The 576,716-nt window shown below is 37.9% G+C and overlaps 5 protein-coding genes and 1 pseudogene across 18 annotated transcripts; 3 read left to right on the forward strand and 3 right to left on the reverse strand.

Annotated features, from left to right (window-relative positions):
- The first annotated feature begins 159,545 nt into the window (after positions 1-159,545).
- Positions 159,546-282,417, forward strand: GREB1L (GREB1 like retinoic acid receptor coactivator). Of its 3 annotated transcripts, XM_068562955.1 has the most exons (32): positions 159,546-159,702; positions 159,910-160,107; positions 168,463-168,639; positions 180,693-180,869; positions 183,134-183,256; positions 210,618-210,746; positions 214,053-214,169; positions 214,765-214,884; positions 215,916-216,053; positions 217,634-217,819; positions 222,028-222,354; positions 223,399-223,527; positions 224,067-224,201; positions 226,586-226,783; positions 246,526-246,706; positions 248,526-248,718; positions 255,424-255,557; positions 258,702-259,041; positions 263,039-263,154; positions 263,833-264,077; positions 266,378-266,949; positions 267,137-267,239; positions 269,864-270,019; positions 270,293-270,432; positions 272,293-272,454; positions 272,597-272,801; positions 277,161-277,326; positions 278,306-278,533; positions 279,464-279,605; positions 280,452-280,652; positions 281,089-281,227; positions 282,244-282,417. In XM_068562955.1, exons 1-32 carry the CDS (start codon positions 159,546-159,548, stop codon positions 282,405-282,407), a joined length of 5,898 nt encoding a protein of 1,965 aa, XP_068419056.1. In that variant the 3' UTR covers positions 282,408-282,417. The 3 variants fall into 3 exon arrangements, with proteins under 3 accessions (XP_068419056.1, XP_068419057.1, XP_068419058.1); XM_068562956.1 differs by lacking the exon at positions 210,618-210,746; XM_068562957.1 differs by lacking the exons at positions 210,618-210,746; positions 222,028-222,354.
- On the reverse strand, positions 234,062-234,502 carry LOC137776509 (tumor protein D52 pseudogene; annotated as a pseudogene).
- A 5,973-nt stretch (positions 282,418-288,390) lies between the features above and the next one.
- ESCO1 (establishment of sister chromatid cohesion N-acetyltransferase 1) lies at positions 288,391-354,105 on the reverse strand. 6 transcript variants are annotated; one of them, XM_068563061.1, is made up of 14 exons: positions 353,845-354,095; positions 340,685-340,774; positions 336,779-336,859; positions 332,882-332,984; positions 329,583-329,685; positions 327,210-329,341; positions 323,156-323,273; positions 321,485-321,545; positions 320,455-320,569; positions 317,578-317,709; positions 300,160-300,249; positions 297,467-297,610; positions 294,861-295,048; positions 288,391-289,524 (listed from the first exon to the last, which is right to left on the reverse strand). In XM_068563061.1, the coding sequence occupies exons 6-14, from the start codon at positions 328,755-328,757 to the stop codon at positions 289,377-289,379; spliced, it is 2,544 nt and encodes an 847-aa protein (XP_068419162.1). In that variant the 5' UTR covers positions 328,758-329,341; positions 329,583-329,685; positions 332,882-332,984; positions 336,779-336,859; positions 340,685-340,774; positions 353,845-354,095; the 3' UTR covers positions 288,391-289,376. The 6 variants fall into 6 exon arrangements, 5 of the variants coding, with proteins under 5 accessions (XP_068419162.1, XP_068419161.1, XP_068419163.1 ...); XM_068563060.1 differs by lacking the exon at positions 336,779-336,859; XM_068563062.1 differs by lacking the exons at positions 336,779-336,859; positions 340,685-340,774; positions 353,845-354,095 and adding exons at positions 350,587-350,787; positions 353,628-353,671.
- A 137-nt stretch (positions 354,106-354,242) lies between these two features.
- Positions 354,243-367,930, forward strand: SNRPD1 (small nuclear ribonucleoprotein D1 polypeptide). Of its 5 annotated transcripts, none has more exons than XM_068563068.1 (5): positions 354,243-354,353; positions 363,143-363,219; positions 364,726-364,917; positions 367,466-367,570; positions 367,735-367,930. In XM_068563068.1, the coding sequence occupies exons 2-4, from the start codon at positions 363,150-363,152 to the stop codon at positions 367,540-367,542; spliced, it is 339 nt and encodes a 112-aa protein (XP_068419169.1). In that variant the 5' UTR covers positions 354,243-354,353; positions 363,143-363,149; the 3' UTR covers positions 367,543-367,570; positions 367,735-367,930. The 5 variants fall into 5 exon arrangements, with proteins under 5 accessions (XP_068419169.1, XP_068419167.1, XP_068419168.1 ...); XM_068563066.1 differs by lacking the exon at positions 354,243-354,353 and adding an exon at positions 357,865-357,998 and having other exon boundaries at positions 367,466-367,574; XM_068563067.1 differs by lacking the exon at positions 354,243-354,353 and adding an exon at positions 357,865-357,998 and having other exon boundaries at positions 367,466-367,574; positions 367,755-367,930.
- Positions 367,931-386,523: 18,593 nt separating this feature from the next.
- ABHD3 (abhydrolase domain containing 3, phospholipase) lies at positions 386,524-430,747 on the reverse strand. 2 transcript variants are annotated; one of them, XM_068562963.1, is made up of 9 exons: positions 430,484-430,747; positions 429,856-430,019; positions 428,618-428,800; positions 415,998-416,043; positions 403,015-403,127; positions 398,853-399,026; positions 396,822-396,870; positions 396,577-396,742; positions 386,524-386,791 (listed from the first exon to the last, which is right to left on the reverse strand). In XM_068562963.1, the coding sequence occupies exons 1-9, from the start codon at positions 430,643-430,645 to the stop codon at positions 386,658-386,660; spliced, it is 1,191 nt and encodes a 396-aa protein (XP_068419064.1). In that variant the 5' UTR covers positions 430,646-430,747; the 3' UTR covers positions 386,524-386,657. The 2 variants fall into 2 exon arrangements, with proteins under 2 accessions (XP_068419064.1, XP_068419063.1); XM_068562962.1 differs by lacking the exon at positions 386,524-386,791 and adding an exon at positions 392,756-393,444.
- Positions 430,748-449,587: 18,840 nt separating this feature from the next.
- On the forward strand, positions 449,588-566,610 carry MIB1 (MIB E3 ubiquitin protein ligase 1). 2 transcript variants are annotated; one of them, XM_068562325.1, is made up of 21 exons: positions 449,588-449,665; positions 468,984-469,155; positions 470,965-471,094; positions 476,913-477,017; positions 478,913-478,979; positions 480,278-480,482; positions 486,898-487,081; positions 493,331-493,475; positions 494,414-494,547; positions 500,598-500,705; positions 511,289-511,486; positions 513,615-513,766; positions 538,437-538,569; positions 542,012-542,098; positions 543,877-544,038; positions 546,240-546,421; positions 547,849-548,041; positions 552,793-552,871; positions 556,684-556,797; positions 558,217-558,317; positions 560,812-566,610. In XM_068562325.1, exons 2-21 carry the CDS (start codon positions 469,004-469,006, stop codon positions 560,950-560,952), a joined length of 2,772 nt encoding a protein of 923 aa, XP_068418426.1. In that variant the 5' UTR covers positions 449,588-449,665; positions 468,984-469,003; the 3' UTR covers positions 560,953-566,610. The 2 variants fall into 2 exon arrangements, with proteins under 2 accessions (XP_068418426.1, XP_068418425.1); XM_068562324.1 differs by lacking the exon at positions 449,588-449,665 and adding an exon at positions 450,186-450,414.
- Positions 566,611-576,716: the final 10,106 nt, after the last annotated feature.

A 576,716-nucleotide genomic window follows, 5' to 3' on the forward strand; every position in this document is an offset into this window, starting at 1 on the left:
AAGACCCTTATCAGATATATAATTTGTACATATTTTCTCCCATTCTGTGGGTTTTTTCACTTTCTTGATTTTGTCCTTTGAAGAAAAAAAGTTTTTACTTTTGATGAACTCCAACTTAGTTATTTTTCCTTTTGCTTCTTGTGCTTTTGGTGTAATCCATCCCCATTTTAAAGGTAGGAAAACTGGAGCTCAGATTTGCCTAACGTCATAGAATGAGTAAGTACAGGAGCTGTAATTCAAACCCAAGAAGTCTGGTTCCAAGATTCTATACACTTAATTGCTTCACTATGTTGCCTCTTGGGAGTATGATTTCTCCCAGTTTATTTCATAATTTTAGAGATAACTACTTTAATTGGCATTCTAAAATTCTGTTTATATCTTGTAGATGTCTACTGTAAGGAAGTCAACATGAATGAAATAACAAGGCATTCTTGTTTTATCTTTTCAAGTTGTTTTTATCATAAGAGCAATTTAATTCTCATCATAGTTTGTGATTAAAAAAGTAAAATTAAATGTGACGGCTGCTGAATATTTCAGCTTGCTATAATTTATAATTTGTTTATTATATAGATAGATAAGCATGACCTAGCTCTACTTATTTGTCCAGCCTTATCTCCTGCTAACCTCCAACCACGTTAATTGCCTTCTCTATTCCTAAAGTAATTTGTTCCTGCTACCCTTACCTTTAACTCCTATACACTTCAGGCCTCGGCCTAAATTATCAATTTCTCAAGAAATTTGTCACTGCTTCTCTAAGTTAGACTTTCCTGATATATGCTTTCATAGCTCTCTATATTTTTCTTTGATGACACATACTATAATTGTAATCATGTTTTTCTTTGTATGTCTGTCTCCACCAGCACATTTAAACTTGACAGGCATCTTAATTACTTGTGCACCATTTTATCTCCAACAACTAAAAAAGGGCCTTGCACATAGTGACCACTTTGTTTTTATTTGTTAATCAACTATATGCACACAACTAATAACTTTAAAGCTAATAAGCCAAATTATTGGCCTGACTCTGCCAACTGGGAAATGGAAAATTGAGCAAATTTATTTACAGACCACTAAAATAATAGTATATTAAAGGTAGTTTTTTAGAAAGGTAATAGCCCAGTGATTGAAAGTGTATTTGTTTATATATGTTCTGCCAATCAAGAATTGGGCATCTTAAGGAATTAACAAAATGATGTTTTCTGAAACTGGAATGGACAGCCTACCTCCTTTGCCTCAAATCCCATCCCCCCTTCAGTGTTCACTTGCTGTCCCATTTTCTTCACAAAGTCTTCTTTTATGACTGAAACTCCCAATGACTTTTCCCCCTTCACTTAATTTCTGTTGCAGTTAAAGTCTAAGGTCTCCAAGTCAGCACTGGATCATATATAATGCCTTGTACTGTTCACAGTTGTTTTCTTTTTAATTTAAATATTTATTTATTTATTTGGTTGGTTGGTTGTGCCAAGTCTTTAGTTGCGGCAGGTGAGCTCCTTAGTTGTGGCATGCGAACTCTTAGTTGCGGCATGCATGTGGGATCTAGTTCCCTGGCCAGGGATCGAACCCGGGATGCCAGCTTTGGGAGCACGGAGTCTTAACCACTGTGCTACCAGGGAAGTCCCCCACAGTTGTTTTCAATGTTAGTCTTATTACACTTTATTAGATTGTAAATCCATTGAAGAGAGGAACCATACTTTTATTCATCTTCTACACCCCACAGTGCCTATAGCAGTGCTGAAAACATGCTGTCTACACAAACAACACACATTGGTTTGTTTGTAGGCAAAAACAATGAGTTAATCTGACTGTATTGGTCCAGATCAATCAAAGATGCATACATAGCAAAAGTTGTATTGATAATTCCTGGGAACAGTGGAAGATCTCACTTTGTGGCTACTGGGTATGTGTAAACCTTTTTAGTACAGAGTTTGTCCTCTAACCAAATTCGGCCTGGATCATCAGTGACAGGGAGGGATAGGGAGTTTCCTTTCTTCCTTTTCAACTTTTTTAGGGTTTTGCCATAAAACAGGCTAAAACATAATTAGAACTATCCACACTCTGGGATCAGCTTCTCATTGAGAAAGACAATTTAACTGAATGTCAGAAAAGTAGCTGCTTTGTACTTGTGGGGAATATATTTAATTAATCTGAAGCCAAGATTTATTATTGAGTAAGGCCCATTTGATCTCCAAATAGATTTGGGGCATGACATGTACTTGTCCTGCTGATTTGATGAGCTTCTCCCTGATCCACTGGAACGTTGGTAGGTTCAAGCAGTGTCTTATGAGCAAAGGCAACCTAGCTTACCATGGACCCCTAAACAATACTGCCAAGAGGGAATTGCTAGCCATACAAGCTGAGAAAGAGGGAGTTCTGAAGGTAGAAAGAAGGTGAAAGGCTGGATTCCTTTTCCAATCTTTTAGGCTGAATATTTCCCCCTATTCCACGCAACTAGTCTTTTGTGAGTCATTCAAAAGTATTTCTTGAGAAACTATCATGTGCCTAAGGTGACTCAGAAGAAAAGTAAGAATTAGTTCTAGCGTTCTAGGAGCTTGCAATCTGTTTAGGGTGATAAGACATACACATGGGCCAGGTAAGTAACAATAGATGATATAACTTGATTACATACTGATCAGAAAAAGGCAAAATCACTGAATGGGAGTTGTCAGGGAAGACTTTGCAGGGTGGCTGGAAACCCTACTGAAATCTGAAAGAGATATGTATAGTGATATTTTCGTAGCTAGGTCATTAACAGGTAACTTACCCTCCCCCAAAATTTAATTTACCTCAGATGCCTAGTTACTTGATTTACAGAAACCAATTTAAGAGCCAAGGAAGACTGGAGTGTGTAGTATTTTTTACCAAGGGTCTAGCTGCAGAAACCAAGGGAAGTCTAGATTGTTTTTGCCTATGATCACTGATAGTGCAAAGCAAAGTTTCAATGGGAAGAAATAATTGCAGTTGCAAACTTAAAGAACATGTTCATTTTCTTCCTCAGGTAATCCAAACCAAATTGTAGTTATGGGTAAATCTGTATGATACTAGAACACTGAAATTGTGCCAAGTACATAATTGAAGCCCAATAATTTTTTTGGTATTAATTTTATAGTCTCTTGATTCTCTAGTGTTTCTCCAAAGATACTGCCTTAGAGACAATTTTTTTTGTGCTTAAATTTATCCATTAAATGGGCTCTGATATATGGTGGAAAATTACCTGATTAAAATAATAGTTAAGTCTGAGAAAAGTTATCTTTTAAGTAAATGAGGCCTGAACCTTTATTTGTGAGTTTGCCATCTGATAACTGCTGGAAAGTTTTTTTTACATAAAAGAGACCAAAAAAAAAAAAAAAAAAAAGATGCCAAGTCACATTTGTTTGTTTGTTTGAAGAATCTGCAAACACTCACTTTTATGTTAGAAAAAATTCACCCTACACTGAGATGTCATAGCCTCTGAGGTTTTGTAAGACCCCTGCTGATTGACCCTACCCTTGACCTTAGCTCCAAAGCCCAACTCCATTCTGGCATGTTGATGTAGAGAATTTATTTATGTTAACAGTAGGGAGTCAGAATTCCAGGAATATTCTTACAAAAAGCTCCAAGATGTATTTACCAAATCTTCAACCCTACATGACTGGGAGGCCTCCACTAACACACAAAGTGGATTCTAGTGAATGGTTGCTATCAAGGGCTATGTGGATGTGGTTCAGCTCTAAGCAATAGGACCTATAGGGGTGTGAGAGAGTTCCACTAGAAATGGCCTTTTTGATCATCAAGGAAAAAAATGAAAATAGGCATATTTTAATAGCAGATTCTTTTTGATAAAGTAGGGGGGGTGCAATCCTATAAGTAATTCAGGTAACATTTATCAAAGCAGTTAGGCAGTCTTAGGGCCAATTCTCCATCTGATCTACCTTCCTCTATCTGATGATTCCTATTCTTTCTCATGAATCCTGCTGATTTTATTATAGGATTGTAAAGTGCAATTTACTATGCATTTTTACTTTTTAAAACACTTTACTTTTTAAATTTGAATTGAACAACATGCTCATTAAACATTTGTAAAATGCTAAAAAATACAAAAGGGAAAAATTAAAATTACCCATATGATGCTGTCTAAACACATCTACTAGTAATAATTTAGTAAATTAGTTTTCTTGGTGGGGGGGAGAGGCAGAGTCTCTTTTTATATACAATTTTCTCATGCTTTTAAAATATACTACTTTTTATAAAAATTTTCCTTATTATTCAATACATTTTCATAAGATTTTATTATAAAAATTGTGAAGCATAAGAAGAGTCAAAAACACTTTACTATGAACACCCATGTTCTCATCGCTTAGATTCATAAATATAGTTAATATTTTACTATAGGGACTTCCGGGGCTGCGCAGTCGTTAAGACTCTGTGCTCCCAATGCAGGGGGCCCAGCTTTGATCCCTGGTCTGGGAAATAGATCCCACATGCATACTGCAACTAAGAGTTTGCATGCCGCAACTAAGGAGCCTGCCTGCTGCAACTAAGGAGGACATGTGCCTCAATTAAGAAGCCTGTGAGCCACAACTAAGGAGCCTGCTGGCTGCAACTAAGGAGCACACATGCCGCAATTAAGGAGCACACCTGCTGCAACTAAGATCCGGTGCAACCAAATAAATAAATAGATAATAAATAAAATATTAAAAAAACACATTTTACTATATATGCTTTGTTGCATATCTATCTCTCTATTCATCCATCAATCATCTTATTTTTGATGTATTTCAAAGTAAGCTTATAGATATTAATTTCATGAACAGTCCTTGGAGTGAAATATTATTTTCTTTTAAATTATTTCCCTATTATTGACTGATTGCTCAATTCTCATTTTCCACTATTTTATATAAGACTTCATAGGAAGGATACATTTCTGTGGTTTAATAGTAGTTTCTGGCTGGAGTAGAGGAGTAAGACTGAGAAGATAGATACGGACCATATTGTGGAAGGCTTTGAATGCCAAGGAAATTACAGCAAAATGTAGTGTAACAGCTGTATTCTTGGAATCAAATAGATCTGACAATTATTAGGTAATTGACCCTGGGAAAAAGTATTAAACGTCTCTGAGGCTCTGTTTCCTCATCTGTCAAGTGATAAGAGTATTATTTGTCTTATGGGTAATTGTGAGGGTTAAGTAACATGTATGCACTCTATCTGTATTTCATAAACAGAAGATTTCCCAAAACAATAGTTTCATGAAAAATTCAGAAAAAAAATTCCTTGGAGGCTTTACAGTAATAGTACAGAAACATGATCAGACCTGGATTTTAGGTAGCTTAATCTTGTAGAATTATGTGTGATGGATAAGAGTAAGGGAGAAAAAGTTACAGAGAGGTAGATTTGATTCAATTTAACATTTACTGAGTATGTATGAAATGCAGAGCACTATGCTAGATGCCTTGGAAATACAGAGCAGAGTGAGATCTTGACAGTTACCATAAAGGCTTGTAATGGATAAAACAATTACGCAAACGAGCTATAAAACTGAGCAGAATTCATCTATCCATCCAATGAATATTATTTTTCTCTTGTCCTACGCCAGGCATAGTTCTAGGTGCTGAAGACAAAGCATGGAAAAAAACAGACAAAAATCCTTGCCCTCATTAACACACATTCTAGTGGAGAAGACCTATAATGTACAAATAAATAATAAAATACAGATAATAAGTACTTGAAGAAAAGCAAAGCAATGTGAAGGGATAAGCCATGTAAAGCAGTGATAAGGGTGCTATTTTGGATAGCTTCTGAGAATGTGCTGTTTAAGCAGAGAACTGAAAAACATTAAGAAGTAAACTGTGTTACTTTCTGAGTGAACAGATTTCTAGGTAGAGTCAGCTGAAATGGCAAAGACCGGAGGCAGGAGTGGGCTTGGAGGAACACCGGGGAGGGGAATAAATGTGATTGGAATGGAGAGAGAAAGAGGGAATGTGGTAGGAAGTCAGGTTGGAGAGATCGGCCGGGCTCAGGTAGGGCCATTGAGGCCTTGGTAAGGAGATTTGCTCTTATTCTGAGTAAGTGGGGAACCAATTGGGGGTTTTGATAGGGGAGTGATGTGATCTGTCTCAAATTTTAAAAGATGATCCCCTTGACAGCTCTGTGGAGTACAGCCTGGAGAGGGGGCTGTCATGGGGAGAGGGCAAGTCAGTGAAAACTAGGAGGCTGCTGCAAATGTCCAGGGTCTCAGAAAAAGGTGGTAACAGTGCAGAGAGTGAGAAGTGGTCAGACTTGGGCATATTATTAAGGCAGGGTCAAGAATATTTCTTGACAGAATTAATGAGCTGTGTGAAAGAATGAGAAAAGTCAAGGATGACTCCAGATCTTGACATGGAGTGACACGAGTGCTTTAATTAATAGAAAAATGAGCAAAGAGTTATGGTAGCACATAGGACAAGCAGTTACGTTTGACTGGGGTTATGGAGAAAGAGTAGATGAGCACTGAAGCATGAATAGCCTTGTTGTACTCAACAGGCACCCAGGGTGCAAAATTTAGGGAGGCTCTCACTCCCAGGGTGGTGGAAATGCAGGGTTGGCACCTGTAAGTGATGCTTCCTTACACTTTGTACCCTAGGGCCTTGTTTGCCTCACCCTTAGTGCCAGCTCTGGTACTCGAGAAGAGGTAAATGAGCACTTAGGCTGAAGAAATGGCAGGAGCAAAGACAGGAGACATAAGAGGCTCGTTAAAAGATGGCTGCAATTCTCTGGACAAGAAGAGTTAAAAGTGTTGGGAAACCAGAGAAGCTTCTAGGCTGTTGTGCCTAGGCAGCTCCCTATCCTCTCCTGTTTTTGTGTGTGGGAGGGGCGGAGGCCCCAAGGGTAGCCTTCTTGTCTTTCCTTTTTTATGTTGCCATTGTCCCTGCATACTTTGTCATTTTCTTTAACAAGACTGGCTTTAGAGTCTTGGAATTTCCATAAATTCCTTCTTCTTCAGATGCCCAAAGGCAAACAACCTGTTCCTTAGGTTTTATGGAGTTTACTGTTAATCACTAAAGAATCTAATAAATATAGAGAAATCACAAAGCTAAGAAATTCCTAATATACAGAATATGAAAAATGCTCGTACAACTTAACACCAAAAAAATGAACAATCCGATTTTAAAATGTGCAGAGGATCTGAGTATAAACATTTTCCCCAGGAATACATACAGATTGCCAACAGGTACATGAAAAGATGCTCAACATCACTAATCAGGGGAATGAAAATCAAAACCACAATGAGATACTACCTCACACCTGTTAGAATGGCTATCATCAAAAAGACGTGGAGAAAAGTGTACTCATGGTGGCAATGCGAATTGGTACAACCACTATGGAAAACAGTATGGAAGTTCCTCAGAAAATTAAAAACAGAACTACCATATGGTCCAACAATTCCACTTCAGGGTATTTATCTGAACAAGATGAAAATACTAACTTCAAAAAATATATACATCTTCACATCATTGCAGCATTATTTACAATAGCCAAGGTATGGAAACAATATGTGTCCATCAACAGATGAATGGATTAAGAAAATATGATCTATATTTATATAAAATGGAATATTATTCAGCCAAAAGAAGGAAATCTTGCCATTCGCAACAACAGGGACGGACCTTGAGGGCATTACGCTAAATGGAATAAGTCAGACAGAGAAAGACAAATACCATATGATCTCACTTATATGTGGAATCTAAAAACAGAACCAAGGGAATTCCCTGGTGGTCCAGGGATTAGGAACCTGTGCTTCCATTGCGGGGGCCACGGGTTCAATCTCCCATCAGGGAACTAAGATTCTGCAAGCCGTGTGGCGCAGCCAATAAATAAATAAATAAATACAAAACCAAAACAACAACAACAACAAAAAACCACCCCAAAAACCAAAAGAACAAGCTCATGGATACAGAAAACAGATTGGTGGTTGCCATGGCGGGGGTTTAGGGAGTGGATGAAATGGGTGAAGGGAGTCAAAAGGTACCAACTTCCAGTTATAAAATAAATAATGTGGCTATAATGTACAGCATGGCAACTATAGTTAATAATACTGTATTGCATATTTGAAAGTTGCTAAGAGACTAGATCTTAAAAGTTTTCTTCACAAGAAACATTTCTGTAACTTTGTATGGTGACATATGTTAATTAGGCTTACTATGGTGATCATTTCACAATATATACAAATATTGAATCATTATGTTGTCATTACGTTTCAATCATTACTTGAAACTAATATAATGTTGTCAATTATACCTCAAAATAATTGTATTGGTGAAAAACAAGAAAAAGGAAAGAGAGAAATTCCTTAAAGTTTTTAACAGCCTTAATTATGACTTCATGCCTGAGATAGTTGTAAATATGAATCTTCTTGAGAAACCTCTGTATTAATTTGCTCAGGCTGCCATAACAAAGTACCACAAATTGGGTGGCTTAAACAACAGAAATTTATTGTGTCATAGTTTTGGAGACTGGAAGCCCAAGATCAAGGTGTCAGCAGGCTTGTTCCTTCTGAGGGCTATTAGGGAAAATCTGTTCTATACCTCTCTCCTGGCTTCTGATGGTTTGCTGACAGTTTTTAGTGTTCTATGACTTGTAGATGTCTTCCCCAATCTTGCCTTTATCTTCACATGGTGTTCTCCCTGTGTGCACGTCTGTGTCCAAATTTCCTTTTTTATAAGAACTTCAGTCTTATTGAAGTGGCCCACCCCACTTCAGTCTGACCTCATCTTAACTAATCGCATCTACAATGACCCTATTTCCAAACAAGGTCACATTCTGAGGTACAGGTGTTGGAACTTCAAAATATGAATTTTGGGAGGACAAAATTCAACCCATAACAACCTCCCTCTGCAGTGTTTTATTCCTAAAGGTAGATGGTCAAATCTCTTCTCCTTTAACAGTTAAGCCTTAAGATCCCAACAGGCTAATTTTGCATCTTTTCTTAAGGACAAAGAGAAGCCATCAAAATGTTCTTAGAGGCACAGTAGACTCTGGAAACAGATTGCCTGGGTTCATGTATCTTAGATATACCACATATTGACAGTGGTACCAGGGAAAAATCTCTTAGCCTATTTGTTTCTCAGTTTCCTTTTATATAAAATGAGGATAATAATAGTACTCAACACATAAAGTTGTACCAATTAAATTAGTTAAAAGAGCTTAGAAGAGTGTCTAGCCTATCTTGAGCACTATGTAAAAATTGCCATACATATATATTTTGAACAGGGGAGGGATATGTGTAGATTTTTATTTTTAAACACCACTCTGGTTTCTGTGGAGAAGACTGGATTGCAGGCAGGCCTGAGTGAATGCAAAGCTAGCCAAGCATCTGATGGAATGGTCCAGGAGAAGGATGCTGCTGACTGCTAGACTGGGATGGGTACAGGAAGATGGAGAGAAATAGACTGATTCAAAACCAATTTAATAGTAAAACAGAAAGGAGTTTTTAAAAAATCCCACCAGGGTAGAATGTTAGCTTTCAGTTAGTCTCTGTATTTTAAAAAAATTTTTTTTATTTTTTAACATCTTTATTGGAGTATAATTGCTTTACAATGGTGTGTTAGTTTCTGCTTTATAACAAAGTGAATCAGCTATACATATACATATATCCCCATATCTCCTCCCTCTTGCGTCTCCCTCCCACCCTCCCTGTCCCACCCCTCTAGGCGGTCACAAAGCACCGAGCTGATCTCCCTGTGCTATGTGGCTGCTTCCCACTAGCTATCTATTTTGGTAGTATATATAAGTCCATGCCACTCTCTCACTTCGTCCCAGCTTACCCTTCCCCCTCCCCATGTCCTCAAGTCCATTCTCTATGTCTGCGCCTTTATTCCTGTCCTGCCCCTAGGTTCTTCATAACCATTTTTTTTCTTTAGATTCCATATATATATGTTACCATATGGTATTTGTTTTTCTCTTTCTGATTTACTTCACTCTGTATTTTTGATTACTCATTTCTGATGACCTCCAAACTGAATGATACTCAGATCACTGGGCATCTGACTCATCCTGGGGATCCCCTCACAGTTCTGAACTAGAGGGAGAAAGTCAAAAAGGAAAAGTGAGGATTTCTTGGCACAAACATGGTTGAGAAAGAATCTGTAGTATTTGCCCACTGGTTGAAGGTGGTAGAGAAGGGAAGGTGAAGAAACTAACTTATAACTATGACTTTTGAACCTGATTTGGCCAGCAAGATGGTCATGTCAGTGAAAAATGTATAATCAAGAGAATTAGGCTTGAGAAGAGGGATTAAAGTCAGCTTTTGACATCTTGAGTTCAAGGCCCTATGTTGAGTTTAAGAAAGGGGCAAACATCTAACCACCCGTTAGAGATGTGGACCTCCCTCTGAAGAGAGTAGATGAGCTAGAAAAGAGGTGATGATAGAAGATATGAAAGTGGATGAAATTGTCAAAGAAATAAATGTAGAGAGAAATTTCAGAGGAGTTATCAAAGAGTTATCAAAGAGTCAGACAAGGAAGAGTAAAAAGATAACCAAGAAAATAACAGATCAATAAAAAACAAAGTAGAAGACAGTGTTAAGAGGGAAGAAATAGTGAAATGTTTTAAGTACTGCCTTGAAGTTGAAAAGAATGGGAACTAAGAGAAGGCTATTGGATACGGCAATTAGAGGATGGCAAGTCTTTGTTAATTGATGATATGAGACAGATCTAAAGATTTAAATAGTGTGTGAGCACATGAGAAGTCAATGGTAGAGTTTTAGGTTTAAAATGACAGGATAGTAGAAAACACAGGGAAAAATTTGTCGCATATATGGAAGTGTGATAAGCAATGTAGGAAATTCAGATCAGTGGAGGAAAACACTATTCAATAAATGGTTCTGAGATTACTGGTTATCCATATGGAAAAAATAAAATTGGAGTCCTACTTCATATTTGTAAAGAATTTAATTTTATCTGGAGTAAGAACTTAAATGTGAAAGGAAAAGCTTAAAATTTTTTCTAAAATGTAGGGAAATGTCTTTAAGACTTTGGAATAGGGAAAGGTTTAAACAACAACTATAAACTATGAGAAGTAAAAGATTGATAAACACAACAAATTCAAATTAAGAACTTCTGCTCATCAAGAGACACCATAAAGAGTGAAAATACAGGATGCAAAATTGAGAAATGTACTTTCAACACATACATATTTCAAGATATTAATTTATGTGATCGTGGGAGCCAGCAAGTCTGAAATCCATAGGGTAGACCAGCAAGCTGAAAACTCTCAGGGAGAAGCTAATGCTGCCATTTTGAGGCAGGATTTCTTCTTTAGGTAAACCTCAGTTTTGCTCTTAGGGCCTTTCAACTGATTTGATGAGGCCCATCCGTATTATCAAGAGTAATCTCCTTAACTTAAAGTAAATTGACTGTAGATGTTAACTACATCTGCAAAATACCTTCCCAGCAACACTTAGTGTTTGATTAAGTAACTGGGTACTCTAGCCTAGTTAGGTTGACAAATAAACTAAACATCACAGTCACAATCCCAAGCCACACATTATGAAATGTGCTTGCCAAATGCTGTTAAAGCTGGGGGCCATGAGAAAGAGGGTGCTTAAGAGTTCAATAGGAGCCTCCTCATGCTCTGGGCGAGACGGTCAGGGACTTGAAAACATGTTCAAGATTATTATTATTATTTTTTTAATTCAAGTATAGTTGGTTTACAGTGTTGTGTTAGTTTCTAGGGTACAACAAAGTGATTCAGATATCTATATATCTATATATCTATATCTGATATATATATATATTCTTTTTCAGATTCTTTTCCATTATAGGTTATAACAAGACATTGAATATTGTTCCCTGTGCTATACAGTAAGACCTTGTTGTTTACAAGATGCTTTTTAAAAAAAGTTTATTTATTTATTTATTTATTTTCTTATTAGTCATCCATTTTATACACATCAGTGTATACATGTCAATCCCAATCTCCCAATTCATCACACCACAACCCCCACCCCCTGCCGCTTTCCCCCCTTGGTGTCCATACGTTTGTTCTCTACATCTGTGTCTCAATTTCTGCCCTGCAAACCGGTTCATCTGTACCATTTTTTAGGTTCCACATATATGCGTTAATATACGATATTTGTTTTTCTCTTTCTGCCTTACTTCACTCTGTATAACAGTCTCTAGATCCATCCACGTCTCTACAAATGACCAAATTTTGTTCCTTTTTATGGCTGAGTAATATTCCATTGTATATATGTACCACATCTTCTTTATCCATTCGTCTGTCATTGGGCATTTAGGTTGCTTCCATGACCTGGCTATTGTAAATAGCGCTGCAATGAACATTGGGGTGCATGTGTCTTTTTGAATTACAGTTTTCCCTGGGTATATGCCCAGTAATGGGATTGCTGGGTCATATGGTAATTCTATTTTTAGTTCTTTAAGGAACCTCCATACTGTTCTCCATAGTGGCTATATCAATTTACATTCCCACAAACAGTGCAAGAGGGTTCCCTTTTCTCTACACCCTCTCCAGCATTTGTTGTTTGTAGATTTTCTGATGATACCCATTCTAACTGGTGTGAGGTGATACCTCATTGTAGTTTTGATTTGCATTTCTCTAATGATTAGTGATGTTGAGCAGCTTTTCAAGTGCTTCTTGGCCATTTGTATGTCTTCTTTGGAGAAATGTCTATTTAGGTCTTCTGCCCATTTTTGGATTGGGTTGTTTGTTTTTTTAATATTGAGCTGCATGAGCTGTTTATATATTTTGGAGATTAATCCTTTGTCAGTTGCTTCATTTGCAAATATTTTCTCCCATTCTGAGGGTTGTCTTTTCGTCTTGCTTATGGTTTCCTTTGTTGTGCAAAAGCTTTTAAGTTTCATTAGGTCCCATTTGTTTATTTTTGTTTTTATTTCCATGACTCTAGGAGGTGTATCAAAAAATATCTTGCTGTGATTTATGTCAAAGAGTGTTTTTCCTATGTTTTCCTCTAAGAGTTTTATAGTGCTACAAGATGCTTTTAACAGAATGTGGATTGGACTTCAGTAAAAGCTGAGAATGTTCCTATAGAAACCAAATTATATGTCACAGAACATCTGAGGGAAGTGGAGCTGAATAAGTAATGTAAGCATGTCATTAAAAAAAAATTGAAATATAGGTGATTTATAATGTTTCAGGTGTACAGCAAAGTGATTCAGTTATACATATATATATATATCTATTCTTTTTCAGATTCTTTTACAAGATATTGAATATAGTTCCCTGTGCTCTACAGTAGGCCCTTGTTTATTTATTTTATATATCATAGTGTATATCTGTTAATCCCAAATTCCTAATTTATCTCTCCCCTCTTTCCCTTAAGTTTGGTAACCATAAGTTTGTTTTCTATGTCTGTGAGTCTGTTTCTGTTTTGTAAATAAGTTTTTTGGTATCATATTTTAGATTCCACATATAAGTGAAATCATATGGTATTTGTCTTTGTCTGACTTCATTTAGTATGATAATCTCTAGGTCCATCCATGTTGCTGCAAATAGCATTATTTCATTTTTTTATGGCTAATATTCCATAAACATGTCATTTTTGTCATTAACAACCTAGTCTCTAGGCCAAGGGAGACTGTCAGAAGATGGAAGGAGAGGAGGAACTGATTTCTAGATCACAGGGAAAATAGCCTGTGACACAGACGCTTCACTGTGCATAACACTATCTTCTTAAAGGTCAAAAGCTAAAAGGAGACGTGCCTGTGGGGAAAGGATACATCAAATTTGGTGAGAATGTTTTAAAAACAACAAAAAATCCAAACAGCTGGGACTGCCCAAATTCATTTTATCTTTTTTAAAAAATTAATCAATTAATTAATTTTTTAAAAACTTTTCCTAATTATTCCACTCTGCACTGTTCTTCAGCAAACAAAGGTAACTTCAAACAAAGACAAGCAATGATAAGAAAATATCAGCATGGAACATGTGTGTGTATTAAAAAAAACTGGAAAGTAATAAATAAATAAATGAAAAGGAGGAAAGAAACTTAAGCAAAATGGTACAAAGGAAAACCCAATTTCTCAGACAACCTATTGAAGGAAATGTAAGAAATTCCAACAACTAGTTCTATATGGTTTCAAAGAAATCACAGATATCAGGATCTTTCTATAAAAAGTGTCTACAAAGAGATTCAAACATGTAAGGAGGAAAGGATAACATATCCTAGAGTTTAAAAGCCAGTTAGCATAATACTCTCAAGGTTCATCCATGTTGTAGCATGTGTCAGAATTTCCTTCCTTTTTAAGGTTGAATAATAGTCTGTTGTATGTATGTAGCATATTTTGTTTGTCCATTCATTTGTTGATGGACACTTGGGTTACTTCCACCTTTTGACTATTGTGAATAATGCTGCTATGAATGATGGGTGTACAAATATCTCTTTGAGCCTCTGCTTTCAATTCTTTTGCATATGTACCCAGAAGTAGAATTGTTGGTTCCCATGCTAATTCTATTTTTAATTTTTTGTGATTTGCTATACTGTTTTCCATAGTGGCTTCACAATTTTATATTTCCACCAGCAATGCAGTGGGGTTCCAATTTCTCTACATCCTTGCCAATGCTAATTATTTTCTGGTTTGTTGTTGTTGTTGTCAGTAGCCATCCTAAATGGGTGTAAGGTGATATCTCTTTGTGGTTTTTATTTACATTCCTCTGATGATTGGTTCCTGTTGATCATCTTTTAATGTGCTTGTTGGACATGTATATGTCTTTGGAGAAGTATCTGTTCAAATCCTTGGCCCATTTTTTGATTGGGTTGGGTTTGTTGCTGTTGTTGAGTTGTATTAGCTCTTTATATAGTCTGTATATCAGCTCCTTATCAGATATACGATTTGCAAATATTTTCCCTCATTCTGTAGGTTGCCTTTTTACTCTGTTGATTGTGTCCTTTGATGCACAGAAGTTTTAAATTTTGATGTAGTCATTTTTTTCTATTTTTACTTTTGTTGCCTATGTTTTTGGTGTCATATCAAGAAATTATTGCCAAATCTAATGTCATGAACCCCTAGGTTTTTAATGTGTGTGTTCTCACTCTTCATAATTTTAAACTAATCTGTAATTGCAGATTAGATTTTTATTTAGAAAGATTTTTTAATCATCAAGTAGTTTTATATTAGTTATCTCTTTTATAATTAATGTATAGCTTTCCAATTTTAGGATCAAAAACTATGGCCTAGGCCCTAGATTTCCATTCATCAGAATTTGATAAGATTTTCTTTGTGGCTTAAAATATTTTAGTATTTGTATATATTCTTAGACTTTAGAAAAGAATGCATACACCATGGTTTAACTCTATGTACTATATATGTGTTTTCTTGCATTATCCAAATCCTCTCTCTTTTTTTTTTTTTTAAACTTTTGGCTGCACTGCACGGCATGCAGGATCTTAGTTCCCTGATCGGAGATCGAACCTATGCCCCATGCAGTGGAAGCGTGGAGTCTTAACCACTGGACTGCCAGGGAAGTCCCCCAAATCCTCTCTTTTCTATTTATTTTTGGTCTATAAGATCTGTCCATTTCTTAGAGAAATGGGTTAAATTTTTAAAAATAGATTCTTCTTTTATTTCCACTAGTTATTTATTTAAATATTTTGGTGCTATAAATTTACACTTTGGAATTAGCAGATTAGGGTTTGAGTTCCATGTCTATCACTGTGTGTCAGACACTGAAAACACCTAAGCTCTCTAAAGCCTAGTTCCTCATCTGCAAAATGGAAGTGTTAACCACAGTCACTGAGTAGTGTCGTAAGGATTACTATAGAAAATCCTCAGTTGAGTGCTTGACATGTAGTGAGTGTACAGTAAATGTCTGCTATCCTTCAGAGTCAATTGGTTTTATTGTCCTACTTGATTCTTATTTTTTAATCATGACTTTCACTTTGATTTTATATTGCCACTTTTTTCCCTGCATTTGCTTGTAACTTTATTGGCCATCCATTTATTTTCAATCTTTCTGTGTCATTTTATTTCAGGTACAATTCATAAGGAGAATATAGTTACATTTTCTTTTTTTTTTCACTCAGAGATTTTTGTCTTTTAATAGGGAAATTTAGCTCACTGAGTTTATTGTTATTAATGCTAAGAATGTATTCATACATCTTGTTTTCTCTTTATTATTCTTTATTGTTTTTGCCTCTTTTCCTGACTGTTGTGGTTCTGGTGAAGTTTTCTTTGTATGTTTTTTCCCTCAAATTATTTGAAAGTTCTACAACTTTCAATTGTGGCCATTATCTTTAAATTTAAAAAAACTGAATATGCATATAAATATCAAGAAAAAAAGTGATTATTCTTTATGCCCTGTTCTCTTCCCCAAACATGATGAGACTTTTAACAGTTATAATCCTCTCTCCAGGAACCCATACCTCCTACGTTTTATGAAATAAACTGGAATTTAAATTCTACATTATTTTTGCTATTTTAATTTTTGCTTTCCTATGTAATTACCCTGTCTTAATATTTACATTAGATTTTATAAAAACATTATCAATAATTATAATTCTCTGGGTTTTTACTCTCCGGTATTTTTTGTATACCCTATCTTCCCTTTTACTGAGTCTTTATTTAATTGCAAGAAACATCAAAGGCATCACAAAGAAACTTAATTTTTTTAAAAAATGGCATTTTGTCTCATTTAACAGAGTTCAGAGGCAAGTTGCAAACACAGTTTGTTGAGGGCTCCAACTCGATTTTTGATTTTCTTAAATCTGCTCTCTTCCTTGTGTTAGCTTCCCTCATTGTATCAGGATGGTTGTAGCAATTCAGGATACACAGCTAAGAAGGGAGAATTGTTTTTCCTTAATCATTGAATAAAGCATTGCCCTTCACTTTAATGAGAGTAACACTAACCAAACTCAGTGGCAAGGAAATGCCATGTATTCATTGGTTCAGACCTATATTATTGTCCATCCCTGATCCAATCACTAGGGTGGGGTGAGGGGAAGGAAATTGCAATGTTCATTAAACTGCTGCCCAGTGGGAGAAGAGTTGCTTGGGAGGCAACTGTGCTATAGTTTTTGAGTTCAAATTGATATAGTTTTCCTTCAGAACATAGTCCCATAAATATTTCTTCATGTAATGTAGAGATCTCAGATGATGACCTGATTATTTTTCTTTATATATACCCTTTTATGGGAGGTCTGAAATCTCATAGAATTTTATCTTTTTTTTTTTTGTCTGCACCACGTGGCTTGCAGGATCTTAGTTCCCCCACCAGGGATTGAACCTGGGCCCACGGCAGTGAAAGTGCAGAGTTCTAACCACTGGACTGCCAGGGAACTCCCTAGAATTTTATTCTTTATATTCAAAATCAGAAACTTCACAAGGATATGTGTAAATGTGGTTCTTTTTGAAATAATCTTGCCCTTTCAAACTGAATACACAAATTTATATTTATCTCAGGAAAATTTTCTTCTATTATTTGTATTAATACTGTTTCTCCTTTATGCATTCCATTTTAAAAATTGAGATATAATTTACATACAGTAAAATTCACCCTTTTAAAGTGTACTATCCAGTGGTTTTGAGTATATTCACAGAGTTGTGCAACCATCAGCACAATCAGTCTTAGAGCATTTTCATCACCCAAAAAAGAAACCTGTACCCATTAGCACTTACTCTCCATTTCCCTCCAAACTTCTTAGCCTAGATAACCACTAATCTACCTCCTATCTCTGTGGATTTGCCTGTTCTAGATATTTCATATAAATGGAATCATACAATGTGTGACCTTTAATGTCTGGCTTATTTTACTTAGCATGTTTTGAAGGTTCATCCATTTTGGAGCATGTATCAGTACTTCATTTTTTAAAAATTACTGAATAATATTCCATTGTATGGATAGACCACACTTGAATTATCCATTCATTGGTTGATAGACATTTGCATTGTGTCTACTTTCTGGCTATGGATAATGCTGCTATGAACATTCATGTATGAGCTTTTGTGTGAATATACGTTTTAAATTCTCTGGGGCATATATCTAGGAGTGGAATTGTTGGATCATATTATAACTCTGTTTTGATGAACTGCCAAACTGTTTTCCACAGTGCTACACTGTTTTACATTCCTACCAGCAATGTATAATGCTCCATTTGTTATTATAGCTTTGCTAACATTTGTTATTATAGCTTAAAAATTTTTTGAGTCTCTTTTTTTATTATTATGGTTAACTATACATAACATGATATTTACCATTTCAACAATTTTTAAGGGTACAGTTTAGTGGAATTAAGTATATTCACATTTTTGTGCATTCATCACCACCATCCATCTCTAGAACTTTTTTCATCTTCCCAAACTGAAACTTTAACCTTAACCCTAACCCTAACTGTACCCATTAAACAATAACTCCCCATCACCTCCTGCCCTCTCCAGGCTCCTCATCCCCAAACGAACCACTGTTCATTCTACTTTCTGTCTCTAGGAATTTGACTACTCTAGGTATCTCACATATGTGGAATCATACAGTATTTGTCCTTTTGTGACTGGTTTATTACAATTAGCATAATGTCTTCAGGTTCATCCACATTGTATGTGTCAGAATTTTCTTCCTTTTTAAAGCTAAATAGTATTCCATTGTATGTCTCCTGTTACTTTTTTTTTTCAAATAATAGCCATCCTAGTGGGTATAAAGTGGTATATCATTGTGGGGTGTTTTTTTTTTTGTCATTGTGGTTTTGATTTATATTTCCCTAGTAGCTAATTATGTTGCACACCTTTTTGTGTGATTATTGGCCATTTGTATATCTTCTCTGGAGAAGTGTCTGTTCAAATCCTTTGACTATTTTTCATTTGGATTATTTGTCTTTTTATTGTTGAATTGTAAGAGTTCTTTATATATTATAGATAATAGGTCCTTATCAGATATGTGATTTGCAAATATTTTCTCCCATACTGTGGGTTATCTTTTCACTTTCTTGATACTGTCCTTTGATGCACATAGGACAGTTTTTAATTTTATGAATCAATTTATCTAGTTTTTCCTTTGTTGCTTGTGCTTTTGGTGTCATGTTAAGAAACCATTATCTAACCCAATGTCAAAGAATTCTATGAAAAGAGTTTTATTGTTTCAGCTCTTACATTTAGACCTAAGATCCATTTTAAGTTAATTTTTGTATCTGCTGTAAGGCAGATGTCCAAATTCATTCTTTTGCATGTGGATATCCAGTTGTCCCAGCACTGTTTGTTGAAAAGACTATTCTTTCGCCATTGCATTATTTTGACACCCTTGCTGAAAATCAGTTGACCATAGATGCATGGGCTTATTTCTGGACTCTTAATTCTATTCCTTTGATCTATATGTCTATCCTTATGCCAGTACCACACTATCTTGATTACTATAGCTTTGTAATAAAGTTTGAAATTGGGAAGTGTAGTCTGAATTTTTTTATTTTTAAAAAAAGATTGTTTTGGCTATCTGAGTCCCTTGCATTTCTGTATGAATTATAGGGGCAGCTTGTCAATTTCTTCAAGAAAGAAAAAAGCAGTTTTGGAATTTTGATAGGGATTGTGCTGAATCCGTAGATCAATATGGGGAGTACTACCACCATACCAATATTAACTCTTTAACTCCAACAACACAGAATGTGTTTCCATTTATTTAGGTCTTTTTAAATTTCTTTTAATGATGTTTTATAGTCTACAAATACCTATTTGTATTTTGTAGTATACGAATACGAATAGGTATTGGTATACTACAAAATAAGTACTGTAAAATATAATATTCCATTTTTGCTTTTAAAACTTCCAACATATAAATATTAGATCTCCTGGATCTATTTTTAATATCTCTAAAATATTTTCTTTCACAATTTCTATTTCTTTATCTTTTAGCTCTGCACTCTGGAAGGACTCTTTGATATGGTCTTATAATTCACTAAATCAGTTTTCAGCAGCATCTATTTTTCTGTTAACTTCTATAATCTTTTCAACTTAAATATTCATCTATTTTTTAATTTCCAAGGACATTCTGGTTCTCAGATGCTCCATTTTCACAATGAGCTGCCCTTGTCGCTCTTTAAATTTCAGTTAAGAACATGAACAGGATTTAAAAAAAAAGTTTTCTCCTATTTCCTGCATTAATTCCATTTTAGTGAGTGATAGCTGCTCTAATTTGGTCCTCTTCTTTCAAATGGTGGATCTTCTCTTTATGATTAGTGATATTTTTTATCTGCTCATATTTATAAGTGGAGATCTAGATCATTCAGCATCGATAACTGACATCCCATCTGGAATTGGAGAGACCACTGTTCAAGTCCCCATAGTGGGTCTTACCCTCTGAGGATGATGGTGGCAGGGTGGAGGTTGGTATTCAGTAGTGAAACCAGTGAATTGGCTTTGAGTAGGAAAATAGTATCCCCCTTCCTCATAGAAGATAATGGTTATGATGGTGCACAGGATGCTGAGCCACCAAGTCTCAAACCTTAAGCTGAGAGAGAAAGGAACAGGGTGAGGAAGCAAAGAAATTAATTATTTGAAACTATGCCCAGGAAAGAACTTTACATGGGACTATTGGCACACAGAACTCAATGGAAGCAAATAAATATGAAGTCTACTAAGTGTATGAGGGAATTGTATGGTCGAATCGCAAACCCAATTTTAAAAAACTAACTGTAAATGAACTCTCAGGACCCCGAACTTGAACCAACAGGAAATGGGCTGTGAAAACTGTGAAGTCTCCAAGGAGGGCTTACTTCCCAATAACCACTTCAGATGTGGCCATAGAGGAAAATGAGCAAGGAAGAGACTTCCAGAGTGTTGAGCCAAGGGTCACAGAAATTAATGCAAAAGGGTATTCATTCTTGAGAGCAGAACCAGGATGTAATCATAGAACTTCCCCCATCACTGAGACGGAGGATCTTCCCAATAATCACTCAGAAGGATTCCATCATTTATATGGACCCTGACTGCTATGAGTCATATTTTTCACTGAACTTGGTTCTAATGCAGTGTATCTGTGGAGAAGCATTTGGGAATCATTGTTATGGAGAAGAGAAGGGATTCGCAGATGATAGCAGTTAACATTTTATAGTCTGCTAGGCACTATGCATTGTCTCAATCCGCACAGCTACTCCCTGAAGTATGTGCTATCATGATGCTATTCTACAAATGGGGACACTGAGATGGAGTCCAGTAACTTGGTCAAGGTTATATAATAGGTAAGTCTTGGAGCCAGGATTCAAAACTATGGGGCCTAACTCCAAAGTGTTTACACTTAATTCTGTCACATTTTATAATCACGGAAGTCTATTGGACATGATGAGGGATACATAAACCTCAAAAAGGAGACAAGACATATACACAAATAAATTCAAGGCAAGGGAGTGTGTTATCTAATGAAGGAGACACTGAAACGTTTTCAAACTACCAGAATATAGATAGATTACCATCACTAACTTTTAACCTTGTTAGGGACTTGTTTTGTTTACTGATGAATCACCAGTTCTCACTTCGCCATCTGGCTCACAGTAGGTGCTCAATAAATATTTGCTGAATGAATGAAGAATGAATACCAGAGTTCTGTAATATTAGTCTAAGGTCCTTGAGCAACTGTGCCAAATTTACCTTCACATCTTCAGAGTCTAGTGTGTTTGGTGCTCAACGAATGGTCCTTGAACTAAACTAAGAGAAAACTGCACTGTGGTTTTATGTAAAGGCTGCTCATTGTTCCCAGTTCCCTTTTCTTTAAAATGGAAGGTGTTCCCCTCCTCAACTCTACAGACCGTGTGACAGACTGGGTTTTTCAAAAGATTCTCACCTGCTTTAACCTCTCATGAGCTTAGTTTTTATTCATGGAGGTGAACTTGAAATCTCAAGTTTCTACTTACTATCTTTTCCACATGTATGACTGGTTTTCCAGTTGAGTTTGACATTTGATTCCTTTTGGATACCTGAGCTATACTCTTAATCTGCTGCACCTTTCTGTGTTGTCGTTATTTAAAAACCACATTGATCTCATTCAGTAAGCCTGTATTGTGTGCAAGATCCAGGACTGTGGCAATAGAGCCATGACTGAGAAAGACATGGTTCCTGCCCTCGTGGCACATAAAAGTGTTCCTATGTGTTTTAAAAGACTGGACAATGGGGATTCAATTGTAAAACAAAGCAAAAAACATTTCTGCTCCTTATCCCCATAAGGAACAAAACGATTAAAAAAAAAAGATGGCAGTTGGGTATGTGTTCCCAGTGGAGGACGGAGAGAAGACAATCCAGATCACAAACAAATCGCTTACTTTTTGCAAGTCACAACTGAACTATGCCTTGAGTTATCTTCTGGTGATTCCGGACTTCCCGTCAGAGTCAATTCCATCTGTATTGACCAAAAGAGAAACAGGGGGGAAAAAAAATGCATTTCGGTTCTTAAAAAAAAAAGAAAAGAAAAAAAAAAAGGGCAACACGAGCAAACAAAACCCACTGACTTAGAGATCATATGAGATCTACTTTAATTGAAGCTGTTTTTAAACGATAATTGACAATGATACCGAAACAACAGACTGATAAACAACCTGCTCGGGGCCGGGCATGGCTGTAGCATCCCCACTGCCAGGAACCAGCTGACCAGGGGCTATACGGGCCCCAAAGGCACTACAGATTGAGCAACTTTTCTTAACCTAGACTCTTCCACCACATCCAGTATGGACCTGCTTCTTCCAGAGTGTGGGCCATCCAGTAAAGGAGTCTAGTCGCCCATCTCTGGCAACAACGACAGTTTAAAAAAAAAAAATGGAGCTACAGCTCTAATAACAAAACCCACCAGCTGTGAAAAGTGGAGCCACATCTGTCACTATCCGGCCTCAGCATCTCTGGAGAACGTTTGCTCCCGCCGCGCCCGTAAAGGCCCTGGGAACGCCGTTAGTGGCTGCCCTGCGGGCGGAAGAGCCCTCTCGTCCCGGCAGGCTCGGGACGAGCCACCGCCAGCAGGCAGCCTCCGTGAGCGCCCGGCCGGGGTCGGCGGGCCGGAAGGCGTGTTCGTCCAGGAGGTGCCCAGACGGCTCTGGCCGGAGCTCCCGGGTCGGTATGGTTTTGTCCCCATCCTGCCCCCGCCCCACCCTCCCCCGCTCCCCTTCATGCAAAAGGCCAAGGGGTTTTGACCCACCATCGCCCAGACCGAGTTCACCCTTAGGGCCCTTTCGCCGCCGTCCAGAGGACAGAGAAAGCAATCGCGCAACGAGGCGAGAGCACTCTGTGAATGAAGGTGGAGTCGGCGAGAAAATCATTTTTCTTCTTGGCTGCGCGCGTCAGCCGCCCCGGGGGGCAGGCCTCCTTCCCAGAAGACCCCCTCCACACACCGCCGCCCTCCACACCCCTCAGTGGCCACACGCATCACTGGTGCCGCGGAGTTTGGAAATGGAGGCGCGAGCACACTGGGCTGCGGGCTCCACACGGCGTGGGGGCGTTCCCGGAGGGTGAGCAGGGAACCGTGCGCCCGCTCCACTCCCGTAGGGCCAGGGAGCCCTGAAGGGCCCTCGCGGGCGCCGAGGCGGCGGAAGGCCGAGAGGCGGGGCCGGGGGGGAGGGGGCGCGGGGGTCCCCGCCGCGGAGCTTCTGGGGAAGCGGGAGGGGCAGCACCTGAGGAATCCGCCTCCGGCCGCGGCGGCCGCCGCCTCGCTCCGCCCCGGGGAACTGAGCGCGCGGCCAGCTTGCCTGCCAGAGAGACGCCAGCCACCGGCGGCGCTAGCACCTCGGAGGAGGGCGGCGGAGCGAGCGGAGCGCGGCGCTGCGACCCGGACTGGGGGTGGGGAGACGAGCCCCGCCGAGGCGAGGGCCACCCCCGGTCCTCTGCCCTCGCGCGCTGCCAGGGCCAGGTGAGCGGCTGCGGGGACTCTGGGCGCGGGGAGGCGGGGAGGTGAGAGGTCGCCCGCGGGGCGCGAGTGCACGCCTCTGCCCGGCAGGGGCTGCCCTTTGGCGGGCTGTGGACACCCTGCCTGCGCGGGGAGGCGCAGCGGCTGACTTTTTCTGGAGGAATCGGAAGGCGGAGCGGGGGTGTGAGCGCCGGTGCGTTTGTGTGGCGAGGGCGGGCGCCCGTGCCAGCCCCGGACCCGAACCCTCGCGTCAGCCGCCTGAGGAGACCCAGCCCGTGCGGTCCGCGCCCGGAGGCCAAAGGCCTGTCACCCCGGCTCTCGGCGCCGCCTTTGTGGCGGGAGCGAGGGAGCCCGAGAGGGGGCTGAGGGAGGCAGCGGCGCGGCGCGGCGCGGCGGGGAGCGCCCGGGACCGGCTCCCCCAGCCCGAGGGCTGCTGAGGGGGGTGGCCCGGGCGGGGGGACGGTAGGTAGGGAGGCGCGGAGGTGACGCGGGAGGATGGAGAGAGCTCAGAGGGGCAAAGTTGAGAGCGTCCAGCGGTGGCTGGGCGTTTGCTCAGGGTCCCTGGGCTGCTTTGCTCCACACCAAATGTCACTTGGTCACGAGCGCGCGCGCGTGTCTTCCGGCATTCATTTCCCTTTTTCGTGAGTGAGGACGACCACTCTTGAGCTGAATGAGACACAAAGGGTTGTGTTGACAGCTGACCCTGACACGAGTAGACAGCGAGGTGCGGTGTGTGCCCTGGCCTGGGAGGGTGATGAGGAGGCGGTTTGTGAAAGTTAATCAATTCCCTCAGTCCCTCTTCCGAGCTCCGTGAAAAGAAGCGATCGGTACAGATGCAGTTCGCGGGGCTTCTCAGTTAAACGGAGCCCAAGTCGGGTCCAGAACCCGATTCATCTGCGCGGGGACAGCTGCTGCCTCCCGCGGAGGCGACGGAGCCCGGATCCCGGAGAAACTCCTCGATCCTCTCCTTTCCTCAAGGAACGTGACTGTTTCAAGGTCCTTATCCCCACCGCGGCCTTCTGTCTCCTGTTGAGAAGATAGAAACCACATTTTAATTTGTTTTTTCACCCCTTAAGAGTCCGCTCTCCACCTCGCCCTTGAGGTGGGAAAACCCGCTTAAATCTCATTTTAAAACCTAGCCATTTAAATATGGGGAAGAGCTTGTCCGAAAAAGGTTTTTGAATTAAATGCCCCCCTTAGAAACCTCTCTTTCCTCTGAACATTAAAAAAACAAACAAACAAACTTTAAATCCTGGAATTCTCTTTGAGTTTTGTGACTGTGTTGCTTCCTTTTCTTTCGGAATATTTCTATGTAGTTTTACAAATTGCAATACTGAAAACTTAAAATGTAGAAAAAATTTAAATTGTTTTATTAAAAATAGTACTGGAATTACGTGCATGTAGGCACGTGTTTAAAGGGAAAGTTTTAATTAACGAATATCGGAAAGTTATATGCATAGGATAGAAATTGCAAACAGCAGTGTAAAGTACGCCCTCTGTCTCAGAGACCCCTACTCCCAATGCCCTAGTCCTCCTCCCCAGAGGCAACCACTCTCCTCAATTGTATATCATTCCATAAGCCTTCTATTAGAATGGAATGACATTGTGGAAATAGAGGATGAAGGGAACTGAATATATAAGACGGAACTGTGTCTCAGCGGTGATGGCTCTTAATTTGATATCCACTCCTGATGATATTAGATCCTTTTATTTAGCCTAAGGCACTTATCAGAGTGCTAAAAATCTTATAACAGTATTCAGTGCAAAGCAGAACTATTAAACTGTTATCTCCCCCCTCCCTCCATCACTAGTGTCTCTATACTTGGTTTTTTATAACCTTTGTTGGATTTTTCTTCCATTTTGGAGCTCTTTAGGAAGTAGAGAATGAGAACTGTAGTTTATTCTATCCAGTGCAGTGCACATCTGAAGGCATTGAAAGGACATATGAATACTCCCATTGACATGAGATAATATAAAAATTTCAGTGGTATGGGAGAAATACGAAGGCCAAGTTTAAGACATTTGGTCACATCTCTTAGTTCCAGGCCTGAATTTGCCATGAACTAGCTAAATGAAGTAACTTTCTAAGAAATGCTTTTGTTTCCTACCCCGGTTAAATAAAGGAATTGAACCATGTGGCTTCTGAGTGTCCTTCTGACTCCAAAATCCTGTGATTTTTGGTAAAATGGTAGTTCTGTAGGTGTCCTAAGACTGGCTAAGGATAAACCAGTTGGATCTGTGGGTATTAGACAGTGGAGTGACAAAAAAAAAAAAAAATCCTAAATGGTAGATTCATAAAGAGGAAGTCAGAGATGTTTAAACAACATTTCTGCTCTTATGAGATTGATATCATTGGAGAACAGCTACTTTACTTTCCCACAAAATGTCTGTTTATGTTACTGATAAAGGCCAAACCCTGAATGGCCCTCTGTGCATCACCTTGTATGGCTAAGGAGAGTGAATTTTCTTCACAGCTCACGGTGCCATTTTTAGGAAAATTATTCTTACCAAACTCTTACTTTTCTTTTTGGTAATGTGGAAATAAAGTTCATTGACCTACTTCAAAGGGACTTTACATAATTTAATTAGTGATTCTACAAAGTATTTAGAATATGAATAATCCTTATAGCTAAGCTATTTTAGTTACTTTATAAGTATTCACTTAGAGATCATGTTCTTAGCAGGAAACTTTTCTAATCTCTAAAACACCTGAAACTAATGATTCCTGGATGGGTGCAGAGAGCTGAGGAGTGATTTCAAGGTTATGAAAGTAAAAAGAATTAGGTGATTTTAGTCACTATATATGATCTCAGTTAAGGGATTTCAAACGTACACCGTAAGTGGTGGTTACAAAAATCATTCATGTTAAAAAAGGAGATCTCATACTTTGAAGATTCCGAGTCAATAATAAAGAATATTATGTAATTAGTTTGAATGTCAGTAATATAAATAAATTATAATGGAGTTTTAGGAATTGTTTGATTGGGGTGATAAGAATATGAACTAGAATGGTAGATTTGTAAGGGTGCTTAGAGAAATCTTGATTGACAAAACTAACAAAAACAAAAGAAAATTAAGTACTAGTACTAGTAATGAAGTTCTTCTAAAATGGAATAGTTTTTGTTTTTTGCAGCTTCCTTCCCACCCTTACCATATGAATATGTATTTTTACAGATGTCTTATCATATTGCAGGCACATTTTTACTCTGATTTTTTAATAAACATTTTTCTATAATTTACTTTCTATTGTTTGCAATTAGTTTATTGTATCATAATTCACTTAGCTTTCTCTATTTTATGATTTTCCAGTTTTTAAAAAAAAAATATAATGGCCACCCACATGAATGTGACTTTCTTATTCTTCTTCTTTAAAATTAAAAAAAAAACAAACTTAGAATTATTTCTCTAGAGAGGCAGTATAGGTGAGCTCTAAACTTAAAGGTTCAGTGTCCAAACATAGCTCCATCACTTATGGGTAATATTGGGCAAGTAACTTATTTTCTTAGAGATTTCTAATCTGTAAAGTGGGTATAGTAGTAGCTCTCTACAAGGTTAAGATAAAAAGCAGTAATGCATGAAAACACATGTAAATGTTAGCTCTGTTTTTAATTAGGAAATTTTTGTAATTTCCAAATTACTTTCCAGGAGGATTACATAAATTACACATAACAACAATGCGTGTGCTTATGTAATTTTATTCATTTATATTATTGTGACTGATTTGATCAGTGTAAAATTGTATCCCTTTGTTTTGATTTGTATTTCTTTGGTCTTGTGCAAAGTGAGAGGTAGTTCTCTCAGCAGTATTGCTACAGTTTTCTACTTGGAGTGGTGGCAATTTCATCACCTCAGTCATTTTGAACTAGACTGTAAGACAGACAAATAGGACAGGTCAGTTACAACACTAATAAGTGAACCAAATTTTCCAATAGGTTCTTTCAGATTAGTTGTAGTTTTCTTGTATTCTCAGCCGATGGTAGTTTTTATTCGTTATTATTATTTTTAATCTTAAAAATATAGCTGTTAAAATTGATAAATAATGTTATATATCAATTCTATTTAAGCGAAAATGCAATCTTCTCTTTTTTCCCTTGAAGGACTGATTTATAATTAGCATTATTATGATCCAATTTGGTGGATTTTTGCTAGGAATGCTTCCTAAAACTTGGGGGAAAAAATCAGAGAAAGTTTCATGATCGCTAATCATGTTATCTTTTGGCTACCAATGGATAATGAAGTTATACCCTCTAACTTGAGTTCTTATACAGTCAAGGTAATTTAGACTACACAAAAGCATGCTCTTGTAAGTTCTGGAGTTCCAGCAGCCCTGATATTTCTGGCAAACACACACCCAATGTGGATAACAGCAGCTCTTTGTGCTCCTGAGCCCCAGGAGGGCTTCCTATTGTGTACTCTTCCTTCCCTCCCATTCTTGACTGACTGGTGATAGCAACTCCTCCAAGTCCAGATGTGAAGCTCCCACAGGGACGCCTCTCTTCTACCCAGCTCTGTATTTATCTCCACCACCCACCCCTTCAGTGCCTTTGCTTTTGTCCTATGACATAGAGAATTCACTCTCTTCGCAAGGTTGTGGTTTCAGATTTTATTTTTAATTTATCGCTATGCTTTATGAGTGTCTTCAACAGTCCCTACAGTGGAAACTATAGGCACAATTAGTATAGATTAACACATAATCAGCACTGGATAAATGTTTGTTGCTGCGAACCATATCTTGTATGGTCTTCTCTGTTCCTGGGCATGGTTCTATTTTTAAGGTAAAAATAAAAAGCAGGCTCTGGTTGTGTGCTGCATTACTGTGTTTGCCTATATTACCAAGGTTAGGAATTAGGAAACGTACTTGTTATGGCCCGTTTAACTTTTTCTGTGTTTAGAGGAGATTCTTAACTCTTGTGCCTTTCTTTTCTTCTGTAAAATGGGATTAACAATTAAAGTACTGCTCTAATTATCAACCTTCTGCACAGAATTGTTGTGAAGATAAAATGAAATAATAAATGTGGACATGTTTTAGAAAAAAAAGGATGCACAAATCTGTACAGTGTTGTCATAATTACACATTATCACTACACTTCCAGGAGTGCCCATATCTTTGAGAAAGCCTCATCTCAATGTGGAGCTGCACTGGGAGCTTGGGGTTAGATGAACATTCTTGGGGCCCAATCCATACCCTGAGGGTGGGGCCTGTTCTGTCTTTTAACAGCCCTTCTGATGCTGAACCACTGCTCTGAGGAGTAGTAAATGTCAACAACCACTAGAAAAGTATTCTTTTGCTAGTTAAAAATTAGTTATAAGATAATCCAGAGATATCATAACATCACTTTTGCATGCTAAGTATGAAATGAAAGTTAGCTATTATCATTAGCTGCTGTTTGCCTTTTAACCTCTCAGAATTTAATTCAGAGCAGGAATTGTAAACTCAGGTGCTTTTAGAGGCCAAGCAGGTAATCTGAGTGAAGCAGGACACCTGTAAAATAATAGGGGATGCTAAGTCCTGGTGGGCAAGAAAGTCTGAAGGTGGCATGATTTCTAAGACTGCACTGATTTTTGCCCTGTGTGTCACTGTTACCAGATCATTTGATTTTTCAAGTGGAACTGGAAATTCATATTTTTGTATGAATTTAATGTTGGTAATAAATTTTAAAGAAAACATATGGACCCAACAAAACAAATCTGGAAGCCAGATAATTTCCAACTTCTCAAGTAATTAACATGGGTGAAAATATTTGCATTTGAATGAGTATGATGACAGAAAAAAGCACCCTGTTCAACATTATTAATAAAGAAATGCACATAAAAACCCCACAGACATATTTCAACTTTCAGATTATAAAGATTTAGATCAATAATATCTAACATTGGCAATGGGTAAAGAAACGGTTATTGTTATACACTATAAAGTGAAGGCAAATATTACAGCTTTTTTGGAGAGCAATTTGGCATCATGTATCAAGATTTTAAATGTTTGTACTGGGACTTCCGTGGCGGTCCAGTGTTAAGACTTCCCCTTCCAATGCAGGGGGTGCAAGTTCGATCGCTGGTTGGGGAGCTAAAATCCCACATGCCTTGGGGCCAAAACACCAAAACATAAAACAGAAGCAATATTGTAACAAATTCAATAAAGACTTTAAAAAAAAAAAAAGGAGGCTTGACTGAAGCTGTTAAAAAAACTTAAAAATTAAAAATAAATGTCTGTACCTACGCTGTCCAATATGGTAGTCCCTTGCAATGTGTGGCTATTTAAATTTAAATTAATTAACACTATATAAAGCTAAAGATTCGGTTTCTCAGTTGCACTATTCACATTTCAAGTACTCAATAGTTGCATGTGGCTGGTGCCTACTATATTGGACTGTGATGATATGGAACATTTCCTTCATTGGAGAAAGTTCTTATGGACAGCACTGGTCTAAACTCTGACTCAGAAATTTCCCTTCTAGGAATTAGTTAGAAAGAAATAACTAAACAAATGCAGATAGTAAAAACATCACCTGAAACATTATTTATAACAGTAAAAAATTAGAAACAAACTAAACATCATGTTTTTACTAAAAATTAGGTTGCAGTAAATATCCATGATATATTGTTATGTGAAAATATCCCTGTTGTAGAATGATTTTATTTATTTGGGTAGATAGCTTAGGTACATAGAGATTAGGGGAACAAATTTTCTCTTCCCACAAATGATTGTAGGTTTAACAAAACTTTCCCTTTCTAGCCTAGAGCTCTTGTCATGTAGTAGACTAGGTTGACTTTCACTAAAGAACAAGCAGAGGCACTTGACAATTCGCCAAGCTGCATCAGTATCACCTGGGTTCCTGTGAGAAATTCAGGGCCTCAGACCCCATTCCAAGCCTCCTGAATCAGAATCCCTGGCGGGGCCCAGCGATCTGTGTAGTAACAAGCTTTCCACTTCCTGCCTGTATCTGCCTCCTATCACTGAATCTCTCAAGCTTTATTTGTTTTATCTTGGCCAAGTGAGATCTCCTTGAACTCTATCCAGGCACCATTCTAGGTGCTTCAGAGGCTGCAGTGAAGAAAACTAACAAACATCCCTGTCCTTATGGGAATCAAACAATAAGCAAAGGAAAAACTGAGTAAAATATGTTATATTTTAGGTAGTGAGAAGTGTTAGGGAGGAAACTGAAGCAGAAAGGGGACTTCGAAAGTGAGATGGGAGTTGAGATTCTCTCCAGGATGTCACTGAGAAGTGACACCTAAGTGAGGACCTGAAGGCTGTGAGGGACTGAACCATTGGAAGTTTAGAGGCAGAGCATTCTTGGCAGTCATGAGAGGGGTAACTAGGAGGCCACTGCTGCTGAAGAGGAGAGGCTAGTGAGGGGAGTGAGGGGGGATTAGGTCAGAGCTGTAATCTAGATCTTCTGACTTCAAAATTCTTTGTTCTCTCTAGTGTACCACACTCCTCGAATTCTTTGGTTAATCAGTTTGTAAAGAGATCAGACATCCTTAAATTCACTGTTTTTCAGTGTGATCTGTCAACACCTGCCTTATTCGCCTGGGGTGCTTGTTAAATGTGGATTATTGGCCTCGACCTGCTGAATTAGAGTTTCTGGGGTGGGACCCTGGAATGTGCATTTTAGTGATCTTCCCAGGTAGTTTTTATGGACACAGAAGTCTTAGAACCACACCTCACATTTATCATTCTGTAAATTTAGTTTTTGTAGAGGAGGTGTGCCTAAAATTCTCACCACTGCCTGTGGAGGTCATAATGAGAAGATGTAATTGATATAGTGTCTCATTTACTTCCTGCATTTTTAAACTGATTAAATCAACACTACTTATAGTAAGTTTATGTGTATATCTCTGTTGGAGTATTCAGCAACTGTACGATTATTGTCATAATTCTTACCCACATCAGAGGATGGGGGAACCTTTTCACTTGAGGGTTCTGTCTCTCCCTCATCCAGTCTGTTCTGCTTTTTGGAAAGGGCGAATTTAAATTTAATTGATTTTTAAATTCATATTTTCTTTTTTTTTTTTTTCATATTTTCTTTTTTTCTTCTTTCCATTCTCTTCCTCTCTTTCTCTCTGGTCTCTCCTCTCTCTCTGTCTCTCTGTCTCTCTGCCTCTTGTTTCTTTTCTTCTTCCTCTTCCCTTCTTCTTGAAATCTAACCATCCTAAATTAAACACCATTAATGTTTTGGTCGCCATTATTTTATGCATTTCCATGCATATTTATATATATTTACCAACACAAACAACTTTACATGATAGGGTCATATGTTTTTTAAAAAACTGTAGTCACGTCTTTTAAAAAATTCAGGAAGCCTAAATTCCTTCTTTACCCTCCCTTTTCACCTCAACAGTGTGACCAATCTGCTGTTTATTTTGTTAAAACTTTTTCCATGATCATGCAACCTAATAAACCTTGTATATCTTCAACATCTTATATATACTGTCGTATATCATATATATATAATTTATTTTTTCACTTAATACTTAATAAAACACAGGGATATACCTCTAAGTCAAATGGTAAGCTCTTATTTATTCTTTTAAATGACTACATAATATTCTGTGGTATACATATTCCACAAACAACCATTAACTTTACTGAAGGATATTCATTTTAACTAAACAAGAAACCAGAGCTGTATACTAAATGTGAGGCATAGATCTGATTATATAATTTAAAAACATTTTTGTAAAGCAAAAAAGAACTGAAAACAAATACTACAGACGAATGATAGATTGGAAAAAATATCTTTACATATGCAGGCAAAAGATTAGCATCTCCAGTATATAAGGAACTCTTCACAAAATGATAATAAAAATATTTTCTAAAACATAATTTTAAAGTTGTTCACAAATGATATGCCTAGGTCAATCACAGAAGCACAATTCCAAATGATCAATAAGTATGAAAAATGCCTAGCCTTATCAGTTGTTTGGAAATGCAAGTTAAAAATAATAGTAAGCTACACTTGACACCGACTTGATATTAATATAGAACTTTAGTCCACACTGAAATTTCCAGAATTAGTTTCTTTATTCACTGAAAATCTATGCAGAAACTTTTTTCTGGAAAGTTATATTAAAGCTATAAAACATAGTCATCTTCCAGGTTTTCTCTTTTGCTCAGAGAATTTGAGGGGAGATTGACTTTTATTCCCTTTTAGACTCAACTCTTAGCACAAGGAGTGAGAACAGAGCTTAGAAAACTGAAGTTTGATATCAATTGTGGGACTTTTTTTTTTATTCCTAAGGGTTTTCTTCCATTTGAAGACAGAAATTGTTGGATTTTAGAGCCATAGGTCAATCCTAAGAGGAAAACAGGGCCACAGGGTTTTACTTGACTTCCCAAGGTCACCTGGCTATTCCTGCATTCTTTCTGGTTTACTGTCCTGTTCCGCAGTATCTTTTCATGCCTTTAATTGCAGCTAATGCAGAGAAATCACATTTCAAAAATTTTTCCATTTTTCAAAAAAGTATTGAATGTACAGCATTTAGAGAAATTCAGTTGTTTAGATTTTAAGTAGAAATAATAACATGTGAGAATAATTTAAAAAATCAGCGAAGACATATCACTTGCAACCCTACTGCCCTTACAAAATGAGCTGCTTCCCCAGTTTTACCTCAAGTACTAATCTATATTCATTAATGATTTTGCAAATGGGAAGAGTTCACTAATATTTCCAAAATCTTTTGGTAACTTTGATTCAAGCCTTTTACACTGGTCTGCCTGACCCTGTCTTTCCTTTCTTCTGACCTGTTTTTCATGCATGTCATTTTTAAGCCTTGAACATTATTTCATATCAGTCTCAACCTTGATCAAATGCCTTCAGTGGCTTCCAATTGCCTACCTTAGCATTTCCCAGAGGCTGTCACCCTAAGCATTTGTATTCCAGTCTAATGCTGTCAGCTGCATGGAACCGAACAAACAGCTAAAGATGTTAAACAGTAATTAATTCCTTATATCCCCAAAATATATGGGGAGGGGGAGGGGAGGACAATTCTTGGATTAATTCAGGTGCTTGATGATGTCGTCAAGGACCCAAGTTCTTTCATTCATTCTCTGCCATCCTTAGTTTGTTGGTGTTTGTCTTCCATCTTGTCCTTGCATTATACCAAGGTGTCAGCAGCACACTCAAGCCTCACACAGCTCTGACTGGAGTCAGAAAAAGTTCTGTGTCTTCAAGCTAAATACTTTTTAAAGCGTTTACCCACATACATAGATGTCCCAAATCCCATCGGTTAGAATTTACCACATGCTCATGTGTAAGCCAGTCACTGACAAGGAAAACAGAAATACCATGACTGGTGTAGAATAATCAAGATTCACCCCAGAGCCTGAGGAAAGGTCCACTCTCTGAGATGAGCATGTAAAACCCAGGGGTTGTTAATATTGAAGAAGATCAGGAGATGGTTCGATTAGACAACTAGCAGTGTGTGCCATGAAATCCAATTTCTTCAGTTCCCTTCAAGGCTCTTTATAATCTGACCTAATGATAATATAATATAAAACCTCTATTTTAGGCAAGCCAATCAGTTGTCTTTCTTGTCTTTCTCATGTGCATTCCTACCTATGGCTTGGCTCACGTTTCTCTTAGAAATCTCTTCCTATTCCCTAGAGCTGGCTGTGGCTATTTAAATTAAAATTAATTAAAGTTAAATAAAATGAAAAATTCAGTTCTTGAGGCATACTAATTGCATTTCAGGAGCTTAATGGCCACATGTGGCTAGTGGCTATTGTATTGGATAGCACAGGTATAGAATATTTCCACCACTGCAGGAAGTTCTGTTGGACAACACTACTCTAGAGATTTTTGCAAATCATACCTATTATTTAAACATTGTTTGCCAAACTATAGGCCACCTATATCAGAATCAGCTAGACATGTTTTATTTTTTTCTCCCAGTTTTATTGAGCTATAATTGACACACAGCACTGTATAATTTAAGGTGTACAGTATAATGATTTGACATATATATCACAAAATGATTACCACAGAATGTTTAGGGGACATCCATCATCTCATATAGATACAAAATTAAAGAAAAAAATTTTTTTCCTTGTGATGAGAATTCTTAGGATTTACTTTCTTAAGAACTTTCATAACATATAGAAGTGTTAATTATATTTATCATGTTGTACATCATATCCTTAGTACTTCTTTGTCTTATAACTGGAAGTTAGTACCTTTTGACTACCTTCATCCAATTCCCCCTCCCCTCTCCCCACACCTCTGGTAACCACAAATCTGATCTCTTTTTCTATGAGTTTATTTGTTGGTTTGTTTCTGAAGTATAATTGACCTATAACACTATGTTAGTTTCTGTTATAGAACATAGTGATTCTATATTTCTATACATTTCAAAATGATCACCACAATAAATCTTGTTACCCTCAGTCACTATATAAAGATATTACATAATTATCGACTGTATTCCCAACACTGTACATTTCATATTTGTGATACATTTATTTTGCAACTGGAAGTTTATGCCTCTTAATCTCCCTCACTTATTTCTCTCCTTCCCCCACCCTCCTTAGGCAACCTCTTGTTTGTTCTCTGTATCTCTGAGTCTTTCTGTTTTGCTACGTTTGTTCATTTGTTTTGTTTTTTATATTCCACATATAAGTGAAATCATACAGTTTTGTCTTTCTCTGTTTGACTTTTTTCACTTAGTGTAGTACCCTCTTCATCCACCCATGTTTGCAAATGGCAAAATTTCATTCTTTTTTATTCCTGAGTAATGTTCCATTATATATATATAATCTCCCACATCTTCTTTATCCATTCTTTTTTTTTTTTTTAAATTTATTTATTTATTTATTTATATTTATTTTTGGCTGTGTTGGGTCTTCGTTTCTGTGCGAGGGCTTTCTCCAGCTGTGGCGAGCGGGGGCCACTCCTCATCGCGGTGCGCGGGCCTCTCACTGTCGCGGCCTCTCCCGTTGCGGAGCACAGGCTTCAGACGCGCAGGCTCAGTAGTTGTGGCTCACGGGCTTAGTTGCTCCGCAGCATGTGGGATCCTCCCAGACCAGGGCTCGAACCCGTATCCCCTGCATTGGCAGGCAGATTCTTAACCACTGCACCACCAGGGAAGCCCTATCCATTCTTCTGTTTGATGGACACTTAGATTGCTTCCATATCTTGGATGTTGCAAATAATGCTGTAGTGAACATAAATGTGCATGTATCTTTTTCAATTAGTGTTTTTGTTTTCTTCAGAAAAATACCCAGAAGTGGAATTGCTGGATTGTATGGTAGCTCTATTTTTAGTTTTTTGAGGAATCTCTGTACTGTTTTACATAATGGCTGCACCAATTTACATTCCCATGAGCATTGTACGAGGGTTCTCTTTTCTCCACATGCTCCCCCCACACTTGTTATTTGTGGTCTTTTTTGATGATAGCCATTCTAACTGGTGTGATGTAATATCTCATTGTGGTTTTGATTTGCATTTCCCTGATGATTAGTGATGTTTAGCATCTTTTCATGTGCCTGTTGGCCATCTGTAGGTCTTCTTTGGAAAAATGTCTATTCAGATCCTCTGCCCATTTTTTAATCAGGTTGTTTGTTTTTTTTAATAATGTTGAGTTGTATGAGTTCTTTGTATATTTTGGATATTAACTACTTATTGGATACATGAAAATGCGTATAAATGCAGATACCAAGCTCTAAGTGTTGGCCCCAAGCCACTTTTATGCCCAAAAAAGTTGAAGAACCACTATGAGGTCTATTTATTAGTTTATTATTTAAGTCTATTTATTAGTTTATTTCCTTTATGGAAATATACTAAATATTGGAGTTTTCATTAATTTTCTTCTACTCTAAACTTCTATAGCATTTGTAGTTTATGTATCACATTTTTAGATTTTCGTTATAGCTATTTATAATCTCTCTTCCAGAAAGCATTTTTTTTCTGAATGTTAGACTGTAAGCCCCTTGAGAGGAGGTACTATGGCACTCTCCAAAATGTCTAATACAATGTTGGGTACATAGTAATACAAAGTATTGACTGATTAATTACATTCTACAGAATTGACTGTGTACAGTCTATATTTAGTTGGCAGTTCTTTGAAAAGTCATAATACTGTCTGCAGTATTGGTGATAGAAGACGGATGATGGTAAGGGTATTTCCACAATATTTTTCCTCAATTTCGTTTGTTAGAAATAAACCTGAAAACTTTCTGGTTAGATTTTTAACAAATATTATATGATGATGTTCCCTATAAGGTTTGGCTTTGCAGCATTTTAAAAAATGGCTATTTTTAAAGTGCTCTGATCCCTTGGTTCTCTTGTGGAACATAAGCTAATCAAACCTCCAGATCCATAGCTGATAGAGAAACTTCCTGTTGCAACTGAACTCCCCATGTGGATCAGGGTTCACCTCCTATCTAGAGAATCCAGTAACTGTTCTCCTCTACTTTATTTAATAATCACTTGAGAATTGTTGGAGCAGGAGGTTAAGGTCTTGGTATATTAGAGAATGACTAGACCTGTATCTTCACAAGTTGCAGCACAGTGAAGGATCAAGTTAGACTAATAATATAACTAATATTAGTAATAGTAATATTACTAGTAATGGTAGCCATGAGCAGCAGCATCTTATTTAGGACTAATGTAAGGAATGTTTCTCTTATATTCTCTTGTGCATAATTTCACAGATTGTATCATTCTATGGGTTGACATGAAAACAAACGACAACATTTTGTGGTAGGCTCATTACCTTGTAATACAAAATGAATCTAATTTATTTTTTAAGAAATAAAATCTTTATTGAAAAAGTAACTATTTTCCACTGAGACTCTTGATATATTTTTGATGCTAAGACAGTTGACTTATAATTGGATTCCGAAACAGTCACATTTCTGAGATAATGGATCAATACACCAAGCAGGATGCCTAGTACAAAATCGTCCCTCAGGAAATGTCAGTTCTTTTTCCTCACCAGACTTGCTGAATGACAGGCCTCAGACTTCATCAGAGAGTAGCAATTAGCATTAAATGTTTTGCCTCCCAACTAATATTACTGAGTTCTTCTTTTTCTAGAAAAGTTAGACCATGTAAAAATCACCTTTCTCCCCCTCATTCATATAATGGAATAATCTAATATTAGGGGTAATATTTTCATAGTATTTTGGTCAAAAGATGTATAGGAGCTCTTTGATATTGGCAGGTATTAAATGCACAATCTAAAGCTAAAGCTAAAGATCTTTCGGAGTCTGGAAGTGTAGTGTCTGGGTTATGGTATTTCACATATTCTGAATGTTTGAGGTTTTTTGCCATCATAAAGACTCGTGAGTCAGTGGTATGCCTTATCTCAACTTCTGCCTCCAGAACAGGAAATGTAACAGAACAGTGTAATACATCCCATAGTTATGTATCTGGAACATCAGAGAGAAAGTATGTGTGTATGTCAGAGAATATGTGTAGGCACAAAACATAACCTTTACTAAAAAACAACCATAAAGGTCTTTATGACCCATATATGCTTCTCTGCCTAGTCCTTTTCTGCTATTATTTAATTTATAGCAGGAATTAATAATTTAACCCAATAAATTAATAAAAATTAATGTACACTACATCAGGCGTTGTACACATATTATTTCTAATCTTCACAACAGCCTTGTAAAGTATGCATCATGATCCTCATTTTTATAGCTAAGAAAACCAAGCCTCTGAAAGGTTTAAGTAAATTTCATAAGCTCCCATAGGTAGTAAGTAGAAAAGTCAGAATTCAAACCTATGGGCTGGCTAATTCCAAACCTTTGTTCTTTCCTCCGTGTCACATTCTTGGGTACCTATCTTGTGACTCAACTAGAAGGTAAGATCTAGATATCAGGAATTGTATCTTACGGAAAATGTTGCTGCTCTTGCTGAAGATGGCATACATAGGTGCTAAGGGGCATATTAACTCTTTCAGGCCACCAAGGGATCATTTAGTACCTAATTTTTGAGAAACAGACTGTACCAAGGCTGTATCTTGGTTGGTGAGGAGTGTAATGGAGGTCAAGTCTTGGATTTACTCACCAAACTTGAATGAAATCTCTATGACTGGAAGTGCTTTGTTTCTTTTGCTCACTACTGTATCTCCACACCTAGAACAAGCACATAGTTGCCCCTCAATAAATATTTGTCAACAAATGAATGAATGACCTCTGTAGGGACCTGTTAGCTTTCTTCTATGGCTGTGGAATCCATCCTTAACCTGAGCCAAGCTTCTTTCATATCTAAGCCACTGACTCCGGTGGAGCTGGGAGAAGGGAGGGCAGATGTAACAACATAAGCTTATCACCTCTACTGGAAATACCAAAATGAGGCCCAGGCCCTTCAGAACCTAGTAGCATTATCTTTTGCATAAAGGATGCTAATAAGAAAAAATATATCCAAAACAATACTGTGGCAGAGATGAAAGGAAATGCATTTTATTTTCTTTTTGAGTTTTACAAAATGATGATGTCTTTGTAATCCTTCATGCATGTTCAGTTTATCATCATATTTACTTATTTACAAATTTACATACATAATTTAGGTAATATGGGCTTTAAATTTGTCAATAAATATCCTAGTTAATAAAAAATAATTGAAAGCCATATGTTTCCAGGATAATACTGCATAGTGGAAGAGAACCATGGAATTGGTAGTCTGGCAGAAGTGTTTTGGAAAATGGGACAAATTTTTTGTACTGTTTAAATATTACAATTCATTTTGCTCATTTGATTTTAAATTGATAAGTCTTCCAAAATCAAAATAGCATGGACTTACTTTAGATACTGTTACATGGGAGATTACAAGATAGCTGTATGGTGTTTACCCTTGGGAAGCTAAAGTTCACGTATTGCAAACAGACACCATAATTCTGTCTTAGAGTAAAGTTTGTGTTTAACCTGTACTGATTTTTTTTAAGGCTTTGAAGTAATAATTGGCAGCAGCAGTTGTAATATCAAACTGCCTTTCAGTTTTCGTTTGGATAAAATGTAATTACTGCATCAAATACATTTGTTACTTCCTTAAAAATGATTTTTCTCTTCACAGTTTTCCTACTGAGCAAGAAGTTTATATCCAGTGGGGATAAAAGAATTCTCCATTGGGCAGGAAATTAACAATAAAAGTCAACTTAATAAGTGTTTATCAAGTACCTATAATTGGAATGGTGCCTTGGAGAGAGAGAAAGGAAAATAAAGAACTATCCCTGACCTTGGGGAAGCCTACAGTCTAGTTAAGACAGTTATGTGACTTGTGGTTTGGTAGATTTAGATCTAATTTTGTTTAAACTATGTTTCTCAAATCATAACTCATATAGTAAAAGATTTATACAACATAATATGTAAGCACGTTATTTATTCTGTTGCTAAATACCAAAATTACAAAAAGAATTCAGTTGAACTGATATCTAGTGGAAATTTAGTGTCCATTTCATTTTTTAAACTAGAAGACATTTTAAACTTTGTTCATGAGGCACTGAATGTAAAATTTGAAACAGTGCTGGTGATGTTAAGGAAATCCTGGTACAAGCCTTAAGTTTGTTAGTAAAACTTCATGGACATTAAGTATTCTACTAATATGCTTTTTTTATTTTCTTTTTTTGGTAGAACAGAAATTAATTTTATTAAATAAGCTTATTAAATAAGCTCCCTTTGAGACGTTCTTTATGTAGTAAATATAAGGTATGAGAAATTATCATTGAGAGAGAAAATGAGTGAAAGCTTATTTTGACCTTCAGTCTATGTTTAAAGCACATTTACAGTCATACGATTAATACACTACTATTTTACTAATGCATATATAGATTATATTGAGAAATAATAAACATTTAAAGCATCAATCATAAAGCATTTTCTTATAAATACAATTCACTCTTTAGAAATTTGGTTTCTTGTCAATTTTTCATCAGTGAAAGCTATACACACTCTAATTTGGCCCTTGATATATGTTTCTTATTATGTATAGTAATAAAAAAAAATAAGACTAATCAGTGCCATATTTATTATAAATATGTTGTCTTTTTACAAGTTTCCTTTGAATTGAATGGAATTAAATTTTCTACCTGATTTGTGGGCCACCAGAAAAAGGAAGATATATGTTAAGGAAGGAAAAAAAAAAGACTTAAAGGATAACTGGAACTTAGTACTTACACATTAATATTTTAGCTTTAAACTCTATTACTCCTTTATATTAGGGCTTATTAAAGAACAAGATCATAATTTAGTCTGTTGAATTCTAACATGTTACATTTATTGTTGTTGATATAGTTTTTGTTTTTATCTTATTTAAAAGTTAGCTTTCCAGAAACTTATGTGCATGAGAAGTCTGTTCAGAGTCGACTTTTGTTGGTAGAATTCTGTTTCGAACTAACTGTTGAGATGCTTTTCCCTTAACTCTTATATTAGATTAAAGCATTAGCATATAAATCCTATTGCAATGATGTATAAATAAAGCTGACTGATTAAAAATAGTTGTAAGTCACAATTTTCTGTCTCCTAAGAACACGAGATTTAAGTCTCTGAGAACACTCATGTGTGTGGGATGGTTATGATAGTCCAGCTGTTCTTTGTGTGTGTTTCATTTAAATGTAAATTTATCTTAGAGATTCTAAAGATGAGCTCAGAAGGTAGAGAATTTTAATTTGAATAGTCATTTACTTCTTTCTTCATGAATACTGAAATAAATTCCTATTTTACACTAAAGAAAAAGAACTTGTTAAACAGACAGTACTCAACTACCTTATTTTAAAGCTTCTTAATGGATTATTAATTTTTCTCATTAACAGTTTTTCTAATATGATATAATCCTATTAAAAGAAAATAAATTTATATGCTATAGAAGCACATATAACAATAGTTCAACAATTTCCAGTATGATGTTGAGTACTATTTTTTAGTACAAATCATAGAAATACACTTCAAATAAATCTGAGATGTTAAAAACAAAGTATTGAAGTTAGCAGAAGCACACTGACGTATGTATCACACACATACATAACGCACCGATCTATATACAGTGCTATGTATATATTTAGACTATATTTTTAACCACTGCTGAAAACTTAGTGTGATACTTTAATTTTAACTCAACTTTCAGGAACAATTTCTGAGGACAAGTTTTTGAAAAAGTTTCCACTTACCACTATTCCCTTTAAGACAGAAGTTCAAGATTTGAAGCTCTGTTATTTGGCTTCAGTTTATACCTACTTGTGGGCGTTGTGTAAGCTACAATGAATGCTCTCTTAATGGAGGTTATTTGTGCTCACTTTTTCTACTTCCCTACAATAAAACAGGCCACTTGTGTGAGTTGCTGTTGACTGCATATTTTGAAGTCATTTTTTTCTTTAGCCATTGCGTTACCAGCCTGTGATTATCTTGTGTAAAAAAAACCAAACAAATAGACAAAAAAAACTCTTTGATCTACCCTAACCTTTCTATATGTAAATTTTGTAAAGAGTGGCACTGTAGCATACCAATAAAATGTACTCATTGACATTTCCAAATTAACGTCAAAGGATGATAAAGTTTATTAAAGGAATTGCTATTTGTTGGTTGATAAAATTTACTTAGGTCACATAAATGTAACTACTTCCCAAGAAACCACTACGGTCATGGGTTCTCTTCAAAGAAAAGACCTTTGTTTAATCTAAGTATCTTTCTTTTACACAATTAGGAAACGTAAAGGAGTGTTTTCTGAGTATTTTAATTGGGAGATCCTGAATTTTTATTTATGCCATTTTTTAATATTTATGTTTCCATAGAGTGCTTGCAAATTTTAAGACATAATTCTGCATGTTTTGCTTTAATTAATAGTTGCTCTTTAGAACTTAAAACTGAGTTTTACAGTACCCAGTAGGGGTGTGAAATGTGTATTTACAACAGTATCCTAACTTACAGATTCTGCGATACGAGGTCAGACACATTGGTTTATAACCAAAATCAGTGATTACTTTTGTTGGTAGTTTGTCATTGGTAAAAAGTGTTCCTCGGTTACAAACCACAAGACTCTGCAAGGTGATGGCCCAGTGGTCAACCTGTAGAAAATGAGTGTGATAAATCAGTTTTCTCTGCGTTCATTTCTATTTTGTGTCATGGTTTGAGAAAAAACAGTAGATGAGAACAAATCAGTGTGAATATTTTAAATCATCCCGCCTGGTAAAACTCCATGCCATGCCTAAGAAACAGGAATTGGGTTTTCAGAGGTATTTTCCTTTCAATAACTGCTGCATAGTACCTCTTTTAACTTTTCATAAGGACTTTCAGTTTCAGTAAATTAGGTGGTGTTGAGGTGGGGGGTGGTATAGATAATTGTAAGAGGTTTATACCTTACACTCAGGGTTATTACTTGGTAACCAAAAATGCTGTCTGAATCTATTTCTGTAGTGCCAGGGAGGGTGGGGGATGGAGAGAATGAAACTTGAATCAGTGACCATCTGGCCCAGATTTGGCTGATTTCCTGTGCACTGCCCTTTGTTTCGGCCAGACAATGGATTGTTCCTTTTACAGATAAGAACGCTGTTTGATGACTTTGTGCTGAATCAGCAGGTTTGGTTTGGGATTTCAAGCATAGACTCACATTGAGGGGATTTCTGTTGTTCTGACAGCACTAACTTTTTATTTATTATAAAAATATTCTTAAGGTTCTTTTCTATAAGTTTAATAAAGTGGTGGCATTGCAGACAAGTCAAATAAAATAATTGGGAATGTAGCTTTCTTGTTATATAGTACCCATCTCAAAGATTGAAATTTTCCTTGTCCTTAGTTTCCAAAATTAATCTCTCCCTGATTGTTATTTTTGATGAATCTTTATATAGTCTCTCTTCTCTGTGTCTGAACTTGAATTTTCCACTTGAACCTTTGATGATTTAAATTTAATGTCCTAAATCTAGGCTAGGCTTTTATGATGTGGTTATGTAAATGGTTAAGTTTTCTGTGGCATCTGTTGCCATATATCTGCAAATTACATCTTAGGGTGTTAGAGCTATTTTCCTTACTTTAAATGCTATAAAATCATCACAAGACTGTTAAAAAAAAAATGGTTACTGACTAGAAGCAGGGTCCTTTGTTGCCCAGCATTAAAAGTAAGCCAACCATCAGCTATTGTAGGTTATCTCAGAAGCAATAGAGATCACAGTGTGGTTAAATGTCACTTTTCCAGAAGACAAGAGGAAATGTCAATGCTACCATTTTGCTGTGTGGCCAAGAAATACAAAAATACTCATTTTTAACTTCTGAAGTTTTAAGAGATTGTTGGCAGAGTTTAAGTCAAACTTTTAGTTTAACTCCTCTCTTTACAGCTGAATTTCCATCAAGCAATCTAATACAGAATTTTCTCCAGACAACTTTTTTCTGAAACCACTTATAACTTTTAAAATCAAGCACCTGACCAAAAGGAAATCTGATCTGCTTTGAGATCTAATCTATAATTCTTTTGTGTAGATAAAGGAATGTTCTTTAGATAGAATCAAGGGGACTGATCGTAAGAAAAAAGCTTTTTAATAGTTAGTTCCGCTGGGATCTAATTATGTAGCAGATGGGACCACACAGCGCAGTGCACTGTCATTTGATGTAATTAATTTTAGGTCCGCTTGCAGTGAAAGTGAATAACAACAAATGGCACATAATCTTAGTTTGCATCCATGTGGGTCACTGTCTATTCATATATGTTGCTCCTGTTCTCTTTTAGATCTCTTTAATCAACTGCTTGCTCTATTTGATGCTAATAGGGCCTCAGAATTGCTTGTTTGGTGTAAAAGCATGGGTGGTTTGGAATATGAGAATGTTATGGATGTTAACTGGAATGGAATATTCAGATTTAGAGAACTGGTTAGTTAAATCGTAGAATAGGCAGAATTAAAAAGCTATAGTGAGAATACCGCCAAGACAAGTTCTACTTAATTTGCCCCCCTGCTTTATCAGAGACTAGTTCAGGGAACTAGTTCCAGGTAGAGGGGAAGGTCTTATCCTTTTCTCCCCCTCCCCCTTCCTGTTCACCCTTTACCCCCCCAACCTCTGACTCTCCTTCAAATCTCACTGAGGACTTATAGTCTCCACAGAGGCTTGGTTGCAGATGCCTGGAAAGTTTACACTGCAGAGAGTTGTTTTGTTTGGCATAGCTAATCAGGAGCCAGGCTGGAATTGCTCATAGCTGTCATTCAGGTTTTGTTTCAAAGTCCAAGGACCTGCTGGGAAAAACAAAAAGCTAATGAAAGCTGACTGTATTTAGGCCTCAAATCTGCGGAATCTGAAATGATGTCCTGACAGTGTATTCTTATTCTTCCACATTCTTGCCGTTACTAAGGTAACAGATTTTTAGAGGCTTTCCATCTTCGTTGTCAAGTATTTGTTACACGTATTGTTGTTTTTCAGATTAGAGCAATTCAGATTATCTTCTTTCGAGATGAAGGAAAAGAGAAAAATAATGGAAATAAAACGTCTGAATCAATTTCACTGAATGCTAGTAAGATCATTCTTTTTTTCTCAACACCTTAAAATTCTTAGATTCATAACACACATTAAAATTTAGGACAAAATCAATTTCCCCAGCTTGTAAGTGCTGTGTCCGTGTGAAAATTCCATTTCTGTAATGTAAAATGGTAAATATTCATATAATCACTAACAAATACATTTTTATGAGGAAAAGATATATATATGAAATACTCTGTCTTTAAGATCTTACTTCTTGAATAATAAACCAAGTTATATGAAACACTGATGTGCTTGCATTCTTACCTGTAAATGGGAAAATTAAGTAACATGAGAAGATAGACTTTGATGAAAATATTTGCTCCCCCAATCGATCTTTTAGTATTTGTTTTCACGGGATATTTTGCCTTGGTGGATTAGCACTCCTATATATGAAAATGCTATTGTTTTTATAGTCAGGAGACCATTTGGGGCACATATTACCTGTGGTGTTATAAGTGATAAACAAGGTAATTTCTTAGAGGCAAGGCGTTCTTTGGATTTGCTTTAGATTTGAGAATCCCCAGGGATGTTCCTCAATAGTGTTACAGCCTTTATGAATCTTCTTGTCAAGATATTTATTCATTGAAAGATGACAGTTTGTTTTTTTACAGGCTTATTAAATATCTTCAAGTACTCTTTCCCTGTGGCACTAATTATAATATTGAAATGATCTAGTTTTAGTACTGATTAGATCATGGCTCTCATTAGGTGTTTTTTTTTTTTATACAGCAGGTTCTTTCTCATTAGGTATTGACACAATAGAAATCTAAATTCATGGAGATAGATCTGGCTTAATTTTCTTCTGAGGAATACAAGAGAGTGGGCAGCTGACCAAATGGAGAACCAGAAAGGGTCTGGAAGAGAACTGTTCAACGTGTATCAGGAGGCCCTCATTTTAATTTCTGTATCTTTGTTCATGCTGGTTTCCCAGCTTGGAATTTTATCTTCTGTTCTCCCAACCTATCTAAATCCTACATTTCTCAGGGTCCAGCTCAGGTCCTTCTTCATCCACTAAGCCCTTGTCCACTTCTGTTACTGTCCAGAGAGTGAGAGAGACCGTATCCTTAGCTGATCACAGTCTCTAAAGAATTGTGTTCGGATATGGTTTCTGCATTTTTAGGAGGAGAGTGATCAAGAAGAGGGAGTTATGGGGGAAAATGACATAAAGGGAATAGACAGTTTGAAAGGGGCAAGTTTATTTCAAGAAGATTTAGAAACAAGATAGCTGTCTTCAAGGGCTGACATATGCATCTCGAGTTAGATTTGCTCTAATTACCTTTAAAACAGTGGTTTGCAAATTTTTCTCTGCAGAGCTGCAGGCGTTCTGTGGTGTGCCTTGGGCTGCAGGGGGAGCGGCAGAGAGGAGATGGGGGCCCAAGTGGACATGCTGAGGGCCCCCTGCAGCTCCCAACAGAAGAGTTCCACTTCTAACTGCTTCATATATTGAGCTTGTGCCTACTATTTCTTTTAAAGGCACATTGCACTGGTTAAAAAAAATAAAGTTTTGAAAAGCTTTACTGTATAGGTGAGAGTTTTGGTTCAATGTAGGATAAAATGTTTCAGCAATAAGAGGCTTCAAAAAATGAAATGGACTGCTTTTGTGAAATGTGAGTTCCACGTTAAGTCAGAAGCTTACTGGCTCTGACAAGGATGATGGAAGATTTCTACTTATGGGGAGAAGTTGTGTTGGATCCTTCCTAGGTTTCCTACAGTTCTAAGATTGTGTGGTTGATTTCTTCTTTTATTGTCAGTATCAGATGATTTGGCACTTAGCTGTTCTCAATTGATTATTTGGGTAAACCCCACCTCCCCATTAAATCATGAGGCTCCAGAGGGTAGGAACAATGTCTTTACTGCTTTTGGATTCTTCAGATCCCAGCATAGATGTAGGGGCTCAGTAAATACCTGTTGATACAAGAAATAACTGCAAGAAATGTATGCTTGATTGCCTTATGACCTCTTCAAATTATAAAGGGTGATAAGGGAAGGTATTTGAAGGGTTTTTTGGTTTTTTTTTAACTATTGCTTTCTGCCCTCTAGGAATAGTAGAAATGACAAAGGAGATTTAAGATAAGCATTTATATATATATATATATTTTTGGCCAGGAGGCCAGAATACTATTGTGTACTACTGTGTCTGAAAAAGTGAACATGACCTCTCCCCTCTCCCTTCTCCTCTACGCGCCCCCTACCCTCACCGTTGGGGGGGTGCTAAAAGGTGAAACTTTGAATGTGGAAATCATGACTCTCCATACAAATTGAGAAACTGAGACACAGTAGGAGAGCAACATGAGATTTACAGGTATCCCAAGTGCAGATAGGGGAATGCATTATAAAAGGATCACATCTCTGGGCTTCAGGTGTGGTTTTTTTTTTTTTTCTTTGCCTCATGATTCTGTTGGTTCTGATGTTATGAGAACTAGAACTAAAGGGTATGAATTACAGGAAAATTTTCCAGATGCAAGATTTGAATCTAGTCATTGTGATAGAATGGATAGGAGCAGGCAGGTGCTTGATGAACACAGCATCCTCTCAAGAAGCCCTTTCACTCATAGGAGGCCTTTTATATTTCTTCTCTTTGTACTGGGTGGAAAAGGACAGGGTTCTCCCCCCACCCCCAATTCAGGGCATGTTGCCTTGTGCCCAGTAGACACTCAAGAAGTGCTTATTTAATTGAGCTGAATTTTATTAATGGGACTTTCAGCCAATTACCAGTTACAGTCCACACCGTAGCTGGTGTTAGTTGACGTCATTGCTTAAAGTCTCCACTTATACCTCTGCAACCTCACAACCTGAGTGTCAGGATGACAGGTTTCATGGTGTCAGTATCTTATAATTCAAATGGGGAAATTGGTCACATCTGAAAATACAAACAGACTTGTGAAGGATCTCTGTCCAAGTTTGTTGTTGATAAATGACAAGGGGAATGCCTGGAGCCAGTAATGATTCCAGCATTAAGGAAGCCTTGAAATACCCCTAGGGATGCTTTTGTTAGGTGAGTAGTTAAATCCAAACTATGTGTATTGTAATACCTGAGTACCTTCTGGAGTGAAGATGTCGTAAACAGACAGAAAGCTCAATGGGGAAGGGCTCTCAAAAATAGTCTAATACCTGTACCTGTGATACTGATGGGGAATAAATTGGGGGCCCAGATTTACTTAAAGAGCCAGGACTAGAACATAGGTTATTTGATTCCTGAGATAAATGCTTATTCATAATGCTGAGAGAATATCTTTATTCATTCTGTAAATTTTTCATAATATTTAGAAATGGCCTTTCTTCTCAAGGCTGTTTTGAAATTTGGGGATTATGCATAATTCTGAAACTGTTAATATAGCCTTAAAACTGCTAAACATGTCTTAGGGCTTCAGGTAGTAAGAGGGCACTGCAGGTGTCAAGAACATCACAAAGCTGCTTACATAATATACAGGATAACATCATAATGCCTTAGGCAACAAATTTCTTATGCAATATGGGTGAAAATAAAAGGCTTATGTAAAAAATTTAAGACGATTGAGGCAACTGATTTGGAAATTGTGTGTGTAAAACAATAAGTATTGTTTAAGCATATTTAAGCATGTTGGACAGGGACCTGTATTCAATATCATGTAATAAACCCTAATGAAAAAGAATATGAAACAGAGTATATATATGTATAACTGACACTTTGCTGTACAGCAGAAATTAACACAACATGGTAAATCAACTATACTTCAATAAAATAAATTTTTAGAAAAAGCATGCTGGAGCCAATTTTTAACTCATTTACGAGAATACGATACTTTTGAAGTCTTTAATAAACCTCAGTTGAATGTGCATATGTACATGATTCTTAGCAACAGTTCATTAAAATGTCAGTCAATCCATCAACATAGTTGAGTTATGCTGGGCAGCTCCAGAGATCAGAAATAGGATCAGGATGAAAGTTTCTCAGAAGAAGATTTAAGTATCTAATAAGAAAGAACTTAAATCATATTTCACTTATTAATTTTTAATTATACCAAAGAATCTAAAAGTGAAAATTGTCTTCTTCTGTCTCCCAGCCATCCAAATTCCCTGTCCAGAGATAACCCCAGCTTCTTGGATATCCTTCCTGAGATTTTCTGGGCATATACATGCACATAGGGAAGCATACTGAATGTACTGTTTAGTACATTGCACTTTCACTCACTTAGCTGTATTTTGGAGATTGATGAAAACCTTTCTGTTGACTAGTGCTCTTTAGCAGTGGAACAGACTGTCTTGTGATGTAGCTGAGAAGTGTCACTCAAGTGTTCAAGAAAGCCTGGAGGATTGGCTCTGAGGAATGTCAAAGAGATTCCCATCCTAGGTGGGCGCTGGCAATAGATGACCTCCAAGGCTCCCCTTCTCAAATTCTGATATATTTAAGTGCCTACTAGGTGCTAAGCACTGTGGGTCAAAAAAAGAAGTATAATAGACATTTTGAAAGAAGACATACAGATGACCAACAGACATAAAAAATGCTCAATATCACTAATCACAACCACAATGAGATATCACCTCACACCTGTCAGAATGGCTATTATCAAAAAGACTACAAATAGCAAGTGTTGGCGAGGATGTGGAGAAAAGGAAACACTTGTGCACTGTTGGTGGAATGTAAATTGGTGCAGCCACTATGGAAAACAGTATGGAGATTCCGCAAAGAATTAAAAATAGAACTGCCATATGATCCAGCAATTCCACTTCTGGATATTTTTCTGAAGAAAACCAGAACTCTAATTCGAAAATATATATGCACCCCCCTATGTTCATTGCAGCATTATTTACAATAGCCAAGATATGGAAGCAATCTAAGTGTCCATCAATAAATGAACAAAGATGTGATACACACACACACACACACACACACACACACACACACACATTCCAATGGAATATTACTTAGCCATAAAAAAGAATGAAATCTTGCCATTTGTGACAATATGGATGGACCTAGAGGGTACCCTAGAGGGTATTATGCTAAGTGAAATAAGTCAAAGAAAGACAAATACTGTATGACTTCACTTATATGTGGAATCTATTGTAAAAAGCAAAACAAATGAACAAACATAACAAAACAGAAACTGACTCATAGATACAGAGAGCAAATAGGTGGTTGCCAGAGCGGAGGAGATGAGTAAAATAGGCGAGGGAGATTAAGAGGAACAAACTACCAATTACAAAATAAATGAATGATGGATGAAGTGTACAGCATGGGGAATATATTGTATATATTGTAATGAGGAATATATCAATAATATTGTAATAACTTTGTATGGTGACAGATGGTAACTAGACTTATCATGGTGATCATTTTGTAATGTATAGGAATATCGAACCCCTATGTTGTGCACTTGGAACTAAAATAATGTCGTAGGTCAATTATATTTCAATTAAAAAAAAGAAGTATAAGGACCTTACATTTTAGTTGGGAAGACTATACACCATTGGTGGAAGTGTGAAAAATTCCATAAGAAAAAATTAATGATATCACAGAGCTCTATATACAAATAGTTGTTGAATGAGCCAGGTAGATGACAGTCAGTACTATGAGTTAAGTGAAGGGTGGAGAAGCCTGGGGGGCTGGGGAATGAGATTGTACCTAAGCCTTGAAGAATTGAGTTTGGATTGACAGGGAGGAGGTAAGCAGAATAGTTTGGCACTGAGGAACACTGAAAGTGAGTACAGGGACACTGGGTAGGACAGTATAAAAGTGGGGAAGTAAGAAGTCGACAGGGAATAGAGCTGGTGGTTGGGACCATGTTATGGAGCAGGGGAATTCAAGGCTCTGAAGGGCAGCCTACGTTTAAGGAGTGACAAGGGACCACTGAAAGTTTCTGAACAGGAACGTGACAGTGTGGTGTGTTAGAAAAGTGAGTGTATCCTGTTGCATAAATATGGGGTCAGGGTAAAACGGACCTCAATGTTAGTGTTGGCGATAAAAGAGAAAGACAATAAAAAAATAAAATGAAAAGAGATATGTGACTGCGGATTGAATTTTGGAGTCAAGGGCAGGGAATGAAAGACTGATGACTCCATGTCTTCAAGCCCCATTTGCCTGGGAGAAAAATGGTGCCATTAACAGAAATAAGGAAGACAGAAATCGGTGTTTTGGGGACAGAGGTGATGAACTTGATATTAGATTAAAGTTGACATGATCAGAGAGATTCAGATAAAAGCGTGTAGTTGAAATAGTGGGACTAAATAAAGCTCTTGAAAGAAATTAGAACTGTGATGGCCACATCCCCAACTCTGTACCTTTAGGTCCACAACTGCCCCCTGAGTGCCCCATCAACCCACCTGAGAAGGCGAACTAATTTCATATCAGACTCATATCAGTTTAAGTGGGAGGGAATTGTTTACTAGTAGCAATATAATGACCACTGCAGGAAAGTGTAAAAATAAGTAGACTTTTATTTGACTCAAACATTACATTTCATCTCTATGGAATGTGTTTTGTCCTACTGTGACTGAGAGTCATTTAAATCCTTGCACACTGTTTCAGCTTGTTGGATTCTGAAAAAGAGGTCTACAGTAGTGTTCTGGTGAGTTACCATCTAATATAGTATTATTGTCTTTATAGTTATTAATAAATGTAGCACTTATTTGAGTTTGAAATTTAGTGAACTAGCTTGTATCCTGTGACATAATTGTACATGCCTCTCTTTTAGCAGCTCGCACATTGAAATGTAATTATTTGAAACCTCTGTAACATCCCAAGGGAGAAAGTATATGATATTTTAGGGTGAGGGATAAATTTTATTTGCCCTGAGGAACTGGTATGCATCCTCTTCTCTGTTGATAAGAGAATGTTGTGGTAAAAGAGCATTGTGTTCCCCTTTTTATTTACTCTGTTCCCCAGGAGCTACATTTGATGCTGAACTGTATATTTTTTGGTTAGTATTTTTTATGTCTTCTCTCTTCTAGACCCGAACTTTCTCTTACTATTCTATCATACAGTGTATATCTCTTATTGTAAGCCAGTGCACATCTTGTTGGGGGAGAGAGAAGGTACAAATAAATTAAATTTGTTATAACTGTTAAACTATTCCCAAAGCATCAAGACCATTTCCCCTCAGCACATGGAATAATTCCAAGATCATAGTAGATACTAAAAAATATTTCGAATGTTCAACAAGGGTTCAGAAAAGTCAAGGAGACTATCTGAGAGGGGAAAACTAGAGATGCTATTTTGAAATAGGAGGCATTTATGCTAGACTGATAAATGAATAGGGTTTTGACAGGCTGGTGGGTTTTTTTAAGGAAGGGAGTAGCACTAGCAGAGATGTGAAGGCAGGAAAATGTGGAGGTGGGCTGTGTCCTTGTAATGGTGAATAATCCGTTTTGGAGAAGCATGGGGGAGGTGAATGGAGAGGTGGGAGGGGAGCCTGACTCACTGCCGCTGTTAGGATTATCATCTGTGGCTATTACTTGCTCTTGTCTCTTTGTCATCTTGTCTGGGGTGAGGCTCCAAAGTCCACACGTCCAGGGTTAAAGAGTTCACAGGGACGAGAGGGCACAGCCACCACTGTCCTCTCTCTGCCCGCCCTTGACTCTTAGTCATTGACTCTAATCCTTTACTTAAAACAACTTAGCTGTGATGTTATTTTAACCCTGCTTAAAACCCAAGAAGTCCAAAGGCTGTCGGACAATCTTAATTATTCTTTAGTTTGCTCACCAGGAGGCCCTGAACGTAAAGCACGCTTACACCCAGAGGAAGCAGAGACTCCCCCTCCCAGAAAATAGATTATTTCATTACTTGGAGCTGTATGGATGAAATCTGGAGGTAATAAACATAAAAACTTTTATTTATTAAGCATTATGTGCCAAATATTCTTCTCAGAACTTTCTAATGATTGTGTCATTTAGTCCTTATCACCGTCCTTAGAAGCATATATTATTATTACCTCCATTTTAATAATGAAAAAAATGGACAAAACTTCAGTAGCATTTAAGTTCACACAGTAAATGCCAGAGCCAGGACCTGAATCCAGGCAGTCTGACTCCAAAACCTGAGCTTTTAGCCAGTGCATTATACTGATTTAAAGAAACACATTAAAGGGAATTCCCTGGCAGTCCAGTGGTTAGGACTTCGTGCTTCCACTGCAGGGGGCACAGGTTTGATTCCTGGTTGGGGAAATAGGATCCTGCATGCCGCAAGGCCAAAAAAAAAAAGGACGTTAAGAAAGTGTGAGCAATATGGAATCTAAAAAAAAAAAAAAAAAAAATGGTTCTGAAGAACGTAGGGGTAGGACAGGAATAAAGATGTAGAGAATGGACTTGAGGACACAGGCAGGGGGAAGGATAAGCTGGGACGAAGTGAGAGAGTGGCATGGACATATATACACTACCAAATGTGAAACAGCTAGCTAGTGGGAAGCAGCCACATAGCACAGGGAGATCAGCTCGGTGCTTTGTGACCACCTAGAGGGGTGGGATAGGGAGGGTGGGAGGGAAACGCAAGAGGGAGGAGATATGGGGATATATGTATATGTATAGCTGATTCACTTTGTTATAAAAGCAAAAACTGACACACCATTGTAAAGGAATTATACTCCAATAAAGATGTTAAAAAAAAAAAGAAAGTGTGAGCAATAAACATGTTGTTCCATATCCAGTAGATGATGACAAAAAATTAAGAGTTAGTGTTAAATTAATAGACCTTTATATGTCAAATTTCATGAACTGAGTGGCTATGGGTCCATTGAGGCCTTCGTTTTGTCGTATCAACGTTTAAATAAAAAATTATTTTTGAATGCCTTTAGATGGGGTATGCAGTCTTCTTTTCATGAATATCCCATATTAGCCCGCAAGTTTATGGCATTGGAAGACACATTCTGTTAGTTCAGAATGCATTTTATTATGTTAGTTCAGAATGTAGGTCCCTGCTTGAGTCAAGGAGAAGGAAGAAGGGATGAAGATGATGCCGTCTACATAGGTCCCCTTTTATCAGGAGAGGAAAGCCTTTCCCAGAAACCCCTGCAATCCCCTCCCCTTAGGTCACCTCAGCTAGAACTGGGCTGCATGGCCATCCCTCACTGAAGGGAAGGCTAGAAAAGTAGGGAACAGGATTTTCATGATGAGTTTAGACCAGTCAAAATCCTTCACCTGGAGCTGTGTGCATTAGCACACCAAACAAAATTGGGGTCCTGTTTAGCAAAGAAGGGGGATGGGTATTAGAAAAGGGACTAAGAATACCTGTCATCATCGTGTTGTTTAAAATTCTGATTGTCTACGTAGTACACTTACAGTGGAATGATTCATCTGAATGAGTTGACCACTTTAACAAACATCCTCAAAATTTCAGTGGCTTAATTAATTACTTGCTGACACTTCAGTCCATCATGGTGAAGTCCTCACAGTTGCTCAGGGATCCAGGTTCCTTCTGTATTGTTCAACAGCCATCTTCGAATTCCAGCCGCCAAGATTGCTCTAGAAGGAGAGAGTATAGGGAAGGCACACAACACTTAACTGTCTTGGTCACCACAGCAAGCACATTCCATTGTGAGAACTAGGAAGTGTTTGGCCGTGTCTCTAGGGAGAGAAAGTGGGTTTGGTGAGCCTCTAGCCAGCTTCTGCCACACTACAGTTGAGTGAAATCCGGTTTTCGTTGAAGACAGTTGACAAAATGGATAAAGGCGTTCTTTATAAATGTGAAATTTGTGAGTTTTGCAAGAAGTAATAAATGAGATTTACTATCTTTTGATATTTCTTGAAGGTATTTCACCAGATATTCCTCTTTTTTTAAAAAATTTTTATTTATTTTTTGGCTGTGTTGGGTCTTCATTGCTGTGCCCGGGCTTTCTCTAGTTGTGGCGAACGGGGGCTACTCTTTGTTTCGGTGCGCGGGCTTCTCATTGTGGTGGCTTCTCTTTTTGTGGAGCATGGGCTCTAGAGTGCGTGGGCTTCAGTAGATGCGGCGTGTGTGCTCAGTAGTTGTGGCACGCGGGCTTAGTTGCTCTGCGACATGTGGGATCTTCCCGGACCAGGGATCGAACCCGTGTCCCCTGCATTGGAAGGTGGATTCTTAACCATTGCGCCACCAGGGAAGTCCCGATATTCCTCTTTATAGACAATTAAAATATGGAGAGTTAAAGTCTCAAGCACATTATTTCCAAAGAGCCGTCCTGACCTCTCAAGACGGCAAGCAGCCTGCTGTTTTTAATTGTGTGTGTGCTGCCCCTTGGCTGTAATAACCAGTTAGCATGTATCTCACTTGGCTGTAAACTCCCAGAGGGCACAGACCATGTACAATTCATCTTTCAGTCACGAAGGTTTAATGCCAAGAAGGTAATCAATAAACGTGTAATTGAATGAATGATTAAATGGATAAATGCATGAATGTATTGACAATAGTAAAACTTCAAATCAGACTAAAGGGGGAAAAGGCTCGTTTTGAATTCATGCAAATTTTGATTTACAGAATATTTATAAAAATATGTTTTTCTCTTTATGAGCATAAATCATATGAACGAGCTGCTCGAAAATAATTAGCATATGTAGTAACAGCATCTAGTTGTATACAAATGTTTATGAGGCAAAGATCTTAAAATTTTTTCATAAATAGATTAAATACATTTCAATTTGAGTGACCTTAAATTTTACACCTGTGGAGAACAAGTTAGTGAGATTTTTATTTCACTAGTAATATTTGTGATACTATTCAAATTTTCTATTCAATAACTCAACCAATATTCAATGAGTTCTTAAACAGAAGACACTGATAAACACACTAGTCTGTGATTATATAACTGTATGACTTATAATTGGAATGAATGCTAGAAGGGCAAAGAGTGACAGGGAGTACATAATTTATATTGGAAATTTAAGGATGTTTCTGAGGAGGTACTGTCTGTGTTAAGATGAAAAGGAAGAGTGAGACAAAGCTAGAAAAGAGAAAGAGCACTTCAGAATGTGTGAAGGTTCTTGGGGGAAGCGCTTGATGGGTGGGAGGACCTGAGAAAGAAGCCCAGGGCCGTCAGGTTGGAGGGGGAGAGGCTGAGAGGTGGGCACGACCAGGCCTCACGGACCTCATTGGACCTTTGCTTTAATCCATTAGCTCATGTGATTCAAAAAAAGAGAAAAAAGAACTTAGCTGTTTTAGATGGCAGCATATAATAAACCCTTTAGCCTGACCTTTTAGCCACCATAAAACAATAAAATATATAAACACCAAGGATATACATTCAATAAGTACAATTTTTATTTGTAAATTAAAAAAAAATACCACCCTTGTAGCAACAATGAAAAAAAAAAACCCTGAAAATATTGGTTACATTCTGGAAGTTAGATTGAGAGAAATGTGGTGGGAGATGGATTTAAATAAATGGAGGGAAAATAGTGTTTGACCTCAGACTCACTTTTTTAATGAGAAATTCCAGATGAATTAAAGACACCAAAATAACAATAGCTAACATTTATTTAGCTTGTACTATGTGTCAAGCCCTGATTCGAGCACTTTTTATTATATTGCACATATTTTACTCATTCACTCCTTGGAGCAACCCTATAAATTAGCAACTATTTTCCCCCATTTTACAGTTAGAGCAATGGAGGCTTAGAAAGAATAATGAGTAGGGCTACAGGCACTATAAACCTGGGCATTCTGGCTCCAGAGTCTGTGTTCTAATCTGTCATACACACACTGCCTCTAAAGTTCTAGGAAAAAATATATGTACTCTTGGTATAGGGAAGATCACACTAATCATGATTATAAAGTCAAAAACAAGGGAAAAGATTGACAGATTTGACTACATGAACATATATTTATTTAAAACTTTTACATTTCCCCCAAATAGCCCAAATGAAAAATATAAACAAGAAGAAAAAGAGGTTGGTAGTATATGTAATAGAGTGTTAATATTCTTTGTATATAAAGCATTGTTAGAATCCATAAAAAAGAACGAATCCCCCAGAAGAAAATGGCTTAGGGCAAGGGTCAACAAACTGGTCCTGGACTGAATCCAGTCCAACATCTGTTTTTGAAAATAAAGTTTCGTTGGAGTATAGCCATGCTCATTTGCATGCATACTGTCCAGGGCTGCTTTTGAGCTACAATAGCAGAGTTAAATAATTGTGACATCAAAGGCTGCACTGTTTACTATCTGGTCCTTTACAGAAAAAGTTCCCTGACCTCTGATGTGGAGGAATATCCACTTCTGGTGGTCTTGAAAGACAAGAGAGAGTCTATTCCCTTTGGAATGGCTTTAGGTGGTCCAGTTGGCCTCTTGAGGTCCCTCCCTCACCTCCATCCTGTTTTATATTGAACTCATCTTGGGTTGAATGCCTGTAGACATCTGTCCTCTCTTATGCACTGATTCCTGCTAGGTCAGTCCTCCTGTTGACCTGTCTTTCTAACCTTACCTTCCTCTGCAGCCCCACCTCTTCCATGGGAAACAAACCCTGAGTCTTCAGTGCTTTCAAGACACGTTCTCTGGCCTTCATCAATACCTGACTCTCCAACCATCTACTTTTCTCTGCTCTTGCATCCATATCTTTTTGACTTTTGCTGGAGAAATTCACACAACTAGGGCAATTGGTGATACAACTACATTCATGATCTCTTACCTCTGCTAGAACTCTGTCCTGAATTCCTATGTGACCCCATGTTGGCTTCTCTCCAAGTACATCTCACGACTGCCCCGCCTAAACTTCCTTATCTCCTTCACTTTCTTCTCACACTTTACCACTCCTGTTCCCTTTTTAGCTATCTGAAAATGCACTTGCTTCTAAATCACAGAGGAAAAAAAAGAAGACAACTTCATGCAGTAAATACTGGCTCCCAACCTCTTCTGATTCCTCAGACGAGGAATCCATTTGTATCTTCTTCCTGCTTTATTGTCAGTGTTTGCCTCTAAACTGTTTTCCTTCCTGTAGCTTAGACCTATTTCACCTCTATTCTTCTATTTCAAAAAATGAAAGAAGGAAAGAATAAAGAGAGAAATAAGAGAGATAGGGACTTTCCTGGTGGCACAGTGGTTAAGAATCCGCCTGCCAATGCAGGGGACATAGGTTCGAGCCCTGGTCTGGGAAAATCCCACATGCTGTGGAGCAACTAAGCCCGTGCGCCACAACTTCTGAGCCTGCGTGCCACAACTACTGAAGCCCACATGCCTAGAGCCCATGCTCCACAACAAGAGAAGCCACTGCAATTAGAAACCCGCATACCACAACGAAGAGTAGCCCCCGCTCGCTGCAACTAGAGAAAGCCCACGTGCAGCAACAAAGACCCGATGCAGCCAAAAATAAAATAAATAAATTTTAAAAAAAGAGAGAGAAAGAAAGATGAGATAAAGACAAAGGGAAGGATGGAGGGAGAGGAAAATAAAGAAGAGAAGAAAGGTAGAAAGGAAGCTCTTTGATGATCCTTTGAACCCTACACTCCTCACCAGCTGTCCCTGCACATCTCTCTTTCCCTTCACAGCCAAGCTTTTTTTTTTTTAAATATTAGCTATATTCCCTGTGTTGTACAGTAGATCTTTGTAGCTTTTTTTTTAAACTAAGTTATTTATTTATTTATTTATTTATTTATTTATTTATTTATGGCTGTGTTGGGTCTTCGTTTCTGTGCGAGGGCTTTCTCTAGTTGCGGCAAGTGGGGGCCACTCTTCATCGCGGTGCGCGGGCCTCTCATTATCACGGCCTCTCTTGTTGCGGAGCACAGGCTCCAGACGCGCAGGCTCAGTAATTGTGGCTCACGGGTCTAGTTGCTCCCCGGCATGTGGGATCTTCCCAGACCAGGGCTCGAACCTGTGTCCCCTGCATTGGCAGGCAGATTCTCAACCACTGCGCCACCAGGGAAGCCCACAGCCAAGCTTTTTGAACACACACTCCCCGCTTGTCACCGTCTCCTCACATAGTGTCATATGATTTACCTCCCACTGAGGCTCGTGAAGGCACCCTGGCCAAGTTGCTACACAGTGTGTACCCCTCCCATCCCTGCCTTATTGGACTCATTTGAGCTTATGATACAGTTGACTGTTAACCTTATTCTTAAAACTGGCTTCACTTTCTTTGTTGGTATTGCTGTCTTCTGGTTTTCCTCTTTCTTTTCCCTCAAGAACTTTGCATGCTGCTACTCATTTTCCCTCCTCTTAAACAGAATTCCATCCTTGGGCCCCTCTTCTCTCCTAGGCAATCTCATTACCTCTATACTACTGACTCACAAATCTCTACCCCTACCCTGGACTTTTTTTTCCAGACTCCTCAGTCAAGTGCCTACTAGGATAGCCACATGCCTTAATGTCCTAAGATCATTGCAAACTGAACACAGCAGAATTCAGCCCCCTATAATCCCCCTCATGCCATTCCACACTGTGACTCCCTATTCCCTGTCATATTGCATGAACCGCTGTGCCATAATGCTCCGTGACTTGTATCTCTGCCCAATTCCATTCTGAGCTTCTCGAGAGCAGGGACTACTTGTTTCATCTCTGTATCTCTGTGTCCAGTACACTGAGTTTGCTCAATAAATGTGTGAGACAGTGGAAGTAAGGAAGATGAGTGAAAACAAGAAAGGATGGAACCTATTTAGGATTCAAGTGTTCCCGACAGAAATCATGACTAATCAATCAGTAGATTGTCCTCTGAAATGAACTGAGGATGGGAAATTGGCTGGATGATGAAGTGCAAAAAACATTCTTCTTTTCTAGGGCCTGTTGATAAACAACAAAAACTCATGAGACTTGTTGAAACTGATTAAATAGCTATGACAGATGACTTTTATTTAGTACTGAAGCCTTTTAGGCTTGTAGACTGTAGGACGCAGAGGCTGTAACAGTGTTCTCCTCAAAACATGAAGTTTAGCAGTAACCATTGAAAATTTTACATTTAGCACTTAGCACAGTTTCAGTTAGTACCTGAATTCTTGGTACTTGGCAGCACTGAGAACACAGTGTAAAATGTTCTGAGTGTAAAATGTTCTAGTATCAAGTGTTCTTAGAATGTTTAAGTCAGAGTACTAATCCTTGAGCAATTTGTAACACCAACTATAAAAATAGGCAAGAGAGAAAACACCAGTCACATTGTATTATAAAGTAGAGGAATTATGATCTTCAGAGCCTAGATTTGAATGAATAAAGTGGCAATCAGAAGTCATAAAAAAAGATATGTATGTCACACTCAGGCCAGAAACTGATCATGTTTCAACGTGTTTATATGTTGTAAACTCAGATTGTCTTAATGCCAATAATAATGTTTTATTTTTAAAAAAGTCAATTCAAGACTTTTGGAAATTTGAAATTAATGAACATTAGAATATCCTAACAGTCATATTAGAATAGTAATAGTTCCTATACAACTGAACACATGTCCTATAAAGTAAATTATCTACAACTAACTCCATGTTTCTCTAATTTTTCTGACAAATATTTATTGTAAAAGTAAGCATTTAAGGTCTAAGTCTTCCATAGGGTAAAAAAGTATCATTAAGACACACCAGGGGCTTCCCTGGTGGCTCAGTGGTTAAAGAATCCGCCTGCCAACGCAGGGGACACGGGTTCGAGCTCTGGTCTGGGAAGATTCCACATGCCGCGGAGCAACTAGGCTTGTGTGCCATGGCTGCTGAACCTGTGCTCTAGAGCCCGTGTGCCACAACTACTGAAGCCCACGTGCCTAGAGCCCTTGCTCCGCAACAAGAGAGGCCACAGCAATGAGAAGCCCACGCACTACAACGAAGAGTGGCTCCTGCTCGCCGCAACTAGAGAAAGCCCGCGCGCAGCAACGAAGACCCAACGCAGCCAAAAATAAATAAAAATAAAAATGAATAAATTTATTAAAAAAAAGACATCACTAAATCCAGTATTACATTAAAGTAATACCAACAATGCAATTTGTCTCATCACTTCAAACCCCTTCCTTGTTTAAATCAAATATAACATTTTAGGGAGTTTGGGAGATAGAGAAAAAGGGAATTCTATAATCCCACCAACTTCACACAGCGTTTTGCAGAAATTTGTTTTATAATTATAATTGCGTATATAATTTTGTATCTTGTTTTAAAATTAGTATTCCTCTCATGAAAAATTTTCTGTGACGTTACTAAATAATTATGATTATAATTTTTATCGTTGCCTAATACCATCTAACGATGTACCATAATTTATTTAACCATTTACCCACTGGGTAATTTAGATGAGATCCACTTTTTTACTTGGTACTATGGATCTTTCCCCACAATACTTTGTACTTTTTTCTTATGGTAGATTTCCAAAAGTAAGATTGCTCAGTTGAAAGTTACACTTTTAGAGACACAATAGCACAATGATTTTCCAAAGGATTCTTGCAATTAATAGTTCCCCCTGAAGTGTAAGAGTACCAATTTCACTGCTAATTTAGCAAGTGTTTTAAAATGAGTACCTTATTGGTTGTTTTATCTTGTTTTAGTTTATAAACTTTGTTTTCTAGAGAAGTTTTAGGTTTACAGAAAAATGGAGCAGAAAGTATAGAGGGCTCCCAGATATCCCCCCGCTACCCCCTCCCCATAGTTTTCCCTATTATTAACATCTTGCATTAGTGTAGTATATTTGGGTTTTTTTGTAATAATTTATTTATCTATCTATTTTTGGTTGTGTTGGGTCTTCGTTGCTGTGCTCGGGCTTTCTCTAGTTCTATCGAGCAGGGGCTACTCTTTGTTGCGGTGCACGGGCTTCTCATTGCGGTGGCTTCTCTTGTTGCGAGCACGGGCTCTAGGCGCGTGGGCTTCAGTAGTTGTGGCACGCAGGCTCAGTAGTTATGGCTCGCAGGCTCTAGAACGCAGGCTCAGTAGTTGTGGCACATGGGCCCTGTTGCTACATGGCATGTGGGATCTTCCCTGACCAGGGATGGAACCCGTGTCCTCTGCATTGGCAGGCGTATTCTTAACCACTGCGCAACCAGGGAAGTCCTTAGTGTGGTATATTTGTTTGATGAATGAATGTTAGTGATGAATGAATATTGATACTCTATTATGAACTGAAGTTCATAGTTTATATTAGGATTCACTCTTCATGTTGTACACATCTGTGGGTTTTAACAAATGTTTAATGTCATGTATCTACCATTACTGTGTTGTACAGAAGAGCTTCACTGCCCTAAAAATCTGTGCTCCACCTATTCATCCTTCCTCCCCATAAGACCCTGGCAACCACTGATCTTTTATACTGTCTCTGTAGCTTTGCCTTTTCCAGAATGTTAATATAGTTGGAATCATACAGTAGGAAGCCTTTTTAAACTGTCTTCTTTAGCTTAACAATATGCGTTTATATTTCCTCCATGTTTTTTATAGCTCGATAGCTTGTTTCCTTTTATCATTGAATAATACTCCACTATAAGGATGTACCACAGTTTACCTAGTCACCTTTTGAAGAACATCTTGGTTGCTTCTAGTTTTGACAATTATGAATACAGCTGCCATAAACATTTGTGTACAGGTTTTTTTATGTACATAAGTTTTCAACTCATTGTGTAAAGTGTGTTTTTATATCTACCTTATATTGTTTTAGACATGTGGTCTCTTCTGTCTCTGAATATATTAATGAAACAAACGTTTAAATACCTTTTTCTCCCTATAGAGTCTCTGTTTTCTCTAGATTGCTTTTCATTTGTTTGTTTGTTTTGGTCGCTATCTTCTATGTCTGAGATATTCCTCAGTTGTCTGGTGATCCTTGTTGTCTGGTCTTACTTAAGAGCAATGCCCCATAAAACTGATAAGAAGCTCTGATCCCATGGTGAGGCCTGCCACCTGTGGGCCATTTCACTAAGAAATGCTCGCTGTTGGTATGTTAAGACTTTCCTCTTGGACTAGTTAGATTCTCTGGAGAAAAATCTTCTGACCTTCTCACTTGATGGTGTAGGACTGGATACCACCTTTTTGGAAGCTGAGTTGGAGAAGAGGTCTGGCAGTGGGTGGACTCAGCTTTTGGTATATAAAATGTTCACCTAATCCTTGTATTTGCAGAATGGTACTGCTCCCCCTAACCCCTGCCGCCACCCCCTGTAACTGTGCCTGTCCAGCTTTCTGCAGATGCAGGAGATAGAGTTACCTGCTTGGACTTGGGGAAGAGCTCTGGGGCCTTATCTGATTCTTAAAAGAGAATTTCAGTTAATCCTCCTGTTTCTAGCCTCACCTTTATCCTCATACCTGGAACTTAACCTTGCAGTGCCTTTGGGGGAGGTATGCGGTTTACTGTGTAAACTGGTTGTTTCTAAAACTTGACATGGGACTCAATTTTCTCAATTCTGCGAGGTCATCTGCTTATCTATCCGCTTTCCAGTTTAAATTTTTTGTTGCTATTTCTTTTGCTTCTGTTCTCTTTTGTCCTTATGATTTCATGCCTTTAAAAATCCTTTGCTATGCTTTTAGTTAAGTTTTTATAGGAAATGAAAGTAAATACATTTGCATAATCTGCCATATTTATGTGAAATTCTCATATATCCGTTTTTGAAAGGAAAGCAAAACCAATACCCTTCTCTATAGGCAATAGATGTTAATTGGTTTAAAACTTAAGAAAAAAAAATTTTTTAAATGTTTAATTAACATTATCTATAAATGGACCACTGAGTAAAATTTTGGTGCATGTCCATTATGACTTTTCTGTATGAATACATAAACATGTGATTTATTTTTATTAATTTTTTGTTTGTATCAAAAATATAAATTATGTCTATAGAGATAGAAAGCAGATCAGTGGGGTTGGGAGTGGGGATTGGCTGGAAACAGGCATGAGGGAAGTTTTGGGGGTGATGGAGATGTCCTAAAATTGGATCGTGATGTTCATTGCATCACTTTATAAATTTACTAAAATTTGTATGGGTGGGACTTCCCTGGCAGTCCAGTGGTTAAGACTTTACCTTCCAATGCAGGGGGTGTGGGTTCGATCCCTGGTCAGAGAGCTAAGATCACACATGCCTCGCGGCCAGAAAAACCAAAAAACATAAAACAGAAGCAATATTGTAACGAATTCAGTAAAGACTTTAAAAATGGTCCACATCAAAAAAAATCTTAAAAAGAAATCATTGATGGGTATATATTATGGTATATAAATTATAACAATAAATTTGCTTTAAAAATTCCCTACTGGCCAGCAAACAAAACAATACATGATTTTATCATACCATATATATCCTTGTTCACTTAAAAATCTGAACATGAACACTTTTCACGTCAACAAATTTAGACCTACAAAATAGAAATTTTATGTGCATAATTAACAAATTGCACTTCTCCCAGCTCTTCTCCCTTCATCCTGCAAACAATAACATGTAAAATCCCACTTTTGTAATATATTTTTGCCTTCTTCCATTCTTATTCATACACTTATATATTGATGCACAGTTGTAATTATTACATACAGTTTAGTGCAGTGATTATAAAACAGCATCCTAACCATTTTCCCATGTGCTACATAATTATTGTTGACAATTACAAAATACTCCATAGAGTACATGTGTCATACACTAATTACCATATCCTTATGTTAGAACATTTCAGCTGTTTCAAAATTTATATTGTTAAAAATAATTATATAATGCATAAATTTATGCATATAGCTTTTCCTTTTTTAAATTATTTACTTAGGATAATTCCTAGAAAGGCTCTACTGCTCTTGAACTTAAGTAAACATAAATAAGTTCAGGGAAAAACAAATTGGCTTTTACATATATAATTTCCTTTCAGTTTATTTTAGAAGATTATGTATATGGGGAGCCTATCATTTGTTACTATTACCTTTTAAGTTGTTCTGTGTTATGGCTTCTGACGTTTTGCTGAACATACTTTCTTTTAAAATAAATTTATTTATTTATTTTTGGCTGCGTTGGGTCTTCATTGCTGCATGCGGGCTTTCTTTTTAGTTGCAGCCAGCTGGGGCTACTCTTTGTTGCGGTGCGCAGGCCTCTCATTTAGGTGGCTTCTCTTGTTGTGGAGCATGGGCTCTAGGTGCACGGGCTTCAGTAGTCGTGGCACATGGGCTCAGTAGTTGTAGCTCGTGGGCTCTAGAGCGCAGGCTCAGTAGTCGTGGCGCATTGGCTTAGTTGCTCTGCGGCACGTGGGATCTTCCCGGATCAGGGCTCAAACCCGTGTCCCCTGCATTGACAGGCGGGTTCTTAACCACTGCACCACCAGGGAAGCCCTGAACATACTTTTTAAGTCAGATATATTGATTTGAAGAAGTGAAGAAAAGCGGGAATTCTATGGAAAAAAAAAAACTCTAGATATTGTCTTCTTTTGCAGAAAGGCAGAAGCAACCTCACAGTGCTTTTACTCTACTTAAATTTTCCAAATGGAGGGGTACGGTACCCATTTTAGTTTGGGCAGCCTCAGATTTCTGTCTGTATTGGGATATCTCATCACTGGTTTGTAGCTGTGCTTCACTGAATACATGCTGTGAAGCCTTCTTTTAAACCAAAAACTCAGTTAAAATTTTTTAAAAATTAGCATTAATGGATTACCACTTGGCCAAGTGAGGAAGAGACTGGGCATTCTGGAGCAGGCTCCAGGAGTTCTCAGTGTCCACGAAATATACCTCACCCATTACATAAGCAGATACTTAGGTCACTGGAGGGAGGGAGGCTGAGGGTTTTGTTCTGAAATGAACAGCCACCCGCAGCCTGAATTCACTGTCTTTAGGACACTGTGCTCAATGGATGAGTTAGATGGTAGGGTCTCAGGAAGCCCAAAGTCAAGTTGGTTCCTGAGAAACAAGGCATGCTGTCTGCAACTTTCACTGCACTTCCCTCTGTGCTATAACCAGGGCATGACAACTGGGACCTTGTCACTAACACTGTAAAGTGTAATTTTTAAAGATTGTCCAAATTGTAAAATTAGCTCCCTCCTTGGCAGCTACTTCTCTTTCTCTACCCTCTTCAGTCCCTGAGTGGCCAGGAAAACCCAACATGAGGGGCAGGGAGCACTCCATTTCCTTCCCCTTTGTGTGTGGTGCCCATCAGCCTTTCACCCTCTAGTTGATTCAAGTGCCTATTATTTTTAAACAGCTTTATTGAGATATAATTCACATGTCATAAAATTCACTCATTCACAATGTATAATCCAATGGGTTTTAGTATATCCACAGAGTTGTGCAACCATCACCACAATCAATTTTAGAAAACTTATCACCCCCAAAAAAGAAACACTTAATCATTAGCAGTTACCCGCATTTCCTCCCAAATCCCCCAGCCCTAGGCCGTCAGTAATCTACTTCCTATCACTACAGATTTGCCTATTCTAGACACTTCATATTTTCATTTTATGTTTTCAAGCTTCACCCATGCTGTAGCATTCATTTTCTTGGTGGTGTCCTTTGAAGCATAAAAATGTCTAATTTTGATAATGTCTAGTTTATCTGTTTTTTATTTTGTCACGTGTGCTTTTGGTGTCATGACTAAGAAACCACTGCCTAAACCAAGTGTCAGAGATTTACACCAGTGTTTTCCTCTAAGAGTTTTATAGTTTCAGCTCTTACATTTAGGTCTGTGATCCATTTTGAGTTAATTTTTGTGTATAGTATAAGGTTGGGGTCCAACTTCATTCTTTGTATGTGGATATCTAGTTGTTTTAGCACCATTTGTTGAAAAGATTCTTCTCTCCTGATTGAATTAACTAGGCACCCTTATCAAAAATCAATTGACCATAAAGATAAGGTTTTTTCCTTAACCCTCAGTTGTACTCCATTGATCTGTATGTCTATTTTTATGCCAGTAGCACACAGTCTTGATTACTGTAGTTTTTGGATTACTGTGGTTCTGAAGTTGGAAGCGTGAGTCCTTCAACTTTGTTCTTTTGGAAGATTGTTTTGGCAATTTTTGGTCCCTTGAATTTCTGTGTGAATTTTAGGATAAGCATGTCAATTTCTGCTAAAAAGTTAGTTGGAATTTTGATAGGGACTGCACTGAATTTGTAGGTCTCAGGCCTTGTTTTGTGTGGTTGCTTTGGGCACCAAAATGGCATCTTAGGAACCTGCCTTCCTTATTCTTCTCTGAGTCAACATGGTTATCATTGCCCTTAGTACTGAGAGAAAAGGAGAAAAGTTCATATAAAATTCATATAAATGTTAGCATTCATATAAATGACAGCAATTTAGTGTGTTTTTCTCTGCCTCAGTTTCCTCTTATGTAAAATGGGGTTAATAAGTGTTTTTATGTCCAAAGATATTGTGCAGATTAAATGAGAGAATCCATGTGAAGTGCCCAGCAAGCACTCGATAAATGTTATCCATAATAATAACAATTATACTCCAAGGCATCTTTCCATCTAGTTGGATTCTCCAAGTCCTTCATCCACTGGTCTCATCTCCTGCTACTGTATCAGGTATGATCTGCATTCTGGGAAAACCTGCATCTATCTGATTCTCAAGACCCCATGTTCTTCCAACTACATTGAGAGATACATGATAGGTTAAAACAAGGAAAGTAAGGAATATTTATGAAATGTAACAAAAAGGATGTTTTCCATTAAGAAGACTTTAATGGGAAAAAATATCATTTCTAAGCTCCAGGGAAGTGGAGAGTAAAGAAACAACTGTTGGAATATATATTTTTGATCCTTAAGAAATTCAGTTCCCTGGTCTTGGTAGACTGGACACTCATGATTTACAGCCAGTCAGGAGCTAACATATAAGGAGAACCTGGGAGTCTGCTGAGATGAAGTGTCAGGTAGAGATTACCTGTGTTTACTTTATTGTGATCTGAATGTCACATGCTCTCCAGCTTGCAGGAAGAGTCTGCTTCCTTTCATACCCAACTAGGTCTGTTCCTCAGTCCAGCCCCCTCCTCAAGTGTCTGAGAATTCCTAGGTGATACAAGTTCTCTTCTGGCTTGTCACCTTTCACGCTAGAATGTTGCTCTGGGCTTCTGCACTTAAAGATGCTGATGTTAATACTTTATAACTAAAGAACCTTGTTAATATTATAAATGTAAACTGAACATTTCTTTGAGTGGACTGTCCTTTTCCTAACATTGGAAATTTGATTTATTATATTCACTTTTTGAGTTAACAATCGTAAAATACGATATAATCCAGTAATGAGAGAAGGGATTTCCTTAACAGTTTACAGCTTTTACAAATGACATAATAGTTTTTTTTTTAGATTTTTTAAAAAAATTAATTTATTTATTTTTGGCTGTGTTGGGTCTTCGTTTCTGTGCCAAGGGCTTTCTCTCTAGTTGCGGCAAGTGGGGACCACTCTTCATCGCGGTGCACGGGCCTCTCACTATCGCGGCCTCTCTTGTTGCGGAGCACAGGCTCCAGACGCGCAGGCTCAGTAGTTGTGGCTCACGGGCTTAGTTGCTCCGTGGCATGTGGGATCTTCCCAGACCAGGGCTCGAACCCATGTCCCCTGCATTGGCAGGCAGATTCTCAACCACTGTGCCACCAGGGAAGCCTGATATAATAGTTTTTGATACAATTCCCACAGACTTTGAGGAGGATGTTTATGGGCAATAACCTAACGAGTGTGTGTGTGTGTAAAACTAATCTCATGCTCATTTCTTCATTCTCCACCTCATCCTATTAGCTGTTGATGCCTTATCCATCCTCTTAAGTTTCTTTCAAATGCACCCTATTCCATAAAACCTATCCAGACCCTCCCAGCTAGATGTGAGATGATCTTCTTTGAACTTCTATATAAACAGAGGTTTATAAATCTCTCACAACACCAACTAGATGTCACTTTGTATGACAGTTGTTTGTGTACTGATATTATTCCCCAACTAGGTTGTAAGCTCTTTGAGTCTGGACACTGTGAATTGTTAATCTTGGTATACCCTCAGCTCCTCGTATAATTCTTTGGACATACTGGGTGTTTAAATATCTTTGTTAACACTATGAAACTAGATATCAATTACAGGAAACAAATCTGTAAAAAATACAAACACATGGAGGCTAAACAATACACTATTAAATAACCAAGAGATCACTGAAGTAATTAAAGAGGAAATCAAAAAATACCTAGAAACAAATGACAATGAAAACACGATGACGCAAAATCTATGGGATGCAGTGTAAGCAGTTCTAAGAGGGAAGTTTCTAGCAATACAATACTACCTCAAGAAACAAGAAACATCTCAAATAAAAAACCTAACCTTACACCTAAAGCAGTTAGAGAAAGAAGAACAAAAAAACCCCAAAGTTAGCAGAAGGAAAGAAATCATAAAGATCAGATCAGAAATAAATGAAAAAGAAATGAAGGAAATGACAGCAAAGATCAATAAAACTAAAAGCTGGTTCTTTGAGAAGATAAACAAAATTGATAAACCATTAGCCAGACTCCTCAAGAAAAAAAGGGAGAAGACTAAAATCAATAGAATTAGAAATGAAAAAGTAGAAGTAACAAGTGACACTGCAGAAATACAAAGGATCATGAAAGATTACTACAAGTAACTCTATGCCAATAAAATGGGAAACCTGGAAGAAATGGACAAATTCTTAGAAAAGCACAACCTTCCGAGACTGAACCAGGAAGAAATAGAAAATATAAACAGACCAATCGCAAGCACTGAAATTGAAACAGTGATTAAAAATCTTCCAACAAACAAAAGCCCAGGACCAGATGGCTTCAGGCGAATTCTATCAAACATTTAGAGAAGAGCTAACACCTATCCTTCTCAAACTCTTCCAAAATATAGGAGAGGGAGGAACACTCCCAAACTCATTCTATGAGGCCACCATTACCCTGATACCAAAACCAGACAAAGATGCCACAAAAAAGAAAACTACAGGCCAATATCACTGATGAATATAGATGCAAAAATCCTCAACAAAATACTAGCAAACAGAATCCAACAGCACATTAAAAGGATTATACAGCATGATCAAGTGGGGTTTATCCCAGGGATGCAAGGATTCTTCAATATATGCAAATCAATCAATGTGATAAACCATATTAAGAGATTGAAGGATAAAAACCATATGATCATCTCAATAGATGCAGAAAAAGCTTTTGACAAAATTCAACACCCATTTATGATAAAAACCCTCCAGAAAGTAGGCATAGAGGGAAGTTACCTCAACATAATAAAGGCTATATATGACAAACCCACAGCCAACATCGTTTTCAATGGTGAAAAACTGAAACCATTTCCACTAAGATCAGGAACAAGACAAAGTTGCCCACTCTCACCACTATTATTCAACATAGTTTTGGAAGTCCTAGCCACGGCAATCAGAGAAGGAAAAGAAATAAAAGGAATACAAATTAGAAAAGAAGTAAAGCTGTCACTGTTTGCAGATAACATGATACTATACATAGAGAATACTAAAGATGCCACCAGAAAACTACTAGAGCTAATCAATGAATTTGGTAAAGTAGCAGGATACAAAATTAATGCACAGAAATCTCTTGCATTCTTTTACACTAATGTTGAAAAATCTGAAAGAGAAATTAAGGAAACACTCCCATTTACCATTGTAACAAAACGAATAAAATATCTAGGAATAAACCTACCTAAGGAGACAAAAGATCTGTATGCAGGAAACTATAAGACACTGATGAAAGAAATTAAAGATGATACCAACAGATGGAGAGATATACCATGTTCTTGGATTGGAAGAATCAACATTGTGAAAATGGCTATACTACCTCAGGCAATCTACAGATTCAATGCAATCCTTATCAAGCTACCAATGGCATTTTTCACAGAACTAGAACAAAAATTTTCACAATTTGTGTGGAAACACAAAAGACCCCGAATAGCCAAAGCAATCTGGAGAAAGAAAAACGGAGCTGTAGGAATCAGGCTCCCAGACTTCAGACTATACTACAACCTACAGTAATCAAGACAGTATGGTACTGGCACAAAAACAGAAATATAGATCAATGGAACAGGATAGAAAGCCCAGAGATAAATCCACACACATATGGTCACCTTATCTTTGATAAAGGAGGCAAGCATATACAGTGGAGAAAAGACAGCCTCTTCAATAAGTGGTGCTGGGAAAACTGGACAGCTACATGTAAAAGAATGAAATTAGAACACTCCCTAACACCATACACAAAAATAAACTCAAAATGGATTAAAGACCTAAATGTAAGACCAGACACTATAAAACTCTTAGAAGAAAACATAGGCAGAACACTCCATGACATAAATGACAGCAAGATCCTTTTTGACCCACCTCCTAGAGAAATGGAAATAAAAACAAAAATAAACAAATGGGACCTAATGAAACTTAAAAGCTTTTGCCCAGCAAAGGAAACCATAAACAGGATGAAAAGACAACCCTCAGAATGGGAGAAAATATTTGCAAACGAAGCAACTGACAAAGGATTAATCTCCAAAATTTACAAGCAGCTCGTGCAGCTCAAAATCAAAAAAACAAACAACCCAATCCAAAAATGGGCAGAAGGCCTAAACAGACATTTCTCCAAAGAAGGTATACAGATTGCCAACAAACACATGAAAGGATGCTCAACATCACTAATCATTAGAGAAATGCAAATCAAAACTAAAATGAGGTATCACCTCACACCAGTCAGAATGGCCATCATCAAAAATCGACAAACAGGGCTTCCCTGGTGGCGCAGTGGTTGAGAATCTGCCTGCCAATGCAGGGGACACGGGTTCGAGCCCTGGTCTGGGAAGATCCCACATGCGCGGAGCAACTAGGCCCGTGAGCCACAATTACTGAGCCTGCGCGTCTGGAGTCTGTGCTCTGCAGCAAGAGAGGCCACGATAATGAGAGGCCCGCGCACCGTGATGAAGAGTGGCCCCCACTTGCTGCAACTGGAGAAAGCCCTCGCACAGAAACGAAGACCCAACTAGCCATAAATAAATAAATAAATAAATAAAATTAAAAAAAAAAATATCGACAAACAATAAATGCTAGAGAGGGTGTGGAGAAAAGGGAACCCTCGCACACCGTTGATGGGAATATAAATTGATACAGCCACTATGGAGAACAGTATGGAGGTTCCTCAAAGAACTAAAAATAGAACCACCATATGACCTGGCAATCCCATTACTGAGCATGTACCCTGAGAAAACCATAATTCAAAAAGAGTCATGTACCACAATGTTCATTGCAGCTCTATTTACAATAGCCAGGACATGGAAGCAATCTAAGTGTCCATCAACAGGTGAATGGTTAAAGAAGATGTGGCACATATATACAATGGAATATTACTCAGCCATAAAAAGAAATGAAACTGAGTTATTTGTAGTGAGGTGGATGGACCTAGAGACTGTCATACAGAGTGAAGTAAGTCAGAAAGAGAAAAACAAATACCATATGCTAACACATATATATGGAATCTAAAAAAAGAGAAAAAAAAAAGGTTCTGAAGAACTTAGGGGCAGGACAGGAATGGACACGGGGAGGGGGAAGGGTAAGCTGGGACGAAGTGAGAGAGTGGCATGGACATATATACACTACCAAATGTAAAATAGATAACTAGTGAGAAGCAGCTGCATAGCACAGGGATATCAGCTCGGTGCTTTGTGTCCAGGTAGAGGGGTGGGATAGGGAGGGTTGGAGGGAGATGCAAGAGGGCGGAGATATGGGGATATATGTATATGTATAGCTGATTTACTTTTTCATACAGCAGAAACTAACACACCATTGTAAAGCAATTATACTCCAATAAAGATGTTAAAAAAAAAGTTTGTTAAATTAAATTTCTGACTCAAGATAGAAGGAACTTAGCCAGACATCCGCTTAAATAGGTGGCCATTTTTGTGCACCTGATCATCAAAAATCTCCAATAGAAGCTTTCTGTACCTGGCTCTGCATATGGGGGCTGGGGTTTATATTCATGTAAAATGCACTAGTAAAAGTCCTCTTACAGTTAAAGGGATGATGTTGGTGAAGCTACACTACTGATGAAAGAACAAACCAACTAGACTTTCCTCATAATGTTGTCCTCAGGGTTCATGCAGTGGGAGGACTTATTTAAATATTTTTCTAACTGAAACATCTCATTGAAGGAGTGAAAAAAACTTAGAGAATGGCTAGAAGGGGCCAAAATGGATTAACCCTATATTAAATTCCATGCCATAGTAAGTTGTCTTGTAGCAAGATTCCAGTGGGCAAAACAACTAACACAGGTATATAATAGACGACTGTGTTTGCTCCTGAGGCAGAGTGGGTTCTTTAGAGCTTACTGTTACCTTCAGTGGTCAGATTACCTGGAACCCACCACATTGGGTAAGGGAGACTAGCTTTGCTCTAGGGTCCTAGGAAGATAGCATTTAATTGAGCAGGACAGTACATTAAAGCAGTGCTTCTCAAACTGTGTGTGGTAAAGCACCAGTTTATTTCTTTTCAATTCAAGTAGACTAATAATTTTGTAAAATATGACAAGCAAAAATAACTAGAAAAAAAATTTTTAAAAGACATACAATATATAACCTCCATTTAAAAAATATTAGATCCAGCAGACTAAAATTACTTAGTCAAACTGCTGGACCACACTTTGAGTAGCACTGGTTTAGAAGGTGGACTGTCCTGATGTGCCCACACATGGACTTGGATCACCTGTCCACAGAATTGATTAGGAGATCTGTTTGACTAGAATGAATGCTCAGGGGTAAGAAAAGGTGCTTTGTGTTTTGAGGTGAGACCAGGCTGAAAATTGAGCTTATTCTTCATTCTGTAGGCTGAAAGGATTTGAGCAGGCAGGGGGAGTCTGATGTAATTGAAATGGTACCTTTGGAAATGATTTTCATGTTTAAGATTGATTTTAGGGGTAAAATGAAACACAGTGGGACTTTCAAGAACTAAGTCGTGAGAGTTTAAGCAAAAGACGTGTAATAAATACCTGGTCAATTCTGAGGCTGCAGAAGTGAAGACGGAACAGTAGCAGAACTATTTACTGACTACCTATTATGTACTAAATATAGTACTAAGCTCTTTACATAGGCTATCTCGTTTCATCTTTACAACAATCCTGTGTGGTAGTACTATTAACCTCATTTTTCAGATGAGGAAACAGGCTCTAAAAAAGGTTGAGTAACTTGCCCCAAGGTCGCTTCAGATGAATGGAGTGATTGTCAGTTGGTTGGAGTGTGTAACCCAGAACCCAGATTTCTTAGGTTCTTAAGTGAGTGTCTAAATATAGAGGTTTTGGCAAATCTTGCTTAACATTTTGAGCCGTGGACTTGAGGATTATCACTGTCCTTGGATACCAGATAGCCCATTTGCCATTCTCTTCAGCACTTCAACTGTTTTTTGTATAAATTTGTAGAGATTTGGCCTTGAATAGAAGAGATGAAATGGTTTAGCAAGAGGCAGTTCTGAGGGTTATAGTCATGGCTGGAGCAAATTAACCCTGCGAAGTTGATTGAACCTAGAGTGGATGATAGCAATAGGCCAGAGATTCTCAATTCCAATTTTTAAGTGGCATTTTATAAATCTAATTCTAATCATGTAGTTCTGTAGTCTCTCCATTGTGTAGGCTGTGTTAAGTCCAGTTGGTGCCATGGCTTTCCAAATGAGCTTACCCTCTAAAAGATTAATTCTGTGAAACTGTTCTGGGGTGTGAGCTTTTTATTTGTTTGTTTAAGAAATAGAGTGTGTAATTAGTCACACATGCTATTTTTTCCCACACCAGAACTTAGAACAAGAACTTGTACACATTGTTCTAAAGAGCTGTACACTCCACCACACTATTGGTACTCAGTAAAAGTAACTCCTAAGGGAGGCGAGGAAGTCTTTTGTTAAAATGGACTACAGTGTTCATTGCTATTTGAAATACATATTCCCTAATACATGACCCTAATATTTGTAATTGTTTATTATCATACATTCAGATTCAACCGTGTCATCTGTGCTTAATTGAAATTATCTATTTTTCTTACATGTTACTAAAAATAACTTTTAATTTAATATATAGACTGTTATGTATAAAATAGATAACTAATCAGAGCCTACTGTTTAGCATAGGGAACCCTACTCAATGATCTGTGGTGACCTAAATGGAAAAATCTAAAAAAGAGTGGGTATATGTATATGTATAACTGATTCACTTTGCTGTACAGTAGAAATGAATACAACATTGTTAAGCAACTATACTCCAATAAAAATTTAAAAAAAACAAGACCCCATATGTTTGTTCCCTGTAACAGCCAAGTACCTTTGGACTCACTCCCACCTTTAACTAGAGAAACACTGCCATTGAATATATTTCTATACCAAGCATGAGAGTTAAAGTTACCATCTTTTCATTTGGTAGAGGTGTTAATCTAATGAAGTGTGGGGATATATGTATATGTATAGCTGATTCACTTTGTTATAAAGAAGAAACTAACACACCATTGTAAAGCAATTATGCTCCAATAAAGATGTTAAAAAAAAAAATCTAATGAAGTGGAGGAAGAGTCTATAATAGGTTTTAACAGCCTTGTGTTAAGAGAAAAAGAATATCAAAATCAATTTAAATGTATCTGCATATAATAAATTAAAAATTATTTTAACTTATTATGTTAGTGTAATATTATTGCCTTTGTTGTTGTTGCTTTGTTTTTTGTTTGTTGTGCATAAGACATTTTGGGTTGTGTTAGCTGAAAATAGTCCATGAGGATTTTTTTTACCCAGATGAACAAAAAGTCTATCCAGAAAAAGTCTTTTTTTTCCACTTGGGGGGCATGGGTGTGTGCCTGTCTGTGGAGCAAAGTTCTACAGTCCCTCATTTCTCCAGTGAAAGCGTTTGTGCTGCTGCAGGGTTGCAGCCAGATGGCTGCTTTTGGACCAAGTACCACTCCTCTGAGCTGACCAGTCAGTATTGCGTATTAATGAATGGTGGTGAGCTCAGCTTTGAAAAATGCCAACGGGGTTATTTCTTACTTTTCAACAGCAAATAAAAATGAAAAGGCTTCATTTCATATTAATTAAATATTATTGTTTTCGTAGTTTGTCTCTGAGCATACATCTAGGAGATTTTTGAGAGCTGAGGTAAAAATATCTTTTATATAACCTATACTTCTGAAACTCCAAAGAAACGTCGGAAGTTGTATTTAAGAAAAACAGCTCTCCTCTACTTTTCTGATATTCTCTGGATGACATTCTACCTGTCTTGACTTTAGCAGAGGGAATTACATTGTAAAATAGAACTTTGGATAGTAATTAAGAGGCTGCTTTTTGCCCAATAAATATTGTAGTACTTATGTAAATGGACAAGAACAAATCCCATGTAGTTCTTTTTTAATAGTGAAAACTAGCAGGGGGATACAGAAACGTTCTATTTAACTCTGTAATATATACTTTGGAAGGTTGATAAAGTATAATGCCAATAAGGTAATGATGAAATGAAGGCATTATTATACTCAGAAATAACATTTGAGGCAATCCTTTACAGTTTGTAAAGTGATTTAAGTTATTCTGCAGAGCAACCCATGTGAGGTAGATATTACTATCCCCATTTTGAAATGAGGAAAGTTACGTTAACAGCAATGATAGTCATGGCAACCAGGCCCTTTAATTAAGACACATTTACATAGCCATACACAGTGTGTGTCTCAAGACTGGTGTAATGAGGATGTTGAGGGACCATGTGGTAGCAGGAGAACAGCAAGTCTGAGATACACCAGAAGAGAGACATACTTTTCAAATAGAAGACACTCACTCCCACCTCTCTTGTTATTCTTCCTTCTTTCCAGGGGAATGGATGTGGGAACGTTTCTTCCCAGACTTCTTCCTTCCATTCCCAAGTCCATGCCTGGCAGGGAGTATGGGGTAGCCCCTGATTTAAGCGGCTTGCTTTGGTTTTAGAAATTACTCCTTTTATCACTGAGCGTGTGGGTCACCATAACTGTTCTGTGTAGACTTAGCCTATGGTGACTTCTTCTTGACTGAGGAATTGAAACAACTGGCGTGAATTTTTTAAGGCCACCATGCTTTCTTTCTCTTTCTTGTTCACCCTCCTAGGGCTGAGGACGAGAAGATGAAGACTGCACATCATACCCATCAGTTAGAGATTGAGCTACCCAACCCATTGAGGGGACTCTGATTTACTGAAAGGAAACTGCTAATAGCTATCTGTCTTTCTTTTTGGTTCCCTGAAGTACAATGGTGAAGATTCACCAGAGGGGAGCTTCAGTAAAATATGCTTTTTAGTCTTGTTCTTAATATATGTACCTATTTGGATAGAATGTAAACTACCATTTTGCTGACACTGGCTTAAATAATTATCTTATGCCGGTTGATTCAGGTTTACTTTGCACTCAGTCTTGCCCTTGATTTTACGTAGGAAGGGGAACAGTCTGTGTTTATCTGGATGAGAAAAGTACAGTCACTGTGATAACCTGGGTTATTTTCTGCTTTATCTAAGCAGTTAAATCAGAATCGTATATATTTGTCCATGGGTGATAACTGATGGTGGTATGCCATTACCATAGCAACAGGCTGCATTCTTGGTTGCTGCTAATTGCCTCCAGAATTATGAAGGCAAGGAGGTTTTCCTGCTGACAATGCATAGTGTTTGTAGAAAATGCAAAAAAGGGCTCCATCAGAGCTACTTTATTCATAACCAGCAGCTCACTGGCTATATTGACTGAGCTGGAGGTGTTATAGGAGCTTAGTAGTGACTTACTGCTCTGTCTTCATGGTTGCTGACAAATGCTGTGCTGCTACCTGGCTTCTGGGAAATGGAAAAGGTAAAGTGGGCTTTGGCCTTGGAGTGTTGGAAAATATAATAGCATGAACACCTGGTTTCCTGTTCTACTTCTTCATTCAACTCCCAAATGGATCATTTTAATTACCTTCCAGATGTAGCCAAAAAAGAGAGTGAGGAGGCTACAGTGAATTCTAACAGTCTTACCATATTCCAAGGATAAAGTTTTTTAGCCTTTAGTTTTCACATAAGTTGCTTGTATTTTGTATGAAATGGATGATTCATCTTTTGGTATTTAAACCACTAAGTTTGTTTTATCTTGATATCACAATACTCGAATGTAAAAAATGTTGTTACTTTTTAAGAAAAATTACATTTAAAAAAAATAAATTTATTTATTTAATTTTGGCTGCGTTGGGTCTTCGTTGCTGCGTGCGGGCTTTCTCTAGTTGCGGCGAGCGGGGGGCTACTCTTCGTTGTGGTGCACTGGCTTCTCATTGCAGTGGCTTCTCTTGTTGCGAAGCACGGGCTCTAGGCGCGTGGGCTTCAGTAGTTGTGGTGTGCGGGCTTCAGTAGTTGTGGCACACGGGCTCAGTAGTTTTGGCTTGTGGGCTCTAGAGCGCAGGCTCTGTAGTTGTGGCGCACAGGCTTAGTTGCTCCACGGCATGTGAGATCTTCCCCCACCAGGGATCGAACCCGTGTCCCCTGCATTGGCAGGTGGATTCTTAACCACTGTGCCACCAGGGAAGTCCCCAAAATTACGTTTTATATAAATGCTTATCTAATTCCTAACTACCGGGCCGATGGTTCTATTTCTCTTTCTAAATCATGATTTGGGTATTATTTTCCCAAAAAAACCCCAAAACTCAGCTTATTTAAAGTAGAACATCTCAAGTTTATGGTGAAACTTTATTGTAGGTTCAAGGTGTGTAACATTTAGCAGACCTGTACAAGTGACATTATTAGCTGTCGTTTAGATAGAGATTTCCCTTTTTCAAAGTGCTTTACAATGAGCAATATTTGTCCTACTGTAGGATGTTTTTCCAGGCAAGCAATTCATTCTCTAAAGGAGTTTTCTGTATCATTCCACTGATGTCATTAAAAATGATTCCGAGGCCAATATTCTGCCATATTCTTCAGCCAGGTGATCACAGATCGTAATCGGGCTGTTTCATCTCCTCTCCCACCTGCCCAGGCTGTGCCTGAGCCTCACTGAGGACTTGCTCCTTTGTTTCTGAAACCCAAAGCATTCTCACATCTCAGTGACTTTGCACACACTGTCCCCTTGGCTAGCCTGGAATGCACTCCCTGCCCCTGCTCTCTCAGATGCGTTTGCCTGAGGAAAGCCTGGCTCAAGTCAGTTCCAGTGTTACCTCTGCGGTGAAGCCTTCTCTGACTCACTGTCACCCCGAGTTAGGGACACCTGGGGCATTTCCCTGTTGGGCACACGTGTGTTTCACCATTACAGAGTAAGTGCTTTTTCTCTTTTGTGTTCCCGACACCTGGTGTAGTACCTGGTACTCAGTGTGTGTTGGGTGAATGAGTACAGGGTCAGAGAAAGCCCATATTTTTATTCTTTTATACTGCTAGAGGAGGGAAGAAGAGAGGAACCCATGTTTCCTGAAGATATTGTGAACAGGATGGCTTTGTATTAAACAACATGCTGAAATTGTGAATCAGCCAATCTTGGACTTAGCTGTGAAGTAGGCGAAGTAACTGGTCGCCTGGGCTTTCCTTGTAGGGCTAAATTCAAGCGTTTCACTGGGGACTCAAACCTTAAAGAAAGAGAATAAATTAAGTAGAGACTACTTTGGGGCATGCGGGGTGGATTGTGGAATTTCTAGGGGCCCTGAAACCACCATCACACCCATGTGTGCAGGTATCTCTATGTAATGACACCAAAAGGCTGAAAGATTTATGAAGAATAACAGAAGCCACACTTGTGAAGTAGGAATCACTGCTCTACATAGTTTACTCTGAATATTCTATAGTATGAACTGTAAATGTTTTAATGGGTTTTCAGTTTCTTCCTCTCTGGGAAGCTGGTGATAGCTCTTACCGCGTAGCCAGGGACCATTCTCTGCCGTGATCTGGGTTGAACTCTGTTTGTGTCCTACATCGCCGGCTTTCGTACGGGGATGCCTGCCCCTTGCTTGAGGACCTTAATTACAAGCCACAGAAAAGTAGAAAAGTCCTTGTGTTTTACTAATGTATTGATACTTACTCCAGAGCAGGCTCAAATACCGTTTCCACATGCTAGATTTTTGTACAAGGCTGTCCTTCCTGTGAATATGCTTTGCCTAGTACTGGTTGTCCACATCATCCGTTTATGGTGCTGCCATTCTGTGCCTCTTTGTTTTCAGTGGTCTCTTGATTAGATGCCTTTTTTCTCTGTGAGATGAATGTTTGTGTGGCATGGCAGTAGATGCGGTGTTTTAAGCTACTTCTGAGGGAAGTGCCACTTCCTATTTTTAATTCCAGTTGAAAGTAGATCTTGCATTGCATAGAACCTGAATATGTCCTGTCTGGCATCCTTAGACCTGCTCCAATACCAGCAGCTCTGGGGCATCCCTGTTTAACTCTTCTATGCCCAACACCATCTTGGGATGTGTACTTTGGGTAAGGTGGAGACAAGAGGGCCAGAAAAGCGATATCTGTGCATTGGTTTTAATTATAGAACAACATTTGAAGAGTTTTATCTGCTGGGGCAGTTTTATTGTAAAATTTCCAAAGACAGAACTGATGGGCTTTAGAGAAATAGGTGGAATCAACAAATGAGAAGGAAACAAACTAGGCATGAACATGAATAAAGACAAGATAGAATGATTTACTTGAGAAACCTTGTTAGGTGCTACTGGGATCAATTACTAACTCCATCCAAAATAGTTTGATGAGCTTGCTTTAAGACGATGTTTTTCCTTGATGGTTCTGTCACTTGGACAGAAAACTGTACTCCCAGTCAAAGGCAGAAACAGTTCTTTTTAAAATTGAGATATAATTCACATACCATAAAATTCACCCTTTCAAAGTGTAGAGTTCAGTGGTTTTAGTATATCCACAAAGTTATGCAACCATTACTACTATATAATTCCAGAACATTTTCATCACCCTAAAAAGAAAGTCCATCCCCATCAGCAGTCACTCCCATTTCTGCCTCCCACTGGCCTCTGGCAACCACTAATATTTTCTATCTCTGAGTTTGCCTATTCTGGACACTTCATATACATACAGTTACACAGTATGTAGCCTTCTGTGTCTGGCTTCTTTCCCTGAGCATAATGTTTTCAAGGTTCATCCATGTTGGAGCATGTATCAGTGCTTCAATTCTTTTTATGGCTGAATTCAGAAACATGGCTCTTGACCAGAAAATCAATGAGCAAAAGAAATTCTGTCACTTTTTGCTTGGAAAATTATATGGCATGGAATGAATGCCATTACAGGATAGGTCCTGAAGTTTGGTCACAGGGGAAAGACCACGGGAAAGCTACCGTAATCATAGTTAAAATTTATTAACTTGACGCAGCAGAGGAGAGAGCACAGCAGGGGGACTGTGGGACACCCAGCAAGATACAGGTCTTTTTGTAGGGTTTGGACTTGGCTGAATGATTTTAGAAGGGACAAGGGAAGAGATGACCAACACTAGACTGGGTGGTATCGTGAAGCAGGGGCAGTTTAGTAGCTGGGTATCTCAGCAATCTTTGTTCAGTGTGGGCAACGGACAGAGAGAGGCTGGGGAAACCATAGGGAAGAAAGCAGGATTCACAGGAGTTGTCTTGCAGCCTGATCTGGCCTCAGGAGAAATGTTTTCTGTTGGCCATGCTGCTGGCCTGGTCTGAGTCCGTTGGAGACATCACAGAGCTGATTTTCACACTCTCGTGAGGAGGAATATACTCTGGTGCTGAGATTAAGGAGCAAGTAGACTTGGCAAGATTAGGCAAGTAAGATACAACCAAACTACCAAATAGGACTGACCATTCAACTATTGTAGAGACTTCCCTTAAAATAAAATCTTAATGGTCTTCTGGCAGAATACCTTTACGAATTATATCAGAAAGCAAGGAATTCGACTTCTCAACCAACTCATTCATATGATTAAGCACCCTTTATTCATTGCCTGCCTTGTGGTGGCCTTCATGCTAGGTATTTTATATACATTTTCTCTTGTAGGCTTAAACATAAATGAATAATTAATCCTTTCTCATTCAGCCAGAAGAGTATGTATAGACATGCCTGTATTTGTCGATATTGTCATTCATTTACAAACTCACTATAGTAAGTGCTAGGCACTAGGAATAAACAAGACATGATCCCTGCCCAAGAGGTTGAACAGTGCTGTTTAATAGAATATTCTGTGATGATGGCCCAAGACAGTATTCATAGCCACATGTGTCTCTTGAACACTTGAAATGTGGCTCATGAGACTGGGGAACTGAATTTTAATTTTAATTTATGTTTAATTAATTTAAATGTTAATAGTGGCACATGAGGCTAGTGGTGACCACTTTGGACAGCATGGCTCTAGAAATTCACAAAGAAGAGAAAGAAACACAGGTGCTCACAATTCAGAGTGTGAAGTGTACTCCAATACAGGTCCCTCTGATATGTTCTAGGAGCACAGGAGGCAGCCTCTGATGGTGGAGGTGACAGGGAAAACACCCAGAGGAGAGGAGGTTGTATGGAAGTGTGACTTCAAAACAAAATAATAATAATAGTAGCAATAATTAATAATAGTAGTAATAATTATTATTATTTTGGCAGAGGAGGAGGGGAGGAAGTTGAGAGGGTCATTCCAGGCCAAAGCCATAGTGTGCAGAAGCATTGAGGCATTAAAAACATGTCTGCAAGTTCAGGAAAATGTGTGTGGCTTGGTAGGGTCTAAGTGTAGGTCACTGTAATATAACCACTATGTGACATTTTTAGCACTTATTGTGTGGTAGACATTGTTGGAGAAATGGCCACATTTATCATTTAAAATAGATGCATGAGTTGCCCTTAGGATCCCCATTTCACAGAGAGAAAACTGAGGCCTAGAAAGGCAAAGGAATTTGCCTGAGGACACAGAGTAGACAGAGTCAGGATTTGAATCCAGGCCTATTTTACTTCAGAGATCAATATCTTTATCAGTGACCCTCAATCTCTCAATTTCAATTTTTCTCAGTTTGGAATTGTGATGGATTTCCCTTGGTCTGTCTTCTGTGATTCACTCTCACCACTAGAAGTCCACCTGTTTCTGTTTTTGTTTTAATTTTCTTATTTCGTATTGAAAATATTTTCTGGCCAAGAGACTGATATGAGATAGTTACTCCATTAACTAAGCATTTCATGAACTCAGGTTTTGAAAATACCTATATTGACATTCCTTTCTTTTTCTGTATATTTATGGCACTAAGAGCCTTTTATATCCAAAAACGGAGTGGTTAGGGAATTAGTTCGTTAAATTGGAGGACCCAGTGCATTCATTCCCAGATTTGAATGGGCTCCTGTGACCATCATGCCCAGAGAATTCTTGCTTCCCCATGGGGGGAATGGCTTGTTATTTGAGCCTCTTCACATCTTACCCTAAAGGTCATGACCCTGGGCTCTGGGTTCTTTCTTCCTTTTTGCCCTTTTCTGAGAGCTAATCTTAGTGACTGGTTAGAAGTTCTGCTATCCTTAACGAAGAGGAACTTAACTGAGAGATCTCTGCACCTGTCTGGCAGACACGGTCAAGTCCTGAAAATATCCCTTCCTGGCTGAGAAAGCACTTGTGCTCTATGAGGACTTTTTTGTTTTGTGTTTTTCTCTTCAGACGCGAAAGAACTCATTTGCTGTTATTTGCTGAATTTCCCGAAAAGTGCATCTCAAAGTCATAGCAAGGTACATCTAACATTTGTACCTGCCAGGTCCTGAGAGTGTGAAGATGGGTAATAAACAGCACCTGTTTGGATCAGCACACACTCCACTGCTGATGCAGGACAGAGGATAAGGACGGGACAGGCAGTATAGAGGGTCTCAGAGGGTCCAGCAGATATTATCCAGGGTTGGAGACATCTTCCTAGAGGGAGGACTAGCAACAGGTCCTACAAGGAGGGCAGGACTTACCTGAGCAGAGAAGGGGCAGAGATACAGGGAAGGGGGAATAATGAGAGAACGGTTTGTTTGGCTGAAGTAGAAAATGCAACTTTGACAGCACATTAAAGTCACCTGCGGAGCTTTAAAAACAATTCTTCTAAAGATTCTGGTTGGTCTGAGTTGTAGCCTGGGCAGCTGGCTTTTTTAAGCTTCACAGGTGATTTTCAGGTACAGCCTCGGTTGAGGACCATTGCCATAGTCTCCTTACTTAGAGTGCAGTCCTCGGACCAGGAGAGCCGGCCCCACCTGGAAGCTTGTTAGAAATGCTGAATTTCAAGTCTCATCCCAGACCTAGCGAATCAGAATTTTCATTTTCACAAGATCCCAAGTGGCCCGTATGCACAGTAAAGTTTGAGAAGCCTTGCTGTAGAGAAAAAATGAGAGATATGGTTGAAGAGGGCAGATTACCTAACCAGATTTTCCCAGCCCTTGTGCTGGGCTAGGAATGAATTGTGCTAGGCAGTGATACTGCTTTGCCCTCAAGCCATTAGGGATGCTTGTACTTCTTGTTGCAAGAAGTCTCTGGTTATCTATATGTGCTCCATAAATATTCTTGCATTTTCTCTGGGTGCCTTGAGGCGAAAAGTGGCAGGGCAGTACTAGCTAAAGAATTGGACTGCACTCTATCAGTAGTTGAGATCCCCTGAAGATTTTTTTATCAAAGGGTGTTATGTGTACCATGCTGTTGTCTAGAAAGATTTTCCTGACAGAAGCATAGAGAATGCACTGGGTGGGGGATATTGTAGGGTCTAGGAGACATGGTAGAGGGCAGTTGTAATACCCACACAAGGTGAGAGAGGGCAAGAATTAAGAGCATGGTCATGCTTAGGAATCTGTATAACATGTAAATACCTGTCCCCAAATATCCAGGGCAAAGCTTGGAAGGAACTACAACAGATATTTTTGTACCTTCTTGGAGACACCTTATAACTTTTTTTATTTTAGTTTATCCTTGTATGGCATTCTCTCAAAGAGTCAGGAAAGTTTCTGATGATTAAAATCTACTTGGCATAAATAAGGTGATAAACATTCAGCCCTTAACTCTTCAGGATCCTCTAGTTCTTGGTGGGTGGGATCATCTGACTTGAGGGTTATTAGTGATTTCAAAGGAGAAAGGATAACAATGATGGTCATCATTTGGTGAATGGGCAGCGAGGGAGAATTTCAGGAAATGGAGAGGTTAAAAGTCCAAGTATGAAAGGCTGGCTGATGTGGAGACTCAGAATGATACATTCTAGCTGGGACAACACTTACATGGGAACCTGTATGTTCCAGGAGATTATTTTGTTTGGAAAAAAAAATGTTGAAATTATCAGTACACTAAATTGCTCATTCTTAGACACCAATCTTAAGTTGTCCCCTTCCATGAATTCTTCCCATCACCCCAGGTCATAGTTTGTTCTCTCTCCTTTTCTCGCTTATTTCCTAAAATTCTCTTTAATGAGTCAACAAGTATTTTTTTTAGTCCTGATATTTGAAAAGTTCTGTGATATATTTAATATATTCAATACTTATTTTGTAATAATGCACTTAGGGTTTTTAAAATTTTTTTTCTTATTTATGAGTGTATCCTATATCCCTCAATAGACTATAAGCACCTTGAGGACATGGACCATGTCTAATTCCTCTTTGTCCCCCTGGGAACTTGTGACTTTATGAAATTGTTCTCGGGGTGCTCATAATTGAGTGTAAATGATTAAAAATAGTTTGCCATATACTTTTTTGTTTTCCAAGTTTGTTAATGTTTCTTTTGAGGGAAAAAAATGAAGGGGTGGAGGGAAGGCTGAAGAATCTTCAAAGATACAGTAAAAATACATAGGGCATTTTAAACTATATTCTGCAGTTAAAAATTAAGCAAAAATGGTACCTTCAGATAAAATAATTTTTGTGTGTGTGATTCATTTCAAAGGAGGAGGTTTTAAAAAATTATAGATGTATAGTATCTTAGTAAATAGTCCTATTTTCCTAATCTTTTTATATGGTACCCATTTTCCTTAGTTGCTTTTCTCATCTTGCCATTTGGGTTTGTTTTTCTTTTTTCTTTCTGTTTGGAAGTGATACCATTTGTTTGAGGAAGGTAACTCCTGACCATGTTTGTAGGCAAGAGTGTCACTAGTCATATGGATGTGACCCACTAACACGTTTAAACTGTTAGTTAGACTGTTTTATGGGAAAGTATTGAACTTAACTACCTTAACAGTTTTACTTAGTTTCAAATCATGACATGCTATTTTCATGCCTTTTCTTCGAATTAGGAAAACTAGTATTTGCCCAAATTTAAAAGGGATATATATTTTGAAACTTGGGACATTGAAAAACTGTCAGTGTCACCTAAATTTTGTAGGGAGCAGGGAATTATTTTGATTGTAGTTTGTCCTGATATTTGACATTATGGTAAAAGAAGCATGTATTACATACAGAAAACCAGGTAGAGCTTGACCAAAAAGAGTGAAACTACTTTACCAGGATTAAATTTGTAAAACTATAATAAAAAAGCCTAAGATGGGGAAAACCTTTTAAAAGAATTCCTTAATAAATCAATCAGTAGTTTATATCCTTAAAAAAATTTTTATGGTATAATAATGAACATTTATAACAGAACAAAAATAACCTATTTCCTAACATTAGCCTCTCTGCCTGCGGAGGTCATAAGACTTGTTAATGCAGATGAGGCTGCCTTCTGTTGTGTGATGCTAATAGGAAATGGATCATTGCAGTTTATGGGGCACTTAGCCATTTTGGTTCATGATAAATGACTGACTTCAAGTGACATTCCTTCACTGATTTCCCACTATTCATCACCTGAAAGAATGGAACCCAAACATGAAGTTGATTTTGAAGTTGTCAAGAGCTTCACTGTGGTGTAAATCTATCATAAGCCAATGTTTTCATTGATTTAGGAAGAAATGGTATGAATGAAAACACTCATAAGTGTTTTATGCTATTTGCTTTTGTTCAAAAGCCAGTTTTGTAACTATTTTATCCTCCTCTAACTTCTGTTGCCTCTTCCCCTTCCCCTCCCCCTCTCCAAACATGCTCTGGGTTTTGAAAAGTCCCTAGATTTTATCTTTGCAGATGCTTTGATGTAGTTACGTTGTTTTGTTCTATAAAATCAGCCCAAAATAAGTACGAAGAATGGAATAACTTTTAACTCATATGTCCACCTACATGCCAGGCATTATACAAAACTAGTATGGAAAACTTCTTTCACTGCTATGTTCTTGCTTTATGGTATTTTCTCCCCTTTCTCATCATCTTTTCTTGAAATATTACCTTGAAATACTCCCTATTCCCTACCCTCCTGAACACACACAACATTTCTGAGTAGGAAGGAAAAAGGCTGCCTATCTGAATAAAGTCACACTACCCTACAATTAGACTCTCACTCTTAGAGAATCATTCTCCAGCTTAATTTCAGGGAGGCATTTCCGGCACTGTAAGGGTTACCCAAGATCCAGCCATGCCTAGCATATGCCTAAAGGAAGTTTGAGTCTTTCCTGTGTTGTCTCCGTGTTTGGAAGGTAGAGCCTGTGTTTAATTCAGTATGTGTGATACCCTCCATGTTGCTGGCATTTGGAGAGTGTTTGATATCTGGCAGAACGCTATTCAGAAAAGAACATATAAATATTCTTGCAGATTGTCGTAGAATCATTTGGTGTAATTGAGATAATTTGCCATTTATTTCATTGGTTCTTAAAGGAATTTTGGCCTCCCTTATCTATGTGCATTGTTGGAGCGAGGATGGCAAGTTTTGTTTCCTTTGTAGAACTTAACAGGAGGAAGCGCATCCTTGGTTGCTGGTATCCTGGGAGGGAAGCCTGTGTGCAGAAACTCCCTCCCAGAGGCTGTCTTTTGACTCAGAACATCTTAGTTCCTAGCAGATCCACCTCCTTCCCCCTGCCCCCCCACCCTGGGAGCCCAACTACTCCTTTTAGCAAATAGTATCCATGTATAGCTTGTTCCCAGGGAACTTTAGGCCCATGAATTAGAAGCATTTGAGGTACCTGCATTCTTTTCATGCTCTAGAGCCCTAAACATTGGCGAAATTTTGGGAGAAAGCCTAGAAGTGGTGGAACTGAAATATTATTTAGGTCTCCTGTGGTCATTTTTTCCTATTAAAAGACTAGAAATAGCTAGAGGACATGATTTGATTACATGTCAGATAAATCCTATCAGACTTTTATTGCTGGTTGTGAGGTCTGATTGGAAATAACAAAACATCGTTGTTTTATTTTCCCAAATTTGTTGAATGAGGAATCACTAATTGGAATACTTAGCTTGGCTCAAACCAATTACCAAATCTTTAAACTGGCTAATTCTAATATGCTACACTAATTTATTACGACTGTTGAAACATATCCATCATTTGATTTTCGGCCTGCTTCGGCACGGTATCCATTGGTGGCATAGAGACTGGGGTGGGAGGAGGTTGCTAAAAGGAGGAAAACAGAGGAAGGAAGACAGAAGAGGAGGAAACTTTGAGAAGAGAGGCTGAGAGCATGGACGCCCTGTTACACCATGTGCCTTTGACAGCATTTACCACTTCTTAACTCTGCCATGTTAAAGTGAACATTCATGGCCTTTTGCTTTCTTCCTTCTCTCTTCTTTTTTCTTCTCTTTTTTCCCCTGTCCTCTCTATGGGTGTATAAATATGTTGAAACTAAGGAAAAGCAGACTAAGATCTAAGATGCACAAGATTTTTTGAGGGGGCGGGGGTTGGAAGATTGGAGAAACATAACACACTGCCCAAAGGATGTCTCAGGATTGAACTGCAGTAATATACTTTTTGGAAGGAGGGGGGAATACCTTATTCAGAGGGTCTTAATGATCACTTTCAATCTATGTTGCCAAGGCTTTTGAATGCAGCATGTTCTTAAAGTCTAGATCTTCACATGGGCACGTTTAAGGTAAAACTTGAAGTGTATATACACTGTATTCTTACCCCCTGGGTGTCGTTACTGTCATTTATTAGACTTGCACAGAAACCACCAAATAATCTCTCAGATTTACACTAAAAGTAGAAAAAGAAGTTCCCAAAAGGAAAATTACTATGCTTTGGTAGGGTTTTGTTTTTTTTTTAATTCTGAAATGTATGGGTGTGGGGGGGATTTCTTAGACGGACTGAACTATTAAGCATAAATATAACATTTTTCAGAGACTTTCTAATTGGTTTTGAAAGTCTCACTAAAGAATAGGTTAGCTGTTAATGATCTTCTCTCTTCACTTACTGATTCAAAGGTGTGATGTTAGTTTTATCCTGTAGGCTGTTACTCTGCTTCTTTGCACTTCAAAAAGATCTAAGGTCACTGATTATGACTTTGCCACTTCCTGCCCTATTGATCTTACAAAGGGGTTTTGTGGGGTTAGACCTCACTGTAAAGAAATCAGCCCAAGTAAAAATTCTCGATATTTGCATGTCTATTAAATTCAACACATTGGCTTCTTATTTGAACCTGTTTCATTGTATAATTTATAAGGTAATACTTATTGGGACTTTAAGAGTTCTACTTATAAGAGCTGAAATGCTTTTTGCCTTCCTTTTCTCCCTTTCTGAATCCATGATGAATCATCTACCGAGTAAGATGAATGGATGAATGTGTAGTTGAGTAAGAAAGCCAATCAAGCAGGAGCTGAGACTGTGTTGAGGAGCAACCAGTCAGAAGGTGTTTATATCTCTATGAAATTCTATTGATCTACAACGCCCCCCAAAAAGGCATTATTAACACCTTTTAGTCAGTTGCCCCTCATAGAATTTTCTCTTCTTTTGAAGTAGCAACACTGACAGATCTTTCCTGAGGTTGCCTCTTCCTAGATATTGTCAGTGAGGGACTGTTGTGTTCAGACTTGAGCTAGAAAATCAATACATTTGCTTCTGAATCAGTACAGTATTTCAAATCTTCATTAGCTAAGCCCATATTATTGTTTTCCTGATTGTGGTAATTCTCTGCTACAAGGAGTTGTCAGTCATATGTTTTTTGGTGGAGGAATACTAGAGCTAAGCTGGTAGGAACATCAAGCAGACAAATCAAAAGTGATATTTCAGGTTTGGGTTTTATAGTTACTACTTCACACTGTCCTGTGTTTTTTCAGCACTTCAATATTTGAGGTACAGTTGCCTCCAGAGTAAATTTAAACATGCAGTTTGTTTTTCTAATAATATTTTTCATTTAGATGAAAAAAAGTATGTCTGGCCTTTCTCCAGAACTCCAGATACATATGTGCAACTGTCTGCTTTATACCTCCATTTGTATATCTCATAGGTATCTCAAATATAATATGTGTAAAATGCAACTCTTGAATCCCCTACATAGCCACTCCACCTACCTCATACCTGCTTTTCTCCTTTTCTTCCCCCTTTCAGTTAATGAAAATACCTAGTTGCTTAGGTCAAAAACCTAGGGGTTATTTTTTTATGTTTTTCTTTCCCTGAGCCTATCCCCATGCAATGTGCCAGCAGGTTTGTCTCCAGAATAGGTCCTCAGTCTGTCCATTTTCCCACCATAGTTCCAACCACCATCTTCTCTTACTTGAATGACTGCAGTGGCCTTCTCCCTCTTACAATCTTTTCTCCATTCAGAGTCAGAGTTATCCTTTTAACAGAGATCATATCCTCTCTGTCCCAAAACCCTATGGCAACCTCCCATCACTCCTGGAACAAAATCCAGATTCCTTGCCCTATAAGGCACTTCATGGTCTGGTATCTGGCTACTGGTGCTGTCTTATCTCCTATCATTTCCCTCTCACTTACTGACCTTCTTACTCAAGTGTCCCCAGCTCATCCCCACCTCAGGGCTTATACCTTAGCTCTTCTTTGTCTGCAATGCTCTTTCCCCATAGCTCCACATGGCTGACTTATTCCTATTGTTCAAGACTTACCTATCAACTGCTTACCTGTCAACTCCTCACCTGTCAACTCCTCAGAGTGGCCTTCCCTGAATATTTCACCTAAATTCTCCCTCCCCTGTTCCTCTTCATCCCATTACCTATTTTATTTTATTCTTAGATGAAAAGGTCACTATCTAAAGTTCTTATTAACTTCTTTACCTACTTATTATAATTTGCCATCTCCCCTAGAATGTAAGCTCGACGAGGGCAGGGACCTTGCCTATCTTCTTTGCTGATATATCTCCAGTACCTGCACCACTGTTTGGTATGTGCAGTAGGTGCTCAATTAAAACTTGTGGTTAAATTAGTGAATAAGAATATTTAGGTCTCCCTTCTCAGAGTGTGGTTCTGGGCTGGCAGCATGGGTAACATGGGTGCTTGTTAAAAATGCAGCAACTCGGCCCCCGTCCAAGAGACCAAACCAGAATCTTCCTTCACAGCGTCTCCAGGGCTTTTGTGGCACATTGAAGTTGGAGGACATGGCTCTGAGCCGTGTGGCTGACAGGGTATTGGTGCTCCAGCCAGGTGTCAGGCCTGTGCCTCTGAGGTGGGAGAGCCGAGTTCAGGACATTGGTCCACCAGAGACCTCCCGGCTCCATGTAATATCAAATGGCAAAAGCTCTCCCAGAGATCTCCGTCTCAACGCTAAGACCTAGCTCCACGCAAAGACCAGCAAGCTACAGTGCTGGACACCCTATGCCAAACAACTAGCAAGACAGGAACACAACCCCACCCATTAGCAGAGAGGCTGCCTAAAATCATAATAAGGTCACAGACACCCCAAAACACACCACCGGACACGGTCCTGCCCACCAGAAAGACAAGATCCAGCCTTATCCACCAGAACACAGGCACCAGTCCCCTCCACCAGGAAGCCTACACAACCCACTGAACCAACCTTAGCCACTGGGGGCAGGCACCAAAAACAATGGGAACTACAAACCTGAAGCCTGCAAAAAGGAGACCCCCAAACACAGTAAGTTAAGCAAAATGAGAAGACAGAGAAACACACAGCAGATGAAGGAGCAAGGTAAAAACCCACCAGACAAAACAAATGAAGAGGGACTAGGCAGTCTAACTGAAAAAGAATTCAGAGTAATGATAGTAAAGACGATCCCAAATCTTGGAAATAGAATGGAGAAAATACAAGAAACGTTTAACAAGGACCTAGAAAAACTCAAGAGCAAACAATGATGAACAACACAATAAATGAAATTAAAAATACTCTAGAAGGAATCAATAGCAGAATAACTAAGGCAGAAGAACAGATAAGTGACCTGGAAGATAAAATAGTGGAAATAACTACTGCAGAGCAGAATAAAGAAAAAAGAATGAAAAGAATTGAGGACAGTCTCAGAGAACTCTGGGACAACATTAAATGCACCAACATTCAAATTATAGGGGTCCCAGAAGAAGAAGAGAAAAAGAAAGGGACTGAGAAAATATTTGAAGAGATTATAGTTGAAAACTTCCCTAATATGGGAAAGGAAATAGTTAATCAAGTCCAGGAAGCACAGAGAGTCCCATACAGGAAAAATCCAAGGAGAAACACACCAAGACACATATTAATCAAACTATCAAAAATTAAATGCAAAGAAAAATTATTAAAAGCAGAAAGGGAAAAACAACAAATAACATACAAGGGAATCCCCATAAAGTTAACAGCTGATCTTTCAGCAGAAACTCTGCAAGCCAGAAGGGAGTGGCAGGACATATTTAAAGTGATGAAAGGGAAAAACCTACAACCAAGATTACTCTACCCAGCAAGGATCTCATTCAGATTTGACAGAGAAATTAAAACCTTTACAGAAAAGCAAAAGCTAAGAGAATTCAGCACCACCAAACCAGCTTTACAACAAATGCTAAAGGAACTTCTCTAGTCAGGAAACACAAGAGAAGGAAAAGACCTACAATAACAAACCCAAAACAATTAAGAAAATGGTAATAGGAACATACATATCAATAATTACCTTAAATGTAAATGGATTAAATGCTCCAACCAAAAGACATAGACTGGCTGAATGGATACAAAAACAAGACCCATATACATGCTGTCTACAAGAGACCCACTTCAGACCTAGGAACACATACAGACTGAAAATGAGGGGATGGAAAAAGATATTCCATGCAAATGGAAATCAAAAGAAAGCTGGAATAGCAATTCTCATATCAGACAAAATAGACTTTAAAATAAAGACTATCACAAGAGACAATGAAGGACACTACATAATGATCAAGGGATCAATCTAAGAAGAAGATATAACAATTGTAAGTATTTATGCACCCAACATAGAAGCACCTCAATAGTTAAGGCAAATGCTAACAGCCATAAAAGGGGAAATTGACAGTAACACAATCATAGTAGGGGACTTTAACACCCCAGTTTCACCAATGGACAGATCATCCACAATGAAAATAAATAAGGAAACACAAGCTTTAAATGACATTAAACAAGATGGACTTAATTGATATTTATAGGACATTCCATCCAAAAACAACAGAATACACATTCTTCTCAAGTGCTCATGGAACATTCTCCAGGATAGATCATATCTTGGGTCACAAATCAAGCCTTGGTAAATGTAAGAAAGTTAAATCGTATCCAGTATCTATTCCGACCATAACACTATGAGACTAGATATCAATTACAGGAAAAAATCTGTAAAATATACAAATACACAGAGGCTAAACAATACACTACTTAATAACCAAGAGATCACTGAAGAAATCAAAGAGGAAATCAAAAAAATACCTAGAAACAAATGACAATGAAAACACAATGACCCAAAACCTATGGGATGCAGCAAAACCAGTTCTAAGGGGAAAGTTTATAGCAATACAGTCCTACCTCAAGAAACAGAAAACATCTCAAATAAACAACCTAACCTTACAACTAAAGCAATTAGAGAAAGAAGTACAAAAACCCCCAAAGTTAGTAGAAGGAAAGAAATCATAAAGATCAGATCAGAAATAAATGAAAAAGAAATGAAGGAAACAGTAGCAAAGATCAACAAAACTAAAAGGTGGTTCTTTGAGAAGATAAACAAAATTGATAAACCATTAGCCAGACTCATCAAGAAAAAAGGGGAGAAGACTCAAATCAATAGAATTAGAAATGAAAAAGGAGAAGTAACAATTGACACTGCAGAAATACAAAGGATCATGAGAGATTACTACAAGCAACTCTGCCAATAAAATCGGCAACCTGGAAGAAATGGACAAATTCTTAGAAAAGCACAACCTTCCGAGACTGAACCAGGAAGAAATAGAAAATATAAACAGACCAATCACAAGCACTGAAATTGAAACTGATTAAAAATCTTCCAACAAACAAAAGCCCAGGACCAGTCGGCTTCACAGGCAAATTCTATCAAACATTTAGAGAAGAGCTAACACCTATCCTTCTCAAACTCTTCCAAAATATAGCAGAGGGAGGAACACTCCACAGTCCATTCTATGAGACCACCATCACCCTGATACCAAAACCAGACAAAGATGTCTCAAAGAAAGAAAACTACAGGCCATTATCACTGATGAACATAGACGCAAAAATCCTCAACAAAATACTAGCAAACAGAATCCAACAGCACATTAAAAGGATCATACAGCATGATCAAGTGAGGTTTATCCCAGGGATGCAAGAATTCTTCAGTATATGCAAATCAATCAATGTGATACACCATATTAACAAACTGAAAGATAAAAACCATATGATCATCTCAGTAGATGGAGAAAAAGCTTTCAACAAAATTCAACACCTGTTTATGATAAAAACCCTCCAGAAAGTAGGCATAGAGGGAACTTACCTCAACATAATAAAGGCCATATATGACAAACCCACAGCCAATATCATTCTCAATGGTGAAAAACTGAAAACATTTCCACTATAACAGGAACAAGACAAGGCTGCCCACTCTCACCACTATTATTCAACATAGGTTTGGAAGTTTTAGGCACAGCAATCAAGGAAGAAAAAGAAATAAAAGGAGTCCAAATCAGAAAAGAAGAAGTAGGGCTTCCCTGGTGGCGCAGTGGTTGAGAATCTGCCTGCTAATGCAGGGAACACGGGTTCGAGCCCTGGTCTGGGAAGATCCCACATGCCATGGAGCAACTAGACCTGTGAGCCACAACTACTGAGCCTGCGCGTCTGGAGCTTGTGCTCCGCAACAAGAGAGGCCGCGAGAGTGAGAGGCCCATGCACCACAACGAAGAGTGGCCCCCACTCGCCGCAACTAGAGAAAGCCCACGCACAGAAACGAAGACCCAACACAGCCAAAAATAAATAAATAAATTAATTTAAAAAATAAAAGGAAAAGAAGAAGTAAAGCTCTCACTGTTTGCAAATGGCATGATACTATACATAGAGAATCCTAAAGATGCTACCAGAAAACTATGAGAGCTAATCAATGAATTTGGTAAAGTAGCAGGATAGAAAATTAATGCACAGAAATCTGTTGCATTCCTGTACACTCATGATGAAAAATCTGAAAGCGAAATTAAGGAAACACTCCTATTTACCATTGCAACAAAAAGAATAAAATACCTAGGAATAAACCTACCTAAGGAGACAAAAGACCTGTATGCAGAAAACTATAAGACACTGTGAAAGAAATTAAAGATGATACAAACAGATGGAGAGATATACCATGTTCTTGGATTGGAAGAATCAACATTGTGAAAATGACTATACTACCCAAAGCAATCTACAGATTCAACTCAATCCCTATCAAGCTACCAATGGCATTAGTCACAGAACTAGAACAAAAAATTTCACAATTTGTGTGGAAACACAAAAGAACCCGAATAGCTAAAGCAATCTTGAGAAAGAAAAATGGAGCTGGAGGAATCAGGCTCCATGACTTCAGATTATTCTACAAAGCTACAGTAATCAAGACAGTATGGTACTGGCACAAAAACAGAAATGTAGATCAATGGAACAGGATAGAAAGCCCAGAGATAAACCCACACACTTATGGTCACCTTATCTTGGATAAAGAAGGCAAGAGTATACAATGGAGAAAAGACTGTCTCTTCAGTAAGTGGTGCTGGGAAAACTGGACAGCTACATGTAAAAGAATGAAATTAGAACACTCCCTAACACCATACACAAAAATAAACTCAAAATGGATTAAAGACCTAAATGTAAGGCCAGACACTATAAAACTCTTAGAGGAAAACATAGGCAGAACACTCTATGATATAAATCACAGCAAGATCCTTTTTGACCCACCTCCTAGAGAAATGGAAATAAAAACACATAAATGGGACCTAATGAAACTTAAAAGTTTTTGCACAGCAAAGGAAACCATAAACAGGATGAAAAGACTACCCTCAGAATGGGAGAAAATATTTGTAAACAAAACGACTGACAAAGGATTAATCTCCAAAATATACAGGCAGCTCATGCAGCTCACTATCAAAAAAACAAGCAATCCAATCCAAAAATGGGCAGAAGATCTAAATAGACATTTCTCCAAAGAAGATATAAAGATTGCTAACAAACACATGAAAGAATGCTCAACATCAGTAATCATTAGAGAAATGCAAATCAAAACTACAATGAGGTATCACCTCACACCAGTCAAAATGGCCATCATTAAAAAAGCTACAAGCAATAAGTGCTGGAGAGGTTGTGGAGAAAAGGGAACCCTCTTGCACTGTTGGTGGCTGTAAATTGATACAGCCACTATGGAGAACAGTATGGAGGTTCCTTAAAAAACTAAAAATAGAACTACTGTACGACCCAGCAATCCCACTACTGGGCATATACCCTGAGAAGACCATAATTCAAAAAGAATCATGTATCACAATGTTCATTGCAGCTCTATTTACAATAACCAGGACATGGAAACAACCTAAGTGTCCATCAACAGATGAATGGATCAAGAAGATGTGGCACATATATACAATGGAATATTACTCAGCCATAAAAATAAATGAAATTGAGTTATTTGTAGTGAGGTGGTTGAACCTAGAGACTGTCATACAGAGTGAAGTGAGTCAGAAAGAGAAAAACAAATACAGTATGCTAATATATATGGAATCCAAAAAAAAAAAAAAAGTGGTCTGAAGAACCTAGGGGCAGGATAAGAATAAAGACGCATATGTAGAGAATGGACTTGAGGACACGGGGAGGGGAAAGGGTAAGCTGGGACGAAGTGAGAGAGTGGCATGGTTATATATATATACTACCAAATGTAAAATAGATAGCTAGTGGGAAGCAGCCGCATAGCACAAGGAGATCAGCTCGGTGCTGTGTGACCACCTAGAGGGGTGGGATGGGGGGGTGGGAGTGAGATGCAAGAGGGAGGAAATATGGGGATATATGTATATGTTTAGCTGATTCACTTTGTTATAAAGCAGAAACTAACACACCATTGTAAAGCAGTTATACTCCAATAAAGATGTTCCAAAAAAAAAAAAATGAATATTTAGTTCCATGAAGAATATAAACTACTGAATCCATAAAAGTGAGTATAGGCTGTATCTTAGAATACTCCTGTCAAATGTTCATGATAATTAAATGGCCCAAAGGCAAGGGAAGAGACCTTTCTCTTCCGGTTATTCTATTAATTTGTGGCAAGGCAAATGAGATTGCCAGTTGTAGTCAGTTGGCTTTGCAGTATCTGTGCATATAAACTAGTCATCATTTATCAGTTGTGCATATCTTGTATTTGCAACTTGCTGTGCGTGTTATATGCTTGAACAACGGAACAAAGTGTACTCCTTGCAGATGAGTCTGAAATTTTGATAAGTGCTCATTATGGTGAGTACAGCTTGCACTGAACAGGCAGTAGCCATGCATATGTCTCTCTTGAGAAAGAAAACATCAAATTCCAGACTGAGTATGGGAAGTAGCAATTAATTTAACTGTAAAGATTCTGAATATATTATGATTTTCCAGGAATTAATGAACATGTAGATAATGAACACTTACATATTTATTTTGTGACTGTAAATCTTTGCAAATCAAGTATAATACGTTGGCTGTATGCCTATGATTAAGGCAGAAGAGAGGAGAAAACTGAAGGATCTTTTTCTTTCCCTTGCTGTGGTTTGCTAATAAATGTCAAAAGGCTGCAGGCCGTATACTCACCAAAGTTAAAATATGATAAAGATGTTTTGTTTTTGTTTCTTTTATTGCTGAGACCACAACAGAATTCTTCTTAGCCTCTTCTTTCCAGTATTCCATTGTGTTATTTTTTGTCATTTGATGGATAATGTTTTCCTCTCCACTCGCTTTGGAAAAGTAGCAGCCTTCAAGGTAAGAGAGTTTTTCTCATTGACTTTCTTCACGAATTTCCCAGTCCTCATCTGTCTGTGTTCTAATGCATGGTAGTAATTTTTCCTTAGGAGCTTTGGGCACCTTTCCTTCCCCCTATTCCATTGACAAACCCCCAAATACTGAGTTCTGCTATATTCTCTAACAATAGAAGCTTTAGTTATATGCAGCAATATATTATCCTTTGATCAGTTTTCCTGATGGGAAGTACCACACCTTCACCTCTAACCAGGAGTCCAGAGTGAGTGTATTTTTGGCTGACCTTCAGGTCTGGCAGAATTAAGGTTCATAATTTCTCTGTTATTTGAACTTAACTTTCCTGTTGATTGGGATTTGATTTTTGACCTGGATGAAATCCCATTTTTAAATTAGAGCGGTACTCCTATCACTCAGTTATTGACCATCAATATAGAATAAGAGTTTTAAAGTGATTCTTTCTCATTACATCATGGAAAAATTGATCATGAATTGGCATCTTTTTTTTTTTTTTTTTTTGGCTGCATTGGGTCTTTGTTGCTGCACGCGGGCTTTCTTTAGTTGCGCCGAGCGGGGGCTACTCTTTGCTGCGGTGCGCGGGCTTCTCACTGCGGTGGCTTCTCTTCTTGTTTAGCCCGGACTTTAGGCCCACGGGCTTCAGTAGTTGTGGCACACAGCCTCAGTAGTTGCGGCACATGGGCCCTAGAGCACACAGGCTTCAGTAGTTGCCGTGCATGCGCTCAGAAGTTGTGGCGCACAGGCTTAGCTGCTCCGCAGCATGTGGGATCTTCCAGGACCAGGGGTCGAACCCACGTCCCCTGAATTGGCAGGTGGATTCTTAACCACTGTGCCACCAGGGAAGTCCCATGAATTGGCATGTTAAACATTTCCAGACACCACCAGTTCAGGGATAGCAATCACCTATTGTTAAGGAAATCTTCCTTTTGCTCCTCCTGTTCTGCTCTCTACCCTTCTCTTCTCTCCCTCCCTGTACCCGGGAGGCTGCCTGTGAGGACTACACAAGGGCTCCTGTGCCCCCTGCCTTCCGCCAACAGCAGAGTCCCCGTAGGAGATCCAGGGAGGGAGAGCGAGGTTAGGCTAATTATTCTCCGAGCTCCCTCCTTGTGGGGTTGCCTTGGGCTGCCTGTGGCCCTCGACCTAAGGTCATGGTTCTTCACTCTAAGACTTTCTCCTTTCTAGTTCTTGTAATCAATCCTTCCTCTCATCTCTTTCCTCTAGGATTGGTGACAGTGTTGCAGCTACAATCCTGAATTTCAACAGTATCCCCAGCACTGTGTCCCCAACTTTGCAAATAGTCCCTTTCAAATTAGTCTCCGCAAACTATCCTAATTTAAATGTTCCGTCTGTTTCCTGTTGGGATCCTGTCTAATGCAAATGTTATCATTCCTTGTATTTTGGATACTATCAACTATTCTTGTGTAAGTATCTACTGTATACCTATCACCTGAATAATCTATGGAGCACACACAAAATAAAAGAAAAAGTCACTGCCTTCTGGGGGAATCTATCATGTGAGATAGACAAGCCTTACCTTTATTACTTCATTCAGTATTCAGTCAATGTTTATTGAATGGCTTCTGTAAACCAGACATGGTATATGGAGGCTAAAACACAGGTGAGCACTATTTAGTCCCTGCCCTCTTATATCTTTATTTTAACTGTGTATTTACAGAACATTCTAGTGTTCAGATAATTATAATTCATGATCCTGAACCAGGCAGTCCCTCCATCCCAGCCTCACACATTTGCCAGGATTAAACAATAGGTTAAGAGTATCACCACCACCGTCAGCATTGGTCCATAGGGGCTGATTGTGAGCACATGGAGGGCATGGGCTTTGCTTTATTCATCTTTAGAGTATTAGCACCACACAGTGCCTTGCTTGAGCCTGCAGGAGACTTTCACCCTGTAATTTATTTTGTTTTGTTGAGTTATCCCACTAGTTCTCTAAACCTCTCTAATGCCCAGTTCCTGAACCTCTGTCACTGCTCTTTTTGGCCCTGGACTGAGTGGGCAGGTGTCAGCCTGATTTCTGTGTCCCTACAGCCCAGGTGCTATAGACCTTATTAATCTTCACTGGCCTCCTGCCTTGAGGGCTTGATAAGAAAGCAGAAAATCACCAGCCTATCTAGTTGTGCCTGATGCCTGATCCTGGCCTGTTCTGTTCTTAGTTCCCAACTCCTGGTTCCATACAGTGACCTCTGTGATTCTCAAGCGTGACCATTTCCTGAGCCCATAACAGGACCTCTTTTGTGCCTTCATCTTGCTAGACGGAAATCTTTTAGAGTGTCAAGGAAACCCTTCTGGGCAGATGGAAGATTTCAGGTTGAATACAGGTCTTCTTTTCTTTATGTTAACATCGGGTAAAACATATTCAATAGGTGTTATTTCAGAAGAAGGGGCCCATGGTTAAATAAATGTGGGCAATTGTCTTTAAAAAGTGTCTTCACTGTAGGACATCCCTTAGGATGGGTGGCCACCTTTTGGGAAACCTGTTTTGCATAGTTGACTTGTAGCCAGTAGAACCCCAGGCTGTGGTAACTTTTCCCTACATTGCTCTCAATGCCTGCTAACCCTGAAGAGCTGTAAAAGTCAGAGGCCACAGAATTGGGCAGGTCAAGGAGGATGTGACAGTCCCTTCCTGTGTTGGGAGGAGGAATGTGTGCGAGTGACCCTGTCCAGTTAGTAAGGCCTCCTGGTTATCTCTGACATCATTATGTGATGATTTTTGGCAGCCCTGCACTTCATGCTCCCAATGGGAGACATCATCAATCTACACGTCAGCCAAAACTCTCCCTGATATTTTCAGGGTGTGGGATGGGGGCATTGTACCTTATGATGACCCTGTTTGAGTGTTCCAAGTGTCATGGGAGCAGCCAAAGAAAATTCACTGCACTTTATTGAAGGACTAGGACTTGTTACTAAAATGTTGTAATAAACTGCACAAGAGTTTTGTGGAAATCTTCTACTCTCTGGTCTCCTTTCCTTACTCTATCTCCTGCTCCAGATATATCTCAACTCCTGCTCCAAGTATATCTTAACGTAGTTTTTTCTTTGACTTATCTTGCCCTTCTCTGTGGGTGAGCAAAACACAATCTATAATTGAATGGTTTCATCTAAACCAGAGTCTGGGAACATCTGGAGACATTTTTGGTTGTCACAACTGGAAGAATGCTACTAGCATTGGTGGTACACGATAGGGATGCTGCTAAACATCCTACGATGCACAGGACGGCCCCTCCCAGCCCCTCAACAAAGACTTATCCAGCCCCAAATGTCAATATTTCTAAGGCTGAGAAACCCTAATCTAGACCCTAATCTATCCAATAGAACCTTCTGTGATGATGGAAATATTCAGTATAGTTGTTATTACTATATGTGGCTATTGAGCATTTGAAACATGGCTAATGCAACTGTGGAACTGAATTTTTAATTTTAACTTTAATAGCCACGCTATAGCTAGATGCTACCATACTGGACAGTGCAGATCTAGACCATGGGTCCCCTGTCCAAATACCTTGGCTTACAAAAATGATGGACAGAAAAGGTTGGTATCTTAGAGGATATTTAGAGGAATCTGAAAAGGGGGGGTGTCTTTAAAGAAGCCATGAGGCTGAAGTCAGTGCTGGTTTCCTGTGGAGAAGACAGAAGGTTTGGAGGGGCCCCATCATCAGGAAGTTTATGTGAAGCAGGGCCCAGAAAGCCATGTGGTGCCTTGTGTTGACAGATGAAGCCCCATATTTATTTCAGAATGGACAAAGAGTTGGATAAACTGTCCAGGAGGAAGAAGAAGCTTAAGTTAGTGAATTAAAAGGATTGGATATGGAAAGAAGAGATGATGATGGATAAAGTAATGAGGAAGGTGGATAAGAAAAACATGGAAGGAGAAGAAGGTAACTTAAGATGGGAAGGGGGCTGGAGGAAGAATGTGGCCAAGACAGGTGAAAGGCATGTTTCTTGGAAGAAAATTAGTTATCAACTCTTCTCCTCCTCCTTCTGCTCTCTATTTAGTTTCACTGAATTTTTTTTCTGTACCCACATATATCGATCAGGGTCCAGCAGGAAACACATGGTATACTCAAATTGGAATGGTTTGAGGGGTTCATAGAGTGACTGTTTACGAAGGTGTAGGCAGGAGGTAGAGCAGCGCAAGGGGCAGTAAGGACCCCAAGACTGGTAACCGCAGGGTGTGCTTACCACCCTAGGCCTGAGGGAGCCACTACTGGGACCCAGCACCGTGGGGGCCGAGGACAGGGCTGCCTGGCCGGTGCTGCAGCCTTCAGTGGAGGACTAAGCCAGCCACAGGTGAGCTGGCTCGTAGGAAAATACTCTGACTTCACTCTCCCGCTTCCTTATACTCTCCCTCCCTCCAGGGCTCCCCTAGGCCAACCCCAACCAGAAGCCAGAGCACAGGTAACCTCAGTGGATGTGGTGCATGCAGGTCAGCCTCCCAGCACAGAGCAGGGTGGAGATGGGGACAGGTGGGGTCAAAGGGATGAACAGGAGATATCCAGCACACCTTGTCTGCTCTTTTTCTCAACCTTTTTCCCTTCTCACTGACCTTACATGTAATTTTTTCTCCCACTGTTACTCATCCTTCTCTTGTTAACTCTAGTCTGTCCTTCCCCCAAGTGCATGTGTAGTATTGGCATTATAACCCTTTGGGATGACTCCTCAGTGTCTCTGCTCTGACTGCCTAGCAGTAGAATCTCAGGCTCTGTCCCATACCAAAGCCCTGCTTCTGTCCATCTTGAGGTCGTTTTTTCTGTGCTGGAAGCAGCCATGTACCTACACCCAGTGATAGAGTGAATGATGAATGACCACACAGCAATCTCCAAAAGAACTTTCCAAGACTGTTTTACAGTATTTACCTGACAGCAGATGGCATTAGAAGTCATAGGGGCACTAAAGGGTGTTGGTTTTCAAATCACTGAGAATTTGAACTTCTTGACAAAAGAGAAAGGTGATTTAATCACCTAGGGCAGAATTAAGAAGGCCAAGACTAGGTTGGAAATGGACGGGAGAGAAGCAAGTGATGTTTTGGAGATGGAATGTATAGGCCTGGGAACCTAGTTAAATGTGGGAGCACTGGAGAAGAAGTAACAGGTAAACATCATTTCAATAGTCCAGATCTGAGTAGTTGAGATAACTGTGGTGTCATTGACTAAGGAAAGACAACAGAAGAGTGGCAGATTTGCTTGGGAAGTTGAGGAGTTATGTGTACCGCATACTGAACTTGAAGTGGTGGCAAAACAATCTATGGAGATGTCATAGGAGCATTTAAAGATGTATGTCTGGAGCTTAAGAGGGTGGCTGAGGCTAGAAAACAAAGAAGAGGTATTTAGAATATGGAAATGGGTGAGATCCCCAAAGAGAGGACTAGAGGCTTCTCAAACTTAGGGTCATCCTAAGAATCACCACTGGATATTAAAAAGTTGACTACTCTACCCTCTCCAGAGACTTGTGTTTCAGTGGGTTTGAGTCAATACAATTGTCCTAAAAATATTCATTTTTAATGAGCACCCCCAAGTGATTTTGTTGCACTTTGAGAAGCAATATATTTTAGCAGAGAGACGTTTCAGAGACTAATTTAGGAGAATGACTGGTGCTCTGTCAGGTTAGAGGGGAAATGGGAGGAGTGAAGAATAAGGATGAGATGAGCAGAAGGGGATTCTGTGCTGTGCCCGGTGTGAAGAGGGAGGTGGGGGTATGGAAAGAGTACCAAGATGTAGCTATTAACAGTGTTCATGCTGTGGAGCAGAGGTTCCCAACTTTTTTGGTCCTAGGAACTCTTTACATTCTTAAAAATTATTAAGGATCCCAAAGAATTTTTAAGTGAGTTATATCCAGTGGTGTGCTGGTAAACCAGTTCTTCAAAACAAAAGCTTTGATTTGTGGCATTTGCCGATTTCTGTGGTGTAAACTCTCACCATGGACTATTTCTAGCTATGAATAGCTCTCTTGCAAACTGGTAGGAGCCAGCTCCAACACATTATTGTATCAGTATATCTATTGATATTTACCATATTGATATTTAAAACTAAGATTTAAAAATATTTATTTCACTTAAATATAGCAATAACCATTCATTACATGTTAATATAAATAACACTTTTATGAAAAACAACTTTTCTAAAACACGACAAAATTTAATGACAAGAACATCAGTGTTTTACATTTTTACAAATCCTTTTAATATCTGGCTTAATAGAAACAACTGGGTTCTCATATCTGCTTCCTCATTCAATCTGTTGCAATATCCCATGTCATGTAGCTTCTGGAAAACTCCACTTTATACTCATGAGAGAATGAGTGAAAAAGTTAAATTCCATCTTAGTGTTATTGTGCACAGTTTTGACCTTGCAGATGCCCTGAAAGGATCTCAGATGCCCCCAGGAGTCTCTGTAAAAAAAATACACAAAGTCAAAATTTTAAGGTTAAATTTTTAAATGTTAATAAAAGTTAATTTTTTTTTCTTTCTGCACCCCAAGTATTGTCTTGCATAGCACACGTCTTATTAGAGACCCATTGTTGTAGAGGATGAAGATAGACATGAGGCCTTTGGGTTTGGTGAGTAGAGGGCCTGGATGGGCAAACTTTGAGAAAGCAAAATCCATAAAGCTGTGAATATATAAGTAACATTTACAAGGAGTGAAGGGGGAGTGATGGAGGAGGAGGAAGTCGAGACAAACTGCTCTAATACTTGGTGAGGGACAGAAGGAAAATAATTGATTTTTTTGGCCAGGCAAAGACTAGGTAGAAGGGACATTCGAAGCACTTGAAAAAGAATGTAATAATCAAGACACTTTACAGAAGCCAACTGGTAATGCAAGTATTAGTTATCTCTGACTTCTCTCACAAGAGCAAAATAAACAAAACAAAGACCTTGGCAGAGACTTTGGAGATATTCTGAGAACTGTGTTTTTATAACAGAGTTGGGCAATGCAAATAGTTAATAGTTGCATGGAGCTTTGTTTATTCTGAGTAGGTCAGAACAAGTCATTCTAATGGTTCTAAATTGCCATGAACCCAGAGGACTGGTCTCTCCTTTTGCAGATAGGTATTCCTCTTCGCAAATGAGCATATTTCCACAAATAAGCCATTGGAGATAAATCCTTGACAAAATGATAAATTATGCCCAAACTGACACCCACCCACCTGCCTGCTAAATATTTCTTGCCCTTCTCCAGGCACATACGCTGCTTAACGAGGGAACTTTATCCTGAAGACATTATGTTCAGCTAGATACCACCTAATCCCCAGAGATGGCTCAGCTGATAACATGTCAAGATGTCAAGCATGAGGAGGCATACACATTTTTGCTGACCACTCTCAAAGGGAGAAAAGATTGCAATAGCCAAAGGAAGACATCTCTGTTAGTAGAATTTTAGTGACTGAAAAAGAAAAATGGGAGCCAGGCAGGTAATTGCCAAGGCAAACCACGGAGGCAAGTGCCTACCTCACGAACTCTGTGAAGTCTGGTTTGGGGGCTTTAACATATATTGTAAATTATGATGACTACAACAGAAATATATTTTATTCAGCAAATAAATGCTGTCTTATGAGCTGACTCATGTTACCTTACTTAGTCCTTGAGAGAACCCAGCAAAGTAAGTGTTATTATCAAAATTTTGCAGAGGACGGGGCTCTGAGAAGTGAGGAAACTTACACAAGGTTGACCAGCTAATAAGAGGCAGAGGAGGAGAGCAAGTCTACAGACACAGACTCTTCTCTCTTTTACCCCAGTGATATAGGATAGCTGTACCAGTGATGATCCAAGACAACAGAGCATTCAAGACATTGGCTTTTATTTGGCCACGCCGCACGGCTTGTAGGATCTTAGTTCCCCGAACAGGGATCAAACCCGTGCCCCCTGCAGTGGAAGCGCGGAATCCTAACCACTGGACCGCCAGGGAAGTCCCTCAAGACATTTGCTTTTGGTTTGTAGTTTTCTAATATAATTTTATGACAAATTAATTGTGCCAACAAAAAGTGAGAAAGTATCTGGGTTGTAAATAATTTCTCCCTTTTATTTTTTCATTAAAACTCAAAAAATACTTCCCTCAAACTTGGATCCAAACCTCATTTCTTAGAATCTTCTGAAATACTTGGCTCAGGTTTTTGTCTTTTCCCAAAGCCAAATTACTCGGTTATTGCTCCCATCTTTATGGAGAGTAAAACAATAGTGCTGGCTTCTTTTATTTCTCTCTTTCCTCACTACACATGTATGGGCTCTTTCTTATAAATAGGAATTTTAATTTTTTAAGTAAAACAGGATAACAGTTTATCAATCTCTTGCTCATCCTGATGTCAAAAAGTGGGCAATTCTTTTCCCTGACTGGCTAAGGCAGAAACATCAAAGGAATTTATGCAGGAGGAATTACTTGGTACACAGGAGTTGTTTGTTTTGCCTGTTTGCCTGCTCTTCCTGTGTCTGCTATCAGTGATTTTTCACCAAGGTGGCTTAATTATTGCAGTTCAGACTCCAAGTTGCTACAGTAAAGATGCTTCTGCTCTCTGGCACAGTTTCTTTATAACACTTGCTCTTTACACAACTCATTCTTAGAACCTCCAAGGTGATAGGAGGTGGTCTAGGAAGATTGGAATGATCCCGTTGGCTTTATGAAAGCTTGGACACATGCCCTTGGAAAACCAGTCATCTCCTTGCAGCCCCAAAATGGTGAATTATTCTTCCATGAGCCCTCAGCCCCTGGTACAAAGTCTGATTGACACATAGTAGGTACTTGATAAATGTTTGTGAAGCAGAGGAAATAGCAGCAGCTTGATCAAGATGTCAGCAGGAACACCAAAACAAAAATGCCATGCCTGCTCAGGCCAGAGCACCTGATTTGTGAAACGGGGAAGAAACTCTTGCAGATTTACTACTACTCAGTATTCTCTAACTCCCTGTTTCATGGTTTGTATTCTGAGATCAGGGGTCGGCAAACTTTTTCTCTAAAGACTCAGATAGAAATATTATAGGCGTTGTAAGCCAGCCATATATGGTCTCTGTTGCAGTGACTCAACTCTGCCATTGTAGTGTGAAAGCAGATGTACACAATATGGAAATGAATGCACAGGGCTGTGCTCTAGTGATAATTTATTTACAAAAATGGGTGCAGTCTGGATTTGGCCCAAGGGCCATGGTTTGCCCATTCCTGATTTAAAGGATTGAAATTTAATGGACTTCGAAAGAATATCAAAAGATATTTTGTGGATGTTAACTAGACTTATTGTGGTGATCATTCCACAATATGTACAAATATTAAATCATTCTGTTGTACATCTGAAAGTAATATATTATTTGCCAATTATTCTTCAATTAAAAAAAAGATACTTTGCGAGTCAGCATCCTATCTTGAAACAAAATGACCATGTATAAAAGTCTTTAAAAATAGGCATAGTCTCTGTAACCATTAATGGAAGTCAACGGAATTGGTATGTAGGTAGAGGGTAGAGAGAGAGGTAGGGTTTGCATTCAGTGAGGTCTCCCATTAATCTAACCATTAGTTTAAGATATTGGATAGTAAGAGTTTATACCCTTTGACCCAGTAATTTTTCTTCTCAGAGTGTATCATAAGAAGCAATCAGTAATGAAGGCAAATATATATATATAGACAGATGTTTAATATATGTCATTTAAAATAAAAATTTAGGAACTACTTAAATGTTCAACATTAGGAGAAGGATTAGGTGTATCATGATATACGCCCATGAAAAAATATATTTGCCACAACATGTTTGGAGCCTAGGGCAGGAGGAAAAATGGAGGCTCACATAACACGTCTAAATATTTAGAAGCTATAAATCAAGGTACCAGACTATGTTTCACCCTCCTACTTTGACTATCTCATGTAATTTATTGAATACTGTACTGAAAGTGAAAAACGGAATGGTTGTCTGGGTGCAGAATGGTTGTAAGCACATCAGGGTTTACCCTCGTGATCACGTGGCCGACGGGAGCTACACTCACTGCCGCTGCCCAGCATCGTAAGAGAGCATCCTGGGGTTACCGCTAGCCTGGGAAAAGATCAAAATTCAAAGTATGGTTTCTACCACATGAGTATCCCTTTTTCACCACTGTAAAGTCACAAAATCATAAGTGGAACCATCGTAAGTCAGGGATCATCTGTTATTTCCTACAGTGAGCATGCTGTTGTGTTGATAACCAGGAGAAAAATAACATAAAACACTCTGAAATTTTGACAAGAGTGTTAATAAGTACAGCATAGTTGTACAATAACTGGTTTTCTTTATCATAGTTCTCAGGAGGCTGGAAAAAGTTATTTTTCTTCTCCTTTTTAATCTTTAAAATGGCATTCATTGCCTTTCTATGATGAAAGTCTTACCATGAAGGACCTCTTAAAAATGTGTAGAGGAAGGCAGTGTGGGACAGTGGGAAGAGAGGGCAGAGATCTTGGTTTGGATCTTATCCTGACTGTTTACTACCTCTGTAACACTGGAGAAATCTTTCAACTCCTCTGAACCTCGAGTTCCCTTTTTGTAAAATGGGGATAATAATAGCTGAATCATAAGATGTTTGTGGGGAGTCAAAGTAATAGCATATGAAGAGGACTTGATGTGCAGTGGGCCATCAGTATTACTTTGCTATCTGTGCCAGCCTCTCCCCGTTTCTATGACTTGTGAGCTAGGAGCAGAACAAAGATAGAAGTTCTCTTCTCTTGGGATGTTTGCAAATTAATGGGAAAGAGAACACATAAAGCATAGAATGATCAGCTAGAGAACAGTATCCCAGCAAAATCTAAGTACAAAGAGTGAAACTAAGATGAACATGTTTGGAGGTGGTGGGAGCTGTTGGCAATTCATTTTTTCTGGGTCTGGTGAAAGTTTCATAATTTATTTTGATGTTTATGCATAGATGTTAAGATAACTTAAACCAAAAAATTTAAACCCAGAACTCCCCAGAGACTATGACTGGAGTTTCTATCATCTTGGGTATCTTTGTTAACTGGATAGAAAGGCACATCCTTTTCTATCCAGACCCATCTCTTCAAAATTCACTGAGAGGCTGGGTGGAGAATGTAGCTATTAATTTTACTGCGGAGTAAGTTCCTAGCTACAGCCTGCTTATTGCAGTAAACCAGGGAAGCATGTATTTGTGACAAGCAAGAAGCAAATCCGCCACCTTTAGCATTTGTGTTATTGAAGACTTCAGCAGAACTGGGACATGAGCAATTTCCTTTTGTTCCAGTCATTGTCTAAGAGAGAGGTCTGACTCAAATTACAGAAAATCAGAAAAGGTGCAATATTATGTTTAGAATACTCTTAAGATTACAGCTGAAATTTGTCTCCCAGATCTTTTTGTCTCTGCCAAATGGTAGTGACTCATTTTGATGGTGGCTGAAGAGATGTAGCCAGTATTAATGGACAGAACACCAGGCACAGAGATGATTATTCCTGCCTTAGCCACATACTTTTATGTTCTTGGGACTTTCTGAGCTTGCTTTCTCCCATGTTAACTGGCAGTAACAACCACCTCTTGCTATTGGGGTCTTGTGAAAGATAGTAGGCAATGTCTCCAGAAGTTGTTTTAAGTTGCTGAAAAGAGAGAATGGAAATACAGAGTTATACTTACATCACTTATTACTATGACTTTTAAAAATTTATCTGGTTATTACCATTTCTTGGCAACTAGACAGTTTATTGAGATAGGACCCTTTTCCTAATACATTTTTAAAATCCCCCTATCCCAAGTTATATAATGTTTAAAAAATAATAATTGCAAACTCATTACACAATAATTTTGTATTTGTGAGACAAATCTAAGTTTAGCAATTGTATTTCATGGGGCTAAGAAGTACGATCTCCTACTCATATTCTTTCCAGCTCTGAAGTGAAAAGCCATTGAGCTGACCTGGAGTCAGTTTCAGCTTGACTGCTTATATCGGAGTAACCTTGGTTAAGTCCCCAACCCTGCTGATCTGTTTCCTCATATAGAAAAGCGGAATAAATCATGTCCTCCAGGATTGATGTGAGCGTTAAATAAGATGGTACCTGTGAAAATAGCCATTTCAGAACTTGCTATGTAGTAAGTATTCAACAATGTTTAGAGAATCTTTAGATTTATCGTTTGATCAGGCCGCAGCAAAAGAAGGAAGGTTAAGACTAAAAATAAGTAATAGTGGACTAGTTCTTAAATTCAGATGAAGACTCCACAATCCTTAGGGTGTCTTGGATGTTTTTTTGCTTTTTTTCTCCCCAGATATAGACAGCAAAATGAGCTTAAAAGTTCTATCTTATCCTTCCTACATTCTTTTAATTACACACCTCTTATAAGAATCTGATCAAGATTCTTCCAAAGAACTAGTGTGACCTTAACAAGGCCACATCTATGGGTCAAAACGCAGTCATAATCGGTCTCTACCTTCCAGTACCTAAAATTTAGAAAACTCAGAATAACGTAAGTCTAATGATTATGAAACTCAGGTACTTTTTTGTGCATATTCTATTTTCTGTTTTCATAGAGAGGACGTAAATGATAAGTAAACATGACAGATTTATTCCAAAAACGATTTGTGGGATGTGACAGATTCAGATTATAGTGATAACTCTTTTAACTGCATAGGAGTAACCAGGGTTCTCCATCACACATGTAAAACGTGCTTACCAGATACCCATGCGTAGCACACCAATAGCTGAATAATCATGACTGTTATCCGGTAGCCCATGCATTTCTCCTTCCAGGAGTTATTTGTTTGTTCCCAAACGTGTACTTGCCAGTTGTTACTATAAATGCACATTTTAATTAGACATTAAAGAACCAATGAAATATAGATTAAAAAAAACAAAGACAGTTATTGTTTCTGTGAAAACTATGTTAAGCAATTTGAGCAGACTTCGCAAAGGTGAGTTGCCAAAAACAATTACTGTTGAAATAGATGTGGTGAAAGTTCTGTAAAAGATATTGATGGGGGAACCCTAAAAATCTAGAAGTATTCTGGACTCTGGTAATGGCTGTTTCCTCACTTCCACCTCCCAAATCTCACACCAACGTCCTCCACATCTGGCAACTCTAATACGGAACTGTATAACTATGGTCCCTAAAGAAGATTTTTTTTAAAGGGTGAAAAATAATATTTAAAGATATAACTTAAGAAACCTTATCAGAATCTAAAGAAATCTTTGATCAACAGATTGAAAATGTTATTTCCCAGCTTTTAAAAAATTAAAGCACAATAATCAGCATAAAGACATATCCTAATGAACTGAATGAATTTCAAAGATAAAGGCAAAAGGATCAACTCATCTGGAAAGGGGAAAATTAGGCCAGCCTGAGACTTCTGCACAGCAGTATTCAATTCTAAAAGATAGGTGACATATTATAGATCAGCCAGGAAATTTGTGTCTTCCTACCCCCAAATTTCATACTCAGGCAAACTATCATTTAACCTTTAAAGGTAATAGATGAACGTTTTTAAACATGTAAGAACTCAGGAATATAGCTCCCATGACTCTTTTGTGACTATTGAATAAACTCTCACAGGATCAACTGAAGGAGTATATTGAACCCATTTAACTCTGGAAATAAGACTTTAAAATATCTGGAAAGAGAAATAAAATTTTAAAACCTAACCGATATAAAAAAAAAAAAAATTCAGGGGAAACGGGGAAGGAATGTTGCAGACAACTGAAGAACGCTGATTTCCTTATCTTTTATAGCCAATGGTCAAAAGATATGATTTAAATCAAAAATAGAGGTATAAGTGTAATTTAAACTATGAGGGTAAAAACTCAGAAAAAAATATTATAATAAAACCAGATGAAAGAGTAAAGAGTGGAAGAAAAGAGTAGAAATATACTAAACTTGTCATTACAGTATGGAGTCAGTAGATAATGTATAAGGAAATAGAAGATTAAATGTAATCTATAAAGTTATAAATAACCAAACACAAAAATACTTCAAAATTACCAGGAAAAAACATACATACATACAGAAAGCAAATACAGCTCACATTGTAAAAGATGATTTTTAAAAGAAACAATAAAAATAGAAAGCATAATATAAAAGATGACTTAAAGTTGAGATTAAACCTATCCATCATGTAATTAATTCATTCAAGAACTATTTTTAACACCCCTACTATGTGTCAGGCATTGCTCTATGTATTAACCCATTTAATCCTCATAATAACTATTCAGTAAAGAAACTATTATTATCCACATTTTATAGATGAGAAAATAGAGCCACAGCAAGGAATAGTGACTTGCTTCCTAATTTTACCACTGGTAAATGAAGTAGATAGGATTTGCATCCACGTAGTCTAGCTCCAGTGCTTGGATTCTTAACTGCTATGCAGGACAGCCCTAGATGCAGTTAAAGCAGCTTTCACAGAAACATTTATTATCTAGAATGCATAAATTAGTTAACAAAATAGAATGAAAATAAGTGAATTGAGCAAACAACTAAAGTTAGAACAACAACAAACACAAGGAAAGCATATCAAAGCATAATAAAGGTAGAAGCAGAAATAAATAAATTAGAAAACAACAAAAGGCAGCAATGATAAAGTAATGCAAGAACTTGAACTTTGGCAGGGGTAGGGGGAGTAAGATTTGTGATAAAAAATTTAATACAAAAAGAGGAAGAAAATATAAATCACAAAGTAAATGCTAATAAGGAAACAATCACACACAAAAAAGAGTGGTTAAAATAATCCTAAAAGATAATGTTGATCAACTATACAAATAAATTTTAGAATATGAATGGAAGAGACAACTTTATAGGCAAATATAATTATCAAAACTGATCTCAGAAGACAGAGAGTTTGTAAACTTACCAGTCACAAAAAATAAAATAGAAAAAATTGTTGAAGAGCTCTTCAAAAGAGCACAAATCCCAGATGTTTTCATGGGACAGTTCTATTAAATTTCTAAGAAATAAAAATTTCAGGGACTTCCCTGGTGGCATAGTGGTTAAGAATCCGCCTGCCAACACAGGGGACATGGCTTCAAGCCCTGGTCCAGGAAGATCCCACATGCTGCGGAGCAACTAAGCCCATGCACCACAACTACTGAGCCTGCGCTCTAGAGTTCACGAGCCACAACAACTGAGCCCACGAGCCACAACTGCTGAAGCCTGCACGCCTAGAGCCCGTGCTCTGCAACAAGAGAAGCCAACGCAATGAGAAGCCTGCGTGCTACAATGAAGAGTAGCCCCCCGCTTGCCCCAACTAGAGAAAGCCCATGCGCAGCTACGAAGACCCAACGTGGCCAAAAATAAATTAATTAATTAATTTAAAAAAATTTCAGTTACATCTAAACTATTTGAAAAGCTTTAAAATTATTTTTTTATGATACTATCATGACAGTGGTATCAAAAACCAACAAAGATAGCACAAAATGGATTAACTACAGATAATTCAAAAGCATTCTAGAAGAATGAAATAATATTAACAAGTGGGGCTTATTCTAGGGATTCTAGAATTGTTCAAAAAATTTTCTAGGGCTTCCCTGGTGGCGCAGCGGTTGAGAGTCTGCCTGCCAATGCAGGGGACACGGGTTCGAGCCCTGGTCTGGGAGGATCCCACATGCCGCGGAGCGGCTGGGCCCGTGGGCCACAGCTGCTGAGCCTGCGCGTCTGGAGCCTGTGCCCGGCAACAAGAGAGGCCGCGACAGTGAGGGGCCCGCGCACCGCGATGAGGAGTGGCCCCCGCTCGCCGCAACTGGAGGGGGCCCTTGCACAGAGGCGAAGACCCAACACAGCCAAAAATGGATAAATAAATTAATTAATTAAAAAAAAAATTTTTCTAATAGACATTTCTCCAAAGAAGATATACAGATTGCCAACAAACACGTGAAAGGATGCTCAACATCACTAATCATTAGAGAAATACAAATCAAAACTGCAATTAGGTATCACCTCACACCGGTCAGAATGGCCATCATCAAAAAATCTACAAACAATAAATGCTGGAGAGGGTGTGGAGAAAAGGGAACCCTCTTGCACTGTTGGTGGGAATGTAAATTGATACAACCACTGTGGAGAACAGTATGGAGGTTCCTTAAAAAACTACAAATAGAACTACCATATGACCCAGCAATCCCACTACTGGGCATATACCCTGAGAAAACCATAATTCAAAAAGAGTCATGTACCACAATGTTCACTGCAGCTTTATTTACAATAGCCAGAACATGGAAGCCACCTAAGTGTCCATCGACAGATGAATGGATAAAGAAGATGTGGCACATATATACAATGGAATATTACTCAGCCATAAAAAGAAACGAAATTGAGTTATTTGTGGTGAGGTGGATGGACCTAGAATCTGTCATACAGAGTGAAGTAAGTCAGAAAGAGAAAAACAAATACTGTATGCTAACGCATATATATGGAATCTAAAAAAAAAAGAAAAAAAGGGAAAAAAAAGGTTCTGAAGAACCTAGGGGCAGGACAGGAATAAAGACGCAGATGTAGAGAATGGACTTGAGGACATGGGGAGGGAGAAGGGTAAGCTGGGATGATGTGAGAGAGTGGCATGGACATATATACACTACCAAATGTAAAATAGATAGCTAGTGGGAAGCAGCTGCATAGCACAGGGAGATCAGCTCAGTGCTTTGTGACCACCTAGAGGGGTGGGATAGGGAGGGTGGGAGGGAGACACAAGAGGGAGGGGATATGGGGATATATGTATACGTATAGCTGATTTACTTTGTTATACAGCAGAAACTAACACAACATTGTAAAGCAATTATACTCCAATAAAGATGTTAGATAAATAAATAAAATAAAAATTAAAAAAATTTTCTACATCAAAGAAATAGCATATAATTTTCTCCACAGATGTTGAAAAGGCAATTTGTAAATTTGACAGAGGCCCTTGAATACTCCTAAAAAAATAATAGGAGATGGATACTTCAATTGCATGATACACTATTCCTTTGCATGATATATAATACCATGTGTCTGACCCCAAACCAACACCATGCTTAATGGGGAAATATTAGAAGCATTCAGAATAAATATATTCACTATTATCAACTTGATTTATCATCATTGTGGACCTCTAGATAATGCAGCTGGAAAAGAAAAAGGGAAAAATATTTTTAAAATAGAAAAAGAGGAGGTGAAACTATCATTTTTCAGATGATGTGATTACCTCATAAGCTTATGAGAATCAACTGAAAAGCTATAAGATACAACAAGAATTCAGAAAGTGGCTGGATATATAATCTAAAAGTGGAAATAAGTAGTGTTTATATGTATATGCAAGCAACTAACTAGATGACATACTAGAAGAAAAGATATCATTCAGATTAGCGAGAAAATGAAAAAGCAAAAATACTTGGTATTAAACTTAAAGAGAAGTATGCTTGATCTAGATCAGTAGTTCTCAAACTAGCCAATTTTGCCCTCCCCCCACCCCCTCCAGCCCACGGGACATCTGGCAATATCTAGAGACATTTTTGAATGTCCAGCATCAATAGCGCTGAGGTTGAGAAACCCTGATCTAGCTGAAGAAAACTTTGAAATGCTACTTAGGGCCACAAAGGAAGGCTAATCATGTTCTTGGATAAGAAGTTCCAAAATGGTAAAATATAAAATTTCCCTAAATTAATATATAAATTTATGAAATCTCAATAAAAATTACAAAGTGATTTTTTTGAACCAGAAAGCTGATCCTAAAGTTCACATGTAAAATGAAGCAAGAAATTCAAAAAACATTTTGAGTAAGAACAGTAGTGGTGGGCTTCCCAGGTGGCGCAGTGGTTGAGAATCTGCCTGCCAATGCAGGGGACACGGGTTCAATCCCTGGTCCGGGAAGATCCCACATGCCGCGGAGCAACTAAGCCCGTGTGCCGCAACTATTGAGCCTGTGCTCTAGAGCCCATGAGCCACAGCTACTGAGCCTGCAGGCCGCAACTACTGAAGCCCACGCGCCTAGAGCCCGTGCTCCACAAAGAGAGAAACCAATGCAATGAGAAGCCCACGCACCACAATGAAGAGTAGCCCCCGCTCGCCACAACTAGAGAAAGCCCACGCACAGCAACGAAGACCCAACGCAACCGAAAATAAATAAATAAAATAAATTTATAAAAACAAAACAAAACAAAACAGTAGTGGTGTAGAGGACAATCTCAGATATTAAAACTTATATATGAAGCTATGACAAATATAACATGGAAGTCATTATAAGAGACCCAAATACACACTGGAACTTAGGATATAATAAAGAAGACCTTTCAAATCAGAGTAAGTTGCACTATTCCGTAGATGGGCTTAAGTTAATTGGATGCAATTGGAAAAGAAAATTATCCATGTTCTATATCTTATACTGAAATAAATTACAAATGAACTAAATATATAAGTATAAAAATTATAGGAGTAAACATGGAAAATTTTCCATTAACCTAAATTAGGAAGGGCTTTTCAAGTTTGAAAATAAAAGACTGATAAACTCAACTGTATAGAAATAAAAATTGTGTAACAATATTGCTAAAAGTCAGAAGACAAATGATAAACTGGAAAAGTATTTGTAACTCATGTGACAGACAAAATAGCTAGTTCCCTTAATTTGTGAAGAGTGTTTCTACATCAGCCAACAAAAAGTGGAAAAATGGGTAAAGAATATGAACACACATTTCATAGAAAGGAGCTTAAATTGTTCTTAAACTTGAGAGAATGCTTAACCTCACTCATAATAAGAGGAATACAAATTAAAACTGCAGTGAGCTATTGTTTTTCCAGTTTGTTTTTTCATTTCAATTTCCAAGGAAATAACACTATTGTCTTCAGTTCAATTTCCAATTGAATAATCAGTTCTAGAAGTTATGATTCTGTGGGTAAAGGTATGGTGACCATAACAGGCTCTCTCATACATTGTTGATGGAAATCAATATAATTTCTGTGAAGAGCAATCTGGCAATATCTATCAAAATTTTAAGTGCATATACATGGAAATTCCACTTGTAGGAATTTATCCTACTTAGGTACATGTTTGAACTGGTTGTGTATACAATTAATCATTGCAGCATTCTTGGTAATAGCCAAAGATTGGATACTCACTAGTGAACTGTTTAAATCAATCATGGAATACTATTCAACCAGAAAAAAGGATATGGAAGTGCTTTATATTCTGATATGTAAAGATGTCCAACAAGAGTGTTTGTAGTATGCTACCATGTGTGTCAACACATACATTATATATATATGATATACGTACATGTGTGTATTTATATTACAGTTACATTCCATCTTCCCTCAGAAGAATAAATAAGAAACTGATAATAGTGGTTGTCCCTAGGGAGAGGTATTAAATGGAAGAAAAGTTACTTTTCATTCTCTATATATTACTGTGAGTGTACGTTGCCTACTAAAATCGTATTTTTTTTTTTAATTTTAAGAGAAGTGTATAACCCACATCATTGGGAAATAAAGAGTTCCTGATTTTTCCAGAGAATCATGACTGTATAGAACTTTTTAGTTGTAAAGGACCTTTAGAATTTATTCAATGAGATGCTTAGATTTTTTAAAGTATCAATTTTTAAAATAAATTTATTTATTTTAGTTATTTATTTTGGGCTGCGTTGGGTCTTCGTTGCTGAGCACGGGCTTTCTCTAGTTGCGGTGAGTGGGGGCTACTCTTCATTGCAGTGCACAGTCTTCTCATTGCAGTGGCTTCTCTTGTTACGGAACACGGGCTCCTAGGCGCGCAAGCTCCAGTAGTTGTGGCTTGCGGGCTCTAGAGCGCCGGCTCAGTAGTTGTGGAGCACGGGCTTAGTTGCTCTGCGGCATGAGGGATCTTTCCGGACCAAGGCTCGAACCGTGTCCCCTGCATTGGCAGGCGGATTCTTAACCACTGCGCCGCCAGGGAAGCCGCTAAAAGTAACAATTTTATACACCTCTTTCAAAAGGTTATTATAGATTATTAATTGCTTAATAAGTGTAACTTTATCAATTATTTTGGCTATTTTCAACATCTTAGTTTTGGGCCAATCTATAGAGTAGAACCATGTACGTCTAAGTGTCTCCAGATTGTTGTGTATTTTAAGTTCTCCTTGTCTCCTTTTGAAAATTATTCTTCTGTCTTCATTGTCAGTGTCAGATTTAAAGCTTCACTTTTTTTTTGTTTTGTTTTACTGTCATTGTCCTTGCCCCTGGCATCTCATTCCTTTTAGTCTGCCAAAAGCTAGGAATCATATAATCAAACTTCCTCCAAATGTGTCTAAAATGAGAGGAAACGAATTTGGGTGAGTGCCTGAGTGGCTCCCCTTGAGTGAAGTGCAGATACTTTCAGAATGTGAACTTTGTGCTGTCTGTTGTGTCTGTTTGTATACTTGTTTGCTTACTTTTAGACACTGGACTGTGTTTCCAGTAGTTGATAATTCTGGGTCAGTGACCCCTAGAGAGAGAAGTTGTTACTGTATTTGAATTGTTGGAAAATTTGAATGTGTACATACTTAATGCTTCTTACAAATACTATTTAATGAAATGACTACACTCAGCACACAGATGTTCAGTTCATGTTTACTGAACCTAACTGAAGAAGCACTATATTATCCTATTATTCTGGACAAGAGTAAAAGCTGCATTAGAGAACTTGGTTTGTGAGAGGTTGAGTGCAGATGCATCCCTATTTCCACGGTGTACTAGGGGAAAGTTAAATTTTGATCAAATAGGAAAGGTATTATTCATATGCTAAAATAACAGGTAACTGGAAATTTTAAGTAACTGGCAATTTTTTTTTAACATCTTTATTGGAGTATAATTGCTTTACAATGTTGTGTTAGTTTCTGCTGTATAACAAAGTGAATCAGCTATGCATATACATATATCCCCACATCCCCTCCCTCTTGCGTCTCCCTCCCACCCTCCCTATCCCACCCCTCTAGGTGGTCACAAAGCACTGAGCTGATCTTCCTGTGCTATGCAACTGCTTCCCACTAGCTATCTATTTTACATTTGGTAGTGTATATATGTCCATGCCACTCTCTCACTTTGTCCCAGCTTACCCTTCCCCCTCCCCGTGTCCATTCCTGTCCTGCCCCTAGGTTCTTCAGAACCTTTTCTTTTTCTTTTTCTTTTTAGATTCCATATATATGTGTTAGCATACGGTATTTGTTTTTCTCTTTCTGACTTACTTCACTCTGTATGACAGTCTCTAGGTCCATCCACCTCACTACAAATAACTCAGTTTCGTTTATTTTTATGGCTGAGTAATATTCTATTGTATATATGTGCCACATCTTCTTTATCCAGTCATTTGTCGATGGACACTTAGGTTGCTTCCATGTCCTGGCTATTGTAAATAGAGCTGCAATGAACATTGTGGTACATGACTCTTTTTGAATTATGGCTTTCTCAGGGTATATGCCCAGTAGTGGGATTGCTGGGTCATATTGTGGTTCTATTTTTAGTTTTTTGAGGAACCTCCATACTGTTCTCCATAGTGGTTGTATCAATTTACATTCCCACCAACAGTGCAAGAGGGTTCCCTTTCCTCCACACCCTCTCCAGCATTTATTGTTTGTAGATTTTTTGATGATGGCCATTCTGACCGGTGTGAGGTGATACCTCATTGTAGTTTTGATTTGCATTTCTCTAATGATTAGTGATGTTGAGCATCCTTTCATGTGTTTGTTGGCAATCTGTATACCTTCTTTGGAGAAATGTCTGTTTAGGTCTTCTGCCCATTTTTGGATTGGGTTGTTTGTTTTTTTGATTTTGAGCTGCACGAGCTGCTTGTAAATTTTGGAGATTAATCCTTAGTGAGTTGCTTCGTTTGCAAATATTTTCTCCCACTCTAAGGGTTGTCTTTTCATCTTGTTTATGTTCTCCTTTGCTGTGCAAAAGCTTTTAAGTTTCATTAGGTGCCATTTGTTTATTTTTGTTTTTATTTCCATTTCTCTAGGAGGTGCGTCAAAAAGGATCTTGCTGTGATTTATATCATGGAGTGTTCTGCCTATGTTTTCTTCTAAGAGTTTTATAGTGTCTGGCCTTACATTTAGGTCTTTAATCCATTTTGAGTTTATTTTTGTGTATGGTGTTAGGCAGTGTTCTAATTTCTTTGTTTTACAGGTAGCTGTCCAGTTTTCCCAGCACCACTTATTGAAGAGGCTGTCTTTTCTCCATTGTATATTCTTGCCTCCTTTATCAAAAATAAAGTGACCATATGTGCGTGGGTTCATCTCTGGGCTTTCTATCCTGTTCCATTGATCTATATTTCTATTTTTGTGCCAGGTAACTGGCAATTTTTGTATAAAAATCAACCAGAAGAAAATTTTTGTTTTAACTCTTACTATTGAAAATGTGTCCAAGGGGAATTAGTCCACGTTCCTGCTCTAGAAGGAGACCATACCTGACATAAGCTAGTTGGTGCATATGAGGACTCCTCGGGGCTCCTAGGGTTACAGTTCTCAATAGCACTTGTCACTACATCGTGGTAGAGTTGTAGATTCTGATGACTTAATACACAAGACTAACTTTTCATCACTCTTAGGACACTCACTGGGATTTGAGAATGATTTTGAATAAAAATATTGGTAAGGGTTTGTCTTATTGATCTTTATGTCAAGTTTAGACATAATTTTATAGTTTTTGAGCTTCCTAATGTCACCTGATTAGTAGACAAGTTCTGTCTAAGTTTTATCTATTTCTGCCCAGTTAGGCTAGGGAAGCTGTCATAAAGGAGCTTATAAAGAAAATGTTTTTGTGGAGGTGAACCTTCTAGTCTGAAACTTTTTGATAAAATATTATCATAAGTTTATATCGATTGGCAGCAGTATGTGCTGTTCTTCATCTTTGGTGGATAAATAACTAAATATCTGCCACATTTCTCTCTGTACCTCTCTTCTGTGCTTGAATCCAACTTAGACAGAAATTGAATTGAGTGAAATAATGGCCACACAGCTCAACACTATATGGCAGAGAATATTTACCGTGCTGGCTTATGGTGAAGATATAGCCATATAATTTTTGGTCCTCAATAAACTTAATAAATTGAGAGAGTCCACTGATAAGTAAAACTACTTACTAAATGTCCTCAAACAGAGAAATGGTTATATAAATGATGGTACATTCATATGGTAGAATTCTATGATAATCTTCAAAGATTATCATAGATTATTTTTTAGTGTAACATCATAAATTGATTTTTAAAAGAGCGGTGTGTACAATATAATACCTACTTTTTTGTGAGAGAAATTATACACACATACACAAAAACTAAACCAAAAACAAGCCCCTAAGATAATATAGGAAGAATGTTAAAAAGGAGTTCTTTCTGCAGGAACTAGGTTTGACAATGAGCAACAAAGGGCTAAGAAATAGTGGCTTAAATAAAATAGAATTTATTTCTCTCTCACTTTTTAGGAACTCCCAGGGGAGATCATCTAGGCCTGAGATGGTCCCAGTCTCTTTCCATCTTTTGCTCTACTACTATGCCTTCCATTCCTAAAGACACCTCATGGTCCAAGGTATCTGAATGCTGGAGCTCCAAACATCTGGTCCACAATCCTTCCCCACTCTCAGTAGTAATTTTATATTCTTTTTATCAAAATGAATGTGCTGGGTAATCATGTAGTGTAGTGAATAAACCAAGGTGCTCTTCATTAAAATGTCATTCATTTTGTTTACATTTGTAACACCTTAGTTAATTGTTAATACAAATCATCTTTTAATCTGACATAGCTCATAAAACTATAATGTGACACTAAGCCTGCTGCTACCTTCTGAAAAGTACCCATGTTTGGCCTGGACCTCTAATGTCTGAAACTGATCATTAAGCAATGATCAGAGTTTAGAAACTTCCTTAGCAGTAAAATGAAGGTATCAAGTGGCCTGTTGTTCCTTCTTCCTCTTTCTCCAAACGTCCTCTCATTTCCCATTTGGCACATACAGCCTTTTGGGAGATGTCTGCTCTTCTTTTTTTCTTTTTTCGCCTAGTTGTCTCATCCTAACAGACTTGTCTAGCCACAAAACCCATTGAGCCATTCATTTTATAAAATAAACCATGAAACTTTGAATTTCTGGGGCAACCGTTAAAATTAGAATTAATAGTGGGTGTCATAGGATTCCCTCGGAAAGGATGTAGAAGTAAAGGAGTACCCTATTAATGACAAATTGAGAAATGTTATTTTCCTAAAGTTTTAATCTATTCTTAAATTCTCTCCTGGGGAGTCCAGGTGTTAGTGACATAGGGCAAACAAAAAGCCTTCAGGCAATCATATGACAGTCTATAAAGGTATCAAATTAACATATTGTACACCTTATATTTACACAATGTTATATTTCAAATATATACAATTTTAAAAATTAAAAAAAACTGAATTCACATTAAACCCATAAAAACACAAAAACAAAAACTAATCAATAAATTAATCTGCAGTGTGATGTTAAATAAGAAAAATAAAAGGCCTTCAGGCATGTTATTCTACAAATTCACACACACAGAAACAGGGCAACTCTTCCTTTACCACCCCTCCAAATTAATGGCATGATATTTACCCCAGTGCTCAAATTAGAAACTTCCCAGTTATCCAGGGCTTCTCCCCTCCTCACGTTCTGTGTCCAGTAAGGCACTGAACCCAATCAATTCAGCATCCTACTAAGTCTTGAATAAATGACATCTCATCTCCACTCTCCTTGTTAGCCCTTAACGGTCTCCTGCCAGACCATTCTAATCTTACCAAGCTCTCTACTTTTTGACTGTTCCTCTTCCTGTTCCCATTCCAATGTCTTCCATTTGGTTCCATGTATTATCATTTTGAAAAACAAATTTGACTGTGTCACTCTTTTGCCTACAATCTTTAAGGACGCCCTGTATCTATTAAATGTTTTTTCTTTACAAGCCTAATTGCCTTTCTTGGCCTAGCTTCACTCTCTAGCCTAACTTGTTGGCATTTTGCCTTCATGCACTCTATGACTCGGACACACATACGATGTGACACCTACTTCTTTCACCCCACAGTTCCTTTATGTAAAAGCCCCCCTTCTCTGTCATGCAAACTCCTGCTCATCTTTGAAGTCCTAACCACGTGCCGCCTCCACCCTCACTCCAGTCTTCTCGAAAACTATGCATGTTCTCTCTAATACTGTATGTAATTGTCACGTCAGTCACCCTGAGCTGTGAACTTCTGGATGATACTGTTTTATTCCCAGATGTATCCTCGGCATCTGTCACGATGCTTGGCAACTACAGGAACAAAATAAGTATTCGTTGAATTGAGTGGAAATAAAAACAAGTACAGAATGTGCTTTGTGTATCTCAGTAAGACCCCAATCTGAAAACAGTGCCAAGATAACCAGGAAACCAGGTGGTGAAGCTGAGCTGGATAAAGCAGAATGATGTTCACACAGGCCTGCAGTAGTTCAGAATCCTGAGAAATTGGGACTTCCCTGGTGACGCAGTGGTTAAAGAATCCTCCTGCCAATGCAGGGGACATGGGTTCGAGCCCTGGTCTGGGAAGATCCCACATGCCACGGAGCAACTAAGCCTGTGCGCCACAACTACTGAAGTCTGCGCGCCTCAACTACTGAAGCCTGCGCGCCTAGAGCCCGTGCTCTGCAACAAGAAAAGCCACCGCAATGAGAAGCCTGCGCACCGCAACAAAGAGTAACCCCCGCTGGACTCAACTAGAGAAAGCCTGTGTGCAGCAATGAAGACCCAACACAACCAAAAGTAAATAAGTAAATAAAATTGATTCTTTTAAAAAAAAAAAAAGAATCCTGAGAAATTGTTGCTGGCCCCCATGTCACCCTGGCCTGCTCTGTTCTTTGCTTGTTCTGCCTAATTTTCTCATTCCTTTCTCTCAACAGCTCCAAAGTGTCCATTTAGCTCAATCTATTGGGTCTGCTCCTTCCTTAGCACTAAAGGTTACTATATCGCACGCACGTGTGTGTGTGTGTGTGTGTGTGTGTGTGAAGATAAACTCCCAGAAATAGAGCTGGGTGTGCCCATCTAGAGAGTTGTGTGAATGAGGGGAGAAAAAGTGCAACAGAGAATGTCAAATAATCCATTGTTTTGTACTGAGTGTTTGCCAAGCATCAGGTTTTACATTTAATCCTCACAACAACACCCTGTAAGGTATAGACACCATTATTATTCCTACTTTACAGATGAGGTAACTGAGGCTAAGAGAGACTGAATCGTGTGCACCCTTGGAAGTGGGAGAGTTCGGATCCAGTCAATGCATGTCTTAATCTAAAGGCAGTTCTGTGAACATGATTAGTCTTAAATATTTGTAATGGACCACATTACAACTGATCCTCATCTTACAAAGATATCTCTGAAGGGCAAAAGAATGAAATGTTTGTTTTCCCTTTAGTTTTTGTGAACACTGGTGGGTTTTATTTTGTTTGGGGCTTTTTTTTTAAAGACTTTATTTTTTTAGAGTAGTTTTAGGTTCATGGGAAAATTAAGAGGAAGGCACAGAGATCTCCCATATACACTGGTAGGTTTTCTTATCAAGGATTTAACTCCAAGGTTCATTATAGGAAAGAGGATATTCCTATTGAACTTGGACTTTTTAAAACTGAAGTATAGTTGATTTATAATATTATATTAGTTTCAGGTGTACAACATTGTGATTCAGTATTTTTAGAGATTATACTCCATTAAAAGTTATTACAAGATAATGACTAAAATTCCCTGTGCTATACACTCTATCCTTGTTTCTTATTTATTTTATGCATAGTAGTTTGTATCTCTTAATCCTCTACCCCTAATTTTCCCCGTGCCTTCCCTCGACCCTTTGGTAACCACTAGTTTGTTTTCTCTATCTTGAACTTGGACTTAAACTCAAGGACCTCATTGCTTTTTTACCCAGAGTGTATGGGAAGATTTGCCTGTCCCGGTCCTGCATCCTACACACCTGGCCTTGGGCAGCACTAATGGCCTATTACTCAAGTTCCATTCTAACCAGTTAATGTTTATTGATCTTGACAAGATTCTGTACAATATATAATTGGCAAACAAAAGTGATGGGGATTGATTCTTGGCTACCCTCCCTGCCCCCCAACCTCCGCTCCAACACACACAATCTTGTTGCAAAGACAAGTTGTTCACCAAAGAACTACTGACCAACAAAGTGGAGCTAGCTGTTGGTGATGTGAGCCCGTGAGAGATTTGTGGGTCCTTGGCTGGTGAGGGAACGTTTCAGAGTCCCCTCTGGGCTGCTCGCCTGCCTTTCCGATCTGGCCCTCTCTCCTGGGTGACTTTTACTACCAGCTCATTCTCTGTTGACTTCCAGCTTCTCTACATTCAGACTCTGGGCTATATTCTATATTCCAATTGTTTAGAGTCTTTATCCACAAGGATTTTCCTAGGTCTTTATCCTGGATAGAGCTCTTTTTTCCTAGATCTTCAAAAGGATAACCAGTCCTGAACATAACCCTATAATTTAAGAAAAACCGAAACTAAGCCACTCTTTGCAGAACACGTGGGTCCTGGCTTTGGGCCACCTGTCAGTTGCGGTCCTTCACTGGATGAGGCAGGTCAGCTGGAGAAGAAGCCTCATGGTGGGTCAGGCAGTGGCAGCCTGTCCTTCTAACCATGCCCAGGGGAGCACCAATGAGCCAAGTCCCTGGCCTATGGGCTGGCCTCACTGTTTGGGGATTGGAAGGATAAACAAATATTTTCACATGGTGGGTCCAGAACTGAGTAGTCAAGGTCACTGTGGTGCAAACAGAACACATGGTGTCAGTGTGTCCCAGTGTCTGGGCTTAAGTGGCCTTTCTTGGCAGCATCTATAAAGAACACAGAGCATGCTGTAACCTCTGCTGTTGATATTGGGTGTCCTCTTACAGCTTAGTGAGATTTCTAGATCTGTTTCCATTTCACATAGGTCACTTTGTAAGTGCAGCCAGGCTTGCATTGTCCTTGGTAGGGCCTTTGCCCAGCATGCCTTGCTCCTCTACTTGGAACTGACCCATGGTACTTTGGTTCATTAGTTCTACCCAAGGAAATAGCAGGTACTCACAAGGAGCCTCAAATGGCCTTTGGTTTTCTTTCACAGATGGGAGTAAGAACACATAGACATACCTACATCTCTCTTTGAAAAAACTTTACTGGGATGAGTCTGAAAAAAAAATTTAAGGACGTTTTTTGTAGTACTTTTTTCTTTGCCGCACTTGATTTCCTTGGATGGTGACACATGCAGTTCGGGGGGAGTTCTTTCCAGATAACCATGATGTAGGTAAGAAGTACTGAGTGACTGTTAGGATAAGACGTATCAGAGTTTTCTTGTTTTTTAATGGGAATGTCCATCTACATACAGTATAGTATATAACGCTTTCTAATATATGTATGCTGTTGCATAACTTTGAGAGTTTTCTTTTTTGTAAGTAGACATCAGGCTAACTGCAAAGTTTTATCTGGCTTCAAAATCAGTGCCTTGTCATTAGTAAACTTCACTTACTAGTTTTAGTCAAGTCTAAGCTGCACAATGGTTGAATTGGTGACTATTATATTTGTTTAACTGCTGTAAAGTAAGTTTGCAACAATAGATGCTCACACTTAAATAGGCCTGTGGAGCATTGGGGCCCTATCAATCATGCAGAGATTTCCCTCCTGCTGTCCTTTCTGATGGACAATTCTGCTGATGTGGATATTCAAAAAGAAGGGATCAGGAAGAACAGATGATGGATAAAGACAATCTTCTGTCTTGAGAGGAAATCGGAGAAATCCTTTTAAGGAATTTCTTTGTCATGGTGTCAGAAGATTAATTATGCTCGTGTGAGAACAGCTTTCTCATTGGGTGAAAAGAGACATTATCCTTCTGACTTGTGACAGAAGATTTTCAAAGAAAGAGAGTTAAAGATTTCAGCTACTCTGAAATCTTCTTATTCTGTTGCCTTCTAAGCATCCTCCAGGACCGTTGGATTACATCCATGACATTGTGATACTCAACAAGTAATTAATGAATCAGGAATTTCTGCTTTAAGCAACTCCTCCTCCTGTTCCTCATGCAAATCTCTTCAGAGGCCTTAATACCAGAGTTTGTGTGTCAGATTTTAAAATAACGTATAATAATAGTACAAGTGATAACTTATTACAAGCTAGGAATGGCATCTTGTTATAGTAATGTAGAAGAAGAGACCCTGCAGTACAATGTAAAACTTGTATAACAGATTAATAAACACAGTTTTTAACTGGGCAAATAGTTCTATAATCTGAAAAGGTATCCTTAAAAAAATCAACTCCTTATTGTATAATTTAACCTGCTTGTAAATAGGGATACTCTTTAAGATATTTACCTTCCTTGAAACCTCTCTGAGCCTGACAAATCGGTATTCAGAAAAACCTTTGAAAGTTAGAGACAAAATACATTGCATAAAATATTACAATAGTAAAATTGTTTCAGATAACTTTATTTTCCGGATAACTTTAAACTTAAAGCCGTTAAACTTAAAAAAAAATTGTTTCAGTGAAAGATCTTCCTTAAAATACATTACTTAATACTCCGTCTTTTAAATAATGCACATTAACTTACTCAGGGTCCTGATTATAAAGACCTACAGTTGTGCTGCACTGAAATACAATGATGTCCTCAGTGACTGTTGAAGTATTTAGTGTAGGGTTGTTTGCCTCTACGCTAAATGGCCTGAGCAGCCATATTTTTATTTTTACTGTCTACTTTTAATAGATATGGAGTCTCTTCCCTTCAGATAAATTATTACTTCTCCTTGGAATCTGTGCATCATGTGGCTGGTAAACTGCTATTTGACTTTATACCTGAGGGTCGCCTGTACGTACAATACAAACCAGTTACATTCCTTTCATTACATTGCTGTAAATTTTTATTTTTCTCTCATTTCTGGTTACGTGACTGGTTCTAGGCTAAGTGGTTGAGGATTCCCAGAAGTCTGATGTCTGGAAGGAGGCATTACTGTGTACACGCACATGCACGTACCCACATGTATACACATGCACATATGCATGTGTTTACTTACTAATTGTATCAAATATTGATACGGTGTATAATGTATCGTTTTAGAGGCTCTGTGAATGTGTATCACCAGTGGCAGGCTTTTATATCCCAGCCTTAAGAATAGATCTGCAGTGACCATCTCACTGTAGACACTTCTTCCCTACCTTTCCTGGGACCCCAACACTAATGCTGTAAAATGGTAGCTACACCATGGTTTTAAATAAAAATCAACTACTAGATTGCATGGCAAAAAAAATCTTTAAACTGAGCATTAAATATTAGCTGATGTTAGTAATTGTAAGTTTTGTAGTAACTGTAGTAATTGTAGGACCAGATTCAGATCTTTGTGAGAGTTCATAGCCAAGACTAAGTGAGTTTTATTTTAATTCACACTTGATAGTCATACTTAGATGAATAGATTTAAGTTCAAACTTTGGGATTCTTGACTTTCAGGCAGGATGTAAAATTTGAGGTATTACCAGTCTATTTTCAGTTTGAATTTTTGAAGCTGATAAACCAAAGTGATGATTTTCTTGAATACATATGTTTAAGAAACAGTTCTAAGAAATAGAAATCTGGGGAGTAGATGGAATACCTTTTCTCCTTCCTTTATAAAGAGAATATTTTGTGTTTTGTCTTTCTGAAAGAAAAATCATTCTGTTATGCCACTCTTGCCCTCTCTTTTAGCAGGATGAGTAAACCTTTGAGAGGGCTTTAATTAAAACTGGAGATAATTCATCTCAATGACATAGAACATTTGAAGAAAAAAAAAAAAAACCAGTTTACTAATTAATAAAATATAGCCAGGTATGTTTCTCTCTGTCTTTCTGACCCTGCCATTAAAGGAGAACAATCAATTCAGCTCCACCAGCTGCATAAATTCAATGGAAAAGAACTTCAGGTTTTCTCCTTCCTAAACCCTTGCTGAGTTGTTCTGGCAGTACATAAAAGTGGGTCATTTGTACCTAAAATACTTTACTGATGCTCCATTAATCTTAGTGATGTTGTTCTTTTTTTTCCTGCCAGAAGTGGGATGAGGGGATACTATGGGGGAAGGAGAGGAGGTCAGCTTTTTAAAAAATGGATATGTAAACAGATAATAAGGGAAGGTCACTTAATATTTTGTAGCCTGGCCTTTTTGATAATGAATACATGATTGAAATACTAATGATTGTTTTGTGGCATATTTTATATTATTTATTAGTAGCATATCATACTTCAGCATTAAGAGGAATGTGTCAACAATTTGTGAAAAAGATAGCGTGTGTCTTTGCATATATACCAAGAAGATCTTCAGTTTAGAAACAAATGATGTGCCAGACCAAATTACTGTGAAAAGATAGATGAATCAAGGACAAAAGATGTTTTTCTCTGGATATTTTGTTTTCAATGTGAAAGCTTTATCACTCTGCTTCTTGTACACAATGATTAAAAGGGATAATAGACTAAGACTTGAGAGTTTCTCAACTGTTAGATGTTCAAATGAATCTTGTGAGACCTTGAATAAAGTCTCTATAATGTGCTTTGCATTTCCTAAAATAATTTCGTTAATAAATCGTTTTCCATCTAAACAGAGAATGCTAGATGAGCAAGGCTGCCTTGACCTCCCCTCTTGATCTTCTCTGTAGATTGGCAGGTTTTCAAAGGTTAAACTAGCTATAGATGAAGTGTAATCATTAGTGACTTGGCTTCTTTCCAGATCCCTCTGGAAACTGCAATAGCCAACTTTGTTCATTTATTAAGAAAAAAAAAGAGAAGTCATTCCATGAGCAGTTTGGAATGGGAAGCAGGCACTGTCTCCTTCCTTCTTACCTAAATAAACAAGCTAAATGGAAAAATAAACTTAACTTCTTCACATCTGGTACAAAGCTTCCTCTTTTGTTGAAAGTTCACATGCTCCCTTTGCCATGCCTGGTTGTGTGAATCAGGTGTCTTCCTTCCTTCTGTAAAGTGACTTGTGTCACTATAATAAGGAAAGACCCTGGCTGCTCTCACAGTCCAAGAACATCATTATATAGAAACAAACAAAATAAAGCCCTCAGCACTGGGAATGACATCAGATGATGTTCGACCCAAGCTCCCACATACCTGTTAGTAGTAAACTGACAGGACCTTGTGACAGTGATAACGGCCAGAAATCCAAGTAAGCAAACAAATTCTGCTGGGTACCCCTTACATTGAGTCAGATTATACTTATTTGTGTGCATGAGCTCAACTTAATGTGACTAATTTTTCCATTTGTTTCCCTTTATGGCATACACCAACTGTGGCGAGCAAGATGTCACAGGCAGCAGTACCATGATTTCTGAGGCACACTGGCATTTACTAACCACCAGGATACTGTGGGTGGTCAAGATTTATCTTTGCAGATTCCCCAGTATGTCTTTTTATTCCCACCTCCACCCTCCTGTGCTCCTGGACCACTTTCTGAGGATTTCTCTTCTTTCTGGCTTTCTTTCTCTAATGAAAGACTTTAATGATTGGTATTTAATAATATTGCAATTTTTCTGTTTAACTTTTCCATGAAATGGGAGTATCATTTGCAGCCTCCTTTACCTCAATGCCACAGACTTGATGCCTCTTATTTCATAGTTGAACATTCCACAATGTTCTTTAGAAATATACCCTTCATCTAATGCAGAATCCAGTCATTACTTAAAGTTTGGTTAGAAGCCATTTTGGAAGGAAAAGTGGAATACAAAACCTAGAGGAGTTGGGTTTTTTCCTTTGGATCCTAAGCATAATATTTTATCCCAATGATGTTTATGAAGTTTTATGAGAACAATACTTCCCAGGACATTGTTGGGATTCTTTTATTTGTTTTCAGTGTTACAATTGATTGATTTTTTTTTTTTTCCTTAGGTATTATAGTTAAAAACTTAGTGGATAAACAGTGTTTATAATTTTTATTTTTAATGCTCTTGTTCCCTGCTAGGGCCAGCCTGAAAGGAAATGGTAAAGGTCAAATGCCACCGGCATCCAAGTAATGGTGGGCCGGGTGGACCTGATGATTATCCCTGGGGCGAGTTTTTGTTGTCCTGGCAAAATGGCCTTTTCTAACTCTCTTCTGCCCTCAGGTACCTCCTCTGAGCGTAACCACAGAATGGCAAGGGGCTTAGCAGGCACCATCACTAGTTTGTTTCCATTTTCCAAAGGAGGAGATTGAAGCACAAAGCAGTCTAATATCCAGCCCTAAGATCAGGCAGCAAAGTTTTAAATTTTCTTTTCAATGTATTTGGCTAACTGTTACAAGTAAGCATCCTGTTTAACAGTCATACACACTTTTGATCTCTTTTCTTATTCAAATAAGTAGTTTTCAAACTCTAATGTCATAGAATCATGTGGGGTTAGGGTTGCTTATTTGCTAAATCTGGCAGTGCTTTCTAAAGGGGTGTTCAAATTCAGATTCCTCGGTCCTTCCCTAGAACCAGTGACTTGTAAATCTCTGAGGGAGAAGATAAGGAATGTACAGAGTAAATATGTTCTTCAGGTGATTCTGTTGTAGTCCTTGAACTAGACTTTGTGAAAAACTCATCTAAAGGATTCTGAGCTTAAAGGGTGTCTCAGTGGCCACACTGGTTTCATCAGGAAAATCAGTAGTCAATCCAACTAGGTTTTCTATTTTGTTACATTCGGGTCAAGTATAGCCCATGCTGCAGCAGCTGCTGAAACAAAAGGGAACATCCATTCTGTTCTTCCTCACTGTGCCCCCTGATTTCTCGTTCAGCACTTTCTACCACCATCACCATCTGACCTGCAGAATGACCTTCAGAGCCTCTCTGGGCCTCCAGGTCAGCAGGACTGATTCATTCCACCTCACTTGGCTCTTGGTTGCCTCTATCCATAGCTGTGATCACTTTTCTCCATGCTTTTTCTTCCTAGGAGTCTCCATAGTTTCTTTACTTTATATCAAAAATAAAGAGCACTTTGCCTTCCAACTAGGCCATTGCTCCACATTCCTCAGGTCCATTATATGTATTACCTCTCAACAAAGATTTTCTCAGGGTAGGTAATAGAATGAAAGGTTATAAGGGAGAGTGAAGATCATATTCCTTGATGAAAAATTGTCATTCTGGGTTGTTTTAAATTTATCTTATTAGAAAATTTGATGATTAAAAAAATGCAACTAGTAGAGTCAAAATGTACTTAATTGTGTAGTCATATAAGAGTGAGGTAAGAATCCCCCGCCCTTTTTTTTTAGTCTGACTTCTGTAGTAAACCAGGAATAACTTTTAAAATTGTTTTAAAATCTAAAGCAATTCCTTATGGATGTCATTCTAACCTCAGAATTCTCTAAATAGGGATTTTCACAATTTGTGTAAGTAAGCTCATGTTTAACCAGCTAAAATTTGTTAGTTCTCTCTTGAGTTTTAATTAACAATTTTGATAACAGTTTGGGCCATTTCATATATTCTCTTCTGTTGCTATAGAGAACACAGTGTGACTTAGCTTGAAGAGCATGACATATAGGGTTTAAAGGTTGTAGGTTTGAATCTCAGGGCTGCAAATTTTCTCAAACAAATTACTCAATCTTTCGGAGTCTGTATTTAATGAATATAGTATGTATCTTAGCATGTTACTGTGAGGATTAAATGAAGTAAAGTGTATCCATGTTCCCTGTATAGTTCTGAGGTGTTGTTTAGAAATTTTTGGTTAATTTAGTTGTTGGTTATATCTAATGACAATTAGGAAATCTTTCTCAACCTGAAACCTAGACAAGATTTTAGGCAAGGTCTATTATTTTCATGAGCTTTTCTTTGGCCAACCTAAAATAATCACATTCTTATAAAGATCTGGAGCCTAGGACATTATAAATGGGTTTTACTTTTGTTCTCATTGCCTTTTTTACCAATAAAAGATACTTTATTGATGAACTTCAAGGGCAGTATATCCCTCTGGCAACTACCCTAAGTGGCATGGGTTTGTTGGATTTTATTTTTTTTACTTCCTTTGCTTGCTTCTAAGATCTCTCTCAGTTCAGCCCATGCTCCTTATCCCACCCACAGGAACTGATGATAAAGGAATGTAATGTGGTCTCCACCAGCACAACCCCTCACGTAGCAGCACAATAGAAAAAAACATTAGTTCTGGAGTCAGAGGACATGCATTTGAGGACATCCATCAGTTTGGCTATTTATGAGTGTGGTGATCATACAGAGATTAACTGAGATAATATACATGCATGAAAGAACTCTGAAGCATTATTCTTCCTATGGTTAGGGATTTATATAAGGAAGGGTATTAACATTTATTATATGCCTGATATATGCCAGGTGCTTTGCATATATCATCTTCTCTGTTTTAACCCTATGAAGTAGGAGATATTATTCCCATTTTGCAGATAACTAGCCTCAAGCCACATGATTGTAAAGTATTATAGCAGAGCATGATTTGAATCAGATTTATCACTCACCACACTGCCTCTCTTTATTGCTTTAGGAGCAGCACAGGTCAGGCCTTCTTGGTCCTGCCTCCTGAGAATCAAGGAGAGAGGGAAGGCGTAGATGAGAAAATGAAGGAGACTCTCCATGTATGCAGTCAGCAAATAAGGAGCCATCTGAGAAAATACACTGTCACTGACTTGACAGGGTCCTCATCTACTACAGCCAACTTGCAATGTGGCTCAACCATAAGTCCCTTTATCTCCCTACTTCTTTTTTCCTCTGTCAAATAAGGGTGGTTGGATGATTATTTATTTGTATAAATATTATAAGAATTTTAAACCTTACTATAATTTTATTATGATGATTACATAATGTTTAAACCTAGAAGAGTAGGGAAGCCGAAAAGCTTTTCGGAATTCAGACTCATGGACCTTTTCCAATGTTTTTCCACTTGAACACAAATGAAGTCAAAAGTTTTCACCTGGCCTAAAAGCCTCAGGTGATACCAGCCCATTAGGTGTAAACTGTTTTGCTTCTGTGTCTGTGCAGCTTTGCTTATGACCCTATTAGGGTCTGACAAAATACTGGGAGCACCTCTCAAAGGGAAAGTGGGAAAGTGGGAGCTGAGCTGTTTTTGTTTTTGGTGAGGGGTTGATTATTATAATCAAATAAAACCGACGATGAGCAGTTAATTTTCAAAAAATAAAATTTACAGGGAAAAGTTATCATTATTATATCTCAATTTTGGCTTTAGGATTTTAGGACTGTTTAAATTATCAGAACCACTTTTGCCCATCTGCTTACCTGCTACTGATAAAGGGGGTCTCTAAATACATTTGTACAATTTCAGACTGATTGATGGTCTGAACACCTGAAAATATTGAGTGGAAGGCCATTTTGTCTAATCTTACACATATGTGGCCATGTCTTTTTACAGGACTTTCAATAAGTAATTTTTTCTATTTTACATCAGTGTTATTAGTCTTAGCAATATGGATTCTTTAGTGAATAAAATGGCAAACAATAGTGGAAGTGATTAAATATATTTAACATAATTTCTTAATTGCCCCCCGTCCAATAAGAAAACAAATAACAGCAAATCTCAGCCTTCTCCACATGGAAGTAAGTTTTCCTTTCACATTTTCAAATTTAAGTATCTAAATTGCATCTGAGTTTAAACTTTGCAACAAAAGCAAAACAAGCATGTAAAGTGATGGAAAATATTCAGGAAATTGTACCATGGCCTAGTATTTTGCTTCTTTTCTTATTGACCATTCATACCCCAAAATTGTTACATATTTTCTTTGTAAATGAGGTAACAGCGTGGAAGAAAAGTCACTTACAGTTGGAGAGATTTGAGCTTTTCTAGTTGGTATTTAAAGTAGCACTTGTAAGTAGAGTGGTAAAATTGAAATGATGTGTACAACAAATTTTAAAGTCATTATAGCCCTTTAAAATGTCAGGAAGAGTAAAAGGGAAAAGGCCCATGTGTCTGGTTCATGAATTTTGGTCATGAACACGTATTCAAGAACCATTTTTTGAACTCTGTTCTTCTAGGCCTCACTGCCTCAAACGCAATTTAAGTGGAATTATTTTTTTTAATAATTACTCTTAAGTACCTGATGATCTAATGAAGACAATTTCTTAATGTGTCAAAATGAGTTCTTTGTATCTTACTTGAATCTTTTGTTGTCTAAAGCTAATCTGCTTTAGGGTTCTTAAATCCAGGCATTTTACAATGCAGGCTCTAGCAATGGCATTCATTTGGAATGCTGCCTTTTGTTTACTAGCTTTCCCAGACCCTCACGGCTTCCTTTGGTCATCTGGTGTCTTCACTAATGTGATTGGTACTCCTAGGCTCTGCAGGTAGCCCTGAGCCTTTATATGTGGGATTTTCAAAGGGACTCACCACCCTGACTGCTAATGAAGGGAGCCATGGGGATTTTGTTTTGTTTTTTTCAATCTGTCTTCCAAAAGAGTGAAGGAAAATTGTGTTCTGGGTTTGCTAATTCTCCTTGTTTTCCGTTTACTTTAATTTTTACAATTGATTTACTAACTGTGGTGCAAAAATACAAATTTTTTTTTAGGAGTCAGAATGTTTCATCTGCCAGCCCTTCATGCTAATCACTAGAATTGTTTATTATCGAACCTGGAAAGAACAAAGTGGGGCCTCTGTTTAAACTCAACCAACTGGCATTTCAGCTTCATCTGTTTTTGTCTTTCAGGGATTTTTGACCAATTTGGTTGTTTTAAAAAAAAAGTATATGATTAGGAGCCTTGGTTTCTAGTGCCAGGCTTGCCATTTAGTACTTCTATAATCTTGAGTCACACTCTTTGATTTCTCATCTGAAAAAAAAAAAAAAGAAAGAAAGGAAAGTGTTACCAAAGTGCACATGAGATCCAAGATGATGTTTCATATTTTTCCAGCTTTCTTCTCTTTTTATTACCAAAGTGCCCTTTTATTTGATTTTTGGGTAAACCTACATTGAAACACAAATGTGCATCTGATAAAATGTTTTAACCAGTGGTCAAATCAATAATTAAAAATAAAGTGTCAGTGTCTTCATTTTAGAAGTAATATGTGTTGTAGATTATAACCCAGTTTTATAGGGAGAGAGATTTATTTGCCCATTTTCCGATGGTAAAACATGGAGCCCGCGTTTTAACTGCATTTTATAAGGCAGTGGTTCTCAGGTGTGGTGTAAAGGTCTTCCAGGGGTCATGGAATCTCTGGATTTTAGAATGAGAAGGGACATCAGCAATCATCAGGTCCAATCTCTTGAGTTTTACTAACAAGGATTCAGGAAGCCAAGAAATGCTTAGTAACTCATCCATGGTCACAGAGCCTAAAGAGCTGCTAGCAGGGCCCACCCGAACTCCAAAGACAAAATGGCACGTACTAGGGTGGAGGCGTCCTAATTACCTCTTGATGAAAAACAGAGAATGAAAGTTTGAAGGGAGAGACTGTTTATTCCAAGTCTGAAAACTTAAAAATTACTGCTTGATAGTAATAGACAGTTGGTTAGTTTCTACATTGAGGTTTACAGATTAAAGTTTTTCCAATCTCACAAACGTTTAATGAGGACATACTGTGCGTGAGACAGTTCCTGCCCTTAGAGACTTTATAGTCCAACCTGGAGATAAAACAAGTATACACACAATGCTTTGCAAGTTGCTAGGAATAAAAACGATTTTTAAAAAAGGTTTTCCAAGTCTCCAAGGACTTTTTGAAAATTTCAAAGTCCAAAGGGGAGATGGACTTACATAGAACCTGACAGGTCAAGTGTTCATTAGCAAGTCAATTCAGGGTGCTCTGGGAACTCACACTGGGAGAAAAGAAAGAAGCTAGTAAAATAATGAAATTTTGGCAAGTTTTCCTATTCTTGAGTTAGTGATTGCTATGGTAGAAAATCCTCCCACCGCTCAGATTGATATCCCTATAAATTTGTTTTCCCTAACTCTAAATACAACTTAATTATACCTTTGACTATCCTTGACTGAGTCTGTCTCCTTTTTCTTAAGTAATTATTTCAAATCTACTCCATTCTCTTCAAGCCTCTACCCAACTGCCCTTTTCTCAGCAGGCTGCTCCTCTCACTTCTAGGAGCCCCTAAAGAGTCCTAGTAATTGCCTTGACTTCAGCTGACCTCTAAGAACTAGTGATGCCAAGTGCTTTATCTCCAACCTGATTCCCCCTAAACTTCAGATTCATCTATCAAATTACTGCTGGATGTCTCCATTTGGATATTTCACAGCCATCTCAAAATCAATGTTTCTAAGGCCTGAGTGCACCACCTTCCCTTCAAAACCTCATCTTCCTCCTCAGAGTGCCCTTAATCAGAGAAGACACCATCATCCTCCCCAATTTGCATTTTAGAAAAACTATTTTGGCCAGAACATGCCAATGCTGAAAGAGTGTCCTAGTTAGGAGGCTGCAATAATCCAAAGCATTGTATTGCTTGTCATACTATTTAATACATTATATGTAATTGCATGAGAGATAACCTAGTCAAGTGATTAAAAACATGGCTTTGAAGTAAGATGGCTCTGGGTCTGATTCCTGACACCACCACTTATCAACTAGCCATGTGATCCTGAGCAAATGATTAAACTTTATAAGACTGGGTTACCTCACCTGAAAAATGGAGACAATAATAATACTAATATCTTAGGGTGTTCTGAGGATGAAATGAGATAGCACTTACGAAGCTTTCAGCACTGGTATCCCTAACTAAGATCTACAAGGACAAAGACCATTTCTAGCTTGTTCACCATTGTATCTGCAGGACCTGACGTGTAAAAGGCACTAAATAAATATTTGTTAAATGAATACATGAGGTCGTGGCATGCCTGAATTGAAGCACTAACAGTGGCGATGGAGAAAAACAATGCAAGGTAGAGACCTAAGCTTCATCCTGATTTGCTTGCCCATTTCATTAGTCATCGTAAGTGTTTAATTCCTAAGTATTAATTAACCCTACCATCACTGCACCCATGCAGGCATCATAATCTCTCCCCAGGACTATAGTAGAGGTTTCTCAACACTCTCACAGCATGCTATTTTGCCTCCTCATGATCCCCTTCCAGCCTGACACTCGAGGAATCTATTCAAAGCCGAAATGTGGAACATATCATTCCTTTGCTTAACACCCTTTTGTGTGGCTATTTTTTATCTACAGTATCCAGTCTCAACTCCTCACACTTGGGCCTTCAATACATTGTATGTAATTGCATGAAGGATAACATGGTCAAGTGATTAAAAACATGGCTTCCTTTCCTCCCCCTCCCTCTCTCCCACTTGGTAGTCTAGTAATGCCAGATTGGTCTTGTCTTTTGTATATACTGTGCTATTTCATGCTTTTGAGAGGTGTTTGCTTATTTTTTCAACACCCTTCTCTCCTATATCAGTTAGGATTACATTTGTCTGCAAATGACAAGATACACTAAACAGCAAGCTAGAAGTTTATTTCTTTCCCACATAAAGTTTGGAGGTAATTGTCTAAGGCTGATAAAGCATCTCTGCTGTCTTCAGGGACCCAGGCTCCTGTCTTGTGGTTCTGCCATGTATGGGTGGCTTCCATCCTGTTCCTCTCTCCCTTCTCTATCCCTTTTAGAACCTTATTCCACTAATCATCTCCTCTCTTCTGTACTGTCACCTCTCCCTTTTCTTTGAGGGAAGAGTCTCCTCCTACAAGCATCCCTCCTTCTAATTACTCTTCCCTGCCATTTTACATTTCCTACAGCTGCCAACTTATTTCCATCCTAGTTCACCATACTTCTTGGAAGAGTCATTGCTATATGCCATGGCACATTTTCATTCTTGATCCTATTTGACCTCTCTTACCTGTTGAAACTGTTGACCACCTCCCATTTCTCCAAACCCTTTTGTCCCTTGGCTTTCACAACCCCGTTGGTTCCTGGTTTCCTTCCTACTGCTCCTTCTCCACCTGCTTTGCTGGGTTTTCCTCTTCCTTTGCTTGACAGTGAAATGACGATGTTTCTGGGGCTTCCCTCATTGACCCTCTTACTCCACATGCTTTCTCTACAGCGGCAGCCCCTAGGAAATCTCACCAGTACTGCTTTCAGTTATCTGTATGGCAGCTGTCTGTCTCCAGGATCTGTCTGTTCAGTCCCCACTCCTGAGTCCCGAATTTCTAACTGCCTACTGAAAGGGCCCCTCCTCTCGGTTCCTTCTGCCCTGATTGTGGGCAGTCTCCACCACCACTTCCTAGACTCTTGCAGAACCTTGTATCTGGTCTCCAATCCAACTTTCCTGATCTCTAATCCAACTTTTGCACTATCACCAGAGTTACCTCCTATTTTTTAAAAAAATCCAATTATGTTAATTCCTTTTTTGAAAACTTCCATTGGCTTTCTCCTGCTTCTGGGATTAAATTCAAATTCCTAACTTGGTTTATAAGGTCCCTTGCAAACTGGCCCCAACCTACTTTTTAAATTTTCTTCTCTTGCCACAGTGCCCTCCAACAATGAACTTTTCCGTATTTTTAAAATATACCATGCCTTTGACATTCTGTTATATTGCTCTGGGAGGTCCTCCCAATTCTATTTGGTGAATTCCTACTTTATCCTTTAAAGACACTCATATGTTATCTCTTCTCTGATATTTTCTTCATTTCTCTAAACAGAATTGCTACATTCTCTGTGCTTTCATAGTACTTTGTTCTTACGCTACTAAACATTTATGCATGTACAGATGTCTTCACCTTTAAATTGGGACTCTCTTTGAGATTAGGGACTGCCTTTATCATCCTTTCTAGCACAGTTCACAGTACTTTCTAGGTGAATAAATGAAAATAATGAAATTGGAAACTAGGAATAGCTTTTACTTTAATGAGTTTTGTTTTAGACATTAATTTTAGACATAATGAATGGTCATAGTGAGGTTGAGGGGAGAGCAGCAACTCAGCAGAAAAGACTTTATGGCCAATGATTTAGATGTAAGGGTCACCAGCAAAGACAATAATTAACAAATGATTAGATCCCATGTTTTTCAAGTATGGACTAAAGAAAGGTAGAACATTTATAGGCAGTAGAGGAAGGCTTAGGAGTGGGAATTTGAGATATGAATGGAGAAAATCCAAAAACATCTGTACTGGGAAAAAAAAAAAACCCAGTTGACACTTTTTCCTGTGAACTTTGTCTTTCATCTTAGGGGTTTTCAGTTTTGGACTATTTCCTATATTGTCATGGGAAATTTTTTCAAAGTTCCACATAAGCAAGCTATTATAAATAAGTTTAACAAATTCACTGGCTTATGATAGTAAAAATGATATCTTATGGGGTATTAGGAGAAGTTGTATTTATTTATAGTCTTTACTATGTGCACATTCATAAAACTGTATTTGTCACTGTCCATTTGTCTGCAATAAACCTATAATGTGGAAAGGTATTACTTGTCAAATAAGAAAGTCAATATTTTGCAAATATCGAATGTTCAGTCAAAGTCAATGAAGATAGTAATGGTGATGACGTTGATAATAATAAAAGAATACAGAGCTTAGTTAAGTTGCAGCATGCATAAACTTTGAAATCGCTTCTTATAGAAAATTGGAAAATAAAGATAAGCATGAAGAAAAAAATTACATTCTATAAACACATCACCCAGTATTTATATATTTTATATAAATCTGTGGGTTTTTTAACATCTTTATTGGAGTACAATTGCTTTACAATGTTATGTTAGTTTCTGCTGTATAACAAAGTGAATCAGCTATATGTATACATATATCCCCATATCCCCTCCCTCTTGCATCTCCCTCCCACCCTCCCTATCCCACCCCTCTAGGTGGTCACAAAGCGCTGAGCTGATCTCCCTGTGCTATGCAGCTGCTTCCCACTAGCTATGTAAAACAGATAGCTAGTGTATATATGTCAATGCTACTCTCTTACTTCGTCCCGGCTTACCCTTCCCCCTCCCTGTGTCTTCTTTGGAGAAATGTCTATTTAGGTCTTCTGCCCATTTTTGGATTGGGTTGTTTGTTTTTTTGACATTGAGCTGCATGAGCTGCTTGTATATTTTGGAGATTAATCCTTTGTCAGTTGCTTCATTTGCAAATATTTTCTCCCATTCTGAGGGTTGTCTTAAATTTACATCACATTGTTTGGATTTATATTGTTAGCTCTTTTCTTAATAGGTTACTTATGTATTTCTTTCCTCATAGAAATGGGAACCTACTGTTTTATATTTTCCATTTCATATATTATGAACATAGTTCTATGTCAAAAATATACTTCTTATAGCTTTATAGAATTCCATTTATGGATGGATTTGTGAGGTTAAATGAGACAATGTACATGGGGTACATGGTAGGTACTCAGTAAATGGTAGCGGTTGTTGCTGTTACTATAATGTGCTTAACTCTTTCCCTATGGATGGAATAGTAAGTTGTGCCCGGGACTGGGGATATTAATGTTCTACTTTATTATATACATAGTAGACATTAACTCTTTTCATTAGCTAGAAAAGTTTTTCTTTTTATTTGTTTTAGGTGTTAAATATACAGAAGTTTGATATGTTCACTAGTCAAATCTGTCAATCTTATCCTTTGTGATTTCCAGGCTTAGAAAGCTAAATTCTCACTATGATACCATAATAAATCTTGGTACATGATAAATATCAGTGTAAAAAATATTTAATTCTGTTTCCTCTTAGTTTTTATATGGTCCTATGTGGGTAGGCATAAAAATGTATTTAGGTATAGATATTTAAATTTAATCTTTTGTCTCTCTGGTATTTATTTTTAGTGTCTACTCTAAGTTGTTTGTTAGCTGTTACTTTTTAAATTGTTGACCATTACTTCAGTATAATTAAATGAACAATTCCTCCTTCCCTTTATTGTTTTATAATGCCTCAATTATCATATAATAATTCTTATATATAATAAGGTTTTTTTGGACTGTCACCAATGAGCTTCTCATTCATATGCCGGCCCTATATTTTAAATTATTAAATTATTCAAACAATATTTTTGAGTGCCTGCTATGTAGGAGGATACCACAATAGGTGCTGTGATTTCAATAATAGGCAAAACCCCAAAAACATTGTCCCTACTTTCAATGTAGCTTAGAATTTAGGAAGAAAGGCAAACATTAAAACAATTGATCATACAAATTATATAGCTAAAAAGTGAATTAAAAGTTAAGCAGGAGATGAATAAGTTTCTATGAGAGCTTTCAGCAAAGTGCTGAGGGGATTAGGGAAGCAGTGCTTCAGTTGGGATCTAAAGGATGAGGTGATTTAAGTAGGCAAAGTAAAAGGATGGGTGGTGTCACAGACAGAGGGAACGTAAGTGTCTAAAGGTTGGTCAGTGTTGCTGGAGCACCACCTTTAGGAAGAGAACAGTGCAAGATAAGGCTGGAGAGATAGGCAGGGACATTTCCAATATTGATTTTTATCCTCATTAGTATAAAACTTCAAAAGTCTTTAGCAAAGAGTTGACATGATTATATTTGCACTGTGATGCAGAGAAGTGATTAGAGGGTGCCAGAGAGGAGGCAAGGAGAGCAACTAGGGAAGTTGGTCCTGGTTGTTGGCAGGAGGCCTCAGTTCCTACCTACGAGGACCTATGAGAGCTACTTGGGTGTCCTTATAACACGGTGGTTGCCCCGTCTTACAGCAAGTGATCCAAGAGGTCAAGGCAGAAACTGCAATGTCTTTTATGACCTTGGAAATCACACATTGTCACTTGTTCCATATTTTATTGATCACATAAGTCAGCCCTGATTTGATGTGGGAGTGGATTACACAGGAGGCGGGAATCATTGGGGCCCTCTTGGAAGATGGCTACCACAGACTAGACTCAGTGGAATGCCAACATTTCATTGCTGGGTAGTGTAATATGGGAGTGCAAAGGAAATTGAAAAGCAGCATAGGAAAGGAAGAAAACCAGAAAGTTGTAAGGTGAAATCCAGTGGAAGGAAAGGAAATTTCAAGAAATATACTCAGAAGGAACGTTAGATGAGAACCGAAAAATATTCACTGGATTTAGTGGCATGGATTTAATGGCCAAAAGCTCTTATGTTATAATTTAACATTTATTTTGACTCACCTCCCCTTATAACCTTTTTTGAAAAGATGTTTTTCCCATCTTTTCTTTGATAATCTTCCTTATGAATTTATGGATGTTTTCATAATGTTCTCCCCAAATTCTACTGTTATTTTGATTGGAATTGTGTTGTTTATTATTTTGTTTGAGAAACAAGTAATTTTACAATTAGGCTTCTCTACTCAGCATATTTCTCTGTGTGTGTAAATCTTCACTAAATCACCCAAATCAACTTTGGCAATTTAAAAAATGTCATCACAGGTCCGTCATTAAGATGAGTCCTGAGTGTTCTTTTTGTTGTTGCCATTGTGAATGGGATCTTTTCCCTTCCCCCATTACAACCATAGTGTTTTTGATCTGGAAATGTATTACTTTTAGCCTTCATTTTATGGATATGGAAACAGGCCCAGAGAAGACAGGTGACTTGACTATGGTGGGAGGGTTGGGAACCGCAGATCTTGGACATCCAAATCTTATTGTGCTACATTAATAGGAAATCAAGTTGCTCACTTACCCAGTCGAACCTTATTAAAATTAATACTCCCCTAAAGTATTAGTTGTATCAGATTTCTTTTTTTAAATAAATTTACTTATTTATTTATTTGTTTTTGGCTGTGTTGGGTCTTTGTTGCTGCTCGGGCTTTCTCTAGTTGCGGCGAGCAGGGGCTACTCTTCGTTGAGGTGCGCGGGCTTCTCATTGCGGTGGCTTCTCTTGTTGTGGAGCACAGGTTCTAGGTGCGCGGGTTTCAGTAGTTGTGCCACATGGGATCAGTAGCTGTGGCTAGCAGGCTCTAGAGCGCAGGCTCAGTAGTTGTGGCGCAGGGGCTTAGTTGCTCTGCGGCATGTGGGATCTTCCTGGACCAGGGCTCGAACCCATGTTCCCTGCATTGGCAGACAGATTCTTAACCACTGTGCCACCAGGGAAGTCCCTGTGTCAGATTTCAAAGTAGTAGCATACATTTTGTAGCACACCTCCAGTTTTTAGCGTTGTCATTTTGAAATATAGTGTCATGACTTGGGGAACTGCCTCTCATCTCCATTCAATTCTCCCAAGACCCGATTCCTACCAGACAGGAATTATTTCTTCTTTGAGGTCTAAATAGACCTAACAACCTATTGCACTGAATAAATATTTAATGAAGATTGAATATTTCCTCTGTGGTGGATCAATTACTCTTGTTGACTCTCTAAGGAAAGCTTTTTTTTTTTTAATGTCATGTGGTAGGTTAAGAAATTTGTTTTCCTGAATATTATTATTAGTGACAAAGTTTTTTTCAGTTATATAAAAATTCATGTCCCGTAGGTTTTTTCAGTTATCTATTTTTCTTGGTTTATATATGCAGTTTGGATTTTTATGTTATCTCATACACAAATCTGAGATTCATTGACCTGGTAGCATGCAGTAAAGTCATTGGCTGTGAGAGTTGGTTTTTTTAGAATTTGTGGTATTTGGAGCTCTGAAAATGAAAAATATTTGCTAACAAGGTGTAAGGATAGTTAGTTGTACCTTTTTAATGGAAGAAAATATTTTTTATTGATAAATATCACCAAAACATAAATAATTCTTTTCTTTTAATTAACAAAAATCTGTGTTTCTTGTATTTTTAACTATCAGTCATATATTTAATTTTATTCTTTTAAACTTCTCTTAACTGATATTAGGTTTAAATGAAATGCTTTTATATTTGCCTGTGGAGTCTCTAAATTTATAAAGTTGATGAAATAACTTGAAAGTTTTCATCTTATAAAACCAGAATCACTATAGTGGAATCATTTAGGGCAAGTTGTTAATGTGGCATTCAGATGGAATTTATCAGAATCAATTAGAAAAACAAACTCCTGTCATTGAAATGAAAACAGAAAACAATGAACAGGTAGGGGAAAGGGTGCATATATTTTTCATGTTCTTTTTATACTAGCAAGCATATGAACATAATTTTAAAATAGAAAATTCATGCCTAGTGACAAAATGTTCTCCATTTTTAAGGAGTAACTTCACTGTTTCCCATATGATAACTTCTTGGACCTATATTTCAATTTAAATAACTGTTGACATTGTTTGGTGTTTATTTTACTAGAGGAAAATTGGGTGAGTGCGTGTGATGACAGTTACTGTTCAAATTTGATAACAAATGTAGAATAAATCAGTTGAGTCATAGTGGTCTGATATCTGTTTTTAAGGTCTTTTTGACCCAGGAGTCTGTGACCTGTGAAATCTCCACTTTTTTGGATTTGTTAAGATATTTTACAATGCAAGGATTTAAATTTACATGAACATCACTGCAGGAAGTTGGCTGATGTAGCCCAAAATGTAAAGGATATCAAGGTATAAATTGGAAAAAGTTTAAGAAGTTCTGACAACAATCAACATGTGTGAGAAGAAAAAGGCTGAAGTTAAGGAAGTTTCCTTCTTCTCCAACTTATTACAACAAAGAGAACCTGAAATTTAACCTGGTATTTTCAATGCTCTGATTACCTCAGCAGCATTCCATTTTGTGAAAGCATTGCCAAGAAAATGTACTCAAATCTTGAGTTACAAACTGTTCTTGCATCTGATTGGAAGGGGCATATGAGTTGTTTATAAGGTATTGCAGATCCAAAGCTGCACAAATGAAGGTTGAGACTTGGGGGAGGGTTCGAGTCAAGGAAGGGAAGCTTCCTAGACATTACAGCTCTGTCCAGAGGCCAAATGGGAGATAAATCACTGCTGGCCACCTCTCTTATTATTGAAATGGTTCAGCCCTGGGCTTTAACTGAAGACCTTACAGGGTTTTGAAGTGCAAATAGGATGGTGAAGGGTAAACCCTTTTAGGGTTTCATTTTGATGGATTTTTTTTCCTGTGTGGATTTCTGGCACTGACTGTGATCTGGAGGAGGCCCTGAAAAAAGAAAAGTTTTGTTTTGTTTTTGATCAATCAGACAATAAGAACTTTCCACAGGGGTGTACTTTTCCTGCATGCAATATTGATCCTATTGTGTTTAAAGTAGATCTTTTAATTGGGTCTTTTTTTGAGTTTCTGCAATGGAACTGTCATTTCAAGGTCACGTCCCTCTCTTGATATTAATGCCAAAGTTTGAGAGTGTTGAACGATGTGGTGCTTTTGGACCAGGAGTTTTGGGGGGATTACCTAAGGTCAATATGTATTAAACAAAGTTGTCTAGTTAAAGATCAAGTCCATATTAGACAAGTCCTTTATATATTGATAAGCAGTCTGTAATTACTTAATCTTTTCCCCACTGAGTTACCTAATTGTATATATTCATTTAATTATTTTATATGCATTATGTTTTGCCAGTATTAAAATAAAAATCAGAAAATTCTGAGATTGTGAAATATTTGTATTATCTTATTTACACAGATACACTGAAGCGTTTGAGGAAATAAAGGAAACATAAAACAATGTTTAAGAAAAAGATATGTTGATTTATCAAGTTGAAAATTTTTCTTTTACCCCACAAATAATCCAAATGCAAGAGATAAAATAAAGTATCTTTTAAATCTTATATTTTTTTTAGTAATAGGGATGAGAAGAGTCATTAGTGACTCCAAAGAAAAATAAGTGTAACTTAAAGGTTTTTTGTACAAAAATTTTAAAGAAAAATTAAAATATTTGTACTAAAGAAATGCCATTGTAAATGCTGACATTTCTTCTTAGAAATAAGGTTGGCAGAACTTTTCTTGAGCACTTGACTCTTTATTTTAGATTTAACAAAGATATTTGTATCATTTACCCTGTTTGAAAATGATAATGAATTTAGCTGCAGCAGAGTTCTGTGTTCCTTGATATCTATTATAAAAATGGGTTGTTAATCCTCATAATTGACATTGATCACAATGTTCTTAATTGCCCTCCAAATCAGTTGTTGTTTTTCTGTTCTTCTAAAATTTCCCTTCACTGTATTTAAATGTTAGAGTTAATTTAAAATTAAATTTAAATGTTAGAGTTTAAATTTGCCTTTAGCTGCATGAAGATTTTAAGTAATATGCTTAAAAAAATGAAAACCAAAACCCAAAAAAAACCTAGATGACATCAAGCAGAGTCCCCTGCATCTACAGCATCCATGTCATTAGTTTGTTGCTGGGAGATGTTAATATGACCTTTTCTTTGTTAAAAAAGAGAGCTGTAGTCCTTCCCAGAATCCTCTTGTTAACTGTCTCTTTAACCCAAGTTGGAGGTTGTCTGATGAATGAATGGTGAGCTTCTTTTATGAGCTACACATATTGTTGACATTGTGTTATGTATTGCTTTTTAATTTCTAACGTGTTTTTAATTTGCAAAGTATGCATATGCCTTTCACAGAGGCAGAACTGAGCCAGCATTTCTGAGTCTAGATATTGCTTTATGCAAACGAGATGGGTCAGCCTTAAGGATGCTGTATCATAAGCCTTAGATTTACTGAAACACACATGTAAATGAATTTCACTTTGAATATTGTTGAATGAAAGAAGATACTTGAGGAAGGCTTTTTTCCCCAAGAACTTCTCTTGCCTCTTGGCAAGTGAATTGCCCCAATATAAAAGTGTTGAGGGGGGAAAAGTGAGCCGCAGTGAAAAGGCAATCCACAAATAATCACTCTTTTCTGCCTTTGATTGTGTCAGATTTTTTTGTGTGTGTGGCAATTGTTTTCTTTTTTGCTTAGAAGAGGTTTATGGTCCAATGTCTGTCAAGTCAGCCCCTGTCTTAAGGTTGCAGTTGTATTTCTCTCTGGAGTTCCTAGAGGTGATGTTATCTTTTGTTCACTCAGCAGTGTGGTGGTTCCTGAGAGCATCTGTCACTTTAGGCATTACAAGATGGATGGGTCTCCAGTGAACTGCTGGTTGAAGCAAATGGTGAAAATAAGAAAAGACAAGGGGTTTCAGGGTCTGCAGAGAGGACAGACAACAAGGAAATACTGTTAGAAATCAAGAGTAAGCTGAGCAATAGAGGAAGAGAGAGCAAAGATGGATCATATGTCCTTTTATAAACATCTTGGAAATCAGAGTCTTGGGGTGGCTGCCGTGATCTGAAGGGGACATCTGCATCATGGTAAACAATTCTGTGCTTTGGATTTTCAAAATGTGTCTGGACATTTTTTTTTTTTTTTAAAGTGTGGGAAAAGTGTTGGGAAATAACAAAGATACAGAATGTTTTATGTAAGGATTTTGCTATTTGGAGAACTAGTCTTTTAAAATGTGGTAAAGATTTACAAATTCTTTTATCTGTAATATATTACATATAAATATTCTTTATATGTATTTTTTGTTATGCTTTCCTTCCTCTTTTCTTTTTTTTCTTTTTTTGTAAGCATTTGAGCATCTGTAGATAATAAAACGTTTGAAAAGTTTCAGCTACGTAACTAACATCCTTACTGTTTACTGAAGTTTCTTTGATATTTTTGCAGTGGAATTCTGAAAATTCTATGCTTATGCCTTAGGGAGGCTGGGGGGCAGACATTAAGTAATTTTAAGTAACCTTCCACTTAATTTAATAGGCTCTTTGATGAGAGAATACAATCGTTATCGATCTGTGAGAGCAAGGTGGAGATTTTGTATTATATTTAGAAATTCATTTTGTTGGTGAAAGTCAAAATTTGTGAATCCCAGCTGATACAAAGTCCCTTCTGTGGTAGAGAAGGAACAGGAGGGAGGTTGGCCGGGGAGTAAGACAGGGGAAGGTGGTGTGTGTATGCGGTTGAAAAAAATGATTTTGTCAAACTTTTTGGCATTCGTCTATGAAAAAGACCATAGGTTGAAAGGCAAAGAAATTAAGATGATTAGAAGCTTTAAGCTATACAAATGGTGGAGTATCTTCCTTCTCTATGGGTGTAAATAATAGATGAAAGAGTAAGAGTGACAACAAAGGATCAGGTCGTTTAAGAGAATGTGTGCAGCCTGAGTAGGGGTCTGTGGCCCGGGGCCAAAGGTCTTAGCTTTGAGTGTAATTAGAAGAAAATACAAAAATGTCATTACTAGCAGGTGAAGTGTGCAGCACGTGGCCAAAAATTAGCAATTTTAGACTCTGAAGCCATTGGAATTGGATTACTGACCTTTTTTAAAAATCATTAAGGTCCTTGTGGAGTCATATAGTTTCATTGGCAGTAATGCAGTTTGACCTTGCTGACCATATGGGGTAATCTTGGGTTCGGATGGAGGGAGCAAGACTCCTGACTTACAAAGATGTCTATTTGTGGGTGGGTGGGTGCAAAATACATGAGATTGAAAATCTGCGACTTGCATTTTTAATTGTTCTTTTGCCTGAAGACGTTCTTCTGACAGTAAGAGAGGTAAGATATTTTTATTTCAAAATCTAAAATGGTTCTTTTCTCTCTTTCAAGTTGGCATAAAAGGAGAATAAAATGAAAGCTTTTTTTTTAGAAATATACATTAATATTACTTTAAATGTTTTAGTGCCATAAATATGCATTTTGAAATTAGGACATTCTTAGGAAAATCCTCTTTTCTTTTTAGACACAGCAACAAAATAGAAACACTTCTAAGTCATGTAAAAAACAATGACAAATAGTTTTTATTTCACTTGATGCCTTATGACTGTATTTTCTATTTTTTCCATGCAATAGTTTATATTGACTATAATCTAGCAGAGAGAATAATATGCACACTGTAATTTTCAACCAGTTATATGTAATTATAATTATTTACTTTAATTTCTTCTAAGAATACACTACTCAAAAGGGTAGGAAACTGTAGCTCTTTTTATTCTTGCAGGCTTTCTTCCCTGGAAATTATTAAAGCATTCATTTCAAAAAGTAGAAAAATAATTTTAATCAATATTAGTTATGTCTTAAATTTTTGATACTTCTTTGGGAAGATAAATTTTGGTCAAGCACCAGAGATTATAAAACTCAAACTCCTTAGGGTAAGGAAATTACCTTTCACTAAGTTCATTTCTGAAAATAAAAATAGTCTCTGGGCTTTAAGCATTATGGTAACACCTGTCCAAAATGCAGACTTAACAGATTTATTCAACTTACATTTAGTAGGGGGAACTCTTCAGAACAGAAATTCTTTTTGAGTATATAGAATAAAGAGTGATCATCTGGGGAGTATTTAAGAAAGAGGAATATCTGTATTTGCCATTTATGACATATATGGAGTTGTGTAAGAGTTTGATAATCCACTTCTAATTGGAATTTTTGTAGAATTGTAATTATTTAAATTACCGTATTGTGGAATATAATGCATTTGGAAATTAACTCATGTCTTTACGTATATATTATTTTTTATGTTTTTGCAGGTACAAAAAAGCTTTAAACAAGTAAAATCTAGGCAACACGCTCCCTGAAGTGTTGACAGCCCAACTTAATCATGAACGTGATTCAAAAATGTTAATAAATAAACCAAGGTATTGTACAATTATAATATGCCCCCTTCCAAATTTTTTAAGATCAAATATTTTTTGGAATATATTTAGAATTTAGATAAAGCTACTATCTTTGGTACTTAAACTGATGAAGCAGATATTTCTAAGAGCTCCTCTCCTTCTGTTTTCTCTCCGCCCTGCTTTCCTCTCCCCTCCCCCATTCTCTCCACCAAAAAACAAAAACAAAAACAAAAAAAACACCCAAAGCAAAACACTTTCTCAGCTCTAAGGTTTTTTTTTCTTACAACAGCCTCTGTGTTATATTTCCTGTATACCTAAATTAAGACAATAAGAGTTCAATTCTCGATTCTTCTTTGTTGATTGTGGTTTTATCTTTCAAGTTGTCTAACAAGAGAGACATCTAGATTATTGGCCTCTGCAGAAAAACCCAAACCATATCTAGTGACCACATATATTTAAACTTTTTATCATATAATAGTATCCTGAGATGTATGTTTTAAAAGTTTTATAAAAGTTTTCTTTTTCTATTTTTGGAAGCCTTTTAATTTAGAAAAGAAAAAAAAGGTGATACTGTCCTTTTTTCCCTCCTATGTCAAAGAAAATCAGAAGTTTGCTTAGAATTGAGAATTTAGGGATACTGTTTAGGTAACTCTTGTCTGTTCAGGGCATAACCCAAGACTGGCTCCCTCCTTTTGGAAGTTAAAACGTGCTTCAATAGCCTGGCATTTCCAAAAGAGGCCAAAGATCTTTTCCTCTTTTATGACCCATCGTATCCTTTTGAGGCCAAAAAGAACAAGAGGGTCATTGCCACTTTAGCCGGGTCCCTGGTTTGCTCCTTCATGGTGACCACGCAGATCCTGAAACCTAGTATTGGCTTAACATTTGGGCCTGGAACATCTGGAAAATGGTCGAGTAGGAGCAGAGGAGACAGAGAGAGGGAGAACTGTTGCGTTTTGTTACACCAGGTGCTAGGAGGAAGCAACATTGCCTTTTTGATATGGGAGGCAAATTCTGCGGGCCCTGGAGTTAGGCTTCAACAATTGAAGAGGTCAAAGGACAGCTGAGTGGGGTCAGTGAGACACCATGGGGTGTATTTTGTTACTGAGTAAAAGGAGCAGCCTCCTAAAACCTTAAAGGATTCTCTTGAAAATCTGTGTTGTGAAAAGGTTTTATGAGTCTCATGGCAAAAACTCCTGATTTATCTAAGGAATGCTTGCTTTTGTCTAATGGAAGGATAATCCTTACCAAATGTTGGCAACTACTATAAGAGTCAATATAGGTCTGAAAGAACAGTTAGGGTTTGAAGTGTGCTTTGCTTTCCAAAATGTTTATCATTTTAATGTTTGTCTCTCAGTGAAGAATTTTACACTGTTGAAATACCACCTTTTTCTTGGAGCAGAAAGTGGCAGGTCTTGGGGTGCGGGGGGGGAGGGAGGTGGGTAAGGAATGAGCTTACATTAATTTTAAAATTATTCTAACAAGTTGTTGACTGACCCCAAAGCAGGATATTATAAACCTTTAAAAACGCCAAAACTTAACTCTAAAAAGTTCTTTGACTTTATTTTAACATACAAAGGGAATACATGGCACTTCATGTGCCATTTATTTTTGGATTACAGAAGTTTTGTTTTTTTAATTTAGTTGTATTTCATAGAAATGGGTATCAGTTGATGAATAACTTTAAACCTTGGGTTTCTCCCTGACTGTGTTTCTTGTGCATTTTGAAGTAGTAAGAAGAAAAACAATGTCAGAGTCAAGAATAGAGAATAAGAAAAACAAATAGAATAAGTAATTTTCTCTTTGAAAGGAAATGGGGAAAGCGGAGCAATCTGCATGTGGTAAGAACTCTTTGCCATGCAGCCCGTGACTTCAAGATACCACTTATATGATTGTGGAGACTTTCGAAGGGTGTTGCCACCTGGCAGATAGGTAGTAAAAGGTAGAGGAATTTGGCAGTATTTTGATGGCCCAGTTTATATACTATATACATGTACCTAGACATAGAATGTGTGTATTACAATACGTATCGTATAGTAAAGAGGAAAAGATAAAATGATGAGTAGTATAGAATAGGCTTTGTTAAGCATTTTCTTGCTAATGTATAACTTTACAATAAGTTTGAATTACTTGTGTGTGTGATTTTTAAAATCCTTTTAAATAATTATTCATTTTAAAGCCACATGTACATAAATGTAAGGCTTAACGGTGCAGTGTGCTCTGTGTCTATTTTTTCAAGGTTAAAGTGCCTTTCAACAACTAATTTAGAAACCTAAGTGTAGTGACTGATAATTGCCTAGAGAAAACCCACAGCTGTTTAAGTAGCACTGAAATTGTGGCAAAACTGACAAATACAATTAGCAATGTTAATAAGATAAGAAGATGGAAAGACAGGGGCAGATGACCAAGTGGAAAAATGAAGGCAGCAGGAGTAACACATCCCTATAAGACCAGAATGTTCACAGTTGCTTTGAATTTCCAGTGCTTTTTCTTTTAAGCTAAGCCCCTATTTTACTACTCTCTGAATTACCAGCTGAATGGGTGTTTGCAGGTTAAATAATTCAGATACGTGTGTTCAGTCCCTAACTCACATCTGATTTTGAAAGAAGACAGCAGTAGCAGCTAAGAAAATCAGTCAGATTTTGCTGATTCCAAGGCACAGTTTTATTCGTGGTGCTTTTTAAAAGTCAATTTTAAATGTATTTCTATTTGACTGTAATTACTGAGAGTGGGAATTTCTTTCCCCCTCTTTGCACCCTTATAATTCTTATTAGTCAACTGCATATATTACAAAGGAGACCAAAGCCCTGTTTTGTTTTATTATTACGAAAACAAAACAAAAAACCTGCAGAAGTCTTTAATGTGTTCTTACTAATTATATTTATCTGGTTAATGTTCATAGCCTGATTTCCAAACAATTTCTTAGGAAAATTAAATAGGGATAGGTAAAGAAGAAAAATTAGGTGAATGTTATATGAAAAATATTTAATCATCTGTGTTCTTCCCCTTGTTAAAGCATCCTATGAAATTTGGAAAATCATTGTAGTATCTTTTGAAATTCTACTCTGCATTTGGGAAATTGGTTTTTGCCTCTGGTGCTTTATGCAGATTTTAATGATTGTTGTGATAAATCCCCAGAAGTTTGTTCTCTCGGAAACCACAGAGACTCCTAACTCTCTGAGTGTGGCAGCCTTGATGGATGTGGTAAGCCACACTTTGGAAGCATTTCTGGTTATTTAATGTTTTCTGTTCTGGATTATTGACTCTTCTCCCTGTTGAAAAATTGGTCTCTGGTGACATGGTAGAGGTCACACGTTGCCTATTATTGTTTTGCTTCTTTGATCTAACACAGCAATTGCCTCTGGTAATTATACTAGTTCCAGAGAGTCTTGATGAGATGTGTTTATTTTACAGAAGAATTTCTGGTATTTCAAGGAAGAAAGTAAAATTTCCAGTGGTAACACGTTAACTCCTTGTCACAAAGGAAAAATAGCATTGTCCTTTATCTTTTAATTTTGACAGTTTTTACATAATCATGAAATTAGTTCGCATATGACAGTAATTATTTCTATGGCAATTTAAGACATATTGCATATCTGTAAGTATATTGGTAAAAACAGTTAATTTTAGAATAAAGTTACAGGGCTAGGTTTTTATTTCAGTACTTAAAATACTTTTGGCTTCAGAAACTGTCAAAAGAAAGTCACCCAGATTTAAATGTACAGAACTATTAAAAGAGGTTGGAAACTTTGTGTTTTAATCTGTTTCCATTTTCTAAAGATTTTCAGCAAGGAGGATGAATAAAAATGAAATAGAACACTTTTGTTTTGAATGCATCATTAATTTTGTGCTTTTTTTGGAATGTGCTTGGGAAGAGATAGTATCTCTTCAAACCTGTTTAATGTATAATTGGATAAGACACAAAAAAGCTCAATGTATTCTTTTTTTTTTTAAACTCAACTCCAGCTGTAAACACAATATTTTCCCCCAGGTGATTGCAGTTTAATGGGGGAGTCAGACAAATACTAGACCCAACTAATTTTAATTAAGAGCAACAAATATCAATTTAAAAGAATAAATAAAATGCAAAAAGCACAAAAGAGAGAACTGTGAAAAAACGCTTGTTTTTAATTTTGAATTATAGACTCTTTGAGAACTTGAAAGAACCATGTTTGATTTCTTGCTCTAGTAGTTACACATTATCACTCTCATCAGTGAATATTTTTGACAGAGAAAGGACATGTAAGCAGTAATGCCTATAACAAGTAACTTCTTTATATGAAGTCAAAGAATCTGATAGCTATAAGGGGCAATAACGATTTGTATGTATGATTGTAAAATTTCTTAATAAGTGAATTGTATATACCACCAAACACCAGCTTTTGGAACTTTTACATTGCTGGTCATTTGTTCCCAGAACAATGCCCCCAGATCTACTGCTGTGCCCAACACATACAAGGAGGTGCCTCAACTTTTCTTAGTATCCTCGATGTAGCACAAGCTTAAAAAAAACCCCACATATTACTTCAAACATTTTCTGCACATTTATTTTGTGCCAGGCACTATTTTAAAAATATTATATGTGCATAACTTCTCATGTATTCTCACAAAAACCTATGATGTTGATTGTACTACCCCATTTTACAGATGAGAGATTAAGTAACTTGCCCAATATCATGCAGGGTAGTAGGTGCAGGATTTGAATTAAGGTTATGTGACTCCAGAGCCTGTGTGCTTAACCACTTCACTAGTGGGATTTCTATAAATGCTGCCTGGCTGGGTGGATGATTGTTAAACTTTGGAAAGTGGGTGACAACATCTATAGAGAAAAAGATAACAAACCACTGACAAGTTATACGAAGTTGTCTATTTAGTACTATGCCTGGCACAGTCAATAAATTGTGCCTTAAAAAAAAAATTCAAACCGAAGACAACTACACACACATACACACACACACAAACAGAATGTATCATGTTCACTCTCACCTTTTTTTCTATTTCAAATAGCTTGGTTTAGTGGGGGAAAAAAAAACCATGGGCTTTTGAGTCTAAATTTGAATTCTAGTTCCATCACCTACAAACTAGATAACCTTGTCTCCTTGCAGAAACTGGATCAGTTGCTCTGTCTACCTGTCCCTCTTTCTGAATCTTCTTGTTTCCACTTGGTTTCATTTAACTTGGTCCTTCATCCTATAAATGGAAGTTAGCTCTAGAGTTTGACTACATTCCTTACACCCTTTGGCAGGAATACGTCCTAGGTAGTGTGTGTGCTTCATATTGTCTCCCATGGGGAGGCACACGGTGTCTCATTGCCTCACTTTTAGTGATGCTAAACTTGATCAGTGGTTCAGGAGGTGACAGACCCCTCCGCATCAACCTTTTATCTAATGGTTTCACTTATTCTCATTGCCTAAATGAATTTTGCATTAAGGGTTGCGAAGTGATCATTTTAAAATTCTGTCATTCTTTCTACATTTATTAATTGGAATTCTTCATCAAAAAAATAAAAACTCTGAAGACCCAGGGCTGTTTGGATTCTTCAGAGTATAGGAAGAGCAGGATAAATGTTTCACTCTTTCCTTTTTCTTTTAGTAGCATGAAATCAGGTGCTTTGTTTGGGTTTTTTTTTTTTTTTTTTTTCCCCAAGAGGAGTTCTCTTTTTCTACTTGAGAGGCAAAATTAATTTGCCCATTTTTATATTTTAAATGTGCTTCAGTCCATTGCATTTATTCTCTTTTATGTTCAATTTCTCTCATCTTTGGCCCGTGGGAACCCTTCATGTTGATTCCTATGTCTTTTGACATGACCAATTAGTCTCTGATAGCTTCTTTGCTTGCTGGCACAAGATGTTCAAGGATCATAGTGTGTACAGTTGTCCCACAGTATCCACGGGGGAGTCGGTTCCATGACCTGCCGCAGATACCAAAATCCACAGATGCTCGAGTCCCATAGTCAGCCCTTGGTAACCACGGATTCAACCAACCACATAATGTGTAGTTCCAAATGTGGTATTTCCTGCCCCAGACCTGGAATTGCAGCCTTCAGGGAGACTTGATTCTTTTCAGTGAGTATGCTAGTAGGAAACCACAGAGTACTAGGAAGTGCTTATTGTTTATTGAATTGTCATTGCTTCTGGGACTTTTCAGTAGACAAAGCTTGGAACTACAAATTTGAAACCTTCTAAAAAATATATATTCCCATCTACCTGCTCCATAACCTAATTTGCTATTAAAACCAGGCAACCCTAGTGTCTTAGATTCAGTTCTTTTTCTTTTACACCCTACAGCCCTCCCTCGGTATCAACAGGGCATTTGTTCCAGGACCCCGCAGATACCAAAATCCATGGATGCTCAAGTCCCTTATTTAAAATGGCTAGAATAGTTGGTCCTCCGCATCTGCTGGCTTCTGCATCCTCGGATTTAACCAACTGAGGACTGATTTCGTGGTTAGGTGCAGAAACCCGCTGCTACCAAAGGCCAACTGTACATGATTTAAAAAAAAAATCAGAGTCCGTCTTGTTCTTACTAGTCACTAACTGCGATGAAACCTTTAAAAAACTACTTTTAAAAAAATTAATGCTTACCTTCTCCAGATAGTTGGTATTAAAAGTCAACCTTTATTAACAGCCCAAGTGCAGTACCTTGAAAATATTTTTACTTGGTCAAAAGAACTTGTTGGGGGAGATGGCTGGGTCAGTACAAGTGTATCATAACTGGGAAAAAATGCTTTGGAGTCTTATGCTAGAAGGTAGTAGTAGAAATGCCAACTCTTAATGGGAGTTTCTTAGTTTAAACACTGGAATGAATTTTATTTCCCCTGGAATCTAAAATACCAGGAAGAGGGTGGGGGTGTGCACGTTGCAAATTCCATTGTTCTTACTGTCTTTTTAAGTAATAAGTCTATTTTTAAAACTACTTGTTCAGGGATAGTCATAGAGTTGGGATTAACTCAGTTGCTATATGATATTTTCCTTTTCACTTATTGTTATAATATTGTTCGCTACTTTAAAAATTGGAAGATACCGATAAGGAAATAGAAAGATCATTTAAAAACAACTCCACCCCAATAGATAAATATTAACAGTTTATTTTATGTACTTCTAGACTTTTTTCTGCTTGCATTGATATTATCTTTACAAGAAATGTATTTATGAAATTTCCAGTAAATTCATATCATATTATCAATATTGTAGTCTTTTTCTTGTGACTTCTACCTACCTAAATTGTGTCCTACCATGGATGAATGAGGGAAATTGAAATTAAATTGTGTTAACTTTTTAACAGTAATAGATTGGGCAATATCTGAAATCTACTACTTCTTTTTACATGGATGTGAGAAGAAAGACAAGGAAGATACAGTCTCAAATTCATTTCTTTTTATCATTCTTTAGAAAACTTTCTCTTGTCTTCACTAGAAAAATTAAAATTTCTTTTACAAAGGGGAAAGATTGGAGGAAGATAGGAAGAGTTATGTAAACATTCCTAATATTTTAGGAAGTTGATAAGAATGTTTTTGATTTCTAGATTTGCCACATAGTGAATTAATGAAATATGACTGCATCTTCTAAAGTTGAAAGACAATGGGGAAAAACGGGTATCAGCAAGAGAATTCCCAAAGTCAGGGGACATGATGCCAATTGATCTGATGCTTTGGAGTCTAGGGGCAGGCCTGTGCTTCCTCTCCTGTATGTGTGCACAGCCGGCCCTCTGTATCCAAGGGTTCTGCATCCACAGATTCAATCAACCCGCCTATTCGGAGGGCCGACTGTACTGGCCTTTTAATATGCGGGACTCGAGCATCTGCCGATTTTGGTACCCACCAGGGTCCTATAACCAAATCCCTGAAGATATCGAGGGGCAATTTAGTTATTCTTTGTGAAGTAATTTACTCTTTGTTCATTTTTACCTTTCATCTAACATGTAAAGTGAGCTTTGGGTTTTTTTAATTGAAGAGAGAGGTGGTGTTTTTATTTTGTTTCAATTTTTTAAATTGTTGCTTGGTTTTGTGTCTATTCATCCCATATCCTACGTTCAAACTCCCTTTTCAGCCTTGTCTTGCAGCCATGATATATGTAGACAAGGACAAATCAGCAAACAAAAATCTTCTTCCTTGATTTTTATTTATTTATTTATTTATTTTGGCTTGGCTTGGCTTGGCAATTTAGGAGTACTTTATGGAGTATCCATTTCCCAGTTGGGTCATTATTGTAGGTGTTTTAACAACTGAATGGCATACATGATTAGATAGCCTAAGGCAGCTGCTGCTGTTGACAAACTGATTAGAGTCCACTCCTGTCTCTTGGCCTTTTCTCATAGTATGACCTTGGGCAAGTGCCTTAACTTCTCTAGGCCTCAGTTCTCCTAAAAATGGGGGCAGTAACAGTATTTTCCTGGCGGTTAGTAAGTTCTCCATGTTACTATTATTATAATGGTTCAACTAAGAATGTTTCCTTTCACATTTCTTGCCAATAACAATGATGACAATTACTGCTACTACCATCACCACTATGACCATCACTAGTAAGAATAATAATGACTAGCAGCAGCTAGTTTTGACTTCATGTAACCCAGAAAGGGCCTTGGGGACCTCAGACCAATCGTTAGCATAGCTAACAGTTAGCACCCAATAAATTTAGTTATTATTGATATATATGGAAGTTTTTGTAACTAGTGATGAGAAGTAAAGGCGATTGCTTCAAAACTTCTTGTTCTGTACTTTCCTAAAGGGTCCCAAATAAGACTGTGATTCAAACTAAGCATAAGGAATAACATTGTTTTTCAAATAAATACTAATAATACATGAACAAGTTCTTTGAATTTTAAAAGGCTCAAATCTTGCTTTCAGGAATTTGTCAAATATATTATCATAAAGCTTTTATTTTTTTTTTCCAGAGAAGACTCTTTTTCCCTCCTAGGGTAATAAGACCTTAGTAGAGAGAGAAGTAATTTGATATTTACTCTGAAACCACTGATAGTGTTCCTATGGGGTTTTGGCAGCCCACCAGTTTAAGAAGGTGTGGCCCCATTGTCACCATGCTGGGCTTCACGATTGACAGGTCGATCTTGATTTACTAGTTGGAGAACCTTCACTTAAAGCACTTATTATGGTTTGATCCTCAGATACAAGATCCCTTAAAGGGGCTTTTTGAAAGCCCCTTTGGATTCTAAAGACAAGAAGCAAAAGTGATGTAACAGATAAATAGATAAGTTGTCTCAAGAAATATAGGTAAAGTTCATATAGTTCCAATCTTAGGATATATGGGTATAGTTTATATCAGCTATCTGTGTACTTTGCAGACATATGGCCCTCTAATTGTATCAATTTTCTCCTTTCTCTTTTTCTTTGGGAGGTAGTGTAGACCATGGGGAATTCATATGCTGGGCAACTGAAATCTGCTCGATTTGAAGAAGCTCTCCACAACTCCATAGAAGCCTCTCTCAGATGTAGTAGTGTGGTACCACGACCAATTTTTTCCCAGCTTTACTTGGACCCTGACCAGCATCCTTTCTCATCTGCAGGTAAGTTTCTCAATCCCACACATTCCTAGACTCCTTTTAATAGAAGTGGGATCTCCAAATCTGGGGATATCTGAAATAAATGGGTTAAATGTTAGCCAATGCCAGTCTCCCTGTCCTCAGATATTTTTCAGAACTATGAATTTTTCTTTTGGTTATTTTCCCACAAGCATTTTTATTAAGTTAGCTATGATTTATTTGCTTACCCAGATGTAAAACCCAAGGTGGAGGATCTGGATAAAGATTTGGTACACCGCTACACTCAAAATGGAAGCCTGGATTTTTCTAACAATCTAACAGTAAATGAAATGGAAGATGACGAAGATGATGAAGAAATGTCTGATTCAAATAGCCCACCAATTCCCTATTCACAAAAACCTGCCCCCGAAGGGTCTTGCACTACAGATGGTGGGTTTCCTTTCTTCTTTTTTTTTTTTTTCCAATTCCTCTAATATTGTCTGGCTAGTTTCCAATCATTGCATGGGATGCTCAAGGCTGGAAACCAGTAATTACAGAAAGGAATGAGGAATGATTATGCTGTCACTCACATTATTGCCTGTGATTTCATAGCAGGTGTCTATTAAGAAAGACAAGCATTATCACCCCATCTTATAGATGAAGAGACTGAGATTCACAGCAATTGAATGACTTCTCTGAGATGGTATGTGGCAGAGGCAAGCCTAGACCTAGCTCAGGACTTTTTCAATGCTCCAGGTGCTTCCTGCAAGAATGTGACTCTTTCAGAAACTTTATTTTAGTGATCTCTCTTTCTACGTCTTTCTGTTCCACTCTCAAAACAATTACAGAGATATCAGGTGTTTTAATATTTACCTTTTCCATATATTTTGAACATTCATCCAGTATACTGTTATCGCTAGAAGATTAAAATGAACATATTTTGATAATCCCAGTTTATTTATCTTCAACCTCCTCTTCTACCAAGGCTTTAACCACACTTTTTTTTTTAAACTAATCAGCTGACTTAGCTGCAGATTGTGTTTTAAAATTTGCCCCCTCCTTTCTTTTTTTTTTTAATTAATTAATTTATTTATTTATGTATTTATTTTTGGTTGTGTTGGGTCTTCGTTTCTGTGCGAGGGCTTTCTCTAGTTGCAGCGAGCGGGGGCCACTCTTCATCGCGGTGAGCGGGCCCCTCACCATCGCGGCCCCTATTACTGCGGAGCACAGGCTCCAGACGCGCAGGCTCAGTAGCTGTGGCTCACGGGCCCAGCTGCTCCGTGGCATGTGGGATCCTCCCAGACCAGGGCTCGAACCCGTGTCCCCTGCATTGGCAGGCGGATTGCCAACCACTGCACCACCAGGGAAGCCCCAACCACACTTTTAAAAAGAAAATCCTACATAAAACGTTTTCAGTATTTCATGGTTTTGGTGATGTAACAACTTAAATTATACTCTCTTCCCTCCATTTAGTGGTATACGGTGCTGTTTTCTGGCCATCCCAGCCTGATTTCTAATTAGTTCATAATTTGATAGTTTATAGTTTGCCCATAGCTCTTTCAGCTTGGCTCATTCTAAGGTAGTTCCAAGAGTCCTCTCCCTCAAAGGCAGAAGAGCCCTGAAATTTTCCTTATGAATATGACAGTGAAATAGGGCAATACAGTGCCTGGATTTGTTTCAGCATACCACCTCTTCATGGGAAATCCTCTATTTACCTAAGACTCCTAAGACTTAAAGGAAGGTAAAGCTATTTTTAGAGGCAATTTAGATAAGCAGATACTTAACACCCCATGGGCTTCTGGGGGTGCCATTCAGATGTAAATTCTGGCTGCTAATTTCTTATGTAAATTATTGGTAGGTTCCTACCCTGCTGGGAGGCAGTTGATGTCTAAAGGGGTAAAGGGCCGCCAAATTTTAGGCCTCCAAATACTGCTTTGATTAGTTTGTGTTTACAGCTGTTTCAGTAAACTTTCCCCTCCCCCATTTAGATTACTCTGTAACCTTCAAGCTGGAGATAATTGGAGAATGCAAAATCTGGTTCTGTGAAGTGAAAACCTTGGCTATTAAGGAAATGCAGATGAGGTTTACAAAGAAAGGCTCTGCACTATGGCTCCCCTTTAAAATTAAAATCACTTGCTGCAAGAGTCTTGGTTTTAAGGCAGCATGTCAGTATTACTCCCAGAAAATGAGTTTGAGAGTAGGGGCAAGTTTGTCAAATAAATTATTTGTGTGCCCCATAACGTACTTTTCTTTCCTTGACTACAGTAAATAGGCTTACACCCCCGCCTTAGGGTACTGTTTCCCAGGTCCTCCAGTAGCCTCTAAAAGAAAGATCCTATCTGTCTTTCAGGATTAGTTCAGATATAATTTAAAATTACCCTAGAGGGGAGTAATAAGGTTACTTCTTATTTTATCTTAGGTTTTAATTGAGATTTAATATTTATTATAGTAATTTTCTGACATATTTCTAATAGTGGGGAAATTGAACTACCTGCTACACCAGATATCTGGATCCTATAGGTCTTGAAATATAATCACATTTCATAGATTCTTTAGCTACTTCTTTAGAGACACACAGAGCTTATTTTCAATCTTTTTTAAAAACTACATTAAATATTGCTCTTTGCATAATATATTTTTTCTTAATTGGGGATCCCTGATGATATATTTTGTATATAATTAGCTGATCTGAATCCCAAGAATGAAGGTTTGGAGGAAACAGTCCAGACCCTTGTGAGCATATTCTCAAACTAACTACAAAGTGAACTCAGGAACTTTTCCTTGACTTTGCAACCATTTCTGGCCTTGGATTGATTTCTTCCTGACCCTGTTCCTGGACTCAGCCTTGCCTTTTCTTTCTCACCTATTCTCTTTCCTCTTAATTAAATCACCTGTGTGGCTTGTGCTGGTGATTAACTAGAAGGCAAGAAGATAAAACAGGACATTTTAAAAATGGACTTTAAAAAAAATTTAAGTGTAGTTGATTTATAATGATGTGTTAATTTCTGCTGTACAGCAAAGTGATTCAGTTATACATATATACATACACACACACACACACACACACACATATATATTCTTTTCCATTACGGTTTATCACAGGATACTGAATACAGTTCCCTGTGCTATACAGTAGGACCTTGTTGTTTATCCATTCTGTATATAATTTGCATCTGCTAACCCCATACTCCCAATCCATCCCTCCCCCTTCCTTGACAACCACAAGTCTGTTCTTTGTTAGACTTTAAGAACAGTTTTAGATTTACAGAAAAATTGCTAAAATAGTACAAAGTTTGTATATATCCCCACAGTTTGCCCTATTGTTAGCATGTTACATTACTAGTAATTCTAGTAATAATGAAAGTCCATAGTTTATTTGTGTTCTTTAGTTTCTACCTAATGTCCTCTTTCTGTTCCGGAATCCCATCTGGGATACTACATTAGATTTAGTTGTTATGTCTCCTTAGGCTCCTCTTGGCTGTGACAGTTTCTCAGACTTCCCTTGTTTTGGCTGACCCTGACAGTTTTGGGGATTATAGGTCAGGTATATTCTAGCAGACCTTCTATTGGAATTTGTCTGATGTTTTTCTCCTGATTAGACTGGGGTATGGGTTTGGGGGAGGAAGATCACAGAGGTAAAGTGCCATTTTCATCATACTATATCAAGGGTACATACTATCAACATGATTTATGACTATTGATGTTGACCTTGATCACCTGGCTGAGATAGTGTTATCTCCACGCTCCCCCCCCCGCCCCGCCCTCATTACCATTACTGTGGAAGAAAGTAACTGCACTCAGCCCACACTTAAGGAATAGGGAGCTATTCTCCACATCCTTGAGGGCAGAGTATCTAATACATTATTTGGAATTCTACTGCATGGAAATTTGTCTCTTCTCCCTCGTTTATTAATTTATACAGTCATTTATTTATATCATTATACACTTATGAATATTTATTTTATGTTTTGGGTTATAATCCAATACTACTTTATTTTTTTGCTCCAATTTTTCCAGTTTTGGCCATTGGTAGCAATTTCAGTTGGTTCCTGTGCCCCTTTTATATGCTCCTATGATTACGGTTTTCTTTTTAGGATAAAATAGGACATTTTCTCTTTTCATTGTCACAAGCACTTTCTGAAAAAAAATTTTAAGAGGAGGTTTGCTTCCTCCTTCTATGAGAAAAACATTCTTCTCCTAGAATCGTCATTAATAATTATTACTTTTCACCTCTAGGTGTCCTCATATCATAAATGGGAAAACCTTCAAATGCTGTAGCCCTGAAAGCTATTTGTGCTTCTTAATTTGAGTGGACTGTGTAGTTTTCATTATACCACAGAAACCACTCTGAAATCATCTTTCTTCCAGAGAAAATCCTGCTTTCTTCAGATATTTTCCACACTGACTGTGTCTTCTCTACTCTATCCCTGTTTAGCCCAAAACTGAAATTGTACTTTTCCCCCTTAATCTCCCTTTGGCTGCAATGTATTGCTTTGAGAAAGCTCACCAGAAATGTCCCTCTCTAATCAAGGGACACCTTTGTGACTTGCAAAACCATGAATTTTAAGGATTCATCAGCAGGTGTGAGAGAGATGGTTGCTGACATAGCCCATGGGTGGCAGGGGCTACTGTGTCAAGTATCCCCCAGGATTCAGCCTGGAAAGTTGAGTGATGAGACTCAGCAAGGATAGGCAAGGAAGAAGCTATAGGAGAGGGTCCTACATCAGACCAGGGAAGGTGAAGCATTCTGTGAGTCAGAGCGATGTTAACGAGGACAAAGGAGGCTCTAACCTGGAGTCAAGAGACCTGGGTCCCAACTTGGTGGGTTGCTGGGTATTTGACCTTGGGCTGTTTTCTTAACCTTTCTGGGCCCTAGTTTCCTCATTTACATACTAAAGAGATTGGGATAGATTAGTGTTACCCAATCTTTGACTTACAAATCTCTCTTATAGTAATACATAATCTTTTGAACCCCTTAGGAATTTAAAAACTAATTCTGTCACTATATGGCATGTGATAAAGAGTAGATTTTAAGTAGAAAATATTTATTTTAGATTAGTATATTAATATACTCTTTGATATTATTCATGCATGAGAAAATATTGCCTAAATTTTATCATTCAGTCATTGCTGTTTAATTTATTTTAAATTGGTTGTGTAAGGAAAAGCATGTTTTGTTGACAAATTCAAAAATAAAATGTTATACTTTTGGGGGGTGGAGAAGGGGAGCCAAATGTATTTAAATATTTCCCAGCATCAAAAAAAGAGTCAAAATCTACTTTTAATACCCAAATTTTGGGGTTTGTATGCTTTAGGATTAAAAGGATGTACTAATTTATTTTTATAATTTTTGCTCTACGTGATGAAAACGTTTCAGGCTGTTGTTTGCAGAATTTCTGTACAAATAACATGCTGCTGAAAGAGGTAGCCTTTTCCCTCGTACATGAAAAGCCAAATTGGATTATAATCACTAAAATTTTACCTTATCATTGCTTTTTTTTTTTGGTGCCCTAGAAACATATTGGTGCATTTTATATAATTTTATAATTTGATGAGTGGGGTTGGGTTTGAATCTAACTTTCATATCTAGCAGAGAGCATCTTAGGTACACTTATAAAATGACTGTGTCCATCAAATCCGTGTTCCCTAAGCTTCCCATTATTAGCCAACAGCCCATTATGGGTATATAAATTAAGCAACACATCAATACATGTGACTGATAATAAAATCAATTTTAAAATGTGTAGTAATCAAAACCACACATTGATATGGGGTTCAGCTGAGTGAGTCCTGAGTTCGTTCAGCTGATTTCCACTACCCCTACATGTATAGCATGGAAAGCCCTTAGAACATTCTGTTTTAAAAGTAGGATATTAGGGACTTCCCTGGTGGTGCAATGGTTAAAATACACCTGCCAATGCAGGGGACACGGGTTTGAGCCCTGGTCCGGGAAGATTCCACATGCCGCGGAGCAACTAAGCCTGTGCACCACAACTACTGAGCCTGTGCTCTGGAGCCCACACACCACAACTACTGAAGCCCGCGTGCCCTAGAGCCCATGCTCCACAACAAGAGAAACCACCGTAATGAGAAACCTGCGTACCGCAACGAAGAGTAACCCCCACTCGTCAAAACTAGAGAAAGCCCGTGCGCAGCAACTAAGACCCAATGCAGCCAAAAATAAATAAATAAATAAATTTATAAAAAATAATAATAATAAACAAAGTGAAAGTAGGATATTAGAATAATTATTTATTAGTTTTCAGAAATTGGTAATGTTATCTATTTTAGTTTCACTTATAGTTCCCAAGTATCATGGAATACCTTTACGAATCTCTGGGATTTTGATAACTACTTGTTGGAAAATCCTGTTATCAGATGACCTTGAGGTTCCATATAGCTCTGATGTTCTAAAAAGCTTGTAATAATTTGCAAACTGGTACAGATTGGTACAGACTTGTCTACTCTTTCTAATATTGAATGACTGAAAGTTTAAGAAGGTTGTAGTACTACTTCTTAGTGACAGAGAAAGCTCCTCAAGCATCCTGTTTCCATCAATAGGTAATCGTAAACCTCTCATCATTGAATTTTCTACACCATTTGGGAGGGTATTTTATGTTTTGCCTTTTGGAGAAAGTCATAATAAAGGTGCTACCTCCTAGGGGAGATATGTTTCTAGGTTTACTGTCTATACACAAATTAATAATTCCTTTGATTAAAAAAATTAATGCTCCTTTTGAGACTTTAAAATGCCCCTAGATTTAGTATTTCAGAATTTCATGAAAAAGTCTGTGTTCACCCCTCCAGGTTTTAGCTCTGGATTATAACTATTCTTAAGCGCTTTTTTTGGCCAAGTTGAATAATACGCTTTTCACCTGTTTTTATATAGCAAACTTTCCATGTCTAACATCACTGGACATTATGGGACTCATTTTGTAACCTTGGACAAATACTCTCACCTTTCTGAGCCTCATTTTCTCCATATATGAAAAAGAGATAGTGATACCTAGCTAGAGTTGTTGAGAGAATTAAATGAGAAAATCTCTGCAGTGTTTAGCACTGTACCTGTCTTATGTTAAGCGCTCCATAAATTTTAACTGTCACTAGTATCATCATCATCATCATCATCATCATCATCATCATCATCATCATCATCATCATCATCTCCCAACTTTCAAACCTGTGAATTTTGTCCCTTAATGGGGGTGGGGACAGCAGATTTTTTTAAGGGTTCTATGTATCTCTAGGCTCCAAAATATGTTTGTAAACTGAATAAATAATATGACTCACATGTATAAATGACTATTGTCCAAATAAATATAGATGATATTGTGAATAATAAAATACAGATTCATTTAAATTGTTAAAGAATTCACAATAGCATTTTGATATTATTTTTCTCAATTTGTGAACACTAGAAGTTATATTTGAATTTTTTAAGGTTAAAAGGGGATCTACAAGCTTGAAATGGTTGAAGCCCAGTGTCTTTATCATTCTAGTCTTTGATTTCTTGCTTTTTCTTATTCCATTGTGTCTGCTTTTGAGGTTTAATGATCCAGACCATGCAGCAGATTCCTATGCACCATAACTTCATACGATGTTTGGATGTTGTTTTCTTTTTATTTCTCATATACTAACTGATGGCCTCCAACTGTTTCTTGGCATTTGGTTAACATCATAATATGAATTGATGCTGGGAGAACCTAGCATGGTTCTGGCCCACTTTGTATTGGGCAATAATGATGGTGGTCTCCTCAGGTTTGTGTGTGAGAGTTAGGTGTCCATCCTCCATTGTCCTGGTTTATGTCGGGTACCCACACCTGGAGTGATCAGCTATGACCAGAAAGGTGGGATATTCCAGTGGCCCATCTTGGACTGGGTGCCAGCTCCAGCTCAATCTGGAATATCACAGCTGTCCAGGGAAATCACATAACTAGAGTGGTGGGAATCATTTCCCAGAAGATGTGGAGATTGGTGCTTTGTAGCAGAACATAGCTGTCCTCTGTAATATTGTTTTGTAATTATCAGTTCCTTATACATTCTTCTAATTGGCTACAAGTGAGTTCTTAGAGGAAGTGTACTTTGTTCAGCTCTATCCCCAGGCCTAGGACAGCATCTGTTGCAAATCATTTTTAATAAATGACGAACTAATGAATTAATGTAATACATTATGGTTACAAAGTGGTTATGTAAGGTTGTTTTGTTTTTTTTTAACTGGCCATCATCAAAAAATCTACAAACAATAAATGCTGGAGAGGGTGTGGAGAAAAGGGAAACCTCTTGCACTGTTGGTGGGAATGTAAATTGATATGTAAGGTTTTGTCATGTCTTTCCTAGTGCAAATAACCTAAACAGTTCTGAGTTCTAGTTCTGATCCATTCATTTATGATTCACCAAACTCCGAGCTTCAGTCTCTTCCTATATGAAATGGAGAACATCTGTGTTCTATGATTGTCCCCATTTAGAGAAGTGAATTTGCATTGAAAGTAAAAATACTATATTATGTGCACATAAAAATTCCGTATGTTTTTCAGAGTTTGCTGTGTATTTATCATTTGCTTACTTGTGGATCAGAAAATGTAAAGTCATCAGTGTTGGCTAAAACAGTTGGAAATACCTCCTTTTAGTGTCTTTTTAGCTCTGCTCAGAGGAGCACATATGATAGATGTGTCTTTTGGTTGGAGTACATGGACTTTAAATTTAGTCCTTAATAGTGATTCCCACAGGTAATCAACTCTCCAAATGGGTGATGAGGAGTTATAAACTCTCTAAACATTCCACTGTGTCCTTTTTACTGGTTTTTAGGTTTTTGTCAAGCAGGAAAGGATTTGCGTTTGGTATCTCTGTGTATGGAACAAATCGACATCCCAGCAGGATTCCTCCTGGTGGGGGCCAAGTCTCCCAATCTTCCTGAACACATCCTAGTGTGTGCTGTAGACAAGCGATTTCTACCAGATGATCATGGAAAAAATGCACTTTTAGGTGAGTATTTCATACCTATAAAATTCCTTCTGAGATAAAGGAGTTAAAATACAAGTTTATTTTAAATTATCACAGAATTTTTAAAATCACAGAATTAGCTGGGGATTATATATTAGTTTAAGTAAGAAACACTTTTGCATTTAGTAACTTCTTAAAAATTAGCTTTCACTTTTTTATTAACTCTCAAAACATTCACCTTAATGAAGAGACTTTTTTAAACTAGGCATTAAAGAACACCATACAATTTATCAAAAATAAATATTTTGTGAAATAAAGTAGGATTCACTCTCCATAGAGTCATTGATCTGGATCTGATATCAAATAAACTCTCAATTATTCAGCTGTGGATTATCCAGGTTGTAAGTCATTGGTAGTTTTTCTCTACCACCCATTATTTCTAACTACACTTGATTGATGTGATTCTCATTTTATATTTAGCATTAGTTCAATCAAGATAACTAGGAATATACCTATGATGTAAAGTGTTTTAACTTTATGTCAGAATTGTTTTACTTTCTAGTATTACTTTGGACTTTTTTCACAACATAGCTTTCCTACATCATGGGAAATAACAAAGAGAGGGTTTACTTTTTTTTTTTTTTTTTTTAAACATTTTTTTTTATTTTTATTTATGGCTGTTCTGGGTCTTCGTTTCTGTGCGAGGGCTTTCTCCAGCTGCGGCAAGTGGGGGCCACTCTTCATCGCGGTGCGCGGGCCTCTCACTATCGCGGCCTCTCTTGTTGCGGAGCACAGGCTCCAGACGCGCAGGCTCAGTAATTGTGGCTCACGGGCCTAGTTGCTCTGCGGCATGTGGGATTCTCCCAGACCAGGGCTCGAACCCGTGTCCCCTGCATTGGCAGGCGGACTCTCAACCACTGCGCCACCAGGGAAGCCCCAAGAGGGTTTACTTTTTAATTATTCTTTTTTAAATTGAAGCATAGTTCATTTACAATATTATGTTAGTTTCAAATGTATGTCATAGTGATTCAATATTCTTACAGATTATACTCCATTAAAAGTTATTACAAGATAATGGCTATAATTCCCTATGCTGAAATATATATTCATGTTGCTTATCTATTTTATACTAGTAGTTTGTATCTCTTAATCCCTGACCCCTATCATCCACCCCCTTCCCTTTATCCACTGGTAACCACTAGTTTGTTTTCTATATCTGTGAGTCTGTTTCTGTTTTGCTATATACATTCATTTGTATTATTTTCTGAATTCCATATGTAAGTGATATCATACAGTATTTGTTTTTCTCTAACTTATTTCACTAAGCATAATACCCTCTAGGGTCATCCACGTTACAACAGATGGCAGAATCTCATTCTTTTTTGTGGCTGAGTAATATTCCGTTGTGTGTGTGTGTGTGTGTGTGTGTGTGTGTGTCACATCTTCGTTATCCATTTGTCTGTTGATGGATACTTAGATCGCTTCCATATCTTGGCTATTGTAAATAATGTTGCCATGAACATTGGGGTGCATGTATCTTTTCAAATTAGTGTTTTCATTTTCTTTGGCTATATACCCAGTACAGGAATTATTAGATCATGTAGTAGTTCTATTTTTAGTTTTTTGAGGAACCCACATTACCCTTTTCCATAGTGGCTGCACCGATTTACATTCTCACCAACAGTGTACAAGGGTTTCCTTTTCTCCACGTCCTCACCAACATTTTTTATTTGTAGACTTTTTGATGATAGCCATTCTGACAGGTGTGAGATGATATCATTGTTGTCTTGATTTGCGTTTCTGTAATAATCATCAGTGTTGAGCATCTCTTCATGTGCCTATTAGCCATCTGTATGTCTTCTTTGCAAAAATGTCTATTCAGGTCTTCTGCCCATTTTTTGATTGGGTGGTTTGTTTTTTTGATACTGAGTTGTACGAGCTGTTTATGTATTTTGGATAGTAACCCCTTTTGGTAATATCATTTGCAAATATTTTCTCCCATTCCATAGGTTGTCTTTTCATTTTGTTTTTGGTTTCCTTTGCTGTGCAAAAGCTTTTAAGTTTAATTAGGTCCCATTTGTCCCATTTGTTTATTTTTGCTTTTATTTCTTTTGCCTTAAGAGACAGATCCAAAAAAAATATTGCTACGATTTATGTCGGAGTGCTCTGCCTACATTCTCTTCTAGGAGTTTTAGGTTTTAGGTCTTACATTTAGGTCTTTAATCCATTTTGATTTTATTTTTATACATGGTGTGAGGAAATGTTCTAATCTCATTGTTTTACATGTAGCTGTCCAGTTTTCCTAGCACCTCTTATTGAAGAGACTGTCTTTTCTCCATTGCATATTCTTGCCTCCTTTGTCATAGATTAATTAACCTAGGTGTGGGCTGTCTATTCTGTTCCATTGATCTATGTGTCTATGTGCAAGTACCATGCTGTTCTGATTACTGTAGCTTTGTTGTAGAGTCTGAAGTCTGTGAGGGTGATACCTCCAGCTTTGTTCTTTTTTCTCAAGATTGTTTTGGCAACTCAGGGTCTTTTGTGGTCCCATATGAATTTTAGGATTATTTGTTCTAATTCTGTGAAAAATGTCATGGGTATTTTGATAGAGATTGCATTAAATCTGTAGATTGCTTTCAGTAGTATGGCCATTTAAACAATATTAATTCTTCCAATCCAAGAGCATGGGATATCTTTCCATTTCTTTGTATCATCTTCAGTTTCATTCATCAGTGTTTTATAGTTTTCAGAGTATAGGTTTTTCATTTCCTTGGTTGAGTTTATTCCCAGGTATTTTATGCTTTTTGATGTGATCTTAAATGAGATTATTTTTCACTCTCTCTTTCTGATAATTCATTATTGGTGTATAGAAAAGCAACACATTTCTGTATGTTAATCTGTATCCTGCAACTTTGCTGAATTTGTTTATTAGCTCTAATAGTTTTGGGGTAGAGACTTGGTTTTTCTATAAAAAGTATGTCATCTGTAAATAGTGACAGTTTGACTTCTTCTCTTCCAATTTGAATTTATTTCTTTGTCTTGTCTGATTGCTGCGGCTAGCTCTTTCAATACTAGAAGTGGCAAGAGTGGGCATCTTTGTCTTGTTCCTGAATTTAGAGGAAAGGCTTCCAGCTTTTCACCCTTGAATATGATGTTAGCTGTGGATTTGTCATAAATGGCCTTTATTATGTTGAGATATGTTTCCTCTGTACCCATTTTGATGAGAGTTTTTATCATGAATGGATGTTGAATTTTGTCAATTGCTTTTTCTGCATCTACAGAGATGATCATGTGATTTGTATCCTTCCTTTGTTAATGTGGTGTATCATATTGATTGATTTGCAAATATTGAACCATCCTTTCATCCCTGGAATAAATCCAACTTGATCATGGTGTATGATCCTTTTTATATATTGTTGGATTCAGTTTGCTAATATTTTGTTCAGGATTTTTGCATCTGTATTAATCAAAGATATTGGCCTGTAATTTTCTTTTTTTTATAATGTCTTGTCTGGTTTTGGCATCAGGGTAATGGTGGCCTCATAGAATGAATTTGGGGAGTGTTCCATCCTTTTCGATTTTTGGAATAGTTTGAGAAGGATAGGTATTAGCTCTTCTTTATATGTTTGGTAGAATTCCCATGTGAAGCTGTCCAGTCCTGGACTTTTGTTTGCTGGTAGTTTTCTTATTACAAATTCAATTTCACTGCTAGTGATCAGTCTGTTCAAATCATCTGTTTCTTCTTGATTCAGTCTTGGCAGATTGTATGTTTTTAGAAATTTGTCCATTTCTTCTAGGTTGTGCAGTTTGTTGGTGTGTAACTATTTGTAGTATTCTCTTATGGCTTTTTTTGTATCTCTGTGGTATCAGTTGTTATTTCTCCTTTTTCATTTCTTATTTTGTTTATTTGTGTCCTCTTTTCTTCTTGGTGAGCCTGGCTAACAGTTTATCAATTTTGCTTATCTTTTCAAAAAAAACAGCTCCTGGGTTTCATTGATCTTTTCTATTGTTTTTTAAAATCTCTGTATTATTTCTTTCTTTCTGATCCTTATTATTTCCTTCCTTCTGCTGATTTTGGGCTTTGTTTGTTCTAATTCCTTTTGGTGGTAGGTTAGGTTGTTTATTTCACATGTTTCTTGTTTCTTGAGGAAGGCCTGTATTGCCATAAACTTCTCTATTAGAACTGCTTTTGTTGCATCCCATAGATTTTGCATTGCTGTGTTTCCACTTTCATTTGTCTTGAGGTATTTTCTGATTTCCTCTTTGATTTCTTCATTGACCCATTGGTTTTTAGTAGCATGTTGTTTAGTCTCTATGTGTTTGTTCTTTTCCCATTTTTCTATCTGTAATTGATTTCTAGTTTTATACTGTTGTGCTTGGAAAAAAAATGCTTGATATAATTTCTGTCCTCTTAAACTAGTTGAGACTTGTTTTGTGGCCTAGCATGTGATCTTTCCTGGAGAACATTCCATGTTCACTTGAAAAGAATTTGTACTACACTGTTTTTGGATGTAATGTCCTGTAGATATCTACTAAGTCCAACTGGTCTGTTGTGTTGCCTTATTGATTTTCTGTCTGGATGGCCTGTCCATTGATGTAAGTGGGGTGTTAAAGTCCCTTACTATTACTGTGTTATTGTCGATTTCTCCTTTTATGTCTGTTAGTGTTTTCTTTATATATTTAGGTGCTCCTGTATTGGGTGCATATATGTTAAATAGTGTAATAGCCTCCTCTTGTATTGATCCTTTTATTATATTATGCCCTTCTTTGTCTTTTGTGTGTTATAGCCTTTGTATTAAAGTCTATTTTGTCTGATGTAAGTATTACTACCCCTGCTTTCTTGTCAGTTTTGTTTGCTGAAATATCTTTTTTCATCCCCTCACTTAAACTCTGTGTGTGTCTTTAGCTCTGAAATGAGTCTCTTGTAAGCAGCATATAAAAAGGTCTTATTTTTTAATCCAGTGAGTCACCCTATGTCTTTTTTGTGTGTCCAATTTTTTATTGTGGTAAAATACACATAACATAAAATGTACCGCCTTAACCATTTTAAGTGTACAGTTCAGTGGTATTAAGTACATTCATCTTGCTGTGCAAGCATCACCACCATCCAACCACAGAACTCTTTCCATCCTGCAAAACTGAAACTGTACCCATTAAACACTAACTCCCCATTACCCCCTACCTCTAACCCCTGACAACCACCATTTTTCCTTATTTTTTTAATCTGCCCTTTCCCCCCACACCCTAGCCTCTGGTAACCACCATTCTACTCTCTATTACTATAAGTTTGGCTCTTGTTATTATTATTTTTTTACCCTATGTCTTTGGACTGGAGCATTTAGTCCATTGACATTTAAAGTAACTATTGATAGATGTGTACTTATTGCCATTTTATTACTTGTTTTCTGGTTGTTTTTGCAGTTCTTCTCTGTTCATTTCTTCTTCTTTTTGTTTCTTCCCTTGTGGTTTGATGATTTTCTTCATTAGTTCCTTTCTTTTCAGTTTTTGTGTATCTCTAGTAGGTTTCTGATTTGTGGTTACCATTGGGTTCATATATGTTGACCTATATCTACTGTTTTAAACTGGTCGTCATTTAAATTCAAACATATTCTAAAAGATCTACTTTTTTTACCCCCCTCCCCCACATTTTGTGTTTTTAATGTCATATTTTACATCTTCATGTGTTTATCCCTTAACCATTTATTGTAGTTACAGTTTTTACAATTTTTTGTCTTTTAATCTTTGTATTGGCTTATTTAAGTGGTTGATCCTCAGTTCTTACTATATATTTGCCTTTCCTAGTGGGATTTTCCATTTTCTATAGATTTTTACTTCTTTTCTACTTAGAGAAGACCCTTTAACATTTCTTTTAGGGTAGGTTCAGTATTGACAAACTCTTTTAGTTTTTGCTTGTCTAAGCAGTTCTTTATCTCTCCTTCTATTCCAAATGATATTCTTGCTGGTATCCTAGGTTGCAGGTTTTTCCCTTTCAGCACTTTGAATATATTATGCCACTTCCTTCTAGCCTGTGAAGTTTCTACAGAGAAATCATCTGACAGCCTTATGGGGATTCCCTTGTATATGACTCTTTGTTTTTCTCTTGCTGCCTTTAGAATCCTCTATCTTTAACTTTGGTCATATTAATTACATGTCTTGCTGTGGGTCTGTTTGGGTTCATCATTTTTTGGACTCTCTGTGCTTCCTGAAGCTGGATATCTGTTTCCATCTTCAGGTTTGAGAAGTTTTCTGTCATAATTTCCTCAAATACATTTTTGATCTCCTTCTCTCTTCTCCTTCTGGGACCCCTATAATGACAATGTTGGTATGCTTAATTATATCCTAGAGATCTCTTAAATTGTTTTCATTTTTTAAAATTTGTTTTTCTTTTTTGCTGTTCTGATTGTGTGATTTCCATTACTCTATCTTCCAGATCACTTATGCGTTCTTCTGTATCTTAGTCTCCTATTCATTCCTTCTAGTGTGTTTTTTATTTCTGCTATTGAGTTCTTTATTTCTGATTGGGTCTTTTTTATATTTTCTAGTTCCTTGTTAAAGTGTTTACTGTGTACATCAATTCTTTCCCCTAATTCAGTTAATATTTTTGTTACCAATGCTTTGAATTCTTTATCTGGTAAATTGTTTATTTCTGTCTTGTTGTTTATTTTTTGGGGGGGTTACTCTTGCTCTTTCAATAGAGAGTAGTTCCTCTGTCTTTTTGTTTTGCTCAGCTTTCTCTGCCTCTATGAATTCAGGTGAAACAGTTACTTATTTCAGTCTTGAAGGGGTGTCCTTATGTGGGAGCATCCCTATACAGACTGCATGTGGCCTATGCCTTTGCTGGGAGAGCTGGATTTGATGTGGATGCAAGTCACATCCTTCCTCAGGGTGTGCTGGCAGCTGTCACATAGGTAGGAGGTGGGGCTGGAGATGGAGGGGCTAGAGCTGAAGTTGGGTGTGAGACAGGGCTTCCCCTCTGCTTGGTGGCCATCACCACTGTATCAGGGGCAGAGTCTGACCCCAAGTTGCTGGAGCAGAAGCCCTGAGGGTCGGGCTCATGCTGGCTCTGTTCCCTTTAAGTGTGTGTTTTTTCCTCTCCCTGCATGGGGACCCTTGCCCCAGAGGGGTGGAGTGCTGAAGCAAGTGGGGCCTGTGCAGGCTCTTGGCTCATGTCGGCCACAGACAGAGGTCTGATGCACTGCCTGTGCAGTTGCCTGCAGCTCCACTCAAATGCAGCCTCTGGGGCAAGTCCCCTTTGTCCCTCACAGCCGGTCACTGCCCCCAGGCTCTGCAGTGCAAGTGGGACCCACATGGAGTCTCAGTGTGTATCAGGGGATGGGCTATGGTGGAACAGCTGTGTCAGAGATCTGGAACACTTCTGACGTGCTGCTTGAGTAACTGATGGCTGCTACCACCCCACTCAGATGCCGCTGTGGCACCAGGTCACCTCTAAATCCCACACTGTGCCACACTGTGACATGGAGTGAGCAGCACCAGAGCTTTCGCTCAGCTTGGACTGGGGTACATGGCAAGGTGGTTGTGAGAAACCTGGCAGCTGCTAGAGCAGACCTCTCTCCACCTTGCTTGGGGGCAAGCCAGCGTGCACACTCCTCATGAGCGTAGTCTAGGCTTCCCTCAGCCCTCCTGTTTGTCTCAGTGGCCCTCCAACCAGCCAAGTGGGATTGTCTCCTCCACGTAAAACCCCAGGACTGGGGCATCCAATCTGTGGCTCAGACCACTCACTCCACAGGGTGGGTGTCCACCCGCATAATCTCTATTTTTCTCTGAGTCTTCTTCTAGGGGCACAGGTCTCGACCTGATCGCTACAGCCTTGGTTGTACAGGAGTCCTGCCAGTTTCCAGTTAGTTTTCAGTGAGAATTGTCCCACATGTATTTGTATTTTTGATGTGTTCATGGGGGGAGGTGAGCTCCACATCCTTTTACTCTGCCATCTTGATTCAAACCCCTTAAATTAACTTTTAATAATTAAAAAGGCAAATAAGAGAGCATGTAAGGACTTCCCTGGCAGCCCAGTGGTTAAGATTCTTCGCTTCCACTGCAGGAGGCACAGGTTCGATCCCTGGTTGGGGATCTAAGATCCCACATGACTGCCATGTGGCGTGGCCTAAAGAAAAAGGAAGGAAGGGACGAAGGAAGGAAGGAAGGAAGGAAGGAAGAAGAGGGCATGTGAGGTTTGTTACTTTTTTTTGCTGCTGTGTTTCTCTGGAGTTGCTTTTGTTTCTCAGAATTTGTTACTGTAGATAGAATCAGATACATGTCCTCAGCACGAATATCAGTAAAAACGAAGAAAAAAGAAGAGGGCAAAGAATTGTATTTACAGTGAGCTGTGTGTTTGTTTAGCTTGATGCAGTCTTCCTAGTTATAAAGCATCATCAGAAAGTCTAGAAATACATAGGTCAATATCTTGAGTCAGAAAGTGATCCTGCACATGGTTAATAAACGTTCCTTAAACTACAGTTCAAAGCCTTCTCTTGGTTCATAGGAAAAGAAGTGGTAATTTTCATTTTCATAGGCTCTCATTTGTTAAAATATCCATTTTTTTTCTTTCAGTGAAATTGAGCAGATGGTTTAATATAGACACCTAACGGTAAAGTTTATACATTGGACTAAATTAACAAAGAAGATCCAAGGATTCGTTTGTTCATTCATTCATTCAACAGTATTTGTTCCAAAAATCACGTTAGGTTATGATATGTGGGCACAAGAATGATAAGACATAGTCTTTTCCATCACAGAGCTAAGAACCTAGTTGGCTCTGGTGGAACAACTTTGGGAAACTTCTTTTTAGCACTTTAAAAGCATCAAAGTTTTATCGAATGGAACAGTTCATATGTGGCTCTGACTGCAGACATAGAAAAATCTCTTATAATGTCCTTTTGCTCAATGATTCTTCACGACTAGAGGAATCCTCTTAGAATACGTCATGGGACTCACACAGAAAACACCATCAGAATAATAGATTTTATAATCCTTTGTAATTGGGAATATGAAACCAAAGAGCCTGGGCTTTGGAATTGGAACTGGGTTTAAATCCCAGATTTTCTAGTTAGCACTTTAAGAATTTGGGCAAGCTACTTATCTTCTTGAAGTTTCAGATTCCTCATCTATATAAAGGCGCCAATAATGCCCACCTGGCAGGATTATAAAGATCAAACGGATGATGTTTATAAGGTACCCAATAGCACAGTGCCTGGCATATAGTCCTTGCTCTTTAAATGGTAATTATTCTGTCATTCTGTCATATTTATTAAATACCCTTATAGACATGGAACTTTGTTAATAATTTTTTATTAACCACTTCTCCAAGTGAAAGTGTAGTACAATAAAATGATAAAAGTTTTCTCTTGAACAAGCACAATGAGATTTTTATATGTTCATTACTCTATTGTCAAAAAGTTAATATTCATCTAACAGTTCTTACTTATGATGGTTGATTTTAGTATGCATTAAGATATAGTGGGGGGAATTCCCTGGTGGTCCAGTGGTTAGGACTCCGCACTTTCACTGAGGAGGGCCTGGGTTCGACCCCTGGTTGGGGAACTAAGATCCGACAAGCCGCACGGTGTGGCCAAAAAAAATAAAAAATACAAACAAATACAATTTTAAAAAGATATAGTGGGAAAATTTTTTAAGCTTAAAATATTCTAGAATCCCTGTGGACTCCAATATCAATTTGTCTAAATTTTTATATAAATTATACAGATTCCAAAGACTGGGGGGGAATTGAGTTTAAAGTAAATTGATCACTTGGCCACACATATGCCCCAAATCTGCCATGCAATTCGAAGACCTGATTGCTAGAAAAACTAGAAAGGTAATTTGGCTGTAAGAGATATTATTTATTGTGATAGTGACAGCAAGAACTTTGAGCAGATAAAATCTCTCGTGAACCAAAGTTAATACAGAAAAAAAAAAAAAAGTTAATACAGAAACTATACAGAGTTTTAAAAATGGACTCTAAAGTTCTTACTCTTTTATATTGTTAATTCTCATCATTAATGTGAAGTTTCTCTTCTTTGAAGATTATCCAGATCCATTGATTTTCTCCCTCTTCATACTCAAGTCTTGCTTTTCACCTCAGAAAACAGGTAGAGGAAAAGATAAAAGATCAAATCTAACCCCAGTAATTTGTTAATTCTAATTCTCACATTAATCTTTGATGAACTACTTGGACCTATCAGATAAGCCTCATTTTTTGGCACTGTCTCTATTTCAGATGAAGGTTCTTAGTTTTATTGTGTTTTGGGTATGTTGCATCTGCCTCATAGGTCAGCCAATTTTCTATCAAGGCATAATGATCACATCAGAAAGTAAGTTCCGTGGAGGCAGTGGTTTTGTCTTCCTTGTTCAGTGCTAAAAACCTGGTACCTGAAATAGTGCCTAGCACATAGTAGAGTACAGATATTTGTTGGATGGATGGATGGACAGGTGGATAGATGCATGGATTAGTGGATGGATGCATGCATTCATGGATGCGTGGACGGGTGGATGGGTGGATGAATGGTTAGATGGATGGTTGGCTTTAGGAATTTGGTGAACTAGGCAGTCATTGACATCTTTCTTTTTTTGGCCTGCAGCTCCAAGGTATTGGACAAATAGCCAAATGCTCTCAAATGCAATCCATCTCTGAATATGTTTTAAATAACTTATGAAATTATATTGATATTTATATTTCTATAAAGTGATGGTAATAAGCTAATTATATAGAATTACTGATTTTATGTAACTGACCAGAAGTTGGGACTATCTCTTGTTCACCACTGTTTTTCCAGTGTTTAGCAAAATGCTTGGCATATAGGTTAGGTGCTCAATAAAAAATTATTGAATAAATAATAATAAATTGGAATGCCCATTTCTAAATGTTCTGAATTGATTGTCAGCATCCTGAGATTGGGACATCGTGAGATATTTTGTCTTTAATCCTCATGGTCTTTCTCTACTCTCCTTATATATCTTTGTTAATTATAAAACAGGTTGGTTTGGTGGTTTTAAAAGAGTGTATTATTCCATAAGTGAATTTATTTTCAGTTAGTTATTTGTATATCGAGATATTGTGTTTATGAAATTTGGAATGCCCTTATTTGCCAATATGACCATACATATGTAATGTCCTCATAACTCACAACCAGAAGAACTCACTCTCTTACTGTCCACTTTTCTTCTATGTAATAAGGGAGATTGAAAAGTTGATTTCCAATCAAGCAAAGCATGACCTCTCATCCTCCCAGCCTTCTCAATTTCTTCTTCTTTCCATGTCCTCTGTTCCAAGAAGATCACTGAAAGTCTTATTTTGTTTGATTAATCTGAGTGAGAATTGTTTGGATGTTAAGTCTAAGGAATAATGAGCTAGTTTGAATAAAGAGGGGTTGAACAGAGAAGAAATGGGACCCTTAGGGAACTTGTGTTCCCTAGATCTCATAGAAACTAGGAAGCTGACAATGCCCTGAGTTTATACATCTCTGTTCGTGCTCTCCTATCTGGAGACCAGCTTCCTCTTCACTATTCTCAGTTTGCTCTCTCCCACACCCTAGATGGCATAGCCCTGACTTGGGTTCCAGTTTTACAAAACCTTACATATCCAGGGTCCAGTACCATCTGACTGATTCTTTTTGTATTTATTTCAGTGTCCCAGGAGAGAGACTCTGACTATCCTAGATTGGGTCAAATATTGGTCCTCAGTCTAATCCACTGTGGCTATGGAGTTAAGTCCACATGGTGGGTAGGGTGGAGAACCAGAGGCAGTAGGTTAAGAAGGGAATACATAAGGAAGAAATAATAGATATCTCTAGGACCAGAATTTTTCGTATTTTTTATGTTAACTATATAAATTCTATCATATGATACTATCTATTCTATTTCCTTAACCGTTATCCTTTTAGAGCATTTAAAAATTATTTTCAGTCTTTCACTGTTATAAAATAACTGCTAAATTGTTGTACATGTTTTTTTCCTTTGAATTATTTCCTCAAAATTAGGAAGTTGTCAAGCCAAAGGGTGAATATTTCTATGTTTTTTATATGTGAAAGTATCGTAACAACATACAAGGCCGCCAGTAACTTTGTTTTTCTTCCTTTTAGGGTTTTCTGGAAACTGTATCGGCTGTGGAGAAAGAGGATTTCGGTATTTCACGGAATTTTCCAACCACATAAACTTGAAGCTCACCACCCAGCCAAAGAAGCAGAAGCACTTAAAGTACTACCTAGTCAGAAGCTCCCAGGGTGTACTGTCGAAGGGACCTCTTATCTGCTGGAAAGGTAGCGTCAACTTCTGGGAGGGAATGGGAAGGAAATGTGGATGTTACGATGGTATTGACAAGTGACCTATACGGGGTTCAGAATCCAGGTTTGGAATAGATAAATATCCCAAGTTCAGAAGACAATCCAAAAATGTAAAGCCCTCTGGCAGGTTATTTGACTTGCTCCTTTTTGTTTTTAACAGAAACTATTGAAATTTGGGAAAGGGCATTTCTCCTTGTATTTGTCACTTAGGGGTGTGGAATACAGCTCTTGGGGAAAAATGGGCTCTTTCTAGCTCTTCTGTCATTTAGAGAGGACTTCAAAGTGTCAGTTTCCTGGTCAGATGCTCTTTCTACTTTATTTAGGGTCTTTGGTAATTCTTGAGTCTTCATTTTTCTATTAGAACTAAGCAAACTTTGGAATAAATAATGCTCTCTTCATAATACCTGGGAAAAGGCAGTATTAAGTTGACAAAGTTTTGTTTCTCTTCAGTTAGGAAGAACTTAAACTTATTTTTGAAAATGAATCCAGTTAAAATGTCACATCATCTTGTGGTTGATAGGATTTGCCACAAGTTCTGTACATTGTTTAATGCAGTGGGACATCTAATCCTTATTCTTTTGAGCAGTTTCTTAGATGCTGAGATTTCCCCTCCATTATTAATATTATTATATTGTTAAAGACAATAGAATAATTGTCTTTAATATTTCTATTTGTTGTTTGTGCAAGATTTTGGCCTGACCATGAAAAATAGCATAGTAAATCCAAATTGCAACTGAAGATTTGTTTCTGAATCTTTCATCATAATGACTCCTGGTTGCATTTGAGGAGAGATTATGTAACTCCTTAGGAAATGGCTACATGTTCTGAGCCAGGGGTCATCAGGACCGTGATCAGTGCTGTGACCACTAAATCGTAAGCATGGTAAATTATAGATAACTCTTTATCCTGATAAAGTCTAAAGAAGTTTCCTCTAGAAAAATCATTTTAAATGTCATGAACCCTAATAAAAGAGTAAATATAGGATAGGTATCACCTCCCTGCTTTTTTTAGCTTTTGTTTTGGTTGCATAAAATATTTTTAAGTTCTTACTTAGTGCTCAGTGACAATTCACCTTTCTGGTAAATAATAACATTTGTGAAATAGTTTGTGATACAATGACCCTGGGTGGCTTCTGGAGCCTCACATTTATAGCCATTCTATTTTGGAAATGGAATTGTATATATGTACATACCTATCAAACTACATATTTGCATATAATATACATAACATGGAGATATCCTTTTCAGTCAAAATACAGTAGCTCTTCAAGGAAGGTCATCGATAGAAGGTTATAGAAAACTGCCTCTAACTTTTGCATGTATCCGATAAACTTGGAAATTCTCTAAAGGACCAATAAACTTGGAAATTCTCTTGGAAATTCTCTAAACGAATTCTTCTTCGTTTTTACATAATTAACTTTGTCATTTACAATCATTTATATTTCTTTTTCACATGCTACCTTTAAAGACTAATATAGTACAACATATAGTATAATTTGGTTGGAAGTTAGAGCCCTGAAAACCTGTGACACAGGTTGTCACAGTATTTGCTATCTACCTGAATCAGTACGAAGTATTATTAAAATATTACACCAAAGCCTCAAGTAATATTGGCTCATTTAAAATGAAGCTTAGTTTTGTGTGATCAGTAAGTACCTTGAATATTGTCTACCTATTTCCTCTAATAAGAACTGAGAATAATAAGCATTTGAGAATTTCTAATTTTTCTCCTCTGTGTATAATATTTTCTTTGCTTCCATTTCTGGACATAAATTAAGGTTGAGTAGAGAAGGTTGAAGGCAGCCTAGAAGGACTCTAGATTACTATTCTACACGTAAATCAATCCTGGACAGAAGGTTAACTGGTGCTTGAAAGCTTATTTGGTTTTTATAAATTATTGATATTTTAACCTCAGCATTACCCATGAAACTAACATGACTATATAGGTTATGAGTAATTTTTCTCCTGGGAACTAGTCTGTGAGGAACAAAAGTCTAATTGTTCTTTGTAACCATTTCTTTGCCTTCCAAACATGACATTTGGCTCTAGGAAGACGAATTGTGTTCACCAGCTTGAACATTCTGTTGGAATCAAGGTTGGGGAAGGGGGATCTCTATTAAAGAAAGTGCTGCCACTTGAGGAGCAGCAGTTTATTTTAGAGATTTTATGGATTGTGTCTCCCTCACCTGTTTTAACAGAATATTGTTTTCCTTACATAATGTGATTCTTACTCCTTTCTAGAATGTAGAAGCCGACAATCCTCTACCATTTGCCACTCTATTAAACCAAACTCTTCAGTGTCATCAACCGTGGCCCCAGAAAATGGCACAACTAATGGATACAAATCAGGATTCATTCAGACAGGTATCGGGTATTTTCTTTTGGAATTTCAAGCAGCAGATGTGTATTTAATGAGGCATTTTAAACTTACTGTTGGCTAGTTTGAACAGACGTATTTTTAAATAGAGGTATTGAGTTACTATTCGAATTAGAACTCAGCATTGAGATGGATCAGTCTGTGGAGGAGCAGGACCCCAAATCCCAACAGCCCTGCCGATGCTAGGCAAGGCATGGAAAAAGGATCTGACAGTTGGTAGGGAATTTAGTTCAAGCATAGGGCCTGTCTCTAGAGGAGTCTGACAGGAGGCAATAAGTAGAAATACAGATGTGAGAGAAGTCTGCATCATAGCCATCAGGTGGCATGTATTGGAGACATATTCATGAAGACTGGAATTCTACAGTAGGGCTCTAACTAGGCTTGCTCAACAGTATAGGGAGTATTACACCAACTTGGATACAAAGTAAAGTCCCAAAGTAGGATGAAGGATTGCAGTGGAAGAATCTAGGACCTAGTTTCAGGTAGTACAAGATAGGAGCTTGGTTACAAATAACCAGATAAAATTTTAATGTGCCTGAAACTAGGTTACGGTATCGGAGCAGGATCAGCAGAGTGGCTGATCTGATACTGAGCAGATAAGTTACTAGTCTAAAGCTTCTGAAAATTCCTCCAGTATAGAGGCCTGAACTCAGGTCAGGATAAGACTCCAGGGGGACTTAATGTTTCCAGGTGGCTGAAAGGCTGGAGGGCTGTAACTGGAAAGATCACTGCAGATAGTATTTGAGAAAATTACTCAGAACCAGTCTAGGTTATATCTTAGGTAAGAAGAAAAGTATTTTAAAAGAATTTGTGAATTTTTTTTTCAGTTCACTTGTTTTTTGAGAAGTGCTATTTTACCCACAAACTTCATAGCATATGTGCTTTGCCAGTATCCACTCAACCACAACAAGTTGAAAAAAAGGCTGTCTTTATTCATTTCACTGCTTAGTATCCTCTTCCAAATTTATGAAATTTTAATGAGCTGGTAAATCGTTTGCACTTATTTTCGATGGAAGTGATTATTAGACTATGTTAACAACAACTGTAGTGATAATAAAGCTAACTTTATCTGGGGCACTTCTTGCTATGTGTCTGTACTCAGCTAAATCCACTTCATCCTGGATTTTAAAAGTCTAACTTTTAAACTGTTCGAGAGATTTACATAGAGGCTGTAATTTAAGAGGAAAGAGAATATTCTAAATTCTCGTTTAGAATAAATGAGAGAAGATCATGTCACTAGGTATTGAAGAAAGAAAAAATTGGTATTGGGCTCTTGGCATTGAAAGATTAGCTTTCATTACAGTGATGTCTCTCTTAGAATTTGATTGATTCTGTAGTATATTTTCTGCCATTAGAACTTGGGGCTAATGAAATACAATTTAAAAACTACAGTATTAGTAATGAATATTTACTTCATTCCAACAAAAACTTACCAAGTGTTTATTATGTTCTCAGACCCTTGTCAGAGGCTGTAAGGCAGGGTTCCAGTACTTAACTACTGGCTCCAATGACTTAAAAACCACTCATATAAGGGATAAAACATGTTACCTTTTCTAAGAGGGAGAGGTGAATATATATAAATAACCAGTTGTACCTGAAAAAAATGAAAAGATACTGAAATATTAATAAGAAGTAACTAAATGTTAATAAGCAGTTTTGATTATGCAGAAATATATTTTGAAAATGAATATTGCTCTGAATAGAGGAATTCAAGATTCAGGCTTAGCAAAGCCTCCTTCAGTTGCCACGAAGGGACACAGGCAAGACACTGACTGACTCACAGTGAACACAAGTGGCCAAGTGCTATGCCAGTATTCTTGTGTATCCCTTGTTGGGGTGAGAATGGTAATTTGACCATGAATTTACCTATTTTTAGGTGCAATCCAGAGAATTTAATAGAAGATAGTGCCTTTAAAAGTAAAGCTTTGTGTCTAAAACTTTCTTCTTGACAAATTATGGAGTCTTCAACAATAATTTTCCTATGTATTTTGAAAGTAATAGACTGTAAGAATTTTACCTTAGCCTATGATATCATTGCAAACATTAGAGTACGCAGCATCTTCTTAGCAGATAGAGATTCACCCTCCTGTAGGAGATTGCCTTCTTAATCTACAATCAGTGACTGCCTGTAATCAACATTTCTTAGCCTGAAATGTAGGTACACACATTGCAAAGTATTTGAAGAGAGGAATAATTTCCTATTTGCACAGCTTTGTCTCACATTCCAACTGCCAAGCTCTGGATGTTCTGTTCTGGCTGGCTTGCCACTTATATTTTGCATATTTTCTTTCAACATATTTGTGTGATTGATAATTCAAATTTTAGCCAACAATCCTGGTGAAATATTTTATGATTTGTGATTGAAGGTGGCTACATAGTTATCTACCTACATTACACAGACATACCACATACAAACATATACATGTATATGTATTGTGTTTAATAAGGACAAGAATTCAAGAATAGATGAAAAAATGGGAATTCCTTGGTGGTCCAGTGCTTGGGACTCTGCACTTTCACTGCCGAGGGCCCAGGTTCAATCCTTGGTCGGGGAACTAAGATCCCAGAAGCTGTGTGGCATGGCCAAAAAAAAAAAGGAAAAAAAGAAAAAAGAAAAAAGGAATAGATATAAAAAACCTTTGCCTAACCCAAGATCTTGAAAGTTTCTCTTCCATGTTTTTTGTCTAAAAGTTTTATTATTTTATCTCTTGCATTAAAGTCTGTGAGTCATGTTGAGTTAATTTTTGTGTGTGGTGTGAGGTGAGCATCTAAATTCATCTTTTTGCATGTGGATATCCAATTGTCCCAGCACCATCTATTGAACAGACTGTCTTTTTGTCAGTGAATTTCATTGACCTCATCAAAATTCAAAACTTTTACACTTCAAAAAGCAACATTAAGAAAATGAAAAGACAATGATGGACTAGAAAAATACTTGCAAAACACATATTTAATAAAGGACTTGTATCCAGAATTTACAAAGAACTCTTACAACTCAGTCATAAGATGGCAATCCAATCAAAACATGGGCAAAAGATTTGGAATAGAGATTTCTTCAGAGAACATACACAAATGGCCAATAATCACATGAAAAGATGCTCAACATCATTAGCTGTTAGAGAAATACAAATCAAAACCATAATAAGGTATTACTTCTATCTACCCAGGAGAAATGAAGACATGTGTCCTCACAAAAACTTACATACAAATGTTCATATAGCAGCTTTATTCATTACAGTTGAAAACTGGAAACAACCTAAATGTCAATCTACTCGTGAATGGATAGACAAAATTGTGTATCCATACAATGGAATACCATGCAGCAATAATAAGGAACAAACTATTGACACATGCTACATCGTGAATGAACTTCAAAAACTTTATGCTGGGAATTCCCTGGCAGCCCAGTGGTTGAAACTCTGAGATTCCATTGCAGGGGGCTTGGGTTCAATCGCTGATCCGGGAACTAAGATCCCACATACCTCAAGCTACGGCCAAAAAACAGAACAAAACAAAAACATTATGCTAAGTGAAAGAAACTAGACAGAAGAGACCACATATTATATGATTTCATTTATATGAAATGTCCAGAAAAAGCAAATTTATAGAGACAGGAAATAGATTAGTGGTTGCCTGGGGTAAGGGGTGGGAATGAAAATTAACTGAAAGTGGGCATGAGGTTTCTTGCTGGGGGATAAAAATGTTCTAAAGCTGATTTATGGTGATGGTTGCACCACTTTGGTCAAGTTACTAGAAATCATTGAACTGTACACTTGAATTGGATATATTCTATGATAAGTAAAATATACCTTAATAAAGCTGGGGGGTGGGGAGGAAAGATTAAAAAGCTGCTCTAAGAGAAAGGTGAAATCCTCTGGAGTGGCAATGTTTCTCCCTCATTTGAATCCAGTCTAATTTATTGAGTGTCTACTACCGAATGAGCACTGTTTCAGACCAGATGGTAAACTGCACAGGGCTTGGAGTCAGAGTCTTGGTATTCAGAGTCTTGGTATACCCCTGATGTATATTGGCTGAGGCTTGGGATAAGCCACTCAATTGTTCTATGTCTCGGTTTTCTCATTTGTACAACTAAAAATAACAATACCTATTTTGCAACTAAGGATTAGCTCAGCCTTGCTACTATACTTCTATTTGTGTGCCATTCTCCCAATTATAATAATTTGTGAACCATCTGTATTCTTTTGTATGCTAGAAACTGTAAGTTCATTTTGTTTATCCCTATACCCCCTAGTACCTGTCAAATGCCTGGAAATAAATGGTGTTTTTTATTGTTGTTTTTTTTTTTTTCTTTTTTGGCTGCGCCTCGCGGCATGTGGGATCTTAGTTCCCCGACCAGGATTGAACCTGTGGCCCCCTGCAGTGGAAGCACGGAGTTCTAACCACTGGATTGCCAGGGAATTCCCAATAAACGTTATTTGAATTCCATTTTTATTTAAATTTTAAATTAGCATTTGGGGGATTGTTAACTTACTGGTATGTACTCTTTTTCCAAATGAAGATGGTATGCTCATCTACCATTAGGAGGAAAAATTAGCCTGTAGGGCAGGACAGGGATGAGCCACCTAAACTCTGCCCCTGTGACTAATAGTGTAATTTTTAAGAAGATGCTATCAAGCAGGACCTGATATGACTTTATGACTTTCTTAGGCCCTGGGCACATTTGCCTAAAGTATTTAAAATTGTATTTTATGACTGTGTTGGTATAAAGATGAATATATTAATACTATATGCTAAAATACTTTGTTCCACAAAAAGAAATTAAAACATTTCTTATGATTTTAAAAGAAATCAAAACATTTTCATGAACCCCTAGAAGTTTTGTGGACCCAAGGCACTGACTTCTATGCCTAATGGAGAAGTTGGCCCTGTTATTGGAGACATGTATTGTCCATGAAATGGGATTTTCCTCTGGATGAACCACTGTAGGCTTAAAATAATGTAAACCCCTTACCATCTAATGCTTGTGCATTAAAGAGGGAAGAACAATAGCAATGAAAGGACTTGCCCTATCATATATCAAGCTCATGAGGCTTTACTAATAAAGACAGAGTGGAGTTGGCACAGGGATAGACACAGAGCAGCAGAACAGAATAGAAAGTCCCCAGACAGATTCATATAACATGTGGGTATAGAGTGACTTGCACATCAGCAGAACCTTTTCTTTCAACAAATGGTCCTCAAAAGTTGGATATACTATGTGGAAGAACAATAAAACTGGACCCCTATTTCACTCTATACACAAAAATCAATTTCAGGTAGCTGGAGGATCTAAATGCAACAGGCAAAACCGTCAAGCTTTAAGAAGATATTGTAGACTATCTTAGATATTGTAGATATCTTAAAAGTAGAGACAAAAAGTGCTGATCACAAAGGAAAAAACTGACGTTTCACTGTTTTTAGAAGGTGCTGTAGAGTGAAAAAACAAGCCATAAATAGAGAGAAGATATGTAATACATAAAACTAACCAAGGACTAGTACAAAGGACATATAAAGAAAGCCTATGAATCAATAAGAAAAAGACACATCAATAGAAAAATGAGCAAAGACTTCAAGCACCTCACTCAAGAGGAAATCCAAGTGGCCAATAAATACATGAAAAGATGATTAACCACTTTCATAATTAGGGAAATTACATTAAAAATACAGTGAGATGCCATTATATACATGCCAAACTGGCAATGATTTGAAGTGTGACAGCAGTAGATGTTGGCAAAGATTTCAAGCAACACAAACCATCATATGCTGCCAGTAGGAGTGTTAATTGATGGCACCACTTTGCAAGTAATTAGCAATACATAGAAAAGTAGAAAACATGCATATCCTATGATCTAGCTATTCCACTCCCTAAGGAAACTCTTGTACTTGTGCATCAAGAGATACATACAAGACTGTTCAGAGTAGTGTTCTTTGCAAATGACAAACTGAACACAACTCAAATGTTCATCAACAATAGAATAGATAAATAGGTTATGATGTATTTATATAATGAAATACCATTTGGTAATGAGAATGAACAAGTAATACCTACACGCATCCTGATGGAGGAATCTTCCAAAATGTTGAACAAAAATCTACTTACAGAAGAGTCTATCCAATATGATTTTATTTCTGTTATGTTCAAAAATATGCAAAACTAAATTATTTTAGGAATACGTACATAGCACGGTGGTTGCCTCTGGGGAGACGGAAGAAGAAGGGATGGGGAAGAGCACAAAGGAGGCTACTGGCTGCTGGCAGTGTTTTGTTTTGTTTTTTTCCCTTGACTTGGATAGTGGTTATTTCCATAGGTATTTGCTTTATAATTATTTTTTTAATTAATTAATTAATTTGTTTATTTATTTATTTTTGGCTGTGTTGAGTCTTCACTGCTGCACGTGGGCTTTCTCTAGTTGCGGCAAGCGGGGGCTACTCTTCGTTGTGGTACGCGGGTTTCTCATTTCTCATTACGGTGGCTTCTCTTGTTGCAGAGCATGGGCTCTAGGTGCAAGGGCTTCAGTAGTTGTGGCACGCAGGCTCAGTAGTTGTGGCTCACGGGCTCTAGAGCACAGGCTCAGTAGTCGTGGTGCACAGGCTTGGTTGCTCTGCAGCATGTGGGATCTTCCCGGACCAGGGCTCGAACCCATGTCCCCTGCATTGGCAGGTGGATTCCTAACCACTGCGCCACCAGGGAAGTCCCTATAATTAATTTTTAAACTATACATAAATATTTTGTGAACTCGCCTGTATTTTGATATATCTCATTGGGAAAAAGGGCAAATTTACCCTTTCAAACTACATACGTGTATGGTATGCAGTGTTACACTTTGAGAACAAGTGGTATCATAGGCCAGGGATCCTATGGTGTAATAGTAATGTTTCAGTCCTTTTGAGTTTTTCTATTTCCCACTGCATTGAATCTACTGTGGGGTTGTTGCTGTGGTGATAGAGCTGCAGCATGCAGCCCCTCAGCTGACTTTCGTCTCCAAGAAGGGAAGGGGCAGAGCCAACCCTGATAGAACTCTCTAAGTGCTCATATTTTCCCTTCCCTACAATGTCTTGGCCTCCTCTCCTTTGCCTTCCAAGAGTTTAGAGCTCTCATGCTGCCCTCTGTTTGTCCAGAATATTTCATGATGTGCCACATTCAACCCAGACCTTACTATTTTGTCTCCATTTGCCCCCCAGCTACAATTCCTCTGTCCAGGGTGACAGCCATTTAGAAAACAGTTTCCATTAGAATGTATTATTTAACTGTCCCTAAAATGTAACTGTGTTTGTCCCTTTCTTTATTTGATTTGTCCTTTAGCCACTAAACTTCCTGAGGTCAGAATAATCAAAAGTTCCTCTAGCAGGTTTTTCTAAGCTTAGTTCCTCATGAATATTCATATTATTACTTTACCAAAACACAGTCTCCTTTTTCCAAATGTGTTGGGAACCCTTTGTCAGATTTTCCCACTCTCAACCAGACACTGAGAAAATGTAAGCTTTTCCTTTACAGTGTATATTCCTTGGGTAGGGATTGTATCTTTGCTTTCTTCCCCTATTCTATCCCCAGAGCCTAGCATACTATCTGGCCTCCTGAAGAGGCTCAATAAGCATCTGATGAGTGAATGCATGGGTTGGGGAGAGGGAAGAAAGCCAGTGACCATACTCTTCTGAGGCAGGGCCGTGAATGTGCTTGTGAGACTCCTATTGCCCACAAAAGAGAAAATGTAACTCGTTAGCAAGTATAAGGAGGAATGGGCCACTCTGCAGAAATGAAGAAGCTGCAAGTAATAACAATGAAAGGTCATTTTCACCAGTTGCATTAGCCACAATACTCTATTTTAAGTGATAGTATACAGGGCTGGCAAGGATGTGGTAAGATTGACAATCTCAGACCTCAGGCTGGTGGAGGTAAGCAGTGATATGACCTTTTAAGAAAGAAATTTGGCAATATGTAACAAGACCATTAAAATATTTATATCCTCTGCTCTAGTAATTTCACTTCAGAGGGCTTAGCCAAGAAAATAACCTAAAAGAAAGTCAAGATATTCACTGCAGTTATTCTTTATATTAGCATAAAAGGAAAAGCAATCTTTTAATATAGAAACAAATAAATCATAGCATATGCACATGACAAAGATGTCAAAAAATACGGTGCAACCACATAGGAAATAATCCTGTTAAGTAAAAAAAGTAATATTAAAACTCTATGGGTACTTTTGTTATATCATGTAAAAAATATAACATGGATAAAACATAGAAGGGCATACACTAGAGAATAAAGAATGGTTTGTGGGAGAAGTGAGATTTTAACATGTTTGTTTCTACGAATTTTCCTTTATGTCATATATTTCATAGGTAAGCACTAAAAATTCTCAGGATTAAGCCAAATGTATAGGTCAGTAGAAAAGACCTGGTTTTCACAATCTCCAGCATTCTTTATAGGAATGCTGTGTAGGAATAAGGACCAGTACCTAACATAGACACATCCAAGCTACAGCTAGAAGGTAACAAAACCAGAATTTGAACTTTCTTTGCTCACTAGTGACAATTTTATTAGGCAATTTCTGGGTTATACATAGGTGATATTGATCTCTACCTAGAATTCTGTAAAATGTTCCTGTGTCTCAAATTTCAAGGCAGGAGGAATGTGAAGAGGAGAGGGGAGCACTAGGGTTGAAAAGTCCATAGAGATCAGCTCAATATCCACTTTGATATTGAATAATCAAAATGAATAAAAATGAATAAGTGGCCAAAATGAATAAAAAAGGACTAAATTTACCCTCCCACCTGAAACAACCAGAAAAAAAAAACAAAAACAAAACTACACGAAAAACGATTTTTAAGACACTGTCATCAGGCAACAAATGACAATGATTCCTGATCAACGGGAAACAAATAAATGTGTCTTACCATTTTCCCAGCTTACTGCTTGGAGAGTTTCCAGACCATGATGCAGGGAGGGGGAACTGTGGTGGAGCCCAATAGGTCCCCTAAGTTGAGTAGAAGAAACTGAGAGTGAAGGGAGACCAAAGCAGCTAGAGTTCATTGCACCAAGTGCCAGACGGGAGAGAGCTGCACAGAGAGAGAGAACCTGAGTTGTGCAGAAGGTCCCCTGAAATGTTCAACATAGTACTGGTTGATGCATGCATGTGAGCAAACTACTCAAGGCTGGTAAAAAGTACCATCCAAAAGGATGAGAGGGAACATTCACACAGGGCCAGGGACAGAGACTGTTCCCACCAGCTAGACAGGAAAACCTCACAATTTATCAGGCATTGGTTGGAGTACTTAGGAGGGTCTTATCTCAGTAATAGAGAATACTTAGCCCTAGACTGAGCACTACCTCAAAACTGCAAAAAAAAAAAAAAAAAGTGTCAAATTGTTTCCAAGTAAGTTAACTGCATTCCAGAGTAAAGCTCAAGAATATTTATAGGCAAACTTCCAATTATAAGGTAAATAAGTACTAGGGATGTAATGTACAACACGATAAATATAACTAACATTGCTGTATTATATATATGAAAGTTGTTAAGACAGTAAATCCTAAGAGTTCTCATCACAAGGAAAAAGATTTTTTCTTTTTCTTTTATTTTGTGTGTATATGAGATAATGGATGTTCACTAAACTTCTTGTGGTAGTCATTTCATGATGTATGTAAGTCAAATATTATGCTGTACACCTTAAACATGTACAATGCTGTATGTCAATTATATCTCCATAAAACTAGAAGAAGAAGAAAAAGTACTTACAGGAATATCCAGCATCCTACAAGATAAAATTAACAATGCCTGACATTCAGTCAAAGATCACTAGGCATGCAGAGGCAGGGAAACACAATTAATATTGAGGAGACTCATTAATCAATCAAACTAACCCAGAACTGACACAGATGTCAGAATTAGCAGAAAAGGACATCAAAACAGTTATAACTATATCTCATATTTTCAAAAAATTAAGTAAACATTGAAAATATTAAAAAGACCCAAAATGAACTTCTCAAGGTGACAACTACGATGCTTGAAATGAAAAATACACTGGATGTGATTAACAACAGCTTAGTCATTAGGGAAGAAAAGATTAATCATTTGAAGACATAGTAATAGAAACTGTCCACTGTGAAACACAGAGAGAAAAAATAAAATAAAAGAAACTGAAAAGAGCATTAGTGAGCTATGGAACAACTACAAGCAGCCTTTTATACTGAAACTGGAGTGCCTGAAGAGTGGGGGTGGGGGAGACAAAAAATATTTGAAGAAATAAAGGACAGAAACTTCCCAAACTTGATGAAACTTATAAACCCACAGATCCAAGGAGTTCAATGAATCCCCAGCACAGAAATATATAGAAAACCACAACAAAGCATGTCATAATAAAATTGCTTAAAGCCAACAATAAAGAGAAAATCTTAAAAACAGCAAGAGAAAAATTTAGTTCCTCTGTTATGTACAGAGGAACTAAAATAAACATGACATTATATTTCTAATGGGAAACAGTATAAATAAGACAGAGGAGCAACATCTTTAAAGTACTGAAAGCTAAGAACTGTCAACCTAGAATTCCATACTCAGCAAAAATATCTTTCAAAAATGAAGGTGAAATAAAGATATTTTCAGACATACAAAATATGAAAGAATTCACCACCAGCAGATTCACACTATAAAAAAAATGCTAAAGGAAGTCACTCATATAGATGGACAATAATACCAGACAGAAGAAAATCTGAATCTTTACAAAGGATTGAAAACCACTGGGAGAGGTAACTACCTGGGTAAATATATACATTTTTTTCTTATTATTTAAATCTAGTTAAAAGATAATTGACTTATACAAATATAATAATATATTATGAGGTTTATAACGTATGGAAAAGTAAAATGCATGATGATAGCAAAAGGCCAGGAGGGGAGATATGGAATATATTGTAAAATTCTTGTACTATATATACATGAAGTTGTATAATGCCACTTGAGGTTAGACTGTGATAAGTTAAGATATATACTATAAACCCTAAGTCAACCACTATAAAACCTAAGAGTTATAGTTAATAAGCCAGATGGAAGATAAAATGGAATCATAAAAATTCTTAATTAACCCAAAAGAAGGCTGAAAAGGGAGACAAAAAATAGATGCAACAAGTTAGAAAATGAATAGCAAGATGAAAGACTCAGATCGAACCACATCAAGAATCACATTAGGGCCTTCCTGGTGGCTCAGTGGTTGAGAATCCACCTGCCAATACAGGGGACACGGGTTCGAGCCCTGGTCTGGGAGGATCCCACATGCCGTGGAGCAACTGGGCCCGTGAGCCACAATTACTGAGCCTGCGCGTCTGGAGCCTGTGCTCCGCAACAAGAGAGGCCGCGACAGTGAGAGGCCCGCGCACCGCGATGAAGAGTGGCCCCCGCTCGCCGCAACTAGAGAGAGCCCACGCACAGAAACGAAGACCCAACACAGCCAAAAAATAAATAAATTAATTAATTAAAAAAAAAAAATCACATTAAATGTAAATGATCTAAACGCCCCCACTCAGAGAATTCCCCAGCAGTCCAGTGGTTAGGACTCCACGCTTCCACTGCTGAGGGCACGGGTTTGATCCCTGGTCAGGGAACTAAGATTCTGCAAGCCGTGTGGTGCAGCCAAATAAAAATAATAATAATAATAATAAATTTTTTAAAATAAAATAACACCCCCACTCAAAGGCAAATATTATCGGATTGGAAAAAAGTAAGACCCGATTCTATGCTGCTTACATGAAATACAATTAAAATAAAAAGACACAAACAGGTAAAAGGTAAAAGTATTTTTTAAATCTACCATGCTAACAGTAGTCAAAAGAAACCTTGAGTGGCTATATTAATATCAGGCAAAATAGATTTTGGGACAAATAATATTACCAAAGATTAAAGAGGTAACCTCATAATGATAAAGGGGTCAATTAATCAAGAGGCCAGAGCAATCCTAAACATTTATGCACCTAACAACAGAGCTTCAAAATACATGAAGCAGGGCTTCCCTGGTGGCGCAGTGGTTGAGAATCTGCCTGCCAATGCAGGGGACACGGGTTCGAGCCCTGGTCTGGGAAGATCCCACATGCCGCGGAGCAACTGGGCCCCTGAGCCACAACTACTGAGCCTGAGCGTCTGGAGCCTCTGCTCCGCAACAAGAGAGGCCGCGATAGTGAGAGGCCCGCGCACCGCGCTGAAGAGTGGCCCCCACTCGCCGCAACTGGAGAAAGCCCTCACACAGAAACGAAGACCCAACACAGCCAAAAATAAACATAATAAATAAATAATAAATATAAAAAATTAAAAAAAAAATACATGAAGCAAAAACTGATAGAATTATTTTAAGAAACACATAAATCCACAGTTATAGCTAGGTATTTCAGTACTTCTCTCTCAACAATTGATAGAACAGGTAAACAGAAAATCAATAAGGATATAGAATATCTGAACAACAGTATCAACCCACTTGACCCAATTGACATCTATGGGACACTTCACGCATCAACAGCAAAATACACATTCTCCTCAAGTTCACGTAGAACATTTACCAAGTCAGAGAAAAAAGACATTTTACATACAGAAGAACAGAAATAATTGTTATCATGGTTATGGGCCATAAAACAAGTCTTAATACACTTGAAAGTATTCAAATAGTACAAAGAATGTTCTTTGCCCAAAGTGAAATTGTACTAGAAATCAATAACAGAAAGATTTCTGGAAAATCTCTAAATATTTGAAAACTAAATAACACACTTATAAATGATCCATCGATCAAAAGGGAAATTAGCAATATTTTGAATGGAATGGAAATGAAAAAAGAACATATCAGAATTTGTGGGATGCCACTAAAGCAGTATTTAGAGGGAAATTTATAGCACTAAACTTGTATTAGAAAAGAAGAAATCTCTTGAGTCAATGAACTCAGCTTCCACTTTAAAAAACTAGGAAAAAGAAGACAAAATTAAAACGAAAGTAAAGAGAAGAAAGGAAATAATAAAGATCAAAGTGGCAATCAGTGAAACAGAAAACAGAAAAACAATGGAAAAATTGATAAAACCAGAAACTACTTCTTTGAGAAAAATCAGTAAAATTGATAAAGCTCTAACCAGACAGAGGAAAAAGAAAGAGAAGACACAAATTACCTATATTGGGAATGAGAGAGGTGACATCACTGTAGATTTGAATGATATTAAAAGGATAATAAGGGAATGTTAGGAACAGTTTTATACCAATAAATTTGACAACTTAGATGAGATGAACAATTTCCTTGAAAGACACAAATTATAAAAGCTTACATGAGAAGAAATACGCATGAATAGCCCAATATCTATTAAATACATTGAAAATGTGGTTAAAATCTTTCCTAAAAAAACAAAACAAAAAAAAACCCTCTAAAATGGGCAGAAGACCTAAATAGACATTTCTCCAAAGAAGATATACAGATTGCCAACAAACACATGAAACAATGCACAGCATCACTAATCATTAGAGAAATGCAAACCAAAACTACAATAAGGTATCACCTCACACCAGTCAGAATGGCCATCATCAAAAAATCTACAAACAATAAATGCTGGAGAGGGTGTGGAGAAAAGGAATCCTCTTGCACTGTTGGTGGGAATGTAAATTGATACAGCCACTATGGAGAACAGTATGGAGGTTCCTTAAAAGACTAAAAATAGAACTACCATATGATCCAGCAATCCCACTACTGGGCATATACCCTGAGAAGACCATAATTCAAAAAGAGTCATGTACCACAATGTTCATTGCAGCTCTATTTACAATAGCCAGGTCATGGAAGCAACCTAAGTGTCCATCAACAGATGAATGGATAAAGAAGATGTGGTGTATATATACAATGGAATATTACTCAGCTGTAAAAAGAAACGAAATTGAATTATTTGTAGTGAGGTGGATGGACCTAGAGTCTGTCATACAGAGTGAAGTAAGTCAGAAAGGGAAAAACAAATACCATATGCTATCACATATATATGGAATCTAAAAGAAAAAAAAAAGGTTCTGAAGAACCTAGGGGCAGGACAGGAATAAAGACACAAATGTAGAGAATGGACTTGAGGACACGGGGAGGGGGAAGGGTAAACTGGGACAAAGTGAGAGAGTGGCATAGATTTCTATGTACTACCAAATGTAAAATAGATAGTTGGTGGGAAGCAGCCGCATAGCACAGGGAGATCAGCTCGGTGCTTTGTGCCCACCTAGAGGGGTGGGATAGGGAGGGTGGGAGGAAGATGCAAGAGGGAGGGGATATGGGGATGTATATGTATAGCTGATTCACTTTGTTATAAAGCAGAAACTAACACACAATTGTAAAGCCATTACACTCCAATAAAGATGTTAAAAAATAAATAAATAAAATAGCTACAAAAACCTTAAAAAAAAAAACCCTCTAGGCCCAGATGGCTTTACTGGTAGATTCCACCTTTAAGGAAGAAATAATACCAGTTCTACACAAACTTCCAAATAATTGAAGAGAATGGACTACTTGCTAACTCATTCTAGCCAGCATTATCTTGATAGCAAAATCAAAGACATTATATGAAAAGTTCAAACCAATATCCTTCATGAAATAAATACAAAATTTAGTAAGAAAATTTTAGCATATTGAACCCAACAATATGCTAAAAGGATAATATATCATGACCAAGTAGAGTTTATCCTAGGAATGCATGATTGGTTTAACATTTGAATACCAATCAATGTAATTTACCATGTTAACAAACTAAACTAAAACCATATGATTATCTCAACAGATGCAGAAAAAAGCATTGACAAAATTCAATATTTATTCCTGATAAAGACTCTTAACAAACTAGGAAAAGAAGGGAACTTCCTCAACCTGATAATGGTCATCTACAAAAAAACCCCACAGCTAACATACTTAGTGATAAAAGACTAAATCCTCTCTCCCTAAGATCAGAACAAGATAGGCATGTCCACTCTTACTACTTCTGTTCAATATTGTACTGCAGGTTCTAGCCAGTGCAGTCAGGCAAGGAAAAAAAAAAAAAAAAAAAAGACATCCAATTTGGAAAGGAAGAAGTAAAACTGTCTTTATTCATAGACAGTAGGTTTTCTATGGAGAAAATGCAATGAAATCTACAAAAATGCTACTAAAACTAAGTGAGTTTAGCAACATTGCAGGATACAAGATCAATATACAAATATCAATTGTACTTCTATATATCAACAATGCATTATCAGAAATTAAGATTTTTAAAATAACTACCATTTATAATAGCATTAAAAACATGAAATATTTAGAGATAAATCTGACAAAGGGTATGAAAGAACTGTGCCCTGAAAACTAGAAAACAATGCTGAAAGTAAAGGAGACCTAAATAAATTGGAGAGACATCTCTTGTTCATGGGTTGGAAGACTAATATTGTTAAGATGTCAGTTTTCTCCAAATTGACCTATAGATTCAACACAATCCAACCCAAAATCTCAGAGGCTTTTTTTTTTCTTTTGTCAGAAGTTGAGAAGCTAATTCTAAAATTCATATGGAAATGCAAATTACTTAAAATAGCCAAAACAACTCTGAAAAAAGAAAGAAAAAGTTGGAAGGCTAACACTACCTGATTTCAAGATTATTATAAAGTGACAGTAATCAAAACAGCATGGTACTGGTGTGAAGATATTCTACAAATAGATCAATGGGACAGAATAGAAAGTCTAGAAACAAACATATGTGTATGTACCTTTAACAAATACAGAAGGCAATGCAGTGAGGAAAGGATAACCTTATCAACAAGTGGTTCTGAAACACTTGGATATAAATATGAAAAAACATGAACTTCAATCCATATCTCATACCACATACAAAATAATTCAAATGGGCCATAGATCTAAATGGAAAACTGAAAACTATAAAACTTCTAAAAGAAAAGGTAGAAAAAAATACTTGTGACCTGGGTTAGGCAAAGATTTCTTATATACAACATGGAAAGCACAAGCCATAAAAGAACAGATTGATATATTGGACTTCATTAAAATTTAAAACTGTTGCTCCTCAGAAGACACTGTTAAGAGAAAGAAAAGCCAAGCCTCAGCCTGGGTGAAACTCTCTGCAAAGCATATATAGGAATCATATCCAGAAAAAGACTTTTAAAAACTCAATGATAGGGACTTCCCTGGTGGCGCAGTGGTTGGGAGTCCGCCTGCCAATGCAGGGGACATGGGTTCGAGCCCTGGTCCGGGAGAATCCCACATGCCGTGGAGCCACTAAGCCCATGCACCACCACAACTACTGAGCCTGCGCTCTAGAGCCCGTGAGCCACAACTACTGAAGCCTGCATGCCACAACTACTGAAGCCCAAGTGCCTAGAGGCTAAGCCGCCACAATGAGAGGCTGACGCGCCGCATGAAGAGTGCGCCTGCTCGCTGCAGCTGGAGAGGGCCCGTGCACAACAATGAAGACCCAACGCAGCCAAAAATAAATAAGTAAAATAAATAAATGTATTCTTTATTTAAAATAAATAAATGTATTCTGGGATTGACATGTATACACTGATGTGTATAAAATTGGTGACTGATAAGAACCTGCAGTACAAACAAACAAAAAACAACTAATACTAAACTTTCTTTGGGTTATTTGTATGGAAATATGTTAATATAAATGTTTCAGACATTACATGAAATTTCTAAAAATCTTATATGTTCTGGTATAATGTTATAAGTCATAATTCTAGTTATTACTTTAAAATGTATATCTCAGAAATAACTAAAAAAAAAGACAATAAAATGAAATCTTAGTAAAAAAGTTAAAACAAATATTTGTGGTGGGAGGGTTAAAAGAAAATCTCAGGAACAAAATTTGTAACTTGACAGAAATGCATATACACAGAATGCAATGTCATTTCCTCTGTCATTTTTCAGTGTAAGTACTATAATAAAAAGTATACTGTGTCGATGATGAAAAAAAAAAAACCTCAATGATAAGAAAATAACCTAATTTTTAAAATGGGCAAAAGATATATGATGGCAATTAAACACATGAAAAGATGCTTAACACCATTAGTCATTGGGAAAATACAAATTAAAACAACAATGAGATTTCCCACGTACTTAGAATGGCTAAAATTAAAAGACTGACTATACCAAGTGTTGGTGTGGGTGTGGAGGAATTGGAACTCTTGTACGCTGCTGAGAATGTAAAATAGTAAAACCACTTTGGGAAACAGTTTGACAGTTTCTTAAAAAGTTAAACATACACCTACCAGATAGTCTAGCCATTCCATCCCTAGATATTTACCCAAGAGAAAAGGAGTATATGCAACAAACATTTGTGCACAAATGTTCATAGCAGCTTTATTTGTAATAGCCAAAAACTGGAAACAACCCAAATGTCCATCCAGGTGAATGTTTATCCAGGTGAACAGATAAATAAATTGTTATATACAACTCAATAAATAGGAATGAGCTATTGATATTCATAACAATATGGATGGATTTCAAAATAATTAAGGCAATAATTCACTCAAAAGAAGCCAGACAAAAGAAAAAAGAATATCATTCTATTTGTATAAAACTCTAGGAAATGCAAACTAATCTAAAGCAGCTCAGGGAATTCCCTGGCAGTCCAGTGGTTAGGACTCCACGCTTCCACTGCTGGGAGCCGGTGTTCAATCCCTGGTCGGGGAACTAAGATCCCACAAGCCGTATGGCCAAATAAATAAATAAATAAAGCAGATCAGTGATTGTTTAGAGCAAGGGAAACATAGGAAAGAGGGATGACAAGGAGATTTAGAGGTGATGAATGTGTTCATGTTTTGACCGTGGTGATGGTTTCACAAGTATATACATATGTCAAAACTTATCAGATTGCATACCTTAAGTATGTGCAATTTATTGTCAATTATGCCTCAATAAAGCTGTTTAAAAAATGAATAGTTCAAAATGGATTAAAGACCTAAGTGTAAGGCCAGACACTATCAAACTCTTAGAGGAAAACATAGGCAGAACACTCTATGACATACATCACAGCAAGATTCTTTTTGACCCAGCTCCCAGAGAAATGGAAATAAGAACACAAATAAACAAATGGGACCTAATGAAACTTAAAAGCTTTTGCACATCAAAGGAAACCATAAACAAGACCGAAAGACAACCATCAGAATAGGAGAAAATATTTGCAAATGAAGCAACTGACAAAGGATTAATCTCCAAGATTTACAAGCAGCTCATGCAGCTCAATAACAAAAAAACGAACAACCCAATCCAAAAATGGGCAGAAGACCTAAATAGACATTTCTCCAAAGAAGATATACAGATTGCCAACAGACACATGAAAGAATGCTCAACATCATTAATCATTAGAGAAATGCAAATCAAAACTACAATGAGATATCATCTCACACCAGTCAGAATGGCCATCATCAAAAAATCTAGAAACAATAAATGCTGGAGAGGGTGTGGAGGAAAGGGAACACTCTTGCACTGTTGGTGGGAATGTAAATTGATACAGCCACTATGGAGAACAGTATGGAGGTTCCTTAAAAAACTACAAATAGAACTACCATATGACCCAGCAATCCCACTACTGGGCATATACCCTGAGAAAACCATAGTTCAAAAAGAGTCATGTACCAAAATGTTCATTGCAGCTCTATTTACAATAGCCAGGACATGGAAGCAACCTAAATGTCCATCGACAGATGAATGGATAAAGAAGATGTGGCACATATATACAATGGAATATTACTCAGCCATAAAAAGAAATGAAATGGAGGTATTTGTAATGAGGTGGATGGAGTTAGAGTCTGTCATACAGAGTGAAGTAAGTCAGAAAGAGAAAAACAAATACAGTATGCTAACACATATATACGGAATCTAAGGAAAAAAAAAAAAAGGCCATGAAGAACCTAGTGGCCAGACGGGAATAAAGACACAGACCTAATAGAGAATGGACTTGAGGATATGGGGAGGGGGTGGGGTGAGATGTGACAGGGTGAGAGAGTGTCATGGACATATATACACTACCAAATGTAAAATAGATAACTAGTGGGAAGCAGCCGCATAGCACAGGGAGATCAGCTCGGTGCTTTGTGACCACCTAGAGGTGTGGGATGGGGAGGGTGGGAGGGAGGGAGATGCAAGAGGGAAGATATATGGGAACGTATATATATGTATAACTGATTATCTTTTTTATAAAGCAGAAACTAATACACCATTGTAAAGCAATTATACTCCAATAAAGATGTTAAAAAAAAAATGAATAGTGTAAGAACAGGTTAGGAAGCTATCTGATTTAACATTAATTATAGGGGTAATTGTGTTTTAATTATAATGTTTTAATTAAATACTACTATTTGAGTCAAAAGTAAAATATGGCTGACAAATAAATGATGCAGCCTCAGCATGCATTAATAGAAATATTGTGGCTTATTAGAAGGACATTAATTGCAGTCTGAATGTGAAAATAGGTCCAGAGTACTTTACTCAGGAAAGAAGCAAATTATGTAGGCTAAGTTTAATACAGGTGCCAAGGGCAAAAAGAGAGCTTGTAAAGATTTAAGCTCTCAAGCATCTGGAAAACACTTAAGATTTAGCAAGACAAATATTTATTGAATATCTGCTGTGTTCTAGGCACTTGCTAAATATGTTAATCGCTACCGTGAGGTAGGTTTTAGGACCATTTTGCAGATTATGAATCAGAATCTCAGAAAAGGTTAATATTTGGTTTTTTTAAAAAAGAGTTATTAAGTGAGAAAACCAGAATTCAGATTCTTTCAACTTGCTACTTAAATGGCTCCCTTTTTAAAAACATTTATTTATTTTGCTTTATTTTTGGCTGTGTTGGGTCTTCGTTGCTGCGAGTGGGCTTTCTCTAGCTGCGGCGAGAGGGGGCTACTCTTCGTTGCGGTGCGTGGGCTTCTCATTGCGGTGGCTTCTCTTTGTTGTGGAGCACGGGCTCTAGGCGTGCAGTCTTCAGTAGTTGCAGCACGCGGGCTCAGTAGTTGTGGCTCGTGGGCTCTAGAGCGCAGGCTCAGTAATTGTGGCACACAGGCCTAGTTGCTCCACGGCATGTGGGATCTTCCCGGACCAGGGCTCGAATTCGTGTCCCCTGCATTGGCAGGCGGATTCTTAACCACTGCGCCACCAGGGAGGTCCACATTGCTCCCTTTTTTAGAAAGTTATTCCCCCCCAGTGATTTTGCACTAACAGAGAATTATTCAACTATTGCATAAAGAGGATAAGTCGTTTTGGCTTCTTTTTTTCCACTCTATTTCTTTAACTATGATGTGGCAGACATTGTGCCAGGAGCTGGGAATGCCCTCAAGGAGCTCATGAAAAATAGGAAATTACAGACTCCTACAACATAGAGCATAGAGCTGTGACTTGCTCAAGGAATTTTCCAAGTTTGCAAATCCTCCAGTGCTTACAAGTTCACTAGTAGAGATAATCAGACCTTGGTGAGATACAGATGCTGGGCAATCAGCTGCTTACTCACTATCTAAGCACCAGATTCTGCACAACAGCCTACAGTTCAAATTCATGTCTGAGCAAGATCACAGGCTATTGCATTTTGGACATTGGGGCTGCTCCCAAATAATCAAAAGCACTAGTGTTAAATGCTGAATATGACAATGTCACCATACCTGATAAATTCAAGAATAGAAGCATGCGCAAGGTGGTAAAGATTAGGGAATAACATGAAAGGATTTACATTTTGGAAAGTTAACTCTGACCTTATCTAATGCCTAACTGTGCTTTCTGACTACATGCTTACAGCATATGGCCTTTTGTGACTGGCTTCTTTCACTTGACATAATGTTTTCAAGGTTCATCCATGTTGTAGCATGTATCAGTACTTCATTCCTTTTTGCTGCTGAAATATCCCATTTTATGGATATACCATATTTTATTTTTCCATTTATTTGTTGATGGACATTTAAGTTGTTCCTACTTTGGGGCTATTATGAATAATGCTGCTATGAACATTTGGGTACAGATTTTTGTATGGGCATGTGTTTTCACTTCCCTCTCATTTTATAACTAGGAGTGGAATTGCTGAGTCATATGGTAACTCTGTGTCTATCCATTTGAGGAATTATTTTCCAAAGTGGCTGCACCATTTTACATTCCTACCAGTAATGTGTGAGGGTTCCAATTTCTCCGTATCCTGGTCAACACTTGTTATTGTCTGTCTTGTTTTGTTTTAGCCATCCTAGTGGATGTAAAGTAGTATCTCATTGTGGTTTTGATTTGTGTTTCTCCAGTGGCTAATGATGTTGAGCATGTTTTCATGTGCTAATTGGCTATCTGTACATCTTCTTTGGAGAAGTGTCTATTACAAATCATTTGCCCATTTTTCAGTTGGGTTATTTGTCTCTCTATTACTGAGTTGTAAGAGTTCTTTATACATTCTGGATACAAGTCCTTTACCAGATATATGAGTTACAAATATTTCTCCCACTCTATGAGTTGTCTCTTTACTCTCTTGATGGTGTCCTTTGAAGCACAAATTTTTTTTTATCATGATGAAGTCCAATTCATCTATTTTTTTTCTCTTTTGTTGCTTGTACTTTTGGTGTCACATCTAAGAAACCATTGCCAAATCCAAGGCCATGAAGATTTACTGCTATGTTTTCTTCTAAGAGTGTTATAGTTTTAACTCTTACATTTAGATCTATAATCCATTTTGGGTTAATTTCTGTATATGGTGTGAGGAAGAGGTCCAACTTCATTCTTATGCATGTGGATATCCAGTTTTCCCATAACATTTGTTGAAAAGACTATTTTTTAATACATTGAATTTTCTTGGCACTCACTCATTTCAAAATTCATTTGCCCATTAAATGTAAGGTTTTATTTCTGGATTCTCAATGCTATTCCGATGATCTGTACATCTTTCATTATGCCAGTGCTGCACTGATTGATAATTGTAGGTTTGTATGAAGTTCTGAAATAGGTAAGTATGAATCCTCTAGCTTTGCTTTTCTTTTTTGAGATTATTTTGGCTATTCTGGGCCCCTTGCATTTCCATATGAATTTTAAAATTAACTTGTCAATTTCTACAAAGAAAGCAGCTTGAATTTTGGTATGGCTTGCTGAATCTATTGAATCTGTAGAACAATTTGAGGAGTATTGCCGTATTAACAATGTTAAGTCTTCCAACCCATGAGCATGGAATGTCTTTCCATTTATTTAGGTCTTTAAAAATTTCTTCTAACAATGTTTTATAGCTTTCACAGTATAAGTTTTACACTTCTCTTACTAAATTTATTCCTAAGTAGTTATTTTTTCTGATGCTATTGTAAATGGAACTTTTATCTTAATTTTATTTTTGTGTTGTTCATCGCAAGTGCATAGAAATACAATTGACTTTTGTATATTGACCTTGTATCCTGCAACTTTGGTGAACTCATGTATTAGCTTTAGTAGTTTTATAGTGTATTCCTTAGTATTTCCTTTTTGTCCATTTTATCTGAGTCATCTAATTTGACGTCTTTATGAGTTAAGTAGGGCTGCCATAACAAAATAGCACAGACTGAGTGGCTTAAACAACAAAAATTTATTTTCTCACAGTTCTGGAAGTTGCAAGTCCAAGATGAAGGTGCAGTAGGGTGTTTTATTTTTGTGAGGCCTCTTTCCTTGGCTTGCAGATAACCAGCTGCCTTCTTGCTATATCCTCACATGGCCTTTCCTCTGTGCATGCACATCCCTGTTGTCTCTTCCTCTTTTTTAAAGGACACCAGTCATATTAGATTAGAACTCTACCCTTATGGCCTCATTTAACCTTAATTACTTCTTTAAGGACTCTATATACTGTCATATTCTAAGGTACTAGAGATTAGGGCTTCAACATATGATTTGTGGGGATGGGGCACAATTCAGTCCATAACAAAGGCATACAATTGTTCATAGTATTCCTCTATAATTCTTTTTATTTCTGTAAGTTTGCTAGCAATGCCCTCTTTTTCACTCTTGATTTTAGTAATTTGCATCTTTTCTCTTTATTTCTTGGTCAGTCTGGCTAAAGTTTTGTCAATTTTGTTCATCTACTCAAAGAACAAACTTTTGGTTTTGCTGATTTTCACTATTGTTTCTCTATTCCCTACTTCATTCATTTCTGCTCTAGTCTTTATTATTTCCTTTCTTCTGCTTATTTTGGGTTTAGTTTACTTTTCTTACTTTTTTTACTTGAGATTTTCTTCCTTTTCATTTATTTATTTTTTTAATTTTTATTTTATGTTGGAGTATAGTTGATTTACAATGTTGTGGTAGTTTCAGATGTACAACAAAGTGATTCAGTTATACATATATCTATTCTTTTTCAGATTCTTTTCCCATTTAAGTTGTTACAGAATACTGAGTAGAGTTCCCTGTGCTATAGAGTAGGTCCTTGTTGATTATTTATTTTATATTTAGTAGTGTGCATATGTTAATCCCAAACCCCTAATTTATCCCTCCCCCCATACCTTTCCCTTTGGTAACCATAAATTGTTTTCTAAGTCTGTGAGTCTGTTTCTGTTTTGTAAATAATTTCATTTGTATCATTTTTTTAGATTCCACATACAAGTGATATCATATGATACTTGTTTTTCTCTGACTTACTTCACTTACTATGATAATGTCTAGGTCCATCCATGTTGCTGCAAATGGCATTATTTCATTCTTTTTTATGGCTGAGTAATATTCCATTGTATATATGTACAACATCTTCTTTATCCAGTCATCTGTCAATGGACATTTAGGTTGCTTCCATGTCTTGGCTATTGTAAATAGTGCTGCAATGAATATTGGGTACATGTATCTTTTCAAATTATGGTTTTCCCCAGATATATGTCCAGGAGTGGGATTGCTGGATCATATGGTAACTCTATTTTTAGTTTTTTAAGGAACCTCCATACTGTTCTCCATAGTGGCTGTACCAACTTACATTCCCACCAACAGTGTGGGAGGGTTCCCTTTTCTCCACACCCTCTCCAGCATTTATTGTTTGTAGACATTTTTATGATGGCCATTCTGACTGGTGTGAGGTGATACCTCATGGTAGTTTTGATTTGCATTTCTCTAATAATTAGCGATATTGAGCATCTTTTCATGTGCTTTTTGGCCATCTGTATGTCTTTTTTGGAGAAATATCTATTTAGATCTTCTGTCCTTTCTTCCTTTTTTTTTTTTTTTTGGCCATGCTGCACAGCTTGTGGGATCTTAGTTCCCCAACCAGGGATTGAACAGGGACCCATGGCAGTGAAAGTGCTGAGTCCTAACCACTGACTGGACCACAAGGGAAGTCCCCCTTTTTAATATAGGCATTTACAGCCATAAATATTCCTCTAAACACTTTTTAAACAGTATCTCATAAGTTTTCAATTGTCGTGTTTTTATTTTCATTTGTCTTAAAGTGATATCTAATTCCCCTTGTGATTTCTTTGATCTATTGGTTATTTAGTAATGCATTGTTTAATTGCCACAAATTTGTGAATTTCTCAAATTTCCTTCTGTTATTGATTGCTCATTTGATTCCACTGAGGTTAGAGAATGTATTTTGTATGATTTTAATTCTTTTAAGTTTATTGAGGCTTGTTTTATCACCTAACATATTGTCTTTCCTGGAGAATGTTCCCTGTGCACTAGAAAAGAATGTATATTCTGCTTTTGTTCAGGGAATGTTCTGTTGATATCAGTTATGTCTAATTGGTTTATAGTGCTGCTCACGTCTTCTATTTCCTTCTTGACTGTCTCCCTAGTTATTCTATCCATTATTGAAAGTGGGGTACTGAAGTCTCAAACTGTTATCATCAAATTGCCTATTTCTCTCTTCAGTTTTGTCAGGATTTGCTCCATGAATTTGGGGCTCTGTTGTTTATATGTTTATATTTTTATAATTGTTATGTCTTCCTGGTGGATTGATACTTTTATCATTATAAAATGTCATTTTTCTTCTCTAGTAATAATATTTTCTTAAAGTCTATTTTTTCTGGTATTAGTATGGTCACTCCAGCTCTCTTCTAGCTACTGTTTGCATATATAGTGTGTTTTGTCATGCAGAATTTTTTAAGTTTTATGTAGCTGAATATATAGATTTTTTATGGCTTCTGCATTTTGAACAATAGTTTGGCCTTTTCCATTTCAAGGTGATAATTGACTCTCCCATGTTTTCTCCTATTATTTCTGTATCATCAGTTTTTAAGTTTCTACTTTTGGTCCATTTGATTTTGTTTGGTACTTGGTGTAAGTTGTAGATCCAACTTAATTTTTTTCTTATATATCCAATTGCCACAGCACAGTTTATTGAATGGTTCATCTTCATTGCTGCTTTGAGCTGCTACCTTTATCTTATACTAAATTCTTATGTGTATTTGCATCTGCTTCTTACTGTCTTTTTTCTTCCATTGTTCTGTTTGTCTACTAATGCACTAGGACCACAGTATTTTATAGACTGTGGTTTTATGTCTTATTATATCATCACGTTAGCCTCTTGTCGTTTCTCTTATTTTTCAGAATGTTTCTTGCTATTCTTGTGTGCTTATTTTTTTCATATCAACATTACATCAATTTGCTTACTTGAACAATTTGCTTACTTACTAATAATTCTAATAGTAATTCTAATAATATCTAAACCTGTTGGTATTTTCCTAGGATCATATTAAATTTATGAATTAACTTAGATTGATTGGCATTTTTTTGACATTGAATATTTCTGATCTGAAACATGGTTGTCTTAACGTTTGTTCAGGCCTATTTTCAAGGTCTTCAGAAAAAATTTTTAATTTTTAAAAATCTTTAATATGAAAAGTTAAAAATAGAGAGAATAATATCACGGACCATCACTGTGGACCTATTACCCAGCTTAAATAATTATGAACACATGGCCATATTTTCAGTATTACTGCCTCTCTCCCTCCCTCCCTCAATGTTTTACAACAAATCCCAGACATTATATAAGAAATATGATAAATTTTTCTTCATATAGTTGTGTACATTTCTTATTAAGCTTATTCCTAGGCCTTTTATCTAACTCTTGTTCGTTGCTTTTATATAGGAAGATTTATTTCTGTGCATTGATTTTGTACCCTTTTGTTATTATTTAAATATTTGTTTGTGCTAATTTGAATTCATTGACTCGAAAAGGTTACCACCCTTTATAATTTGCTAACCAGATTTCACCTGTATGCTCACCTGGACTGTTAGAAATATGCTAAAATTCTAGTGTAGTAAGCTACTAGTCTTGCACCAAACAACATATTTGTGGCCTGAAACGTAATAACCAACCTGTGTAGTGACATGTCAAATTTACCTGGGATTCCTGTCGTGTAAGTTTCTCTGTTAATACCTGAAAAACTCAGGTTGTCTTCAGTTTCCTGTCACTTTATAATGTTTTTATGTGCAGTTGCTGGCCTCTATTCTTCCTGTAGACCTTAAAATCGCTCCTTGATGTAAGTCAGTCCCTCAGAGAGGCACATAACTCTTCTGAGCCAGTAGGGAACCATTTCAGTCTTTTGAGTTCTTATGATAAGCGCTGATCAGATGTATCAGGAATCACACTGTGGCATGAGCACTAATATTTTAGATCATTTCTAATGTAGCACCATCAGTATCCTGCTCTTTAGAACACTTTGTTTTTCAACCTCTCAGAGTTTTAACAGTCCCTTTGACACTTTCCTGTGTTACCTGATTAAGCTGTTCTGCTGGTGTAGAGTCAGGGATTTGGGGTCTATTATATTCATTTCGGAAAACTCTAGTTGGCTGGAGTCTTTATCTCTCCCATAACCTGCCTCTGAAATGGCATATGGTTTTTCTGCCAAATAAGAATTTTCTTTTGGATGTCTCTGGTATTACATAGGGAAAAATTCTAGTTCATTCCAAATATTAAAGCAACTTTTCTTCAGAGAAAAGTTCTTTCCCCTACATTACAATGACTTAGCTTACACGACACTTTTCAAATGACAAACTTATCTGGATAGAGATAAATATATCTCATTAAAATATGGCTTTGAGGGAAACTATGGAGACAGTTTTAATATGGCACATGATGATATCCTTGATGCCACATCATATGACTTTGACCAAGTTAAATGGCTACCATTATTTAAGGTAATAGTACCAGCCTCATTGAGTTCATATAGGAATTAGGTGAATTGATATATTTAAAGTGCTTAAACTTAAAACTAGCACCTAGCACATAGTACCCACTAGTGAGTGTTTGTTAAATACATAAAAAAGAAAATAAAACCTATGTACAGAGAAATGGACTTTCTTAAAATAGATCAAGGGAAAAACTGAAATTCTATAGTCTACTATAGTCTCTCTCAGCTCACTCTTGTTGAATTAACTTCCTTCCTGCATATATAGTTTCTAATTTGAACAACCTCTTTCATTTTAAAGATTCGCCAGTTCTCAGTCCAGCTAATTCTGCAATCAATTTAAGTGGAGCTCAGGACCTGACCCGGAATAAGAATGTTGTGAAGCCACTGGCTTTGTCTTTGCAGGTTGTAGGGAAGACTTTTGCTGCAGGTGATGTTTTCCTCACTTATATATATATTTTTAATTTATTTATTTTTAATTTATTTTTGGCTGTGTTGGGTCTTTGTTGCTGCACACAGGCTTTCTCTAGTTGCGGTGAGCGGGGGCTACTCTTTGTTGCGGTGCACAGGCTTCTCATTGCGGTGGCTTCTCTCGTTGCAGAGCACGGGCTCTAGGCACACGGGCTTCAGTAGTTGTGGCACGTGGGCTCAGTAGTTGTGGCACACAGGCTTAGTTGCTCCACGGCATGTGGGATCTTCCTGGACCAGGGCTCGAACCCGTGTCCCCTGCATTGGCAGGCAGATTCCTAACCACCATGTCACCAGGGAAGCCCTCCTCACTTATATTTATTTGGTAAATACCTAGTCCATAAGAGACTTGTGTGAAATTTAATTGACAGTTTGGTAGAAGAAAACAGAAGCTCCTTCTTCGCCAGTTGAAGGCAAAAGTGGGGCTGTCTACAATAACGCATTTTTATACAAAGCTTTGTGTTTTCTATGTTACATCCAGAAGAGTCAGTGAATGACATTTGGCACACAGGGGAGACAAAGCAGGTTGATTCTGTTCAATGAAAATTTCTTGGATACCTGCTATAATGAGGAACTGGGGATAGATCCTAAGATAAATAAGGCTCAATCCCTGTCCTCTAATGTACTTGTAATCTTGCAGAGGAGATCAACCCAAAAGAAGATATTTTCAGTGTACTGCAATAAATACATAATATCCTAGGGGAGCACAGAGGAGGGGGGGTTAGTCCAGCATTTTAGGGAGTAATCGAGAACGAGTTCTTGGGGACTTCCCTGGTGGTCCAGTGGTTAAGATGCTGTGCTTCCAATGCAGGGGGCGTGGGTTCAAACCCTGGTCAGGGAATAGGGGAAAGGCATTTCAAATTCAGGGAAAAGCAGGAGCAAAGCTTGAAAGGAAAAGGAAAGGAAAGAAGCAGCATGACATGTGCAGGAACTTCCAGCAGTTTGGACTGGTTGGAAACATACAATGTAAAACTCAGGGAGTAGCAGGAGGTGAGCAAGAGGCAGAAAAGGGAAAGGTCATAGGAGGTCAGGATAAGAAGTATGGATTTCACTCTATAACTTATGGCACAGGGGAGTGACATGGTCTTATTTTAACTTAAGCTAGATCATTTTGGCAGCAAAAAGAAAACTTTGGGGATACAAGTTGCAGGTCATTCAGTAGTCTGGGTGAGAAATGATGAGGTCCTTGACCAGGGTGAGAATAGGTTGGAGAGGAGGAGACAGATTGGAGAACTACTCAGGATGTAAAATGAGCAGACTTGACTGATTAATGGGAGCGTAAAGCAGAAGAGGTCTCAGTTGACGTCCATCTTTCTGGGCTAATGGTTAGTACCGTTGCTTGAGATAGGGAATACAGCAAGGGGAGCAGGTTCCCCAGGAGGAGATTGTGAGTTCAGTTTTGGACGTGATGAGTTTGAAATACCCATGAAGCATCCAAGTGGAGCTACTCAACGGTAATTTAGTTTATCGTAGGGGGAAAGTAGGACTAATGGTATAAAGTTGAGCCACCAGCATATGGTTAAAATCACCACGTAAATAGTGTCAGCCAAGGAGAAATGTCGGGTAAGGCAAGCTATGAGTTAAAGGCAGACCCGTAGAAAATTTCAGTGTTTAAGAAAAAAAAAATGGTCCGAGAGGTAGAAGAAAAATAAAGAGAAAGAGAACCTATCATTCTTGGAAACTTTCCAGTAGTTAGGTATCATAATTTATCCAGACCACTTTTGTTCTTACTCTGGTCCAACAATTCTTGCGGAATCTGCCTTCCGTTTAGATTACAGACTGGAACAAACTGAATCCAAGTTTTTACAGCATAGAAGAAAAATTAATGAATTTATGGATCTTGGCGGTAATCATCATGATTGCTAAAACCATCAGATGAGAGGCCGATGAACAACTTTGTAACTTGAAGATTAGGCTGACAACTCTTAAACCCACTGATGAATCTTAACATCACAAGAAAAGAGAAAACTGGTCATTATGTGCCTCATAATGGAAGTATACAACAGGACTTATGAGATACTCTTGCCAAAAAAAATCACACTTGAATCTGAGCAAACATCTATATCTAATGATTAGTTTAGGAATTAGAGGAGACATCAAATGACACCATGGATATCCAATCAGCAAAATACAGGAAATGAGAAATTCTGCCAGGTTTTCAGCAAATTAATTGTTAGAAAGAAAAAGAAGAAGGAGAATTCTATAGATTAAAAGAGGTTTAAGGGACATAGCAACTAAATTCAGTGTGTGGATATTTTTTGAACCCCAGTTTGAACAAGAAATGTAAAAAGCCATTTCTGAGCTGACTGGGAGAAATTTGAATACTGATGGGATATTAAGAAATTATTGATCATTGTTAATTTTAAGTATAGAAAAGATCACGGTTATGTTTTGTAAGAGTCCTTTTCTTTTAGAAACACATACAAAAGTATTTATGGATGAAATGATATGACAAATGAGTTTGCTTCAGAATAATCCAGAGCCCATATGTGTGTATGTGGGTGGCGGGAAAAGATAGGGAGTATAAATAAAGCAGGATTGGCCACATGTTGATAAATGTTGAAGCTGGGTGATGGGTACATAGTTTATATACCCTTCTCTCTGCTTTTATATATGTTTGAAAATTTCCATGATAAAAGGTAAAAAAAAAAAAAAAAAAAAAAAAAAGAGGGGCTTCCCTGGTGGCGCTAGTGGTTGAGAATCTGCCTGCCAATGCAGGGGACACGGGTTCGAGCCCTGGTCTGGGAGGATCCCACATGCCGCGGAGCAACTGGGCCCATGAGCCACAATTACTGAGCCTGCGCATCTGGAGCCTGTGCTCCGCAACAAAGAGAGGCCGCGATAGTGAAAGAGAGGCCGCGATAGTGAGAGGCCCGCGCACCGTGATGAAGAGTGGCCCCCGCTTGCCACAACTAGAGAAAGCCCTCTCATAGAAACGAAGACCCAACACAGCCATAAAATAAAAAATAAATTAATTAATTAATTAAAAAAAAAAAAAGTTTTCTCTTCTTTTCTACCCACCATCTCCAAAGACTTCACTGAAAATAATTCTAAAAGATCTCTTGGGGTCCTAGAAAATTATTTTGGGTGACATTTCATGTTAGTTAAAGTACTACTCTGATGGTTGTAGTTGGCTCTATACAACTGGGCTGTTCCGTCAGTGGGATTTCTTTGAATCCTATGTGAGGTTTGTCATATGGTTGTGGCATCACAGAAAGCAGTGTCCTGCACAGACTCTGTTCTGAGTGGCTCCTCTTGTGTACCACAGATGCTGCTAATGGAAACAGTAGCCATGGAGGAAAGAGCAGTGCGTCTAGCTCCACTCCAGCCCGCCCAGGGAATTACTCTTTGTCACCAAGACCTAGCTTTGCCTCAGGAGACCAAGGTACAATACCCATCTTAGAGTTTTGAAATAACACTTAATTATGGAAGAAGTGCTCCAGAGAGTTTGGAATGATGAATTATCTGGCAGCACACTCCCAGTTTTTTCTTAGCTTCTCGTGCAATGTTTTGAAAATTTATGATTGGTATGAACAATTACGATTACATATCTTGGTGATTCTACAAGGGTGGGCCTACCTAGGAAATAACATTGAAACAAATATATAAGAAGTGTCTTGAAAAGCCATGGCTTTGATGACCAAAGTACAGGGTTCAAAGTTCCTCTCTGTTGTGTGACTCTGGGTAAATGTGAGCCTTCCTTTCACCATCTACAAAATGGGTATAACAATGTAGTTGTCCTACAACTTCACAGGGTTGTTGATAGAATCAGATGAAATAATCTGGGTGAAACGGTACATTGTAAAACAGCCTGCAGCTGTTAGTGCTGTTAGTGTGTGACTTTTTCTAACTTTATCTTTACCTCTAGAAAAGTGACTTCGACTTTCTGAGTATAATCATAGTAAAGGTCCTATGTTACTTTGGCTTCTTTCCCTTCTTCCATTACTAAGGACAAGGCTCATCTTTCTTTTTGTATTCAGCTACCATGTTCATTTCTGGGCCACCAAAGAAACGACACCGAGGATGGTATCCTGGGTCACCTGTCCCCCAACCTGGTTTAGTTGTACCTATTCCTGCAGTTCGCCCTCTTTCAAGAACTGGTAAGATTTCAACAGAAGATGGGTTTTAAGTTTCCTTAAATTAACAAAGGTATCTCCCTCTCTCGTTCTTTCCATGAACCCTTGAAGATAAATTTGCTTAACTAACTATTGTGTCCAGTACTATAGCAGCTAATATTTTGTCCCCATCACATCTGCCATCCCTATAAGCACATGTGCCATCACAAAAGATCTTGATTCACCATCTGTCTTTGTTTTACACTATAGTATCAATAAACCACTCTTTATGTAGGGCGTGATGCTACCAATCCACCATTATAGAGCATAAATGAACTTGCTTTGCCAATAGTGGTATTTGATGTATCCTCCTGTGATCTGGTTCCTTATGTGACCTATACTTATTATTTCTGAATTGGATGGTTCAGTCTGTGACTAGAATCCTGAAAAACCAACTGGTTCTCCTTTATAATATCCAAGCTGTGGCCATTTGGTGCTTACAATTAAATGTTCAAATGCTCATCTACCTTGCTGTATGAAACACAGACAAATGTAAATATACCAATTCTAAGACATAGTTGGGGTTCTTTAAAAATTTACATTTGTTTAAAAAATGATTCTAAAATCTACAGAGAAATGATAAATACAGAAAGAATTATGCCGGTATGTTACTGTGGTTGCCTCTAGGTAGTACTGATTAATGATGAATTTATCCTTATTCTCACTTTTCTATACTTTTCACATTTTCTGTAATGAGTAGATATGCCTTGATAATCTAAGGTGGGGGGAGATAAAATACAAAACAGAATCCAAAATACTGTATGTGGAAAAACAACTAGAAGGAAAAACTGCCAAAATGCTAAATAGTAATTATCTCCAGACGATTTGATAATGGTTGATATTTTTGTTTGTTTTTCTCACTTCTTATTTTATACAATAAACACAAATTACTTTAATAAAAAAGCCATTAAACTTATAAAACTTGCATATTAAAAGTATTAACACTGTGTTGATTTCAACTATATTTCATTTATCCTTCCTATCTAATCCTTCTTGTCAAACAACTTTTTTTCCAGAGTCCCTTTTATCTGCCCCAGTTCCACAGACCCCATTAACTGGAATTTTACAACCTCGACCCATTCCTGCAGGGGAAACTGTAATTGTTCCTGAAAATCTGCTGAGTAACTCAGGAGTTAGACCAGTAATCCTGATAGGTAAGGAAAGGAATTCCAAGTTGCCTGTGTCTGCTGGAATCTAGGAACACTTCTCCATTTCACTGCGTGTCTATTCATGTGTTCATGAAGGTATTCATTGATCCATCTATTAATTCTTTAAGCATTTATTGGTCAGCTCCTTCATGATATCCTAAACATGGGACTAGAAGTTGGAAATAAGGCAAAGTCTTTTGGCCCACAAGGAGCACTGTTTAGTGGGGCAGTCTAGAGGTTCACAGTCAAGCTCTCCATCATCTCAGAGGTGATGTTTCAGCTGGGGAACTGAGGCGGGGATGAGAGCAGACAAGGTTGGGGAGGGCTCATTTCAGTCAAAGGGAACCAAACCACAGAGAAAAGGAACAAGCTGAGCCAGCGAAGAGGCCCCACTTGGGAGAACCAAGAGGCCCCAGAGCTGCAGATCTAAACCGTGGGGTAGCATTTAGGAGTGAGAGGCTTTCCAAGCTCTCTATAAGTGGAGGTGTAGAAATGTAGGGGTCCCTAGATTCCATGACTAATTTAGTGCCTTTCATACCCACATCAAGAGTGCCCTTGTCAGGGGGCTAGCCTAGGCCAGAAGAAGAAGACTGCTGGCTTTACCTTCGGGACTAAACAGATAGGGTGTTTAAGCCCACTAGATCTTTATGGTATGTCTATGTGAGGTGTTATCTGTTTCTTGCAGTTGGCTTGAGCCAGACATGGATGGTTTCGCTTTGAGCCCTGTTCTTTATCAGGCTGCCCTATCCACTGCTCCTGGACCTATAGGCACTAGGGGGAATCCCAGTTGTTTAAATTCCATATAGTCAGGAAGTTCTTACTGAACATTTGAATTGCATGCACAGTGCAACTAAGCCTTGGAAAGATACATAAAACATGAGGACCCTCTGGAGTCTACCTTTTAGAAAGACTCACAGAGGGACTGTTCTCTTCACCATACCACCAATACAGGGTGTATTTTCAACACATTTGTGTCCTATCTACTTCTAAGATGATTTAAGGCTGTTTACTGACAATTAGGAAGAGAACACAACAGAAATGGCTAAGATAGCAAAAAGAGTAAGAACCTCCAAGTCCCTGCAGCTGGAAGAATATTGCTGTTGATCAATGAATTTAGCTTAAATTTTTTAAAAGAAAACCTCAAGAAGTGACACGTGTTATTGTAGCTTGTCTGTTTGTTTGTTTTCTGACTTCTTTTCTGAAAAGAAACTTGATCAGGAATTTTATCTGAAAACATTTTATTCTTGCAGTTTTACAAAGGGTACAGAGATGTTTCTGCAAACTCTCATCAGTCCTGTATGGCAGAGATATAATATTAACATGTCTCTTATATAATATAGTTTGAGTATTAATATAATTTGAGTATTTTGCTTCCTGTTCTTCTAATTTAGTGAAAGGGTAGAATTTAGAATTTAGAGCATTCGCATGAATTCCCTGGGATTGATATATTTGAGTGATTTGTTTGGTAGCCATCTCAGAGGGCAGGGAACTTCGTTAAGCATCGTTGATCCTAGTTGAGCAAGTATACCTGGTTGGACCTCAAAAAGAAATGTTGAACTTTACTGACCTGCTTCTATTGGGGGCAGGCTATGGCACTTTACCCTATTTCTATGGAAATGTTGGTGACATTATTGTGAGTCCTCTGCTGGTGAATTGCTACAAGATTCCACAGTTGGAAAACAAAGATTTGGAACAGTTAGGTTTGACTGGCAGCCAACTCCTGAGCGTGGAAAACATGATTCTTCTGACAATACAGTATCTCGTGCGGCTGGGTAAGCTATTTTCAATAATCATTTGATGGCGACGATTTTTATTCTTTTTTGGAGCATACTTTTTTCCTTTCTTACCCACTTTCTCACATTTATCCACCTCTTACTTTCCCCTCTTTCACGTCTAACATTCTTTTTCTTCAACCCCATTCTCTATGGCTTTTCCCTTTCCTCTCCTCCATTTCTTTCCTACTCCTTTCCTTCTCTTTCCTACTTCTTTTTCTCCCCCCTATTTCTCTCAGATCGAGCCTCCCTTGCTCCTGGCTTTGCTTCTTTGGGTCCTAGAAGAGATAAATTGCTCCACCTGGTGTCCAGTGCCATAATGGTCCTAAAGTCTCCGAAGTAGCTGATGTAGGCAGACTGTCCAAGGGCTGTGCCATGGGTACCTCCCTTGTGAGTCAGGCCAAGCCACCTTTCTGAAAGTGCAGCTACCATCTGGAATGCAAATGTAGCCATTGTGTTAGACAATTATTTTCCAATTTTCCACTTAGCCTTTTTATCTTGTTTATCCACTGCCCCTACACCCATTTTTTTCTTCTCCAGCTCCATCCCTTTGATGTAGTCCAAACTGCTTCCTTTCATTGAGGTAGTAACTTGGACCTCCCTGGAAGGTTTTCTGGGCTTTAGGGTAAGGGGATACCTAGGTCATGAACCATTCACTTCCTCTATTTGATATCTCCTCCTGAGCCCCACAGTGGGTGTATGCAGGTGCCCTGACAGTACTTTAGTGGCTCCACAGCATTTACATTGCAATGTCCTTTATTTTGCAAACTGCAGTAGGCCATCTAATATGCAGCCTAATTATATACCTACTCCAGGACTTCAAACCACTGATTTACTTAGGAAAATGTTCAAGATGTAAAATTACACATTAAAAATTTTATCTGCACTCTTGTGAATTTTTTTTAATGTTTTAAAATACTTTGGTGTTAAATAATAAAAAACATGGGCCAAACAATGTTAAACACACACACACACACACACACACACACACACACACACACACACAAGTTTCAGCTTCAGTCTTTGGAGATCAGCTAGCAATCATGGCTGCAACTCTTAGTACCCTGAGAGCCCAAAGGCCTGCTTTGACATGGAATCTACTTTGAAATGGGATCTGCTCTGACATGGGCTTTTGAAACTTGCAAGGCTTCAGGTATCTCATGAGCCACTTTCATGATAAATCTAGGACTTGCTAATTATTTTTATTAGTAGGTAGTAAAATTATAAAAATCACCCGGGTCTGACATTTGATGTCATAATTTTAATTGATACATACTGACTTTCAACCGTGTTCCAAGATGAAAAACTAGCTTCTAGATGTATCCAGAATCAGTTATACAAGGCCACATAAAGTAATGCTATTTTAGTTAACCAAACCTATCAGTATAGCATTTTTTTAAATCTCAATAACAATTTAAATAGTCAAAGTCCAAGTTAATTAAAGAAACTAAATGGTCAAAACAAAACCTCTTTCCTTAAATTAGTAAAAGCTCTTTTCTTAAAAAATAGAACAATCTCCATTCAATTAGACAAAACTCTTCTCTGCCCTGCAGGATCAGTTCTCTCCAGAGTTTTACTTGCAACCAATTAATTATGTTTCTCAATGTCCAACATAAATAGATATTTCTTTTTCTTAATCTAAATTTTGTACATTGAGACATCTCTTCTCTTTAACTCTTCTGGAGTCCTTAATTTTTTTTTTTTTTTTTTTGCCTTCAGAAGTTTTGAAGAAGGCAGCAAGAAAATTTTCACATATGCTAAAGATTATAAATTGACATTTGAAAAAATAAATCCAAACTTCTAAAAGGACAGGTGTAATACTTGGATGGCTCAGTTATCTGAAGGTAACAGAGAAGAAGAAAAGCAAGATTTTTCAGAAAGAACAGACCTTTCCACTACAATCACTTTAAAAAAAATGTCTCTGTTATTTCACAATCTGAAAATCTTTTGAAGTAGATAATGAAATCAGCAAATCCAGAGATTCTTGGAGGACTCTGAGTCTGTTGGAAACTTGTCTTTTCCTATTATGGTGACTCTATCTGAAAAGCCTTCGGACCTGATGCCTGGGCTACGCTGAGTTACTGGAGATAAGCATTTGAAGAAAAAAAATTACTATATATTATCAAGCTTGTGAAAAGTGGAGAAAAGGCTCCTGCAATTTAGCTCTAAAGGCTAAGGATGCAGAAATGATGGGAGGTGATTGGAAGCAGGGCAATTTACTCTAAAAAGTTTCTTACCTCATTTAAACTTTGATACATTTTCCTCCATTTCTCAGTTCCTAACAGTAATTCAGTCAAAACTCTGTAAAAGTGAGTTTTAAGGCAACCGAGAACGCTATGAACATGTTTGATATTTTATTTTCCCAGAATGCCTTTGTATTTGGAATTAATTATGCTGCGTAACAGAAAATGTTACTCAATGGTGGTTTGGAGGGAGCCTTATGGACACACCTGTTAACCAGCCTCCTCAGATTGTCTATCAGAGGCAGGAGGGAACTGGAGAAGTCACAGCCACATGCTTTTGAGCTGTCATTTGTTCTGATGGAAGAAAGCTTTAAGTACATGACCATCTTCCCCTCTTCTCAATGCAGTCAGTACAGATCTTGCACTTTGAGCTCACTACTAAGTGTGTACTCAGTGGCCACGAACCATGGTGCTAATTTGATAAAGTTAAATGAAGATCAGAAGCTTTGGTGGCTCCCAGGTGATAATAAGGCATCCACTAGTAAGGGATTGGGGAAGGTACGAAAACATAAACACAATGTAAGCATTGCCATTTTCTTGCCCTCTTTCCATGTATAGTAGAGAGAAATCTGTGAGGACTTCACTCTCCTGCTTCCTTCTGGTTCCAACCAATCCTGGAAAAAACTGGGTTTTTCCAATTAAAATTGTTTATTTTTAAAATATATGATATTTTATTTAATTTTCCTTATCCTATCCATTACTAAACTTGCATTTTTTTTTACTTTCCCTGAGAAGATGGGCAGGGTCCAGGGAGGCCACTTGAACCCCTGTTAGAGGAAGGAAAGGTTTCTGACTCACTCAGGTGCCTCGTTCCCATACAGAAGTCCAGTCCCTCATCCCTGTATTCTTTGCAAGGGGATTTTGGCTTTGGATTCTGAAGCTACTGCTTGATCTCAGATCACAGACACTGAGGGGGTCTATATCTGTTTCAGGAGGCTGAGTTTCAAATCTCAGGTCCGCACAGCAAAAGAAAGGACTTTGAGTAGCAGGAGTGAACATAGTCTTGCCGGTTTCAATTTAAACTAAGTGTAGGAATTAATTTGTGTCACTTGGATGCCAGACATTGACTTGCTTATTTTGTCTTAAAGACTGGTTGAAGGACTTCCCTGGCGGCCCAGTGAGTAAGACTCTGCACCTCCAATGCAGGGGGCGTGGATTCGATCCCTGGTAGGGAAGCTAAGATCCCACAAGCTGCGCGGCTCGGCCAAAAAAAAAAAAAAAAAAAAAAGACTGGTTGAGTTTCTAAAAAGAAACAAAATCCCCCTAATTCCAGGGACCACAGATCACCCATGTAAGCTTAGCCATAACCTCGGCCAGGGAGGGCCACATGCCATTCTTAACCCAGAACCCTGGGGAATAACTAGGTGATGAGAGCATTCTCTATCTGGGGAAAGCGTGGAACTGCCTAAATATAAATTGGGAGTGAAAAATAATTAAACTTAGTTTTCCTCGTGGACAGTATTCTCAAAATCAGGTATAGAGGCAATACATTAAAATGTTTTTCTAAGGTACCTATGAATAAAATGAGAAATGAGTGAAGCCTGAAGCTGATTGTATACCAGTAGGTTAGCTTCTTGCTTCATTAGTCGTTAACTATTTCTGTAACGCCAAGTTTAATATGTCAACAAAAATACCACCTTCAGTGACCATCTCCCAAGGCATACAATGGAATTGATACTGTCTTTGAGCACATCTTCTTTTAAAGATATCAAGAATAGAAGTCTGCATTTTAAAAAAATGTGTATCAAGGCAAACAGAAAAGAGAGAAGGTAATTTACCAATGGAAAATGGTTAGTAGAGGCAGTATACTTGAGGCCACTACAGGAAAAAGGGCTTATTTGCCAGCTGGAATAGACTGCACACTGATGTGTGTGTGTGTGTGTGTGTGTGTGTGTGTGTGTGTGTCTTTTCTAGCTGTGATTTAAAAAAATAAAAAAATTCTAGCTGTAATTCTCTTCAATTTAGGTCCTGATCAGATACCTCTCAGGGAAGAATTTGAGCAAATTATGCTGAAAGCTATGCAGGAATTTACTCTGAGAGAGAGAGCCCTGCAGATGGGTGGTCAGTGCACGCCTGTGTCACCAGGACAACTCCCCTGGCTGGCTAGATTAATTGCCAGCGTATCTCAAGACTTGGTTCATGTGATTGTGACCCAGAACTCCTTGGCAGAGGGCATTTCAGAGACATTGAGGACTCTCAGTGAAATGAGACACTATCAAAAACTACCAGATTATGTTGTGACAATTTGTGCATCGAAAATCAGAGGAAATGAGTTTTGTGTGGTAGTATTAGGTGAGTAATTTTTTCAATCCATTCATTCAATCATCTGTCCATTTGAATAATACTAATGGGGTGTTTCAGGCATCCATGTAATTAATCTCTGGTCAAGGGCTCCAACTTGGGTTCTTCCTCCTAATTTTAACTTTTCCTTTGCTCCTCAGATCAGATTTTTGTAGCCCTTAGTTTGGCTGGTGTCCCTGTCAGCTGGTGTGGGAGCATTATTTCAAAGCACACCCTAGTAACAGATACCCTTGCCTCATGTAACTTCTGTCCTCAAGATGTTTTGGAAATGTTACCACTCTAGCATGTGATAAAGCCATTGCCACAGGTGGTTTAAGCCAGTTAATCATATTTGCCAGGAACTTAGCTCATATATTCACCTCTTCACTAAGAGGATATTTAATGTTATAACATTGACCCTAAAGAAAATGTTCAGAATGTTGGTATGTTACAAAATGGATTTTTGTTTCTGGTGCTGATTTTCTATCAGGCACCGTCCTGAGTTGCCATTTGGACCAAATTTTGCTTTTCTCCTCTCAGTGAATGGCTCTCACCTCTTCCTAGCAAAGGGGACAAGCCCTCTTGCTTTGACCAAACCCACCTGCCCATCTCTCTGTGATACATATTTCTTTCAAAAAGCTTCATCAGAAAGTGTAACACATTCATTTTCTAATTTTCATTTGTAAAAAAACAACATAAGTTTATATTTTTAAGACTGATATTCATAATAGCCATGCAGACACAATTTTTTAAAGGTTTTTCACATTCCTCCTGAGCCTTTTAAATAGATACATGGTATGTTCTCACCATTACAAACATAAGGTATGTTATTTTTTTCCCTTGATCACCTAACTTTGTATTATAAACTTTTCAAATGAAATTTTGAAACTGTCATTTCAAATGCTGTGTAATTGCCCATCTTTTGATGTGCCATACTTTTCTTAGCCAAGTCCCTCTAGCTACATACTTTAGTTCTGCTTCCAGTTCTTGCTGTTCTAAGTCACTTCCCGGTGAACATTGGTTCACTGGCATGTTGTCTCTCCCTCTGTTCTGCAGGTCAGCATCAGTCCAGAGCTCTGGCAGAGAGCATGCTCACCACAAGTGAGTTTTTGAAAGAAATTAGTTATGAGCTCATCACAGGAAAGGTCAGTTTCCTGGCATCGCATTTCAAAACCACATCGTTAGGTGAGTGGCAGTCAGATTCAGCAACACTGCCGGCCCCTGGCTGCGTAATTTTCTGAATTGAAATCTTAGTGTGAGCTGAGTGTGGAGCTTAAGCTTGCCCGCTGATCTTCCCTCATTTGGAATGGTTTCTCCTAAGCATTTTGTTACTGACACAGCAAAGGGGTCCAGGCACAAGGATGTGAGGCCTCAGCTCAGCCACTGCTTTGTTGTGTGACCTTGGGCAATGCTCTGCCTCCCCAGATCTCAGTTTTCTAATATGTCAAATGGAGATATAATGACCCCGTCCTGCCTGCTCTGAGTATTATAGGGGTTGAGAGAGATTTAGTATGTGAGAGCATGGAACCTGTAAGCACGATACAAACGAGGGTAGCTCTGGCTACCGAGATCCTGCTACAGGGGTGGCTGAGTGTAAATTCCGACGTGAAAAGTGGGATGACCAACAGATCTTGACGGGAGCCCAGCGTAACTGCCCAACTTGGAGACTGATACAAACATGTCATGCCTTGTGACTTTCTTATCTCCATTTTATTTTGTAATAGGTGATGACCTAGACAAGCTGCTAGAAAAAATGCAACAGAGAAGAGGAGATAGTGTGGTGACCCCTTTCAATGGAGACCTTAATGAATGTGTGTCACCTCAGGAGGCTGCTGCTATGATCCCCACGCAGAACCTGGGTAATGTCACCTCAGGCCAAAAGGAGGAAACTAGTCCTCAGGACAGACATAGAAGCTAAGTCGTTCTGAGGGTTTTGAGGTCTTGTCTTCAAGTCACAGACTATGACAGGCCTTTCCTCATTATCTACATGATAAATCTGGCTCAGGTTAAAAATGCCTTACCCTGTGGCCTGGGCCCAACGCCTTTGTTCTTAGTAAATGTCTCCTAGAATTAAAATCAAAGCCAAAGACTTTATTTTAAGCAGTGCCTCTCTCTCTGTTTTTGTTTTTTTGGGGGGAGCCGGGGTCCTTGGTGTACTTTCCTTAACTCCACCAGCTGTGCCCATCACTGTGGGTGCTCATGTAGGGCTTCAAGGAACTACTTCAAAGAATCTAGACTACAGTCTGTGCAGGGCTTCTGGCTCTCTGCTCCCTGCATCTACTCTCCAATGTGTAAAACACACATAATCTCAGGGTTAGCCAGGTCTTCCTGGCAGCTGGAGCAGAAACACTGACGTATCATCTGAACTACAACGAGCTTGCAGAATGCCAAGGGGGACGGTGGGACCAGGGGTGAGGAGTTCAATCGCTAGATTGGATTCCTTTAGGTTCAAATCCTTCCCCAGTTCCCTGTTTGATAGGGACAATATAAGAAAGGACAGAACAGAGAACGGGAGAAGGATGGATACGAAGCAGATCCACACAAGTGGATGCTGACAGCCTTTTGGCTTCCACTTGATGGGAATGCATCCTTTATGCATTAGGATGACCTCAGCAGGAAAAGTAGCATGGCTTGCCATCAGCTGAGGCGTAAAAATGAATTCAAAGGCAAAAGTTTTTGACTTCTGGACATTGCATGACAATAAAGTGATCATCCAGATGATCTAAAATGTGTTATGTGAACAAAGTTAAAATTTTGAAATTCTCAGATGCCCACGTTCATATCCTTGATTCCCTGTTTAAGAAACATTGCTCGGGAATTCCCTGGTGCCCTGGGTTCAATCCCTGGTCAGGGAATTAAGATCCCGCAAGCTATGTGGCCAAAAAAAAAAAAAAAAAAAAGCTTAAAATAATAATAAATAAGAGATCTTGGTGGTTAGAAAAAAAAAAGAAAAAGAAAAGAAACATTGCTTAAAGATATTTTTAGGTTTCCAACTTCAAAATTTGTTAAGTTTAATTCTACAAAGTTATGCCATTCCCTGTGTTAGTCCCCATTCATCTAACCCACAAAATGAAAGAAACAACAGCCTAACTATCCAAAGACAGATTTTTATTTTGATTGGTAATCTTTGTGGGTCAAAAACTATTTGGGCTATTATTAAAAGTTGCAGTTTGGGGCTTTTCTAGTAGGTTCTCTCAGCCAGTAGGGAGACCCACCTGTATAAATCTCCACTCACTGTCAGGGTTCCATGGTGGCTGGGGTCCCATGACTACCATCTTTGCCTGGGAAGTATTGCAGCTTGATTTTAGAAAACATTCAGTAGCACAGGTTAATTGGGCCCTTGTGTGTTCCAGTCAGACTTCCACATGTGTTCCTGATAAAAAGCAGCCCTTTCAAGAAGCATTAAATGTTTCTGCTCAGGTGTTTAGCTGACTAAGCCTGTCTCTCATTATGTGTGTGTGTGCATGCACGCATGTGTAAGAGAGATTGATCGCTTGACTATAACTTGTAATAAAAAGCTACTGGCTTGTTTAGAGTATCTGGGCAATGTTTTTCTAATACGTCACCTATTGAGCAGCCAGCTGGCCATGTCATGGGTCAGGTCTCTTCAGATAGTACAGGCATCAGCATGGGAGTTGACCACAGTCACCCAGACCTGCTAGGTCACAAGCACTGGCAAAGTGGAGTCAAGTGGGAAGAAAGGTGAAGTTAGTGTCATGGGGAGGAGAATTTCAAGCCATGTTACAACTGACTTGCTGGAGAGGAAATGTTTACTGCAGTGCCATCCAGAAAAGCTCAGAGGAACTCAGCATGATTATGGTTATGGCATTAGCTCTGAACTGGGTCTGGGCTCAGGCACCTGACCTGTGCTGATAGTCCTAAAGAAACCAGTAAACTCTTCCCCTTTCCAGAGATGAGTCCTGGCTCCTGCTGCAAGAGTGCGGTCTGTCCCCCCATTTCTGGGCAGGGGAGGGGTGCTGAGTTCATGCCTTGTGAGACAATTGATATTAAAATAATACATTTGTAAAACTACTACATTCACTCTTGAGCACATCCTTTCAGCCAAGTTGTCAGGGAAAAGTGGGCAAATCTATTAAAAGTCAATAGAGTGAGGATAGAAAGTGAGGATTCTTGGTGATAGAGCATCACTCTACCCTATGTGTATTATTCGTCCCTATATGGATTCATAGAGGCCATCACAGAAGTGAATTAATCTTGTTCTTATGACTTTTTTAAATTTTAGATTTAGATAATGAACCCTTCCAGATTTATCAACCGCAGCTTACAGTTGCCAGAAAACTGTTGTCCCAGGTGTGTGCTATAGCAGACAGCGGCAGCCAGAGCCTGGACCTCGGCCACTTCAGCAAAGTGGACTTCATCATCATTGTCCCGAGATCCGAGGTTCTGGTCCAGCAAACTCTTCAACGGATTCGACAATCAGGTAAGATGGAACTTTCAAAGAGGGCCCTACCTAGATCCAGCCTTAGATTACCTCTGCCTCTTTCTTTGGCTTAATCCAAACATTTTTAGGGCACTTCCATCCTTTTTTACAGTAATAAATATCACAGGAGTACTTTAAATATTACTTCAAATTTATCTGTAAGTATTTCCTCAAAGTACTCTGACCTTTTCCCTCCTAGGTCAAAGGTAAATTGCTGTGCATGTTTGCCTGATTCTATTAAGTCTGTGATGTCATCAGTGGATTAGAAACTGGCCACTCATTTATGAAGAGAAATTTCCTCAAGGCAAAGATAGCCCTGCCTGGGATGACGGGGTCTGTGCCACCTGAAGTCCTTCTGTGGCTCAGTGAGTCATTCTCATAGGAGGATTCTTATACCTTTTGCACACTACCAGTAGATTTTCAGCCTAGAAACCAGAACCCCATCCCCTGTGTCAGCAATGAGAAACCTCATTAAAAAAAATTCAAAGTAAGAATTTCTCCTAATGACCTTAAGAGAATAAGTAGAGAGGAAAAAAATTTTTTTCCAGAAAATGTGAAAAGGTAGGGAGCAAATATTTTAGAAGTCTGTGGTAAATAACATCCCTCTCAAACATAAAAGTTGCTTAGAATTACAAGAAGCAACAAGGAATTTAGAAAATTGAGACTGCTGAAAATGCCTGCCTTTGTAAACTAGGTTTGAAAAAAATTATAAATGTGAAGTTGCTTCTGAGTACCTTAGCTAGGGGAAAACACACATACACACACATGCACACACACACACACACACACACACACACAGATTTTAACTGGAGGATAAATCTTTTTGCCACAGTAAAAAAATTTATTTTCAATATATTTGAAAACAGGAAGCAGAAAACTTCAGAAGAGCTTAAAATACAGTTTATATGTTCCACACCTGTCATTCAGTGCTCCTTAAACTTTAGGGTGCATGCAGATCACTGGGGATCTTGTTAAAATGCAGATTCCCCTTCAGTAGGTCTGGGTGGGCTCCAGGTTCTGCATTTCCAACAAGCTCCCAGGGGTTACCTGGGCGGCTGGTCAGAGGACCACTCTTTGATTAGCACAGCTCTACAAAAAATCTTTCGTTCTAAGTTCCATGGGCCAGATGAGCTGACTAACAAAAGGCTTTTCCCTCTTTAACATCTCTTAGTGGCTGTGACTGAGACATGTAAAGTCTTTCCATGCCTTGTCGAGACCCAAGCGCCTGGTTAACAGTGCAACCTGCGTTTTAGCCTCTAAAATTTTGAATGACAAGTTACAAAATGGCCTGTTAGAAATATTGACTTATAGGTGAATTAGCCAGAGACGGTCAAATGCCTTCTCTCACAGCTCTCCCAGAAACCGGAGTGAGTTCTAGACATCCTCAGCTACTGGCCATTCATTTTCTTTCCGCCCCCCTCCATTGAGGGAAATGGAGGGGCTTTCGTCACACCAGGCATTAACCAGATTTTTGCTACTTCTTGTGGATTTTCCACTTCATTACTAAGGAGGGAGCACCTTCTCTTGTAGGTTTTTTACTTGTACCAAAGGGCATTTATGGCCTTCCTGAGTTTGTGATCTGATATCCCAGTCATACTCCAGCCAAGTCATCTTAGCACCTGTTTCAAGGGGTGAAATCATCCATGGGCAAGTGGTTATTCTCTCCCCAGAGCCTTTTCCTCAAATAACCTCTTGATGACCTGTATTTTCACCTTTCTTAATCAATGCAAGACCCTAAATAAAACCCTCATTTTTGACAGATAGAGAAACTCTATTGGTCCTTCCTTTTCCCTTCTCAACGCCCTCAGATTTTTCCAAAGTGAGTATTTTGAGATCATCATTCCTTAGAAAGGACTGGTATTTGACTAGTTACATAAGCTTAGAATCCAAGAAAATCAGTGTTACAGAGAGATTCAGAAAATTCAAGGCAAAGCATATTTTTAAAATTATTCACATCTGGCCTTGGCATACATACTGAAAATTTTTGCTGCAAAAACAATCACTCCTATATATTTTTAAATAACTGTATTCATTTTTATTATAGAAAAAACCAGAATTGTGGTTTTCTTTATTTTGAAAAATAAAAGAAAGTAGGAAATTTTAAACACTTATAATCCCACCACTCAAGGATAATCACTGTTAAAATGACTTAATACCTAGTGTTCCAGGCTCTCTTCTCTGCCTATGTCTGATATTATAGCAGGCACATTTTTCCACATCATTAAGCTTTTGTAAGCATCATTCGTAATGAATGTATATGATATTCCATATCATAACAACACCAAAATTTATTTGCTTTTTTTATTTGAATACCTTTGTATTTTTGGAACACATAACAGTTGATAGAACCCGAAGGACCAGAAGCATTTTAAGGTGTAAAGAGATTGTCCAGAGCAGAGATTCTCCACTAAAACAACTCTTGAAAGTCATTGCTATGAAAACACAGAGGATTCTCAAGAAGTCATCTGACTCAGTTTCCTCATATTTTGCCATGTGAATCAAGGAGAGCTACATTTGCCTAAGGTCCAGAGGGCAGTGCTTTGGGGACAAGGGCTGTTTTCTCATCTCTGTGTGCCTGGTGCCTCATTTCTGCCTCTCCTGGGCCTGGCACCAGTAGGGGCTCAACTACGGGTTCGGGTTCGAAGGGAGAGCTGGGGCTGGAGGGAGGAAGGGGAGGGATGGGCCGAGGGAACACCAGTGTCCAAGTGCTTTGCTCTCTGGTTCCATTTGCCTTTCCCTAAAGGAAGCATTTCAGCAGCCAGCCTGCCAGGAAAAGCACCAGGCAGGGAGAAGCAGCCAGGACATGCAGAAAGGCCACATCCTTGGCAGCCCTTGTGTGGCTGAAAGAAAAAGTTGAAAATAGAAACCATCACGTTGTTGCAGACTCAGCACTAAGGTGAAGCATTTGATACCTTAACTTACTTTCTAACTAAGGAAGGGAGGCAGGGAGGAAAAGAAGACAAAAGAAAACATTACAGAAAGAATTGGAAGGTAAAAAAAGAGAAATGAAATGGGTTAAACATTTTTAAGTTTGCCCCAGATGGACTTGTAAATGCTGCAGTGATCAGTGGAGAAGCAACATAAGGAATTTTTAGACCATAGGAAATTCTTTTGTTTTAGTGTCATTTTTTTTACAGACTGATGTTGTAGCATAGTTCTTCTAATTCAAGAAGCTCCAAGTTCTGTAAATTAGAATACTAGGTTATGAAAATGCGATCAAAATGCAAGCCACTTTCAACTCAACATGAGTAGGATGAAAACAGGAAGGATTAGTAACTGTCCATATTTTCCTCCTTCCTGCTTTTAAAATTGTATCCGTGGGAGCCCCCAGCAAATGGGAGCAGATCTAGGAGTGTCCAGTCAAGGAAGTTTTATCATGCTCAGGGGAATGACATAAATTTGACACCTCAATTACATGCCTGATCATAAAAGAACCAGAGAGACAGTTTCGTCTGCTGATATGTAGATAGGTTTTAAGGCAGTGGTAGAGATTAGGAGGGGAGGAGAAGAGATAAAGGAAGGCAATTTCACTTTCTAAAATGTATTTTCTTGGTCTCATCAACCTTATATCTCCTTGTTAGTCAGCAGAAAATGTAAGCAGAAAAAAGGAAGTGAGAAAGGCAGCAGGGAATGGGATCCCAGGGAAGAAAGTACTAGGAAAGCACTCTGCCCTGAGGTGGAGTAGCGAAACACCAGAGATTCCTCTGTACAAATATAACTGAACAAGTACCTAACGTTAGCATCCGTGAAGTCAGTTTCCAACCAAGTAGTAGCTGCCCAGTGCCCACCCCTAGTTTATAGACAGCGTTGGCACCTGCCTCACAGCCATCACCTTCCATCCAAGTGGATGACCCCACCAAATCCTAGCTTCTCTACATTAAGCTCTCATCCGCAAACACCTTTACCTCTACTGCCCCTCAGTCGCCTGCTCCCGAGTCATATCCCAGATGCTGCTGGATCCTGGAATTGTAAATTCTAACAACCCCAACACCAGACTACAGACTTCTTTGCAACATACACTGTGTGGGGAAAAAAAATCAACCTTTCCGATTGATGCCTCATAAATTCTTTCTGGTTCTTTAGTTGGCTCTCTCTCCCGCTTTCCACAGTGACTGGCTCTTGCAGACTCCGTTTCACTCACAGTTCTGACCTCATCCTTCTCTTAGCAAAGGACCATGCCGCTTGTCTCTCCCCTCCCCCACCCCCAAAGGAGGAAAACTTCAGATAAAAACTTCCTTCCAAATCTGGAAACCTACCTGCATATACACCCGTCATTCCCACTTCCTTCCTGATCAGTGAAGAGCTGCCCTCCTCTGTGTAAGCCTGATTCTCCCACCTTGCTCTGGAGGCCGTGCTCTCCTCATTCTCATGGACCTCACACTCTGATGATCTCTTCTCTCATTGTCACCTTCCATTTCCTTCCCTCCTGGAGCTCCTTCCACTAGTTTTAACCTGCCCCACTCTCTCTGAGACAAAACAAGCCTCTGTTATCCTACCTAACCCTCCAGTTCGTCCTCCTCGGCTTAAGTGACAAACTTACTGAGACAGTTGTCTGTTGTCATCTTCATTTTCTCATCTCCCGGTCACTCAACACCTTGCAAACTGGCCTCCACTCCCCACTGCCACGCTTGTAGGACTCTCACCAATGTCACCAATGACCTTTTCTGTCCTTATCTGGACTCCTGACAGCACAGGTGCCCTCCATTCCTTCCTTTAAGCACTGCAGTGCCTTTGGCTTCCAAGACACATCCTTTCCCAGCCTTCCTTCTACAAGTCATGCTCCAGTGCTACTGTGTACCCTGTGGTGCTCCAGCCTGACACTCAAGACTGCATAGTGGCTGTGTGTTGATTAATGATCTTTCTCTTCAGCTAGAAAGCAGATATTCAGGGTATAGGACTGTCTTGTCTATGGCACAGGAGACACTTAATAAATGTGTTGAACTGAAGTTTTGTAACATTCTGTTGAATGTTGTTGAACAAACAACAATTTCGTTGAACAAAATTCTGTTGTTTTAAGTTAAAATCTATTTTAAGAAGAAGACATAGGGAATTCCCTGGTGGTCCAGTGGTTAGGACTTGGTGCCTTCACTGCCGTGGCCTGGGTTCAATCCCTGTTTGGGGAACTAAGATCCCACAAGCCGTGTGGCACAGCTGAAATAAATAAATAAATAAGAGGAAGACATAGAAGTAATTAATATTTAAGATGTGGCAGTCCTGTGGCAAAAACAAATTCAGTCAATAAAACCATGTTTCGCAAACCTACTTTGGCCAAGAGTAAAGCCCTTAACATGGGTATGTATCAGGTGTATCTGTCAGTTCACACAGGGCTCTGAAGTTGTATCTGTGTGTTCAGAATGCTCTTCTTATGCAGATCTAGTGCTGCTTCCCTCCTTGACCCAAACAAACAGCATAGTCATATACACCCACACAGAGAAGTCTCACCAAACCCAAATCAGAGAATTCTCTCCCACTGGGAGGACAGAAGGGAGCCAGCCAGGCCACCAGAAAACAGTGGGACCACCAGTGCAATGGGCACCGAAAGCAATTACCTGGAATTTTAACCAGCTGTTTCAGTTCCCAGGTTATATATTTATTTTTCTTTTACTGATATACAGAATTTATTAAGCTTTTCACATGTAATAGAGCATAGTTTCATTTGCATCTGAAGTGCTAACAAAAGCTCCAGCAATCAAGAATGGCAGCATGTTATCAATATTTTATAACAATCAACACTTGTAGCTTTTCAGATTTGGATAAAATCATTTATCCCAAAGTAAATCTAGTCATGCTTTTAAAAAATGCTTTAGGTCACTCCAAGCTTGGCAATTAACATTTGGCTTAAACAATAATAAAACAATCACAACTTGATAAATAACAAATACAACATTGTAGGCCATAACCATACACAGCATAAGGAAAAGATAGTGGTGATGAGTAAGTAGCCATTAGCATTAATAGAGTACCTTGGCCTCCATGCAGATACTTCCAGAGGCTTTGGTTCATTCAGCCCTGACACTCAGTTTTCAAAGCAGGGGGCAATATCTACAGTATCATTTTGTAATTTCTAACACACTGAAAACAAGTAAGTAGAAAATGATGAGTTGATTTTTAATAATGTATTAAATCCTCAGGAGTTATCACCAACCCCTTAGTATAAAATTTTTTCAAGTTATATTAGTCATATAACTTGGTGTGCTACTTACTGTAAATGCTGCTAAATGAATTAAATGAAGACAACAATGTTTCCCCTAATGTGATTGATTTTAGCACTTTTCAGCTACCTAGATCTAAAAAACTTTCAGGCTTTTGAACTGAACATTTGCAGAGAATGTTCATATTTCAACATATTGATAATACAATATGCTTGATTCAGAACGTTAACTTGCAATTTACTCCAAAACTAAAATTTTAATCTGGTGAAAAATAAGTAGCTATAAGTGGCATAATAACCATGATGCATAATAACCATGACACTGAAATGGTTACTGTCACAGATGGTGATAAACAAGGATGTGAGGGCTCCACTCTCAAGTCACCTAGGATTTTGAATTACTGTCTGTACATATTGTCACTTACAAAACTATAACCAATTGAATATTTAGTCTGGTGTCTTCAAACACCCAAGATATAAGATAACTTATACCAAAACAATATCTATTCAAAATATTTTTTGTAGCTGGTAGTTCTTCCCTTGGAGGTAAAGAACATTTTGCCAAAACTTTTAATAACCAGGATACAGAAAATTTTAAAGAGCAATCTTATGTAGGAATCAAATATACAGAGATTCAACGAGGAAAAAAGAAAATTGTATAGAAGACAAAGATCAAACTGGTATCCCAGATCCAGAGCAAATTTTGTAAAGTAGGAAAGCAATTATGATAACCCACAGCTTCTTAGGTCATTCTAGTGAGGATCTCCAGGTACTGTATGTGTTTTTATAATGATATTTCCTAAATAAAGGGCCTTAAATGCACATGAAAGGGTGTCTCCCAGGAATAGAGGTTAAGATATTTTTACGTTGTTCAACCCACAAACTATTTGGTCAAAGGAATATGTAAAGCTCCACAAAGGCACATCTGGTGCAAATTCATGGCAATGAATGTTGACAAGATGTGCTTGGATCTCGCTTGCAGCATCTGGCAGTGAGTAGCAGAACAAAGGTGGAATCTCACAGGCTCTCCTGTGTCTCTTCTGGAAGAGGCTCCGTGGTGGTGAACTAGCGTTTGCAGTTGAATTCAAGAATTCTCCAAAATCACCACCAGCAGGCTTGGTTCCCCCTACTTTAGACTTTAAGTTTTCAACCCTTTCCTCAAATTATTTGAAAGTTGGGGAGTTTTTTACATCTTCCAGCTTTTTGGTGATGACTGATCCAACAGATGAAAAAGAAGCTGAAGCCTTGTGTCCAGCCTGAGATAAGGTTTCAGAGGTCTTCTTGTACACAGACGTGGCTGTCACATCTTGCCACCCTTTGGCAATGTTCTGTTTTAGTTTCTGTAGTGAATTGATCCCAAGTTTCCGCTTGATCTCTGTTAGGTGCTTCTCTTTTGCTGCTAACACTTGAGACAGAGTCTGGATTTCTTCTTCTACCTTAGCAAGTTCTCTTCTTAGCTCTTCTCACTCCTCCTCTGATAGGGTCTCAGTGGCACTGATAGTGGCAGCAACATCTCCTTCCTCGGGCACTGGGTCTGTTCTCAGTAGACCTTGCTCGCCGCGATCCATGTCTCCCGCCCACCAGCAGCGAGTCCTCGCTTGGCCTGCCCGCCCGCCGCGCTCCTCCTGTCCTCCTCCCAGGTTATTTGCTGAGAAGAGATAGCCAGGGTGAAGGAATGTCCATTGTTATAAGACTTAAAAATTCAGCATGCTCTAATGATTTAACATTTTCTGGATTTTCATTTCCTTTTTTAAAAAACAACAATAGCAATTGATTATTTATATTCTACTTTTTTGTAATAGGGATCTGAAGACATATCAGTAAAAGCAGTTATAACAAACCCATAAAATCAGCCAAAAATTAAAAAATAAACATGATTTTCATTTCCTTTTAAGCATTAGAATATTTTTGCATACCAAAACTTCAGAGAAATTAATTCGATCCCAAGGGAAGATGAACAGCTAAAACCGAGAGTAGTTTTATTTTTCTTTAGGATGTCTTCTTGACAGGAAGAGCAAGAAATAAAAATTAGAAATAAAAAATTTAGAAGTAAAATTCTTTATTAAAAAACATCAAGAGATAATAACATTCAAGCCAGACCACATTGTTCTCTCCAAATAAATAAGCAGTACCGTGGGGCATTGAGGTGAGCACTGGGTCATTTTTACTGATACCTGGACATTTTAGATTTCCCTGATTATTATCAGTTTAACCTGATACTCAGGCTGATTAGCTCCTTCTAGTGATGGGTTCTGGCCGCTCATTCAGACTTTTCACCTCTATGGCTTTGACACTGGTGCTCACAAGATATTGTGGACTTGGTGCCTGTGTTCTTGGTTTTATTCCCCTTCAAGACCCTTAGATGGTTGAAAAATTGCTGTTTCCCCTTTAAAGTTTTGCGAGGAATGGCCTTGGAGGACATGATATTGTTTTTCTCTAATCCCATAAAGGGGAATTCAGGCTAATGCTTAAACACATCTGGCTCCGTAGCCTTCAGTAAAGCCAAAGGGGGCACAAGTGGCTACAGTCTAGTTGCTTGGAGTCCTTGTCCGTCCAAGAAACTTCCTCTTCTTTGGAGTTGGTTATTTCCGTGGAAGATGTCCACGACTGGGGCACCACCTAAGGTAGCTCCCAACGTTCAGATCAATCACCTTCAGGGAACACCAACCAATCACCAAACACTTTAGGTGATTCCCAACCGCCACTGGCTCTGTTCTAGGACTCAGTAAGTTGCAAAATGTCATAAAAGAAGAAGAATTACTGAAGCCTCCTAAGTTCCCATTCATGTTAAAAAGTAAGATTTATTATTTAGGTAGACATGGCCCTGACTCTCTTGGTGCTACCATCAGTATCCCAGTTGGACCCTGCTGATGTCCATTTTTTATTGTGGAGTTGGAATAATGTGAGATTTGCTCATGATTTATTAGAACATAAACTTTTATTTAATCCTATAGAACTGTGATAAATAAATTATCAAGAATATAGAAAGTGACCTTTCTCAGACCAGCCATTTCTCGGCACTTCTGACCATTTTCAGATTTCACACCTCTAAGTATATTTTTAAAAAACAAAACAAAACATGAGGATAAAACCAGAAACTAATGAAAAAGTTATCCTATATGGGGTGGAAGAGATAGGGGTGGAATGAGTATAACTTTTAATATAGTTTTGACCTTTGATCCTTATAAATGAGTTACATAGTCAAAAAATTAAATTAAATTAAGATGATGGGAAAAAAACTTAATATTAAATGCAAACGGAAATAAATGAACCTAACTGCATATCAAATTGATAACATAACCACACACCAAAAAGAATTAATTCAAGGATTATTTTAAACACGGTTTTCTTATTGAACATTCTCAGTGTGATATATCATATCCTAAGGGCAAAAAGAATTGCAAATGAATCTTGAATTTTAATCAGTATGTGGTTGGAAGTGGGACTGATAATCTTAAGCTATTTTGTGTATATCACAGGATAGAGAAAATGGGTAAATATTTTAATGTTGAAAACCAGTGTTCTTACATGAAAGAAAGGAGAAATATTCATTTTAGATTTAAATTGGAGATAGAAGTATAAACTTATAACTTGAAAAATATTAAATGTCTCTTAGCTTCATCCCCTGAAAGGTTTTAAAAGCAGTGATATTTTGGGACTTCCTTGGCGGTCCAGTGGTTAAGACATAGCTTTCCACTGCAGGGGGTGAGGGTTTGATCCCTGGTCGAGGAGCTAAGATCCCACATGCCTCGCGGCCAGGAAACCAAGACTTGGAACGGAAGCAGTGTTGTGGTGAATTCAAGACTTAAAAAATGGTCCACATCAAAATAATCTTTAAAAATAAAATGATATTTTAGTATCAAATGTGTGTGTGCACATTTAGCATCTAGATCTTAGGTTATAAATACCCTTCCCCATTGTACCAGCTCTGAGGTAGGAACAGTCTGGAATCTTGGTTTCCAGAAAGTGAGAAAGTACTCAAAGATCGATGGAGGCATGTTGAAAGGACACAGCAGCCTGCTTGAAGGAGATTTTGCTGCCCAAACTTGGTAATTCGGGGCATCTAAAGGAATGATGGCAGTGGATTGTAACCTACCGGATTTTTGTAAAGCCCATGAGTCCACAGTAATGCTAAAAAAAATAAAAGGGGCAGGAGTGAGGGGTGGGACTCAAGCTCTCCTTTATAAAAGAGTACCAGCTAATCAACATATGAAAATAACAGAATTAAGAAATCCCTGTTTTGCACTACCAATATAATTATTGATTCTGGCAAGTATCATCAATGGGTACTGAAACCATTGGGTAAAATGTATTCGGTAACAAGTATTCACACAGTCTCAAGTGTCATCCCACATATTAAAAATTACAAAGAGGAAAAGGCATCTTTACAATGGAGAGATCTGGCAGTAGACAGTACCATGTCCATGCAGTCAAACTTCGCCATCTCCCATTATGGGACAGATTGACATTATGAACAAGGGGAAGTACATGATGTCACCTATGAAGTATAATTGCCAAAAATGTTTAACCTGAATCTAATCACAAGGACACTATCAGAAAAATCCAGATTGTGTGACATTCTACAGAACAACTAGCCTGCATTTTTTAAAATATCGATGAAAAGACCAAAAAAAAAAAAAAAAGACAGGGGAGCTGTTTTAATTATACAGAATAAAGAGACATTGCAACCAAGTACAATGCTTAATTCTTGATTGGATCTTAGACCTAAAAATAAAAAGTAAAAAACACAGCTCTGGGACAATTCGTGAAACTCATATCTACTACTATATGTAAAATAGGTAACTAATAACAACCTACTGTATAGCACAGGGAACGCTACTCAGTACTCTTTAATGACCTATATGGGAATAGAATCTAATAAAGAGTGGATATAGGTATATGTATAACTGATTCACTTTGCTGTACAGCAGAAACTAACACTGTAAATCAACTACACTCCAATAAAAATTAGTTTAAAAAAAACAAATGTATGCTGTGTACTAGAGAATATTATATCAATGTTAGTTCAATTCTTTGGATGTAATAATGGTATTTTAGTTATGTAGGCGAATGCCTTTGCTCTTAAGAAATACATATTGAGGTATATAAGGGTGAATATTATATGTTACTTCTAAATTATTCAGCAATAATAACAACAATGAATAAAAAGTAATAAAGAGAAAAAGCAAATGTACCAAAATATTAACAATTGGTGAAACTAATTGAAGGGTATACAGGTATTTATTGCACTAGTCTTTCAACTTTTCTATAGTATTCAAAGTAGAAAGTGACAGGAAAATAGTCACTGTACATTGATGTTATATCCATCAAATAGAATTTAATATAGTTACTAATGTCTTTAAAAAGTTTCTTAAACATGGATATATATTTGCCTTCCCCCCTTTTAAGAAATTTTAAATATTGAATAGATCAAATTTATAAATTTTATGAGGTATTAAAAATCACAATATAGTGAACACCCACGTACCCATCAAAATAACTTACTGAAGACTCTTGTTCCCCACCCTGATGCTAACATTCGTCTTCTTTCAAGGGTAACTATTATGCTGAATTTTGTGTTTATTATTCCTTGTTTTATTTATAGTTTTGCCATAGTGCATAACTCCTAAACAATATATTGTTTAATTTTGTATACTTTAAACATTTTTGTAAATGCATTTGTCTGTAATTTACTTTTTATACTCAATATTACGTTCCTGTGATTAATCCTGTTGTTGTGTGTAGCTGTAATTCACTAATTTTCCTGCTTTTTAGTGTTCTATTAAATGAATATAACACACATTTCTTAAAAAATCATTTCTCCTATTGATGGACATTTAGGTTGTTTCTAGTTTTTTACTATTTCAAACAGTGCTGGTACACATGTACAAGAGTTTTTCTGAGAGAAGAATTGTTGGGGCATAGGTTATGTACACTTTCAACCTTACTAAATAATGCTAATTTTTTTCCAAGGTGGTTGGTTATATTTACATTCCCACTAGCGATGTATGTGTTTCAGTTGCAAATGTTTGATATGGTCATGCTTATTTTTAAGTTTTTTTAATTTTTAAATAATTTTATATCTTCAGAAAAGTCACAGAAACAGTACAAGAGATCCAAACATGACATTTAAAAATAATTCCATTCTCCAATAAACATGTTAAAAAAAAAAAAAGAAAATTATCACAATATGCTGGCTGAAAAAACATCCATTTATAATAGCATCAAAAGGAATAAAATACTTAGGCATATATTTGATGAAAGAAGTGTAAAACTTAAACTCTGAAAACTAGAAAACATTGTTGAAAGAAATTTAAAAAGACCTAAATAAATATAAAGATAGTCTACATTCATGAATTGGAAGACATTAAATTTTTTTGTTTTTTTAATAAGGGGCTCTTTTTTTTTTAAATTAATTAATTTATTTATTTATGGCTGTGTTGGGTCTTCGTTTCTGTGCGAGGGCTTTCTCTAGTTGTGGCAAGTGGGGGCCACTCTTCATCGCGGTGCGCAGGCCCCTCACTATTGCAGCCTCTCTTGTTGCAGAGCACAGGCTCAGTAATTGTGGCTCACGGGCTCAGTTGCTCCGCGGCATGTGGGATCCTCCCAGACCAGGGCTCGAACCCGTGTCCCCTGCATTGGCAGGCAGATTCTCAACCACTGCGCCACCAGGGAAGCCCAACATTAATATTTTTAAGATGGCAATATTCCGCAAATTGATCTCAGATTCAATGCATTCCCTATCAAAAACCCAGCTGACTTCTTTGCATAAATTAACAAGCTGATCCTAAAATTCATGTGGAAATTCAAGGGACCCAGAATACCCAAAACAATATTTAAAAAGAAGAACAAAGTTGGAAGACTCTCACTGCCCCATTTTAAAACTTAATACGAAGCTACAGCATTTAGACATTGTGGTGCTGGCATAAAGATGACATATAAATCAATGGGATAGAATTGAGAGAGTCCAGAGATAAACCCTGCTATTTATGGTCAACTGAATTTTGGCTAGGTTGCCAAGTCCATTCAATGGGGAAAGTAATCTTTTCAACAAATGGTGCTGGGGCAACTTGATATCCACATGTGAAAGAATGAAGTTGGACCTTTACCTCACAAGCAAAAAGTAACTTAAAACAGATCAAAGACCTAAATGTAAGACCTAAAACAATAAAATTCTTAGAAGAAAACATAGGTGTAAATCTTCGTGACTTTGGATCAAGCAGTGATTTCTTAGATACGATTCCAAGAGCACCACCACCAACAACAGCAACAAAAACAGATAAACTGGACACCATCAAAATTAAAAACATTTGTGCTTCAAAGGACACCATCAAGAAAATGAAAAGAGAACCCACAGAATGAGAGAAATTATTTGCAAATCATATGTCTGATAAGAGACTTCTATCTATAATATTTAAAGACCTATTATAACTCAATAATAAAAAGACAAATAGCCTAATTAAGATATGGGTAAAGGATCTGAATGGGCACACATCCAAAGAAGATATACAGATGACCAAAGAGCACATGAAAAGATGCTCAACACCATTAAGCAGTTGGAGAAATGAAAATCAAAACCACAATGAATACTACTTCATGCCCATGAGGATTGCTATAAGCAAAAAGAGAGACAATAACAAGTAATATGTAGAGAAACTGGAAGTTCATACACTGCTGGTGGGAATGTAAATAGTTTAGCTACTTTAGAAGACAGTCTAGCAGCTCTTCAAATGGTTAAACAAAGAGTTACCATATGATCCAGCCATTCTACTCCTAGATATGAAATGAGAGAGAAGTGAAAATATAGGTCCACACAAAAAACCTGTACACAAAAGTTTACAGCAGCATTATTCATAATAACCAAAAAGTGGAAACAGTTCAAATGTCTATCATGCCCATAATGAATGGATATATAAAATGTGGTAATCTATACAATGGAATATTACTCAGCAATAAAAAGAAATGAAGTATTGATGAATGCTAAAACATGGATGAAACTTGAAAACGGTATTCCAAGTGAAAGAAGCCAGTCACACAAGATCAGATATTGTTATGATTCTGTTTACATTAAATGTCCAGAGCAAGCAGACCTACAGAGAAAGAAAATATATTGGTAATTGCCTAGGGCTGGAGGACTGAGGGGGGAATTGAGGGATGATGGTTAAAGGGTCTGGGGTTTCATGAAAATGTTCTAAAATTGCTTGTAGTGATTGTTGTACAACTCTGTGAATTTACTAAAAGCTATTGAATTGCACATTTTATATGGGTGAAATGTATGTGGACTATATATTAATAAAGCTGTTAAAAAATAGGGAGTTCACATAAACCCTTCACCAGCTTTTCTTAAAGTTGAGAATTTATATAACCATAGTACCGTGATCAAAGCAGGAAATCAATTCTGCAACAAAACTATTAACCAACTAAAGACCTCACTAGTTTTCCCTTAATGTCATTTTTCGTTCCAGGATTCAATCCAGGATCAAACATTGCATTCAGTTCTTTTGTCCTCTTAGTCTCCTGCAACCTGGGACATGTCTTCAATTTTACCTTGTTTTTCATGACCTTAACTGCTATCTCCAATTCCATATGAACACTGCAAGGTTCCTTTTAGTCCTTCCCCATTTCTCTATTTGTAACTTTTTTCTCTGACAGGGAGAAATCTGATTCTTGTTATCTACAATGTACATATTCACTGCTTTGATTTTTTTTCCTAGAAGTTACACAATTGCTAACCCACACCCCTGTGAGAAAACAGATTGCCAGCTAAAGTGTTGCCGTACAATTCTTTTGGTCTTTAGCCTTATGGTTTCCAGCCAAAACACTGATTTGTTTTACCGCGGTTTGCTCTTTTCATGCTCACCCCCCCTCAATGTGGTTATGTTAGGTTTCATTTGTTACCATTTGGATTCCATGTTGCCTGCCTCTCCTCCCATCCAGCCCCCCATGCCCCACTCCATTCTTTTTTTTTTTTTTCTTTTTTTAATATTTATTTATTTATTTATTTGGCTGCGCCGGGTCTTAGTTGTGGCACGCAGGATCTTTGTTGAGGCATGTGGGATCTAGTTCCCTGACCAGGGATCGAACCCCGTGCCCCCTGCATTGGTAGTAGAGGGTCTTAACCGCTGGACCACTAGGGAAGTCCCCCCACTCCATTCTTTTTTTTTTTTTTAATTTATTTTTGGCTGCATTGGGTCTTCATTGCTGCGCGTGGGCTTTCTCTAGTTGTGGCAAGCGGGGGCCACTCTTCATCGCGGTGCGCGGGCCCCTCACTATCGCGGCCTCTCTTGTTGTGGAGCACAGGCTCCAGACGCGCAGGCTCAGCAATTGTGGCTCACGGGCCCAGTTGCTCCGCGGCATGTGGGATCCTCCCAGACCAGGGCTCGAACCCGTGTCCCCTGCATTGGCAGGCAGACTCTCAACCACTGCGCCACCAGAGAAGTCCCCCCACCACCCCACCCCCCCCACTCCATTCTTGATTAACTTTGTTCTATGGTTCTAAGAGCCAAAGCCATACAAAACGGTATATTCAGAGAAGCATCTCTCCCTCATACCTACTCATTCCCATTCTCCCTTCTTTACACCCCTTTCCCACCCACCCCCCTACTGGTAACCAATCTCTTTAGGTTGTGGTTTATCCTTCTTGGATTTGTTTTGCAGAAATGAGATACATAAGTATTTTCTTTCATCCACTTCTTTCTTACAATTATCTTGTTTTTTAAAATTTGTATTAATGTGGTATTATTCCATTTTATTATGGTTTTTATTTGTATTTCCCTTATTATTAATGAGGCTGAACATCTTTTCAGATGTTTATTGGCCATTTGGGTTTCTTCTAGGAAATGCCTGCTAAAGTTTTTTTTTTTTGCCCATTTTCTCTTGGATTTGTAGGAGTAATTTATGTATTCTGAATACTAATCCTTTTTAGTAATACTAGTTACAGATTTGGAAGGCTCGTCTTTTTATTTATAACATCTTTGATGAATAGACCTTCTTAAGTTTAGTTTATCTATCATTTGGCCTTTTGTGTTTAAGAAATCCTCTATGAGTTGCCACAGTTATTCTCCTTTATTGTCTTCTAAAAGTTTTAGAGTTTTGTCTTTTACATTTAAGTTTTTAATCCACCTGAATTTTTTTTTCCTTTTTTTTTTGCATATCAGGTAAGATCCAATATAATTTCTTGGTTCTTCAGTGCTGACTGTTGAAGAGCCCATCCTTTACCACTGATCTACATTGCAAGCTTTATCATAAATCTCCGTTTTATATGCATGTGGGTGTGTTTCCAGGGTTTGCTCCATGCCAAAACCACTGTCTTGTTAATACAGCTGTATAATTCTTAGTCTCTGGTAAGGCAGATCTCTCCCACCTTTTCTACTTCAGGGCTGTCTTGACTATTCTTGGTTCTTTGCTCTGCCATATACATTTTTAAACAATTTTAAATTTTAACTATATGTTTATGGTATACTTCTAATTTAAGTCTTCTTTAATGTCATTAATAGTTTCATCATTTTCTCCATAAAGGTCTTATACACCTTTTATAAGGTTTATTCATAGATAATATTTTTTGACGTCATTGTAAAATAGTTTTTTTTAAATACTATTTCCTAACTGTTTGCTGTTGGTATAAAGAAATACAACTAATTTTTATAAATTGATTTTGAATCCATCAACTTAACTAAATTCTTATTAATTTAATTGATTTATTGGTGGATTATATTATGTTTTCTACCAAGACATATTATTAGTAAATAGTGATAGTTTTGTTTCTTTCTCTCTCTCTTTTTTTAAGTAATTGGTGGTTCCATTTATTTCTAAATATAGTAAGAGCATAAGATATTTTTATTGAGTTGAAATAAAATGCTTGTAATGATGCCATTAACACCTCTTGAAAGAGGCCCTCTGAAGGAAGACACAATATCCATTTTTGTTTTATATTTACTAAGGAGAAGCTGTGAAGGGAGAAAGGAATTAAAATGGAATATTAAATTATATTCTGTTTATATTTTAATATACACTGCATAAGACCACCAGCTTCTATGAAAGGATAAATACTGTATCATTAGACTGGTTGTGGATAGTTTTGTTTCTCACTTTACAGTTATAGGTAAAAAAAAGTCAGGATATACAGTTATAAAATGTGAGCTAGGTAGCAGAATATCCATTTTAAAAAAGTAGGAAGGAATGCACAAAAATGTTCACAGTGACTTATTTTGAGTTAAAGAATCATGGATAATTTTTTCTTTTTTAATATATCTCTATACTTTCCAGTTTTCCCAAGATGAGTATCTATCACTTTCATAACCAGGAAAGAAACAAAACTTAAAACTAAAAGCAAGTCTAAAACAAAATGTAAAGGTAAGGATGATATACTAAAAATGCCCCATTAGAAATAAAACAATCAAGTACCTCTGATGTGCCTCCCCCCCACCCAGATATACCACTGCAGAGCCAGCTGGCAGCATAGACTAATATACCATGTTATGTCTAAGAGAATGACCTCTGAGATTCATGGAACTTTGTCTTTCCATTAAGGGCATGTATGGACTTGACCTGTCAAAGGCATACAATTGGTCGGCATTTCATTTGTTTTGAAATGTGATCAACTCAATAATCCATAAGATGCATTTTTCCTCTTTGTGAATTATTTATGGTCTTATCATATTAAGAGACTCCTAACTCTCACTGCTTATTTCCTAAGGATAAACTTAGGAAATATAGACTAATTTTCAACTGGTTGTACTCTCCCTATTTTACAAATAAGGAAACAGAAACCACCAGAGATTAAGTAGGTCCTCTTTCTGTGCCTCTGCTCACCTCCTCAACACCAGAGGACTTTGTCTCTCATCATGACACGTGTCAAAAATATCCATCTCCATCATAAGCTCCATGAGATTAAGATCTTTGTTTGTCCTGCCCTCCTGTGTATCCCCAGGCTGAACACAATACCTGACATAGTACCTGATATATAATGGATGTTCAGTAAATCTCTATCGAATGTTGAATATATTTTATAAGCAATCCACGTTCCAAAAAATCAGACTACTTGCCAAATTAAATGTTTGATTAATTGCTTTTGGAAATATTCACAACATCATTTGACTACACGTGGGTGGAAATTGAAAACAATCTCTGAGTAAAGCCTCCTAATGAAAAAAGTTTGAAAACAAAATTACCTTTCTGTTTACCTTTTCTGGTATAATGAATTTTTCATATGGTAAAACATTTTTCCTATTTTCTTTTATACCATTTAGAGCTATTAGTATTACGGCATCTAGATGCTAATTGCATATAGCTGTTAATTAGTCTGGTTTTATATGAAAAGAAAAACTAGACAAACAAAACTAAGTCAACCTAATTCATAAAAGTCTCTTCACTTAACTTGTTTATCTATTTTAATTTAAATTTTTTTCCACACAGTTGGGACTGGTGGATGTGGCTGATATTGGATGTTAAATAGATATCCTTGGAGGACCATATCTAACCCCCAAATGTGACATATCTAACCCTAATCAGTCTTCTGGTTCCTTCTGCTTGCAGGGTCATGGGCTTGACTCACAAGGCTCTCCTCTCAGAGGGCTGAGTGTCTTGGGCAGGGGAGTGTTGTGCACTCTTGTTTGGGGGCAGTGTTTTTTTCCAGCTTTATTGAGCTATAATTAACATATTGTCTAAGTTTAAGGTATACAGTGTGATGTTTTCATGCATGTATGTATTGTGAAATGTTCACCACAATAAGGTTAGTTAACACACACTTCATCTCACATAATTCACCTCACATAATTATCACTTTGTCTCTTCATTTTAAAGGAGGATTTGGCGTTTTAATTATCCAACAACAGCTTCATGTGCCTAGAACTATTTTAGATGTTTGTATGTAGAAATAATTTTACTATAGACAGAGATAATGATACAGTACAAGTTTTACAGTTTCTAACGTTTTGAGAATATAATTATCTTGAGTAATTCAGTTCATTCTAGTAATTTGGTACGTAATCCAACAATCGTTGAGGGCATCCCATACTCTAGGTACTGTGCAACATTGTCACTATATAAAATGAGTAAAATACTACCTAAAAAAGCTCACGATCTAGCGATGTATCTTTGGACATCAGATTTTATTTTCCTTTTTTCTTATATGTGTTTTGTCGCTAAGTTTGGGGTAAGGAAGATTTACACGATTATATCAATTTGGCCAAGAGCTGTAGTCCAAAGCTTCATTTTTTCCAAGTGGCCTATAGTAGCTGTTAGCAGATAAATAGAATTTAATTAGACATAATTAAATTCACATATAAATATAAATTTATATTTCACATATAAATAGAATTTAATTAGACAGAGGTCTCATACATTCAAGCTTCTACTTAACGTATCAGGTCAGTCCCTGTTATCATTTGTATGAAGTATGGGAGGTGGGTGCGGTATTCTAAAGAAAAGGAAACCTGATATTTCCTCCTCAAAACTGTTGTGGGGAATATGGAAATGGAAAGCTATCTGCTCTGTAAATCTCTATATATGGTTAGTACCCAGTATGTCAGTACACTGAACTTAATCTCATAGACGTGTGTAAAAAAGATAAACTCTTTTTTCTTCTTGGCAGGTGTCCTTGTAGACTTGGGTCTGGAGGAAAATGGGACAGCCTATCAGAGAGCAGAGAAATATGTTGTTCGTCTAGACAATGAGATTCAAACCAAGTTTGAAGTTTTTATGAGAAGGGTGAAACAGAACCCGTACACACTGTTTGTGCTAGTTCATGACAACTCCCATGTGGAACTAACGAGGTGATTGCTTCAGAGTGAGCAAATACAATATTTCTTCTACAGCAGTAATGGTCATGTACTAAATAATTTAAAAGGTGGTGATTTGAAAGACCATGGACCCTACCAGTTGGCATCTTCTCATGGTTAACTTATTCCCACCCTTTTCTTGCTTTCTCAACTTTTCTTACCGCTTTAATGTTGATTTTATTTTAACTATACTGTGGGCGAATTTACAAATTCTTGTTAAAATCCCGTCTTAAGAGCATTGTGGGACTCAGCTGCTTCAGCGAAAGGTTGGCAACAAGGGGGTTGCGGTGAGTGAGCTCCCAGAAGGGCCATGTGCTTTCCCGCCCACCCCCTCTCCTCCTCATGGTTCTTCTCATTTTCTCCTTTTCCTTGTCCTCTCTTCCTTCCTTTCCTGCTATTTCTCCTCTTTCTTGCCTTTCTCTCTTCCCTCTTCCCTTTAGCAGCAGTGGAGATGCCACTTCAATGATCTGAGAGCAGATCCAAAACCTTCCACAATTTACCTGTTTAAACAAGAGACCATCCTATCTCTTTATGGGCTTATTAATGAAATAACAGTTTGTGTGGTGTGACGGAGTCAGATCAAATCACAGTACTTATCTAGTAGGGGGTATCTTTGTTCCTTCCTATGGATTGAAAAAAGCAAGTAGTTGTTTTTTGTTGTTTTTTTTTTAAGGGCAAATAGTTGTCAAGTATTACATATCATGGTTTGTCCTCACCAGGTAGGGGGAGGGAAATTTCAGGCATCATCAAGCATTCATAGATTTTCTTTCCTCAGGACACACTGAGGTTAGGCATCTGGAATTTTTTTTATCTGTGGCAGAAATGTCAGAATTGCAAAAACACTTGTTCAGAAGCCAGAATGTGTTTGGTACTCCATAATCTGAAGTCCAGAGCCATATGTAGGTGTAAAAATGATCTGGTATAACTTGTTAGATTTGCAAGGAAGGAAGGAAGGGAGAGAGGGAGGAAGGAAAGATAAAGAAAAGAAATTTTGCCCACACCTTGTTCAGTTACTGCTCATGTTCTATGAGCAGAAATAGCTCACTGACCTTGTATTCCTCATCTTTGAAAGTTTGGGGTAATAGCTCTGAGGGTTACACATTGGATCTCTCTGTATTTAATTCTCATGGGCCTTGAGATTACTTTTTTGAATATATATATATATATAGAGAGAGAGAGAGAGAGAGAGAGGGAGAGGGGTGGGGTGGGGTGGGAGAGAGGGAGAGAGAGCGGGATTGGGAGTGGGGAGTTTTGAGGCTGCATGGAAACCTGGTACCTCCACATTGAATGGAACGGAAAATGACTCAGAGATATGACAATGTTGGTCGTGGGGAGGAGGCCGGGGGAGTCCTCCCCACAGTCTAGCAGCTTCAAGGGAGGAAGGAGAGTGTGTTAACACAGAGGGGATTCCTTGTAGCTTTGGGGCCTCTTTGGGGGTACAGATCATTGCAGAGTTATAAGCATCATATTTTGATGGAGAGCTCCCTCATTCAGGTGGGCTTTCAAACTGAAGTGATCCACCTCAGCTACGGAGTTGGATATCCTTGGCTTGGATAACTGAGTTTACATTTTGAGGTGTATCGGCGACAAACTGAAAAAGGAAAAAAAAAATCCCTGGAATCTGTGTGAAAGGGGTAAGAAGGTGGGTCATCTTTGCCCTTCCAAATCCAATGTTGGTTGCTTCTGCTCCTGCCCCCAATTAATAGGAACTAGAAAAATAAGAGCTAAAACATTACCTCCATTTTGATATTCTGATTCTGCATCTAATCAGTTAAATTAGGAGGTTTTAATGTGACTTTCAATATTTCTACAGTGTCATTTCGGGCTCTTTGTCACATGGTGAACCTGGCCATGGATTGGCTGACAGAGTCATTAACTGCAGAGAGGTTCTGGAAGCTTTCAACCTCCTGGTGCTCCAGGTCACCTCCTGCCCATACACTCTGCAGACCCAACAGTCCCGAATCAGCGCCAACAACGAGGTTCACTGGATACAGCTGGACAGCACAGTGAGTCTCTGTTCTACCCTCTGATACACAGTCATGTTCTCAGTTCCCCCGGGGACCAGAATCTTGTAATAAAATATGGTCATGGCAAAAGAGTTCAAAAAACTAACTAACATAATGCTTTCTCTTCTAAAAGTTCCATATAATTACAATTATTATTCACTAAAAACTAGTGAATAGTGTCCTCTATAAATTTGATTCGGTGGTTCTTTTCTGGGCTATCATGCAGATATAAAATTGTCTATCCAGTATAGTTTGTCCTCCTAAAATGTGATGTCATCTGACACCATCATCAATATCCTGGATTAGCTTTGTGCCTTTAAATGATTCATTCCAATCTAAAACCTGGAAATTTTATTGTCCTCTTGTTTCAGTCTTACTGATCTAGATGTATATCTATATGTTAATTATTCTCATGCTTCCCAGCAACTGGATTTTTCCTTTTAATCAATTCTCACAGACTTCTAGTTGAAACAGAAGATGCTGGTACTGTTACTCTAAATTACTCAGGGGACTTCCCTGGCAGTCCAGTGGTTAAGTCTCCGTGCTTCCACCGCAGGGCACACGGGTTTGATCCCTGGTCAGGGAACTAAGATCCCACATGCTGCGCAGTGTGGCCAAAAAGGAAAAAAAAAAAAAAAAACCACTTTAAACAGCAATTCCCTGGTGGTCCAGTGGTTAGGACTCCACAGACAAAACAAAACAAAACACTCTAAATTACTCAGTAGTATCATTTAATGCGTTGAGAATAGCTCAGCATTGTACACATCCAGGTCCAGTCCCTAATACTTAAAAGATATTTTCTGTGACCTATAAACTGTATGCTAAATATATTAGCAAATAAAAAAAATGAGAGTTTTATTAAAAAAACAAGATCAGCCATTAAGCAATAGAACCTTTGTTTAGAAATACTGAACTGTGATATATTTTTAAATAAACATGTTTAAGTAAAAGAGGCCAGAAATGTCTTACATAAGAATAACTGTTTATTTTTCAACCCAGTGCATTTCACTCTGTTATGAAGTAGGTAAGAAGACTTGGAGCCCTTCTCTTTGAGCATTGGTGTGTCCCTTACAGTCAAGCAAGCTCAGGTCCCTGACTCACGTTGGCATCACCAGTCCCTCCCTTGTGAGAACTGTCTCGGTGTGTTGACTGTCACAAGGGGGTTGCTTTGAGCTTTCACTTTGCTGGTATCTTCTCCACCCTAGCTCTGTCCATGAATTGGGTGGGCAAGTTATAGGTGAGATAAGAGGCTGCCAGAGTTCCTTTGCCTCTGAACCAAAACCGTATGGTGTGCCTAGGGTCTACCCCAGTAGTTGTCCTGACATGGAATGGGATAGCCAGTAGAACTGATAAAATGAAACATTGTTTTTAATCCAACAGATAGGGCTCCAACTAAACGTTAAGTTGAACATATTGGTAGGGGGGAAAAAGGAGAACTATCCTATCCTGAACAGTTGGTTCAGTCTTTTTCTGGAAGGGATCACTCCAGTGATAGGAAGATGGGCTCATAGCTTCTGCCCTTTGTTTTCTCCTGATGTGAAATAATAGAGAAACAGGCTTAAAATAATTTTCCTTAAAAGTCATTCCTATGACTGTGGTTAATTTTTTTAAGTATAATGATGGTATTGTGGTTATATTTTTTAAAGGATTCCAATCTTAGAGATATCTAGTGAAGTATTTGTGGATTAGAGATATGATACCCAGGATCATATTCAAAATAATTGAGGGGTGGGGAGTTATTATATTATAATTAAGGTTTTAAAAAAATCATCCCTGTGACATTGAGAGGAACATGGAGAAAAGGTAAAAACATTGAATCTAATTTACAACAACTTTACACATTTAGGGGCGAAGCTCTAGTGATTAGCTTCCTTTAGTTATCCTGAAACCAATGTCCTAAAGAAGGAATAATAGAGAAAAGCGAAGAAAGTAGACTCAAAAAATATTAGTGAGCACTTGTGGGCTTGTGTTAGATCTTTCCAAGAACACACAGAGAGCTGATGGTTTAAGGAGAAAGCAAAGTACGTATAAAAGCCACTATTATTCCAAAGTAGAATAAGACATAGATAGAGAAAACAGATTGGTGGTTTTCCAAGGTGGGGGCTGGAGGGTAGACAAAATGAGTGAAGCTGGTCAAAAGGTATAGACTTCCAGTTATAAAGTAGATAATTCCTGGGGAAATAATGTACAGCAAGGTGACTATAGTTAATAATACTTTATGGTATATTTGAAAGTTGCTAAGAGAGTAGATCTTAAAATTTCTCACCATAAGAAAACAAGAATTATAACCATGTGTGCTGACGGGTGGATGTTAACTAAACTTATTGTGGTGATCATTTCACAACATATGCAGACAGCAAATCATTATGCTGTACACCTGAGACTAATATAATTTTATGTCAATTATATCTCAATTTTTTTAAAAAAGAAAAAAATCAAGTTGTACGCCTTAAATATATACGATTTGTCAAAACAAAACAAAAAATGTAACGAAATAAAAACAAAGTAGAATAAGACAATTGCAGAAAACCAAAGTGCTCTGTGGGTTGAAAGGAGGGAGAAGTCCCACCCATTTGAGAGCATCGGGAATGGCGACATAGAGGACAGAGCACTTGGGATGGGCTTTGGAGGAGAGGAAGGACAGAGCAGACAGACAGGAGAGCAGCCACTCCTGGCAGCAGACAGCTCGGGCACGACCACAGAGGAGTAAGCATCAGGTATTTTTCAGAGAATACTTAGTGGGATGAAGAGAAACCTGGAAATATACATATGGAATCTTTGAGACCAGGCTGGAAAAGCTTACACTTATTACACAGGCATGAACGATATTTTAGCAAAGGCATAGTATTATTAGAAATAACATTGAGACACAGATGGAGAGAACAAACGTATGGACACCAAGAGGGGAAAGTTGCGGGGCCGGGAGGGGGTGGGTGATGAATTGGGAGATTGGGATTGACATGTATACACTAATATGTGTAAAATGGATAACTAATAAGAACCAGCTGTATAAAAAAATAACTAAAATAAAATTCAAAAAGAAAAAAAAAGAAATAGCAGAATATACATATTTCTTTTATTTTTTATATTCACAATGTTAATGTACAGCTTGATGCATTTTCACAAACTGAACACACCCATGGGACCAGCACCCAGATGAAGAACTAGAACACTAGCACCACTCCAGAAGCCAGGCACTCTCTCTCCAGAGGGAAGCACTCTTCTGTCTTGGTTTGCCCCATTTTGAACGTTATATAAGTGCAGTCATGCAGTAGGCACTCTCTTATATCTGGCTTCTTGTGCTCAACATTGTTTGTGAGATTCTTCTATATTTTGCATGAGTCATAAAACATTCATTCTTTTTGCTGTATATAGATTACGCTGGGTGACTCACCACAATTCATTTATTCATCCTATTCACTTATTTCAAATAGTGCTGCTTTAAGCATTTTAGTAGACATATGTATGCATTTTTGTTGGGTATACATTTGGGAGTGAAATTGCTGAGTTCTGAGTTCAGCTTTAGTAGCTACTAAGAGGCTGCATTTTAAGGCAATTTATCAACTATAGAGGCCAAGTCAAAGTGATTAGAAAGGGGGAGATGTGTCATCTGGCTTTTCTGATAATTCAGGTTAGAATGAACAAGAACCTAAATCAGAATAGTGGTCCTGGAAATACAAAGGATGGAAGAAATGGTAAATCTAAGATTTATTTATTGGGGAAGAGGGAAGAGTCAGAGATATCTTTGAGGCAATGCCTTTATTGGGAAAAGAGAAGTCAAGAGGAAGGTGGACCTCTGGAGGGCAGATGAGACGGATGTGGGCTGAGTGAAGACTGGGACGAGTGCACCGTCGTCGCAAATGCAAAGTGGGAGTTGTGATTAGGGCTTTACAATGAGGATTTGGAATAGTTTTCAGAAATGCTAATCACTGAAGCAGCTGGTGTAGATAAAATCATGGAAGAAAGTAATGAAGAGAACGGCTGAGAGGGCAGTGAGGCCAAGGTCTGAGGGTTTGGCCTCAGGAATCCTTGGTGACCTTCCAGGGAACAGTGTCCACAGAGCAGAGCATTTGGCTGGAGGAAAAGCAGAGACCGTAGTGAAAGAACAGGGAGGGCTGCAGCTGGGGGTCACTGAGAGGGCAGGACTTTGAGAGGGGAGATAATTTTCTTAAGAGAAGGGACATTATCCCCAAAGATAGAAGGATTCGATAAATTGTATCACTTATGATTTGTGATACTTGGGGACGTGTGTTTCTTTAGAGGAACATCATTCTGAGTTTGATAACTCATGTTTTAAAAGATAGTCCCATTAACTTCTACTTACAAAACTTACAAGACCGCACTTACAGTTTAATGCAAACACAACAGAATGGGAGAACTATTCACTTCTTATTTTTAGTAGCTCTAGTTCTTAAAACCATACTGCCTCCAGTTGATAATAAGCCATCTATTTAACAAGCTGCCCTCTCATTTTGCTAAGAGAAAGAGAAGTAAAAATGAAAATAGGTGGAGGCTTCCTATTCAGCAGGTTATAATGCTGTCAGGAAAAGGAGCAGGCTTGGAGTAGGATTTTACATCTTCCCAAAGAAACATGATCGTGGATGAGAAGGAATGTGAAAACCACATACATGTAAGATAAAGCTTTTCCCCTTACTCTGTGCCAATAAAGATAAAGAGGGAAACTCAGGTGACTGACTTCTTTCATCCTGAAATGACTTATTTGACACAGCTATTCAGAACACAGCCAAGAATCCAGAAAGAAACAAGCAAACAAGTAAACTATAGATGTCGCTTCATCTTTGCTGTAAGGCTCTGATATTTATAAGAACATACTCTAGCCCTCCCATGAAGCATATTAACTCTCAAGTAAGACCCTGTTCCAATAAGCAGGATAAACTGTTTTGGGGGGGCCTCAAGAAATTAAAAGCTGCCAATTATAGTATTTTATTTTTATCTTATGGACCTTATAAATGACACAATTGCTCATCTCTTTGGATGGGTTACTTAAAAGCTCAGAACCAAATTTGTATTCCACTTCTAACAAAACAGCAGAAACTTCTGGGATGCATTTTTGAGAGTACTAACTTCATCCCTGGCCCAGTCTCCTTGCTCTTACCCTTGCTTTTTCTTCCTCTAATTGCCTAATTTCATCTTATACATTTTAAGCTGCTGTGTAACCTTTATGAGTTGGAGAGTGTTTAAAGAAAAACGTCAGTACATAGTAAATAACAAATAAAAGTGAGAATAAAATGCACAGGCAACACGACAGCAAGAAGAAATGACTATGAAAAAGTAGTGTACAACAGAGGAAGGAAAACTATTTAAAAAAAAAAAAACACCAGATACATGAACTCAAAAAGTTTATTGATTATTCTGGAGCTACTTAGTTTAAGGACAAGCAGTTTGTCACACATGTCAGGCTCCTCTGAGGAAATCTTTGTGTCACATCCCAAAATAGTTATTCATTTTCATAGTGATGAGTGAATCATCAAGAAGGGGCATAAATTAAATACTGTGTATTCTGTTTTAGAAGGAAGAAAACTATATATTTCACCTTTAAAATGAATTTTGTTTGTAAAAGGGCAAGAGAATCACCATCATTAAATAACATCAGAAAAGTTCAATTTTCTGTAATAGAGGCGTTTTTGAGTTTTTTGATCTCCAACGAGTTCTATAGAACTCATATATATGTATCAATTTACAGAGCTGCTTCGAGAAGGAAAAAAATCTGACCTTCTGACTGTACAAGCCTAAGAAATTCTCTTCCTCTAAAAACATCTGAACAAAAGATAGAGAAAACAAACCATCGATGTAGTTATAATCTGCCTTAAGAAAGCATATCAACATACCACTAATCACATACTAAGTTCATTTGAAGTGAAAGGAAATTTCAGTTAGTGCTTCAGAGATGATTGTAGAGTTGGTATCAGGTTATATAAGGAAACACAGTTTTTGTTCAGCTTTATTGAGGTATAACTGACAGATAAAAGTAAAAGATATTTAAAGTATACATTGTGATGATTTATGTGTACATTTTTAAAGGATGAGGATTCCTTCTATCTAGTTAATTAACACATTCATCACCAAATATATGTATATATACATACACACACATACAAATATATAATTTCTTGAGGAACCTCCACACTATTTTCCATAGTGGCTGCACCAATTTACATTCCCACCAACAGTGCACAAGGGTTCCCTTTTCTCCACATCTACCTGACACATCATCTCTTATCTTTTTGATGATAGCCATTCTAACAGGTGTGAGGTGATAGCCCCTTGGGGTTTTGATCTGCATTTCCCTGATAATTAGTGCTACTGAGCACATTTTCATGTACCTGTTGGCCATCTGTAGGTCTTCTTTAGAAAAATGTCTATTCAGATCCTCTGCCCATTTTTTAATTGGATTGGGGGGGGCGGGTTGCTACTGAGTTGTATGAGCTCTTTACAGATTTTGGATATTAGCCCTTTATCAGATAAATGATTTGCAAATATTTTCTCCCATTCAGTAGGTTGCCTTTTCATTTTGTTTCCTTTGCTGTGCAGAAGCTTTTTAGCTTGACTTAGTCCTAATTGCTTATTCACAAATTTTTTAACCTTCCAGGCAATAGCCTATTACAGGTCCCTCCTCCCCCAACCCCCGGAAAATAAGACACATTGTATCCTGCCGTCACTGGGTTTTGCTCTGTTTTGAACCAGGAGGACATGAGCTGCGAGGAGAAGCTGTACTTCGGCATGAACGAGTACAGTAAATCTCTTCAGTGGGGAATCACGAGCCCACTTCTGAGATGTGATGAGACTTTTGAAAAGATGGTGAACACACTCTTGGAGAGGTAAATAAGGACTTTCAACCTTTTCTTTAGCTGTACTTGCATGTCTGAAATAGCCAAACGTCTTTTGTGTCAGTGTCACAGGGAATTTTGGTGGAGCCCAGGCTGTGCAAATGACATGTGAAGGCAGAATAAAAATAGCCTTTCCTAAGATGACCTTTTACTCAGATGGGTTTTCTATGATCATCCAAGACCAACAAAGGAAACCAGTGACTCAGAGTGGGAGGTAGAACCACTTTCTGTGTTCTGAATTGTCTCCCAGGCAGGCTTCATTGCTGCACCCAGAGATGACTTGGGCACAGAAGGATTTGCTTATTAAAGACCATTCCTCTGAGGTCTGGCCTTCCCCACACTTTTACATTTTCCTGTCTTTTCTCCTCTGTCCACCACAGGCAAGTACCCTCAGTAAAAACAAAACTTTATTCTGAGAGATTTGGAGTGTAGACTGAAGAAAATTAAAGAACAAACAGATCATTTAAGTGAGTTCAGTTCTAAGTGGCCCTCCTCCATCCCCGACCTTGGGGTTAAGATTCATGACTCTCTGTCTCCTTTTTCTTCCCCAATTCCAGGTCAAACTCTGGAAGAGCAAAGGGTTTTTCTGGGTTTTTTTCCTCCCTGATCTTGAATCATAGGCTCAAAAAATAGGCAGAGGCATTAGAATTTAACGTAATAGGGAATTCCCTGGCAGTCCAGTGGTTAGGATTTGGAGCTTTCACTGCTGTGGCCTGGGTTCAATCCCTGGTCAGGGAACTAAGATCCTGCAAGCCGTGAGGCGTGGCCAAAAAAAAAAAAAAAAAGAATTTAGCCTACTAGAGGTCCCTCCCTGCCCTCCACTACAGTATTCTCTTTGATCATCCAGTGATGGGGGCAGTTGGGCACTATTTGATGAGGCACATTCTAATTTTTAGTAGCTCTAGTTCTTAAAACTGGCTCTAATTGATCACAAACCATCTATTTAACAAGCTGCCCTATAACTTTGCTAAGAAAAAGAAAGAGAAATAAAGATGAGGACAGGGGGATACATCCTACCCAGCAAGTTATAACGCAGTGTCAGGAAAAGGAGCAGGCTTGGAGTAGGATTTTTTATTTTTGCAGCTGTTGGATTTGAGAAGACTTAACTGACAGTGAGATGTTAATCCTTTCACAGCACATGTGATCTTAGATTTCCAGAATCATCCCATGAGTCTCCCCTTTAAGTGTTTCCCACCCTCCTGTTCCGTCTGCCCTCTTGGAACCTATCTTTTCTTCCAGTAACATCACTCGAAGTTTTATAACTCGTATTTTAATGGATGATCCCATCAACTCCTATACAACTTCTGTAATACTTACAAAACTACAGTTACAGTTTAATACAAACAAAACAAGCTAGGGAAGCTATTCACTTCTAAATTCATAGCTCTTTCAGTGTGAAATTTAAATGCCTGTATGTCAAAGTTACTCTTTGAACTAACTCTGGCTTTCCTACATGGCCCAGCAAAAAACATTAAGCCTTAAACTTGGATCATCTGTGCCCACTTACTCTAGCCAAGTCACCCCCACCCCAGGCTAATAATAGCTATGATTTATTGAACACTTGAAGGGATTGGCCCAGGACTGATTGAACTGAAGGATTTCTTTACTTTTCCCCAATCTACTAAATTCTTACCACGTAAGAAGACATTGTCAGAGACCTGAATAAAATCCACACTCTGTCTCTGATCAGTCGGATGATGTTGGGAAAGAGCTGAATTTCTCCCAACCTTTAACTCAGCCTCCTTCTGTGAGAAGGTAGAGAGGTCATAACCCAGGGAATCTGTGGTCCTTTCCAGCTCTAAGTACTTCAGAACCACACTAGTCATTTGATGACCCTAACTGGTATTTGACCCTGGGCTTTTCTGTGTAAGGCTGGTGATGACTGTTTCACTTTAAATAGAATTATAAAGTGGAGCAAAGGTGAAATCCCCCACTGGCCTACCCAGCTGCTAGGCGGCTGCATGTGCTACCAGCTGGCATCCAGAAGGAAAGTTCAGACTCGCCATTGCTTTGCAGCCTCCACGAGACGCTTGGCCAAGCTCGGGTCCAGGGCCTTGCTTTGCCCATGCCTACTTTCTTGATACCTGCAAGCACCTCTTCATGCCTGCAAGTGGGTCCTCTTTGCCCATTTGTATTCATTCTGTCAGCAGGCCTGGCTTTCTGAGGAATAGCACATTAATGAGAGATTTATTTTCTGCCTGCTCTGTAATCGTAAAAACTGCCAATTTGGCAGTCCAGTGAAGGGTGGAGGGAGGGGAATGTTGAGGTGAGTCAAGGACACCCCTGCTGTTTGCTGGGCACCCTTCACCGAGCAGGGGCTCAGGTGGATAGGAGGCCACACCACTAGGGGGTGCTATTTCTCCAGCCAGCTCCAAGTTTTCTCCATCTTTATGGGAAGATATTGTTATTGCTACAAAGGAGCTGACCTCAAATTAGCAATAATAATTACTCTTTTTACTCCTGATACTTCACAGACATTACATTAGTGTCTCAGTTTCCTTAACTGTAATCTTAAGTACGAGAGAAATAAGCTAACAAGCATTCTAACCCCAAGCCACCAGCAAGAGGTTAGGATCTAGGGATCCATTATGGCTCTGTTGAAAATATGAACAGACCAGTGCTTCTCAAAGTGCAATGTGATTGTATAAAATAGATAACTAATAAGAACCTGCTGTATAGCACAGGGAACTCTACTTCGCCGCACAGTGGAAACTAACACAACACTGTAAAAAACTATACCCCCCCAAAAAAATGCAGTGTAATACAAATCACCTGGGGACCTTGTCCAGCCCGATTCTGATTCAGTACACGTGTGGTGGTAGGATTTGGCGGTTCTAACAAGCTCCCAGGTGGGGCTGCTCTTGGGTGATGCTGCTGGTCCAGAGATCACACTGGGAGAAGCTCGGGTCACTAGACTGTCCCTAAGCCTCGTGAACTTGCTGTACCTATCCCAGCAGGTTTTGTGAGCTCACCTTTTCCTTCTAGTGATGTGGGCTTCAAGGTCATTCTAAAACTCAAGCCCCACTCGTGTCACGAACCCCTTCCCGCCATGCTTGGTCTGCATTCCTACAGCACAGACCTCGCTGTCCCAGTGGGCCCCACGCCCAGATGCTAGCTCCTTGTGTTCTGTTGAAGGTACCCCAGGCTGCACAGCATGGTCGTCCGCTGCTACCTCCTCATCCAGCAGTACTCGGAGGCTCTGATGGCTCTCACCACCATGGCGTCCCTCCGGGACCACAGCACGCCGGAAACACTCAGCATCGTGGATGACCTCCTCAGCTGCCCAGGAAAAAACAAAAGTGGGAGGGGACACATGCTCATTCTCAGGGTGCCCTCCGTGCAGCTGGCGATGCTGGCCAAGGAGCGGCTGCAGGAGGTGCGCGACAAGCTGGGGCTGCAGTACCGCTTCGAGATCATCCTCGGGAACCCCGCCTCTGAACTCAGTGTTGCAGCCCACTTTGTGGCGCGATTAAAGGTTAGCAGTGGACAGACGTTTGTTCTGTTTTCTAGGACTCCCGTGTAGGTGGCTCAGAGGCCTGAGTTTGATAGAGTTTTGCACATGTGTCAGTGTGATCTTCGTGACCATGTTAAGGCTAAACTAAGGGACGTGTCCACTTTCCTAGTTTAATAAGATTCTGTCCGGCCCCCCTTTTAGCACATGCATGCAGTTGGTCTTCCATGCTCTCCAACTGCAGGTGCAAAAATGCGATGACCCAATTTCACCCCATGTTTATTGACCTTGTTCGAGATGCATCTAGCCCACGGCCATCTGTTTTCTCAGAAAAAAAGGTAAGTTGTTCTCTCGGACCTCCGTGGGGCACGCCTTTAAGTATCATCCGTTCACTGACTCTTTTCTGTCCGTGTAGCCTATCTGCTCAGAGTGGGTAAAGTATCCTGTTTCATCTTCAGTGCTCATAGAGAACTACTCCCCACCCTCGTGCATGTGGATTCCCCAGCAATTTGCTGTTTCTTTGTATTTGCTTTGGCCCCAAGGCGTGGGCTGGGCTGGGATTCAGCTGAGCCTCCTGCAGAGGGATTTGTGCATGGCTAAGCGCCGCCCATCCTCCACCCCACCCGCCCCTCTGCACGGCCAGGGACGCACTGCTTTTCCTGAATCCCTCCTGTCAGGCGTGGCAGGCGGGAGAGAATGTCTTAATCAACTAACCTAAATCTCTACCTCATGCCCTGCTCAGACTTTTCTGGGGACTTTTATAATCCAGTGTGTCCCAGACATTTGACAGCATTTCATAAAATCCTGCATACACATAGATACGGTACTAAGCTAGGTACTGTGTCTGAGGTAGACCGACATGGTTTCTGCACCTTGCACACTAAACACTGAGCTGAACTGGGTGAAGAAAAACCTAGTTTGACACAAATTGTATGAAAAGAAAGCACGTAGTCTTAGGGGATTTGCATTCCCACCTTGGGCTGCAGTTTACCATCTGCAAAATGAGTGTTGGACTGCATGATCTCTAAGAGCTCTAATTTGAGGATTATTATCTAGTGTTCATAAAGCATTTTGCAAATGTAAGCCTTTGTATTGTATTCTATTACCTATCTTGAATAATCCAACATGCAATCAAAATGTCTTGTATTAGCTTGATACGTAGCTGGAACAAATAAATCTGTCTAAAAATAGAAGCTCCTCTATTTAGTGGAAGTTGTAACATTTACATTTCGCATATGGATATATAGATATAATGCTCACAATATTAATTTAGAGTCATAGACCACATTACAGCAGAATTCCTGGGATAACTAACAAATGAGAGTCCTGAAATTCTTCTTGCAGTATAATTCATAGAGGCATAGGTTGTGAGACCTATCTGAATAATGCTAATGATGAGGAATCTGGAAAAGCAGATAATCAGCACTGCTCTGTGAAGTCTCTCACACACCTACTGCAGGGAGGTGGTCTAAACGGATGTGAGGCTGCAGGGATTTCTCTGGGTCTCCATTCACCCTGACCAAGTGCAGCTACTTACAGAGTCTTAGGTCATTTATTCGGACCCTTCAGGAATGCCAATCACTAAGTCAGTATAAGTCAGCAGTCCTAAATAATATGCCCCTCTGGGCCATTGTTTGAAAACTGCAGTCAAGACCTGAGCTTCCTAGCCTGGCTGCTAGCACATCAGAATCACCTGCAGGGCTTCCAAAGGGCTGCTGGGAGTGTGCGCCATACACGAAGGGGGTCTCAAGTAATTACTTCTCAAAGCAGTTATATCTCAATTCTCATGAGTCGCTGCCAGGCACCAGCCACACAAAAGAGATGTCCGTATGCTCAAAACCTCTCGATCACATCAATCCATCCTTTTTATATTCTCTATTTGTGTGGAAGTGAAAGTTTGAAATCCCTTTGGAATGTTCACATCCTAAGGAAGATGACCACTTGCCAGGTGGTCTCTGTTTCACCTGTTTCTTTTTAAAAAATTTTGTTTGTTTATTGGCTTGTATTTCTACCCCCATAGCCTGAAATTTCCATGAGGACTTTTCCTCTCAATATGAATAGCACCCAATGAAGTTTCAGGCACAAAAGAGGCACATGTAAAAATTTGTTACATTAATTAACCATTGTAACATTCTTTGACTCTCATTCACTCTTTTTTTCTTTTTCACCTGTTTATTTCTAAATCACCAACTTTACCACTGACAAGATAGCACCAGTGTGCCTTTTATCTCTAACGTTGGGTAAAATCCAATGCCTCTTTTTCCATTAGATGGTCTTATTTTTGTGCTTACCTCTAATTATCCTTTAGAAATCATGGTTAACTTATAAGTGATAACAAGTACTTTGGAAGGATACAAGGTTTATATCCAAATAAATCAGTTCATCCAGAAGGCCTCTGAAGCTTTCATTAGATTTCCTTGGCCTTGAACCCCATATTATGCCTGAAGTCAATGCTAGCCTAGTCTTCTGTGCTGTCTTTACTGCCTCTGCAGGAAAATCATCCTGAGGGCATGACAGATCCATAGAAGAATGGCAGCCATCAATCATCAGAAGTCACAATGTGACAGAAAAGCATTTTATACGGGGTTTAGCTAGTTCTGATTGGTCAAGAGTAAAAGTGGAATTTGTTTAATCATCTTTTGGAAATAAATCTTCTTATAATATCTGTTATCCCATCATTATAACCCAACCTCATTCTCGCTAGAACGATGAAATATATTCGAGGAGACCCCAGTGTCAGGGATATCATAAATCCAATGTGAAGGCTTATGAGTAAAACGATTCCTATTTGCAGAATTATTTGCTTTGAATTAGGTAATGTTCTGGTTCCCTTTGACATGAAAATATATGGAAAACTGAATTTGGGGGGGAGAAACTTTCTTCTAATATCTTAAAAAATATTTTGACAGATTAATTTTCTAAGACATAGAAAGTCTCTCAAACTTGTAAACAGTTACGTAGATCCACTGAGTTCTCTTTGGCATGCAAACATATGATAAAAGATTGGGCAACAAGATTCAGGTTGGTTCTTCCAATTTTACAAGTTATACGCATTTTACTTGAAGTAATTGTGGGTATATTTAATTCCAAAGACTGGTTTTCCTAGACATCAACAAATCAGTAACCAAACTCTCTTATATCATATCATATCTTGCCTGATATATTTCTTTTTTATCCCATTCTGATTTTAGCAAAGAAAGTACCAGTCTATTTTAAAATAAAATTGTATGCGTTACTTAATACCTCACTTCTTAGTCCTTGTTCCCAAAAGCATTATCTGAAATGCCAGTTCATTTCTTATAATAACTCCTTCTAGAAAGCCGATATAAAGCACAGATCTACACACTTCATAAAAAGTAGTAGAAACCACCTTATCTACTTAAGAGATGGTTTATTTTCTCTCTGCTCTAAAACAGACAGAAAAATCTATAAGATCTTTTCACTTTTGAACATCTTTCAAGTTGGGATTTTCTTCCTCTTGATATATTCATGTTTTCAAGATTGATGTTCCATTTATTAAAGATATTCATGTGTGTATATGTATATACGGGTTAATATATATGAGAAGTTGATTACATATGAGTTTTGTTGAGATTCTTTTATTAGTCATTTAAAACTGAAATGGTCTTTTTCAGTCAATCAGTCCGAAGAGTCTGTCCATTATATGAAGGAAGTGTACTTAAGAGCCTTGAGTCAACTAGTTTAACTAGGATTTCTGTAAGGTTTGCACCATTGGTGGAGTGTTTCATATTGTATGTTTCTTTGACCTGTGTGGCTAATGTGTGATATAAACCAAGATCTCCTGTTTTATCCTACTGAGATAAAACAAAAGGCTACATTCTTCTAGAGTGCTTTGTGTATGCTTTTTAGCAGTAATTAAAATATATGTACGCACACAAACACACTTATTGGAAGTCATTTGGAACCACAGATGTGTATAAAGTCTGGCTGTAGAAACCTTTAAGAAGGTGGGAACTTAAATGAAGGGTTTTAATTTTATTGTATGGGTCCCTTTCTACAGACTTGGAGAGGAAATGAAGCAGAAGAGTGGACCCCTCGGACGTACCAAGATCTAGAAGGTCTGCCTTGTATTGTGATATTAACTGGCAAAGATCCCCTTGGAGAAACCTTTCCCAGGTACAATGTGAATCATTAGTTTTTATTTTCCATTAGCTGCCCACCTGAGCTGTTGGTTAAAACTTGGCTGATGCTCACCCATTTCATTCAGTTGGCAAGTGAGAAGAGAATTGTTTTATTCGAGGATGTAAGAAATTTAGCCTTTCTTGAGTCTTTCTTTTGACTTTCCAGAGATAGCCTAGCAATCTGGGGAATGGGAGATAGCCACAGATGAGAAGTGTTTATGCATCGAAGCAGGGCAGCCAGAGGGGCAGGGAGGAAAAGCACTGCCCCCAATGAGGAGTTTTGGGGATGAAGTGTCTCTGTTAGTCTGCTGTTTCCTCAAGGATCCAGGGCCTGTAGGTTGGAAGGCAACAGCACCAATAATCATAGCACTCACTGAATGCTTACCGTGTGTCAGGCATTGTCCTAAATGCCTTACCCTTGTCATGCCATTCATTCCTTTCAGTAACTGGGTCAGCTGGACACTGTTACTCTATTTTGTATGTGGAGAAAATGAAGTGACTAGCCCGAGGTCCTAAGCTAGGAGGTGGCAGAGCCGAGGTTCACATCAGGCATTACCTGGCACCGAAGCTCACGATTTTGACTGCTGCACCGCACCCAGACACCCAGACACACATAAACATGGCGTGCCTCACCAAAGACAGACTCGCCAAAGATATCGTTACTTTTGTGCAGGTCTTTGAAGTACTGTGACCTCCGGTTAATTGATTCAAGCTATTTAACTCGCACGGCCTTGGAGCAGGAGGTGGGTCTGGCGTGCTGCTACGTCTCAAAAGAGGTCATCCGGGGGCCCACTGCTGCCCTGGACCTTAGTGGCAAGGAGCAGGAGAGAGCCGCCGTCAGCGAGAACGATGCCGAGGAGCTGCTGATCGACCTGGAGAGGCCCCAGAGCAACAGCAGTGCCGTCACTGGAACCTCAGGTCAGTACTTTCTCTTTCAAGGGATCAGAGTCAGGAGTGAGGAGAGGGGGTAGGAGTATGGAAGGCAGAGGCATCTGCTGACTCCCATCAAGGCTTTCAGAGCCTTGGGTGACTCAGGCGTCCTGTCCAGACCTTGGTTCTCTGGGAGAGATACTTGGAAAACATGACTCTTGTGCAGCCACAAGATACGTTCCTGGGGAAGCATTTAATGAAGAGCTTGCTAGTAAGCTGAATAATACAAAAAATAAATTTCATCAACCCCAGCTGCCACCATTTTCCCTAGTCTCTCTCGCCCTAATCATCTCATAGATATTATGCATCTGATATTTGCACAAAGGCCTTCTTTTCCTTCCAGATCCTGAAGCTGTAAGTTTTTGCTAATTGGCCTAGTATCTGGCACAAAGTGTTTGAATGAATGAATGAATGAATGAATGAGTGGCTTTTCTAAGTACTTAATGTCAAGTGTTTGTATACTGAAGGCTACTCTGGGACCATGGGTTGACTGGGATGATCCAGTCTGCAGCCTGCCATCCACTCTCTTATTGTGTTACTGTGTGGTTGATGGCAGTGCTTGGCATCAGTTTTCTTTTGATAAATCGTATTAAGCAAATACAGCACTATTTCCATTTTTTTCTGACTGTGAAAGTTATAATAAAGCTTTATATAGAAAACTTGGAGAATGTCATGAAGTATAGAGAAGAGATAAAAAATGACAACTCCACAACAGAGGGAACCACCATTTGTGTTCCTTCTCCCTCGTGCTTCCCTTCTCTCATCTCCATGACACACACATGCAAACACACACACAATTTCATGGCCAAAAGCAGCACCAGTCTTTCTATTCACTCTGTCAGCTGCTGTCAGATGGGCTCCCCATGAGAACTGAAAGGCAGGTATCTGTGGGGTTTTCTGACTTTCTGTGGTGCCCCTCAGCCTGGAAGAGCATGGGACTGTCCTTTGGGGTCTGCCCAGCTGCTCCCCTCAGTCAGGGGTCAGGGCTGTACCTCCCCCACCCCATCACTACAGGCTCCCCAGTTCTGCCTCTGCGACCAGGTCAGAATAAAGGGGAGAGGTTGGGAGGAGTGTAAAGGGTAATAGAGGGGAGGGGGACTATCACATCTAGAAGCTTTTGGATACCAGCATCAGTGACCGAGAGGCAAGGAAGGTAGGGGTGGGGATGGTGATGAGAGTTGGACTTCCTTCCTGTGGCTCTTTAATCAGCCCCACAAGCCTCACTATTCGGGCCTTGTTCTGATTAACTCACACAAAGGTAATGATTTGCCTTCTGCTGTTTTTAGAGTTTCCCCCGCTTTCAGGATGCACGTGCTGCACACGCACACTACACATCACACACACACCCCACCGGCCTCGGGGTGACTCTGAGTGTCGTCAGGGGGGCTCACTGCCCAAGGTGTGCAGGCCCGTGGACTCCAGGGCCGATGAAGGGAGAGGAAAGCCTTCACACAAAAGTCAGATGAGCAGTGGAGTGACGGTGTCACGAGCCTCTGGTTACTGGCTGTTCATCTAGGCTCTCCCAAGGTTGGGATATGACCCCTAGGCCTGGGAAGCACCGGTCTGAGCCAGAGACGGCCTGCAATTTTGAATGTAATGAGCTTCTGGTTTGTCCTCAAGCCAAAGAGGGGCTGATGGATTAGAGGGGAAAACGTGTTTGAAGTGAATTGGCCGCAGGTGCAGGGATCTCTGAGCAAGAGCAGCATCTAGCTGGGAGGAGATGAAACTCTCCCTTCCCACGGAGCCACTTCCCACGCTGGTCTGGGCGTCCGTGGAAGGGTCTGCACGCTGGGGAGGTATCCAGAGCCAGAAGCGTGGGGCCCTTGGACCCCAAGAAGGCGGCGAGTGGCACTGGGGCAGGACTTGGATGTGAGCCTGTGTCGGTCAGGGTCCTGGAATCAATCAGAAGGCTTATCCAAACGAGGTAACCTGAGGAGAGTTTAATATGCGGGCAGGATGTAGCCAAGGAGCAGGAGGTGGCGTGGTCGACCCCAGGGCGCCCGGACCACCACGCGGCCTGAAGACGCCGGGGCGGGGGGAGGGGGGGCAGACATGGGCCCCAGAGGAAGGCCGCCCGGAGGAAGCCGGGGGCGGGGTGGGGGGGAGTACCGATTTCCTATGGCATCTCCACTGCCCGACCCCACGCAGGATCAGGGGAGGGGAGGCGGGGGCAGGACGCTCTGTAGTCCGCGCACCGCCTGGCCCCCCAGCCTCCAGGCCGGTCCCGCCTGGCAGGGGCGGCGGTGACAGAGCCGGCCCGCGGCGGGCTGTTGTCCGTCCTCTTTCAGGCTCCATCATGGAGAACGGGGTGAGCTCGTCCAGCACCGCCGACAAGTCCCAGAAGCAGCCCCTGACCCCCAGCTTCCGGAGCCCGGCCAACAGCGTGGGGCTGGACGAAGGGGTCTCGGCGGGCCTGGCGGGAGCCGGAGAGACCCTGAAGCAGGAGTGTGACTCCCTGGGCCCCCAGATGGCGAGCAGCACCACCTCCAAGCCGTCGTCGTCCTCGTCGGGGCCCGGGGCGCCGCGGTGGCCGGGACAGCCGGGGCCGGGCTGCCGGGGCGCGCACGCCGCGCTGCCCCCGGTCGTGATCCTGTCCAAGGCGGCCTACAGCCTCCTGGGCTCGCGGCGGGGCGGCAAGCTGCCGGCGTCCGCGGCCCTGCTGCCGCACCCCGACGTGGCCTGGGCCAGACCCCTGCGGCCGCTGCTGCCCGGGCACGCGAGCGCCGAGGAGCAGTCCCTCTACTACCGCCGCTGGACCGCGGCGCGGCCGCACCACGCCGACCACGGCAACCAGCCCGACCCCGCCTCGGGCGCGCGGCCCTGCCATCCCCGCCGCCTGCTGCTGACCGGGCCCCCGCAGGTAGGGAAGGGTGCCGGGGAGGGGGGACTCCGGAGGAAGGCCGCGGGGGAGAAGGGGGGTCTCTCGTTGGGGTCCGGTGGTCGGGGCACGGAGGCCCCCCACTCCGGCAGGGAGACGCGGAAGAGCCCACGTGTGAAATCTCTTTTCTCCTTTCCGCCCCTCTCCTGCCTATACCTCTCTCCACCAGGTGGGGAAGACTGGCTCCTACTTGCAGTTTCTGAGGATCCTCTTTCGCATGCTCATCAGGCTCCTGGAGGTGGACGTGTACGACGAGGCAGAGATCAACACCGGTGAGTTCCGAGCCGGCCGCGTGGGTATTAACACCACAGCCGAAGCTTCCCGCGTCCTCTTGGATGTGTACATCCACTCAGGGGCAGGGTTCTCGAGAGGTTAAAGGTCAGGAGCCAGCAAAGAGTTGTAGGCAAGCTGTGGCCGCGTTGAGCTCCCTGAGGTCGGGGTGGGTCTTCTCTTTCGACCGCCATCCCCTCTGTCCTGTGCGACGCTGGGCAAAGAGGTATCTCGTAAAGCTCTGTCAGGTGGGTTCACTGCTCAGATGGTCAAACTGTCCAGGTTTAAAGTTCGAGTGTGGTGGTCTACTGCTTAAGGGTCCAGGGCATGTTTTATACTCTGGATAACCAGGCCTTTGTTGGTTCGTCAGAGTAGACGTTATGTTTTGCCTGCTGGCTCCGAGGGAAGGTGTGTGGGTTACTACGACGAAAGGAAAACTTCCAGGAGCAGAACAGAACCCTGGTGCCGTAAACAACCCCTTGGCACTGGCAGTAAGATGCAGGGGCTGGTGCTTGACAGACTAGCCTGTGCCTCCTGCCCGGCTTCTTGGCCCTTCCACCCCGGCTGTCACCTGTGAAGGAGGCAGTTCCGCTCTGCAGCCCGTCCAGCAAGGCCAGAAAGGGGGCATGAGCAGGGGTCAGCCAGCATTAGCTCTGCAGCCGGGGGAGTGTGGCTTCAAACTGTGGCTTCACATCTCAGAACAGAATGACCGTGTGCTGGAAGGAACAGGGAGGGGCAGGGGCAGGAGAGAGAAGCAGTAGTTCTTTCTTCCCAGGCCCCTCAGAGATGAGTCTAGAAAAGGGAAAGGCCTTGTCATCTTCCATCAGATTAGCCCTTGGAGACCTCCCCTCACTTGCTTTTCCTGAATAGTTGGATCTGTTCTGTGACCAGCCCAAGGGACTAGTTTAGTTCAGAACAAGACTAGGTAAAATCAGCCATATTTAATCATTTTACTAAGGCTTTTGGCTCTATTTCCATCCTCACCAGTTCACATCCATGATTCCAGACACAGACACACACAATTCCATCTTCCTATCCACATCTCCTTGTTTGTGTCCCCAGCTGAGCTGTACAAGACCCCCAGGCCCACCACAGAGGGGACTGAAACACCCTGGGCTGCATGGAGCGGACTGGGCCCCAGGGGCAAGGGCAGAGCCAAGCAGACAAGGAGTGAAGGGCCGTCATCCGCTGACTCTCCCCCAGGCTCCTTGGCACTGCAGGAGAGTGATGCCTTTACTTTTCGCCTCAGATCCTGCTACAGGGCCTACAGCTGTGAGAGTCAAACCTGGCCTTTGTAACGAGAAGCACTGTTAGTTTGGCTTTATTCCTTCACCCTCATTTTAGTGCAGGTGAATGCAGTGGTGCTCTGGAGAGGCACAGGGACGCCTTTTTTTAAAACTAGAATAAGCTTTAACTTTTAAATAAAATGCGTACTTTTAAAATAAAACTTTTAAAAAATAACTTTTTCATAAGTTTATTTTTGGCTGCATTGGGTCTTTGTTGCGGTACGCAGGCTTCTCATTGCGGTGGCTTCTCTTGTTGCGGAACACGGGCTCTAGGTGCTCAGGCTCAGTAGTTGTGGCACTCGAGCTCAGTAGTTGTGGCACCCGGGCTTAGTTGCTCCATGGCATGTGGGATCTTCCCGGACCAGGGCTCAAACCCGTGTCCCCTGCATTGGCAGGCGGATTCTTAACCACTGTGCCACCAGGGAAGCCCCTAAAAAAAAAACTTTTAAATAAAATGCTCAGGGATATAAAAGTAAGCAGTATTGTGTTTAAAAGCTAATAGCTGTAATTCTAGTCTTTAGGCCTTTTTTGTTGTTGGAATTTTTTCTTTGTTTCTTCCTTTGAACGTTGTCTTCAGCTTGATCTTTTAGTTTTTAGTATTAATAACAAATATCATCTATTGGACACCCACCATGTGCCTGCCACTGTCTTAGCACTTTCGATATGCCATCTGGAGTCTTTACAACAATCAGGGGACCCTGAGAGGTGAAGGTGCCTGCAGGTGTGAAGTCACAAGTGGTGGGGCCTGGATTCAAACCCAGGGCCCCAGGCTGTCAACCTGGACTGCATGTCGGAACCACTTAAGGAGCTTTAAACACCACGATAGGTGCCTGAGTGATGAAGGAGGTTCTGGGCAGTGTGGCCTGGGCACAGGGATTTTACAAGCTCCGGGTGATTCCTAATAAGCAGCAGACACTGAATCTTGCTCGGTGCGTCCCTGAAATCTCTTCAGCATCAATGTCTTAAAACCCCACAACTAAAACTCTAAGACAGAATTCAGATCATCCAAAATTAAATAAGATTTTAAGGCAATTTGGGGGGCTGGAGTGGGAGACCATTTGATCTCCTAGTTGTGGAAGTTTGTGGACTGGGTGTGCAGAGGCTAATGATGGGGACCAGTGAGGACAAGCGTCTCTCCCGGCGGGGGTCTGAAGGGACAGTCTGCTTCCCTCTGCCCTGGCCACGGGAGCTCATTTTTCAGAAAGGCCTTTGTCCACCCACCTGGGCGGACAACATACATACATACAACCTTCCTTCCCTGACACTTGAGAGAGAGGGAGGGAGGGAGGCCAGTCGGTCTGGTCTGCCTGCTCTGTGCACTTTCTTTCTTCTTGGCCTAGATCACAGCGAAAGCAGTGAAGTGAGCCAGTCAGAGGGAGAACCCTGGCCTGACATCGAGAGCTTCAGTAAAATGCCCTTTGACGTCAGTGTGCATGACCCCAAGTACAGTTTGATGAGCCTGGTATACACTGAGAAGCTGGCAGGGGTCAAACAAGGTCAGTGCAAGTAGAGCCTAAAGGTCAAGCGTTCACCTAAATGAGGGCAAGAGGCCTGGGGCAGTTTAATCTTTGAGAGCGGCTTCATTCATTCTCCTCTGCTTTTCTCTCGTTTTACACACATACATGTCACCTTTTCATTTTCATAGCTGCCTCTCAGGGCATAAGTTACAGAATCCTGGGAAAAGCCCTTCTGGGGAGTGGGGGACTTTCTTCCTAAGCATAGGGGCTTCAGGCACATCACGGGAAGGTCTTTTGCCCCTTTATACACAGAAGCAATAAAGGAATCCAAAGTTGAGGAGCCCCGGAAACGAGAAGCCGTGTCCATGATGCTGACCAAGTACGCGGCCTACAACACCTTCCACCACTGCGAGCAGTGCCACCAGTACATGGACTTCACCTCTGCCTCCCAGGTGCCGCCCCTTTGCGCTTGCCTGTTACCCAATGTGGATCTTGTATGCAAGAGAGGAAAAGTCCCAGTTTCAAGCCCTAGACAGAGGATGGCTTATATATGAGATGGAGCCACTCATTTGTGAGCAAAATGCATGAAGCAATTGATTAAGATGATTTGGGTTTATTAATAAAGGATTATGGGCGGGGGAGGGTGGGTGAAAGAAACTGAGTTTGTGTCTTAAGTCACTTCATCAAAATGGTTACATGTGTCATGCTTAGATTAGAAAGTAGCTGAGGTTGTCTATCTGTGATCCTGAAAAAGCTGGATATTACAGTATGTTTGGAAAAAGGGTCTTTTCCCTCCTTTGGGTTGTTGATGAAAAGGGTGCTATTATCTACAAATTTGTAGGGTGCGCCCTTTGAGCTGTGAACAAGTCTGTTGATTTGCAGAGACCTAGTCTCACTCTTACACCAGCGAGTGATGGTTTTGACCATAGGCATACAGAGGAGTCAGTGTTTGCTTTTTTATTTGGAGAGAACTGAGAGGTAGGAACACAGAAGGTGAGCAAATACCCCATAGCATTTAGCTTCTTATTGGCCAGAGAGTCTTTAAGCACAAAAGATGGGAAAGGCAACCAATGATGGTCATATCCAGCGCCTGTTTGGGGGATAAGCTCCATGTTGCTTTCCCCTACTTTACCTTCTTGACTTCTGTTATTTGGCTCTGAACACCTAGAACAACTCTTCCTCCCTATAGGATGTGCTGAGTGGATGCCCCCCACACTTGCGTCTGCTCTGGAGGACCAGGTCTTCACTCTTTCCCCACAGGGTACTAGGAGGGATATACTGATCATTCTGCTCTTCTGGTACAAGTTACCTTTCATACCCCATTTGTTTTCTTGTGTTATTGAAAACTTTTGGTGGACTAGTTTGAAATCAGTTCACAATGCTTTATAGAATATAGAGGATTCAAGTCCCCGGATCTATAAATCATCGGTTTTTAGAACATTTATTAAAAACCCTCTATTTAAATAGTTTCTGTGTGATTACAGTATTCACTAAGTAGTAAATTCCGATACTTGCGAAGCAGAATGAAGGAGAATTTAAGGGAAGAATTACAATATTATTTCTCTATGAATGTAATATTTAGGTTAAAACTCTTGGGGAAACTACCTGGGTTCTAGTGGCTGCTGAAAAGTGATGATATCTTTTCATTAAGCCAAGTATTGTCTGCATTGTAAAGACCTTTATTTAGTCATTCACTGAGATGGGTTACTGAGAGTGTGTGAACTTATCAGCAATTTAAAAAATAGGTTAGGTTTATATTTGGCTTGGATGAGTCAGAGGTCTCTCCTGGAAGCCAGAGTTCTAGGCTAAGTGACTGTTCAGATATCTTCAGCTTCCACTGTAGCCAGGAAAGATGGGGCCACAGAGGCATTTTAATAATGTCAGTCTCTATAGTTTACTTAGAAAAATGCTATTCATTTGACCTGACCCACACAGAAGCGTTTTCCCCCATCACTGGGCACCTTTGGGAATGTTTACGTGGCAGGACATCCCCTCGGTATATTGGACCTCCGTAGGACTGAGCAGCAGTGGTTCTAAGAAGGAGAGAAATGCAGATAGTTTCCAGCAACAGGTATTTCTCCACACACGGAGAGGCTGTGTAGGGGCAAGATGCTTGGCTCTCTTGTCAGCGGCAGCCACTAAAAGATGAGGTGTCTGCCTTTCCAGCCCTCTCGACACTGCACGCACAGCAGGTCTGGCGGCAGGCAGAAGTTCAGGTTAGTTTGCCTCTCTTAGTAACAGCCTTAATGAGTGGCCTGGAGGTTTGCGAACCGTGAGTTTACATTCCCTCCCTTTCTTCTCTGCAAACGCAGATGTCCGACTCTACCCTTCACGCCTTCACGTTCTCTTCCTCTATGCTGGGAGAAGAGGTGCAGCTCTATTTCATCATTCCCAAATCCAAAGAGAGTCATTTTGTCTTCAGCAAGCAGGGCAAACACCTGGAGAGCATGCGGCTGCCCCTGGTTTCAGACAAGGTGGGTGATAGCATCTGGACACAAGGACTGACAGGCCTCAGGTACTAGATCAGGTTCTCTAAGCTTCTTATATCTAAGGGTTCTAATTTCTCTTTTTGGTCTCTGGTCCTTTCTTTCCCTTTTTCTTTTTCTCTTTCAGCAGAATTTGAATGCGGTCAAGAGCCCTATTTTCACTCCTTCCAGTGGTCGCCACGAGCATGGACTCCTAAACCTCTTTCACGCCATGGAGGGCATCAGCCACCTGCACCTGCTGGTGGTTAAAGAGTATGAGATGCCGCTGTACCGCAAGTACTGGCCCAACCACATCATGCTGGTGCTTCCTGGCATGTTCAATAATGCAGGCGTGGGTAAGGGGGCCCCCAGGTGGGGGGAAGGGCTGGAAAGATAAACTGAGCTCCATTCCCCAGGCGTGAACTTTCAGAGGTTCCTCTGCCCCTGGATAGTGTCTCGCCCTGCAGACCAAAGGACTTTTCATTCCTCTTTAAATGAGTTTTCATTTCTCTTTATCTGCAGTTTTGCAGAATTTTTAACTTCTGAGGACTAGTAACCAAAGAAGTCACTGGTAGGTTGAGCACCCTGGGAAGGATTGGGACTCTTCCCAGTATAGGCCGCAAACGTTCCTTGCTGCAGGCTGGCAGCAGGAACGTCACAGTGAGGAGGAGAGTCTGAGGAGGGGAGTTAGTAGTTCACACTCCGGTCTGGAGGGATCTCTGAGGGTCATCACTGATCTTAAAGGCACACAGCTAGTTCTTGGGGGCTCTGTACAGCTGGAGACTGGAAGCACCATCACTGCCTATGGCTGTTACCTTAGAAGTGCCTGGAAGAAGTCTTTCCTGCTTTTCCCCAAGGAGTTTAAGAGCAATGGGCTGATTTCTCAGAGGCGGCACCTGGTTGTTGAGTGTATTGACAGAGCCGGGGAGGAACTGGAGAGAGCGGTCTAGAGCTCCTTCATTTACCTCCTGAAGGCAGGAAACCTCCACATGGACCCAGTGTTCTAGAGCTCTACTGTCTGGTCACTCCCTGCATCTAACTCACTTCCCATTGGCTTCTGTGGGTATCTCAGTGCAGAGTCTCAGAAGGGCTGAGGATCAAGAGCTTTAGAGGAAGAACATCCAGCCCAGAGCTGGAGTGAACACAGAAGAGACCTGAGTAGTGCCCTGGACCCACACAGGCCTCCTCTCCAGGCCTCTCTCTCCCTTTCTTCTTAGGTCTCTTCCGTTCTTGTTCTCCATTCCATTCCTTTTCATATCCTTAAACTTTAGCCTTAATATGGGATTAAAATATTTTCCAAGACTGGTTTGTTTTGAATGCAATTTTATTTCCCATGTTTATCACAATATCAGATGACTTAGGACTTTCATATATTTCTGGTCCATTATCCTCCCCCAAACGATAGATCTCCAAACTATCTAAAATCTTTTTCTATATGCATATGACCCTCAAACTACACCTGTCTGTGCCTAACTGACCTTTAGGAGAAAAAGTTCCCTCATCCCAGATCTGACTGAATTTGTTTAGTGCCAGTTTTGTCATTTTTGTAATAATCTGGGCAGAGAAACCAACATATATGCAAATAAAATAAACACAAATTAAATTTTTTTTACTGTGGTAAAAAACCACAAAATTTATCTTAGCCATTTTTAAGTGTATGGTTCAGTAGTGTTCAGTATATTCACATTGTTATGCAACCAATCTCCAGAACTCTCTTCATCTTGCAAAGCTGAAACTCAGTACCATTAAAGGCTAACTCCCCATTTTTGTTATCCATTCACCTGCTGAGGGACACTTGGTCTGCTCCTCACCTTTTGACTGTTGTGAATAATGCTACTATGAACATGAACACAAATCTCTTAAAAACCCTGCTTTCAATTCTTTTGGGTATATACCCAGAAGTAGAATTGCTTAATCATGTGGTAATGCCGTTTTCAATTTTTTTTGGAATTGGCATGTTGTTTTTCATAATGTGTGTACCATTTTACATTCCTACCAACAATGCAAAATGGTTCCAGTTTTAACACATCTTTGCCAACACTTGCTTTTTCTGGGAATTTTTGATGTTGTTCGTAAGCATCCTAATGGGTGAGATGGTATCTTATTGTGATTTGATTTGCATTTTCCTAATGATTAGTGATGTTGATCATCTTTTCATTTGCTTGTTGGCTATTTGTATATCTTCTTTGGAGAATCTATTTTTTAGTAAAGTTTTTATTGTTGTTGACTTGTTAGGAGTTCTTTATATATTCTAGATATTAACCCGTTATAAGATAAGGTTTGTAAATATTTTCTCCCGTTCCATAGGTTGCCTTTTCACTGTTGATTGCATTCTTTGTGCAGAAGTTTTAAATTTTTATGTAGTCCAGTTTTTTTCTCTTGTTGCCTATGCTTTTGGTGTCATATCCAAGAAATCACTGCCAAAACCAACATCATCAAGCTTTCCCCCATGTTTTCTTCTAAGAGTTTTATAGTTTTAGCTCTTTGATCCATTTTGATTTTTTTATATAGTATAAGGTAAGGGTCCAACTTCATTCTTTTGCATGTGGATATCCGGTTTTCCCAACACTATTTGTTGAAGAAACTATCCTTTATCCATTGAATGGTCTTGGCATTCTTGTCAAAAATCATTTGACCATATATGCAAGTGTATGGTTTTTTTTGTTGTTTTTTTAATAAATTTATTTTACTTATTTACTTTTGGATGTGTTGGGTCTTCATTGCTGCGTGCGGGCTTTCTCTGGTTGCGGCAAGTGGGGGCTACTCTTGGTTGTGGTGTGCAGGCTTCTCATTGCAGTGGCTTCTCTTGTTGTGGAGCACGGGCTCTAGGTGCGCAGGCTTCAGTAGTTGTGGCACATGGGCTCAGTAGTTGTGGCTTGCGGGCTCTAGAGCGCAGGCTCAGTAGTTGTGGCTCACGGGCTTAGTTGCTCCACGGCATGTGGGATCTTCCTGGACCAGGGCTCGAACCCATGTCCCCTGCATTGGCAGGCAGATTCTCAACCACTGTGTCACCAGGGAAGCCCCAAGTGTATGTTTCTGGGCTCTATATTCTTATTCCATTGGTCTATGTGCCACTACTACACTGTTTTGATTACTCTAGTTTTGTAATCAGCCAAGTGTGAGACCTCCAACTTTGCTGTTCTTTTTTCAAGATTGTTTTGGCTGTTCAGAGCCCCCTGAGATTCCATGTGAATTTAAAGTTGGATTTTTCTATTTCTGAAAAAAAAAAAAAACCCTGATATTTTGACAGGGATTGTATTAAATATGTGGATTGCTTTGTGTGATATTGACATCTTAACAGTATTACATTTTCCAATCCATGAACATGGGATGTCTTCCCATTTATTTGTGTCTTTAATTTATTTCAGCAGTGTTTTGTACTTTTTGGTGTACAAGTCTTTTGCCTCCTTGGCTTAACATTTATTCCCAAGTATTGTATTTCTTTTGATGCTATTGAAAATGGAACTTTTCTTAATTTCCCTTTTAGATTGTGGTTAGTATATAGAAACACAACTGATTTGTGTGTATTGTTTTTGTGTCTGCAACTTTGCTGAATTCATTTATTCTAAGTGTGCGTGTTATCTTTAGGGTTTTCTACATATAGGATCATGTCTGCAAAGAGATAATTTTACTTTCTAACCTGGTTGACTTTCATTTCATTTTCTTGTGTAATTGCTCTGGCTAGGATTTCCAGTACTATGTTAAATAGAAGTGATAAAGGTGGGCATCCTTGTCCTATTCTTGATTTAAAGGAAAATCCTAGTACTACCCTTGATCTATTCAAACTGTTTTCCTGGCTCCTCCATAGACTTAATGGGTTTTTTTAGCCTCTTTATTTCATTATCATCTACATTTTGTTTCATTTTAGGGTGGCCCACTCATAAAACCTGGCTAATTCCTGATGATCATCATCTTAATAATCGCTAACACTCACTGAGTACTTACCAAGTGCTAGGCACTGTCCTGAGCACCAAACAACAATCCTATGAAGTAGACATTATCATCGCCTTCTTACAGGTGGGGAAGCCTAGGCACAGGGGAGTTAACTTTTTCACTGTCACACAGCTAGAAAGCAGTGGAATCAGAATTCAGACCGAAGCAGCTTGGCTCCAGTCTTTTCTCTTACTTTCTCTGTACCATATGCCTCTTACAAAAAAGCAGACCTAGGGAAAGGATACCAGTTTCCAGAGTCTTCTTCAAAGACACTGCTGCCAGTTTCCTAAAGGTGCCTAAAGCAGGGGACACATTAGTGTAAGTGGCATACCCACTATTGCAGCCCTGGTGGCTCCCTAGTGCAGGACATGCAAGTGGCTGCTGCTGAGAATCTAATCATGGCTCTAAGAAACCAGTAGTAAGTACCTCCTCTATGTGGTATCCTTTGTCCTATCAGGGAAGCTGGATTCTTGCAGTACTCCTCAAAGTGTAGTTCATGAATCACCTGCAAATACATCTCTGGTTTCTGGCCCCTCATCAGACTTACTAGAGTGAATCTCTGGTGGTGGGCTCCAGGAATCTGCATTTTAAACAGACTTCCTGGGTGATTCTTATCTACACTGATGTTTGAGAGCCACTGCTCTGAACATTTGGTTGACCCCCATCCATGTGCATGGTCACCACGTGAACACGCATGCTTACGGAGAGAATGTGAGCTGTGTGCAGGGCCTCAGCCAAGCCTGAGCGAAGGATGTACAAGCCTTGGTTGTGTTGCCTTTCAGGTGCTGCCAGGTTTCTTATTAAGGAGCTGTCATATCACAACCTGGAGCTGGAGAGGAACCGCCTGGAAGAGCTGGGAGTTAAACGCCAGTGTGTCTGGCCTTTCATCGTTGTGATGGATGACTCGTGTGTCCTATGGAACATTCACAGTGTTCAGGAGCAGAGCAGGTAGTGGTGCTTCCTATGCAGTTCTAGGAGTGTGACACAGTGCTATGGAGAAGACCCTCTCCTTGGCTGTCATTGCACAGGGAAGTAAATAAGAGAGGTACAGCTTTCCAGAGCAAAAACAATCATCTGTGAGACTACTCTCACTAGCACATTTTGTGGTGGCTTAGGAATTTTTTAATTTAGACACTCAGCCTACCTTTAAGTTCTTGGACCATTTGTGCATCACAGCTTAGGTTTGCTATAAAAGTCTGTTGAAAGACACTATGGTTTATTTAGAAAGACCACTGGCTTCTGAATCAGGAGACCTGCTTCTTAGCCCCAGCTCTGCTTCCTAACTATCTGGATGAAAAGGGAAAGTTCCTTCACCTCTGTCTCAATTCTATCACATATAAAATTATGGCTGGGCCCAAATCAGTGGTTCTCCTCCTGGGGCAGAGGTGACAGGAATCCATGAGGACCCTGAAATGCTAAGCCTGGAGAAGTCCTATGCAGTAAATGGCCCCGAGTATTCACAGCCCCAGTGAAACACTGCCAGATGGTCTCTAGGCCCTTCCAGCTCAGGCATTGTGATTTTGTGCCCTTGTTTCCCCTGTGGATTTGAAGCCAGTGAAGTTTTCAAATATTCCTTTATTATTCTGTAATTACCAGAACTGGGAAGTATACTTGTGTGCTTCTAATCTCTGGCTACCTCTCTTTGGTGACTCCCTGTTCATTACTCACTTTGAAATGGGCTGGATTTCACTCTCTGCCTTTAAGTGATCAACCCGGCCCCCAGAAGGCAGCTTCCCTAGGTTAACAGTGACAGGCAGCATGAAAACCGGGCTTGACATCCTTCTCCATTCCAGACTAATATAAAGTCAATCAGCTAATTGTATCCTTCAGGTATTAATACCGTACAGTGCTGTTAGCTCTTCATAAGTGACCCTCTCTTCAGTAATACTGAGTGGTATCTTATGTAAACTAACTCTACATTTCATAGCCAGCCCATGGAAACAGGAGTTTCCAGTAAGAATGTGTCCTTGAAGAGTGTCTTGCAGCATATTGAAGCAACACCGAAAATCATCCACTATGCAATCCTGGGCATACAGAAATGGAGCAGCAAGCTGACTTCTCAGAGCCTGAAGGCCCCGTTCTCTAGATGCCATGTGCACGACTTCATTCTCCTCAACATAGACTTGACTCAGAATGTGCAGTATGACTTCAACAGGTAAGTCAGGCCTCCTGGATGTATGTGATCCTGGCATTCACTGATTGTTTCTGCCCAGGTCTAGCCTCAGCAATGTTTTTATTCCTGTCTATGTGTCTTTGAGAAACTGAGACTCTCTTTATACGGACAGAGAAAGGGGGATCACAAGCCCCAAAGTGCCCCTTCATCACCCTTCAAACTGACCCAGACCCTTAATGATAGGTGCTGCAATATGAAATGCTTAGAAAACATATTTTGGCCATCTTATTATTCAACAAGAACTGAAACAGGGACAAAACTTTTTATCAACAGAAATCAGTGTGTGGACCCATAAACCTATTCAAGATTAACCTTTCATTTACCCTCAGAACTCAGAAGGTAATCTCTTCCCTAGATGTTAGCAAGACCCTGAAATCTGGATCCTGTAGGGAAAAGCCAGCTAGCCCTGGCCTTGCTTCCTGAATAAATTATGCCCACATCTTGGAAAATCTGAAATGGCCAAGGAAGAATGTCAGAGACCATAAAGTCCCTCTTATGTCAACCCCCAACCCTGTAGCTATTAGAACATTCTGTAGCTATTTCACTTCTGTGTTTTAAATTTGGCAGATGCTTTATCCTGTTTGCAGCCAGGATTTTAAAACCGGGAGCAGCTCTGCACTCCTGTCCCACAAGAGCATACAGAATGTGCGCTCGTATTTCAGTTCAGGAATGCCTAAGGCGCTGTGGAATGTCTGGGACCAGTCACCTCACTTCCGCCTTCCTTAATGGCTGTTAATGCCCAAATCAAGAGGTTCACAGGCCAGTGTCAAGAGAGCCAGCTCCATGAGGGGGAAAGGTTGATTTTGTTTGGGGTTGTCTCCCAATATCTGCCACACATTTCTCTGTGTGTAACGATCACAGTTGAGATGTGACAGGTAGTCAAGGAAACCTGTCGTTGTGATTATAATTTAGGTATTTCTGTGAAGATGTTGACTTTAACCTGAGAACGAACAGTAGTGGCCTGCTCATCTGCCGCTTTAATAACTTCAGTCTCATGAAGAAACATGTTCAGGTTGGAGGGCAAAGGGACTTTATCATTAAACCAAAGATCATGGTAAGTTTGCAAGCTTGAGTCTACTTTTGAAAATAAGATGATCTTTCATTCGTATCTTTGTTATCAGGTACTGGCATTAAGCACTTGCCACTTGATTGGAAAGTAACACAGGGGAGCCTGTTCTTCATGTCAAATCTGCGGTCTTGTTTCCCTTACTGAGGACTCATCTAGGGCCAAACCTAAGTTTTGAAAATTCAACAAAACTACCTTTCTTTAGATTTAAGGCTTAACTCCATCAAAGCTTTAGTTTCAAACGTATTCTATATTCTTAAACTGGCAAAGTTAACATTTTTACATTCTTTAGGTAACACGTGAAGAAGTGTACATCAAGCTGCTCGCATGGTCCTTTGCCAGTCTTTTTTTTTTTTTTAAAGTAAGGCGGATCAAAACCTGTTAAGGGTTAATTCCATGGGCCTACCCTTTTCTGTTTAAGAGATTTACTGGTATCTCATCATTTTTAGCATGTGGACTCCCCAGTGGAGCTTAGAAACCTCTTTGTTTTTTTTTGGTGCTGATGGGATGGGATTTGACCATCCACACCCAGCAGCGCCGTAAAAGGCTTCCTGTTGGTTCTTACAGCGTACATGCTAAATGCACTAACTTTCAAATAAGCCTACTTTTGCATTTGCTCCTGCCCTTGCTGTGTATAAATTGTTAAATCCAACTGCACTATTTCCAAGGGAAAAAATTTTCAGAACCCAAGAATGACAGACTTACATTTGAGCCTGGTATCTGCCTCTGTGCTACTATTACTTGCGGACTGTTAGGATGCAATGCAGTGCTTTCCTCGCCAGTTTCACACAGTGACAGACACATTTCCCATGATCATCTTGGCTCTGATTTCAGGTGTCAGAGAGCTTAGCACCCATCTTGCCCCTTCAGTATGTCTGTGCTCCCGACAGCGAACACACACTACTGGCAGCCCCTGCACAGTTTCTCCTGGAGAAGTTCCTTCAGCACGCCTCATACAAACTCTTCCCCAAAGCTATCCATAACTTCAGGAGTCCCGTGTTGGCCATCGACTGCTACCTTAACATTGGACCAGAGGTAAAGGGGAAGGGGCTGATACTCTTACTAGATAGAGGGGCTTGTTTTGCTTCTATTAATTTCTCTCATAACTGTCCTTTATTATGAGAAATAAAGAAGAGAGGCTTTAAATAGGTTAAAACTTGACACACAAAATAAAGGGAGTACAAAGCTTAACTAACCAGCCCATTGAAGTTTCAATAAAAAAAAGTGTCTGGGAATTCCCTGCGGTCTAGTGGTTAGTTAGCACTCTGCACTTCCACTGCAGGGGGCACGGGTTCAATCCCTGGTCGGGGAGCTAGGATCCCACGTGCCAGGTCGGGGGTGGGCGCGGAAGGTGTCTCCTTTACCTGACCCTGAGACAGCTAAAAAGGCAGGCGCTACTTCATTCAGCTGAAGTTGCAGAGGTTTTGCTTGCTTTTGAAATGCTTGTGCTATTTCTGCTTGATGATTCCAGGTGGCCATATGCTACGTCAGCTCCAGACCCCACTCCAGCAATGTCAACTGTGAGGGGGTGTGTTTCAGTGGACTCCTCTTGTACCTCTGTGACTCTTTTGTAGGTGCTGATCTTCTTAAGAAATTTAAGTTTCTAAAAGGTAAATCAAATTTAGCATCTTGCTTGTGAATGCTATTAGTTCCCACTGGACAAAATACAGTGGGAAAGATATAAAAGAGCACTTTAACAATCATTTTGCCAGTAAATTAAATACCTTACTTTTAAACCAGGCCACTGAGTTTTTAAATGGGGGAGAGTTAAGACTAAATGCAGATAAATATAGCCAGGTTTGTGACCATATTAAATATGTTTGCCACTAGTAATTTTAGAAAGGAATGATGCAATGTAAGAAGAGAAGCAATGCTTCTCATATAATCTAATTTTAATAAAAATCAGGTTAATGAGGTATGATTCTGGTATAGAAGCTAAAGTCGTTTCAGTAAGTATGCACCATACAAAGAGTTAAATTTGCCTAAGAACAAACTGCAGATTAAGCATCACAAATGATCCTGACAAGATGACCTCTGAGGTCGGTGAAAAAAGTAAGGTTCATAATGCTGTGTACAGCATGCTACCATTTTTATGAGAACAGGAGAAACTGTATTTACTTCTATGTGTGTAAAATACATATGGAGCTGTGCGTGTGCGTTGGGGGTGGGAGGGAGCGTCCCAGGGGACGCTCGGCAATATCTGGAGACATTTTACGTTGTCACAGGGCGGGGTGCTGCTGGCACAGAGTGGGTAGAAGCCAAGGACGCTGCTAAACATCCAAGAGCAAGACAGCTCCCACAGTAGAATTGTCCGGCCCACAGTGCCAAGGTTGAGAACACCTGCTCTACAGGGACACATGAAATGTTAGGACGTGGGTTTTATCACTGGTTACTACAGGGGAAGGGGGGATGTGGTTAGGATGGCTTTTACTTTACACTCTTTTCAACTTTTGAATTTGTAATAACTTTATTCAAAATAAATAGCACAATGAACAAATCTGATAGGTTACTTTATATGTTGGTTCTCACATGTGTTAGTTTAGGGGATATAATCAGAGGGAGGTGGTAAGATTCTTTATCATTTCAATCCCTGAGCCTAAGCCACACTTTTGCTTTCTTCCTGAAGGTGCTACTCTGTGTGTCATCTCCCAAGACCGAAGTTCCTTACGCCAAACGATTGTCCGCTTAGAGCTAGAGGACGAGTGGCAGTTCCGCCTCCGGGACGAGTTTCAAACTGCTAACAGTGCTGATGACAAGCCCCTCTACTTTCTTACCGGACGTCACGTTTGAGCTTTGGAAGAGACCAAAACCAGCAAAGGGATGCCTAGGTGGGGTGGGGCAGTAACGATTATTAGGGGTGTTTTTTTTCCTTTAAAGTACAATCACTGTGGAGCCAAGTGCAACATATTTGTCTCTTCTCCAAAGAACCCCCCAAATCTGACCTAGATCCCTGGGGGGCATCACTCTCCTTCAGTTCCAATTTCAGGACTTAAATTCAGGTTAACTCCACCCTAGGTAGTTATGCAATTACTTAAGATGTGGTCTGCCCACGGGAGGCTGAGGAGGATCATGCTTTGGAGAGGCCACAGGGAGTCTGCATTGTTTTTTTACTATGCTGTGTCGGGGGGGAAAACTGACTCTCAGCATTAGCTAGCCTGAATGTGTTACGTGAGACTCACACCGTTGGTGTGGAATTAATTGAAGATTAACGTTTGAGGCCTGAACCCTCAGTTTCTCTTCAGATCTGTACTTTGGTACAGTATTACTCAGGGGTCTGAAATGATAGGATGTAGAAGATATTTGTATTTAAAAAAAAAGAAGTAGCTTTGTCTTTCTCTGTGCAGTGTTAGTTTAAGATTTATAATCTTGTATGTATTGAAACTTTTGGCAAAATTTCCACAGGAGTTAAAAGTTTACTATTTAAACTGAACAAACAAATTAGTAAATGCAGAGCAGGCATTGTGTGTATTCATGTAGCTTCTCCTGGCTTAAGTTCTTTTGCTTTATCCATTCTTCGTTTTCAGTCTCTTAAGCACGCCTGTGAGAATATGAACAGCGATTAATCTTGCACAAGGAGAGCCTGATTCAGTAGTTGAGCCAATTCAGAAGCTTTCAGCAGTCACCCCACACCCACCCTGTTTGGTTGGAATTTAGCAGTTGGCACCAGCAAAGCTAAATGTCAGGCAGGCTTAGCTTCTGTGTGAAGTGGAACTAGTTTCTTTCCTGTCAAAGACTAAAGCAAAATTTCCTTTAAAAGATACACTGAATGAACATTAGCTGCCTTATACTGACGACACCACAGAAATTGCTGAAATGGAAACAGAGCCATAGAAAGAGAGGCTGTTTTAATCCTACCAGTGGGGTGTGTGTGTGTTAAAGATGCCAGTAAGTCTCTTTGACTCATTAAAATCAATAGGGGGTCTCTGTTCAGTATCAACAGTAGGAGGCATAAGTAAGTTTCTACAGATTTTTTACCACATATTTTAATCAAAAACAGATTTTTAGAAAATGTTCTAGAACAAACTAGGTCTACTGGAAGTTCACTCTTAAATTACTCCACTTCTCATCATTAAACAATCTGACATTTTTCTCATTAGCCCATATGTACCACTTTATTCCCACTTTAAATGGCCATTTTTAACTTGAATCGATGTCATATTTATGGCCTGAAGCCTGCATTTACTTCGAACAAATAGTGTTAACTGACCAGCTTTATTAGTTTGTGATAACAAGGAGTTTACAGCTAGTGAAAAGATGTCATGTACTAATCTGAAAATGGTTTCAGATCTCTTGGTTTTAATATAGCTACTTATGATGCTTTAAATGTCTCTTGAAATGAACAATTCCTTTAAACTCCATTTTTAACTGACCTTGAAAGAGGACCTGCCTTATAGATGCTTTAAAAATACTCAATTTTAGTAGAGCAGAATACTTGGCAAAGAGGTACGTTCTGAGGCAGGCTGATTTAGATATGAATGTATTTCAGTTGTTCCTGTTTTGTTGAAAGGGCCTAACGCAGACGATATCAAGAAACCCACTATTTGTGCAATATTCCAAAAATATTTACTATATAGGGCAAATAAAATACTTGAAATAATCCTAAAACAGTTGTACCTGGGGCAGATGGCCTCTCAGGGTTTCTTCAGGCTTTATAGCTTCATAGGCTAAGGAAAAATTTTTAAAGTAGTTAGTTACTTGACCTGAGGGGACCCCATATTAGTTAGAGCTGCACTCTGAAAAATCAAATGATTATGATCTCTTAAATACTATTTAACTCTGGGGAAGAGAAATGCCAGAATAAAGCCAAAAGCCCATCACCCCAATGATGGAGAATTCAAATTGACCTGCCTATTCTTTTCAATGCCTATCTTACTAAGGTTTGGATCTTTTAAAATCACCTTATCATCAGTATAATTCTTTAGAGAATGTTAGGTCGTTCTCCTGCAAGGATAAAATTGCACAAGCACAGGACACCATGATTGGTTAATACGTACCTTGGTGTGTTCCACTTCGAGCCTTGCCATCCCTTAAGAATATTGTGGTGTGAATGTGTTCACTAGGCCTGCATAATAACTGACCTATAGACCTGTTGAACCTTGCCACATATGACAGTTCACACAGGTTAATACTGAATGTAAACTAAAATTACAATGAGAATTGTTGTATTCAATTTTTTTGGCTGTAATTTATGCAAATGCTTTTTGTGATTTTTAGAAAAGGAGGCACCTGTGTTACTTTATTACTGTAAAATTTTCTTAGCCAAAATTTGGTGAATTTCACTAGTCAGTCTACCTCACATTTTGTTTATGATTCTAAATTGTCTTAAGTTGTGTCTACAGTATGTTCTTGTCCTTTAATTTGGTGAATGTATTAAAATTCTCTCCCACCCCCCCAAAGAGAAAGTTTGTTTTCTTTACATGTTCTGGTATGTTCAAAAATGGAATGAGCTGACTACGGCAATGTCCAAGAAAGGCGAGAAGTCCACATGTCATAGGTTGGATGACTCTAAGATACTCTTCTGGCATAACAGTCCAAGAAAGTAAATATTTGTTCACTGAAAATCTGTAGCTTATCCAAAGAAGATACACACATATAAAGTATCTACATACCATGCTCATTGGCAGAGTGCCACAATTATGAATAACAGATCTAGAAACGATTATTAAAGAGATGTTAGAAATATTCATGGTACATCCCCAATCTTTTATTTTACAGATGGCAACTATACTCACTTCCGTGTCCTGAGAAGCAGACTTTGGGTTGGTAGAACTGTGCAGTATAACCCTAAGGTGTTACTCTCCAATTGATTTCTAAACTCTAATTTCACCAACTTTTGAGAGTTAACTTGTTATTCCAGGGGAAAAAAAATGCCTTTCAGTTCTATTATTATCAAGAGTGCTAAAATAATAGACTGATATAGAACCATAAAAGCATTCTTCAGGGCCAGAGGCCCCTGGCTGTTACCTCAGGAGGGGCAATAACTATTTTAAGTATGATGACAGATTCAGGATCAAGTAGAAACTGCCAGTGTTCCACTCCATGCTCCAAAGCAGCTGCCTTAGAAAGACTAACAGCAAAAAAAAAAAAAAAAAAAAAGACTAACAGCTGTGAAACTCTGACTGCTGTACCTTTGTATTCAACTACGTAGAGCTGAACAACATCAGGGAACAAACATTCCTCAGGCTTGTCTTCAGTCATGGCAACTGGCCCATAAGCTTCCTCTGAGTCTAAGAGAATACTGATAAAACAATGAAGTACTGGCTTCCCTGAAAAAAACAAAAACCCAAAAAAGAAACAAAATAATCGTCACTAAAGATGACTTCAGGAAGAACCTCTGAGGCCAAGGGAACAGCCATTCAAACTATAAATTCCTTATGTCTTAACTGTCAAGTAGTAAGCTAAGGAAAGCATCTACGGTCGACCCTTCAACAACACAGGCTTGAACTGCATGGGTCTACTTATACACAAATTTTTTCCAAAAAAATATGTACTATAATACTACACAATCCATGGTTGGCTGAGCCTACAGATGCAAACCGCTGATATGAAGAGCCGACTGTAAAGTTACACCTGATTTTCAACTGTGTGGGGTAACCCCCATGTTGTTCAAGGGTCAACTGTGCTTCAGTGATTATGACAGCAGGTGGAATAATAAGAAAGAAAGAAAAAAGTTTTCTAACCACTTCTTTGTTGTTATAAGACCGAATCTTCCCTTTATCCGCCAGAAGGCCCAAGAGCCATGAGAACAGGTAGAAGGTATATGTATGCCTGCAGTCGCTATCCCAGAAATCAATTTAGCCATCTTAACTGCCGGTGAACTACAGCTAGGCAGGAATGTGGCCGTGTTCCTACCCAGACGCCCTAGCTGGGCAGCCATGCAAAGTAAGCAACAATTAAAATATCACTGCATGTCTACTGTACTTACGATACATGCTTTTAGTAGATATACCAAATGCACTCTTGCATGTTACGAACTGGTAAAATACTGATTTTTATAATGCTTACAAAATGAAATAAAACCATTGTATGTCCATGCAGACAAGGGCATAACCCCTAAAAGCTCATGGTTCCTGTCTATACTGGTGGTTCCTATAATGTCCATACACTAGACACTTTTATAATGGACCAACAACTATTCAAGGGTAGCTGAGAAAAAATTTACAGGCACCTTTATATAATCAGCAATTACAGAATCAACCTGTTTCGATGTCTGTGGCCGTTAGTGTTTACTCACTGTGTCCACCAGTGCCTCCACCACTCCATAGAGACCGTTCTTCTGTCATCACTCTTCAGCCTTCAACTGTGGTGTGACAGTGTCGACCGTTCTTTGAGTCTTGGTTTCTACCACTCTCTTATGGTTCTTCCCTTGCACGTGCATTCTCAGGTGTTCCTCAATACTCTCTCCTACCCTCTCATTTCATAAACCTCAGGGTGGTGATCTCTTCTAAACCTTCAAATAACTAAATTAATAAATTTGCTTAGTTCAAACTTTTCGCAAACTCTAGATCTACATGTTCAGTTATATACCAAATAGATATTTCCACTTGGAGATTCTGCAACCACCTTAAAATTGTGAGCAAAACTGAGCTCATCCTTCCCCCATCTAATCTTGCCAACCTAATTCTCCAGTATGCCCTTCTCAGTCAATTACCCAAATGAAAATTACCCTAGATTCTCCTGTCATGATCCTTCTCTGGTCAGTTATCAACTCTATCAATTCTTCAGTTTTATCTCCTCAGAGTTCATCTGTCTCCCCATCTTCACCCACACATCATAGGTTTAGCTCAGTTTTCAGCAACTTTCACAAAGACTGCTACTGTAAGCTCTTAATTATCGTCTAAGTTCTAGATTCCTCACTTGTAAACTCTACCTCATGGGGTTATCATGATAATTAAATAAAATAATGCATCACTAAACACAAGGTATGACACATGGCAAACATTCAAATGTTAAATATGATTAATAATTCTGTTCTTAGAGAAATAGCTAGATGTAAAACTTATTTGAGGGGCTGTGTCTTTAATACAAACATGAAAAGAAACCGTTTTCCTACTAATGGTAACCTTTAAACCAACCAATAAATATAGCCTCTCTACTCCCAAGTCCCCTTGAAACCACCAAGTTTGGCTCCCCAAAGAAGCATACTATTGCTTATATGGAAATTGGGCCTGTAATATGAGATTAACAGTTACTGGGACATCTACACTACACCTGAAAATTTCATCCTGTTTTTAAAAAATTACGGTCCCTGTCAGGCAAACGTTGAGACCAGGGATAACTAGAAGAGTCTCAAGCCCAAAGAGAAAAGCAGTGTTGAGAGTTGGACCATCATGATGAATCAGAGGGAAATATTTACACTGCCTTACCACTCCACCCTATAAAGACTACAGAGCCTTACACCACTCTATTAATTTTAAAAGCACACATCTAAGGGTGATAAAATATATACCTGTCTGTTAATCATAGTTTAAAAGCCCTAATTTTTCGCTGGTTTTAATTTCAGCTCATAAAATTAACCTACGTTAAATCACGGTGGCGCTTCTCTCTTGGGCCATGGCTCTTTATTTCTTTGAAAGAGCAGAAAATTCTCATGTTAGGATCTTGTCTTTTGGAGATGTTACTGACATACTTATCCTATGGCAAACTGGTGAAAACTACCTTTTAAGAAGCCAGTGTTTTAATCTTATTTCAAGGTATCAAAACTAACAAACTTCCTGAAAAAGCACAATAATAATACACCATTATCACATTTATCACTTAGAAAAAGCTATCAAGTATTTTATTATTTTATTCTACATTATATACAGGTCATAAAAGGCCACAGCAGTTTTTCAACATATAAACCCTTTAAAAGTAGAGGGCACTATGAAGGATAGACAAGTATCAAAATGAAGTCCAATAATGAGGGCATATACCCAGTGTAGTATTTCTGAGGAGTAACGAAGCAGATACCAAGTCCTCCATATTTAGCTTGCAACTATTCCCCAGGTTTTTATAAATCTCTTTGGGATTATTAACAGCTGAAGTGTGCCAGTTGCCATTTATTTTAAAAAGTGAAACCAGAATGAAAGAATAAATACACTAGAGGGTACCATTCTAATTCTAGTCACTTATAGCTCTCCAAGAAGGAAAGCCTCAATTCTTTTCCGCCTTCCACCTTTTGCTGCTGTCAAGAAGCGGAAAGAGAGAAATGGAAGAAAAAGTTCGGCTTTGCTTTTTTGTGAGGATTCTTTTAAATTATATACCAGACCCTTTACGAATTAGCTTTGAGTTCCTAAACAGGTCACATCACTCCCTCCTTGAGCAATACTGCAAAAACATCGGTTTCCACTCTGAAAATACAGTCTTTAAAACTATAACTGGTATCAGCAGATCAATATAAAAAAATACAGTACCAAGCTACACTGGTATATTTCCATAATTAAGAACTTCAAAATATACTTATCACTGAGACCATAGTCCTTGCATTAGTTTCAGTCCACTATGAACAATTATCTGCTGCATGTAAACATGTCTAACTATAGATAAAATACATCAATCATAAATTTCTGTAAAAGATAATAAAATATCTTCTTTAAAAAACAAAACAACAATAAGCAATTACTGCATTTTTTCCAATTTTATGAAAATGGAACAACCTTACAGTTGTTGCCAGTCCTGAGTTCATTGTAATAAAAATGGCCCTAGTTCCTGGTTAAAGTCAGCAACCAATCCATTCTCTTCAGTAGATGTCTTCTGTACTGCAGGCATGAATTTATTTTAGGTGCTATTTTGTCCATTAATAAAATTATATACCAGAAACTGACCAGTGCCACAGTACTGTGTTGCAAACAGTTTTCCATCAGGAGTAGGATCTGAGAAAGCAATTTCTTCTTTACTCAAGTATGAGCCATATATAAAGTTACTCCTATTAAAAAAAGGGGGGGGAGAGTAGAAGGGTAAAAAAAAAGTGTAGTATTTTTAATCATTAAAATTGGAAAAACCTGTCAAATAAAATTTGAATAGACTTTAGGTAATGCTGTATATTCTAGAAACTTAAAAATAATTGTCTTATAAAAGCAATCATAGTTTTAAAAACATTTACCCAACACCGTTTCACGATAAAAATACTCCAATAACTCTAAATAGAAGGAACTTCCTCAACCTGATAAAGAGTATCAAAAGGCATCAAAGTTAATGGTAAAAGAAAGACTGAAAACTTCCTCAGACATCAGGAACAGGGTAATAAGGCTACGTCTGCTCACACCTCTTCTATTAAAACAGGAAAATTAGACAAGCAAAAGAAATAAGAAGCAACCACGTTGGAAAGGAAGAAGTAAAATTATCTCTTTTTACAGATGACATTATCTTTTATGTACAAAAATCCTCCGGAATTCACAAAATAACTATTAGATCTAATAAAGAATGAGTTCAGCAAGTCTGTAGGATATAAGATCGATATTAAAAAATTAATTGTATTTCTATACACTTGCAATGAACAATTCAAAATGAAATTTAGAAAACAAGTCCATTTGCAATAACACTGAAAGAGTAAATACTTAGGATTAAATTTAGAGACATGCAAGACCTAAAAAATGATAACTATAGAGCGTTGTGGAAAGAAATTAAAGCCTACTTAAGTAAACACAGACATCCCACGTTTATGAATCAGAAGACTTAATATTGCTAAAACGGCATTACTCTCCAAATTGATCTATACTGGGCTTCTCTGCAAAAATTAACAAGCTGGTCCTAAAATTCATATGAAAATGCAAGAGAAACTGAATAGTGAAAAGAATCTTAAAAAAGAACAAATTTATAGAACTCACATTTCCTTATTTCAAAACTTACAACAAATCTACAGTATTCCAGACAGTGGGCTGCCGGCATAAGAGACCAATGGAATAGAACTGAGTCCAGACACAAACCCTCAACATTTATGATCAATCTTTTTTTTTTTTTTTTTATTCTTGGCTGTGTTGGGTCTTCGTTTCTGTGCGAGGGCCCTCTCCAGTTGTGGCAAGCGGGGGCCACTCTTCATCGCAGTACGCGGGCCTCTTCACTATCGCGGCCTCTCTTGCTGCGGTGCACAGGCTCCAGACGCGCCGGCTCAGTAATTGTGGCTCACGGGTCTAGCTGCTCCGCGGCACGTGGGATCTTCCCAGACCAGGGCCCGAACCCGTGTCCCCTGCATTAGCAGGCAGATTCTCAACCATTGTGCCACCAGGGAAGCCCGATCAATCATTTTTGACAAAGGTGGCAAGACCATTCAATGAGAAAGAAAAGTCTCTTTAATAAATGGTGCTGGAACAATTGGATATCCACATTGAAAAGAATGAAGTTGGATCTTGCCTCACATCATACACAAAATTTTACTTAAAATGGATCAAAGACCTAAATATAAGAACTAAAATTATAAACTCTTGAAAGAAAATACAGGCCTAAATCTTTGTGGCCTTGGATGAGGATACTGTTTCTTAGATATGTGACAAGAAAAAAAGATATGTAATTTGGAGTTCAAAATTAAAAACTTCTGTGCTTCAAAGAATACTAAGAAGATGAAAGGACAATCATAAAATGGTAGAAAATATTTGCATATCATGTATCTGATAAGGGACTCATCTCCAGAATATATAAAGAACTATTACAACTCAACGAGAGAAAGACAAATGAACCGATTTAAAAATGGACATAGGATTGACTGAATAGGCATTTCTCTGAAGGTATATATAAATGGCCAATAAACATCATTACCTATTAGGGAAATGTAAATCAAAAACCACAATGAAACACCACTTCATACCCACTAGGATGGCTAAAAAGACAGATAATAACAAGTGCTGGTGAGAATGAGGAGAAATTAGAACCCCTGTAACATTGCTTGTGGAGTTGTAAAACAGTGCAGCCACTTTGCAAAATAGTTCAGCAGGTCCTCAAAATGTTATATGGCTACCATATGGCCCAATTCTCCTACGTATGTACCAAAATAAATATACATATGCAAGTACTTCTCTCTTAACCAAGAGAAATAAAAATACACAGCCTTCCCTGGTGGCACAATGGTTAAGGATCCGCCTGCCAATGCAGGGGACGTGGGTTCGATCCCTGGTCAGGGAACTAAGATCCCACATGCTGCGGGGCAACAAAGCCCGCACGCCACAACTACTGAGCTCGCGCTCCTCAACGAGAGAGGCTGCATGCCATGCACTCTGGAGCCTGCGCCACAACTAGAGAAGAGAAAACCCATACGCCACAACTAGAGAGAAGCCCATGCCACAATGAAGAGCCCGCATGCCACAACATGCGCCACAACGAAAAATCCCACATGCTGCAATGAAGATCCCACATGCCACAACAAAGACCCGATGCAGCTAAATAAATAAATAAACATTAAAAAAAAAATACAGTTCAGAATAGGCAAATCTATTGCGACAAAAGTAGATTATTGGTTGCCAGAAGCTGGGGGAGAAGGAAATGGGGAAATTGGGTATCAGGTTTTGGGGAGACTGAAGGAAATGTCTTAGAATTAGACAGTGGTGATGGTTACACAGCCTTCTAAATATACTAAAACCCAGTGAAGTGTCACTTTAAAAAGATGACCAAAAAGGCCACCTACTGAATGGGAGAGGATATTTGCAAAGGATATATCCAGTAAGGAGTTAATACCCAAAATATACAGAGAACTCATACAACTCAACATCAAAAACAAAACCTGATTAAAACATGGGCAGAGAATCTGCAAAGGCATTTTCCCAAGGAAGACAAAAAGAGGGCCAACAGGCACATGGAAAGATGTCCAACATCACTAATCATCAGGGAAATGCAAATCAAAACCACAATGAGGTATCACCTCACACCTGTCGAAATGGCTATTTCAAAAAGACAACAAATATCAAGTGTTGGTGAGGATGTGGAGAAAAGGGAACACTCATGCACAGTTGGTAGAAATGTAAACTGGTGCAGCCACTATGGAAAACAGTATGGAAAGTCCTCAAAAAAATTAAAAATAGAACTACCATATATGACCATATAAATTCTACTCCTGAGTACTTACGCAAAGGAAAAAAAATACACATTAAAATAAATATATGCACCTCTGTGTTCATTGTAGCATTATTTACAATAGACAAGATATGAAAGCAACCTAAATGCCCATCAATAGATAAATAGATAAAAAAGATGTTGTGTGTATACACACAACCAGAGACATACACACAGACACAAACACACACAACGGAATATTACTCAGCCACAAAAAAGAATGAAATCTTGCCATTTACAACAACACGGATGGACCTAGAGGGTGAAATAAGTTAAAGAAAGAAAAATGCTGTATGATTTCACTTATACGTGGAATCTAAGATGCAAAACAAATGAACAAACATAACAAAACAGAAACACAATTATAGATACACAGAACAAATAGGTGGTTGCCAGAGGGAAGGCGGGGCTGGGAGGCGGGTAGGGAGAAATAGGTGCAGGAGATTAAGAGGCACAAACTTCCAGTTGTAAAATAAATGAGTCAATGGTATGAAACGCACAGTATGGAGAATATAGTCAATAACTACGTAATATCTTTGTATGGTGACATATCTGTATCTAGACTTATTGTGGTGACCATTTTGAAATGTACAGAAATACGGAAACACTGTTGTGTAACAGGAACTAACATAGTGTTGTAGGTCAATTATACTTCAAATAAACAAACAAACTCATAAAAAGAGATCAGATTTATGGTTACGAGAGGTGGGGATTTGGGGAGAGGGGGTATTCGATGAAGGCAGTCAAAAGGTATAAACTTCTCGTTATACGATAAATAAGTACTAGGGATGTAATGTATAACATGATAAACATAATTAGCACTGCTGTGTGTTATTTATATATGAAAGTTGTTAACAGAGTAAATCCTAAGAGTTCTCATCACAAGGAAAAAAATTTTTCTATTTCTTTAATTTTGCATCTATATGAGATGGTGGATGTTCACTGCACTTATTGTGATCATCATGTCATGATGTATGTAAGTCACATCATTTGTTGTACACCTTAAACTTATACAGTGTTGTATGTCAATCATAATTCAATAAAATTGGAAGAAAAAATGGTTAATTAAAAGCAAGATAAATTTTGTGCTATGTACTTATATCTCAATAAAGCTATTTTTAAATGTTTTAAATTTTGCCAGGATATAGACTATTAGTAGAATTTTCATATTGTAATCGTAACAAGGTGAGATGGGCACATAAAGGAACAATAAACGAAAAAAGTTAGAAACCTCTATGGTTTTAACAGGAAGCTTAGAGTGGCAATCTCAGTATCACACAGAACAAACACAATGACTACAATGTTTTATGTTTTTATAAACTAGAACCATCTTATGGTTTTGACAAGACCTAAGTTTTACAAGATTTAAAGGAGGGACAATACCCTCATTTAGGACAATTATTTAATCAGCTGCATTTTCCAGGTTTAGTTCTGAAAGAGCTAAAAACAGACCTGCCTCTTGTCAAAAGAAGGGTAGGTAGATCTAAGCCCTTCTGGATCACTACTCATTGATGAAATAAAAATAAGGGAGAGAGACCTGAAACACAGTAAGGCTCTAAGAGACTTAAGAGTCTTAGGATCTCACTTATAACAATAATGGATTATTTTGAAAGCTATACCTATAAGTAGTAGTAGATAGGTATTCTATGAATAAATAGACACAGGAGACGAACCTAAAAAACCTCATTTGCATGATTAATTTAAACCTCTTTCATTAATCCTTTAGCAAAGATGCTTTAAAGAGCAAAAAACATGTAATTTTCTGAATCTTCTCCTTTATACCTTTGATTAAAAATCAAGCAATAAAAGCAAGAAGAAAAACTATTAAGAGATTTAGATTATTTATAAATACTATTCTTAAGACAAATTTTCCCAAAAGCTAAACTCCCAAGAAACTTCCCATACTTCTTTGGTTATCTTTAAAATTCTCTAATATTGAACGCAATTTGAAATAAGTGGGTTATTTTGGCCTGATATCATAGATGCAAATTTAAAAAGTTAAAATGGTTTAATAATACTTAACCAATAGTGCTTTCTTCCCCCTCAGGTTAATGTCACATAAAAAGCACTCACAGATCCAACATACTGACAATCTTATGCAGATTTTAAATTAATATAAATAAAGGTTACACGTTTAAGATTAACTAAATGCCAATCTTTATATAAAACTCTGCTTAAATCCTAAACTACTGAAAATGACTTGAAGAATTACATTTAAGTTACCTTAGGCATTCAATCATGCGAGAAGCAATTTTCTTCCGACGCATCATGCTGAACACCCATATGCGGCTAATCCCACAGATTGCAGGCTCTGGCAATGTTGAGCAGCACCAGGCTTTTTGCCTTTCAAATCTGACTTTTTCTTCTTCTGACCTGATAACTGGAAGTTTTTCTTCTATAACTCTGTAGCCCTATATGTAGCAAAATAGGGGGAAAACTTTAAACTTTATTTATTTTTATTGGAGTATAGTTGATTTACAATGTTGTGTCAGTCTCTGCTGCATGGCAAAGTGACTCCACTATACACACAGACATTGTTGGAGGGGCGAGAATTTTAAAGTGGGAATATTATTAAGCAACTGTCTAGTACTGACCTTAGTGAGGAGGTCACTACTGTTGTCTGGCTTCTTAACAAACTATGGGAACCACTTACGCTTTCACCCTCATTTTAGGAAATAAACAGACCTGGATCTACATTCTGTTCTCACTAGTTATGTGACCATGAGATAAAGTTACTTAATTATGCTCTGGGTTCCCTACCAATAAATTGGAACTCTCCACCACCTCCTTCAGAGAATTGCTGAGATTAAATAAGGAAATATATACAAAGCAGCCTGCCATCACAGCTGGCACATAATAGGAACTGAATGCTAATTTTCTCTACCTCCCATATCCTAGGACCAGCAAAAGGACATATTAAGAACTCGGCAGTCACAACTGTTTCTGGGACTGCTGCCATAGTTCTAGGGTTCACAGCTGTGCAGGAACTAGGATGAGGGATGGCAGAGGAATCAAGAGTTAAAAAGGTCCTTTCCCTACACTCCTACCTCTTAAAAAAATAAATACTCTAAAAAAACATACATCTCTTCTGCCAGTCTAGTGGCCAAAAAGGGACATGGCTAGCCTTCTGATGGGACATGGTACACAAGTTAAAAACAATCAGACAACACAAGTGAGAGTTAACAAAGAACAAATAAGCAAATATTACACAACTATGTTCTAATCTAAACACTGCTACAAGTCATTTTTGGAACTAGGTAGAATAAAAATTTAAAAAACACAAGGGTGGGGAGTTCCCTGATAGTCTAGTGGTTAGGACTCAGTGCTTTCACTGCCGTGGCCAATTCAACCCCTGGTCAGGGATCTGAGCTTCCGCAAGCCATGCAGCGCGGCCAAAAAAAAAAAAAAAAAACAAACCCCAGAAAACTACAAGGGTTTACTAAAGAACATTCATTGTGAACAACAACAACCAAATAAAAAACACTGTAAGAAACAGTCAAAAACAAGACAGATGTCTGCAATTTCTTTTAATGCTTAGTCATTTGCCAAACAGATGTAAGAATGCTCTATCATAAAATTTGCAAATATCTTTGTCACTGTGCAAATCTGACTTCAAATATTTAATTTCCCTCATCTAATTAACTTCATTTGTTTCAATCATCAATTTTGTCTAAAAACTGATACTTCCCTCAAGTCGGTATCTTACTATTAACCCTCCTCAGGAGTAATAAATCATGCTAGTTGGAGTGAAATTAAGGGAGGTGAGTTGCTAAGGACAATCCTTAAACACATAACAGTTATTCAATACACACTGAAAGCACTGTGGCATTCAGGAAAATCAAGCATGACATTGTTGATATCTCTTAAAAGTGGGACAATCAAGACTCAGGGACCTATCAAGCGGATAAATGATAAAGCAAAGAATAAATCCACTGCAATGAAAAAATAAACCCACACGATTTGTACTATGCAAAAATTAACTCAATTACAGTATGGCAAGCTTCTATGAGTTAGTCATTTTATATCAAATTTGTATCTCCAAACTACTTTGTCAGCTATTTAAATCAAATTTGTAATTACAAACAGCAAGATTCATAAACTACACAATTTCAGGTTGAATTTTTTTAATGCAGCTTAACATATGGAAATTAACTCACGCAGATTTGTTTCGACTTTGTACTTTATTAGAAAATTTTATGATGAAGCATACTCTTGCAGGCAACTAAAAGATACTATTGTTTGTTTTTTTGCACAATTTGGCTCTTAAACACAAGCCAAGTCCTCATCTAGAGCTCAACCAAAGAAGTGGTGATCCACTGCAGGCGTGCGCAACTTTTCATAAAGGGCCAGGCAATAAGTATTTTAGGCTTTGCAGCATACCTGGCCTCTGCTGCAACTACTCAACTCAGTCTTTGTAGTGTGAAAGCAGCCACAGACAATATGTAAGCAAATGGGCATGGCTGTGTTACAATAAAACTTTATAAAAACAGGCTGGATTTTGCCTTCAGGCTGTAATTTGCCAACCCTTGATTTATTCCAGTGCTGAAGGGACTGAGACAGACATTACGTTAGCAGCCAACAAGGAAACTTCCCGAACAAAATTTAATAGTACTTTTGATTTATAGAATTTTTCTCTTATACTTTATACTGACTTGAGAAACTAATTCCCATGCAAGATACAACTCCACTGCAGTAAAGAATTACACACAGGAATTCTTGCATTCATACTCTTCCTTACATAAAATGCTGAAAAATTTACCAGGATTATGTTATTCCTGTAACTCTTTAAACACCATACTACATACGACCACTCTTTAAAAATCACTTACCCATTGGATATGTTCTGCAATTAGGCAACCAACTACTTTTTTGTCATTAGAAATAAAGAGAAGTGTTTTTGTTCTGGAATAGCACATTAGTGGAGCCTGCTGGAAACCTAAATCATTATCAACCATCTCTCTAATCTCGTCAACCTGCCAAATAAAGAACAATATTTTTTTAACAACAAAAGCATTTTATATATGTAAAAATATACTATTTCAGTTCAATAAATTGAGTATATTATTCCAAGCAGGATATCCTCTGAAGAGTGCTTCTGACTGACTGTCCTGACCAATAAATGTTTTTCAAGCCCTGTGGACCAATTTGCAAAAGGAGGAAAGAATGGAGAGTAATGTCAAGCCCAGCAGTCTGGGAACAACAGGAGTGAGAGCTCCTACAATAGGTAGTAAGAACAAAGACTTCCCATTAGAAGGATCATGGGTTTGAGTATTGGAGAGAACTTCACTGGAATCTTCGCCAGGCAAGCCACGCTTTTCTTCTTCGCAAGGCTTAATGAGTACTCTCATCAGTAAAATAAATGCAGGTGAACACAGAGGACAGACATAAATGTTTACTCCTTATCAACCATTTATAGGCCAGACATTATGCAAAGCACTTTATCAATAGTATCTCATTTAAATCCAACACCTCTTAGAGGCTTATAGTTTCTTTTGCATACGGAAGAAATAAAATTCAAAAGTAACTTTGCCATGTCAGATATGGGACATCTAGAACCAAAAAGCTGGGATTTCTGGGATTTGAACCTATAATGTTAATATGGCATCAAACTGCTTCTTTCTGTTTACCTCCTAGAATTGTGGTCAAGGTCAAATACGATAAGCTCAAACTTTTATAGGTTCTCAAAGTCAAGATTTTTGTAGGCACTCAAACATTAGTTCCTTCCCCAGTTAAAAAATAATCTGTAAATATTCAGTCCAATAAACATTCATTTGTGACACTAAGTTTAAAATGCAAATAACACCTATGACGGTTAAGTACTCACACCTCTGACATGCAGAATACCATGTAATACATCTCTTATTCAGTGATGAAAACTTAAGTCCTCTTAATCCTAAAACAATATCCCACAATACAATACTTGACTCAGTTCCTAAAGGCAAATGACTCACAATTCCTTAGATTTTAATTTTTAACCTATTATGGGTTACTAACCAGTAACATACTGAATTGTAGGTTACTAAGAGTCTGTCCTGAGAAATGAAAATGAGGAAATTAGAATTTCCTGTGGAGTCTTGGTAAGAAATGTCTGGACGCCACATGCAGTAAAGCAAAGTACCCACTGTGCATTTCCAAATGATAACAGTTGGAATTCCAAAAATTCCATAATTTAATTTTCATTTAGTCAATTACTAATCCAACATTAATTCAACAAGTATTTGTTTCTGTGCAAGGATCAATGTTTCAAATACAAGACAGGTTTATGTGCCATTCTAAATACTACTTGTCTATACTGTTCAGCAGTGGTAAACATGGGGGCTTATTTGAGTATCGGGTATTGTTCAGTTATATATTCAGGGTACCTGAAAAGTCAGGAACCACAGGATAAACTTATACAAATGATCCTTGAACAACACAGGTTTGAACAGGATGGGTCCACTTTTAGATGGATATTTTTCAATAGTAAATACTTCAGTACTACATGGTCCGTGGTTGGTTGAATCCGAAGATACAGAGGAACCTAGCACACTGAATTATATGTAGATTAACACTGCCTCCCCCAACCGCTGTTCAAGGATCAACTGTACTGTAAGTGGAATGTTAGCTATATTTTCAAATAACAGGTTCAAAGTGTTTTTCTTCAACCTCCCTTTCAGGTGAAGTATTCCTAAATCTAAAGAGGTCCAACTATTAACCTGAGAAAAGTAAATAAACTACTTTCCCTGTGTTTCTAGATATGTTGAAAACACTCTAGTTTAATTAAGTTTTTCAGATAAACAATCAGACCCATTGCTTTACATTATGAGGTACTTCTGAAAAAGCATCTGGAGGAGAAACATTTTGAGTATATTATTTGAAAATGTAATTAATATATTCATTAAAAATAAGTTTGTCCTATGGCCTCCTGACATTTAGGGTACTCTATATAAATAAAATGGTTCCAGACTTCATTATCTCTCTGGTTCATTTCTCTGAACCCTAAATTGGACTAAAACCTGGCTCACACTAGATAAGAGGATTTTAAGTTTTCTCCGTTACATTTATAAATCAGAATATATCTGATTTTCTACCTTAAGATTACGATTACTTCATGTTTAACTTAAGGATAATTATGATCTACTACTATATCCCCTTCTGCAATAAGCTTTTATTTAGAAATTTACTCTCAGAATAAAATGACATTTATTAATTTTAGTTTTATAAATTATGATTCAGATTTTTCTTTTAATTTTGATTCTTGAAATCACTTATGTGGCATTATTCATTACTATGCCTTCATACCATCACTCAAATTACTGGTAATATGAGACAGTAATCAATCAATCCACTAAAAATTCATTTCACTTATGCTAGATACACTACAAAGTTAAAGCATAATTTTTCAGTTGGGTTGTGACTAAATGCTTATTTCTTGTTTTCAGAACTGGTTTTTAAATGTGCTCTGCCAGCAATAAGTTATACTCTTAAAATTAGCTGCAAAATTATACTATTCATTCTGTGTGAAATTTCACTGGAAATTTACCTTTTTCAGGGCATACTTTGGGTCTTCAGGAAGAACCATTATTATCCTGCCATCAGGATATTCAGCTAGAATTCTTTCTTTTTTCCAACCCTAGACATATATATTAAAAAAAAGAATTAATTTATTTATCACATTTCATACATCATATTCACGTACAATAAGAAAAATATATCAATGTGTCTAAAAATTACAGACACGGAAAAGTATATGCTCGTTAATATTTAATGAGACATGATAAATCAGCTAATTTGTATAATAGGTATAATACAAGCTAATTTCTCTCTACTATTCATTCAGAGATCTAATACCACAACAGCATTTCTAATTTATCATTTCCCATTTTAAATTAATTTTGAAAATGACACACCAAAAGCAAGCCCCTTAAGGTCAGTGATTCCCAGCACCTAAAGGATAACTCACCCAGTTTCTTGATAAGAGAATTAAAGTCTTAAATTTCTTTGGAACATCGTTACCTCCACAAACAAACACTCATGGTTTTATGTCTGGCATGCCAAAGACCTCCAGGAGGTTTTAAATGAACTGATTTGCATGCAGTAGCCCAATATGTAAGGAATAGTTTTTATTCTTATTGATCACAACTATCAAAGTCACAAGAAGGATACTATAAAAATATAACTACCTTCTAAGAATCTAATAGGGAAGGAGAGGCTACGTTGTGTGTATCTGAAGTTAAACATACTCAAAAAAAGAGAGGTAATAAACTCTTCTTCAGATCCACACTCGTGGTGATTAATGAGCAGAACCTGCATGAAAAAAAAAACAAAACAAAAGCCACTTAAATCTAGTAAGATGGGACTGAACCAGAGGTTAAAACTAGGAGCTTTGAAGTTAAAAGTAAGTACAGAAGGAATGAGCTTAACTGGTTGTTCCATTTGTCTTACCCAACCAACTTTAAATAAAAATGCCTTTCAAGAAGCAATATGTACTTCTATTAAAGAAAACCAGCACCTTCTTTCTGAGATTTGTTTGAGAATATTAAAGCTCAATGAAACCAAGAAAAAGGCAACTATATTTTTAAAAATACTATGGCAAGTCTGAAAGGAGGTTGATTTTCTTAAATAATCCAGAATGGTCTTTTTGGGAGAGGGCAGGATCTTAGCTGGGGACAAAAAGTCTAGAAACAAACTTGGTATAAATCACAATTTGGATTAAAGTATTTAAAATCAGAATTTGTTTAAAAAACAGAGCACCCAAAGGTAAAGTAAAATTCAGACTATAATTATGATGGTAATGCGTTCCCAAGATTTGAGAAGAAAAAAGGAGCAGAAACAATAGTTACAGAAGTCATTTTTTTCAAACTAGAAACGAAATCTGAATCATATCCAGACTTGAATATAGGTAAATGCTTTAAAAAGGCATAAAAGATATCACCCTCTTTAAAAACAAATTTACATTAATATGTTATTTTTGGGAAAAGTTTTAAAAATAAATCTATTTCACATAAAATGAAAATGGAGACTTTTCATTTTAAAAACTAAACGACAAATTCAATGAAAAGCTAGAATTTAAGTAACCCCAACTTATAACAAAGTCATACGTCCTGAACTGAATTACCTAAAGATAATTTGATAAGCTATTTTCCTACTGTCTTTAAAAATAACAATACTGGTCTAACGTCATTATATTGCACCGTAGGCACTAGATACATTATTTTGCTTTACTGACTTTTTAGTACAAAACTTTCTCTTGAAACAAGTTGAGACTTGCATGTTCACACAGGAAATGTTATCACAATTGGATTTGATACAATTTTTTAAAATGTTTTAAATATGATTGTTTTTTCATGTACATGTATAAGAAGCAGGAATTGCAAAGGGCAGAGTTATTACTGCTTAGGTTTCTAATGTTCATGAAGACAGCATATTTAAGTGAAAACTTTTTAAGAGTTCTGGAATAAAATTTCAGGGTTTAAATCCCATTTCTTGGTAGTTGCTAGCTATATGGTCTTGGGCGAATCACTGGAACTCTCCTTGTTTCCTGACCTAGGCTATGGACAAAATCGCTGTCATCACATTCATTACTTAGGAGTTTAGAGGACTGCATTTAAGAGATGATACCTCACAGAGAGTAGCCACTCAGTAACTCTTAGTAACTTCCACTCTACCTTCCTAATGGCATCAAACTAAAATCCATGTACTACTTTAAGAAAACACAATTAATAAAGTCCCCAAAGTTAAATACGACAATAAATTCAAATCCTGGACAAGGCAAAGATGAAAGAACCAAGTTGGCTAATATCTGTCAAATAAGATACTAAAGACATTTATATGCTTCAACTGCAGTTAACTCTTTCCTGGAGTCAATAACCACATGATCCTCCTATCTTTAGAATACTTAGATGAGATGAAATGTGTCTGCTACTTGAAACTGAGGCAGAGGTGGAGGTTTTGGGAAGGGTAAATGCAATTTAGAGGAAGAACCAAATAGCCACAGCTTTTTTGCAAAGACATAAATTTCAATGCAGTGCATTTACACCTTTCACCTTTAGCTCTAACATGTTACACATATCCCTCTGCTAGCAAGTGGTATTTTCCAAACCCCAAATATTCTTAATTCACCCATCCGGCTACTGAAAAGCAGAACGCTTTACACTGCTGATAGCAATCAATGATTTTTTTTTTTGCCCCAACCCCATTGTAGTTACTCTAGACTTCAGAGTCTAAAGAATGGAAGGGGTTTTTCCTCTTTTTCCATTTGAAAAAGATTACAATTGAAAACAAAATACATTGGGTGGTGAATATATTGATGTATACAATTGTTGAAATTCATCAACCAAACATTTAGATCTGTGCGTTCAAGTTATATACGTTCATACTAATCACTTTCATAAAAGGCTGAATGGAAATACCCATGAAAGAATACCCTGAAAAATAAAACCAATAACCAGCTTTTCAAAAAAATTATCAACAAATATGGCAAGGGAAAAAAAAAAAAAAAGACCTAGAGGGAGAAACTTTAGATTAAAAGAGATTTAAGAGACATACCAACCAATGCAACATATGGACCTTAATTCAAACAGTATAGAAAATTACGAGATATTTGGGGAGATTCTGAACCCTGAGGGAATATCTGATATTAAGGAATTAAATTTTAAAGGTGTGGTTATACTCTTTAAATCCTGTTTATGGTAAAAAAAAAAAAAAAAAAAAAAAGAGTAATCTTTTCATCTTTTAAAAATACATATTTAAAAATATCCACTAAAATAATAATGTGATACCTGGGTTTCACTTTAAAATAATTAGGAGGGTTGGATGCAAGAAGATTTCCCATGAATTGTGACTTGTTAAAGCTAAGTGATGAGTACCTGGGGACTCACTGTTTGGTGGTGGGGATGGGGGGCGAGATGGGGTAGACTGTTTTGGAAAGTTCAAATCACCCATTGTCAAAACTGTGCCCAAGGCCCAAGGCTTGCTCAAATACCATTTATTCAGAAGTGAAAAATGAATGTCAAATGAATCCAGTCAGCAGAGTGGTTAGACCTGAGGCTGGGAAAAGCACTGACTGCGGTGGGGGCACAGAGCGGCTTCTGAGATGCTAGTGGTGTTTCTTGTCATGTGGGCGTTCACTTTGCAAAACTACACCATTAAGCTGAGCACTCATTATTTGGGTACCTTTCTTTACATGTTGTATTTCAATTAAAATTTTACTTAAAATTACTAAAGGAATTTGAAAAACAGACATTTTTAGTTCGACAGCAAGTCTAACACTTTTTATATGTTGAAATAGATATATTCTAAACACCATCTCTTTTTAAAATTTTAAGTCTTCAGAAACAAAAGTAAATTAAAATTAACTCATTCAAAATTCGGTCACATGCTTTTTTTGACAGTACCCAAGGCAGAAAGCATAAAAAACTGCAGAAAAACTGCGTAAGAGAAACAAATTATAGACTCTTGAAATATATAAAAATATTTTGTTGAAATGAATTTTAAACGTAAATATGTACTTATGAATATTTTAAAAGTCAGCAAGGACATACACCAAAATATAAACAGAGGTTATCTGAGTGATTTAATTTTTTTCCTTTTAGTTTATCTGTATTTCCTGTTTTTTTCTACTTTAATAAAATGGTATAATAAAAGTATTAATATACTTTAACTACCCCCAAGCAGCTGGTTTTAATTCATGTTTGGATACTTTGCAAAAATAATCTTGTATTAACAACAATAATGATGAAGATGTGTTTCCATGCCCTCTCCAGGCACACCACCTTTCCCGAATCTCCATGTGTTCACCAACCCAAAAGCTCTCTGAACCCTGTCCTTCTGGGTTTTTTGGAGGCTTCACTACAGAGGCAGGATTGATCAAATCATTGGCCACTGGTAACAGAACTCAATCTCCAGCCCCTCTCCCCTCCCCAGGATCAGGGTGTGAGAATTGAAAGTTCCAACCCTCTGTAGTCGGCTCCACTGGCAAACACCACCCCGTCCTTGGGTGAGTTCCAAAGGTCATCTCGTTAATGTCACAAAAGACACTTTCTCCCATCACTTAGGAAATTCCAAAGGTTTTGGGAGCTGTGAGTCAGGACAAGCACTGAAGATGGGGTCAATTATTTCTGAGCTAAATTTATTGTACACACAATATATTTTGTTGAAATTCAAATAAAATAATAAGAACCTAGTCTATATTACTCATGGACCCTAGAGCCAACTACGTCACTCACTAGCTGTGTGATTTCAGGCAAAATACATATCCTTCTTTCTGCTGTTTCCTCATTTATAAATTAATTGTAACTACTTAGTGATCTGCTAAAAGAACTAAGAGGAGTTTAATATGGGTAAAATGCTTAGAGACCTTAACTAATGTCATTTCTTTTCCCTCTTAAATGTAAAATAAATTAATTTGTATCAATTCATTTACCCCCCAAAAAATTCCTCTGGGAATTAAAAAACATGAAGATATCTTATATATTGATTTGTGTTCAGTCAACCAGGCATGAATGATATAATCAGTCTATTAAAGCAAAATTAAGCACAATGCTATCTGAAGTTAACCTTCAAATCCGTTAGCTATATTTACTACTACTAGAGTATTTCAAGATTCATGGCTTCCCATTTTAAATGACTTAACCACTAAAAGCCAGCCAACCTGTTTAAGTTAATTTTTCATAGTTTTAAAGAAGGTATTCAGAAAAACGAAAGTCCCATGACACAGTGGGGTTTTTTAATTCATTAAGTGAGTCACAAATCAAAGAATATACACAAGAATTTGTTTTATTTTAGAAAAATCTGACTCAATTCTAAAGATGTTTTTTATAGACTTTTCATTTTGTAGGTATGCTATGATAGCAGGATCTCCTCCAGTGTACTTTTCTCATTCTCTGCAATATTTGAACTGAACAGAAGCTAGAAGCCCTAAAAGCTTCTACTCCTCCAGTAAAACTATTTGTTTTGATAAATCCTGTATCCTATGACCAATTTTCTTTGATCCAGGGGTTAAGCTACAGGGATCTGGAGTTTTGGGATGACTAGACTGCTGAGGCCTACAATGAGACTTACTATAAATATAGACCATTAGCTCCAAAACGACTAAGACTTCGTTTGACACACACTATAGCCCAAGTCATAGCACTGAAAATTAAGTAACCAATAAATATTTTTGAAACGCTGGAGTGTGCTTGAAGGACTAAAGCCTCTATTCGTAAAACCAAGAACTTAACCTCTCTGTCTTAGTTTTGTAATCCATAAAAGAGGAATGAAAACTACTTCACTAAGTTACAGTGAATTAAATAATACTTACTGAACAATTACAAAACTTAGTTATACCTGACAGAATTTGGAAGGTAAAGAGGGGGAGAATGCAGTCACCAAGGAGTCAAATATCATTTATAAATATTAAAATTAAAGGCAATCAACAAAACTAAACATCAAAATATAGCTAGTAAAAACTGGGAAAAGAAGATTTTACTAAAACACATTTATATACAGCTTGAGATATATATATATACATATAAGCTATACATACAATGTTGGAAACACTGAAAAAGACAAAAGTGCTTAACCAGTGGAGAATGAGACTGGAAATAGGGGAGGGAAAAAGGAGGCTTTTTTTTTTTTTTTTCATTTTATACCTTACAATTCTGGAAATTTCCATTTCCAGGTACACATACTGCTTTTATAAATTTTCTTTTAAAAGATGAGTTGAAGAATAAAAACTTTGAAGGCCACCCTTTAATTCACCTAAATTAAAATCTTTTTAAGGAAAAAAATGTGAAAGGAATTTCTCCACAATGGAGGTTTGAAGAACAAATGTTCTTAAAAGCACATGTTAAAAAGAGAAGTATTTAAATGCTCTTTCTTGCAAGTAATACAATAATGGTATATAAGAAAATTTTTTCAATAATGCCTTTTCATAACTAAGGACCATCTGATTCTGAAATACAATTTTTAAAATTACTTTGGAAGGAACTCAATGATTTACAGAGCAACATCTGTTTTCAACAGTTATTTTCCATTTCTCTAACATCCCTGTCATGTGTATATATGTTTTTTTAAATTATAGTTTTCACCACTTCCTGAGAAAAATCTAAGTTCTAAGAAATAGGTTTTTATGAGAGGTGCTTAATATGTTCTGAACAGCAAAACATTTTCATGGGTAAAATGGTAGAATCTTAAAACTACTTGGAGTTTTAATAGCTTCTGATTAAGAAAAACAAAAATCTAAAAGAAACAGAAGTGATGAAGTCTGGTTTTTATTAAAGTCACCCAATTTATAATTCAGGAAAAAAGTCTAGAGCTCACCTAATTAGATATTTTAATACATGGCAGTAACTTTCTTAAATGATGTCCACCTAATCAACTTGCTGGACTAACCAATGCTTAGTTTTCCCTGGGTAACAGAAGCTGATGCCTGGGGCACACTGACTGTCAACCAGTAAACAACTACTTTGGAATTCCAAAACTAAGTGACGTGATTACCAAGAGTCATTTGTTTGTTCCTAAACTTGTTTATGCCAATTTATTTATTATTTTAACTATAAAATGCAATCAAATAAACTGACAAAATTATAGTACAGGGACTTCCCTGGTGGCGCAGTGGTTAAGAATATGCCTGCCAACGAAGGGGACACGGGTTTGAGCCCTGGTCCGGAAAGATCCCACAAGCCGCGGAGCAACTAAGCCCGTGCGCCACAACTACTGAGTCTGCACTCTAAAGCCCGTGCGCCACAACTACTGAAGCCTGCGCACCTAGAGCCCATGCTCCGCAACAAGAGAAGCCACCGCAATGAGAAGCCCGTGGACCACAACGAAGAGCAGCCCCCACTCGCCGCAACTAGAAAAAAAAAAACCCGCATGCAGCAACGAAGACCCAAGGCAGCCAAAAATAAATGAATACATAAACTTATTTTTTTATAAAAGAAGAAAAGCACAGGTATTTGGGTCTGCATCTCCTCTTTAAAAAACGAGTGCAAAAATAATTGTTTTAATGAAAGTTAGGCAGAACACTCTGGAAAAAAGCAAATAGGCCAAGTCTCTTTTAAAAATCAGAAATGCAACAAGAACAATTCTATACCCAGATTCTCAGGTTGCTCTGCAGTATTTAAGTTCTTCCTCTATTTTTTTAAAAGTACATCATAAAGGATGGCTATGGGTGTGATTTATATGAAGAAAAAAAACAAAGCTAAACTAACTAGAGGATCCGTACTCAAAGAAACAGCTTCCCCCCATCAATTACATTTAACATACATTGATAGGCTTCAAATTATAATAAAATGTTTAAACTGTGTAATGACCCTATAGAAGACATTGTTCTTTGCCCATCCCAAGCCATTCTCTCCCATTCTTTTTTTGACCATTTTGTTTGGGGCGGTAATATGTGTATTTCCAACAATAAATTCCAAATAGTCCAGTGTTTCTCAACAGGGCTGTTACTGGCACTTTAGGCTAGACATTCTACCTTCTTTGGAACTGTCACACGCATTGCAAAAAGTTTAGTACCCCTAAACCCTGCCCACCAAATGTCAATATTCTCCACATATTTCCAGATGCTACCTAACAGAAGTTATGTAATAAACACCCCATTCCCCTACCTTGAGAACCACTGGCATAATAAATCATATTCTCTTACTTCTTTTTGACAGATTCTTGCATTCCCAGCTCTCTTGCAGCTAAGGGGAGCTACCAGGCCCAGTTCCGGTGAATGAGACATAGGGAACTTTGCAAGAGCTTCTGGAAAAATGCTGTTCTTCACTGATAAAAGGAAAAAACCACTTGAGGGACTCTTTTTGAAAGAATACCCACTCCAACCAACATTCCTGCTTTAAATCTGAACATGGTATCTGGACTACAGAAGTTTACTTTATGGACCATGAAGTTACAGCTATGAAGCTAAAGAGTCAACACACTAAGGAGAGGAGGGCACTGAAGGAGAAGTACCCAGTGTTCATGTTGGGTATTTTTAAAAAACTTTTTTTTGATTGTTGAACTGCTGAATGGAACAACCCCAAGACTATGTACCTCCAGACTTCTTCTTAAGAAAACATATATCCTTATGATTTAAGCTACTATTAGCTGGGTATTCTGATACTAAGGATCTACACTTGAATCAACTTTTTTGATTAACTGACCCAATTTTCCCAATTGTGTCAGTTAAGAAAACTTCTGTAATTACATCATCAAATCTATTACTATAGGAATAATATTTCTCTTAAGGTATACTCGGGTCAGACCTAACTAAAAGTCAAATGAAGAATTATGAGATTCTTTTCTCTCCTGTCATTCGCAAATACTAAGGAATCCAAAACATCCCTTTATTAGGATTCATCAATTAAGCACTTTTCAACTTGTAGCAATAATCTCCCAGTATATAAGAAATATTTCATTTGATGTCAGTCTCATCTCAAGGTCATCTGGGCTTAGTGAGCAAATCTACTGACCTCTTCTGTTTCACTCATGATTTTAAAAAATTCATGGCCCAAACTCCACTCCACCCCAAGTCCCAAATCCATTAGTGAAAAATGTTCTCAAAATGTATATCTTTGGGAGTTCCACTCCCAGTTAAGATAAAGAAGGTCATAAAAAGATCACTGGTCCTGCTGTAATAAGAAAACACCCAATAAACTAAAAAGCATGTTTTTTTTTAAGGCAATGAAGAGCTGTGGACTGATTTCCAGAGATGAACCCGCCCTACCTAGGTGAGCAGAGACCAGCAGCCATTTTTATCCCTAAGACATTGACCAATCAGTGTCTTAGAGGAGCAGGATTGCCACAGGCAGAGAACAAGAAAAGTCTCCTACTGGGACAGGGAAAAATCAATCAAATTCTTAACGGTCATAAGTGAGCTGACATGGAAGTCTGAAATCTGGAGGAGCGCGAAACACAGAGGTAATTCTCCACCAACTCTCTCCCATGGGACGTCTGCTGAGTGGCGCTAGGAGGTATAGAGAGATCTGTGTACTGTGGAGTTTAGATCCTCAACCTCTGCTGGAGAGAGGCACCTGATCCCAACCTTAAGACATTAAAAATCCAAATGGATAGAATAACTAAAATTTCAACCCAACTCAACTCCTAATGAAATCTAAGAGATCAGCCCCTTAACGTAGTTGCCAGACAGAAAGAAGGGAAAGCTTTGGCTAGGGGGTGGGGGGTGGGGGCAGGGAAGGGAATTATCTGATTATCTACTTCAGTTGCTAGTGTTCTTTTATACACAATGTCCAATGTCCAAGAAAAACTTACAAGGCAAGACAGGAAGATTTAATATTGTCAACAGGTCAGTTCTTCCCAACTTGATCTATAGAGTCAATGAAATTCCAATCAAAATCCCAGCAAGCTATTTTGTGGATATTGACAAACTGATTCTAAAGTTTATATGGAGAGGCAAAAAAGTCAGAATAGCTAACACAATATTGAAAATGAACAGAGTCAGAGAACTAACACTATTGGACATCAAGACTTACTGTAAAGCTACAATCATCAAGCCAGTGTGACACTGGTGAAAGAAGAAACAAAGAGACAATGAAACAGAATAGAAAGCCCAGAAATAGACCCACATATAGTCAACTGATCTTTGGTAAAAAGAGCAACAGCAATACAATGGAGAAAAGATAGTCTTTTCAACAAATGGTGCTGGAACTACTACTGTATGTCCACGTGCAAAAAAAAAAGGATTTAGACACAGACCTTACACCCTTCACAAAAATTAACTCAAAATGGACCATAGATGTAAATGTAAAATGCAAAACTATAAAAACTCCTAGGAGATAACAAAGGGAAAAATCCAGATGACCTTAGGTATGGCAATAATTCTTTAGATACAACACCAAAAGCACAATCCATGAAAGAAAGAACCGATAAGATGGACTTCATTAAACTTAAAATTAAAAACTTCTGCTCTGCAAAAGACACTGTCCAGAGGATGAGAAGACAAACCTCAGACTGGGAGATATCAATATTTACAATGACCTAGCTCATAAAGGGCTGTTATCCAAAATATACAAAGAATTCTTAAAACTCAACAATAAGAAAACAAACAACCTGTTAAAAAAATGGGCCAAAGACCTGGACAGATGCCTCACCAAAGAAGATATACAGATGGCAAATAAGCATATGAAAAGATGCTCCCTATTCTGTCACCATGGAAATGCAAATTAAAACAACAGTAAGATACAATACACAACCATTAGAATGGCTAAAACCCAGAACACTGACAACATCAAATGTTGACAAGAACGTGGAGCAACAGAAAATCTCATTCATTGCTAGTGGCAATGCAAAATGGTACAGCCACTTTGGAAAACAGTTTGGCAGTTCTTACAAAACTAGACATACTCCTACCACACGACCCAGCATTTGCACTCCTTAGTATTTACAAAAACGAGTTGAAAATGTATGTCCACACAAAAACCTGCACATGGACATTTATAGCAGCTTTATTCACAATTGCCGAAATGTGGAAGCAACCAAGATGTTCTTCAGTAGGTGAACAGGTAAATAAATTATGATACATCAGGATAATAAAATATTATTCATCACTAAAAAGAAATGAGCTATCATGAAAAGATGCAGAGTAACTTTCAATGCATAATACTAAGTGAAAGAAGTCAATATGAAAAGGCTACATACTGTATGATTCCAATTACATACCATTCTGGAAAAGGCCAAACTTTGGAAACAGTTAAAAAGATCAGTGGTTGCCAGGGGCTGGGGCAGGGGTTAGGCAAGGATGAAGCAGGGGAGAACAGAAAAACTATTCTGTATGACATTACTGGATACATGTCATTATGTATCTTTTAAACCCATGAAATGTACAACACCAAGAGTGAACCCTAATATATACTATGGACTTTGGGTGATAATTTGTCAATGTAGGTTCATCAATTGCAACAAATGTACCACTCTGGTGTGGAATGTTAAGCATATGTAGGGGCAGGAGTATACAGGAACTCTCTCTACCGTAGGCTCAATTTCCCTATAAACTTAAACTGCTCTATAAAAATAAAGTCTAGGGCTTCCCTGGTGGCGCAGTGGTTGAGAATCTGCCTGCCAATGCAGGGGACACGGGTTCGAGCCTTAGTCTGGGAAGATCCCACATGCTGCGGAGCAACTAGGCCCGTGAGCCACAACTACCGAGCCTGCACGTCTGGAGCCTGTGCTCCGCAACAAGAGAGGCCGCGATAACGAGAGGCCCGCGCACCGCGACGAAGAGTGGCCCCCGCTTGCCGCAACTAGAGAAAGCCCTCGCGCGGAAACGAAGACCCAACACAGCCATAAATAAATAAATAAATAAACAAACAAATAAATAAATAAAGCTAGTGAAGCAAGCACAGGGAGCTTAATATCTAAAAAAATAAATAAATAAATAAAGTCTATAAAAAAAAGTAAGACCATGGACAGAAATAGGAAATTATGATCCAAGATCAAGAGGGGAAAAGTCAACAGAAACAGACCCAGTGTGACCCAAATGTTTGAATTGGCAGAAAAGAACTTTAAAATTGCTATTACACGTATGCTAAAGATTTTAAAGGACAAGAGGACAAACTATGTGAAAGAAGAATTTCAGGAGAGAAACTAAAACTCTCAAAGATGTAATTCCTGTGATAGAAGGATTAGAAGCATTATTTTTATATATAAAGAAAAATTTATCTTACAGAAAATTATAATTAAACACAACTGAAGAAAAACCACTGGTACAAAATAATCTATAATGACCTCTTACATCTTAGCAAAAAAAAAAAAAAGAGTTAAATTCCTCTATTTTTCTAAACAAAGAACAAACGATTTTAGCACCTAAATTCAGTCAGATATATAATTCAATATGCAAACCTAGTTAATAAACCTCTAACTGCCACAATGAATTCAAATTTGGGCTGCTTTACATATTTTGAAGTATGTTACTATTCTGTCTAACTTACAATATGTTCAATGTCCCCCAAAGATATTTATACTATTAATTCCCAATGATTTAATATCTCCCCCAAAGATATTTATACTATTAATTCCCAATGATTTAATATCAACAAATATCAGAGTTGCCAAAGCCCAGAGAAATCTTCTGGTTTAATCTCATTTTTAAATGAGAAAACTGAGACTCACCACTCTTGTTCTGTGGCTTCAAATCAAAATCTGTTCTTTAATTCAATGTATTTGTTGAGCCCCTACTACGCATTGGCAGGTGCTCTTCAGCACGATAAACAGACTATCAAGGACTCTGCTTCGACACAGCTTCTACTCCAGTGGGGAATACACACAACAAACTTTCAGAGTGTGATAAATTATACAGACAGAAGAGGGACAAGGGGAGCTATTTTGTACTGGGTGGTCAGGGAGGGTGTCTTTAAGACCAGAATGAAGAGAGCCAGTATGTGAAGATCTGAGAGAACACTCCAAGAAAAAGTAATATAAGTACAAATACACCAAGAATGGAATGTGGTTGAAGTGGTTTAAGAACACAAGAAAGATCTGCATGACCAGAGTACAGCAAGTAAGGGGAAGAGTGTAAGGAGATGCGATTAGAGAAGGGGGAGTGTGTGGGGCCTTGATGCCACAGTTAAGTACTCTGAATTTTATTCTACGTGTGATGCGAATTCACTGGAAAATTTTAAAGAAAGGAAGGACATAATCTGAATCAAGTTTTTAAAAGATTGCTATGGACAACATGGAGAAAGACTGCAGGGAAACAAAAATGGAAGTTGGGAGACCAGTTAGGAAAGTGGTCCAGGCAAAAAATGATGCCAGCTTGGTTCAGAGCAGGAGCAGCAGACATGACAAAAGTGGGAGTATTTGGAATCTATTTTGAAGGTGAAATTCACTAATGGATTGAGTTAGAAGCACAATAAAAAGAAAACTGAAGGACTGTTCTGAAGTTTTCAGCTTGTGGATATGAGTAAATGGTGGTACCATCTCTGGAATAGAGAAAAGTAGGGGAAAAACAGATTGAAGTTTTTATTTGCCACTAGATATGTTTTCCCTCCCCAGAGTTTGTGAACACTTTCTACTAAGCCTGTGCTCTAGAGCCCACGAGCCACAACTACTGAGCCCACATGCCACAACTACTGAAGCCCGCACGCCTAGAGCCCATGCTCCGCAACAAGAGAAGCCACTGCAATGAGAAGCCCACGCACCGCAGCGAAGAGTAGCCCCCGCTCGCCACAACTAGAGAAAGCCCGCGCGCAGCAACGGAGACCCAACGCAGCCAAAAATAAATAAATAAATAAATAAATTTATTTTAAAAAATGTAAAATTTTGTTGCATGTAACATTCATTCTAAAGGTATTCTTTCTCCAATATATGGCCTTCACATCCCAAAGGAAAATTACTTTCTGACTGCTCCCATTCTACATTTATACACCACAATATTTTATGTCTTTAAGATATAATAAGTTAGAAAAACTAAAAATGTGGGTCAGGCAAGAGAAAAAAAACTTGGATGCTTGAAATAAGACATTTGGTAATTTTTATGTAACAAATTCCTACCTGTTTCTAAAGAAACTACTTCTTAACTTTCAACTTTCAACCTTTAAGCAGGGAAACTCAATGAAACTCAGACCAAATTCTGAGTCGGCTCTCTGAATTCCTCCTACAAATATACCTGGGCTCCCTATTCCCTAACAATGCTGGAGTACAGTTCTAAGAGCCAAGGCTACTTTGCTTCGGATTCCTTTCCCAATCCCAAGACTTAAAAATCCTTATTCCTGCTCCACACCCAGTTTCCTCTTTGTCCTAATTATCTTCAAAAGGAATATAGAAAAAGTATGCAGAAGTAAATCCACATGTATTCAAGTTTCACGTAAAAGAAATTAAAGGTTACTGGATCGTGGCTTCCCTGACTCAGCTTTCTGTAGCAGCACTGTCTAACTGAACTCACTGGGACAATACAAATATTCTACATCTACACTAACACGTAGCCTCTAGCAACTTGTGACTACTGAGCACTGGTTACTGTAACTGAGGAACAGCATTTTTCATTTCTGTGGTTTAGTGCTACCATACTTGATAGTGCAGCTGTACATCTAAATCAGGGATCTGTCAAATCCTTCTTCAAAGTTTTTCTTGTCATCAAGACATGAAAACAAACCCCTCTTCTGACCACTGCTCTACCAAAGTAATTATCACTTCTAAATTGCAAAGCTAATTTATAATTTAATTTAAATAGTTAATATTGATTTATTGCTTTAATAGTTACTTAAATCTTCTATTGTTAACTTTTCATTTCTTTCAGGCTTTGTTCCTAAATTTGAAGGCAAGGGTATATCAAATACCCTGAGAGTAAGGTCCTCCACAAAGCATTCAGTCAAATGTTAATCAATTCAAAGGAGATAAGGGAAAGACAGAGGTAAGAAAGATTAAGTTAGGAGATTTTCTGCAAAGAACCCACATATTATTTCTCTTCTGCATTACTAAAAGCTCAAAATACAGATGAGTTCTGGATAGGTTCCTTGCCTAGCAACATGGCTCAATGTTCTTGGGGGAGTTTTTCCTGCTTTCTCTTTACACCTTTAGGAAAACAGTATCTTAGTTCATGAAGGTAAACTGAAATGAACCTAGGTCTAAACCAGAATCCAGGCTCCCCCTGAAGGCTTAAGGGGCTCCTTCCTAAATAGTTCCTAGTAAGTCAGATAAAATACATTTCCTCAAATGGTGTCAATGAGGCAGATGGAGTACAATGATGGAACAGAGAAAGAGAGCACCATCACTCTCTCCCCTACCCCAAACCAAAGAGGATAAGGCAAAGAAAAAGAAAATACTCTAGTCAACCAAAAGTAGCCTCTGTGGCATCAATTTCTATTGATACTATGGCTATATAATTTATATGTTATTTTAATCTTTTGAAAAGAAGACTTCAGCCATTTTTACCTGTCATAGATTATTACCATGTCTAAGGGAAACTTTTTACCCTAAGGAAAAACTACTTATTTTTTAAAGAATGTTTGATTAAAATATAAAAAGTATAACTCATTCTAATTTATTCTAAGTGGAAGAAAACTTGATTTCCAATCGCTGAACACTGCCCATTTGAAATAAATAAAAGCCAGAGCACGAAATGACTTCTTTTCTATGTGCTTCTCTCCAAGAATCAGACACAACAGATGGAACTGGCATTTAAAAAACTTAGATGTTTCATCAAACACTTAAGAGTACTTAACGCAAAAGCACAGTATTAGGTGCCCAATAAATGATTCATGTCACAACCCAAAATCCAGGGTTGTGATCACAGCAGAATATCTTTAACATAGGCATGTTTTTATCCTCTCTCCATACACTAGAAAAGAATGCTACAATGTTCCGGAGGAGTTTCTACCTTAAAATCTACGTATACCTACACATCTGAAAACAGCAAAAGGTAAGAACATTAACTTTGATGTTAGTGAAGGATGGCCAACTGCTAAACTCGATTCCTTCTCTTGAGCTTATTTCAAAAATAAATAAAATAACCCATAGCTCTGTCCCATCAAGGAGGGCGGGGGTGGGGTCTGGGGCAGGAATCAGTCTTCCCTAAGTTGCTCTACCGCTTTACAGTTTTGCAAGAGCCAGAATTTGTTGAGAAGGTGATGACTCCACCTTGCTCCATAAACTAATTTCCTTTGGTATTGTGGAAGAGCAGAGTACATTAATTCCTGGTTGATTTCTTTACAGATTGTGTCAGAAATTAAGAACCTCCTTTAAAATAAAGAATTAAGTCTTTTAAACCAAATCTTTTTATAATTTGAGGAAACTGGTTGCAAGAATCAAATAATGTAACTTGAGCAGAATACATTTTAACTTCTACCAGATTCACGTATGTAAAATAAACAAATATTTTTGCCAAAGAAGTATTCTATAATTTAGCTGCCTGATAGAGCTATTTTTCTTTTCAAGTTGTAAGGATATTAATACAGTCAAATTGGAAAAGTACAAATTTCAAGTGACAAATCAATATCTAGCTATAGATATTCTATGTCCACACACCTTATATTTTATTTAGTTAAGCAGTAGGAGGGTGTATGTGTGGAAAAGCAGATGAAATAAGGAATATAAAGGATCATCACAGAAGGGAACCAAAAAAAGAAAACCCCACCTATCTCGGGAAGAAGTAACTGGATAAATAAAACCATGAATATAAATCCTTCAACCAAAGGTAAGGATACAAATTTAACTGAAGCCAATAAAGATCTTTAAATAATCCAACATCTGGTGCCTATATGAAATGAATTGGTGATCTCAGTTCAGATATCCTGGAGGTCTTATTAATGTGAGTGTACAGTACTGAAGGTAACATGTATAAAATAAAAATAAATTCCATTTCAGATATGGGTAAACAGCAATTACATTAAATTACTATTTTCACAAGATATCTGAAATGGTTCAAAATTATTTAAAATTTTGCTACTTCCAAAAACAAGTATTAAATAATACCCATTATGCCTCAAATGCACATACATCAAAAAATACATACTAAAACTTATTTACTTTGTGGGATTTTTTTAAAGTATACTACAAATTCTGAGGTTTTAACCATCAAGAATTTTTCTCTTTAATTTTATTAAGAAAAGCTCTCATGTTAGCAAAGAGAAGTTAAGGAAATCCCCAGTCTATTTGGTATAATATACAGCACTATCAATCCCTCAAATAAAAAGCATGTCAAGCTATACTGAATATTAAACAGGCTTAACAACAGTTAATAATTATTAAAACCAAAGGAAATTTTTAAAATACTCAAGTTGAACAGCATTACTTGTTAGAAGAGGTTCAATAACACTTTAAAAATATAACTTAAATTCAAAAATCCCACAACATACACCAGCCAGAATAAATTTGCTGGGTTTTATGTTTGGCTCTGTTTTAAAATAAGCCTGTATATATACTACAAGGGCTTTGTATGTATTACCATCTCCTAAAGACAAAAATTTTTCAATGACTTAAATTTGGCAATTCATCTCTAATTATCTGATTCTGCATTTTAGAAGTCATGAATTCCACTTACCACATATTTTACAGCACTTATAAACTGGTTGTGGAAGAGCAGATGCTGTGTTTCATCTTCTGGATTTGAAGCTGTGTAAAGCATGCCACAAACACTACAGGAAACCGCTCCAAATCTTTTTTGTCCTGCATCCTATTTATAAAAAACAAACAGAAGGTTTTTTCCCCCCCAAAAGAATAATTCCAGAACATCAGCCTCTAAAGCTATAACATGAACATAGAGTGAGAAGTGTTTAAAATAACATTCAATGTTGATTATAAAAACTAAGACGTTAATCTTTGAAATCTGTATGTAATTTTATTAAGAACCATTTTCCATTTTAGTAATCACTCACTACACAGCATTTAATAACAACTGAAAGGAACTGAGAAGTATCTTTAACACTACAATCTTAGTTCTAGAGCCCCAAACAGCAAATACTTTATAAATACGAACTAGTATGTATTTTGTATCTGTGAATAATTATACTGCTAAAGTTCAGAATAAATAATGTTTCAGAGACATCTTTGGTTTTGCTCTAGTTATATTACAAAGAGTATTTATGTCACCAGAAACTCTTGAGAAAAGGTAAAATTAAACATTTTCTATTTTCTTTATATCAAGTAAGTATGAAAGACTGATTATAATCACCTGTGCTCCAGTAATTCATACTTGTGCTGTAGAATAGTAATTGTTTCCAAAAGGTTTTCTATTCTTGTCCTTACTTAACAAGAAAAATTACAGCAACATGATCTAACTTTAAGAATAATATATTAACTAAAAAAAGCAAAATCCCTTTATTTTCCCTGCTCTAAAACTGTATAATTTCAACTAATTACAGGAAAAAAAAAGGATCTCAGATAACTGTATGCTAGTGCATTACAGCTAGGGTCACAGAGCAAAGAGAAATCAAATGGTAAATAAAAGATTGTATATAAAACTAAAGGGAAGTTCATTCTAAAAGATTCAAACTATTGACAAAATGTTACCTGAAATTTCAGGGAGTTAAAAAAAAATTTTTTTAATTGTGGTTAAGATATAAAACATAGTATTTACCATCTTAACCATTTTTAAGTGTACAGTTCAGTAGTATTTAGTACACTCACATTGTTGTGCAACAAATCTACAGAATTATTTTTATTTTGCAAAACTGAAACTCTAGGGACTTCCCTGGCAGTCCAGAGGTTAGGGTTCCGCACTTCCACTGCAGGGGGCACAGGTTCGATCCCTGGTCAGGGAACTAAGATCCCACATGCCGCAAGGAACGGCCAAAAAAACAAAAACAAAACAAAAAACTGAAACTCTATACCCATTAAACAACAGCTCCCCAACACCGCCCCCCCACCTCCTGGAAACCACCATTCTACTTTCTATCTCTATGAATTTGACTATTCTAGGTACCTTATATAAGTAGAATCATACAGTATTTGTCTTTTTGTGACTGACTTATTTCACTTAGATAATGTCCTCAAGGTTCAACCATATTATAACATGTCAGAATTACCTTCCTTTTTAAAGGCTGAATAATATTCCACTGTATATATACACAACACATTTTGTTCAGCCTTTCACCCACTGATGGACACTTTAGTTGCTTCCACCTTTTGGCTACTGTGAATAACGAACACAGGCATACACATATCTCTTCAAGAAGGCAGTTTTCACAGTAATGAGTAAGCAGCTACCTTAGTTTCCTCACTTGTAAATGGAAAATAATAGTAGTACCTATCTCATACTTTTTTATAAGGCTTAACTTAAGTGGAGGAGATGGAACAATGCATTCAAAAATATTAGCTGCTATTATGATCATTAACATCATCATCATTACCATCAACTCTTGACCAGCACTATCCAATAGAAATGTGATCCACAAAGGTAATTTTAAATTTACTAGTAGCCACATTAAAGACTGCAAAAGCAAACAGGTAAAATTAATTTTAATAATACATTTTATTTAACAAAACATATCCCAAATGTTATAATTTCAACATGTATTAAATATTTTAAAAAATTAGTGAGATACTTTACATGCTCTTTTGTACTAATCTTTCAAATGCAATATATATGTTTACACATAGAGCATACCTCAGTTGTGACAAACAACACTTCAAGTGCTCAACAGTCACACGTGGCTACCATACTGGACAGTGCAGCTCTAGATTCTACTTGTCTAATCCTGTTTCACTATCATACTGATTTGACAACAGAAACATTATTAAATTCGATGAAACAACTTTTTCCCTCACTAATCTTTCTCAAAAATTTCTAGACAATTCTTACAAAGTTATTCTCCCATATTAAAGTTAGAATCAATCATCTAGTACCCAAAAATCCTATTAATTATGTTAACTGGAACTTCATTAAATGTTCCTATTATTTTGGGTTCTTCATTTTTTTATACTGTGCTCATTCAAATTAGATTTTTAATCAATCAAAATATCTCCCTCTTTTCCACCTTGCCACCTAATTGTACTTATTTTCTAATTCAAATTAACTATTGGTTTATCTTCCTGTAAAATGTAGTATTAAAATTATAACATACACTAAAATACAGATATTTAAAATCATCTTATTTATTAAGCTCCATGTTATTTTAATATTTAAACTACTAAAAAAAGGTAGTGATCAAATGACACATTTCATAAATAACAAATGTGAAATAAAGTGTCAATCTGCTGTAAATAAAACTAGAAGTATGGAAATTTGAATTTTTATTATTTGTTACAGGATGGAATCAGTGGGGGGGGGGGTGGCTGTCATAATACCAAGAATATTTCCATAATTAAGACTTACGGTGACAAAAAAGCTCTTTAGGAAAAAAATGAATTTATTCCTTGACAATGTGCATAAGTAAGATGTTTATAACATTTCACCAAAAAGGTCAAGTTGTATACTTACTATGATCAACTGTTTTTCATCAGCTTTCTCTGCTTCTTTTAGTTTCAATTCTTTTGGAATTGTTATCTCCAAATGGGAATTACACTTAGGCCAAGAATAATTTGGTGGTATCTCCCTTTAAAAAAACAACCAACCAAACAAACAAAAACTATTAAATGTTATAGATCCATATCACTTCAAATCACTGGTAGGAAAAAAAACCCTTATTTTCTATACAACACTGACAAATATCAATTCCAAGGGGGGAAAAATAACCTTTTAAAAACCAAAACAGGGAAGGAAACCCAAAGAAACAACTAACTTGCAACAAATAAACAAAAAACTGCAGCACCAACTATAGTATAAGTTTTACATTTCATAGTTTTAGCAATTTGAGTCACTACAGTTTGTCCTACATACTGTTTTCAGTAATGAGTAAAGCCAAAAAATCATACTAATTTAATTTTGAAATTAAAGACAACAAAAAGCTTTTAAGCTACTGAAAACACTTTTACATGTTGCTAATACTCGTATCATGGGGGTTTTGGGGAAAAAGGAGCATTCTCAAACACTGCTGCTGGGAGTATAAGACACAACCACTTTGCAGGGAAATTTGGCAACGCAGGTTAAGTCCTATAGCTATGAATTTATCCTAGATATAGTCACATAAGTGGACAAAGATATATGTGTTTATTGCAGGACTTTTTTTTTCTGGTAGGAATAAACTAGAAACAACCAAAGTTTCTATAAAGTAGAGAATTGTTAAACAATGGAATATTCACACAATGAAATCTACTGCAGAATTTAAAAGAATCAGGAAGGAATGTAGAAAAGATGCCCATAACACATTAAGTAAAAAAATAAAAGCTACAAAATAGTATGTACAGACATAGAAAAAACTAAAATGAAAAGAGAACTTCTATCACCTCTATGTGAAAAACTGAGGGTTACTAGCACAACCTTTCAGGGGAAAAAACCCCCAAACTCAAAACTTACAGGTATAAAATCCTTAAGTTCTCATATTTATACTTATATTAAACTAATACCTTACCTGTTATCACTGGTCTTAGATGTTTGGTTAGTGAGTATATTGTGCTGTTTGGGAGCTGAACCTGTGATTTAATCAAAAGATGGGTTATGTACTAAGCCTTTGTACTAGCTCTCCACCTAATGGTTAAAAATTATAATAAAGACAAAACCTCAGTGCACTAAATGCTTTATTTTTAATAAACACCATTTGATAAAATTAGAGCCCCTTCCTAGAAATTACTCTTCAGAGAAGAGGCAAAAAGGCTCTACAGAGCTGCAAAGAGATCTAATGGTAGATTAAGTTTGTCTCTAGTTTCACCAATAATTATTAGCACTGAACGATAAAGGAAACTGTTTAAATGCTTGCCTAATTATACAATCTCTAAATGGAAATAAATGAAAACATGTTTAAAAAAACCTGTAGGACTTCCCTGGTGGCACAGTGGTTAAGAATCTGTCTGCCAACGCAGGGGACACGGGTTCAATCTCTGGTCCAGAAGACCCCACATGCCACGGTGCAACTAAGCGCATGCGCCACAGTTACTAAGCCTGCGTTCTAGAGCCCGCGAGCCGCAACTACTGAAGCCCGCGAGCCTAGAGCCCCTGCTCTGCAAACAAGAGAAGCCACTGCAATGAGAAGCCCGAGCACCGCAAAGAAAAGCAGCCCCCACTCACTGCAACTAGAGAAAGTCCGCGCACAGCAATGAAGACTCAACGCAGCCAAAAATAAAATACAAATAAATAAATTTATAAAAAACCAAACCAAAACAAAAAAAACCCTGTAGTCTCTGAAGTTTTAATCACATTACTAATCAAATAATGCTATAATCAATTTATTTTCTAATGAATAAATGCATTTCTTGTGTTCATATTATACTTCACCTTCCCCCACTAAGAGAAAAGGTTAAATGACATGAAACGGAAGCAATTATCTGAACTCAATATTTTGCTCCAAGTGTATCTTTCCTTTACCAGAGAGAAACAACAGAAATTAGGAATTTCTTTTCTGTTTCTCCTGGTGCTTCATCTGATATAGGTGAACTAATCCCCATCCAAGAGTTCAAATAATACTTGCCCAAGTTTTTTTTTTTTTTTTTTGGCCACGCCACACAGCTTGCGGGATCGCAGTTCCCGGACCAGGGGTTGAACCCGGATCCCGGCAATGAAAGTGCCGAGTCCTAACCATTGGACCGCCAGGGAATTCCCCCCAAAATTTTCATAAGGTTACAAAAATAAAGTTGTTTTATGGTATAAGTGGACACACTGCAGCAACTGATTAAATTCTTAATTCAAAGATAGAATTACTAAGATGGAAAACTGAGTAATTAAGGGTTAAAGAACCTGAAGTGGTAAAGCACAGTCATTTATACTTGAGAAATAAACTGCTACCACTAATTTAAGCAATTCATTAAGTAACACTTCTCCAGAAAGTAAGTCCACAAACAAAAGATTGAAAAACAAAAGAATTTTTGGTAGGGAATCAAAGAATCATCTTAAGTACCGTAAACAAGCCAATCAACAGAAGCAATTCTCCCCCTTCAAAGAATGGTGATAATCACACATCAGAAAAACATCAGCAATGGTTAAAAGAAGGATTTAACAGGTTTATTTGGTAGTGGATATAGTCTACTGTTATGCTGACAAAAATATGTCTGACCACTGTGAAATCCAAACAATATTTTCAAAGTATTACCTGGAAATTTACTCTCTCCTGTATCAATTTTTGCTTGACTGAGCAGAGTTGAAACAGTAGTAGTGGTATTTTCCACTGGATTGTTTTCAAGCTTAGATTCCAAACATCGGCTGCAATCCTAAGCACATATAATTCAAAACGTTAATATTTGCTTTTATATCAACCTTTGAGTCTTATCCCAATACTTTCAGTGAATTTTAGCACTATACTAAGAAAATTTAATACATGGAGTAATTCACACAGATATGCCTTAAAAGTCTCTTTATGATCTCCCTACAAGCTACCCTTCTCAGCATCAACTTCTATTATTCCTCTTCACACTAGATTGAAAAATTTACCTCTCCATCAGATATATTCCATATTTGCCTGGCTCTATACTTTTTCTGAGTTTCATCTACCTAAACCTCACTGTCCATTAATAGCCACTGTAACATCTCACTACTGAGCACTTAAAATGTGGTTAGTACGACTGATTTATTACAAATGTAAATCACACACCAGATTTTGAGGTGTTAGTACAAAAAAAGTAAAACACCTCAACTTTTAAAATTCATGACACATTGAAATAACAGTATTTTTATATAACAAGTTAAATAAAATCTATTAATTTTACCAATTTCTTTTTTTTTAAATGTGGCTACCAGAAATTTTTAAACGATTTATGTGGCTCACATTATATTTCTACTGGATAGTGCTAACCTAGAACACCTTACCCCCTGTATAAACTCAAGTCATTACTTAAATATTAACCCCTCCCATGAAGTCTCCTCCAAGTTTTCCCATCTCCTTTCCCCAAATTTTCCATCTACTTCATCTCTGTCTTTCATGCCCTTATCACTTCCTATTTTGAATTAGTTATTTGTTTTTTATTAATCTCCTATAACTCTTAAGAGCAAAGACTATTATTATTATATTTATCTTTGTATTCCCAAGAGCCCCTAAATGAGAACTCTGTCAAAGCAGATACTCAATAACTACCGAAGGAAAATACTACAAACTCTATCAACATTAGCTGTCTCAAAGAAATGGAAATGAGGAGGTGAACAATTAACTTTCTATGTGTATGTATGTGTGTGTATCTATCTGTATTGTGATTGTTACAAAGAACATGTAACATTATTTTTGAACATGACATTTTTGAAAAATGAACATTATTTTTGTCATTAAAAAGCAGAAAAATTAAAAACAGTAAGAACAATTACATGTTACTACTTAATCTCCATTAGGAAGTTAGTAAATTACTAGTTTAAAAAACAAATCATAAAATAATTGAGCTTTAAAATTCATAAAATCCAAATAATTTAAATTCAGCCCAAAAAATTCAGAGGGCTATCAGATGCTCAGTCTTATCAACCATCATTATTTTTCAGTACTGCTGAGACTGACACCATATAATAAAAAGAGCAAAATCACAAGCAGCCACAGAAAAAGTTTTCAAATGATTTAAGGATTGTTTTTTACATTCTCCTATTTCCCCAAGTATAAATCCAGCTAGATTCTGAAGCCAGCCAATCTCAGTTCAAAGCCTGACTCCATCACTTACATGGATCTCTAAGCCTCACTTAAATCTCTAAGCTTCACTCTCCTCACCTGTAATATATGTATAATAACAGAACTCATGCTGTAGAATGTGGTGACAATTATATGAAGCTCTCCTCTGCCTAACAAAGAGGCAGTGTTCATTAAACAAAAGCTACCATGATGGCTGAACCAAAACATCTTAGCGTTTATGGGAGAAGAGAAATTTCTAAGTGACTAGTACAATGTAAATTCCTTAAAGGCAGGAAACATCATCTTCTGTAGCCTTATTAGCACAGTGTCTCGGATGCAGCAGGCAATCAAATATGTCTTGAAATGATGTGGTCACCACCACATCTCCTGACCACTCTGTGATAGTAATCACATTGTTGGTGTCAGTGAAAAAGTTGGAAACAACCTAAAAGTGCTTTAACAGAGGAAAACATAAATAAACTGTGGTATATTCCTTTACAACTATTAAAATACCCATGTATCAATAAATATCAAATGTGCTGATTGCACAAAATCAAGTTGCAAAAAATATGTATATATAGAATACACACAAACTATGCTAGCATTTATGTAAATGTTTAAGATACAAACAATGCTAAGTATTCTTTATAATAGATATATATACATACACAGTGAAATCAAAAATAAAAACGTAAAATATCCATACCAACTTTAGAAGCATATTTAACTCTGGGGAGAGAGGTGAATGGAAAGTAGAGGGAAGTATGGTCTTTATATCTGTAATGTACTTTTCCTATTTTAAAAGACCTGAAGTCAATAAAATGTTAATTTTTGTCAAATTTGGGTGGTAGACACAAGTATAATATTGGTCTCTCTGTAGTATTCTAAACGTTTGAAACTCAAGACTTCTCAAGTAAACTTGTATGTAAAGAAAAATTTTAACACGAGTTTCATAGGACTGTTTCTCATAACATTCCTCAAGATAGAGGTATTGCATAAATCCAAAGCACATCTCAGTAAAAGCAGCATTACAGAAGATCAAAATAATGTAGTCTAACTAAACATCTCTATTCTAGTAGTTAGTCCAAAGGAATGGATTTCTTATTTCTCAATATATTCCCCATAAACTATCTGCCTTTTGAGTTTTGACAGGCATTTATGCAGCAAGGAGTTAAAAGATACATTCTGCAACTACACCTGGAGTGTAGCTGTCAATTTTTGACAAAGGCACACCCTGAAGAGAAAGCCACTCTGTGTCTTCAAGAGGCCACACTTATTACTCATTCTACCACTCACTACTTAAATTACTATCACTGTTTGAATAATTGTCTTCTAATTGATGCTTTCATTCACGTTTGCACAAAAAATAAAATCTAAGAGTACCACATTGTATCTGTTCCCTTTAAGTTCACTTTCAATTTTAGTCCACGAGAGTAGACAATAATCTATTTTTGGGGCTTCTGACACAAGCCCTGACTCCTTACTCAAATTTGCTTCTAGACCCAAATGCCTCAAAAGAGAACTTTAAATCACTCCTAAAACTTTAAGGTGACTTGACTTTTTTCTCTACCCAGGATTTTTTTCTCAAACGATCTTCTAATATTCAGAGTATCTCACTGTAGAAAGAATGATGGGCTGAGAATCAGAACACCTGAATTCAAATCTATTTGCACAACCAAACATATGACCTAACTCACATTCCTCTATTGCTCTCAGCTTTCTCATTATAAAATTAAATAACTAAAACAAATTGGTGGAGTTCTAAAAATCAGTATTATAGAGCGCTAAAGTTTGACACATATAAAATTTCTGCCTATTGCTTTTATATATTGGTATTTTACCTATGATTTAATTTGGAAAGAAATGGGCTCAGCTGCTTTTATAAGGTTTCAAAACTACTTCTCAGATAATCATTCAAGTTTCTTCCAGCTATTTAGATTCTGTTTTTCAATTTACTTTTCCATTTTAAAACTTCTTGGCCACTACAATTTTATTCTTAGCCTGAGGACTGAATTATTTACATCTTTCAGACATTTTATTTGCCAATTGTTTAAAATGGCCACACAAGTCAAACCAAAAGGCATCTCTACTATTAGAAATGTTTAATTTTAAAATTTTATCAGGTGGGGAAAGTTGATTTGTGCCAGCTGAAATTAATTTTAACAACTTGGTCAGAATTGGGCCCAACTTCAGAATTGGGCCCAACTTCAAGTTCTACATTTTAGTCACTCACTATGAAACATAGTTTCTGTGGTTACAATTAATAGAAAAAGGAAACAAATCAGTGTGTTAAAGGAAAAAGAAAAGCTAGACTTCAACAGGTTTATGCTTCACATAAAATAAAAATGAAGGGTGAAAATAAGGAAACAATGACAAGCATTCATGTAAATATGAGACATCTAAAGGCGTCAGTAAGTTCTATCACTCACTACAATATTGGGTTAATAAAATAGAATTCCGTAACATTCTACAACTTAATTCTTAAGTTAAAATATGTTGTAAACACTTAAATCTTATCAGAAAGTACTCAGACACCTCTATGTACATGATGAAAATAGATTACCTTATCTGGTGTTGATTCAAAAGAATCTTTCTTCTGGTTATCCAATGGCTGATCAGGAGGTGATTTTATCTGATTACCCAAACGACAATTTTCAGGAGGCTTTTTGGGGGTATTATTAATGTCAACTGTAATATCATTAAGTTTAACTTCTTCAGAATTAATTTCTTTCATTTCTTCCTGCTGGCAAGCTTTATTTTTATCATCATGTGGTTTTGACCCTAAAAATGTACTTTGAGTCACTGGATGATGCATTTCTAACGCAGGCAGTGAAAAACTGGGTCGCAATAAGCACAATTTAGGGGAAAATTGAGAGTCTAATTTATTCTGCTGCACAGAGTTAAATTTTGAGAGTTTAATTTTAGTCCAGTTGGAGTTCTTTTTAGTTGAGTTGTTTATTCCATTTAGAATACATTTCACAGGCTTTGTTTTTCTACTGGGGAAGAAACGATTACACTGAACATCCTGACTTGTTTCCTTCTGATGAAGTATTTGTCTTCCAGTATCAGTCTCTTCCAATTTTATTTCTGTAGGCTTCTCCTCCTTTACATTTTCCGTTTGTGAAGATTCCTTTTTTACCTCTACAGTATCTGACTCAATTTCACCAGCAATTTCTTCACAGAGCTGGAGAATGCTCCCTCGTTTGCTCTTTCCTGCTTGCTCCAGCTCATTATCTATACTTTGTTCAGGCACTGATGGCTGTGAACTTTTTTGGGATTTTGCACTAGTATTCACTTGTGTATGAACTGACTTCTTCATCTCATTCTTTTTAGAGACCACTGAAGTAGCCATTTTTGATCTTTTTATCTCAGAAGAAGTTATAGGCACAGATTTTGTTTCCTCTTTTCTAGTATTCTTCTGAAGACACTTTTCAGATCCTTTTATGCACTCAGAACTACAAGTATAAGCTGTCTGATGCTCTACTTTGCGTTTTTTTCCTTTTGGGGAATTTATTACTTCATTAGTTACAGAATTTTCATCCTCTTTAGAATCAGACTTTATTTCCAGTACTTTTCTTTTCACATGTTTCTGATTTGTTTTAACTTTATTAGATTTACTCTGAGTATTGCTACAGTGCTCTTTTTTTGTTGGTGGCAAACTCTGTTTAACTGCTTGAACTTGACCCTGAATGTCTCTACTACGCAGAGACCTTGTTGAAACCTCTGTTAACTGTCGTAGTCTTTGTGATCTCCGGTTAAGCTGTTCATTTGATTTAGGGGTTTTGTGCACTGACTTTTTCTGAGATAATTTCTTCTGCTTTGTAGATTCTTGTTGTGAATGTCCCTTTACAGTCACCATATTTTTATTAATAGGCTTACTAGCTTTTTTATCACTGGATGCTGACCTTGTGCTCATGCATGTTCCTAATTCAGGCTGATTGACTTTACTTTCATTGGAAGATTTAACCAGTGATTTTATAGCTTCCTTTGGACCTGATTTTTTTACTAGATTCTTTTGAGAACCTTGAATTTGTGTTTCTAGATTCTTATCTTCACTCTTTTTAATAACACTGGAGGAATTTTCTTTTGATTTCTCCTGAATGGACATCATTCCTGAGTAAGGTCCTCCTTTTCTGAGTAGTTTTTGAGATTTTTGTGTCCTGGTAGTTGTAAATGTTGAATGTCTAGTATTATTACTGAGCAGCAGGTCTTAAAAATCAACTGATACTGATACACATTTTCAACAAAAATATTAGTTTGCTAAGATTTCTGTCATCCTTATGACATGAGAAAAGCTGGCCTGAAGGCTGAAAGATATTTGCTTTACTTTGGACGAGGCAACAGAAATTTGAGGAAAATTTAAATCTAATCTGATATTTTCAGAACTTTTTATGAAAAAATTTTAATTCAAGTTTGATCTATTTTTTAAATTTTATTCAATTAATATCAGTTTTCAGGCCTAGCCCTATTACTGGAGGAGTTATTTATCACTGACCTGTCTGTTTTGACAAAGTTTTTGAAAACTTTTTTCTTCTGAAGTCTACAGTTATTGGACTTTGATTCATTGGAAACATGTCTTACAGTTAACACGTTTCTTTCCTCGTTTGTTGAGTCTGTTCGTTTAAAGTTCTTATCTAACCACTTCCGTTTAATAAAATAGTCTATTAATATAGATTTCCTTTTGTGCTGCCATTTCTGGAAAAATAAAAAAATAAAAATTAAATTTTGTACAATTCAAGAAATTTAGCAATGCTGATACTATACAGAAATAACCATGACTTACATAAACTCTAACTTCTCTTTCTGAATTATTTAGTCTGTATACTTAAGGCTAACAGAAAAAAGTATCCCAAGTGCAGTCTTATAAATAATGGAAAACCTGTCTTATGTAAGCATAGAATAGTTGAAAATCAATCTATTCCTTGAGGTTACTTACATTTCCTTTCCCACAAGAAAGAATTGATCTTTCAGCCACCATAACTCATAAAAATTTGACAAAATCATTCCTTATAATTTCCTTTCAACACATTACACAGCACCTAAAAGTAAAATATTTTAAAATGTTTAAAAGGTACAAAGATGTAATCATTCATTTACATCTCATCAAATCTATTAACCAACATGTTAATCTATACTCCATAATTTTATCCTATCCTACCATTAGTCTTCAGAGCTCAGTTTACACATAGCACTTAATTTTAGTATCTCTAACCTGAAGTAAACTATGGTACATGTATCCAATGAAATAAAACGTTTCTATTTCATTGATGAAATCGATTTTATGTTTTAAAAAAAGTTTTAAAATACAAAACACAACTCATAATATAGACATATAATGGTTAAGCTCGTAAAATCCTATTTTGAGGAAAAACAGTACACATAAATAACTATATCCATAGAAAAACAGTGACACACAGTAAAAAAGGCAGATTTAAACACACACATTTACCTCTACTCTCATGTAATACCCACCAAAAAAAAAGCAACAGATTAAAACGAAGCAAGACAAAACTATAAACCCAAAGGATGAAGAACAAAAGTGTAGATGATAAAAATTAAACGTACAGAAGCTACAAAGAAGGACACATAACTAACCTCCAGACTCAAAAAAACCTGATCTTAAACTAGAAATTGAGGAAAGCCAAGTGAGAAGCAGCTCTACGTAAACCACAGAATCCCTCAAGAAGCAGAAATTGGCAGTACCAGGAGACGGGATATGGGGAGGAAAATGGGACTCACAAAAGGGGAAAGACTGCCACACAGCCATTCCAGTTACTACCACCCAGAAGACCACCTCTGCACCACTCCCTAAAGACTGGTATAAATTTTTGGAAGGAGTAAAACAAAAGGTCTTTGGTCTGTGGGCTCAACAGTCACAGCTGAGGGAGGAAGTATCATACTGACAACAGAGGGAGTAAGTAGCAGTATACATACTGATTACTGAAACCCAATCCTTCCACCCCAAACCCTCTTTGCCTACTCAGAGACTCCCAGAGGACAGCAGCCTAGCCTATGCCTTCTAGGAAGGAAACTAAAAGATCATTTTCTAATGAATTTGACAAAACTAGAGAAAAGACCTAAAAAATACTGACAGGGCCCACAGTCATAAATCAGAGACACACACACACTCACTCACTCACACCTTACCAGCAGGAGACTACCCACCATCCAAACACAGTTTCCAATCAGTTTTTAGTGTCTCACTTGTAACCATGAGCAAAACCAGAATCACCACATACAAGAGAACCTTAAAAAAAAACAGGGAGGAAGTAGCTTGGAAGAAAAAAACAATGCACAGACAAAAACTAAAAATAAGTTAATTCATTCATGAAACAAATATATAAGAACGTTCACAGTACAAAAGGAACTCCTGAAAATTAAAACTAATATTAAAGAAATTAAAAAGTCAATAGAAGCAATAGAAGATAAAGGTAAGAAACAGCATACGCTTATCACCATAATATATTCACCGGAAGTAAACCACAGATGGCTGGTGAAATAATAACAGAATAACAAATTAGAACCAAATCAAAATACCATTTTTTACCTATCAGACTGGCAAAAGATCAAGAAGTTTAACAACACAGTCTTAGCAAGGATTTGTGACAGGTTACTCTCATATTACTGCAGGTGATTCAATGTCTATGCAGGACAATTTGTCAATATCAATCAATATTATATTATAAATGCTAAATATCAAACAATTTCATTTTCAAGACTTTATATTACAGATATACTTGCACAAGTGCACAAAGACACAAGTAAATACAAAATTCACTGGAACACTGGATCAACAGACTGAAAATCCACAACATCCATCATTATAAACTGCTTTATAATTAATGATACACTCATACTATATCATGCAATCATGTCAAAGCAGAGATGAAATTCAACTCAATTCCAGGCAAAATTCCCACAGGCTTTATATACAGAAACTGACAAGCTGATTTTAAAACTTATGTGAAAAAGCAAAAAAAAAAACCAAAAAAAACCACACACAGTAGTCAAAGCCCTTTAAAAAAAAAAATTCGAAATACACTATCCGATTTCAAGACATACTAAAAAGCTACAGTAATCAAGACAAAGGGACACAGAGATCAATGGAAGAAAATCCAGAAATAGACCCATACATTTATGGTCAGTTGAAAGAAAAGTCTGAAAAAAACAGTGTTGGAACTACTGGATATCGAAGTAGAAAAAAAAAAAAAATCAACACTTACCTCACACAACACACAAAAATAAGTTGAGACTGATCACAGACATAATGTAAAACTATAAAACTCTAAAAGAAAAAAAAAGGCAAAAATCTTTGAGACTCTGAGGTAAACAAAGATTTTTTAGGAAGGAATCCTGTTCATTCCACATAAAAACTTGTCCAAAAATCTTAAAAGCAGCTTTGTGTACAATAACCAAAATCTGAAAACAACCCAAAAGTCGGGTGAATGGATAAACAAAAATGTGGTATGTCAATATAACAGAACACTCCGCAATCAAAGGGAACAAACTACTAGAACCACATGAATGAACTTCACAATCATGATGCTGAATGAAAAAGGCTAGACACAAAGACTATACAGACTATGATTCTACTTTTGGAAATTCTAGAAAAGGCAAACTTATCTACAGTAACAGAAAGCAGATGAGTCACTGCCTGGGGTCAGGAGTGGAGGGAGAGATAGATTTTTAGAGGTAATGGAAATGATCTCTATCTTGATTATGATGGTGGTTCCAAGAGTGTGTAAATCTGTCAAAATCCACCAAATTGTACACTTTAAAAGGGTGCAGTTTATTATACATAAATTATGCTTTAATAAATCTGTCTAAAAAATAGAACTGTAAGTAACTGATATGGACCTACAGCCGAGAAACATTGTTAAGCCAAATAATGCAAGGTGCATAACAGGGTGTACTTCCCTTTGTGTAAAAAGAAAAAAAGGGAGACAGTGGGAGGAAGGAAAGATATAGAAACATATGCTTGTTTATGCACACAACAGGTATGGAAGGATACACAAGAAACTAGTAATAGTGAAGACTTCTGGGAAAGAGAACTACGGGACCAACTGTGAGAAGTGTGACAAAAAAACACTTACTTTTCGCTAACTACCCCATTTTATTATGTAAACATATAATCTTGTCAAAAAAAGTTACATTTCTCTGAATATATTAAGTATATTTGGCACACTGACCAATTATCTTTGAAGGCACTGAATTGTAACAGTATAGGCCACTTACCTTCCTGAAATGAAAATCACATATAACTTTTTTCTTCAGGTTGATGGATGATGCTTCTAATGAATGATGCTTCTAATAACTTCCTGTGTGTTTGGTTGTTAATCTTAAAAAAATAAAACAAAAAGAAGAATTCTATAGCTAAACAATCTATTAAAAAACATGAGAATACAGAAACGGTATTGTCTATTAACTATCTATTAAGTGTTAAAACAACTTAGACTAAGCTAGACTAACTAAACAATGGCCTAGTGACGATTTTTCACTTGACATACAAAAGTCGTGCAACTCAATACGGTCACCATCTCATTTTTTATACCATATAATAGATTTGGTTTTTCTTCAAAAATAACCACTACCTTCTATCCCAAACCCCACCTCCATGTAAGGAGTATATTATTTTCCTTCCCATCAGATGCTTAGCTTGACCATATGTCTTACTTTGGCCTCATGGTGGACAGAGCATACTCTTCTGCCCCCATAGCCTTGCATCTGATGATTTGGCCAATGGGGTGTTAGCAGAAAGTATGCAGAGGTTTGAAATATCTTTGTGCAGTTGGTCTTGCCCTCTTGTTACCTCTGTCAACATCACAAGAAGAGTTTCAGCAGGTAGATGCTGCCCCTTCAGCCTAAGCCCCAGAAGAAACACAAACAGTAAGACTGGGCCAAACCCCAAATGAGGTGCCAAGCCCAACCCAAAGGGAGAATTAAAGCCCACCCACACACCCACAGCTAAGCCTAAGTCACCTAACCCACAGCAGCTCTACAGATATATAAGCAAAAATAACTGCTGTTTTAAACCACTGAGCTATAGGGCAGTTTCTCACTCAGCAATAACTGATTAATACATATTGCAGTTAAATTTCCTGGGAAGCTCCATATTTACCCAAGATTAAGCCTCAGAGGTACAATAACTTGAAAAAACAGAAAATTCATTTAATTTCCTTTACTACTTTAGCGCCAAGAATTTTAATTTTAAAAATGATGAATTACCTTACTTTACTTCTTTTCCTCGCAATTTCTAAATATTTTAACATTTGGCATTTGGGACCTACCATAATAAAAAGGTTAACTGATACACAAGTCTACAGTACTTGTCACTCACCTGTTCAGGTATGCTAAGGATCACTTCACTTTAGTTTGCCCTACGTGTTAAATCATTATCAACCTAGCATTATACAACTTAATAACATCCCTTTCCATTAAATAAAATCTTGCAATCAAGGACTGAAATGCATTCTCTAACCTGTTAACAAACTGACAAGATCCCTCCACAACCCAGAGCCAACTTATTAATAGAATTCTAATAAAATCAATATTGGGGCCAAAAAACAATAATCAAACTTAACATGGGACTTCCCTGGTGGCGCAGTGGTTAAGAATCCGCTTGCCAATGCAGGAGACACGGGTTCTATCCCTGGTCTAGGAAGATCCCACATGCCGGGGAGCAACTAAGCCCGTGCACCACAACTACTAAGCCTGCGCTCTAGAGCCCACGAGCCACAACTACTGAGCCCACGTGCCACAACTACTGAAGCCCACGCGCCTAGAGCCTGTGCTCCGCGACAAGAGAAGCCACCGCAGTGAGAAGCCTGCGCACCGCAACAAAGAGCAGCCCCCACTCGCCGCAACTAGAGAAAACCTGCACGTAGCAACGATGACCCAACACAGCCAAAAATAAAAAATAAATAAAACAAAAAAACCCATAAAATGATCACTTCAGAAAACCCACAATAACATTTATATAGAAAGATAATTTACAAAATATATGTTAGAAAGTACCTGAGAATTTAAGAGTACCTCCAATTTCCCAACAGTACATTATAATAAAATATACTCAAATTTTAATCATTAAAATATTTAGATTACATCACCCAATATATTTTTAAGTTTAAAGCGATTTTTTAAAAACCATTTTATAATCGGGAATTCCGTGGCAGTCCAGTAGTTAAGACTCCGCCCTCTCACTGATGAGGGCCCGGGTTCTATCTCTGGATGAGGAACTAAGATCCCACAAGCTACGTTGCATGGTCAGAAAAAAAAAATTTTTTATAATTGAGATGTAATTTGAGATAGGACTATAAAATTCACCTATTTATAGTGTACAATTTAGTAGGTCTTAGTATATTCAGAGTTGTACAACAATTGCCAGTGGTTCCATAATATTTTTGCCACCCCAAACCCATTAGCAGTCATTCTCTATTCCTCACCCCCCTTCCAGTCCCTGGCAATTACAAATCCACTTTCTGTCTCCATGGATTTGGCTATTCTGGATGTTTCATATAAATTAAATCATAAATACATGTGGCCTTTTGTGGTTGGCTTCTTTCACTTAACGTAATGTTTTCAAGGTTCAAGCAGGGTTGCAGCATGTTTCAGTAATATCTTGTGCTTTATGGCTAAATACTATTCCGTTGTATAAATATATCACATTTTGTTTGCCTATCCATCAGTTGATGGATTGTTAGATGGGCTGTTTCTACTTTTTGGCTATCATGAATAATGCTATGAATAATCCTAAAGGAGTTTTTATGTGAACGTGTTTTCAAGTTTCCTGGGTATATACCTAAGAATATAACCATTGGGCCATATGGAAACTCTATGTTTAACTTCTGAGGGACTGTTTTCCAAATCAGCTGCAACATTTTACATTCCCACCAGCTATGTGTGTGGGTTCCAATTTCTCTACATCCCTGTTAGCATTTATTATTAATTTTTAAAATTTTAGTTATCCTTTTAGGTGTAAAGTAGTATCTCATTGCAGTTTTAATTTGTATTTTCCTAATGAGTAATTATGTTGAGCATCTTTTCATGTGCTTATTGGCCATCTGTATTTCTTCTCTGGAGAAATGTCTATTTGAATCCTTTCCTCATTTTAAATAAAAATTTGGTCATTTTTCCTTTTATCATTGAGTTGAAACAGTTTACCTGGACATTAGACTCTCATCAGATGTATGAACCACAAATATTTTTCTCCAATTCTATTGGCTGTCTTTTCACATTTTTGATAAGAGTCCTTTGATGTACAAAAGTTTTTAAATTTGATGAAGTCCAATCTATCTTTTTCTTTGGCTGCTTGTGATTTAGGCTGTCATATATAGGAAACTATTACCTAATCCAAGACCATGAAAATTTACATCTATGTTTTCTATGAGTTTTACAGTTCTGGCTTACATTTAGATCGCCGATCCATCTTGAGTTCATTTTTGGTGGGACGTAAGGGTAAAACCTTCATTCTTTTGCATGTAGATGTCCAACTGAACCAGCGCCATTTGTTAAAAAGACCATTCTTTACTAATTGAGTTGCCTTGGCCCTCCTGTTGAAAATCAATTGCCCATAAATATATGGGTTTATTTCTGGACTCTAAGTTCTATTCCACTGATCCATATGATCTTATGCCAGTACCACAGTCTTGATTATAGTAGCTTTGTGGTTTGGTTTTTTTTAATTGAGGTATAATTGACATATTTTACTAGTTTCAGGTGTACAACATAATCATTTTGATACGTGTATGCACTGTGAAATTATCACAATAAGTCTAAATTAATATCTGTCATCTTACCTAGTTACAAAAAATTTTTTTCTTATGATGAAAACTTTTAAGATCTACTCTCTTAGCAACTTTCAAGTATGCAATACAGTATTATTAACTATAATCACCATGCTGTACTTTACATCCTCATGAATTATTTATTTTATAGCTGGAAGTTTGTACCTTTTGGGCTCCCCACCCACACCCATTTCACTGACCCTGGCCTCTGTTCTTTGTATTTATGAGCTTGCTTCTTCTTCTGTTTTGGGGGGTTTTTGTTGTTGTTTCGATTTCACACATAAGTGAGGTCACACAGTACAACATTGTGATTTATAAGAATATATATATATTTGATCAGATGACCAACCTGTATTTCTCATATGTATTTGGTCTTTGTCCATGGTTCCTGGCTCACAGCTCACAAAGCCTTTGGAATTTGTAGAATTAACTGTTGAGAGCAATCAAGATGTCTTTTGTTATGTTAATGCCTGGCTTTGGAAAGCACCTAAGGATCAGAGCTAGTTGCCAGTGGAGCCAACCACGTGATTAGAAGGTTGGAACTTTCAAGTCCTATCCCTTAACATCTGGGGAGAAGAGAAGGGCTGGAGGTTGAATCAATCACCAGTGATTTAATCAATCCTGCCTATGTAACAAAGCCGCCATAAAAAAACCAAAAGGACAGGATTCTGGAGAGCTTCTGGACTGTGAACATGTGGAGATTTGGAGAGAGTGGTGTACTCGGAGAGAGCATGGAAGCTCTGAGCCCTTTCCCCCATATCTTGCCCTGTGCATCTCTTCCATCTAGCTGTTCCTCAGTTATATCCTTTTATAACAAATCAGTGATCTTAGTAAAATGTTTCTCTGAGTTTGGTGAGCTGCTCTACCAAATTAACTGAACCAGAGGAGAGGTCGTGGGAAACTCTGATTTACAGCCAGTTGGTCAGAAGTACAGGTAACAAACTGGGCTTGTGACTGGCATTCTGAGTTGGAGGGGGTTGCTGGAACCTCCAGTCTGTAGCTGGTCAGTAAGAACCCCAAGTAACAACTGGGGCTTTTGAAGTGTTGGGGGGAAAATGGGCAGTCTTGTCGACTGAATCCATAACCTGTGGGATCTGATGCTATCTCTAAGCAGATAGTGTCAGAACTGAATTGAATTACACCCTGCTGGTGTCTTAAGAATTGCTTGGTGTGGCGTGAGAAACACTACACCTACACCCACACACACACACACACACACACACACGGAAGTGGGTCCAGGGACCTAATTTGTATGGTATTTATCTTACTCTGACTTATTTCACTTAACATAATGCTCTCCAGGTCCAAGCATGTTTTCTTAACAGCAAAACTTCATTCTTTGTATGGCCGAATAATATTCTATTGTGTACACATACCACATCTTTATCCATTCATCCATGGATGAACACTTAGATTGTTGCCATATCTTGGCTATTGCAAATAACACTGCAATGAACATGGGGGTACATATATCTTTTTGAGGTAGTGTTTTTCATTTTCTTCAGGTAAATACCCAGAAGTGGAACTGCTGGATCATATAGTAGTTCTATTTTTAATTTTTTAAGGAACCTCCATACTGTTTTCCATAGTGGCTCCACCAATTTCCATTTCCACTAACAGTACACAAGGGTTCTCTTTTCTCCACATCCTTGCCAACACTTTTTATTTCTTGCCTTTTTGATATCAGCCATTCTAACACGTATGAGGTGATATCGCATTGTGATTTGGATTTGCATCTCTCTAATGATTAGTGATTCTGAGCATCTTTTCATGTTCCTGTTGACTCTCTGTTACGTCTTCCTTGGAAGAATTCCATTCAGATCTTCTGCCCATTTTTTTTTTTAAATTTATTTTTGGCTGTGTTGGGTCTTCGTTTCTGTGCGAGGGCTTTCTCCAGTTGCGGCAAGCGGGGGCCACTCTTCATCGCGGTGCACGGGCCTTTCACTGTTGCGGCCTCTCTCATTGCGGGGCACAGGCTCCAGACGCGCAGGCTCAGTAATTGTGGCTCACGGGCCTAGTTGCTCCGCGGCATGTGGGATCTTCCCGGACCGGGGCTCGAACCCGTGTCCCCTGCATTGGCAGGCAGATTCTCAACCACTGCGCCACCAGGGAAGCCCCTTCTGCCCATTTTTTATTTGAACTGTTTTTTTGCTATTTATTGAGTTATATGAATTCATCATGTATTTTCAGATATATGATGTGCAAATATTTTCTCCCATTCAGTAAGTTGCCTTTTCATTTTGTTGGTTTCCTTTGCTGTGCAGAAGCTGTTTAGTTTGATGCAGTCCCACTTATTTTTGCTTTTGTTATTTTTGCTTTTGCTGTCAAACAATCATCACCAAGACTTATGTCAAGGAGCTAACTGCCTATGTTTTCTTCTAAGAGTTTTATGGTTTCAGATCTTATGTTCAAGTCTTTAATCTATTTTGAGTTAATTTTTGTGTATGGTATATGATAGTGTTCCAGTTTCATTCTTTTACTTGTGGCTGTCCAGTTTTCCCAACATCGTTTACTGAAGAGACTGTCCTTTCCCCTTCTTGGCACTCTCTCTCTTTTTTTTTTTGCCATGCCACGTCGCTTGCGGGATCTCAGTTCCCTGACCAGGGATTGAACCTGGGCCACACAGTGTTGTGAAAGCCTGGAATCCTAACCATTAGGCCACCAGGGAACTCCCATTGGCTCTTTTTTCAGTTAAGTTTTTAAATGAGGAAATGTGACTCCTTCAACTTTATTTTTCTTTTTCAAGATTGTTTTGGCTTTTTGATGTTAATTTTAAGATCAGTTTGTCAATTTCTGCCCAAAAAGTCAGCTAGGATTTTGATAAAGAATTGCGCTGAATCTGAGGATCAATTTGAGGAATACTGCCAGCTTAATAATATGTCTTCCAATTCTTGAACATAGATACCTTTTCACTTATTTAGGTCATCTTTAATCTTTTCACTTATTTAGGTCATCTTTAATAATTTTAAACATTTATTCTTAAGTACTTTATTGTTTTTTATTCTACTATAAAAGGAATTGTTTTCTTAATTTCCTTTTTGGATGGTTCATCACTAGTAGAGAGAAATACAATTGCTTTTTGTATGTTGTTCTTGTATCTTATAACCTTGTTGAATTCATTTATTAGCTCTAACAGGTTGTTTTTTGTGGATTCCTTAGGATTTTCTCCATATAAAACCACATCATCTGCAAACAGATATAGTTTTACTTATTCCTTTCCAATCTGGATGCCTTTATTTCTTTTTCTTGCCAAATTGTCCTGGCTGGAACCTCCAGTACAATGTTGAATAAAAGTGGCAAAAGCAGATATACTTGTCTTATTGCTGATCTTAGGAGGAAAGCCTTCAGTCCTTCACCGGTAAGTGTAACGTTAGATACAAGCTTTTCACAGATGCTCTTCTATTGCAACTTTGTTGAGTGTTTTTATCATAAAAGATGTTAAATTTTGTTAAATGCTTTTTCTGCATCTATTGAGGTGATTATGTGATTTTTTTCCCCTTTATTCTATTAACATGGTATATCACCTTGTTAATTCTCATATGTTGAACCAACTTTGCACTGCTAGGATAAATCCTATTTCGTCAGGGTGTATAATCCTTTTTATATGTTGCTGGATTCAGTTTGCATGTACTGAGTTGAGGAATTTTTATGTGTATATTTATAAAAAATATTGAACCATAGTTTCTTTTCTTGTGATGTCTTTGTCTAATTTTGGTATCAGGGTTTTACAGTGGCCTCATAGAATTAGCTCAGAAGTATTCCCTCCTCTTGCATTTTTTGGAGGAGTTTAGGAATGCTTGGTGTTAATTCTTTAAACACTTGATAGAATACACTGGTAAACCCATCTGGGAGTGAGTTTTTCTTTTTGGATGACTTTTTGGTTACTAATTCAATCTCTTTGTTATAGGTCTATCCGGATGTTCTATTTCTTCTTGACTCAATCTCTTTCTAGGAATTTTTTCATTTTATCTAGGTTATCAAAATTGTTAGTGTATTCAATTGTTCATAGTATTCCCTTGCAATCCTCTTTCATTTCTGTGAGGTTGTTAGTAATATCCCCTCTTTCACTCCTCACATTAGTAACCTGAGTCCTTTTTTTCTTGTTAAAACCATTTTTTAAAAAAGAGAAAAGCAAACTAGGCTACCTTTAATTTCTAGGCACAACAGCAAATCAGCAATTTCTTTAACTGCTCTATAGCAAACTGTCAATTCTGTATATTGCACCAAATTTCATGGAGATAAGAAAAACACTAACCTTAAGCAGCAGCTGCTTCCATCCTTCTAATCCCATCTCTCATTCTTGAGAAGCAAAGTCTCTGTGAACCAGCTGCCCCATATGGGGTAGCTGCCAAAGACAGAATTAAATATCAACCCAAGGCTTCTACTTACTTTTAATTTTTACTCACTTTCTCCAGATACACAAGGCGGGGGGGGGGGGGGGGGCAGGGGTCCTAACCAGAGGGACCTGTGTTTATAATCTATTTTGAGAACTTTATGCTTGATATTAACATACCATCCAACTACAATTTCTGTATGCTTAAAATAGGCAGAACACAGAGTAGCAGTGCATTACACCTACGCAATACAAGATGCACTTGAAAAAAGTGGAATTTTCACAGTAGGAAAAAAAATGAGTGTCCTCCACCAACAGCCTCCTTCTTGGATTCGTGCCCGGTATTCAATGGGTCATGATCATTTCTGTTACAGGTCTCAAAAGCAGGAAGTAAACAGGGGCAGCAGCATTCATCCATCTACATTCAAGTACAGATTAGAATGTTCCTTAAATCACCCAAAGCTTAAGGACAAACAGAAATATTAGCAAATTTAAAGGTCCTAGAATAAAAAATTAGTATTTGTTCTGGTGTATATCTGCTAGAAATGATACAGGTTCCCACCCTGCTGAGTACTACCAGTGGGCTCTTATTTTTTGACAAGGTGGGTAGTAAATGGGAACTCAAGACAAAGATGCAGGACATCTAGGGCAGACATAAGGAGGCTGAAAACTCTATAAACCCCCAAATCCCTTGCCTACAAAGGTACACCCACCCCCAACCAGCCTTCTGAGTTAAAACCTTTCAGTTACTGCACCTGGAGCAGGTGCCTCAAAAGGAAATACATACCAGTTCTCCCCAGTCATATGAGAATTAGATCCCAACACAGTCCAGAGAAATAATAGACCAGTCCCAGGAGGAAACAGTCTCTATACTAACCGTCAACAGGAGTCTGGAGAACAAGAGTGAATCTAAAGGTAATAAACCAACAAAGATGGAATATAAGGCTTGATAAGACTATTTATTGTCATGGGTGGACTCACATGACATTCTCTTTCTTCAAAAGGGCAGATAGCAAATATTTTAGGCTTTGTAGCTCACATACAGTCATGATTACGTATTCTTCTTTGGTTTTTTTATTTTTTTTACAACCCTCAAAAAAAATGTAAAACCATTTTGAGGAATGAAGGAAAGGAGGAGAACTGACTAAATTTGGCCCAAGGGAAAAAACAGTTCATCAGTGCCTGCTCTAGAGGACACCAAAGCATTAAATAGTCTGTTAAGGGACTTCCCTGGTGGTCCAGTGGTTAAGACTCCGTGCTCTCATAGCTGAGGGCCCGGGTTCAATCCCTGGTCAGGGAACTAAGATCCCACAAGTGGCGTGGTGTGGCAAAAAACAAAACAAAACAAAAAACCAAGACCCTTAAAACAAAAAGCAATATTAAAGAGTCATATCTTAATGATAAAAGCTTCAATTCAACAGGAAGATGTAACAATTTCAAACTGCACATACCTAAAAACATAGTCTGAAAACATGTAATTCCCAAATTGACATATACAGTCCCCTAATTAAAAGAACTACAAGGAAAAATATATAAATCCAAAACTGTAACTTAGAGATTTGGAAACACCCCTCTCAGCAACTGACAGAACAAGCAGACAAAAAAACAAAACAAATGCACAAAAAATCCAATGTACAGAATTATGAACTAATTATACAGAATTATGAACAAGACAAGTAATTTTAAATTTGACCTAATAAATATATACACAGGGTTTCCCCGGTGGCACAGTGGTTAAGAATCCGCCTGCCAATGCAGGGAACATGGTTCGAGCCCTGGTCCGGGAAGATCCCACATGCCGCAGAGCAACTAAGCCTGTGCGCCACAACTACTGTGCCTGTGCTCTAGAGCCCGCGAGCCACAACTACTGAAGCCCACGCACCTAGAGCCCATGCGCCACAAGAGAAGGCACTGCAATGAGAAGCCCAGGCACTGCAATGAAGAGTAGCCTCTGCTCGCCGCAACCAGAGAGAAGCCCGTGCACAACAACGAAGACCCAACGCAGCCAAAAAATAAAATAAATAAATTTAAAGAAACAAATATATACACAACATTATCCCAACAATTGCAAAATATATTCTTTTCAAGCACACATCGAACATTTACAAAGGTGTCCCCAAATACAAGTCCTAAAGCAAGCCTCCACAAGCATCTAAGGAATGATACCACAAGTGCTCTCTGATCACAATGCAATTATACCAGAAATGAATAACCCACAAAAGTCTAAGTAGAAAATGCCCAGATGTTTGGAAATTTTAAAAATCTATTTTACATAAACCATAAGAAATCACACTTAAGAAAATCACAAGGTGGGTGAACCTGCCCTACCAGATATCAACACTTACTGTAAAACCACAGTAATGTGTGATATTGGCTCAGGGATAGACAAATAGACCAATGGGACAGACCAAAGACACAAAAGAGAGTGCCCAGGGACTTCCCTGGTGGTCCAGTGGCTAAGACTCCATACTCCCAATGCAGGGGGCCTGGGTTCGATCTCTGGTCAGGGAACTAGATCCCACATGCCGCAACTAAAAGATCCCGCACGAAGCAACGAAGATCCCAAGTGCCGCAACTAAGACCCGGCGCAGCCAAATAAATAAATAAATAAATGTTGGGGGAAAAAAATCCCAAAACAGAGTGCCCAGAATCAGGCTCACGTTTATGGTCAACTGGTTCATGATATACAGTACCATAGCTGGGAAAATAGATTTTTTTAAAGAAATAGTGCTGGGACAACTGGATATCATATGGGAAAAAAGTGAAACTGGATTCCTACCTCAAACCATATACTAAAGCCAATGCCAAATGGACTGATCATAGATATAAAATGTAAAAGGTAAAACATAACCTATAGAAGATTAGTATGTACAGATTATATTATTAAAATCCTACAAATCAATAAAATAGCCAATCAAAGGAAAAAACAGACAGGAAATTTGAACAAGCTCATCACAAAAAAAAAGAAGGAAGAAAGATGAAAGGAGAAAGAAATCCAAAAAGGCAATGGAAAACCACCACAATGGGCTAAAATTTAAAAGTCTGAGAATTCTGGGAATTCCCTGGCAGTCCAGTGGTTAGGACTCCATGCTTCCATTGCAGGGGGCACAGGTTCCATCCCTGGAACTAAGATCCCACAAGCTGCATGACGAGGCCCAAAAAAAAAGTCTGAGAATTCAAAGAATGTGAGTAATTTGCTGCCAGTGGCAGTACTAACTACACAAACACTTTAGAGAACAGGCCAAGAGAGCAACCAACCCACAATGAAATAGATGGAATGCAGGATCCCAAAAGGAACCTTGAAGGTAGTGTGGGTGGGTTAGAGAAGGGATTGGACCTGCTGTTTGAGTATGAAAAATAATACTGTCAGACATGTGACATTTGGGGAGAAAAATTGCCCTAGCATCTTAGAAAATTAAGCAAAAGAAAAGTGAGGCAATTACTAACTCCACGAAAAAATGAAAAGGGGGATATAGTTTCAGAAAAATACTTAGCTCAGCAGTAAACAATATTTGCATAGTTATAGTACCACTCACTATTGGCTTAACCAATTTGAAATATAACTCTATTAAGGTATATGGGGAAGAAAGCAGGAGAGCCAATTCTCAACTATGGAGGCAAAAAGTCAGTAACATCTGAAGTTGATCAATCAAAATATAGAAGTTGCATACCACCAAAACTATGGAGCTAGATATAAAGAAAACAGCTAGGAGAGTGAAAGTGGCAGCTCCTGGAGAAAGGTACTGGGAGATGTGGAAAGGTGAGGAGTGGGATGATATTCAACACTGTAAGGTTTTTAGTGCAATTTGACTTTAGTAACAATGTACATGTATTACTTTGAAATTTTTGAGAAAGTTCTCCACTTTTATTGCATTTCTGTCCATTTATCCTGACATTCAACAGGTCTGCTTTACTGGCATATAAAGGTTTTAACCATTTTTTAAAATTTAGAATGCACATACAATGTATTTTAAAATCTCACCAAAATGAAAATTCTGAAAATAATTTACCCCAATTTACTCAATAGGTCAAAGAAAATGAGAACAAAAAGAATCTAGAATCTAGAAATGCAAGAGAATATAATTTGAAATACAAAAAATTTAAACTCACAGGAATACTATTCATAGAGAGATTTTTACTAAACTACTAAACATCTGAAACTTTAACATGTCAGTAAGTGAACCCCTAATCTTGCCTCCTAAACCTAAAGCTTCCAAAGGATTTTCCCCCTCATCTCAGTAAATGACACGTTCATCCTTAATTGTTTAGAACAAAGCCTTGGAGTCATCCCCAACTTTTCTCTTAAACTTCATATCCACTCAAGCCATCATTAACCCACCTACCTTCAAAACACATCCAAAATCTGACCACTTAGCATCTCAACCACTACCACCCTGGTCCAAGCTATCACTATCCCTCACCTGGATTTCTGCAACAGCTTCCTAACTGGTAACTGTGCCTTCAGCCTTGTTCCTCCCTCCCCTGCATCCCCCGCCCCCTTCAGCTTCTTACACAAAACAGCCAAGGTAGTCCTTTTAAAATTTAAGTCAGGCTCCATTATTTCTCTGCTCAAAACCTTCCAGTGACTTCCCATCTCAATCAGAGCAAAAGTAAAGGCTCATATTAACTATTAACTACTTCCTAGTTTTTCCCCTGGTCACTCTGCTCCAGTTATCTTGGCCCCCTTGCTATCCCTTGACTGCATTAAGCATATTCCCACCTGAGATTAAAAAGTGTTCCAGGCAGAAGGAACAGCTCTGCTTTCAAATAACTGATAACTTTTCTGTTCCAGAATGCAGCAAAAAAACAAGTTACCCAAAATAATACAAAATTTGTCTTGATAACAAAACTAGTGTGCACACGCGTGTGTCCACACACACACTACACACACATTTCTAATCTCATATACAAAAAGATACATGAAAACCTTAAATTAAAACAAGTTAGCATTTTTAACACAACATGGGCATAGCCAAGTGGTCCACCACTACCAACTAAAATTGATAAAAGGAACACAGAGATGACCGCATTTTAGGAATTCTAGTAACACATGACATCAACCAGTCAACTAAAAACAACTACCCTATCACCTCAATGTAACCACCCCCATGCCCACCAGAAAAACACTTCTTAAAATTAAAACAGCCTTTTTTCTACACAACCCTAGGACTATTTTGCCCAACTTGCTTTTGGTATTTCATACATCATTGGAAACTTCTAACCATCTCAGGTTGTAGTAATTCTGTCAAAAGATTTACTGCAGAATTCAGCTCAGTACACCGCTCAATTCCAAAATAATTTACTTAAGTTCTATTTCCCCAACTACTTCAAAAGACTCTTCAGTTCCATAAAACACTGGTACAAATTCAGAAAGCCATCCAACCAGCTGGAAAAGATTTTGCTTCTGAGATCACAGGACAACTTTTCAGCAATCCTCAGTTTGAACCTGGCATAAAGCAAAGAGTAAAAGGTCTATCAATAGCGTCATTTTTCTAACACCGAAGAACTTCAATTTGCATAGATCCAGTCTCAAAGGCCCTACAAGTCATGCACATCCACCAACCAAATGCAAGCTCCTCATATCGGTTATCATTTCCTTTATTATCTTCCTCCTGACTCTATTTCCACAGTGGATCTCACTCTTTCTTAACCCTTTCCTTTGGAAGCCCACATAAACCCTTTCCCAGTGAAAATATGAATCTTGAGGTCATCCTGGATCATTCACGTGGACCCTAAATCCAGTGACAAGTATCCTTATAAGAGTCACTCATAGGGAGACAAAGAAAGTAGAAAACAATGTGAAAACAGGCAGAGATTGGGGTTCTGTGCTCACAAGCCCAAGAATGCAACGGCAGCCACCAGAAGTTGGAAAAGGCAAAAAACAAACTCCCCTCTAAACCTATAAAGAGAGCACAGCCATGCCCACATCTTGATTTCTGACTCTGAGCATCTAAAATCGTGAGAAAATAAATTTTTGTTGTTTTAAGCCATTAAGTTTGTGGTAATTTGTTACAGAAGACATAGGAAACTAATACACTTCCTAAGCAGGCTGTATCACATCAAGGGACCTACAGCGTTCCCAGCACAGCAGTTTTTCATCTCACATGCAAAATTTTTTCCACTTTTCTTTTAAGGTTTATGCCATTCTGCTCTTATACCTTCTTTCTTCACTACAGTAATCTATTGATCACCAAAAACTCTTCAAGCATAATTTTCTTCTCAAACCGAACTATTACAAACCTCACAGGTTTTAAAATTCACATGAATGACCATAGGTTCTTAATCTCCTAAACTCTGATAACCTACCAATTCTTAGTCCATTTCAACTACACAATCCTTTTGCCACATCCAAGAGATAAGAGAAATATTCACTGAAAATCTGAGTCTGGGGGCTTGTCAAGTTCATAACCCCTTTCTGAAAATTCACCATGCCCACATGTACCTGCTTTAACAAAAAAAAAAAAAAGTGGCGGCCCTTAGGGAGTTCATAAATAGTTATATCCTGAAACTCCTGCCCCTATGCCCCCAAAGAGATTACTGACAGAAGAGCAGCCAACATACAGTCACTATAATGCAAGGTTTCCAATCTCACCACTACTAACATTTTGGAGCAAATAAAATCTTTGCGGGGGGTGGGGAGGTGGTGGTGGTGGTTGTCTTGAGCACGGAGGGTGTTTAACAGCAGCATCCCTGACCTGTACCTGCTAGATATCAGGAGCACCTTGCCCTCAGTTCTGACAATCAAATATATCTCCAGACAATGCCAAATATTCCCTGGGAGGCAAAAATCACCCCTGGTTGAACATTTGGCCTACCTCGTTTTAATTCTCCCAGAGGAAATTTCTCAGCAACCTTCTGAGTCCTGAATTATCTTCAGGTTTCTATAAGGCCTAATGTTTGGTGATTCCTGTTTTTTCCTTCCACAAGATCTGGCTCTACAAATAGTCTTCTCTTCCTTATTTCTCTGTGTATCCTGCCAATCCATTCACACACTTTTTAGGGTAATCCAAGTATTTCTCACCTTCTAAAATGCCCAATTAATACTTACAGACTAAAAAGCATTTTAAAGAACATAAACTAATTACCACTAACCAAAAACATAAAATGTCACAACTGAAGCAACAATAAACCATTAACAGAATGCAACAAAAACACACACAGTAATAAAAGGTATTGTCCCTAATAAATTTTTCCAAACATTCAAAGACAAACTCTCTCTATTACACTAGATTTATAATAGATATTCAGCAAAACTCAACATTATTAGTTAAAACTCTAAAAAAGACAGACATGGACAATTTAATTTTTTAAATTCTCTTCTTCCACCGGCCTCTTACAAATTAACATTCCCCAAGTGTTGTTCTCTTACCACAAAAGACACACATGAAGTAATTTCATCTATACTCATACTTTCAATTACTACCTGTAAGCTATTAACATACAAATGAATATCCCCAACACAATTTCCATCCCTAGTGATACTCAGATATCCAACAACATACTGGACGTGTCCATCCTGATGTCTTAAAAGCACCTTAAACTCAACTATCTAACAATCAGGTCATTCCACTATGTCCGTTCTCCACAATTTATGATACTACCATCCACCCACATCAAGAAAATAAAACCAAAAAAAAAAAAAATTACACGACAGCAACGATGACAACAGTAGCATTTACATTAGCAAAAATTATCCAAAACAGCCCAAATGTCCAAAGGAGAAAAAAACAAAATGCCAAGGTAGAATTTTGATAGTCATTAGAAATAAGAAGTACATAAATTGCATAAAATAATTTTGTAAGAAAGAGATAAATTAATGTCTCATATATAAGTATTCTAACACACAAAAAAACACACTGAAAGAATACATACTAAAATATCAACAGTACTTACCAGTAGGGTGGTAAAAGATGGAGATGAAAGGGTATACAAAGAATTTTTAAAAATACCTTCCCATTTTACTTATATGTTTATGCAATGTTTGAATCTTTCACATCAAAAAAGAATGTACGTATCAGCTGTGAAATAAATAACTATATAGGGCTTCCCTGGTGGTGCAGTGGTTGAGAATCCACCTGCCAATGAAGGGGATACGGGTTTGAGTCCTGGTCCGGGAAGATCCAACATGCTGCATAGCAACTAAGCCCATGTGCCACAACTACTGAGCCTGCACTCAAGAGCCTGCGAGCCACAACTACTGAAGCCCACGCGCCTAGAGCCCGTGCTCCGCAACAAGAGAAGCCACTGCAATGAGAAGCCCGCGCACTGCAAGGAAGAGTAGCCTCCGCTCGCCACAACTAGAGAAAAGCCCGCGCGCACAGCAACGAAGACCCAACGCAGCCAAAAATAAATAAATGAATAAATTTATACATATAAAAAAACTATATAGTGTTTATATCTATGTAAAATATATTGGGAAAGGTCAAAAGTGAAACTGGATGTCTACACAATAACCTGTACACAAATGTTCAAAGCAGCATTATTCATAAGAGCCAAAAAGTGGGCATAACCCAACTGTCTATGAACTAATGAATGGATAAATAAAACGTGGTATGTCCATATAATGGAATATTATATTTAGCCATAAACAGGAATGAAGTACTGATACATGTTACAACATGGTTTAACCTTAAAAACATTATGCTAAGTAAAAGAAGCCAGTCACAAAATGCCACGTGTTGTTTGATTCCATTTATCTGAAATGTCCAGAACAAACAAATCTTCAAAAAAAGAAAGTAGACTGATGGTAGTAGGTGGGCAGGGAAAAAAGAAAATAAGGAATAACATGTTAGTATAGGTATTTTCATCATTTTTGGAATGATGAAAATATGCTAAAATTAGATAGTGGTAATGGTTGCACAACTCTGAATATACTGAAAACCCCAGAGTTGTATTCTATAAGGGTTGATTATATCGCCATAAAGCTATTACCAAAAAAGTGAATCTTAAATGAAACAGACTTTAATATGCACCAGGCTTTTTAAATAAACCTAAATTTGTCTTATGAAAATTATCTATTTTTGTTTTTGAAGAAAAATTTCATTTAGTGACCATGATCACAACAAAGTTTCAAATACTAGTTGAAATGATTTAACAAAATAAAACAAATTTCCATGTCAACAGGATTATCTTCATTAAAACTACTAGTATTTATTTAATAACTCAATTTTCTGATGGGTTAATATAGTCTAAAACAATATATTTTAAACATAAACAGTGACAGATGCTAGGAATCAGCATATTTTCTATCTCAAATACCTTACAGAGAAATTATCTAGGTATTATATATCTTCTAAAATGGAACTATATCTACATTATAAAGGATATGTCAGAAAGACTGTACTATCTGTAGGGAAAAAAAATAAGTTAAATTATACTTGCCTTTCTCTTAACCATCACTAAAGATGATACAATAGAAACATTTCCAAATATAAAGTCCTTAGAACAGTTCCTGGCACATCACAAGCATTTATTAATTTACTGATATAATATTTTAGATGAAAAGAAAACATGAAAAAAAAATTTACCTTAGTTACTCATTTCACTTAACTACTTATCAACTCTATTTCAATATTACTTTTACCCCTTTCAGCTTCAATAATTACATTAATTCTAAACTATTAAATTATTTACATTAAAGCAGCAGTTCTCAAAGTGTGGTTCAGGGACTGTGGGGATTCCAGAGACCCTTTCAGGGGGTTCATGAGATCAAAATCATACACAGGTAAAAGATCAATTCAAAGTGCAAACAGACCAATGAAATTTAATGCAACATTGTGTGAAAAGTATATAGATACAGTTTCAGATTCCACATTGCAACTAACCTTTAAGAGATTACCACTTGTTGGGACTTCCCTGGTGGTCCAGTGGGTAGGACTCAGCGATCCCAAATGCAGGGGGCCCAGGTTCCATCCCTGGTCAGGGAACTAGATTCCACATGCATGCCACAACTAAGAGCCCACATGCCGCAACTAAAAAAGGATCGGGCACGCTGCAAGGAAGATCCCACGTGCAACAACTAAGACCTGGCGCAGCCAAAATAAATAAATATTAAGAGAAAAAAAAAAACACCTTCATTAAAAAAAAAAAAAAAGAAATTACCACACTTGTTGAGGTCTGTTGTAGAGTCAAAGAAGAGTATCACAATTATTTGAAAATGTTATTAAAGTACTCCTCCCAAAAAAAAAAAAGTACTCCTCCCAACACACTGGTGTGAAGCTGGATTTTCTTCATATGCTTCAACCAGAACAACATATAAAGATTGAATGCTGAAGTTGATAAGAGAATCCAGCTGTCTTCTATTAGGCCAAACATTAAAGAGATTTACAAAAATGTAAAACAGTTGCCATTCTTTCACTAATTTTTTTTGTTTTGGAAAATAGTTTTTTCATTTAAAAAGTTATTTATATTAACCTGCAACTAGTTTATTATTTATTTTTCAATGAATTAATAAATATACTTAATTTCAAATACAATAACTGTGAATAGATATAACCCACATAAAACAAAAGCTATTTGGAGTCCTACATAATTTTAAGAACGTAAAGGGATCCTGACCAAAAAGTTTGAGACCACTATATTAAAGTAATACTTAAGGGAATTCCCTGGCAGTCCAGTGCTTAAGACTCCACCCTTTCACTGCCGGGGCCAGGGTTCAATCCCAGGTAGGGAAACTAAGATCCTGCAAGCTGCGAGGCAAGGCCAAAAATTAATTAATTAATTAATTAAAAATTAAAGTATTACTTAAAACCCCATTTTAAATTTATATTCTGAGTTTTATCTCTCGTGTATCTCACATATGAAGCCATAAATCTTTAAAGTAAGCTGAAGAGCGCAGATGACATAAATCTTGATTTCTTCGGGTGTACTAAAATGAAGTTAAGCTTAAGATGTAGCTCCCTCAAAAAAGACAGGATGGTCAAGTAAATAGAATGATGTTATTTGTCAAAAGTAACCACAGTAGCTAATATACAGAACTTATGCAGAAAAAGAACTTTCGCTGTGCCAAGAAAAAGGGATGCACAGAAAAACATTGAAGTCTGAGCTTCAGAGGGGTTAACAGAGCCCTTAATCGAATTATGTATGGTAACAACTTTACTGGAGTTGGTTTCTACCTACCATCTAAACTGCTGATCACCTTCAGCTGATGTTATTCAAATTACTCAACGTGTAACATAAATCTGCTAACAAAACTCACGAAAAAATACTTAACTATTAAAAAATCCATTGTGCAATGCTAGTCTCCTTCATTATTGGAATAATTACAGTCAGCTTTGTGCTGTGATGAATTACCAGGCTAAAAAAGGCCATCCAGCAAAAGAGGTTAATGACATTCATTAATTAGGGTCCTTTTTCAGTTCTTCTGGAAGCATAATTTATCGATTTAAAGGCCTAGCACAAAATCTTGTTTGGGTCTGATGTTAAAAAAAACTACTTTTTCACTACAGAATTATAATACTAATCAACGAAAAATGACAGCATATTTTCTTTACCCAGGAATTAGTAAGGTGGGCAGAAGCTCATAACATAGGGGAGATTTTGTTCTAAGGGTACTTCCAAAGACACACATCTGACCTAAGGGGCATACACTGCATTCTGCCCAAAAGGGGGAAGTGTCTGTTACAGCTTTCTCATTTCTGCACATGCTCTAGGTCTGAATTTGCAGATTCCAAATTAAGCACTTTTTATCCCACTCTCATTTCTAATTCCACGGTGAGATTTTTTTAAGTTTTTCAAATTAAAAAAGTTCCATTGGTATTGATGCCCTGTGTAAAGCAAAAACTAAGGACTTAATCAGAAGAGGCTGAATATAACATAATTCACGGCATCCAAAATGTTTTAAACTGAAATTGTGTTTTACCCTTTTTTTTTTTTTTTGAAATAACGTTTAGGTGAGGAAAAAACAAAGCACACCCACATCCTACTCTTCCACTAAGTAGCATTCTTTTACTGGTTTCTGTTAAGGCTATTTACTGAAACATCGTTTGATAATACTATTCGAACACTGTGTGCTGCAACTACTTCCTGCTGAAAGAATCCCTTTTCAGCTACCGAAGGCTACCCGAAAACAAGATGCACAGTACTTCTAAAACCTCAAGGATTTAACTCCTTCCTCCTCCCCCGCCCCCACTCCTGGAAAATACCGTACGTGCCGGGATTTCAAAACAAAACATTTGGGGATGAGGGAGGGGGAGGTTAAGTGTGTGGGAGTGGCAATGTTCTCCAATTTTTGGAGTTGCTATCTCTCCCATTCTGCCCGAGAAAAACAAACCCCCGTTATAAAATAATCTTAAGAATAGCGATCAAAATCGAGGACCCAATTCTCTTCTGCTCGCATCTATCTCTACAAACTTCACTATGCCCCTCAACACACCCAATTTCTACTCCTGAGCAGCCCTGCCTGCGCCCAGACCGTCCTGTCCAACCAGAACCACACTATGACCTTGGACCCGGGCCACAGCTCCCCTCCCAGTCTAAGGACCGTGAGGCCAGGATCCCCACATCCCGCCCCGCAGACTGCAGAGGCCTCAGGGTTCACGCAGGGTCGGCGGGGGACGACGGGCAGGGGAGCGAGCCGCAGGACCGCAGCTCCGCCAGGGCTGGAACGGCGGGTTCGGGGGAGACGCACGGAAGGAAAGACGCCGGGGGTGGGGACGAGGCCGGGCTACCTGCGGGCCGGCGCCGACACCTCCCCGGCCGCCGCAATGGCTGCACGCCACCTCGGGGGCTCCGGAAGCCCGCGCGGCCGCCTGGGAGGCCCGGCCTGACCCCGTCCTCGGCCACGGCCCCTTACTACCGCTGAACACCCAGCGGGCCGCGGAAGGTGATGCGGCGACTGGGCAGCCGAGCCGCGCAGCTCGGTTACCTGCCTCAGGCGACCGCGCCTCCGAGCCGCCCACTCCCTCCCAGGGGCGCCAGGAGCCGGGACCCGAGGAGTAGGAAGGGCGTGCGAGGCAGCACGACACAGAGGGGCGGACAGGAAGGGGGAGAAGCGTCCGGCTCTCCGGAGGGGCTGGCAACAGGGAGGCGAGGACGCTAGCGACGCGACAGCGGGCGGCGGGGCGGTCAGGACGCTACCGTACCTTCCTAGCTCCCGGCCGAGGGTCCGACGAGAGCTAGCAGACCGCCTCACATCCGGGTATCGGGAGACACTCAGCTGCTTCTGCCGCCACAGCCGCCTCTCCCGCGGCGCAGAAACGCCAAACTTCCGGCGATGACGGCTACGCCTCACCCGTCAGATGGGAGTTACCTGGGACCGTCTTGGGCGCGCTTGCGCAACGCTCCTTTCTTGCCTGAACCGGCTCAGCTGACGTGCCCAGAAGATGAAGATGGCCGCCACGCTACTTGCGTGTCACGCGGTTTTTCACCCCGACCGGGACTGCTGGGCGTCGGGGAAAGACGAGCCAGCGTCGGACCGCAGCGCAGGCGCGGTGGGAGGCCTCGCGTGCGCGCACCGCGGGTGGGCGCCTCTGCGGCGAGCGGCAGATGCTTCCCTTTCCCCGCTCGTCTCTTGGAGTAAAGCCACGCACGCCCCCAGCGGTGGTGGTTTGTGTTGAAAGTCCGTCGCCACCGGTTCTTCTGTTGGTTGCAGGTACTGCTCTCTGCGACTTCCAGTTCAGATACCTCTAATCTTCGACAGGGGCCAATGTAAAGAAAAGGGTAGGCGATTGACCCTTCTCTCTCCTTCCCGGCACTGCACTCCAGCGCCTCCCCAAAATGCAGGGCTTCAGCGTCTCCTTGCACACTTTCCTCCCTGGGCATCAGAGCACAAGAGTCGACAAGAAATTGTAGAAAGTTCCACCACGTTTAGTCATGGCGGGTGTTCAAAGCTTTGACTCTTAGAGACCCCTAAAGATAGAATCCAGGGTTCTCGCACTAGGATTCTTGGTTCTACCCTGCTTTTGAACACGCTCTCTGTGCTACTCTTTCCTCATTTGCAGAACTGTGAGGATGGGTAAATGGGTGCTCTTGCCCTTGAGAATCTGAAGAGAGGTTCTCCTCTTCCGTCCCTCCTTTTTTGAAGCCAAGTCCAGCCAAAATGTGCTCTAAGTTTGCGAAGCCTGATGTTTTTATGAGAATACATCTTCCACAAAACTTTATTGAGCTGCCTGTCAGTTTAGTTTGGGGAGGTTCTGTGGTTTAAAAACCAAAATGAGAAGTATTGGTGGGTGAAGCCATTGGTCACATCACCATAGCTTGTGTTGTGGCAAAAACCTGTCTTCCCCGCCCCCCCCCGCCCATCCCCAGTGCCTGATACATTCATTTGTCCCTCGTTCGACACAAGTTTAAACAAGTCCAGTTATACGGGGATTTTTTTTTTTTTTCAGTAGTAAGTACTAAAGTACTGAACAATCATCATCAACTGGTTGGTTGAATCGGAGGATGTGGGACTGGGGATATGGAGGGGCGACTGTAAGTTATGCATGGATTTTCCACTGAGCAGAGGCTCTGTGCCCCTAACGCCGGAGTTGTTCAGGGGTCAACAATATACTTTAATGGCATATACCAAACGGCTTGAATTGGGGAAAAACTCAGGAGTAGACTGCCAACCTGATTAAAGCTGGTTATCTACTGTTGATAGAATATCTGACCTATATTTGTCTTCATCTTCAAATTGTCAGACAATTGGTGGGATCTCTCTTTGTAAACCACTTTATCTGTAGTAACTCAAATTCTGGCATACACACATACACAAATCATATTTACAAGTTTCCATTTCCAAAAAATGGGCCTCTGCTTCTTTTCTTTTCTTTTTTTTTTAATATTTATTTATTTGCCTGCATCTGGTCTTAGTTGCAGCAGGCAGGATCTTTGAGCTGCTGCATGCGAGATCTCGTTCCCTGACCAGGGATGGTACCTGGGCCCCCTGCATTGGGAGCATGGAGTCTTAACCACTGGACCACCAGGGAAGTCCCAGGGCCTCTGCTCCTGAGTGATCTATTCCACTATACTTGTATTGGCCACAATCAGGAGCGTTGGAATCCTTACAAATGTCACACCATATGAAATTGTATGTATTTATTTTTGATACATAAGGAATTCATATTTGATGTATAATTCCTGTGCAATTTGTTCTAGGTTTTCTTTTATAAAACAATACAATCAGGTGTTGAAGCATGCTGTGAAAATATAAAATAGTTTGCTTTTACAATACTGTATTATACACTTAAGAGTTGGGTCATTTGATTTGTTGTCTACTAAAAAATAATCATGATCCAGTGAATAAATTATCTTGCTTGATTGAGCTTTCAAAGATCATATAAGCTCACAGCGAATTATCCTAGTAAAAAGAGAGGCTTCCATTCCTGAGAGCTCCTGAGAAAGTCCCCCGGGGGGGAGAGCTGTGATTGGTTCATCTTTTGCCATGTGCACATGCTAAAAACAAATGCTGTGGCCTAAATGATGCATCTTGGTGCTGAACATTATGGTTCTGTAAATTTGTGAAGTTCTTTTTCAGAACCCTACACGAGAAACATAAGCCCCTACTTGTAAATTCTTTTGCCAAACTTAAAATTGTGAATGTAATCTGGATTTGTTTAAATTGTTTGCTTTCCTTGCTCACTCCAAATTGCAGAATGTACTTTTTTGCGCATGCTTGTCATTAAGACATCTACTTCTAAAAACTAATGATGAAATAGTTGTATTGCCCCACATGTTACATTCTCATTTCCTTGTTCCTTTTCTTTCTTATGACCAATCTAAATGCCTGTAATATATAAAACCTCAGCTAACTCCAAGAAGACAGAGTAGTCTCACTTTCAGACTGACCCTCCTGCTAGCAGCAGATAAAGGCTTTTCCTTTGTTGCTCCATTCTTGCTGACTTTATTTCAGGACTCTTGACAGTTTTATACTATGAGAAGTTTTATACTATGTAAAAATCCTAAAAAATTTTCAAGCTAAAAAATAAAAACAAAGAAAAATTATAGCAATTTGGTCCACATTGGATCACCAGGAGATTATTAGGAACTGTTGGGAAGACAGGGGGATAGATGTTGAGAAGGCAGCACACATATGTCCATTACAGTCTTGCTACTCAGATTGAGATCCATGGACTAGGGGCATCTTCATCAACTGAAGGCTTGTTAGAAGTGCAGAATTTCAGACCCCATACCAACGGAATCAGAATTTTCATTCTAATATTTCCTCCAGTTGAGTCCTATGCACATTAATGTTTGATGAGAATTGCCTCACAACATTCAAGAATTCTGATGACCAGCGATGAAGTCCAAGCTGGAGATACAAATTAAAGCCATAGTTTTGGAGGAGATCACCTAGGCTAAAGGAGAAAGTATCCATTAGAGAAGCATAACACGATCTCTGGATCTCTGGGCACTGTGGGGAACCCTTTTGAGGTTTGCGACCAGAATTTAAAGTGAAAATAATCAGTTAAATGGGGTGATTTTTCTGGGCTTCCCTGGTGGCGCAGTGGTTAAGAATCCGCCTGCCAGTGCAGGGCACACGGGTTTGAGCCCTGGTCCGGGAAGATCCCACATGCTGCGGAGCAACTAAGCCCATGCGCCACAACTACTGAGCCTGCGCTCAATAGCCCATGAGCCACAACTACTGAGCCCGCGTGCCACAACTACTGAGCCTGCGCTCTAGAGCCTGTGCTCCACAAGAGAAGCCACAGCAATGAGAAGACCGCGCACCACAACGAAGAGTAGCCCCCACTCTCCACTAGAGAAAGCCCGTGCGCAGCAACAGAGACCCAACGCAGCCAAAAATAAATAAAATTAAATTTTTAAAAAGTTGACATTTAAAAAAAAAATGTGTGATTTTCTTCAGGCACGTTAAGTAATGTTGAGGTTCCTGGTGTTGGAGCAGAGTTAGCATAATCCTCTGGACTTCTCCCAGAACTTCCTTTCATTAAGGAGTAAATTTCGTGCTGCTTAATATACGGAGCCCAGCCATGCCCGCTAATGGGATTTAATCTCCTCAAATTTCCCTCTTACCGGAAGTTTCCTCCTAAAGCAGCCCTAAACCCCCTCAGCAGTTGCAAGGCACACCTCCAGCCGCCAGGGGCCGCAGTGGCGCTCCTCACGGCCGGAAGCGAGTAGCTCAAGGGTGGTCTCGGCGTTTCCGCCGTGCGTCCGCAGCGGTACGCGCGGTCTTTACGTCGGATCCCTGGGAGTGTTTCCGGCCATTCATATTCGTAGCCGGTCGGCGCTCGGTTTTTCGGTTTTGTGCGCTTTCGGACTGAAAGGGTGACGGCGCCGCTAGGATGAAACTCGTGAGGTGAGGAGGTGACCAGGCGGGGTGAGGACTGTGAGGGGACGGTCTGGACGGTGTGGGCCGGGAGCGGGAGGCTGGACTGCCCCAGAGGCTGGAGGCGCGAAAGCCGCGTGTGCGCGCGGCCTGCTTACGGCCTCCGGCGCCCGCCGCTCCCGTCCCATCTTGGCCGCGCCGCCGCGGCCGCTCGGGCCCGGGCTTCAGACTGGGTCGCGCGGGGATCCCCCGTATTTTCCAAGAAGTGGAGGTAAAGGTCGGGCCATGTTTTCCCACACAGAGTCTTCGAGGCCTTAGAGGTGCAGCGCCAGACTTACAAGCTCTTACTCCCGGTTTCTTACCGACTTTCATTTTGAGTAGAACTTGTGCTCTAGTCTAGGTTGCGTTTCTGGCTCGTCTCAGCCCTCAGGAGCCGGCAAATATAACTAGGTCCACGCTCCCTGAGAATGTGGGAGACATAAAAATACTAATGCGTAAGTAGTTTAAGTTAATGCGTTTTTCGTGATGAAACTACCACCGCACTTTGAAGAGTACTTAGAAGCTGCAGGAGTTTATCTGGAAATAATGAAACCCAATTCCGAAATGTTTCAAACCAGGGATGGACTTTTGACTCCGTAAGTTGTTTTTTTTAGTGTGTTTTTCCCCCTTGTTGTTACTCACTAGACTTAATGTTATTCAACCGACATTTCCCCTTAAAATAGGACTGCTTTAGGAAGAGTCTCCCAACGTGGGACAGAATCTCTTTTCTGTATTTTTTGACTGATTACACAGATAACAGAGATTTCTTGTTCATTTCTGTTTAAATTTGGCCGGTTAGCTGAGCCTACTGAAGACTTGTTTACTGATTGGAGCAATTCATTCTAAACTACTTGCAAATAGATTGGGTTTTGGTGTTTTTCCTTGAGGCTGAGAGCCTGCAGAGGTTTCTAATAACCCAGCCGGCAGTTACAAACTAGCTTAGCTAGTTTCTTGTCTGTTCAGTCAAGGATTGTCAGTGTTATTGGGCACCTGTTACACTGTGCTCTCATAATGTATTCTTTTTTTTCTTTTTTTCAAGACAGAGTCCGTGCCTTGTTGGAGCTTTATGTTTTGTGGTGAAGGTAGACAAGTAGATCGTTTGTAGTATGTTTGAAATAACATATAAAATCCTCATTGTTATATTCAGGGTGGCGTTTGTAGAGAGGGCATTTAAGGTTAACTTTTTGTCCATTTTTTTTCTTACAGTTTTATTGAGATGTAATTGGCGTACGGCACTGTATAACTTTAAGGTATACGGCATAGTTATTTGATTTACATCCATCACGAAGTGATTAACACAATAAGTTTAGTGAGCATCCATCATCTCATGTAGGTACAAAATTAAAGAAATAGACAAAATTTTTTTTCTTGTGATGCGGACTCAAGATTTACTTTCTTAGCTTTCATATATAACATACAGCAGTGTTAATTATATTTATCATGTTGTACATTACATTCCTAATACTTATTTATCTTATAACTGGAAGACTTCGTCCATTTTTATTTGAAGTATAACTTTGGGGGGAAACATCTCAGAATTTAAAGTTTATTTTTTCAATTTCTCAATACCTGCCAGTCTGAATCTGTAGTTAAGTTTTATGTCATACTCTTTGGAATCAGTTTGTCTCATTTAAAGATAGTCCGTGTTGTGACGGAATTTTCCTATGAATTTTAATGGCTGTACTGAATCCTATTCTGTGTCTTACACTATAGAAACAAAATTTCTAATAACTGGAGAATGTATTTTACGCCAGGAAAAATGGGTGTTTGTCTAACTGGTTTGCGGTTTTGGTTGACTTTGTTATTTCTGTATCTCAGTTGGTGACACTGTTATACTGTCTCCCTAACCAAAAACCTGGGAGTCACCTTTGACTTCTTCCTCTTGATAATCCTGATAATCTGATAAGGTGCCAGGTTTTGGCAAATTTACCTACCTAATATAAGTATCTTTCACTATCCCGTTCTCTTTGATTTTTGAATTTAATAGTGTGAGTTTGGATACCATTTCAGTGCTATACTGAAGGATACCATTTTATCTGAATAGTTGAGTATTATCTGAATATCTTAAGTTACAGTAAGCAGAAAGAATTCAGGTAGTGAAGGATTCATCAGAAAATAATTTGAATTTGCTTGGTTCCTGGGCTCGGATAACTGTGTTTATTTCTCCTGCCCTCAATTAACCTTCCTTGCCACTCCAGTCGACACCACTAAGCTGTTCAGGCTCCCTTTTCTTTCCACCTGTGTTCTTTAATCTCACTTCTTAAAGTAAATATCTCATACAGTGAAATTCAGTGTGCATTTCCCAATTTTGAAAAATGTATACACCTGTGAAACCCAAACCGCTGCCTGGATAGTGAACTTCTGGATTCTGTTCTGTTTCATTGATCTATTTGTAGTTCCTATGTCTTGATTACTTTAATCTATCTATTGCTCTAGCTGCCTAATTTGTCTTCCGATGTGGCACGCCACTCCATTGATGAAAACCCTTCAGTAGTTCTTCTAGGGGAATTCTTCAACAGAGCTTGGGCATTCCATGAAAGGAACCTCTTCCCTACACATTTTCTTGGACTTAGTATTCCAACAGTAATACCTATAATTTCTGTGTACCTTGTGCTGTTTCTTACTATTGTCTTTGCTCTTGTCTCTCTTTGCTGCATATTTCCAACTTTTCAGACTTCTTACTAGAAGTCCACTAAGATCTGACTCCTTCCTACCCATGCTACGTTATATTCATGGTAAAAACCTGTGCATATCTCCATTGTGATTTAAATTTACGTAATTACTTAAAAAAAAATCTTTCATGTGTCTGTTCTGCCTTCTAGAGTTTGAGCTCCTTGGGGGCCTAGTCTTACTCATTTTTAATCCTCATTACCAAGCACAGAGACTACCAGATAATATATAATGATAAATATTATTTATCAAAGAAATATCCTTGGACTTGATAACATGTATTTTAATTGTTTCAGAGGTTTTCTTACTTGCTGGTTTTCCTTTTATTTCCATATGGTAGACTGCTTGATTAATAAAGTATTTTATTTTTACTTGAATCCTGCCTGTTTCTAAAAATGATTTGAAAGAAATTTTATAAAGGTAGAAGTTATTACTGGATGGGACAATTAAAGTAAAAACAAGTTTTAAATTGATAATGGAAAGAAACCATTAGGTGAAAATTCTAGGCTAATAAAGTTATATTAAATTTGAGCTAAGTTAAAGAATTCTTATCTGGTGAAATAAAGCATTACCAATTCATTAAGAGAGACTTTTTTTCTTGACAGCAAATATGGAAAGGGAAGGGATTCAACACAGTTTTTTCTTTATATGAGAACAAGTTTGGGACTTGCTTTATGCAAGACCAAGTAATTTCCCCTTTTTTGATGGCTGTCTATACCACTTAATATGTTGTATTTTAAGGCTGATTTCCCTTTAATCATTGAAACATTTTAGCCAACTTATTCAGTGCCTGTTACAATCCAGGATTAGATATAAAGTTCATGATCCTTAACCTCAAGGATAGACTAGTTGGGGGGAAAGTAGGTAATCCTACATTTAGTGTGATAGGGTATACAAAGTACATACTATAGACCAGAAATTTTGAATATGAGTTGTATATTAGATCATATTGTAGGATTATTGTTCATTTTCCTAGATGTGATTGCGGTGTTATGGTTATGTGGGAGAAGGTCCTCATGAGAAAATGCATGCTGAAGTGACTGCAGTTTACTTTCAGATAATATGGTGACAGTGTAAGTGGGGGGGAGGGGGACACACAAATGGTAACATTTTCATAGTGTGTGAACCCTTCAGCTTCCTCTGCAATATTTCATAATAAAAAGTTGGAGAACAGAGGAATAGATGAAGAGGGGAATGGATGACTATTCAGTAAACGTTATTGAGGCACCTGGCTATCCAACTTGGGAAAATCATAAAGGCAGCTTCCTACCTCACATTGCACAGAAAAGAGATGAATTCCAGGTGGATTAAAACTCTAAATATAACAGTAGAAGAAAATAAGAGACTTTTTATAATCTTGGGGTGGGAATCATCTTTCTAAACAAATTTGCTGTGGCAAACTGATAGAAAATAAAAGAAGAATTCGACCTAATTGGAGTTGTGAGTAACGTGAATAGGAAATTAACAGAAGAAATACAGATTTCCTGTATTCATGAAGAATTACTCAACAAGTGATAGGGAAAAGCAAATTGCCTTTTTTCCCCTATCAAATTGACCAAAAAAAGATTGGTGACAATTAGTGTTGGTGAGGATTTGCATAAATGAATTTGGTGGGGGTTTGCATAAATGTCTCTAAATGCTAAATGAGAACTAAAAGTTATAGAAGCCATTATAGTATGGCCCAGTTTCTGTAAAAGTAAATTTTATGTAAATGCTTATGTTTGCATATAAAATGGTCTAGAATATCCCCACATACCTGGAGGAGGGTTAGAAAAGGAGACTTTTACCTTATTTATACACATACGATAAGTGTATAATCTTTTAATACCAATTATAATGTATCATTTTTTTCAGTTTCATTGAAATATAATTGACATACTAAGTTTAAGGTGTACAGGATAATGACTTGACTTACATAAGCTGTGAAATGATCACCACAGTAAGTTTGTTAACATCCATCATCTCATATGTATACAAAAGAAAAGAAAAAAATGGCTTTTTTCTCGTGAGAACTTTCAGGATCTAGTCTCTTAGCAGTTTTCAGATATACCATACAGCAGTATTAACTATAGCCGTCATGTACATTATATCTCCAGTACTTACTATCTTATAATTGGAAGCTTGTGTTTTTTGAGCACTTTTATCCATGTAATTTCTTGATTTCAGTTTTGTGGCTTATACTGACTTCAGGATCTATATGCATGGATCAGAGGTTAAGCTGTATAATGGCTTAGAGAATCAGAAATGTCCAAGTGACAATTTCTGTTACTGTGCTCTTTCATAAATGTTAAGGGTATCATTCAGGGAAAGCTGAAATTGTTATGCAAGCTATTAACAGGAATTGGTGCAGATAGCGTCCATAGTAGGTTTTCAGCATCTAGAAATTTCACTCTTTGGCTTAATAAACATGTTTTTGAAGTGTTAAAAGTGAAAATTTTATCATTTTATTCCTATTGTCTTTATAGATTTTTGATGAAATTGAGTCACGAAACTGTAACCATTGAATTAAAGAATGGAACACAGGTCCATGGAACAATCACAGGTATGGAGGTTGGACTGCGTTTATAACACTTTTTATTTCCTATCTCTTTCACCTGCAGGCCAGAATTCTTTGGTTTATGAATGTTTTATATAGTACAAATCTCATTCCTTTTGTCTGGATTATTTCATTGACCTTCTTATTTAAGCCTCACCTTAAGTTCTTGTGCTAAGACCAGACTGGATTCCCCAGCTTATCCTATGTGTGACTGCTGTTTTTCTGCTTTATGCCTTTTCTACTTTTGCCTGTACGTATCCCCTGGAATGTTGCATCTTCCGAAACACATATTACTTGTATCAGAATTTTGTGACCCCTGTTAGACTGTAAAGTCCTTGAAGATAGAGGATGGGGTTTCCATGTCTGATTATCCTGGGTAAAAAATATGTGGGAAATGGGATGGGGGTGATGAAGAACCATAATTTTATCTAAGCATAACATATTAGAGTATTACATTTGTCTTTTTTCTTAGCTGTCTAACTCTTTGATGATATTGTATGTATGATATGTAGTTTTATATTTAAAGCCACCGTGATTCTTCACTAGTAGTAGCTGCTACCCCAAAAAAGGGCAAATTTTTAAAAGAATTGATGAAAGAAAATGCTATCTTAGCATATGGTACCATTCTACTCTCTGAAATATTTAAATTGTAAATTTATAAATAATTTTTTAACATGTAGATCCAGCATCTGAGTAAACAAGAGAAATATATAGTATTAAACTGATAATATTTGTGAGTCTCCTAGAACTTTGCAACACCAATTGCTATGAAAGGAAATCTGTATAGTTTAAGGTCTGATCATATCTGAGGAAATGTAATTTCTGTCCTGTTAAAATTCCGTGATTTTAAACAGTGATTTAGTCTGCTCTTTTCTGAGCTGTGTGTTGTATGTTGTAGAGGAAGCAGAGTGTTCTTCCTGCTTGTTAGGAATTCAAAATCTAGTGGTGGAAGACACTTACAAAAGTAATGTAATGTAAGGTTTGCCTCACATACAGTAGGCACTTAATAAATGATGTCCCAGGAGGAAAATTTAGTAAATTGGGGGAGCAAAATCTAGTAAAAATCTAATTCCCTCCCCCCACTGACAACCACTGTTTCAAGTTTCTTATATCCTGAATATATATTTTAGTCCTCACAATACGGATAATCATACTATCTACCATAAGGACATTGAGGATTAAACTAAAATGCCTTAGCATGCAGTTCCTGGAACATAGAAAGAGATCATAAATCTTTTGGATTTTTTTCCCCTCTCCCTCGTTGTATCAAGTTCCCCAACAAGATGGAATGTATCAAAAGTCTATTAATTTTGGGAAAGAAGAATACGGAAGATTAGTAAACAGCAAGCTAAGGAAAAATCTAGTGAAGGAAAGATTTCTGATTTATACTGACATCATTACCAGTTGTAGAACAGATAATACTCTTCTGTAACATGGTACTAAAAGTGGCTTGATAGATTAATTGGTTGCCTTCCTTATTATGCTAATAACTGCCCTCTTTTTTCCCTCCAGGTGTAGATGTCAGCATGAATACACATCTTAAAGCTGTGAAAATGACCCTGAAGAACAGAGAACCTGTACAGCTGGAAACACTGAGTATTCGAGGAAATAACATTCGATATTTTATTCTGCCAGACAGCTTACCTCTGGATACACTTCTCGTGGATGTTGAACCGAAGGTGAAGTCTAAGAAAAGGGAAGCTGGTAAGTTTGAAGGATTATAAACATTTTTGTGTCTGGTGTATTTATACCCTAATTCGCTATTGAAAATATGTTTATATTTGCAAACAACACAGGTTGGTTGGTTTGTTTTAATTGCCTCTACTTACCATGAGTACATACAGTGTTTCTTACAGTTCCTGGTATTGCTATTCAAAAGACTGATGTTGTTCTTACTTCCTGTCCCTTTGTGCACGGCCTGGTCCCCTAATCCCTGCGCACTTTGGAAGATTTGGAGATTGAGTCTTTTTTTTTTAATAAATTTATTTATTTATATTTATTTATTTTTGGCTGCACTGGGTCTTTGTTGCTGCGCGCGGGCTTTCTCTAGTTGCTGCGAGCAGGGGCTACTCTTCATTGTGGTGTGCGGGCTTCTCATTGCAGTGTTTTCTCTTGTTGTGGAGCACGGCCTCTAGGCGTGCAGGCTTCAGTAGTTGTAGAATGCGGGCTCAGTAGTTGTGGCTCGCGGGCTCTAGAGCGCAGGCTCAGTAGTTGTGGCGCACAGGCTTAGTTGCTCCGAGGCCTGTGGGATCTTCCCGAACCAGGGATCGAACCCTTGTCCCCTGCATTGGCAGGCGGGTTCTTAACCACTGCGCCACTAGGGAAACCCAGAGAATGACTCATTATTCCTGCTATTCTGAAATTTCTTAATGACTTAGCATTTTGTCCACTGTTGTTCTGGGTACTTGGTGGACCCTTTCAGTATGGATATTCTTGCCATTTAGAGCTAAGAAATTTACTTGTGTAACGTTGATAAATTTCTTCTGTTTTGCTCGTTCTGTTCTTTCTTCCTGGAATTCTTAATAATTGGGTCTTCTGACTGATTCCTTCTGAGTCTTTTATTTTTCCTCTCTGTCTTTTATTCTGTACTTGGTGTTGTTTTCTCTGGTTTCTCTTTTTATTTGATCTCTTAGTTTGGTCTTTATGTTGAAGGTTTTACTATAGTATCTTGCATTTTGGCCATCTGTTGTTTAAGAAGGACTCTGAAAAGAGAACTTTTGGGAATGGAGGCTGAACTCCTTAGAGGGTGGGTTCAAAGTAAGTTGGCTTCTCTACTGAGGAGACCTAAAATTTCAGGATCTGGAAGTCTCTTCTGGAGCTGGTTTTCTCAGAAAAAGATTCTAGTCACCTACTGTGGGAGACATATGTCTGGCAGCCAGCATTACAGGAGAAGGGCAGGAGAAAGGGGCTGATATTAAACACAATGATTTTGAGACTTTTCCTTCCACTCACACTAAGAAATATATTGTACTTTGCATCATGACCTATTCATACATACAAATGAAACAAAAGCTTCAGGAAGAATTATTTAGTCTTAATACATGCAGATGCCCTTAACCTTCCTATCCTATTCTCTTTCAGTTAAAAAAAAAAAAAAAAAAATTCAGGTGTAACACATAGCTTGAAAAACGCTGACTTGATCCCCCTGTTCCTTCCCTCCAGCTCTGTGACTTTTGCTGCCATCCACCTTCCAAGTGTTTTCAAATCTGAAGCCTTTCTGCCTCAAGGTCTTTGGGTTAATTTTATCTTTTCTTTCCTACCTACCTGTCAGGGAAATAATCATTAGCTTTGCAAGGTGGGGAAGAGGACTAGCCAATCTACTGCTCTGCATAAGGATTGTCAAGCTTTCCCCCCCACCCTGTTTTCAGCCCCCTGCCTCATCATCTCACCCCTGGCTTCCAAGGTCCTAGGTCTTTTAGAAGTTATTCTTCCTTTACTAAACATTTGTAGTTCTCAGTCTATTTTCTGACTTAAAAAATTTGTTGAAATCTTTCAACCACTGTGTTTTTTCTGCGTTTGTTTTTTCCCCCTTATAGATATTTGCCATTTTTATTCCTTTTCTATCATGAATAGTACTTCAGAGGGAATTGGAGATAAGTGTGGTTAATCTGCCTTGTTTTAAGAGAAGTGCTAGACTTACTCTGTTGCTTTGAATGGTAAGACTAGGAACAATTGGTAGAAATGTCAAGATTTTTTAAATATTCATAGATGTCTGAAAATGAAAAGTTCAGAGCTAGGATGACCAGGTAACAAGGATATTGCTACTGGATTAAAGTACTAGGTTATGATTGGATCGGATGACTTAAGATTCTGAAAAGTCAGGAAGTTTTTATTTGATGTAATATGTTTTAAGTTTTCTTGGCATGAATTAACTAACTTGGATTACAGTAACAGAAACATCTGGCGCATAGTGTTTGTGTTCTGTTCCGTTAGTATTATATCTTTTTCATCTTGTGTGAGGTTCAAATCATTTGTATTTTATTTTGTGATGAATTTGAGGCACGATACAAAGAAAAAATATTTTAAAACTTGATGAATTTCTCAGTAAATAAAGTCAAATGAAACAAATATTAAGGTATTAGTAGGCCAGCAATTCTTGGTTCTGTATGGTAAACTGTTGGGAAAGGGTGACTGAGGTTACATTTGAGAGAAGCTGAATTAAACTTTTCTTTACTGTAGGTGCTGTTTGTGGTGGCCAGGTAACATCAGCACAGAAGAGAATTTCCTTTACTTTGTTTTCCTCTTCCCTCAGTTGCAGGAAGAGGCCGAGGCCGAGGAAGAGGAAGAGGACGTGGCCGAGGCAGAGGAAGAGGGGGTCCTAGGCGATAATATCTCTCAAGACTACTATTTCGAAGTAGTAGGTATTATGGGATATTTTTTGTACAGGTTTTGTTTGTTTATGGCAGGCGAGGAAGAGGAAGAAGACATGGCCAGGGCAGAGGAAGAGGGGGTCCTAAGCGATAATGTCTCTCAAGATTACTGTTTCAAAGTGATAGGTACTATGGGATATTTTTTGTACAGGTTTTGTTTGTTTATGGCAGACGAAGAAGAAGAAGACGTGGCAGAGGAAGACTACGTGGCTAAGTTAGAAGATGGTGGAGTCCTAAGCAAACTGTGTCTCTCAAGGTTATGGTTTTAAAGTGATCAATGCCCTGGCTGCTTTTTGTACAGGCTCTGTTTGTTTGTGGCAGTTTTTAATAAACATAAATGTAGGACAGAGTTGTCTATTGACTATATCATATTAATTTTTAATAGTTCATATATATATTCATGATACAAACACAATAAGACCTAAGCATTACTACTAGGCAGTCCCAGAATAATTCCAATCTTAGATCAGGCTTTTAATTTTTTGAACTAAAATATTTCTTTTATGAATATATGTAGAATATACACCTTTTTATATCACATGCACTGACTATGCGTTTTTTTTTTTTGTTTTGTTTTTTTAACATCTTTATTGGAGTATAATAGCTTTACAATGGTGTGTTAGTTTCTGCTTTATAACAGAGTGAATCAGTTATACATATACATATGTTCCCATATCTCTTCCCTCTTGCGTCTCCCTCCCTCCCACCCTGACTATGCGTTTTATTGTTTTACCTTGACTCCATTCTGTGGAACCTTCCTACAAGTGAAAAAAGTTCTTTTTGGTACTTAAGAAACTAAAGTCCTATGGAATGAGGTATAAAATTGATTCTCCTTTCCTGAGTTTTAGTCCATGGAGACTTAGGTTCTTAGTAAATGGTGATGATCATCTTCTAAATTAAGGAGTCATTGCTTTTGTTGTCATTGTTAATGGTTTTTTTGGTTTTATTTTACTTTTTTTTGGCCGCACCGCAGGGCATGTGGGCTCCTAGTTCCCTGACTAGGGATTGAACCCATGCCCCCTGCATTTGAATTGAGGCATCTTAACCACTGGACCCAGGGAAGTCCCTGTTTTACTTTTTTAATAGGTTCTTAATAGAATATAGTTTGGGGGGGGGTGTTTGTTTGTTTTTTTTTTTTAATTTTATTTTTGGCTGCGTTGGGTCTTCGTTGCTGCACGCAGGCTTTCTCTAGTTGTGGTGAGCGGGGGCTACTCTTCATTGTGGTGCATGGACTTATCATTGCAGTGGCTTCTCGTTGCAGAGCACGGGCTCTAGGGTGCGTGGGCTTCAGTAGTTGTGGCTTGCGGGCTCTAGAGCGCAGGCTCAGTAGTTGTGGCGCACGGACTTGGTTGCTCCGCGGCATGTGGGATCTTCCTGGACCAGGGATCGAACCCATGTCCCCTGCATTGGCAGGCGGATTCTTAACCAAATACTTTTTACAAGTAGTCCTTTAAGAACAAAAGGAAGAAGACTTCTTTGCCAAAAACTGGATTCTTTCTGGTCATTAATAAGGATTTTTTTAAAAATTGTTTTAATTGGTTAGATTTAGAGGAAAAATACTTCTCAGTATATGGTTTCTTACAAAGCTTACTACTGTTTGTTTATATACTAAGGAAAAAAACCTAACTGAGGATTGAACTAGATCTGTGTTTTCATATAATCATGTATGTGGGTTTGTTTGTTTAATGAGAAGGAAATGTTCTGCAAAGACTGTTATCAAAAAAGGAAGTTTAGGCCTTGTAGGGAAGTTAATGTAATTGAGATGGCGAGAGCATTTGTGTGTGGTATGTGTATATGTGTATCTCATTCTTTTCCATCCTTTGTTGGTACTCCTATTAATTGAACGCAAGCAGAAGGCAAGGGAACACAGTGATGCATCAAGGTGGAGAGATTTGAAGGGGACAAACAGAAAAGCACAAGTAGTGAGTAAACAAACATAAGTTGACTCCTGCCCTCCTGGAGCTTATAGGCTAAAAGGGAAACAGATATACATTGATACGTAATTGCAAATTGTGAATACTCTGATAAAGAATACTTTGTATTATCTTGTCTGTTTTAAAAGCAGTGGAGGCTCATATTGATTTTAAGTCGAATGCCAATAACAAAGGATTTTTAAGCGTGCCTCGGGGTCTTAGTTCTCAGATGACAGGTGGAACCTGTACCCTCTGCAGTGGGGGCGCAGAGTCCTAACCACTGGACCGCCAGGGGAGTCCCTTAACTGTGTCTTACTTTGTGAATTTTAACGTCTATAAGTTTGTAGTGTGAAACCAGTCTAGTAACACTGTTTAAATGTAAGGCTAAACCCTAGTGGGTACTAGATTGAGTTTTTCAGCTTTAATAATAGTTATTTTATCAGCAAAAGTGAATTTATTTGAGAATAGCCAGAAGAATTGCAATTTGGCATATACAAACTATGGCAGGCCATAGGCAAATCCAGAGAACCAGGAAGGGGAGCTTGCTTTTATAGGGCATGTGGGTGGGGACCTTGGGAGGGGCAATAATAAGCAGAGTCCTTTGCAGGAAGAGGCTTCTCATTGGTTGGGTGACTACAGTTTCTGATTGGCTGGGCTGCCCTTGGGAAAAGAGCCGTTTTCTTCTTGCTGGATAGCAAAGTAGGCATCACCTTCCTGTCCAGATGTAGGGCCACGTCTCTTCCTGTTTGAAGTAATTGGGTTTGCTGTGAAGCTGGCCAGTTGGACAGCAGAACTTTCCTTATTGTCTTGTTCCCTCTGGTTTTGCAGGGGAGGCTTCACCATGTGTGTGGTATTACAAGAAGCAGTAATGCCTTCTGTTTTTATGTTTTGGGGGGTTTTTTGTTTGTTTGTTTTTTTCTGGCTGTGCCACTCAGCTTGTGGGATATTAGTTCCCCAACCCTGGGATCGAACCCAGGCCCTCAGCAGTGAAAGCACAAAGTCCTAACCACTGGACCACCGGGGAATTCCCAGTCTGATATCTTTTAAAGCTTAAGATTTTATTTGTGAAATTTGGGGATTTGTTTAAAGAAAGTTATTGTGAGTTTAAACAGAAAACTAAGTGAAATAATAGAGAAATTGTATTTCACAACATGTTTTAATCTATAATTAGGTTGGTTAAGCAAGGATGGCTTAGTATTTTGAAATGTATTATGTTCAGCAGTCAAAATACACACAATCTTCTATAATAGATATCAGAATAGCATTTAATAACACAACACTCATTCCTGAAAACCTAAAATGGACTTTCCTCTTCATGTTAAGGAAGAATTTTCTATCTTAAACCAACAGCAGACATTTCTAGAGACATTCCAATTAAAACAACCAAAGAATATATCTGATATTGGTCTTTATTTAATGTGAAAATTTTTGTGAATCCACAAAATAAGAGGTATACTTTTGAGAAGGAAGAGAAATTTTGCAGTATTACTGTTTTCTCTGCAGGAACATGGTAGTATTCCATTTATCTGAACCAGCCTTTCTTCTCAGTAAAAGTTTTAAAGTTCTGTGTATTTCCTATATTTTGAGTAAGGTCAGTATATAACATGAGATTCAGTTTACAAAAGAATAATAGCAAAAGCTCTAGATGTCAAATGCAGTAGATTCTTGCTATTGACGGTAGTTAGGTTCTATAAAGTTGCTGTGAACCCTGAATTAGTGAATAGTGAACCATTGCTCCTAGGAGGAACACAGGTTCTCTGTGTATGAGTCTCTGGTCACGGCATTTTCATCAACTCATCAATGCATAACCTCGTTTTATGTGTGTTTTCTGTTTAAAAACACCTTATTTAGTATATATTGTTTCATTTACATTGAATTCACAGTCTACAGCACTGTAATGTATGCCTGAACAGAGTTTTTCTAAGACATGTATTTTTTCCAAATGGCACATCACAGCATTCTTGCTTTATGGATACTAGATAGCACTATGCTTGGGGGCCATTTTAAACAAACTCACCACCAAAAAGCACAAAAGTACCAAAAAACTGTGGCACTAAATTGACCATGAAGGATGTTTGTTTACCGTATGAGACCAGAAACAAAAGGCACTGTCACTTTATTCAGCCTCAGCCTGGAGCAACCAGGTGGCACATCAGGTAGCGTTTTTTTGCTGCTCTAAAGCATGCATGGTCCATGCATGACCATGGAAGCACCATTAGTACTGATTTTGGAGTTACAAATAAATTTTAGCAAGGAAGTGACTTCCCGAGTACAGAATGATTAATGATGATTGACCGTACTTAACATATTTTGGTAAGGTTATTCTGAAGTATTTTGTGTATTTTGTTACTATAGTGAGGGATATCTTATCCCACTATTTGAATTCTAACAATTTCACCTATTCTAAGATGGATTTTTTAAATATATTTTAATATCTCTGAAATTGAGATGCATCTTAAATGGTATAAATTTAGATTTGGTATCAAACTTAAATCATCAAGCTTTTTTCTTTGTTAGTAGTACATACAATAACAAGTGCATCCAAAAATTGATGTCTTAGATTTGGTGAACTACAGAAATTATGGTGTGATTCATATGGCTCTTAAGTAGAGCCATACTCTACTTTGTCTTTAAAGGATAATATGCATTGTGAATCTGCAAGGAGAGTAAAGATTTTCCATGTTTTCTAGAACTTTGTAATTTTCTCCTCTTTGAGTGCTTGAGGAACAGTGGCAAAAATCAGTTCTAGCTTTTTAAAAATTCCTGAGCCATGAAGTAAAAAATAGTACCATATTCCAGTGTAGGAAGACTGACCAGTGTAAAGATAGAAATTCTCTCCAATTTATAGGTTTAGTGCAATTACCTTGGTGAATTTTTAAGTAACTTCTTTACTGACAGTATGTCAACTAATACATACTTAATGCTTATTCTGTGCCCAGTTTTTCTGATTAATTTATAGATTTAATGAAATTGCCAAAAGGGTTTTTTTAATGGACAATAACTATTCCTCCCATTTGACAAATATTTGGGTACTTAACTCTGCCAGGTTCTGTGCTAATAAGCCCTTTACATGTTATTTCTTTTTTTTTTTAATAACTCACCTTTTAAAAACTTTTATTTATTTATTTTTTAATTTTTTGGCTGCATCGGGTCTTAGTTGCAGCACATGGGATTTTCATTGAGGCGTGCGGGATCTTTTGTCGCGGCACGTGGGCTCTTTGTTGCAGTGCGCGGGCTTCTCTCTAATTGTGGCATGCGGGTTTTCTATAGTTGTGGTGCACAGGCTCCAGGGCGCGTGGGCTCTGTAGTTTGCAGCATGCAAGCTCTCTAGTTGAAGCTGTGTGAGCTCAGTAGTTGCAGTGCACGGGCTTAGCTGCCCTGTGGCATGTGGGAACCCAGGGATTGAACCCTCGGCCCCTGCATTGGAAGGTGGATTCTTTACCACTGGACCACCAGGGAAGTCCCCTACATGTTATTTCTTTTAACCCTTGGAGCAGCTCTGTAGCAGAAAGAAAACTTGTGCCCAGAGAGGTTAGATAACTGCCTAAAGTCTGAGTTAGTAAGCAGCAGAGCTAGAATTTAGATGCAAGTCTCTAAGAACCCTGTGTTTTTATATGGTAAATTGGTTCCAATGTTCATTCTGAAGAAGGAATAGGCTGTAGGAGATTCATTATCTTTCTAGAAAGGAATTAGAAAGGTGTGGGAGAACTTAACCTTACTAGATACCAAACATTGTAAAATATTAAAATCAAAGGAAATTATCTTGATACTCATGCAGTTTTCAGCCAGATTTCATTTTTGGTTTATCAAGTAATTTTTTAATAGTGCTTATTGCTATGAAGGTAGAAGACCATTTGGAATAGGTTAATGGGAATCTAAATTGAAAAACTTTAAGCGGATTAAGATATGTCAGAAGTCTTAAATTTTTTTCTGTACTTTGATGCAGGATTCCATTTGAGAGTCCAAGGGAAAAACGTTGACAGCATGCTCATTATATTTCTTAATTACAAAGGAAAACAACCCTGTCTGTCCAAAATTAGAGGAATGGTTAAATCACCTAAAGGATAAACCTGGAGTCACCAAACTTTTTCTGTAGAGGACCAGGTAGTGAATGTTGTAGGCTTTATGGGCCATATGGTCTCTGTCTCAACTATTCAACTCTGCTCAAAGCAGCTATAGGCAATATTTTTATAATAGTAAAAAATAAATAAGTAAATCCTAACTATCTAAATGTCCAACAGGAAAAGAGTTGAGTAAATTGTTTATGTATATAGTAAACTGCATCACTGAAAATGAACTAGAGCTGCATGTGTCAACATGGATGAGTCAGACAATATTGAGCAAATAATGCAAGTAGCAGAATACATAATGTTATTCTATGTAAATACTATATAAATAAGGAAGATGTAAACTGTATTTAGGGATGCTGACGTGGCTAAAGTTTAGAGATGTGTGCAAGAATGATAAATTCAGGAGAGCAGTCACTTCTGAGGGATGGAAGGAAGGGGGGGAGTGTGATAGCAGATGGGGATGCATGAGTTTTAACTGGGTAATGTTCTGTTTCTCAAGCTGGCAGATGGGTATACTTAGGTTGAACCATATGAAATTGCTGATGTTTGTCTTGACCTACAAAAACATTGATTTCATATCGTTCAGCTTACTATTTCTGTGCATTTTTTAATATAAAATGTTATATAATTTTTTAAACTGCTTGAAAATTTGGCTAAAGGAAAATAAATATTCAGCTACACTGTCTCTGAAAATGACATTGATGATTTTGGGCACAAGAGGTGGACATTTGCTGTAACTATGTTTGGGTGATAAAAGTTAAAGCTTGTTATGAAAATTTCAGATGCCCGTCCACTGTCAGCCTGTGATGTGTTGGTAAATGTTTAACAATTTGTGGCATTTGCTGACTTCCTACCTTGGAAATTTAACCATTGCCGTTCTGTTAAACAGCTCACAACATTTCTGAAATTTTGACAAACTGCCCTTTTACACTGGTATTGCACACCCTGAACATCTCCCTACTCTCTTCAGCTCTTTTCTCTCTGTTCTGGCTTGAAGTATAACCACCTCATTGTTTACATGTGGATTGGTAAATTAGACCTCTTTTGATATGGTCCTGACAGGATGAAGCTGCAGAATTGGAGGTAGATTTGGGAGTTTGTTGATGCAGGTCCTGGGAGTTAGAGTGATGGGAGTGGAAACCAATAACTCTAAGTGGTTCACAAGGTCTTTCTGGCCAGCTCTCAGTTCTTGACTTCTGGACCAAATTTCCTCGAGGTCAACTGTCCAGGGACCACCTATATTCTCATCCTCTTAATGCCTCTACAGTTTACACACCTTGCTACCTCTTGCTGCCTGTTTCAGCAACAGAGAAGCATATGGTCATACCTTTCACTTTAGTAAAGTTGTAAGTGTACCTAGGTCTATATTAACATGTCTGTTGAAGCACAGAATGACAACAGAGTTTTCCTATATAGTATTTGGAAGTTGTTTTGAATATGGTTATTTTTTGTTAAATATTGGAAATCACATCCCTGAAGAATGTGGGGAAACTGGCCATTTGAGAATAGACACTGAGGATACATGAGAGAATGACAATAAAGACCCATAGGATGTAGACCTTTAAATAGTACTTCTTTCTAGTGAATACCTCGAGATAACTTGTAATTGATAACTAAATTAGTTGACTTGGTATAGAGAATTATATCTATGTCAGTGTTGGAAGATATTTTATAGTTCAAGTTAATGTACTAGAATAGCTAATTCTAAGTAACTTTATTGTAACTTTCCCCAGATTTTAAACCTTATTTTTTCTGAAATTTCATTTTTAAGTCTTTGAATATGCTTGAATTTTTACTGACATTTGGATTAAAATAACCCAGCTTTATTGAGATGTAATTTACATATCATACAATTTACCCATTTAAAGTGTACAGTTCAGTGGCTGTTAGTATATTTACAGAGTTGTGCATCCATCACCACAATCAATTTTAGGTTTCATTACTGCAAGAAAGATATCCCATCCCCCTTAGGCATCAACCTTCAGTCTCCCCCTGTTCCCCTATAACCCTAGCCAACCGCTAATCTACTTTCTGTCTATAAATTTGCCTTGTCTAGATATTTCATATAAATGGAATCATAATGTATGATCCTTTGAAACTGACTGACTTAGCATAGTGTTTTCAAGGTTCATCCAAGTTGTAGCATGTGTCAGTACCTCAATCATTTTTATTGCTGAATAATATCCCATGGTATGGATGTACCACTTTCTATTTATCCATTCATCAGTTGATGGACATTTGGGTTATTTCCATTTTGGGCTATTGTGGGTAATACTGCTATGAACATTTCTGTACAAGTTTCGATAAACATATGTTTTTAATTTCTCTTGTGTATATGCCTAGGAATGGAACTACTGGATCATATGGTAACTATGTTTAACACTTTGAGGAACTGCTAGACTGTTTTCCAAAGTGGCTATACCGTTTGACATTCCCACCAACAACGTATAAAAGGTATAAGGGTTCCATTTTCCACATCTTTACCAACAATTAATTATTATCCAACATTTGGATGTTGTTACCCATGTCCTGTGTTGCCATAACGATAGGAGATGCGATATCCATGTTGTGCCAAAGTAAACACTGTACGTTCTGAGTTTGAATGGCAATTTTTTTTCTCCAAGAGTATTGCTACATTTAAAACTGACATATTAAAATCACTATAACCAAGACGGCATTTCCACCTGTATAAAGTGAGGCTCGGGAAAGTGAAATGTCAATTAGATTTATTATTATTATTATTTATATACTTGGTTGAGTGGGGTCTTAGTTGTGGCAGGCAGCCTCCTTAATTGCGGCACATGGCCTCCTCAGTTGCGGCATGCGAGCTCCCAGTTGCGGCATGCATGTGGGATCCAGTTCCCTGACAAGTGATGGAACCCGGGCCCCCTGCACTGGGAGCGTGGAGTCCTATCCACTGTGCCACCAGGGAGGTTCCATCAATTAGATTTTTACCTATGTCTCCCCCAGGACTACTAGTAAGAGCACACCACACTAGATCAGCCTGTCCCTGGGAGAGGAGTTGAGAAGCCATCTAATATCTTGATGACTGGAATAGCATTCCAACAAGCTGTTTGCTTCTGAAAACATAACCTCCCAATCAGCTCTTGTCCTAAATCACTGCCATGATCTCATAATAATTGCCTTTGTCTACTGGCTTCAGAGGAGAAGTAGGTCCTGGACGATGGGAATTGCTAGGCAGCTTAGACCCAGATTGTCCTGTCTTTTTTTTTCTTTTTAATTTAATTTAATTTTTTATTTTATTTTATTTTTTTTGGCTTCACCTCACCTCACAACTTGCGGGCTCTCAGTTCCCGGACCAGGGACTGAACCCAGGCCACGGCAGTGAAAGCCCAGAATCCTAACCACTAGGCCACCAGGGAACTCCCCTGTCTTTATTATAAACAGCCTTCATGGTGGCAGAACTGGCCATTTGAGGACAGGGGTATCTCTGAGCCTTTCACTCTCGGGAACCTCTCCAGTTGATTTGATGCATCTGAAAAAATCAGCATTTCCACAACAAGGAATAGTTTCATTCTAGAAGCCAAAATAAAATATGGAAAGGTAAGTGACAAGAATTTCCAAGACTGGAGCGTCAGTTTTCTTTGTGTTTTGATCCATGGACAGGTTAATGTTCACTTGGCTGCTACCTTTTGCCCAGTTAAGAGCCTCTAAATCACAGACTGATCTACAGCTTGTGCAATCTGAATCTGTGTTCCATTCTGCAGTTTTAAGATTTGAGCCAAGGGCCTGGCATTTGTTTTTATTGGGTATTTCCCCTTAACTGTGCGTATATAAAGCTTTTGAGAATTGCTTTTTGTTTCCCCTTGCTGGAAATAGTGTACATCATCTGAGGGATTTGGCTAATATGCATCTTAATGCACTGGTAAGTGAAAGGAAACCAATAAACTTTCTTGGGGAACTGTATTAGTCAGTGTTCTCTAAAGAAACAGAACCACTAAAAGATATTTACATATACAAAGAGATTTATTATAATGAATTGGCTCACACAATTATAAAGCCTGAGAAGACCAGAGGCAATCAGCCCTCTGCAAGCTGGAGACCCAAGAAAGTTCCAGTCTGAGCCTGAAGACCTGAGAATCAATGGTGTAAGTCCAAGTCCTGAGAACTGGGGGAGCTGATGGTGTAAGTTCCAGTCTGAGGGCAGAAGACCAGTGTCCAGATCAATCAGTCTGGCACACAGAGCAAACTGTCTTTCTCTGCTTTTTTCTATTCAGGCCTTCAACAGATTCGATGCTGCCCACCCAAACTGGGCAGGGCAATGTGCTTTACTCAGTCTACCAACTCAGATGCTAATCTCATCCAGAAACATCTTCACAGACACACCCGGAAGTAATGTTAAACCAAATATTTGGGCACTGTAACCCAATCAAGTTGACACATAAAATTAACCATCACAAGAGCAGTGCTTTACATCTGTCTTAATCATCTCCTTCCCTCTTTCGTATTTACTCCTTACCACTAGTCACCTTCACCTCTAATCTAGTTTTTCTCCCACTCACTGAACTGCAGTCTTCCCTTTCAGAGTGTGTCTTCTGTGTATATTTACACTTTTTTGGTGTAACATTGATAGTCCATGTGTATATGTTTTTGTTGGCACCCAACTTAGAAAAACCAAATATTCTGCTAAGAACATGTACTTCAAGAAGAAGCATGTTTATTTAAACCAAGACCTTTTTGGACTATTACTTACTTCAGATTTATTGTGGATTATCTTTCAGTTAGAACTAATGTGCTTGAGTTTCCTAATCATACTTTTATAATAGGCTTCCAACCTTTATTAAATGTTCTCATAAAATGACAGCTCTCAGGGAATATCCATGAAAATGAAAACCTAAAAATTATCTCTCATGTAGGGGTGACATGTCTCTTCCTCTCTCCATATTCCTGTGTGAGCACATAAAATAGAACAGAGTCCATAAAATGTTGAGGGTGGAAGAGGCTTGGTCATTTTGTTTACCTAATCCCCAAGGGAGTCTGTATTTTGTTGACATTCCCCAGGGGCATCCTGTAAAAGGCAGGTATGGAGGTCCTCCACTCTGGCTTCCTCCTCTGTGTGTGTTCCACAGACTAAGAGCGTTCTGTGTATCCAGTTACTCCCATAAACTTGTTCTAAAGTGTGCCTTGGGGGAAGAATCATTTTATCTTCCAACCCAAGTTATGTTCTTTGATCTAGCTTTACCACTAATAAAGCAGGTAATCTGACCCCACCTGTTTCTCAATTTCATTCAAAACCCAGAGATGAGGTTAATAGGCACTTTTGAAACCCCAAAACCTCACAATAAAGGTGCAAATAGGATCCTAATAAATGAGTTTGGTCACAAATTCCTGATGCATATTTGTGACATACAGGCATACATACATCTACCTGTCTGTCTATCCCTCCTTTATTTAAAGATGGATTGAGGTCAACCATGAGCCAGAAAATAAAAAATCTGAAATGTTGGAGACCTCTGTTTAAATGGGTTCGGTAAGCATACATGGTTAGTCACCAACCCAATATCTATTCTCTGCTCTTACCAAGAGAACCTAGTTTTGGGGGCGTGGGGGTAGAAATGTGTCAAGCTTTAAAAGCTTTATTTTCCCACTTTGTGCTTCTCAGGAACCCTTTGACCTAGTTCTGATTAATGATATGTAAATGGAAATCTCAGAGGGATTCTGGAAAAGCTACTATTTTCAAATAAAAAAGAACAGACTCATCTGACTTGGGTCTTTTATTCTTTATCCCTCCCACCTTCTTCCCTGGAACACAGATGGGCTAACTGGAGCTGTAGCAGCTGTTTTTACAATGAGGAAAAGTCCACTAGAGACCTAGACCCTGACATTCTTTTTTTGTTTTTTAATTTATTTATGTTTGGCTGCGTTGGGTCTTTGTTGCTGCACGCGGGCTTTCTCTAGTTGCAGCGGGCAGGGGATACTCTTCTTTGCGGAGCATGGGCTCTAGGCGCATGGGCTTCAGTAGTTGTGGCACACAGGCTCAGTAGTTGTGGCTCGCGAGCTCTAGAGTGCAGGCTCCGTAGTTGTGGCACACGGGCTTAGTTGCTCCGTGGCACGTGGCATCTTCCCAGACCAGGGATTGAACCCATGTCCCCTGCATTGGCAAGCGGATTCTTAACCACTGCGCCACCAGGGAAGTCCCTACTCTGACATTCTTAAGGTGTTAAACCAATGCCAGCAACTGTCTTCCTCTGAACTTTTGTTCTGCAAGAAAAAAAATATCCCTTTAAAATAAACCATAGTAAGTTGCTTTTTCTATTACCTGTTGCCAAATGTCATTCCTAAGGGATAGAGTTTCTAATGGAAGAGACCACTTAGCCCCTGTGCTACAATACTACTCCTGATTTGTTCAGCTAACTTAGTAAGACTGGATGAATCATCAAGGTAACAATTCTACACATTATTAGAGGTTTAAAATGGGATTTGACAAGTCTTTATACAATATATGTGATAAACAGCATATGAGTTTATAGCAGAGCAAGTTGGTTGTGACAATGCATCCCCCCCATTGCATTAAGGAGTGAGGCACCTGTAAAAACGAGGGGTGTGTTCAGTATCTACTTGATTAATAGTTTGCAGTGAATATGCTGTACTGACTACTTAGTAGGATTTTGAAGTGGTTTGGTAGATGGTGATTGATTATATTCATCTTAGAATAAGTTTGCCCTAGTGGAATTGTATGCCACTTTCATTCTGTTTGACCTTTCAAACATGCAAAATAGAATGGTACATTGAACTCTCATATAGTTACTACCCACCTTCAACAGTTGTCAACTTATGGTCAAACTTGTTTCATCTGTACTGCCACCCATCTCCCCACCCTTACCCCCCACCATGACCCACTGGATTATTTTCAAGCAGATCTGAGATATTTCACCTATAAATGTTTCAGGGCTGTTTTTAAAAATATAACCACAGTATCATTCTCATGCACAACAATACTGTCAAATATCCAGGCAGTGTTCAAATTTCTGAAATTATAGGGAATTCCGTGGTGGTCCAGTGGTTAGGACTCTGCGCTTTCACCGCCAAGGGTACAGGTTTGATCTCTGGTTGGGGAACTAAGGTCCCACAAGCTGTGCGGCATGGCCAAAAAAAAAAACAAAAGTCTTATAAATGATATTTTTGCAGTTGATTTGTTTTCTTACTCCATTTTGGTTTTTTTTCCTTGCAATTTGTAAAGTTTCCAGACTTCTTCCTTTTGCTAATTGCACCCCATTTGGTCTTTTAACATGTTTCTTTGTCCCCTGAATTTCCGGGAAACTGGAAGTTTGATTGAAGTTCACCTGCTTCAAGTTTAATTTTTTGTCTTTAATTTTTCATAGGTGGCATTCAATTCTTTTGCATTGCTGTGTTCTTCACAGCTTCTTAAGCAGTGTAACACAGTGATTGAAAAGGGGAGTCTTAGGGAATTCCCTGGTGGTCCAATGGTTAGGACTTGGCGCTTTCACTGCCATGGCCAGGGTTCGATTCCCGGTCAGGGAACTGAGATCCCACAAGCCATACATCATGGCCAAAAAAAAAAAGTAGTTACTATAAATTCCTTTCTTTAACTGGCCCTCAGAAAGCACGGCTAATAAATATTAATTTTTGGAGTATTAGTACTTAAGCTACAGTAATGGCACCTAATATCTTACATTTTAGCAATTTTTAATTTTCTGGTTAAACATTTTTGTGTATTTGATTTAAATTTGATGCTCATAACAATTCAGTGATAGCATGGCATATTATGCACATTTTTAGATGACAGAACTAAACTTCAGAGGGGTTAAATGTCTTTTCCTAGGTCTCACAGCTCGTAAGTTAAAAGGGGCAGATCTTCTATCTGGCTTCCCATTCCAATTTTGGGATTTGTTTTCAACACTATTATACTATTCAGAAACAAATAATATGCAATTCTAATAGATTGATTCCAGTAATTAATTGATGGCCCGTTTTTCTGCATATTTGGCCATGATGGAGTGTTTTTAGGAACTGTAGAATCGTGTGACCCCACTCCAAAACAACTAGCTCCTGAAAATGGCTGGTGAATGTTACGGCTGTTTAACCCAGCTCTCACCGTTGAGTGAGCTATTTTGGATTCTGAACAGAATTTTAACCTTTTTACTCTTGGGGTAGGCTTTGCAGGACATTTGGTCCTGTCCAAAACATCCGTAAGATACTTGGTCCATGCCAAAAGGTGCTGATGTTTGGTCTTGTCCAAAACCATTTGGCATAGATGAAATCTGCTCATGCACTTTTTGAACAGGAGCAGATTTCAAGGACCTTTTGGTTTGGACCAAATATCTTATGGATGTTTCAGACAGGACCAAATATCTGCTAACCAGAGGAGGCTGTAAGTCAGTTACTCTGAGCTTTCTTTGGAGGATTTTGAGGATGGAGGCAGGAACTTTAGAACCATAATAGTTCACCTCCCACTGGTCTCTACCCCATTCCCAAACAGTCAGTGCAACATGGGGGAAATATTTCACAATTAGTGACATATACAATAGGTAAGCACTGTTGTTTTTGTCTGTGTAGAACTGGGATTTAAATAAGCAGTTGGATTCTCTCACAAGAGCCATGCCTTAAATAGAGTTAAGGAAAAATGGAGTGGAAAGTCTGTAGAAGGAAAAAAAAAAAAACCTAAGTATGAATTAAAATTGTAAATTATTTAACATCACTTCATAATGCTTTCAGCTTAAGATTTGGGGATAGGGAAGGGGCTTTCTAAAAGCTAGGCTTTTCAGCTCCTTTTGCCAGATGGCTTGTAGGTGGCTTAAAATAGATAACTGCAAAATATTCTAGCATTTCAGTCAAGACCTAACTCCCTTTTGTTCAGTGGTTTGCCTTTGATTCAAGCAAATGCATAGGTTCGAAATATTCTGTTTAATTTGGGCTAAAGACATGATTTGTAACATAATAAACCTAAAAAATATATTTATGCATTTATGAATTAAAGAATGCTTTTGCTCTGCTATAACTTCCTGGTGATTGGTTTTCTCCAGTAATAGTGCTGATGCAAACCATGACTGCAGATAGCCAATGGAACAGTTAACTACTAGTACAGTAAACATAACTACAATATCAACTCATGCCTACAACTAGTTTTTGTCTTCTTTCTGCTTACATGGCTTAAAATTAAAAGCGGGAAAAAAATAAAAGTGGGAAGAGATACGCATTAATTTTCAATTGGCATTTAAAATTTGCTCTGGTTATGTTTGTTTTGTGTCTGATATCCACCTTTTTAGGGTTTTTGTTTTTAGCAATTGACTAAGAGGAAGGACAGATAGGGAACTAATGAGACAAGACAACGAATGAATTTCTGCCTCTAGAGAGATTTGCTAAGTCCTGTGCTCAGGGTTCTCCAAAAGTATACATCCTCCCCTGTTACTCTGAGGAGCTAGAATTTCATTATACTACCCTCCTTCTTTGTACAAAGAAGCTGTAGGAAGTTGCTCAGAGGTCACTGAGACATGAGGTTGAGACTGAAACATCCCCTCTCCAAAAGTCAAGCTGGATGAACAGTTATTTAATTGCAACAGCTGGGAGAATAAAATGATTTAAACGGCGTTGTCTTTAATTTGCTTTCTCTGTCTTTTCTGTAACTTATTTTATACATTCCTTTAGGAATCCTTTGCTTCCATCTGTACACATCAAAAAGTATTATCATTCCTTTAACATCTCCTTTAAATATTACCTTCTCTGTGAAGCCCTTCTTAATCCTTACTCCCGTGATAATTATATTTTCTCCTGTATCCCCAAAGCACTTTGTATATCTGCTATAATATTTATCAAAATCTACCTTGTAAAATGGAAAAGTACATGTTTCTGACTTCACCATTATTGTGGTTCTCAGTATCCATCACAGCCTAATTTTAGTATATTCTGTACAAATCTGAAACTCAATAAATGTATATTAAATTAGAATGATTGCTTATATTGTATCTTCGTGAGTAGTATGAGACTGGACATATCAATAAAAAAGTTTTAGAGGGTTGGGAGCTTTTAAAGAAATAGGAAGGGAAAGGAGGACCCTTGGATTAGCTTTATTGAAGTAGAGAAGGTTTTGGAAGAGAGAAAAATATGCTCTGTTACTGGTTCTTTCCTCTCTGTCTCTCTCTTTACAGTGAAAAAGGTGCCCCCTCCCCTTCTTTCTTTGGCCAAATCCTGCATCTTTGCTCCGAATCACACTGTCTTTTTACCTCTTTGGGGACTTAAATCCATCAGTTGTCAAAATCAGACTCAATTTTCTCATCTTTTTATGCAGAGTGACTTCTGCCTATCATTTAATTACAAAGATACCATTTAATCTTTCTAGCAGCTTGAATAAGAAAAATGAAAGAAAAAAAAAGAGTATAAAAATAACTATCTTAAGTTACCTATTCTCATACCTTTCTCTACCTCTCAGTTTCTGATATTTCTTAATATTTTCACATTTTTCTCTGATACATTTTGAGGTAATGGCAAAATGCACACATCTACATAGTTTGAATATCTTGAACTGACATTTAGTTTTAATATTTATCTGTTTAAAACCTATTAAAATGTAAAAAAATTGAAAAAAAAAGAAAAAGTAGGAATACCAAATGCTGTGAGGATGTGGAGCAACTGGAACTCTCATAAATTCCTGTGGGAATGCACATGGTATGGCCACTTTGGAAAATAGTTGGCCAGTTTCTTATACAGTTAAACATACACCTACCATATTACCCAGCAATCCCACTCCTAAGTATCTACTCAAAAGAAATGAAAACTTATGTTCACAGAAAAATCTGTATGCGAATGTGTATAGTAGCTTTCGTCATAGTCACCAAGAATTGAAAACAATCCAGTTTGTAAAACAAGTGTTATAAATGGATGAACAAAGTGTGGTACCTCCTTAGGATGGACTACTATTCAGAAATAAAAAGGAGTGAACTACTGAATCACAGTATAGATGAATTTTATTTATTTTTAATTTATTTATTTTTATTTTTGGCTGTGTTGGGTCTTCGTTGCATGCAACGAAGTTCTCTAGTTGCAGCAAGTGGGGACTGCTCTTCGTTGCGGTGCGTGGGCTTCTCTTGTTGTGGAGCATGGGCTCTAGGCACGCAGGCTCAGTAGTTGTGGCTCAAGGGCTCTAGAGCACAGGCTCAGTAGTTGTGGCACATGGGCTTAGTTGCTCTGCAGCATGTGGGATCTTCCCAGATCAGGGCTCGAACCCATGTCCCCCTCATTGGCAGGCGGATTCTTAACCACTGCGCCACCAGGGAAATCCCTAGATGAATTTTAAATGCATTTTGCTAAGAGAAAGAAGCCAGACCTAAAAGACTTATATACTGCATGATTTCACTTACATAACACTCTGGAAAAGGCAAAAAACTATAGGGAGGAAAGCAGGTCGGTGGTTGCCAGGGTCTGTGGGAATGGAGAGAATTGGTTTCTATTAATGCGTATCATAGGGGATTTAGGCAGGTGATAGAAAGTTTGTATAGGGAACTGTGCTAAGTGGATGCACAATTTATGCATTTGTTAAAACCCATAAACCTGTTCACCACAAAGAATACACTCTATATAAATTTTAAAAACCCACCAGGATGTGGCAAGAAGGGTGGAATACAGATACTGACAAATGAATAATCTAAGTGTATTACAAATGAGTCACATAACCACACTGAAAGGAGTTAAGTACTCAAGTTAGTAAATTTGTTTCTCACAGGGGTGTAGGTTAGAAATTCTGAAACGACTTTACTTTTATTTGTATTGTTCAATAAATAAGTAAATATATTGTAGACAACAAGCCAGGTTTCTCACTTGGAGAAATAAATTACAAATAAGGAAAGGGAATTCATTGTCGCTAAATTGGAGTCAGAGGTGTAAGTATGGACTCGTTTATTTATAAATATAGATAAATATAGACATGTGCATGCATTATACTTACATATAATTTTTTCCTACCTCTATTGAAAAGGGCTGTAAGCAGTAGGACCCCAGTAACAATGAGCATATGTATCATCCAGATCTTGGTTTTTAAATGCTATTCTTTAATAAAAGGAATCAGGACTCCTTGGAGAGCTAACTCATTCCAGGGCTGGAGTAGGGAAAATAAAGATGAGACTAGAGCATCTGGTGGTGCCAGCATGCTTAAAAAAAAAAAAAAAGCATATCAAAGGGACATAGAAACCATCCAGAACTCCCAAACTGAAACAACTTGAACAATAAAATAAGGATAGTATTGATATTTAATTGTAGCCCAAAGAAAACACAAATATTCATGAGTCCATACTGATGTCAATAACCAAACAAAGAAATGGGGTGGGTCGGGGAGAGAAGTGACAGCACTTTCTTCAGAAGAATTGCAATTATAAACACAGAAGGATTGTGAGAAATAGAAAAAAACTATCAGAACGCAGTAGTATCTTGCTACAGGCAAAATAAGATCCACCAATGAGTGGGAAGAAGTTTAAACAGAAACAGGATATTTGCATAGTCTCAAAGTAGCCCCCCTCTGCCCCATCCCAGAGTATTACATAATCACAAAGGGAAAATTAGTAACTTTACTGGGTGAATCCTGGCTGGCATCACCTCATCCAGGGGATCAAGGTTAACATCACCATACAGATCAACAGGTAATTTTTTCCCCTACCCTAAAGCCAATGTGTTTTTGATAGAGAAACCTACGTTAGTAATAAAATGTCATTTGATTTTGATTTGGTTTATAATAGTAAACATCTTTTCATAGCCAGGTATTACATTTCCATAGCACTTTATTTAATAGTTCACAAAGCGTTTTCACCTACATGTTATCTCTTTATAATCCTCATAATACCTCTGTAACATTGATATTACCATCTGCATTTTTTTTAACCATCTGCATTTTATAGATGAAGAAACCAAACCCTGGACAGGATAAATGATTTCCTTCAGGTCACATGGTGAATTAGTAGCAGAGCCAAGAATCAATCTCAGATGCTCTGAATTCAAGTCCAAATTTCTTTGCCAAGAAATGATCTTTTTTTTTTAATAAATTTATTTTATTTATTTATTTTTGGCTGCATTGGGTCTTCGTTGCTGCTCGTGGGCTTTCTCTAGTGGTGAACAGGGACTACTCTTCATTGCGGTGCACAGGCTTCTCGTTGCAGTGACTTCTCGTTGCAGAGCATGGGCTTTAGGCGCGCGGGCTTTGCTGTGGCTTGCAGGCTGTAGAGCGCAGGCTCAGTAGTTGTGGCGCACAGGCCCAGCTGCTCTGTGGCATGTGGGACCAAGAAGTTATCTTAAAAATACTAGGAACTATGATTAATGACTATAAAGAGCTCTAGGTAAATATGGAAACTATTAGGCATTTTTACTTTATATATTGATATCTATATATCATATCTATAATACCTATTCATACATTCTAGAATATATATTATGAAAACACATACTAGTTTATTCTACATCATATTTTTCAAAGGGTCCCTTTAACTCTGGTAAGAAAACCTAGAGGTTTCGAAGGCCATACTGGAACACTTCCATATGGCATTAGAAGAAAAAAACCATAATCAGTCCAGGAATTAAGCACTATGCATGCTCCGTTTTGAGCCTGGAAAAATAGAGAAAAAAATCTGAAACTGTCTGCCCATAGGTAGAGTAAAGCAGATAAATGGGATATTTAAAATTTGCAGAAACCAATTAGTAAGTTGACAGTTTAAAAGAGAATAATGCTCTTTTGTTGTTATTCAGACCTGTTAATATGCTGACAGCCTGTCTATTCATATCCAGCTGGTACTGAGTCCTTGGTAATCAACAGCAAACTGGAAGTATAGATGGAGTAGATATGATTATTGTACTGCTTGCAAAATTTGGGTACCAGTATCTAACTCCGGGGGAAGACAACCCTTTATAGAAGGCACAAACATACAGTTGTCCTGTAATAAGTTAATACTGAGTCATGGTCTTAAATGACAGTGAAGTCTTTCTTATTTGATCCAGGTTATTATCTTTATTTAAAAGAGATATTCAGTGAGGTAAATTAGTCTTGTCAGATTCTTGCCATTTACTTTTTTCAAAGTAATTCCCACATTTAGGTGGTTGAAGGCTAGAGCCAGAAAAAGTGTCTCTTAGTTTCAGAATAGGGATAAATAGCACAGTTGAATAATTCACAGCTTGGAAGTGCATATGACAAAAGCGAAAACATTTTTTATCATCACAAGGCCTTGAATATATATCTATCTCTTTGCTTAGAAATAAAATTTAAAAGAAAAACAATAAAATCAATTATATACCGCAATTTTTACTGCATTAGGTATCAATACTGACATCAACATTATATCATAGGACAAGAAACACCAGCTTCTACATGTTGGCCTGTTTGTAGAAAAGGTTAGGACCAAAAGACTGCCTTTTAAGTGAGAACTAGAGTTAAAATGGCGTATTTCCTAAGTATTCTTTATTACCTGACCTTGCAAATTGTCCTCATTGACTCCAAATTAAGTTCTAAGAAGCTGAGTGTTTACCTTGTGGCCAGCACTTGGTTAGGTTCAGAGCAACAGTGAGATTTCTTTTAAAAATTACCATTACTTCATTTGACACTGAAGTCTGTAGGGGAAACAGATGCTGCTTTAACAGATGTTCTGATTTGGAGTGAGACTGCAAAAACCATTCCTCTCCCCACTCCTGATTTGTATGTAAGATGTACCCTTCCATCAGGGCCTAAGGTTCAAGTATTATTAAGCATTTGGTATCATTAATTAATAATAAACCTAATATGAGGCAGACACCGTGCTGGCCCCAGGGGATAAGATGAAGAGCAAAGAAAATATGTTTCTTGTTCTCACTGTGCTCGCAGTCTGCTGGGGGAAAGCGGAGAAGTAAAGAAGCTATTACAACTAAGTGCGACAACTGCCACAGACAATAGTGACTTCTTTCTTTTAAATTCTAGTAACTTCTAGAATTCCAGTGTTTTTCAAACTACGTTGCAACCCATTAGAGGGTCTCAAAGGTGCATATTTAGAGTAATTTTTAAAAAGCAGTAAGAAAATTCGATGCACAAAATGTAGAATAATGCAATGAGTCCCGTATACCCATGGCCCAGATTTAAGAATTAACGAGAATTTTTCATTTTCCCACTTTCATTTAAAAAAGGAAAATGGGGGGGCTTCCCTGGTGGCACAGTGGTTAAGAATCTGCCTGCCAATTCAGGGGACACGGGTTCGAGCCCTGGTCCAGGAAGATCCCACATGGCGCGGAGCAACTAAGCCCGCGTGAGGCAACCACTGAAGCCCGTGCGCCTAGAGCCCGTGCTCGGCAACAAGAGAAGCCACCACAACGAAGAGTAGCCCTTGCTCACCGCAACTAGAGAAAGCCCGCGTGCAGCAACCCAACACAGCCAAAAATAAATAAATAAAATAAATTTATTTTAAAATAAATAAATATAAAAAAGGAAAATGGGATAGTTGAAAATTAAACTAGACCAGACTAGAACAGGATGGGCTACAAAATATGAGAGTATATTGCACTATGAATACTGCACAGAGTAAGAGTAAAGATTGTTCTATAAAACTCAGCAGCAGAGTCCATTAACAATGCCCTGGAAATAAAAATAGAAGCTGGGTAATAAAGTCTAACCTTTTTTTGTTTATTTTCCTTTGCACTTAGTCTAGTTTCACTTGCTGGGTGCAGAGGCCTCGCCCCTAGAGGCCTCTGCACCCAGCCCTTCAGACCAGGGTTCCTCCTGTGAAGTGGCTGCGCTGATTCCTCACCTCAGGAGGCTATGTACAGAGGTGCTGCGTGTGCACCTCAATCCAAGACGGCGGTGGCCGGCCGTGTACAGAGGTGCTGCGCCCGACGCTGCAATCTGGAGCGTGAGCAGCACAGCTGCGCTGGCCCCAGGAGAACTCCACCCACTCCCCGCTGACCAGATACCTACAAAGCAGCCAGGCCGACGGGTATGGGGGAGAGTGGGTGCTCTAGGGTGGTAGCCTGTGTCTCTCGGCTCTTTGATCAAAGACTAAAACTTTTCTTTGCTCCTGAAGCCAACTGAACCAAACTCGGTCTTGGTTTTTATTGTTTTTTTAATTTTTGAATTTTATTTTATTTATTTTTTATACAGCAGGTTCTTATTACCTATTTTATACATATTAGTGTATATATATGTCAATCCCAATCTCCCAATTCACCCCCCCTCCCCCGCCACTTTCCCCCCTTGGTGGCCATACGTTTGTTCTCTACATCTGTGTCTCTTATTTCTGCTGTTGGCTCAAAAGAGGCCATGCAGAAGGTCCCTTGTTAGGGACCGACTGGGTAGGGTCTGTAACAAAACGTATGTGTTTGCACTGGGTTCAAGATATAAAAAAATGTATAGGACACTGTCAAAAAGGAAAGAAGGAAAAGAAAGCCATTGTATCCGTTTGTACCACTATTTCGAAAACAATGCTCTGTGAGGCTTTGAATAAATGTTTAATGATAATAACCTAGAGAAACTGAGGAGACAGTTTTAGAAAAAATTCCAGGATATACTTAAAATTAACTTTTCAAATCAGGGAACCGGCTTGCAAGGTAGTATTTTCATTCTTATACAAACCACTATTATTCAGCTAATCTTGACTAAGGACCTGCTCTGTTCCAGGCAATATGCTAAGTGCTTGGGATGTAGAAATAATTAAAACACAGCCCTTCTTTCTCAGAGCTTATTAGTGTGTGGAGGAACTGCTGGGAAGAATAGTTGACCCTCCACATCAACACATGAAAATGCTCATTTCATTGTAACTAACACACACACACTATCGCATGCATGTAGAGCTATATTTTATTTTTGTTTATACTAATGAGATCCTATATATATGAATAAATTGTTTTTCATTAAATAACCTATCAGAAATATCTTTATAAATCAGTACATAAAGGGCTACCTCATTATTTTTGGTGGCTCTATCTTGTGAATGTGTCATAATTTATCCATTCCCCTACTAAATAAGTTGTCATCCTGAATGTCCAAAGCTGCAACAAACCTATATCTTTACACACCCTTGCTAGATTTTCTATAGGATAGATTCTTCAAAATGGAATTGCTAAATATGGTTGCTCTTGTATTTTAACTGTCAAAATTTTTTGCCTTCCAAAAAATAATTGCTAGTTTACATTCCCACCAACAATTTGAGTAACTATTTCCCCACACTATCACCAACATTGTGTATTACTAATCCTGTATGTTATTAAACTCACAATTTGATGGTCACAAATATCTTTGTTTTCAAATTTTGCATTTCCTAAATTAATAGTGAGATTGTTCACCTTTTTATAAACTTGCTATTATTCTGTGAGTCTCTTGTATATCCTTTGACCATTTTTTTATCAGATATTTCATTACCAGTTTTTAGGGGTTCTTTAGCTATTTGATATATTAGCCTTTTATATATTGAAAATATCAATATTTTTTCTGTCATTTGTATTTTAATTTTGGTTATGGTAATTTTGTAGAACTGAAGTTTTTTTTTAATCTTTACATGAATATATCTGTCACTTTTGTTCTTTACGGCTTCTCATTTTTATATTTTGCTTAAGAAGGACTTCTCCATTCTAAAATTATGAAAATAACTTACCATATTTTCATTAGTACTTTTATGAATTTAACAAGTGTTTATCTCATTAATCTAGCTGAAATTAATTTTTGTGTGTAGAGGGAGGTCAGGGGCTACCTACCGAAATCTGACAATGGCCAATGGGTAGACAGTCTTCCTGACATAATTTGTTTAAAATCTTCACGATAACTCTGAAAGGCAGGATAAGCCCCACCCGAACCATGCCAACTGAAAGTTATTATCACTGTTGAGTCAGAATATATGCTGAATGGGCAAAAAATCACTGGCATTATCAGTGCTGTTGTTCTAGACACAGTTACATGGGAGTCTACAAGTACATAATCAGGAACTCTCCAAAAGATGGCATTTTTAGTAAACAATTTTGTGTGAATATGCTTTTATTACATGGTTCTCTTAATGTGATACCTGGGCAAAAATATACATATTTTATAAATGGTGGAAATAGTAAAAAAAAAAGGAGGGAAAAGATGTCGAGGGACTTCTCTGGTGGTACAGTGGTTAAAAATCTGCCTGCCAATTCAGGGGACATGGGTTTGAGCCCCAGTCTGGGAAGATCCCACATGCCGCGGAGCAACTAAGCCCGTGTGCTACAACTACTGAGCCTGCGCTCTAGAGCCCGCGAGCCACAACTGCTGAAGCCCTGGCGCCTAGAGCCCATGCTCTGCAACAAGAGAAGCCACTGCAATGAGAAGCCTGTGCACCGCAATGAAGAGTAGCCCCCGCTCGCTGTAACTAGAGAAAGCCCGCGCGCAGCAGTGAAGACCCAACAGAGCCATAAATAAGTAAGTAAGAAAATAAATAAATAAATAATAAAAATTTTTTTTTAAAAGATGTTGAATGGTATAGAAGATAACACTATTGCCTGGATAGCCCAACAACCACTACCAATCCCCTCTCCCTTGCTTGCCTCCACTACAATTGGAAAAGTCTACATACTTGATTTCCCAGCCAACCAGGGTGACCATGTGACACAGGTCTGGCCAAAAGATATAAGTGCAAGTCTTCTGAGAGAGCTTTCACTTTCCCAAAAGGGCAGATGTGTCTGGCCCCACTCCTTCTGCCTTTTTCTTCTCTGAATACAAATGTGATGTCTGAGCTGCAGCAGCCATCCTGTGTCTAGGAGATAACTGGCTACCCTGCCTGCTAGGGATGTGGCAACAGAAAGAGCCTGCATCTTTGATGACACTGATAAATGATAAACACCTACATCTGGAGACTGCTTATGTGGGGACTTCTTGTGATGCAAGATAATTAAATATTGTTATTCCTAAATCACTGTTAGATGGGTTTCCTGTAGCTGAAAGTATTTTTAATTGGTATGAACGGTGGGAGCCCAATATTCTGGAAACCGTGAAACAAAACTGTTTTAATATTTCTTACTAATGCATTTATGAAATTATCACAAATTACTTTCTAGGGATTACTTTTTTGTGGATAAAATCTTACAAAGAAACAATTTAAAATGGTAGAATTTATTTAATATAATGATATATAAGTATGCACATACACTATTTAAAAAATAAGCATGTGAACTATAATCATTATAAAACATAAGTCAGCCTTAATTTAATATTATTAGAGTAAAAGAACATGTATAGAAGTCAGTCTAACATTTGTTGCATTTGCCTTTTAAAGTTAAAATATGTAAAAGATTTAGCACATTGTATTTTATCTTATTTCAGTTTTCATGTTACCATCATTAGGTATAAATACCCTTATGAATGTGCCAACTCATAACTTACATTCAAATAACCAAAGTCCTATTACAATTATTAAAGTACCATAAATCACCTAAAATAAATAATCTAAAAAAATACTAGCCTAAATTAAAACCCTGAGGAATTAAAATCTTTTTACACAATAGTTTTGGTTAAGTGCAATTCCATGTTTGTACTACTTTATTTAAGGTCATACTTGGTAAGGCATATTAAAAATAAAATCTACATAAGTTACAGTCTAAATCTATATTTTATTTCTTGCTACAAAGTTGTTTTGTTACTCCAAAAAGTAGTTTTTGCATGTCATTCTGGACCTCTTCACCACCTGCTGGCTTATTTGCTTTATATACAGTAATTAAGATTTGTGCAGTAAGCTGAGCTGCCTTTTTACGGTGGTTTAGACAAAATGCACCCGAAGAACTACATGCTAGAGAGTTCATGTCCATGTTCAACCATGGCCTGCACAAACTGCTTGAAGACTCGATCCATGTAAGTGGACTGTCTTGGCCAGATTCCCTCCAGAAAACCAATATGGCCTCCATAAGAAGTAAGGACCAAAGCAACATTAGGGTTTTGCTTAGCAGTTTCTATTGGAATAGCTTGACAAAAAATGGGCGGGGGGAGGATAAGAGAAGGGAAGGAGAGAGAAAAATATATAATTATTAATAGTTTTTGTTAGGAAAAGTATATGCCTTTATCATTTCCAATCATTATAAATCAAAACATCATTAAATAAATATTCATAATGAGTATGGCTAATGGAATAAGTCTGACTAATTTATATCAACCACCTATATTATAACAGTTCATGTTCACAGTTATATACTGGACCATGATTTTTGGAAGAATCAATCGAGTAATTTATCAAAACACAAAAGTATAGGCCCAGTCTTGTATTGAGAAATTAAATAATTCAAGAAATGGTGAATACTTACATTATGTTATAAGATTCCCACTTAGGTGCTACACCAAGAAAAAAACCCAAACTGATCTTATCACCTTTGTGACAGTTATAAATTCATTATGTATGACTTTGGTTAACTTTACATGAAGTTAGATTCCTGAGGCCAATTGGTGGCTGTATTAAGGATACAAAATTATACATATGATTTATAAAAACATATTGATAGCAAAAAAGAATGGCATAAAATACTCCCAAGTGGTAACAATGTTTATCTTTGGGTGGTAAAACACTGGTGATTATTTTATTTTATTTATTTTTTTCCTTCTCTGAATTTCTGTTTATAGTCAGGAGAAAGAAAAACTTTATTTTGAAAATATAATTGCTGTATTTAAATAATCCTCCAGTAAGGACAGTCTCTTCAAATGCTCTACAAAATTACACTGAGTAAAAACTTTAAAGGACATGAGTTAAAGTTGTTTTATTTTTATTTTCCCCCCAGGCTTAGAGTTCAAACAGTGAAACCTTTTGATTTAAGATCTATAATGGATCACAACCTGGCATGAGAAGTGTTTTGATTTCAGATACTACTAAATCTTATATCCCTAATTAAGATAACATGGTTGATCCAGTAATTAGACCTCCGTATCTTGGGTAGAGTCTTAGGGGTAAATGAGTTCATTAAAGATAAGATCTCCCTACCCTTCCAATGAAGGAAAGGAAGCTGACACACTATAGGACAACTGAGACCCTTTGAAGATAGAGCTGCTGTGGGGCCCAAACTGCATGTTTAGATGATCTAAATTGGACCTCTCAGGGAATTCCCTGGCCATCCAGTGGTTAGGACTCCGTGCTTTCACTGCCGAGGGCTGGGAAACTAAGATCCCACAAAGCCGCGGGACACAGCAAAAAGAAAAAAAAAATTGTACCTCTCACTACATTCCTTGAAGAATAAACCTAGAGAACCTAAATCAAGGCCTAGGAAGCCAAGTCCTTGTCCTAAATGGGTCCTGAACTCACATCCTTATCCAGCTACACCTAAAACAGAACATCTATCTTGGGATCAGGTGTTAGAGCTTAAGGGGAGGGGCAGGTGAAATGACTGATACTATTTATGTTTTTCCTTTTTCACCTTACACTAAGGGCTTAGATTATGAGTGCTTCATTTGTCTCTAATGGAATTATTAAGAGCCCCAATTTCACACTCTGGATACAGTCAGGAATTTCTAACACACTGATAGTTACAGTCATATCAGAAGAACGAAAGGCTGGGCCATTCGAGTCATGTGAAAGATGCTGGCTGCCTGTGCTCTCAGAATGCAGACAATTGTCCACTACTTTAATGTGGCAAGATGATTTTAAGGGCTGGGAAAGAATAAGAAATAGTGAGCTTAAACTTCAAGTGGGTCAAGACAAGTTAAATGCTGGGAAATTTTTGTTGGTGGAAGAAGGGTCCATGAAATATAAAAATAGAGAAATACTGGACCTCCTTAATCCAATGAAAATAGGCTAAACAATCTCCATGTAATTCAACTGATATTAAAGTTCACAGTTAAGGGAATTCCCTGGCTGTCCAGTGGTTAGGACTCTGCTCTCACTGCTGAGGGCCTGGGTTCAATCCCTGGTGGGGGAACTAAAATCCCACAAGGCTGCACGCAGAGGCCAAAAAAAAAAAAAAGTTTACAGTTTAATTTTTTGATTTGTGGTCAAAGACCAAAAGTTCCAGCCATCTAAAATTACCTGTGATTTAATCATAAATCACACATTAAAACGATATCCCCTAGAGAGATGGTAAGTGACTTTTTTAAAACATACTTTGGGGATTTTCTGAAATTTTGGCAATACATATGTGCTGTGTTTGTACTCAAAGTAATTTTTTTTAATGAAGTACTTGGGGAAAATGTTTTTAAAGTATTTAGGGGAGAAATAAGGAAAAAAAGTTTTATAAAAAGCTTTGTGAAATTTCATTAGAAAAAATTTAGAGGTCAAGTCTACTTATCCCTAAGATAGTATGATCACTTCTAGGTGTCTTTAATGTATGAACACATGCACATATATCTTTGTTACAAAATTCCGTATTTCTTGAATTAAGAGAACAAGGAAGTTAATTTGGGCATAATTTTCTTTTATATAGTATCCGGGGGAAAACAGACTCTTTCCCTTCAAATATGACCTTATAGTCCGAATGTGCTACATTCATTGAGTTATCCAAGGACATCATATTAATAAAGTCTCAAGCTCTCTTCTAGGTTAAAAGGGGAAAAAAATTCCAAAGCCTTCTGTATAAGAACCTCAGGAATAAGGGACTTCCCTGGCAGTCCAGTGGTTAAGACTCCGTGCTTCCACTGGAGGGGGCATGGGTTCAATTCCGTAAGGGAACTAAGATCCCACAAGCTGTGTGGCCAAAAATAAATAAATAAAAATAAAAGCAGTAGAAGTTACTCTTTAGAAAAAAAAAAAACCTCAGGAAGAAAAGGCAAGTGACGACAATGTACTCTTGAGGCAAAGATACTGTAACATAGTCTGTCCAAAGAACAGTTATTTGATAAGAAGGAAAGGTTGTAAAAATGAGAACAAACAAAATATTGAGTCATAATTTGTTCTGAGGCTCTCACGGTAGACTAGATAAGGGTCTACGAAGATGTTTAAAGTGATCTGAGACATTTAGATACTAAATTATAAGTATCAAGGTGTTTTTTTTTTCTGTTTATCACAGTGGAAAACATTATATGACTGACATTTTGTTTCTTATTACTGTATTTTCCTAAAAAGAACAATATTTTAAAACAGTTAATTCATGTCAAAATGTATACAAAGATGTTAAGTTTACCATGACTGGGTGAAAAAACATCATCCACAGAATTCAGACACAACACTGGAATTCCTACTGATTTCAGTCTACGATTTGGACTGGCATCGGTATAATAATCGTCAATTGTTCGGTAGCCAAACATGACTGAAGTGAATCGCTTATCAAATTCTCTTATGGATTTAGCCTGAAAAACAAAAACCGATTATATTTATTCTTGGAATCAAAAAAGGAAATAAACGTATTACATAAAGTTTCTCTCCTACCTTCATGACATGATCCATGTCAATTTGTTTTACAAACATATGCCGGTGCCTGGAAAAAAATAATTTCAAAAGTAAAAAATTAAGGTCATTCCCATCTCAAACATACCTAAAATACATAATGATAAGTAACTTAGCACAGGGAATAAAGTTGTTACTCAATAAATATTTACTTAATTAGACATGGCAGGAATACATTGATATTTGTCCTGAAGACTTTTTGTAAAGTTTATTTTTTTATTGAATGATTCTTTAAATTCTATAGTGCTTTACAATTTTCAAAAGTTTCACATACATGATTTCATTATATTATATCCCCTTTTTAAAAATCCCCTACTTCTATATTGCCCCTCCCCCGCTTCCCTCTCCCCGCTGGTAACCACTAGTTCTCTATCTGTGAGTCTGCTTCTTTTTTGTTCTATTCACTAGTTTGTTGTAATTTTTAGATTCTACACATAAGTGACATCATACAGTATTTGAAGTACATGAAGACATTTTCTAAAAGTACTTTTTCTTAATTGAGGAAAAAGGAACCAGTAATAATAAATGAAATAACAATAATAAACGAAAGTGTTGTTTCATAACAAATTGTACCTACACACCAATGCTATTAAGCCAATTTGGCCAAAAAGGACTCACTTAAGCCAGAAGCTTTCAACTGGGTAAATCAACTGAAGATTTATCTTATTTTTTAAATTGCTATACTGAAAATTAGAATTTATATTTTTGTATACTGAAAAAAAATTTTTTATTGGAGTATAATTGCTTTACAATGTTAGTTTCTGCTGTACACGGAGGTGAATCAGCTATATGTATACATATATCCTCTCCCTCTTGGACCTCCCTCTCACGGCCCCCCATCCCACCCATCTAGGTTGTATACTTATTTTTAAATGTTGGTTATTTTTCTTGTATAACCTATATTTTAATTCAAATCATTCTCTTCCTTTTTCTTGCTACTGTCCCCCATTTCAGTGACCATGAATAAAAATACGATTCTGTAGTATTTTTAGCAGTATTTTATAGTCAACATCTGTAATGTAACAAATAGGTTAAGTTTTTTTTTAATAAAGTACTTTTTAATTAAGGAATATATATTGTTCTTTTTTTTTTTTTTTTTTTTAATTTTTGGCCATGCCACACGGCTTGCGGGATCTCAGTTCCCCGACCAGGGATTGAACCTGGGCCATGGCAGTGAAAGCCTGGAATCCTAACCACTAGGCCACCAGAGAACTCCCCAAAATAGGTTAGGTTTAATGCAGTGTCTAATGTCAACTTTTGGGGTAACTATGGTTTTCAGTTAATTTATGCACAAATTAACTACTTTTTATTTAGAGTTTATATTTAAATTTGTCAATTCCCTTAAAAATTCATGGTAACATTTATCAAAAAATAAACAGAAACATCCCATGTTCTTTGTTGCCATACTGTTTAACTGTTAGAAGATACCTAAACAATTTCAGAAAATCTAATGCAAAGATAATATTTTGGTAATGTTAAGAACTGTAGGGGCTGAGAATATCCATATTTTAGAAGCATTCTCCTAAGCCACTAAAACATACTATGTTCATAACACATGCTTAGAAATCATATTATTCGTCTCTAAAAACACTTAATACATTACTTACTACCTAGGGGAGAATTAGGTGCTAATAAGATTAGCAACAAGTAGAAAATCCAGGGAAATAGCCCATAATGTTATTCAACATATTTGAGACTGTTTTTATTCTTTTAGAATAATTTAGAACAGTGATGAAACGGTGATCTTCCAAGTGGGGCACAGAGCCTAGAGGTTGTACAAGGTAATCCACTGGGGTACAGAAAGAAAACAGAGCTTTTATCTGTATTTTTAGCTTATACTTAAAATCTTTTTATTTTTGTATATATTGACAATAGAAAGAATATTTTGGTGCAGTAGTAAATGCATATAATGCAAACATAAATATACATATATTAGCAGTGTTATGCTTGAAAACATTTTACTGTGGCACGTAATCCAAAGTTTGCAGACATCAGGTGTTAAAGATGACTCACTTATTAATGGAAGACTGGAGGCAAGTTGTCAAGTAGTAATTAAAAAGCAGCCAGTTCAGTGGTTTCTCCAATGACTCCGAGCAAGCAAAAGTATTCCAACCAACTGAAAAAGTTGCAGCTGCCTTCAAAGGAGTTTTTGGCCCCATTTTGCCAAGGTAATTTAAAAGCAGCATTCTAAAATGAGGAAAGACAGAAAACTCAGTGATGAATTTGTTGTGTCTCTCAAGACATCCCATTTCTAATTGTGGACTTTAACTGTGGAGAAGAAAAATATAAACCAGTGTTCAAGTCCTTTATCTTGGAAAACCACGCAAGTATCTCTATTCTTTCCTTACATTCACCTATTTATTTATCTTGCAGTCAGCTATATTGAGAATGGACAAAGCATACAGTTATTACTTACATGTATACCTTTCTATGAAGTAAAACATAAGAAAAAGCCACCATAAGAGTGGTTTTCTTTTTGTTTTTTTCAAAATGATATTGGGGATTTACTAAAAATTTGCAATTCCCTGGGCCCCAGCCTCCAGTTGAGTGTTTAATTTAATACATGGGAGTGTTTCAGGCAAACTTTTTCTATAGAGGATCACAAAGTAAATGTTTTGGGCTTTGGTGGCCCTACAGTCTCAGTTGCAACTACCTTGTGATTATAATTTGAAAGCAACCGTAGACAATACGTGAATAAATGGATATGGCCATGTTTCAATAAAACATTATATGTGGATATTGAAATTGAAATTGAAATTTCATATACTTTTCACATGTCATGAAATAGTTTTGATTTTTTCAACCATTAAAAAATATAATAACCATTCTTAGCTCTTGCACTATACAAAAACAGACAGCTGGCCAGATTTGGCCTCCAGGCTGTGGTTTGCCAAGGCTTGGCATAGATGAAAGATCACAGAAGGAGTGGTTTTCAAATGTGGCTGCATGTTGGAATCACCTGCGGAGTTTTTAAAACTATTATCGACGTCTGGGTCTCACCTTCAGAGATTCTGAGTAATTGGTCTGGGTGGCCATTCCGGTTGCCTGTGCATCCTTGTACCCTACAGCAAGTCTGTAAGGGCTCCCTCGTCTAGAGTTAGACTTTCTGAATTGTGGCAGAGCAGTTGGCCCCTAAAGTCACTTGTTTTCTCTTCCTACTCCCTCCTGCTATTTGTCCTTATCTCCTATCACATATTTTCCTTTCATTTTATCAATTTTCCTGATTCTACTCTAGTTCTATTTTGGTAAGAGGGACAAGAATGGAGTTTAACCTGCAGTAATGTCAGAAATCTAAGTTTGACATTGCCAACTAAGAAAAAGGATGATAGCCTAAATTCTGTTTCTCATATTTTCCATTCTTTATTTCTCCAATTGCCCAGGTTCTGAAATAGGACAAATGAGTAGAAATTCTCTCATTCTTTTTATACAACCCAAATGGAAAAAAATCCATTTACAGAGTGAATGTGATGAGATTTTAGATAAAAAATGGAGATTTCATGGTTTTTGTTGTTGTTTTTGTTGCTGTTGTCCGAGGTTTACTGAAAATATGACAGCACAGCAGAAAGATTCAGATGGCTCCATGTGGTGTTTTAAAATTCATCCCAACTGCAGGCTGAGTGACTGTAGGTTAGACAGACTGCCAAAGGCCAAGAGCTTCAGCATTTCCTTAGTGTCAGAAACTACTTCAGTGATTTCCTGACCCAGGGCTGAGACCTCAGGCTGGAGATTTCGTTCTTGAAAACAACTCTTCATTAATGACTGTATTCCTGGTTTATAGTACTGTGGTTCACTAAGCTATTTAGGGGATAATGCTTACTCTCCTGCAAAAGGGTCATTCTAGGGTCCTAGTTTTGGTGGCCCTATTCTTTGGCTGGAGGTCAGAGATTTCTGAGTCTGATGTAATAGGCAAATTGAAAGGGTTGGAAGCGAACCTCAGGAGTAGGAAGGACCAGGAATAGCTACCGAGTAGGTGGGGATGCTTCTTGGTTATTACTCAGGAGCAAAATAATGTCAAGACGTTACCCCCCAAAAAGCTGTCTTACTTTGGCAAGAAAAAGACTCCATTTTTCACCCAAAAAAAAAAAAAGAGAGAGACTGCCAGGGAAGTCCAATGGACTTAAACCCATGGATTAAGAGATTTAAGAGACATATCAATCTCAATATGTGGACTTTAGCTGGCTGCTGCCTCAAACAAACTGTAAAAACCAGCCAACAGACTGATGGGGAAATGAAATACTGACTGAATATTTGATGATATTTAGGAATTATTGTTAGTTTTGTTCAAATGTAATAAAGTATTGTGGTGGGTTGTTGTTGTTGTTTAAGAGACTCTACCTGTTAGAGATGCCTACAGAAATCTTTATAAATGATGTCTAAAATTTATTTTAAAATAATCAGAGTTGAGAGGGAATGGGGGGGGTGGTAATACTGACAAACAAGATTATCCTTGAGTTGATAGTTATTGAAGCTGGGTGATGAGTATATATGAAGCGTCATTATACTCTTCTTACTTTTATATATATTTGGGAATTTCCATACATTTTTGAAGCTAGTTTACCAACTCATTGGGAGATTGGAATCAGACTGAGTCTAGAGCAGCGTGGATTCCTTGGCTAGACTTAGTTCTGGCTCAAAACCCTTACTTGGCCCCAGGCATCACAGGCTTGGAGATTACCCAGCCTGGGCATAAGGATCTTTGACAGACGCTTCTGTCTGCTGCATCTCCAAAAAGAAAAATGTGTCAAGCTGTAAAACACATCCCCGAGTGGTAAATCCACTTGGGAACATGTCACAGTGCTAGGCAACTAGGAAGGGTACTTCCTTTGAACAATTTACAAGACATTAATATTCAACAAGCTGCAGAGGCTAGTGGTCAAGTTCGCACTGAGGCTTCAGTTCGACAAGAATAGGCATTTCCCAGGAACCTCTGAACAGAGAATCTGGGCCTGTTTATTAAGGTTTGGCTTTAAAAAAAAGTCAAGAATTTATATGATTAAAGGAAGAAAGTTCAGCTGGGCACCTTGTCCTTTAAGGTTCTCATTATGGGGCAAAGGAAAGAGAAGTGAAATACTTTCCTTTAAGCACAATTCACAGATTCTGCCTGGGTTTTCTGTGGTGATTCAGATTTCTTCCTTTAGTAGGTCAAGTCAGACCTTCCATGCTAATGTAAGAAACGTATTCTTTTCTTCTTAGTTTTATGTTTATCAGAATCTAAAAAGCTGTTGTTGGAGCCGATTTTTCAGAGCCTATCATTTGTAAAGCTGTTCATTTTCAAGTAAACATGCTCCTAAAATGTTCTGAAAACTGAAATGACAGATAAATCCATTACAAAATTAAGAAAAATATAGCATTTTCTATCTCATGTGTTTGTTGATTTTGGACAATGCTTTAGGTAATCTAAGCATAGCAAAATGCCATATAATAAAAATTTTGGATTTTATTAAGCTCACTATTACTACAACAAAAAGATTAAACAATTATTAGTAGCAATACGCCTAAATATATAAATATAAAATAAATATAAATATATACATGGCATAGAAGGTCCAAAAAAGCCCCTATGCAAGCAGCACAAATTAAAATATTCATTTGCTTAAAATAGCAGCTGGAGTAGGGGGTTACAAACAGCATTTCACAGTTTCTAGGAGAGCATTCTAGGGAAGGTCTATTTGCCCAGCAACAAAACTAAACAAGACAAAACAAACAAGAAAAACACCTGGGGAAAAACTGTTTTGAAGGCCTCTTCAGTTGGAGAGAGCAATAATTATTATTTCTACAACTGGAGTGATGAAAGTCATGGTACAAGTTCAGCTTCCAGAATGGTTCTGGAGAACACGGTGGTAGGGATGGCTGGGAATACATCAGGGAATCTGAAGGTCAACGTGGCTGCCACCCAGTGATGGAAATCAACTCCATGGGGTTCGGACAAGCCTTCGGGCTCACAAAACCCCAAGCGCCCCAAGGAGGTACTTGTATACTTCTCACCACAGAGACCAGTAGTCAAGGAAAATATTAAAATTTACCTGAATTAATTCCTTCATTCATTCAGCCACATGTGGAGACATATGATAAAAATAATCAAACATTTAAATGCCCACGTAGCTTACAGTCATCTGAAAGAGGCAGTCGCTAGCACCACTTCCCTTTTGGACATTTTAGAAAGGAAAAACCTTACCCTCCCATTGAAACTCCTGCTGCCAGGAATGGAGCAGAAGGGTACAGACTGTGAACATGCTGAATGACCGTCTCCAAGTCTTCAGTGTTCGCACAACAGTAAGTCCTTGGCGTCTGCAAGCAATGACAGGTAAAGCACAAAAATTATAATCAGGAGGTTAATCATTTGTATAATACAGAATTGTAAAAAAGAGCAAGAAGCCATAAATACAAGAAAATGACCTTTGTTTGCACATACTATGAGTCATAATAATTTATCATTTTCCTGTCTTGCAGTACACATATATGCCATCTAGGGTCAGTGTTATTCGAGATGGCACTAACAAAAGACTGATCATGCAAGAAAGCCTGGACGAAAATGGGGCAAGACCAATACAAATACCTCAAATTAAACAGATATGCAGTACTCTACTCAAATGTGTCTCTAAACAAGAACAGAGTCAATTTAGGCAGAAAAAGTGGAGAATCACACCTTTTTATAGGAAAAAAACAACAACTTATGCCTGACAAGCCAAAGCCAAAGTAATTCTTATTAAAAAACACAATCAAACAACCAAAAAAGGCTTTCCAACAATACCACAAAAAATTTAAATTGTGACTCCTTTCTTACTGGGGAACTGTTTTCTCTATCTTGAGTGCTGTCTACCAATGAAGGAGTGTGATTTTTCTGGCACTGCCTTCACTCTAGATAAAGCAACATCCAGTGTGCTTTATTAATTAAATATTTTCTTTTTCAATAATATTTCCATATAACCCCAGCTGTGCTACACTGAAAACAGACACTTAAAATGTTAAAATATGTAAAGCTGATTATGCCTCAATACATAATGCATTAAAACAAATGGTTTTCATGTGAATTTCATCAATAAGGGCTCTGTTTCCAGCAGAAAAGCTTCACAGATGCTTTGTTTGAGATCTGGGAGCAGAGGGCAATCCTGTCTGTACAATGTATGTGAGAGTGTTTATATGAATAAAGTATATGTGAGATAAAATAACCAGAAATTTAATAACAAAGAGAGAAATCTGGTAACCCTTTTATTACCCTAATAAAAATACCGAAACAAGTTATGTGTACCACCCTGATTGTAATATTCCAGTAAACTATGATTGGAAGGTTATGTGCCACCCACCATTCAATTACTCATGAGTAGTCTGAGAAAATTACAATTTTCACCGACCCCTCCACCTAAACTCAAGGCTAAAATACTCCTATTGCCTACTACCATCTTTTTGAGATCTGCAAATATAAAACTCACCAAAAGACAAATGTTAACCTGACGGTACTTACAATGGCTAACATTTACTGAATGATTAAATTTGTGTCCACAAAACCCTGAGGAAGATGCCATTATTATACTTAGGAAACTGAGTTATTAATAGAAAGCTGAGTTTAGAGAAGTTAAGCAACTCCTGTAAACTCCTGAACAGCTAATAAGTGACGAAGCTGAGATACTTCCAAAAATACTTTGTGATTAAATGCATTTGAGGGGCACAAATTCAATGTAAAATCTAAACAGAATGATATCTACTACCAGGCTCATTCATGGTGACTGCAGAATTTGTCACAAGAATTCCAGTGAAAAAGATCATCCCTACTTGGCATTTTTACTACATGTGAGTTTATTCACACTGCATAGTTTTTAAATTTATGTATTATTTATAAACAATCACCAACACATACTCTTGTTATTCAGCCTTCAAGTGAAGTACGTGTGTACATGTATGTATACACGCATGCACACACATATACATGAACATACACACAGAGTTAGGGTATGCGAGAAATGGCCTATGGAAAATTATTAGGATCAGAGAATTTTAGTGCCAGGAAGGACCAGAAATAGCACCTCGTTCCTTATTTACAAGTGGGGAAACTGAGGCTTGGCAAGGTTGAGTAATTTGCCAAAGGTCACAAAGTAGCAGAGCTTGGAGTTTATGTTTGTAATAAGTAAACTAGTTCTTGTAAAGCACTAGGGTTCCATGATATATATATATATATTTTTTTTTATAAATTTATTTATTTATTTTTGGCTGTGTTGGGTCTTCGTTGCTGTGCGAGGGCTTTCTCTAGTTGCGGCGAGCGGGGGCCACTCTTCATCGCGGTGCGCGGGCCTCTCACTGTCGCGGCCTCTCTTGTTGTGGAGCACAGGCTCCAGACGCGCAGGCTCAGTAGTTGTGGCTCACGGGCCTAGTTGCTCCGCAGCATGTGGGATCTTCCCAGATCAGGGCTCGAACCCATGTCCCCTGCATCGGCAGGCAGACTTTCAACCACTGCGCCACCAGGGAAGCCCTCCATGACATATTTAGTAAGCAAATCAATATCTGGTACGCTCAGACATAGGAGCTTATTTTTCCCTAAATGTTTTTCTCCCAGTGGATTACATTAAGTTGGGAACTGATAATGCTGGTGTGGATCAAAGCTGCCAGAACTCTGAAACTCAGCACATCTAGAGCCTCTCTGGCACGATCTGCCGCCTGCTGGCCGCTCCCTTAGCTTCCGTGATGGCTTCGTCCTGTTCTCATCCTGCTGCTGGCTTTCCATTTCCTGTCATTCTCCCCACAACCCCAAATGTGAGAATTCATTTCCATAAGTTTTGTCGTAGGCCTGCATCTGCTCATTCTCTGGTCAATACCCAATTCCTGGAGGTCTAGTCTACCTTCACAGCTTCATCAACCACCTCTAGGCAGTGACTAAGCCTGAATCTCCAGTCTCTTCCTTCTTCCTGGGCTCCAGATGCAAATTCCCAAGTTCCAGAAGTAATGTTCTGTCAGTACTTCAAACTCAAAATGCCCCAAAGTAAACTCTTTTATCTCTTCATGAAAACTCCTAATGCTTCTCCTAACTTCCCATTTTTCTATAAATGACATCTACATTTTCTTAGTTAAAACTGTAGGTGACACTGCCTTCTTCCTCTCCCTTAACCCACAGCCAATAAACTTCCAAGTCTTGTAGCTTCTTCCTCCCCAGAATCTTTTCAGGATACACAGGCGAGCCCTTCTTTCCACTCTAGTAAAGGCCCTGGTACGTTAGATTATCTCAGAAGGCCCCAGGGACAAGGATGTGAGGGCAAGCGGTTCATTTAGAAGGTGATGGGGGAATGGGGAGTAGGGGAGTGGTGAGTGAGTGTGAGTCAGAAAGGGTAGGAAGCCAGTAAAGAATGTTACCCAGCTGTTTGTGGCTGTGGACAACTGGGACTCAATCCCCTTGGGGCACTTTGGGAGACTATCGAACAAGGCTCAAAATTATCCCAACCAAGTGGCAAGGGAGCTGGGTTATTTGCCCACCAGTTCGCTTCAGCCATTGGTTGAAGGCAGCTCCTGGAGGATGTTAACTCCCTGGCACTCTGGTCTGCCCTGAGCAAAGGCTCAGCAGGCTTCCATGGCTAGAGAAGGCCCCCAGTCAAAGAGATGGGGGTGCTTGCAGTGGGAAGCCATCAGGTAGGCAAGATGGGAATGGTAAGCACCAAAGGGAAAAAGGTGTGGAGAGGGTGTGGCACCAGCTGTCTTTGCTCCCAGGCCTTTGTGCCTCTCACCTGGACTACCAGGTGATAACCTCTGAACTAGTTAACTGCCAGCCTTTCCTAATCACCATCCATAATCATACATCCCACTCAACATGAGATTAATCTTCCTGAAGAACACTTCCAGCTCTAACCATGACAGTGTTTCTGATTAAAATTCTTCATTAGCTTTCCATTGTTGACTGAATTAAATCCAAAGTCCTCTGCTAAGGCCCTTCACAATATGCCGAGTAACCTTTCCAGCTCTGCGTTTTAGTAGTCCTCCATATGTATGGATTCTGGTCCATGGGACACTGCTGTTCTCTTGTCTGCTAAGTCTCTTAATATCCTTGCCACCTGTGTAAACTTCATCTGCCAAGTGGCCTTCACAGTCAACTCTGCCTGCTGAAATCATGACTTGAAGAAATTGAATAAATTTCAGACAAAAAAGGTCAGACTTGGCCCCTGTTCTCCAGGAACTCACAGCCTTTCCCAATTCTACCCCTACTTGTCCCGGCCAGCCTGCTCCCTGCCCTTACTATCTATATGTGAGGCTCTCTCTATTACTATCTTGCTCACCTCTATACAGTCAATAAATACTTGTTGAATTGAATGGAAACACACAGGATTGAAAGTGAGATGACCTGATTAGTAACTTCTGATATGCAAACCTACGTGGTTATACCACACAACCTCTTGCTACTTGATGGGCTCCAACATGAAACATCATATGCCTTCTTTCTTCATAGGACTTGAGTCCCATTAAAGAAAGAATTCACCTAGGATACACAGCAAAGACACTTATGGGGGTAATATGTTGAATTGGTAGGCCTGGCAGACATTTTCCTCAGGTTTGAAGATATAACTTCATAGCATCTTTTTATTTTATTTCATTTTATTTTATTGGCTGCATTGGGGTCTTCGTAGCTGCGCACGGAATTTCTCTAGTTGCAGTGAGTGGGGGCTATTCTTCGTTGCGGTGCGCGGGCTTCTCGTTGCAGTGGCTCCTCTCGTTGCGGAGCACGGGCTCTAGGCGCGTGGGGTTCAGTAGTTGTGGCACTCGGGCTCAGTAGTTGTGGTGTACAGGCTTAGTTGCTCCGCGGCATGTGGGATCTTCCTGGACCAGGGATCGAACCCATGTCCCCTGCATTGGCAGGCAGATTCTTAACCACTGTGCCACCAGGGAAGTCCCTATAGCATCTTTTTAGATTTAAAAAAATGTTAGTTAATTCTCAGTTGCTAGGGCTGCTAATACCACCAGCAACTATCCTCTTATTTCATACTTCCAGAACAGAGGTAAAGTAAGCCGCATCTAATCCCTAAAGGGAGGAAGGAAGACCTGGCAGGATTCAGCTGGGTGATGAAAGTTCCTTTTAGAGTGAGAAGAGGATGGGAAAGATATTCTTGAAAAATGCAGAAAATCTAAAGGATAAGTAACCTTCAGCAGACGTTTGGGCATAAATAATGGGTTGGCCAAAAAGTTCATTCTTGTTTTTCCATAAGATGTAACAGACAAACCCGAACGAACTTTTTGGCCAACCCAATATTTTATGTTAGAATAATTTGACAATAATTACAAACCAAGATTGTTCAAATTGTTCAACTGCAACTATGATCAGAGAGAAACAATAGTAATTTGCTAAATGGCTTTTTAGAGGTTACTTTTTAAAAAGCATGGAAGAGAATGATGAAGTAAAATTACTTCTAATTATACATAATAGATGAGAAAAGAATAAAGCATATATTTTATATTTATCTATGAACTACATCTAATTTATCCTTAATCAACTTCCAAAAAGTAGACAAACTGATTTCTCCTTATTCTGAAAGAGAATTTTCTTGCCCTGATTTAGAAGTCATTTGTTTTAAAATGCAAATTTCGTTAAAAATTTTTTGGGGGGTATAGAAACAAATTAAAATTCACCCTGTTAATCAGGTAGCCTGACTTTCCCTAGCTATTCTGGGAGCTGATTAATTTGCTAATCTGCAGAAAAAGCCATAACCCAGGACCCTTCTCTCAATATCTGCCACACATCTAATACTGAAGAAGGCCAGCTCGTAAAAAGATTTCAGTTTTCTGTCCAGAAAAAAATAAAACTGAAAAAGGCACGCAAATGTCTTTTTAAAAATCACTTAAATTTCACATTTACTTTATTGTAATGTCTTGATAAACATCAAGAGCTTACAATATTTCATTTTACAGTCTTCTCTCTAGTATTTAATGATCTGTACTCAAATATTTGATAAGATGCTGCTTACATGAACTCTGTGATTCTTGTGTAGATGTAGGCTACCCCAAAAGGAATAATACTTTTATAATAGGGCGAATTATGCTTTTTTTTTTTTTTTGACAGTATGCTCTTTATTTTTTTTAAAATTAATTAATTAATTTATTTATTTATTTTTGACTGTGTTGGGTCTTCGTTTCTGTGCGAGGGCTTTCTCTAGTTGCGGCAAGCGGGGGCCACTCTTCATCGCAGTGCGTGGCCCTCTCACTATCGCGGCCTCTCTTGTTGCGGAGCACAGGCTCCAGACACACAGGCTCAGTAGTTGTGGCTCACAGGCCTAGTTGCTCCGCGGCATGTGGGATCTTCCCAGACCAGGGCTCGAACCTGTGTCCCCTGCATTAGCAGGCAGATTCTCAACCACTGCGCCACCAGGGAAGCCCGAATTATGCTTTTTAACCGCTCTCTGCAGTGTGTTTTTGTTGTTGTGTTGTTTTGCTTTCATTCCACCCACTCCCAGTCCAGTACCTAATGAGCTACCCAAATCATTCTTAGAAAAATTGATCTTATTTTTGGAAACTGAGTTTGTTAAACAAAGAGTCAGAGAAAACAAATGTATGTGCATATGTAAATAAAACCAGCACTTTAATGAATAATCATTTCACCTACATTGATAGGCATATAAAATGACCAGGTATCCAAATCTGCCTGAGAATTTGTTAATTATTTAAAGTAACCAACCACAAAACAAAGGGCCCCAAGAAATACCCCAGCCAATGCTGGGGCCAAGATAGCCTATATGCCGTGCTCCTGCTAACGTTCTGGATAGCCAAGGCACATGCTTATGCAGTCATGCTACAAAGCGACACCGATAAATGAGCACAGTCTGTTAGTGGCTTAGAGCCTGTCAGCCAGGCAGACAGGAGTTCTCAGGCCAGGGTCCTAGGAAGCCTGGGACTACCCACCACCTCAGCCCTGCCTGCAGACTAGACTCACCGGGGAGTTTTAGGACACACACAGGCCCCTGGACTCCAGCCCAGGCCAAATGAATCAGAATCTTTGGGGGATGGCATCCAGGGATCAGTACTTTTTCAAAGCTTCCCAGAGGCTTTTACTGTGCAGCCAGGGCTGAGAACCAACTGCTCGAAGAGAATAAGGAAACAGGGTGAGAACTGAGCCAAGAGAGGAGGAGGCTGCACTGACAAGAATGACAAAACCTACCTAGAGTCACTTGGGAAGAGGGAAGTCTAGTTCTACAGGGATTCCCTGCAGTGCACAGAGAAGTATTGCTAAACATCTCATGGCATAAAGGAACACCTGGCACAGTTGAAGCCTTCGATGAATGGTAGCTAGCTATTGCATCATTGTTATTCCTAAAATTATCATTGTTATTCCTAAAAAATATACTGTTCCTAAAATTCTGTATTTACTTGAACATTCTTTTTATTTAAAAATTGTTTAAATATAGAGAATTGTACAATCTTTTGCATACCCGCCACTTACAGCAGTTGATATTACTGAACTGGACTTATCAGTGTTAGAAGAAAATTCTATACGATTCAATGAATTCGTATCCACATCTGGCTGACAGCCTTCCTGGGTTGTTCTGATGGGTAGAGGGAGGAGGGAGAGGTTATCTGGGGGAGCATTCAGGAAAGGGCAGACTTGGGTGGGACACAGTGGTGTTTAGTAGGAAGATACTGAGTGTGGGAAAGGCAGTGCCTGAAGGTGAAAGTCTGACAACTGAACTGTGCCCTGGCTGGTCATGCGCTATATGCTCCTCCTCCCTCAGACCATTACGGTCCTTAATCCCTTGTTAATGCCCCCTTCAGAAAACAGGGCCCAGGAGGGGAAAGAGCCCTACATCCCTCATACCCCATTAGCTTCCAAGGTGGAAAAGCTCAGTAGGAAACAAGAGCAGATTTCTCAAGATCTGAGTCCTTAAGTAACTACCCAAGGCATTGGAGATTGAGGCAAGATCCCTCTCTTTGAAAACCCTCTTTATCTCTACCCTCTTTTCGGCCTGACTTGACTTAAAGCCAGAGCTGAAACGTAAAGACATTGGACAGTCTAAGTTCATGACCTAAGACCACTAATCAGCTTTATGACGTCAAGCCTGTCACCCCACTTCTCCAGTGGTGTCCTCATCGACTAAATGAGGTTTTTAGGATTAGAGGATCCCTGAAGCAGAGCTACTTAAAGTGCCAGTCCGGGGTGAGATAAGGGGCTGGCGTCAGAATGTAAATCAGCACGCTGCTTCTCTCACCAAGAGAGTATTTCTGTGAGAAAAAAAATAATCAGCTCACCTCGGCAGCGTGCTCAGAGCTGAAGGTGGCTTACATTCTCTCGCAGCCCCTCATACTGTCAGGGATTGTGTCAGATAGTTTGAGAAGTAGAAGTTGGCTGACAAACCGCATTTGGAGCAGCACTGCTTTAAAGTATTTTCTGGCTTCTGCTCCACTGTTGCCCCCCGACCCCTCACCAGCTCTAACTTGAACAGGAAAGTACCTGATGGAGGCTTTCCTTTTTCACAGCTTTATGAGACATGATTCACATAGCATACAATTCAGCCATTTAAGATATACAATTCAGGGTGTGTGTGTGTTTTAGTATATTCAGAGTTGTACAACTATCACAATTTTAGAACGTTTTCATCACCCCCAAAAGAAACCCTCCACCATTAGCAGTCACCCCACCTCCCTCCGCCCGAGGCAACCACTAATCTTTCTTTCCATCTCTATAGATTTGCCTATTCAGAATATTTCGTACAAATGAAATCACACAATATGTGATCTTTTGTCTGGCTTCTTTCACTTAGCATAATGTTCTCAAGGTTCATCCCTATTGTAGCATGTGTCAGTACTTTATTCCATTTAAAATGCTGAAAAATATTCCATGGCATGGCTGTACTGCATTTTATTTATCCATTTGTCCATTAATGGACATCCTGATTCCTTCCATCTTTTGGTTATTATGAATAATGATGCTACAAATATGTGTGTACAAGTTATTGTATGAACATATATTTTCATTTGTCAGGTATATACCTAGGAGTGGAATTGCTGCATCATACGGCAACTCAATTTTAAGTTTTTGAGAAACTGCCAGAGTATTTTCCAAAGTGGCTAGGAGGGTTTTCTGGTTGGGTTTAGGGACATAGAAGTCTGCATGACCTTATAAACAAAAGGAGAGGGACCCTTGTGTAGCGTTCAACAAACTCAGGTTTGGCTGAGTTCTTTGTAGATTATCATTCCTAAACTAAGCTGGAAACATGACAGTTCACAAAGTAATCATTAATATTAGGGAGTTCGTGGATAACTTGGATTCCTGGATTCCTGTTCTTGAAAGCCAATCTGCAGAGAGCAAGAAAAGGCACCATTGGGACTTCCCTGGTGGTTCAGTGGTTAAGACTCCGCACACCCAATGCAGGGGGACTGGGTTCGATCCCTGGTCAGGAAACTAGATCCCACATGCATGCTGCAACTAAGAGTTCACATGCCGCAACTAAAGAGACAGTGAGCCACAACTAGGGAGCCCACGTGCCACAACTAAGGAGCCCACCTGCCGCAACTAAGACCCAGTGCAACCAAATAAATTAATATTAAAAAAAAAAAAAAGCACCGTCTACTTCGAGGGCTCCAAGAACCCTGCAGGGGTATCTGAGGATCAGTCTACTGAGACTAGGACTCTGTCTTCTACAGCTCAGAGCCCCAGGAAGGGCAACATGCAGGCTTCTCATTTCCTAGTGAGCAAGGCTTCTGGCTTTCTCTCAATCCTGCAATGACTAATTGGAAATGAGGACAACGTGGTGGTGGAAATATTCTACTTTCTTATTCTGCTCTGCAGGAGCCATAGTAAACCTTATAAATTCTAAGTATATCACCAACATATTTCAGCAAATCTTTTACTTTTGCATTTCTTCCACTCTTAGGAGAACTGCTTACTCTAAATTCCATTTCACCTTTACTAGCTCTTTTGGGTTAATTTCAGTTAGAATCGGTTCCTTCCTGTTTGATCTTTGCTGATTCATCTTTTGTTCTTTTTTATGCCTACCTTAAGGTCTTACTTACTCTGGGTCTGCGCTACATTAAATCCTTTCTGGAACAAGGTGAGGTATAAATACTCATAGAGTTCCTCTAGTCTGAAACAGTAACTGTTTATAGCTCTAAGGCAGAAAGAAGAAGGACTATCAAGGGATCTAAATATCAAACCTAGCTCTAATAATCAATATTGGCATCTCATTTTTGTGATCCATTAGGTTACAAGAAGTATATATTAAATTATAATTCATTTACTCCCTTTAATTTCTTTTCAAAAACAGTTATTCTAAAAGGATATAATTATGTTTTAGTCATTTGCTATCCTTATTTTTTCTTAAGTTAGATGGCATTAGCCTTTATGATACAGATATTTGCTGGAGGTACCAGTTCATCAGAATTCAACCCGATGCACTGTATAAGACACCAGAGATCAAGCTACTCTTATCCTCTCACTTAGAACTCACTGAATTCTTTAAAAGTTAAAAAAAAAAAAAAAATGTATCTAATTACCATCCCTTTGTAAAGTCTCCCAAAGTGTTCTTGGAGATTTTTTAAAAATCTGTGCAAGTTTATGGGTAAAAGTTACTGGGTTGCTGCATTCTTTCGAAGTAAATTTCCAATTAACTTTAAATGCTCAGGGTAGAAAGTTTTTCAAGCTTCCTCCTCCTCTTTTTCTCTCCTCCTTCCTATTTGTTGTGTTCTAAGAGTCTATCCTTTGCTCTACCAATGGTTCCTAAGCGATCTCACCCACTCCTGACCTCCTGGTTCCACTGCGTACCAATAATCCATTCCTTTCTCCAGCCTGTGTGTCTCTTCTGAGGTCCAGTCTAGTACATCCAACTGTTTATGAAAAATTTCCACCTGGATGACCTAAAAGCACCCTCAATATCTAAAACTGAATTTGTTATTTTGATGACACCAAAAGCTTGTAAATTCTCCTAAATTTCCTATTTCAGCAAATATTACCTTTCACCGTATTAGCCTTTTAGAAGTCAGCAAAACTAGACATGCCAACCTTGACTCCCGTCTCTTCACTTCCCACCATACTATTCTTTCTGCCCCATGAATACCCCTCATTTTTCTTCTCTCCCCTTCCTCCCCCTACCTCTGCGTTCACACTCTGGATAGGTCTTTAATAACTGCCTTCTAACAGATTTCCCAGCCTCCAGCCTCCTTCCCCTCCATCACTTTTCTGCCATGGTTCTCCTTCTAAAACATGACCATGACCAAGTTATTTTATATGTCAATTATACCTCAATAAAACGAAACTTTAAAAAAAAAAAGTCAATGGTTCAATACTAGGTTCCTTGGAATTCTACACATGACTCTTCAAAATCTGGCCCTACCCTTCTGGGAGAATTCCTATCACTTCCTGAGTAATGAGAGGGAGCACAGTATAATGGTCAAGAACATAAGCACATAGTCAGCCTACCTGGGTCTGAATCCTGGCTCTGAATTTCTCAGTGAGAGCAAGTTCTTAACCTATTTGTGCCTCATTTTCTTCATCTGGAAAATGGGGATGATGGTGGCTACACTTACCTAAATCACGGGGTTGTTTCTATTGCTGAACATCGAGTACAAAGAGACATAATGATATATTCTACGGACTCAATAAACATTAGATAAAATGATCTTCATTTTTATCCCTCCACAAATAAGTACTTGCTACTATGCTCTTTAATACCTTGCTTTTCATGCTGAGAAAGCTCCCCTATCCCCTCTGCTGGTTCAATACCATAGCCTTCAAGATCCAACCCAAATCCACCTCCACTGCGATATTCTGCTGCCTCCCCTGGGGCAGTTAGTTACTCCTTCCCTCTATGCTCTGTAGCCTTAATAAACCTTCCTGTGGTCACACTGTATTGTGTATATTTTTATGTATCTGCCCATCTCCTGCAACTTAAGTTAAAGCTCCTAAATAAGGGTTAGGGTTGTGTGTAATAATGTGTGCACTCCTTACTCTATTGCCTTGTACAGTGCCTGATTTAGTAGGCATACAACACAGCTTTGCTAAATGAACAGATCCTTATCTCTCACTTTATGGAACTGAATGGATTTTACTTTGCAGCACATTATTTTCTTGAGAGCCTCAGACCATGTCTTCCCCATCTTTGTGTCCTGGAAGCACCTAGAAGGACACACAGCAGACAAGAGCTGCTCAAAAACAATTTGCTTAGTCCAGAGCCAGAGTGACAAGTTCAAATCTTTCCCTTTAAAATACCTACCATCTGTCTACAAGATTCCTAAAGGGCCAGACTAAGTAAGGAAATGTGAACCTTCACCTTCACAAGGCACTTGAGTGAGACCGTAAACACTTTATAACTTTAGCTTTTGAAATCATGTTGATCTTGATACCCTCCAGGACTTAACTTACTATAAAGGAAAGTGCAAGAGCTCTTTTTTTTTTTTCCCCAAATTCTCATAATGTACCGACACAGTGACATGATTGTAAATTTTTATTTCCATCGTGACTTAATTATTTATAGTCTTAATATCATTCTCTATCAATGACCCAGAAAAAAAGTTTCTTTCTATTCTGATAGAATTGCCTTTGACCTGTTGAAGTGGTGAGGGACTAACAGTTGAAAAGCTTCAAGAAAATTTCAGTAAGTGTAATATTTCTCATTCCAACTCACAGGTTAACATCAGACAGAGTGATGATTTTCCAAGAGATGGAAGAACTTCTATCCTAGCAAAAACTTTAGGGGTTAGAGGGGAAAAAAAGCTGATTTAAAATAATATTTCCTCCATGTAAACTGTGGCAGGCAAATAGGCATATAACATGCAGTCAGTCCATTTCATGACGACAGTAAATTTCTTAATTAAAAATGTATTATTGTACTGGTTAATTTTTTTTGTACCAGTTAATTTTTAAAGAAAATATGTTTTGCATTAAAAATGATGTAGATAAATATTTATTGATGCTAAAATATGGTAAGTATAAAAGTTAAGTTATAAAATAAAGTCTTGATTTAAAAAATAGAAATATATTACATTTTAAAATTTAAATATAAGATCTGGATGAACATAGACTAAGGGGGTTCCCCTGGTCGTATAATTATGGGTTTCCTTTTTTTTTCTTATCCATATTTTTCCACAATGAACTTGTATTGTTTACATAATAAGCTATCTTAAATAAAAAGGAATATGTTTTTGTTATAAAACTGGAAATGATTCTTTTAAAAATTAAGCCGTTGTGATTAATTTAAATTTACTTACCAAGAGATTCTCCCCTGCCACTCCTCTGTTGTTAAAAACCACACATCTAAAAACCAGGAAAGTAATTTTTGTTATTTTTACACATGATTCTTACAATATAATATAAAAATCATCTTATTGGCACAGTTTTAGAGCACTGAAAGGTTCTTAAAAATCTGTTCCAAAGAAATGAGGATGCTTGATAATTTCATTAAATGCACTAAAATACATTTCTAGTTCTCTAAATTCAGCATGTGGGTTCAAACCAGAAAACTGTGTATCAAAGTGATGTTAAATTTTCCTACCAAAAGCAGAATTTTTACAACTACTTCCTATGTATATGTGTAGGCCTCCAATAAGTATTATTAAAACAAGTCTGAATACAAGTCAAACTTAAATGTTTTTGCCTCAAATTAAAAAAATACGTCCTCTACCTCTTCTATTTGCAACATTAATAAGCATCTATTCCTATCCTGAGAAACAGCTCTTGTTCCGTCAAGGCTCGGCAAACACAGACACTGGAATTTTACCTGTGGTGAAAACATCACTACAGGTAGAGCTGCAAGGAGCATGGCATCTGGGTTGGAAGGTTGGGCCCCCACTATGCTACTGCTTGGTGTTCAGCTGACCTAGGGGAGGAAAGACTAGCTGTGTGTCCTATAATCCTGTTTGCCTCTCCTAGGTCAATGGTCGTATGTAAAGGGCTTTAGAGCAGTGCTGGCTCACAGTAAGTACACAACAACAGTTAGCTAATTAGTAGCAGTGGTAGTTGCAGCACAATGCTAACCTTTACACAGTCATTCTCCACTGACAAAACTTTCTGTCAACCATAATCCTGGATATGTATTTTTGCCATCCTCAAACAAAATCCTGACTTGTGTCTGCATGGGTTCTCTTTGATTTAGTGAATCTATATTCATGTCAATTAAAATTCATTTTGTTTTGTCTATCTACTTAGCTAATCAATCAAGACCATTTAAGGTTCTAATTTAACCCCTCCCCTTTTTGTATTTAAAGCATTTATTATCTTTATTTTCATGATGTATTTAACACAGAAGAAATAAATACAAAAAGCCTATAATTAAGAATATATGTGACAGGGCTTCCATGGTGGCGCAGTGGTTAAGAATCCACCTGCCAATGCAGAGGACACGGGTTCGAGCCCTGGTCCGGGAAGATCCCGTATGCCGTGGAGCAACTAAGCCCGTGAGCCACAACTACTGAAGCCCGCATGCCACAACTACTGAAGCCCGCATGCCACAACTACTGAACCCCGCGCACCTAGAGCCCGTGCTCCACAACAAGAGAAGCCACCGCAATGAAAAGCCCTCGCACCGCAATGAAGAGTAGCCCCCGCTCACCGCAACTAGAGAAAGCCTGCACACAGTAACAAAGACCCAATGCAGCCAAAAAAAAAAAAAATTTAATTAATTAATTAACTAAATCTATTAAAAAAAAGAAGAAAAATGTTCTAATATCTCAGAAATCTAATTTGAGAAAAGGCTAGAAATATTACATTTTATTGACTAGTCAGAGAAAGATTTTAAATATACTATAAAAACATGCAGAAAAGTTAGGTAGGGTCAGTTAGTCTTTAGTCTTTTCTTGCTAAAAAGAATGGCAAGACAGACAGCCACTTGTATTTACTTGCATAAGCACATAAGTAACACAGGAATCGGGGCTAAAGTTAGTTGTGACCTTGAACCTCGAAGCTTCCCGTCATTTAGAAAAGAACCACTTTCAAAGTGCAAACACTACATAAGGATAAAAATGGCTTCTGGGGCAAGATACCATCATGTGACTGCCCCTGAGAGAAGGGAACAGAATTAGTGAGGGGAAAGAAAACGTTGATCTGCAAACTCAGGAAAAAGCAGCCTATACATCTGGGATTTTCTTCCAAATTACAGACTGGGATGTTTGTAACTTTCCTTTAGGCAACCTTGAAAAGTGGATCACAGCTCTGCTATCTCTTGCTAGAGGAGAAACTGTACTGACGTCTCCATAGGTCTTTGTTTCTGACAATGTCATCACTGTATATACCTCTAGCCTTGGGGATGAGGCAGAGAAATAAGGGAGGATGAAGCAGAGAGCAGCTATGGAGGGAGGCAGAATGACGGCTGCCCTTTGGTCCCTTTCTCCCACTCCAGTTGGTGACAAGCAATTAGCTGCTTTCGTTTAACCCCTTTTCTACCCTGACTGTCATCAGGGGACACTTGACACTTCAGTAAAACGAAAAGAGCAGGCTGTGAAACACCTACTATTCCTAAGACATCTGATAAGCCCCTCTTAACTTTATAACAGCTCTCTCCAAATAAGTTTTACAGTTTCTCCCAATTTTAAAGGGTATGTCTAGGAGGGAAATTGTTCTGCAAAATTTATTTTTCCTACATACTTTAACTATTTAAATTTTCCTCTCAAAACAGGGAAAATATAAATAAAGAGAAGAAATACTAAATAAAAATCTGATATTGAGAACTCTCTATGACAACAGAACACGTTAATTAGGAAAGCAGATGATTTTCACTTAATGAAAATGAGGATTTCTCAACAGCCCAGGATTTCTCAACCTTGGGCACTACAGATATTTTGGATCAAATACTTCTTTGTAGTAGGGCTGTTGAGAACCACTTGGCTGAGAACCACTGTTACAGTGAAATGGGACAGATAGCCTTGAGTCTGCTCAAGCCCAGTGATCTACCAGAATAAAGGGATTTTATCATACAACTTTAAATATTTTCCAGTTCTAAGATTCCACAAGTCTTTGAGTCTATGAATAGAAATAATAATCAGCAAAGGATGGAGTGAGAGGAATATTCAGAGATCATTATGCGGATTTCAGATAATAATAACAGATAATATTTATTAGTGTTTACTACGTGCCAGATTATCTTCTAGGCATTTTACATGAATATTAATATTGGAATGACTCATTCATTCAAAAATGTATTAAACAGACTAGTTACTGAATTAAAGATTGAGTTAGTGCTTGTAGGAGGAAAACAAAATAAAAATATAAGGTTCCTGGCCTCAAGAAGAGTATAACCTAATTAGGTTGAAAAGAAATGCATTATACTTTCAGATGAGTGACCACAACAAAAGTGATATCACAAGGTAGTATGTGATTCAATGTCCAGCGAGTGGTATAGATAATAAAGCCTTATGAGGTTAGGATGGGCAAAATTCATTAGGAAAGGATTCATGAAAAAGGCAGATAGATCTTATGCTGAGACTCAGAAAATGGTAAAGATTTCAGCAGAAGGAAAATGTGAGATATAATATGGGCTGAAGGGAGCAATGTGAGCAAAGATATAAGGTAGGAATGTATAAAAGTTTCTGAGGGATGAGAAAATAGATCATTTTAGCTGAAACATGACTACATAGTAGGATAACGATAGAAAATAAAGATGGAAAAATAGGTTAGCATCAAAATAGGCATAGGGTTCAGAATGCCAGGTTAAGAAAAGACGACAAGGAAGTTCTGCTTCCAGAAATGTCATGGTAGCTCCTACTGGGCCAACCCTTCCATAGAATAAAAAATAAGTGCTTGATAAATTATAAAGGTGATGGAGAACAACCAAAGCAGGCAGAAACTAAACGGGAGTTGACACTTGGAAGAAAAAAATGCCATTGGATGAGTTTCTTTTCACAGCTTTTTGGCTGAGGGGAGGCACCAGCTGGTATTAGTAATGGATAAAAGTCAAATAGAAATGTTCAATCTCATGGGCTTGAAAACCAGAAAACAGAGTTTGATGCAACTACAAAAGTTAGAGAAAGGGGGAAATCTCAGAAAAGAGAGAGATACAGAGGCAGAGTCCTAAGTTCCGGATTTAAAAAATGGTCACAAAATCTGGCTGAGCATTCTGTGATGTAGACTCTAAGCAGTCCAATTAAGGATAAAAAATTGAACAGAGATTTCAGCTGCTGTCTACTACAGAGGGGACAGAGTTTGAATTTGAGTTTACCCAAATTATCTGCCTGATAAACAAAAATCAGTCATTAGAAAATATATAGAAACTCTTTTTAAAAAATATAACAGAATTCAGAGTCTCTACAATGGATCATTCAAACTGTCCAGAACAAAATCTAAAATTACTAGACCATGAAGAAACAGAAGAACATGACCCATACTCAAGAGATAAGATAATCAATGTAACTGATCCTGAGACAGTCCAGGTGTTAGAATTAATAGGTGAGGATTTAAAGCAGCTATTATAACTATACTCAAGGACACAGAAGAAAATAAGCTTGTAATGAATTTTTTTTTAAAAAAAGGAAATAGCAGCAGAGGAATAAAACCTATCAAAAATGGAAAATCTAGATTAAAAAAATACAATATCTGAAATAAAAAGTTCACTGGATTTGCAAATTGCAGTTCCAATCTCAACATGAGGGAGAAAAAAAGATTGAAAAAAATGAGTAGAACGTCATTGATTTTGGGTACATTATCAAAAGATCTAACATACATGTAATTTTGGTCCCAGAAAGAGAGGAGAGAATAGGGCAGAAAAAATATGTGAAGAAATAATGGCCAAAATTTTTGCAAATTTGATAAAAAGACACAACTAATCGACTCAAAAAGAGAGAGAAAAGCGAAAGGGGAATGAGGGAATCAAAAATCAGAAAACAAATACTAAAATGATAAACTTTATATCTACCATATCAATAATGACATTAAATGTGATTGAACTAAAAACTCTAATTAAAAGGCAGAAATTGTCAGACTGGATAAAACCTTCAGGACCCAACTATATGCTGTCTACAAGCAATACACTTTAAATATAAACACAGATATTTTGAAAGATAACATATAAAAAAAGATATATCACGTAAACGGTAAGCATAAGAAGGCTGGAGTGGCTACGGTAACATCAGATTGATATCACAACCAGAGATAAAGAAGGACATTTCATAATGACATAAGAGTTCATTCATAGGAAGATTAACAATCATAAATGTATATGTGAGTAATAACAGAGTTTCCAAATACACAAAGCAAAAATGGACAGAATTAAATGGAATCAGAGAAAATCCACAATCATAGTTGATTTTAACATCTTTCCATCAAAGAGACAAAAAAATTAATAAAGGTATAAAGTGTATCAATAACACTATCAACTGTCTTAACCTAACTTACATTTATATAACACTACATCCAACAGCATAATACACATTCTTTTTAAAAAATGATAATACCTGAACATTTCCAACCTCACTAAGGTCATAAAGGGATTATGACAGATAAACATAATTCATGTACCTTCTTCTAGAATATGAAGCATCAGAAATCAAACACGTAGTTAACAAGAATATATTACTGACTGTATTAATACCCAACTGCTGATTATCACATGGTAATGGAGAACACTGAAAGTTACATTCATAATTCAAGAACCTCATTCTCTTGTTTCAACTCTTTCCCTATAAAATCTATTCCCTGAGTAGGAAACATGACTTATTTGCCTGTCCTGTCTTGAATTCCCCTCATAAAACTGAGTCCTATGATATTACAGGTCTACATTATCCTGATAGGCAACAATCATGGGATTTGAGGAGCTACTTGTTCCCAAGTTAGGAGCCTGAGACATCCAAGGGCGTAAAAAAGTAGTAAAGGAGAGTTTTCAAAAATGACCAATTTTTCAAATAGCCTAACAGAAATCATACATTTTTCTGCAGCAAGGCTGTACAGGTGAACCTTAACCCTGTCACACACTGTCTAATTTTGGTGAAATTACTAACACTGTAGTTCTGTTTTTGGTTGGTAGAATGGGGATAATAATACATATCTTGGAATTGAGTACATATTAAATAAGATAACCTATGTATAGCACCTAGTATGGGGCCTATCATGCGGCAGGCACTCAACTAAGCTAAATTTAATTATAGTAAACAAAAATGGCAATTCTAATTATTTTTTGCTGATCATAAGCTCTAAGTGGCCCTACGAATTTAAAACAAAAAAAGACCAACAAGTTAATATTTAATTAAATGCAATTTATTAGGCATAATATTTCAAAACCAGTGGCCACAAGGGGAAAAAGAGTCAAAGTTATCTTTGATGTGAGGAAGCTAAAAACCTTATTATACAATTAACATCAAGAGTTCTCTTTCAGCAATCTCTTAAAATATTTTACTGGAATCTTTTTTTTCCCATTAGCTCTCTCATTTTCCCTAACATTTACTCAGTTGCTTTCTGACGTTCTCATATTTTATCTTACTCATTTGAATTCTAGCTAGGTCTCTTTGGTATTTCTGTACATTCTGTTAACTTAAGACCCAGTTGAACTAACCTACAGAAAACCCTATTTAAGAACAAAAGTGTTCTACACTAATTATATGAACTAATAGGAATTATTCCAGTGTCACAGATCACTGCTGGCAACTTTATTTCCCAAAACCGAGTCAGAGACATGTATGTGTTCCAGGATGCAGATTCCAGCGGCCGCTCCATCTTAGCAAGGCATTACCTTCCTTCTCCCTGTTCCACCCGCTGCCTGGCCAGTCACACTGCTATCTCTGGGCCCTCCTGGGATGGTTTCTCACCTGGTAATAGGGCTGAGACAGTAAGTACCTCATTTTCATCTGACCAGACTAAAAGAGCAAGGCTCTTTTCTAAGCCAGACAATGGCCTGACTCACTCCTTTAACTTTCATAGCTTAATACTTTAAAAAATGTTCATCATGGGCCAAGGTTCTTCATATACATTACATGCAATCCTTATAACCCTATGAAGTCTAGGTATCTGTACAGATGAGACAATTGAGGCACAGGGTGACTAAATAATTCATCCCTGGATACACAGGTAGTGTGTGACAGAGTTGGGATCTGAATGCAGGCAGATCTGACTCAGTGATCCACTTAACTAGCTCACTACACTGCCCTGTGCTGTCTAAACTAGTGACATTAAAGTCTCTTTTTCCAAAGAGGATGGGTGCTCTGAACATAGGGTACCCTTTGAGTGCATGCCAGCTCTGATAAAAAGAGCTTTGTGCCTGAAAGTTTGTTAATTAAGGTATCATTTTATAGTGGAACATCCAGCAGCTCTATTCCCTAGAGAATAGGATCACTTGTCGGTATCCACCATAACTTTTCCCAGAAATGCCATTAAATAAGCTAAGTTCTCTATTCAGTGCTTTCTAACACTTAGCATTATTTCATCTACCCAGTCTCATGAATAATCAGTTAACTGACTCATTCTCAAAACTTTAAAAATCAAATTATTTTAACAACAAATGATAAAAATACTTTGAGATAAAAACATTCTGGTGTTAATTTTAAATGACATCTTATCTAAGATACTGCTTTTAGATTGGAGAGTAGTCACAACTTGTCTTTTTGTTTCACTGCCTGATTTTCCTTAGTTCAACCTCCCCTTCCTTCCTCCCTCAGGAAGAGTCTTTGGATGACCCTCCAATGTACTCCTAATGCTTCAGAAAATGCTAAACGTCACCTAAAGCTTAGTCTCCGCTGGTGCTACTTCCTCTAAATAAAAAATGTGCAGGTCCAAACTCCAAACTGGAAAGGGATGGAACATTTAAAAGTAGTCAAATTTTAACCTCTTTAAAATCATCTCCCACTTCAAATCTCTCAGAAAGATAAATTATGGACAATGGCATCCTTGCTACCAATAGTGGGCTCTGCAGTGAAGCACAGGAGATCTTGATCCTATCAAACCACAGAAGAAAATCAGTGCTTTCTGTAAGTATTTTTTTTAAATGTGGCAAGAAGGAAATTTCTTGAAACATAAGCCTACAATCTTGACAAATTCCTCAGTTGATCCCTTTGCCCTCTTCTGCTGTTTCTCTCCTTTCTCTGTCAAAACTTAACAAATGTGTGACCCAGGAATTCCCTGGAGGTCCAGTGGTAAGGACTCTCTCTGCGTTTCCACTTTAGGAGGCCTGGGTTCCAACCCTGGTCAGGGAACTAAGATCCCGCAAGCCGTGCAGCCAAAAACAAAAAACAAAAAAACCCCAAAACAAACAAACAAAAAATGTGTGACCCACTCCTGCTCTTGTCTCCTGAGGTCATCTTTGCCACAGCAGTTGGGCTTCCTTCCTCCTGCTCTAATGAATCTTCTCAAATTGTGCTTTATCCACCCTCATTCTCCTTGCCCTTTCAGCTGCATCTGACCCTGCTGACCTATTTCTTCTCTCTATAAAATGTCTCGCTTGCTTCTGATAGTCCAGAATCCTGGCACTTGCAACACTCTGACCAGTCAGTGCTAGAGACTGTCAGTTATCTCCCAATATCCACCCTCCCCTTTTTCCCTCAGTAACAGAATCCCCCAATTTCAATTAGGTACATGGCTGCGCAAAATAAAGATTTTACTTCCAAACCTCCCTTCCAGCTAAGGAAGAGCAGGCCCACGTGACAAAAGCAAAACTGGTATGCATACTTGCTGGAAAGCATCTTTAAAGGGAGATGCTGCATTCTCTAGTCTCCCTTTTTTCTCTTTCTTGGGTGTTAGAATGCAGATGCGATAGCTGGAGCTGAAGCAGCCATGGGTTATGAAGCAACATGATAAAAGAAACTTAGTTTTCTGACACTATAGAGTCCCAATCTACCTTCTTGGATTTTCACGTGAGAGAGAAATAAACTTGTATTTTGTTTAAGTCACTGTTATTTTGAGTTTTCTGTCAGTTGTTGCCAATCCTGGTCCTCTCTAATGCATTTCTTCCCTACTACTGAATACTCTTTGTCACTTCCACTAGACTGTGCAAATGCTCTTTGGGAATATAGGTTCTGATACTGTACTTTACTATACCAAAATACTTAATGACTGACCTAGATTTCAATGAGCTTATTAGTACATAATTCTGGATGGGTCACTTTTTTTTAATATTAGTTGGGGGTGGAATAAAATAGTAGATGAAGGCTCTCAGTAAAAGAGGTCAGAGTAAAAGATGATTAAGATGCTCTCAGAGTTACTGTTTTTCTCCCTGACTTTAGTTGAAATGCTGTAACTTAATTCAGAGAATGGGTAAGAGATTTAAGAAAATAGGATATTATCCTGGTATACAAAATAATATCTATTCAGCTATATTACTGAATAGAATTTTTTAAAAAGAAATCTTGAAGAAATGGATGAGATTTCTAACTACTTTATCAATCATATGGGTGTAACTTATTAGAGGGAATGACTTTTTCTCCAGTCCTCTGGTTTCTATGAGGGCTTCTCTCTAAATGCACTCCTGGCCTCCTGGCCTTTCTTACTTCACGTGCCCTCCAGGAGATGAAGGACTTGCCTGATTGATACAATTTTGAAGAATGACTGGGTCGTCTGGCTCAGCAAGTTCTCTTCTCCTCTCAGGGGCAAGTTTATTCAGGGAGTACATAATGTACTCTGCCAATGAAGGCGGCCCAAGTATTTCCCATTCAACTCCATTTCCTTTTGACTTCTTAACCTTTACTCACAATTACCTTAAACGAACCTTAGCTTAGTTTCCTTTCATTATTAATTTTGAATTAGTGGACCTTAACAGAAAAGTTTTGTTAGTTTTCAGGTACAGGAAAAAAAATTTACTTAACAGTAACAACAGTAAACCCTTATGTTTCATTTGTCCATATGCCAGGAGTTAGGTTTTCTCTGAAGTCTAAACCATATCTCACCAGTAAAGCATCAATGGTTCCCTGGTGAACTGACAGAGTCCATGACCCTCCCTACATACTCAAACTGCACATAAGATAGTAACTGGGGCCTGAAGGCAAGTGCACCCTCACGCTATTGGGGTGCTTGTACTGCCTATGCAGCTCCACTGTATAAGAGACATTATCATAATATCAAAGCAAGGAAACTAGATGTTTCCCAAGAGGTAGGTTTGCTCATACTTGCTCTTTAAACTATAAAAAAATGTTCTACTTTGCTCAGGGAACAGAAGGTCTAGGAAGGAAGACAAAACATTTCTAAAGACCCATTTTGTTCAAGGCATGAAACCAAACACTTTACACATTCTAATTCGTTTAAACTCTGTAGTAAGTGAGAAGCTACATTGGGGAAGTTAACAATTAGTTGCCTAGGGTCACTCAGTAAGTGGCAGTTCCAACATTTGAACCCAGACCTGGCTCTAAAGCCCATGCACATTCCCCCATATTACACAGCCTTCCCCAAGCTCTGTTACCTACTGGATCCCATGCAAGGCTATCAGTGACTTAGATCTGTTTTGCAACCTAAGGACTCAACACAGCCTTGTGCCAAAGTTCCAGATCCATTTTTTTCATCAGTGGTCTTTGAAACTACCTAGCTGTCTGCGGTAGATTGTAAACACATTTAATAGCCCTTCCTATCAAGAGGAGGAGTCTAAATTCCTACCCTCTGACTCAAGGGTGCCCACATGACCTGACTACAACATGGCAGAAGCAACATTGTGAGAGTTCTCAGCTTGGGCCTGAAGAAGCCTGGCAGCTGTCACTTTTGCACTCTTGGAACACTGTGCCGCCCAGTGAACTTGGGGTGAGCCTGACGGTGGATGAGAGACCACATGGAGCTGAGATGAGTCATCCCTGCTGATGGCTCCCAAGCCCAGAGTTGTCCAGGCTGCTGACCACAAATGCACGAGTGATCCCGGCCAAGACCAGAAGAACCACCTGGCTGAGCTCAGCCCAAATTGCTGGCCCACAGATTGTGAGCAGAAATGTTGTTTTTAGCCACTAAGTTTGGGGAGAGTTTGTTATACAACAAAAGCTAACCCTCTCCGACCTAGATTCAGAGATTCCTTGCAGTTAGAAACAAATGAGGATAGGTCCAAAGGCCACTGAAAAGTTTACTGGTCATTGCTTACTTATGCATTCTGCTACCTTCAAGCCCAGTGTGATTCAGCGTTAGAGTTCTCTAAACCCAACTAAGCTGGGTCTTCAAGCAGCTGACAGTGATCTGGTCCAGCCTTACCCTCTCATAGGCTCCTTATGGTAAGGACAATTCCCACAACTCTTTGTATCTCCTCACAGTACCCAGCGTAGAGCCTTCCTTCTATCATACATTCTCAATAAAATTTCTGAATCAGTAGAAGAGATTTTAACCCTTAGGGAAGCTAGAACCTTCCTACATCTTTGAAGCACAGTGTAACAGTAGCCATGGTAATAAAATTTGGCAACTTTTACAAGTAATGGAAAAAAGCCATGCATACTGGTAACTCTAGAGCTTATGAGATTCAGTCCTTGAGTTTCAACTACATTGTGTTTTGTTTGTTGGTTGGTTTTTGTTTTTTTTATTTATTGAAGTATAATTGATTTACAATGTTGTGCTAATTTCTGCTGTACAGGCAAGTGACTCACTTATACACATATATACATTCTTTTTTTTTAAATATTCTTTTCCATTATGGTTTATCCCGGGAGATTGGATATAGTTCCCTGTGTTCTACAGTAGGACCTTGTTGTTTATCCATTCTAAATGTAATAGCTTGCATCTACTAACCCCAAACTCCCAGTCCATCCCTCTCCCTCCTCCCCTCCCCTGTCGACTACATTGTTTTTAAAAGCACTTTCTAAGTCTTGGGAGACAGTTCAGGCAAGGTATAGAATCAGCAATTTAAATATGCACAAAAGGCTTTATAATCTGTATTTTCTGAGCATGACTAAGTTTTGGCAAAAAATTGGAATCAAGCCTCATATCTAACTGAATGGTGCTTAAACATTGTATCCAATGATATCCAATGATAAATTCCTGCTATTGCTTATACTGCAAATTTAATTGGAACCATAATTCTGGAACACCATATCAAAGCTTTCAAGAGACTGTCACCTCATGAACAAAATAGACTTTATCTGTAAAAGATCAGAGTTAACTTGTTAAAATTGAATTAGCTATTATGGCATTTTCTTCTTTATATCAAAATGTTTTTATTAACATAAAGTCAATATCAGTTTTTCACACAAGTGTTTTGAGTTTAAGAAAAGATACAGCTTGACTTTAAATGCAACTCAGAGTGTTCCACTACAATAATTACCATTGGCTAAAAAAGACTGAGGCTCAAAAAAGCAGTACCTTTCACAATGAATCTGCTTTGAAATTTTAGAATGGAACCAGAAACTTAAAGTTGCTAAGTTGCTTGCAAAAATTAAATAGTATCTGGTGACTGAGTTGAATAATGATTACTTAAAAATGCTGTGCCATCATTAACTGGACCCTAGCCATGTTCACCTGCAAACTCAGGTGGACAGAAAAGGCACAGATCACCTTTGGAAAAATAAGGATGACCTACAAGCTGATTCTGAATATTTTTTACACTTGGGATCTGAGCTGATGAGGCAAGATTAGTGGATCCAGCGCCCAAATGTGTAGTATGACATGAGGGACATTGTGCAGTCTCTCAGGGGTTTGTAATTGCTATTCTCCTAGCAATCCCTTCACTGTGGCCTACTGCTTCTTAGCCCTGGGTCCTATGTCAATTCCTAAGTGATTCTAATTTCATGCATTCATTCAACCAAAATCTGCTGAGTGCCTAAGTGCTATTTCCTGTGCAATGATTCAGTTATGCATTTTCCTGAAAAAAGAGGGAAAGGAGGAAGCAGGGAAAAATAATAATTTAGGAGATTGCATAATCCATGCAAGAAATAACAAGTATTTCGGAAACAAACATGCAGACATATTTAAGCTTCATTTAGAATGAATTAAGTGAAAAACAGAAGAAATCTTTCACTGGTACCTGTATCCCAATTCTTCACTAAGGTGAATCATATGAAGGATATACGATTCCTTGCTTGTTCCAGTGAGGCCAGGCAACAATAAGATAGTAGGTCTGGTGCTGGCATCCATATAACACTTACTGTTATCATCATCAAACCAGTCCAGTGAAATCTGTCCTCCATCTGCAGTTTTAATAAGTTCACTGAAAGAAATAACACAAAAGACATACTCTTTTAGTGTTTCAAGTCATGTCTTAATATTAGTTCCTAATTCTCTCTCTCTCTCTCTCTGTATATATATATATGCCATTATTTGGTCCTCTCAAAATAACTTTTTTCCAGCATCCACTAACACACACGTCACTTTCTTTCATCACATGAATGTCATGAAATTAGTATCATAAAGCATTTCCAGCAAGATCAGTAAAAGATAGTATGTAAAAATGGGCTTCAAACTACTTCAAATATTTATCTTAATCATTTCCTCATTACTCTGAAATACCCAGCATTTAACCCCTATTTGACTGAGGTCACCCAAATAATTCAACAGGGAATCTTGAATAAGTAGACTGCTGATCTGATCACCGCTCTAGCCGTTTCACTCAATAATGCAGTCTCCTCACAGAGCATATTGCAAAATTTGCTTCTTAAACATTTCAAAGTACTTCTCACATAGTATCTATGAACTTGAAGAATTTTCCCAAACGAATAGTCAAGTTCCAGGCAACAAAAGAGACTCCAGAAGGACTAGATGACTCAGTAAAATTAATAATAGGCACCATTTAAATCTCCTGGTTACTGATATATTCTGGACCATATCTTTAACACCTCAAGGACTTTATCCACAAGAACCCATTTGCTTATCAATACAAAGTCCTTTCACTGGGGTCCATCACAGAAAATCCACATTAATTGGCATCCTTCTCACCCCCACCGCCAGCTCAATGCATATCATCAAAGGATCTAGGTCCTCAGGGACAGAGGCATGACAAATTGGAAAAAGAGTAACCCCCAAACACTTCTCTCATCTTAGAAAATAAACCATTTACATCAGAGCACCTCCCCCCAACAGTGGTGAAAGGTAACACCTGAATATTTTCCTGCAGCTGCGTGTGTATGTGGCAGACGTGCCTTCCACCTTCATTCCCCCTTGCTTTTCTATATACTTAACTAAACCGGAGGTTGTATTAACCAAAAACTGGGAGTATGCAAAACACTGTGATTTTGAAGAAATGACTGAAAATGGAACTTTACTTACTTCCTATACTTCACCGGAGGCTTGGAAGTGATGAAAGGTCTCAGCAGTGTCTGTCCTCGACTCTCCCAGCACCAGACCGTCGGGTAGTACGTTTCTGTCACCACAGGACAGTGGTCCTGAAGGAAGCGGCTGAAACTCTCACCCCCTGTCACTAACTGGGGCTTCTGTGGGGAAAGCCAGTATCAGTGAAGTGTCCAGAACAAAGTTTCTGCCAACTGTAAACCAGAAACAAGCGCAAACTCGTCCCTAGCGCGAGATCCGTCTGATTACATATCCTTCTGGAAGCCTGATGCAAATAATTCAAACGCAACGAACTTAACAGTGGTTTATTAAACCCTTCTAGGGAATGGAGAGAGTTGACACACGGGAGTCATCCTCAGAAGTGCTAGAGCATCCCGGAGCTGCTTTACCAGGTTAGCGAATGGTGACAGGGCAGTGCCGCCCGCGCCGAGGTCAGCAGGGTCCCGCGCGCTCAGAGGGCGTCCATCAGATGCCGGGGAAAGGGCCCCCCGGACGGCCCCAGACACTCGCCCCAGACAGCGGCACCTCCGGCTTCGCCTGCTGCTGTCACTCCCGGCAGAGCTGCCCGCGGCCCTGCGCCCGGCGCCCGCGCCATCCCCCGGCTCACCTTGGCAATGCTGCTCATGTAGTAGCAGGCGTAAGCGAAGCTGAAGCCCAGGATCAGGGATAAGCCTACTCCCGAACCGAATAAACTGATCCGGACTTGATGCTCCAGGTAGAGCGAGAGCTCCCGGGAGAGCATCCGCAGGTCCATAGCTAAGCGCTGCATGGCCCGGGGACCGCGGCGCGCGGGTGCTGCGGCTGGAGGCCAGTTAGCGGGCAAGCAGCGAAAGCGGGCGCGGCGGCGCCGCCGCGGACCCTTGACCAGAGCGTCTCCTGCCGGGCTGAGCCGGGCTTCCGCCAACGGGCGCGGCCCAGTGGCCCCGGGAGGCGTAGCCCGGCACGCTGTACTCCGCCGGCTCCGCCCCGGCTTCCCCCGGTCCGCCCCCCACCGCCTGCCACTCAGGAACCTTCTTGCGGCGCGTTTCCAAGCTTGGCCCCCGCGACGGCGGATGGCGTTCTCTCGGCCGGGTCGCAGTCAGCCTAAGTGAACCCCCAGAGTGGGGAGAGAGCGGGTGCCATTTCGGAGAAGGAAATGGGTCTGGCAGCGCGCGTTCAGGCCCCGGGGCGGGCACCTGCCCCAGTGACCTTGAACCATTCCGCAAGGGTCTTGGTTAATCCTTCCGGTAAACTAGCAGGTTTAGGGTGCCCAGGAAGTGTACGCTGGAGTTGTAAGATTTGGGGAGTTAATGTCAAAGATATGTTAGGTGAATGCACTATGTAGTGAAAAAAAATCCTACATCCCCCAGGAAGTTGTGTTGCCCCCAAGACTATCAAAAGAGAAAAAATAGTCTATAAACATTCAGTAGTGAAGGCATTCATAATTGACTTTAAATCTCTCTGAATCCTTTAAGTAGCTAAGTGTGCCTTAAATGAGAAGTGGTTCCAAAAAATAAATGAGGAGATCAAGAATAGGAACTGGGATTCAACATTTTTAAAAGCCTATCTGTGGTTCATTAATGCTCTGAATTTATAGACATATGGAAATTCAGTTACCTAATGTACAGACAAGAAACCATTTATGAAGTAGGTCCTCCTAGGCTTATTTATGGCAACATGACTAAAGTCAGGAGATAGACATCTAAAAGGATTAGAAGATTTAACAATCCGTTATTATGAGCTCCTCCCACCAAAAGTTACCAGGAGTAGCAAGGCTCAGATAGCAAAAGGAAAAAAGGCAAGGGCTGTATAGACTATGACAAATTTCACAGGATATAAATTAGTGATAGGGAAATGGAATGGGCAATTTATTTTATTTGGCTATGATTTGGTCATTGCAACTTGATAGTTGCCAGTACCCAGAATAATTGTTATCTTCACTGAGCCTGTTTTATCTTTTAATCTGTAGAACAGTAATTTCTGCTTTATAGAGTTGTTAAGATGACTAAATGAAATAATGTATGCATTAGCCTCCAGCTGAATATAAGTAATTCTCTTTCACTCGCTGGCTCTTGTACTTGAGCACACCCAGAAACTCAAATGCACATGGCAGTTGCCATACTTGACAATTTACATGCAGCATTCTTTGCAATACCTGCACCTGCCTTCTACCCTGCCACCGATACATACAAGTATATTTCATTTTGCTTAAGTTTGAAGTGAAAATATCATAAAATAAAATCAGATACTTCATAGGCATCACAGTGTGTAGAAAGCATGCTGACCTGGGAATAAACAACTCTGAACTCATCCACCAAACTCAGGCAAACTATTTACTCTTTCGGAGCCTCAATTTCTTGTCTATAAAATAAGATGGTTGAAATGGAAGAGGCCCAAGTTTCTTTCCTATAAGAAGAACATTCACAATCTTCCTTAAGACAAGAACAATTACTTCCAATTTAGATGAGGATATGAGAGCTCAGACCCCAACACAATCCTTGGTGATCTCTTCCTGCTGGTGCTCATGCCTTTGTATAATCCTTTCTCCTTGAGTGCAGGTACAACCTGTGACTTCTAGCCAATAAACTATGGTAAAAGTGATGCGATGTCACCACACCTGGGATTACATTATATTATATGACTCCAGCTTAGCAGATTGGAGCTAAAAGCTCTCCTGATCACCTTTTAATACTTACTGCACTAATTGCAGCCCTAACTTTAGCACTAACAATCCCTAACACTAGCGAAGTTCAACCTTAGCACTAACAATCTGATTTCCAAGTGATTGATTTCTTTGGGAGGAGCAGTATACCCTGGGAACTGAAGCAAGAGACTTCAGGATGAGAAAAGGAGTTAAAATAAGGAAGGGCTCAACTAACAGGCAAAAAGTCATGTTGGAAAGGAGGAATGTACATGTGAGACGCCCTGTGGAAACCTAGGCAAGAAACAAGTTGAACTTTTTGAAAGCTTAAGAAGTGGTGAAGGGGGCAGATGAGTTTCTGGTTCACAGCCCAATCTGTACTGTTTAGATTTATCACTGTGATCTCTAAAGCTCCCCTCAAGGTTAATTTGTGTTTATTAGATTCAGAGTATGGCAGCCAAGTAGTATGCATAATAGGGAGATAAATTAGCCTGTTTCCTCCAAGGTAACTGGAGTCATTTGGGAATACCTTCCTATGGAGCAGATTAATTTACAGATTCTAACCCAACTGGAGGAACATAGAGTTGATGCTTCTTCTTCCTCCTTCCCCAGGGAAAAGCCAAAGACATGCTTTGTGTAAGATAGAATGACATACAGACAGACAGAAAGAAAAAGAGAAGCTATCATATGGGTTTCAATTGAAGTGGTTGAGGTCAAAATTATCTTAATAGAACTTCAATAACTAGCCTTCATGCAAAGATGCAGCTTTCTGATCATATGTAGTTGGAGAGAGAAAGATTTTTGGCCACCTTGACATCTGTGAAAACACTCTGCCCTGTTAATTCCCAAGTAGCTTGTTTACAAGTAAACGTACCCATAGTAGGCAAGTGTGGAGTGGTCATGTGAAACACTGCAAGAATGTGATAAAATCAGTTCTTAAGCAAGGCAACTCATTTAAGTTAAAAAAAGAAAGAAAGAAAGAAAAGAAAAGGAAAAGAGAATAGTATGTTCTTATGTTCTCAGTTGAGTACCTCCAAACTTACCTGTATACACACTCACACTTGTATGACTGATGGGATATGGCCCTTGGGGACATAGAAAGAGGAGGATGATACCCAAACACAGGTGAAGGCAATGTCCTTTCCTACTTCATCAAAGATCATAACCTATGGGAGGCAGAATTCTAAGACGTCCTCCTCTCAAGATTCCTCCCCGTGATGTTCAGGTTTACCTCGGAGATATTGTGTTTGGTTCCAGATCACTGCAATAAAGCAAGTATCACAATAGAGCAAGTCACACAAATGTTTTGGTTTCCCAGTGCATATAAAAGTTATGTTTACACTATAGTCTATTAAATGTGTAATAATAGCATTATGTCTAAAAAATGTACATACCTTAATCGAAAAATACTTTATTGCTAAACAAATGTTAACCATCACCTGACAAAGCAGGGTTGCCACAAACCTTCAATGTGTAAGAATGCAATATCTACAAAGTGGAATGAAACAAAGCACAATAAAATGACGTATGCCTATACTCACCCTTGTATAATCCCCTCCCCTTGGGTGTGGGTGGGATGTGTGAATATGTGTGAATGGGATATCATTTCTGTGATTATGTTACATTTTATGGCAAAGGTGAAGCGATTTTACAGGTATAACCAAGGTCTGTAATCAGTTGGCTTTGAGTAATCAAAGGGGAGATTATCCTGGTTGGACTGACCTAATCAGATGAGCCCTTTAAAGGAGGGTCCAGGGGTCAAACATGGAAGAAGTCAGAGATTTTTCCTTCTGCTGAACTTTAAGAAGCAAGGCTCCATGAGTTCTAAAGCTGCAAGAAAATGAATTCTCCGAATAACTACGTGAACTTGGAAGAGGACCCTGAGCCTTAGATAAGAGTACAGCCTTGGGACTTCCCTGTAGGTCCAGTGGTTAAGACACGCCTTCCAATGCTGGGGGTGCGGGTTCAATCCCTGGTTGGGGAGCTAAGATCCCACATGCCTTGCGGCCAAAAAACCAAAACATAAGACAGAAGCAATATTGTAACAAATTCAATAAAGACTTTAAAAATGGTCCACATCAAAAAAAACTTTAAAAAAAAAAGAGTACAGCCTTGGGAATTCCCTGGCGGTCCAGTGGTTAGGACTTGGTGCTTTCACTGCCGTGGCGAGGGTTCAATCAATCCCTGGATCCCCCCACCAAAAAAAAGAGTATAGCCTTGACCATTGAGTAGAATGTTAGCAGTGAGTTTTTTATAAATCCCCTTTATCATGGTGAGGAAATTCCTTTCTACCCTAGTTTGTTGAAAGTTTTCATCATGAAAAGGTGTTGGATACTTTCAAATGCTTTTTCTGCATCAAATGAGATGATCGTGTGGGTTTTTTCCCCTTCATTCTGGTAATGTGGCATAGTTTTCATATGTTGAACCACCCTTGTGTTCTAGGATAAATCCTACTTGGTCATGATGTATACTCCTCTTACTGTGCTGCTGGATTAGGTTTGCTACTGTTTTGTTGAAGTTTTTTTCCACCTATATTCATAAGGGATATTGGTCTCTAGTTTCCCTTTTTTGTGTTGGTTTTGTCTGGCTTTGGTATCACGGTAATGCTGGTGTCATGAATGAATTAGGAAATTCTTCTTCCTTTTTTTATTTTTTGGAGGAGTTTGAGAAGCGTTGATGTTAATTCTTTAAATGTTTGGTAGAGTTCATCGGTGAGTCTTCTGGCCCTAGGCTTTTTTGGGGGGGAAGGTTTTTGACTTCTGATTCAATCTTTTACTTGTTATAAGTCTGTTCAAATTCTTCTATTTTTTCTTGAGTCAGTTTTGGTGGTATGTGTTTTTCTAGGAGTTTGTCCATTTCATTTAGATTATCTAATTTGTCAGCATACAGTTGTTCATAGTATTTTTTTATAATCCCTTTTATTTCTGGAAGGTCTCCACTTTCAATCTGATTTTAGTAATTTACATCTTCTCTGTTTTTCTTAGTCAGTCTAGGTAAAAGTTTGTCCCTTTTGTTGTTTTTGAAGAATCAACTTTTGGTTTCACTGGTTTTGTTTTTTTATTCTTTATTTCATTTATCTCTGGTCTAATCCTTATTATTTCCTTCCTTCTGCTAGCTGTGGGTATAGCTTGCTTTTCTCTTTCTAGTTTCTTAGGGCATAATTTTAGATTATTGATTTGGGATCTCTCTTCTTTTATAATGTAAGCATTTTCAGCTATAAATTTCTCTCTGAGCACTGCTTTTGCTGTATTCCCATGAGTTTTGATATGTTTTCATTTTCATTCATCCTAAATTATTTTCTAATCTTACTTTTGATTTCTTCTTTGACCCACAGATTGTTTAAGAGTATGTTGTTTAGATGTAGAGAATGGACTTGAGGACACGGGGAGGGGGAAGGGTAAGCTGGGACAAAGTGAGAGAGTAGCACTGACATATATACACTACCAAAAGTAAATAGATAGCTAGTGGGAAGCAGCTGCATGGCACAGGGAGATCAGCTCGGTGCTTTGCGACCACCTAGAGAGGTGGGATAAGGAGGGTGGGAGGGAGATGCAAGAGGAAGGGGATATGGGGATATACATATGCATATAGCTGCTTCACTTTGTTATAAAGCAGAAACTAACACAATACTGTAAAGCAATTATACGCCAATAAAGATGTTTAAAAAAAAAAAGAGTGTTTTGTTTAATTTCCACATATATGTAAATTTCCAAGTTTCCTTCTGTTACTAATTTCTAGTTTCATTCTATTGTGGCCATATAAGATACTTTGTATGATTTCAGTCTTTTAAATTTATTGAGATTTGTTTTGTGGCTTAACATATGGTCCATCCTGGAGAAATTTCCATGTTTAGTTGACAAGAATATGTATTCTATTGTTGTTGGGTGGGGTGTTCTATAGATGTCTATTAGGTCTATTGGCTTAGAGTGTTGAATCTTTATTTCCTTATTGATCTTCTGTGAGGTTGTTCATCCATTACTGATATAGCATATTGGAGTCTTCAACTATTATTGTAGAGCTGTTTATCCCTTCAATTCTGCCAGTTTTTGCTTCATATATTTTAGGGCTCTGTTGTTAGGTGGATATATGTTTATAACTGTTATATCTTCTTGAAGGACTGACTTTCTTATCAATATATAATGTCTTTCTTTGTCTTTTGTAACAATTTTTTACTTAAAGTTTTTATTTTAAGCTATTAATCTAGCTACCCAGCTCTCTTTTGGTTACTATTTGCATGTTGTAGTCGATTGAATAGTGACTGTAAAAAGATATGTTTAAGTCCTGATACTTGTGAATGTAACTTTAGTTGGAAATAAGGTCTTTGCTGCAGCTGGGTTAAGGGTCTTGAGATGAGATCATCTTGGTCTTAGGGTGGGCCTTAAATCCAATGATAGATGACTCTACAAGAGAAAGGAAAGGGATATTTGAGAGATACACAGAAAAGAAGGTAATGTGAAATGGAGGCACAGATTGGAGTGATGTATCTACCAGCCACGGAATACCAAGGATGCTAGGAGCCACCAGCAGCTAGGAGAGAGGCATGGGATGGATTTTCTCCCAGCAACTGGAAGGAACTAGTCTGGCTGATACCTTTATTGTGGACTTCTGGTCTCCAGAACTGCAAGAGAATAAATTTCCATTGTTTTCAGCCACCCAGGTTGTGGTAATTTGTCATAGAGAACTAATACACATGGAATGTATTTTTTCCATCCTTTCATTTTCCACCTATTTGTATCTCTGATACTAAAGTGAATCTCTTAGACAGCATATGGTTGGATCATGTTTTGTAATTATTTTTTATCCATTCAGTCAATCTCTGCGTTGTTTTTAAAGACAGCTTTACTGAGGGACTTCCCTGGTGGTCCAGTGGTTAAGACTCTGTGCTTCCACTGCAGGGGGCACAGGTTCAATCCCTGGTCAGGGAACTGAGATCCCATATGCCATGTGGCGTGGCCAAAAACCAAACAAACAAAAACAAAATAATAAATAGCATTAAAAACAGCTTTACTGAGGTATAATTCACATACCATACAATTACAGCGCTTAAAGTGTACAATTCAATGGTTTTTAGTATACTACATCATACATTTTTAAAAACTATAAATAAATACATATTTATGTAGTAAATACATGTGCTGTCATTATATGTATTACATGTGGTCAAATACGTATAACAAAATTTGTCACTTTAACCATTTTTTAAAAATTAATTAATTGGGCTTCCCTGGTGGCGCAGTGGTTGAGAATCTGCCTGCCAATCCAGGGGACACGGGTTCGAGCCCTGGTCCGGGAAGATCCCACATGCCACGGAGCAACTAGGCCCGTGAGCCACAATTACTGAGCCTGCGCGTCTGGAGCCTGTGCTCCGCGACAAGAGAGGCCGCGATGGTGAGAGGCCCGCGCACCGCGATGAAGAGTGGCCCCCACTTGCCACAACTAGAGAAAGCCCTCGCACAGAAACGAAGACCCAACACAGCCAAAAATTAAAAAAAAAAAAAAAAAAAAAAAAATTAATTAATTAATTAATTTTTGGCTGCGTTGGGTCTTTGTTGCTGCGCACGGGCTTTCTCTAGTTGTGGCAAGCGGGGGCCACTCTTCATTGTGGTGCATGGGCTTCTCATTCCATGGCTTCTCTTGTTGCGGAGCATGGGCTCTAGGCGCGTGGGCTTCAGTAGTTATGTCACTCGGGCTAAGTAGTTGTGGCTTGCGGGCTCTAGAGTGCAGGTTCAGTAGTTGTGGCGCATGGGTTTAGTTGCTCTGCGGCACGTGGGATCTTCCCGGACCAGGGCCCAAACCCATGTCCCCTGTATTGGCAGGTGGATTCTTAACCACAGCACAACCAGGGAAGTCCCTAACCATTTTTAAGTATAATACTCAGTGACATTAATTACATTTTCAATGTTGTGCAATCATCACCACTTCCATTTCCAAAACTTTTACATTGCCCCAAGCAGAAACTCCGTAACCACTGAGCAATAACTCCTCATTGCCTTTCCACCAACCTCTCTGGTAACTTCTAATCTATTTGCTATCTCTGTGAATTTGACTATTATAGGTACCTTATATAACTGGAGTCATACAATATTTATCCTTTTCTGTGTGGCATATTTCATTTATTATAATGTCTTCAAGGTTCACCCATGTTCTAGCATCAGAACTTCACTTGTTTTTATGGCTAAATAATATTCCATTGTATGTATATACCACATTTTGTTTATCCATTCATCTGTTGATGAACACTTGGGTTGTTTCCACCTTTCGGCTACTGTGAATAATGCTGCAATGAACATTGTCATACAAATATTTGTTTGAGCGAATGCTTTCAATTTCTTTGAGTATATACCTAGGAGTGGAATTGCTGGATCATATTGTAATTCTTGTTTCATTTTCTTTTTATTGTGTCAAAACATACATAGTGGGCTTCCCTGGTGGTGCAGTGATTGGGAGTCTGCCTGACAATGCAGGGGACACGGGTTCGAGCTCTGGTCTGGGAAGATCCCACATGCCGCGGAGCAGCTAAGCCCGTGCGCCACAACTACTGAGCCTGCGCTCTAGAGCCCATGAGCCACAACTACTGAAGCCCACGCGCCTAGAGCCCGTGCTCCGCAACAAGAGAAGCCACCGCAATGAGAAGCCCACACACCGCAATGAAGAGTAGCCCCCGCTCGCCGCAACTAGAGAAAGCCTGCACGCAGCAACAAAGACCCAATGCAGCCAAAAATAAATAAATAAAATAAATAAATTAAAAAACAAAACAAAACATACATAGCATAACATTTATCATTTTAACCATTTTTAAGTGTACACTTTAGTGGCATTCACTGTGTTCAGATTGTTATGCAACCATCACCATCACTCATCTCTCATCTTCCCATCAGGATATCCCAGTGAAATGTTGTAAGTGTGGTGGATCTTGGAGGGTAGAGAAGTAATAGATAAGGGAAAGTTTGTATGGTTTAGCACTAGGAATTATAATTGCACTCACTGTCAGTTGGCAACTTTTTCTGTGATGGAATGCCTGAGGGGACTCAAAAGGGTTCATGGTAACACGAGGAACTGCTGGAATTTATATGTTGAGCATCTGAACACATGCCAACAGGGAGGGAAGGATTGCTCTCTCATCTTCCTGGGAACAAAACAAAACAAAACAAAACAAAACAAAACAGGGCTTCCCTGGTGGCTCAGCGGTTAAGAATCCGCCTGTTGATGTAGGGGACATGGGTTCAAGCCCCGGTCCGGGAAGATCCCACATGCCGCAGAGCAACTAAGCCCGTATGCCACAACTACTGAGCCTGCGCTCTAGAGCCCGCGAGCTGCAACTACCAAGCCCACGTGCCACAACTACTGAAGCCCACACGCCTAGAGCCCGTACTCTGCCACAAGAGAAGCCACCGCAATGAGAAGCCCGCGCACGGCAATGAAGAGTAGACCCCGTTCGTCACAACTAGAGAAAGCCCGTGCGCAGCAACGAAGACCCAACACAGCCAAAAATAAATAAATTAATTAATTTTTTAAAAAATCTAAGATTTCACAAGAGTCTTATTACATTACATATCAAGTTCTCACGGTTGGTGAATCTAATTTGGAAGGACAAAAGAAAAGAAGCGCTGTTTGTTGGCTGGGATCGGAGGAGATGGGGGGATGACGCAAGTGTGCCTCAGCTCCCAGAGACGGATTCTGAAAGGCAACAGGTGTGTGGGGGCCGATACCGTCCCTACTTCTGAGTGGAGTGCCTTCAAGAGCCGGCATGGCGTGCACGTCAAAGATTATGGCCCCTATAGGCTTGCGTTTCTGACAAGTTTGGCCACAGAAGTGCTTGCAGTGACTCCTTAGACACCAAACTTTGGCACTTCTCAAACCTAAGCATGTCGGGATATGTTAAAAAAAATGAACCAAGAACCATTATATGTACAAATATTATTAATGCCTTTATCTTACAGGTGAAGTAACTGGGATCCGAGAAGTTAGGTGATTTGCTGAGGTTCACAGAGCTGGCAAGCCTCAGCGTTAGCTAGAACCAGTCTCTTCATTTCAGTGCTCATTTCATTCTACCACATTGTTTCTATTCAAAGGTTGACACTGTCTAAAATGTCAGATGATTTCCTCTGAATCTGTTTCAGAATTCAAACAATTTCAGCTTAAGCATTGCACGATATGTTCCAATGTACTCATTAGTATTCATTTTCCAAAACATTTTTTTTTTTCTCGAGCATTTATTCCACTTTCTTTGGCACTGGTATCCTTGCTTCTACTGCTAGACCAACTGCTTTGGGTAGAGCTGACACCCCATCTAACTTAAGAGTGACATGAAACCCAGGCCTATCATGACCTCAGAGTTTGATTCAGGGATAGGTACACTTTCCATTCAGAGTCACTGTCTCACAAGGAGACTTTTGCTGAGAGTGTTGGGAGGGGGCGGGGAACCTCTTTTCGTCTAGAACTTCTAGCAGTAAGGATGAATGAAGCCAGGAGCTTGAGACCACTTTGACTATAAAGGAAGCCAAGAAAAGGAAAGGCAGAAATGAGAACTGGAGAAAACCTGAATCCTAAAGATGTTGTTTGAGCTCCTAAGCCAAAACACGCATTAAACTGGAACTTCTTTTTCTTTTTTTCTTTCAGTTATATGATCTAAGAGATTTCCTTTTTTGGTTAAGCCAATTTGAGTTGAATTTTCTGTCTTTTGAAATAAAAAGGTCCAACTAATATAACATTGTTTTGATTGTTTAGAAAAAATAATTTTAGGAAGGAAGAGGATGGAAATCACTAGAGAGTAAAATTTTAAAGTATTATATCTAATTATGAGTCAAGAACTTGAATTAGTTAGGACTGCTTTCAGCTTCAAGTTACAAAAAAACTAAACAAGAAGGATCTAAAAACAACTTAAACAAGAAGGATACTTTTGTTTTCATATAAAAGAAGTCTAGAAGCAGAAAAGCAAGGAAGTACCAAGGTTGGTTAACTCATCAGTGCAGTATCATTGAGGACCCAGAATCCCTTCTGTGGGCATAGATTGGGACTCTGAGATTTAGAATGAAGGCATTTGGGTTCAGACAAATCTGAGAAACTTGATCCCTCATGTCCCCCTTAGATTCTTCCTTCCTTTCTTTCTTCCTTTCTTCCTTCCTTTCTTTCTTTCCTTTTTTCTTCCTTCCTTCCTTCCTTTCTTTTTCTCTCTTTCTTTCTTTCTTTCTCTTTTTCTTTCTACTTATTTTAAAAGTTTAAGACTCATAATAAGTTGCAAAAATAGTATAGAATTCCTGTGTACCCTTTGCTCAGTTTCCTCCAATGATAATATCTTACATAAACATAGTACCTTGTAAAAAGTAGGAAACTGACATTGATACAGTATTATTAACTCAGATGTAGGCTTTATTCAGATTTTGCCCGTTTTTACATGCCCTCCTTTTTTTTTTTTGAGTGTACAGTTCTATGAAATTTTATCATATGTGTGGATTCAAGTAACTATCACCACAGTCAGGATTCAGAACTGTTCCATCACCACAAAGAAACCCTTGTGCTGCCCCCAATAGTCATACCCTTCCCTCAGCTCTAACCTCTGGGAATTATTGATCTGTTCTCTATAACTTTGTCACTTTAAGAATGTTATATACATGGAATTATGCAGTATGTAATCCTTTGAGATAATGCCTTTGAGATCCATCCAAGTGGCTGTGTGCATTTCATTCCTCTGAGCTTTCTTTGCCAACCAAAATACTCCTTTTCCCCATGTCTCAGGAGACTAGCTTTCTATTTATTGAAGACCCTGTAGTGAATTCATCTGAAGTAGTTCGTCCTCTGACTTGGGAGAAGAAAGATCATGAGCGCCATCCCCACCTCCCCCACAAATTGCAAGATTTTTCAAATTTATATTGTCAGAGACCTGAGAATATATAGGGAATGGATTCTCCAAGTGCATGACAAAAAACAAAAAGTAGAACTTAACATTGGACTGGGATGAATTTAACATGGGAGCACTTTCCAGAGTTTTCAGATACAATGTGTAGTTCAAGCAGCAGATTGGTTGATAATGGTGGCTTATTTTCAGTAGGGTGAGAGGCCAAAACTTCCCTGGTATAATTTCAAGGAAGGAACCCAAAAGCTTCAGAAGCAGGAAAAATTGTCCCAGAGGACACTCTTTTCACTAAGACGTTGAGAAATGCATTGGAATATTTGGAATAGTTCATTTATGTTCTAGTAAAACTTAATGGTAGACTACATGTATTAGTTAGGATCAGTAGCGTCTTTAAAAAGCTCACTGATGGCTGCCATCTATAGGTCAGGGTTGATGGTGGGAGATTTCACCATTTAAATAGGTTCCTTGATTTCAAGCCACAGTAACAGGCCAGGTGTCAGTGCTTAACCACCAGAGACTAGGTGAATGCAGATACTAAGATGGGCCAATAGGACCAGAGTGGCAGTCAGAATGCTTTAACTCACATAGCTCCATGGTGGTGGCTATTAATCACAGTGAATTAAATAGATGGGCACCTCACTTAAATACTTTTAGATCTATACAATCAGAAAGATTCTAGCTCTGGTAGGCATAGACCTGAGTCACCACAGTGAAGAGCCATGGCCTTTCATCCAGTGTGTGGATATACGCCATTTCACAGGTTCTTGAATAGAGAAGAGGTTGGGTCTTCTTGAGAAAGCCCTGTGACACAGCCAAAAATTTATCCTATAACTCTCCTTCCTTTTTTTCTCCCCCCCACCAAAACCAGCAGCCGTTTTCCAGAGTGAATGGGCACTAGGGAAAGGGAAATTTCTCTTTTAGGAATTTCTATATTCTGGCTATGAGTATGCCAATCCTTGTGGGCACCCAAGTAGCCACTGGAATCCATTGGTCAGAGTGGTAGCTTACAGAGGTCACCTGGTTAATCCAGTTTTGGCTCGAGCACACTGTACAATGATTTCAGGGAACTAACTATGGTTAGTTCCCTAGTTCCTGAATGCGTAGTTGGAAGAGACATACTTGGCAACTGGAAGAATATGCATATTGGCTCCCTCATCTATGGAGGGAAACATAATAGTAAGAAAGTCCAAATGGAAGTCCTGTAACTGCCCTTCCTTATCAAAACAATAAACCAAAAGCAAATTACATCCCTAGGGAGTTGCAGAGATTAGTGCAACCATCAAAGACTTGAAAAATGCAGGGAGAGTGATTCCTATCACCACCACCCCACCATTTAAGTTGCTCTTTAGCCTGCAAAGGAAGATGGCTCTTGTGTATTATTACAAACTTAATCAGGTGGTGACTCAACTGTAGCTACTGTTTTTAGGTGTGGTCTCTCTAATGGAGCATATCAATGTGTAGCTCCAGATATTGCTGATCTACAAAGTGCTTTGTTCTCAGTACAATTCGACAGGCATCATCACAAACATACTGCTTTCATCTAGCAGGAGCAGCTGCACATCTTCAATGTCTTTCCTCAGGGCTATGTAAAGTCTACTGCTCTCTGTCATAATCTAGTTTGTAGAGACCTTGATTCCCTTACCATCCCACAGAACATCATGCTGGTCCATTACAGTGATGACATTATATTGATTTGACTTGGTGGGCCAGAAGTGTCAAGAACCCTAGATGCCTTAGTAAGACACATGAATACCAGTGGATGGCAGATAATCTAGGAAAATTTAGATCCTATCACTTTGATAAAGTTGCCAGGAGTCCAGTGGTCTGGGGCATATCAGAATATCCTCTGTAAAATAAAAGGCAAATTGTACCTTTAGCTGCTAAGAAAGAGGTAAAAACACTTGAGCCTTTTTGTATTTTAGAGACAAGATATATCACATTTATATTGCTTTGTATAAGCCAGTTTTGAGTAGTTCCTAAAATAAGAGAAAACTCTGAAGCAGGCCCAGACTGCAGGGCAAGCTTCTCTGTCATGTGGGCCATATGACCCAGCAAGGCCCATATGTTACATATCTGTGACAGACTGTCATACAATATGAATCCTCTGTCAGATGTTGATAGTATAATCCCAGTGCAAAACTCTAGGGTTTAGTTCAAAATTATGCCCTCTTCTTTCAATAAGTATTCTCCCTTTGAGAAATAGCTCCTGCTTTCTTCTAGGTTGTGGTTGAAACTAAATGCCTGACCATGGAACACCAACTGAGATATGTGCTTTGAACATGTGACCAATAGATGGTGCTCCCATAGTCATAATCAATAGGTTCAGGAATCAAGGGGTTGACATGGCTCTTTTCATTCTTACACTAGTAGATAACCACCTGGAAAAATGTTTTGATTCCTATTCCTACACCTGTGTGTTTTACTGGTTATAAGAACTTATTTCCCAAGTGAGGAGTGTTTCCACCAGAGGATACCAAAATACTTCCACTGAATTGGAGGTTGAGACTGACACTTGAACATTTTGGGTTTTTCAAACCACTAAACCAACAAGCAGAGAAGAGAGTTAACTGTACTGACTGAGGGATGGGTCCCAATTATTGAGTGGAAATGGGATTCTTGCTACCGAAAAGGTTAAGAAAGGACTGTGTTTGGAATCTAGAGATTCTTTGGGGGTACATTTTGGAACAGTTCATTTATGTTCTAGTAAAACTTAATGGTAGACTACATGTATTAGTTAGGGTTCTCCAGAAAAACAGAACCAATAGGATGTACACATGTATACACACACATCTTCATATATATAATATATACAAATATATAAAATATACTATTAATGTATGATAATATATAAGTAGACACATCTTTATATATAATGAAGAGACTTACTATAAGGAATTGGTTCATGGATTATGGAGGCTGAGGAGTCCAAAGATCTTCAGTTGGTAAGCTGGAGATGTAGGAGAGCTAATGCATGAAGTCTGAGTCCAAAGGCTTGAGTACTAGGAAAGCTGATGACAGGTGTAAGGTCCAGTCTAAAAGTCCACAGACTCAAAACCCAAGAAGAGTTGATGTTTTGGGCTGAGTCCAGGGCCAGAAAAAAACCCAATGCCCCAGCTCAAGTAGTAAGGCAGGAGAAGTTCCCTCTTATTCAGACGTTTTGTTCTATTTAGGTCTTCAATTGTTTAAAAGAGGCCCACCCATATTAGGGAGGGAAATCTGCTTTACTCAGTCTGCTGATTCAAATGTTAGTCTCATCCGGACACACATACACTCACAGATACACCCAGAATAATGTCTGATCAAATGTTTGGGTACCCTGTGGCCCAGTCTAGTCGACACATAAAATTAATTATCACAGTACAACAACCCACTAAGAACTGAGTGAAGTCCTTCAAAAATGAAGATTTGGACCACCTGCCAGGTATGGGACTACAGTCAGCTGACATGCTGGCAGAGGGAAAAGGAAATGTGGGCTGTGTAATGGAAAGAGGGAGTTATAAATATCAACTATGGTATTGTGAGCAGTAACAGAAATGAGGACAGTAACAGCTATGCTTATTTTCTTCCTTTCTTGTTGTATTAGTTTCCAAGTGCTGCTGTAAGAAATTATCACAAACTTCGTGGATTAAAACAACAGACATTTATTTTTTCACAGTTCTGGAGCCTAGAAATCCAAAATCAAGGTGTTGTCAGGGCTGTGCTCTCTCTTTGAAGGCAGCAGGGAAGGATCGTTCCTTGCTTATTCCTGGTTGCTGGCAATCCTTGGCATTCTTGTCTTACAGGAGCATCACTCCAATCTCTGCCTCTGTTGTCACATGGCCTTCGTCCCCATATGTCTGTGTGTCCAAATCTCCTTTTCCCTTCCCCTGTAAGGACACCAGTCATTGGATTCAGGGCCCACTCTATTCCAGTATGATCTTAACTTGATTACATCTACGAACACTCTTTTTTCAAGTAAGGTCATATTCATAGGTATCAGGGCTTATCTTTTTGGAGGACGTAATTCAATGTGCAACACTTTTTTTTTTTAAACTTATTTATTTTTCATTTTTATTTATTTAATTTATCTTGGTTGCACCAGGTCTTAGTTGTGGCATGTGTGCTCCTTAGTTGTGGCATGCATGTGGGACCTAGTTCCCTGACCAGGGATCGAACCCGAGTCCTCTGCATTGGAGGGCGGATTCTTAACCACTGCACCACCAGGGAAGTCCTGTGCAACACTTTTTATGCATAAGACCAATTATTTTCCTCCTTCTCATTTCCCAGACTATTTTTTTTATTGAGGTATAAGTGACATACAACCTTATATTAGTTTCAGGTGTACAACTTAGTGATTTGATATTTGTATATATTGCAAAATGATCATCAAAATAAGTTAACATCTGTCACCACACATAATTACAGAATTTTTTTTTCTTGTGATGAGCACTTTTGAGATCTATTCTTGTAGCAACTTTCAAATACACAATATGGTATTACTAACTATAGTTGTCATGCTGTACATTACATCCCCATGACTTATTTATTTTATAACTGGAAGTATGTACCTTTGACCTCCTTCACCCAATTCACCCACCCTCCAATCACTGCCTCTGGCAACCACCAATCTATTTTCTGTAACTATGAGCTTGTTGTTGTGGGGTATCTGCTTTGGAGAATACTAATTTAAACATCCAGGGATGCAGAAGATGATCTATTGGAGTGAAGGAAGAAAGTATGAAAACTTTCCTATTTCTTTGGTATCTTATCCTCTTGTAATTTCCATTTTTGAGTATGTTATATAACACTTAACACGCTAATACATATATAAGTTATACATTAATAAGTACACATATTGGAAGTACATGTTCAAAAATTTTGTACTGAAAGGATGTATGATCAAAAATATTTAGAGACCATTGGCAAACTGAATTAATTTAAGGGCCTTGAAATAGTCTTAGCAACATGATACTGTTATAAATTCACAATGTATTTAATAAGGGGATGGATGGATAAGAGAGTGTTTAATATACAGAAATTCATCCAGTGTTATATGGGTTATAGTTTTTGCTTTTTTCTTAACTTCCTCTGAAATCCTGGACAAGTTACTTAATCAGTGCTGGCCTCATTTTCTTCTTATCAAATATGTGGATTAGGTTAATTTGATTAATTGTGCTCAGTGGTACTCCAGAGGTTTTGATGAGTTTCTGCAGAGCCCCTGCAAAGGCAGGAGGAAGGGAAGACTACAGGCAGGTACCAGCCTTGCTATATTGCTGGACCGTCGGGGAATTCCTGAATTGCTTCATCTAGAGCGCCTAGCTCCCGTTATAGGTCAGGGTAAGAACAGAGGATTTGTCAAGTGGCGGGGAAGGGATGGGGGAAGAAAAGAAAAGGAAACCACTGGGCTAGATCACCTCTTAAGATCCTTTTCCATTTTAAGGGCAAATGAAATTCAAAGTTATTATAACAAATCTCTGGTATTGAGAATAAAAGCCTGTCTAAATATGAGATGATGTCTTCATAAGTATAAAACTCCTGGGTGAGATAAACACAATCAAACATATGGAAAGCCATTATCAATAGACTGGGTTTGATGTAAAATGCAAGGTTGCACTATTGTCTTATCATCTCAGTTGGCCTTTCCTCGAGTTAGCTTACTTTACAAAGTCAACCACCGTATAACTTGTGCAGTGGCTATATTTTTTTCTAAAAATCTTTTATCAACTTATTAATGCATGTGATCAGTTTAACTGGTGAACAAGAAAAGAAGGAAACCAGAAAAGAACCCAGAGAGAAAAGAAAGAGTTGGCAGAGAAAGAATAGCACATTTAACACTTCCAGGATGAAAATGCTTTGAAATAGACTACATATTTGGCTGCTTATTTTGAACAAATATTTTAACTGCTTAGTTTCTAAAATAAGCTCTGTTTGGCCTTTGGGATTCCATATTGGTATTTTCCTGTTTCACTGACATGAAAAATTAAGAACATTTATTTCACTACATAATTATTCACTGGTTACTCTTTTTTTTTTCCCCACTGGTTACTCTTTAACACCCTCTTTCTTTCCACTTGATTATTCAATCCTGCTGGAGTATTCCTTGTTCCCTTGACTCTCAGGAAAAGCAATAGTATGCTAACAATGCATCCGTGTGGGCTGTGAACCAATGATTTTAAATCCTACGCACCATGATGTTATTTAAGTAATGGCAGCCAGAAACCACTCTTACAGTCCTCTTATTTTGTTGTGTTTCTGTGATTGGGGGCCGAATTATGTAATGGATGGGCAAGATGTTAAAATGGGCAATATGCTTGTGAAGTCTCTCCCAGGAGCTTGTGCTGTTTGGAATCTACTTACCACCCTGACTCCACATAAAGGCAAGACACACATCATTCAGTAACATTCTGCTCAGTTTAGAAACACATCACTAATTACCCACTGTGGTCTGAAATACTTTCAATGTACGTATACAGAAATACAGGTTGCCCTTAATCTATGTCATAATCTGTCCTATTCCCCACCCCGTTAAAAAAGAAAACTACATAAACACACTACTATATATAAAATAGATAACTAATAAGGACCTACTGTTATAGTACAGGAAGCTCTACTCAATGCTCTGTAATGGCCTATATGGGAAAAGAATCTAAAAAAGAGTAGATATATGTGTATGTATAATAGATTCACTTTGCTGTACACCTGAAATTAACACAACATTGTAAATCAACTATACTCTAACAAAAATTAAAAACAAAAAGACTAAAACGTTATGTAATCCCAGATTCACACTTAGTACATCCAGGTACGCTAGAACTTGATGAAAGACTGACCTCACCAGAGGTACCCGGTCTCAGCAGCCCAGACCACATCCGGATCCTCACTGCCTCCAGTCTCACCTCAAAATCGGCCAGACGCACTTCCTTGCCCCGCCCCTTCCCTCACAGCCAATGGGACGCGCGGCACAACCGGTCCGCAACAACTCCAGGGAACCGCCCCTCCATCGTCTCAGACTGGGGCTGGGCGTCTGCCCCTTAGCGTTTACAGGACGTGCGCATGCGCACCCTCACAGGGCCTTGGTGAGGCGCTTAGGGAGTGATTTCCCTCTGCTTTCTTTCTCCAGTCGCGCAACTCTCCAAAACCCTTCTACCGTACTGTTACTGAGGAGCCCTCTCCTAATCCCTCAGAGAACGTGCTGCTGCGGCCTTCGGTGCGCCAGTACCCGGATGTGGCGCCGCTCTCGCCCGGCGGGGACTCTGTTGCTGGGCGGAGCGCGGCGGCGTGCGCGGGGGCAGAGAGAAGGGGGCCCCTGGGCCCGGGCGCTCGCCGGACGCCGGCAGGTACCATCACTGCCCACGGGGGAGGAGGCGGCGCCGGCGCTCGGGCGTCCACCCCGGAACGAGGGCCCGGGGGAGAAAATAGGCCGGCAGTTAAGCTTGCTCCCCGCCGCCCGCGCCGTCTCCCCGGGGCTAATCTCCCCCGGCCCCCTGTGCGCCCCGCGCTCCCGGTCGGGGGAGAGCGTGGTCTCCTGGCGGCCGTCGCTGTAGCCCGGCCGGGGAGCCCGGAGGAAGCGGGGGAGTCCCCGCCCACGGCCCCCCTCCTCTCTGCCCGCCCGCCGACGCCGCCTCGGAGCTGCTGCAGTCCGGCCTCCAGTCCGAGCGGGGGGCGCGGCGGCGGCGGCGACGGCTGGGGAGCGGCTGTGGGCTCGGCGGGGACCGCGCCGCCGCCCCCGTGAGTTATTCTCACGTCCCCCGGGGCTCGCTGCCGCCCCCGCCGGCGCCGAGAGTCCGGCCCGGGCCCAACTCCCTCACGGGTCCCCGGGCGGCGGCGGCGGCGGCAGAGCCCACCGCTCGGGCCCCGATGAGTAACTCCAGGAATAACCGGGTGATGGTGGAAGGGGTCGGGGCCCGAGTGGTGCGCGGCCCGGACTGGAAGTGGGGGAAGCAGGACGGCGGCGAGGGCCATGTGGGCACGGTCCGGAGCTTCGAGAGCCCCGAGGAGGTGGTGGTGGTGTGGGACAACGGCACCGCCGCCAACTACCGCTGCTCCGGGGCCTACGACCTGCGTATCCTGGACAGCGCGCCCACGGGTAAGCGGCGGCCACCTGGCCCGGGGCCTGCGCGCGTAGGGGCAGGGGCGAGGCGGGGTGCGGGGGCGTCGGGCGGCCTGGGAGAAGCCCGCGGTGGAACGCCTACCGTGCAGCGCCTGGCTGGAGGGAGCGGAGAAGGAGCCAAAGGGAATTTTAGGTTCAATACCTGGTAAACAAAAACTTGCAAAAAAGAGCCCTCTTCTCTTCCCTCCGTCCCATCCCCAAGGGAAATGATGGCTGCACCGTCACGGGGATGCTTTCAAGCCTGGAAGGCACAAAGCACCGGGAAGACCGCAGACACTTCCCCTCCTCCTTCTCTAGGGAAGGGGTCTGGAGAGGCCTGTCTAATAAGCCATTGAAATTAATCAGCCACCGAGTGATCAGTGTCTGAAGGGAGGCTTGCCTTGCCATATGGTGTTTAGTTGACTGGTTACAATTGCCGAGGGGCCGTTGGTACCTCGGATTTGTTGCGATACTCTTTTTTCCTCCTCATCTAACACATAGAACGACTTGGAGTTCAGTAGCTGAATGCTGCTACTTAGTACCCTGTGGAATGATTTTTCATTTTAATTGTTTCGTTGTGTATCTTTATACCAATAGAGGGAAAAACAGCCTAAGCTGTTGAACCCTTTCTTTGTGTTAAATATTCTTTTCAAGTGGAAGATAGGTATAGGGGACACCTGATATCTTTTAACATCTCAGTTCATTTGTAAGGTTATGTCAGAGACTTATCCATTAACACAGCAATGAGTCAGTGTCCTTCTTGATTCACCAAATTTCAGGGAACTGTTTGTTATTGACTCTAGAATTTTTATATAATATGGTAAACTGAAAGCTTGCTCTCAAAATAATTTAATCGAATTCATTTTCACATAGATTTATCCTTGGTACTCTGTTCAGTAGGAAATAGTTTCAAATTTAAAATTTGATAATTTTCGGAATGCTTAAATAAGCTATTTTTAAAGCTTTATGATTGAGTTCGGCAGAACCTAACAAATCCTGAAATGGGTACATAGTTATTGTTAGCACCAATAAAAAGGAAATTAACACAAGGCAATTCAGTTTTTGAATAGATAATTCATAAAATTGTGTTTCTTTGCTGGCTTTTTAAACATTGCGGAGGATTTATGTGCAGGACCAACACGGTACAAAAAGGGGCCACCATTGTTATCAGTTTCTTGTGTGTTCTTACAGAATACTCATTGCAAGCATATGTATTAACGTATTGTAAATCTGCAACCCTTTTAAGGCCCAGTGGTAATAAACTACTATATTCTTTTCTGTACTTTTGCTTCTTAACTTAATAGTACCTATTAGTGATTGTTCCATGTTAGCACATAGATGTCGGCCTTATTCTTTCACAGCTGCATAATATTACAGTGATTGGATGCAGTAATTTATTTAACCAGTGCTTTGTTGATGGGCATTTGTATTCTTTCAGGTTTTCTCATTACAGTGATGCATTGAATGAATCCTTGTACATATATCCTGTGCATGAGTACTGAGTACGTTGGAAGTGGAATTGCTGCATCAAAGAGTGCACATATTTAATATTTTGAGAGATGTTGACTAAATGCCTTGCGAAGACATTTTATCAATTTATCCTCCTACAACACTGTGTGGGGCATATTCCTGTTTCTGCGCACTCTTAAAATTTTATCCTGCTAGCTAAAGCTAAAGTTTGAGCTCAATAATTTGGATGCATCTTGGGATCAGTAATTGTAGGTTTATGGGGAATTTTAAATATCTTTCCAGGGTAAAGGTAAAGTGTAACAAATCCTGTACTACAGCAATTTTTGAAGGGATATTCATGTTGTCTGTATGTTTTCTAGTATGGAGTATATCTGTCGTGTAAATGGTTTCATTATCTTACGTAAAAACAGGTATTTTTCAGAGGTTTAAAAATCTTAGTTTACTTTACAGGATAATTTTATACATTATTTAATTTGTTGGTATGTATCAATTCATCTTGTTCATCTGATTCTGTTCGCAAACATTTTAAAAACACTTCTGGAAAAATTAATTTTAAGCAAATAAAGCAAGAAAGTAAAGTTTCTTTAAAAAGAAAACGTATGATATGTTAAAATGTAGAACAGTACTGTTTGTTGTTTAGGACAGGGTTTCTCAGTTTTGGCACTATTGCTGTTTTGGACTGATTAGATAATTCTTTGCTGGAGGGGGCTGTCCTGTGCACTGTGGCAACATCCCTGGTCTCTACCCACTGGTTGCAGTTATGATAACCCAACATTTTTCAGACATTGCCAGGTATGATTGCTGCGGGTTGGTACTCATTGGTTTGGGGATATGTACATATGTGGTAAAAGTATACCAAAAAATAATAATAAATGCCAAGTTCAAGGGAGTGGATATCTTTACACTGAAGGAAGTGGAGTGTAGTAATTTTTTGGGTAAGTTTTATGTCTTAAACTGGGTGGTGGTACGTAGGTGTGTGTTATATTTTTATGCCTTTTGTATTCTTAAATTTCATAGTTAGTTTTAAAAAGTCTTGTAATATTTACCAGGACAACTGAGATAGCCTTTGGTTATTCATTCTTTGTTCCTTACTTGTTACCCACATTATATGAACAGAAAATTTATTGCAGTCTGTTTCGGAATTAAGAAATGGGTAGCTTTTTTTTTTTTTTTTTTTTTTTTAAGAATAAATGGGTAGCTTTTAAAATAAAATTCTGTGAAACTTTCCTGAGAATTAAGGATTCTGGAATGGTTGAGTCATTTTGAATCTTTCTGATATTTCTATACTGTGTGTTGGAGATTTTGTCTGAGGGTTTTATGTGGGGTCTGTAACATTTTGGCACAGAAGCTTTGTTATTTTTTTTCTTTCAGGTGACACATGATAAATTTGAATTTCTGGCCTAGGATAGTCAAACCTTGAGAAGAGGAGCATTTAGTGTATATTTGAATGATATAACTTCTATCTTGTATCCAGATATATTTGGTTAATTTGTAGTGAGCAAGAAGTTCGTGAAAATATATATGTTATTGGTGAATTAGTTTGGAGTTAATTTTGTGAAGTCTGTAATCAAGTAGGTATAGTTGACCTTTTATCATTTAGGTACTGATTTCATAGGATTTGGGGAGAATCCCCAATTCAATTGAAGGTCTAGAAGTGCTGACCCTGGATAAAAAGTGAAATGGATTAATAACCCTCAGCGTTGCCTTTCTGAGGCCTCCTGTTTCTCTTCTCATCTGTTTCTAGAACTACAGGAGAAAAGAGTGTTATCAGGGGACAGAGTCTTAGGAAAAAACAGGACTTGTGTGAACAATGTTTGGGGAATAGGATGCCAGACCTGGAAAGGATGAGATTTTGTGAGAGGTTTTTTACTAATGGCATCTGGAAGGAAAACTTGATTTTCCTATAGATCCTATCTATTTTAAATACGTAAAATGTCTTTTCCTTTTTATCTTCATCTGCTAAAACAATGTTTTAAGTAATGAAAGTCCATCTAGTTTTAATACTCCTTGTAAATTGCGGCTTGGTTGAACTGAGGACCTCAAGAAATCAACTTGAAGATCTCAAGAAATAGTCATCCCTCTGTCAGTACTTCTCAGACAGACAGTAAGCATGCAGATTAACTGGGAACCTTTAAAAATAGACATTCTCATTCAGTAGGTATGGGATTCAGCAAGAGTAGTTTAAAAGTGCCCAGGTGATGGAGATGATGCTGGCTCATGGACACACTTTGAATAGCAGGATGCTAAGTGACTGCTTGTCTTTTGAGATGTCCAGGCTCTTTGGTGTTTCCTTTTCCCCTCAGCTGATTCCAAGCCTTCATTGTTTGTCAGTAATATATGTCTTCAATTTTGGAGACTGACATTATTGGGCAGGAAGAAGGGGAGGAAATAAAGCAACATGAAACAGCTTTCTTTTTAAAAAAAAAAAACAAACTACTCTTTTTCTTTTTTTAACTACTCTTTTTAAAAAATTTATTTATTTTATTTTATTTATTTTGGCTGTGTTGGGTCCTAGTTGCTGTGTGCAGGTTGTCTCTAGTTTCCACGAGAGGGGGGCTACTCTTCGTTGCGGTGCACGGGCTTATTGCGGTGGCTTCTCTTGTTGCGGAGCATGGGCTCTAGGTGCGCGGGCTTCAGTAGTTGTGGCACCCGGGCTCAGTAGTTGTGGCTCGCGGGCTCTAGAGCGCAGGCTCAGTCGTTGGGACGCACAGGCTTAGTTGCTCCGCAGCATGTGGGATCTTCCTGGGCCAGGGCTCAAACCCGAGTCCCCTGCATTGGCAGGCGGATTCTTAACCACTGTGCCACCAGGGAAGTCCCAAAACAGCTTTCTAATATATGTATTTGTTTGCAAATATAACGCTGTCTTAATATATATTTTCGTCCTAAACTTTACAGCCTTATCCCTCTGGTTGGATTAGGTATTGCTTTTGGATGTATTTCCCGGTAGCTGCCCACCAGGTTCTCTTCCACCTTCCTTAATTGCTAGGCAGTGTGATCACAGTGCACTCTGTGCTTCTGTCTACTGCCACAGGTATGCTGTGTTGTAATTGTCTTTTGCATGAGATTATTAGTTTGAGAGGAAGGAGTGTGTGTGTGTGTGTGTTCCTTGTATCTCCATTTTCTAGCAAAGCCATAGCTCTGGATGAATATTTTCTGAATAAAATGCTTTTTTCAAAGAACTCTGGACTCATTTGATCTGCGGTTAGGTAGATATTATCCTAACACAGATAAAAGGGAACTAAGGCTTGGAGAGATGAAGAAACTTGTCCAGTCACAAAGCTGGTGAATGGCAGATGTAGGGATGAAAACTCAGTTCATTGCTTTTCCTCATCATTCTCTCTTCCATTTATGGTATAGTAGTTCAGAAATGATCACCATTTGTATTACTTTTCCTGAGGGAAAATTGATTAGGAAATTTAAATAATTTATTCTAGTCTGTGATATGGTTATTTGATTAACTTAATGTAACATTGTTGGAGATTAATGGTTTTTCTGTGTGTATCCAACATGACAGGTAGTTTATTACATGTAATTATCTTTAGCCTCCTTTAAGAAAACATTTTCAGTCCTGTGAAAGAGTTTTTGGAAAGTAATTGCTGTCAAAGCAAGTAATTGAGCTGCACATGAGGCTGTCAGATTCTCCAGCTCGGCTGGTCAGCCTTTACTATATGGTATTGTTTTTTTACTTTATTGGGGTTCTTCATCTTTTATGTTTTCTTTGTTCCAAACAGTGGCTCCAAGTCCCAGTCATCCTGCACTCTTGAAGCCAAGCTCTGCCCTTGGCAGAAGATGTGACATGGTCACGTCTCTAAACTATCAGATCTTACTGAAACTCACCTTGTTCATAAAGCTTCTTTTGTTTTATGAGAAAAATTGGCTTATTAATATTTATGTTTGTATGTGTGTGCTCAGGGGCAACATAGATACTTACATTACCTGGTGTGGGAGAAAATTTTCAATTAGAAGTTAGAAGCCAGCTAGCTAGCTTTTTCGTTTAGCAATGAAATAAATGGATTATATCAATTTAAATAATGAATTTCCCTCTACCTTTGAAAATTTGATTTAATGTTAATAGTAAAGAGCTAATATTTATTCATACAGCTAAATCACAGCTAACCTGGGAAATACAAATTAAAAAAAGAGACTTCACCCCGTTCAGATTGATTAAAAGTCTAAAAATAGTATGCATTGGTAAAGAATATGGGGAAATCAGAACTCTCAAGTTACTGGTGGGATTGTAAATTAGTACAACTACTTTGAGAAGCAGTTTGGCAACATCTTGTAAATTTAAAAAAAAAATTCATGTATCCTGTAGTTGAGAAAATTTACTTCTAAATGTTACGTCACGAGATTCTCAAGCACACATCCATAAAGAGATATGTATAAAGAAATTCACTCTAGTCTTGTTTATAAAAGCAGTAATTTGAAATGACTGAAAATTTATATGTAAAGTATATTATGTTGCATGAGTCCCATACAATAAAATATTATCAGTTAAAATGAAAGAATTAGCCTATATTTACCAGATATATGGTGAGTGAAAAAGTAGATTTCAAAGAGATACTGTAGGTAATACTGTGTTTTTTATGTAAGTTTGGAAAAAGACTACAAGTTTTTTTTATGGAAAATATATGTAGAAAAAGGATAAAGACTTAGACTGAAAGGATCTAACCTCAGGGTGGTATTTTGGTATTTTGCTTTTCATCTCATCAAATTATTGTTTTTCTTTTTAATGAGAGCAATATGATTTTTCTTCATTGCTTTTGGAAATCTTGGTTTAGTATGTTAGTAAATCAAGTCTGATTCTAAATTGAGTTTGTTTCCATTCTTGATTTTGTTGGACGCATTAGCTCTCAGGAGACTTCACGAAGATAGACGATAGAGCCAAAGGGAAGAAGTGCATTTCTGATGTGTGCTTGCTGGTTATTAAGCTGTTGTCTCTTGCCTTCAGCTCACTCTCTGTGCTCCTACCCCTGAGGCTGGTCTGGGAGTCTGCAGATGGTATTTTTCCTTTGTCAGCTGGATCCCTGTTGGCTCTGCCAATAGGGGGCGCTGGATGGAGACTGGAAGGCTTGGGGGTGGGAAGGGATACGCTCTTTCTTGTTTTGCTTGCTCTTCCTTCAAGTATCATTTCACTAAGCAGGATTTCAGTGTCAGTATTTGATTCCAGTTTGCTTATTTCCAACACCATCAGAAGTAGCCTGATGTGCGCCCCCCCGCCCCGTGACCCTAGCACCTGCCAGTTGCAACCCCTCTTTAAAAGTCTGGATCCCAGCCCTATGAGACACCTCCTTAAAGCCTCTTCCTTTTTTTTTTTTTTTTAATATGCCATGATTTATTATTTTTTAAAAATTTATTTACTTATTTTTATTTTTGGCTGCATTGGGTCTTTGTTGCTGTGCACGGGCTTTCTCTAGTTGTGGCGAGCGGGGTCTACTCTTTGTTGCAGTGTGCCTGCTTCTTATTGCAGTGGCTTTTCTTATTGTGGAGCACAGGCTCTAGGCGCGCGGGCTTCAGTAGTTGCGGCTCGCGGGCTGTAGAGCACAGGCTCAGTAGTTGTGGCACATGGGCTTAGTTGCTCTGGGGCATGTGGGATCTTCCCAGACCAGGGCTCGAACCCGTGTCCCCTGCATTGGCAGGCGGATTCTTAACCACTGCGCCACCAGGGAATTCCCCGCCTCTTACATTTTAATAATACTATTTTTTCATTGTTTCCCCATTTCTAGAAGTGGTGTGGTTCCCTGTCTCCTGACTGGACCCTGATTAATACAGTGTGTTTACCAAATCTCAGTCTTATTTTTCTATCCCATTCATCAGTTAAGTAAACATTTTTATTGAAATTTAGCTAGTAATTTTCCATCTTTTCTGATGCTGATCAATTCTAACAAACGAATTGGACCGTGTTTCACTTTTACATTGTGAATAAATAAATTCAGAATCCACTGAATTTAAAATGAAATAAAAGTGCTGTTCTTTTATGGATGCAGATATTAGAGTTTATTGGTGATACACATTGTTTCAGCATTAAAGACCATATAATGATGGAAGTATCTCCAAATGTCAGTTTTCACCGTGCTTTACTCTAGTTTCTTTTGGACTGCATTTATTTTCTTATTTATTGTCAGACATCACCTTTACCTGGAAGGGATAGATTAAACGGTATAATTTAAAAATATGTGTCTTCTAGGGAACACACCATTAACAACCACTTTTCATTCCGGAAAAGGTGTGCAATTTGGGAGTACTTATTTTATTTAAAAAAAAAAAAAAAAAAGGAACTATTCTTAATTTTGACTCTCAAGCACTTTGTTGCAAGATAATCAACAACATGTTGTTTTGTATCATTAGGAGGTGCTCCACAAGACTGCTTAACTAGGCACAAAATAGGTACAGCCCATTTTAATGTGCAAGAAGTGAGCAACAGTGTTATTTAGACCCTCACGCTGTCAAACTCCCAGTCACCTTTAGTACACCTTGTATTCCATGTGTGATTTTTTTTCTTTTTTTTGTGGAGACCCACTGAGGGTGCTAATATCAGCTGAATAATGTACAATTAATAACCTAATTTCATTCATAGATTTTTAGCAAAATAGTAAATATAGGGAATTCCCTGGCAGTCCAGTGGTTGAGACTCTGAGCTTTCACTGCTGAGGGCCTGGGTTCAATCCCTGGTCAGGACCTAAGATCCCACAGCTGTGTGGTGTGGCCAAAAAAAAAAAAAAAGGAAAAAAGAAAAATAGTAAATATAAAAGTATTAATGGAGGTCCACAACCCTTTATTCAGAATGCTTGGGACTGAATTTATAAACTTTTGTTAATGCTCACTTCCAGGTCCACAGCAGCACCCTGTCATCAGATACACCAATATTTCTGCAGGAAGCATATGAATGGTTATGCTAAGGGGGTAAATAAAGACTACACAGCCTCTTGTTTGTTCAGATCAGGATTTACCACTAAGTGAGTTTCCTGCTCATTTACAAAAAACTTAAGAGTTTTGGGATTTTGGAACAGATAAGAGATTGTGGGCTTATCTCTTTAATTTCAGAGATCATCTTTTGTATTTCCTGGGTCACGTACTTCACTTTGAAAACCATTGCACTGTCATCAAGCAGGAGCTTATGCATTTTAAGTATCTGTAGGGAAATGGCTTTTTTAGAACACTCCTCCTTCTCCTAAGCCCATTTCTTTACTCATATACTTTCATATGTCCCCGTACCAATTTAGCTTGCCTTTTTTTATCATCATGTTTGCATTACAGCGATTAAAGCACCTCCTCAGATGGAACTAGGAACGCAGGAACAATTTCGATCTTTGCCCATAGATGAGCTCTATGTAAATAAGTTCTTGTGAAATAGTCTGGTACCTAAGTTATCTTTAAAACTTTGTTTCTGAGGGAAAATGGTTCTGAATTCTAAACAACCGGCTTTTAAATGAACTTGAAGAACCAACTAAGATAAGGTGAGGTTTAAATTAATGGAGGAGATAATGGAACACAGCAGGTAGTCCAGACATTCATTTCTGGCTTTGGAGTGCCTTTGGGAGCATATTTACTTTTGTAGATGCTTGCTGTGGTTAGGGTTAGTTTATATTCTCTAAGCACACTCATGATAAGAGTATATAGCTTTCTTCTGGGGTGGATTTATCTTCTTGATGATAATTTTGTTCCGAAAAAATCAAGAAATGGAGTAGAAACGTTTTGATATGAAAACAAATCATTATTTGAATTTTGGGAGTTTTGCAGGGCTAGCGATAATAAATCATAAAAGTTTGAGATTGTAATATTTTACATTGTGGTGCCTTGCTCACCCCTCTTTCCCAGTCTCTTATCATGGAGTAGTGGAAAATGCACGAGCTTAGTAGGGAAGTCAAGGTATTTGTTCATTCTAGATTTTCTCACGTGGTCTCGTTAACTAGGGGAATGGACTAACATTTACTGAGCTCCCATCATGTGTCAGGAACTATACTAAGCTTTTTACGTACTTTATCTCATTTAATCCTCAAAAGTGTTGTTTGATAGCCTTCATTTTACTTAGGAGAACACAGGCTATGAGAAATGAACTAATTTGCCCAAGATTTCATAAGTAATTGGTTGATGGTTGAGATTCAAATCTAGGTTTGTCAGTCTTTTTTTTCCCCCTACCTTATAACATTAGTCTCTTTAAAACTTTAATTCTTCACCTGTAAAATGAAGTTGCAGTAGGTCAAGGTACACAGGTGTTTTGCTTGTAAAATGAAAAAATGAATTTTTATCTGTTAGCAGGAAAAAAATAAAGTGGATAAAATTCTTATTTTTGTTTGACCTCATTAGTTTTCTACTCTTGTGTAACAAGTGCTAAAAATAACAAATACATTACTAAAATTGCCAGTTGTATACCTTATTTGATGCCTTGTTTCTTTTGTTTGGACTGTGTAAGGCATGATTGTAATTTTATTATGCAAGCTTATAATAAAGTAGAGTAGCAGAGGCTGCAAAAATGGATGAGAGAATAACTTGTCCAACAGAAAAGATATGATGAAAGAGTTCTAGATTTTGGGTGAGGCACTTTCAAAGACATCTCCTTAACTCATAACAGGAGTTGGTTGGAAGTGGATGGTGTTTCACTCTACAACACTTTTGAAATTAACTAAGAAGTAGATAATCTTTTCAATTTTAAAAATGTATCTCTTTGAGATTTATTTGAATATTAGAATAGGATTTAATAACTTACATTTTGAGTGCAGAAGGTTGAATGGGGAACATGATGCCCTAGATATGTAATTATTCTTCAAATAAAATCAGAGCTAAGTAGAGGGAAAAACCCTGGTAGGGTAAGAGCATAAGAGGCCAAGCTTTGTAATCAGACTCCTCACATGGGTTTGAATTTGAGCCTGCCACTTACTAACGTGTGACTTCATATCCTCAATTTCTTCATCTATAAATGAGGATAATAATGCCTACCTTTTGGTATTGCTGGGAAAGTTAATAAAATATATGTGAAGCACCTAGCTTGGTACCGATTTAAGTAGTGGTTAGTATTATTAATAATAACAATACTATTTTCACTAATTTACTGTTTCTCAAGAGTAAGGAATGTGCAGTACGCCAACCAGCTGGCAGGTCACAAAGGCCTCACCCTCAGTAGGAATTTTAATTACATTTCAGCCAATTTCTAAACCATAAGTACTTTGATGGTTCAGGGAGAATAAGATGCATACTCTAGTTGGTTAACCCTCTTTAATCTCTGTAAACTTTTTGTCACATTGATTTGGGGTTAAAATTGAATGAATCCATAAATCAGAAATAGGAATTCTTCGTTGGTTGAGTGACATCAGCAAATGGTTATGCCACAATAAGTAACTGCTTTTAAACACTGGTTAATGACTTGTAAATTATTCTTTAAGGTTAGGTAAAATCTTTTAATTAGGGCAGAAGGTTAGAGGATTAGGTAGGCACTATACTAGTCTACTGGGAATGCTTATTTTTTATTTTAAAAACGTTTTAAAATTTATTACATAATATTTAAGATATCCAAGTGGATAAGTGATTAATAAAGAAATAAATAAATAACTGTGAACCTATCTAGAAATAAAGCATTTCTAATGTTTAAAACACTCTCTGTACTTCTTCCCAATTTCATTCCCTTCCTCTCCTAAAGTAACCACCGTATAGAAATTAGTAATTCCCATGGGTTTCTTTACATTTATGCTGTGTTGTATATATCCGTAAACAGTGCATAGTACTTTATTTGCAACATTCTGTATTCTTGAATAATTTTAAAATTCAGCATTATGGTTGAAGGATTCATCCATGTTGAATTGTGTGGCTCTTGAGCGTTCATTTTAGGTATTCCATTGTATACCTAATACATATCTTCACTCTCTTGTTAATGAACATTTACATTGTTTGCTTTTTCTTTTGCTCTTATACAAAGTGATAATTCACATATTCTTGTTCCATGTTTAAGTGCTTCACATAATGAACTGCTTGTAGTGAGAACCTTCTCTCTTTCAATCATTTTTTCTCTCTAGAAATTTAACATTTTACTTAAATAAATCAGTGCTTTATGAACTTGAGCTGTTTTTCTTGGCTCTTTTAAGAACTTGTGGTTATTGATCTTGACCATAGTGTTTTACTGGTCTCATAAAATTTGCCAACAAAAAGACTTAAGCTATGTAAATTCTCTAAGTTATTGAATTTAGGCGAGATGTCATTAAAATGTAGAGCAGATGGTCATTTGAGTATTAGAATGAGTCAAAAGCTATCATCAGGTGGTTCATTTAACGGTGGCAGATGTCTTCATAAAGCTTAGCAAAGGGAAAGAGTGTTAACTCTCTAGGGTGATATGGTATTCTGTAGGAAGGAGAAAAAGCATTTATGGGTTTAGTTAGGGAATTAAATTTTATTGAATTTTTAAGGAATAACTCTTGCCAGGGCTAAGGAGGTTTAGAATGGAAGGGAATGCTTTTAGTTGAGAATGAATTGGGTGGATGAAGTAAAGGGAAACAAAAAAGCTACCAGAGTGAGAGACCAGTAAAATGTTGGCCTTGTTCATTTAATCCTTTTTCCTTTTTTATGTTTTCTTTAAATGTCATCTTTTGTTTTAAAGTCAATTAATTGCATTCTCATTAAAAATTCTGTACTGCTCATTTTGGTAGTGGAGTGGGTTGCTTTGTTTACTTTTTCCAATTCTCAGCATTAGTCTGTTTCACAGCTGTTCAGTAGCTTTGTTGGCATTTGAACTGTGGGAACCAAGAAAGGATTTGGATGTGCTTTTGTGTGCATTAGTGGTCTTCCTGAAGTATTCTTTAAAACCGTGAATTGTAGAAGTTTTTTATTTTTTTTTAACCAGTTATCACATTGTATGTTTAAATGGTTGCTTTTAAAGAAAGCCTGTACTCAGATTAAGAGCTCATGAATGTTATTGTATTTTGGAGAAAATGAACTTAGAGATGAAAAATATGTAAATAGGGGAACAGCTGAAAACTGGGCTTTTCCTTTTCTGGTCAAGTGAGGAGGTTGGGATACATTTTCCCTTTGCCTTTCATCAGTCAGCACTCATTTGTAGAGCTGTGCAGATAAATTAGGATATACCTCTTAGTGTGTATTGGATACCCATTTGTTTAGTGTATTTGACTTTTTGTGATGGCATAGGAGACCTATTTTAGACCTGTTCAGAAACTTAACTACTGTGTGGACATTTACTGTTACTGCTATTTGACGTTAATTAGGATGTTTTTGGTCATGATGCTTTCCTGTGGTAAGACAAATTAGACTCTTAAGGCACGTGGCAATAAGGAGTGTACTTATTAGCTATATATTTTCTTTTCATAAGCACAGAATACTCAGTTAGGGTAAGGGTTAAAAGACGTAAAAACTTCTGAGTAGCAGTGTACCACGTTGCTGAACTAACTATTTGAAAGTTGGTTTCTGTAGGTACTTGGAGTTCCTCATGTTTTTGTTTATTTTTAGCTTTTATTTATAAGTGACATATACCAGCATTTCTGATGCTTATACTGCATATTAAATGCCCCTTCTCGCCCAACTGCTTCCTAGAATTAATACATACCCAGTGTAGAAAACTTGGAAAACCCCAAAGGGCGATCCTGTCAAGCACATTTTGGGGGTTATCTTTCTAGTTTTTCTGGGCACATGTGTTATATGTATAATGTAATTTATGTGCCAAAGTGCTCTATTGTAATTCTTTGCGTACTGCTTTATAAAATAATAATATAGTTTACCATCTCAGTAGCATTTCTTCTACAACATGGTTTAATAACTGCATAGAATTTCTATGGATTACCTTAGTTTACACATAAATAGCCGCATCCCCATCTTTTCAACATGTTATGTTAAATTTTTATTTACTGCAAACAATTTAGTATCATGAGATGTACCTTTTAAATTTGAAGACAGGGTCCAAATCTTTTAAAGCATTTGAAACATTTTGCAAGTACCTTCCATAGAGATTGTATCAATTTCTGCTTCCCTCTCAGCAGTATGACTGGCTCTCTTGACACCATCTTCACGTACACTGACATATTATTTTTAATCTGTTCCAATTTAAGAGGATAAAGTTGGTATCTCTTGTTTTGTATTTTCTTTTTAAAATTATGAAATTAATATACTTATAATAAAACTAAACAATTGAAAAGTGTATATAGAAAAAATGTGAAGGTGCCCTCTCCTTCCTCATCTGTGTACCCTCAACTACTGTCAGCAGTTTGGAGGCGTTTCCAGGTTTTCTCTATTTATACACTTCTATATGTGTGTGTGACTTCTAGGTTTTGTGTCATGCTTAGAGAGACTTTACTCAGAATTGTAAAAGATGCTGTTCAACTATTTTTTCTAGCACTTTTATGGTTTTCTTTTTTTCATATTTAGCTCTTTAATTTACCCATATTTTTGCTATGCTGTACTGCAGGGAACTGTAATTTAATAAAGATTGTAACTTATTTTTAACTTGCTTTGTTCTGGTTGCAATGGTTACACAACAAATACCCCCAAACTTAGTGGTGTGAAACAGTTTCTATGCTCAGGGCTTCTACCCCTCAGGGATTTGGAGAGGCTCAGTGGGGAATGGCTTGCCTCTGCTCCACAGTATCTAGGGCCCCAGCTAGGAGAGTCAAACAGTGGAGGGGCTGCACAGCCAGGCTTCCTCGGGCATCTCTTGATACCTCTTTATGGCCTCGCCAAGTGGTCTCCTCTCTGTGGCAGCTTCAGGGTAGCCAGACTTAGTATGAAAGAGCTGCCAAGGCATGTGGGGGCATGAATCCTGAGGGGGAGAGAGAGACGTGGACAGACAGGCGGCACAGACGTCATATGGTGTCACTTCTGCCACCTTCTATTAACCAAGGCAGTTGCAGATGTCCCCCCAGGATCAGTGGGGAGGAAAACAGACCCGCCTCTTGATGGCCACTTGTCATTCATTGTCCTCTTGTCAGAAGAGCACTTGGGGTGGATATAGATCGGTGAGGCTTTCTTTGGAAAATACAATCTGCCACACCTTTCCTCCATTTTAAGTATACACTTGGTTTTCCAGGAATGTACCTGATATAAAATGCATAAATAAAGCAGGGGTGTACCTGTATTTCAGTATTTAAATTGATGAATTAAAAAAAACCTCATATTGTGATTCTTGCTATTTCTTATTAAAAAGTGCAATTTTATGAAAATTTAAAATTCATTTTAGTAGGCTTGCATCAGACAATTATGACAGTTCTTCAAAATCTTTGTCTGTTGATAGGTTTTAGAATTTACCTTAAAAAATATCTATATGTGAGCTAGGATAATTTCTTTCTTAACTTTGTAGACTTTTGCTATTTGTGTTAGGAGATAATATCAGGAGTAATTACAAAATTATGTTTTCAAAGTGAACATTATAAGGAATGGTTTATATATTGATTTAAAGCAAAATATAGCAAATTCTTAGTAACCCATGGGATGATTAGCCAGGTTATGGATTATTTGGTACTTCAAAAAAAAAAAATCCTTCTGTGATTGAAAAACACCAAACAAATCCTTTTCTGTGTATTCATTTATACACCCCAAAAGGAAGAATAGATTTGGCCTTTTGATTTATATTGTAAAAGACTGAAGCATGCAATACTAGTGAATGCTGGTAGCTCTGAGTTGTGCAGCTATAAATTTGGTTTTTAATTTTAGTTTACAGTCTGTTAGACTAGAGTATAATTTCTTTTGGGCCTATGGCTGATGATAATTTTCATGATTGATGCAGTCAGAATTAGCCATAGGTTAGAATGAGAAGTGGTGGATGAACTACTCTTGTGTAGGACTGTCTCACGTGGCAGTTGTGTCCTCTGTTGCTCTTCTGGAGTGAAAACAATTAAAGGAACAGAGCGGACAGGTACAGCTGCAGGGAAGCCATAAACTTGGGGGAAAACCTGAGATAAAAGAGTAATTAACAAATGGAGAGGGCGGGTAATTTGCTAAAATGGGGGTAATCCACACATGAATAATTGAATATTTTCTGTATGCAGTCTCTGGGAAATTGAGAAATTTATTGAGTTCTTTAATTTTTGTATAAGTATTGCTGAATTTGCCTGGGGTATGTGATGACTTTGATCATTAAATTATTTAAATAGATGACTGGTACATTTAATATATCTATATTAAGATTAAATTAATTGCAGTATAATTCTTTATACTTACCTTTTATGCTAATGCCTTTCAGAGTATGTTTACCTCTATTATATCACTTTAGCTTCACAGTGTCCCTTTCCATATTGTCTTAGTCTGCTTGGGATGCCATAACAATCTACCACAGACTGGCTGATTTAAACAACAGGAATTTATTTCTCACAGTTCTAGAGGCTGGGTAGTCCAAGTTCAGGGGGGTGGCCACTTTGGTTCCCTATTGAGGGCTCTCTCCTTGGCTTGCAGATAGCTGCCTTCTTGCTTTGTTTTCACATGACAGAGGAAGAGAGAGAGGGAGACACTTTGGTCTCTCTTCCTCTTCTTAGAAAGACACTAATCCCATCATGGGAGTCCCACCCTCATTGCCTCATCTAAACCTAATTACCTCCCAAAGGGCTTATCTCCAAATATCATCACATTGGAGGTTAGGGATTTTGGGGGGAACCTTCCAGTCCATAACATCTATGAAAGGAAGTATTTTCTCAATTTATAGATGAGAATATTGGTCCCAGAGTAGTTTAAAAAGCTTGATTCTGAACATTACCTGGCCAGTAAGTTATGTAAGTAGTTTCTGAAATCGCATACCTTTGTTTTCCCCATTTAATGCAACAATTTAAATATACAGATCAGAAATTATGTTTTATCTTATTATCTCCCAGCATGACTCTAAAATTTATCTCTAAGTCTCTGACTATATTTCATAATCCTGCCAAACAAAGCTGCTCCTGGTTCATTGAACATACTCTGTGCTCTTCTGAGGTTTCTTTCTTCCTTTGAAAGGTCTACTCATCCACCATTTCTAAAAAACGTTTCCTGATTCTTTTTTTTTTTTTTTTTTTTTGATTTAGTTTCTTGAATGAGTTTCTCAGTGGAGCCCTGAGCTTGCATTATTTGATAAGCATGTGCTTATTTATGTTTTTGTTGGTGGCTCCCTTTCTGTTTTTTAAGGGAGCAGTTCTAGGTTTCAGTTTATTGTGCTGTTTGTTCCTAAATATCTCTAATACTTATCTGTTTGTATTCTCTTTAATGATCTTATTTATACTTTTTTTTGTTTTTTTGTTACCTTCTACATCTTTTATTTTCTAACCCGTAGCCACCAAGACCTAAATCTCTCTTGACTCTATTTCTCTCCACTTCCACTATCATCACCCTGGCTTAAACTACCATTATCTCACCTGGACTGCTGTGTAAGCTTCTTAGGACTTGACTTTGTTTCTCTAGCCCCTTTTACTTTCTTCCTTTCTGTTCTTCCTACCATAGCAAGAGTGATATTTGAAAGCAGCAGAGGGCCTGCCCACAGTAGCAGTAAAGAAATAGTTACTGAATGAATCAGTAGGTACTGATTCTGCTGTCTTCTCTGTCTCTACAATCAAGCATTTGTGTGGTAGGAGACTGCAGAAGGATTGCACGCAAAACATATTTGGTGTTGGTGTCATGCTCTTTTGTAGTTTACTAGACATCCCAACTTCCTTTCAGTGTTCATTCTTCCTCCTTCCCTCCCTCCCTTTTTTTTTCTTCTTAACCATCTCAGCGAGGGCACTTTATTTAGAATCTGGTAACCTTACTCATAGGGATTTTAAACCGGGATATAGAAAATGAATTATGTAGGATTTTTCCCCTTACCAGGAAGTAGCAATAGTGTATTAGTTCTTGCAGAGTTTAGCTACAGTATTACTACTGTTGTATTCAAGTTCTTGCGTGTATTTCACATTCTCATTTTATTCTTAGAACATACCTTTCCTTTAAAGAACATATTACCTCCTCCAAAGGAAGTTGAGGTTCTGAGAACTAAAATGACTCATTTCATTTTTTAATTATTGAACATCTCTAAACTTACACACAATAGAAAATAGTATAATGAACCCCCATGTTACCTGTTAACCAACTTCAACACAAGCAATCTTGTTTCATCTAAACCCACCTTACTTCCCCTTCCTCTCCACCAATTATTTTGAAATAAATACTGTTGTTTTATATGTAAGTACTTCAGTTAAAATGACTTTTTCGTGGACACAGAGATAGCTGTTGACAGAGCCAGAACTTGATCTAGGGGAGTGTCAGTATTGTACAGACAACTTAGCCCTTGCTTGTAGTTCAACATTGGGCATGACCATACAGCATGTGTCATGAAATAGTGACACTGATGTTCACAGGCCACACACTGTTTTAAAAAACTCCTAGTTTTAATTTATTGAACAAGTGATCTTAATAGAATAGTAAAGGAACGTTATTCCCCAATCTTATTACCCTACAATGTCAGTTATTTTCATTAATTTATAGTGGTACTTTTATAGTTCTAACATCTATCTCATCTATCCATGTGAACATTTTTAGTATAGGTTATATTACCAAGTGCTTGTTTTCTTTTTCTAGTGTTAATTTCTTCTTGTTCTTTAAGGAAAAAAGAAAACCCATGACAAACTCAAGTTTGTTTCCCAAACTGGGAAACTTGCTTGCTAATCATTGTCTAAAGTTTATTGTCGATGGGGAAAAGGTTGTCAGTACGTAGGGATAAATGCTAAAGTTAATTGATAGTTTGTTTCTGATATCATGAGGATAAAACTGTCTTTTCTTTTGGAATTTTTACCTGGAGAATAGGTTCACATTCCTCAAAAGATTTTTGTGTGTTTGAAGTCTGAAACATCTACTTGGTGATAAAGGATTCTTCTTTCTTTCTCTGGATTGAACCTAAATTTCAGTTTGTGGATGAGAGCAAGGAAAGTGCTACTGAGAAGTGTTCTTACTAATGAAAAAAGAAGGGATAGAAAATATTTAGTCTATACTTTGTACTGGTTAAAATATTCGCAATCTGTTATCTTGAAACTATATATGGTACATTTGAAATATTATTTCTTTATTGAACTATTTTGTAAAATGCTGTGTTCTTATTTTTTCCCTTAGGGAATAATATTCAAATAAATAATACTTGTAATTAATGTAAGCGTGTATCCTTGTTTTAATAGGCATCAAGCATGATGGAACCATGTGTGATACCTGCCGCCAGCAACCAATCATTGGCATTCGATGGAAATGTGCGGAGTGTACAAATTATGATTTGTGCACAGTTTGTTATCATGGAGATAAACATCATTTAAGGCATCGCTTTTATAGAATTACTACACCAGGAAGTGAGCGGTATGGCAATCCATTTTTTTTTTCAATTGCAATTCCTTGTTTCTATTGAATTTTTTATACCATTCAGCGTTAAAAATAGGATCAGGAAATAGCTTCTGACAGCTGGTTTAGTCAAGAAGTAGCAATTACCAGGCTAGATGTGGACCAGGCCTACCACATAGCGAGAAAAGAGCTCTGTGAAGATAGAGATACATGTATTTTTCCAGGATAATCTGAGCTGTTCTTTCTCTATTGTAGAGACTTGGCACTGCTCAGTGTTTGGAAATGAAAGGGTGGCCCAAGGGAGGCTGATTGTTTTCTCCGTATGCATTCTATCCTGTGAACACTAGAGCCTATTTATTGAATCAAGAGACATTTATTAAGACTACAGAGCATTAAGACTATACTTGTGTAAATTTGAAGATTAATAAGACATGTTATTCTTAAGGAGTTTACAAATTAAGGTATTATTTGATCAACAGTGATTATCATGTGATGTTTCAGACTGTATATAGAGATGCGTATTAAGTGTCTTAGGAGCAAAGAGAGAAGAGTGTTAATTGTGAATGGGTACAGAGTTTCAGGTGATTGAGTATTCTCATGTAGCTATGACTAATGCATAGGAGCAAGAATCAAGTCAGTGACAAGGAGGCAGCAGGAGTAATAGGAAAATGGATTTTTGTGTCAGACTGTCCTGGTTCAGATCCTGGTCCTGCCATTTATTAAGTGAGTAACTTTCAACAGATTATTTATTTTTGTCTTTTGCTTACAATTTTTAAAGTTAGGGTGTAGTAAAGATATTCTGAAAATGAATAGAATAATGAGATAAAAGCAGAGCAGAAGAAAAAACCCTGAATCTTTTTGATTTTTAGGAATGAGAAGGATGTAGAAGAATAAGGGATAGAAGGCCTTGGAAAACCATGCTTGTCTAGATAGTTGAGTATAGAATCTTTTTCAAGGTCTGTGGTCTCTTGTAGGTATGCACTACTTTAGAGACAGTTTAGTGTAGGTCAGATCCAGGCCACAGATGTATTTTACTTGACTTACGCAGTGATCTAAATTTTTGAACAATTGCTAACCTTTTAAAACCGGGTGATTTCACAGAAAAATCAGGTTTATGAATTCTAACCCTATTCTGCTCCCCCACCCTCCAAAGACTGTCAACGCAGGGCCTGCATTTGTTCCTGGCAGCAGCTGGCTGAAGCACAGGAACACCTGTACCCTTTAGACAGATCATACTCTGGAGTTCACCAGAGTCCCTATCACTCCCTGTTGTTTTCCCCAGCCTGAGGTCAAGTGCCATTTGCCATTTGTCATTGCTGTGGTGCTGTCTTTCTTAGGCCCTCATTTGTAGTACTTGCCTGACAGTTGTAGGGTTTTGAATTTGCCACCTCTAAAGTAGTGAAGAGTGTGGTGATACCCTGAAGTGGTTAGACTGGATTCATGTGTTGATTCCATTCCAGTTTAACTTTTGTGACCTTGGGCAAATTACTTACCTATTTGGGACTTAGTTTCCTCATTTGTAAAATGAATAATAATACCTTCATCTTAGGGACTGTAACAGACTTTATACCTCTGTAAGTGCTTTTATGTATAGGAAAAGCTAAGTAAATATTAGCCGTTATTATTATTATTCCAACTACTAATGTCTTCATCATCATGACCTATGTAATGTGGAAAGTGTTCCTGTACCATGCTGTTATGGTATTAACCAGAACAAAGAAAAATCTTGTATATTTTCAAAATAACCTTTTTTTATAATCTTATTTTAAAAAATAAACTGCTGTTACCTATTTTTATATAAATTTGAAAATAAATACTTTTTTTTAGGGTTCTGTTAGAGTCTCGTAGAAAATCTAAGAAGATTACAGCCAGAGGGATCTTTGCAGGTGCCAGAGTGGTGCGAGGAGTGGACTGGCAATGGGAAGACCAGGATGGAGGAAATGGACGCAGGGGAAAGGTAAAAATTGTTTCTGATTCATCATGTTATCCTAGAATATTATATATTCAGTAGATTTTAAAACTACTGTAGTTGACTTTCTTGGCCCATTTTTTTAATGCCAATAACAATTTCTTAAGTTTTCATCTTTTTTTCCCCTGGAAGAAAAAAGATTGTTCCTGCTCTGTTGTACATATTGGTGTTCCGTGAGAAGGTTGTAGGGTAGATTTTACCTTCCCACTTTTAGACTTCATGTGGCTGTTTTGTTGCCCAGAATGCCTTTCTGAACATCCTGTTTTGGCTAGTCCTCCCTAAGCAGTATCTCATGCTCTTGACTTTCTTGTTATTAAAATTTCATTTGAATGTACTTGTTTTATATTCCATTCCCCCAAAGGTCTGTTTCTGAGGGGTAATAGGCAGCTGCTTTGTTATTCAGTCCACTTAACTCCTTACCCTTCTCAGGAGGCGTGTAGAGCTGTCTAGGGGTCAGTTATAGCAGTTATTCCGAAGGGAATTTTGTACAGCCTCTTTAACGGGGTGGGATAGCCAGAGATATTAGGGTGAATGGGTTGTTGGTTTTACTTATTTGGATTTCATGTTGCTTTTGCTGATGATGCATTCGTTGATTCAGTCAGTCACATGTTAATGTGTATTCTCAGTGTTTTCCTAGATGTACTGAAATGAACAGCATTTCACGTTTGAGACTTTGATGTCAATTAATATCAGTTCTGTTACCTTCTTTAAAATATTGTTTTTAGCATTAAGGAATGATGATTTTAAAGTCTCTGTCATCTGAGGAACTCTTCCCAGGAACTCGAAAGCCTCTTTCGTACAACTTGGTGCTATACAGATTCTTTTGAATTTGAGATTTTTAAACATTTTGTCAAATAGATGTTTTCTAAATTCAGAGTATTGTTATATTGATTTAATTTCAAGTAATAAGGTCTAATTTTAACGTTTGGAAGTCGGACAGAAATATTTTGGCCTATATGTTTTAAGTACTTTGATTTTCATTAAGGAAGCAATGTTTTGTTTTTTTTTAATTTAGTAAATATTTATTGAACACTTAGGTGAAGGATTCTGTTCCAAGCATGACGGTTATGGGAATAAACAAAAGAGGCAAAGTTCCTACTCTTCTGAAACCTATATTCTAATTAGGGGAGATGGACAACCAGAAATATAAATCTAAATTCTGTGACTATAGTGTGGCCTGTTGACCAGCAGCATTGGTGTCACCTGAAAGCTTGTTAGAAGTATAATAGGTAATAGGTCCCCTTCCTCCTAGACTTTCTACATTAGGATCTTCATTTTAACAAGAGCCCTAAGTCATTCAGGTGTACATTGAAGTTTGAGATGCACATTTTAAAAAGAAAAATAGACCAGTGTGAATTTGGGAAAGGCGCCACTTCTGGATGGATGGAGTGATGTGGGGACATGCTTGGCAAGCCAGTGGTAGAGAAGAGGTACCCCTTTGAGCGTGGACACAGGAACAGCCTTGTCCCCGTGCATAAGGTCTTGGTAAGTGGAGCTCAGGCTGGAGGTCAGCCTCTATTCGCCTCCTTGGCAAGGCCCTTTGTGCAGTTAACAACTTCTGTAATCATTTATAGCAATCCTGTGTCACATAGGATGTATAAAATGTATGTTAAACCTTAAAGAATAGTAATAAAATTTTAAAAAGCAAACTTTTGTTCCTACTATACAGATTAAAAAATAGAATGTTATGAATACCTTTAAAAGCCTTCTGTTTACCCTTTCCCAGTTGCAAGCCCTGCAAGGACTCATTAGTGAGTCCTGGGAAACACAGGGCTCAGCACGGTCAGGACATCAGGCAGGGCAGAAGTATGGGCCAAGTGCAGGACACTGGACAGGAATATGGTCAGAGGACATGAGTTACTATGCATTTTTTGCTTCTAAGCTTACCATGGTCCACCTCAAAGTTTTAGGAGTGGGTCAAAGCAGAATATTCTGTGGGGTAAGATGGAAGACCTCAACTGATTTAGGTGGCAGAGAATGGGGGGTGGAGGGGAGAGTGGGAACCTCATCATTACGTAGTCCAACAAGCCAAGTACAGTGGAGAATTTGGGTCAGGCTTACTCAGGCAGTGTGACCTTAGGTTGATAAAATGGTGCAATGGCAGTGGGCATCTTGGTGATAAGAGCCTTCAGCATGTCTGGCCTGTGAATCACATGGCTACAGTACAGACGGATTGCCCTTGATGCCTGGTACCCAGCAGTCATCCTGGCAGCTCCCTTTGATGGATGCCTTTGCCTCTTTCCTGGCTGGATCCCATGTTTTCTTTTTTTTTAAGCATTTAAAAAAATTTATTTAATTTATTTATTTTTGGCTGCATTGGGTCTTTGCTGCTGCACGCGCGCTTTCTCTAGTTGTGGCGAGTGGGGGCTACTCTTCGTTGTGGTGCACAGGCTTCTCATTGTGGTGGCTTCTCTTGTTGTGGAGCTCGGGCTCTAGGCACGTGGGCTTCAGTAATTGTGGCACGCGGGCTCAGGAGTTGTGGCTCGCGGGCTCTAGAGCACAGGCTCAGTAGTTGTGGTGCACGGGCTTAGTTGCTCCACGGCATGTGGGATCTTCCTGGACCAGGGCTCAAACCCGTGTCCCCTGCATTGGCAGGCGGATTCTTAACCACTGCGCCACCAGGGAAACCTGGATCTCATGTTTTCTGTATCCGATTACATCATCTTACTTAGCTTACTCTTTCCTTTGGTGGTGTACACGTTCTAGTAATGTCTTTTGCGAGAGTGCACAAGAAGTAAATTTTTTAATACTTTCATTCTAAAATTGTTTTTAACTTTATATTCTTCCTCACACTTAATTTTATGGTCAGAGGGTTGGAAAAATTTTTTTTCATCAGCTTTTCAAAAGCAGTTGCAGCTAAAGTCTGAAGCCACATAAATGGAACTTCCTGGATTTTTGTTATACTGGCACTTCTTAGGGGGATGAAAAGTAGGCATTCTTGAAGCTTTGAGTCATCAGTATTACATTTTTGGTTTGTTATGATTTAATACTTGTTACATTTTAAGAACAAAATGAAAAGTAAATGAAACCATCTTGCACATGTGACTCTAAGTGAGGGAACTTAATATAATAGGAAGTCTTCAGGGTAACATTATTTAAGCACATGTTTGAGATGAAATGTAATTTTTGTCTGACTCTTTTTGACTATGTGTGTGAATGAAGAAAGTTTTTAAGCCTTCCTGTGCTGGCCAGTCTTCAGTGCTGGCTGCTCTGTCCCAATCCTCTTTTCTTATCTTTTTTTCCCTTGAGGTTCAAGATTCCCACCCCATTCTCATTACTACATGTTTTCAACAATATGGCTAGTATGAGCCATATTAAGGGGTATAAACCAACCTAGGCTGATGTTGTAATACTGATACAATCTATGGCCTACCATGTGCCAACATGTACCATGGTGTTTTGCTTTGCACCATGGCTTTGGCAAGCATGATGCAAGGTCATCATGGAAGTGTGTAGTGTATTCTTAACTACCTATGTTAGTATTTCAAGACTGTTTTCATTTTGCAGATGCTTTCGAATATATGTTGATTGTTTCATACAGGTACGCTAGATATATTTTCTTCTTTTTAAAAAACTTTATTATGGAGAATTTCAAACATACACCAGAATAGAAAGAGTAGTATAACAAATTCCCATGCACCCAACATCCAACTTCAAAAATTATCAACATTTTAAAAAATGCCATTTATTTGTTGAAGAAATCAGGGTTCTTTGGATTTGACTGATTGATTCTTTATGATATTCTTTAACTTGTTCCTCTGACCCTTGTATTCTTATAAGCTAGTTGTTAGGTGTAGAGACATGATTAGATTCAGGTTCAGGTTCAGGTTTTTTTGTCAAGAGTACCTCATCAGTTGTGTGTGTACTTTCATCGCATCACATCAGGAGGCACATAAAGTTTGATTATCCTACTCTTGGTGACGTTAAGATTGATCAGTGCAGGTATTGTCAGTTTGATCCTTTACACAGTTTCTCAGCAACCTTTTACCTAATGGTTTTAGCAGCCATTCGCACATATTCTTAATCAGAATTGAAAGTATGAAATTAATGTAGTTATTTTCTTATGCCTTCCACTTTCCTCCTTGATAAACCAAATCATATTAGCAAATGAAGGAATTTCATTTAGTGATTCAGAGCTTGAGTAATGAATTTGCTTATATCCCAAGTAATTTGAAATTTAGGATGAACTTGATTTGAAGTTTGTAGTCTTTGTTTTTTAGTTGGTCACATGCTTTTTTGTCCCTCTCATAAAAACACAGTTATTTAATCTAGCATTGTATTTTTAAAAATGAATGAAATAGAATCTGACTGTATTAGAATCAGAAGGGATTTTTTTTGCTAAAAATTGCATGCTTCTTTCACTTTAGAGTGTTAGAAACTCTTACTTTGGAAGGTTATACAGTGGTTCGTTGTGAAAATCAGAAAGCAAAGCATGGCAGTGATGGACTCTGCATTCAGGATGGTAGTTACCTCTGTTGGAAGGCAGGAGGGTGGGTTTGATGAGAGGCGTGCAGGGGAATTGGAAAGTACTGGTAATATTCTTTTTCTTAGTCCGATGTTCATTTTGTTTTTTATTATTCTTTAAAATTTACATATGATATATTTTCATAATGTATAATTTACTTTAAAATTAAAAAGAATAGGGACTCTCTGGCAGTCCAGTGGTTAAGACTCCACGCTCCCAGTCCAGGGGGTATGGGTTCGATCCCTGGTCGGGGAACTAAGATCCCGCATGCTGCACCGTTCGGCCTTAAAAAAAAATTTAAAAAGAACAGATAGACTCATTTACTAACAATTTGAAATATTGCTCAAATATTTGATTAAATTTTAAGCATAAGAACTTTTTATCTCTACAAAAGCACCATAAAACATGTAGCTTGCAAAACTATTTCTTTAGTACAGGGTGAAAATTAAATGGTCATTATGTATCTTATTTGAAATAGTCTGTTTTTAAGGGCATGCCTTAAAAATTATGTTTAACATCAGCCTGGCATTCTAGGTAACTATGTAGCGTGGTTGATTATAAGTGTCAGGGTGGAGAAGAGTAATGAGTTGCGCATGTGCGACTTCCCATTCTGAGCTGTAGACTGGTTCACTTGAGAATACCCAAGTTTAGTGCTCGTTGCGCGTCAGTTTTGTGTAGTTGATTCTTGGCCCTTAAGCAATAGCAACTCCAGTATTTTTTTTTTTAAGTATTAAACGCTCTTACTAATCAGCCTGCTGGCATGTGGGGCCTAGAGATTGTGTCTGGGTCTCCACTGCAGTCACGGTGTTTCAGCTTAGATGGCCTGCTTTTTGGGGCAGCTGAGGGGTGCTGCTGGAGGAGCCAAGTCACTCAAGTCTTCTTTAAACGTGGCCTTTGAGCCTCATGCTTGTCAGCGTTTAGCTGACCAGAGAGCGGGTTTATCTTGAATTGTTCAGGGTATTTGGTCAAAGATTTTAAATTTTGTATCAAAGAATAGGTTTAAAAGAATACACTGTTGTTAGAGGGAATCCTTTAAGAGTGAAGATTTTAAATTTTGTATTGAATTATGTATTTTCTGATAATCCATCACTGTAATCACTAAGCTTCTCTATTTAAAATTTCTACAGTGGTTTTAGAAATTACCTTATAATATTCAGGAAAATTGTCTGTATAATTTCAGTTATATGTTAGAAGTGACATATATTTGGTAAATAAGTATTTTTCATGATCCTGTTACACAGGATTGTAGCTGAAATATTTTTAAAGATTTAAATATAATTAAAAGAACCAACATCTCCTCTCCTCTTTCAAAATTTTTTTTTTCTCAAAAATTTCCCTTAGGTAACAGAAATCCAAGACTGGAGTGCATCAAGCCCACATAGTGCGGCCTACGTTCTCTGGGACAATGGTGCTAAGAACCTTTACAGAGTTGGCTTTGAGGGCATGGTGAGTGTAAGAACCACAAAAGATGAAAATATTGGACAGGTGAAAGAAAGGAAGTAAAAATAGCCCTTATTGTATTCTTTCATTTTTTCTTTTGTCATCTCCTTTTGTCACAATACAGCCATCTGAATCATGAGTATGCAATTGGAGGGAACATCTGTAAAGTGAGAATTTAATACAATAGGTGTTAAAATTGTTTTTAAGGAGTTTTTTCCTCTGTATTTTTAAAGTGTGGTGTTGATGATTGAAAATGACTGACCTAGAAACACTTCGAATTACTTAAGTGCTTAAGGAGCATAATGGTAGTTTATTCAATGGATTGTCCTATATTTCTGCATGTCGTGGATCATTGTTCAAATGTTGACCTCAGCTATTTAATTTATAGAGTGTAATTAAATATTATATTAATGCCAAAATATTAATGCCTTTTATATCCTTTCCATCTTGAATACATTTTTCATTCGAAGAATTCTTAAATTTCATTTTTTTTTCCAACTGTTTTATGCTCATTAGGAGGGGAAAAAATATCCCACTGTCCCTTTGCCTTAATCTATTCCTTTTATACATAAAAGCGAGCCTTGTGAATCTAGACAGGTAGTTTACTCACCAATTTTTACAATTGTATATAGCATTGGTCATTAGTTTTTCATTATTATCTTCATGCCTCTCCCTGTTTTTAAATTGGGAGTTTTTGTAGAATTCCAACTGATTATTAACTTGCTTCAAACGAAGCTTTACATGCTATGTGTGCTCAGGTACTTATTGAGTAGTATACATATAGATCGATCCCATTCTTTTTTGATGGCTGAGTAGTATTCCATTATATGGTTATGCCATTGTTTATATAATGAGATTTCTGTTGATGGGTATCTGGGGTTTTTTTTGTTTTTTTCATTGTTGCAAGCAGTGTTTCAGTAAGCATCCTTGTGCATATGTCTTTGTACATTTATGGGTATATTTCCTTAAGATAGATTCCTAGAAGTGGAACCACTGGGCTAAAGTATCACATTAAAACTGCTTGACCCATGTCTCTTTGGCTAGGATTGAACTAAATGTGAGCTATAGTGGCAAAGGAGGCTGTAAAAGAGAGTTGGGTTGAGGTGTGTTTGTGTGTGTATGTGTCTGTATAAAGGAGCTCCTTTCCTTAATATTGTATGTATATACTGATTACTTTATACATGTATATGGTACTGTTAGGCACTTTTAGGTAATCTATTTCTGAATTTTCAGTCACCCTCAAGGTTGCTCTTCTAAGTTCACATTTTCTGTACTTTTCATTATACCACAACTGCCTCCCCATTCAAATACTTAAATACTTTCTTATAAAAGCTAAGTGGGAAGGAACTTGAGTTAACCAAGTTATGGTAAAGTAAGGACTAAAAGTGATATAAATAGGAAATTAACTGGACAAGGAATCAAAAGACTGGATTTGGTTCTTTCCTTTTCTACTTTCTGACTATTCAGTTTTGGCTAATTTCCTTTATACAATACCTGCCTTGTATATATCATAAAATTGATTAGAAAGATCAAATGAGTTGAGCTCTTTTTTGGTAAAAATATCTTTAAAATGGAATATGTTATGTACTTTTGAAATACGAGATTTTTGTTTTAGTTCTTTTTTTCCAACATGTGTATTTGAAAGTATGATAATGGTAAAGAGCCAGGCATTTTAATGTTGAAGTTTAAAAGAAATCTTAAAGTGTGACCTACCTGAAGGTCAAGTTTATAGTTTTTGATGGGTGTTTTTGAAAGCAATGTTTAGTGTGACTATTAACCCAGAGCTACTCTTCACTTCTGCTGAGGATATGTTCTGAATGAACATTTTTGCCTATTTTAGGTTTTAAGCTGTAGTTGAAGTTTTCAAGGGTGATTTTTCTGCTTTCTTTTCTTTTTCTTAGTCTGACCTGAAGTGTGTCCAGGATGCCAAAGGAGGTTCTTTCTACAGAGATCATTGTCCTGTGCTAGGTGAGTTAGCAGGCTAGAGAAAATTTCTAAATAATGGGTCAGAGTTCATGGAATCAGAAAAGTGTTTAAATTGGGCTTTAAAAAAGTTAGTTACCATTAAAGCTTTTTAAAGACATACTCTTTTGGTTTTATTTTATTTTAAAGCATTTGTTCTTTTTAATTTATTTAGACTGTGAAAGAATTGTCATGACTTGTTAATTGATATACCATTTATATGGCATACTGTATTTGAAACTTTTGTCTTTTAACCATAAACTTATATTGTTGAAAAATTTTGTGTTATATGATCAATGTTATATCTCTTATACTACTGAGAACAGGACCTAACAATTTAATGCTTATAAATTCCTTAGAATTTCTGTAAAATTCCTTTGGAAGCATAAGAACAGCTCTAAGATTAAGATAATATGATAAATATAATTTCATGTATCATTAAAATAAAAAAAGAACAAGAAAACCAAAACTACTTTCATTTTATAGATTCTTCATTGTTGGCAAGGTGAACATTTACCACATTCTTCTGATTAAACCTTTAGTCTCTGAATGCTTTCCTTTCTCATGTGAACGCTCCGTTCCTCTTTCCAAATCGTTTGATTTGCCTTATTGCCCAAAAGTGCTGTTTTCTTCCAGCGTACCTAATTTTTTTAAAAAGGAGAATGTAGAAGAAAATCTTATGGTTTTGATGAGATCATCTCTTTCTCTTGCTTTCAGAAACTTTGTTTTGTATCTGGGCTTTACAAGGAAAGCGTAGAATCAGCATACCCATTTCAGATCCCTCAGCATAGTGTTTTATGATCATGAATCCTTTATCCCATAAGTAGTTTTGAAAATAATCTCAGAAATGGGCTTTGAAATATTTGAAAATGCTCTTTAGGCAAAAATCATAAGAACTATTTGGTAACTAATAACAGTAAGCAATTCAGAGGAAAAAAAATTCCAAGTTTCTCTTTCATATACTTTAGTTAGTTATGTTGGCTCTTCAGCAAGTCATCCAGGCAGAAAGGTGAATATTATCAATGCCCAGAACTTTGTGTTCTGAGAGATGGTTGCCTAGTCTTCTGTAGATTCTGCCCCTGTTCAGTCATTGTTGTAAATCATTATTTCTGGTTTTGAGTCTGTTTTCTTTCTTTTTTTAAAGCTCTCTAATTCTAGAATTCACAGTAAATTCTCACAACATTTTAAGATTAGATAGTAACTAAAACTCAAATATCTTGGGCTTTTTCTTATTTAAAACAGTGCAGTTGCCTGTTGTTGCTGTGATTTTCCTTTTCCTTTGTCAACTCCCTCTGCAATTATAGGTGAGCAGAATGGCAACAGGAATCCTGGTGGATTGCAGATTGGTGACCTGGTCAATATAGATCTTGACCTAGAAATTGTACAGTCTTTGCAGCACGGTCATGGAGGATGGACTGATGGCATGTTTGAGACTTTAACTACAACTGGAACTGTTTGTGGCATTGATGAAGATCATGACATTGTAGTACAGTATCCAAGTGGCAATAGGTTGGTTATATTTTTTAATTTTCAGTAATGGCAAATAAAATTAGTATATAGAGGAAAGAGCCTTAAAGAAAGCAAATAATATGATATAATAAAGACTTCTTACAGCTAGCTCTTCAATAATAGATGAAAATCCAGAATATGTTGGTAAAGTGGAGGGAAACAAGTAAGAACAGTGTGTGTGTGTGTAAGTGTATATATTTATTTGACTATATTTATGATTCAATGTTCTGTGCACTTTTTTTTTCCTTTAGGGGGCAGAATACATTGTATCAGTATTAGGTCCAGGTATAGCTAAAACGTTCTGTGTTCTGTTGGACTGCATCAGTCTACCCTGAATGAACGGGATAACAATAAAACTCCTCTGGCCCATATCTCCAGCGTCATCTCATGGTAACACAGCTCTCCCTTGCCACAGACACCTGTGCGCACACTAATGCTTATCAGCGACACAGCACTGCGTGTGTCTCCTCACTTCTGTAACCTTTGCACACACCACTCCTTCCATGCAGAATACCCTTTCCTCCTTGTCTCCCTCCTTCTCTGGATTAACTCCTTTGCCTCCTATAAATATTGAACTTTTATGCTTACTTCCTCTCTCCTTCCCCCCTCCCTGGTACATGCATACGCTATTTATCTGTTTAGGTCTCCTGTTATCTACTAAAATCGTTATTTACTTGGTCTCTGGGTTTCGTGTTTCTTGGAGACTGGGCCTGTGCCTTTTATTTATTTGTCCCTAGGGGCCAAAATATAGCCAGTTTACTAGTATGTTTACAGTATTTTAAAGAAAAAATTCGGTAGTTAAATTGAATAGTTGTCAAAGCTTTATTACTGACATGTACATAAAGAAACTAACTCTGAGATTCTTTAGGGGAAGGATTATATTTGAAATAAGAAAAATTAACATTAAGTTGCTAACCACATTGTAGAATTAGCTCTAATTGTGTTTAAATCTTAAGGATACACATGATAATATCAAGAGATACACAAAAAGCATTTGCCAAAATCCAACATCCTTCATGATAAAAATACTAAATAAACTAGGAACAGAAGGGAACTTCTTCAGCTTGATAAAGGACATCTATGAAAGACCCACAGCTAACAGCATACTCAGTGGGAAAGACTGAATGCTTTCTCCTTTAAGATCAGGAACAAAACAAGAATGTCTGCTCTCCTCACTTTTATTCCATATTGTCCTAGAGGGTCTAGCTGGGGCAATTAGGCAAGAAAAAGAAATAAGAGAAAGGAAGAAGTTAATCCTCTCTGTTCACAGGTGGCATGATCTTGTGTATAGAAAAATCTAAAGAATCCACAAAAAAAACTATTAGAACTAATAAATGAATTCAGCATAGTCACAGGATACAAGATCAGTATAGAAAAATCAGTTGTATTTCTGTATACTAGCAATGAACAATCTGAAAATGAAATTAAGAAAACAATTCCATTTACAATAGCATCACAAAGAATAAAATACTTAAGAATAAATTTAGCCCGATAAGTACAAGATTTGTATACCAAAAACTATATAACATTGTTGAAGGAAATTAAAGATGACCTAAATGGAAAGACGTTTCACGTTTATGGATCAGAAGATTTAATATTGTTTAGATGGTGTATTAGTTTCCTAGGGTTGCCATAACAAATTACCACAAACAGAGCGGCTTTACAACAGATATTTATTCTTTCAAATTCTGGAGGCTAGAAGTCCAAAGTGAAGATGTTGGCAAGACTGTTTTCTTCTGGAGATCTGAGGGAGAATCTCTTCTATGCCTCTCTCCTGGCTTCTGATGATTGTTGGCAATCCTTGGCGTTCCTTGGCTTGTCAATGCACCACTCATTTCTCTGCCTCTGTCTTCACATGGTCTTGTGCCCTGTGAGTCTCTGTGCCCCTGTATTGTCACATGACCTTCTTCTTCTTTTTTTTCTTCTGGGTACATAGTTTATTTTCAAATTCATTCAAGTCAGTCTCTGATTAGTCAAGTTCAGACAGTTGTAGGGAGATTATTTGATACCGAGAGCCACATCAACAGTCCTCCAGCCTGCTATTTATTTTCGTCAAACCAACATTTGTACCTTAGCCATCCATAAGGAAAGAACCCTAAGGAGGCATAGAAGAAAGTTAATTGAGCTCATGGAAATTCTAGAGTCTTTTACATAGAAAATGATCAAAAGATGATTTTTCGTGACCTTATAAGGACACCAGTCATTGGATTTAGGGCCCATCTTAATCTGATATGACCTCATTTTAACTTGATTACATCTGCAAACACCCTGTTTCTAAATATGCTCACATTCAGAGGTATTGGGGATTAGCATTTCAGCATATCTTTAGGGGGAAATAATTCAACATTTAACATATGACAGTATTCCTCAAACTAATCAACAGATTCAGTGCAATCCCTATCAAAATCCTTGCCCTTTTTTTTTTTTTTTTTTTTTTTACAGAAATTGGCAAACTGAACCTAAAATTCATATGGAAACTCAAGGGACCCAGAATAGCCAAAACAGTTTAAAAATGAAGAACTAAGTTGGAGGACTCACACTTCCCAATGTGAAAATTTACCACAAAGCTACAGTAATCAAGACAGTCTATTACTGACTTAAAAATAAACATGTAGATTGATGGAGTAGAATTGAGTCCAGAAATCAGCCTTTGCATTTAAAGTCAGTTGATTTTTGACAGGGGTTCAGCACAGTTCAATGGGGGAAGAACAGTCTTTTCAGCAAACGGTGCCGACAGTATTTACAGATATTCAGTCATTATGGTGTACGTCTAATTTAATGTTAACTAATTTAATGTTATATGTCAAGTATACAACAGTCTAAAAAATAAAGCTACAATTAAAAAACGAAACAAAACAAATGATGCTGAGTCATTTGGATATTGACATGCAAAAGAATGAAATTGGACCCCTGCTACACACCATGTACCAATATTAAGTCAAAATGGGTCACAGATCTAAATGCAAGAGCTAAAACTATAGAAGTCTTAAAACATAGGCATAAACCTTTGTGACCTTGAATTAGACAGTGGTTTCTTAGATATGACCTCCAAAGTAGAAGCAACCAAAGAAAGAGTGAATAGACTTCATCAAAATTAAAACTTTTGTGTTTCAAAGGAAACCATGAAGAAAGCGAAGAGACAACCCATGGAATGGGAGAAGATATTTGCAAATCATATGTCTGATTAGGGACTTATATCTAGAATATAGTATAAAGAACTCTTAAAATGCAACAATAAAAGATAACCTAATTGAAAAATGGGCAAAGGATTTGAACAGACATTTTTCCACAGAAGATACAGAGATGGCCAATAAACTCATTGCATTAGTCTGCTAGGGCTGCATTAACAAATACCACAGACTGGGTGGCTTAAACAACAGAAGTTTATTTTTTTACAGTTCTGGAGGCTGGAAGTACAAGAACAGGGTGCCATCAGGGTTGGTTTCTGGTGAGACCTCTTCCTGGCTTGTAGAGGATTGCCTTCTCACATGGCACCCCACCTTTATGACATCATTTAACCTTACTTACGTCCCTAAAGGCCCAGTCTCCAAATACAGTTACCTTAAGAGCTAGAGAGCTTTAAGATATGAAATTTGGAGGGGTACAATTCATTTTATATCACCCTTGAAGAGATGCAGGACATTATTAGTTATTAGGGAAATGCAATTCAAAACCATGATGAGATACCACTTTACATGCTAGAATGGCTAGAATAAAAAGGTAGGATAATTACAAGTGTTGCTGAGGGTATAGAGAAATTAGAACCAAACCTTCATACATTGATGGTAAGTACTTGAAGTGGTCTAGATGCTTTGGAAAACAGTTCAGTAGTTCCTCAAAATGCTATGTATAGAGTTACCATATGACCCAGCACGTCTACTTCCAGGTTTGTACCCAAGAGAATTAAACCATGTGCCCACACAAAAATCTGTACATGTACGTTTGTAGAAGTATTATTCATAACAGCCAAAATGTGGAAATAACCCAAATGTCTATCAACTGATGAATGGATAAATAAGATGTGATATATCCATCCAATGGAATATTATATTTGGCCATAAAAAGGGATGGAGTACTGACACATGCTGCAACGTAGATAAATCTTGAAAACATTATGTTGAGTGAAAGAAGCCAGTCACAAAAGGTCACATATTATCTGATTTTATTTATGCAAAATGTCCATAATAAGGAAATCCATAGAAACAGAAAGTATATTACTGGTTGTTAGGGGCTGGGGAGAGAGGGGTGAATTCAGAGTGACTGCTAATCGTTATGGGGGTATCTTTTTGTGGTAATGAAATTAGGTAGTGGTGGTTGGTTTATACAAATGAATATACTAAAACCACCGAATTACACGCTTTAAATGAGTGAATTGTATGATATGTGAGCTACATCTCAGTATAGCTCTTAATAAAAAAGAAGGAAAAAATCTTAACACAATTGAAGTTCAGAGTAGCATGTACTACCATATTTTGTCTTAAATAGTATCTTGTTTGTTGTTTGGAAATGTTAGGTTAACACAGATTAGGATTATTACTTGCAGAATTCTTCCTCGGTCAAAATTCTTTCTTGGGCAGTAGTGTTATTAGTAACATGACATTTGACTTCTAGAAAATAATCTTTTTTTATTCTTTATTCAACACCAATTTATTAAATACTTATCCTGTATTAGGCCCTGTGATTATGTTAGAATTACCAAGACAAACAAGACATGGTCCTCTGCTTTGAAGGAGTTTCCCTATTAATTTGGATAGACAAAGTCAGAAATAGCTGTATTAAAATGTTTTAAGTAGTTATGATAGGTGAGTATTCAGGCTATTCTGAAGGTACAAAAGAAGAGTGGTCATTTCAGCTGGGCAAATCCGAGAAAACTCAAGAGAGCATATTACATTAAGTAAGGTTGAAAGATTTGGTTTTCACCTGGGCAAGGAAGCGCTGTAGGCAGAAGGAACAACTTGAGTAAATAACTACTGTTTGGGCACTACACAGGTCTAGTAAATTTTGGAACTTTGGGAGTGAGGTAAATAAAGGGCACCATGACTGATAAGACTGAAAAGAAAACTTTTTGTATTTGAGTTTTATTCTTAACTGATCAGAGGCACTTCTTTCTCTTTGTGGTTGTTTTAGAAAGAAAGTTTACATGGTTATAGGAATTTAGTAAGCAGGTTTTTGTGTGTTGTGACCTCTCAGAGCCTTTTATATGCTAAGGACCATTATAATAAGGAAAGGAGGGTATAATATGCCATATTGTAAAAGTTTATTTGACTAGGGAACCTTTTTTCCCTTGGAGTACCATATGGGACTAGGAGAAATGTGTTATACACTGTGGTACAACTTTTTGATGGGATATTAAGTAGTCAATAGAACGGTGGTTATGAAGATGGTAGCAGCATAGGAAAATGCTTATGTATAGGAAAGAAGAAATCCGAGTCCAAATTTGTTTTGATACAGTGATTACAAGGATGTAAGATACCCATACATGGCAATTTAAAACTAGATAATATTTTTATCCATGAGATTGGCAATGATATGGGAAAATAGTGTACTCTTTGTAGAGCTGTTTGGCTCTATCAGAATTGTAAACAAATATATACTTTGATTAGGTGGTTCCTTTAAGAATCTCTAATGAAATACTGACCCCCATGTGCACAAAGATGTACATACAGTGATGTTCTTTATAATATTGTTCGTAATAATAGTGAAAATGTGGAATTACTTTAAATGATAGTCAATAGGAGAATCGCTAAGTACATTTGTGTATATCGATGCTATGGAATACTCTGTAGCCATTAAATCAAAATAAATAGATCTATATCTGTCACATTGAAAAATAAATGTTCCAGGATGCATTCTCTGAGAAAAAAGAAGTCACGGAATAATATATATATGTATATTATGACCCCATTTATGGAAAACAAAACAACTCTCTCTCTTATAACCATCACTCTGCATATTAATAGAAGATCTGCAGGGCTACGCAATGGAGTATTAACTGTGGTGTCTAGTGGGGTGGGGAATGGTGATCCAGGTGTGTTTGTGTGAAATGGAACTTTCACTTTTACTTTACATGTTTATGAAATGTTTTAATTTTTAACGAGTGTGTATTAATTGTTTTTTTGAGTGTGTGTTACTTTTTTTATAACAATTTTATAAGACATGCAAGTGCGAATAAATCTAGACAGAAGTGCTAGACAGAAGTGTATCATAATAGAGTGGTGAGATTATGGATAACTCTTTTCCCAAATCTGTATAATAAAATCATAAGAAGAAATACAAATCATTCAGGATGTAATTGTAAAGGATTGCTTTACTCTGTTGATGTGTTATAAAGCTTTTTTCCCTGTAACGGTTAACTAAGAATTTGTGCTAAAATTAAGTAAACTTACCCATGTTGAATTTTGGCTTTGATTTTTAGGTGGACCTTCAATCCTGCTGTTCTCACTAAAGCAAACATTGTCCGAAGTGGGGATGCCGCTCAGGGCGCAGAAGGAGGCCCCTCACAGTTCCAAGTGGGTGATCTTGTACAAGTTTGTTATGACCTGGAAAGAATTAAACTTCTACAGAGAGGACATGGAGAATGGGCTGAAGCTATGCTCCCAGTAAGTACATATAAAATAATTTTGGACTAGGAAATATACCATGTTTATGTAGTTTTTAAAAGTTTTTAAAACTTTGATTTTAGAAACTAAATTAGCATAATCCTTTGAGAATTGTAATCTTCATTGGCAGCTTAACATATGTATGCCTTTTATTTTCTAACTTATTTCAGTTAGATTAGCCTGGGAAGGTCCAAAAAAGAGCTCTAGTTAATATTTTTTGATAGAGCTTTTAGTGGAGAATGTAATGTTGGGGTGAGGCAAAGAGGCTTCCTGATACTTCACCCCAGAATGAGAGCGACGTGCTCATCCAGCCACCAGCAGTGCTGGACCACCGCTGCTCTCCTCACTTGGGGGCATGCCTCTCTAAAGCTTAGACTGCAAGAGCAGCTCAGGACGTGTGCCTTCTGAGATAGCTTTGCTCCCAAAGAGCTACAGTTTAATTTTTTATTTAGTCAATCAATACATTTTTCGTCAAATGTTCAGCAGTAACAAAATAATTTGTTTGTTCTGCCCTCTTTTCATTCATCTTTCTCTTTCTCCATCTTTTCCTTGCTTCTGTCCTCCTGTCTCCTTCCTTCTGTACTACCTGTTCCACCCTGCCAACTGCCCTTAACTGCCTTGCCCTGTATCCCATTCCCTTCCACCTTGCTATATTCTCCTCTTCAGCCCTCCACTTTGCCCACTCCCTGCTCCTGTCTCATCCTGTTACAAATCCTGTCTTCCCAAGTCCCATCCCATTTAAGCACCTCCTTCCTGTCCCATGTACCTCCCCTCCCACCCCCTTCATATGGCATCCAACCCACCCTGGTGTGTTGTCCAGTCCCCTGTCCTGGTCAACACCTTTTTCTCTTCCTGTCCAGCCCCAATTCCTGCCCTATTTGCCTTCTGCCCCCTCCTATCCTGTCCAGTCCCCCTTTCCTAATCCTTCATGATGTCCTGTCCCTCCATCAGTCCATTCCTCCTTTCTGCCTTAGTCCTTCAGCAGATGTTTTAGCAGAAGCAGTGTGCCTGTTAGCCTTCAGGGATGTAATAGTGAACACAACAGAAAAAAAAAAATCTCTGTTGTTGTGGTACTTTCATTCAAAGACATTTCATAGTTTGCACATGATGCTGACATTTTTTATTGCTTTAGTTAGGTATTGAATAAGTGATAGTTGTATTTCAGGACTATATTTTAGAATCATTATTTTTCTCCAAAAAGTTGAGTTCTATATAATCCCTCTTTGTTTTGTTTGCTTTTGGTATTAAAGTTGGTTAAAAAAATGTATTAATATACTTCAGGCCTCACTATAGTGTGGTGTTACTCAAAATGTCATTTTTTGACGTGTTTTATAGGAGCTATATATACTATTTAAAATTATTTTATAGTCAAGATGTTTTTGTTTTTTCCCCTTATCAGTGACACCTTATAGCATCTTCCATCTGTTGAGTGCCCAGTTATTCTGAGCACTGTGCTGAATGATGTATACGTACATATGCAGCACATGCTATATATATGTATACACATATATACATAAACACACAGACTTTATTTGTCTTAGGAATATTATAAGTAGGTGGTGGTATGACATCCTTATTTTAAATATGAGGAAATCAGAACTAAGATAATGAACTGGAATTTGAACCCAAGTCTATATTACTTCAAAGCCTGTCTCCCATATTAAGCTGCTGTATAAGCAAAACCTTTAGGTAATTTCTAGAGGGCAGTACTGGGATCCCAGTAGTGACGATGTAGATTTGAATCTTCTCAAATCCTCATGATTAAAACAGTCAACAACTAGATTAGTTAGCATAACTAAAAAAGCTACAAACATCTGTAACAAAGCCAGGTGATAGAATAGTCTTTTGAACCTTAAAATGTGAATGAGTAAAGATAAACCATTGACAGCTACAGGGTCTGCATCTGTGTGGCAGCAGAGAGAATTAATGGAGCATCAGGTGGACCTGAGAAGGGGGAAACTCCAGAATAGCTAATGAGTATTCATTGGTTAGTGTGGTAGATTAATGTGATAACAACAGCCGAACCTGGGAGGGCTCTTGTAGACTCCAGTTTGGGGTGAGAGCGATAGGTCCATGCTAAAGTCTGAAGGGACTGGAGTAGCCTGGGGCTATAAACTTTCCAAACCAACCAGCCAAATCTCCCTTCCAGGGCAGAGCCCTCCACTGAGGAGAAAATGCTGGGAATAGAAGCCAGATTGAGTAGGGTAGAGACAATAGGCACAAAGGAAAGAGCAAATCTAGGTAAAAGTTGGAAGGGATCATGGTCGAATCCCTATGCACTGTTATTATTGAAAAAGGAGAATAAGGAATAGAATAACTTCTCTACAGACAGATGAAAGTACATCAGAAAGATATGCACAGAAAACTAAAATCTAATAATTCAAAATGAGCTAAAAAATTAAGAAGATGATAAAAGACATGAAAGGATGAAATAAATCATAATTAGAAATGAGGTAGAACTTAGGAAAGAATTTTAAAAAATTCATTTCAGAAATGAAATAAGCTAAAAGCAACATAGAGCAAATAAATACAACAGATAATGCCTTAAGAGAAACAGAAGGTAAAAAGGAGGAAAATTTTTAAAATCAAAAAGATAAAATGTATTTGAGAGAAAGTGACAAATACAGAATATCTAATATATGTGTATTAGGGAATCCTTGCAAAAAGGAAAAAACAGAAACCAAAGTAATGGAATATAACAAATGCTAAAATTTGTAATTCCAGGAAAGTTTACCTGAAATTGAAAGATTTGAAATTAAATATTAAAAGGGCACATTGCATACCTGGGAAAACTAACCCAGAACACCAAACACGGAGCCATATTCTGGTAAAATAATTGAATCTTCAAGAAAAGAAAAAATTCTTTGGGTATCTAGGAAAAAAGACCAAGTTACTTACAAAGGAAAGAAAATCAGATTGTTGTTAAGAAAAAAAATGTGATCTCAATGTTTTATGCTAGAAAACAATGAAATAACATTTATTTAAGGTGCTCAAGGAAAGAAAACATAAGCTAAGGATTTTATATATAAGCAAACCGACTTTCAAGTACTGTAAATGCCGTAGGCTGTTGTGAAATACAAGAATCCAGAGAATCGAGTCCCCATGAGCCTTTTCAGAGTAATCTACTAGAGAATTAGTTTTAGAAAACCAAAATGACTGAAGAAATGTCAACTGAAGGACTGGTAGTGATCATTAAATACATATTTATTTATTGAACTAAGATTAAATGATAGTTATAAAGGAAAGGGTAGAGTTTATAATGGTTATATGATCTAACAACATGAAGTATGACTGTCAGAAAATGGGCTGGGAATGCAGAGAGGATATGGTAAGTTTAATGAGCTGTTTGATTGCATTTTAGTTATTAATTGGGACTATATAAAGTTTAATATAAACTTTATATTTAAAAAAGCAAACAATGGAAGGATTAACCATAAAGTTAAAAAAAAGTTTTCATGTATAGAAAGGTAATATGATATGGGGGACAAAGGTAGAAGGGAAACATCTTTGAATATGTCTTGTTTTATAGATTTGACTTGAAATCACATGTATTTTATACAATTAGAAAACAAAATTAAGTTCAAAAAGGAAACTCCCAAAAGTGGAGAATAAAATGAAACGAATGAACCTAAGTGTGTTTCCTGTTGGCTTAATCATACAGAGAGGAAATTCCAAGTGATTTCCAAACACAGTAGTTTGTCCTTATATCCTTATAGGAGGTCTATGCCCTTCAGAACTGCATGAAAAAAAATTTAACAATTTTCGTAAATTTATTGTTTGTGATAGTGTTGATATTGTTACTCTGAGACTGTTGTGTATGTAATATGACAAAAAATCAAATGAGCAGTTATATGATAATTCTAATTCTGTTATTCCCAATGACCCTGAGGACCAGAATTATCAGAGTGGCAAAAAGGAGACGCAGATGTAGTATAGTAGAAGAGGTTAAGAAAAGACCCTGTAGGCTGGAATTTGAATTGTGAGAGTGTTGAAACTCACGATTTATTTTATCTTTGTTTTAAAACACACTGCGCCCCCCTCCATTTCCTAGCTCTGTCCATGAAAAGGCGTGGAAACAGTGACCATTCCAGTAACAATAACCAACCTTAGTGCCTAGATTATGGTCTCGAAATAGCCTTTCCCTCTGTGAAGAATCAGGGCTCTTTGGAGAAATGGCTCATTCTAGTTCTTTGGCAGGAAGTGAACAAGATGAGCCTCATACCAGATAGCAAGGAAGCTATCAAAGATTTCTAGGTGATGTTAAAAAGATCTAGCCGCCAATTCGAAGGGTTTCTTACCAAATACAAAGACAGATGAATCTATTAAACTGCACCAATTAGTAAAATTAAGATTGGATGAATCTTTATAGGACGAATAACCCTGTTTCTTCAACAAGTAATTTGCAAAGAAAAAAAATGTGTAGGTTTTGTTAGGAACTTGATTTAAACAAACTAAAAAAAATTGTCATTTGTGAGGCAATCGGAAATTTGAACACTGACTAGTACTCTATTTTATTATAGAGTTATTGATAATTTGGGATAGGTTGATAATAGTATTGAAGTTATATTTTAAGAAAAAGAGTTTACATGACAAAATAATACAGGAGGGGAGAATGGGTAGGGAAAACAAGATTGGCCATGAGCTGACAATTGTTAAAACTGGTTGATGGGTACATGAGGATTCAATATACAATTGTCTATTTTTGTGTGTTTGAGATTTTCTGTAAAGAACAGTTAAGGAGGGAAAAAAAAAAAAGAATGCAGCCTCAAAGAGTTTGAGATGATGGTGGAAAATTCCAGGTGAAAGTATCTAATGAGAAGTTAAAATTGGTGTGTGTTTTGGGGCGAGGAGAGGGGTAAACAGGGCTGGAGTAGTATATTTTGAAGTCTTTGGAAGTAAGACGATAGTTGTCAAGTGGATTAAATTTCCAAGAAAGTAGAGTGAAAAACAAGGAATAAAGTTTGGGAGAATGAACAGACTTAGGAATCTGAAGAAGGAAAAGGAGCCAGTGAGTGGAAAAAGGGAAGGAACAGGCAGGAAGATAAGGCTGTCATCCAGAAATCAAGGGAATATTTTCAAGAAGTTAGAGTCAGATGCTGTGGAGAGGTCAAAAGAGAAAACAAGTTTAAGGGCAGTCTCCTCTGTGTTAGGAAATAGTCAGATATTATCACTACCCTTCACCAGTTTTCTAGTGTTGTTATTGGCCATTCTGTTGTGCATAAGAGAATGGGTTTTGGACCTGAGTTTGAAATGGGGCTAATAAGATTACATAGCTTTCAGGATTTTACGTATTGGGTGAGTCAATACGTATAAAGCTCTGAGAACAGTACCCGCCACATGAGGGCTGCTGCTTCTGGTTGTGTTCCGTACCTAATTGCTCTTCTTACTCCATATATTTAATAAGCATGTTACTTCTACATACTTCTGTTTTGAAATCAGGCTTGATTCCAAAAAGGATTTAAACATAGATGTAAGCTTTGAGCCCTTTTTGGTTTAAATTGCTTTTTTTAGAAATTAGATTTTCTTTTTTTAGGCTAGATTGATGATGATTTTGGACTACTTGCGTTACAAGTTCTCAAGAAGTATCTTACGAGGTTAAAAAAGGATTGGGGACTTCCCTGGTGGTGCAGTGGTTAAGAATCCACCTGCCAACGCAGGGAACACAGAAGATCCCACATGCCGCGGAGCAGCTAAGCCCATGTGCCACAACTACTGAGCCTGTGCTCTAGGGCCTGCAAGCCACAACTACTGAGCCCACGTGCCACAACTACTGAAGCCTGCGTGCCTAGAGCCTGTGCTCCACAACAAGAGAAGCCACCGCAATGAGAAGCCTGCACACCGCAACGAAGAGTAGCCCCTGCTTGCTGCAACTAGAGAAAGCCCGTGCGCAGCAATGAAGACCCAACGCAGCCAACAATCAATCGATCAATCAGTCATTAAATTTACAAAATAAATTTACAAAAAAAAAGGATTGAATATCAGAAACCAAGATTTTGTGAACTTTTATGAATAAAATAGATTGTCATGATTGTTTTATATCCTTGTGGAAATGTAGTTTTATTAAAATATTTTTAAAAGATACTCTTTAAAGTTTGCAACTAATAAACAACCCATTTGAATATGATTATCCTTTAAAAGTTTTTTTTATTAGGAATGAAGTAAAATTAGTACTTTAAATATGTAAAAACTGGTGATTGATTTTTACGGTATATACTTCAGACTTGAAGCATGAATCTAATTTTTTTTAAGACTTTAGGTAAAGTTGGCCGAGTACAACAAATTTATTCAGACAGTGATTTAAAGGTGGAAGTCTGTGGAACATCTTGGACGTATAATCCAGCAGCAGTTTCCAAGGTGGCATCTGCAGGATCAGCCATTAGCAATGCATCTGGTGGTATGTTTTGTTTCATGTTTCTCTAAAAGTAATATGGTTTACATTAGAACATTTCCCAATTCCCCAATTCTTGTATACAGATAATGTTGTATGTGTTCTTGATTTTCTCATAGATCACATAACCTCACTTGAATATTAACTACCTTTTAGACTTTCGCTAAAGGTTTTTTGTTTTGGTTTTTCTTCTGCTTTTTTATATGATGAACAATCTTTGTTCTGGCTGAGGTATGCCCTGGAAAAGGTCCGTAAATATGTGCTTTTTCTTTGATATATCAAGGGCTTCTCCACATCAAATCTGAGATACCTGAAATTCAACATTCTTACTCCTTAGTCGGAAGTTTTGTTTTCTGCTAAAGAACCATCGCTTTCTTAGACTACTTTATTTTCTTTTTATTTCCAATATTATTGCTAGCCGATGGCTTTCTTTCTGGATATTTTTACATGTCAGCTATACTTCTTCTCTTGTCATTTAATAGGAGTTATATACATACCACAATGAGTAGAAAGCTGTGTGATCTAGTCTAAGATCTGTAACATTGAGCTCTGAGTGTCCATATGATATACGTAAGACCTGAAAGACAATTTGTATCATTATGATACTCCCATTGTAGTGTGTTCATTTATAATATCTTTGGTATGACTCCTAAATCTTGAATTATAGTTTGTATGTAGCTCTCTTCTTTTTCTGAAATGTTAACTTGAAATACATGAATTGGAGTAAACTGGGAATAACTGTGGGCTCGAATTTAATGCAGCTTTATATGGTAGTAATTATAACAGGCATGGGTAATATCTGTAGCATAGTACGAAAATAATATTAATGATAGAAATAATAAGAAAGGAAAAGTATGTATTGTAGGCATATGGGTAATGCTTGTCTGTTAGTAGTTAAGGTTTGAGATCCTCCTATATTAGCAGCTTTATTTGGTGCTTTACAGAAAGACTCTCCCAACTCTTGAAGAAATTATTTGAAACCCAAGAATCTGGTGACCTCAATGAAGAATTAGTTAAGGCTGCTGCCAATGGAGATGTTGCTAAAGTGGAAGATTTGCTAAAAAGACCAGATGTGGATGTGAGCATTTTAAAAATTATTTTGAAGCATACACAAGAATGGAATAGTTATAATGAACCTTATACTTCAACAGTTATTAATATTTTGCCACATGTGCTTCATCTATTCCTTCTTGCTTGTTTTTCTAGGGTATTTTAAAGAACACACTGGGCATCACTTCTTCATTGTGCATTTCTAAAAGATATTGACATTTTCTTAATACTGACTTTTAAAATTTTATGATTGACAAAATTTACTTTTAGGTTTTTAAGTAGTAGTGTCCTTTTGGGAAATTCAGTGAAATTTTCTCATATAAATGTTATCTTAAAAAAAAAATGTTATCTTATTATGTTTAAAAAATACATTTTAGTAAATTTTATAAGCAATTTTCCATCTCTCTTTTCAAAACATTTAATCTAAACTTTTTCCCTCCCCTCCTTATGAAAAATTGACTGTTTCATAGTTTATAATGCAGGTGAATTAGGGGTCATGCATTTTGTGAATCTTAATAGTTTATGTTGTAATTTTACCATTTACAAAAGCCATATTTTAAACGGGTTCAAAATTTAAATTTTGGTTCTCGCTTAGTCATCCATTGGCTTTGTCATTGCTACTATTGTGGCACCAGTATGATGTCAGTACCAGCCAAGAGACTGTAGGCTGAGTGTCAATTTGGATCATTGTCACTGTGTAGTGAGGACTTTTGTTGCCACATTTTTGTGTGCAAGTATGCTAGATAGTTTGACAAAGATCAGATCTGTAATTATAAGGTGTAAACATCTTACTTCTATGATCTCATGTGGCATTTTAGGTTTATTAGAGATCAGTTGCAGCAGCATGACACAGTGGTTCCTTGATTGGTTATGAGCTATGTCACAAATAATTTGTTTCAGATATTAAAGTTTTTTGTGTTTGGAAAGTAGAGTCAAGACTTCTTTTATATTCAGTCAAGCAGATTTACATGTTATTGTACTTAATTTTTTCCTTTATTTAATTACTGATTTATTTTAGTTGTTTTTTAGAATGTCATACATTCTAAAAATTTCAAGGGAAAAACAGTTCTACAAGGTTTGTTATGAAAAACAGCATCTCTTTCTCAATCTTATTTTGCTTTTCTTCAGAGGCAACTATTTTCACCTCTTTCAGCTGACTTTCTTCATATACTTACTTCCACATCTTTCAATAATGTATTTCTATTGTTATTTCTTGATTTTTATGTTTTAGGAGTTATCTTTTGATACTTCTCTGTGAAGGTGAGGATTCAGCTTTCTTTTGCCACCTCCAGCCCATCCCCACTACACACATACACACCTCTTCCAGGTTCTTAATGTGGTATTATATCGTATTGTAATTTTGTTAAGATTAAAATTAATTGTGCATGTTATTATTCAAATGACATTCACATCTAAGCTGTGGAGGATACTAGATTGTGTTTTCTTACACAACTTTTTGTTTTCCTTGGTGTTCATAATTGTTCTTTAAAAAAAAAAACTGAGGTGTATTTTACATACAGTGAAATACATGGATCAGTTTTGACAAATGCATATACCCACATAATCCACAGCCTTATTAAAATGTAGAACATTTCGTTCGTTCCAAAGAGTTCACTTGTAGTTTTTCCCAGTCTCTCTTAATCCCAAGAGATAATCTAAAAATTTTTTCACTTATTAGTAATCTATATTGTTATAATTAATTCTTCTCCAAAATTCTCTCTAATTGTGTAATCTGTCAAGAAATTCAGGCACATCAGGTATGTATTCATTTCATCTTCTGAGAGAGATTTCTCTCAGTGCCTTCTGACCTGTTCCATCTGGCCAGGTTGCTCTCTATGCCTGATGCCCATTTGGAATGTATCTCACCCATCATCCTGGAGGTGCCCTTCCCCTCTCTCCTGTGTTGGATTTTTTGTTTTCTATATCCTCTGTCCTTCTGTTTCAAAGTTTATTCCCTCTTTTGTGAAGTATAGCTTTTAGTAGCTTCTTCAGAAAAAGAGTGCATGGGAAATAGACCTTCAATGTATATTTTTTTTAACCTTACTATTAGGTTTTAGATGGGAATAGAATTCAAGGTTAGGTATTATTTTCCTTCAGAATAATCCCATTTTCTTCCAGCATTCAGAATTGCTGTTGAGAAGACTTATTAAGCCATTCTGATTCCTGATTGATACTGCATGTGAGCTGTTTTTTCTTTTTTTCTTTCAAGCATGAACATCTCTTTTTGTCACCAGAGTCTGAACTTGTACAGTGTTGTGCCGTGATGTGGATCCGTTTTCATCCATTACTTTTAATGCTTGATCTTTTTATTCTGGAAATCATGTCTTTCATATTTGGGAATTTTTGATCATTTTTTATTTTAGATTTTATTTTTAGAGCAGTCTTACAAACTAAAATTGAGAGAGGTACAGAGATTTCCCATGTATTCCCAGTCCATCCAAATGCATAGCCTCCCCCATTATCAACATCACTTGCTAGAATGGTACATTATTTTACTGAGGATGACCTATATTGATATAATCACCCAAAGTCTATAGTTTACCTTAGAGTTCACTCTTGGTGTTGTACCTTCTGTGGGTTTGTACTAAGGTATAATGATATGTATCCATCATTATAATATCATACAGAGTATTTTTACTGCCCTGAAAGTCTTCTGTGGTCTGCCTATTCACCTCTTTTCCCCACCCCACCTCTGGCAACCACTGATCTTTTTATTGTATTCATAGTTTTGCCTTTTCCAGAATGTCATATAGTTGGAATCATACAGTATGTAACCCTTTCAGTTTGGCTTCTTTCACTTAGTAATAGGCATTTAAGTTTCTTCCATGTCTTTCCGTGTCTTGATAGCTTCTTTCTTTTTAGTGCTGATTAATATTCCATTGTCTGGTTGCATCAGGGTTTATCCATTCACCTACTGTAGGACATATTGGTTGCTTCCAAGTTTTGTCAGTTATGAATAAAGCTGCTATAAATGTGTGTATGCAGGTTTTTGTGTGGACGTAAGTTTTCAGCTTTCTTTAGATTAGTACTAAGGAATGTGATTGCTGGATCATATAGTAAGAATGTGTTTCCCTGATGATATATATTGTGGAGCATCTTTTCATATGCTTATTTGCCATTTGGATGTCTTCTTTGGTGAGGTGTTTGTTCAGGTCTTTGGCCCATTTTTTAATTGGGCTGTTTTCTTAATGTTGAGTTTTAAGAGTTCTTTGTATATTTTGGATAACAGTACTTTATTAGATACGTCTTTTGCAAATATTTTTTCCCAGTCCGTGGCTTGTCTTCTCATTACCTTGATATTTTGTTTTGCAGAGCAGAAAATCTTAATTTTAGTGAAGTTCAGCTTATCAACTATTTCTTTCATAGATCATGTCTTTGGTGTTGTATCTTAAAAATAAAGTCATCACCATACCCAAGGTCATCTAGGGTTTCTCCTATGTTATCTTTTAGAAGTTTTATAGTTCTGTGTTTTACATTTAGATCTGTGATCCATTTTAAGTTAATTTTTGTGAAAGGTGTAAAGTCTGTGTCTAGATTCATTTTTTGCATGTGGTTCCAGCAGCATTTGTTAAAAAGATTATCTTTGCTCCATTGTATTGCCTTTGCTTCTTTGTTAAAAATCATTTGACTGTATTTATGAGAGGCCATTTCTGGCCTTTCTGTTCTTTTCCTTTGTTCCGTTTGTCTGTTCTTTGGCCAGTACCACACTGTTTTGATTACTGTAGCTTTGTAGTAAATCTTGGAGTCAGATAGTGTCAGTCATCCAGATTTGTTCTTCTTCAGTATTAAGTTGGCTATTCTGGGTCTTTTGCCTTTCAGTATAAACTTTAGAATCAGTTTGTCAGTATCCATAAAATAACTTGCTGGGATTTTGATAGGGATTGCATTGAATTTATGGATCAAGTTGGGAAGAACTGTTAGTCTTTCTATCCATGAACATGGAGTATACTCCATTTATTTAGTTCCTTGATTTCATTCATCAGAGTTTTGTAGTTCTCCTCATGTAGATCTTATACATATTTTGTTAGATTTATACCTCAGTGTTTGATTTTGGGGGGTGTAATGGTAATGTGATGGTATTGTGGACATTTCCTTGATTATTAGTAATATTGAGCATCTTTCTATGTACCTGTTGGCCATCTGTATGTTTTCATTGGAAAAATGTCCATTCAGATCCTCTGCTCATTCTTTAATCAAATTGTTTTTCTTGCTTTTGAGTTGTATGGGTTCTTTATGTATTTTGGATATTAACTCCTTATCAGATATATGATTTGCACATAGTTTCTCCTCTTCAGTAGGTTGCCTTTTCATTTTGTTGATGATTTCCTTTGCTGTGCCGTGATATTATGTTTTCAGTTTCATATTCTACTTGTTAGTATAGGAATGCAATTGACACTTGTGTATTAACCTTGTATCCTCCAACCTAGCTATAATTGCTTATTAGTTCCAGGAATTTTTTGGTCTCTTCTTTCAGATTTTCTACACAGATGATCATCTGCGAACAAGGACAGTTTCCTGTCTTCCTTCTCAATCTGTATACCTTTTATTTTCTTTTCTTGCCTTACTGTATTAGCAAGGATTTCTAGTATGATGTTGAAAAGGAGTGGTGGGAGTGGACCTGCTTGCCTTGTACCCAATTTTAATAGGAAAGTTTGGAGTTTCTCACCATTAAATATGATGCTAGCTGTAATTTTTTTGTACCTAGTCTTTTTCAAATTGAGAAAGTTCCCCTTTATTCCTTGTTTACTGAGAGTTTTTATGATGGGTGTTGGATTTTGTCACATGCTTTTTCTGCATCTATTGATACGGTCATGTGATTTTTCTTTTTAACTCTGTTCATTTGATGGATTACGTTAATTGAGTTTTGAATGTTGAACCAGCCTTCCATACCTGGGATAAATTCTACTTGGTTGTGGTGTATAATTCTTTATGTACTTTTTGGGATTTGATTTGCTAACATTTTGTTGAGGATTTTTGCATCTGTGTTCATGAGAGATATTGGTCTGTAGTTTTCCTTTCTTGTAGTGTCTTTGTCTGGTTTTGGTATTAGGGTAATCTGCCCTCATAGAATAAGTTAGGAAGTTTTCCTTCAGCTTCTGTCCTCTGAAAGAGATTGTAGAGAATTGGTATAATTCTTCCTTAAATGTTTGGTAGAATTCACTGGTAAACCCATATGGGCCTGGTGCTTTTGGTTTTCGAAGTTAATTAATTATTGATTCAGTTTCTTTATTGGACACAGGCCTTTCACATGGTCTGTTTCTTCTTGTGTGAGTTTTGGCAGATTGTGTCTTTCAAGAAATTGGTCCATTCCATCTAGCCTATCAAATTTGTGGGCATAGAGTTTCCAGAATATTCCATATTATCCTTTTAATGTCCATGGGATCTGTAATGATATCCCCCTTTTCTTATATTAGTAATTGGTGTCCTTAGCCATTTTTTATAAAAGGTTTTATGGATGGGAGTGAATGTAGTGGGATTAAGGAATTACACTTAGACTTGGGTGTATCCATGAATAAGTAATGCATTTACATCTGAAGTGAAGAAAAGGTTGGTTGAAAATTACTGCTTTATATTAGAACAGTTGTGTATAGCTACCCTGGTAACTCATTTATGTATGCTTCATGGTAGTTTGCTTACCATTAGCATTTGGTTATATTGGCTGAATTGAATTTCTTTATACTGTAGCAGACAGTATCTTTTCTAAAGATTTTTCCATTCACCTCATTGCTTTTTCTTCATTGAAACAGACTCTGAGATTTAATAATTCAAGTAGACATATACATACAAAACGAAGGTAACTTACTTCCCTTCGTCCCTTCTTCCCCTCCTTCTTTTCTATTTTCACCTTTGCAGACTGCCTAAGAGTTCTTTCATAACTCTTTGAACAATGGAAATTTCATGTATCCCTCCCTAGATTAGAGAAACCAGTTTCTGGTGATCTATGGTAGGATATATAGAACACCAACCTAAATTGTTTTCATAGAATCATATAATTTGCTGGCTTTAAACCTACACTGTATGTATATATTGGCTCTTTCTGATGTGTGAGATTCCTTCATCCTTTCTTTTTTTATTTAGGTGAATGGACAGTGTGCTGGTCACACAGCCATGCAAGCTGCTAGTCAGAACGGACATGTTGACATTTTGAAGTTACTTTTGAAGCAAAATGTGGATGTAGAAGCAGAGGTAATTAAAACTAAGCTTAAAGAATATTTTAAGTAAAAATTAATGTCCTAGAAATGGTACTTCTTATCATGAGATGGATTTTTTTCATTTTGAAATTTAATATTAACCTAAGGCTCTTCTGATTGAAAAGAAAAATTTGACAAAAGACAGCTCGGAGCATTTCATGTTTTTCTGTGATCAATCAGTATTCTAGGCATAACCCTAAGTGAAGATAGTTGAGTTTCCCTTTGCTATGGTAGGACCACCATGTTGTTGGGAGCCCAGTTGGATTTACCCATGAGTCATGCTGGGGAAATAGAGGGAAGAGGAATATAAATCATGTGCGGCAAGATTTTTCCTGATATGTGACACTCAGAGGCCTTTTGTTGTTGTTGTTGTTTATCTCCTGAGGGAAAAAGTAAACTAGAATTTGTTTAGTCTTTTTGCTTCCTGATCTTTATATGGGTTTTTGAAGATTTTTACAATGCATGTTTATCGCTCTATGTGTGTATATGTGCTTAATTTAGAGTATATTCTTATTTATTTATTTACTTATTTACTTATTTATTTACTTATTTACTTATTTATTTATGTATGTATGTATGGCTGTGTTGGGTCTTCGTTTCTGTGCGAGGGCTTTCTCTAGTTGCGGCAAGTGGGGGCCACTCTTCATCGCAGTGCGCGGGCCTCTCACTATCGTGGCCTCTCTTGTTGCGGAGCACAGGCTCCAGACGTGCAGGCTCAGCAGTTGTGGCTCACGGGCCCAGTCGCTCCACGGCATGTGGAATCTTCCCAGATCAGGGCCGGAACCCGTGTCCCCTGCATTGGCAGGCAGACTCTCAACCACTGCGCCACCAGGGAAGCCCTAGAGTATATTCTTATTAAAGGAGAAATAAATGATTTTTACTATCATTGGAATTTCATTGTATGGCTGGTATGAGGGATGGCTCCCTTTGTTGTAGTTAACTATAACCTCATCACTTAAAGAGTATATTAGAATTACATTTGTTTTAGCCTAATACAAGATTATTTAGGAATAAGCCAAATTCTGTCAAAGTTAAACTAGGCAAAAGGTTGCAATTTTCTCCAAATGACACTCTCATCTGAAGAAGCTATTTAATATGGATTTGAATTTCTGAGGGCTAAATTTGTTGACCAGCCTGTTTTTTACTAATTATAAAATTTTAATGACATATATTTGAAAAGAGAAGTCTTACATTATTTTTGCTTTTTTCCCCCAGTTGTATGTATCTTGAGTTGTTGGACAGCTACTAAAGAGCCATTGGTTTTGTAGGTATAAATAAGTCATCTTTGATGTTGGAATTTTTCTTTTGCCTAGAGCTTGAATTTTAAATCAGTATATTATACGTTTGTAAACTATATGAGACGTTGTGTAGAATAGGGATGCAGCTGTGGGGTAGGGAACAAAGTTAGCACTATTTCTCAAGAGTAGGTTTTTTTTTTTTTTTCCTTAAATGAACTCAAATACAAAGCAAATTGTTAGTTATTACTGTACACATAAGCTTGGAGTTGGAGTGAAGCTCAGTAGGCTAGGTGTTTGTCAATAATTTATCTTTCACTTTGGAAACCACATCTCTTACTAAAGCTGTAAGGTACAGGTGGACTTCTGCCATACCTCCTCCTTTGCATTTCCATTCTGTGCATTTTCTGTTTTAAAAACCATTGTAGGCAGATGTAATTTGTAGGAATAGTGTGAAAAAGGAATATTTACACATCAGGTTAAATTAATAACACAGTGTCCCAATTGGTAGAGGAAAAATTACATTTAAAAATTGGATTGAAATATAAATATAATTCATTGCCTAAGAGTAAAACAAAAATTTATCAAAGTTTCATTTTTCTAGAATGTAAGAATTAACATTGTCTGTCATAAACAGCAATATAGTTTGTTTAAAACAGTGATTCTTAACTGGGGCGCATTTTTGTCCCACGGGGGACATTTTGTGGAGACATTTTTGATTGTCACAACTGGTTGCTGGGGAGTATTACCGGCATCTAATGGGTAGAAACTAAGGATGCTACTAAATATCCTACAGTGTACAGGACAGCTCTCACAACAAAGAGTTATCTGGTCCAAAATGTCAGTAGTGCTGAGGTTGGGAAATCCTGGTTTAAAAGTTGGAGAAAATAGTTAATTTTACGAATGCACTTAAAATTGTGATTCATCATGCACTAGCTTGTTTGTAAGTTGATTGGTTGCTATTAATTTTTTTATTATTGGAAATTTTAAACATGTATAGAAATAGAATAGTATAATGAATCCTGTGTACCCATTACTCTACTTCATTTATTTTTCCTGGTCAATTTTGTCTTATCTGTACCCTCTTGCCTCCCATTTCCTCCACTGACTTAGTTTGAAGCAGATCCAGATATCATATTATTTAATCTGTAAATATTTTAGTATGTATCCTAGAAGATAGTACTCTTTTCTAAAAACTTTATTGTACCTTTAACACATGTAGACACGATAAATTAACAATGATTTTTAAAAAATCTAATTTTATTAAAAGTTTTGAGGTTAGCTGAAGAATAAAGAGAATAATATATTTTGTTGTCTAGTTATCTCATTCTGTATCTGTATTAATTTTTTTCATCTCCATCAGGAAGTGAGCTCAAGATAGTATAGATTACAGGTTGCAAACTATAGCCCGCAGGCCAAGTCCAGCCCTTCATTTGTATTTTTAAGTATTATTGGAACACAACACACCCATTAATTAATTTTATTGTGTATGGCTGCTTTTGTGCTACAGCAGCAGAATTGAGTAGTTCTGTAGTTGTGACAAGAGATCATATAACCTGTAAAACCTAAAATATTTACTTTCTGGCCCTTCACAGAAAAGTTTGCTGGCCCCTAATGTAGATGACTATTACAGGTTTTAGTTGATTTAAGCTGTTATTAAACTAAATTATTTGCTATATATTATACCTTTCAAATATGTGATAAGGTTACATTTTCTTCCCCATTTCTTTTTCTTAGGGAAAACTCAGAGAGCTATTTTGGAAAGTTGGTTGTCTCCATGTATGACCTACTGAGTACAGTAGGATTACATTCTGTTTCCTTCTTAATGTGTAGTTAAAGTCACCGAGGACTGTGAGATCTTAGGTATGTTGATATGGGTGAGCTAATGTTTGATCCTCCAGGGACTCAGTTGTTTTTTTTTTTTTCCCCCCTACTGATGAATATAATAGGTAAAGGTGTGGAGGATTTATTTTAATGGAAAGGAAGCCCAGTTTTAAAAAGTGTGTTCTTTACAGTAAGTTTTTCAAATACAGTATAAATATATACTGAAGATATCAGTAAACTTTAGGTGGTTTCACTATTTAAGGTTAATGATGAAACTCTTTTAATGGAGAATATTAATAGTAGGGAACAGTACTCGACATTGTCAGAAAACCCAAGTTTTAATGGTATTGTTGCTGTCTAAAATGATATTGGGCAAAAAGTTTAATTGGTATAAGCTTCAGTTTCCTCATCTATGAAAATAACTGAAAGAGTTGGGGAATAGAGTAAGGGAAATAATTAAGATACCATTTATAATGTAGAACACAATGGGAATTTAAAGTGTCATTATTACCTGTGTTTGTTCTTTTTTTTTTTAATTAATTAATTTGTTTGTTTTATTTTTGGCTGCGTCGGGTCTTGGTTGCTGCACGCGGGCTTTCTCTGGTTGCAGCGAGCGGGAGCTACTCTTCGTTGCAGTGTGCGGGCTTCTCATTGCAATGGCTTCTCTTGTTGCAGAGCACAGGCTCTAGGCACACGGGCTTCAGGAGTTGTGGCTCACGGGCTCTAGAGCGCAGGCTCAGTAGTTGTGGCGCATGGGCTTAGTTGCTCCGCAGCATGTGGGATCTTCCTGGACCAGGGCTCGAACCCACGTCCCCTGCATTGGCACGTGGATTCTTAACCACTGTGCCACCAGGGAAGTCCCTGACTGTTCTTATTAAAGATTTCTTTCCAACTAGTGGGAGTTAGCACAGTTTCTCAAAAAAAAACCCAGATGCTAATTCTGTCTGATTTTGCTTATCTAGTTAATGAAAACAAAACTGTATAAACATTTTATTTAACTGTAATCTGAAAAGGAACGGGCAAGTGGACTTTAAGACTGGTCAGTTTAAGGAAATTTCTTTTCTTAAAAACAAGTCAGAACTCAGAATAATAACATCCAGAATGGCTCTAGGAATTGGTATACGTGGTTCCTGGGGATCCATGTTAATTCAGGTTGTGACTAGAGGCTTTCTCACCTCCCTACATGCCCCCCCTGAAATACTGGCACTATTAAAAACATGGGATGTCAAGAGAAAAATTTGATTTATAAGACCCAGAAAACAGTCGTTAAGGTGTCATTTACAGGAAGGCAGACTGCAGTCTAAGATTGCCCAAATAAAAAAGGTCAGGTTTTAAAAGGGGGCATATCATAGTTTTATAGTTCTCCCTTATCAGTAAATTTAGTTGTGCAGGTTGGGTCTTAAGAATCGTCATTCGTTGATTCTTTTTTTCCCCCATATTCCTCATTTGGTCTATCACTAAATCCTGTTGGCTCTTTAAAATATATCCAGAATTTAAACAGTTTTCATCTTCCTGCTGCCACTGTGCTGGTCTCCTCACACTTCTCTTCTCCCAGATATCTTCATGGCCTTCTCTCTCACTTCTTTCAGGTATTTACTCAAACCTTCCCTGGAAGGGGCCATCCCTTGGCTGTCTTATCTAATCTTTTCTCCTTGCTGTTTTTTCTCCTTGGCACTTTCTACTACCTAACATTTACATTTTATTTACTTATTTCATTTATAATATTCTGTCTCCCCCACTAGAATGTAAACTCCATGAGGGTGAACTTTATCTTGCCCATTGTTGTTCTCCAGTGTCCAAAACAGTACTGAGCTCATAGTAGGCACCTAGTAAATACTCATTGAAGGAATGAATAAATGAATGAACGAACAAACCAGAATACACCATTTCCAGACAATCTAAAGGTTTTAATATGATCACAATACCAGCATCTTGATTAACTGAACAAGTTTTAAGGAAAATAAGATGAAGTACAATATTATATTTGAGAATAATAAAATATTGACCTAATAATATAATAGTTCACCTAATTTACTGAAAATATCAGTGAGTTCAGGAAGTATTTAATTTCATTGATGGCAGAAATCATGGGGACTTCCCTGGTGGTGCAGTGGTTAAGAATCTGCCTGCCAATGCAGGGGACATGGGTTCAAGCCCTTGTCTGGGACGATCCTACATGCCGCAGAGCAACTAAGCTCGTGTGCCACAACTACTCAGCCTGTGCTCTAGAGCCTGCGAGCCACAACTACTGAAGCCTGTGCGCCTAGAGCCTGTGCTCCTCAACAAGAGAAGCCACAGCAATGAGAAGCCCACGCGCTGCAATGAAGAGTAACCCCCGCTCACTGCAACTAGAGAAAGCCCACGTGCAGCAACAAAGACGCAATGCAGCCAAAAAAAAAAAAATCATGATGGTTACCAAGAGGATTCTGGGATGGTGATGGAGTAGGAAGTACTAGGAGTCCATCTCCCCATCTAGACAACAACTGCACTGGCAGAATCTTTCTGATGTAACTATTTTAGAACTCTGGCTTCTGTTGAAGGCTTGTGACTTCCAAGGGAAGGCTTGGGGGTTAATTGTGGTTAATTTTGGTCAATTTCAGCTCTTAGCTCAGCAGGAACTACACATACCCCACCCTCCAGCCCAGTGACAGGCAGCCCAGGTATGTGTTCTTAGATCAGCTTGCAAGGTGTTCTAATCCTTGATTGCTGCTTCTCATTATGGAGGTGCAGGCACAGAGGTGGGTAGCCATTGTTGCACCCTCCCATTGTTGCAAGCCCTTCCTCATTGGCTGAAGTTACTTCCAGAGGATTTAAGGGTCTGTGCTCTTTTCTGCTTCCCCTCCTATTTTTCTCTTTTTCTCCTTTTGGGAACCTGGCATTAAAGACTATGACATTCAAAAGCAACTGCGTATATGAGGGAAATTAGAAAGGCATTGCACATACCTGAGGAAAGGTGCAGGCTCAGAAAAGACCCAAGGAGACCTTAAGTTTGCACTTCAGGCTGTAAGCATGAAGACAGGCTAAAACAGTCAAAACCAAAAACAAACCCTGCAGAAGGAGAAGACTCTGATTTCCAGACTTATGGCATTATTAGATTCAAATGTCCAGTTTTCAACAGAAAAATCACAAGGTAAACAGCGAAATAGGAAAGTATGGCCCGTTCAAAGGAAAAAAAATAAACCAACAAGTAAATGTATCTGAGAAAAACCAGATGGCGATCTACTAGACAATGACTCTAAAACAGTTGTCTTAAAGATCCTCAAAGAACTAAATGAAGATGTGTAGAAAGTCAAGAAAATGTGTGAACAAAATGGAAATATCAATGAAGACATAGATAACCTAAAAAGAAACTAAAAAATTCCAAAGCTGCAAAGTACAAGAACTTAAATGAAAAATTCATAGGGGTATTCAAAGAGAGATTTAACCAGGCAGAAGAAAGAACCAGTGAACTGGAAGATAGGACAATGGGAATTATCAAGTCTGAGAAACAGAAAGAAAAAAGACTGAAGAAAAATGAAGAGAGCCTAAGGGGCCTGTGGGGCATCATCAAGTGGACCACCATACACATTGTGAGAATCCTAGAAAGAGAAGGCAGAAAGAGAGAAAGGGGCAGAGAGGTTGGTTGAATAGAAACTCCCCAGATTTGATGAAAGATATAAACATCCAAAAAGCAGAATGAATTCCAAATAGGATGAACTCAGCCCTACATTGAGATACATTATAATCAAACTTTCAAAAGACAAAGAGAGAATCTTGAAAGCAGCAAGATAGAAGCAACTTGTCACTTATAAGAGATCCTTTTAAGATTTTCAACAGATTTCTCATCAAAAACTTTGGAGGCCAGAAGATAGTGGGCTGATATCTTCAAAGTGCTAAAAAGGAAAAAACAAAAAACAAAAAAAACCCTGTCAACCAAGAATCATATATCTAGCAAAACTGTACTTCAGAAATGAGGGAGAAATTAAGACATTCCCAGACAAAAGCTGAGGGCGTTTGTTGCCACTGGACCTGCCTTGTACGAATCCCAAAAGGGAGTCCTGCGGTTGAAATGAAAGGATATTAGACAGTAACCCGAAGCCATATGAAGAAATAAAATCTCAGTAAAGGCAAATACAAGGGCAATTATAAAAGAAAGCATTATTTTAGCAACAGTTTCTAACTCCACATCTTATTTTCTGCGTAATTTAAGAGACTGATGGATTTTTAAAAAACAGTTATTAGCTTATGTTTTGGGGCACACAGTGTACAAAGATGTAATTTTGTGACATCAGTAACTTGAAAGGGGTGGGGATGGAGCTGTAAACAAGTAGAGTTTTTGTACGTTGTTGAAATTAAGCTGGTATAAATTCAAATTAGATTGTTATAACTTTAGGAAGTTAAATGTAATCCCTGTGGTGACCACAAAGAAAACACTTATAGCATAAAGGAAATGAGAAGGAAATTAAAACATTTCACTACAAAAGATCAACTAAATACAAAAGAGACAGTAATGTAGGAAATGAGGGGGAAAAAAGGCTGTATGGCGTATGGAAAACAAATAGCAAAATGATGGAAGTTTTTCCTTCTCAGTAATTACTTTAAATGGATTAAACTCCAAAAGACAGAGATGGCAGAATGGATTAAAAAAAAATATTCTAACTGTGCGCAGTCTGTAGGAGACTTATTTTAGATGCAGAGACACGGGTATGTTATTTGTATTTTACCACAATAAAAAAATCATTGAGAAAAAAAATGCATGATTGTTATTAAGGCATATTAAGGATTCAATTCAACGCCCATCTTGGTTCTTACTAGTAGTAGGTACTATGATACGTCTTGGGAATAAAGATGATTAAGACGCAGTCGTAGCCCCCACGAAGCTCACGGTCAAATAAAAATGACAGACTTGCAAACAAATTATTATTCTCTAGTGTGATAAGTGAGATGACAGAAGAAGAGTTAAAATAATTTTGTGAGAGTCAGGGCAAGTTTCATAGAGGAGTTACGTGAGCTGAGTTTTAAAAGAATGTGTATTTTCAAACCAACAAGGTAATGAATAAGAGCATTGAAGTCTGAGAGCAGCACATGAACATATGGGGTGAAGTACGTTGGTAAGTTAGTTTTATATATGAGGGAACATGGCAGCAGATGAGTCTGGAATGGTCCACAGAAGTAGGCTTTAAAAGAGGTTTGTTCTTTATATAGTGGAGTTACATTAAAGAGTGTTAAACATAAATTCTGTGTTTTACAAAGAGAATTCTGTTTTTTGTGTGAAGAATAGATTGGGTAAGAATGCTGGGTGAGCTATGGCAGTAGGTCAAGTGAATGAGAATGAAGGAAGGTCTGAATAAATTAGCTGTAGAATTGGACAAGAGAGATTAGATAGCCATAGAATTTGGTGTTTGACCTAGGGATTCAGGGAAAGGAAGTAGGTGAGCATGACCTACAGATCCTGATTTTGTTGACTGTACAGTCTGTGGTTTTATCAGCTAAGATAGGGAAGAGTGGAGCAAGAGCAGGTTTTGGAGGTTGAGAGGAAACAGGGGAGCAAGAGGATAGAAAGAACCAAGATCAGTTTAAGATTTAATTTGAGGCCCCTTTACAAATCTTTTTAGGTAATCTTTTGGGAGTGAGCTATTGTGTTGTCCCTCAACATCTCGTTTGTTGGCAGTATCAGAGACAGAATAATGACCTCAATGTTTGAGGCTTTTTGGAATATTTAAGATAAATTCGGAAGAAAGCAACAGAACCTGTAAGTTAAGGTCTTTGTTCAACTGAGATTTTCTAATTTAGAATAAAAATCTGGAAATTAATTGTTGTTTTCTAGTGTGTATATGTATTTTCCAAAATCTTTAAACTTTCCTTATGTATTTCCCTTTGACATATATTTGGGTTTTAAGTTTTTAGGTTTTTTTTAAAAATGTAAACAAATTGTTGATGGAACCTGCATAAAAGTGTTTCGGTAGCAGTTTTCTAACAATCATAAATATATGGTACACTTCATAAATAGTTCCTGTTTTTATTCAGTGAGTGTTAGTGGATTCCCATTTTTAATGGTAGGAGTACCACTAGATAGGCTTAAAAATTATAACAGAAAATAAATCCAGATTGGAGGTTAGGAAGATCTTACATCTAAGATTCTGAAATACTGAAATGTGTTACTAGAGAGGTTAACAATACATACACACAAACATATCTTTTTTTTGTAAGAAGCTTGTTTTTCTGGAATGTTTAAATATAATGCTACTCAGAGGCACAAGAGTTGAATCTTAAATCTTTCCTGTGGTAGTTTGCCAGTTCCTTTATGCTTAGTGTTAAGAGGTAACAAAAACTCCTAACCTTGTTTAGCTGGAATGTTAGTAAGGTAGAAGTCTCCTGAGTCTTGGTTTCCTACCTTTTCAAGAATGGTTGTCAAGTCGTCATGGACTTCTACTTGAGCGGTTTTACTTTTAATATCTGTTTGAGAAAATATGCAAAGACCAAAAACTGTTTTGAATTCAGCAACTGTTTTGTTTATTTGTTTTAAATATATTTAACCACAGCGGTATTTATCTGTGTTATCTTTGAAAAGTAGTTCAGGTAAGCTCGAGTGCCATGTGGATTTTCAAACCACTTGCAAAAGCTAGAGTCCACCAGGGCCTACCATGGGTTGGAGAAAGTCTGAGAGTATGCTTACATCTGGGTGTTAAAATTTGAGATGTGTATGGAATAAAGACAATACCCTTATAATATCCTTCTCCATCTGCATCTAGCAAGGTAATGAGACTCTTTTTGGTATGGACTGTGTATATTATCTTTATGGTGCAGTACAAGCATTTTTTTTTTTAAAGCAGTTTCTTGCATTTGAAAAAAATTAAAGCAGTTGGGTCTTTTTCTACTCTCATCTCCTCAGAAATATGCCAGCAGAAGGTGAGGCATTGCTACTGGATTCCTCTGAAATAGTTTTGGAATTTTGGATGTATAGAATTATACTTGTTTATGTTTCATTTTTATCTTTAAATGAAATACTTATTTTTTTTCTGTTCTTAAGTATACAGAAAAGTGTATGCTCAGCAGCCAGAGATAACCAATGTTAACATGTTGATATATTTCTTCCCCTTAAAGCTAGTTGAGATCATACTGTTTGGCATTCATTCTTTTTTTTTAAATTACTCAATCGCTAACATAATTTTTATGTTATTAAAAAAATCTGTGTAACATTTTTTAAAATGAAAATAACTTCATATAGTTGTGTCGTGATTTAACATTTTCTAATGTTGGCTTACCATCATGCCTGATAAATTAGGGGTACTGAAGAATCAAGCTACTTCTGAAATAACTATTGGTCTGGTATATGTGTGCACGATATAATGATCCAGATCATCATTTATCTTTGGAGTTAATCACGATTCAAGCGAATTTCTAGTTATTTTGTTGGCTCCATTCTGTTTTCTGTTTCCTTTTCTCACATTAATCTGGTTCTTGATGAATTATTATAGCTTCGAGTTTTGTTTTTCTTTCTAAAATATTCACTGACTCAGATTTAAATGCTGCTGTTTAGGATAAAGATGGAGATAGAGCTGTTCACCATGCAGCTTTTGGAGATGAAGGCGCTGTTATAGAAGTGCTGCACCGAGGCAGCGCTGATCTGAATGCACGAAACAAGCGCCGGCAGACACCACTTCATATTGCTGTCAATAAAGGTCACCTTCAAGTGGTGAAGACTTTATTGGACTTTGGCTGTCATCCCAGTCTTCAGGTAAAACCTTTAAAGAAATATATTCTGCAGGTATTGCTAGGATTCTTTTAAATGGAAGTACTAAATGGTTTTGTGGTAAGCATTCTTTTGTTTTCAGTTCTTTTTTGTATGATCAATCATACTAAATGATACTGAAGGTATAGAATGTCATAAAATTGGCAGTTATTCCTTCTTAGAAAAGCCTTTTTTAAGAAAGTGTCAGTAAATCGATTTTGTTTGGGGGAGTTGGGGATGGGAACTTGTGAAAATATCAGCTCTGAGTTGATTTGATTTAACTTTATTGATCATGACAGTGAGCTTCAGCATTTCATTATAGTTACTTCAGAGGTATCAAAAGTATTTTAATTGTAGCTTAATTTATCTTAGAGTCTGGGTCTAGTCATTAATCCAGTCTTGGAAGATTTTCTGATTTGGAAATACATATAGGGTTTTAAGATTGATTTGTAGTAGGACCTAAGGAAGAGTCACCTAAGAAATGATTCTTCCCATCTATAGTTTTGGCAACCAGGTGAATTAAATTGGATAGATCTCAGAGAAGTAATGAAGAAGAAGAACCAGAGTAATGGGACTGAGGGTTTGAGAAGAACTGAAAGAATCAGAGATTTTGTTTAGCTAGATGGTTACTATGGACTGATATTTCTGAGGTACATCCATTTTGGAACTGATGGAGTAGGGAACTGACAGCTTCTGATGGCTGGATTGGAGGATGGGGGGAGGAATTGAGGGGAGTTAATCTGTTGAAGGAGTGGGAATTTATACCTGCTAACTTTTTTTGTCTGAGATGGGAGGCAAAGTCATCTGTTGAGAGTGAGTGGGGAGTGGTAGGTGTAGAAAGGGTGATTGAGAAGAATGATGAAGGTTTGGAATAGCTACTGTGGGGAAAAGAAGGCAGGATAGATGAGGACCTGTAGAAGCTTATGCCAGCCATGTTAAGAGCCCGTCTCAAGTTGGAGACTGAATTTTTAGTGCCACTGGATAGGCGGATAGAAGTTGGATTGTTGGATTGAACTTGTGTTGGGAATTTTTTAATGTGTGTGGATGAATATATACCTGAGATTGGCAAACTTTTTATGTAATGGGCCGGATGATATTTTAGGCTTTCATATGATTTCTATCACAACTATCCAACACTGCCATTGTAGCCTGAAAGCTGCTGTAGATAGTACATAAATGGATGTTTGTGGCTATGTTCCAGTAAAACTATTACAAAAATAGGTGGAAGACTGGATTTGGCATCCGTGGTATATGCCGTAGGATAGGCTATATATGGCTTTACTGAGAATAGTATTTATGACTATGATATGAAAAAGGTCTAAATTACCCATTTATCCAGATGACTGATAGTGAATAACAACTTATTGCTAAATCATTGATTAATGAAAAAAGTACCTTGAGAAAAAGGTAGACTGAGACTGTCAGATTTTCTTTTTCATTTGGCTTCACTTTGAGTTAACTAGCCACTTTCCTGCCCTTTGAAAACATTTAGATTAATGATTCTCAACTGTGACTGCACAACATAATCATCTGGGGAGCTCTGAAAAACTGTTGATGCCTGGCTTTCACCCCCAGAGATTCTGGCTTAGTTGGTCTGAAGAACAGCCTGGGTATTAGGATTTTTTAAGAACTCCCCACAGATTCTAAAGTGCAGCCAAGGTTGATAACCACTGACTTTAAATTCATTACTATGGGACTCCCAAGACTGGTGCAGGTTTGGTGTGGAATTTTAGAGTATAACAATTAATGGTAGGAATGTGGTATAGCAGGCCATTGTAAGCTAATGAATTGGGGTGGGGGGCAGGTTTTCCACCTCATTAAATTTTGTTATTTGCTAAATTATATTTGAGGGTACTTCTTTGATTTTATTTTTTATTTTCTTTGGAAAGCTACAGCGTGCTTATTGTCTTTTACATCTAGATTGAGTAGGAATTTCTTTACTATAATGAGGCTAATATTTCTTGCCTGCATTTTAAAATTTAACACACAGCGTGTTTTGTTAACGGGTTGTTGGATATGGCTTCTGCTTTTGTTTCTTTGTTCAGTAGTTCATTATAAGTATTAACATTACATATAATGATTAATTGAAAAAGAACTAATGAAAGTCTCTTTAAACTTAAAAAAAAAAAAAAAGGATTCTGAAGGTGATACCCCTCTTCATGATGCAATAAGTAAGAAACGTGATGATATCCTGGCGGTTCTTCTGGAAGCTGGAGCAGATGTTACCATTACAAATAATAATGGATTTAATGCTCTACACCATGCTGCACTAAGAGGAAATCCCAGGTAAAGATGTCACGTTTTACTATTTTATATGCAATTTAAAAATATTTTCCTGATGCTGGTTCTCTTTTTCTGATATTTATGAGGAAATAATTTGGTTTACTTTAATGTTTTAAGGTCTGTGGAAATTATGAACTTCATTAAATAGATTAGTTTTATATGTTTCTTTTTTGGTTAAACTAATACAAGTATTATGAAATGACTATTTAAATATATATTAATATGGATATAAAGTATCAGGAATACTTGCTTGTATTCTAAAGATTTAATTAAAATGCATTCCATTTGGAGATTTATGTTTCTTCAAGATCATTCTCAGGTGTCCTCTAGCCCCATGTTATTTATTTGCATGGTAATTATTTTTTTAAACTTGTGGCTAAATAACTATTAAGTTACCGAATTTCTTATTAATAATATAATTACCTATAAACTTCTAGTATAGAGGTCCTCCAATCATTGTTATAGTAATAGGTGGTCTACTGAAAAAAGTGCTTGCTGGTTAAAGTTCGAGAAAGACTTTCGGGAAGTCATAGAATTCATAAAGGATCTGCGAAGTCTCACAGTAAAGGAAAATGGTTATTAGCTTTGCTTAACCTAGAACTTTCTGTGAATGAATTTTTTGGAACAACTTTACCTTGAGAAGTATTTTAGAAAATGCTACATTAGATGTCTTCTGTTTATAGTTGAATCAAGCCCATGTATATTGACTGAGGGAGATGTTTACTTAGAAGTTTATTTTCATAATTTAATCTACCCTAAATTTTAAAAAATTGAGGTATAATTGACATATAACATATTAGTATCAGGTGTTACAAAATAATGATTTGATATTTGTATATATTGTGAAGTGATCGCCACAGTAAGTCTAGTTAACATCCATCACCACGCATAGTTCCAAATTTTTTTTTCTTGTGGTGACAACTTTTAAGACCTGTTCTCTTAGCAGCTTTCAAATATACAATGCAGTATTATTAACTATAAACACCATGAATTCTTATTCTTTGGTTCCATATTGCATTTTTACATCATGTTTCCTTTTACTTTTTTTTGCTGTTTTTTAGCTTCTTAGGATCACCACTAGAGGGTGAGCACAGAGAACAAAAGGATTTTATTGTGATTGGTTGTTGGTAGCTGTAACAATCGGTGTATAATCTAGGATGAAATAAATGACAGTGTTTTAGGTTATATCTTGATTTGTTTTTTCAAATTACAAATATTTGAACACTTCATACGTTGGCACTGTAAAGGAGACACAGTAGTATTATATGTTCCCTGCCTTTCAAATAAAAGATGATAATGATAGCATTTACCACATGCCTGGCCTCTACTAAGTAGTGTACATGCATTATCTCATTCAATCCTTTGAACAGCTTTTTGAAGCAGGTGTTAATATCCTCATTTTATAGATGAAGCATATGAGGCTTATAAAGAGATGAATTTAGTTATTCAAGATCATGCAGCTGACTAGTGGACAGTTGGAACTTGAGCAAGGTCTGTTTGACTTTAGAATCACTGCTCTTAGCCACTTTATATTCTTTTCTCTGTATTACGGTCTGTATGTGAGGCAAGACTGGAACACGTGGACAGTGAATGATTTAACTAAGAATGTATTAATATATCAAGCTCACTTCTTGTGCTTCATGAGCCTGTCTTTCTAACTTTATCTCCTACTAATTAAAATCCCTCTGCCCACCTTGCCCTTCAGCTACATTATACTACTCTCTCTCCCTAAAATTGTCTGCTCTCTTCCTTCATTTATTAAGCATTTTCTTTCATTAAGATGCCCTTATCCCTTCTTTTTCTTAACCATCTCTCTTCCAGAGCTCCTCTATATCATCACTGAAGTTATTTTCTGTTTGCCCTATACTTCCTTGTTCTGTGTTTTTGTTTTCTTGCACTTATAATCTGCTTTGTGCTGTTCCTTAGTATGTGCATTTTTATGTTTCTTTCTGATAAAATTGTGGGCACAAATATTTATCTGTGTATCTCCTGTAATGCCTTGACTATACTGGGGACTCAATGCATGTTAGTCTTAATATGACAGGACAGTGTTAGATATCACAGGAGTATATGATCAATTAAAATATAAATTCTGTAGAGAAACGGTCAAGAGTTGAAACAGCAATTATTTCAAATTAGGATGGTCAAAAAGAGATTTTACTGAGGGAATTTAATTTAGGTTATAATATTTTTAAGTTACAAAGTTTAAGATAGACTGAAAATTAAAGTGTTTAGGAAGTAACTTTTAAATATTTCGAACTGTTTAACTTTATTGAGAATAGGCATAGTATATTTAATATAATGTTAAGCCTATACAAGGAGGAAAAAAATACTACTTCTGTTTCTTTAATTCTTGAGAATTCCTCTGGAAATTTATAACAGTGACTCCTCCAACCAGATAATTGGTGTCAGGTGACATAAAAAAAGAAAAAAAAAAACTTTCATTCTACAACAAAGTGGTGCTTTAGTTAAAGGTACACAACTTCTTTATTCCTATTTCCTTAAGACATTTTATGCAGTTTTGACTGTACATTGCCCAATAAAGTGTGATTTTAATTGGACACGAAAGAATATCAGAAGATAACACAAGTTATATATTGGTTGTAATTGTAACTTGGGTTGTTTTGAGTTCTTTTTTTTCTACATCAAGTTTCGTATTCTTAAAATTGGCTTTTCTTTCCTGGTACTGACCAGTGAGGTTGTAAGACAGAAGAAACCATTTTAACTCAGAATTAGAAAAAGTCTTCTCCTTTTACAACTGAGGAAACATGTTTGGAGCGGTGAAATGTCTACATAAGTAAAAAGGTAGCAATACTTATTAGTTTTTTGTTTCTTTTTTGAGGATTAAAGTCTTTTGGTTCAGGGTCAGAAGAATGAGATACTTTCTGTTTAAGTCTGTCTGTAAGATGCTCTGCAGTGTCGTCATCTCCTTTTCCACCTTACCTATCAATGTTCTATTAAATAGCAGTAGAATTAACTGGTAATCATATGGAAGGTAGTGACTCAACATTGCTGGAGTTTTATTTTATATAATGTTACATTTTTCTTTAATTTAAAAATGTGCGTGCCCACACTGTGACATTCCTGTTATGGTTTCAGGTGACCTTCCCAGATATTTTCTTCCTTTGAAGGAAGTTTTGTTTTTTTTAAATTGTGTGGCATAGTCTACATTTCAATACCATTTCTTTTCTGAAGGATAAGAAATTTAATACCAAGAGACCATAAATGGATAAAATAATTTTATTTGAAAGCCTTATGTCATCCACACATTTTTCATAAAGCTGTTTATAAACATTATTTACCATTATGGCTCTTCCAAGTAGAATTAACAGTAACAAATTATTTGATTTAAACCACAATCTGAGTAATTTAAATAAGTTGAAATTAGTTGATGTGATTGATACTGATAAATGAAAACGCTGGCTGTCCTGTAGTAATCAATGCATAGCTACAGCTGGTTGAAGGGGACCAAATCCATTGAAGAGGCGATTTGGTTCCATTTTACCAGCTCTAGCAAAGCATTGCAGTGCCGCTAGTTTGGGACCCAGAACAGTTAAAATGTTTTTTATTTGAAAAATTATGGTTATGGTCCTTACACAAATGTTAAGAGATTCTCATATCAGTATTTCAGCCATTGAATGTAAAACTTTATGTTTTGAAGGCACTTTTCCTACTATTCCCTTCTCTAGTCGTGCAGAAATTTTACCCTTTAATACGTCGTTAGTGCATTAAGGAGTTATCAATGTACATCTTTATTTTTACACTTTTGCTTAATTCTTAAATACAGACAGTGACCTGTTTCAAAACCCACACCATTTAAAAGAGCAAATAGATCTTGATGTGTATCAGAGTAATGTTATCTATTTATCCTTGGGCAGTAAACCAAATAAGTAAGTGAAATAGGTTAGGGAAGAGCACTGCTAGTCATACTTTTCTACTGCCGCTGCTTTTTTTAGTATTATACTTAAGGACTAACAGCAAGTTGCTGACGGGGTGGAGGAATGAGTAGCCTTAAGAAAGTACCTCTGGGCTTTGGTTTATAAATAGATGACACGTGTATTCAGTGTATTGCTTAGACTTGTGTTGAAAGGAACTGCCATGCATGATAGCTTATTTTTCTTTCTTTTTGCTTATGTAGTATTACTAATCATAGGTTAATAATTTAACCCTTTTAAAGGTCTAGTTCCTTGACTGAATTCTCTGTCATTTTGGGTACAGATTGCCTAGTTACTTCTCATTATCAGCTTAATAATACATTGACTTGTGGTTAGTAATAATCATGAATTTGAGTATTAAAACTACCATTAAAACTCAGTAGAACAAATTTTTGTTATAAGGGGATTTCAGTATTGGGAAAGGATGTCTTCTGAAAATACTTGCCTTGAAATAAAAGTTTGAGCAGTTATAGTTTGCCTGTAAGTGCTGTCAGTGAAATATAAAGAAATAGTTATCTGTTTTGAACCAAACTGGGAGAAGGTCAACACTAATTCAGGCAATATTCAAACAATTCTCATATTAAGTATATTCTGCATCTGTTGGTTGATGAGTGTCATGCTGCTGGTGAAATTAATGTGACTACTATTATTTCCATCATTTTAATAGAAATGAAACAGGTGTTAAATTGCGTGGACTTCAGTGCTGATGATAGCAATAAAACTGGCTTCTATTTTTACTAGTTATATGGGAGCCGTTTAGCAGATCCAGTTGCTCAAGTGTGCTTTTGGATGGCAGTTCAGTTTCATATACTGGCCATATCGGGGCAAGGAGAGGCCATGGAAAAAAAATAGTACAGCATTTGATAATGTCAGCATCTGTTATCCCTGTCAGCGAGACAGTTGAAATGTTTGAGTTACGCCAGTGTCAGCAGATGCCCAGAGTTTAATATGTACTCAGTTAAAAATGAACAGCTGATCTAAGTGATAGATGTGACATTTTAGAGTGATTGAAAATACTCTTAGATATGTTAAGTTGAACTTGTAAGCACTAGAATCAGTGTATAATTTTACTTTTTCAAATGAATAACAGATGCTGTCATTTTATTTTCTAGGGATTATATACTCTTAATATTGTAGCAACGAGATTCTTAGTTGCTGGGATGTTTTAAAATAATTATTAAAAACATTTATACCTATAGAATGATGAATATAATTGTTTATTATAAAACATGGATGCAGTAATACCCTTTGAGTAGTTTTATAGAGGAACCTCTACTTTTGAGGTATATGTTGTCAGTTTTTGCTATTTAGGGCATGTACAGTTAAACTTAACAAATGGAATATGCAGCTTTGCCATTCTCTTTGTAGATGATCAGAAAGAAGGGCTATTCTTGAATGAGTTAAACTTTGAACTGATTTTTTCTTTGAAAATGTGGAATTTTAAAATTATGAACTTTTTGTAACTTCCAATAAATATTCAATAATTTATATGCTACCATATCTAATAGTCATTCTCTCATTCTTTATAATCTGCTGATAAAATGAAAATCATCTTTTGACAATTATCTAGTTGTCTTATTAAACAGAAAATTGGATAACCTTATAGCCATTTCTATTCAACTGTGACACAAAAAATTTAGACATGTAATACATGTCTGAATACTCTAGTCAAAATAAAACTTTTAGTAAGAAATGATTAGAATATATGAATATTAATATTAGTATTTCTTTTTCAAAGTCTATTATAGTAGCTTAAAGTAGGTACTACTTATAAATTGTTGCTAAGAGCTATATCATTTATAATTTAGTAGTATATAAATATATATTGTACAAAATAAATTTTATATAAAATACAAAAAAGTATTTTAATATATCTAACATACTATAAATAGTAGGTCTATCATATTTATAAAAAATTGAATTATAATTGCATAGTACTAATAAAAGATGGTTATTCTTTCTGTATAAATTGGTTTCTTGACTATAGTGTTTTCATTTTATGTGCCCTCTTTGGAGAAAGCAAATTCAAGGATAATATAGATAATAAATTAATTTATTTTAAATATTTGGCAGTCTGTGACCAATGTGCCCTGTTGACTTACAGCTATTTCCCAGAATTTTGTCATTTTTCATGAATAAATCTTATGTCTTGATTCATTCTAAGTACTTACACAGCACTGAAAGTGGAGACTGGATTAGGGAGAAGGACAAGGACCATTTTTTTTTCTTTGAGAGCAGAATTTTACTTGAAAGATAGCCTTTTAAAATCATAACTATGTCTATAGCTTTCAGAAAGAAAACCTAAAACAGCAAAACTCGCTTCAGAAATTCCTCTAATATTATTAAATTATAAATTTATCAAAATATGAAGAAGAGCTGTCGAAAGGCAAATGAAGTTGGCTTTTGTTAAATCAGTCAACACTACTAATATGATACATTTAAATTAATGTCAAATTGTGGAGACAGAAAATAGGTCATGTGTATCCCTCATTGTTTTGTACTAGTAATACTCTATTCTCTTTTGTATTCAACTTTAATCATGTGAATACTTAATTTAAAAAATGTAAAATGTAGTATGCTTAACTTAAAAGATTTAAAAGGAATTTCATGATAATTTTAAATCTACTTCAGTAAAACTTTTTTTCTTCACAAAATATAAATCTTAGCAACATTTAGTTTCCATCTGTAAGTAGTAGGTACATTTTTCTGGTGTTAGTATTGCCAAAGGTCATTTCTTTGACATTAGGTTAATTTACCATATGAAGGTCATTCACATAGCTGCATTCTAGTTCCCTCTTGGCGGTTTATTGCCTACCAAAAATACATACTTCTTTACATTCCATAGCATTGTATGTTCATATGGGTACATAAAGAAGTATGTACTCTGAGTAGGTATTACTAAGTTGTTAGCTGTAAAAACACGAAATGTTTTATTTTTGCATTTGTTAGTAAAACATTCAGCTTACTGATGGAGAGAAATGGTAGATCATTTGCAGAGACTATCAAAGACTAAACTTTATAACAGATTTACCTGAGGCATGGCATTAGTGCCATTCATGGTTCCTTGTTCTTGGTGGACATACACTTTTAAACTTTGACCAGTTATCTGTTGAACTTTGTCCTGGTTTGGTTCTGCAAGAGATCCATAGTATCAGTGGGGATTTACAGAGTGTATTTCAGATATTGGTAAGATCAGCCTAGTGTTTCTTCATAGTCTTCAGAGCAAATTTCTTCTTATTTTGCAGTTTGCTTCTAGATCCTACAAGTAGACAATAATTAATTTGGTGCAAATTCTTTTTACAAACTAAATGTCTTATTAAAAACTTAACAGCCAATTAGTACTTCTTCTGATATTAACTCTAAAGTTGAAAAGACAAGGAGAAAAACCAGATCTTTTTAGGGTGTGAATGAACTGAATTTTTAAAGATGATGATTTATAAGAACTCATGATCATTTGAAAACTTCTTTGTTGTTCCTTTCTTTTTATTAGTTACTTACCTGAATTTTGCACTTTGGTGCTACTTTTGGGTTAAATATAAATTTAGATAGATGAATTAATATCTAATTTTGGTGAGTTGAGTTGTTTTGATTCTTTGTTTTTTTTGTTTTTAATATAAAGGATAAGTACCAGAACAGTACTGTCCAAAGTCTCACTTAAAAACAGCTGAAAGGTATTAGCCTATGAGCAGTTGAGTTTTAGCTTGATCATTTAGCATGAAAAGAAATTATAGTTGGTGAGTTGCCTTTTATTATTGTGGTATTAAAAGGTTAATTTAAAAGAAAACCATGAGAAATTTTCCTGTCTGAGAAAGGACGGGAAGAAAAGACACAGAAAGTAGAATTTCTGCAGCCTGTGATAAAAAGCTAGTGCAGCTTATAGAGAGCAAATCAGAATGTAGCAACAGATAGCCCAGTACTACAGCAGTTTCAGCAATGCAGAGTTAGAATTTCACCATGCACATTCTGATTTATTTTTGTGCCCAACTATTAGAGTTGGCAATAAAAAGTATTTTGTGATCTACCAAGTATCTTGGTTGACTAAACCTTGAAATAGTTAATAGTTTTTAAGCGATAGTATACTTTGGAAGCAGGATCTGATTTACTAGGGATGCAAAACCACCATTTAATCTGAAACAATAAAAACGAACTCTTTAATAATGTAAATGACAGGAATGGATTTGTACAAGTTTGAGATCGAGTTACCTGTCATGATATTTAACAGCGTTCCTTTTTATACTACATAAGCTCTCTACTTGAACTGTGAAACTAGGCTGTGCCCAGATAGAATTTAATCTAACAATAAAAACATGTATCGAGTCGGTAATAGGTAAGCATGCAGAAAGTCATAAGCATCCTTAAAAGTACAGGCCTGTGGTGCTGTGTTACCTGTAAGCTTAGTGTCATGCAGCGTTAGCAGCAGGAAGAGAGAGAAAGACCTAGAGAGTCACATCAGCAGCAGCCATCTCATCTTGATTGTTTCTTCACTCTGTTTGCTGAATTAGTGCTTCTTTTCATGAGCCGGGTGAAGTAAGGGGGAAGAAACAGTGAACACAGAACCTCACCTTTTAAGATAAATTTGAAAAACAAATGAACAAACAAAAATAAGTCAGCCATCTTTTCCCTCTCCCTTCCCTTATGCGTAAGGGAAAAGAAAAAAAACTACAGTAAAATTGAATCAGCGTTGGCCATTTGATTTGGAATGTCATATTACTAGTATTGCACAGTAATAAGCACCTTGTTTCTGCTGGACAGAAAGTTAAGCAACGGAGGAAGGTTGCTACAACGGCCAAGAAAATGAACCTCACTTATTTCTCAGATGGAATGCTTCAGAATTGGGGAAAAAGTTGCAGAGGAGGTTAATTTTATAATCTAAAAAAGACATAAAAACCCAACAAAAATCAAAACACACCTTGCTCCCCCCCCAAGTAACTGTAGACATTCACCCTGTTTTCTTTGCGCACCAGAATACATTGGGGTCTTCTGACTTCTCAGGAAATGTTCTGCATCTTTCTTGCTGTGAGATTTTTTTTGTTTGTTTTAGTTTCCAGGATTAAATGGTAGATCTGTATTGAAGCTACCTTGTCATATCCAGAGGTCAAGTCTGCAAGCAAGGTCAGGACTTCCACATGGTCACTACAAAGGTTAACTTATATTCTTCCCTCAGTGGCCACAGGCTGAACTGTTACAGCTTTATAGGCAGCTAAGCATTTGAAACATGCACTCCCAGGCAAACAGGCTCTCTTGTGCCTCTCTCTTCCCTGACCATATTTAGTCAACCATAGCAAAAAATAGTCTCTCAGCTGTCGATTGTCGATCCAGAAGCTGAGGAAGCCTCTATCTTGCTTTCTGCCTATTGATTGTTCATCCTGCGGTCCAAACACTGCCTTGCCATTTGTCCTCCTTTTTTTTTTTTTTTCCAAAGCACTGCCAAATAAAGCGGTCTCTCATGTTTCCACTTACACATCCCAGATTTTCACTGAGCTTGCGCTGAGACTAGGAAAGCCTGATGTGGCTGTCACTAAACTTAGATGCACTGCAGAGAAAAAAAGAAAGAGGAAAAAATATTACCCTGGCGAGTAGCAAGACAATCTTTAGACAGATATGAAACAAGTAAAATCCCTCTGCTGCCAAAATATGTTTCATGACCTGATTTTTTTATTGGTAAAAAATCAGGATAATGATATTTTATACAGCTGAAGGCCAGAAGGGATTTTGTAGTGTTACCTTTTAGAGCTAGTTGTTGCTATACATTCTTTTTAAATTTAATAAATAATATTTGAATGGCAAATTTGTAAAAATGGTAAATAGAACCTATATATTGAGGGTGGAGAGAGATCAAAAAGGAAGAAAGGAGTAATCTGTAAATGAAATCTTGGAAATGCTACTTAAAACTTTAAATTCATTGTCAATTTGAGTAAATTTTTTTGTAGTACTTAGGTGAGAAACAGTGTCTGGAATGCTTTTGAGTAATTGTGTACTTTTATATTGAAACTATATATACTTATATAACTATTAAAATGCATTAATTAAATTTTATTTTATGCTCAAATGTGAGGTGGTTTTTTCCTCCCTTCTACATTGCCATTCCACTTTTATTTTCTGAAATTGCATGTAGGCATGATCATTTCACACTTTACTGCAGACTTAAATAGTCATTAACCTATATGTAACTTTGCCACATAGTGTATGTTGCAGAGGAAAAATACTTCTGCTATAAATTTAATAGCATATTTACCATAAATTTTAATATTGAAGTTTATTTTTTAGCCAAGGAGAAAAAAATATAACATCAAATTCCACAAACCTATGGAGATACAATTTAAGATCTTACAAGCCTAAGAATGCCCAAGAGAAACCAACTATACTTTGTTCTTAATTCAAATATAGTCTCTTAAGTATTGATTCAGTTAAGAATCAAGAAAAACAGTTATCAGTTTTCTGAGCTTATTCTCCTAGAAGGGAAATTTGTCCTTGACATTCTTTTTGTCTTTAACATTTAATAACATAGCAGTTTAATTTTTTTGGATGGCTATTTTAAAACAGTGACATAAAGAATGCTTCTATAGATATTTGGCAGTTTTAAAGAGTCAGCTTTTCTAGATATTGAAATAATTTTAAAGAGACAGCTAGCTGTTTTCTTTTTATTTATTTATTTATTTATTTATTTATTTATTTTTGGCTGTGTTGGGTCTTCATTTCTGTGCGAGGGCTTTCTCTAGTTGCGGCAAGCGGGGGCCACTCCTCATGGCGGTGCGCGGGCCTCTCACTATTGCGGCCTTTCTTGTTGCGGAGCACAGGCTCCAGACGCGCAGGCTCAGTAGTTGTGGCTCACGGGCCCAGTTGCTCCGCGGCATGTGGGATCTTCCCAGACCAGGGCTCGAACCCGTTTCCCCTGCATTGGCAGGCAGATTCTCAACCACTGCGCCACCAGGGAAGCCCTGAAATAATTTTAGACACATTGTGATAAGATGACACATCTCAGAGTGTTAAGATAGGTTAATTTTCAGGTTTCTAAATTACCCCATCTTTGCTGACCATTTTGTAGCAGTAAAAGTACCCCCCCCCCCCCACAAGCAAACACTCATATAGTGTATGAAGGTCCAGGTACTCTTCTAAGCCCTTTAAAATTTTCATAACGATACTATGAAATAGGATTTGTGATTATTCTCACATTTTATAGATGAGGAAACTGAGACATAGAAGGTAAGTAACCTGCTCAAGTCATTAGCTCTTCAGTTTGCTGGTGCCAGAATGTGAGCCCAGGTAGTTTGGCTTCAGACTGAGATCTTCACCACTGTGCCTGCTGTTGCTCTGGTTTATGAAAATGCAAGTAGTTAGGGAATGGACTCTTGGGGACTGGAACGTAAACCGAAAATGTAGCATGGTGAGCATTCTTGCTCCAGTATGCTCAGAAAGATGGTTGTTCACTTGATTGTTTCTTCTTTTGTTCCATTCAGCTAACTTTGAGCACCTAATACTGGGTGCACAAAGCGGGTATAAAGATGAGTAAACTAGGCTTCCCTGCCTTACATCATAGAAGAGATCATTTTGGTTGTCTTATTTTAAGAATGACTGAGTACTCACCTGTACAGCTCTCCTGTAGCCTGCATTGTCATTGCATATTTCTCTCATTTTGAGCTAAATTCTACTACATTACCAAATTCCTAGTTAATGAATTTAAGCTAAATTAATGAACCTTTTAATTACGGTGTCTGTCAAAAAAGAGTTTGTGGGAAGAAAATTAAAGCACACCAAAAAAAAGAATTAAAAAACATTTGAGTCATGTCTATCACTATAAATAGATGAAAGAAAATAAAAACTATCCATACTCATTTACTAAAGTGATTATCACAGATAGCATTTTGGTATATACCCTCCTAGACTTCTTGTCTCCATCCATTTAGATAGGGGTGTGTATTGAATAAAAATGTATTCAGACCGTTACATACTAACATGCTTTTAGCATGCCCTACAAAACTTCTACTTGGGATTCATCAACTTTTTTATTAAGTTTCTTTATGGATTCTGGAGTAACATGCTTAAACTATATTTGAGGGATTGTTCATTAACTCAGCATTTATTGAACACCTAATATGTGCTGTTGTGCCGTTCTAATGTCTTTTTACATTAAGTAATCCTAATATGTAAGGCCTCCTCAGTTTAGCTACTATGGTTTATTTGGAAAAATGTTGCCCATCTCTGAAGAAAGATTGCAAAGCATGGCAGGTCCTAAAAATGGACCCAGCGCCATTTGACTGTTACATACCATGCAGACAGCTGCTTGTCCCCTCTGCTTCTTAGAACTCATTTGTTCATCATTCAGCAAACGTTTGAGTATTACCATGTGCCAGGGATTATGCTAGGCACCACTATTAGTTGTTCCGGAACTTAATGCTTCTTTGGCAGTATTCACAAATGCCTGCTTAACTGGTAGTAAGATCTTATCCTTAAATCATCCACGTCCTTAACCTTTTGGAAAACAACCAGACTGAGAAATAAAGAAGAGTGTTTGAACGTTAGGGAAAGTACCTTCAAATCTCATCCTGTGCTCCACAAGTGAGAGTCTATTGGCTTAGTATAATTATTGATTTATTGAGCTGTAACACCCTTATCCCGTTAACTCTATGGGCCTCAGTTCTTGCAACCTAACAGCAGAATCCTCTTAATTAACTAAGGTGCTGTGGGGAACAGCTGACCTTTGTGGTTATCTTGTGGGTTCCTCAGATTGTCTACCCCATGAGAAGAAAGGAGACAGACCACTCAGAGCTGCTCTGGACATGAGGGTGAGGGGACCAGGGGCTATTCTGTTTTTTTTCTTAGCTCATCTTGCAGGCTAGGCCCAAAGATTGGCTCTTTTCTTGAGGCATCATATTATTTGTTTTTGTTTGTTTGCTTTTTGTGAGGGGAAGATCAGGAATGAACATTAATTAGCAGCTTTCTAATTAAGATGAGAGGGTTATAGGTCTCTGTTAAAATTAAGCTACCCCAAATCTCCAGTGTAGAAAAATTCTAAATAATTTATGTGGATATTCCACCTTCAAGGAAGTGGAGCATAACTTTCCACGCGTTAAGTTTAGGCTGTGCATAGTGACTTCTTTCCAAAGAGTGTATGGTATATTTTAGTGTTCTATAGTATAGAAAAGGGAAGAAAGAGTAACTCTGTGGTGGAGAAGCCTCACAAACACTGCCTCAGCCATATGATCAGGGTTAACATCAACAGTGATAAGTCATGTTTATAGTGTGTACCCATGATGTGATGTGATGAAGTGGCACTACCTTTGAGACCTTCTTCTTCAAAACTCATAACCCCAGTGTAATCATGGGAAAACACCAGACAAATTCCAACTGAGGGACAGTCTACAAAATAACTGATTAGTACTCCTCAACATTGTCAACATCATCAAAAACAAGGAAAGTCTAAGAAACTGTCAGAGCCAAGGGGAGCCTAAGGAGCCATGACAACTAAATGTAATGTGGTATTCTGGAGCAGAAAAAGAACATGAAATAAAACTAAGGAAGCTGGAATGAAGTAGTTAATAGCAGTCAGTGCTGGTTCATTAATTAACAAATGTACCATACTGATGTACAATATTAACAGTAGAGGTGAGGAACTCTCTGCAGTATCTTCACAATCCTCTGTAACTCTACAATGGTTCTGAAATAAAAAGTTTATTTAAAAACAGCAAAAACAAAAATTTACCCACTCCTGGCTAGTTGACCATTGACTTTTGCATTAATTTTGATTTGGGGCTATCTGCAATATTTTTCCACAACTTAAGCCATTTCATCAGGAGTTGATTTTGTTATAATTCAGTTATCAACAAAATAATAAGTTTAGTCTCATATTCTTTTAAAAGTATATTAAAACAAAAAGTATATTTCAGAATAAATTTTATCGAGACCAATCGTATCTTAAAAAGAATTAGTTATTTTAAAGGGAGCCTTTTTAATTTGAGTGCTGATAATTTTGAATTTGTGAAAATTGTGAAATGATTAGATTTGTGTGGAAGGGGGTATAGAGGATAGATTTGGAAGGGGGCTGTTACAGATGTTCAGAGGAAAGGTAATGAAAGCCTATATAAAGAATATTGGGGCCCCTGGGAAAGAATAGTTTAGTTTTAAAAGGGAAAATCAAGAGAACAAATTGAACGCAGGAGTGAGAAGGGAGGAAAGGGTCTAGAATGATTCCCAGGTTTCTGGCTTGGGTGGCTGGTTAAATGGTGGTAAGAATAACCAAAATCAAGAATACAGGAGGAATTCTTGGGAAGGAGAAAAGGGAAATTTGTACTGTGTACTTTATAGGTCTATAATCTTAGAACTGTAATAAAATAACACTATTATATTGAAGAATTTTAGACTCTACTAAAACATTTACCTACATTATGTCATTTAATTCTTACAGCAATCTTACGATATTTCACAGAGGTTTCTATGGAAGTGTTGGTATTTGTTCAGTTAGAGATATGAGATAGAGCTGTTACGGGTGAGAGTGTTTAGTTGGGGCTTCACAGGGCCCGAGTATGGACCTTGGCTTTATAGGTCCATAGAGATGACTAACACTAATTAACATTAATAAAGAATGCCAAATTACTATTTACAGAAAGAAATATTGCTAAGTGGATTGTAGTACTTACACCAGCTGATCAGTAGATTTTTTTCCCCTGCAGTGGGGAGAAAGAAATCTATGAAAAGCTAAGTTAAAATTGGAAATTGATTGGTGAGCAAGACAACTGGTTAGATGATCTTAATTGACAGTACCATCAACCTGTGATGACTTTGCATATGATGATGTACTGAAAACTGATAGCATTCTCCTGATTCTACTGGAGGGTAAATTAGAATACTGGGGTTGCTCATCAGGGGGCTTTTTCTATAGATAATGCTGGTGATACACTGACAAATTATTTTTCTCATTCTCTCTCCAGGCTTTGTACAAACCATTTCTTCACTGTCTTTTTAACCAATCATTATTTTCCAGAAAAAGACATAATTTTCATCTTTTTAATAATAATTCCATCCTGGTGATTTATTTATCTATCTATCTATCTATCTATCATCCTAATTCGACGTCTGGATCTCCTCTTATAAAAATCTCTTTTTCTCTAGTTATCCACTTGTTTCATTTACTTTATTAACTATTGTCTGGTGTATTCACCTCATTTGCCAATATAACACTGTTGCTATGGGAAATCAAAAATTACCATTTCTCTTTAAAATATGTTGATAATATTATAATTTAATCAGTTTAAAATAAGGCATTTGGATTAATTCAAATTTCTTTCAATTTTTATTTTTAATATATTTCTTAATGTTTAGGATTGTGAGGAAAAAATATTTTAATATGGTTATTCTGTAGTGTAATATACAACATTTATGTCAGTGAGACTAATTAACAGAATAGATTTATTCTGAAATAAAAACTTGCTCCTTGAAAATCTTGAATTTTGCATTTTAATATTAGGATTTGATATACTTTGTAGAATGTGATCTAGAAGGGACTAGGGTTGTTTTTGTCACTGCCAACAGTAGCCTGGCACTGCCTTTCCCTTGTTCTGACAGTTCAGTTATATGTACTGTACTAAGAGAGGAAAAAGCAAAAAGACACAAAGTAATAAGAGTGCAGGGAGGCAATGGGCTTTCAAGAATACATACATATCTATTTATTTTTATTTTTATTTATTTTTATTTAATTTTTTTGGCTCTGCTGTGCGGCTTGTGGGATCCTAGTTCCCCAACCAGGTATCGAACCTGGGCCCCGGCAGTGAAAGTGCCAAGTCCTAACCACTGGACCACCAGGGAATTCCCTCTACTTCTTTTTAAATGCCTTAGTAACTTTCTGAACCATTGGCTCTTCTTTCTGAGGGACCTCAGGTTTTCTACCTTGTTGACTTACAAATGCAAGAAGGAAGAACAAGTAAGTGAAAGCTATTAATATTCTCTATTACCACCATTTCTCTCAACAGAGTTATAGTACCATTTTTCTTTGTATCAATAACATGTGTTTGGGACTTCTCTGGTGGTCCAATGGTAAAGAATCCACCTTACAATGCAGGGGACGTGGGTTTGATCCCTGGTCGGGGAACTAAGATTCCACATGCCACGGGGCAACTAAGCCCGCATGCCACAACTACTGAGCTCACGTGCCTCAACGAGAGAGCCCGCGTGCCGCAAACTACAGAGCCCACACGCTCTAGAGCCCACGTGCCACAACTACAGAGCCTGCCTGCCACAACTAGAGGGAGAAAACCTGCGTGCCACAACTAGAGGGAGAAAACCCGCGGGCCACAACTAGAGAGAGAAAAACCCACGCGCCACAACTAGAGAAGAGAAAACCCGCACGCCACAACTAGAGGGATGCCCACGCATCACAACGGAAGATCCCACGTGCCTCAACGAAGATCCAGCATGCCGCAACTAAGACCTGACACAGCCAAAAATAAATTAAATAATTTAAAAAATGTGTTTGTCTTATTTTTTTTAACATCTTTATTGGAGTATAATTGCTTTACATTGTTCTGTTAGTTACTGCTGTATAACAAAGTGAATCAACTATACGTATACATATATCCCCATATCCCGTCCCTCTTGCATCTCCCTCCTACTACCCTCCCTATCCCATCCTTCTAGGTAGTCACAAAGCACCGAGCTGATCTCCCTGTGCTATGCGGCTGCTTCTCACTAGCTATCTGTTTTACATTTGGTAGTGTATATATGTCAATGCCACTCTCTCATTTCATCTCAGCTTACCCTCCCCCCTTCCCGTGTCCTCAAGTCCATTCTCTACGTCTGTGTCTTTATTCCTGTCCCGCCCCTAGGTTCTTCAGAATTTTTTTTTTTTTTAGATTCCATATATGTGTGTTAGCATATGGTATTTGTTTTTCTCTTTCTGACTTACTTCACTCTGTATGACAGACTCTAGGTCCATCTACCTCACTACAAATAACTCAGTTTCGTTTCTTTTTATGTCGGAGTAATAGTCCATTGTATATATGTGCCACATCTTCTTTATCCATTCGTCTTTCAGTGGACACTTAGGTTGATTCCATGTCCTGGCTATTGTAAGTAATGCTGCAGTGAACATTGTTGTGCATGACTCTTTATTTTTAAACATCTTTATTGGAGTATAATTGTTTTACAATGGTGTGTTAGTTTCTGCTTTATAACAAAGAGAATCAGCTATACATATACATATATCCCCATACCTCCTCCCTCTTGCGTCTCCCTCCCACCCTCCCTACCCCACCCCTCTAGGTGGTCACAGAGCACTGAGCTGATCTTCTGCTATGCGGCTGCTTCCCACTAGCTATTTTACATTTGGTAGTATATATTAGTCCATGCCACTCTCTCACTTCGCCCCAGCTTACCCTTCCCCCTCCCCGTGTCCATTCCTGTCCTACCCCTAGGTTCTTCATAACCTTTTTTTTTTTTTTTTTTTAAGATTCCATATATATGTGTTAGCATACAGTATTTGTTTTTCTCTTTCTGACTTAGTTCACTCTGTATGACAGACTCTAGGTCCATCGACCTCACTATGAATAACTCAGTTTCATTTCTTTTTATGGCTGAGTAATATTCCATTGTATATATGTGCCACATCTTCTTTATCCATTCATCTGTTGATGGACACTTATGTTGCTTCAATGTCCTGGCTATTGTAAATAGAGCTGCAATGAACATTGTGGTACATGACTCTTTTTGAATTATGGTTTTCTTAGGGTATATGCCCAGTAGTGGGATTGCTGGGTCGTATGGTAGTTCTATTTTTAGTTTCCTCAGGAACCTCCATACTGTTCTCCATAGTGGCTCTATCAGTTTACATTCCCACCAACAGTGCAAGAGGGTTCCCTTTTCTCCACACCCTCTCCAGCATTTATTGTTTGTAGATTTTTTTGATGATGGCCATTCTGACTTGTGTGAGGTGATACTTCATTGTAGTTTTGATTTGCATTTCTCTAATGATTAGTGATGTTGAGCATATTTTCATGTGTTTGTTGGCAATCTGTATATCTTCTTTGGCGAAATGTCTATTTAGGTCTTCTGCCCATTTTTGGATTGGGTTGTTTGTTTTTTTGATATTGAGCTGCATGAGCTGCTTGTATATTTTGGAGATGAATCCTTTGTCAGTTGCTTCATTTGCAAATATTTTCTCCCATTCTGAGGGTTGTCTTTTCATCCTGTTTATGGTTTCCTTTGCTGTGCAAAAGCTTTTAAGTTTCATTAGGTCCCATTTGTTTATTTTTGTTTTTATTTCCATTTCTCTAGGAGAAGGGTCAAAAAGGATCTTGCTGTGATTTATGTCGTAGAGTGTTCTGCCTATGTTTTCCTCTAAGAGTTTTATAGTGTCTGGCCTTACATTTAGGTCTTTAATCCATTTTGAGTTTATTTTTGTGTATGGTGTTAGGGAGTGTTCTAATTTCATTCTTTTACATGTAGCTGTGCAGTTTTCCCAGCACCACTTATTGAAGAGGCTGTCTTTTCTCCATTGTATATTCTTGCCTCCTTTATCAAAGATAAGATGACTATATATGTGTGGGTTTATCTCTGGGGTTTCTATCCTGTTCCATTGATCTGTATTTCTGTTTTTGTGCCAGTACCATACTGTCTTGATTACTGTAGCTTTGTTGTATAGTCTGAAGTCAAGGGAGCCTGATTTCTCCAGCTCCGTTTTTCTTTCTCAAGATTGCTTTGGCTATTCGGGGTCTTTTGTGTTTTCATACAGATTGTGAAATTTTTTGTTCTAGTTCTGTGAAAAATGCCATTGGTAGTTTGATAGGGATTGCATTGAATCTGTAGATTGCTTTGGGTAGTATAGTCATTTTCACAATGTTGATTCTTCCAGTCAGGAACATGGTATATCTCTCCATCTCTTGATATCGTCTTTAATTTGTTTCATCAGTGTCTTACAGTTTTCTGAATACAGGTCTTTTACCTCCTTAGGTAGGTTTATTCCTAGGTATTTTATTCTTTTTGTTGCAATGGTAAATGGGAGTGTTTCCTTAATTGCTCTTTCAGATTTTTCATCATTAGTGTATAGGAATGCAAGAGATTTCTGTGCGTTAATTTTGTATCCTGCTACTTTACCAAATTCATTGATTAGCTCTAGTTTTCTGGTAGCATCTTTAGGATTCTGTATGTATAGTATCATGTCATCTGCAAACAGTGACAGTTTTACTTCTTTTCCTATTTGAATTCCTTTTATTTCTTTTTCATCTCTGATTGCTGTGGCTAAAACTTCCCAAACTATGTTAAATAGTAGTGGTGAGAGTGAGCAACCTTGTCTTGTTCCTGATCTTGGTGGAAATGGTTTCAGTTTTTCACCATTGAGAATGATGTTGGCTGTGGGTTTGACATATATGGCCTTTATTATGTTGAGGTAAATTCCCTCTATGCCTACTTTCTGGAGAGTTTTTATAATAAATGGGTTTTGAATTTTGTTGAAAGCTTTTTCTGCATCTGTTGAGATGATCATATGGTTTTTATCCTTCAGTTTGTTAATATGGTGTATCACGTTGATTGATTTGCATGTATTGAAGAATCTTTGCATTCCTGGGATAAACCTCACTTGATCATGGTGTATGATCCTTTTAGTGTGCTCTTGGATTCTGTTTGCTAGTATTTTGTTGAGGATTTTTGCATCTATGTTCATCAGTGATATTGGCCTGTAGTTTTCTTTTTTTGTAACAACATCTTTGTCTGGTTTTGGTATCAAGGTGATGGTGGCCTTGTAGAATGAGTTTGGGAGTGTTCCTCCCTCTGCTATATTTTGGAAGAGTTTGAGAAAGATAGGTGTTAGCTCTTCTCTAAATGTTTGATAGAATTCGCCTGTGAAGCCATCTGGTCCTGGGCTTTTGTTTGTTGGAAGATTTTTAATCACAGTCTCAATTTCAGTGCTTGTTATTGGTCTGTTTATATTTTCTGTTTCTTCCTGGTTCAGTTTCAGAAGGTTTTGCTTTTCTAAGAGTTTGTCCATTTCTTCCAGGTTGTCCAATTTATTGGCATATAGTTGCTTGTAGTAATCTCTCATGATCCTTTGTATTTCTGCATTGTCAGTTGTCACTTCTCCTTTTTCATTTCTAATTCTATTGATTTGAGTCTTCTCCCTTTTTTTCTTGATGAGTCTGGCTAATGGTTTATCAATTTTGTTTATCTTCTCAGAGAACCAGCTTTTAGTTTTATTGGTCTTTGCTATTGTTCCCTTCATTTCTTTTTCATTTATTTCTGATCTGATCTTTATGATTTCTTTCCTTCCGCTAACTTTGGGGTTTTTTTGTTCTTCTTTCTCTAATTGCTTTAGGTGTAAGGTTAGGTTATTTATTTGAGATGTTTCTTGTTTCTTGAGGTAGTATTGTATTGCTATAAACTTCCCTCTTAGAACTGCTTTTGCTGTATCCCATAGGTTTTGGGCCGTCGTGTTCTCATTGTCATCTGTTTCTAGGTATTTTTTGATTTCCTGTTTGATTTCTTCCGTGATCTCTTGGTTATTTAGTATGGTATTGTTTAGCTTCCGTGTGTTTGTATTTTTTACAGTTTTTTTCCTGTAATTGATACCTAGTCTCATAGCATTGTGGTAGGAAAAGATATTGATACGATTTCAATTTTCTTAAATTTACCAAGGCTTGATTTGTGACCCAAGATATGATCTATCCTGGAGAATGTTCCATGAGCAGTTGAGAAGAAAGTGTATTCTGTTGTTTTTGGATGGAGTGTCCTATAAATATCAATTAAGTCCATCTTGTTTAATGTATCATTTAAAGCTTGTGTTTCCTTATTTATTTTCATTTTGGATGATCTGTCCATTGGTGAAAGTGGGTTGTTAAAGTTCCCTACTACGATTGTGTTACTGTCGATTTCCCCTTTTATGGCTGTTAGTATTTGCCTTATGTATTGAGGTGCTCCTATGTTGGGTGGATAAATATTTACAGTTGTTATATCTTCTTCTTGGATTGATCCCTTGATCATTATGCAGTCTCCTTGTTTGTCTCTTGTAATAGTCTTTATTTTAAAGTCTATTTTGTCTGATATGAGAATTGCTACTCCAGCTTTCTTTTGATTTTCATTTGCATGGAATATCTTTTTCCATCCCCTCACTTTCAGTCTGTATGTGTCTCTAGGTCTGAAGTGAGTCTCTTGTAGACAGCATATATACAGGTCTTGCTTTTGTATCCATTCAGCCTGTCTGTGTCTTTTATAGTTGGAGCATTTAAACCATTTACATTTAAGGTAGTTATCGATATGTATGTTCCTATTACCTTTTTTGTAGTTGTTTTGGGTTTGTTATTGTAGGTCTTTTCCTTCTCTTGTGTTTCCTGCTTAGAGGAGTTCCTTCAGCATTTGTTGTAAAGTTGGTTTGGTGGTGCTGAATTCTCTTAGCTTTTGCTTGTCTGTAAAGGTTTTAATTTCTCCATCGAATCTGAATGAGATCCTTGCTGGGTAGAGTAATCTTGGTTGTAGGTTTTTCCCTTTCATCACTTTAAGTATGTCCTGCCACTCCCTTCTGGCTTGCACACTTTCTGCTGAAAGATCAGCTGTTAACCTTATGGGGATTCCCTTGTATGTTATTTGTTGCTTTTCCCTTGCTGCTTTTGATATTTTTTCTTTGTATTTAATTTTTCATAGTTTGATTAATATGTGTCTTGGCGTGTTTCACCTTGTATTTATCCTGTATGGGACTCTCTGTGCTTCCTGGACTTGATTGACTATTTCCTTTCCCATATTAGGGAAGTTTTCAACTATAATCTCTTCAAATATTTTCTCAGTCCCTTTTTCTCTTCTTCTTCTGGGACCCCTATAATTCGAACGTTGGTCCATTTATTGTTATCCCAGAGGTCTCTGAGACTGTCCTCAATTCTTTTCATTCTTTTTTCTTTATTCTGCTCTGCAGTAGTTATTTCCACTATTTTACCTTCCAGGTCACTTATCCGTTCTTCTGCCTCAGTTATTCTGCTCTTGATTCCTTCTAGAGAATTTTGAATATCATTTATTGTGTTGTTCATCATTGTTTGTTTGCTCTTTAGTTCTTCTAGGTCCTTGTTACATGTTTCTTGTATTTTCTCCATTCTATTTCCAAGATTTTGGATCATCTTTGCTATCATTACTCTGAATTCTTTTTCAGGTAGACTGCCTATTTCCTCTTCATTTGTTTGGTCTGGTGGGTTTTTACCTTGCTCCTTCATCTGCTGCATATTTCTCTGTCTTTCCATTTTGCTTAACTTACTGTGTTTGGGGTCTCCTTTCGCTGGCTGCAGGTTCATAGTTCCCTTTGTTTTTGGTGTCTGCCCCCAGTGGGTAAGGTTGATTCAGTGGCTTGTGTAGGCTTCCTGGTGGAGGGGACTGGTGCCTGTATTCTGGTGGATGAGGCTGGATCTTGTCTTTCTGGTGGGCAGGACTGCATACGGTGGTATGTTTTGGGGTGTCTGTGAACTTAGTATGATTTTAGGCAGCCTCTCTGCTAATGGGTGGAGTTGTGTTCCTGTCTTGCTAGTTTGGCATGGGGTGTCCAGCACTGGAGCTTGCTGGTTGTCGAGTGGATCTGGGTCTTAGTGTTGAGACAGAGATCTCTGGGTGAGCTCTCGCTGGTTGATATTACGTGGGGCCAGGAGGTCTCTGGTGGTCCAGTGTCCCGAACTCAGCTCTCCCACCTTAGAGGCTCAGTCCTGACACCTGGCCGGAGCACCAAGACCCTGTCAGCCACATGGCATAGACAACTGTGGTAAAAATCTTACTGGTGTCTTGGATTTTTCTTTGCTGGGTGATTTATCCGAGCCAGGTTCCCTTTGTCAGAAACACAGCAAGCCAAAATGCTAAGATATCCGAGGTTTGCAGTGAAGACAGGCCTTATTCACACGGCATCCAAGGAGAAGACAGGAGAACAAATTTCAAATCTGGGTCCTATCTTATTATTTTTAATGATTACATTTTTTCTTTATTAAAACTTTTTTCACATGATTTAATACTTGAATCTTCAAAACTCTCCAAAAGAATCATAAAGCTAAATTCTGTTTCTCACATGGTCAAGTGTGTAAGGTAACAGATAATCTATGGCATTAGCATCATGATTATGCCAAATCCAGACACTCAGCAGTATATTGTTGTACCAGTACTTTTCCCCATTAAGAATTTGAGTCAAAGTCTACATAATTTCTAGTATTCTATTTTAATCCACTGAATGAGGAGGTATAGAATCCTTATAATTACTGAAAATGAGCTAAAGCAGGAATCTTTAGCTTTGTATGAGGTCCATGAATGGAACTTAGGGGTTTTGGACTTCCTCAAAATTGTATGTAAAGATTTTTATGTGTATTTTCCGGGAGAAAATGGTTCATAGATTTCCAAAGAAGTCTTGTTACCTGTGAACAGTGACTGTAGCTTCAGTAACAACCACCAAAGGCTGTCTTAAAGTTTTGATTCTCAGTACACCTTGGGTCATAAACCTATTTAAAAATCTGATAAAAGCTATAAACTTCCAGATTTGAGTACAGTTTTGGAGATTCTTGGATCCTCCAAAGCTTGTTCTCAGATGTCTTGGACTTCCTGTTTGGGATTCATAGCCCACTGCCGTTAAGGAAACACGCTCTGGCTCATGTTAGGCCTTAGTCTCATTATTTTAGAGACTTACAGTTTCATTTACACACATTCTTATTCTGCATCTTCAGACTGTTTCTCCATACATTTATCACATTTCTCTATTAAAAATTTTTCTCTCATATGTATCACCTTACGAAACGCTATCCCGATATGTGTCTTACTGTTATTTCTTGCCCTGTTGTACTCTATTGGCACAATTTTAAAAGCTTTTCTTTTCTGTGTTTACTGCATTTTTTAGGTGTGAGGGAAGATTCAATATCTAATACGTATATCAGTGTTGTCTGAGCCAAGTCCAATACTCTTTGCAGGAGCAGTTATCTTAGGTCGCACTTTTAAAAAAAAAAACAATTAGTTGATAGATGTATTAAGGGAGATTTTTTCCAAATTACGTTATGAGTTTTCCACACAAAAACTCTATGTTAAGAAAAGTTAGACTGGTTAGGGTTAGGAAAGTTGCTTCTGATTTTATTTTCCTTTTTGAGTGGTAGGCTAGCTTTTTCTCTACAAAGCATGATTTCTCAATAATTAGTTCCCCTGATTTTTTATGGTTTAATCTTTGGTGCTCTTTAGGATAACTTTGTCTTTTTTGCTTTGGAGATACTTTGTTACCATATCTTAAATTTTAAATATTAGATTATAGTGACCATTTTGTGTGTTTTTATATCAACTGGATTTAGCACTGCTAAATGACATATATCACATTTTTAATTCTGCAGAGTTCATGATAATCTGCCAGCTACCTAAAATTTGTCTTATCACTATTTTTCCTTCCTAGCTGTTGTTACCTGGTTGTTCTTTATTAACTCTTTGTTAATATATACTATTCCAGTTGAACCTAAGAGATTCCACAAGGCCAACATATATCCTTATTAGGGTATATTTCTTTTACCTTTGGTTTTTTTCCTCTCATAATGTTTCCCTTTTGTAGCACTCCCATTCTGTTTTGATTCTGTTCTCCAAACAGCAATAATTCGTTTACCTCTTACAATATCAAAAGGCTGTGTATTTAAGATTTAGAAATTTTGAATTTCTGTTTGTCTCTAAGGGCATAATTTTCTTTAAAGAGGAGTATATTCATTTGATTTTAAAAGTTTCTTTTGAATATTTTTTCTAAAGAAAATAATAAAATATTTAATTAAATATTTGACTTTCAGTGCAATGCGTGTTTTACTGTCGAAATTACCAAGACCGTGGATTGTGGATGAGAAGAAAGATGATGGTTATACTGCCTTGCATCTGGCTGCCCTTAATAATCATGTAGAAGTGGCTGAACTGTTGGTACATCAGGTAGGAAAAGCAGTTCAGTAATTTTTAACAATTTTGGATCATTGCTATTTCTTTATTTTTTACTTCATCAACTACTTATTGATAATAAGTAAAATCCCATGATGATGGTATCTTACAGTAAAATCCCATGATGATGCAAATTCAGATATAGTATGAATTTAGTCTTCCGCCTAACATTGGTTTTTGTTTTTGGTTTTTTTTTCCCTGACTGCGCCACACAGTGTGTAGAATCTTAGTTCCCCAACCAGGGATCGAACTCGTGCCCTGTGCATGGAAGCATGGAGCCCTAAAGACTGGACCACCAGGGAATTCCCCTAACATTGGTTTTTTTTTTTTTTTTTTTTTAAATATTTTATTTATTTATTTATTTATTTATGGCTGTGTTGGGTCTTCGTTTCTGTGTGAGGGCTTTCCCCAGTTGCGGCAAGCGGGGGCCACTCTTCATCGCGGTGCACGGGCCTCTCACTATCGCGGCCTCTCTTGTTGCGGAGCACAGGCTCCAGACGCGCAGGCTCAGTAATTGTGGCTCACCGGGCCCAGTCGCTCCGCGGCATGTGGGATCTTCCCAGACCAGGGCTCGAACCCGTGTCCCCCGCATTGGCAGGCAGACTCTCAACCACTGCGCCACCAGGGAAGCCCCCTAACATTGGTTCTTAAATGGAGGGAGTTAGTGGTGTGTGTGGGGAGAAGGGGGCGGGGGGGAATCCTTCAGTCTCCAGTATTCTCTCTGCACAGTCTTCCTGGATTGGTACAACGAAATAGGCATCAATGAAAAGGGATTTTCCAGAATCACTGCCACTATTGTGGAAGAATCACTCTGCTGTAGCACCAAGAACCGTCATGTTGATATCTAAGCTGGTGTGGGCAGGTGCCACCAGGTAACATCAGGCTGCAGCTAGGCTCTAGGGATGCAGTTCATGACTACTGCTGGACCCCTTGGATAGCAGCATAGGCTCACCTTGGTCATTTCATTCATCTCAGGAATAAGATGGCTCTACATTTTTATGAGATTGGATTTTGAGGGAAACCCATTTATTGCAATTTTATGATATTTTGGTATATTCAGCAAAATTTTTAAATGCTTCAGTCAGGCATATGCCATAGCTAAGCACTAAAGTTACCAAAGAATTATCTGTGATCCCCGACTTCAAGGAACTTACAGTCTAGTTAAGAAGATGAAACAGCAGAAAAATTTAGTAGATAGTACATTATGTGTAATTAGGTCATAGATCATAAGATAGACATTCCATAAACTACAGAAGTTTAGGTAAAAAAAATAGTTCAAAAGTTAAACAAACCTTTCCCCTGCCATTGTAAGCCTTTATTATTAAAATTGATTTTCTTAGAAGTGTTGTTAATTATGATAAATTCCTTTTCATCCAAAATCCAAACGACTGACCTTAAGCCAGTACCACACTGTCTTGGTTATTGTTGGCTTTATAGTAAGTCTTGAAATAGTTAGAGTAAGTCCTCTAACTTTGTTTTTCTTTCTCAGAACTACTTTAATGTTCTAGATCTTCGGAATTTCCCAGTACATTTTAGAATCAGGTTATTAGTTTCTATTAAAAGTCTTTGGGGGAGTTTGATTGCTCTTACACATATTAGATTTATCTTTAAGTAATTTTTTTGATCCTATTGGTAAATTGTATTATTTTAAAATTTCAATTTCCAGTTATATATTGCTAATATAGAGAGTTGCAATTTTTTGAATATATTTACCATGTATCCTGTGACCTTGCTTAAATTACCATTGGTCATTAGGAAAACAGAAATTACACCAGCACTACTAATCACCAACTACAATGACTAAAATTAAAAATGCCAACAAAACCAAGTGTTGAATGGGATGTGGATCAGTTAGAATTCACAAACGTTGCTGGTGTTTTTCAGGGTAGCCATGTTGAAAAACAGTTTAGCAGTTTCTTATAAAGTTAAACATATATTCATCCCAGCAGTCTCACGTCTAGATATGTATCCAAGAGAAGTGAGGGCACATTTCCACGAAATACTCCTACTAAATACTTGTAGCAGCATTATTTGTAATAGCCCTAAACTGAAAGCAAACCAAATGTTCATCAACTAGTGTCTGAATAAACAAATTATGGTATATCCATACAATGAAATACTACTTTGGAAAATCTAAATGATGGAAAAAAGTTCAGGAAACTTAAAATGGAGATCCCTCACTTTCTGCATTTATATGAGAACAGACATGATAAGAAAACAAGCTGAGGGAATTCACTGGTGGTCCATTGGTTAGGACTCAGTGCTTTCACTGCCATGGGCCATCGCTGGTCAGTTGCTGGTTGGGGAACTAAGATCCCATAAGCCATGCAGCACGTCTCAAAAAAAAAAAAAGGGAAAGCAAGCTGAGATCAGGAGCCTAATGATTGCACTCAAAGAAACATAAATAGTAAAAACAAACCAGAAACTCCCACCTTCCCGAACATGTCATAGCATGTTCAGACCAACCAAACTCCCGTAAGGGAGTTTCAGCCCTACCTGATGTACCAAGCAGGTGCACAGGTGGGGGTGTCAGAGTTGTGATCATAGGGCATGAATGGTTCTAAGACACAAATGGAATGATACAGTTTATTTTTTGACTCTGTAGCCCTCTACTTAATTTTAGTTTTTTTAAAAAATTTATTATTATTTTTTATCATGCCAGACATGGTGCTAGGCATTTTGACATGTTATTTTTCTTAATCCTCACATTGACCCCTGGAATAGGTTGTGCCCTTACCATTTTGGAGCTGAGGAAATAGGCATGAAATGATACAGTGCTTGCTTAAGCTCACAAAGCTCGTAGCTGACAACACTTGAACCTAGGTCCACTGACACTACGTTCATTGCTTTTGCTTCTCCGTCCCTTTCCTCTGTGCTTGGCATCAGCTGTTCTCATGGTCCTTTGTCTATCTCAGGGCCCTGGTGGGACTTTCTGCTCTTCCTTCAGTAAGTGTTTGTATGTACTAATTAAGCGTTGTCTTCTTCTCACCCTCCAGCAGAGTTTCTTTTCAGTGAATGAGGAAGAGCTCAATTATGCAGCAAGAGGAACTGACCTTATTAGGTCATTAAATCTAGGTCCAATATGAAGACTCATTAATATATTTTCAGGAAATATTTACAGTTAAAATGAGCTGATTATGTCCATTGCTCTATAATGGAGATTAAAAGGGAGCTGTGTTTGTACTGTACTTTGTCCTTTAACTGTTCTTAGACAGAATCACCGTAATAAAAATAATTATTTTAAACTTGCTGTTCTACTTCAGAAAGTTTGCTGCCCTATCCACTTCTTCCTATGTTACCATATGAGAACAAGGTCCCAGCCCCTAGGAAGGGGACGTGGTCAGTAGTGTCCAGTGTTACCGATTCTTCGCAAAGAGTTAGTTTAGTATGCTTCCCTCTTGTCACATTTAACTGTGTATGCCTTGTTCTTCTTCAGGGTAACGCAAACCTGGATATCCAGAATGTGAACCAGCAGACTGCCCTACACCTTGCTGTTGAGCGGCAGCACACCCAGATTGTGAGGGTAACGTGTCTACTAAAGTGAATCTTTGCTTATTAAATCATACTTTGTTAGATTTCTCAAAAGGCATAGTTAGCGGTAAAAATTATGATTTTAGGCTAATATTGTACCTCAGTTGGGTAAAGAGTTTTAATTTGTAATAGGGAAAATCATAAGATTCTGATATTCAAAGTCTTTATAATTTTGTTGCCAGATTTGTAAATTCCCAGAATATTAAATCAGAGGATTTCAGAGTAACTCACAAGTTTGTTTTTTTAAAAAAGTATACTCCCTTTAAATTTTTATAATTGAGAGTGAACGGTAATTAAAGGCTTTGGCTAGACGTTTGCTGAACAGACTCCAAAAAAGCTGACGTGTATGTTTTTATTTTACTAATCCGGTGATTCCGGTCAAAAGACTTGAAAGAGTATCTGTTTACAACTTTTTTGTAGAGCAGTGATTCTTAAAGCTTGGAGGCTGAAGCAGCAGCAGCAGCATCACCTGAGACTTTGGTAGAAAAGTAACGTCCTGGGCCCCACCTCAGACCAACCAAATCAGAACCTCCAAGGGTGGGAACTAGCAATCTGTGGTTTAACAGGCCCCCAGGTAATTGTGATGCATGTTCAAATTTGAGAAACTGTCCTGCAGAGACATTATATAATCTTTTTGAAACAGAGCAAACAAAGCAAAAGAAAACAGTAATTAGCCAAGACAGGTAGGACCATGTGCTTGAGATCGGTTTCTTTGTATGGTATTTTTCTAAAACTCTTGATAGCATTTACAGAAAGGATTAGGGAACTTGTTAAAGCAGTGTAAGCAAAGTTTTATGTTTACCACTTAAAATATCGATTGAGGGCTTCGCCGGTGGCTCAGTGGTTAAGAATCCGCCTGCCAATGCAGGGGACACGGGTTCGAGCCCTGGTCCGGGAAGATCCCACATGCCACGGAGCAACTAAGCCTGTGCGCCACAACTACTGAGCCTGCGCTCTAGAGCCCACGAGCCACAACTGCTGAGCCCGTGTGCCACAACTGCTGAAGCCCGCGTGCCTAGAGCCTGTGCTCCGCAACAAGAGAAGCCACTGCAATGAGAAGCCAGTGCACCGCAACCAAGAGTAACCCCCACTCGCTGAAACTAGAGAAAGCCCGCATGCAGCAACAAAGACCCAATGCAGCCAAAAATAAATAAATAAATAAATAAACATATTTTTAAAATATATATATATATCGATTGAGATATATCAATTATGCATTATATGTAAGAGATTGCAGTTTAGCAAACACTTCACGTTTATTACTATTTAAAATCCCTCTTGCCAAAAATTCATTTCTCTGATATTTGGACTTATAACCCTTATAACCATACATTTGGAGAAAATTAACCAAAGAGAATGGAAATAAATAACTTGCTTATTTAAATAATAGAAGAATTTTGAACGTTATGATTTGGTCCTATTGGAAATACTTAAAATATCCCAACTCACATATCTGAAATTAAAAGGAGAAAAAAAATGTCCTAAATTTCCCCCAGTTATCTTGATCTTAGAGTAGATTAATTGAGCAACATTTTGGTGCTTATTTCTTTCTGCTTTCTCTAACTCAGTGTATTTGAATAACCAGGTTCATCATTATTTGTAAGGAGTCACAGGGATATAGAGTAGTTTAGCAAGCAAATACATAAAAATAATTAACTTTCATGGCAACCCCGTCAGATAGGTCCAGGGCTCTCACACTGTTACTTTAGAGATGTTGTAACTTCTTGTGGGTGGAATACTTTAGCAAAATGAGATGTTTTTCTCTTCTAGCTTTTGGTCCGTGCAGGTGCCAAATTAGATATTCAGGATAAGGATGGGGATACTCCTTTGCATGAAGCTCTGAGGCATCACACTTTGTCTCAGCTACGTCAGCTTCAAGATATGCAAGATGTGGGGAAGGTCGATGCTGCCTGGGAGCCATCCAAAAACACCGTGAGTAAAGATAATCTTCAATTCAGTGCCAGTGGGAGCATCTTTTCATGCAGAGGCTTATATTTATGGCTAATTTAACTTGCACCTGATAAAATATTTCATCAGAGCTACAAATATACACATTTAGTTTATGAGCTAAATACTAGTCAATGCTAACTGTATTGTTTTGCATTCTTACTAAAAGTTGTTTGGTTCTTCTTTAATAACTTTAGCCATTCACACAGGAGTATTGTGGTGTCTTTTTATGGTTTGAATTTGCATTTCCTTATGACTGCTGGTATTGAACATCTTTTCATTTGCTTGTTCACCACTCATGTATATTTGATGAAGTGTCTCTTCAGACCTTCTTCATTATTTTGTTGAGCTGTCTTCTTACTACTAAGTTTTGAGGGTTCTTTTTATAAACCGAATACAAGTTCTTTATCAGATATGTGGTATGCACATACTTTCTCCCAGTCTGTAGCTTGTCTTTTCATTCTTTTTTTAAATTTTATTTATTTATTTATTTATTTTTGGCTGTGTTGGGTCTTCATCGCTGCACATGGGCTTTCTCTAGTTGCAGCGAGCGGGGGCTACTCTTCATTGCAGTGTGTGAGCTTCTCGTTGTGGTGGCTTCTCTTGTTGCGGAGCACGGGCTCTAGGCGCGCGGGCTTCAGTAGCTGTGGCGCACGGGCTCTAGAGTGCAGGCTCAGTAGTTGTGGCGCACAGGCTTAGTTGCTCCATGGCATGTGGGATCTTCCTGGACCAGGGCTCGAACCCGTGTCCCCTGCATTGGCAGGTGGATTCTTAACCACTGCGCCACCAGGGAAGCCCTCTTTTCATTCTTTTAACAGTATTTTTCGAAGAGCAGAGGTTCTTAATTTTAATGAAGTCTGATTGACCAATTTTTCTTTTATTGTTTGTGTCCTGAGAAATCTTTGCTAAATCCAAGGTCACTAAGGTCTTCTCCTATTTTGTACTAGAAGCTTATAAAGTTTTAGCTGTTACATTTAGGTCTGTGATTCATTTTGTGTTAATTTTTATATGCATAATATGAGGTATGGGTCAAAGTTCTTTTTTGTTTTTTGTTTGTTTGTGGATATCAAGTCATTCCAGCCCCATTTGTTTGAAAAGACTGTCTTTTTCTACTGAATTGCCTGTTGTGCTTTTATCTAAAATCAGTTCTCTTCTATTGATCTGTGTCTTTATCTATGTGATGCCAACCCATTGTCTTGATTACAGTAGCTTTGTAATAAATGTTGAAGTCAGTGGTATAAGACTCTTCTTCTTTTTCAAAGTTATTTGACTATTCTGAGTCCTTCATGTTTCCATATGAATTTTAGAATCATTTTTAAGAATGTAAAGGGTTCTGAGACCAAAGTGTTTGAGAATTGCTGCCTTTCTATATGACCATAGGTAAATACTCTAACTCCTGTGTGCCTCGTTTTTCTCATTTTAAAATGAGGGGAAGTGAGTAACTACCTCCATAAGGTTGTAAAGATTAAATGAGTTAATTCATGGAAACTGCTTAAAATAGTTCTTAGTCCATTGTAGATGCTCCATAAATATTAACAATTATCATGACTATTTTCAGACAAGATGCATGAGTCAGAACCTCAGATGACAGTAGAACCTGATCTGTCTCATTCTCCACTTCGTGGCTTAATTCCTGGTTCTTGGTTCTTTTCTCAGTTGTCTCTCCCCTTTTCGTTTCACGTTGGTTGCTAGCAGTTCCAGAGGCAAATTGAGTAGAAAAGGGAGACTGTCTCCTCAATATCTCAATCAGAAGTCTTGTTCTTGAGTTTTATTGGCCTTAATTGACCTGGTTTAGGTTATGTGTCACCCCTGAACTAATCACATAGATGAGATGGGTCTCTGAGTGGTTTGAGCCATCTTTGGTTCACCTCTAAAACTGGAGATGGGTCAGTCCTCATACTATACACCTGAGGAAATTGGGGGGTAGGTTACATGGAGGAAGGATACTAGGACTACAACTCATAAGTGTCCACCACATCTGTATAGTCTTGCCAGACATGTTTTTTACCACACATACATATTCATATAATACATACATATATATGCAAGCACGTGCACACCACACACACATTCTTGCATATATATATATATATATATATATATATATATATATATATATATTTGGTGATAAGAATTGATAACAGATTCCTAAAGGGAAAATAATGAATTTTTTCATTTGATTTCAGTTAATAATGGGACTTGGTACCCAGGGAGCCGAGAAGAAGAGTGCAGCATCTATTGCCTGTTTCTTGGCTGCTAATGGTGCTGACCTTAGCATTCGAAATAAGAAGGGTCAGTCGCCACTTGATCTCTGTCCTGATCCAAGTCTCTGCAAAGCACTGGCAAAGTGTCATAAAGAAAAAGTCAGGTTTGTATTATTATCATAAAACCTAATATTCTGTACGTAAAGTATCATGTGGTTCCACAGTTATAGGGAAATTAATATAATGAGGTATATACATTTCTTTTTTATTCTATTCTTTTTTATTTTTTATTGAAGTATAGTTGATTTACAATGTTGTGTTAATTTCTGGTGTACAGCAAAGGGATTCAGTTATACATATATATACATACTCTTTTTCATATTCTTTTCCATTATGGTTTATTACAGGATATTGAATATAGTTCCCTGTGCTATACAGTAGGACCTTGTTGTTTATTTTATATATAGTAGTTTGTATCTGCTAATCCCAAACTCCTAATTTATCCTCCCCCCACCTCTTTCCCCTTTGGTACCCATAAGTTTGTTTTCTATGTCTGTTTCTATGTCTGAGTCTGTTTCTGTTTTATAAATAAGTTCATTTGTATCATATTTTAGATTCCACATATAAGTGATATCATATGATATTTGTCTTTGTCTGACTTGCTTCACTTAGTATGATAATCACTAGGTCCATCCATATTGCTGCAAATGGCATTGTTTCATTCTTTTTTATGGCTGAGTAGTATTCCATTTTATATAGAGGTATATACATTTCTTTAAGTATATCCTTAAGGGGCATTTTATTAGAGCAAGGCAGAATGCATCTAAAAATATATAGATAGAGGCACTGTAATTACTGCAGTAATAACTTAAACACTGGGGTGTAAGGGGAAACCACTTTGAATGTGTGCATGTGAGCCTGCATGTTCATGAGTTTCTGAAGATCGTCGTGGAAACAGAGTGTCCCTTTTCTATCTGTACCCGTAGTTGGTTGTGCATATGTATTTTTATGTCTTGTATATATATATTTATAGATGTGTTCTGTCTTTCTGTGATAGAATTGTATGCTCCTTAAGGATACACTTAAAAGAAATGTCAAAACAGCAGCTGCAGTGACATATTTTCCAAAGTGCCCTGTCAGTTGTGGACTCTGATAATGCTTCATTCTGTCTGTAGTTAGGATAACTAACATGGGCTCTAGTTAGGATTTTTGTTTTATTCCTATATCCTGTGTCTTCCTCAGCTCGTCCTATATAGATAAAACAGTTTCTGATGTAAACTGTTTATGTTAATTTTTTTAAACTAGTGTTTTTGATTTCTTTGTTAGAAGAAGATTCACTCTTTTCCATTGGGTGAGGATTTGTTGAATTGAAATTTGAATTGTACTAGAAGTATGTAAAAATGCAGAGAAGTAGAAAAATATAGTATACAATGTTTCATATATAGATGTTAAAGCTTAATTTTTTAACATAACTAAAGTTGTTTTTTACCCATACTAATGATGCTCTAGATGTTTTGAAAAACATTTAAATTAATGAATTTGTAATATGAATATTCTCATAGGCTTGATTAGAAATATTTTCTTTTACTAGTGGTCAGGTGGGTTCTCGAAGTCCTTCTATGATTAGTAATGATTCTGAAACCTTAGAAGAGTGTATGGTGTGCTCAGATATGAAGAGAGATACTCTTTTTGGCCCATGTGGACATATTGCTACCTGTTCTTTGTGTTCTCCACGAGTCAAGAAATGCCTCATCTGTAAAGAACAAGTTCAATCCAGGACAAAGGTAATATGTTTTTAATATAGCATTTTATTATTTTTTGAAGTTCTTCAAGACTACAGTTAATGATAAATAAGATTATATGATGCCACGTGTCTTTTAATTTTGTTCTTCCTAAGACTGATCTAAATATGGGAATGTATAATTTATACATTTATCAAGACACCAGTTGAAATACGTAAACTACAGTACTAGTTAAAAATAAAAGTAATCTACTATTTTACTTTCAAAGTCCCTTATAACCTAAAGATGTATTTAATTCCACTTTGTGTTGTAGTTACTTGTATACTGCACCTTTTTTGAGTACATGGATTGTTTTGTATTCATCTTTGTAAAAGACTAGTTGATTTTTTCGGTAGAATATCACACATTCTGGATTTATTTGATTTTTATCATGGTGTTCTTTAATTTGTTTCTATATCCTTTGTGTTTTTGTAAACTGGGAGTTAGATCTAACGGCTTGATTAGGGTCAGCTTAGACATACTGGGCAAGAAAACTTCATAGACAATGCTATTCATTTCGTACTGTATCCCACCATTAGGCAAATAAAGTCTGATCATCCTGCAGTTCTTGGTGGTCAAATTCTGTATCTCCTCTGAACTTTTTATCTCATCTGACTCCTTTTGCTTTTTGAGAAGCAGTATTCTTTTCTGGGTTTCTGGTTTCATTTTTTTTTCCATGTAACTTAGTGCTTTTCCATCTTACTCATTTTGGTTTACTGAAATAATTGAAAAAAACAAAGCTCAAAGAAGTACACTGACAGTTGGGTCTTCAACGCAGTTTTCTTGATTCTTAAGTCACAATTCTTTCCTCTGTGTTACGATACACAGACAGAATTAAAACCAACGTCTACAAGGGAGGGTTGACAGAACAGGAAGGTAGAGAGGAAGGATTATTGTTGTCACTCCTTTTTAGACCAGTTCTGAATTCCAAGAATTAGTAAGGTGTCTTTGTATTTTAAGTTATGGAATTTTTAAACCTGTACAAAAGTAGAAAAACTTACATACCCACCAAAGAGATTTGCCAGGTTTGTTGCAGAGCCTTCGAATGTAAAGAAATAGCGACCCCAAGTGGTTAAAGGATCATGAACATCTTCACTGAAGATAAAACAAATTGTAAAACTAGTATTTGGAGGGAGGGAGAATAAACAAGCTTGGTCTCTTTAGCAATTAAAGAAATACAAATTAAAAATTATGAACTATTATTAGCCATTCTTGTCAAATTAGCAAAAGTAAACTTTAAATAATGCTAGGAAAGTGAGAAATGAGTACTCTCTTAACACTGCAGTTGGCTGAATAAATGGGTTTACATTTTTTTGAGAGACCATCCTGACAATATATATACAAACAGTTACAATAAATATGCTTTGATATAGTAATTCCACTCCTGGGAATGTAATCTGAGGAAAAAAATCCAGAAGGGGAAGAAGTTATGCTTAGAAAGATTTTTTTTTTAATAATAGCTGAATGGGAAGAGACTCATCATGTATTAAGCGCTGATTTTATATTAGGCATTGAACTAGACACTGTACACATAATATCTAATTTACTTTTTCTAAAATTGTCACATTTTAATGTTTGACCAGTATTTAGCACATACAGTTCTTAAAATATTTATATGACGGTGCTCCTTACGTACATATAAATGGCTAGATCAGTCAGAGGTTCACCTCCGTGTCGTCATTGCTCTTGAGACTTTTGTCTGTCTGTCTAGTTGCTAGAGTTTGGGATTTTCACTTCTTTCACCCATATTGTGCCTACTTTTCTTTTTAGCTCATTAGCCAGCCAGATAGCTGACTCACACACCTTTGAAATTTAGCCAAGGTCCTCAGCCCTTCCTTTATTTTATTTTGTTTTTAATTAATTTTTATTGGAGTATGGTTGCTTTACAATGTTGTGTTAGCCTCCATTGCACAACAAAATGAATCAGCCATACACATACAGATATCCCCTCCCTTTTAGACTTCTTTCCCTTTTAGGTTACCACAGTGCATTAGGTAGAGTTCCCTGTGCTATACAGTATGTTCCCATCAGTTGTCTATTTTATACATAGTATCAATAATGTATATGTGTCAATCCCAGTCTCCCAATTCCTCCCACCCCGCCCCTTTCCCCCTTGGTATGTGTGCATTTGTTCTCTACATCTGTGTCTCTATTTCTGCTTTGCAAATACGATCATCTATACCATTTTTCTAGATTCCACATATATGCATTATTATACGATACTTACTTTTCTCTTTCTGACTTACTTCACTCTGTATGACACTCTCTAGGTCCATCCATGTCTCTACAGATGACCCAATTTCATTCCGTTTTATGGCTGAGTAATATTCCATGGTATATATGTACCACATCTTCTTTATCCATTCCTCTGTTGATGGACATTTAGGTTGCTTCCAGGTCCTGGCTGTTGTAAATAGGGCTGCTATGAACATTGGGGTGCATGTGTTTTTTTGAATTATGGTTTTCTCTGGGTATATGCCCAGTAGTGGGATTGTTGGGTCATGTGGTAGTTCTATTTTTAGTTTTTTAAGGAACCTCCATACTGTTTACTATAGTGGCTGTATCAATTTACATTCCCACCAGCAGTGTATGACGGTTCCCTTTTCTGCACACCCTCTCCAGCATTTATTGTCTGTAGATTTTTTGATGATGGCCATTCTGACAGGTGTGAGGTGATACCTCATCATAGTTTTGATTTGCATTTGTCTAATAATTAGTGATGTTGAGCATCTTTTCATGTGTTTGTTGGCCGTCTGTATGTCTTCTTTGGAGAAATGTCTATTTAGGTCTTCCACCCATGTTTTGATTGGGTTGTTTGTTGTTTTGTTATTGAGCCATGTGTGCTGCTCATATATTTTGGAGATTAATCCTTTGTCAGTTGCTTCATTTGCAAGTATTTTCTCCCATTCTGAGGGTTGTCTTTTCGTCTTGTTTATGGTTTCCTTTGCTGTGCAAAGGTTTTAAGTTTCATTAGGTCCCATTTGTTTATTTCAGCCGTTCTTTTAGAGAGAGGAAAAACTTTGTTGGGAGCTATGAAAAGTTAGTGTACCTGCCTCCAGGCTATGGGTTCCTTAGTCACCCATTTCCAGGGTCTTCCTATCTCTGCTCCCCACTGTGGTTCTGGTAGTGTACTGCTTAGTGTTTGCAGTTTGTGGGCTGGATTTGTGTACTGAAGGTAAACATTCCCTTCGTTATAGTCTGACCTTGAGTAGGTCTTAAAGCCTGTATGTATAATCCTAGAGTTGGAAAGAACACCCTGGTCTTGCATCCTATAAGCTGTAGGCGACTGAAATTTGTTTCTTTCAACTGTTTTAAATCAAGTCAGAAACTTAGCAGATATCTTAGATCTCTTCTTCACCATTCTATACATTTTATAAGTTACCAAGTCTTCTTAAATATTTCTCAGAACTCTTTCTTCTACTCTATATTGCTATGTCTTACTTAAAATATGCCCTCCTATCTCATAGTTAGAGTTGTTCTAGGATATACTTGAATAAGGGCCACCTGAGTCCTCTCCTTGTCTTCTAATTGACACTTTACCACCTTGTGAAGAAGGATTGTTCTTTATTGTTCAGATTTTTAAAAAGCTGCAGCTCTACAGTGTTAGGTAATTTGTTAGTATTGGAGCTGGAATTGGAATGCAGGAACATAAAAGTCCTGACCAACCATGTCTTACTGCTTCCCACTAGGTTACTACGACTATGTAAGTTCTGTGTACATAGCAAGGTCTAAGTTGGGAAGGTCCAATATTTTGGTTGTTTAGGTGAAGTGGTGGTCATCATTTTTGGACAGTAATGTTAAATGACACAGATAGGGGTGAATGTGTGTCAGAAGGGAGGAGAATCAGTGAAAGATGGATGTGGAGCCAAGGGCAGTAGGCAGATGGGGGTCAGAGAACCAGAGCAAAGTTAAGAAATAGCTACACACGCAGAACTCAGATTAAGTGGAGAAGAGGAGGAAAAATTGATGGAAATTATGAGTAGGTTGTGGAGGACTTGTGGAGATCAGGCGAAAAGAATAGTCCAGAGCTCTGGGCTTCAGCCAGTGTAGGGGAATTCCAAGTCCTGGGAAAGGATGAGTTAGGTGGAATTCCTCGGATGTGGGTAAACAGAAAAATCCCCCTTAAGCTTTAGCAGTCTGGCTAATCTGGCTAGAATTTTATGAATATTAGAAATCTATCTTATCTCAGTCATTTGTTCTTTTGATTTTTCTCTCCAAAGTAGTTTTTTTTTTTTTTTTTGATGTGGACCATTTTTAAAGTCTTTGTTGAATTTGTTACAATATTGCTTCTATTTTTTATGTTTCGGGTTTTTTTGTTTTGTTTTTTTTGGCCCCCAAGGCATGTGGGATCTTAGCTCCCTGACCAGGGATCAAACCCACACCCCCTGCATTGGAAGGCAGAGTCTTAACCACTGAACTGCTAGGGAAGTCCTCAGAGTAATTAAAAAAAAGAAAAAGAAAGAAAATTGAAGTCTAGTCTGTTCTCCCTGACCTCAGAGGAAATGGAGTTTTTCTGTATCATTCGTTAGGACAGGTAGGGAGACTAAAGTGGAGCTAGACCAGTTTAGCTGGGGTCTTCAAAGATGTGAAAATGAGTAACCAATAAAGTAGAGGACAGAGGAAAAGTGTGTTAAATTCTTCTGTGCAGGAGTGTTTCCTTATAGAGGAGAAATACATTTGGATACAGAAGGAACTGTTAGTCACTAGATTTATTTGTAGATGTTTACGCTCTTGCTGTAACCTCTTCTTTGCAGATTGAAGAATGTGTGGTATGCTCTGACAAGAAAGCAGCTGTTCTTTTTCAGCCGTGCGGACACATGTGTGCTTGTGAGAGTAAGTAGCCCATACAGAACTTCCTCAGAATTATTGCAAAAGTAGAAAGTGAAACAAATTATGTCTTTGAATTACTTTTTTAATAACTCATGAACAGAGGAGTTGGTGGGCCTCTAGAATCCTCTGTCTGTTCTCTGTACAAGAGTGTCACCTCTTTCCCTCCTTAGTCCTAAGTGTTAAGGAAGACTCGATGTGCTGCATTCTCCCAGGTCAGCTTTTTTTTTTTTTTTTTTTTTTGGAGTATAGTTGATTTACAGTGTTGTATTACTTTCTGCTGTACAGCAAAGTGGGTCAGTTACACACATATCCACTCTTTTTTAGATTATTTTCCCATATAGGTTATTACAGAGGATTGAGTAGAGTTCCCTGTGCTATACAGTAGGTCCTTATTAGTTATCTGTTTTATATATAGTAGCGTGTATGTGTCAATCCCAGTCTCCCATTTATCCCTCTCCCCCTTCCTTCCTGGTAACCATAAGATTGTTTTCTACATTTGTAACTCTATTTCTGCTTTGTAAATAAGTTCAGCAATATCAGACGATACTTGTCCTTCTCTGTCTGACTTACTTCACTTAGTATGACGATCTCTAGGTCCATTCATGTTGCTGCAAATGGCATTCTTTCCTTCTTTTTTATGGCTGAGTAATATTCCATGGTATATATGTACCACATCTTCTTTATCCATTCCTCTGTCAGTGGACATTTAGGTTGCTTCCGTGTCCTGGCTATTGTAAATAGTGCTGCAGTGAACATTGGGGTGCATGTATCTTTTCAAATTATGGTTTTCTCCAGGTATATGCCCAGGCATGGGATTGTTGGATCATATGGTAGCTCTATTTTTAGTTTTTTAAGGAACCTCCATATTGTCCTCCATAGGGGCTCTACCAATTTATATTCCCACCAACAGTGTAGCAGGGTCCAGCTTAGCTTTTTATTTCATTTGTTGTATGAGCACAAAATGACCACTTCTCACACACAGAAGAAATTTATTTCCGAAAATGAGTGTTGATACATTTAGTCTAGCCTTTTTTCACATATGAAATTAACACATCTTCATCTTCACCTTTATGGTGCCTCTCCTGTATACTTTCCCCCCTGCTGAACCACCCTCAGCAACCATTTGGGGCAATAATTTCTGGCCTTCTTAACCTTCCTTAACCTCTATGTCAAGAGAGCTTATAGAAATCTTCTTTGTGAGGATGATATTAAAGTTTAAGAGGAGTTTTAAACTTCGCTTTTACATATCTCCCTTATTCTTTTCAAGTTAATATACTTAGTATTAATATCCTCCTCCTCTTTTTGCTTTTTACTTGTCAGTGAAGAATTTTAAATAAGTTTAACAATTTATACTTCACTTAAAAGGACCCAAAGTAAAGCATGGTGTTTCAGTCAGTTAGGTGTTGGTTTTTCATATAACATTTGACTAAAGTAACAAACTGTGTAATAGATTAATCTCATTGGCACAGATTTGCTTTAAGCGTTGGTGTTTTGTTTTTTTCATTTTGATAGGCAGCTCGTCAACTAAGAAAGGATCAAGGTTTTCTACTGTAACATTCTGCTCCAAGTAATTGTTTCTGTTTACCAAAGACTGGTATAATGGCTATTATCAGCTGTCAGAGGGCATGAAGAAAGAGAATTCTGTCTTAAGTAAAAAAGAACTCAGGTTATGTAAATTTTCATAGCCCAGGAGTTAGCAAACATTTTCTGTAAAGGGTCAAATAAAACATATTTTTGGCTTTGTGGGCCACATGATTTCTGTAGTAACACCTCAGCTCTTTCCAATTGCTTACCTCTGCCATTGTAGTGCAAAACCAACCATAGACAATATGTAAACAAATGGGCGGGACTTGTTTTCCATTAAAACTTTATAAAAACAAGTGACTGGGGCTTCCCTGGTGGCGCAGTGGTTGAGAATCTGCCTGCCAATGCAGGGGACACGGGTTCGAGCCCTGGTCTGGGACGATCCCACATGCCGCGGAGCAACTAGGCCCGTGAGCCACAATTACTGAGCCTGCGTGTCTGGAGCCTGTGCTCCGCAACAAGAGAGGCCGCGATAGTGAGAGGCCCGCGCACCGCGATGAAGAGCGGCGCCCGCTTGCCACAACTAGAGAAAGCCCTCGCACAGAAATGGAGACCCAACACAGCCATAAATTAAAAAAAAAAAAAGAAAAGACTTTCTCCCTATTAAAAACAAAAAACAAAAAAAAAAAAAGTGACTGGTTGGGTTTGGCTTGCAGGCTGTGGTTTGCTGACCCTGTCAGAGACCAAAGTGACTTGAAAGCTGGTTTTAGTTAGTAGTTGGTAATACAGATTCTAGAGCCTTAAAGTAATATTTTCCCCCAGGAGTTTACCAACGTTTTTACATTATTTTTGCTTTAGAATGTAACAAGAGCAACAGCTAACTTTTATTGAGCTCTTAATTTGTACCAGGCATTTTAATCTCTTTTTGAGTGTTTCCTCTTTTATCTTTACAAGAAACCTAAGAAGTAGAGTTTTCTCCATTTTACAGGCCATTGGTAAACATTTATTTGCTAGGGAAGATGAAATCGAGGTGGAAAATGTCCCTTTCTCGAGTATACAGTACAGCAGGTGGTCCAGGCCCCACATCACAATAATCGAAGGAGAAATTACATCCCTTTTGGAGGGATGGAAGAAAGATTTTATATAAACAATATAACAACCTAACTTAATAGCTACAAGAATTTAAAATAATTGTGGTTACATATTATATACTCAGGCAATTAAATTAATTCTTTAAATTCAAGAAAAAAACCCTGCCCTCAGATTGAAGACAAACCCAAAACCAGGTATCTACTAACATTAGCTCCTACCTAGTGCATCTTGCCTAGGCCAGCATCAGACCCATCTCTGTTTAGGCCTCGGCACAGGGTCGGCCTTGACAGAGAATTGTTATTCTGCGTCCACCAGCATAAGCAGTGTTGGGAGTATGTGACCCCCTTGTCCACATTGGTGGTTTTGTGCTTTGCTAAGGTTTATTGTCTTGTCACAAGACAACCTGCCACGGTTTTTGCTTTTTTTCCTGTTTTTGAAATGACAAAGACACTTGGTATATAGGCTAAGATATGGAGTATACTTTCCATAATAAATGCTAATGGGAAAGAATGAGTTGAAACACTGTGTTATTTTATAATTAATTAATAACTTTAGGTGTAGTATTAATAATCCATAACATAGAATTGTGCCTGGGTATTTCTTCTTGGAATGGCGAAGCATTCTACCGATATATAGGTATTAGAAAGATAGTCCATTATGATAAATTTTTGATATTTTCCTGACTGCTACATTAAAAAAGTCGTCACTAAGCCATTTCCTTGTTAGATTACATCAGTTTGATAGAAGGGAGAGAATTGTTCAACATATTTTAGGAATTTAAGAGATAAGCGATTTACAAAAGAAAGTATTTTTTTTTAAAGTATCATGTGAGCAGCCTTGTAATTCTTGTGGTAGTAGTTAAATTTATGAAGGGTATCTCCCTCCTTTATTCTCAAGCCTTAAGATCTTGAAATATTTACATTACATATTTTAAAAAATCTCAGAACCACCTCCTCCTCACAGTTTATTCCAACGTATTAGAAAATGTCATTAGTTTCGTGATGATGGGCTCTGTATTCTAGAGGCTACCAATGAAAAATATACATTCTTAGGTTGATAACATTTTAAGAAGGTAGAATTGTGTATTGATATAACTTAGTGTTTATCTCAGTGTTAAATTTAAGTTATGACAAATGAGCAGAGGAAGGCCACCCTGTTGATGTTCTCTTCTGTGAGAAGTGTCCTATTGCTGTTTCCAGACTGTGCTAATCTGATGAAAAAGTGTGTGCAGTGTCGGGCAGTAGTTGAACGAAGAGTGCCCTTCATCATGTGTTGTGGAGGGAAAAGTTCAGAGGATGCCACTGATGATATCTGTAAGTGGATTTTCTTAACTTTGCTTTCTTATTGGGACTTTCATAGACGTGTCTTCTCATAGTACACTGTCTCCTTGTAAAACAGAAGGTATGTGACTTGAATCTACAAGGAACAGGTAGGGTTTTGCTCTTGTTACATTATTAGAAACCTGAAATTGTATTTTTCTAACTTGTAATATGATTATGGATCTTTAGACATTAGTCTTTTAAGAAACCTCCATGTGTGTTATAAAGAGCATTGTAGTATTCTTGCTTAAAGAAGATTTGCTGGCTATTTTTAAGATGAAATTTATTGTGTCTTAGGGTGGGAGGACATCATATTATAAATTATTTTCTCAATTTACACAAGTATTAACCTCATTATTTTATGAAATAGGTTTACCTCGTGTGTTTAAGTATTTTATGGAATAGTAATTCTTTGTGACAGAGTAACTGTAGATAAACTGAAGTGTAACCCAGTGAACAAGTGGAAAGATGAAAAGTAAATTATTTACCTTCAACCTTTTCAGCACAGTTGACCCTTGAACATCGCAGGTTTGAACTGCCAGGGTCCATTTAAACTTGGATTTTTTTTTTTTTTGGCCACGCTGCACAGCTTGCTGGGTCTCAGTTCCCCAACCAGGGATTGAACCTGGGCCATGTCAGTGAAAGCCCGGAATCCTAACCAGTGGGCCACCAGGGAACTCCCAAAACTTGGATATTTTTTAGTAGTAAATACTACAGGACTACACGGTCTGTGTGTGGTTGGTTGAATCTGGGAATGTAGAGAAACCGTGGATGTGGAGGGCAGACTATGTTATTTGTTGATTAACCCCTGCATTGTTCAAGGGTCATCTGTAGTACAGCTGTATAAAAATATTTTTCATCTCTGCACTAGACATAAGCTGGGTGGTCTCTTTGATATCTTTGTTCTGTGTACAGATGAGGAAGAACATTAGCGTAGCTACTTATGCCCAGAGCTTTTTTTCTTTATCACTGATAGGGCAGGATAAAAATCCTGAGGACAGATTAACTAGAGTAAAAGACCAAGAATCTAGAGAGTAGGAAAAGGGAAATAAAAAATTTCCTTCCATTTAGTAGAGCATGACCTTTCTTTCATGGAGTTCCTCATCTCAGATCAATAACAGAACAAGGAGAGCCTTGGAAAGCCCAGAAGTCTGTGTGTGGACTATTGTCTAGCTGAGTTAAATATAATTAGAAATTAATGTGGAAACCTATTTTTTCCCCAGAGATTATAAATGAAGGAGTATAACATGAATGTCACTGCTGTTTCTGTTGTCCATGTGGGAAAATAAATTTTTTAAGAGGATTCTAATAATAGTCTTGTGTTTTTAATAAATAAAACTAATGATTTTAGAAATAAAGAATCATTCTTGCTTCAAAACAGTAACATTAAGATTCTTTATCTGTACTATATAGCAAGTGGGAACATTCCGGTGTTACAAAAGGATAAGGATAACACCAATGTCAATGCGGACGTGCAGAAGCTGCAGCAGCAGTTACAGGACATTAAAGAGCAGGTAACGGTGACGTCTTCATGGTGAACAGTGACTCGAAGAACAGCATTTCATCTCCTTCTGTAAAATTACTAGTGTTTTCTGTAGTCAGCGTGGTTCATATTAGTGTATCACTTGTATTGTGTGAATATTTGCAATCAGCAAAGTCTGATTAGAAGATTTCATCAAGTACTTTACAAAATAGGAAACGCACCAGTGACCAACATGAAAGAATGCTACACCACACTGAGGTGTCTTTTCCTACCTATCAGATTGAGGGGAAAAAATGTTAGAAACTGTCAATATCAAGTGTTTAGGCAAAATACTTAGCAGCCGTAACTCATACAGTGCTGGTGGGAATATAAATTAGTAAAAACACCTTGGGAAAGTTTGTCATTGTCTCGTAAAACTAAATAGGATATTGTTTGGGGATGCAAACTTGGAAGGAAAAAATCACACAGATGGTGATTAAAATCAAGGGTAGTGGTTTTTTTTGGCTGAGATGGCTGGGAGGGGGCACGAGGGAAGTTTCTAGAGTATTGATAGTGCCATTTCATGATCTAAGTTGATTACTTGCATTTGATCAGTTTGTGAACGTTTATTAAACTGTACATTTATGATTTGTGCACATTTCTGTATAGATGTGATACTTCAGTAAAAAGGAGAAAAGGATGCACACACACACACACACACACACACACACCCACCCACACCCACCTATAAAGAAAAGCAAGGGAAAGGTAAATAAATGCAAAATTCAGAATAGTGGTTATCAGTGAGGGGTGGAGGAGGATATATATTCATGTGTTAAGCTGGGTGGTGGTTATATTGTTCTTTATATCTTATACATACCAACAGAAGTACTCTTTCATATCTGCTTAATATTTAATAAAAGCAACAGTAAAATAAAGTTACCTAAAATTTTTAGGTATCTGGTAAAAAAGTCTTTTTTTTCCCCCTTAGCTTACCATTTGACCCACCAATTAAATCTGAATCTGAAGATTGAATCAAATTAAAGGATTGAGTAGCAAAGGGTGCTCTTTCTCTAGTTTGGCAGTCACATCAGTGTTGTCATGCACTTGTTAGGAGTCTCACTCTTGTCTTTTCTATCTGAAGTTTTTTCATTCTTAAATAATCTTCATGGCCATATTTCATCACTAAAGTATTTAAACAGTTAAAACTCATTTTCTGTGGAATGTTGGAATTTCTTTCAGGGACCCCTTCAAGGTTACCAAGAGAAAGCATCTGAATAAGTCTCTTTTTAAATTTTAAATCTCCAATCTTTCTATTACCCCAATGTCTCTTTAAAAGACAAAGATTAATTTTATGTGCTATTAAGCATATATTAATCCAAAGTAGCTTAACCCAGACTGCACAGATGCGTTTACTTCTGGAAGTTATTAATTAACTACATAGACCTCTGGAAAGTTTAATGAAAAAGAAACTAATTTAATTTTAAAAAGCTGCTTTGGCTTTTTAAAATAAAAAGTTACGGTTTTTCTACAGCTTTGCTTCTCAAAACTTCAAGGATAAATGTGAAAATTTACTTTGGAAGAATGGAGCTAGCAAGTTAGACTGTGGTTCTTTTTTTCTGTTGTTTTCTTCACAATGATTTCTGGTATTGCCAGAGTTGGTTACCACATTTTCATATAGGCTTTAGGCCTGGTTTATTAATCTAGACATTTTTATTTAATTATTTCATTTCTGTGTTATTTGGGAAAGGTCTAATTCAGAATGAAGTATTATGATATATTAAGGTAAAATGTTTTTATAAATATAAAATGTAAAATGTGCTTTGTGAGTAAATATGTGATTTTCTAGAAAACTTCACACACGTATTCTCCTTAATTCTTCTAAGTTGATGAAGTTACATTTAACAATATGTAACTAAGGTTAATTGTTTTTAACTAAGGGGGTCTACGTTGAAAATATTGCAGTGCAGCATCATTATTAAAAGCAAGAGCTCTGGGGCCACGTGGACCTGAGTTCACATTATAGCTTGCCCTGGGAAGTCTTTAACCCCACTAAGCCTCAGTTTCCTCTTTTTTGAAGTGGGAGTGATGTAGGCCTTGAGACTGGATCATATCCAGCATGGTGCTTGGTATGTGTGTGTTCTCAGCAACATCTCTTCACTGCTCCCCCCTCCCCCCAATACATTGTGTTATTTTCATGCAAGAACAGCATAGTACCTAGAGTTGGAGAATCTGAGTCAGACTGAATGGGGCTATTTTCATCCTTTTCCTCTTAGATTTTGGCATTTGAATTTTTAATTTTATATACTATTTGTTTTATGTAATATTTATTTTAGATAGTACCATTTATACTGACCTGATAGTACAACCAATATTTCTGTTTTATAAGGATGATATTTTAACTGTTTAAAAATTTTAAAGCAACAAAAGATTATTTGACTAAAACAATAAAAGAAAATTAATGATGTTACAGAGTTGTTATATTACACTTTTAAAATAGAAAATGTCTCAGCATTTATTACTTTATTTGTTATCTCACATTCCAGACAATGTGCCCTGTGTGTTTGGATCGTCTGAAGAATATGATTTTCCTTTGTGGCCATGGAACGTGCCAGCTCTGTGGAGACCGAATGAGTGAATGTCCTATTTGTCGAAAGGCTATTGAACGAAGGATTCTTTTGTATTAACTTAAAAACTCAGTGTGTTTTGTTAGCTAAAGTATTTGGTCATGAGATCTTAGTGAGCTAGTTGGAGGTTCTAATGAATTAATTTTTAATATCATAGTTTCTTTACTAGAGTGTAATTAGACTGTAAATGTACCAGAACAACAACAACAAAAACTCTACAAAACAGTGTTTGAAGCTGTGTTTTTTGTGTTTTTTGTTTTTTCCTTTCAATCTGAAACATCAAATCCATGTAATTCATAGGTGATTTACCTTTGACTTCTAAGGGGGAAAATCCTTTAAGGATCTCCTTTTATTTTTGTTTTTATTGCATTTTCTCTTATAACTTATAAATTTGTTAGACCTCAAAAGATATACTTCCTTATGATCAGCTATCTTTCAATTTATCATGATTTTACACAGGGAGCTGATACAGGTACTCAGAAAAGTCATGCATCAAATGAAAGGGGGAAGTCAAACCATTATGTCATGTATGTTAAACAATAAAATTATAGTACAAGTTCTGCATGGTTAAGGGAATACTGAAGAGAAGATTCTCTTTTTAAGATAACAAAGTTATCAAGTGATTGTTTCTAAATTCTTAGAGTAAATGGAAATATAGAATGAGAGAATATTAAGTTTGCATTTAACTTATTTTCTGGATTCAAAGGAAAATTGTTTAACTTGAATCAAATTGCCAGTTTCAAAATGACTGATAGACATGAAAAGGAAAAATAAGCAATCATAGTGGGGAACTGAAGGGGGTGGGGGGAGTCATCCAATAAAAGAGCACCTATTAACTGACTGTTAACGGTTGCCTTTCTTATATTAATTGGTACACTGTTTTGTTCAGCCAGCTTTTAAACTGTCTGTGGAAAGTGTGCCTCAGTTTCCACAGTGGTTACTTATCCAGGCTTGATCTGACCAGTGAAATGATATTGCCCTGTTTGGGTCTCTGAGGTTCAGTTTAGCTTCTCTAATGTGCTCAGTAGCAGTGATCCGAGAAGGGTAATGCACTGTCCAGAGGCAGCGGTCCTTTCTCCTCCGTGTCTGTTAATTCTGCCAATGTTACTGATTCTACCTTCATCATAGGCCTCGCTTCCACTCTCTCTCAGACAGTAGAGCTTACTATAAAGAACAGGGTCTCTCTTCATACCTAACAATGGGGATGTTATTTCAACTGCCAGCAATATCCAAGACCTAGTAAATAACCAGTTGATAGATACTTACTTTAGAAAGAATGACTAGGACATTTACAGAAATATGTCTGATTACCTGTGGTTTTGTTTTGTTTACTCTAGAACATCTAATTATTTTTTCTCCTTGGAATGAGTAGTCTTTCAGCGTCTAAAATGAATATACACATAAATAAGTGTTTTGGGGTTCATTACTGCTAGATTATAAATAAATATATATTTATAATTATATAAATAATCAGCTGTTTACAATAGTATCTACTATATACTGTGTATAAGTTAACTCCTAAGGATAGTTAAATTTTTTGTAAGTTTTTTCCCCTTTGAATCTTGTTCTTATTTCAGTTTTTCTGCTGCAACAGCTAAATTTGAAAGTACAAAGTCTCTAGCCCTCACAGCATTGTATTTCTGGCTAATTAATGGCTGCCGCCTCTGCAAGTCCTGGCGAGAACAATGGTGCGCTTTGCTGCCTGGCTTTATAGTCTCGGTAATTCCGTATCTGTGTTGAGCTGAGTGGCTTATTTAGAACAGTAAAATTTTTATAAATTTTAAATTTGAAAATTTATATTGACTCTACTCAGTTATCTAATAACGAGCCACTGAGGCTGTTGATTAAGCCATATTTTGAAGTTATAAAAAGATAGAATATCTGTCTGAGGATGTTCACATAAAGAGACAAACAGACTGTTTTCTTTCAGATCTGAAAACAGTGTAAGTCAGGGTTTTCCTTCTCTTCCATGCCAGAGGCTGCCCATCTCTTTTCCACTAGATCAACTTGTAAGGAGGGAACATTTAGCTGACTCATGCATAGCTTGCCCAACCAGAGAATTGTATGGTCAGGAGCTTTACTTCACTTAAATTCTTGTTGTTTGTCTTCTGAGCTGCAGTGCTTAAACTTATATCCCTAAAAGGCAGTTTCATCTTCCAGACTAGTTTATTTCCTCCATACTAAAAATATAATAACTTATAAACTATTACAAAAGTCATAAAGTCACTATAACTATAGTGCTTCTGTGTTTGTACCACATTGAAATTTGTCTAGTGAAAAGAAAATGTTTCTCTATTCATGTTTTTAAGCACCTAAAAAATTATTTTAAACTTATTTTCAGTTTGTGAGAGAGAATAAGATTAAGAACTTAATTGTTTAATGACTTTGCTCTAACTCTGTGAAACTGCTACCTCTTATTATATGTCTCAGCAGTACTTTCCCAATTAGGATATTTCCTTGTCATTATCATCTCTTTACCTTGTGCCTCAAAAGAGCTTTTGCTTTTCCTAGATTCGTTTAAAAAAAAACAAAACTGACATGCATTCATTCAAAAACATATTTATTGAGCTTCAGGGGCAAGATACACAACAGTGAAAAAATTGTCAGCTTCTAAGCACATACAGAATTTATCATGCAGCCATTGTATATTTGAAGTATTCCCTTCAAAAGGAAGAGACCTAAAGACACTGATAACATTGCTTCCTAATGTTTTGGAAGAGTTGTCATTAAGTAGTATTTGGATTCCCTCTCTGTACCCCCTCACTCCTACCACATTTTTTTCTTTTATTCTCCTAACATTGTCAGCTCTGTTACCCAAAACATAGATACAACTTACCAGATGGTGCTATTCTAATAGTTTTTCTTCACATAATTTAACATTCTTACTGTTTATACTATATACATATTTAATTTTGTTGGGAGCAAGAAAGGTTTTCAAGAGAAGATCATTTTGTATTAGTATAGGAATATTATATTGCACAAGTGTTTTAGTTTAGCTGGCCAAATTATGCTTGGTTATTTGTAATTTTAAACATTGCAGATTGACCATCTAGCTACTGAGGCATAAAATTAATTGATAATGTTGAAAATAACTTTCGTAAATTTATATATTTGATGGCTTTAGCCTGTAAGAGCGTTTTAGCATATTGCAATGCATGCTGCTGAAGATTTATCCAATTCAAATTTCAGAGCTTGCTAGGCCATTTTTACATGGTAGAAACAGACTGTCTAGTTATGTGTTGCCCAATTGCTGTTCTTTGTTTATTATGAGTTTTGGACCCTTTTGGCCTAAGAAATATTTAACCTTACGAACTAGGACAATTGGTGATGGTGTTGGATAGGGAGGATGGCAGGGGTTGCAGTAAGTAAGAAAGAAAAGTCAGTTTCTGAGTTTAGAGAAAAATGGGGATCATGTAGATTTTATCAAAGCAGTAAGTGTAGAGAGTATATTCAATTGAATAAAGGGTCTTTCAGGCAGTTTTTAGTGTAGTTTAATTGATGATTGCTTTGGAAATTATAGACTTTAGAACAGCTTGCTTTAAAAAAAAAAAATCCTAAAGGAAAAGCACTTATCCACTTACCCTCTCAGAGTATCTAAAATATTTATAGGAATAATTTGTGTAAAAATTGAATTTCAGAATAGAATTTTTTGCATTTTTAAAATTGTGGTTAAAAACACAAACCATAAAATTTACTATCCTAACAAGTTTTAAGCACACAGTTGAGTAGTGTTAAGTATATTTATGTTGTTGTGAAACAGATCTCCACAACTTTCTCATTTTGCAGAATTGGAACTCTGTACCCATTAAGCAACAACCCCCCTCTCCCTCCTCCAGTGGAATAGAATTTTGATTAAGTATAAATCAAGAAACACCTGAATTATCTTAAGAGTTTGTTTGTGTTTGCAGGATCTAAAGTGATGGTAAATACCAAATCTGAGGGAGACAGAATTTCTCCCCTCCCTCCCAATTATCATCAGTTGTAATTGAGTAGTTTTTAAATATCTTTTAATTAGAAGGGTTTCTTATTTCATTTTGAGCCAGAGGGGAGAAACACATTAAACATAAGAATTAGGTTAGCTTTGAATTTGTACTAAATTGGGAAGGTAATAGATTTTCACAAATTTTGTGTGCCTCTTTGTTGAAAATGTCAGTTTTCTTTAAGTCTACTTGTAACTGTTTCAAAATGTATTTTTCTCTCAAAAAGGCAACCTAATTTTATTTGCTTGAATATTATGATAGGAATGCTTACTGATATTACTTGATAATCATGTATAGCCTTGGAACTTTAACATATATATAAAACTATAACAGTATTAATTACAGTTGTACTTCTTCAAAACATTAAATTTGAAGAAAAACTATTTAATGCTGTCTCATGTATACATTGCTTTGCTGCAGTGAGGGGGAAAATTTTTTAGATTGAGCCTCAATTTGCTGATAAATGGTTTGTAGTGGGTGAAACTAGAGTATAAAAATATGAACTAGTTAGTAGAACTGGTGAATTAAAATTGTAAATTGCTACCTTGGCATTTTCTACCTCTTTGTCTGTCAGAGTATTAGTTTTCCAGCATTTATTCATATTTGTGATTAAGGAGGAGATGGAAACCTGAGGTTAAAATTGAGATTTGTATTTTGTTGAGGAAGCAGTAGGTACAAGAAAGGTGACTTGCCACATCAATTTGGTGCCTAAATCCGTAACTACAAGTTACAATTGACACAAAATGTGTAAGAAAGATAATATTGCTGAGTATTTTACTTTTCTTGTGCAGTCTATCTGATTTTGTTTCATAAACATTACTTCTTTCCTCCAAAAAGCAAAATGGTCTTGTAATTTTCTATACAATAAACAAATGTGCCATTGTGTCTGAAATCTGTAATTTCAGGAAGCTATTGAAAGTTCTGACTCAGGGCTTTTTAACAATTTAAGCAATTGTTAGTTATATTTTGGAAAATCCATCTACATAATTCTTCAGTGCCTTGAAAGAATTATTAACTTGGCAACACTACTAAAACTTTATAGAAGGTGGTCTTTCGTGTGCGTTTATCATCATACACACGTTCATAAGTTGTACTTCTTAGCTTGTGTAATAGCGATCCTGCTTGTGTGCTGGGTTTGGGTAATTCTTTAAAGGAAGTTTTCTTAGATTTGCACTTGATCATTTGGTTTTTTTTAACTGGATTATTTATGGCCATGACACTGTTAACAGGAAAGTACTTCTATGTTAAGTCATTATGCAAAGTCACGTATAAGTAGCACCTGGGAAGGGGAGCTAGAGTTCATACAGTTTGCTATTTTAGTATAAAAGGAGAATCTGTTTGGAAAACAGATTGTCTTCCCCTCAGATGAAAAGAAGGCCTTTTGTTCAAGTGATTTGGTTTAAAAAAAATTTTTTTTTAAAGAAAATCGTGAATTGCATGACACTCTTAACGCTGGTCTTACTTAGACTGAGTCCACAAAACTGGTTTTCTGTTCAATATGCTTGTGTCATTCTAAATATATTTAGCGATAGAAGGCGGTTTAATCGACTCAGCAGTGTTTTGTATTTTTTCCAGTGTTTTTTAGCTTTCACTTGATTAAAGTCTTGTTTGTGAATATAGTTTTTGTATGGCAAATGATTCTCATTTATTAGCTTTTGCTTAAAAATGCTTAGCAAGAGCTAAGCTTTTAAAAATGAATGCAAACATTTACCATTAATAAAGCCTCTATGATATAATATCATTATATAATGCTTTTCTCTGATCTTTTGAAACTATTCTTTATAGATGTATACATGAATTTTGATTGTTATGGCATTTGAAAACAAATCGCAGTACATCAAATCTTTTATTATTGGGAAGGAGATTATCGTGTCTTTGAGAAACAAGGAAATACATCTCCAACTCTATACAAGACATAGGTGCCCACATCTAGAAGGCTCTCATTGCAATTGTTTACATTTAAGGTACCTCTCTATCTATAGGGCCAAAGAAGGTTTTCCTATTTTAACACCTCACATTCTTTCAGGATTAAGAGATATTGTGAAAGTAATCTGAATAGGGTACACTTGATAGAAAATAAATTGACTAGTCATGAAGGCTCAACTTCTATAAAAAGTTTATTATGCTTCACAACTCAGATGTAGATTTCATTTTCAAGAGGTACACATTTTAAAACAATGAGTTACTTGGCTTTTTTAGCATTTTGTGACTAAATCAGTAATTGAAGGGTTTGGAGGTTATTTTCTTTTTCAGGTTAATAGAAACACTTAATTTGTGAAGTTACTGAGAGGTTGTCTGGTTTTAGTTCAAAAGATTAAGTATGTGTAGCCTGGATGTTTTAAGAGGAAAACCATCTGAAACAGTTTTAAAATTGTTTATTTGAAAAAAAGCATGTGTATTCCAACTTTAAAATTGTGAATTTATTTTTGGATAACCTCTAATTAACTGTATTTGGGGGTTTATTTCTGTTGCTGTATAATTAGATATTTCATGGCAATATTTTTTATTAAATCAAAACTGTATAGGTTTTTAAAATAAAGCCATTTTAGAAAATCTGCTTTCTATTTTTTTATCATTGATAGTTATTCATCCTTCACAGAAGTTAAAATTGTTAGTCTTATAGTGTAGCATTTCCCAGACTTACTAATAATAAAAACTTTTAAATGGTGCATTGCAGAGCAGTGATAGGGGTTTATAGGACAGAATGAGTGCACGGATTAAAGTAGAACACCAAAAATGATCTCTCAGATAAATTAGTTGCTAAAGAATGATCATTTGGCTAATAGTTTTTCTCTTTATAACAAAACTAATTGATAAATTTATTTTTATTTTAAGGACAAAATGATGATAAACATGATACGAAAAGACAAGGCCTGGAACAGTGACCGTCAATCCCTGAGTTGATGACGCATCACTGCGACCGCTGGGCATTGCTGCCTTTGCACTGATGCTCTAATCAGATGTCATACGTTCATGCTTAAAATACCCCTTCATACCAGGTCCTCGCATTCTTAGATATGGCAACTTTCTGAAAGGCAGATTTTCAATCAATATATAAATATTATTTCTCATATATTTAAGACTATTGATGTCACTTCCTTTCTCTTTTCTTTACTTCCTCAGAACACCAATTTATATCTTGAGTGGAACATTGACATACAGTTTGGGAAAAGCTTTTATAGGTGAAGTTAACCCCGATTTAATACAAAAATAGAGAAACAATCTAATCAGAATGCCTTTGGCTACTGACCATGGCCAACCTATACTGAAGAAAGACTGAAGTTCACAAAGATTATATGCCCTTAATATGTATGCAATAGTACAGGAGTATTGTGTTAGTTTCCTATTGCTGCTGTGTCAATTACCGTGAAGGTGGTGGCTTAACACAGTAAGGACTTTGGAGGTCAGAAGTCTGACGCGAGTCTCCCTGGGCTAAAATCAAGTTGCTGTCAGGGCTTTCTGGATTCTCTTGGGGAACATCCATTTCCTTGCTCTTTCTGGTTTCTGGAGGTGGCCCATTTTCCTTGGTCCCCTTTCGTCTTCAATGCCAGCAATGGCCAGTTGAGTCTCACATTGCCTCACCCTGACAATGCCTCTTCTGCCTCTTGAAATTTTCCACTTTTTAGGATCCTTGTTACAGCATTGGGTCCATCTGGATAATCTAGTATAATCTCTATTTTAATTTTAGTTGATGAGCAACCTTAACCCACCTGCAACCTTGATTTCATTTTACCATGTAACATAACATCTTCATAGGTTCCAAGGTCATCTTTTGGGGGATGGGATATTATTCTGCCCACCAAGGTATAGATGGGAATTTGGGCCTGTATTTACTACATGTGGAGAAAAATGTTCTCAACAGTAGATTTAGAGAACTGATAAGATCTCATTGAAAGGTTAACTTAAATCCGCCACGATTAACAGAATTGGTATACAGGCAGTTCCCGTATGAATATGGGATGAATCTCAAATAATTTGCTCAAAATTCTGAATGTTTTCTAGAGGAAAGCGTTAATGATAACCCTAGTTTATGAATATGCTGATATGTTACATGCTGCTCCTTATTCATCTTTGTATTCTGTATCAATGATCTCATTACTGTGGCTCAGTTACTATCTATATGTTTGGAAGATTCCTGATTCTATATCCTAAAATTCTTATTTTCAGCTTAACTTGGGGCATATTTTAATAGATATCCAGGCACCTCAAACCTAATATGTCCCAACCTTAAATTGACTATGTGCAATACACTTGTGTTAATTAATAGTATTATCTTTATTATCCAGTTTCTTAGACTAAAAACTTCAGTCATATTTGACTACTTTTATCACATCTAATTATTTGTTGGATCCACTGCTTTTGTCAAGGACTCATCAACTCTTCGTGGATAATTTCAGAAGCGTTCTACCTGGTCTCACTATGACAGCCCCTTCCCACTTCAATCTTGCCTACATATTACCTCAATAGTTACTTTCCTTTAACAAACAAGTTTGGACTTGCGGTTTCCAGTCTGGCATGTAAGGAGCTCTCAAGTTGACACCCCTGTCTTCACAACAAGAAAAAAAAACTGAAATGAACAGAAAATTAACCTCTTCTTTGATCCACCAGAGAATTGAGGTCACAGGACAAGCCCCTGCTTCAAAAATGGTAGACAGGCAGCTGATGCAGAGAATCACAGCTTCCTGAAGCAGATGGCCAGGTGCCAAAACCACTGCTGGACTCGGTGTCAGGATAGGAAACCCTAAACTCTAATTGTTGAATTGCTGGAGGCTCAGTGTGGACAAACTTAAGAATTAAAATTCCAGGATGGTCCCCATACTTTTGTGAATTTTACCGCCAGGAGGCCTATCAGATTTTCACAATGAGGATCAGAGAAAAAGCCTCTTGTGCTTCTGGTAGGGGGAGGGAGGAAGTAACCATACATCCAGAACATTCTGTTAGCCTTAACAAGGCCTGCCCTTAAGTGAAACTATTTGCCAGAGCCTAACTGACAAAATACCCAACTCCAGTCCACTCTAGGCTTCTGCTTGGGGGAAGGCAGATAACCAACTCCAGCCCACTGTAACCTTCCTGGCTCACCTAAAGGGAAAAAAAAAAAAAAAATACTGAGAAGCACTTGTGGAGATGACAGCTCAGGGGCAGAGGCTCACTGAGAGATTGAGACCTAATCATAGGACTGTCAAATGCATTCTACCCCCCATGCATCAAGAGGGCTCCTGTATAATAACAGGACTACAACTGAAAGAACAGCCCATTTCAGACCTTATTTAATAAGTCTCTAGGGAAACCCAAAGACAATAATGGAGACAAAAGCAAGGACACCAGAAATTTTAGCCTCTGGTACAGCCACAGCAAACAGTAAACACAACCTAACTCCTAGACAAGGGCTCTAATGGAAAAAGTAAATAGCATCCAAAAAGATAAGTAAGCAGGGAGATGCAAACTCTAAAGGATCAAAAGTAAATGCTTAAAAAAATTAATAAAAATAAATGCTAGAGATAAAAACAAAACAAAAACACCAACAATGACAAAAAAAAAAAAAAACCACTGTGACAGAAATGAAGAATGCCTTTAATGGGCTTATCAGTAGCTTGGACATGGCTGAGGAAAGAATAATGAACTTAAAGAGAGGTCAATAGAAACTTCCAAAACTGAAATGCAGAGAGCAAAAGAGAATGAAAAAATGGAACAGACTATCCAAGAACTGTGGGAAAATTTCAAAAGGTATAACATGTTTAATGAGAATTCCAGGAGAAGAGAGAAAGGAACAGAAGAAATATTTGAAGCAATGATGACTGAGAATTCCCCCAAATTAATGATGGTCACCAAATCACAGATGCAGGAAACTCACCAAGTGGGATAAATACCAGAAATAGACATACAGCCATATAATATCCAAACTGCAGGAAATCAAAGATGGAGAGAAAATCTTGAAAGCAGCCTGGAGTAGGAAGGGGAAACCTTACCTATAAAGGAGCGAATATATTACATTAGACTTCTCTTTAGACACCACTCAAGTGGAACAGAATATTTAAAGTGTTGAAAGAAAAAAACCCATCAACCCAGAATTCTGTATCCAGTGAAATTATCATTCAAAGTGAAGGAGAAACAGACTTTTTCAGAGAAATAAAAATGGAGGAAATTTGTTGCCAGTAGATTGGCCTTGCGAGAAGTGTTAAAGGAAGATTTTCAGAGAGAAGGAATAAGTGAAACAAATACAAAAGAAGAGAAATCATACACAGTATTCTCACAGACCACCATAGAATTAAGAAATCAATGATAGCTGGAAAATCCCACAGTTCTTGGAGATTAAACAACACACTTCCAAATAACATGGCTTAAAGAAGTCTCAAGAGAAATTGAAAGATATTTTGAACCAAATGAAAATAAAAACACAACTTATCAAAATTTGTGGGATGCAGTGAAAGCAGCTCTCTCAGGGAAATTTTTTATAGCATTGAATGTATACATTAGAAAAGAAGATCTAAAATGATTAAGCTTCCATCTTAGGAAACTAGAAAAAGAAGAAAAAATTAAATCCAAATTAACCAGGAGAAAATGAACAAAATTAATTAGAGCAGAAATCAGTGATACTGAAAACAGAAAATCAATACAGAAAATCAAGGAAACCAAAGCTGCTTCTTTGAAAAGATCAATAAAATTGATAAAACTCTAGCCAGGTTATCTAAGACAAAGAGAAGACACAAATGACTGATATCAGAAATGAAATAGCTGCCATCATTAAAGATCCCATGGACATTAAAAGGATAATTAACAACACTATGCCCACAAACTTGATAACTTAGATGAAATGGACCGATTCCTTGAAAAGCAGTCTACCAAAACTCACAGTCTACCAAAACTACAAAACAAGGAGAAATAGATAGTATGAATAGTTTCATATAAATTAAAGAAATCAAATCAATAACTAATAACCTTTCAAAACAGAAAGTAGTAGGCCCAGATGGATTCATTGGTGAATTAAAATGTTCAAGGGAGAAATTATACCAATTCTCTACAATCTGTTTCAGAAGATAGAAGCAGCCCACGTTACTCTAATACAAAAACCAGAAAAAGGCATTACAAGAAAGAAAAACCATAAGCTAATATCTCTCGTGAACATAGATGTAAAAATCTTCAACAGAACATTAGCAAGTAGGACCCAACAATGTATAAAAACTATACACCATGACCAAGTAGGATTCATTCCAGTTATGCAAGCCTGATACAACATTTGAGAAGTAATTAACATAATCCATCACATCAATATTGCTAAAGAAGAAAAAATCATATGACCATATCAATAGATTGATAAAAAGCATGTGACAAAATCCCAATTTATGATTAAAAAAGACATTCATGATGAGGGAATTCCCTGGCATTGGTTAGGACTCAGTGCTTTCATGCTTTAACAGCTGTGGCCCAGGTTTGATCCCTGGTCGGGGAACTAAGATCCCACAAGCTGTGCGGGGGACCAAAAAAAAAAAAAAAACCAACCATCTAATTCAAATTCAGGACCACTGGCTGTTTATTTAGCCTTATCGATTTTATATCTACATCTTGCTTCAACCATTTAATAAGTGTATTTGCTTTATTGCACAATCACAGTGTTATCACCAACAATATGACTTCTGAAAACAGCTAAAAAAATTTTTGCAGTTCTTTTTTAACGTTAAAGTACGTTTTCAACGTTTTTAAACGTTGAAGACCTTGTAGTAGCTTTCTCTGTGTAGTTATGAAACCAACTGGGTACACAAGTTTACTTTCACTTTTGGGTATTAGGAATTGCCTTATTCATTAACTTATTTAATTTCATTTTAAATTATGTAAAATATGTACATTTTTCCAAAGTCAGTTCCACAAAGCAAGATATATTCAAAGAAATCTAGCTTCCATCCCTGTCCCATCCTCCATTCCCCTATAAATAATATTATGGTTTATTTATCCTCCACTGTTTTTATTTTAATACTAGAAAATACACACACGTATATATTGGTACCCCCTTCGTTTTTAAAACACAAATATGCATACTATGAGTGTGGTCTCTACCTAACCTCTCACATTTTAATAACAATGACTTTTAATACCTTACTATATAGAATAACTTTTCATTTTATTAATTTTTATTTTATCTTTTTAAATAAATTTATTTGTTTATTTTTGCTGCATTGGGTCTTCATTGCTGCACGCGGGCTTTCTCTAGTTGCGACGAGCGGGGGCTACTCTTCATTGCGGTGCACGGGCTTCTCTTGTTGCGGAGCATGGGCTCTAGGGCGCGCGGGCTTCAGTAGTTGTGGCTCGCAGGATCTAGAGCGCAGGCTCAGTAGCTGTGGCCCAAGGGCTTAGCTGCTCTGCGGCATGTGGGATATCTCCTGACCAGGGCTCGAACCCGTGTCCCCTGCATCAGGAGGCGGATTCTTAACCACTGCGCCACCAGGGAAGTCCCTAGAATAACTTTTTAAAAAGTTGTTCTGTAGAGGGAGACAAAGAAAGGAAAAGCAGGAGAAGTTATCATTCCAGAGCTGAGGGACCTTGGGAGAGTGGCCTAGAAAGTCATCTTCTGGGCTGACCTGGCTTGGTGAGTGGGAGGTCAGGGTGGCCTGGAAAGTTGTGGGCGTCATTCCAGGGCTCTGGCCAAGTTATTCTAAGCCAGGCAGGTTGGTTTCCTCTAACCCAGTCTCTCCAGTTTAATCCAGTGTCTGTTATCCTCCGGTCCTCTCTCCCCTGCTCTGGGAAGAAAGGGAAAGAGTGAGGAGACATTGTTCAGCCCTTCGTACCTTCTGTGGGGGAAGAGCACACCTGCTTAGGTCCTGCACCCCCTCCTCCCCATCTCATTACCTCCTGGGAACGCTGAGGGCTTCTTAGTACAAAACATAAGGAACCTCAAACTGCAGGTTGGGAAAATAAGAATTGTCTCCTTCCGGTCTCAGCAAAGAGTATTTACTTCTGAGTGGGACCTTAGGCATTTCCTATGGGAAGATAAACAAAGACACACACCAGAGCCCAGAACGGTCCTGCTGGCCCCGCTGGGGAGGGGGGGTGGTTTCTCTGTGTCCCTTCCTCTGGAATTCTGCTCGCACAAGGGAAACCAAGCTTCCTGGACAAGAAATGTTTTCTGTGTGCATTGTCAGAGGCTCTGGCAGACCTGGTCCCAAATGAGGAAATTGATCATTGAGGAGAAACTTCTAGATTTTTTCTCTTTTTAAAAGATGTTCTAGGGGACTTCCCTGGTGGCACGGTGGTTAAGAATCCGCCTGCCAGTGCAGGGGACACGGTTCAATCCCTGGTCCAGGAAGATCTCACGTGCTGTGGAGCAACTAAGCCCGTGCCCCACAACTACTGAGCCTGCGCTCTAGAGCCCACGAGCCACAACTACTGAAGCCCACGTGCCACAACTACTGAAGCTTGCGTGCCTAGAGCCTGTGCTCCGCAACACGAGAAGCCACCGCAATGAGAAGCCCGCGCACCGCAATGAAGAGTAGCCCCTGCTCGCTGCAACTAGAGAAAGCCCGCACGCAGCAACGAAAACCCAACTCAGCCAAAAATAAATATATAAATTAATTAATTAATTAATTTTAAAAAAGATGTTCTATACAGGAGTGTGAAGTAACTGTCCAATGAGCATCATGATGATGAGTAAAATGACATCCTTATGTTTAATGATAGCAACATAAACACTAAGCACCTAACATGCACATCACTAACAATGAGTTTCATTTTACCTGTGAGGATGGTGAGACTCAGATAGATTAAACAAATTGTTCACAGTCTTTCATTTAGTCAGTAATTGTGCTAGGATCCCAAATTGGTTTTTTTTCGTATCTTCCTTCCCTCCCTTCCTTCCTTCCTTTTTCTTTTTTTTTTAAACAACCAAAGGCATCACAACCTGACATCATACACCTCCTGCCTTTGATGAGAGCTCTGAAGTGTGTCAGGAAAAAAGCTGATGTGAGAAATAATTGTAAATGAGAGTTTCAAGTTGAATGGGAAGGATCCCGGCAGTTAATAACATAACTCACCTTTCTGCTCCTTGAATTTTTCCCTGAAGGATGGTAGAAAAATAAGTACCCCTTCGTTGGTGCACCAACTTCTCTCTCCCACAAGGGGTCAGTAAAATCCTCTTGGTGAATTGAAGACCCGTTACTGCCATTAACCACTCCATGGCTTAGCACTGGGCCAGGAGGATCATTCTGTTATTGAAGGGACCTCTGACCTTCACCCCCTCAGTATCTTGACAGGAGAGCAGACCATTTTGACTAGGTGTCAATGAGAACCAAATCTTTGGTTTGCCATTTACATGTCTGATGATTGGAAGGATTTTTCACAGGCCAGCTTCTGGCTGCGTTCATTTCAAACCTCTTTTCTCCTCCACAACCCATGTATTTCAGGTACCAGGTGCCATAGGACACAAGCATACTGAGATACTCCTTTTGGTCCTGTCTTTTCCCATCACACCACCAAGCGGGGAGAGTGATGGGAGTGGTCCTAGAAGCCATGTCCATACCAGGATGGCTCAGCAATAACTTAAATATACAGAGAAGTAACTGCAAGCCACCAGGATGTATCCAACTAAACTAAGTACATCCTTAATGTATCCTCATCTGCCTCATCTCAAAAATGCGGGGCTACCCCATCGCCACCTGACACAGAGAAGCGAAAGAAAAGTGGGAGTGGAAATACTAAGTGGTATTAACTGATTGCACTTAAAATATATTACTTTTGCCTCTTTTACAAACAACGTGACCGTATGAACACACTCCCAGACCCTTCCCAGGGCTTGGAAGGGCCTGTCTGGTGGGGCCTGCAGCTCAAGCTTCTTCAGGATTAGGGGATTTAAATGCCCCTGTAGACGTCCTTGTGGAGCTAACTCACGCCCAGCCTTACCACAGCTGGAAGGGAATGTGCCAGCAGATGGTGAAGAGTGACCACAGCCCGCTGCTGACAAGGACAGCTTCTGCATCAGTGACAGGACCTCTCCAGTGGTAGGCAGGCAGGTCACAGGATTTTCCGATACCCCCTAATATTGCAGTCTCTGCTTTGAATAAAATATAATTTGGGGGAGACTGTGGGTCATTGTATCAGTAAGAAAGATCAGGAGACGCCCACAGCACGACAGAAGTGAGTGTGCAGCGGAGACCCAAGATATGCAGCCATCTTGCATTGTCTACTTTCCCCAGGACTCGTGGTGTAAAAGCTTTGCTCACACTTCTCCCTTGGCCTGAAACCTCGATCCAGCGCACCTCCCACATCCTGACCCTGGGCTCCAGAGCTTCCTAGGAACTCCAAGGCCCTCGGATCTCTCCTCTATCTGAACTCCTACAAGTTTTAATAAGCAATTCCCGCAGCAGCTATTTGTTAAGGACCCATTCTGGGCTAGCCTTCGGGTAAACCTTAGTGCACTGCTTACAAAGCATTTTATGTGAGTCCATCTCTTTTGAGCCAGATTATAAACAAATTGGTGACAGGAAACAGGATTTCTCGCTGGCATATCACAGTTGTGGGCATGTCAGCACTGAATACATACTCATTTGATTGATGCAGTTCTGTCTCCTCTCTGAGGACCAAACCTCTTGGCAGCTTCCTCCAAGGAGACTAGAGACTCCCTCACTGGGTGGAGAAGGTGGAGTTATCTCCTGCAGAAATTCTAACGGGATTCCCCCATCCTTGCTAATGGGCACTTATATACTCCGCAGCTCAGATCTGAAGCAACTGTTCTCCAGTAAACTGGTTAGAGGTTTGATTTGGGGCAAAATGGCAGTCCGAACCTAGTTACTGACGCCCCCTCACTCCAGATTTCTTTCTTTGTGAGCTGGGGAGTTTGGGCAGGGGGCACTTGAAGCTGGA

The sequence above is a fragment of the Eschrichtius robustus genome, chromosome 14, assembly GCF_028021215.1.
Source record: "Eschrichtius robustus isolate mEscRob2 chromosome 14, mEscRob2.pri, whole genome shotgun sequence".
Classification (NCBI taxonomy): Eukaryota; Metazoa; Chordata; class Mammalia; order Artiodactyla; family Eschrichtiidae; genus Eschrichtius; species Eschrichtius robustus.

Coding starts and splice junctions, on each gene's coding strand:
- GREB1L (XM_068562955.1), top strand. CDS start 159,546: ATGGGGAATTCATATGCTGGGCAACTGAAATCTGCTCGATTTGAAGAA. Junction 248,719..255,423: donor GGATACAGCTGGACAGCACA/GTGAGTCTCTGT, acceptor GTTTTGAACCAG/GAGGACATGAGCTGCGAGGA. Junction 272,802..277,160: donor GTTCAATAATGCAGGCGTGG/GTAAGGGGGCCC, acceptor GTTGCCTTTCAG/GTGCTGCCAGGTTTCTTATT.
- ESCO1 (XM_068563059.1), bottom strand. CDS start 328,757: ATGATGTCCATTCAGGAGAAATCAAAAGAAAATTCCTCCAGTGTTATT. Junction 321,546..323,155: donor AGGAGAGAGTAAATTTCCAG/GTAATACTTTGA, acceptor ATTAAATCACAG/GTTCAGCTCCCAAACAGCAC. Junction 295,049..297,466: donor TTGCAGAACATATCCAATGG/GTAAGTGATTTT, acceptor TGCTACATATAG/GGCTACAGAGTTATAGAAGA.
- SNRPD1 (XM_068563066.1), top strand. Junction 363,220..364,725: donor GGTCCATGGAACAATCACAG/GTATGGAGGTTG, acceptor TTTTCCCTCCAG/GTGTAGATGTCAGCATGAAT. Junction 364,918..367,465: donor GTCTAAGAAAAGGGAAGCTG/GTAAGTTTGAAG, acceptor CTCTTCCCTCAG/TTGCAGGAAGAGGCCGAGGC.
- ABHD3 (XM_068562962.1), bottom strand. CDS start 430,645: ATGCAGCGCTTAGCTATGGACCTGCGGATGCTCTCCCGGGAGCTCTCG. Junction 430,020..430,483: donor ACATGAGCAGCATTGCCAAG/GTGAGCCGGGGG, acceptor CTTTCCCCACAG/AAGCCCCAGTTAGTGACAGG. Junction 396,743..396,821: donor ACATGGATCATGTCATGAAG/GTAGGAGAGAAA, acceptor TTTGTTTTTCAG/GCTAAATCCATAAGAGAATT.
- MIB1 (XM_068562324.1), top strand. CDS start 450,186: ATGAGTAACTCCAGGAATAACCGGGTGATGGTGGAAGGGGTCGGGGCC. Junction 477,018..478,912: donor GAGTTGGCTTTGAGGGCATG/GTGAGTGTAAGA, acceptor TCTTTTTCTTAG/TCTGACCTGAAGTGTGTCCA. Junction 546,422..547,848: donor TGTCATAAAGAAAAAGTCAG/GTTTGTATTATT, acceptor TTCTTTTACTAG/TGGTCAGGTGGGTTCTCGAA.